The sequence below is a fragment of the Pogoniulus pusillus genome, chromosome 40 (assembly GCF_015220805.1).
Source record: "Pogoniulus pusillus isolate bPogPus1 chromosome 40, bPogPus1.pri, whole genome shotgun sequence".
Taxonomy (NCBI): Eukaryota; Metazoa; Chordata; class Aves; order Piciformes; family Lybiidae; genus Pogoniulus; species Pogoniulus pusillus.
Window position 1 is genome coordinate 3,914,933 of NC_087303.1, and position 545,386 is coordinate 4,460,318.

General features: G+C 49.4%; 7 protein-coding genes and 2 long non-coding RNA genes across 27 annotated transcripts; 3 read left to right on the forward strand and 6 right to left on the reverse strand.

The window, feature by feature from the left end:
- Positions 1–5,657: 5,657 nt before the first annotated feature.
- LOC135191643 (uncharacterized) lies at positions 5,658–47,173 on the forward strand. Of its 2 annotated transcripts, none has more exons than XR_010308859.1 (3): positions 5,658–5,715; positions 9,426–9,504; positions 47,085–47,173. It is a non-coding gene; the product is annotated as an uncharacterized LOC135191643 (long non-coding RNA). The 2 variants fall into 2 exon arrangements; XR_010308860.1 differs by lacking the exon at positions 47,085–47,173 and adding an exon at positions 37,902–38,041.
- MEOX1 (mesenchyme homeobox 1) lies at positions 10,175–14,745 on the reverse strand. Its single transcript, XM_064174127.1, has 3 exons — positions 14,086–14,745; positions 11,287–11,459; positions 10,175–10,460 (listed from the first exon to the last, which is right to left on the reverse strand). The coding sequence occupies exons 1-3, from the start codon at positions 14,537–14,539 to the stop codon at positions 10,338–10,340; spliced, it is 750 nt and encodes a 249-aa protein (XP_064030197.1). The 5' UTR covers positions 14,540–14,745; the 3' UTR covers positions 10,175–10,337.
- SOST (sclerostin) lies at positions 45,415–65,882 on the reverse strand. Of its 2 annotated transcripts, XM_064174130.1 has the most exons (3): positions 65,846–65,882; positions 51,099–51,248; positions 45,415–47,653 (listed from the first exon to the last, which is right to left on the reverse strand). In XM_064174130.1, exons 2-3 carry the CDS (start codon positions 51,238–51,240, stop codon positions 47,232–47,234), a joined length of 564 nt encoding a protein of 187 aa, XP_064030200.1. In that variant the 5' UTR covers positions 51,241–51,248; positions 65,846–65,882; the 3' UTR covers positions 45,415–47,231. The 2 variants fall into 2 exon arrangements, with proteins under 2 accessions (XP_064030200.1, XP_064030199.1); XM_064174129.1 differs by lacking the exon at positions 65,846–65,882 and having other exon boundaries at positions 51,099–51,935.
- DUSP3 (dual specificity phosphatase 3) lies at positions 56,426–65,956 on the reverse strand. The gene is made up of 3 exons (XM_064174131.1): positions 65,817–65,956; positions 60,256–60,482; positions 56,426–57,732 (listed from the first exon to the last, which is right to left on the reverse strand). The coding sequence occupies exons 1-3, from the start codon at positions 65,954–65,956 to the stop codon at positions 57,527–57,529; spliced, it is 573 nt and encodes a 190-aa protein (XP_064030201.1). The 3' UTR covers positions 56,426–57,526.
- A 20-nt stretch (positions 65,957–65,976) lies between these two features.
- On the forward strand, positions 65,977–74,736 carry LOC135191625 (ras-related protein Rab-18-B-like). Of its 2 annotated transcripts, none has more exons than XM_064174105.1 (7): positions 65,977–66,258; positions 66,332–66,387; positions 66,816–66,877; positions 69,690–69,762; positions 70,711–70,829; positions 72,235–72,301; positions 74,096–74,736. In XM_064174105.1, exons 1-7 carry the CDS (start codon positions 66,194–66,196, stop codon positions 74,269–74,271), a joined length of 618 nt encoding a protein of 205 aa, XP_064030175.1. In that variant the 5' UTR covers positions 65,977–66,193; the 3' UTR covers positions 74,272–74,736. The 2 variants fall into 2 exon arrangements, with proteins under 2 accessions (XP_064030175.1, XP_064030176.1); XM_064174106.1 differs by having other exon boundaries at positions 65,977–66,252.
- Positions 74,737–77,976: 3,240 nt separating this feature from the next.
- On the reverse strand, positions 77,977–99,705 carry MPP3 (MAGUK p55 scaffold protein 3). Of its 4 annotated transcripts, none has more exons than XM_064174099.1 (19): positions 99,687–99,705; positions 98,499–98,604; positions 96,029–96,147; positions 95,051–95,128; positions 94,033–94,113; positions 93,394–93,531; positions 92,309–92,390; positions 91,302–91,387; positions 89,182–89,256; positions 87,818–88,014; positions 87,039–87,103; positions 85,387–85,407; positions 83,900–83,941; positions 83,352–83,513; positions 82,031–82,111; positions 81,107–81,200; positions 80,315–80,423; positions 79,430–79,552; positions 77,977–78,315 (listed from the first exon to the last, which is right to left on the reverse strand). In XM_064174099.1, the coding sequence occupies exons 2-19, from the start codon at positions 98,521–98,523 to the stop codon at positions 78,133–78,135; spliced, it is 1,761 nt and encodes a 586-aa protein (XP_064030169.1). In that variant the 5' UTR covers positions 98,524–98,604; positions 99,687–99,705; the 3' UTR covers positions 77,977–78,132. The 4 variants fall into 4 exon arrangements, with proteins under 4 accessions (XP_064030169.1, XP_064030173.1, XP_064030170.1 ...); XM_064174103.1 differs by lacking the exon at positions 99,687–99,705 and adding an exon at positions 99,406–99,640 and having other exon boundaries at positions 80,342–80,423; XM_064174100.1 differs by lacking the exon at positions 99,687–99,705 and adding an exon at positions 99,406–99,639 and having other exon boundaries at positions 77,977–78,312.
- Positions 99,706–103,718: 4,013 nt separating this feature from the next.
- On the forward strand, positions 103,719–107,975 carry LOC135191634 (transmembrane ascorbate-dependent reductase CYB561). 2 transcript variants are annotated; one of them, XM_064174126.1, is made up of 8 exons: positions 103,920–104,008; positions 104,732–104,762; positions 104,868–105,021; positions 105,652–105,859; positions 106,023–106,121; positions 106,195–106,298; positions 106,393–106,550; positions 107,200–107,975. In XM_064174126.1, the coding sequence occupies exons 4-8, from the start codon at positions 105,658–105,660 to the stop codon at positions 107,396–107,398; spliced, it is 762 nt and encodes a 253-aa protein (XP_064030196.1). In that variant the 5' UTR covers positions 103,920–104,008; positions 104,732–104,762; positions 104,868–105,021; positions 105,652–105,657; the 3' UTR covers positions 107,399–107,975. The 2 variants fall into 2 exon arrangements, with proteins under 2 accessions (XP_064030195.1, XP_064030196.1); XM_064174125.1 differs by lacking the exons at positions 103,920–104,008; positions 104,732–104,762 and adding an exon at positions 103,719–103,802.
- Positions 107,976–111,994: 4,019 nt separating this feature from the next.
- TANC2 (tetratricopeptide repeat, ankyrin repeat and coiled-coil containing 2) lies at positions 111,995–439,274 on the reverse strand. 12 transcript variants are annotated; one of them, XM_064174066.1, is made up of 29 exons: positions 439,189–439,274; positions 394,318–394,380; positions 381,090–381,191; positions 322,863–322,934; positions 315,184–315,252; positions 284,703–284,813; positions 257,343–257,491; positions 248,318–248,504; positions 226,052–226,315; positions 212,757–212,882; positions 204,417–204,698; positions 201,804–201,937; positions 186,944–187,175; positions 174,285–174,451; positions 170,955–171,562; positions 152,761–152,869; positions 146,607–146,729; positions 145,591–145,827; positions 141,069–141,254; positions 140,122–140,215; positions 133,546–133,679; positions 133,007–133,130; positions 126,423–126,598; positions 124,585–124,717; positions 123,947–123,976; positions 122,957–123,048; positions 120,191–120,337; positions 118,517–118,617; positions 111,995–116,491 (listed from the first exon to the last, which is right to left on the reverse strand). In XM_064174066.1, exons 3-29 carry the CDS (start codon positions 381,154–381,156, stop codon positions 114,517–114,519), a joined length of 6,129 nt encoding a protein of 2,042 aa, XP_064030136.1. In that variant the 5' UTR covers positions 381,157–381,191; positions 394,318–394,380; positions 439,189–439,274; the 3' UTR covers positions 111,995–114,516. The 12 variants fall into 12 exon arrangements, with proteins under 12 accessions (XP_064030136.1, XP_064030133.1, XP_064030131.1 ...); XM_064174063.1 differs by having other exon boundaries at positions 111,995–116,488; positions 315,073–315,252; XM_064174061.1 differs by having other exon boundaries at positions 315,073–315,252.
- Positions 439,275–502,343: 63,069 nt separating this feature from the next.
- On the reverse strand, positions 502,344–525,888 carry LOC135191644 (uncharacterized). Its single transcript, XR_010308861.1, has 2 exons — positions 525,755–525,888; positions 502,344–503,041 (listed from the first exon to the last, which is right to left on the reverse strand). It is a non-coding gene; the product is annotated as an uncharacterized LOC135191644 (long non-coding RNA).
- Positions 525,889–545,386: the final 19,498 nt, after the last annotated feature.

Genomic DNA, 545,386 nt, shown 5'->3' on the forward strand with positions numbered 1-545,386 from the left:
CTCTTTCATTCCCATCCACTGCATAAAAATGAAGAGCTGCAGCAGCCTTCATCGCCCCAGCCAGCACCAACACATCTCAGTCAGCCAACACAGCAGCTGAGACTCAAAGCTGTCGTGGTTCTCTTCTAACTTGTGGCATCTGTGTTGATCTGAAGAGTGAAGTTAAAGTATGCCTTAGGTCTGCAAAACAAAACTGTCCTTGCCTCAGTGTGTCAGAGACCTCCATGGAAAGGGGCACTCACTGCTTTGTACTTAGAGCCAGAAATGAAGTCACACAACCCCCTGGGCAAGGGACTGTGCCCTTGCTCCTCTGACATAAATCAGACAGAAGCAGGGTGCAGCTGATCCACATTCTGTAGGATAAGAAACGCTTCCTATCTTGGGTGCTACACAGGGTATTTCAGTCAAGACACTGCTTGCTCTGTTGGGAGAGGCAGGAGGAGTTGTTTGAACGATTGCTTAATCCTGTTTTGCGTTCCCTTTATCACCTGTAGCTCATCTTTCCCTCCTCTCAGTGAAGGAACTTTGTGCTCTTTTAGTGAAGGTATTTCAACAAATTCTATGCATAGCAGAACCTCCTGAGCAAAGACAACCCCCTGTGGCTCGTCCCGTTTACTCCAGCAAAGAATGAAGCCATTAATGAGGCCAGAACATATCTTTTCTCCCCAGGATCCACAAGAGAGACACAGCTGAATAAATACCCCATGTTATTGCAGTCTGCTTGGTCGAGAGTTAATCTGCAAGTAGCAAAGAGCACTGCCAAATGTACCTGTTGCCACATTGCATCCACTCATAATCCTGCAGATGAGAGTGAGTCAGAAAGATTTATAAGGATGAAGTTATGCTCCTAGCTTCCCTGTGCTGGAACTGGAGCCCTCTAGGCTTCCACTGAAGGCTGGGGATAACCAGGCTCCAGTTCTTATGCTCTCTCAGCATGTGCTTTCAGATGAAGTAGCTGAGATACAGCATAGATGGCTCACTGCAGGCTAGTGTTCAAATTGTTGGCCAGCTCTGACCTTCTACTTCCTTTTGCACCCCTCTGTAGTGATAATTCATTTTCCTAAGAAGCTTTATATGTTTGGGGCTCATATCTCTAAAGAATAGTATGCAAAGACTCCCTTAGGGCACAGGAAGGTGAAGGGCTAAGGCACTCTTCACTTAGCCAGCAGGTGAAGGTATGTGTAGAATCATAGAATCAGCCACTTTGGAAGAGACCTCCAAGATCATTCAGTCCAACCTAGCATCCAGCCCTGTCCAATCAACCAGACCATGGCACTAAGTGCCTCAGCCAGGCTTGGCTTGAACACCTCCAGGGTTAGAGACTCCACCACCTCCCTGGGCAGCCCATTCCAATGCCAATCACTCTCTCTGGTGAGAACTTCCTCCTAACATCCAGCCTAGACCTCTCCTGGCATAACTTGAGACAGTGTCCCCTTGTTCTGTTGCTGGTTGCCTGGGAGAGCAGACCAACTCCACCAGGCTATAACCTCCTTGCAGGGAGTTGTAGACAGCAATGAAGTGAGCAAGATTTGGTTCAGTAATGAACACAAGATCCTAGGACAACTCTTGTAAAAACCAGCCCTGGGCTTGCAATGATGCTACTTTTTCCCCCCTACTCTCTCGGTTCCTTTGCCTATTTTGGCAGACATTACCACTTTTATTTATGTAGCAGACACAAAGAAGCAAAGATAACAGTACAAGACCCACAGTATGCCATCAGATTCCTGATGACTGGAAGGTGTGTGAGTGTTGGAAGCAGCATGAAAATGTTCTCTGGGATTTTGAGTCTTAGTCCTCTTGCTCTCTACAGGTTGTTTCATGTAAAAGCCAACAAAAAAACCCCAAAAACGGAGAGTAATTCTTCCATACTCCTATTCTAAAGCCCACCAAGAAAACAAAGATGTTGATTTAAGATACATAGCAAACAGCATAGGGGAACCTGCTGAAGGCTCCTGCTGTGTGGGGTCATGGGTTGCACTGCACAGCTCACTGACTTGGAATCAAGCTCAAGGTTCTCGAGTGGTGAGAAAGCATTTGATGCTGTTTCAGTGAGCCTGACTTGCTAACACGAGCTGGCTGAGTGAACACAGAGACATTCAAACTAGGACAAATCCCACCTTCCTCTGATTTTTTTTTTCCCTGTCAGATTCCAGACAGATGAAATTTTCTTGGCATAGAACCTTTCCTGGCAATCTCTCCTCTGATAAATCAGGGCTTGGAGGTTAACAGTGTGGGAAGAGAAGATGCCTGACTTTGTAGATAAAATATGGCCTCATCTGCCCATGACTCTCCCTTTCCCTGCAGGTTTTCCATGTACTATTCCCAATTTTCTGGAAAATCACCATTTGAATCTGACTCTAACTGCTGCTGAGCCCAGTTGGTACTGTTGTTTGTATGATAGCGTCAGGAGGACATTCCTCAGACCATAAATCATCTCAACCTGACCCCAATTATCTACAGACCCTGGATTTAATTTCTCTCAATTCTTACCAGCCATAACAAATTAGGTCATTCTGTGGCAGTAAGACACTGGAGCAGACACTACTGGGAAAGTCTCAGGGGGCTCTGAGATCCATTTATGCTGCAGAAAGAGTGGAGGAGATGGAATGGGTGATACCTTCTTTGTGTTTTCTGATAGGAGCCATGGGATAATTGGCTGCACAGGTAAAGGATTCTCATAGTGATACAGCAAGCCCAGGGATCTTTAACCTTCATTTTGGTCACATAGCAAATGAGGAAATCTCTGACACCTGTGGCTACCTACCTTACATAACGTTACTGGGGTGATGAAATGCTTGACATGAGCCTGCAGTGTGAGTGCATCCCGGACAGCAACCCTGTGCTGGGCTGCAACAAGAGCAGTGTGGCCAGCAGGGCAAGGGAGGGGATTCTGCCCCTTGGCTCTGCTCTCCTCAGACCCCACCTGGAGTACTGTGTGCAGTTCTGGAGCCCCCAGCACAAGAAGGACATGGACTCTAATGACAATCTTGTTCCATTCTGCTGTCACTACAGCAGCCTCTTGTTAGTGGTGTTCAGGCTATGGAGGTTTGAGCCTATGCAGCTGATGAATATGTAGGCAAAGACATCTGCTTCTGGAGCATAGGTGATGCCCCCAACACAAGAAGGACATGGAACTGTTGGAGCCACTCCAGAGGAGGGTCATGAAGATGCCCAGAGGGCTGCAGCAGCTCTGCTATGAGGACAGGCTACAAGAGTTGTGGCTCTGCAGCCTGGAGAAGAGAAGACTTCCAAGAGACCTTATAGTGGCCTTCCAGTATCTGAATGGGGCTTACAGGAAGGCTGGGGAGGGACTATTGACAAGGTCTTGTAATGACAGGACAAAGGACAGACAGGGAGTAGCAGTAGAAAACTTTGGTCCTCTATGAAACTCCCTCCTTCCTGCCAAAATTATGGCAGTGTGGCATTGTGTGTGAGGAGGGTGAGGGGGAAACCAAAAAGCCATAGGGCTTTGCAGACACCTGCAGAGTACTGCAGTACAAACTGCCCCATCATAATTCGCATATGTGGCCTGAACAGCACCAGCCTGGTGCTGAGGTTGCTTTGCAGCCATACCAGGCAAGTTCCAGCCAGCCAGAAGCCCTTCTGCTCTAATTACTGGAAGAAAATGGTTTTCCTGCCTTATTTGTCTAGAAATGCTGCATGGATCCATTATTCAAAGTCCAGTCAGTGACACAGACATATAATATTTCGTGAAGGGGCTGTACACATTCCTCAAGGGAGGGGAATTATCCAAAATATAAGATAGTGGTTGATGAAACTTAATAGGAGCACTGCTAGAGGCAGGGGAAAAGAAGTGGGGTAATGGAAAGATTGTGTGTCTGCTCTGTGAGCTGCCATGATCTGCTGTGTGTGCTTGTCTCAGTGCATAGGAAATCTCACTGCAGGTGGGATTCATGAGCTTTGCTCGTGTGGAATGACCGAGCCAAAATCTCTGGCTGTGAGGTGTTGTCCTAAAAGGGCTCTCCTGTTTTCCAGGCAGTGTGAATGGAAGGCTTTGGTTCACCAGCCACACCATGCCACTCTAGTCCAGGCAACCAGCAACAGAACAAGGGGACACAGTCTCAAGCTGTGCCAGGGGAGGTCTAGGCTGGATCTTAGGTGGAAGTTGTTGGCAGAGAGAGTGATTGGCATTGGAATGGGCTGCCCAGGGAGGTGGTGGAGTTGCTGTCCCTGGAGGTGTTGAAGCCAAGCCTGGCTGGGGCACTTAGTGCCATGGTCTGGTTGATTGGCCAGGGCTGGGTGCTAGGTTGGACTGGATGAGCTTGGAGGCGTCTTCCAACCTGGTTGATTCTATGATTCTCTGAGTCTATAGGAGGTCAGTGCAGGGACCTTAAGGATCCATTCTCCCATGACAAAGTGGGAGGCTGGAGGAGAGACCTTCACCCCCCCATGCCACCTGTGTGCTCTGAGTGCAACTGCCTTTCCTGCAGCACCCTGAGTGCCAGCTGGGACGTGTGCCAAGCAGGGAGCAGCAGGACTTCTCCGTGCCCCTAGATCTGTCTCACCTGTGAATGGGAAGAAATGAGTAACTTCCCAGTGTCTGGAATGTGAGACTGCAGAAGTGTGGAAGCATAGGAGTTCAGGGCTAGGAGAGGAAGTCTGCTCGTGTGACAATCAGGAGATAAAGCTGATCAAGTGGAGCTTTGGCCACCTCCCAGGTGCACAGCTCTTGTGTCTTTTTGCAAAGGCAGGGGGGCTGTGTGTGAGCTCAGCAGCCTGCACAATACCCTGAGTGAGAGCTTTACATGGCCCCACAGTGTCTCAGACGTATCCAAACTCTTAAGCTGCCCTAGACCAGTGTAGGCTGCACCCTGCAAGGTGCCAGCTCCAGAGACCTCTCTAAAGCAGGAGGGCTGTGCTAGTTTGAGCCTAGCTGGGATATTTTAGTGAGAAGAATTAGATGCTAGGCTGTGAAAAGGAAACAGTGGTGATGGCTACTGCACTCATAGGCTTGCTGAGACGGATAAGAACAAGAACATAAACATAGATAAGGCAGCTGTTGTTTGCTCTCTGTCTTTGGGGCTGCACTTCTCTCTAACCTAACCTGCCATCCGTGTGACTAATCCATCTGCTTCCTAGCCCCCCCAGCCGACCCTCCAAACTCACCTTTGAATGTAAGGCAAAGTCTGGGGTAAGGTAGAGGGATGGGAGGAAGGTGGAGGGGTGGTTGGGAGCCCCTCCTGGGGGCTTTCTAGGAGGGGCTGTTGTGTTTCTGCATTGCTTTTTAACTTGTACCTTTCTGTATCCACCCTAAGCTGTGCTAAGCTGAAATGTAAAGCTCTCAGTCAATCTCCAGAGCAGCTGAGCCTGGTCTGGGTGATTTTCACAGGTGGGGGGGGCAGGGAACACCCAAACCATCACAAGGGCTTTCAGCAGTTTGCATTCACACCACTTTTTATTTACTTTCTTGGGTTTTTTTTTTCCCTTTCTTTCTTCCCCCTGCAGAAAATGCTGAGATTTTCAGCCTGATGTATTTTCAGCTGAGCACTTCTCCAGCTTCCAGGGACGTGTTTCTCTGCCATCTGGTGTGCATTAACCTTTGTCCCCCTTAACAAAACAGGCTTTTTTTTTAGCCATGTGATCAGGTGTGAGTAGTGAAAAGGGGAAGACGGCAGCTAAGGGGTTTGCTACGCTACACTGACAGAGCCTTTTGTTTCTGCAGCACAGCAGCATCTCAGCAGAGATTAATGCTTGGTAGGTGTCCCTCCTCTAAGCCCAGGAAGATAGGGTCATGCTTGGCTTTAGGAGGTGGAAAAGGATAGCTTCTAACTCGGAAAGAAGCTGGAGGGTTGTTTCTCTAACTGGTGAGAAGGAAACGCTGGCCAGGATTGTTGTGAGGCAATGCTCTTCCATGCCATGGCTGGACACATGCATGTCTGTCCTTGCAGCAGCTCGTTTGGGGTAATAGAATGGGTTATAGCCAAGCACAGCAGCACTTTGGCATGTATTTTAAGTCCAGCTTGGGTCTCCAGGTCTGGGGTGCAGGGGAGATGGTGGAGTTGCCATCCAGGGAGGTGTTGAAGCAAAGCCTGGATGAGACAGTTAGTGCCATGGTCTGGTTGAGTGGACAGGGCTGGGTGCTAGGTTGGGCTGGATGATCTTGGAGCTCTCTTCCAGCCTGGTTGATTCTATGACTTAATTGATAATAGTAATGGTCTGGTAAGATAAACATGCAGAGGAAAGGTACCAGAGTGTAGTTCCACTCTGAGGAATGACTTTTCCTGGCTCTTTCTGTGCATTCTTCATTGTCCTTGTGTTTCTAAGGAAATGATCTTTCCTTCTGAATCAGGCACGTAAGCTTGCCTCAGGTGTTCAAAGACAATCTTTATTGTTCAGCTCTAAAAAAAACCACTTTAAGGGGTAACAGATAAGGTCAGCATGAAAACCTTTGCAGGGGATTGTAACTTAATAGTGTCACAGTTCCCCGATTCAACTTTATTGGCAGATAACTCTTATCATAGAATCGTGGAATGGTTTAGGTTGGAAGTGACCTCAAGGATCATCCAGTTCCAACCCCCTGCCATAGGCAGGGACACCTCCCACTAGGACAGGTTGCTCAAGGCCTCATCCAACCTGGCCTTGAACACCTCCAGGGAGGGAGCAGCCACAACCTCCCTGGGAAACCTGTGCCAGTGTCTCACCCTCACTATAAAGAAACCTTTCCTAACATCTAGTTTGAATCTCCCCTCTGCCAGTTTAAAGCCATTGCCCCTTGTCCTGTCATTACAAGACCTTGTCAATAGTCACTCCCCAGACTTCCTGTAGTTCCCCTTCAGATGCTGGAAGGCCACTATAAGGTCTCCTGGAAGCCTTCTCTTCTCCAGGCTGCAGAGCCCCAACTCTTGTAGCCTGTCCTCACAGCAGAGCTGCTGCAGCCCTCTGAGCATCTTTGTGGCCTCCCCTGTGACTCTTGTTACTAATGTCACATCTATTTTATTAACGTTAGTGATTATTGCTGAATGTCACTGAAGCACTGGGTGCTGCATGACATAGTCTGTGTGAGACAACTCTGATACCTCTGAAAGCATTTTGACCAAATTACCCAAGTAAAGAATTGAAAAATAAGCAAGAGGCTTGAAATCAGTAGCTTTTATGTTTTGGTGTGTCTCTGGGAAGCTCCTGTATTCATTCAGGTATTCAAATCTACAGCCACATAGCTCCTGAGTAGGTATCACCCAAGGATAGCTACCCTGAGTAGGTATTGTCCAACAATAGCTACCCTGAGTAGGTATTACCCAAGGAGAGCTACCCTGAGTAGGTATCACCCAACAATAGCTATCCTAAGTAGGTATTGTCCAACAATAGCTATCCTGAGTAGGTATCACCCAACAACAGCTATCATGAGTAGGTATCACCCAATGACACCTACCCTGAGTAGGTATCACCCAATAATAGCTACCCTGAGTAGGTATCACCCAATAATAGCTACCCTGAGTAGGTATCACCCAATAATAGCTACCCTGAGTAGGTTTCATCCAACAATAGCTAGAGACCTGCTCCTTGTACCACCAACAAAACCAGCAAGCTTGGAGTGCTTCCCTGCAGTGTTAGCAGGGTATGTAGCTAAATACCATGGGTGCATTTGTTTGTGCTGCAGCTGTGCTTTCCCCCCCCCCCCCCCCCCCCACTTTATTGTCTCAAGGTACAAAAATCAATCCACAGCAAACGAGGGCCTCTGCTATGCTGACATCTGGCTAGGTAGATGAAATGTCCATTAAGTCTCTCAGTCTAAAGAAAGTGTTTTTCTTCCTGTATTTAAAGAGGTAGCACAGACACAAAGGGCTGCAGCCCATAGTTTTGTGTTTACACAGATCTCCCCATTCCCTGTGGGCCATTTGCACTGGCCTTGTGTGGGCAGGAATTCTTGCTGCTCTGCCTGGATGTGATGCCCTGTGGAAGACCTGCCAGCTCTTTCCTGTGTTAATGTGGTGATTGTGTGCTCAGATTATTCATTGGGAATCAGGCATGGAAAGCATTGCCAAACATCTTCAGGTAGTTCACTTCCCTTCTGTGAGAAGAATAAAGTCTGATGTGTATAACTGGAGGTCAGAGATTTTGCTCCCAGACAACAGACTTTGCCTGAAAGATTCTTGGCACCAGAAGTTCAGGGGTCAAATGCTTTGATGTCAGAAGTGAAATGCTCGTTCACAAAACATTAAAGTCTTAAAATAAGCAGATGGTTTCATACAGAAACTGGTCCCTCAGGTGACTTTACCTTGTTTCTCCAAAGGCCAGAGCAAGAAGAGTTCAGGAGCTGTAGTTAGGGGTACAATCTGAGATCCCATTGACTAGCCTGTAGGTGAATGAGGATGCAGGATGCTACTGCTGACAAGTTCCTTGCAAGGGAAGAATAATTATCCTCCTTTCTAGGTGAGAAACTCCTTTTGGTTTATGTTGGTAGCCAATAGCCCAAAACTTTCCCTTACAAAATCAGCTTGCAGGCTTTGTAAGCACCATGGGGAGGAGGCAGTGAGGTGATGTGCAGAGTGCAATTGGCTTACGAGTTTACAGGGAAATGAGCCACAAAGAACTTCTGCCCCATGGTGATTTGCTTCCTGAAGATGAGGGTAGGATGTCTGAGTTAGCACCAGAGCTCTGTGCAAACCCAGCATTCCTCAGTCTTTGCCAAGAGCTAATCTAGGCAGTTTAGTCAGAAGCTTAATCAGAAGGGTTGAAGCAGAGACATAGATGTTTTCTGCTCTTAAAGTGTGGCTTCTGCTCACCTGTGCACAGGCAACTGTTTTGTCATCTAGTCTTATGTAACCTGAAGAGTGATGTTATTAACCTGGTGTGCTAATATCAGGTTTGTAACCCAAATAATACTGCTCTGTCATAGCACAGCTCATCTTTTTGCTGCTGGAAAAACTGGCATCTGGCTGGAACTTCACACCTGTGAGACTGATCTCCCACCAAAATGTACCATTCACACACAAATGTTCTAGGAGGAAGCTGATCTGAAGAGGTAGCTGTAGATCTAGCTCAGAGAGAAACAAAGGACATAGAATCATAGAATGGTTTAGGTTGGAAGGGACCTCAAGGGTCATCCAGTTCCAGCCCCCTGCCATAGGCAGGGACTACAACAGGTTGCTCAAGGCCTCATCCAACCTGGTCTTGAACACCTCCAGGGAGGTTGTGGAGCACAGAATCACAAAATGTGATCTTTGATCACACTGGGTGATTCTGTGCTCCACAACCTCCCTGGGCAACCTGTGCCAGTGTCTCACCACCCTCACTGTAAAGAACCCTCTCCTAACAGCCAGTTTGTATCTCCTCTCCTCCAGTTTATACAGGCATTTGTCTAATAATTGAAGTGATTATTTATTAAATATTAACTTGCATTCATTGCAGAATTAGTTGAAGCTTATGGTGACAAAGTGCACTTTCTTCCCCCCCCCCCCCCCCAGAGAGATGAGTGGAAACCCTCTGCAAACTGCTGCCACAACAAGGTACCTGCCAACGTGAAAGCCTTCTCCTCTGAAACTGGTAAGCAGAATGCTGTGTATGTAGTTTCACAGAGCTACAGATTGCATTGAGTTGGAAAAGGACTCTCAGAGGTCGTCTTGTGCAACTCCCCTGCACTCATCAGGGACAACTCCAACTAGATCAGGCTGCCCAGGGACACATTGAGTCTGATCTTGAACATCTCCAGGGATGGGGCCTCAACCACATCTCTGGGCAGCCTCTCCCAGTGCCTCACCACTCTCACTGTAAAGAACTTCCTCCTGGTGTCCAACCTCAATCTACCCTGCCCCAATTTTGAACCACTGCCTCTCATCCTATTGCTACAAGCCTACTTTTGGTCTTAGGCATTTATGTTGTAATCTTACTGCCTAGCCATGCAGGTGTTCAACTCCTGTTTCAGGAAAGACAAATGACTATCAAAAGCTTTGCTACTCTTTAAGTAAGGCACAAGGAATATGTGCCTGGTCGAGTGCTTATGCAGGATGAACATGTGTGACCAGGAAAAGGCTGGATAAGAAGACAGCTTCATTATCACTCCCTGACTGACAATCTGTATCTTCTGAATGTTTGAGAGCCTAGAGAACATTGCTCCTGTTTTGTGTTAGCTTTTATTTGGAAGACACATTTGTGGTAGCAAGAGAATTCCACAGAGTTAAATTAATTCAGACAAAAATCAAAGTTATGCCCTGCTGTGCTCTTTAATTGCCTCTGTAATCTAAAGCATCATACATCTTTTCAAGAGTCAGGACTGTGGGTTTCACAAGCTGGATCTAGGTGTAGTTGACCTGGAGCAGTGTTGCATCCATCGTCTAATCGATTCCTTTCTTCATCCTTGTCTCCCATTGCTGCAAGGACTAGTCGGAGCTGGGGGAGGCAGCAGAGTCCACATCTTCTGTGTCGTGGTCGTGTGGGGATACTGATTGTCCGCCTTTAACACGTTTCCACTTCATCCTTCTGTTTTGAAACCATACTTTGACCTGGGTGGTAAAAAGGAAATAGTTACTGCCTCCACCTGAGCTGCACATCTATAGATATATATGTGTGGGGGTGTGTATTAACAGAGAGATCTTAGGGGGAGTTCTGGAAGAAAAGGTGAAAGGAACCTCAGAAGTTTAAGCAATCCACCCCTCCAACAAAGGCAGGAACAACTCATTCCAAACTGTTCCAGGCTGACATTTCTCTGAGTCCTGCAAAAGTAGTTCAAGTCCTTTGCTTATGGTCTGTCTCTATGTCAACTAAGCATGCCAAGTCCATGGGCACAGGGCCCCTGATGTCTTTTACCACCTTACCCATCCAACCTAATGCTACAGGAATTGTAATTTGCTTCACTTAATTTAACAATTCCTCTATTGTCCACTAAACTTGGATGAGGAAACCCTGGCAGATCACAGTGAGAGAACAACAATATCTCTCTTTGCAGAACTCTGCATTTGTGTCTTCCCTCATCACTTCAAAATGCTACCTGACCCAGGAAGAAAGCATGCATGAAGCATGTGTAATTCTAACAACTGCCTAGTAACTGCAGTCTAAGATGATATCCATGGACCATCTGTTAACCTTGACATATCAGTGTGTACAGTCAGTGATGGTAACCAAGAGCTCAGTAGATATCAGTGCTTCCCAAACATAATCCCATTTATTAGCTGCTTACAGCAGTTTGTAACAAGTGTGTTTTAAATGAGAGTGGAGGCTTTGCATTGGCCTCTGCCCTTGCAAAAATACTCTCCTTGAGCATCATATTTAGGATTTAGCTTTAGGGAGAAGTTGTGGAGGGAAAAGAAGAAGCAGGGATTCAGGAAGTACTTGTCTCTCAGTGAGATCCAGGTTCACAGCTATCTCGTATCTCCTGAGCCTTGTCAGGTAGTTATGATGGGCAAATTCAGCTTCCAGCTCCCGTAGCTGCTCCTTGGTGAACGCTGTCCTTTCCTTCCGTGATTTGCTGCTTGGTTCTGCTTTGCTGCTTGAGTTGTGGCTTTCTAAGAGGCAAGAAACATGCTGTGTCATTTGCAGTCACATCAACCCGTGGGGACTTGTGTGTTGCAGAGGTCTGATGTAAAGGTGCTCAGGGGAAATGTGAAGAAGTTTTGTGTTATGCCTCCTCACGGTCAGCAGGACTTATTCTAGGGGGAGTGGAGCAAAGCTGGAGGTGGGGAGAGTCAGACTGGACGTGAGGAGGGGGAGAGTCAGACTGGACGTGAGGAGGGAGCTCTTCAGCATGAGAGTGGTGAGAGCCTGGAATGGGCTGTCTAGAGAGGTGGTTGAGGCCAGGCTGGATGAGGCTGTGGGCAGCCTGATCTAGGGTAGAGTGTCCCTGCCCATGGCAAAGGGGTTGGAGCTGGATGATCCTCGTGGCCCCTTCCAGCCCTGAGTGATTCTATGATTCTATCAGTGCTGTCAGCCTGGGGTACCAAGGAGCCAAATGTGGGACAGCTCAGCGTCAGGAAGAGGAGTGTGTTGTCAAAACTGCCTTAGTACAGGTCTAGGTCTGCAAGGTCAGAAAAAGCACCTGTGGGAAGGAAGCTCCTGTTCCTTGCTACTATTGCATTGACTTAGTTTCCTTCCCTGCATCTTTAATTCCATTCCTTGTGTGTGTCTTATCACCGAGCCCTGATCACCCGTTCGACAGGCAGCAAAGTTTATGCTTTGTGTATCACAGAGTCACAGAACCTTGAAGGTTGGAAGGGACCTCCAGAGATCGAGTCCAACCCTCCTGCCAAAGCAGGATCACCTAGGGCATGTGACGTGGATGTGATGTGTAATGTGCTGTGAGCTCATAGTGACAGGCTCTGTGCAGGGTATAAGGTAAAGTGGCTGAGTAAGCACCCTGAGCTGCATATGGCCTGGAATTGCTGGAGTGTGTGTGTGGGAACATGGTGAAACAAGCAGCAGCAGAGAACCAGAGTACTTTGAACTGACACAGTACTCCAGACTTCAGGCTTCTTGTAATCCTTGCTAACTGAAAAGCAGAAGGAGATCTGGTACCTGTGTGCATGATTGTAGCATCCTGCTCACTGCGCTGCTATTTGTGTGCTTGGCTGCAGCATGGTCACGAGCCATAAAGCAAAGCCAAATTTCAAGCCATAGCCAAAGAGATGCTGCAACACTTATGCTAAAATGCAAACACCTTTTTTGTCCTTTCCCCTTTCCTCCTGTGGTTTTAAAGTTGATGCCTGTGAGCAATCTCCAATCATTGCAAGGAAAACTGCACTTGTTTCAGTGAGCAAAGCCCCAACTGCCAATCTCTTAGGGAGTCAGTTGGGCAATTTCTTTGTCCCCATTTCCCTTCTTGCTCTTGTGGCTGGCTAAGTTCCCTGAACTGAAGGTGCTGGTAGCTGGATTTGGTTTTTTTTTTAATGTTGAAGATTAATTAACTTTAGTGTGCAGTCTGCAACGAGATTCCAGCTGCCCTGGTGCAGTATTTCTGCACAGACATTGTATACAGAGTGGTAGCAATGGGCATGGCACACAACATCATCTCCTTGGCTGTCAAAATAATGAAGTCAGATGTGACTGTAGTCTTTGTGACTGACCTGATCTTAACTTTGCCCACCAGAAACAGTGAAAGCAAACACAGCTCCTGTTAGTGATAATGTCAGCAGGGACCAGCCTGCCACATGCTGCAATTGGACTGCTCTCTGGTTCAAGGAAATTAGTCTTGTTTCCACCAACATTGCTCTTGCTACTTATACTTCCAAAATCCCCAAACAAAGCTGGGGAAGGTATGACAACAGTTCCAGAAGTTTCTCCCTATGCTTTTGCTCATAGTGGTGCAACCCCCATTTAATATTTAGTGAGACCAAACAGAATTTCACAGCTATCACAGTATCATCAGGGTTGGAAGGGACCTCACAGATCATCAAGTCCAACCCTTTAGCACAGAGCTCAAGGCCAGACCATGGCACCAAGTGCCACGTCCAGTCCTGCCTTGAACAGCTCCAGGGACGGCGACTCCACCACCTCCCCGGGCAGCCCATTCCAGTGTCCAATGACTCTCTCAGGGAAGAACTTTCTCTTCACCTCCAGCCTAAATCTCCCCTGGTGCAGCCTGAGGCTGTGTCCTCTCATTCTGGTGCTGGCCACCTGAGAGAAGAGAGCAACCTCCCCCTGGCCACAACCTCCCCTCAGGTAGTTGTAGACAGCATTTATATCTAAAGGGAGACTTTGCATCATGTACTTGTCATAAACTGAGAAGTTAAAATCCCAGGATAACATTTCCAACCAGCTCAGGCAGCTCAAGAGGATGGAAATTTGCTTTCTGACCCCCATTCTCTTAGAACTGGACAAAAGGCAGGTGTGCAAATACATAACTCAACAGTCTAGGACTTTAAGCTCAGTGCATGCATGCCATGTGATTCCTGTCTAGTTACAGCAAATGTGCCTTGTGCTGCTGAGAAAAATGCCTGGTTCAGTAAATAAGATCTGTGGGAGTGAAGTACCAACACCAGAGGTCATCAAAGAATCATCTGTTTAGTTCCACTGCTGTGTAAAGAACTACAAAACGTTTTCCCTCATCAGCTTTATTCCTTAATTCCTAATCTCAATTCCAAGTGCTCCCCTTCTATAGCCTGTCCTGTGCCACAACCCTGAGTTCATGTCACCTACCTGAGTTCTCCTTTTTCCTTTTGGATGGCTTTTTCTCGCTCTCATTTGTAGTATTTACTGGCTCCTCATCATCTTCATTTGTATCTGCTGCTGCCCTGACTAGGCTTAGGCTGCTGCCTTCTGACTCCCCAGAATCCAAGGCCAGTCCTGGATTTAGTTGTCTTCTGGCCTCAGTTGCCAGCAAATGCCAGTCAGAGTGCTGGGCAGAGGACTGCTGCTGCTCCACAAACGCCTGCTCCTCAGGAGGGAAGCTGCGGCGAGTCGGCACCAGGCAGGAGGCTGAAAAATCGGAGTAAGCAGAGAAATCTGGTTTTTGGTGGAAGGAGAAGGGTGATGGTGTGCAGTGGCTCAGCCCTGCAGCCGTGGTGACATCCCCGTGAGTGCTGCGCAGACACCCCCAGAGCAGGGCAGGAGGCTGTGGGCTCTGCATACAGCTGCTGCTGGTAGGATCCATTTGCTTCCAGTCCTGTCCACACTCCGGTATTTGGGACTGGTAATAGCTCAGGCTTCGAATCAGAAGAGGAGCAGAGGGGATATCTTCCAAACTTGACAGAAGAGATGTTCTCCCTAGACAGCTTGTTTGTGGCTTTTAAGCTGCTGCAGGTTTGTTACTTTGGGAGCTCTCCTGAACATCTTCATGATCTCAACTGGCAAACGAGAAGCAGATGGATGCAGTGACTGCCCCCGAGCTGCTTCCTAGGGCCTGGGGCTTGCTTCCTTGTGGAGTGCTGGCTATGAGGGAAACACTTTTTAAACACCGTGCTGGAGAGAGAGTGACAACTTTGTGAAGTGAAATGTGAGAGAGGGGAGGGAGAGGTTAACATACATACCCTCAGTCCCTCCAACCAAAGCAAAGCAGGCAACTATTAATCATCTGAAACCTTATATGCACATCTAATGGGATTTGCAGATGGAGCCTTTTAAAGAAACAATGGCTGTGTTTCTCTGTAAAGGGAAGGAGCAGCACACAGAAAAGGCTTTAATGCTTCCATGTAACACTGTGAAGGGTTTTTTTTACTGCACTATGAACAACATTCCTCGTGTTGGGTTCAGAAAAATCCCCAGCACTAAATTCAACAGATGCCAAATTTGAAGAGCTGAAGTGGGAAAAGAGGAGGTCTCCCCAGATTCTATGCAACCTAAGGCCCAAGCAGAGGTTTTAACTGAAGCTGGCTGGAGTATGCCTGCAAAATGAGGAGTGTGTTTGCCTTGCCAGCTGTGCAACAGGGATTTGCTGAGAGCCTGGAATGGAGTTTGCTGCCAGTGGCAAGTTACTCTTTGTGTATTCTGCTTTCCAGGGAATGCTCTGTATGACATCCCTTCCTGCAAAGAAGTCTCCTGCTTTTGTGCCAATGTTTTTCATCTTTAGTTGAAAGTGTTACAGCTTTTCCTAGCAGAAAGCAGACACAGACCCTGGAGCAACTGCAGTTGCAAGGACATTAACAGGGAATCTGTTCTCAATCCCTTTTTCATTGAAGTCTGGCAGCTGGGAATGCCCAAAGCTCACTTTTCATAGAATCATAGAATCAACCAGGTTGGAAGAGACCTCCAAGATCATCCAGTCCAACCTAGCACCCAGCCCTGTCCAATCAACCAGACCATGGCACTAAGTGCCTCATCCAGGCTTTTCTTGAAGACCCCCAGGGACGGTGCCTCCACCACCTCCCTGGGCAGCCCATTCCAATGCCAATCACTCTCTCTGTGAAGAACTTCTTCCTAACATCCAGCCTATACCTACCCTGGCACAACTTGAGACTGTGTCCCCATGTTCTATTGCTGGTTGCCTGGGAGAAGAGGCCACCCCCCACCTGGCTACAATGCCCTTTCAGGTAGTTGTAGACAGTAATAAGATCACCTCTGAGCCTCCTCTTCTCTAGGCTAAACACCCCCAGCTCCCTCAACCTCTCCTCATAGGATTTGTGCTCCAGGATTACTGCAAGTTCTCTTGTTCCTAACAACAATTTGTGTTCACATGTTCCATAGCTCCATAATCTGCTTACAACCATTTCCAGCACTTAATTCCCCAGGTCTTGCTATCTGTTGTGTGCACAACAACAACCATTTGTGCTGAGCTTTGTGTTCTCTCGCAGAGATTTATGAGGTGGACAAGGAGCCTTCATTTTTCACAGAGGTTTAAGTGATACTTTTATTTGGCTTCTGTATAATTCAGAATTGTCACTATGTGGTGGTTCTTAGAGCTTAGCCTTTTCCAGGAAATCAAGTGGGTTTAGTACAGATCTTTCTGAACAAGAACATAATATTCTGGTTTATCATGTGAATCCTGACTTCTTGGAAAACACCAAATGCCTGGTACCTAATTCATGCTCTAGGAAGAACTCTCCCCAGTATTTATATCTGCTGCTGTGTTGTGTTAGAGAATAAACAGGAACATCATTTCTTACTCACTTGCAAGAGGAGAGCTCCTGGAGTGCTCTTTTTCTCAAATTCCAGGCCATGATAAATTTGTGGACCCTGCAAATGTCCCAGGCCCTGCTAGAATCTGAGTCCAGAGTGTTTTGTCAGTGCAAAGTGTGGAACTGAGCTGCTCTGTGTGTAACACACACATTTCAGTCACACAGGTTACTAAGGGTGTGTGTGGATCCAAGCCTACATCTGTTGTTTTTCAGTCCTGCTTTCAGACTATAATGAATTTGTGAACCCTGCAAATGTCCCAGGCACTGCTAGAATCTGAGTCTGAGTCCAGAGTGTTTTGCCAATGCAAAGTGTGGAACTGAGCTGCTCTGTGTGTGCTGCCCCATGCATAATACACACATCAGTCACACAGGTTACTAAGGGGGTGTGTGGATTCAAGCCTATATCTGTTGTTTCTCAGTCCTGCTTTCAGGCTCTAATGAATTTGTGAACCCTGCAAATGTCCCAGAATGTAAGTCAGAGTCCAGAGTGTTTTGCCAATGCAAAATGTGGAACTGAGCTGCTCTGTGTGTAACACACACTTACTTCAGTCACACAGGTTACTAAGGGTGTGTGTGGGCTCAAGCCTATATCTGTTATTTTCAGTCCTGCTTTCAGGCTCTAATGAATTTGTGAACCCTGCAAATGTCCCAGGCACTGCTAGAATCTGAGTCCAGAGTGTTTTGCCAATGCAAAGTGTGGAACTGAGCAGCTCCGTGTGTAACACACACTTACATCAGGCACACAGGTTACCAAGGGTGTGTGTGGGTCCAAGCCTACATCTGTTGTTGTTCAGTCCTGCTTTCAGTCTGCAAAACGATCTAGCTATTTCTGCAGGCACTTATGTCCTTGCACATATAAGTGGGGGGCAGGATGGAAGAGAGGATTGTCCATTAGTCCCATGTTCACTTCAGCCAGGAGCTGCTTCAGACTCTCGTTCCTGAATGCCAATGAGGTCTGAGCAGAGATCTGTCTGCAGGGCATGACTCAGTCCCTGCACGTTACTTTGCATTCGGAATGAAACTCTTTGGACCCTGCTTTCCCAGAAGAGCTCTTGCTGTTGTCATTCCTCTAGCTTCAGCTGTGGGAAAAGGAGCTGGCCTGCTCTCCCCAAATGTGAGAACACTCAGGTCCTGCGTTGCTCCAGCACCCTCTACAGCTGGTGCTGTCACTCAGCTGCTCAGCAGGAGCTGTTTGGCCTCTACATCTTCTTGACACTTCAGTCCTGGAAGAAGAAAGAACAACAATCCTCCTCTCTTGGCAATTCCCATTTGTTGGTTGAGGCAGCCACCTTTAACCTTTATAAAGTCAACATCTCTTAGTCACTTCTTCTGTTGAGTGGAAAAAAACCCAGCATGGATGGAAGCAGTTTTTGTAATGAATGCTCCCATCGTGACCTGGAGGCTGCAGAGTGGGGGACTCTGTCAGGTCAGTCTGTGACACCCCCAGGAAAGCATTTCTCAGCCATCTCAGGGACTGAGAAGCCTCTGAGCTCTGGCTCACCATGAGACCTTACACAGTAATTTGCAGACCTTGGTGACACGAAAGGACAGAAGCTGCATCCTGTCTTCACTTCCCCAACCCCAGGCTCAGCAAAGAACAGCCTGAACCACCTCACACCACTTTTGATTCTCCCTGGTACTTCTCTTGCACCAAGGTAAAAAGACAATGTCCCAGCTCTCCTCACTGATGTAGTCACTGCCTCATCCAACTGTTGGAGTAGATGAGAAAGCTGATGGTCAAAAAAGTGAAGTCTGCAGATGCTGTAGAAGCAACTGGCAACATTATTTGGGCTCTGGGGAAAGAACCTCTGGCAGAGAGACATGGACAATATCTTGTGCCTACAGAAAACTGACATGAAACTCTCAGAAAAAGTGGTAATGCTGTCCTTGAAAGGGGGAAGTGAGTGAATTCCAGAGTGGGTAGCTGAGCACATACTTTTCTTGTACCTTGGATCTGTTCCTGTCCAGTTGGGGTTTTCTCATGCAATCTGTGTGATGGTTTGGGTGTTACCCACACCCCCCACTTTGTAAAATCACTCAGACTAGACTTAGCAGCTCTGGAAATTGAATGAAGCTTTATAGTTGCAGCTTAGCACAGTATACAAGCAGATAGCTAGAATCTATGCAGCTATAGACAGAAATATACCAGATAAAAGGTAATACAGAAACACAACAGCCCTCCCAGAAGCCCCAGGAGGGGCTCCCAACCACCCTACCACCTTCCTCCCACTCCTCTACCTTACCCTAGATCTTGCCTTATCACAGTATCACACACAGTATCATCAAGGTTGGAAGAGACCTCATAGATCATCAAGTCCAACCCTTTACCACAGAGCTCAAGTTATGTTTAAGGTAGTTTTGAAGATCATCCAGGGGGGTTAGGAAGCAGATGGATTAGTCACACAGATGGCAGGTTAGGTTAGAGAGAGAAGTTCAGCCCAAAGGCCAGACAGTGACTGTGCTATCTATGTTTATTCTTGTTCTCATCCATCTCAGCAAGCCTATGAGTGCAGCAGACATCACCATTGTTTCCTTTTCACAGCCTGTGATCTAGTTCTCCTCACTAAAATATCCCAGCTAGGCTCAAACTAGCACAGTCTGTTTAAAATAAAGGGAGGTTTGGTTTCTATTATTGAGAAACTAATATGAATGAAAGTATGTTAAGTCTGGAGACTTAACAATGTTGAGACTCTCAAGAGCCTAATTGAGACTTAACAAGGGGCAAATTGTGTGCCACTGTTTCAGCAGCTGTGTGCTAAGCTGTGCTAAAGGAGCAAAGATCTCTGCCTGCAGTCCAGGCATCAGCTTCTGTGTTTGTTGCTTGTCTCTTGTCTGTCTTTCTTTTTTTTTCCCTGGCTTTGAGGCCCAGTGCCATGTAAAGATGAGGAATATGCCTCCCCTGCATGGTCATAAAAGCAAGCAGCATCTCAGCTACAGCATTAATCCTTGAGACAGGAAAGACCATTTGCCAATTCCTTTGGCAAATCATCCTTTTTAACGTAGTAACTTCTGCCTTTACATTGTGTGTGATGCTGTGGCTGTTGCATGAAGAGCTGACTGCACTGAAGGAGGTGCAAGGCACCAGAGACACTGTTAAATCAAGGATGTTTCTTAAGGACCAGTTAAAGAGTTTGACAGGCAAATGTTTTGAAAAGTACTGAATTAGCTCAGCTTTTGGCAGATTGCAAAACTCATCTGTGTGATGGTTTGGCAGTTACCTGCCCTTCCACACTGCTGACATCACCCAGACTAGACTCAGCTGGCTGGAGGTTAAGGGATGAAGCTTTATATTCACAGCTTAGCACAATGTACAAGCAGATAGTCACAATCTATACAGCTAGAGACAGAAATATACAAGTTAAAAAGGTAGTACAGAAACACAACTCCCCTCCCAGAAATCAGAGCCCCCAGGAGGAGGTCCCAACCACCCTTCCACCTTCTTTCCACCCCTCTACCTTACTCCAGGCTATACCTTACATGCAAGGTGAGTTTGGAGGATCAGCGTGATGGTGTGGGTGTTACCTGTCCCCCACACTTAAGAAGATCACCCAGACTAGGCTCAGCAGCTGGAAAGTAAAGAATGAAGCTTTATATTCACAGCTTAGCACAGTGTACAAGCAGATAGTCACAATCTATACAGCTAGATACAGAAATACACAAGTTAAAAGCAATACAGAAACACAACTCCCCTCCCAGAAACCAGAGTCCCCAGGAGGGGCTCCCAACCACCCTTCCACCTTCTTCCCACCCCTCTACCTTACCCCAGACTTTCCCTTATGTTCAAGGTGAGTTTGGAGGATTGGCCAGAGGGTTAGGAAGCAGAAGGATTAGTTAGGCAGCAAGTGTGAGAGAGAAGTGCATGCAGCCCAGAGCTCATAGAATCAAACAGGTTGGAAGAGACCTCCAAGCTCAGCCAGCCCAACCTAGCACCCAGCCCTGGCCTATCAACCAGACCATGGCACTAAGTGCCCCAGCCAGGCTTCCTTTGAGCACCTTCAGAAACGGTGACTCCACCACCCCCCTGGGCAGCCCATTCCAATGCCAATCACTCTCTCTCTGAAGAACTTGCTCCTAACATCCAGCCTAGACCTGCCCTGGCACAACTTGAGGCTGTGTCCTCTTGTTCTGTTGCTGGTTGTCTGGCAGAAGAGCCCAACCCCACCTGGCTACAGCCTCCCTTCAGGCAGTTGTAGACAGCAATGAGACCTGCCCTGAGCCTCCTCTTCTGCAGGCTGCACAGCCCCAGCTCCCTCACTTCATCATGTGTATTGAAACTGAAGCCTCTGATGGATGCAGATTCTGCCTGCTTTTGAGCACAGAGGTTGTGCTGCCCTTGCTCTTGGTGGGTTTTTAGGTAGCCAAAGCCTTGAGCCATACATTCTTTATTCTGTTAGCTGATAACCTGTCCTCCAGGATGTTAATTCCAAATGAGTGATTTCTAAAGCAAATTCAGAAGTTGTTTCCCAAAGGCTGCTTTTCATACTTTTAGAGTATCAGGGAGAAAATTAGGAGATGCTATGGGACCATTCTATGGACCTACATGGGAAAAGTATGTTTAGAAAGAGAGTAGGACTGACAGAAGTATTTGTTTGGGTAGTTGTTTTGATAGTTTGAGTTGTCGAGATGGTTTCCATGAGGATTTGCAAGGCACCATCTCATCAACGTAGAGTGGAAACAAAATGCAATGATTCTCCATACACCAGTGTAGTCTGAAGCCTTCCACAGTCACTGCTCAGTGGCTAATCAGGAGTATCTAAACCCATGGCTTTTTGTTAGGCCTTTTGTTTCTGTAGAAATAATGTGGTCCATGAGTTGGCACTCAGGACTTGTATTGTCTTCAGTAAGTTTGCAGATGACACCAAGCTAGGAGCAGGTCTGCATCTGTTGGAGGGTAGGAGAGTTCTGCAGAGGGACCTTGACAGGCTGGATGGGTGGGCAGAGGCCAAGGGGATGAGTTGAACAAGGATAAGTGCAGGGTTCTACACTTTGGACACAACAACCCCAAGCAGCACTACAGACTGGGGACAGAGTGGCTGAGAGCAGCCAGGCAGAGAGGGACCCGAGAGTACTCGTAGATAGTGGCTGAACATGAGGCAGCAGAGTGCCCAGGTGGGCAAGAGAGCCAATGGCATCCTGGCCTGGCTCAGGAGCAGTGTAGCCAGCAGGACAAAGGAGGTTCTTCTTCCTCTGTGCTCAACACTGCTCAGGCCACTCCTTGAGTGCTGTGTCCAGTTCTGGGCTCCTCGATTCAAAAGAGATGTTGAGGTGCTGGAACATGTCCAGAAAAGGGCAAGGAAGCTGCTGAGGGTCCTGGAGCACAGCCCTGGTGAAAGAGCAGGTCAGGATTTTCCTAGCGGTAGTTCCATCTCCTACCACGAGGTGGAGACATCTGCCCGCAGCTCTCGGCCGCTTCTTGGGTCTTAACTCTCCCGTTGAAGCTAAGGTTTAAATGAAGCACTTCCCTCTTCCTCCTCGCCGTTGGGATTACATAACGCATGCAGCTATTTTATCTACAAACTCTATTATTATTATTGTTATGTTTTACATTCTGGAAAACAAAACAAAACAAAACAAAGACAAAAAACAAACAAACAAACAAAAACCAACAAAAACCAACCAACCAAAAAAAGCTGCTGAAGGTGTCCAGAGAAGGGCAGCAAGGCTGGGGAGGGGTCTGGAGCAGAGCCCTGCCAGGAGAGGCTGAGGGAGCTGAGGGTGTGCAGCCTGCAGCAGAGGAGGCTCAGGGCAGAGCTCATTGCTGTCTGCAGCTGCCTGCAGGGAAGCTGCAGCCAGGTGAGGTTGGTTTCTTCTCCCAGGCAAGCAGCAACAGAAGAAGGGGACACAGCTTCAAGCTGTGCCAGGGCAGGTTGAGGCTGGATGTTAGGAGGAAGTTGTTGGCAGAGAGAGTGATTGGCATTGGAATGGGCTGCCCAGGGAGGTGGTGGAGTCACCATTCCTGGAGGTGTTGAAGCCAAGCCTGGCTGGGGCACTTAGTGCCATGGTCTGGTTGATAGGCCAGGGCTGGGTGCTAGGTTGGACTGGCTGAGCTTGGAGGTCTCTTCCAACCTGTTTGATTCTCTGATTCTATGAGTTGTAGCAGCTGTCCACCACTGCTGGGTGGATGTGACCATTTTCTTGTCATTTTGCAATGTTCATCCTGCAGAGAGGCTGGTAAGATTTGGCTGCATAGCCTCCAAGCTGCACTTGAGAACCCAAGAGCATGTTTTCAAGCTGAGCAGCAAGTAAAATTGTAACTCCTTTCCATCTAGCAAGTTCACACGTAAGATTATGAGGTCGTTAAAAAAATCCCAGTGGGACCAATTCATTTAGGGAAGATCAATGCCACAGTGTTCAGTTAGCAAAAGCAAACAAGCTCAGGTGCCTGACACTACAGGTAATGGCAAATCACTGCTTTAGACAGGGTGGTAGTTCTGGACTACTCAAGAGAGAAACCTGGAGACTTGTTTTTTCCAGCAGTGAAACAAGGGCAAGCCCAGGAGCTGGTGCACTTTCAGGCTCCTTGAGTTGTGTGTCAGCACTGGGTCCAGGGATAAGATTCTCCACAGCTTTGCTGAATTTGTGCCCCCTTCTTCCCAGCTGCAACCTTTGCTTCATGTATCCTCCTTTGGGTTTGTTTTATGTTTACAACTTAGCCTCTCCAGTGCCTTTCAGCAGATTCTAAGTGTGTTTGCCAGACTGTTGTCTGGGAGTAAGGGAAGGAGCTTTTATTGTTGCTTGTCATGGGACTGTTGCTGTTGTGGGATCTATGCATCTGAGGGACAAAAGCTTTTGCTAGAAGGTGACTGTGACAATCACTCCTGTGGTTTATTGCTTGAAGACAGTGAGGCACCATTTGGTTCCTGCTGTGAGTCAGACAGGGTTTAAAGAGGGGGAAAATTGATTTTCACTTTTTCTCCTCTTGCTCTTTTCGGTTCTATGTATGGGAGATAAAAAGAGTTTCTGGTGGGTGTCTTGTTTTTAAAGTGTCAAGCAAGTGGCTCCCCCCAAAACATACACATTTGAAGGTCAGGGGAACTGAAATGACATTTGTTAACACCTGCACTGACATGCAGAACCTGACGTGCCAAAGAAGAGGAGCTGCATGGGATAATGATGCTACAGTTTGGGTTAGAACAGAGGATCTGTGTTACACCAGAGTAAGGCCAAAAGGCAATTGCAAAAGACAGTCCAGAACAAGGAATGGCCAAAGAACAGAGTGGTGCAGTCAGCAGCAGCAGCAGGTGCTAAGGAAGGCTGTAAGCAGAAGGCTGTCATGTCATTTCTGGAAGGGTAGGGACTGGACCTTTGTGCAGCCTTTCCCATTAGTTGCAGCAATCTGCACCCAGATTTGGTTTTGAGGAAACCATTATCCTTTCCAGCTTGGGTTGCTTGGTTTGGTTGGTTTTACTTGTGGAAAATTCACATGCAAAGTTCCCACTGTCTTGACTCCTTCTGCAGTCCCCTCCACAGGACTGTAGCTTGGTAGCAGGGATTCCCAGCTGGCACACTCCCTCCTAATAGCCAAGGCAGTTTGCTGGAGTGGCCTCTGTGGTTGCCATGACAGTGACTAGCAGGATCATAACACAAAGGTGAGGAGCCTGTGATTTGAAGGAGGCCTCATGTAGAGTTTGATTGATAGAAAAAGTGATTTTTAGCTTGGTAAGAAAGAGTGTGAGCAGCAACTCCACTTGCCCCTCACTGAGTTCCCAAGGCCCTAAGCCCTCTTGCAAATCAGGAGGTATTTGCCTAGAAGCTATGAGAAAAGAAGCTTATCAACCCCCCCCAATAAATACTTCAGTTTCTCTCTGAAGAATTGCAAATTGCAAAAGAAGAGCTAAAAATGGGGCAAAGAGGAGCAGTTGATCCACCCACCCCAAAATGTACATTATACTGTGACTGCTGCTGGCAGGGTTACACATTCTGATGTTTGCTTTCTCCTCTGTCTGCTGTGTGCTTGGATAAGCTCAGCAGTCTGAGAGCTCTCTTACTTTTGTAAAGAGCAGCATGCTACTCCAGCAAAGATTTCAGTCTACACAAAGGACAAGCTTTTTGGACAGGATTTGACAAGGTTATTTGCCAAGGGGTAATGAGTTTAAACTGGCAGAGGGGAGATCCAAACTAGATCTTAGGAAAGGTTTCCTTATAATGAAGGTGGTGAGACACTGGCACAGGTTGTCCAGGGAGGTTGGGGATGCTCTCTCCCTGGAGGTGTTTGATGAGGCCTTGAGCAACCTGTTCTAGTGGGAGGTGTCCTCGCCTATGATGGGGGTTTGGAACTGGATGATCCTTGAGGTCCCTTCCAATCTAAACCATTCTATGATTTATTTGCCTGTTGGCCAGTCTTGCAGTCTCTGTGCCTCATTAAGAAGAGCTACAAGTCTCCAGGTTGCCACAAAGTGCTGTTTGTTCCAATTTCCATTGTTCTAATTTCAATGGTTCTAATTTCTGGGCTCCTCAATTCAAGAGAGATGTTGAGATACTGGAACATGTCCAGAGAAGGGCAACGAAGCTGGAGAGGGGCCTGGAGAACAGCTCTGTGAGGAGAGGCTGAGGGAGCTGGGGGTGTGCAGCCTGCAGCAGAGGAGGCTCAGGGCAGAGCTCATTGCTGTCTACAACTACCTGAAAGGAGGCTGTAGCCAGGTGGGGTTGGGCTCTTCTCCCAGGCACCCAGCAACAGAACAAGGGGATACAGTCTCAAGTTGTGCTGGGGGAGGTCTAGGCTGGGTGTTAGGAGGAAGTTGTTGGCAGAGAGAGTGATTGGCATTGGAATGGGCTGCCCAGGGAGGTGGTGGAGTTGCCGTAGCTGAAGGTGTTTAAGCCAAGCCTGGCTGGGGCACTTAGTGCCATGGTCTGGTTGACTGGATAGGGTTTGGTGATGGTTTGGACTGGCTGAGCTTGGAGGTCTCTTCCAACCTGGTTGATTCTATGATTCCATGATTGCACAGTTTCTTCTTGATCATTTGCTTTGTAGGGGACTCATAAGATATAAAACTACCTCTACTGTACTTGCTGCCATTACCAAACCTGTTCCCCATGGGAGTCCCTAGGCTGCAAGAGTATGGTGAGTCTTACCAGAGATGACAACTCTGCCACTGGTTTTCAATGGCTGTAGCAGTCCAGTTCTCAAATCAGCTGAGCAGCTGCTTCAGTCACTGTGCTGGTTTGAGGCTAACTGGAATAGTTTAATGAGAAAAATTAGATGATAGGCTGTGAAAAGAAAACATTGGTGATGTCTACTTCACTCAGAGGCTTGCTGAGATGTGTAAAAACAAGAACACAAACATAGATAAGACAGAGTGTGTGTGTCTCTGTTGGAGTCTGTGTTCCTCCTTGGACTGCTTCTGTGTAACTAATCCTTCTGCTCCTAACTCCCCTTGCTGATCCTCCAAACTCATCTTGTGTGTAAGGCATACTCTGGGATAAGGTAGAGGGGTGGGAAGAAGGTGGAAGGGTGGTTGGGAGCCCCTCCTGGGGACTCTGGTTTCTGGGAGGGGAGTTGTGTTTCTGTATTGCTTTTAACTGGTGTATTTCTGCATAGAGCTGATTGGTACCCACCTGAACATGAGCCAGCAGTGTGCCCAGGTGGCCAAGAGAGCCAGTGGCATCCTGGCCTGCATCAGGAATGGTGTGGCCAGCAGGAGCAGGGAGGTCATTCTGCCCCTGTACTCTGCACTGCTTAGACCACACCTTGAGTACTGTGTTCAGTTCTGGGCCCCCCAGTTTAGGAGGGACATTGAGATGCTTGAGTGTGTCCAGAGAAGGGCAACGAGGCTGGGGAGAGGCCTTGAGCACAGCCCTACGAGGAGAGGCTGAAGGAGCTGGGATTGGTTAGCCTGGAGAAGAGGAGGCTCAGGGCAGACCTCATTGCTGTCTACAACTACCTGAGGGGAGGCTGTGGCCAGGAGGAGGTTGCTCTCTTCTCTCAGGTGGCCAGCACCAGAACAAGAGGACACAGCCTCAGGCTATGCCAGGGGAGATTTAGGCTGGAGGTGAGGAGAAAGTTCTTCCCTGAGAGAGTCATTGGGCACTGGAATGGGCTGCCCGGGGAGGTGGTGGAGTCGCCATCCCTGGAGCTGTTCAAGGCAGGACTGGACGTGGCACTTGGTGCCATGGTCTGGCCTTGAGCTCTGTGCTAAAGGGTTGGACTTGATGAGCTGTGAGGTCTCTTCCAACCCTGATGATACTGTGATACTGTGATATTGAGACTATCTGCTTGTACATTGTGCTAAGCTGTGAATATAAAGCTTCATTCCTTAGCCTCCAGCCAGCTGAGTCAAGTCTGGGTGATTTCATCAGAGAGGGGGAGCAGGGAACTCCCAAACCATCACAAGCAAGAAGTCAGAATGTTTTGATAGGTCTAACAGAATATTCCCATTACCAACCTGTGGAGTTCCTAGAGAGAAAAAGGAAGGGGAAATGTCAGCAGAAATACTTTCATCATCTTGCTAGTGTTGTTTCAGGCCTGCAAGATTATCTCAGGTATTTAGGTCAGTAAACTGTGGGAAAGAAAGTTGGAAAATATGCTTGTGTTGTGCCTGTGTTAAATGTTGGCTGTACAGCTGCAGTTAGCTTGGCAGTGTATCACAATGATGATTCTTCTTTTCACTTGGTGTCAGTCACAGTTTCTAGCCATGAATTACCCAAATAGAATCAGAATCAGTCAAGGTTGTAAGGGACCACAAGGATCATGTAGTTCCAACTCCCCTGCCATGGCCAGGGATACTCTACCCTAGAGCAGGTTGGTCAGAGCCTGATCCAGCCTGGCCTTAAACACCTCCAGCCATGGGGCCTCAACCCCCTCCCTGGGCAACCCATTCCAGCCTCTCACCACTCTCCTGCTCAACAACTTCCTCCTCACCTCTAGCCTCACTCTCCCCACCTCCAGCTTTGCTCCATTTCCCCCAGTCTTGGCATGCCCTGAGAGCCTCAGAAGTCCCTCCCCAGCTTTTTTTGTAGCCCCCTTCAGATCCTGGCAGGCCACAAGAAGGTCCCCTGGGAGCCTCCTCCACTCCAGCCTGCACAGCCCCAACTCTTTCTCATAGGGAAGGTGCTCCAGCTCTCTGAGCATCCTTGTGGCCTGAATTTTTAACCTGGGAAGGAATCATAGAATCAAACAGGTTGGAAGAGAGCTCCAAGCTCATCCAGCCCAACCTAGCACCCAGCCCTACCCAATCAACCAGACCATGGCACTAAGTGCCCCAGCCAGGCTTGGCTTCAACACCTCCAGCCATGGTGACTCCACCACCTCCCTGGGCAGCCCATTCCAATGCCAATCACTCTCTCTGCCAACAACTTCCTCCTAACACCCAGCCTGGACCTCCCCCAGCACAACTTGAGACTGGTTTCACTAGAAAAGGTGAAGCACAGGGGCCTGAAAGTCAAAGATATTATTTCTGTGTGGTGACTGAGTTACCACAATGCTGTAGACAGTTCATTTTGAACCAAATTTTCTATGCCCCTATAGCTGGGAGCAGATCTTCAGAAGAGCACAACCCTCAACATAGGTTGCTCTATCAAGTCCTCTATTTTGCCAGGGTTCTATGTCACTAGAAGCTAATAGCAGTAGAAAACTTGTAGGACTTATGGACTTCTGTTCAGTTTTATTCTGCTCTTCCAGCCTAATGGACATAGGAAATGGCCAAAATTAAACTCAAATTGACATTAAATTCATACTTTAAATTGGTTCCCATTTGAAAATACCTTAAGCTAGATCCAATTAGCAATTACCACTTAGTTATTGTGAACAAGTAGAATTCTAATTAGGCTGATTTGAGCCTCAGCTACCCCCTCAGACTGGCTTGGCAATTAAGGTGCTACTTGTACTAGTAATTATGGTTTACCATGAAATTACTCTCCCTTCTCTCCTCTCCCCCCCCCTGAAAACCATTGAATTATCCATGAGTGGAATTATATTTATCACAGGACTCTCTGCAGTAGAGACTTTGCAAACAAGTACAAACAATTAGAAACCCACTCAGAATGCTGTGGCAGCACAGTAATTAGGGTTTGAAGACACAAGTTTTTGCTGAAGACAAGTCTCCTGGGCTGTCTTGCAAGAGGAGCTGCAAGTGCCTCCAGCAGCATCCTGTCCCTGACTCTCATGGTGCCCTTGCAGGTGCAGCAGAAGGAAGGATGCAGAGGATAGTCTGTTCTCTCCCTGTGATCCTACAGTAACCAGTCAGCCAGGCCATGCCATTAAGTGCCCCAGCCAGTCTTTTCTTGAACACCTTCAGGGACAGCAACTCCACCACCTCCCTGGGCAGCCCATTCCAATGCCAATCACTCTCTCTGCCAACAACTTCCCCCTAACATCCAGCCTAGACCTCCCCCAGCACAACTTGAGACTGTGTCCCCTTGTTCTGTTGCTGGTTGCCTGGGAGAAGAGACCAACCCCACCTGGCTACAGCCTCCCTGCAGGTAGTTGTAGACAGCAATGAGGTCTGGCCTGAGCCTCCTCTTCTGCAGGCTGCACACCCCCAGCTCCCTCAGCCTCTCCTCACAGGGCTGTGCTCCAGGCCCCTCCCCAGCCTTGCTGCCCTTCTCTGGACACCTTCCAGCACCTCAACATCTCTCTGCAATGGAGCAGCCCAGAACTGGACACAGCACTCCACGTGTGGCCTGAGCAGTGCTGAGCACAGGGGCAGAAGGACCTCCCTTGTCCTGCTGCCCACACTGCTCCTGAGCCAGGCAAAATGAACCCCAGAAAGGTGGAAGCCAGGGAAATAACTGCCTGCCTTTCTTATATCTGCAAGAGACTGACTTTGTGTCAGGGCAAAAAGGGAGAGAGTTGTAAAGACTTTGTTTTTTCTGCTGGCAGAGCATTGATAGAACAGCAAAGTTTGCTGGCATACTCTGGAAGAAGAAATGTGCTGCTGTAAAATGGAAGTTGGAGATGTTCTGTGTCAGTTCATGTGTTTTCTTTTCCCCTTTCTTTGGTAACATACCATCTTCTGCATTCCAATCTTCAGCCTAAGGCAACTCTTGTCTTTTTTTTTTTCTTTCACTTAGACATGATTTTGATCTTGCAAGGTCTTGATAATACAGTGAGGAATGCAATTAAAGGCTGGGCTGCAGGATCGATTGACTTCTGAACGACTGCAAATAATTAAATCACAATTTTAATTAAGGCTGCTTGGCATTATAAGGACAAAGAGAAGCAACAAATTGGCTTGGGCCAGTTTACAGAGTGTGTAATTCACAACAGGTTCACAGCAGCAAACTGTCAGCACAATAATTTGTCTCCCTGCCTGTAAAACCGTGGCGAGCAGTAGCAATCTAGGATGCAGACAGCACAGAATAGAACATTTGGATCATAGCAATTCAAACTACCTGTTTTAAGTTAGACAGCTGAAAAAAATAGACTCCAGCCCACACATTGTGGCCTGGCACAGAGTAGCATCCAAAGATGAATGCAGCTGATGAGATTAATTTGTTGGGCCCTTACTTATCACCTACAGACTGAGGCTTCCTATATTATGAGATCATTTCCTGATGCATGCACAACATGCTATTTCAGCTTGGCTCCAGCTAAACAGGGCAATTTGCTGTGGCCAGAAGGGGCCAGAATTATCACCAGATTGCATTATTAAAATGGTCTCACACTTAGTTCAGCCATTTGACTCCTGTGTAGTAGGTCTTCTAAGGATGGCATGTGAAAAGTCTTTCTTTCTGGCCAGGCTCATGCCTGTCACTTTTTTTCCCCCTCCTCTTTGACATTTTAAGGATGGGAAATTCAAAAGCTCAGGTGCAGAATTTTCTTGTTTGGACTTATCTGTGTGCTGGAGTCTGTTTGAGCTTCTTCTCTTCACAAAGTCTTAGTGTAATCTATAGTCTGGCTGCAAGGAAAAGGTGTCCAATGCTGCATGAACTGTTCTGCATGGGGAGTGTTCCCCAGGTGAAGGCAGTACAAGGAGCAGAGCTAAGACACTCAATGTGGCCAGGCTGGCATACACCACAATATCCTTAACTACTTTTCTGAGCAAAGTGGACCTTTGGGCAGGGTTGTGCCAGTGGCTTTAACAAGTACTTCAGTGAGTAGCAGTTTAATATGATTCTTTTAAGGGTAGCCAGCATTCTCCACTTGGAAAGAACATTCTGGTAGTCCTTGCAGGAATCCAGCACATCCTACTGATCTTCAGTAGCCAGAGTCAGTCAGACATACCTGCAAAACCTGCTCCATCATTTGGCTCCAGCAGGCACAGGAAGCTCTGGCTGCATCTACTAATTAGAAGGAAAATGTCTCACAATTAAGTTTGTTGTAAACAGAGTTCAGTTTATTGGTTTTTAACTTAAAGGATAGGATCTGTGGGGCTCCTGACTCCAGCTGCTGGCATACTGTGCCCATGAAGATAGAGCAGCACCTCTAATGAACAGCTTATTGACCAGAAGTGGATTGTGTTTGGCAGTGTCACTCACAACACAACACTATCTATGCCCTCCTTCTCTTTTCAGTCAAAATTCATCTTGCCTGTAAAATACTACCAGGAATCAAAGCATTTTCAGAGAGAAGGTTTTTCTGCATGAGTGTTAGAATCATAGAATCAAGCAGGTTGGAAGAGACCTCCAAGCTCAGCCAGTCCAACCTAGCACCCAGCCCTGGCCTATCAACCAGACCATGGCACTAAGTGCCCCAGCCAGGCTTTTCTTGAACACCTCCAGGGATGGTGACTCCACCACCTCCCTGGGCAGCCCATTCCAATGCCAATCACTCTCTCTTCCTATCATCCAGCCTAGACCTGCCCTGGCACAACTTGAGGCTGTGTCCCCTTGTTCTGTTGCTGGTTGCCTGGCAGAAGAGGCCAACCCCCACCTGGCTACAGCCTCCCTCCAGGCAGTTGTAGACAGCAATGAGGATCAAGATTGTGTCTAGTGTCCAGAGCAGTTCTGAGTACTCTTAAGGCACATTTAGAATGGTAATCAGATTTCAAAGAAGGATGAGCAATTTGGGTGTATTGAACCCCTTAGTATTTAGCTATGTGATATGAAAATAAGACATTGCACTAGTGGTGGTTGAAGTTCATGGAATATCTTGCATTACAGGATCACAGATCACAGGATGTTAGGGGTTGGAAGGGACCCAAGGAGATCATTGAGTCCAACCTCCCTGCCCGAGCAGGACAATGCTATCTAACACAGGTCACAGAGGAACACATCCAGACAGGATAATGACATCTGTATTGATGCCATTATCTGCCTGCAGCACATCCCCAGTATTTCTAGGACCCCTCTCTAGGCATGTCTTTGCTCTTGAAACGTTGTTCTTGGATATACATTTCAAACCCAGTAGTCAATGGCTCCTTGTGAACCCAGTAACTCAACTCTCTGCAGCCCTACAAACGGAGGCTGATTACCCACCAGGCTCACATGTGCCTGTGTTTTTGGTTTGCATTGTTATACACATAGCTGCCCAGCCCTGAGAGCAAGATGAAATGCAAGGCTTTGAAGTGCAGGAAGGACAGCAGGAGTGACTGACAGCAGCAAACCTGCGAGACCGCTTGAGACGGCTTTAATTTATTTGCAGAGCATGCATATGGAAGGGTCCTCACCTCCTGGTTTGGTAATGATAAATGACAAGATGTCAACAGTTATTAATTAAACTGCCTGCCCTAGCAATGTACAGGATGATAAGGCCTAAGAAATGTGCAGCATTCCTTCCACCCCATCATGAGAATGGGGCCCCTCCACTGTTCTCTGGCACCGCAGAGGTTACCCGAAAGCATCAGTGTTCCAGGGCAAGCTGGCTACCTAGTAACAGCCTGAACACAGGGCCCTAAAAATTGAAATCCTCTCACATGTGATGTGCAGTAATTAAACTCCAGCATTCCTTCTGCAGGAAATGTTTCTCCTGTGTTGTTCCCACAGATTGTGCTACAACAACAATTTTAGCCCCGTGAGCTATTAACCAATCCTAAAGGGATTTTCTCAGCCTGCTTTCACTCAAGGATCAAAGGCAAAAATGTTGTGTTTCTTTTCTTGCCAGGTATTGTAATTTAGAGTACAAAACACCAAGTGTACACAGGACTTAAGGCAAGTCAGTCAAAGAGAAGGGACTTGGGGTAGGGGAGTAACTCAGAACCCATTTCAGCTTTTCTCCTTTGACCTGCCAGTATTCCAGCTGCCTCAGATTTTCACTTGCCCTGCAACTGCAATGCATTTCATTCTATTCTGCTTTCCTGTCACATTGATATCCTTTATGTATGTGCTACTTGGAGCTCATCATGCCTAGCTATTGCTTAATTGCTCAGAATTTAAGATATGCCAAATTTCTCACCAGATTACTTGCCTGGTGAAGCCTTGGGTTTAATTTTAGATTGCCTTTTGACTTTGATGTTGTGTAAGAATAGCCTGCTGAGCTGACTCAGCTGCCTGATACAAATGGTGATGAGTTTTGTCTGTATTTTCTGCATAGAAAGAGTGAGTAGAATCATAGAATCAGCCAGGTTGGAAGAGACCTCCAAGCTCAGCCAGTCCAACCTAGCACCCAGCCCTAGCCAATCATCCAGACCATGGCACTAAGTGCCTCATCCAGTCTTCTCTTGAACACCTCCAGGGACAGTGACTCCACCATTTCCCTGGGCAGCCCATTCCAATACTGAGAGTTAGCTCTCAGTGTTGCAAATAACAGTTATTAATCATTATTAGTTAGAATGGACTAGGGAAGCCTCTCCAAGAGTTATGTTTCAGTGGCCTTAAACACTGTACTAAGAATGCTTAAACACTGACAAAGAACTGAAGTCCTCTTAACTTAACACTGGTGTTAACATACAAGGTAAAGGAAGCTCTCTGAATTAGCCAGTACTGTTAGAGGTCCTGCAGGTCTGAGCTTTGCAGGTTTGTTCCATGTCCAGCCATCACACAAGCAAGCTGTCTGCTCCTTACACAGCCACAGTATTGCACAACTGCTGATTGGGAAGGATTGTTTGAAATCATCTGGTCCAAACACCTGGCTCCAGCAGGGTTAGCTAGAGAAGGCTGCCCAGGGCTCTGTCCACTCAGGTGTTGAGTACTTCTATGGATGGAGGTTCTACAACCTCTCTAGGTGGTTTCTTTCAGTGTTTGACCATCCTCACTGTATTCATAGAATCAGTCAAGGTTGGAAGGGACCACAAGGAGCAGCCAGTTCCAACCCCTCTGCCGTGGGCAGGGACACCCTACCCTAGAGCAAGCTGCCCACAGCCTCAGCCAGCCTGGCCTTAAACACCTCCAGCCATGGGGCGCAACCCCCTCCCTGGGCAACCCATTCCAGCCTCTCACCACTCTCCTGCTCAACAACTTCCTCCTCACCTCCAGCCTCACTCTCCCCACCTCCAGCTTTGCTCCATTCCCTCCCAGTCCTGGCACTCCCTGATAGTCTAAACAGTCCCTCTCCAGCTTTTTTATAGCCCCTTTCAGGTCCTGGAAGGCCACAAGAAGGCTCCCACCTGAGAGCCTCCTCTGCTCCAGCCTGCACAGCCCCAACTCTTTCAGTCTGTGCTCACAGCAGAGCTGCTGCAGCCCTCTCAGCATCCTCCTGGCCCTGCTCTGGACACACTCCAGCATCTCCACATCCCTCTTGTAACAGGGGCTCCAGAGCTGGATGCAGTATTGCTACTGTGGACTCAAAATGCAGGACAATAAAAGTTTATCATTATTCTCTCCTTGTAATCAGCAGCCAGTTGAAGAGTGAATTATTTCAGTTGCACAGTGATAAGACTTAGACATAGAACCAACATCCATGCTGACTAGAGACACACTTTTGGTCCCTGCCCAGCACAGTGAAGAGGCTTGTGGCATCTGCCTATAAAATTGTCTTTATACTCAACCAGTACACAAAACCAGACTGAAAAGTTTGGCTTTTGATTCTGCAAGCACCACTAGTGCTGCATGAACTACTCCTATGAAGGGTAGATACCTCTCCAGGAGCACAGCATGCAGGCCTACAGCTGTCTAACAAGCAGCTTTAAGGTCACAAGTAGTAATCTGTGCACCCTGTGAGCTGCACAGAAGCCCATTCTATACTCTGGGAATAGCAGAGGGTGAGTGGAAAGCGCTCTGAGAATACAAAAAGAAGATCTTTTTAAGATCATTGATTGAAAAATGTGATTCTTGGCTGTGATTCTGACATGAGGGGGGTGACAGTGTAAGCTAGCATGGAGAAGCTTAGACATAACTGTAATAGGAATCTTGTATACCTATACCTGCCATTGCCCCAGAGACCCCCCTCCCCCCCCCCCCCATTAACCTCCTATAGTCACTTAGGTGGTTTTTGCATGAATGCTCTTAGGCTCCTGTCCTTTGCACTGCTCGTGAGCCTTCTGTTTGCCTCCTACATAGCAGAGCATTCTATGTAAGGAGAGGCTGAGGGAGCTGGGGGTGTGCAGCCTGCAGCAGAGGAGGCTCAGGGCAGATCTCATTGCTGTCTGCAGCTACCTGCAGGGAGGCTGTAGCCAGGTGGGGTTGGCCTCTTCTTCCAGGCACCCAGCAACAGAAAAAGGGGACACAGCCTCAAGTTGTGCCAGGGCAGGTCTAGGCTGGCTGTTAGGAGGAAGTTCCTGGCAGAGAGAGTGATTGGCATTGGAATGGGCTGCCCAGGGAGGTGGTGGAGTTGCTGTCCCTGGAAATGTTGAAGCCCAGCCTGGCTGGGGCACTTAGTGCCATGGTCTGGTTGATTGGCCAGGGCTGGGTGCTAGGTTGGACTGGGTGAGCTTGGAGCTCTCTTCCAACCTGCTTCATTCTGTGATTCTATGATATATGTCAAGAATTTAATTTCACTGTTTGCAGAGAAATACAATTCAAAACCATGGGTTATGATCTCTGTGTGTAACATGTCCTTCAAAATGATAGTGCTGTATTCCAGTAACTAGAGGGTGACTGCTACTGACCAGTGCAGAATTACATACTTGAGAGCTGTGCAGTTTAACAGTAAATGGGATTGTGAACTGAGCTCATTGCTCATAAGTAAACTGTTCAGACTGTGCTGTAAATCAGTTACATACACTTTTGATGGCAGCTTTGGGGTTTCAAAGGTTGGTCTCTTCTCCCAGACAACCAGCAATAGAACAAGGGGACACAGTCTCAAGTTGTGCCAGGGGAAGTATAGGCTGGATGTTAGCAGGAAGTTGTTGGCAGGGAGAGTGATTGGCATTGGAATGGGCTGCCCAGGGAGGTGGTGGAGTCACCATCCCTGGAGGTGTTCAAGCAAAGCCTGGCTGAGGCACTTAGTGCCATGGTCTGGTTGACTGGATAGGGCTGGGCGCTAGGTTGGACTGGCTGAGCTTGGAGGTCTCTTCCAATCTGCTTGATTCTATGATTCAAGAATGCCAAAATAATGAAAAACCAACTAACATCCTTAAATTCCAGACAAGTAACATTTCCAACTAGAAGAAAGGGACATGTTTGAGCAGACAGTGCTTCTATCCTGAAATGATACCAATTTCCCCTGGGAGGATCTCCAAGCTGCTCATTCTTGTCTATAACCAAACTACACTGCCTTGAACACTTGCATTTATTAACACTTTTCACTCCACAAAGTACCTTTGCTCTGTGCAATCCTATTGCAAGGGCAACTCCAAGGAATAATCCTTATGAGTGATTGTTAGCTCTAGGCTAAAAAGAGGATCCCTCACACCTCAAATTATTCAGAGACCCATGAAGTGATGACCAGGCTGAAATGTGATTTGCATTTTCTCAACCCAATGGAACTCTGTGCAATTGTCTCTCCTCTCTGTCCCCCAAGTAATGATTTCCTGATAGTGCTACTTTTGTTTCTAGACATGAGGAAATTAATCACAGAATCACACAATTGCCAGGCTGGAGAAAGACTTAAGATCATTGAGTCCAGCCATGACCCATCATAGAAGCAAGCAGGTTGGAAGGGATCTCCAAGCTCATCCAGTCCGACCTAGCACCCATCCCTGGCCAATCAACCAGACCATGGCACTAAGTGCCCCAGCCAGGCTTGTCTTCAACACCTCCAGGGATGGTGACTCCACCACCTCCCTGGGCAGCCCATTCCAATGCCAATCACTCTCTCTGCCAGGAACTTCCTCCTAACATCCAGCCTAGACCTGCCCTGGCACAACTTGAGACTGTGTCCCCTTGTTCTGTTGCTGGCTGCCTGGCAGCAGAGCCCAACCCCACCTGGCTACAGCCTCCCTGCAGGTAGTTGTAGACAGCAATGAGCTCTGCCCTGAGCCTCCTCTGCTGCAGGCTGCACACCCCCAGCTCCCTCAGCCTCTGCATGTTCTATTACACAGCTGCACAGGTCAGCCTGTTCCTGAGCCCAGTGACCCTTTTGGTGAAGAAATTTCCCCTAATATCCAATCTAAACCTTCCTTGGCATAACTTGAGGCCATTTCCTCTCATCCTGTCACTTGTTACCTGTGGAATGAGTGAAAGCTTTCTGCTTCTTAGCACCACTCTTAATCTGAAGAACAATTTTGGAAGAAAATGATCACTTTTTCTCGTGCTAATTGGACTAGAAGAAAATAAGGCCCTGCAAATAGCAAAACCCTCCAAATGGGAGAGTAATTACCTTAAATTAAGCCTTATTTCTGGTCATAAAAAAAAAAACCCAACCCAACAGACAACAACCACCACCCAATTCTAAAAGCATGTTGTGCAGACTGGAAGCATTAGAGTTAAATACTCTCCATATTATAGTGAAAGGGAAGGAAATAGGCAGGAGGAAGGAAGGAAGAAGAGATTAGAGAATCTGGCAGATGTAAATAGCCTCAGAGGAGCCACTATGTCCCAAAGCCTCTCCTAAGGGAAGTTTTTACACCAAAGAATCTGGTAGCTTGAATGAAGAATGACATAACTTATTTATCTAGCCAGAACTGAGCTGTTTGCTTAAGACATTGAAATAACCTCATGCCACAAGCATTAAATTGTTGGTGAAGTGATAAAGATGTCTGTTTAATTTAGGGGCTTGACAACCACGGGATAAATACACTTTTGTTTCTTGGGTTGGGAGTATATTTAAATTGCCTGGAAAGCTGTGAACAAGAAAGCTTGAGGCTGAATGTAGGAGTCTTTAGTAGGAGGATGTGTGACTTTGGACTTGTAACTCAGAGTCAGAGCTGCTGCCCTTTGAGATGAAGATGTTGGTGTGAGCACCAAGCACAGACCACACAGAATCATAGAAACAGTCAGAGTTGGAAGAGACCACAAGGATCAGCCAGTTCCAACCCCTCTGCCATGGGCACCCACACCCTACCCTAGAGCAGGCTGCCCACAGCCTCAGCCAGCCTGGCCTCAAACACCTCCAGCCATGGGGCCTCAGCCACCTCCCTGGGCAACCCATTCCAGCCTCTCACCACTCTCCTGCTCAACAACTTCCTCCCCACCTCCAGCTTTGCTCCACTCCCCCCAGTCTTATCACTCCCTGACAGCCTAAAAAGTCCCTCCCCTGATTTTTTGTAGGCTCCTTCAGATACACCTTGGATGCTGTGCAAATTCCTAAGAAAGGGACAATTTCAATCTGAAGTACTGTGCTGAAGTACCAATGCAGCCCCACTAATATCCACTGGAATCTGAGTAGCCTATGTACAGCACAAGAGAGATTCACATCACACACACTAATATCTGCTGGAATCTGAGTAGCCTATGTACAGCACAAGAGTGATTCACATCACACTTACTAATATCTGCTGGAATCTGAGTAGCCTATGCACAGCACAAGAGTGATTCACATCACACACACTAATATCCACTGGAATCTCAGTAGCCTATGCACAGCACAAGAGTGATTCACATCACACACACTAATATCCACTGGAATCTGAGTAGCCTATGCACAGCACAAGAGTGATTCACATCACACACACTAATATCCACTGGAATCTGAGTAGCCTATGTACAGCACAAGAGTGATTCACATCACACACACTAATATCTGCTGGAATCTCAGTAGCCTATGGACAGCACAAGAGTGATTCACATCACACACACTAATATCTGCTGGAATCTGAGTAGCCTATGTACAGCACAAGAGTGATTCACATCACACACACTAATATCTGCTGGAATCTGAGTAGCCTATGTACAGCACAAGAGTGATTCACATCACACACACTAATATCTGCTGGAATCTCAGTAGCCTATGTACAGCACAAGAGTGATTCACATCACACACTAATATCTGCTGGAATCTGAGTAGCCTATGTACAGCACAAGAGTGATTCACATCACACACACTAATATCTGCTGGAATCTGAGTAGCCTATGTACAGCACAAGAGTGATTCCCATCACACACACTAATATCCACTGGAATCTGAGTATCTTATGTACAGCACAAGAGTGATTCACATCACACACACTAATATCTGCTGGAATCTGAGTAGCCTATGGACAGCACAAGAGTGATTCACATCACACACTAATATCCACTGGAATCTGAGTAGCCTATGTGCAGCACAAGAGTGATTCACATCACACACTAATATCCACTGGAATCTGAGTAGCCTATGTACAGCACAAGAGTGATTCACATCACACACACTAATATCTGCTGGAATCTCAGTAGCCTATGTACAGCACAAGAGTGATTCACATCACACACACTAATATCTGCTGGAATCTCAGTAGCCTATGTACAGCACAAGTGTGATTCACATCACACACACTAATATCTGCTGGAATCTGAGTAGCCTATGTACAGCACAAGAGAGATTCACATCACACACACTAATATCTGCTGGAATCTGAGTAGCCTATGTACAGCACAAGAGTGATTCACATCACACACACTAATATCTGCTGGAATCTCAGTAGCCTATGTGCAGCACAAGAGTGATTCACATCACACACACTAATATCTGCTGGAATCTGAGTAGCCTATGTACAGCACAAGAGAGATTCACATCACACACACTAATATCTGCTGGAATCTGAGTAGCCTATGTACAGCACAAGAGTGATTCACATCACACACACTAATATCTGCTGGAATCTGAGTAGCCTATGTGCAGCACAAGAGAGATTCACATCACACTCACTAATATCTGCTGGAATCTCAGTAGCCTATGTACAGCACAAGAGTGATTCACATCACACACACACTGACCTGCCTGGGATGGCTGCAATGGATTTTCAAGGCATCAACATGAACTACTCAGCCCTTACTAGCTCCAGAGAGAAGCAGGGCTGGGACAGGCAGCTTAGATACTAAAGTGTGCAAAATTAGTCCAGCCTGTGTGGTGTGGTTGATACTCTAGAGGGAAGGGATGCTAACCAGAGTGGCCTCGACAGGCCAGAGAGGCAAGGCCAAGTGCAAGGTCTTGCACCTGAGTTGAAGCAATTCCAGACACATGTTTAGGCTAGGCAATGACTGGATTGCAAGCAGCCCTGCAGAGAAGGACTTGAGGGTATTAGTGGACAACAAGAATGGAGTGTGTCCTGGCAATGTGCACTTGCACTCCAGAGAGCCAACCACATTCTGGGCTGCACTTAAAGACATATGGGCAGCAGGTTGGAACAGGGACTTCTCCTCCTCTACTCTGCTCTTGTGAGACCCTCACCTGCAGTACTAAGTTCAGCTCTGAGGATCCCTGTGTAAGAAACACACAGACCTACTTGAAAGGGTCTAGAGGAGGGACCCAAAGATGGTCAGAGGGCTGGAACAGCTCTGATATGAGGACAGGCTGAGACCTGGGGTTGTGTAGCATAGAGAAGAGAAGGCTGTGGGAAGACCTTGCAGTTGCTTGGCAGTACTTAAAGGGGTCCTAGAGAAAAGATGGGGAGGCTTTCTGAGGGACTGCAGTGATAGGATGAAGGCTAATGGTTTTAAAGCTCATTCTTAGCTCTTTTCATCTTTAGTGCAAATAAATAAATAGTGCAGTACTTCTACTAAACTCAAACATACACTAAACATGGGCCTGTGGACTGTATGACCTGAATAACCAGCTGCAAACATAAGGATACCACTTTGCAATGTTACTAGGACAGTTTGGGAATGTTTGAATTCAGCTTCCACACAGGAGAGAAACTGTGGTGCTGTCCTAGGAAATGTTGAGCCTAGGAAATGTTAAAGACCTGAGAATCTTCACTCACTATCAATTTATCCCTTTTGTGCCATGTCCCACGTGTGCTCCTCCCTCTGATGAGCTTTTCTGTATCAACATCTTCTCTGTGACTCCTTGCTTCCAGCCTTGGCTGACCCAATCTACAGCTGATCCTATTCAGAGGGGAGCTGAGAACTTCCAAGTCGTTCTAATGCCAAAGAGAGCAGCACTTAATTCAATGAAGTCACATTTGAATGTAAAACTGCAGTTTAAAGAGCTGACTTTTAAGTGCACAGCAAACACTTGTGTAACTCTGCAGGCAGGTTCTTCTGTGAGTTAAAAAAAGGACATCTACTTTACCCACAGCCATTCCTGTTCTCTTTTCTGCAGCCATAAGAATCTAGAATTCTAATCCCAGAGAGAGTGGTTTGCCATTGGAATTCTTACTCCTGGCTGGTAGGTGTGGGATAGCCACAAGCTGTAGTTGTATCTCTGTCTCTGGAGACACTCAAGACCCACCTGGATGCATTCCTGTGTGATCTGGTGTAGTTGATGCTGCTCTGGTAGGGGGGGTTGAACTGTGTGATCTTTTGAGGTCCCTTCCAGCCTCTAACCTTCTGTCATTCTGTGATTTCTATGCACAATCAGTCAAACTGTGCCAGAAGATGTTCAGATTGGACAGTAGATGATTGATTTGCCATTGGAATGGGCTGCCCAGGGAGGTGATGGAATTGTTGTCCCTGAAGGTGTTCAAGAAAAGCCTGGATGAGGCACTTAGTGCCATGGTCTGGTTGATTGGCTAGGGCTGGGGGATAGCTTGGACTGGATGAGCTTGGAGGTCTCTTCCAACCTGCTTCATTCTATGATTCTATAAACCATTCTATGATTAGGAAAAAGCTTCTTCACCAAAAGGGTCATCAGCCACTGGAAAAGGCTGAGCAGAGAAGTGATGGAGTCACCACCCCTGGAGGTATTTAAAAGACATTTGGATGAGGAGCTTAGGGGCATGCACTAAGAGCTGTGTACAGAAAGCTGTCAGGTAATGGTTGGACTTGATGATCTTAGAGTCTTTTCCAACCAGGCAATTCTGTGAATGGGCTGCCCAGGGAGGTGGTGGAGTTGCCATCCCTGGAGGTGTTGAAGCCAAGCCTGGATGGGGTACTTAGTGCCATGGTCTGGTTGACTGGACTGGGCTGGGTGCTAGGTTGGACTGGCTGAGCTTGGAGCTCTCTTCCAACCTGGTTGATTCTATGATTCTATGATTCTATACTCTCCCATGGGGGAGAGTTTCAGCTTGTTCAAATTTCAGGTTGCAGCTGCACAATATATTCAATCCAAACTCAAGCTACATATAAACATGTCCTATGTTAATTTAGAACCTTTGAGCCTGTTTACTATAGAAAAGTTGCTCTCTGTGCCCATATACTGTACTAATTTGAGTGAAAAGAGCTAATTATAAGTTGATGTCATATGGCTAAAAAAAAAGACATGTTTATGCCTTCTGTATTTCACAATGCTGATTTTCCCAACCACATTTGCAGAACACAGGCAGGAAAAGTGTTTTTTGGGCCTCACTGGATAAAGTGAAGTTCTTTATAACATAAAAAAGTTGAACCTCATGCAAAATCTTTGGGGCCTGGTGGATAGCAGCAGAGTGTTTGTGCTGCCTGTGAGTGGATCTTTCCCTGAAGGAGAGCAGAACTGTGTTTTCACCAGAAATAAAGCAGGAACATTGACTATTTATAGTAGGGCATGAAGAGAATGCAGTCTGGTTTGTCATCTACACAAGCTGGAGATAAAAATAAGGGGCAAATCAATGTTCAAAGCTGATTTGGGGAAATCATGAATCCTGTATGAACAAAAAACCAAACAACAACAAGATTTGGGCTTTTTTTTTCTGTGGATTGTCCATTATGAGAGTTGCTGAGCTGCTGGCAGGCAGCAGTCTGCAGCCAAGTGAAGGTAAATTTAGTTCAGTAGCACCTAAATTACATACCATTATGGTATTTTATTGCAAAAATTACAGTGAAGAAACTCACTCTTGCCTGAAAAGTTTATAGTCCTGAAGAAAAGCTTTTAAATGTGCCTGCAAAAGCATTTGCAGAGCAGGTCTCTGCCCATTACAAAGGACCCCTGGAGTATTTCTTGCTCTCAAAAAGCCCATCCCATGTATGTATAGAGTTGTATATGCCAATTTCCCCTGTGAGGATCTCCAAGCTGCTCATTCTTGTCTATAACCAAACTACACTGCCTTGAACACTTGCAATTATTAACACTTTTCACTCCACAGTTACATACACTTTTGATGGCAGCTTTGGGGTTTCAAAGGTTGGTCTCTTCTCCCAGACAACCAGCAATAGAACAAGGGGACACAGTCTCAAGTTGTGCCAGGGGAAGTCTAGGCTGGATGTTAGCAGGAAGTTGTTGGCAGAGAGAGTGATTGGCATTGGAATGGGCTGCCCAGGGAGGTGGTGGAGGCACCGTCCCTGGAGGTGTTCAAGCAAAGACTGGCTGAGGCACTCAGTGCCATGGTCTGGTTGACTGGATAGGGCTGGGTGCTAGGTTGGACTGGATGATCTTGGAGGTCTCTTCCAATCTGCTTGATTCTATGATTCAAGAATGCCAAAATAATGAAAAACCAACTAACATCCTTAAATTCCAGACAAGTAACATTTCCAACTAGAAGAAAGGGACATGTTTGAGCAGACAGTGCTTCTATCCTGAAATGATACCAATTTCCCCTGGGAGGATCTCCAAGCTGCTCATTCTTGTCTATAACCAAACTACACTGCCTTGAACACTTGCATTTATTAACACTTTTCACTCCACAAAGTACCTTTGCTCTGTGCAATCCTATTGCAAGGGCAACTCCAAGGAATAATCCTTATGAGTGATTGTTAGCTCTAGGCTAAAAAGAGGATCCCTCACACCTCAAATTATTCAGAGACCCATGAAGTGATGACCAGGCTGAAATGTGATTTGCATTTTCTCAACCCAATGGAACTCTGTGCAATTGTCTCTCCTCTCTGTCCCCTAAGTAATGATTTCCTGATAGTGCTACTTTTGTTTCTAGACATGAGGAAATTAATCACAGAATCACACAATTGCCAGGCTGGAGAAAGACTTAAGATCATTGAGTCCAACCATGACCCATCATAGAAGCAAGCAGGTTGGAAGGGATCTCCAAGCTCATCCAGTCCAACCTAGCACCCATCCCTGGCCAATCAACCAGACCATGGCACTAAGTGCCTCATCCAGGCTTGTCTTGAACACCTCAGTCTTTTTTTGAGCACCACCATATCTTGTGCTCAGTTACATTTCACTGATGAAAGGACCATCTATAATAGATGAGTGATTTGAGACTGAGAGAGTGATTGGCATTGCAATGAGCTGCCCAGGGATGTGGTGGAGTCACCATCCCTGGAAGTGTTCAAAAAAAGCCTGGATGGGGCACTTAGTGCCATGATCTGGTTGGTTGGACAGGGCTGGGTGCTAGGTTGGACTGGATGAGCTTGGAGCTCTCTTCCAACCTGGTTGATTCTATGATTTTATGATTCCTTCCCAGGTTAAAAGTTTAGCCTTTTATTATTTGGTTAATTGATGGCTAGAAACTATGACTGACACCAAGTAAAAAGAGGAACCATCATTGGGATACACTGCCAAGCTAACTGCAGCTGTACAGCCAACATTTAACACAGCATAGTTTGGTTTTCCAGCTGTTTGCAGAGCAATATTATTTCCTGCTCCTTTCCTGATAACATGAATTGGAAAAGAGGTGCTTGGAGGGGACTGCTTTTGGGGTAAGCTTACAGAAACCCAAACGTATCTGCAGACTGTGGTAAGAACCCAGTGTGAAGAAAGTGTAAAGAGAATGGGTGTTGAGAGGAAACAGAGCAGTGTAAGCTCCTCAGGGCTCCCTGTACTCTTGTGAGAGCTTTTAGAACATGTGAAGAAAGAATAACTACATTGTAAGGTAGGAAAGTGCAAGATTCTGAATGGCAGCAGGAAACTTCTGCACTTCTGGAAGGAGAGAACTGTGTGGGAGGACTGGGTTTGGCTGTTGGGTGTTTCTTGTTTGTTGGTTTGGGTTTGTTTGGAAGGGGACATACTTAAGGTGAAACATTTGGGAGGCAGGTATTGCTGCTTCACAAGAACCTCCCTTGTCCTGCTGCCCACACTGCTCCTGAGCCAGGCCAGGATGCCATTGGCTCTGCTGCCCATCTGGGCACACTGCTGGCTCATCTTCAGCTCCTCTCTCCCAGCACCCCCAGCTTCCTCTCTGCCTGGCTGCTCTCAGCCACTCTGTCCCCAGCCTGTAGGTCTGCTTGGGGTTGTTGTGGCCAAATTGTAGAACCCTGCACTTGGTCTTGTTAAATCTCATCCCATTGGCTTCTGCCCACCCATCCAGCCTGGCAAGGTCCCTCTGCTGGGTTCTCTTACTCTTCAACAGATCCACACCTGCTCCTAACTTGGTGTCATCTGCAAACTGACTGATGCAGGACTCAATCCCCTGGTCCAGATGACCAATAAAGTTATTGAACAGGACTGTTCCCAGCACTGGTGATTGGGAACTAGTGCCAGCTGCCAACTGGATGTGGCACCATTCACCACCACTCTCTGGGCCTGGCCCCTCCAGCCAGTTCTTGACCCCATATCAGAGTGAACCTGTCCAAGCCACAAGCTGCCAGCATCAAAATAGTTCCGAGCTCTACTTCTTCCCAGGAAGAATTTTTCCATGAGAAAAGTCACTCATTGGAGCAAGAAGTTAAAGGAGTTTCTTTAGATATGTGTGGGGTTACTGATCAGGAATTAAGGGCTCTGACACTACCACAGAAAAGGGAGTCAAGATCCTGCCTGGTGGGAAATTCACTGCCCTTGCAGCAAGTCAGCTTTGTAGTAGAGCTGAAAATCAAAGAGTCTTCCTCTCATTGATCATTGCTTCTACTTTATTCACAATACATTTCCAAATGAAACTTCCAGACCAATATTTTTAAGCAGTATTTTACTTCCCATTCTCTATATGGAAAAAAAAAAATTATAAAAGATGGCATAAATAATTTCAGAGAAAATAAATAAATAGATGATTTGCTCTCAGAGACAAAACCTTTCCTTCAGGGTCTGGTCCCACATATAACAACTGCAAAATCTATCAACAATGCACATCTCCAGAGTTTCTATCATTTCTGCACAAACCAGGAAATAAGAAGGTTAAGGAACTGTTTTCATTCCAAACTGTGTTCATCTGCTACAAGGCTTAACACTTCTACAGGACACCTACAGCAGGTGGTGACTTGCTTGCTAATAATACTCCTTAATGTTAATACACAAACATTAGTCTGAAGGTTGAGAAGCTGAGTAAAGGAAATTGGTTGTCCAACTAATTACTTACCAAAGGTGTAGATACCAAAGACTTTGCTAGAGGAATGAATGACTTTAAAATTAGCTGAGGCTCACTGTTAATGCAGAGCCAGCACTTTGCTCCCCCAGAGCTTGGCTTGCACAGTCTTCAGTGCTGTGAAGTGTGTGGCCAGATAATCCAAACTCTACAGAACAGAAAACATCTAAACTGATACTACAGTCAATTATGCTGTAGAAGATAAAGAATAATCAGTATCTTTTATGTTAAATGTACATAGGTTGGACTGGATGATCTTGGAGGTCTCTTCCAACCTGGCTGATTCTATGATTCTACAGGACAAACATCAGTGAGGTGATCTGGTTTGAAAGGAGCATCCATGCCATAAATCTCCTCCACTTAGTAGAATGGAAGTGTTCCTAAAGCAAACCATTCTCCTTAAAACACATTTACACCCAGAGCTTGGCTTGTACAGTCTCTAGTGCTGTGAAGTGTGTGGCCAGATAATCCAAACTCTACAGATAGAAAACATCTAAACTGATGCTACAGTCAATTATGTTGTAGAAGATAAAGAGTAATCACTACCTTTTATGTTAAATGGACAGGACAAACATCAGTGAGGTGATCTGGTTTGAGAGGAGCATCCATGCCATAAATCTCCTCCACTTAATGGAACAGAAGTGTTCCTAAAGCAAACCCTTAAAACAAATATGGGTTTAGGAGGGAAAATCTCAGTGTCCAATCTGATGAGCTTACAGTCCTTCAATTGAAGGTCTGAAACAGATTTGTCACACTTGTTTTGAGAGCACAGTTGGCACGTTTTGATTCTTACATTTTAGAGGAAACAACTGGGGTGTGAGGACATCTGACAGGAGGTTAAGTTCCCAACAGTTTGGCCACCGTGGCTGAAATCCCTGCTCTCACTGCTTTCCTACAGCTCCTTCAGAGAGCAGTGACTCTCCTGGCGCTTCCCTCGCCACACACTTGGCATGCATCGTGGCACTTGTAAAAGTGGGAAAGGGATCTCAGCTTTCTTTTCAACTAGAGTGAGTAGAGTGACTTCTAGCAAAGTGTGACCGTCACCACAACAGCTTTGCCTTCCTCTGCCCTCCTAATTGTACAAGCCACACCATCTCAAGTGAGTCTCCAAGTGCTGCCTCTCCTCTCACACCGAATTTAGGTGTTGCTACCTCCACCTTAGTTTATCTCGTTCTCTTATCAGACCATAACTGCTATAATCTGACAGATTTTTGACTACGTGAGCCTTTGACCCAGGTTGGCAGAAGGAATTGGAACCTGCTGCAGTCAGAACATGGTGCCCTGGCCCCTCGGTGCCGTTTGATGTTTCCTACAAGAGCCAGAGCTGCTGGGCTGTACCGCTCGGAGCTGCCTTCTAATAGGAGTTTTCTAGCTCATGCTGGTTGGATTTGCTGCCTCTGGCTCTGGAGAGACGGGGCTTCTTGTTCTTCTGAGGCCTCAGACCTTCCTTCCCGAAGTCCTTCAGCTCAGACTGGTTGTGGTAGCGAGTGTAGCGCTTGCACTTGCAGGACGTGACCGCTCGGAATTTGTGAGTCCGAGTCTCCTCCTCGGGACAGCTCATCTGGATGCGCTGCGTGCGAGTGTGAGCAGGGATGCAGCGAAAATCCAGGGCGTTCTGGCGCCACCACTTCCCTCTTCCAATCGAGTTGGGAAGGAGGTGTGAGGGGACACACTGACCAGAGCAGACCAGTTCCTTGACGGGCTTGATGCTGCGGCAAGCCCCTTCTGTGATGTAGCGAGTGGTTCGCATCTCTCTGCAGCTGAAGTCAGAAGCATCTGCAAACAACAAACAGGTTGATTACTGAACGTTTTCTGCCCCATCCTTCCAAAAGCAGGGTTTGGTTTGGTTTTGTAGCTGATATCTAACCCTGAGCTAGATAGAAACTGGACGTCTTGAACGGCAGCTTGTGGGAAGAGCATCTCCAAAGGCTCATTTCTGCAGCAGCTGAATTGGGCTGCTGTAGTTATGAGCTCCTTAAATGCCAATGTAGAAACTGGTGAATAAAATCCTTCCCTTGCCACTAGGTAAATACCAGGTAAGGGTTTTTGCAGGCAGGCAGGAGGGCTTCTGAAGTGTAGCCCCAGAAGCAGCTGTTACTTCAGGAGAGATTTTGACAGGATTCTCCTGGCTTCCTTTACTCACAGGCAAACATTTCCTCCTATTACTCTACTTTATCCTCAGTGACTTCAGAGGCTGACTGCAGATTTAAACTCGTTTGCAACAAAGCAGTTGTTCCTGGAGTGATTTTTAAACTCCAGATTTAAATTCTTTGGCAACAAAGAAGTTGTTCCTGAAGTGATTTTTAAACTCCAGAATTCAATTCTTTGGCAACAAAGAAGTTGTTCCTGAAGTGATTTTTAAACTCCAGAATTCAATTCTTTGGCAACAAAGAAGTTGCTCCTAAAGTGATTTTAAACTCCAGAATTAAATCATTTTGTAACAAAGGTGTTCCTAAAGTGATTTTTTACTCCAGATTTAAATGATTCTGCAACAAAGAAGGTGTTCCTGAAGTGATTTTTTAACTAGCACAGTCAGCAGGTAACAGCAGTGCAAAGGAACTCCCACTCTTCAGGCACTAGGTTTTCCAAACTTACTGCTCTCTGTGGTACTCCCTCATGTCCCACATAAATGGCTTCAGACAGCTAGAGGCAGCTTCTGGCTGCTTTACAGTTTTGATAGGTGGTTTGTTTTGTTTTTTTCTCCCCTGAATGGATAGCTATAGGCAGAAGAAACATTAGGAAACAAAAGATTTGTTAGCACTAAGGATTGCAAAGAAAAAAACTTTGCAACTGCTGGACCACATTTTTTCTGAAAGCATCTCTTTTGCCCAGCCTTGTGCTTGGCTAATTGGCTCATCTGGAAGCCAAAGAGTTTGATTTTTGAAGGTGTTTATCATAAAGGACTTAATTTTGACATAGATGTTCTTCTCTTAGTCTAAAGGATCACTTTAAGCTGGTGTGGAAAGCCTGAAAGGTCAGCTTACACACAGGAGGCTGTGTCTTTAGGCCCATTTTCCTTGCTGTACACAAGGTGGTTTCCTCCTTACTACATGAAAAGAGAGCTCTGACTCTGGGCATTAGTGATTCAACAATGTTGGGACACACATTGTATGGATTTGTTTCTTTCCTGTGAAGTGCAGAACTGTGATTTTTGGTAAATGTAAACCTGAGCACTAAAGTACAGCTTGCAAGATTTCATTAAAAACAAACAAACAAGCTTTAAGGACTGCATTGATGAAATGAAATGATCCCTGTCATAATGCCATGTCTACAGTGCTGACAACTGAACTTCATGTGTGGCCAGCAGGTCGAGGGAGGTGGTTCTCCCTCTCTACTCCACTCTGCTGAGCCCCCACCTGGAGTACTGCATCCAGTTCTGGAGCCCCTATTACAAGAGGGATGTGGAGATGCTGGAGAGTGTCCAGAGCAGGGCCAGGAGGATGCTCAGAGGCTGCAGCAGCTCTGCTGTGAGGACAGACTGAAAGAGTTGGGGCTGTGCAGGCTGGAGCAGAGGAGGCTCTCAGGTGGGAGCCTTCTTGTGGCCTTCCAGGATCTGAAGGGGGCTACCAAAAAGCTGGGGAGGGACTTTTTAGACTATCAGGGAGTGGCAGGAGTGGGGGGGATGGAGCAAAGCTGGAGGTGGGGAGAGTGAGGCTGGAGGTGAGGAGGAAGTTGTTGAGCAGGAGAGTGGTGAGAGGCTGGCAGGGGTTGCCCAGGGAGGTGGTTGAGGCCCCATGGCTGGAGGTGTTTGAGGCCAGGCTGGCTGAGGCTGTGGGCAGCCTGCTCTAGGGTAGGGTGTAGGTGCCCATGGCTTGGAAGTTGGAACTGGCTGATCCTTGTGGTCCCTTCCAGCCCTGACTGATTCTAAGATTCTATGTGCACTTAGCCTGATCTTCCCTGAGGTCTCTAAGCATTTATGAAAATGATGTCTGTTTCTGTGAAAAAGAATGCTCTGGATCAGGTGTAGAGCAGACAGGAGACACAACTACACAGCCACTGCCTCAGCTTTGCAGGTTTCTTTTCTGCACATGTGTGTCCTGTCCTGTCCTGTATGTAGGTAGGTTTCACAGACTGCAAAATTAGTCATGTCTGGTGCAGTGTCATCTGTCCTGGAATGAACTTTGGAGGTTCATTTTGATTCCTTGTGTTAAACATGTTAAAACATTGCATACCTTGAGTAACTGCCCAGTTCCTCTTCACTCTTTCTTTCTTAGGTAACTATTCTATCCACTTCTAAACATATGCATGCACCAGTGGGACTTATGCCCTCAGTTGATATCAGAGCAGTTAAGAGGCTAAAGAAAATGAAGTGTTCAGATATAACAACAAAACCAACTTGCCTTGACCTCGTGGTTGGTGAAGCTGCCTGTGAGAAGTGGAACACTTCCCTTTTTAGCAATTTAAGACCCTTACAAAGTTGTACTCTCAAAACCTTCACATTTTCTTCTGTTAGAATACTGTTAATGCTATGGTTTAAAACAACTTAACTGATAGCTGCAGCAGAAAAAAACACAATTCCCTTGCAGTTGCTACCAGAAAAAAAAGAAGGCTAGCTCAGATTTACAGCACACAGTGGAAACTGATTATAACATTCCACACCTCTGCAAAAAGAAAATCTCTTCCAATTCATCTGGACATGTATTTCCCTTGGGAGTGCTGTGCATTACAGCTCCTCTGGCTGCTGGAATCTGGCTGAAAAGCTGTTTGTTGGCAAAGGGCAGTGAGCAGCACATCTTTATCACCTAGCTGGATGCAGCCTCCAGGTGTTATTGTTGCAGAGGGACTCTTTCTAAATATTAAGCATTTATATTATTAGCTCCACTGTCAAGCCAGTGACTCATGCTAACATCAAGGAGAGAAAGATGCTAACATCAAGGAGAGAAAGATGACTTGTGATACTTCTGCACAGTGCTTGCAAGACAGAGAAATTAAAGTCACACCTTCTACAGCTTGTGTCAGCAGAGAGCAGCTGCACAGAGCAGGATGCATATTGTAAGACTTATTCAATAGATAGACCACGTTTTTCATCACTACACTCTGGTATATCCCTTCTCACATTTACATTGATACTTCTTCAACAGTAGATGTAAATCCTTATCTCTTACAGCACTAAGACCACAGCTGAAAGTTTTAACAAGCAAAGACACATCACATGCATTTTATTTTCCAATGAACTGCCTGCTAGGGTCCAAGAGAGCAATAATTATGCTGGTTTTCTTACCGTTAGGGTCTGGAGCTTGTTGGATGTGTCTTCCTCCATGCTTTGCCTGGTTCATTGTGTTGTTGCTGAAAGTCTGCTCCATTGGTGGTTCTGTATTTTCAGTGATCTCAGGAATGATTTCTGTAGCATCGTTTTTAAACATCTGCCACCCTTCCACAGATTGAAATGCAATTTGTATTAAGACACAGACAGAGCACACAGCCCAAGAGATCTGCATGGTGGCAGCTCACACAGATTAGCTTTTCAGCACCCTGACAGTCTCAGATCCCAGGCAAAGGCACATTATTCCCCTTTTTAAAATCCTTTTTAGAACTAAGCTAGCCAATGGCTACACAAAGTGGGAAGGGCCAAAGAACAACTCATTCATCTCAGCTTTTGTCAGAGTGAAATATAATGGATGTGTGGGGGTGGGTTGGTGAGGATATTCTACAACTTCTGACTAAAAACTTCTCAGATGTGCTTCAATTTTCTGCCTGGCAACCATGGTGATTGACAAGGCTAGGATGAATTACAACCTGACAAGTCTTCCTGCTTCTCCCTCTATGTTTGAATCTTTCCTTATTGTCTTTTTCAGAGGTTCCTCAGACTTTTTGTTTTTATGGTTGTTCTTTTTTTTTTTCAGTGCCTGCAGCCAAATGATTGGGAGGGGGAAGTGGGGGGGGGGAAGAAGGAGTGGTAGCTTTTATTTTTACCTTTACAAAACGAGGAGCTCTACATTTTGTTTCACAGATGTACTTGAAGAAAGAGTTTCTTTTCAAAATGAGCAGCTGCCTTGCTTCAGTTTCACTCACACATGTGCTATAGGGATGTTGTACAGCAAAGAAATGAGAATTGATGACCTTATGTCTAGGGCATCTCTGCCCAAAAATGTATTCATGTGTCATGTTTTAGAAAGCTCATCTATGATAATCTTCTCCCTTGTAGAAGTGATAGTGGTGGCAGCTGCACCATTTCTTCGTCTGAAGACCAAGCTATTTCAAGCTATTTGCAGATGATGTCAGGTTAAATATGTTAACTGGAAAGCATGCCAGCTTTTAGTCAGGTTAGGTATTACACTGAGGTCATCACTGCTATTGAAAGCAAAATTCACTTAGAGCAACAGAGGGACACTCATGTGTGTAACTGCATTTGTTGTACCCATCCTCATGAATTCAGAAGAGACTGAATTGATTCATTGCCTTACTTTCCTTGGTGCTGTAAGACTCATTGCCTAAGGCTTGCATTCCATTCTGACAGCTCCCCTGACCTGGCACAGAAACCAAAATGTGCCTGGTGCTCACTATGCAACTGTCTCTGCCCACATCTGGGCTCAGAGTGCTCTGTTGGGTATCCAGACCCTAAGACACATGAGTGCAGTTCAAGCTTAGCTGTGGATGGCAACTCCTCCTTTACATGCTGCCCAGGAATGCAGTTTCTGACACGTTCAAGAAGAACTTGCTTGCTTCTCAAACACTTCTTTTGCTAAGATGCTGCTAAGCCACCCATGTCCAAGCAACTTCTATCTGCCTCCTAATAACTTTGCTGATTCACATGCTACCTTGAGAATGCTATGATGTGATCTCCAAGCAGCCAAGACTGGAGGGAAACTTAGTAGTCTACCACCAGAGAACAGCAAATGCTCTGATAAAAATCTAGTGGCTGTCATTTTCAGTGGTAAGAATACCTTAGATTCACACAATAGCATTGTTGAGCGGTGGAAGGATGAGAGCACAGTGAAGAATAAGCCTACAGCTCCATCTGGTGAGTCAGCTGGCCTGGAACCCTGGCATGCTGGAATTCGATTTAAGGAAAACCCTCAACAATTGATTCACAGGATTTGTTTGCAGAACAGTCAAAATGAACAGGACACTAACTCTCACAGACACATCCTTACTGCTGCCTTCGGTTTTGGGCTCCCCAGTTGAAGAGGGACAGGGATCTGCTGGAGAGGGTGCAGCGGAGAGCTGTGAGGATGATTAGGGGACTGGAGGGCATGACTTATGGGGAGAGGCTGAGGGACCTGGGGCTGCTTAGTCTGGACAAGAGAAGACTGAGAGGGGATTTAATCAATGCTCATCAGTATCTGAGAGCTGGGGGTCAGGAGGGGGGGGACAGGCTCTGCTCACTGCTCCCTGGGATAGGACAAGAAGCAATGGATGGAAGCTGCAGCACAGGAGGTCCCAGCTCAACACAAGGGGCAACTTCTTTACTGTAAGGCTCACAGAGCACTGGCACAGGCTGCCCAGTGAGGTTGTGGAGTCTCCTTCTCTGGACCCTTTCAAGGCCTGGATCTGTTCCTCTGTGATCTATGCTAGATTGTGTGGTCCTGCTCTGGCAAAGGGGTTGGACTCAATGATCTCCTCAAGTCCCTTCCAACCCCTAACATCCTGTGACCCTTACAAGATACCCTCAGACCTCTTCAGTTTTGCTTACTGGCAAACCTCAGAAACTAATTTTAGCAGAAACCTCTGTGCTGTACTAAGTGAAAGCCCACTAGCTAGTCCCTCTGTGCTGCAAACAGCACATGAACAGAGCTAATTTTAAAGAAGGAATAAAGAATCCTGCTTTTCATTCTAACACCAGCAATTTCATTAGTGCTGCCAGACAGAAGATGGTTTGATGAAAAGAGGATGCTCAGAGAGCTGCAGCAGCTCTGCTGTGAGGGCAGGCTGAAGGTGTTTGGGCTGTTCAGTCTGGAGAAGAGGAGGCTCCCAGGTGACCTTCTTGTGGCCTTCTAGGATCTGAAGGGGGCTACAAAAAAGCTGGAGAGGGACTTTTTAGGCTATCAGGGAGTGCCAGGACTGGGCGGAATGGAGCAAAGCTGGAGGTGGGGAGAGTGAGGCTGGAGGTGAGGAGGAAGTTGTTCAGCGTATGAGTGGTGAGAGGCAGGAATTGGTTGCCCAGGGAGGGGGTTGAGGCCCCATGGCTGGAGGTGTTTAAGGCCAGGCTGGATAAGGCTGTGGACAGCTTGATCTAGGGTAGGGTGTGGGTGCCCATGGCTTGGGGGTTGGAGCTGGCTGATCCTTGTGGTCCTTTCCAACCCTGACTTATTCTATGATTATGATAACATGTAAATGATGAAACCAAACATTGTGATGTGCTCAGCAGATGGAAGCTGTATTTGAGACAAGATTTTCAACTCAGAGCATGTAGTGTTCTTACACACTGTGCTTTTCAGCCTCAAAGCCCTTTATGAGGGCAAATCCCTTCTCACATCAGAGCTAAGCCAGGCATACTCACACAGAAGAAAAACATGTCCAGCACTAACAGAGGCTCAACATCCAAAAATGGAATTCAGATAAAACACAACTGTGGCTCTTAGCCCTGTATTTGGATGTTCTCAGTTCTAACTTTGAAACAACTTCACAGAATGTTCACTTTTCAGCAGTAACATCCTGCAGCCTTCTTTCTCAGAGGACTCGTGGGTCAGAGGAGCATGCTAGATGTGATGCTTGTCAACCTTGCAGTTTCAGCTGCAGCACCACAGGATGAAAAGCACTCAGAAAATGTTATTTTCACTTTGAAACAGTTTTCAGTTATAGATGTCTCTATTTATGCAATGGCTGAGATTTAGTTCAGTGTGAGTAGGTGAATTTAGTTTTACAGGTACATTTTATCCAGCTGGACTTTGATCCTTGCTATAAAATGCTAACAGCTTCTAGCCTCCAGTTTTCTTTCCCCCCTTTTCAACTTCACTCTCAAGCTGCTGCTCCTTCTTTCATTGTACAGGATTTGGCATGGTAGATTTCCTTGTTCTGTTTTACTGATATCCCATCCCTTCTCCAGACTGCTACCTGCACAGAAACTACTCCATCACTATTCATGACAAACATTACAGTGAAATCCCAATCACATTATTTTAGACATTGTGAAGATTTCTGGGCTCCCCAGCTCAAGAAGGACAGGGAGCTGCTTGAGAGAGTCCAGCACAGTGCCACAAAAATCATTAAGGAAGCTGAACATCTTCCTTCTGAGGAGAGCCTAAGGGAGCTGGGGCTTTTTAGCTTGGAGAGGAGGAGACTAAGGGGTGACCTGATTAATGTTTATAAATATGTAAGGGTGAGTGCCAGGAGGCTGGAGCCAGGCTCTGCTCACTGATGCCCAGTGACAGGAAAAGGTGCAATGGGTGGAAGCTGAGGCATAGGAGGTTCCATGTGAACCTGAGGAAGATTTTTTTTCCCCTGTGAGAGTGACAGAACACTGGAACAGGCTGCCCAGGAAGGTTGTGGAGTCTCCCTCTCTGGAGACATTCAAGAACCATCTGGATGTATTCCTATGTGATCTGCTCAAGGGGATCCTGCTCTGGCAGCAGGGCTGGACCAGATGATCATTTGAGGTCCCTCTCAGCCCCTGACATTCTATGACTCTATGAGGTTTCAACTTCAGAAATGTAGTGCTGCTATTTGCAACAAAGAATGGTTTTAAAAAATCCCTTCTCCACTTGGCATGCTTGTAAGGAACACCTCACAGCAAAGGACAAGTATGCAGGAAGCACAGACCAAAAAGTATTCCTCCCAATACTTTCTCAATTTTGTATTACTTAAAAACCAAAGCTCTCATTCCTGTCAAGTCTTTCCTTCTACAAAGAAAAAAAGACATTTAAAAGGATGCAGCATATAATTAATAATGAGAAACAAAGCAGTTCTTCTTGGTCAAATAGGCAGAGGAATTTGCAACGTTACTGTACTTAAACAGCAAGGGAAGCCTAAAAGATGAAGGATAAGATCCAGTATTGGAGCTGTGCTCTCACATTCTAACTATTTTTATCCTGCTCTAGAAGTAGAGCTAAAAATGGTTTCCACACTGAGTCATCTATCAGTAACTTGTAACAGGATATACCATCTGGATGAGGCACTCAGTGCCATGGTCTAGTTGACTGGATAGGGCTGGGTGCTAGGTTGGACTGGATGAGCTTGGAGGTCTCTTCCAACCTGGCTGATTCTACGATTCTATGATCCAATACCCAAAGGAAATAACTGAAAACATAGCAACATTATAGATGGTCCTTGCATCAGTGAAATGTTACTGGGCACAAGACATGGTGGTGTTCAAATGAAGACTGAGGTGTTCAAAAGAAGACTGGAAGAAGCACTTAGTGCCACAGTGTAGTTGATTGGACAGGGCTGGTTGATATTCCTCTTCTTATTTATTCCTACTATTACAAAGTATGTGATGAATCAGTTTTGTTACACTGAGATGAACAGGCCTGAGTACCAGTGAAGCTACCATTAGAAGTAAGCAGTGTCCCAGGAGTTAAAAGGCTGTCCTGAATGCAGGAACAAATTCCTGTACATCTCCATTTGTTACTATTTCTGGATACTGACAAATGCAAAACCATCACTACAAGGTAAACAGACTCAATTTTAATAAGCCATTCTGGATTTAATCTTAACAACTGCTAGCCCTCATTTGCAATGACTCATTTAATCTGTGTGTCAAGCAGAAACAATACATTATTTAATAGAAATGTTTCCTGCTCTGTGTGGTATGTAACAATGTTCATTTCTCTTTAATGATACCATGCAAGCAATCTGCAAACTGCATTGTAAGCACACCTGTGCTGCCCTTCTGAAGTAATCTGTATGTGCTCATTCCATTCTCTTCACAAACAGTGCTAGTAAGGAAGGGAGAGACACTGCAACTCAAAACAAGCCCCAGAAGTCATCATATTCTGGTACTTATGACTTTATCACACATCCATTCCAAGCACTCCTAAAATCAGACATTATTTCTTACTTGATACTATTTTTTAACCTCAGTATTTGCTCCTGACATTTTTTTCAGGTATGACTTCAAAACAAAGGTGAAAGAGCATTTAATGTCAGGGTATTTCATGGCAATTACAACAGCAAGAGGTACAAATATTCTTGGCAATACTGTGCATCAAGACTGGGATCTGAATGGCTTAGCAACCACAGTGCATTGCAGAAATCCACACTAAACACAACACTGCAGTGTTACATGTGAGTGCATCTGAGCATTTGTGTTTATGATTCTCTGTTCCTTGAAGCTCAAACACTCAGAGTTTAGGCACCTGTGTGCATGAAAAGGAAGCTGTAGAAAATACTTCAATTAAGAGTGATGCAATGTGATGTGTTGGGGGGGTGTCTCAGAAAACGATGTTCTGACAGCATACAAGATAAGGCTTAAATGAATCACACTCGTGCCAACATAAACCACATACGCTCTGGCGTCTGCAGAGGGCTCTGAAGACAGCTGTTATCCCTGGAGTTAGCCCCACTAAAAACACCTCTTTATTGTAGCAGCTCTGAATAGTAACAATTTGATGCCAAAGACAGATACAGAACTTGAAGAAGATACTTTCACTAGACAAAAGAAGGAATTCTGTCTCTCTTACATGATGTGATTTAGCTTGGCTGGAGTTTGGGAATCTAAACCTCCTAAGATGTCCTCTGACGGTGTGAGCAATGTGACAGTGGTGCTCTGTTCTAAGGCTTCAGTTTGCCCTCCTTCACTAACTGCTCATTGAGCTGGCAAAGCTGCCTGAGAAAGCCATCGTTGGGGCCTATCTCTCGCTTCTGCCGGACAGCGCACAGTGCAGACCTGACATCCATCTTCTGGCGAAGCATGAGGTAGGCAATGACCAGGGTAGGAGAACGGCTGTAGCCCTCACGGCAGTGCACAAACACTTGTCCTGCAGGGAAGACAGGGCAGAGTTTGAGTTACACTGAGCCTGTGGTTGAAAAGCAGCACCTAACAGCTGGGATATGAAGCGAGCTTCTGACTGCTACAGAAGACATGTAGGACTTAAGGGAAAGCTGCTGCCACTCTGTGAGTAGCTACATAGTTTATCACCAAGGGCAATGCAGAAGGAAAAAGGTTGTATAGCAAAAATTCAGACTAAACCAGGTTTGCTGCTATATTACAAAGACTCTGTGTCTATTTGTTACACATCTCCAGTCTTGCTGGTTTAGAGTAAGCCTTACCCCTAAAGACAACCAGTGGCAAAGAGCACAGATAAGTGATGCAAAGTTTAAAATGCACTGAAGACAGAAATACACTGGAGGTCACACACTGCAGCTCTTCAAAGATATCCAGTCTGCACTGCTGCCATTCCCTATGCTACTTCCCTCTGCTTCCAGCTAACTGATCAGGGAATTCATTCTACACTCTTGCTGGGTTGTACTGCGTTTGTGTGGCAAAGTTTGGCAGTGGGCTATAGCAATGGCTTGTGTGAGGAGATGCCAGAAGCTTCCCTCGTGTCTGTTATTAGCAGTGTCAGATAGCTGTATGATGGAGCTGCCACTGGCTGCAGCTGAACCCAACAGCAGCAGTGGTAGCCTCTATGCTAATGTAAGAATGGGATAAAAAAACCTGCTGCAAAACAGCATCTGGGAGAGAGGATGAGAGTATGTGAGCAAAACAACTCTGCAGACACCAAAGAAGGTGCTCCAGGTGTTGGAGCAGAGATTCCCTGGCTGCCTGTGATGAAGACTGTGGTAAGGCAGGCTGTCCCCCTACAGCCACTGGAGGTTAATGGTAGAGCAGATATCCATATGCAGCCTGTGGAGGACCCCACACTGGAGCAAGTGGTGTGCCTGAAGAAGGCTGTTACACTGTGGGAAGCCCATGATGGAGCAGGTTCCTTGGAAGGACCTGTGGAACTACAAAGAGGAGCCCATGCTGGAGCAGGTTTGCTAGCAGGGGTTGTGACCTCGTGGGGGACTCATGCTGGAGCAATCTGTTCTTGAAGGACTACATCCCATGAAAATGTCCCACACTAGAGCAGTTCATAAAGAACTGCTGGGAAAACACCCAGGCTGGAGAAGTTTATGGAGGAGTATCTCCTGCAGGTGGAACAGGGGAAAAGAGCGAGGAGGAAGGAGTATTAAAGACAACATGTGATCAGCTGACTGCAATCTCCATTCCCTTTCCCCTTGTGCTGCTCAGGGGGAGGAAGCAGAGCAAATCAAAAGTGAAGCTGAACCTGGGAGGAAGGGAGAGGTGGGCAGAAGGTGTTTTTAGGCTTGGATTTATTTCTCATCATCCTGCTCTGATTTGATTGGTCATACATTAATTTCCCCAAGTCGAGTCTCTTTTGCCTACAACAAAGAGTAGGGTTATTGGTTGGACTTAGTGATACTGAGGGTCTTTTCCAACCTGAGTGTGTATGTGATTCTGTGATAATTGGTGAGTGATCTTACCTTTATCTTGACCCATGAGCTTTTTATTGTTTTTTTTTTCCCTATGTCCACCTGATAGAGCAGTTTGGTGGGCACCTAGCAAGCAGTCAAGGTTAACCCACCCCATGGGTAAATCCTGTAGATAAATAGCCAACAGTAAAGAAGGCTACTGCTCCCTGTCAGAAATCTAACTCAACTTTATTGCTTCTCAGTTGCTTCCTCTTTGACCTGCTTTACCAGACACAAAAACTTTTCTCTTCCCAAATGCAGTGGCAGCCTCAGGTTGCTTTCCAGAGTAAATTCTTTTTCTAAGGCAAGAGAGCAGATGAACTACACACACACATTTTCATCATGGTCACAACTTGCTTTCAGCCATAGCAACAGAAAGCCTCTAACCACGTTTGCTTTCAGCTGCAGAGGTTACTCAGTTCAAGGCAAGGTTCATAGAGACCTAAACCAATTAGTTTTCAACACTTGTGAGCTTGTAGCCACAAATTAGCAGTATTTAGAGAGTCTTGATCATATATATGGAAGATAAGTGACTTCCACTCTGCAAATGATCAGAGGCAAAAGTGTTTCTAGACTTCATGAAAAGCAGTCTTAAGGGTTGCCTTCCAGACCTTTGACATACCAGCCCTGCCTTCCAGAACTTCCTGCAACTACAGCACTAAAATGGCATTGAAGGAAAATATTGCTGCATGCCTCTTCACTGTCCTTACTCCATACTTCAGTGTCAAGCAGAATGAGCAAATTTCCATAGCAAGTTAATTTTAAAACTGGCTCCAAAATCATCTGGCTCCAATTTGTTTACCACAGCAAGAAAACAGTGGCAGGCACGGGAGAAAAGTGCTAAGGCTGAAAGAATCAGGAAACAGAATCGCTACTGTGAATTGAGACTGACTCTGCAGCTGTTTAGGGACAGCCATGGCACAGCTGGCACTGTTACACTCTTCTTTCCTACTGCAAACAAATTGCTAAGAAACATATGCAGCACACAGGAAAATATGCTAGAAGGACATTTCAGTTTGCCTTACCATCCTTCTGGGAAAGAGCTTTCTCAATAAAATCAGCTGCCTCCTCAAAGTAGCGACTGAGGTTAAATTCTGGTGTATCGTTAGCTTTAATGCCATGGTATCTGATGCCTGTGCCTTCGTAGAACTCTGCATTAGTGTTCACATGCATGAATGACTTCCCCTCTGCTGCATTCAGAACATGGGTTATCCCCAGATGCTGCAGCCTCATAATGTTCTTGGCTATGAACCTGCATGGTAAAAAGAGTCAAGAAAACAATTAGAACTCGATGAATCATCTAGGTATTTATGGTGTCCACAGAAAGCACTGTTAACCAAACCCTTTGATTTTTCTAGCAATAGATGCTAATATACTTTACCCAGAAGTGAATAAAGTATAGAGCAAAGATTCACAGAAATATTTAGAGCCATGGCCACTATGCAGACATGAGAGCATGCTACTGTCTTGGCTGACAACCGAACCCAGCACACGCGAAACTTCATCTGCTAGACTCTGCTATGGCATAAAATGGTGACTCTTTCTGAATATAAAATACTGGAGATAACAAAAAGCCCAGGACAGTCACTCTAAGATTAAGTCTCATCTACCTAAGACAACTTAAAACTCAGTAACAAAAAGCCTCTACCTCAGCCACCAGTGTTGCAGGGCTAGGTAAGCAGCATTCGCTACTCGAGCAGATGGTCCAGAGAAACAGGCAATTCAGGGGGCAGTTTCAACCACTGTGAGACAGCAATGGCTCACTCTCATGCCACAGGAAGATGAGAAGTAACTGTGAGTAAATGTTCCTGCATCTTCAAAGGCCTGATCTAAAAACTCCTGTCTAGGTGTTATCTTTGAAGTCATAGAAAGGTCTGGCAAGGCTATCCAAAGCTCAGCAACACAGTGCCGTAATTCAATCTTGCTTACTTTAATTCCATCACAAGAATTAAAATGTTTAGTGTCTTAGCTGAAATCAGTATCCAAATGGAAAAGAACCCAGAGGAGTGGTGTTTGAGATGCTTAAGAAAGCATCCAGTACTGTTAGGTCAGCTCAATCCTTTCCAACTCAGTTCTACCAAACAACTGTAGCTCACAATTTTCCTATCATTCAAGGCTTTCTGAACATCTAGAGCACTCCTTTTCTCCCAATGACTATTCACCCCATAAACTGTAGTGAAAGCTGATGAATCCTTATGAAGCTTCTACATTTTCTGGTGTCTGTGCCAAGTAACTATGTCAATGAGCCAAATATTTGTAAAGACTTCATTACCCAAACAAATGTTGACAGATTTTCCATCTGGCAGGACATCATCTGTGCCAGGGGACAAGTAGCAGTGCCTGGGGGATTCTGCTTGCAACACAGAAGTAAATCCTACAGTGCAAGGCCAAAACAAAAAAATGTCAATTCAGCTCTGAGTTCCTGTGCTTTGTGGGGTGAGGATATGGTTTAAGTAATAGTATATCAATAAGTGTGCATCTGATAGTGGTCAGGGTCAACAGCAACTTTTGTTCTGGAATTGTGGTTGAATCTGACAACACAGACTGTCTCCCTTGGAGGCAAACTCATTCCCAGTGCAAGTTCTGTGCAGATTTTATAGATGCTTTTCTTACCTGGCTAGAGGTGAAAAATAGAGTATTTGCATACCATTTTTTTCTCCCTTCACAAACAGCCCTTGGATGTCTCCCATCCATAAGGTTTCATTCCAGCTGCACCATGTTTAGATGAGAATGCTAGCTCCTGCTCCACTTCCTTCCTAGACCTCCCTGCAGCCCACTGCAAAGCGCTTCACAACTTTGTGCAACTGAGTTTTGAAGTGAGAGCCAGTCAGATGTACTGCACCAAGACAGCTTCAAATATGAGCTGTATTCCAAGATGTCTATAGATGCTAGAACAAGACAGGCTGGTGAATTGCAAATAAAGGTCCCAGGCAAAGCTTTGGCTTATTTCCTGCATACAGTAGTAAAAGCTTTACCGAGACCTTGCATACTCTTAGACCCACTTATGCACAAAGCCTGTGCAGCTGAGTGCAACAGAGGTTCACTTACAGTTTGCAGGAGAAAAAGTTAAGTCTGGAAAACTTATCTCTCTTCAGCCTTATCTTTACCCAAAGGAAGTACAGGAGAGGGACATGCAGCTGGAAATGGCATGAGATGAGATCTGCACAATTTCAAATTCACAGAATCATCGAATGCACTGGTTTGGAAGAGACCTCTGGAGTTCATCCAGTCCAACCCCCCCTGTAGTAAGCAGGGACATCCCAACTAGGTCATGTTGCTCAGAACCCCATCAAGCCTGACTGTGAATGTCTTTAGGGATGGGGCCTCCATCACCACCCTGGGCAGCACATTCCAGTGTTTCAACACCCTCATAGTAAAGAATTTCGTTCGAAGGTGCACTCTAGATCTACACTGCTCAGTTCACAGGTTCACAGGATGTTAGGGGTTGGAAGGCACCCAAGGAGATCACTAAGTTCAAGCCCCCTGCCAGAGCAGGACCACACAATCTAGCACAGATCATAGAGGAATGCATCCAGACAGGCCTCAAAAGTCTCCAGGGAAGGAGACTCCACAACCTCTCCGGTGAGCCTGTTCCAGTGCTCTGGGACTCTTGTAGTAAAGAAGTTCCTCCTTGTATTGAGCTGGAACCTCCTGTGCTGCAACTTACACCCATTGCTGCTTATCCTATCCCAGGGAGCAGTGAGCAGAGCCTGCCCCTCTCCTCCTGACCCCCAGCCCTCAGGTGTTTATAAACATTTATTAAATCCCCTCTCAGTCTTCTCTTCTCCAGACTAGAAATTGCCCCTTGCCCTAGTGTTACATGCCCTTGTAAATATTCCCTACTCAGCTTTTTGTAGCCCTCCTTCAAGGTACTGGAAGGCTAAGGTCATCCCAGAGCCTTCTCTTCTTCAGGCTGAACACCCCCAGTTTGCTCAGCCTTTCTTCACATGAGAGGTGCTCTTGCCCACTGATCATCTTTGTGGCTCTGCTATGGACCCTGTTCAGCAGATCCATGTCCTCCAGAGCTAGACACAGTATTCCAGGTGGGATTTCACCAGAGCAGAGCAGAGTGGGAGAATCATTCTTTCAGAATGGTAACTAACATAGCAAATGCTACTTAGAATGCAGTACACCAGAACCCCACTTGATTAAAAAAAATCCACTTAGGAATTAGTATTATTTCCAGTTTGAGAATATCAAAGTTCCCTGACTGAAGCTTAATGGACATTCATCCCTTCAGCTACACCTCAGCATTATCTTAACTCTCTGTGTGTGCTTCAAAGGTATTACTGCCTATTAAGTCTTCCTAAAATAAGTTTCCTGTTCCCACTCTGAGCTTTTTCAGCACACAAAAAAAATCTTTCTTACCTCTAGCTGGCCTTCACAAATTTTCAGTAACCTCTTAAAAAGCACTGGCAGTAGAACTGCATTTTGTCTGTTAGTCCAGCTAAAATAAACCGTTCTTACAGTACAAACTGTACTGGTGCTTCAGGTATTTCCAGTTGTCAATTATCATAGAATCATAGAATCAACCAGGTTGGAAGAGACCTCCAAGCTCATCCAGTCCAACCTAGCACCCAGCCCTGTCCAGTCAACCAGACCATGGCACTAAGTGCCTCATCCAGTCTTTTCTTGAACACCTCCAGGGACAGCGACTCCACCACCTCCCTGGGCAGCCCATTCCAATGCTAATCACTCTCTGGCAAGAGTTTCTTCCTAACATCCAGCCTGAACCTGCCCTGGCACGACTTCAGGCTGTGTCCCCTTGTTCTGTTGCTGGGTGCCTGGCAGAAGAGACCAACCCCACCTGGCTATAACCTCCTTTCAGATAGTTGTAGACAGCAATGAGCTCTGCCCTGAGCCTCCTCTTCTCCAGGCTAAACAACCTCATGTACATACATGATTATGTATTATCATGTAAAAGGCACTTCTCAGGGCTAAAGCTTTCCTCTAGACAGATATTTACCATCTTGTAATTCTCACTGTTCCTAGAAACTCTGTTCCTAGACAAGCCTGCATGTGAAGTCCATATTGTATAATTAAAGTCAATTACTGAACAATTTAAACTGTTCTGTACTACTTATCTTCACATAACTATTGACATCACTTTGCAGCCTATCATTCAATTTCTTCCAGGTCAGATTGGCCACTGAGATAATTTCAGTCTTATCTCTAGATATGCATGCCCTGCATCACCTGGCAGTGACATACATAACTTGGCTTGGCTTAGAATCATAGAGTGGTTTAGGTTGGAAAGGACCTCAAAGAATATCCAGTTCCAACCCCCCTGCCATAGGCAGGGACACCTCCCACTAGAACAGGTTGATCAAGGCCTCATCCAACCTGGCCTTGAACACCTCCAGGGAAGGAGCATCCACAGCCTCCCTGGGCAACCTGTGCCAGTGTCTCACCACCCTCACTGTAAAGAACTTCCTCCTAACATCTAGTTTAAATCTCCCCTCTGCCAGTTTAAACCCATTAACCCCTGTCCTGCCATTACAAGACCTTGTCCATAGTCCCTCCCCAGCCTTCCTGTAGGCTCCATTCAGATACTGGAAGGTCAATGAAAACCTGTGGGTTTGACTTCTATTGCTTTAGGATTTGCAAGCTTTAGCACCTGTACGTATCATAAAGTCCCAAATTTCACAGATAAGGGCACAAAGAGGGATCAAAAAGGAGAAAAGAATCAGCAGGGTATGGCAGGACAGGAATGGTTAATGTAAATCCTAATTCTGGTGCAAATAAATGTCATGCAAAAGAGAAAGTTGTATTGGTGAACCCTGAACTCTTCTCCCCATTTAAGGGCTTTCATCACAGCCATATGCATATCGTTCTGCCTCCCAGCATGTGTAAGTACTTAAGATGGATAATTAGGGTGAGGTCTTTTAGTGCATACAGTGCAAAAATACTCCTTTGAGCAGTCACAGGCAGGGAGGTGACTTGGTCAAAGCCTTGCTAGCCTTGGGTCATTCTGCACTTGGCTAAACCAAGAGCTAGTACCTGTATGGCTACTTTGTCACATCCCAGCTCATTCCGCTCATCTGGCACGGAGCTATTACAGCACTGCTGCCACCAGGCTCCGGCAGATGATACAGCACATACACCTCACGGCATCTTGTCTGTCCTGCGGGGATCAGGGCAGCTTGCCAGCAAGACGTACCAGGAGCAAGGAACCGAGAGCAGACGGGTTTCATTCGTAAGCAACTTGGTTAGTTTTAACCTTGTCTCTATTTTGTTTATCCACCAGATACCGAACGTTTCAGAGGTAATCTGAGCTGCGCCTCGCCACCGGCCGTGCCAGGCACCGGCAGGGGCAGCTGCCTGCTCGCCAGGCCCTGCCGCCTGACAGCTCAGCCCAGGCTGCGCTCCGCAGCGCCTCCCGGGGCCCGCTCGGATCCAGCCCCAGTTCCTTCCGGCTCCAACTCCCGTCCGGGGGCGCTGCCCAGCGAACGTGCACCGCCCCACAGTCCCGCACGGCCTACCCGAGCCGCTGGGGCAAGCGCCCGCGGGAGCTGCGGCCAGAGGCTGCCGAGCGCCACCCCTCCTCCCCCGCGGCCGCGCCGCGGCCCCGCTCCGGCGCACTCACGCGTTCCCCACGTGGATGCGCGGCACCACCTCGTTGCTGTGCGCGCTCGGCAGGCTGTAGCAGCCGCTCCCGTTAGCCAGGAGGTCGTTCAGCTCCTCCACCGAGATCTGGTACTCGGACATGGCCGGACTGTCGCCCATCCCTGCTGGCCAGCCAGGAGCCCCTTGGCACAGCAGCAGCTCGGGCCCGCTCCCGCCCCGCCCCGCCTGGCACCGGCCGCCGCCTGCTGGGCGGAGCGGCGTCAGCTGGTCCTGGCGGCGGCAGCCGGCGGCGTTGGGGTGGCCGTGACGCGGGGAGCTTGCGGTTATTTTGGCTTGCTCCGGTCCGGCTGCCTCCGCCGCGCTCCGCGGCCGCGGGCGGCTCCTGCCGCGCCGGGGATGGACGCAGCAAGCCTCACCCTGAAGCTGCTCTTAGTCGGGGACAGCGCCGTGGGGAAGTCCAGGTGCGGGATGCGCGGACGGGGCGGGCCGGGGACTCTCGACACTCACCTCAGGTCTCGGTTTCTTTCCCCGCAGCCTCCTGCTGAGGTTCACTGACGGTGCGTTTGAGCCGTGCCTGAAACCCAGCATCGGTGAGCCCGCAGTCAGCCCGGGGGACGTCTTCGGTTGTTTTTGTGTGGGTCCCGTGGGCGAGAGGCAGCGGCGGGGAGCGGGACCGGGCGGTCCCATGGGCGAGAGGCAGCGGCGGGGAGCGGGATCGTGCGGTCCCATGGGCGAGAGGCAGCGGCGGGGAGCGGGACCGGGCGGTCCCACGGGCGAGAGGCAGCGGCGGGGAGCGGGACCGGGCGGTCCCATGGGCGAGAGGCAGCGGCCGGGAGCGGGACCGGGCGGTCCCATGGGCGAGAGGCAGCGGCGGGGAGCGGGACCGGGCGGTCCCACGGGCGAGAGGCAGCGGCGGGGAGCGGGACCGGGCGGTCGCCTGGCGGGAGAGGGCCGGCTGCAAGGGTGAGCGTTCGCTAGTTCCTTCTGACAAGCCTTCCCTTTTTATCTTACGTCTTAGGTGTTGACTTCAAAGTGAAGAAGATGGTGGTGGACGGGCATGCAGTGCAGCTTGCAATATGGGTAGGTTTGGTTTCGGACAGCCAGGGGTAGCTTTGCTCTCGACGGATGCGAAGCCTTACAGCACAGGCAGGCGTTTCATTGCTGTGTGACCCAAAAGCAGTCCCAGCACAGCACTGCAGCAGAGTGAAGTTCCGTGGGTGGGAGTTGCAGGGTTTCTTTCAGGGGCTACGCAGTGATAGTTTGTGTAGAATCATAGAATCAACCAGGTTGGAAGAGACCTCCAAGCTCATCCAGCCCAACCTATCCCCCAGCCCTATCCAGTCAACCAGACCATGGCACTAAGTGCCTCATCCAGACTTTTCTTGAACACCTCCAGGGATGGTGACTCCACCACCTCCCTGGGCAGCCCATTCCAATGCCAATCACTCTCTCTGCCAACAACTTCCTGCTAACACCCAGCCTAGACTTTCCTTGGCACAACTTGAGACTGTGTCCCTTTGTTCTGTTGCTGGTTGCCTGGGAGAAGAGGCCACCCCCCACCTGGCTACAATGTCCCTTCAGGTAGTTGTAGACAGCAATGAGGTCCCCCCTGAGCCTCTTCTTCTCTAGGCTAAACACCCCCAGCTCCCTCAGCCTCTCCTCATAGGGTTTGTGTTCCAGGCCCCTCACCAGCTTTGTTGCCCTTCTCTGGACACCTTCCAGCACCTCAACATCTCTCTTGAATTGAGGGGCCCAGAACTGGCCCCACCAAGGTGTGGCCTGACCAGTGCTGAGCACAGGGGAAGAATAACCTCCCTTGTCCTACTGGCCACACTGCTCCTGATGCAGGCCAGGATGCCAGTGGCTCTCTTGGCCACCTGGGCAAGCATAGCATACCAAAAGCAATCCATGTGCTTTATTCTGGCTAAAATCACAGAGGAAGTAAAACCCAACAAACCAACAGCAAAGTAAACCAACCAACCAAAAAACAAAACCAAAAAACCAAACCTCTAAACTTGATCCAGAACTATTTTAAAGTTGCTTTAGATCTACCAGGAGACTTGAGCATTTGTCCTGGGCTTCCTGAGGTTGTATTTCCACTGGGAAATCACATTGGGACTGTTGGATCAGGATTATTTACAACAATAAATCACCACATTTATTATTATAGAGTGAAAGAGCTCAAGAAGGCAGAGAAGGTAGGTTCAGGCTGGATGTGAGGTTGAAGTTCTTCACTGTGAGAGTGGTGAGAGCCTGGAATGAGTTGCCCAGGGAGGTGGTTGAGGCACTGTCCCTGGAGATGTTTAAGGCCAGGTTGGATGGGGCTCTGGCCAGCCTGATCTAGAGTAGGGTGTCCCTGGCCATGGCAGGGGGGGTGGAACTGGCTGCTCCTTGTGGTCCCTTCCAACCCTGCCTGATTCTGTGATCCTTCATATGTAATCACAGGTATTTGAGTTAGAATGTGCCATTGCTGTTGAAGTGCTTGGCACTATTGGAAGGAGAGCACAAATGTACCTTGAATCAGTATTAACAAAAGTAATACAAATGCCCAAACTTGAATTGTTTTCTTGGTTTCATTAACACTTTGTGTACAGAATGTAGGACAAGAGGCAACAGCCACCACTGCTCCAGCCAGTGAGGAATAATATGTGGTGGCTCTATCATGGGCAGAAGCTTTGCTCAACGTAACCAAGATCTGTTTGTGCTAATAATTGCATGGGGTGTGTCTCCTTGCTGTGAAGTGAAAAGCAAGGCCAGAACTTGCACAAGTTGCATAGCTGGAAAAGGCACATTGGCAGCACTCCATAAAATGCCATGAGGAGAAACTGCTGAGTATGATGGAAGAAACAATGCAATTCTATGATGTTAAATACAAACTTTATTGCCTGTCCAGTGCATCAAGGTCAAAACAGAGGCCTCTGCTATAGTGTCAATGTGTGCATAGATGCCTTGGGGTACAATTGCCTCAGTGATGATGACCTGAAATAAGGAAATGGTGTCCATTTTAGTTTCTTTTAACAAGGAAGAAATAAACTACAGTGTAGCTCTTACTCTCTTTGCTGTAGCCTGTACATAAGTTTGTATTTTGGTAAATGTATTTGTGCAATTCTTTTGCTTCCTTAGTATTTATTCTGAAGGGTTTTGGATTTCATGTTGCTTCTTGAAAATGTGTGGTGTACTGCTGAAGTTTTAACTTTCTAATCTGCTTGGAGTCTTAGCAAACTTGAAGTAGTTCTTTGTGACTGGATTCTCCTTTCATGCGGTGGAGGAGCAAATGAAAATGTTTGAAACCACTATGGCTCCTTTCCTGCAGAGTTGTCTCTCTGGAAAACCAGTTCTTCCCTCCCTCAGCTCTGCTAACTATTCACTGATTAAGTCTAGCCAGTTGCATTGCAGCCTTTTATGTGTTTCTCTTGAGTCTAGTTGGCTTTCTTGTAGTCTCACTTATGTCTGTGCTTATCAGTTTAACTTTAATCAAGTCTTCTCCATGCTTTTCTACCTCTCCTTACCTGTCTGTTGTTACTGCTGCTAATATTTTCTGCCTGCTTCTCTCATTCTGTTGCTGGTTTTACATATCCCTGCAGGTCCTGTGGAGTTTGGGATACATTTTTTGTTCTAAGTATATTTGATTTTGTGTTTGTGGTTTGCTTTTGTGGTGCTTTGTGGTTTTGTTTGCCTCTCCTTACCTATCTGTTGTTACTGCTGCTGATATTTTCTGCCTGCTTCTCTCATTCTGTTGCTGGGTTTACATATCCCTGCTGGTCCTGTGGAGTTTAGGATACCTTTTTTTGTTCTGAGTATATTTGATTTTGTGTTTGTGGTTTGCATTTGTGGTGCTTTGTGGTTTTGTTTTGTTGGTTTTGGTTTTGTTTGTTTGTTTTCTCCCCTGTAGGACACAGCTGGCCAGGAGCGCTTTAGAACACTGACTCCCAGTTATTACCGAGGAGCACAGGGAGTTGTTTTAGGTAGGAGGTATACAGTAGAAAAATAAGATGACAAAAGAAGTGTGGTTTTCATGACTCCTGAATGCACATGTCCTTCCAAAAGGAGGTTGTCTGAGAGAATTAGAGGAACAAGTATAGTTTTTACACCACTACTCATCCTTGGCTCAAAGGCTGAGTGGCCAAAACCACTGGCAGGAAATAATGCTTCTTTCAAGTGCTTTAAATGAGAAGTCCAAGCTGTTGAGTGGCTGAATTGTCAGCTTTGTAGTTATTTATTTGGTGAGTTTCTGGTAATGAGGCAGATTAGGTTTTGTGTTTGGTGGTGGTTTTGGTTTTGGTTGGTTTTTAATCTTTATTTCCCTTGGAACTATTGATATAAACTATGAGACATGAAGCTTGTGTCACAGGTAGCTTCTCCACTTGCTGTGTGACAATAGCCATTAGAAGAAGTGAGGATTCTTAGTCTTGAGGTTTGTGAAGGCTGAACACCTTTTTGTGCAGAATGCTCTTTCTATGGTGCAACTTTTTTTAACCTTAGTGACTAAGTGGCTGCAGTTACAGAGTTACCAGTCACCAAAAGTCACTTTTTACTCGGAACAGATGTGTTCAGCAGCAGTGGCTGTGTCTAGTTACACATTGAGGTGACAAAATACTGTGAACTATTCTTTGTGGTCCAGTTCAGAACTAATAACAGGTCTGATTTTTCTCTCTCAGATCTATTGCAGAGATGCTCATGATTTGTTATCCTTGATGACTCTAAATGAGCACAGCCAGTGTGTTGCAGCTCTGGGAAGAGGATGTGTTTGATGCATCTTCCTGAAATTCCCTAATACTGCATTTTTGTTTTGGGGGGTGGTGGGGTGTGGGATGTGTTGTGTGTGTCAGCTAGTGGGGACAAAGTTCTGCCATCATGAAGTAAACGTTGCTCAAGGCTCTACAGCTGTTAAGCACCTTTTCCTCTGTTACCAGTGTATGATGTTACAAGAAAAGACACTTTCACAGGACTAGAGAGCTGGCTGAACGAGCTGGAAATGTATACCACCAAAGGCAACACTGTGAAGATGTTAGTTGGCAATAAAACTGATAAGGTCAGTTTAAAAAATGCATTCTCTCGCACTCTTTGACAGAGAAGTTCCAACATGTTTGATTCCATTCTCTAGTCGTGCTGGGGGAGGTCTAGGCTGGATGTTAGGAGGAAATTCTTGCCAGAGAGAGTGATTGGCATTGGAATGGGCTGCCCAGGGAGGTGGTGGAGTTGCTGTCCCTGGAGGTGTTCAAGCAAAGCCTGGATGAGGCACTTAGTGCCATGGTCTGGTTGATTGGCTAGGGCTGGGTGTTAGGTTGGATTGGCTGAGCTTGGAGGTCTCTTCCAACCTGGCTGATTCTATGACTCTATTCTAAGTTGGTCATGATAGAGTATAAACGTGAGGTTAAGTGCTGAAACTAACAGAGCTGTTGTGTGGGGAGGCATTATGCTCTGTAACTGAGCACTCTAGGCTGGGCAGACACCACTATGTCATTTTAGAAACAGATATTGCTAAAGATGTTGATGGGATTTTTTCTGGAGAGATGCAACTGAAGAGAGATTCTCTTAAGAGAGTGTGAGGTTCTGCCTGAAAACTGCTGTATGCCACTGAAGTTCAGTGCAGTGCAACAGCACAGCTTTCTTTTTGGCCAGACTCTGGCCAGTCTGTGCTAGATGCATTCATTGATGTCTGTTTCTGGGATGTTTTGAGATATCTTAGATGCATGTGGCAGAGTGAGATGTTTCACTCTTGCTCTACTAGAAGAAGTCTGCCGTGTGACTATCCTGAACTAGGTTAGGGTCTCTTCTGCCCCTTTCCAGCTCCCTAGATTTTCAGATCCTTCAATATGACTTTTCAGCTATTTGACTAGTGAAACTGCCTTTCTGGCATATAGCTTGGGCCTAGTTGATTCAGAAGATAGCAACATGTTCATTTCCTACTCATTTGATGTTCATAGAATCAGTCAGGGTTGGAAGAGACCACAAGGATCAGCCAGTTCCAACCCCTCTGCCATGGGCAGGGACACCCTACCCTAGATTGGGTTGGCCAGAGCCTCATCCAGCCTGGCCTTAAACACCTCCAGGCATGGGGCCTCAACCACCTCCCTGAGCAACCCATTCCAGGCTCTCACCACTCTCATGGTGAAGAACTTCCTCCTCACACTCAGTCTGAACCTCCCCACCTCCACCTTTGCTCCATTCCCCCTAGTCCTGTCACTCCCTCATATCCTACAAAGTCCCTCCCCAGCTTTTTTGTAGGCCCCCTTCAGATGTTGCTGCTGTTCAATTTGACTCCCTAACAACCTGCCTAGCAGTAAGCTGTCTGTGGAGCTGGACAATCCAGTTGATGATGACTACATAGTTTTGTAGACTTACAGCAAAATGTCACTTCTGCAGCAGTGCTTTTCCAGGGACTTGCTTAAAGTGGCAGTTGTCACTTCAGTCATGTTCTTCATTCATCTTTGCAGCCTGATCGTGAGGTAGAGAGAAGAGAAGGACTCCAGTTTGCTAGGAAGCATTCACTGCTTTTCATAGGTATGTAACCCTTGTGCCCAAAGCTCCTACAGCCCTGTGTCACCTCCTTAGTATCAGCTTCTTTTGCTGCTTTAGTTCATCAGCATGGATGTAGGTTTGACTTTGTTTTTCAGAGCTGCTCTGCACTGGCTGTGATTGGAGGTTCCTGTCTCTGAAATGCAGCAGTTTGTATAATGTGTAGCCATGGATATTGGATCCTTTTGACACTAGAAGGATATTCAGAGCCTCTAAGACTGAAATTTTAATCCTGACTGATGTCAGCAAAGATCTTGGGGAATCTTTTTTTATTTCATACAATCAGTCAGGGTTGGAAGGGAGCACAAGGATCAGCCAGTTCCAACCCCCCTGCCATGAGCAGACACACCCTGCCCTAGAGCAGGCTGTCCACAGCCTCATCCAGCCTGGCCTTAAACATCTTCAGGGCTGGGGCCTCAACTGCCTCTCTGGGCAACCCATTCCAGGCTCGCACCACTCTCATGGGGAACAACTTCCTCCTCACCTCCAGCCTGAACTTACCATCTCCCATTCCCAAGTTTCTGTTGCAGTGTGCTGGTTTGAGCCTAGCTGGGATATTTTGGCAAGAGGAATTAGATGCTAGGCTGTGAAAAGGAAACAGTGGTGATGTCTACTGCCCTCACAGGTTTGCTGAGATGTGTAAGAACAAGAACACAAACATAGATAAGGCAGTTTGCTTTCTGGCTTTGGGCTCCTCTCTCTAACCTGCCATCTGTGTTACTAATCCATCTACTTCCTAACCCCTCTGGCCGATCCTCCAAACTCACTTTGAACACAAGGCAAAGTCTGGGATAAAGTAGAGGGATGGGAAGAAGGTGGAAGGGTGGTTGAGAGCCCCTCCTGGGCACTCTGGTTTCTGGGAGAGGCTGTTGTGTTTCTGTATTACTTTTTAACTTGTATATTTCTGTATATATTACAAATAATCTGCTTGTGTATCGTGCTAAGCTGTAATTCTAAAGCTTCATTCAATTTCCAGCTCTGCTGAGTCTAGTCTGGGTGATTTTAAGTGTGGGGGGTGGGTAACACCCAAACCATCTCATGTAGCCACATAAAAGGCTGCATGAGCAGAATCAACCAAGAGCAGAATCTGAAGACATAAAGGTGGTGCACATAGAATCAGAATCAACCAGGTTGGAAGAGACCTCCAAGATCATCCAGTCCAAACTAGCACCCAGCCCTGTCCAGTCAACCAGACCATGGCACTAAGTGCCCCATCCAGTCTTTTCTTGAACACCTCCAGGGACAGTGCCTCCACCACCTCCCTGGACAGCCCATTCCAATGGCAAATCACTCTCTCTGGGAAGGACTTCCTCCTAACATCCAACCCACCCAGATGGTGTGGGCTTTTTGGTCTCTTTGATTTATTTTTTTTAATAGAAAGTGCCTTTGAAGTGGAGCTCCTTGAGAAGGTTTTTAGAAGGAACCAGAAGAAATACACAGTGAAAAACATTCCCTCTGCATTCTGTGCTCCCCAGCATGGTTATTATTTACTGTTGCAACCTGGGAACAATTTCTGTTTCTTATGGAGAGAAGGGGGAGTTGTGGAAATTATTTCAGGTGGAAAAATTAGATGTTTCAGGTTGGGATGGATTTCTGGTTATCATAATTAACTGAAGTATGCCTTTAAGGGGGAATGGAGAGGAGGTTAATCCATTAAGACTAAAGAAAAGTATCTCCTCTCTGGTCCCTAGAGAGTGTGTTACAAATTAGAATATTCTCTGCAAACAAGGTAAAATTTTCCCCTTCCCACTCCTCTTCTCTTTCTTCTCCCTCCACCAGAGACCAGTGCCAAGGCACAGGATGGAGTGCAGCAAGCTTTTGAGGAGCTAGTGCTGAAGATCCTGCAGACACCAGGTGTTTGGGAGAAGAGTGCAGCGAAGCGAGGGGTCCAACTAAAGGAGTCTTCAGCGCAGCAGGGTGAAAGCTCATGTGTGCCATTCTGTCCACTTTCTTAATCCTAGAGGTGGCTGTTCTGAATGAACTTCTACAAGAGAGTGGGTTTGCAAGGAGCCAGTGTGTGCCTTGGGGGGGTGTTAGTGTTGCTTGCCCTTACTTAATCACAGCAGCTAATCTGTTGCTACTTTCTTTCCTTCTACATCTTGAGCAAAGAGGTCACTTTACCTATGTGGTAGTGCCTGTTGTGAATGCTGTGAAAGAATAATGGTGGTAGGCAAAAGTTTGACTTAAGTCTGACTTAAGGTGGTTCTTTTTTAAGGGAAAGTATATGGCTGTGAGGTCTGATAAAGGTACAGCCCTTAACGTGCTGTTGTGGCAATGCTGACCAAAGCCAACGTTTGATTACAGTATTCACTGCAAGGTTGTGGAAGGCACTTGTGTGAGCATGAATTTATGTGACTTGGGCATTTCCAACTCTCTATGTACATGTGCCTTACAAATACATCATTTTATTAGCCACAAAATGTGTTCATTTCTGTTCATAGCTCAGAGGCAAGCAGAACAGGATCACAGAATTAACCAGGTTGGAAGACGCCTCCAAGGTCATCCAGGCCAACCCATCACTCAGCCCTATCCAGTCATGTAGACCATGGCACTAAGTGCCTCATCCAGGCTTTTCTTGAACACCTCCAGGGATGGTGACTCCACCACCTCCCTGGGCAGCCCATTCCAATGCCAATCACTCTCTCTGCCAACAACTTCCTCCTAACATCCAGCCTAGACTTCCCCTGGCACAACTTGAGACTGTGTCCCCTTGTTCTGTTGCTGGTTGCCTGGCAGAAGAGACCAACCCCACCTGGCTACAACCTCCCTTGAGGTAGTTGTAGACAGCAATGAGCTCTGCCCTGAGCCTCCTCTTCTCCAGGCTAAACAACCCCAGCTCCCTCAGCCTCTCCTCATAGGATTTGTGTTCCAGGCCTTTCAGCAGCAAAAATAATTAGAAACCAAGGTATGTCTGAAGATGCCTGTGGAGTGAAAGCCTACTTAAGAGCTAGAAGAGACTGGTTGGCAAGAATGCACATTGAATTTTCTTTTTTAGTAACTTTTATTTTAACTTAATAAGCTGTTGGGATGTTTTCCAACTTATAACTGTTTATAGTGAATTAGAAAAATGGGGAAAAAAAAGGAACTATTAGGAAATGATGAAAGGGAGTATGTGTAGCATTTTCTAGAACAAAATGAAGTTAGAAGTCTGGACTCTGAAGGGTTACCTGTGTGGTCTTAATGCCAGTGGTTGCTTTGCTGAAGTGGCATTTTTGTTGCTACTCTATTCTGATGTTCTCACTAAATATTGCCAATTTAGTATGAAGAAAATTCAAGACTTAATCTTTCTGTTGTCTAAGCAGAAATACTCATTTCAGTTAGGGCACAACAGTAAACCTTAAATGCTCTGTTTCTTAGTAAGATTACCAGGAGCAGCAGCTTGCTTTTACGTTACAGAAGTGGAACTTGATTTCAGGACCAGTTTCTAACAACTTTTCACTGCAAGCTTTGCAAACCATTGAATCCTGGGCAGGTTTTTCTTCTCTCTTTTCACCTTGCCAAGTTAGGAATTTGAGATGCTCACAGGCTTTACTGTTTGTAATTGTAGCCTTTTTTGCCTTCTGAGGCATGGCTTCTGGTGGATTTTTCCTTAATTAGCAGTAACAGCTGAAAAGGGAAAGCATCTTTGTAACTGTCCCCCATATTTCTCCTGCTCCTCTTTAGGTTCTCAACACCATCTGAAAGGGCCAAACAAGGTAGTATTTTAGCACATGCATAATCCATGGATGCCTGCTTGTAAAAGGCAGCAAGCAATGGGCATTGTTTTGAGTTTTACATACTTTTCATCCCGTTCTAGACAAACTAAGATATTTATTACAACAAAACAAACCCTACCCTTTGTTTAGCAAAAGGCAACACTGGCTGATCATGAAAGTATTAGATGTTTGGAATGTATAAGTACTAGCAAGCTAACCTGGAGAAGGTGGATGCAGGTGACTGTCCTACACAACAGTTTGGGCTTGAGCTAATACAGACTCAGTGACACTGTTTATAAGAAAGATGCTTTTAATGTGCAATATTGTTACTTTTGCTAAATCCATTGCAAAAGGAGTAGCATCCTACTGCTAACACCATTAAGGTGCAAGGAAGAACACTGCTGTACCAAAAGGTCTTGTTAACAGGCAGAGTACATAGGAAAGAGTTTATCTCAGCAGGCAGTGGCAAACAAGCTGCTGTAAGCTGACATGCACATGTACAGTACTCAAATAGGTATAAAGCATAGGCACTTCCAGAATCATCTCTGCATTTTCACATTGCCACCCTGTGTGTTCAACTCCTGAAACACATACAAAGTGTTCTGAAAGTTGAGATTTCTTCAACACAATGTGGCCAGTCAGATACTCTGGAAACCTTTCCCTGATTTGAAAAGGGAGTCATAGCTTCATATCATCCTGCCAGCATCTGTAGTGCAGCTGCTTGGTACTTCAGCCTCCTTTCAGCAGGAGGACTGATTTTCATGCAGACTAAGACAGTGTCTCCTGCTCACAGGTTCACATTTGTCCTGTGTCAGGAAGAAGAGATTGGGAAAGTGAGGACAAGCTATGGATGAGGGTTGTGGGGTCTCCTATGGAGACTTTCAAGGCTTATCTGGATGTGTTAGTGTTGTCCTGCTCTGGCAGGGGGATTGGACTCGCTCTCCTTGGGGCCCTTCCAACCCCTAATATGCTGTGATCCTGTGCAAGACACTTTGGAGGCATTGGGAAATGTGGAGATGGACCTAACTGTATCTTTTGGCCACTAAGAGTCCTACTGCTTACACTGGCCTAGTTATAGGGCCTAATTGTAAAGGATTTGCAACTAAAGATCCTGAGTGAAGGGATCTGTTCTGCTGGCCTGACAGCCAGCTGAGCTTTGGAGGAACTGACAGTGTAAACACTTGTCCAAGGTCATCCCTCCCACCTAGCTGCAGCACCCTGGTTTCTAGAAAGTACCTTGTTTGGTTGCCCCAACTCTAGCCACAAGATTTGTGGTGAAAGGATGAAAATCCCAGCTGGTTAGTGCTTGAGCACTACTTTAAACACCTTGGAAGTGTGGAAGGATGAAAATCCCAGCTGGTTAGTGCTCAAGCACTACTTTAAACACCTTGGAAATGTGGAAGGATGAAAATCCCATCTGGTTAGTGCTCGAGCACTGCTTAAACACCTTGGAAGTGTGGAAGGATGAAAATCCCAGCTGGTTAGTGCTCAAGCACTGCTTAAACACCTTGGAAGTGTGGAAGGATGAAAATCCCAGCTGGTTAGTGCTCGAGCACTGCTTAAACACCTTGGAAGTGTGGAAGGATGAAAATCCCAGCTGGTTAGTGCTCAAGCACTACTTTAAACACCTTGGAAGTGTGGAAGGATGAAAATCCCATCTGGTTAGTGCTCGAGCACTGCTTAAACACCTTGGAAGTGTGGAAGGATGAAAATCCCAGCTGGTTAGTGCTTGAGCACTACTTAAACACCTTGGAAGTGTGGAAGGATGAAAATCCCAGCTGGTTAGTGCTTGAGCACTGCTTTAAACACCTTGGAAGTGTGGGCCCTCTGTGACACCACTGTACAAAATGCACTATTTAGAGTCTAAAAGTTACTCCAATTTTTTACTGATGGGTTTAGGCTGAGTGTTCACTTTTAAATGACAGCTGCTTATTTAAGAGTTTGATTCAGGAAGGTAAGATCAGCTTTTGACTTTGTTTTTCTCATACAGTCTTTATTACCTTCTAGATAGATTCACTTCCAAATTGCTTGTCTGACAGTTTTCTCTTTTCATATCTATATATATATATATATTTACAAGATATTTTTATACAGTTTTTCCCCTTAAACAGATAATAACAACTATGACCTAACCCAGTTGACTGGCACCCAAAATGCATCCTTGTTTAGTTTCTCTAACACAGTTTTCAGCTGATTGCATGCACTCTGAAGATCTTCTTTGACCAGTACAGTGTCAATTAAATGACCATACTGCTCTTCAATGAAAGCTGCTGAATTAATAATTTCCTGCTGTTCTTCATCCTGCTGAGCAAGGCAAGAAGAGGGCATGAAAATTTACAGCACTTATTTTTAAGTAGCTAGCACTTCAGTGTATTAGCACAGTAAGTAATTACTTGGAAAGGAGATTAAACAAGAGCTGATCCCATTAGGAGAAGGTAAGAGATTGTAACAGAGGGTGCTGTGCTACTGCTGGAATTTGGTAGGCTACTTCAAAACTTCAGGATAGGCAAGGGGAAAAGGAGGAGCTTACAAGAGGGATGTAAGATGGTGAGGCTGTATGCTGCCTAAGCTAACACCTGGAAATCACTCAAAACTTGAAAATGAATGCTGGAACTACTGTCCTTGAGATCAAGTTTGAAGGGCTTGCATGAAAACTTAACCAAATGAAGGAAGCTCTGTTAGGAGTTTCAGTTCAGGTTAATGACATGCTGCACTCTTGGTATTGCTCTTCACATTCACACAGTGGCAATTTGCAGCTGGTCTAGGTTTGGTCCTTATAAGACATCCACATGCTGCCTTTTTGTGTGCCTGAGTGGGTGTTACTCTGGAAGTACTGGGATTAGGTGGCCAAACAATGGCCTTACCCTTTGATGGGGCTGCTCAACAGGAATGTAAAATAGTAGAAGTTTATCTGAGCTCAGAGGCAGCTTCCTCTGCTGCAGCAGAGAATCATAGAATCAGTCAGGGCTGGAAGGGACCACAAGGATCAGCCAGTTCCAACCCCCCTGCCATGGGCAGGGACACCCTACCCTAGATCAGGCTGCCCACAGCCCCATCCAGCCTGGCCTTAAACACCTCCAGGGATGTGGCCTCAACCACCTCCCTGGCCATCCATTCCAGCCTCTCACCACTCTCACGCTGAAGAACTTCCTCCTCATGTCCAGCCTCAACCTACACATCTGCAGCTTTGCTCTAGGTGGACAGGCACTTTGCTTCATATTAGACAGTCATATTTTAAGAGTCAGAAAATCTTAATCTGAAGTTCCAGCTAAAGTTCCTTTTGCTATATGTGCACAGGACCCACTTAGTGCTCCACTCTGACCCTTGCTAATATGGAAGAGGAGCAATTCCATATTGCAGCAATGCTACCCAAATACTTCCCTCATATCTAAAAAGACACAAAAGTTAGAATACTTACAAGGGGAGCTGAGATTTCTTCTGACATGGGAGATTTTAAGACATGTTTTTTCTTTTCTGGAATGAGAGGCTTCACAAATATAACATAAGGCTTAAACTCAGGAGTCCTCAGCTGCTTTACTGCCTGTGAACAGATTATTTATGGTTTGGCTTTTTTTTTTCCCCTCCTGTCTTTTTTTCTTCCCCCTCCCTTCCCCAGTTATACATCAATGATCTGCTCAAGCTGAGTTCAACATTTTCACTAGGATACTCTCTGGTGTAAAGTCCTGTGTACTACACATCTGACCACATGAGCTTTTTGCTTTCAGAGGAAAGGTCCTTGTCAGTATCCTGCCTATCCTACAAGAAAGGGTACAGGTGAGCTTCTGGCAATGTAGTCTGACTGCACACCTGTGTATTGCAATACCAGGTACAAAACCATGGCAGAAGACACTGAGAAAAACATGAAAGCCACAGAATTGACAGGCAAGTTACAGTTTGCTTCACTCAAGTGGCCAAACACTGGAAATCTTAAACCTGGAATTCATTTAGTATGGAGGCTTTTCCTAGGCCAGTTATGAGATATGAATAAAAAAGGTAAACTCACAGCAGGGAGAGATTAAGAGCAGATACACTGGTATGGGTTCCAGTACTTCCTTTTGCTTCAGAAGCAAGAGGAAGGACCAAGAATGAAACCCCTCATCTGTGCTCTAGGAGCTCTGCTGTACAGCACTGCTGTACCCTATTCCACTTGGCTAGCAATAGGCCACCTGTTAGAAACACAGCTTCTGAGAGCATCATTGGTCTTTTCCAGGCAAGTGACCACCAATGGTGACCAACATCAGCTCCTTAGGCTGGCAGTCCAGTAAAAAAACATTTGCTTTCTTTAAAAGCTGCAGAAACTTACTTCAGGTACCACATCCACCAAACAAACCTTCTTTTTGGCCATCACGGAGCGGATTGCCTCGAGACTTGTACCGTAGAGATTTTCTTTGTATTCTCCATGTTCCACAAACCTAAAAAAGTCAATATAGTTTTAAGCACCATCCAGAAAGAACATTTAACCTAAAACTCTTCCTGAAATCACAGCAGTCAAATGGAGGCAGGGAGGGAAGAGGGTGGAAAATCAGAGGACTTTTTTTTCCTGCTTATTCTTTTTCCTCTTGGTTATTTAGTAGCAATGCCACTGACAAAGAGAGGAAGAGGTTGCATTAATTCAGCTGGCTGATGGTCAAGCCTAGCACAAGCCATAGGATGTTTTACTGTGAGAATAAAGTTGGCCAGGAAATTGGTGCAAATTCTTCTATCTTCTGGGAGACTAGCCAGAAAGGAAAAAAAAGAATCTATGCTTTCATGACACACACTCAAAGTCCTTCATATCCACTGATCCAGTCTCCAACAGCCTAAAAGGTGGACTTAGGAATAAAACTTGCACCTTATACTAAATGATTAAGTAGGCTCAGCTAATTATCTCTTACTTTCACTAGATTAAATTCTGACTAAACATAACTGCTAAATTTTAACTCAGTTCTATATTGGGTCTAAATTGCTTGTCACTAAATGTGAGTTAATGCTAACAGCCCAGGCTAAATGAAGAGCTTTTTACTTGCAAAGTCAGACCCTCCTGATTTTAGTATTCAAAGGACATAAAACTTAACTAGGAGTATTCCTGAAATACAGCATTTTACAATGAACTCACTTGTTCTGCTGCACATCTGTCTCAAATGATTGCTTGGAGACAAAGTTGTATTCTACTCCCTCTTTCTCATGACTTTTCTTTGACCTGGTTGTATCTAGGAGAAAAATGCAGAAGTGCCAAGTTATGTAGTGATCTCTTCCACTATGGAGGGCAAATACAGTAGATTAATATCAAATACTTCTGAGATAACAGTAGTCAAATTTCCATTCATCACAGAGCACTGGAACAGGCTCCCCAGAGAGGTTGTGGAGTCTCCTTTCCTGGAGACTTTCAAGGCCTGTCTGAATGGGTTCCTCTGTGATCTGTGCTAGATTGCGTGGTCCTGCTCTGGCAGGAGCTTGAACTCAATGGTCTGGGTGACCCTGGTGGTCATTTCCAACAGTGATTAGATGTTGTGCTGAGGGATTTGGTTTAGTCAAGGACAGTGTGAAACTAATGATTGGACTCAAGGAGGTTGAAGGTCTTTTCCAATCTAAGAAACTCTGTGACTCTGTGACCAACTTGGGTCCCTTCCAACCCAGGGCAGCTGGCAGTACAGTCCTGGCATGGAATAGAATCATAGAACAGTTCAGCTTGGAAGGGACCTCAAAGCTCATCCAGTTCCAATCTCCTGCCATAGGCAGGGACACCTCCCACTAGAATAGGTTGCTCAAGGCCTCATCTAATCTGGCCTTAAACACGTCCAAAGAGGGAGCAGCCACAACCTCTCTGGGCAACCTCTGCCAGCGTCTCACCATCCTCACTGCAGAGGACCCTTTCCTAACATCTAGTTTGAATCTCCCCTCTGCCAGTTTAAACCATTACCCCTTATCCTGTCATTACAAGACCTTGTCAATAGTCCCTCCCCAGCCTGCCTGCAGGCCCCCTTCAGACACTGCAAGGTCACTATTTTGCAGCATGCAGAAATCAGTAAGTATTACTCACGTGGAACTGCAACACCATACTCCTGTGGGTTCTCTGACACAACTTTCTGCTTGAGCTCACTTAATTTGGCCCCCAGACAACCTGATAGAGAAATCTGTCAGTCAGTTTTAGTTTTTTGGAATGAAATACTGCACTGAGAATAAACAGCATCACTTTCATGCAAACAATATGACACAGAAGTGTGCTTAAAGAGACTTGCATATGAGAGGGAACAGGCTCCCCAGAGAGATTGTGGAGTCTCCTTCTCTGGAGACTTTCAAGGCCTGTCTGTCATCTATGCTAGGTCCTGCTCTGGCAGGGGTGGGGTTGGATTTGATGATCTCCTTGGGTCCCTTCCAACACCTAACATGCTGTGAAGAAACCTTGTAACCTGCCATGTGTTTGAAGAAGGTCATCAGGGAGCAAAGCCTGTATCCCTGAACAGCTTGCCTAACATCTGCCTGGCACTAAGTTGGAAAATCTGTGATTTTAGCAGGTAGTTATATGAGCTGCCCTTGAGACATGCTGGGAAACTGCCTCAACACAAACCTGCTAAGCACAGAAGAGTTCAAAATGCATGCAAAATGTTGTTAGATGTTTCTAGCATCTACCTTTTCATCAGTTACTCTGACAGCATAACCATGCATGTGTTTGAGTGAGAACCAACAGGAAACCAATCAGAGCACTAACAAGACTCCTAACTGCTGCTGGTTAGGATTTGGTAAGATGGTTGGTTTCATTAGTTGTTGATGTCATGTAAGTTGGTTGGTTTCATTAGTTGTTGATGTCATGTAAGTTGGTTGGTTTCATTAGTTGTTGATGTCATGTAAGTTGGTTGGTTTCATTAGTTGTTAATGTCATGTAAGTTGGTTGGTTTCATTAGTTGTTGATGTCATGTAAGTTGGTTGGTTTCATTAGTTGTTGATGTCATTTAATCCCTCTCTCTCTTATCTTAAGATAATAAAGGCACCAGAACCAGAGAAAAACTCCAAATGCAACACCTAAACCTCCCAGAGGGCAGGTGATCATAGGATGGTTTAGGTTGGAAGAGACCCCAAGGATCATCCAGTTCCAACCCCCTGCCACAGGCAGGGACACCTCCCACTGGAACAGGTCGCTCAAGGTCTCATCCAACCTGACCTTGAACACCTCCAGCGAGGGAGCATCCACAACCTCCCTGGGCAACCTGTGCCAGTGTCTCACCACCCTCACTGTGAAGAACTCTTTCCTAACATCAAACTCTGCCAGATTAAACCCATTAGCCCTTTTACTGTCATGACAAGACAAGGGAAAAGTCATGTGATAGAGATGTGAAAAACAGTGAACCAATTGCACAGCTTACCAATGAGAACCACCAGCCTCTGCTGTTCACCAGGCTGATGCTGGTATTTTGTGACTTCTTCATATGTTAGGAACTCTGCTGCATCTGCCTGCTCTGCTTGCTTCCCTTCACTCAGACTGTTCTTCTCCTTACGACTCAGTCTGAAGCTCCTGCGTAAGCCAGCTGCAGACGAAACCAAAAGATGCAAAACTCTCTCCACTGGGCTAACTTTTCAAGCTTGCTCAGTTATACATTGCTGTGGTTTTGGATAGGATTTGCACATCATTAGTTCTTTTGATAGTCAAATCAGTGCATCTCAGATAGAACACCAGGCACCCAATCTACAATAAACCCCCTCCCTGTCACCTTGAGTGGCCAAGTGGTGGCTATGCCAAAGTCCAATTATGTCTCAGCACAGAGATAATCAATGCAAAATTAATGTAAAGAAGCTAGGGTGTTTTTTTAACTGAAAGAGCTTTTTTTAGTGTGTGATGTTTGGGGTTTGCTTTCTCCACCCATCCCCACCCCAGCAGGTATTAGGGAGTGAGAATGAGACTTTTGTTTCTCACCTATGTACTGTCCGTTGAAGTATCCTTCACAGTCACAGTCTTCTGTAAATTAGAAACAGAGGTTGGGGGTGGGGGGAGGAAGGTGGGGCAGGGAGGAAGGGTACAAGGGAAAGGACAGGGAGAGGAGAGGAAGGAGATGTCTTAAACTCTGGCTCACCAGTGGGGAAAGAGGAAGTTTTGCATCCTGTGTTATGTGCACAAACATTAATAACATCATACAAATGATTTGCCTCGCTGCTAGTTTTTTTAATGACCTCCTGAGTGGGTAAGATTGTGTAAGAATATTGCCTCTTCTGACATCTCAATACCATTTGGTCTTGAAAGAAGGGAATCAGAGATGGCTGAAGTATGATTTCTAAGTACTTTCATTTTGGCTAACCTATTGCTTACTAATCCTTGATCAGAAAAGTAAGGATCTGCTGCTTTTGTTGCCTGCATGTCTAGAAAATAATGCACAAATCTCTGTTTAAAAAAACAAAGGAACCTACCTCCTCAAGCTGCATTGTTAAAATTTAAGCACCTGAGCCATGGCCTGCAATAACCAAAGAACTCTACTCATTTTAAGTAGTAAGTGGATGCCTCTGGGACAAGCCTAACCCTAGACAAAAATATATCACAGTATCATCAGTATCATCAGGGTTGGAAGAGACCTCACAGATCATCAAGTCCAACCCTTTAAGCACTGCAGCTTAAAGCTTTTAAGGAAATGTAGCAATGCAGGGAAAGAGCTTTGTTTAATGGATGAATGGAGGTAATCAAACCATGTTAATGTGTGCTCATAAAACATTCTGCCTGTGTTAAGAGGAGACACTGGCAGCAATATACACCTAAGCAATACACACCTACCTAAGCAATACACACCTATAGCTAAGGTCAGAGCTGTTTTCTGTGGCTGAAGGTAGGCTTTAGTTTCACACTTGCACTTGGATAGGGCATACCAGTCCCAGTCAGCTCATTATAGAGTAGGATTAGTACTTTCACTGAAGTTAATGGAACATTGGTACTTGGAATATTATTCCCAAGAAGCATGTCTAATGTGAAAAAGAAATATGTATACAGCAGGCAGAAATGAGCAGAAAATACATATCTGGAGAAGCTGGTGGAGCAGTCACAGAAACTGCAGGAGCTCACCAGAGTTGTGCATAATGAAAGTAAGACATAAAGCAGTCCAAAGAAGAGTGAAGAGAAATAAACTGGGATTGATACAGGTGCTCTAAAATGTTAAACCCCCCCCAAACCAAAAGATAATCAGGTGCACAGACTGCATTTAACTTGCAGCCCTTTCAATGTATAGAACATCAGAAGCCAACCTCTTCAACCCGGAGTAAATCTGCAATTCTTTACCTCTGTCATCAATCCAAATCAGATTCAATTACATCAGGAAGGAACTGCTCTAGGAACAAGCTACATCTACCATTCCCTTTGCTTGTGGAGTTAGCAATTGTTTGTTTATATTCAGGCAGAAAATTCAGGAGGAGAGTACCTACCTTTGTCAGAAGACTGATCATCTGTAGTTAGCATGAAAGACAGAGTTGGTGTGATATTAAAAGACTGGCAAATGATACAGTACAATTAGAGGGAATGGAAAGAAAGTTTCTTCTGGGCTGATTTGCTTAACAGACTTTTCTGTCTTACTATATATAGGGAAAGAGAGAGAGAGTAATGTACCCTTATCAACTGTGTGAGCACTTTGTTGCTAAAATTCAGTGTTCTGACTACTTATCAGCTTAATGTGGAAAAAATTTGTTCACATTAGCAATGTTATTTCTACACTTTGGCCACAACGACCCCAAGCAGTGCTACAGCCTGGGGACAGAGTGGCTGAGAGCAGCCAGGGAGAAAGGGACCTGGGGATGCTGGTAGATAGGAGCTGAACATGAGCCAGCAGGACAAGGGAGGTTCTTGTGCCCCTGTGCTCAGCACTGCTCAGGCCACAGCTTGAGTGCTGTATCCAGTTCTGGGCTCCTCGATTCAAGAGAGATGTTGAGGTGCTGGAAGGTGTCCAGAGAAGGGCAGCAAGGCTGGGGAGGGGCCTGGAGCACAGCCCTGTGAGGAGAGGCTGAGTAGCAACTTCATCCTAAGTAGCAGTCTGTGTGTGAACAACTCACTGACAGAGGCTTCAGAATCATAACCAACAATCACTTTAAAGCCTACTCAAACCCAGCTCTGTCTTGTAACACTAAACACAGAGGGTGTTGCCAGCTCCAGTAATTTTCACCCCTCCTACAGCTGCAGTTTAGTTTCATATGAGCACAGTCATTTCATGTGCTCTTGTAAGAATTTCAAGTGGTCACTGGGCTACTTTTGCAGCTTTCAAGTTTCAAATTGTAGGAAAAGAAACAAACCCAAAGCAAAACACTAACCAGTGTGTAAGGCCTCATGTTCTGCTGAAGAGTGTGGGGACAAGATCTGGGATGGGCTAAGTAGTTCTAAGTATAATGCAGAAGGATTTTCTCTGAGTCTAAATTACAGGCTCAGAGCATTTAACTTGTGGGACAGTGTGTCTAGAAAGTGAGGATGAAGAGTTCAGTTCTTATCATACTCTAGGCTCCAGCATTGAAAGAATATGTGAGAAGTCATCTAATCCATGCCTAGGCACCATCATCTCCACCTCTATCTATGAGCATGATGTTACACCACTCCTAAGGTTCTGTGATCATCTCCACTGCTGTGTTGTGCCCCTCTCCACTACCATTCCTCAGTCTGAAGTTACTCAATCTTTGCTTTTAAGAAATATGGTCTAGATCTCCTTGTCATTCTCATTGCTTTCCTCTGAACTGTATTCTGCTGGTCCATGTTTTTCTCTAAGTGTAGTGCCCACTGCTGGGCAGAGCATCCTCTTCACAGATGGTCTTTATAAGGGGCATGCACCTCATGGTGTCCCTGCCTATGCCTGGGGGGGGTTGGAACTAGATGATCTCTGAGGTCCCTTCCAACCTATCCATTCTGTGCAAGTAAGGAGAGGCATCACTTGGTGAAACTCAAACCCAAATCCATCCATGCAGCTTGAATCCATGCAAATCAAACTGACCAATCACACAAAGCATATTCAAAGACATTACTGAAATAACAGAAGGACACTGAGAGGGTGGCATCAACTAAGACATCACACTAAGACTGAGGAGCAGAGCAGACTTACACAGTGGCTTCCTCGCAGTGCTGGGATGCTGCAGAGTGCCCATTGTCCTTCTGTAAGTCAATCGTCTAAGGAGAAAAGAATTAGCTTTTAGCTACCTAAACTCTGAACTTTAAAGAATTTACAACATGGAAGAGCACTGAAAACAATGCAGAGCTGCTTTCTCTTACACCACAAATCTCTCTTGTCCAGCATTTTCCTGGGGGGAAAAAAAGTAGCATGAAAAACAGTGTGAGACAGTGCACAAATGTACTAAAAGCTCTCACAAGAGCACAGGGAGCCCTGAGGCACTTACACTGCTCTATTTCCTCTCAACACCCATTCTCTTTACACTTCCTTCACACTGGGTTCTTACCACAGGTTAGAAGTGGATTAGAGGGGCAGTCTGCAGATACGTTTGGGTTTCTGTAAGCTTACCCCTAAAGCAGTCCCCTCCAAGCACCTCTTTTCCAATTCATGTTATCAGGAAAGGAACAGGAAATAATATTGCTCTGCAAACAGCTGGAAAACCAAACTATGCTGTGTTAAATGTTGGCTGTACAGCTGCAGTTAGCTTGGCAGTGTATCCCCATGATGGTTCCTCTTTTTACTTGGTGTCAGTCATAGTTTCTAGCCATCAATTACCCAAATAATAAAAGACTAAACTTTTAACCTGGGAAGGAATCATAGAATCAACCAGGTTGGAAGAGACCTCCAAGCTCATCCAGTCCAACCTAGCACCCAGCCCTATCCATTCAACTGGACTGGAAAACCCCTCAAATCTGTAACCTCCATTGACAAACCTTTCTTGGAACTGTTTGGAGGGGATCAGGCCTGCTCGGAGGTTGGTATCTCCAACTCGCTTTGCTTGCCACCAGGTGGGATCATCTTGGCTCACAACTTCTAGGACATGTCGTCTCTTAAATGGCAGCCCAGCCTCCTGGCAAGGGATGGCTCTGTCTTCTTTGGGGTTATAGCAGAAAAGCGCCCTCATGAACACCTTCAAGGAGAGTAACACATCCTTTCTTCACCCATTTGGACTTCCAGACTATCCCTACCAGTCTTCTGCCCAGCACTTACACTGCTACCAACATACACTCTTCATCCCTCCCTTTATGGCACTCAAAACTACTGAAACCTAGCAAGATGCATCCATACTTTGACAGAAACATGCACTTAAGCAGAAACATAACTCTCAAGCATGTCCTCAGCCATTGTGGACCATAGGGCTCCAGGATCCAAGCATCCATACTTTGACAGAAACATGCACATAAGCAGAAACATAAATTAACTCCCAAGCATGTCCTCAGCCATTGTGGACCATGGGGCTTCAGGATCCAAGCATCCATACTTTGACAGAAACATGCACTTAAGCAGAAACATAACTCTCAAGCATGTCCTCAGTCATTGTGTTTTGACATTGTGGACCATGGGGCTGCAAGACCCAAGTGCCAAGAAACACACATCACTGTCTATGTCAGTTCAAAATGCAACAAAGGAAAAAGGAGAAAACAATAAAAGGACTTCTGGTAAAGTGGCTTGATTACAAAGATTGTCCTCAAATGTTCCTTTAATGTATCAAAATGTACTATTTGGGTTTGGATTTGTATCTTGCCACTGTTTTAACACATCACAGTAGAACTACTTTTCAAAGTGATTTATGCTGCTTCGAGGCAAAATTCAGCAGCTGACAGCAGAAAAGCAGAAAGAGATTGACAGAGGAATCCTGGAAGGAACCAGCTGAACAGATGGCCACTGCTGATCAAGGAGGGCAAAGGAAGGACTCAGAGAAGGATGTTGGTATTTGCAGTGGGCTAATGGGGATCAATGAGGAATGCATCTGTTTTCACATAGGTCTGCTCAGCTATAAGGGAGACACAGCAGCTGTCCAGTGAGATGACAATAGCAGGAACATTGATTTTAGTTGTGTGAACAGAAAGAAGGGGCTAGGTTTCAGAAATGCTATTAAAGAACATGTGCCAGGATGATGGAGAAGTCATCTAAGACATTCCACTGAACAAGAGAGCACTGAACAAGAAACCACTCTACTGCTCACTTGAATGAGTCTGACACTCCTTACTGAACAGCAGGGATTGAGCATGGGCAGATATGCCAGAATCATGTAAATAGCAAGAGGTGTGCTTCAGTACTTCAGTGAGGTGCATACCTTGCTGTCTTTTAGATGACCTTCTTCTTTGATAGCTGGAATTATTTTCAATGTTATGGATCCCTGAGACTGAGCCTGAGAAAGAGAAATACTTTTTACTTTGAGAGCAGGACAAAGATACAATGCAGATTATCCAAGTACCAGATTAGGAGCTACTGTCTATTTCTTCTTCTCAAAACACACTGAGAGAATCCACTCTTTAACTTCCTTGCAGAGACAATCCTGCTGCTCTGTGAATCATCCATAACATTGTCCTCCCCATGGAAACATCCACAGTAACTACCTGACTGAGGAGAGGCTGAGGGAGCTGGGCTTGTGCAGCCTGGAGAAGAGGAGGCTCAGTGCACAGCTCATTGCTGTCGACAACTACCTGAAGGGAAGCTGTAGGAGGCTGTATCCAGTTGGGGATTGGGCTCTTCTGCCAGGCAACCACAAACAGAACAAGGGGACACAGTCTCAAATTGTGCCAGGGGAAGTCTAGGCTGGATGTTAGGAGGAAGTTGTTGGCAGAGAGAGTGATTGGCATTGGAGTGGGCTGCCCAGGGAGGTGGTGGAGTCACCATCCCTGGAGGTGTTCAATAAAAGCCTGGATGAGGCATTGAGTGCCATGGTCTAGTTGACTGGCTAGGGCTGGGTGCTAGGTTGGACTGGATGATCTTGGAGCTCTCTTCCAACCTGGTTGGTTCTATGATTCTATGACTAGAACCTGCATTAAAATTCCTTCATTTGCTTTTAGCAGCTGCAGTAATTTCTGAATTACAGTTTCAGAGGGCACTGACCATTTCTGTGGCTTTCAGTACACCACACTTGCAGACCAAGCATTTTAAAGTGCTCCTTGGGAAAAGATTGCTGCATTTTCCCACCTGGTGGCTAATTGGCTAGGGTGAAATGTAAACACCTACAAAGTAAACATCTACTTCATTCTAAAAATCTTTCCTGGTAAACTTCAATTGTAGGAAATTCAAAAGCACTTCGAGGTGCTATGGTAATCTGGAATTAGGATATCTGCTACATTTTAGATGCTTTACTTTGCATTAGATGATCCATGTCATAGTAGCCTTAGAATTCCATAAATTACTGCATCCAGTTCTGGAGCCCCTATTATAAGAGGGATGTGGAGATGCTGGAGAGTGTCCAGAGAAGGGTCAGGAGGATGCTCAGAGGGCTGCAGCAGCTCTGCTGTGAGCACAGACTGAAAGAGTTGGGGCTGTTCAGTCTGGAGAAGAGGAGGCTCCCAGGTGACCTTCTTGTGGCCTTCCAGGATCTGAAGGGGGCTACAAAAAAGCTGGGGAGGGACTTTTGAGGCTGTCAGGGAGTGCCAGGACTGGGGGGAATGGAGCAAAGCTGGAGGTGGAGAGAGTCAGCCTGGATGTGAGGAGGAAGTTGTTGAGCAGGAGCGTGGTGAGTGCCTGGGATGGGTTGCCCAGGGAGGTGGTTGAGGCCTCATCTCTGGAGGTGTTTAAGGGCAGGCTGGCTGAGGCTGTGGCCAGCCTGATCTAGGGTAGGGTGATCCTACCCATGGCAGAGGGGCTGGAACTAGATGATCCTTGTGGTGCTTTCCAACCCTGACTGATTCTGTGACTGTGAGAATCATAGTATCAACCAGGTTGAAAGAGACCTCCAAGATCACCCAGTCCCACCTATCACCCAGCACTATCCAATCAACTAGACCACAGAATCAACCAGGTTGGAAGAGACCTCCAGTGTCCTAGAGAAGCCTGCACTGCTGCACCAGTTGGAAGTAAGCATTTGCAGCTCTTGCTCAGAAAAACAAACTGAAAAGGAAATTCTTACATTGCAGGCATTTACAGTGGGACAGATGAAGAGCAGCCCAGGGTCCCCACAAATAAAACTACACAGTACTTAAAAAGCTCTTAAGAGAGCAACATCTAACTTCCTATTTGTTATCTCCCCTGGTACCACTTCAATTCCCAGACGTTTCTGAAGTCAACAGCAGACGACTGATCCACGGGGAGAAGAAAAGCTCTCAATGTAAAGACAAGCAGGGCAGACATCTTTTAGCTCTAGCTGTACTGTAAGATCATGGTTACATTTCATCATCTGTTGTAATTACTGCATCACCCAACAGAAATGATCTTGAAAAGAGAATGAATGCAGACCAAAATCTGACTTATCTCTTCCGGTCGCTTGTGAAGCACAGCAATGCCATTGACTTCTCTTAGTTCATCTCCAACATGGACAAGACCTGGAAAGATGATAAGTTAGCCATTTAAAACAAGTCTACAACTGGAAAGCATCACTCCTCTGATGTCTGCTCTAAGTCACTAGCATGTACCTTTTTCCTCCTCCTCCCTTAGCTTAATGGACTTCCTGCTAGAGTCCAATGCCTTTTCCTGCCCTTTTTCCACATGGAATTTTTGTGTGTGTGTGCAGCAGAGTTTTGCAAGAGACCATTTTGGAGATAAAGAGCATGTGGCAAGATGCTCTGGAAAAATCAAAAGCATACATATAGAATGGTTTAGGTTGGAAGGGACCTCAAAGATCATCCAGTTCCAACCCCCTGCCATAGGCAGGGACACCTCCTGCTAGAACAGGTTGCTCAAGGCCTCATCCAGCCTGGCCTTGAGCATCCACAGCCTCCCTGGGCAACCTGTGCCAGTGTCTCCCCACCCTCACTGCAAAGAACCCTTTCCTAACACCTAGTTTGAACCTCCCCTCTGCCAGTTTAAACCCATTGCCCCTTATCCTGTCATTACAAGACCTCATCAATAGTCCCTGCCCAGCCTTCCTGTAGCCCCCTTCAGATACAAGAAGGCCACTATGAGGTCTCTTAGAAGCCTTCTCTTCTCCAGGCTGCAGAGCCCCAACTCTTGTATTCTGTCCTCACAGCAGAGCTGCTGCAGCCCTCTGAGCATCTTCGTGGCCTCCTCTGGACTGGCTCTAACAGTTCCATGTCCTTCTTATGTTGGGGGGCTCCAGAACTGCACACAGTACTCCAGGTGGGGTCTGCCACATTAAACACGGTGTCAAAAGGGCTGTTTTTTTGATGAACAGCCACCAGATTTAGTTGCAAATGACTACTCCAGGTGTGTGCACAGAGCCTGTTGTGCTTGCAGAGTTTTGCAAAGTTTACAAATGCAATTTAAAACCCTGCTCAGAAATTTACCGCTGCGATCAGCTGCACCACCTCTCATGATCCTTGCTACAATCACAGCCCCTGTGTGTTCATCTCTTCTGATGGTAGCTCCCTGAAACAAAACAAATCAAAAACCATAGCCACTAACCACACACACTGCACACATTTCCCCCTCCCCAAGAAGTGACCAGAAGAGACCTGGCGAGAAGGCAGCGAGTTGTGCGCTAACGTGCACGGTGGAACGTGGCTTTGAAAGTGAAACCATCTGTTCTACAAACTTTTGCCTTCCTCCTGGACAATTTTCACCCTTACCCAACTTCTCCCCATTCTCATGGCACGTGTCTGTGGAAGATGCACACACCTTCCCTTCTGCCAGCTCTGCCCAGTGCTTCCACTGCCTGCATGACTGTGGAGATCAGCAATCGCTCAGGTGTGCAAACCAGAACGGCTTACAAGATACCTTCTCTGTATGCTGGATCTGTATACCACATAGCTAGCACTCTAGCAGAATCACACTGTGCTAGGGGTTGGAAGGGACCTCTGGAGATTGAGTCCAACCCTCCCATAAAACAAGCATGAAAAGGGAAGTAATTATGATGTTGTTTTTCTTCTCCTATGTCTGCTGGCAATATGAAGATTTAACCAGGAGCTAGGTCACTGCTCTCTTCTACTGCCTGCTGTCCAACACAAAAAAAGCACTTCACCAGATTTCTTCCCCAGCACAGCTGTTTTGCTTAGGAACTCTACCTCCAATCAAATAAAATTAGTACCTTGTCAATATGTTCACCTACAGCTACCACACATCCTCTAACCAACTCTCACCTTCCTGCTAGTGAAGGTATTAATCCACTTAATGTTAGCTGCAATACAAAAAGCCTTTATCTGTGCAATGAGCATCAATGATCACATTCCCCATGCTAACTGGCCCTGGAAACCTGTGTCTCATGCAACATTGTAAAGGTTTATTTAGCAAAGGTCTCCTTTTATGGGATTTTACTAGCTTCAGAAGACTCCTAATTGTTTTCAGACTATTTGATGACATTCATGTAGCTCCTCCATACTCACAGTGACCTTTCTGTACTACAGCTTCAAAGCAAGGGATGGCTCATACGTACCAGAGGTTCTTTATTTTTCACTAGTCGAACAATTTTCACTGATTCCTCATCAAAATCATCATCAAAGTTATCAGGTAGAGGTGGAAGGGCTGGGTCAAAGTTCTTCTGTGCTACAGTGTCATGTACTACAAGCATTGCCTGCACAAAGGAAGTAAAAAACAGTAATGCATCACTGCAATATTACAGTTTCCAGTTCTGATGTTTCCAGAACCACAGCAAACAAACCTCTCCCTTCCCACCCTCACCATAAACTCCCCAAAAGGGAGTTAGCAATTACCTTACTTATCATGTAACTATATACTGGTCTATGCTGATATGCAAAGTAAATGCAGGCAATACAAAGCTCAACTCGAACTTAAGAGATGGAGGAGGACTATGAAAAGCAAAAAGTTCAGGGGTTATATCCTTTTCTGCTCCCTCAGACAACATTAACAAGGGAAGACAACTTGGTGTATTATGCATGAAAGGTCTCTACTGTCTTCTCAGTCCCTTCTATATCCTAAAGCCTGTGCAGGAACATCACAGCTCATAGGAGGTTTTTCCTTCTTCTTAGGGATTCTGATGTAACTTTCCCCTTATGAGACACTCTGTTGGAATTTTGCAAAGGAATTTCTTTAAGGTCTCTGTTGTAGTTTTTACCCTGAGATGTGGTGTTGACAACAGCTGAAGCAGCTCTTTTTCTTCATTATTCACTGGTGCAGTCTGCAGCTCTTCTATTACCTTTAAAATACAAATTAGCATCCTCAAAATATATGATTTTGATTGGTGAATCATAGAATCAAGCAGGTTGGAAGAGACCTCCAAGCTCATCCAGCCCAACCTAGCACCCAGCCCTGGCCAATCAACCAGACCATGGCACTAAGTGCCTCATCCAGGCTTTGCTTGAACACCTTCAGGGATGGTGCCTCCACCACCTCCCTGGGCAGCCCATTCCAATGCCAATCACTCTCTCTGCCAACAACTTCTCCCTACCCTGGCACAACTTGAGGCTGTGTCCACTTGTTCTGTCCCTGGGTGCCTGGCAGAAGAGCCCAACCCCACCTGGCTACAGCCTCCCTGCAGGTAGTTGTAGACAGCAATGAGCTGTGCCCTGAGCCTCCTCTTCTGCAGGCTGCACACCCCCAGCTCCCTCAGCCTCTCCTCATAGGGTTTGTGTTCCTGGCTTCTCACCAGCTTCGTTGCCCTTCTCTGGACACATTCCAGTATCTCAACAACTCTCTTGAATTGAGGAGCCCAGAACTGGTGGACTCCTTTTACTTCCAAGTGAGTGTTTGTGGTAAGTGTTTGCTAACTTCTGTCATCCTTCAAGGTAGTGTGCACAGACCAAACCCAATCCCAATCAATAGCACACAAGCCCTGGAAGAAAGAAAAGCTTACTCATATATTTAAATTTCCAGAGGGTAGTGGAGGAAGACATCATCAGGAATCAGGACCCTAGCCTCTAAGTGTATATTTTAAGAGTGATTGCAGCAATAGAATTCCAGAAACAAGGCATTTTGAAACTCTCATTTCCTTTATCAATCCTGAGTGAAACTAGCCAAGAGATTGCAATGACAGCTGGGGAAGACAAGAACACATACAGCACAACTGCACAGTTTGGATTTGGTAGACAAGCAGACTTCAGTTGGAAAATAAGGAGACAAGGATTTTAACTCACATCTTCAACCAATCCTGTTGCACTGTGTAGAACAGGAGTTGGACTCTGCCTTTCGTAATGGTGCAGCTTTTCATGGATCTGTAAAAAATGATTCAGGTATATTAGAATCAGGCAGGGTTGGAAAGGACCACAAGGACCATCTAGTTCCAACCCCCCTGCCATGGGCAGGGACACCCTACCCTAGATCAGGCTGCCCACAGCCTCCTCCAGCCTGGCCTTAAACACCTCCAGAGATGAGGCCTCAACCACCTCCCTGGGCAACCCCTTCCAGCCTCTCACCACTCTCCTGCTCAACAACTTCCTCCTCACATCCAGCCTCACTCTCCCCACCTCCAGCTTTGCTCCATTCCCCCCAAGTCCTGGCACTCCCTGACAGCCTCAAAAGTCCCTCCCCAGCTTTTTTGTAGCCCACTTCAGATCCTGGAAGGCCACAAGAAGGTCACCTGGGAGCCTCCTCTGTCCAGCCTGCACAGCCCCAACTCTTTCAGCCTGCCCTCACAGCAGAGCTGCTCCAGCTCTCTGATCACCCCTGTGACCCTTCTCTGGGCACGCTCCAGCACATCCACATCCTTCACAAATACACTCACCTTAGAATGTTTCTGAGACCAGTGTCAGAATAACAGCCTGTCTTGAAGTTATTTTTATGCTGTTTAGGAGTCTTCTTTTTGCTCACAGCCACAAAGACTGTTAAGACTTCAGCAGCATAAGGGAAAAAAATGAAGGCATTTCACACTGCCTTGTAGTTCTGGGGCATTTTATCTGCATTTTGGCAGCCAAGGCAAAAATGTTTTCCCTGGACACAGTATGTTAATTTTTAATGAGAGTCTTTAATGCTTTTGTTTGAATAAATAGATGCTTTGGTCAGTACATCATTTACAAAAGAAAAGAAATAGCTTTAACCAAATAAATAGCTGATAAATCACAGAAACTGAGTGAGTAACCTGCAAGGAAAATAAATGTTCAGAAATGAACTTTTACCTTCATCAGGTAGTTGAGACTTTTCTCACTGAAGACATCTCTAAGGAATCCCATTTCCTCTTTGTGATTCGAATCAGGTCTTAGCTGGGATGTCAAAAGGGCCAAAGTTTCATGCAATCCTAAATCCAAGTCAGGACAAAAGCTTTGTAGGTAGCATGTCTCACAGGACCTTCTACTACATACTTCTCATCAACTCTGTTTATTTGGGTACCATCCTGCTGCTCACTAAGTTGGAAGACATCTGTGCTTATCTTCCCACCTGCTGATTCCACTCTTCCACATGCTAAGGCAAAAAACTACCAAAGCAATATGTTATTTGATGCCATTACTTTCAAAGTTTTCCCTTTCATGCTAATTACCTGTTGCTTCAAGAACAGCTAGCCATCATTCTAACAGAGTAATCAGTGTCACAGCAGACTGGAAAAATGACTTGAGCACTTCTTTTGTTGCACAGCTACCAGCTCTACTTCCCCAGCAACTTTGCTCACAAGTGCTCTCCTGCCCTTGCCTCTTCTAAGGCACCTGTTACAAGTCAGGTTTGAGCAGAGAAGGAAAGGACTGGTGTAGATTTCCACTTCAGTGAAAGCAAAGCTCATTTTCTAAAGGTGCTTAAATCACCAATACACCAATTTTACAACATAGGGAGCCAGCTACACGTTATGGTTTTTCTGATGGACCATGACTAGGAAAGCAAATCCCAAACCAATAATAATTGGAAAAAAAACCCAACACATCACAAAACCTCAGCAAAAACCAAACAAAAAATGGGGAGGGTGGCAAAAATCTGCTCTTTTGACTAGTATCTCCATGAACTTCAATGCATATTTGGATCCCAGAGACTCAAACTCACTTTGGCTTTAAAGCTCAGCATCCTTGGTGTATACAGCTTCACCATGGGTAGCATACTGGAGAAGCTGACAAGCAAGCTTTCAATAGAGTGACTGCTTTGTAGGTCAAACAGAAGAATATCAACGTTTTCCCAGTGGTAAGCTTTGCAAAGTGGCACAGGAAGCAGCAGAGATATTAGGGCTGATCTCTAACAAGCACTCCGAGATGCCAGTGTTACACCGAGAGGTGCAGATTTGCCCACAGAAGCCTCTCTACCAGCATATACTCAGGAGCTCCAGGATTTGTATGAAGCTAGCTGTTAGCTGACTAACTTTATGAATTCTCACCTTTTGTACTCCCAGAATCACAGAACTTTAGAGGTTGGAAGGGACCTCATCAAGTCCAACCTCCCTGCCAAGGCAGGATCACCCAGGGTATCATAGAATCACAGAATCAGTCAGGTTGGAAGAGACCTCCAAGATCATCCAGGCCAACCTATCCCCCAGCCCTATCCAGTCAACCAGACCATGGCACTAAGTGCCTCAGCCAGTCTCTTCTTGAACACCTCCAGGGAAGGTGACTCCACCACCTCCCTGGGCAGCCCATTCCAATGCTAATCACTCTCTCTGCCAACAACTTCCTCCTAACATCCAGCCTAGACCTCCCCTGGCACAACCTGAGACTGTGTCCCCTTGTTCTGTTGCTGGCTGTCTGGGAGAAAAGACCAACCCCCACCTAGCTACAGCCTCCCTTCAGGTAGTTGTAGACAGCAATGAGGTCCCCCCTGAGCCTCCTCTTTGCCAGCTAAACAACCCCAGCTCCCTCAGCCTCTCCTCATAGGGTTTGTGTTCCAGGTAGCTTGCACAGGAATGCATCCAAGCAGGTTTTGAAAGTCTCCAGAGAAGGAGACTCCACAGCCTCTGGGCAGCCTGTCCCAGTGCTGTCACACTCACTGTAGAGAAGTTTCTCTTCACATTGAGGTGAAACTTTCTATGTTCCACTTTGTAGCCATTGCTCCTTGTCTCACTGCTGACACTCCACTGCCTTCTTACTCCTTTAGGTAATAGTTAGAAAAAAATCTGGAACATGTCCAGAGAAGGGCAACAAAGCTGTTGAGGGGCCTGGAGCACAAATCCTATGAGGAGAGGTTGAGGGAGCTGGGGTTGTTTAGCCTGGAGAAGAGGAGGCTCAGAGGTGATCTTATTACTGTCTACAACTACCTGAAGGGGCATTGTAGCCAGGTAGGGGGTGGCCTCTTCTCCCAGGCAACCAGCAATAGAACAAGGGGACACAGTCTCAAGTTGTGCCAGGGTAGGTATAGGCTGGATATTAGGAAGAAGTTCTTCACAGAGAGAGTGATTGGCATTGGAATGGGCTGCCCAGGGAGGTGGTGGAGGCACCGTCCCTGGGGGTGTTCAAGAAAAGCCTGGATGAGGCACTTACTGCCATGGTCTGGTTGATTGGACAGGGCTGGGTGCTAGGTTGGACTGGATGATCTTGGAGGTCTCTTCAAACCTGGTTGATTCTATGATAATTACCTTAATTCCCCTCTCTTTAACTTTAGCTTGAATGCATTCCCTGTGTGAAACATGAACACTCAGATTTCAGCCCCTGCTCTGCAGAAAGCATGCAGATTAGTTACCGGAGTCCTCTGAAAGCACTGGCATGGCTCTGTCCTTAATCTCACAGACCAACGTTCAACTTAACACGACTGCTCCCTCCTTCTGGACTGTGATCCAGAGGCAGTCCTGAAAGAAACAAAGACAACACCTAAGCTCAAGCATGCAAGCGAGATGGCAAGCATGTAAAGACAGTAAATTCATAGCACATCTTTCCCTCAACTGTTCAGTTTAACCCCAAACAGTGGAATTTATGCGAGTTGCTACATGAAAAATACTGTATTATGTAATAACCTTATGGAGACCGGGATAAAGCTGCTGCTGAAGAGGTGATGCCCTGTTCTGCTCTCAAGACATGCAGGCCTTTAAAACCTGCCTAAAAGCAGCAACACCGCATGCACAGAAAGCATCGAGAAGATGCTTCTGCCCAGAAGAACACCACAAAGGAATTCACACCTTGCTTTTGGGTACGAAACCTCTTCAGACCTTACTAAAGCAGTATTTTGCTAGGTCCTACACCTCCTTCAGCAGCAGAAAAAGCCAACGCGCTTATGGACGAAGGAGGCACGGGTAACACTGCACATCGGCACCGCGGGGACAGCTTCTCCGGCCGAGCTACCACAGCCGGCGGCGGAACTCCACGGCTCCGCGCCCCGGGCTCAGGGGGAGGGGTGGAACCTGGCCACAACCCATGGCCGGGTTATGCCCCAGGCCGACGGCTGCGAGACCTCTTCCCCAGCCCCAGGCCGGACCCTGTGAGCGCCTCTGAGGCCCAGTACCTGTCCCCCGGAGGACTGCGCGGGGCTTTCGCTGGGCACGGCTCCGAGCCCTCGGCCAGAGCGCCCGCCTGGCATAGCCCACCGGCCCCACCAAGGCCCGCGCCTCGAAGGGCGCATCAGAACCTGGCCACACCCGGCCCCGCCCGGCTACCTAAAATGGCGTTGCCGTGGCCGCCTCTGCACGTATCCTGCCGGTATCCTGAAGGTATCTGCAGCGATTCCGCCGCCGGGCGACCGATATCCGCAGATACGGGCCCAAGCTCGGGCCTGTGCGGTGCTGAGCGGCTGCACAGAGAAGCTGCAGAACAGCTCCCCAGCGCTCACGTCGCTGTAGCCCGCAGCGCTCATGCGTCCTTGAGAGCCGTTTACGCACCACCGCCCTCCCTCCACCCCCTAATCTGCCTAAGACTGCGCGGGCGACCAAGTCCGTACCGGGACCGACAGCACCCCGCAAGCTTGTCGGGCACCCCGCCCCTAATCCTAGACCCGCTCCGTAACCACAGCCCTGCCCCTAAGCCCGCTCCCGGACCGGGGCATGCCGGGGATCCAGCAGATGCCGGCCTTGGGCGCATGCGGATGGATCCGCGCGTTGCTATGGCAGCGGAGCCGCGCGTTGCTATGGATGCGGCGCATGCGGCTCTGGGTACTCGGCGCATACCCTCTAGCGCCGGCTGCTCACTGCTGCCGCCGTGTGGCTATGCGCAGGGACTGCTCCCCGGCAGGTGCCGGTAAGGGCGGCGAGCGCAAGGCACTGCCGCCAGCTCCTCTTCTGCATCTCTATTACTTATAAAGACTTCTAGAATATAAAGACAAATTCTAAGTAGAGCCACGTAGCGTTTTGAAATATAAACTGTGTATGTATAAAGAAAGAAGAGTGCATTCTTCTTTGTGTGTGTGTTTCAAATTCAAACGGAAACAATTCTGAGCGGAGCAAAGATGAACCTTACCAGTCCTCCTAGTTATCCCCGTGTCATCCCGGTCCCTCCCAGTAACCTCAGATTCCTTTCCTAGTGCTCCAAATGCCCTCCCAGTTCTCCCACTAACCCCCCAAATCTCCTTACCAGTGCTCCCAGTGTGGCCACAGTGACCTCCCCGTTCCTCTCAGTATCCCAAATTCTCTTCCCGGTGCTACCAGTAATACCAAGGTAACTATTGGGTAGGATTAACCTTTGTCTCTCTTTTCTTGCAGCACCTCAAGAAGGACTTGTACTGGCACAGGGTCAGAAAGCTGAATCCATCCAGTGGTTTAGCTTATCAGAGCAACAGACACGAGAGATTCCTGACTGCCAGTGATAAGTGCATTGATTGCAAGGCGATCTCAGGGTAATGAACAGCAGGGAACATCCCATACAATTGGAGGTGCAGACCTGTGCAGCAGCTGTCCTACAGAAGAGCAAAAACAGCAAAAGCTCAGCCGTGTGCTGGAGGTGCAAATCTTACCAGAGTGTCCCTGGCTTGGGCGGAGAAAAAGGAGCACAGCCTGTCAGCCGTCCCTGTCTGTCTTTCCTTCCATGATGCCACATGGTGGGGGGATGGGAGAGGGAGGAGGATGATGATGCAGAAGAGGAACAGGTGGGCAGCCTCCCAAAAAGGATGCTCACAGCCCTGAATTTTTTAAATGCCTGAAACTTCTTGGAGGGGATTAAAAAACATTAAAACCTGTGTTAGTGCGGGAAAAAGCTCACATTTTTATCTAGCTATTGAAGAATGGTATTAATTCATGTGTTAAAACGATGACATCCCCTCGACCCCCCTGTATCTCCTCTATTATATATAAACCTCTCAAGAATATATAAAAAAATCCTGACTAGACCCACATGATGCTTTGAAATGAGACTCTAAATCGTGTACATATGAACTAAAACCAGTGAATTTCCCCTGTGTGTGCGGTGTTCTTTTTCCAGAGCCAAGCCAGGCAATGGGGCCAATACCCCCTCAGTTCTCAGTGCTGCCACCCTGCGTTTCATTGCCGGCGCTGCAGCGCTCTAGTGATGTGTGCTGCCCAATCACTGCTCAGTGCTGCCACCCTGCGTTTCATTGCAGGCGCTGCAGTGCTCTAGTGATGTGTGCTGCCCACTCACTGCTCAGTGCTGCCACCGTGTGTTTAATTCCCGGCACTGCAGTTCAGCAGCGTGTGACGCCTCGCAGCTGCTCAGTGCTGCCGCCTTGTGTTTAATTGTCAACAGTGCAGTGTGGCAGCGGCGTGTGCCGCCCGCTAAGCCCTCGGTGCTGCTGCCTCGTCTCTAAATGCCCTGACTGCATGAAAATCTTCCCCGGGGAGGGTTGACGATGTGGCGGTGTGTGTGGGATTAAAAATTATTGGAACATTTAAGTATCGTGAGGAGTTAAATACACAGACATCTCTCATTTTTGTACAGACACTAATTCACAGTTAGAAATGGATTTAAAAGCTCCTATATTATAAATATCTACTGTACTATTAAAAGGGCCTTAAAAGATCAAACCCTGAGCTGTTACATGGCCAGCACATGCGCTATGGAGCTGCGTGGTCTTCGTGAATTGGAACATGAGCAATGGGCCTCGTTGCTGTGGGACTGGAGAGGCACATTGTATGGCATCAGTGCATGTGTCATAGAGTGCCAATATGCCCCCAGCATTCTCCCAGTCCTTCCCAGTAACTTTGAAATTTCTCCCCAGTGTTCCCAGTAACACCCAATGCCCCTCCCCCAGTCACTCCCAGTGCTCTCAGTAAGACACAAGTCACCATTGCAGTGCTCCCAGAGCTCACCATGCCCTTCAGTCCCCTCATGACCCTTGGAGAAGGACTGTCTGACAGGCAGTCTCATGGCATCCAGTGCAGGACTATTTCCTCAGCACAAGGGGAACTTTGTACAGCTTGACAAGCTTTAAAGTAGTCCATATGACTGAACACAGCAAACCCACTTTAATTCCAAATGTGTGATAGCTGTGCCAAGCTGTGGGAAAGACTATTGAAAGGTCTAAGTGAAAATGATGTCTCCAAGATTGGTTTATTAATTGTCTGCATTAGACACTGGAATGAAGTGTAAAATTCTCTTCCAGTGACTGAAGATGCTCTTGCACTGTACTGCACAGCAGCTGCTTTCCTGAGCTACAAGGACATGCTCCATTGACACTCTCAATTCAGCCCTTTAATTTACTGAACTAGGAGGGGTTTAGAAAGCTAATCCAAAGTGAGGTGAGAAGTCACAACCTTCTGGATGAAAACCAGGCCTATAAGCACAGAAAGGCAGAATCTGGGGGGGGGGGGAGGTGGGGAAAAGCTACCTCTAGAGATGGCATTAAATTGGGAAGAAGATGCCAACAGGCACAGTAATTGCTGGAAGCCTTGAATACCCTCATGGAGGAGGTATCTACAACCACTTTGGATGACCTGTTCCAGAGTCTCACCAGCCTCATACAGATTTTCTTCAAACCTACTCTCCCTCAGCTTCCAACCATTCCCCTTTGGCCTATTGCTAGACACTGTTATGAAAGTCTCTCTCCAGCCTTCCTTCAGGTATTGGAATGCAGCTCTAAGGTCCTCCCAGAGTCTTCTCTTCTCCAGGCTGGACAACCCAGCTCCCAGAGTCTAGTCAGGAGGAATTAGTGAAGAGAGGTCAGATTTTAATCCCCCCCTGCCCCGAGTCTTCAGGCCATGCATTTCCACACAGAGTAGTGCCAAGTGGCAGTGTAGTCTGACTTACAAAAGCTAAAGTCATGTCTCTATTAAATTGAAGCAGAGGGTCAAAGTTAGCAAGGACAGGGCAGATCTGGGCTAGGCTCTGTGCAGCTGGGAGACACTCAAGCCTGCAGGACCAGCCACACAAGTACTCAGCATTTCCAAGGGGAAACAGGTGCAGAAATTCCTCCCTTACAGATGGGAAATGTGCTGAGAGCTGTGCCAGGGGAGGCTTAGGTTGGAGATGCTGCAAGAGTGGCGAGGGGTTGGGACAGGCTGTCCAGGGAGGTGGTGGAGTCACCATGCCTGGAGGTGTTCAAGAAGCTGTGTGAGTTCAGTGGTCATGGGAGTTGGAGTGCAGGATGCGGCAGGTGGTGCTGGAGGGCTCCCGGGAGGTTGAGGAGGGGAGACCCTGGGGACACATCACCCTGCAAGTGACAGAGCCACTGAGCCCCCTACCTGGGACAGGACCCAACCCCAGCCAGGCTTTGGGGTTCCTGCCTGGTTTGGAGCTGGGGTCTCACACGGTGTGGGGGCTCAGATAGGTGTGGACAGGGTCTGGCACAGTTCGCGGGGCGAGGCGGGGGGCACTGTGACACAAGCTGCCAGTGACTCGCCCCCTCAGGGTCTGTCCCCATCATATACAGACCCCTCCCTTCACCGGCCTCACCCCCCGAATTTTCTAGCTCCCCTCCCCTGCCTGCAATGCCCCCCTCCTTCTGCAGCCATGCTGAGGGGCGCACCCCCCCCCCCCCCCCCCCCCCCGCTTTGCCATCGCTCCGTTGCCTTGCCAACGCAGAGTCCCTGTCCCTGCTCAGACACTGTCACCGCTGGGCCCGGCACTGGCAGCACCGTCTGGCACCGGCAGCACCGTCTGGCACCCGCAGGTAGGGTGGGCGGGCAGCGGGGGCGGGGGGGAGGAGAGCGTCTACCTTCAAATCCCCCCCACATCACTCAGCCTGCCTCCCACCCCCCCCCACCCCCCACCCCCGCTCTTAGGTGGAGTGAGCTCCTCCCCTGCATGATCCTACAGCCCCCATCCAGAGCACAGAACCCTCCCAGGAGCCGGAGGCGGAAACGAGAGGCTGCCTGGGTACCCTCCCTGGCTACAAGGGGAGGGTTTGACGTGAAGAAGCTCCCTCCAAAAGAGGAGAGCCCTGACTTTGCCGTGGAATGGGGGACTGGGGCTGTTTAAGGGTGCAGAGGGTCAGAGGTGGGGTTGGGAGGGTGCTGAGTGAGGCAGACCCCCACCACAGGTTGGCTTTGTAAAGGTGCCTGTCCCCCTCCAGCTCTCCTGGTCATTGCCGGTGGCTGGGAGTGGTGGATGGCACAGGTCCGGGGATAATGGAATAGTTCAGGGGCTAAAGGGATAGATTTGGGGCTAAAGAGATAGTTTTGGGTCCAATAGGCAAATCACAGAGCCCAAAAGTTGCCCCCTTATGTCCCACTGCCAGTTCTCATGGCCCGGGGAGTCATTCCTTGTCCCCCAGCATGGTTGGAGACCAGTTTGGTCTCCCTGTGCCAGGGGCACCAGGTGTTTGCATTTGCTGGGAGGATGTGCAGGGCAGGATGGGTCCACCGAGACACCCACTGGCAATGCCCACCTGCAGCCGGCAGCCCCATTGGAGGGGAGAGGGTCTGGGGGAGGCTGTTGGGTTGCAAGAAGGTAGTGGTGCCTCTTGCTGCTCCCCCCTCTCCCTGTCCTGGTCCCCATGTCCATCCCACAGAGCATCCCATGGCCCCGGGCTCTGAGAGCAGTCAGCCTTTGTGGTACAACCTAATGGGATAAACCAATTCCCTTAACTCATTTATCCAGCTGATCCAATAAAGGTGGCTGGGGAGAAAGTGTGTGCGTGGTCTTAATGCATCCCCCCCCTCCCAGTCCAAACGCCCCCAAGCCCTGGCAGCACCGTGGGTCGGTCTGCTGCAGCTGGCTAGCTGCTCCTCCTCAGAGGCAGTCACAGTCGGGCCAGGACAGAGGTGGGACGTTGGCCCCTGGGACTGGCACTCGGCACTGGCTGACTGGGAAGCAGGAGGGGGCCGTGCTGGTGGAGGCAGCTCTGATCCCTGGGGCATAACCCAGCACGAAGCACGACGTGGGTGCAGGTGGGTCCTGGGAACCATGGCACAGCCCCTGAGTGTGGCTGCGGTGGGACTGGGTACCACAGCGTGCCCATGTCCCTCCCCAGCATGGGGGTTCGCTCGGCCCCGTGTCCCCGCGGGCTGCGGCTTTTGTCATGGAGGAGGGTCCTGAACAGCCTCGCCCGTCCCTGCATGGGCTGAACTGGGGAGGGGGTGAGGGTGAGACATGGGATGGGGGTGGAGTGGGAGAGATGAGGAGATGAGGATGGAAGAGCAACGGTCTGGAAGCGTAGGGACGGAGAGATGAAGATGGGGGGCATGAGGATGGAGGGATGGCGTGGTTGAAGGGGCTGGGGCAGAAGGCATGGGGCAGGAACAGAGAAGTGGAGGCAGAAGGGCTGGGGCAGGAGGCAGGAGCAGCAGCGCAGGGGCAGGGGCGCAGGGCTGGGTGTGCCGCCGTGGCCGGGAGTCACCTCCGGTGTGGGTGACGCACCAGGAAGCGTCCGGCTCTGCCCGGCTCTGCGGCAGGTGAGGGCGGAGCGGCAGTGCCGGATGCTGCCCGCAGCAGGACCCTGCCCCGGGGCCGGCTGACCAGGAGCCGCTGCCCCGCGGGGCCGCCGGTGGTTTCGCCGCCCCTCCTCTCTGTCCCCGCAGGCCGGCATGGACGAGGCTCCGACGCCCGCCAGCCCCGCGGGGCTCTCGGCGTACGTGGCCGTGTCCCAGCTGCTGGGCCTGACGCTGCTGGTCACCACGGGCGCCTGGCTGGGTCGCTATCGGGGTGGTGTGGCCTGGCACAGCCCTCTGCAGTTCAACGTCCACCCCCTCTGCATGGTCCTGGGCATGGTGTTCCTCCAAGGTGACGGTGAGCAGGGCTGCAGCCTGGCAGGGAGCAAAAAGGGGACAAAGTGATGACAAATGAGACTCGGAAGATGCTCCCTACCCACGCATGCAGCACTCCTGGGAGATGTGGGGTGCCGGGGAGGTTGGGGATGCCCACGGATGCTCATCTGCCTTCTCTCTGCCAGCTCTCCTGGTCTACCGGGTGTTCAGGCACGAAGCCAAGCGCTCCACCAAGGCTCTCCACGCGCTGCTCCATGGCCTGGCGCTGGTCATCGCCCTTGTTGGTGAGCACCAGGGCTGGGCTGGGCGGATGGGGCTGGGGCCACAGCCCTGGCGGTAATGGGCTCCTCTCCACAGGCATCGTCGCTGTCTTTGAGTCACACCGTGCCAAGGGCATCCCTGACATGTACAGCCTGCATAGCTGGTGTGGGATGGCCACCTTCGTGCTCTACCTCCTGCAGGTGAGGATTAGGGAGCCTCTGGGACCCCCCCCCGGAGGGAGGGGAGACCCTGCAGCACCCCATAACATTCCCATACCCTGTAACATCCCCACAGTGGCTCCTGGGCTGCGGTTTCTTTCTCTTCCCTGGTGCCTCCTTCTCGCTGCGCAGCCAGTACAAGCCCCATCACATCTTCTTTGGGATCTCCCTCTTCATCCTCTCCATCGTTGCCTGCCTCTTGGGCATCACCGAGATGCTCCTCTTCAAAATCAGGTGGGTCGACTGAGCAGTAGCCTCCTCAAGCCCCCTGAGCCCCATCAAAGGGCCAGCCCCTGAGTCTGGCCCCTGCTCAAGCTATGGCTCTGTGGCTGTTAAACCTCCCCCTGAGGCTTTAGTTCTGCTGCTGCTGCTGCTGAGTCACTTGCCAGATGAGATTTAGCAGGGGTTCAGTCCTGTGACTGGGAATGGGGATAAAGCATCCACCACCCCCTCTCTGCAGCCAGGTGTTTGCAGAAGCCCCCTCCTGGAGGGGCTCTGAGACCTCTGCCCTCACAGCTGGCAGTGGAGCCAGCTGTACACTGAGCCCCCCCCAACCTCTGTGGCATAGCACTGTGGGTACATGGCCAGGAGTCAGTCACACAAGGAGCCACCTCCCTATGCCTGGGGAGCTGCTGAGCTGCCTACGACTATGCTATAGGACTGTGCCCCTCTGCTGTCATCAACAAGGACTGTGCCCCTCTGCTGGCACAGTGTCCCTCCACAAAGCGAGCAGCATGCAAGAAGTCTCTTCTTGCTCTGATTTTGGGGAAAAAGGCCTCTCCCAGGCTGTCTGTGCAGAGAATGAGGATGAGGAGGGGTCTAACCCAGGATAGGTACAGGCCACCTGCACCCTGAGACTTAAGCATTCTCCTCTGTCTGCCAGTGACTCCTACAGCCACTTTGTACCTGAGGGCATCCTGGCCAACACCCTGGGGGTGCTGCTGGTGGCCTTTGGGCTGCTGGTGGGCTACGTGTTGACACGAGATGACTGGAAGCGCCCGCCCCTGGCTGAAGAGCTGGCCCTCTCCATGGATTTCAAGACCCTGACAGAGGGTGAGAGTCCTGGTGATGGCAGCCAGTGACATCTCCAGCTCCCTAGCGTGGGCTCCTCGTGGTGTCCATGGGATGTCCCTGTGTGCCCTGTCCCCAGTGCCTTGGGGCTCTGTCCAGCTCAGGGTGACAAGGACAGCTGGAGAAGGAAGCATTTGGTGTACTGCTGCCCATTGAGTCCAAAGTTGCTTGGCCTTAATCTTCCTCAGCTGTGCCCTGTGCAACCCCTGGTGCCCCCCCAAAGCCTGTCTCCAGCCCTACGGGGACAGCAGTTCTGCAGGAAGTGGCAGGGGCTGACAGCAGTGCTGGGATGTGAAGGATGGGGGTCCCCAGGCTCTGCCCTGCTCTGAGTACTGGGAGCCCAAAGCCTGTTTGCAGAGCTGATGGCAGAGGGGAGATTTTGCCTTCACTGAGGTTCCCACTTGCTGGCAGCTCACCACCCTCTAGCGTGGCCACACATGGCATCTGCTCCCCAAAATGGGCTCCCTTGGGGGCTCCCCAGTGTCTGCAAGTTCAGTATCTTCGTATCTGAAGCCTTTTCCCCTCTCACATGATGTGTTTGTTGTCTGCTCAGTGGATGCTCCCAACCTAATAAATGTTTGCAGCTGACCCTGTCCTCCTCCCGTCACTGTTCTCCTCTCATCATTTTGGGGTACCCCTGAACTCCAACATGCTGTGAGAAGCTAGGAAAGGAGCTGCCAAGGGACTGTGGAGGGCGAGGAGGGTAGCTGGGGTGGGATTCTCCTTTCTGGGGCCTGTGCCAAGCACCCACTAGTGCAGAGTTCAGCAGTGACTTCTTATCTGTCCCCATCCCCACACAGGGACAGTCAGACCCTTGCACTACCCTGATGTCCCCAGGTAACAATCATAGAATGGTAAGGATTGGAGGGGACCTCTAGAAATCATCGAGTCCAACCCCCCTGCTACAGCAGGGCACTCACCACAGCCTGCCCAGGATCACAATGTCCAAGTGGGTTTGGAATCTCTCCAGAGAAGGAGTCTTCAGAACCTCTCTGGGCAGCCTGCTCCAGGGCTCCAGCACTCTCCCAGAAAAGAAGCTTCCCCTCATGCTCAGGGGGCACCTTCTGGATTCCAGTTTGTGAAGTTTCTCCTGAAGTTCAGGTGAAACCTGTGTTCAAGTTGTGCTCACTGCCCCTCGTCCTACCACTGCCCCCCACTGCAAAGCCTCTTGCCCCGCAGCCTTTGGATGTTGACGAGCATTGAACAAACCCCTCTCAGGCTGCCCTTCTCCAGGCTCAACAGCCACGAGGCTCTCAGGCTGAGTCACTTCCAGGTGGAGCAGCCAGAGCAGGCTCCTTCCCTCCTCGCAGCAGGGGAAAAAGAGGAGGCCAGGCCAGGCGCCGCTTCCAAGTGTTAACCATTTATAAATAAGTACATTTGTTCATACATACAGTTCTCATTGTACAGATTACAACCTGTATACATCGGGGCGAGGGCTGGGGTGGGTGGGGGGGGGGGGGGGGGAGGGAGATGCATTCTTTTGAACTTTTCACATCTATCTCACAGCTCACATGTACAGACAAGAAAACTCTGCTCAAGCAAATACAGCAAAGGAAAAAAATATGTTTTCTTCTTTCCTTATAGAGGGGAGGCGAAGGCCTCCGCTGTCGGCAGGGGCTGCTCTTCCCACTGCACAATATCACGACTGTGTGGTGTTCCATATATCAGTAGAGAGAACAGAACATGCACTGAGTAATATACTGTACAGGGAGAAAGTCCTTTACATCAGAGTTATAGAAAAGCTAAAGGAAAAGTGTTCTTAAAGTATCTTCCCAGCGAGTGTCTCGGAGGATGGCAGCCAGGGGAACTGTACAAAGCACAGAGTGGGCCTTACTTTTTGTTAGGTGTTTTGTACCAAACTCAGATCCTCTCGGATGTGAAGACAGAAGGGAGACAGAAGGCTGAATGCAACACTATGGGCAAGAAAAGGCTGGACAGGGATGATGCCAGCGGCACTGGCAGAGTCCGCACCAGTCTCTCGGGTATCGGTGGGAGCGACAAAAGGGACTTTACAGAGCACACAGTGCTGCTCTCGCTGTCTGGCTCAGCAGCGCCCAGCGAGGCAGATCCACGGTCAGGTCACCCAACCCCCCCAAGCACGAAGCTTTCCCCCACCCACCCAGCATACCCCAACCCACCGGAGGAGACAACCCACAGCCCCCCACCATCCCTGGACAGCATCACCCAGCAGGGACAAAAGAAGTCTTTTGAAAGGCAAAGCAGCCCCCTCTGTTTTCACAACGATCGGATGTGATCTGGGCAGACGGGAGCCGGCTGCTGACTCCCCAGCACTGTGGCGGCTAGAAAATGAGCAGGAGGAAGGATAAGGTGGGATGGGGTTGGTGTCCGTTGGCCTTCCCGGTGACGGCGGCGCCGGCTGTGGTTTCTCTGGGGTAGGTCTGTAACAGGTGTGGCGAGATCCAGCTGCATACAGTCAGGAGTTGGACACGAACGCATCTTGCTAAAGAATTGAGCCCTTAGTGGTTTTGTATTAGAAAAAAGAGTTTGATTGACTGAAAATCCAGCAATTATTCACAGAAATCTGACCAAAAGAAAAGAAAAAAAGCAACCAACCCCAAACCACCCAAAACCCCAAACCCAGGCAGGTTAACTTCCAACCATTGTGCTTTGTGTCCAACATGTGCCCCGCCGGACTTCGCATGGGGCAGCCAGCATGGGGTGAAGGCATCTATCCGCAGAGGTCCCAGCGGGTACAACAGCTCTTCCCCTAAGCCCTTGGTGACACACCTTGGTGACACACCTTGGTGACAATCCTGGTAGAAGAGTTATCTCGAATTCCCAAGGCTAAAGCAAAGTACAACCACCAAAGAGCTCGGGACAGCTCACCACAGACCCCACTCTGCAAGGAAGGTGAAGGACGAGCAGGCACGCCGGCTTGCTTTTCTCTTAGGTAAGGCAGAGCTGGCACTTGGGTTTCAGCCTGACTTCTTCTGGGTAACCCTGAATACACAGCAACCTTCGGCCGAGGGGCAGGAATGGCTCCAAAGTTAGTAGCCACCCTGGCTCCAGACCTCATCCAAGCCTGGCTGAGGTGTCTGTCACATGCACACACCGAGGGTGGCCCTAGCCAAGCGGTTTTCTTTACAGCCAGGGTCAAGGGAATAAAAAACAAAACACAGAAGTTTCAGTGCTGGGACAGACCCACCTGCAGGCACCAGTGGACAGACAGACAGACAGACGCACGGCTTGCTTTGTTGGGAACTGGGCACCCTGTACCCTCCCAAGCAGTGGTGCAGAGAAGGTGGCTCAGGTTGTGCAGTGCTTTTGCCTTTGGAGATGGATCCCAAGGGATCTACCTCTGTAAACCTCTCCCTTTTCCAAGCACTTCAGATGCCCACTAATGACTATCTTCAAAGCCCTCCAAGACCTTTCTCAGCCTGGCTGGTGGGGACCCCTGCAGAAACCCCTACAATGCAGGTGTCCCCTCCCCTGGGACCAGAGCATCCTCCCAGCCTGGGAGGCAAAGCAAGAGCTGGTGAATCCTCATCGAGGGACATGGCAGACACCCACTTCTGAAGCTGGGAGAGAAGATTTCAGTGCTGTGGCATCACACTCAGCTCTCCGAGTGGCTCTGGGCAGAGGATGGGAGACACTTTGTGTGAAGAAGGTCAGCTAAATACAGGGGTGGACTTCAGCACCACCTACCCAACACACCCCAAGAACCAAACCTGGAGGTTTCCACATCAAGAACCTGGTTGACTCAGTGCACCCAAGAACTCTGCCTGCTTGCACAGCAGGGGCTCGCCACGGCGCCGCTGCAGCCGGGGAGGGGCTGGGGGCACTGGATGGCCACCAGCAAAGAGCAATTCAATGCACAGCACGGACGGAGGAGACAGCACCATGTCTGAAGCTGTGTGTGCTCCACTGACACCTAAGATGCCAGTGGAGGGACATAGGTGAGGTCTGAGCCTCACACTCCACCCAGCCACCTGCACAGCAGTGCTTCACCACAGGACCACACACAACAGCACAGCACAACCTTGGCTCTTTGTCCAAGCCAGATCCAAACCATGACTTTGAGGACATGGGGACTGCCTGAAGAAGGGCTCTGCCAAGCAGAGGGTGTGCTCCTCACCCACTTAAGGGAGGGGGGGCACAGCAGCCAGCCTGCCTCGGCTGTGCCTACAAGAATTGCTGGGGAAGTGCTTTAAAACCACTGCAAAGAATTTTGTCCTTAAAAATTACTCAATCTGTTGATGCTTATATACAAGAGTCAGTTCTTGTGCTATCAATGTTGTGATTCAGTGTTTCTTTCCTTTTTTTTTCCCCTTCCTTCCCCCCCACACCTTTTTTTTTCTTGAAAAATAACACTAAGAGACCAGAGCTGGTTTGCTATTTGCTAATGAAGACACTACTTAATGCTTAAATGTCCAGTACTTCTCATAGTAACAAACTCCAACAGTAAAGTGCACCCCATTTAGAGAGAGAACGGATGGAAACCCCTTAGTGCAAGAACGCAGCACAGTGGTAGAGTGAGAAACACCTGCACGTGGCAGCAGTCAACCCTCCCTTCAGCTTGGTGCTTGTGCTCCTAAGTGTGGCCTGCTTTCCTTTTCCCCTTAAAAACACCTTAATAAACCCCAAAGTTCTACACAAAGTGCTGTGAGGGGACTGGAAGGACAGTCCTGGGCGCACAAGGCAGTGAGCAGTGAAAGCAAAGCAGGGGCAGCTCTGGCATTGCTGCTCTTGGACTGTTCTGTTTGCATCTTGGTGCAGAGAACCAGCTCACGGCCAAAGCGTGCCTCGCTCAGTGTGTGACATGGATGGGAGTGGATTGGGTCACTTTTTCCTTTCAAAGAAGCAACTGAAAGTGGGGAGCCACTTGATCAGAAAGCTGGAGCAAAGCTGCTGGTGCTTCTCCAGACCTACACAGCTCCTAGCTACAGGTGCAGTGCATGGGGAAGAAGAAATTGGTTGCTCCTTCCTGTTGGAGATGAAATTGGTCACTCCTTCCACAGCAGTGCATGCTGTTTGAATAAAAAGAGAGGAAGAAAAGCCTCATCACACTCTGCAAGGAAAGAAGCACAGTTCAGAGCTCTGTGCTGGCAGCTGCTCACCCTACCAAGGGGTCTCCCAGTCCCCTCACTGCACTGAGCCCTGTCACAAAGCACTGTCAGCACTGGGCTGCACCCCGAGAAAGGAAACACCAACCTCAACCTAAACACTGCCCCGGAGAAAGACCAAACGGTGCCAAAGAGCACAAAATTCTCCAAACTCCACAGAGAAAACACCTGAATGCTCTCAATGTGTCTATGAGACACAAGCCTCCACCATCCCAAGGTGTGCACATCCCACTTTGCTCTGAGCAAGTTAGGCAACGAAACAGCAACAAAGATGTGCAGGACCACACAGAGAGAAAGGAAAGAAAACCCCCACTGAAGCCAGGGTTTGATGAAGAGTATGGGACCAAGTCCTCAGCTGGTGTAAATGGATGGAGCTGCACTGGTGTCACACTGGGGATATGTTTGCTGACACCAGTGGAGGTTGGACCCCACGATTTGGTTCAAGAAGTCTTGCAATCAGTTGGCATAGCCCTTGGGGATCACCAGAAGGTATCAGTCCTCCTGCTCGGCACTGCCATCGCTCCCCAGGGCTAATATGAGTGAGGTTTGGCATGGGCAACAGGCACTATTTTGCTTTAGAACAAGCTACAGGGTTATCCCTCTTCCACCCCCAACCCATCCCACCCTGCTCCCTCAGCAACTGAAAAGGCGAACAAGAAACCCACCAGGAATAAATGAGGCTGTAAAGAATGTCCTGGAGCAACCCCCCCCCCAAAAAAAAAACGCAGAGAAAAGTGAAAAATGATTGCAAATGCTACTAAGAGGATGCTGGAAGCATCCCCTGCTCTTCATGCCATGTCCTGATGGGACTGCATTTGATGGATAGAAGAAAGCGCAGGAAAAACCAACCCAGCCCAATCCATGTCCTGCAAGAGACGGTGGAAACGAAACAGAGACGTCAACTACAGCTCCTCAAGAAGGAAAAGAGGGTCTCCACCATCCAAAAGTATGAACTCAGCAACTGCCTCCCAAGATTTTGGGAAGGGATCCTTAAGGAGCACAGCCCCGGGTAGGAGCGAGCTGCAGGGCTGGCTTTGCTGAAGGACCTCTCCTGCCTCAGGACCCACCACACCACGCTCTGCACCCTCACCATAGAACCACCTGAAAACAAGGAGCCCAAATTTTCCTCCTTGAATACCATCTGCTAAGCCAGACTTTGCTTTTCCTTGCAGAGAAACCCCCCAACCAAATGAAACCCCCCAACATTAAACCAAGGTGGTGTAATGTGTGAGGTGCAGCTGGCTGCTAATGGCATGAAGATGTTTTGTGATCCCAGGCCATTCCCAAGAGGTTCCTGGCCAGTTCCTTTGGCTGACTAAAAACACTTATAAAGAGCCAACCTCAACCTCTCAATGCTCATTAAATGCCTCAGTGTCAGGGCACCAAGCAGGTATCTTGGAAAGCAGCAAAGCCTGGTGTGATGCCCACCCCTCCCAGCCAGATTAAACTGTGCCAGACCGGCTGAAGCGGGGTGGTTGTGTGCATAGCTACTGAGTATTAAAACACATCCTGCCCTCACTTGCTCTTCGAGGGACAAAGAGCTAAAGGACCCAGTTGGCATGGGGACCTGGGAAAGGCTCCTGTGATGATCCCTGCTCTACTTCCACTCCCATCAGAACTGAGTAAAAGCTCACGGAGGCAAAAGAAACCCTGTTAAATCCAACATGATCTCTGGAGGTCCCTTCCAACCTCTAATGATTGTCTCTTGGAAAGGAGCTGGTTACCTCCCGCTGCCTAGGGGCTATTTCTGGGCCACCCCACCCCACTAAGATATCCTGCTGGGAACTTGGCTGGAACTGGGCAAACGCTACTGGGCTTGGCTTGACGTTGGCTTCATGGTCAGCTAGGGAACGAAAGGGCTGGAGCACGTGCATGGCTGTCTGACCACCACACAAAGTACCAGAGCAACTTGGTCATGTAGCTACCAAGGAGAAATCAAAATAATAATAATAATAATAATAATTAATAATAATAATAATATGCATGGAAATCAAGCTTGGAAGTGTGTGCTGAAAACATGAGGGTCTTACTCCAACAAGCGTCTTTTACACATTAGACTCCACAAATGGTCTCTTTGGTTTGATTGGGGATGTCTGCCCTTGCCTGGAGTCCCTGGAGAGCTGCCTGTACAGGTTGTCCTGGTAGGCCTGCGCCACGGGCAGCGTCCTTGCCACCTTGACGTCGGGGTACGAGGAGGCTTGGGTGACTCTCTCCAGGAGGTCTCCTCGGGACCCATTGGCCAGCATCCCATGGGGGCTGTAATAGTCTTCCTCTAGCAAATGGCCATTCTGTGCATTGTTGGTTTTGTTATAAAAGGCAATGTTGCTGATTGAAGAAGGAGGACTAAATGACTCCGGCTGGGGGAGGTTGCCAGGAGACGTCGGACTGATGACAGTGTCCACTGATGACACAGCCCAGGTCCGGTTCTGCTGATGCAGGTGGGGGTACTGCTGAGTCCGAGCGGTTTTGTCGATGATGCCCATGAAGGGGGTGGTGCGGGAGCGGGCAGGCTCGCTGGGGTAACCCCCCTGCGTGGGAGACACCGGAGAAAGCTCATCGCACGACCTGTCGTAGGCTGGCTTGAGTGGGATCTCCATCTGCTGAATCGAGGCAGAGGGGCGGAAGTTGGGAGTCAGGTTGGAGGTGGAGGAGATGCTATTGCTGGAAGGAGAGAAGCGGAGGCCAACGCTCTGAGAGTGGAGCAGAGGCCTGGGAGTGGGCGGGTGAGGTTTGATTTCGCTGGGGTTAACGCTGATGGGCCTTCGGATGAGATGGGACACGTCTGGAGAGCCCAGCTGGTTGGCGGGGAGGGCAGAGCGCTCCAAGTCGAGCTTCGAGTGACACACTGGGTAGTAGGAAGCGGACTGGCTGCGCCCGATCTGAGGCGTCTGGCTGTACCTCATCCCTCCCCGGTACGCCGAGGACGGCCTCTGCGGAAGGTCTTCTTTGGCCAGCCCTCCGTGCTGACAGATGGCTCCGGCGCTGAGGCTTGCCTGCACGTGCTGCACTGGTCTGCTGTCCCCAACGATGCCTCCGATGGAGCCCTGGTACACCAACCTGCTCTGGCTAACCCCCATCTCCCCTGACGCCGACTGGTACTTGCTGGCCATCGAGTGGGCAACCTGGCTGTAAGCACCGGTTGGGATTACAGTACTCGAATGGACGGCTGAGCTGGGCTGGTTGCTCCTCACGATCTGTGCCTTGGCTGGCTGCAGCCTCAGGCCCTGCTGCGGCACGGCCACAGGCAGCTGGGGCATCTGGAAGGACCTCTGTGTCATCTTGGATAAGGGAGACTTTGGCCTACCAGGGAGCTGGCTGACTCCGCTGGGCTCCTGCTGGTACCGAACCGGGGAGCCGGACTGTGACCTGTAAACGCTCATGCTCTCTGCTGGGGGACTGGCACGGTACTGAGGCCCTCTGCGAAGAGGAGAAGGTGGTGGGCTCTGATATTCCTTCCCTTGGCTTCCAACAGGAGGTGGGCTGAAGCGGTAAGAGGAGCCCTGGTGAGCAGGGGACGTGTGTGGAGGACTGGGTCTATAATGTGAGTTTTGGTGCGTTGGAGACAGAGCAGGAGATGTGGACTGGTACCCCTGCCTGGTTGGTGAACCCACGGAGCTATTGGACCTGAAATCAAAGACCTGATGAGAGCCAAGAGGCGAGCCAGAAATATAGGCTGAGTCTCTGTGAGCTGGGGATGGGGGTGGGCTCTGGATGATGGGCAGCCCTTGGTTTGGCCTGGACTCTGTCTGCAAGCCAATGGAAACATTCTCTACATCCTGCTCAAGGTATTCCTCCTCAAAGATATCTTGTACAGAATACAGCTCTTCGTGCTGGGCCTCAGGTTCAGGCTCCGCTGGCAGCGGTGGTGGCTGCTGCTGCTGCTGCTGCTGCTGTTGCTGCTGCTGCTGTACCTGCCTGCACTCCTCTTCCACCCGCATCAGCAGCCGCTGGATCTCACGGTTGTTGGGACACAGCTTGATGGCCTCGTTCAGGTCCTCCAAGGCTGCTGAAAACTGCCTGCTTGACAAAGGGACAGAAATGAGAACTGAAATTACTCCAGATTTGAATGGAGCTGTGCTTGGAGGCTCCTAGGGGGGTTAAGTGGCTTCTCTGTGTTTCTGAGGGACACGCCTGCAATTGCTACCACTGTGATGCTGAGATGCTGCCACTCACTGTGTCTCTCAAACTCTACCTTATGTCCTTCTCTCACATGTATTTTACCCAAGCTGAAGGAAAACCATCACCAGCTATGCTAGGGAAGTGGGGAACAGAGTCCTGAGCAGCAAAGTGGCCTGTCCTCTGCAGTGTGTGCTACAGTGAGGTCCTTGCTCCTCATCACTCCATCACAAGCTTTGCCCCAGCGTTAGCCAAGGGGAACCCACAGCATCACTTGCCAAGAGCCAAGCTCACCACTGCTGGGCACAAGAGCAGCTTTGACTAAGCTGCAACCACTGGCGCCAGTGCAAACTGAACCTCTGCCTGATGCCAAGACCACCCAGAATCAGGGCTGGCCCCAGAGCTCAGGGGTTCCCCGGGGTCAGCACTAGAGGCAAGGCTTGGCTCTGCAGCTGTGCAATGGCTTTGGCTATGTTCTTCAGAGTGAAAGAATGAAGGAAGGTCAAAGAGCCCACCAGCCCCCCCAGGGAAGCCCCTGTAAGGGAAAGGCCAGTCTGTGTGGAGGGAAAGGGAGGTGGGGGTTTGGGGAAGAGGGTTGTCATTTACAGGGACACTGTTTGCTTCTGAGCAAAATCATCTGCTTGAGCATCTCATCTGAGGGCATGATCACAGGAGAATTCCCCAGCACCTCCCAATACCAGCCTAAGCTTTTGCACAAGCCACTGAGGAGCAGGTGGAGGAGGAAAAGCCTCCTGTTCCCTGGTCTGTGCTGCTAGGCATGAACTGGGAAAGAGAGAAGAAAAGTGAAAGTGGTCAAAAGTGGTCCAAAAGCAGAAAGCTGGAGAGATCTGGGGAGAAAAGGACACTTGTGTGTGTGTGTGGAGACTGAGATCATCTGCAAAGCAACTCAGTGCTCCTCCCTTACAAGTGTTTTGCAAACAATGGAAAGGAAAACCATTAGAGGGAAGGCATGAGGGCAGTGTGGCTCAGCAAGGACTTCCCTGCAGAACACAAGGTCACAGCTCTGCCTCCCACGTCCAAACACAGCATCAGCTAGGCCAGGAGCCCAGCTCCACACGAGGCCTCCACCACAGAAGGTCAAATGGTGGTGGTGTCTGCTGAGCTGCAATGTTTGCACAGGTGGTCTCAGCATACCTCCAGCTATTGCTGATTCTCTGAGTGGCCAGGAGGGGGTTTGGCTGCTGTTTAAAACCGAGATGTTTGCAATTACTGTGCTCAGCCCTGCAGCACAGGACTCCAACACAAGCCCCCCTGCTCACTCAGGAGTGGCATCAATTGCTCCTGAAGCCAATCCAATCTCACATCTTTTAGCCTTCAGAGAGGTTAACAAGGGAACCCTCTGGGCTCCATCTGGGATGCAGTGGGATCCCAGTGCTGCAGCTCTCTAGGAGCTGGTTGCAGTGCTCTGAGCACAAGCTGTAGCTGAAAGCTCACCACCAGCATGGCCACTGCACAGCTCATCATCAGCTTCTGCCTTTTGCAGACAGTGCTGCAGGACAGATTGATTCATAGATCTGAAGGCCAGAAGAGACCATCAGGAGGAAGGAGTCTGCCTTCCTGCGTAACACAGGCCACAGGGCTTCCATGAATCATATTTTGCTTTGAGCCTAAGCTGTGGTTGAACTCAGGCATGTATTTAAAACACATCCTCCACCTTGGAGTTAAGGTTTGCAGTGCAGTGAGATGAGCTAAGATGAACCCCTCAGAACGTTTGCACCTTCAGCTGTCTCCAGAAGTTACCAAAGGAGAGAGGGTGTTTGGAGTCTGAGGTCTCATCAGTCAATGCTCCTTTGCCATCGCTTCCCATGGAGGCAGTGGGAGAGTTTGGCAGGGTAGATGCCTGTGCTGGTGTGGCCACCAGGCTCGCAGAGATCAGCCCCTTGCACTGTTGTCTCTCTCCCTCCTCACCTGCTGCTGCGCTTGGCCCTTGCTCTTGCATAGTAAGCTTCGTAAGACTTCGGTTTCAGCTCCAGAGCTTTAGTGGCAAACTCCTCTGCCATTCCGAAGTCCTGTCATGACAAGGGGGTGCAGATAAGAAACTGAGCAGGCACAGAAACAAGAACAAGCACAGCTTTGGGAGCAAATCAGCTGCATATGGACTTTGCTTTTGCTGTTCGCATGTCCCGTGGAACGGCTGAGGGTACCAGAATGTTTCACAGGGAGTCAACACCACTGAGAGCCAGAGAGCTCCAACGGCACATCCAAAGACTCAGAGCCCTCTCAAAGCTGTCAGCACCCTCAGATGCCAGCAGGCCACCGGCTCTGCTCTCACTGATTGTGCCCCTGACAAGCGCTTGCAGTCCCTCTCCAGCCACCTCCAGTCCCGAGGAAGCTTCTGCTCCCACAGAGGCTGGAATGTGATCTCCCAAAGGGTTTTTCCATATCAAAAAACACAGGAAACCTTTCCCAGGCCCCCTGCTTCCCACTGGGAACACACGGACAGACCGCAAAGGGGCTGAACAAAACAGCTCATGGAGGACTGAGACATCTCAGTGGCAAAGGTCTCCTACCAGTGCCACCCATTCCACCGACTCTTGCCAGTCCCCTACACCTCACCTGGGAGTCCAGTTTGGGAGTGGGGAGGGAAAAGGGGACAGCAGAAGACAGTCTGCTATGGGTGCTTTTGAGTGGCAATGCTGTGGTTCAAACCTTTAACAGACCATCAGCTGTGCTTCCAACCTTCACCAGACTATGAGCTATGGTTCAAACCTTCACCAGACCATCACCTGTGGTTCAAACCTTCACCAGAACATCACCTGTGGTTCCAACCTTCACCAGACTATGAGCTATGGTTCCAACCTCCACCAGACCATCAGCTGTGGTTCAAACCTTCAACAGACTATCAGTTGTGGTTCCAACCTTCACCAGACCATCAGCTTTGGTTCTGACCTTCACCAGATCATCAACTTTGCTTCAAACCTTTGCTAGAGTATCAGCTACGGTTCAAACCTTCATCAGACTATCACCCATGGTTCAAACCCTCTGTCTGTCCTTCTTTGCTTGGTCCCAACTATTTCACACACCACTAAGCTCAGCTGAAGTCACAGAGGTGGATGTCTCTGCCTACGGTGCAAGGGCACAGTGGCACCTGTTTGCTGGAAGACCAGACCCACTGCAGGAGCTGCTGTTGCTGGATAGGAGTGACAATGATCCAGCAGCTCTGGAAGGAGAGGGAGTATGTGGGGGTGTTCCTGGATGAGTCAGTGCCCCAGGGAAGTGCTAGCCCCCTAAGTGAACGCTCCTTCCTTTAGAATTCATCAGTACTCCCAGGAGCACATCTCCTGGCTCCTCCCTCCCCACTGCCCTAGAAACGTGGAGCCTGCCTCCAGCCTCACCTCCCATCCTCATCCAAAGGCAGCCATAAAAAATGCAGGAAGCTATAAACATAGCAATGAATTTTTAATCACCAGAAATGCACATTAACTGATGACTCCTTCTGCATTATGGGATGGCAGTGCTCTGTGAAGGACAACCAGGGGAGATCTCAGGGGTCGGGGCAAGGGCAGGGGACAGAGGTGCCTGTGTGCACAGGCTGAAAGTGGTGGCTTGTGCTTGAGGCCAGGAAGAGTGGGGGAGACTCACGTTCATTTTCCTTCGACACCGGGAGAGGTTGAGGAGCAGAGACACCTTCAGCTCACGGAAGGTCTTCAGGTCTTCTCCAAACCCTTCCCTAGGGAACTTCTTCAGAGCGTACTGGTAGCGCTGGGCAGCCTCCTTCACTTTACCTTTCTAATAGAAGCAGAACAGGTCAGAACACAGCCTTGGGGTGGGTTTGCTTCAGCACAGAGAACTCACTCGCCAGCTCCCTGAGTGGTTTAGGTGGTTAAGGCAACATGACTGCACTGTTTGGCTCTTTCTAGAAAGGAAAGCCAAGGGACCACCTGGTCTGGGAATGCAGGGGCCTGGTGTGAGTTGGATTAGAACCACAGAATTATTTTAGTGGGAGGAGACCTCCAAGATCATTGAGTCCAACCTTCAACCTAACACCACCATGGCCATTGAGCCATGCCCCCAAGTGCCACGGCCACGTGTTTCTTGAACATCTTCAGGGACAATGACTCCACCATGTCCCTGGGCAGCCTGTTCTGAAGCCTGGGGTCATAGAATCCTAGAACAGTTAGGTTGGAAGGGACCTCAGAGATCATCTACTCCAACCTCCATGCCATGTGCAGGGATGTCTTTCAACTAGACTTGGTTGCTCATGGCCTCATCCTTACACCACAGATTTGGACTGTACTGTGTAGTTATTCAGGGGATATAGCACAGCAATTGGACAGGGATACCTCATCCAGCCTGGCCTTGAACACCCCCAGGAAGGAGGCATCCACAACATTCCTGGGCAGCCTATTGCAGAGTCTCATCACCCTTGTACTGAACAACTTCTTTCTAAGCTCCAGCCTAACCCTGCCCTCCTCAGCTTCAAACCATTCCCCCTTATTCTGTCTCTAGACAACCTCATGAAAAGTCCCTCCGCAGCCTCCCCACAGGATCCCTTCAGGTCAATACCTGAAGGGCAGCTCTAAGGTCCCCCCCCAGCAGGAGGATCTCTTCTCTAGGCTGATTCCAATCCACACAGAATTGTCCCACCACAGCAGGAAACACACCAGAGATTGTGTGATGTTAACCTGACACAATTCCCTCTGGATTCTGGATGGATGGTCTGAGCTGGGTGATCAGTAACCCACATCTGCAGGACACCCAAAGCTGAGGAAGCATCAGAGAGGGTAAAGAACATGAAGTGTGGGACTTTGGATGGAGTTCCTGGGGCTTGGAGAAGCCTTTGCAATAGCAAACCTCAGTGTTCTGGTACTGATGTGTCTCTGACGTTGGACAAATGGGTTGAGATTTGGCTCCCTGGGCTTTAGGTGTCTCGAAATTAGTGTCTCCATCTAAACCTGTCAGCTAGGCTCCTTTTATAGCTATTGGGACACCACAGTCACCTTCAAAGGGTGACTCATCCTTGTTATTTTGGGCACCTCATTTCACGATGGGATGATCTGCACCCTGGAGGGGAGCAGCCATGGTACCCAGGGTGAAAGAAAGAGGGCAGGGTGGGATCTAGGACACATGGAATTTCTGATGACCCAGACATAAATTTTGCAGCTACCAATAGCAGAGCTTTAAAACCTGTTAGGCTCAGGTTTCTCAGCTGTATCTCTGGCAGATAACTCCCCTTACAATGCCAGCTTTGCATATTTGCTGCTTCACCCTTAGAGCCTCACAGTGAATCATTGTTGTACTTGCACATTTTGTGTGTGTGTGAGTGCAGACCTCCAGGTTTTAAAGAGTGGCTTAAAATAAACACAGAGCATCCAAAAGACTCTCTGACGGTAATGGGGGAATGTCTCCCATGGGCTAAAGGACATGACAAAGCCATCTGTGCCCTGACAATCTGTTTGCACTGCAAAAAGTTTCTTCCAGGAGTCTTTCTGGGATTTATTATCTCCTTGCCTTGCTCCACAGCGGTCTCAGCCTGCTAGGTAATGACAACCTTGCCAGATCTGATGCAATGACATCAATGCTCCAAGTCTCTGTAAAACACTTGGGTTCTGGTGTTTTCCAAGAGGAAATGAAGTGCTGGCTCAAACCCAGACTGCACAGAGCCTTGGCTTTGCTTCAGCTTCGTTACAGATTTGGGCAATCAATCCTCCAACCCTAGCCCCACTAACCAAAACCAGTTTCAGGCACAAGGGGCACCCTGAGCAGTAGCTTTGGCTTGCCATGGGTTAAGGGACAGTAGGACAAGGGAGGTTATTCTTCCCTTATACTCAAGGCCACACCTTGAGTCCTGTGTCCAGTTCTGGGCTCCTCAATTCAAGAGAGATGCTGAGGTGCTGGAAGGTGTTGAGAGAAGGGCAGCAAGGCTGGGGAGGGGCCTGGAGCACAGCCCTGTGAGGAGAGGCTGAGGGAGCTGGGGGGGTGCAGCCTGCAGAAGACGAGGCTCAGGGCTGACCTCATTGCTGTCTACAACTACCTGAAGAGAGGCTGTAGCCAGGTGGGGTTGGTCTCTTCTGCCTGGCAACCAGCAACAGAACGAGGGGACACAGTCCCAAGTTGTGCCAGGGCAGGTCTAGGCTGGAAGTTGTTGCCAGAGAGAGTGGAATGGGCTGCCCAGGGAATTGGTGGAGTTGCTGTCCCTGGAGGTGTTCAAGCCAAGCCTGGATGGGGTACTTAGTGCCATGGTCTGGTTGACTGGCTAGGGCTGGGTGCTAGGTTGGCCTGGCTGAGCTTGGAGGTCTCTTCCAATCTGGTTCATTCTATGATTCTATTCTAAGGCAGCAGCACTGCTCGGTCAAAAGCTCAGAGTTCTGCTGCAAGCTCCAACTGTTATAAGCTCACTCTTCTCACCTTATAAAACATGTCTCCCTCCTCCATCAGCTTGCTCAACAGGATGATCATGATGTCTGGTTTGGAGGTTGCCATCGCCCATGTTGCTGGACCTGTAGTGTACAGGATGCATGATGGGTAAAAAACTCATACAATGCAAAGGTGGTAGGAAGCTGGGTGGAAAAAATATCCTGGGGTGGGAATTTCTGCTGGAGAGAACAACTTGGCGTGGTCAGAGGGCAGTGTGCTCCGAATGATTGAGCTGACAGTTAAATTAACATCATCCCCATCGCAATGGCTTTCCTTTGCAGTCATTAAGGCTAATCCTAGCCCCCAGCACTGGGATGGGCTGGGAGCTGCCGGGAGCCTTTTCCACAAGAGGGCAGTGTCGGTTGTGGAACCAAGCCCGGGTGGGGGAACCCAAAGGGACTCAGAAGGAGAAATCAGAGTGGTTACATAAACGCTTTTCTGAACGAAAGTGTCTGGGAAAGCTGCAGCTGGGCTGTCGGTAGGCATTTGGCACTTCAGTGGATTGCGATTTCCAGCTTCACAAGATGTGAAACGCCAGAGTAGAAAAACCCACGAGGGTGGGAAGTATGACAAAGGGAAGGGCAGTGCCTGAGTGCCGCCGGGGTGAAGCCATCCCTGGGGCTAGGGACACACCGGCTCTGCCCCACGCAGAGCCAGCTGTGAGCTCAAGGACTGAGTCCGGGAGGGAAGAGGTGGCCAAATATCTGGGGACGATTCATTAGTGCGGGTGAAGAATAAGTCAACGATAGTCTATGAGTAGATTCAGTAGGTTTTGGGGGGAAGGAGGTTAGTTTTTGAGTTCAAGTTATTCTCTGCAACAGTCATTAGGAAAAAAAAAAAGTAATAAAGTATTTATCTGAAGGTGAGGTAAATTAAAAAGATTAGAGGTGTGGGGGACGCATGCAGGCTAAATCAAACAGGAGAAAGCAAGGCTGACAAAGCTATCAGATCGAAGCTGATGCTGACAGCAATGAGATATACCTCGTGGGCGACTCGGTAACGTCTGACAACCTTCAAAGAAAGGAGAAAACAAAAAGTTGTAGGAGAGAAGGGGGGGGGGAGGGGAAAGAAAAGAATGGATGAAGGTGTGGAGAAAAAAAAAAAATCAAACCAACAAACAAACAAAGAAAGGAAAAAAAAAAAAAGGCAGCTGTGAGAGGCAGGCAGCAGAGAAGCCAATGCACCAGCAACATCCCCTTGCACAGGATAAAGGTAACGTGAGCGGCTGTGCGGCGCGGTGCGGGGAACGCTAACGGCTGGAAGCGTACACAGAGCAAGTGGAGGCAGCAGCTCACAGCAATGCATGGACATTGTACTTCTGTCGACTCAGGACTAGTAAAGATAGAAAAAGCATTACCAGAGGAAAGACCTTGCCAAAGGAACAGTGGTTTATTGATTAACTTGGCTAAGTAAGACGATAGTTAGCAAGAAAGATAAAGGAACTCTCTCTAAGTCTCCCCCTGTTCAGCGGGCAGGGCTCCACGGCTGCTCGCAGTGAGGCAGCAGCCTGGGCTGTGGCTGCCTCTGGGTCACGCTTGGGGTTCTTAGGGAGCCAGCCCCCAGTGCTGTGAGTCCTGCCTGGGCACACGGCCGGTGGTGCATTGTCCCCTTGTCCCTACCTATCTTGGCTCCTTTCTTCAGCAGCGTGACGACGACCGAGGTGTTGCGGCAGCCGACTGCCCTGTCCAGGGGCCGCATCCCGCTGTAGTCAACGTGCTCGATCATGGCCCCGTGGTCCACCAGAAACTGGACCTGCAATGAGAAGTCCAATGGTCAGAGCAGCTCCTGAGTGAGACCTTTGTGTGCTGCCACGGACGTGCATCCAGCAAAATCACACAGCCCTGTCATGGCTGGGGGCTGGAAAGGACCTCTGGAGGTCATCTAGTTCAATTTCCCTGCTAAATCAGAGTCACCCTCTGCAGGCTGCCCACAATGTTCAGGCAGGTTTGAAGCTCTCCAGAGGAGACTCCACAACCTCTCTGAGCAGCCTGCTCCAGAGTTCCACAACCCTCAGAACAAAGAAGTCTTTCCTCATGTTCAGCTGTAACTCCCTCTGCTCCTAAGCCTGCTCTGCCACACTGCTTGTGCCAAGCCCTACAAGGCCTGAGGGTCCACCAGTCTCTTATGTTGTCCTTTGTGGAAGTGCCTGAACATATGGAGGGCCAGGACCACAACAGTGATACAAAGGCTGGAACCCCTCTGCTGTGAGGTCTGGCTAAGAGAGCTGGGGTTCAGCCTAGAAAAGGAGGCTCCAGGGAGTGCTTCTGGTAGCCTTTCAATGGTTGAAATGTCCAAGAAGAAAGTTTGGGATAGACTTTTGAACAAGGCCTGTTGTGACAGGACAAGAGATGATGGTTGGTAACTGAAAGAAGGGGATTCAGACTGGGGAGATGGAAGAAATTGTTAGCACTGAGGGTGGTGAGACCCTGGCCCAGGTTGCCCAAAGAGGTGGTAGATGCCCATCCCTGGAACCATTCCATGTTGGCTTGCTTGGCTCTGAGCAATCTGCTCTAGTTGGGGCTGTCCCTGATGACTGCATGGTGTTGGACTGGATGAGCTTTGCATGTCCCTTCCCCTTCAAACCACCTGAGACTCTATGACTCGGGATGAGATTGAACAAGGCCAAGTGCACTTTGGCCACAACAACCCCAAGTAGCACTACAGGCTGGGGACAGAGTGGCTGGAAAGCAGCCAGGAGGAAAGGGACCTGGGGGTACTGATAGATAGTAGCTGAAGATGAGCCAGCAATGTGCCCAGGTGGCCAAGAGAGCCAATGGCATCCTGGCCTGCATCAGGAACAGTGTGGCCAGTAGGACAAGGGAGTTCTTCTTCCCCTGTGCTCAGCACTGGTCAGGCCACACCTTGAGTCCTGTGTCCAGTTCTGGGCTCCTCAATTCAAGAGAGATGTTGAGGTGCTGGAAGGTGTCCAGAGAAGAGCAGCAAAGCTGGTGAGGGGCCTGGAACACAAACTCTGTGAGGAGAGGCTGAGGGAGCTGGGGGTGTTTAGCCTGGAGAAGAGGAGGCTCAGGGGGGACCTCATTGCTGTCTAAAACTACCTGAAGGGACATTGTAGCCAGGTGGGGTTGGCCTCTTCTCCCAGGCAAACAGCAATAGAACAAGGGGACACAGTCTCAAGCTGTGCTGGGGGAAGTCTAGGCTGGATGTTAGGAGGAAGTTGTTGGCAGAGAGAGTGATTGGCACTGGAATGGGCTGCCCAGGGAGGTGGTGGAGGCACCGTCCCTGGAGGTGTTGAAGAAAAGCCTGGATGAGGCACTTAGTGCCATGGTCTGGTTGACTGGCTAGGGCTGGGTGCTAGGTTGGACTGGATGAGCTTGGAGGTCTCTTCCAACCTGGTTGATGCTATGATTCTATGACTCTCTATGCTCATTGCTACCTCAGACCAAAGTGGACCAGCTGAAGGTTTGCCACCCAGTGGCCCTTCCCTCCAGCCACTCACCACCTCCGCGTCGCCGTAGAAGGCAGCCAGGTCCAGCGGCGTGCGCCCGTTCTTGTCGGCGTGGTCGGTGGCAGCTCCGTTCTCCACCAGGGAACGCACCACAGGGAGATGTCCCTTCAGGCAGGCCCAGCTGAGGGCTGTCAAGCCCTCCTTGTCCATCAGAGCGATGGAGGCACCTGGAAGAACAAGCACCAGTTAAGCACGTCAGAGCTCCCCGTGGCTGAGCGCTACGGCACGACTCGGTGGCGACAGCTCATTTCCAGAGCTGCCTGCAGGATTATTCATGGCTTTATTAACATTTCTCCCACCCTCCATGGCAACTTGGAGCACACTGATGGCAACTGTGGCAAAGGGAGTTTCTTCACACCAAGCTGCAAACTTTCTCGCACCTAGCTCTGGAGGCTTTTCTGGCAAACACCATCTGAGCAGCAGGGTGGATTTGACGTCTCTCATCTGAGACATCAATCTTCCCTTTTAGCTGGTGTTTTACAGTCGAGCCCCAGTCCAGTGTGAGGCAGAGATGAAGACCATTCTGCTGTTTCAGCAGGTCATGGCATAGCAAGGGGAGCTAAGTCAGTTCAGCTCAGCTCTTCTACCAAAGCACACAGTTCACCCTCTTCACTCCCCTCCCTCTTCCCCAAATCCACACCACTTCCAGCAGTATTTCTCCCTGAACTTTACCCAAGATAAATACGATGCTGTGGGATAAACTATTGCCAGCAGCAAGCCAAGGAGAGAGGGACTTGACATTTTCTTGGCTGAAGAAGCTCTGCTGCCATACCAACGGGTCAGTGCTGCTTCCTATGGCATATGGAGAGGCATCTGAGTCCTGAGCAGCAGCACTAAGTGAACACTCCTCTTCATGGCATGGAGACAACTCCTGTTGCCATGGCACAGGCAGGGCTCCAGCTCTTGAGCATTCAGAATAGATCTGGAGCAGCTCTGCTCCTCCGAGGAATTGTGGCTACCTGCGAGGTGCTCCTGCCAGCAGGCTGGGAGGAATTGCTGCTGCAGTGCTTTTCTCCTGGAGGGAAACTCTAAAGTGCCCAGTGTGGTGTCTCCTTTGGTTCCAGAAAGCTCAGTGTGTGTGTGGGGATTATTGTGACTCTCCTGAAGCTTCCCATTCATCCCAGCTGGCAGATCCTCCAGTTAGCACATATTGCCCAGGTAACAGCAAACTGAGAGGGCTTCCAGCTCACACAACTTCGTGTCTGTGGAGCACAGCACATGAGCATTTGTTTGGGATGGTCAGGAACTTCTGCTGGAGCTTCCAGCACAGCATCCTGCTTGCTTCCAACTGCAGCATCAAGTGCCAGTGAGGGAGGCGGCAGACAACATCTGGGGCAACCTGGTGAGCCAAGGAGGGACACTGGCTGCAAGGCAGCTCCAATGCACAAGCTGAGGGATGACAACATGAACTGCCAACATCTTGACAACCTTCTCTCACAGTGTCCCACTGCACCCAGGAACCCCTCTGAAACTCTGTGAAAGCCCTCCAGATGTCCCACAGCTGCCCCAAGGCCAGCAAAGCAGGACAGAGCCTCAGTTCATTCCTTCTTGTTTGTACCAGCTGCTTTCTTGCAATCAAACCATTGAAGTGTTCTCTTGGGTTTTTCCCTCTGACTCTTCTGGAGCAGGTGAGAAAGCTCCTGCAATAAAAAGGAAGGCTGGAGAGCAACATCATGACTCAATCTTCCTGCTCTTTTCCCAGTCCAGTGGAGGAAGAGGCAGACCATAGCACAGGGTGATGGGCACAGAGCTCAGGGTATCGCTGCAGCACTGGAAGCTGGAGGTCCCAGTGAGTCGTGCTGCTGCAGAAATGCCCAAACACTGCTCCAGGGCAGGCTGGGCACAAGTGCTGAGCTCCTGACGCAGCTGTGGCTTCCAGCAGAACTTCTACTTGACTCTGAAGGCATCTCTGGCTCCTTCGGGGATCTCTGACCTACTTAGCATTAAGGCAGGCAGAAGTGGAACAAGCTGACGGTTTCGAGGGCAAGTGGCTTAAGGTGACCTCATGGGATCAATCCCTGCTGCAGGGGGAAAGATTTTGCCTGGGTAAACCCAGCTTGCTTCTGAGAAGGGCTGGGCTGCTCTTCCCTAAAAACACTCACTGGCTAATGCTAGAGTTTATGATTTAATACCACAGAATTGTCTGGATTGGAAAAGACCTAAGATCACTGAGTCCAACCATCAACCCAACACTGACAAGTGCTTGACTAAGCCATATCCCTCAGCACTATGACTCCTCAATACCTCCCGGGTCAGGGACTCCACCACTGCCCTGGCCAGCCTGAGCCAGGGCTTGACAACACTTTCAGTACAGAAATTCTTGCTGATGTCCAGCCTAAACCTCTCCTGGTGCAGCCTGAGGCCATTTCCTCTTGTCCTATCACTTGTTCTTTGGTTGAACAGACCCAACCCCCTGCCCTACAACCTCCTTTCCTTGCTATCCTGCAGGCACAAAACTATGAGCTAGAGAAAAAATAAAATGCAAACAGGAACAATTGGCCCTTGGAGCATCAAAAAGCAGCAGGGAGTGGCCAGGATGGTTGGATCCTTCCTGCACAGAGGATGTAGCCAAAGCCACAGTGCCCAGGCAGGGTTATCTCTGCAGAGACACTGCGTGTCAGACACCAAGGAGCAGCACCCACATGTACCACACAGCCCCAGGCAGCAAAATCTGAGGGAGCTGAGGCTGTTTAGAATGAAGAAAAGGAGGCTGAGGGGAGACCTTCTTGCCCTCTACAACTCCCTGAAGGAAGGCTGCCATGGGGTGGGGGTTGGGCTCCCAAGTACCTGGTGACAGAACCAGAGGAAACAGCCTCAAGCTGCACCGGGGCTGACCAGCAGGGAAAACTTTCTCATGGAAACTTTGTCAAGCCCTGGCACAGGCTGCCCAGGGAGGTGGTGACTCCATCCCTGGAGGTGTTTAAAAGCCTTGCAGATGTGGTGCTTGGGTACATGGCTTAGTGATGGACTTTAGCAGAGTTGGGTTATTGGTTGGAGATCTCAGCAAGAGCCTTTTCCAGCCTAAATGATTCCATGGTTCTATGAACACCAAGGGATTGATTTTAGCAGGAAAACCAGAGGCAGGCTCAAGCTGTCTCCAGACACAATGAGCACCAGGGATTCCATTGTTTGGTGTAAATAAAGCTGGCTTTAGCAGAGCTGCTACCAGGGACGCTTCATTCACACACTCATTACTCCTGGGTGTAAAGCAAGAGCAGCAGGTACCTCTAAGAATCTGGATTTCAAATTGATTGATGACTGCAGCTCTGTTAATAAAAAGTGTTTACAAACGCTGGCTGTGTTAATCAACTAGAGCCAAATGAGATTTGCTTTGCAACACACTAATTAATGCTTATGGCTTATGATTCACACACACTTTGATTTTAATGAAACACTGAACAGGATTGTCAAAGCCATTTTAATTAACACACACACCACACATCACTGTACTCTGGCCTAGGCTCCAGCTAACTTTCCAGGACCACGTGTTACAGCGTGTTTAAGTGGAGTTTAGGAGGCTGTTGAAAAGAATGGACCTTTTAAAGTGGAAAATATTTGACTTCTTGGGCTCTTGGTATCCAAAGAGCCAGGAAAACTTTCCTGGGGATCCCATAACCAAGATCAGGCTCGCTGGAATTTTCATCTGTGCGAGTTTGAGGTTAGCTGAAAGATATTCTAGCGAAAGAAATTAGATTACAGGCTGTGAAAAGGAAACAGGAGTGATGCATACTGCACTCAGAGGCTTGCTGAGATGCATAAAAGCAAGAACACAAAAGACAGGTAACAGAGTTGCAGTGGCTCTCTGCTGCAGCTGGTGCCTGGGCTGCTTTCTGTGTACCTAATCCTTCTGCTTCCTAACCCCCCTGGCTGATCCTCCAAACTCACCTTGCACCTAAGGCAAAGTCTGGGATAAGGTAGAGTGAAAAGAAGGTGTTTGGGAGCCCCTGCTGGGGACTCTGGTTTCTGGGAGGGGAGTTGTGTGTCTGTATTACTTTAACTTTGCATGTTTTTGTATAGAGCTGCAAATATTGTAACTATCTGCTTGGATATTGTGCTAAGCTGTGAACACAAAGCTTCATTCCTTAGCTTCCAGCTGGCTGAGTCTAGTCTGGGTGACTTCATAAGAGTAGTGGGGCAGGCAACTCCCAAACCATCACATCTTCCTTTTACCAGTCTCAAGCAACTTGCACAGTTCTCAGGTCTGGTAATAATAATAATGAAACTAATAACAACAACATCATCATCAACAACATCACACACTTGAAGCCTTTTACACAGAGTTGGTCGAGTGCAAAAGGGGCCAAATGTCAAACATGGAGAGTGGGAATTTGATTTTCTTTTCAAAACAGAGTTATCAGGAAATAATGAATGGAATGAATTTAATTGAATGGATTCATACAAAACTCATGCCTCAAAATGATCTTTGTCCCATCCCTCTGCAAGTTAAAGTAGTGACAGAAAGGTCTAACCTGTGGCTCAGGACAGACAAAGTTGTTCCTGCAAGCCTGGCAATATGACAGTGCAAAAATGTTCTTACAACCACTGGATAAAATATTCCAGTGTCTTACATTTTGGTTTAAAGGATCTGACACAGTCACTTATGATAGGAAGCAAATAAATATCCCTTCCCCAAAAGGGATCTTATCTGAAATAAGCATCTCAACAGCACAAGACTTAAAGGTTATTTCTAGCCCCCCAAAAAGAATAAAGAAGGAAAAAGGAAAAGGAAAGTGAACCAACTAAAGCAAGCACTGGCTGTTTGCCAGGGAAAAACATTAAGTCTCTAAGGAACTAGAGAAAGGAGGACTGATGGTACTCACATGGACTGCAAGTGAGGCTCTGAGTCACCTCCAACACGTTTGGCAGCAATGAGTAAAACTGAACCATGCCCCTGCTGGCTGAGTAACTCCTCGTGGAGGGGAATTATTAGACACTGGAAGCACTGAGCAAAGGGAATCTGTGAGTGCAGAGCTGAGGAGTGGGCTGTCTCCAAAATAATTCCTGTTGATTTGCAAAAAAGCCACCAAATCTGCTGGTGTTGGTGTCAAAGAGGTGGGTGACAACAACAGCACCAGCAATAGAAGGGTTAAAACATAGCCCAGGCTCTGGTGGCAGAATCACCACGGTTGGAGAAGATCTCTAAGATTCATAGGTTCATAGAACTGGTTGAGTTGGAAGGGACCTTAAAGATCATCCAGTTCCAATCCCCCTGCCATGGCCAAAGACAGCTCTCACTAGCCCAGGTTGCTCAAGGACTCATCCAACTTTGGCCTTGAACATCTCCAGGAGGAAAGGTATCCACAGCCTCCCTGGCCAACCTCTGCCAGTGTCTCCCCACCCTCACTGTAAAGAACTTCTTCCTAATCTCCAGTCGAAGTCTCCCCTCCTTAAGCCTCAATCCATTGCCTCTCATCCTTGCCCAGGGAGGTTGTGGCTGCTCCCTCCCTGGGATGCTCAAGGCCAGGTTGGATGAGGCCTTGAGCAACCTGTTCTAGTGGGAGGTGTCCCTGCCTATAGCAGGGGGTTGGAACTGGATGATCCTTGAGGTCTCTTCCAACCTAAACCATTCTATGATTCTATGGCTGCAAGCCCTTGTAAAAAGTCCCTTCCTGGCTTTCTTGTAAGCCCCTACAATCAAGAACATCAAGACCAAGCATTATCTAACTCTACCAGGGTCACTGCTACACCATATCCTTGAGCACCATATCTAGATAACTTCTAAATACATCCAGGCCCTGCAGTTGAGCCCTGCCTGTTTGTTCCACGGTGGTGCTGCTGGTTCAGTCACATCACCTGTTGATGTTCTTGTCTCTAAGCATGGTCAAACCCAATGCCCAAAGCACCTGTGACAGGTTATTTTCTAACTCATGTGCATGGTTTGAGGCTGTGAGCATCACAGAATTGATCAGTTTGGAAAAGTGAGCATCACAGAATTGATCAGTTTGGAAAAGACCTTCAAGATCATCTAGGCCAACCTGTCACCCACCACCACCTAATCAACTAAACCACAGCACCAAGTGCCACATTCAGTCTCCTTTTAAACACCTCCAGGGACAGTGACTCCACCACCTCCCTGGGCAGCCCATTCCAATTCCAATCTCTCTTTCTGTGAAGAACTTCTTCCTAACATCCAGCCTAAACCTGCCCTGGTACAGCTTGAGGCTGTGTCCCCTCATTCAGTCACTGGCTGCCTGGGAGAAGAGACCAACCCCACTTGGCTACGACCTCCCTTAAGGTAGTTGTAGAGAGCAATAAGGTTCCCCCTGAGCTTCCTCTTCTCCAGACTAAACAACCCCAGCTCCTGCAGGTGCTTCTTGTAAAGCTGTGCTCCAAGCCCCTCACCAGCTTTGGTGCCCTTCTCTGGACACAGACAACAAAATGGACAGCCAAGATTAAGGCTGTGACTCTCACAGCCTTGTTCTCCAATAAGCTGGGTGAGGAGAACCTCTCTCACCATCTGAGCCAGCGGTGGGATTGCAATCCCCACCCTGCCACTACGAACAGTTGTGCAGGAGATACTGCAGTGGGACTCGCTGTGGCTGGTGTCCAGCACACTCCCAAGCAGGTGCTCTAACCTTGTGCAAGCAGAAACTCCACCGTGCCCAGGTGTCCTTCAGATGCAGCCATCATCAGCGGCGTCCGCCCCTGCTTGTCTGCCATGTTCACATCAGCGCCGTGCGTGAGTAAGAGGTCTACGATCTGCAACACACCAGAGCACAGGCTGCAGGGACAGGCACCAGCTGGGGCCACACGTGGCAGGCAGAGACCCAGCTGGCCAGAAGCCAGAGTCGAGGACGAGCAGAGCAGCCCCCGTGTCTTGAAACCTCACCTCCCCGAGGCATGGATGCCCTCTGGGATTGCTGCATGCAAGAAGCAACGAAGGACAGCAAAAGTGACCCTTTGGGTCAGGAAGGTGGCAGCTGCTTCCCTTTGCTCTCATGCACAGGCAGGAGCCAGCCCCAGCTCAGGGTCTCTGAAGCACAGATATCACTTCTCACCCCTGCAGTGCCCCAGAGGAGTGAGGCTTGTCCTCTCTGCTCGCATGGCAGCAGGACGGAGGGGATGGCCTGCCCTTACCTTCCCGGGCACGGCGCTGCACAGGGCACCCACTCACCTGCCAGTGGCCCTGCCGGACGGCGCTGAAGAGCGGAACGACCCCGCGGCGGTTGGGCTGCGCCACCGCAGCGCCCTGCTCCAGCAGCAGCCTGCAGACCTCCAGCTTCCCACGCCCGGCTGCCGCTGTCAGAGCTGCAGGGGAGAGAAGAGCAGTGAAGGGAAGAGGCCGCTCGCTCCATGGGGCTTTTTCCTACCCCAAAGTAGGGCTCCCTGATGGATACCAAAGCAGAGGTGCCTGAAATGCCAAAGGTGTCTCGTGGCAGGTAAAAATGAACACAGGACACAGGTTGGCTCCCAGAATCACAGCAACAGCCAGGCAGGCAAAGCCCCTCGGGAGCACCAAGTCCAACCTAGAACCCTGCTCTACAAGATTCACCTTAAACCATAGCCCTAAGCACCACATCCAAACCACCCTCAAACACATCCAGGGTGAGTGACTCCACCACCCCCCTGGGCAGCTCATTCCAGTCCCTGACCACTCTTTCCATGAAAAACTTCCCTAATGTCCAATCCAAACCTCCCCAGCCTCAGTGTGAGGCCATTCCCCCTTGTTCTGTCTCCAACTACCTGAGAGAAGAGCCCAGCAGCAGCCTCTCCACAACATCCCTTCAGGAGGCTGCAGATCAGCACAGTTCTAACTCTTCCTTCAGCAGTTTACTCCAAACTTGCATGGCCACATCTCAGTGTCACAGAAAGAGGCTGATTGGGTCAATCAGCCTTGATTGTTTTCTGCAGGTGGCAGTGGAGCCAGGTAAGAACTGCAATAAGCAGAACACCACCTGCAGGAAGGTGTGACCGAGGCTCAAGGTGTTGCTGTGAACAAACACTGAACCTTGTCACATGAAGCCTTCTACCCATATGCTCCTGCACCTTGCCCTACTGCAAAAGCCACAGGCAGCAGGGCTGAGGGTGTCCTAGCAGGGACACAATATCCAGAGGAAGCAGAGGCTTTGGGGTAGATGCTATCTTGATAAGACCTCTTGCAGCCTGGCCTGGACCACGACTACCAGAGAACAAGTGAGAGGGCAGGCTGGAGGCACTGCCAGATCAATGCTGGCCACTAGATGTCAATGAGATCTGTGGCTCTCCTCTGAACCAGCAGAGAGTGGTGCAATTCAGGTGAGGGACTTCAATTTTTAATGCCTCACTTTAAGCTGCAGATCTTGGAAACCAGAGAAAGCATCAGAAAGCAGGAATGGTCTGAGCATGTACCCCACTTCTCCAGGAAAAAGGCTGATTCCAGGCTTTGCTTCTAGCCAGGACTGATCCTGCCAGTGAAGACCTTTGTGCAGACCCTGTGTTCTCTCTCCTCAGCAGCAGCACAGATGCTGACAGCATTACAGGTGGGTAGAAGCACTGCTTGACAGCTCTCTGCCTGGTACAGTGTGCTCTATTGACTCAGAAAGCATGGCTGGGTTAGACAAGACACTTGGCACTCTGAAAATAGTCCTGAGTGCAAGACCTGCCTTTGACTTGTCTTTGCTATTCACAGCATCACAGGATGCTAGGGGTTGGAAGAGACCCAAAGAGATCATTGAGTCCAAACCCCCTGCCAGAGCAGGACCATTCAATTGAGCTCAGGGCACAGAGGAACACATCCAGACAAGCCTTGAAAGGCTCCACAGAAGGAGACTCCACAACCTCTCTGGGCAGCCTGTTCCAGCACTCTGGGACCCTTGCAGTCAAGAAGTTGCCCCTTGTGCTGAGCTGGAACCTCCTGTGCTGCAGCTTCCATCCACTGCTGCTTGTCCTATCTCAGGCAGCGGTGTGCAGAGCCTGTCCCCCCCCCGACCCCTAGCCCTCAAACATTGATAAACATTGATCCAATCCCCTCTCAGCCTTCTCTTCTCCAGACTAAGCAGCCCCAGGTCCCTCAGCCTCTCCTCATCAGGCAATTTAGACTTTTCAGTCCCTCCCTCCTCTCTTAACTTTCTGTGCACTTCAGCACAGCTCCTCCAGCTCCACGCTCTGCTACTTCTGGTGGGAGGCTGGAGCAGAAGGTGGGAGTCTATTTCTAACTGACGTACCTTGGTTCTTTTCCCCTTTGAAGTACAGCTCTGTGGGATGGCTGATTACGAGGTGTTGATGGCTTTCCAACTGCAACACTGCTAATGGGGGTGGGGGGATTTAATTAATGGGGCTCTGCTGCTCCACATTCAGGTTGAGTTTTCTTCTCTTGGGGTTGTGAGACACCAAGAGTTAAAAAGACCCCCCCCCTAAAAAAAAAAATCATCCTCTTGCTGCCACAAGCAGAACATGCTGCAGAAATCTATAATCAGCTCCATGTGGGTTTGAAACGTAAGGCACAAATATAGAAGGAGGACTGTGTGTAATGTGCACAGCAGAGGGGTTGGAATGCAGGGCTTGGGGGTTCTATTTCTAAACCTGCCCCCACTTGACAGGTTGCAGGTTAATTTGAGGTATTTCCACGTCAGAGGGACTTGAGTTTGCCACAATGAAAGTACTGTAAAGCACCCAGGGGTTTGGTGTTCCACCACGGAATGTTCTCTGCAGAAGGCATCACTGAAACAAGATGATTTGATCCATGGCTGTACCCTGCTCCACTCTACCTGAACTGATGGTGTCTTTTTGCTGCTCTGTTCCTCAGGGTCAAAGCAGCTGGCATGGCTGCGGAGCTCCAACCTGTCCTTTGCAGCTCAAGAGAAGCTCAAAAGCTTCTGTGCTGCTGAGCAGTCAGACCTTGCTGCTTCAGGAAGGTTCCACACTGATGACCTGGATTTGCTGCCTGCTGCTGAGGGAAGCATATCCAAGCTCATCTTGTGTAACACACAGACAGACATTTAGCCCCAGAGCTGCAGAAACCCTCCAAGAGGTGAAAGGAGCTCAGTCTTAGCAGACCAACTCGCTAAGGCACACTCAGACTTCAACAGTGCCTGTGCTTGGAGCAGAAGGTTGGACTGGCTAAGCCCTCTGGCCCCACAGCTGTGCTGAGCTGGACAGTGTGCTGCTGCTCTGGGCCCCAGTCCTCTGGCTCCAGCCCTCTAACCAAAGTGGCTGCTGACAGCCCCAGGCTCCAGCTCCACTGCTGGTACCTCAAGCCCAGAGCACTACCCTGGGGCTGGTGTCCACTTGCCCGAGCCCAAAAGCTCAATTACACCACGCCAGGAAAATTCTAGAAGGATTTGCTTATTTAAGCAATTATCCCTCCTGGGGTGGACTGAACCCATTTCTGACGTCACCAAAGCGCCTCACAGCAGCTGCTGGTCCCCAAAAACCCCACAGTGCAAGGTAAGGCTGTGCCTGCCTGCTGAAAGGAGACTGGAGAAGCCAAGGAAAGGTGATGAGAGGAAATGGGAGAAGTGGAAAAGGTTTTGTTTGAAGTTTTGCTGCCTGCCAGAGAGCTCCTGTGGTCCAGCACGAACAAGGTGAGATCACCAAGCCCAGCCAAGGATCCTGGGATGGAAAATAGGAAGGTTCATTTTGTAGCTTTTCCATGAAGCCCTAGTGCCAGGAGGACAACTCAGCACGCAACAGCAAAGCCTTGGCACCAGCTCTGTACAGAAGTTGCTGGGTTTCTCAAAACAGGGCTCAAAACTAAAGCAGAGACAAGTTTCAGATGTGGCCCTGCACTTCCTCTACCACCAGACCAGCCACAGCCTCCAGCACCAGGGATCTGCAACAGCACATTCTGCTGCTGCCTCTGTGCTGTGTGGCTGTTTGCTTAGAGAAAAAGCTCCACAACTTTATCTAGAGAAGAAACCATCAAATTGCTCCTTTGTGGCACGTGGATCCATTTCACAGCCTGGCAGCAAGACAGCCCCAGTCTGATGGAGTCATTCTTTGCACCTCCAACTCTGATGGAGTTATTACAAGTGACTCAGATACTTCTTTTTCTGTGTTGGGTTTTTGGTATTAGTTTTGTCCCAGAGGGAAATATTCCATCTGGAGCTGGCTCGAGTGTGCTGTCAGCAGTTCCTATACTTATGATGTCACTTGGCATGGCCACTTGGATGTTATCAGGTTGATATCACCAAGCCAGGCAGTCAGCTCTGCTCTGCTGAAGATCAGAGACACAGCAGCAAGTGTCAGAAAAGCAGAGCAGACATGATGCAGGCTTTCAGAGCAGTTGTTACTTTCAGGTGGGAACCAGCACTGCTCTTCAAATGTATCTAAACTCATCATTTAATGTGGGGGAAATCATAATCAAACAACCTGAAAGGGAGTCTTGGGATCCATGTAAACTTGTCCTGCTGGTGACAGGACCTGAGACTGCTGAATGTGGAGGCTTTTGCTCCTTTTCCCACCTTACCTGCCACTAGTTTTAGTGGGATACAGGAGTTCTGCTTTGAGATGGGCTCCTCAATTTGTGCGTGAGTTGTGAATCACAAATCCACATTCCCAACTGTCCCAGCTGCTCAGAAACCCCTCTGAGGCAGAGGACACCCCAGACATCTGAGTCTAGCCTTTGGTACTGCTGGGGGCAAAGGTATGGGAAAGGGAAAAGAGAGATGGAAAGGGTTCTGCTGAAGAGTCCTTGAGGCAACAGGCAGGCTGGGAATGGCAAAGCTACTCAGGACACAGGGAAGGAGGAAAGAGAAGAGCTGGACTGTGTCAGGGAGGAGCAGAGCATGGCTAAGTGGGGCAGTGTGAACTGTGAAGGCAGCCCCAGGAAGGGGCAGCTTAGATGCCAGCTCAGCAAACACCTGTGGGCTTTGTTGGATTCATCCAGAGAAGCCAAGACTGTCTTAATTCAGGGTTCTGAGAGCATCTGATGCTGCCTATGAGGTTACACTGAGAGGAGACATCTTAGTGGGTTTTGATGCAACTCTGGATCACATCCTGTTGAGAAAGTAGCCCTCAGGACCCAGAAAGCAGAGAACAAACACTTTGGAGGAGCTGGTTCAGGTCAGCCTGTGAACTGTGGGCTCACCAGTGGCCAAGCCACTGTCATTTCATGTAGCTAATTCCACATCAATTAATTGTCTCTCTGATCACACCCTAGGGACACTTTTAAAGCACTACTTTGTGCCTTTATTTCCACTACTAAGGCACAAAGTCACAGAACGTTAGAGGTTGGGAGGGACCTCGAGGGATCACTGAGTCCAACCTCCCTGCCAGAGCAGGATCACCTAGAGCAGGTCACAGAGGAATGCATCCAGTCGTTGCCATTCAGTACTGTTCCTGTGGGTGCAGGAGCTGACTCTTTCCCTGATGCCTCCTGAGTGCCCCAGAGCAGCCCAACCACCCAGCAGGCTCCTACTGACACATCTCATCCTTCCAGCTTTGTCCTTCAAAGCTCAGGGGCAATACTTTCTGATAGACTTCACTCATTACAAAGCTCTAATAAAGCTTAATTTCCAAAGGTAGAGCAGACAAACCAGCTCAAAATACATCCCAGCTTTTTCCTGCCCTCCTTTCAAACCAAACCTGACCTGACCAAAGCCCAAGCCACATGCCAGCCACTTTTTGTACCCTTGGCTGGTGTCACTTTTAAGCAGAACTGACAGAATCAAACTCAGTGCTCCCTTACCCAGACAGGAACATTACCTTGGTGTATTAAGTTGACAGGAACATTAGCAGTGATGCAGGCAGATTAGTGAGCTGAGTACAAAAGACAGCAGATGATATTTATCACATTGTTGGAGTGAAAAGCCAACAACTCCAGGTTTGAGGAGCTCAAGAAATGGAGCTGGCTGAGTGTTCCAAGGCTCTGGGGTGGGCAGGGGGCTTTTGTTCTGGGAGCAGCTAGGACATCAGGGCTCTGGCATGACAGCCATCAATACAACACAGCACTGCACCAAAGGACATCTGATTCATTAGCAGGTGCTAAATAATGGCAAGTGTTCAGAAAACAACTGAAGTCATCAGAGTCACAGGACTGGCAGGGTTGGAAGTGACCTCAAGGATCATAGAATGGTAGAATGGTTTAGGTTGGAAGGGACCTCAGAGCTCATCCACTTCCAAAACCCTGCCAAATGCAGGGACACCTCCCACTAGAACAGGTTGATCAGGGCCTCGACCAATCTGGCCTTGAACACCTACAGGGAGGAAGCATCCACAACCTTCCTGGGCAACCTGTGCCAGTGTCTCACCACCCTCACGGTGAAGAACTTCTTCCTAACATCTAATCTAAATCTTCCCTCCTCTAGTTTGGATTCTTTCCCCCCAGTCCTTCCACTACCTGACACCCTAAAATGTCCCTCACCAGCTTTCTTCAGATATTGGAAGGAAAGGGGAGAGAGAGCCAAGGAGCTGCTTTGGATAAGTATCTTCAACCTCAAGAGAGAAAGAGCAGCAGTTTGTCTGGATCTCACTTAACAGGAGATGGTTCAGAGAAGTCAGTGGCCTGGCTGTGTCTGGCTGTCAGAGATGCAGCATCCCTGCATGCTCCTGAAAAGTGCCAGGAGCTGCAGAAGCTCAGGATTTTCAACCTCAAAACTTCTGTTTGACTTGAGCTGAGTGCCAGCCCCACCCTGGCACCTGTACCTGCGACGAGATCAGAGGAACTGATCCCCCCCTTCATCCAAACAGCATCAGGGCTCAGGGATGCTCCAGGTGACCGTGAGCCCCTAAACACAAACACAGACACGCAGGCAGCAGCTCCAGCAATCACCTGTCTCTCCCCACAGGCTGTCAAAGCTGTTGATTTGTGCTCTCTCCACCTCTTCTTCATCTTTTTCTGGAAGATCAAGCAGGTAGGAGACGATCTGAAACAAGATGACAAGTCAGCTCACGAACCTGCCTGCCTCCTGCAGAGCCTGCTGGCACCTGAGCACCAGCTGCTCCCAGCACACAGAGCAGGGGGAACAGTCTCTGCCTGGCACCCTGAGCTCAAGTAAATATTCCTCTAGAGATCCATCACTGAACCTGCTGCCCTGCACAAGCAAAATCAACCCCCAGTGTCTTGCTGTGACCAGGCAGGATGAGCCTCTGGAGTGCCACTTCCCTCTAACTGTGTCTGCCCTGCTGCAGTGGCTCTGAGTGTGCAGTGGGTGTGCTCTCTTCTGCTGTGACCAGTGTGTGTCCACCTGCACTGACTCACATAGTGGGGTGCAACGAAGAACTTCCTCACAGGCTCACAGGATGTCAGGGGTTGGAATGGACCCAAAGAGATCATTGAGCCAAACCCCCCTGCCAGAGCAGGACCACACAATCTAGCTCAGAGCACACAGGGACACATCCAGACAGGCCTTGAAAGGCTCCAGAGAAGGAGACTCCACAACCTTTCTGGGCAGCCTGTGCCAGTGCTCTGGGACCCTTACAGCAGAGAAGTTCTTCATGTTGAGGTAGAACTTCCTGTGCTGTAGTTTACATCCATTGCCCCTTGTCCTGTCACAACTGAGAAGAGTTTGTCCCCTCCTTCCTGACCCCCAGCCCTCAGATATTTATAAACATTGATTAGATCCCCTCTAAGTCTTCTCCTCACCAGGCCAAAAAGATCCTGTCTAACCCTGCTCTCCCCCAGCTCCAAACCATTCCCCCCTGTCCTACTTCCCTCATGAAACAGCCAACCCTCGTCTGCCCAGCCCGCAGAGGCCGTGGGGTGCTGGCAGGTCTCACCTCGGTGTAGCCCATGCTGGCAGCAGCTATCAGAGCTTGCTGGATGGCATGGCTCTTCTTGAACACGCCCTGCTGCTGCCCAGCCATGGTCCAGTCACACTGGATCAAGAACTTCACCACCTCCAGGTGGCCTCTGAGGGCAGCGTGGACCAGGGCACACTGCCCGTTTTTGTCCAAGTGATCCACCTGGAAGAGATGGGAAAATGCAATCAGCCAAACCCTGGCCAGGATCTCTTCTTTCCTTCAGCTTCCAGCTCTGCTTTCAAACTAATGCCACGTGGGCAACACAGGCTTTGCCTGGTGAACTCCCTTCCATGACCTGAAAACAACCACTCCTGCAGCAGCTCTGCCTTCAGGCTCGGGCATCCTCCCAGCCGCAAGTGTTTGCTTTGGGTCACCTACCCCTGGGTTTAGCTTCAGCCAGACTCAAAGGCTGGAAAAGTGTTTTCCTCTAAGTGTTCTGAAGTCCAACAAAGGTCTTCTCAGGCTGACTGAAATCACAGAACCACAGGGACCTTTCAAGGCCATCTAGTCCAACCCCCTGCAGTCAGCAGGGACATCTGCAACTAGAGCAGGCTGCTCAGAGCCCCAACCAACCTGACCTGGAATGGAGCTAAACTGGGCCAGGGTCTCAGCACTCTCAGTGTCAAACATTTCTTCTCTCCAGTCTGAATCTCCCTTTTAGAGCTGGCAGCCTTCTAAGGCAACACAGAGGTGGTGAGTGGCTGGAGGGAAGGGCCACTGGGTGGCAAACCTTCAAGTGCTGCACTACGGCTTGAGGTAGCAATAAGCACAGTTGTGGAGTCATAGATGGTTGGAGTAGGGAGGGACCTTTAAAAGCCATCTAGTGCAAACCCCTGCAGTCAGCAGGGACATCTCCAACCAGAGCAGGTTGCTCAGAGCCCCAAACAACCTGACCTGGAATGGTTTCAGGGATGGGCATCTACCACCTCCTTGGGCAACCTGGGCCAGGGTCTCGCCGCCCTCAGTGCTAACAATTTCTTCTATCTCCACAGTCTGAATCTCCCTCTTTCAGTTTCTAACCATGACCTCTTGTCCTGTCACAACAGGCCCTGCTCAAAAGTCTGTCCCCAGGTTTCTTCTTGGCCCCTTTAAGCACTGAAAGGCCATCAAAAGGTCTCTATGGAGCCTTCTCTTCTCCAGGCTAAACAAGCCCAACTCTCTCAGCCTGGCCTCAGAGCAGAGGGCTTCCAGCCTCTCACCATTGCTGTGGCCTCCTCTGGACTCACTCCAACAGGTCCATGTCCCTCTTGTGCTGATACAGTGGTATCACCTCCTTTATCCACAGCCAGAAGAGGAACACCAACTTGTTTCCAAGATCTCACTTCTTTTGAGAGACACAGAAGCTCCTCAGCCTGCAGCCAAAGGAGCCTGACAGCAGGAGCCCAGCGCAGGCAGAAGTCAGCAGGGACTTGGCAGCCCTGTGGGAGCTGATGTGGTTGGCTTTGGAGGCCAGGGCATGGCTTCACTTGATGCCTCAACACAGCAGCTGAGATTTCCAGGGCCTATCCCAACAGCAGTGGCTTGGAGAAAGCAGGGCAGGGGGCTGAGCTGTCCCCCTGCTCATTCACCTCTCCTCTCCCTTCTCATGTGGTAAGCACGGGGTTAGAGCCATTGGACTGATACTCTGTTAACTCTGGTTCTGGAATACACAGGAGGAAGATTCCTCCCATTGTATCACATTAATATTAGGAATATTCTATTGTCTCCCAACTTCTGCAGCAGTCAGTGCTGCAGCTCCCTGTGCCACCTCAAACACCTCAGCCTCCACACTACACCAGGCTGGTCTTGGGGTGTCTCCTCACTGCAGCCACAGGGGTACTGAAGGAAAGCTCTGAGTGGTAGGACTCTCACATTACACTCTGTAGCCCAAATATTCCTTCTCTTGGAGAGGGAATGGTTTTTCTTCCCAGCAAATGTCAGGGTTCCACCCAACTCTCTCAAAATATCCCAACAGAAGCAGATTTGCCTCTTTTTTTTTTTCTCATGTTGTCCTCATGTTGTCCCAGACAACAAAGCAAGACCTGAAAGGGTCTCTCAGCCATCCCAGCTTCCATCCCAAAGCTACCCAAAGCCACAGTTTGCTTTCTGAACTGAAGCTAAACATACAGAGAAACCACAAATTGTTTCCAGGAGGCTCCACTTCAAAAAGCAGCAGAACTTTCTTCTTCAACAAAGTATTTCAACTCCAGCCCTTGTGCACAATTAGAACCCCAAGCTCAGCAAAGGGGACTTTGCTAGGACAGCTCTGACAGGAGATTGGAGAAATGTGTCTCAAGGAGATAGTTAAAGAATGCTCCATGCTGCAAACACAGTGCTGCCAGCTTAACCCCCCCAGGGCCAAGGACTGCTCCACAGCAAGCTTCAGCAGGCCACCAGTCCAGTGCAAGTACAGGACCACAGGATGCTAGGGGTTGGAAAGGACCCAAAGAGGTCATCAAGTCCAACCCCCCTGCCAGAGCAGGACCACACAATCTAGCTCAGAGCACACAGGAATACATCCAGACAGGCCTGGAAAGGCTCCAGAGGAGGAGACTCCACAGCCTCTCTGAGGAGCCTGTTCCAGTGCTCTGGGACCCTTCCAGTTAAGAAGTTGCCCCTTGTGTTGAGCTTGGACCTCCTGTGCTGCAGTTTCCATCCATTGCTGCTTGTCCTATCCCAGGGAGCAGTGAGCAGAGCCTGTCCCCCCCTCCTGACCCCCAGCCCTCAGATGTTTATAATCATTTATCAAATCCCCTCTCAGTCTTCTCTTCTCCAGACTAAGCAGCCCCAGGTCCCTCAGCCTCTCCTCATCAGGCAGTGCTGCAGTCCCCTCATCATCCTCATAGCCCTCCTCTGGACTCTCTGGAGCACATCCCTGTCCCTCTTAAACTGGAGAGCCCAAAACTGAACGCAGTACTCAAGATGAGGTCTCACCAGGGCAGAGTAGAGGGGCAGGAGAACCTCCCTCGATTAGGCAGTTCCAATCCATGGCAAGTTCCTACCCTGGGCCTGAATTCATAGAACCACAGAATGTTTAGAGATGGAAGGAACCTTTAAAGCTATCAGTCACCCTACACTCAGCAGGGACTCCTGCAACTAGAGCATGTTGCTCAGAGCTCAGTCCAACCTCAACTGGAATGGATCCAGGGATGGGCATCTCCCCCTTCTCTGGGCAACCTGGGCCAATGTCTCACCACCTTCAGTGTCAAACATTTCTCTCTTCTCTCCACTCTCAGTCTCCCTCTTTCTGTTTCAAGCCATCAGCCCTTGTCTTGTCACAACAGACTCTCTCAAAACTCTGTGCTCAGCTTTCTGAGCAGCTCCTTTAAGCACTGAAAGGCCACCAGAAGGTCTCTCTGGAGCCTTCTCTTCTCCAGGCTGACCAAGCCCAGCCTGGCCTCACAGCAGAGGGCTCCAGCCTAGAATTCTGCAGTGGTAATTCTAGAATCCCAGGATGCTAATCACAGACTCTCAGAGTTCTTCTTTGGTGTTTTGCTTACTTTGGTGCCAATGGAAGATTTTCAAAGCCACCACATTTCAGCAGAAAGTCCAACCCTGCACAGCAGCATCCTGAATTCACAGAATGGTTTGAGTTGGAAGGGACACTACAGATCCTCTAGTTCCAACCCACCTGCCAGGGACAGGGACACCCCTCAGATAGACCTTGCTCAAGGCTTCATCCAGTCTGGTCTTAAACACTTTCAGGGATGAGGCATCCACAGTTTCTCTGAGTAACCCATCCCAGTGTCTTACCACTCTCATAGCAAAGAACTTCTTCCTAATGTCCAACCTAAATCTCCTCTGCTCTAGTTTATGCCACTGCTGGAGGATGTTCTTCAGTCAGCCACAGCCTGCAGCCTGTGCCTGAAGCACAGAATCACAGCATGTCAGGGGCTGGAAGGGACCTGGAAAGCTCATCCAGTCCAACGCCCCTGCCACAGTAGGATCACCTCAACCAGATCACACACAGGGACACATCCAGGCAGGTTATAAATATCTCTAGAGAGGGAGACTCCACAACCCTCCTGGGCAGCCTGTGCCAGGATTCTGTCACCCTCACAGGGTAAAAATTCCTTCTCATGTTTACATGAAACTTCCTGCCTCAGCTTCCACCACTGCCCCATGTCCTGTCACTGGCATCCCCCAGCAGAGCCAGCTCCAGCCTCCTGGCACTCACCTTTATAAACATTGATAAGGTCACCTCTCAGACTTCTCTTCTTCCAGCTAAAGAGCCCCAGCTCCCTCAGGCTCTCCTCGTAAGAGACATGTTCCATTCCCTTCACCATCCTCCTGGCTCTGTGCTGGACTCTCTCCAGCAGTTCTATGTCCCTCTTGAACTGGGGGGCCCAGAACTGGACACAGTACTCCAGATGTGGTCTCACCAGGGCAGAGCAGAGGGGCAGGGGAACCTCTCTTGACCTACTAACCACAGCCCTTCTAATCCACCCCAGAAGTGCCTCAGCCCTGCTGGCCACAAGACAGCTGGAACAGCTTCAGTCAGCTCTCAGAGGAGCCTTACCTTGGCCCGTTTCTTGCAGAGCAGCACCACGATGCTCAGGAATCCAGCAGCAGCTGCATAGCCCAGGGGGGTGAGGCCACTCTCTGAAGCAGCATCCACGTTGGCTCCGAACTCCAGCAGCAGAGCTACCATCTCCGTGTAGCCCAGGTGGGACTGGACGCACAGGACCGGAGCATTGTTCAGCACCTCCGTCCGGTAGTTCACGTTGGCGCCGCCTAGGATCAGCAGCCGACTGACCTGCGGGGGCACAGGCAGCTCAGCCTGGCTCAGCCCTCTGCAGCCACAGCACTGCCGAGGCTGGGAGGCAACTCTGAGATCACCAAGTCCCAGCTGCTCACCCAGAGCTCACAACCTCGCCGCTGCTGCTAAGCCACTGCCACTAAACCACAGCCCTCAGCACCACATCCATGAGTCTTCCACATCCCTCCAGGGATGGGGACTCCACCACCTCCACCACTGCCTGTTGCTCTTGCCCCAGCTTGAGATCACAGATGTTAGGGGTTGGAAGGGACCCAAAGAGATCATCGAGTCAAACCCCCACTGCCAGAGCAGGACCATACAGTCTAGCTCAGGGCACACAGGAACTCATCCAGACAGACTTGAAAGGCTCCAGAGAAGGAGACTCCATAACCTCTCTGGGCAGCCTGTGCCAGGGCTCTGGGACCCTTCCAGTCAAGAAGTTGCCCCTTGTGTTGAGCTGGAACCTCCTGTGCTGCAGCTTCCATCCATTGCTGCTTGTCCTATCCCAGGGAGCAGTGAGCAGAGCCTGTCCTCCTCTTCTGAGCCCCAGCCCTCAGATATTGATAAACATTGATTCAGTCCCTTCTCAGTCTTCTCTTCTCCTAACTAAAAAGCTAACAAAAAGATCAACACCCAGCAAGCTGCTCAGCACCACCTGGCCAGGACCACTACCATAGGCAGGCAGCTACAGGGAACAATCTATGTGCTGTGCATTGGTTGGGAGCTTCTCATGCAAGCCCTGAACCTCCCCAGCCCTCCTCCACCTTCTCCAGTACCTTTATGTTTGGAGTGTAGAGGTTTCTCAGTGATGCCAAAGCCATTGAAAGGCCTTCGGTGCTGTAGGAGATCCAAAGCCCTTGCAGGATGGAGGAAGAGACTCCAACTTTTTTACTCAGCCCCTAAAAAAAAGAAAAGAAGACTCAGATCCAAGCTCACCAATGTGCTCAGTTACACTGGGCAGATCCTCCTGTGTCTTTGGACTTCAGAGAGTTGCAAGCTGCACTCAGTGTAACACAACAGTGGGCCAGGTCCAGCCTTTGCAGGGAATAAGCTTATAAGGAGCAACTTGGAAAGGTTCTGTGGCCACCTCCAAGGTCTAGGAAAGGCAGATCAGACTGTGAGCCACCTGAAGCCTTTCAGCAGCCTCAGAAGATGCCATGCCAAGGAGCACAGAGTGCTGCTTCTGCAGCTTTTCAGTGAAGTGCACATTCCTCTGGCAGAACTGAGCCCCAGCAGTTCCTCGTTACTCACACAGCTGAACTAGAGGACAATGTCTGCTCACAAAACAACTTGAGGAAGCCTCAAACACAGCCTAGAGCAGCATTCCTCCACCTCATTCCAGACTGTCTCCACTCTTCTCACTGCTGTCTGTGATCAGGCTGCATGCAGCATCACAGAATTCCAGCATCTCAGCATGGTGGGGGTTAGAAGGGACCTCTGGAGGTCACCCAGTCCAGCTGCCCTGCTAGAGCAGGGGTACCCACAGCAGGTTGCACAGGATGGTGTCCAGATGGGTTTTGAATGATTCTAGGGAAGGAGACTCCACAACCTCTCTGGGCAACCTGTTCTGGTGCTCCACCAGCCTCAGTGTAAGGAAGTTCCTCCTCCTATTCAGATGGAACCTCCTGGGTTCCAGTTTGTGCCCACTGCTCTTTGTCCTTTTGTTAAGCATCACTGGAAAGAGTCTGGCCTCATCCTCAGATCCCTTCTCAGACTGCCCTTCTCCAGGCTCAACAGCCCCAGGGCTCTCAGCCTGTCCTCCTCACAGAGCTGCTCTGGGCCCCTCAGCATCTCTGCAGCCTCCACTGGACTCTCTCCAGTAGTTCCCTGCATCTCTTGAACTGTGGAGCCAAGAACTAGACCCAGTGCTCCAGATTTGGCCTCCTTAGAGCAGAGTAGATGGAAAAAGCAATCTTCCTTGACCTGCTGGTCACACTCTTCTGAATGCATCCCAGAATAGTGATAACCTTGGCCATGAGGGCACATTGCTGGCTCATGGTGAGCCTTTTGTTCATTAGCACTCTGAGGTACTCTGCAGAGCTGCTTTCCAGCAGGTCAAGCCCCAGCCTGTCCTGGTTCAGGTTGCTATCCCTCCTCAGGTGCAGGACCCTACACTTGCCCTTGTTGAACTCCATGATGCTTCCCTCTGGCCAACTCTCCTCCTGCCCAGGTCTCACTGAATGGCAGCACAGCCTGAGGGGGTGTCAGCCACCCCTCCTGCTTTGGAAATTTGCTGAGGGTGCATTTTCTCCCTTCATCACTGACAGAAGATGCTGAACAAGACTGGAGCCAGTCCTGAGCCCTGGCGAACACCACGAGCTACAGGACTCTCTGTTGCTAATCAAACCCCTCTGAGCTCTCTTTCCAGCAGCACTAACTGGCAGAACAGACTCTTAACCAAGGTGCCCTGCTCCTACTGAAGGAGCAATAATTGCTCTAAGAGATGAGAGCAAAGTGCTGGATCAAAGAGCAGAGCAACAGGCTTGCAGCTCCGGCACCGAGCTGGGCTGCTTGCTGTGCTCGCTTGGGTGAGGTGGGTACGTCCCACATGTTGCTGTTCTGCCGTGGATGTGCCATCAAAGCCTGCAGTTTCCATGGCAACCCTACACCATCCTTCACTCTGTTTGGATAGCAAACCCTGGTTCCTACTTCCCCGCACACAGTGTGGTCCCTTCTATCTGTGCGATGCAGCAGGATCCTGCTGCAGCTTGAAAGGCTTTTGTGTGATGGATTAACATGGATGGCATAGGGCAGGGGGGGTGAAAACCAGCAGCAAAAGGTGGGATTTGTTTTCCCCCGAAGGAAGATGAGCAGGAATCATCATCTGAGCCTGTTGCAGGACTCAGCTGCAGACCTCTAATACTGATGTGTGAAACAGATTCTGAAGCATCTCCACAGCCATCAACAGATTTGTCACTTGAAATGGTTTTACCATAAAAAGAAGCAACAGATTAGACAAGCTCTTATAAATAACAACTCCACGAGCTTGTTTCCTTCAAAGGGAGAGAAAGAGAGAGAGAAAAAATATCTGCTTGTGTTAAGAGGCAGAAAAAGAGCTTGGGAAATTCAGCCCCCATTAAACGCTGCCTTTGGAATGACACAAACCAGGACGCTGCAGTCCCAGATTAGATTTCAGTCAACTCAGTGCAGTGTAATTGGGCAAATGGAAAACAATTTCATAATAAACTGTTAAAATAATTTAAAAATAGTTATAATAGGCTCAAAGGCATAAGTGGAGCTGCTTGAGTCACCATCAGGAGCAAGGGAAAGAGTGTCTGCTTTCAGAATAGCCATCTGAAGAGAATCACATGTGCTATAAAGACCTTGACTGCTGTATTAGAGACACAGAGATCAGGCCAAGGCATAGAAGATGACATTTATCCCTTCAAGAATAAACACACCCAACACCATCAGCATTCAGCTGCAGAGACAAAACTGCACCAGTCCTCACTGTACAGATCTCATTGAATCACACAGGTTGGGAAACACCTCCGAGATCATCGAGTCCAACAGCACCATGGCCACTAAGCCATGTCCCTAAGTGCCATGGTCATGTCCAGGGATGGTGACTCCACCAACTCCCTGAGCAGCCTGTTCCAGTGGCTGGCCACTCTTGCAGGAAAGAAAATGTTCCTAATATCCAACCTAGACATTCCCTGATGCAATTTGAGGCCATTTCTCTCCTCCTATAACTTGATACTTGGGAGAAAAGAGTGATCTCACCTCACTTCAACCTCCTCTCAGGGAGATGGAGAGAGCAATGAGGTCTCCCCTCAGCCTCCTCTTCTCCAGACTAAACAACCTCAGCAGCTCCTCACAAACCTGTTCTCCCACTTCTGGAGACTCCTTTCTGGATTGTTGACATTTCAGGTAACTACCTGAGGATGAAATGAGACTTCTCTTCGGTTGACTTGAAAGAGAGATGTCAGCCTGAAGTTTGGGTCTTCCTGCACCATTACTGCACTTTTCCCTTCTTGCCCTTTTATTCCATGCCAGGCCTTCCAAGCTGGGTTTCCATATGCTCCCATTAGGATAACTGCTTTAAGAGACTACAACATTTGTACTTCCACCCCCCAAAACCAAACAACAAACCAAAACTGCCTGAGGATGGTTTTGCTTAAAAGAGAAACCTGGCAGGTCTCAGTCATGCATGAAGAGGGGATTGTGAAAGAGCCTTACCACTGACTGGGGTGTCAGACCATCACCTTGTGTGTCTCTGCATCACTGAGACTTTCCACTTGGATTTCCCCAGTGCCATGGAATCACAGGATGACAGAACTGTATTGCTTGGAAGAGACCTGATAGGTCATTGAATGCAGTTGTTAACCCAGCACTGCCAGGGCACTGCTGAGCCATGCCGCTTGGCACCTCACCTGTACCCTTTGAGGGATGTGGACTCCACCACCTCCCTGGGCAGCCTGTTCCAATGCTTGACCACTCCTGCATCCTAATCTCCAACCTAAGCCTCCCCTGGTGCAACATCATGAGGCAGAGCAACCTGACACCTCAAACCAAAACACCAGCAGTGGTTTCTTCTTCGCTGGGGCCATCTGACACAGGACCAAGGCATGGCCTGACCATGCACATTGCCATGTGTGAGTGCTTACCAAGCCAAACAACAGCCCCAAACAGTGTTTGGAGGAGGCACTGAGCTGGAACATTGCAGACTCTGTTTAAGATCTCGAGCACTCTTTAAAGAAAACATTTCCAGGAGCCCACAGACTCCTTATCCTGTGGTCCTGACTGGATTTGCTTCTAAGCAAATATTTGTTTCTCCATCCAAGTTTCTCAGTCTGTCTGATCTTCTGTTGGAGCCATTGCCAGTATGGAATGGGGTCTCTGCCAAGTGGGGAGCATGTCAGGTCACCCATGCAGGCTGTTTTCCCTCACGTTAGCATGTCAGAGCAGCAGCTTTCTGCAGGCACAAAGAGCCCAGTTCTGAAGGGCTTTATGGAGGTCTGGTGCCATTGTAGTGCCACTTCACCTACCCAAGGAAGCCAGGAAAGGATTAGAACAGGGTTAAAGCTGTTTGCCCAGTACTGAGAGTTGGGTGTAGAGACAAGCCTTGGTTAGGGCAGAAAAGTTGTTTGTCCTTCCCCAGTCCTTGTCAGCACCTTGTGTGAAGTAACAGTGGGACACCCACTACAACTCTCTGAAAGCAGGCTGGAGAGAGGTGGGGTTGGGTCTCTTCTCCCCATGAATGAGTGACAGGATAAGAGGAAATGACCTCAAGTTGCACCAGAGGAGGTTTAGGTGGGAGAATAGGAATAATTTCTTTGCTGCAAGAGTGGTCAGGCACTAGGACAGGCTGCCCAGGGAGGTGGTGGAGTCACCAGCCCTGGAGATGTTCAAGAAATGTGAGGCTGTGGCACTTGGGAACATGGTTTAATGGCCAGGGTGAGGTTGGGTTGATAGTTGGACTTAATGGTCTTAAAGGTCTTCTCCAACAGAACCAATTCTATGATTCTAAGTCCTCATTAAACACTTATTTAAAACAACAACAACAAAAACCAACCAAAAACCCCAACCCATTGAAGGAAAAGCCAATGACTCAACTTGACAGCACTTCTAACCCAGCTCAACCAAACCTCTACAGCACTTCTAAACCACATCCCCTTAGCCTTGCCACCAGACACACTGCTCTCACTGCAGAGTTGCAAACCCAAGCAGCTCTTGAGGGGTCCAGACTAGAAGGCTGTGTTGCCATTTCCCATCTGCTAATTGGTGTTTTCTACTGCTGTAAACATTGCTCATTTACACCTGGACTGCACTGGCAACTTGTGCACCCCAGGAAAACTGCCATTTGTTTTGAGTCTGAAACTTTGGTGTTTGCTTCCACCATGGAAGTGTGAAATGAAGATCATTTGGATCCAGACTGAGATGTAAAATGCAGCTGAGCTGCAAATTGCAGTGAACTCACTGCTGGATGTGGCATTTACACACTGCTTGGGTGAAGTGCAGCTCCAGGTTTCTTCCCTGGATGAGGCACTTGGTGCCATGGTCTAGTTGGCTGGATAGGGCTGGGTGCTAGGTTGGACTGAATGATCTTGGAGGTCTCTTCCAACCTGGTTGATTCTATGATTCCCTCTGGCTCCAGCCACTGGCTGCCCAAAGGGAGACTTCACTACTCCACTTGACGGGGAACTGGGCACAGGAACTCGATGGGAACTGGGCACAGGAACTTAATAGAGAAATCCAACAGGATTCTATGACTCTATGACTGACACAAGGCACAGGCTGTTTGCTCCAGAAACACAGGAGTGCTGAAGTCTATAAAGTCCTATCCAGAGCAGACAGAGGTACAGCCTCATCTTCACCACTGCAAAGCACAGATCCTGATAGCTTTACGAAGTTCTGCATTGCCTGCAACCTTACAAATCCACCCTCTCATTTCCAGCTCCTGGTCCACAGCCCACCAGGCACAGGGATGACACTTATGGGCCATGCTGATGCTCACATCAAAGCTTGCCCTTCACTTACCCAACTCTCAAATGTCTGTGTGAGGACATCACCAGATTTTATCAACCATCACATTCTCCATTTACAATCATCTAAATTTTGGGTTGGATTCCTCCAAACCATCCCTTTTAAAAGATCTTTGTGTGTGTATGTGTCTAGATGGTGTTGCAGGAACTCATCTTACCTGGGGAAGAAACCTCAGGGTAGAAGAGTAATTTTAGGTAAGGAGACTATCTGCTGAACATACTCTGAAGGATGTTTTCACTTCAAGGATTTCTTATATACCAGAGCCAATTTTCTAAGGCTTCACTTTCCCCCCTGGCCCCCCCTAAAGCTCACTTTCAGCAGCCCGAAGCGATCACACTTCTTATAGCAGCCCTAAAACAAGAGGAGACTGAACACTGCCAGCGCTGGCAGATCACACACAGCAGGGATGAGACTGGCATCAGTCTCGGCTTCAATTTCTGTTACCTTAAAGATATGTGCTTTGAGGATGTGATGTCCCAGCTCAATGGTTTGCTGTCGATTAAGTTTTCCTTCTTGACGGGAAAACCAGAAGGCAAGCAGTGTGTGGCCACTCCTAAAAGCAGAGGAAAAGAGTGTGTTAGGATTTGCTTGTGTCAGCAACCAAACCATTTGTGCTCCTGCTAAGCCTTCAGCCTCATTCCCCCCTCATCTGAGGGAACAGAGCTGGAGCAATTCTCACTTGTAAACCACCAACTTAGCGGTTCCTTTGTTATTTGGTGACCACTGGGAGCTCGAATCTCCCTCAAACACTGGAGGGCAGACAGCAACAATAAAGCAATGTATTGATGAGATGTAAATATGGACACACCAGAGGTCATGAAAGCTGAAGTGGCACTTTTGAAGAGGAGAACTGCACTTTGAAAGGATGCCAGCAACCCTGAAGCCATCAGAAATGAGATACTTGTAATGGTCACACTTTAACCCCCTCACGCCTTAAATGACAACCACGTTCTGCACCCTGGGACATGTCCTGCTGAGTGAGGCAACTCTGCTTCCATGTGCAGCTCCTTCTGAACACTCTCCAGCTGGTCCAGAAAGAAAGATCATAGAATCATAGAACTCTCTCCGTTGGAAAAGACCTTAAGATCCTCCAGTCCAGCGGTTCCCTAACTCTGCCAAGGCTGATGCTAAACCACAGCCCTCAGCACCACATCTCTGCATCTCTAAAACACCTCCATGGATGGGGGTTCAAACACCTCCCTGCAGAGCCTGCTGCAGTCTTTGAGAACACTTCCAGTGAAGAAGTTTCTTCTAATGCCCAACCTAAACCTGCCCTGGTGCAACTTGAAGCCAACCTCATGAGATTAAACAAGATCAAGTGCAAGGTCCTGCAGCTGGGTCGAGGCAATGCCAAGCACAAATCCAGGCTGGGCAGTGAGTGGCTGGAGACCTGGGGGTGCTGGTGGAGGAGAAGCTCAACAGGAGCCAGCAGTGTGCACCTGCAGCCCAGAAAGCCAAGCAGAGCCTGGACTGCAGCAGGAGAAGTGTGGCCAGCAGGGCCAGGGAGGTGATTCTCCCTCTCTATTCCCTCTGGTGAGACCCCACCTGAAGTCCTGCATCCAGCTCTGGAGCCCCTATTACAAGAAGGATGTGGAGAGTGTCCAGAGCAGGGCCAGGAGGATGCTCAGAGGCTGCAGCAGCTCTGCTGTGAGGACAAACTGAAAGAGTTGGGGCTGTGCAGGCTGGAGCAGAGGAGGCTCCCAGGTGACCTTCTGGTGGCCTTCCAAGATCTGAAGTGGGCTCTAAAAAAGCTGGGGAGGGACTTTTGAGGCTGTGAGGGAGCGGCAGGAGTGGGGGGGATGGAGCAAAGCTGGAGGTGGGGAGGAAGCTGTTGAGCAGGAGAGTGGTGAGAGGCTGGCAGAGGTTGCCCAGGGAGGGGGTTGAGGCCCCATCCCTTGAGGTGTTTAAGGCCAGGCTGGCTGAGGCTGTGGGCAGCCTGCTCTAGAGTAGGGTGTGGGTGCCCATGGCAGAGGGGCTGGAGCTGGATGATCCTTGTGGTCCCTTCCAACCCTGCCTGATTCTATCTCCTCTTGTCCTAGATGCTTCTAGGGCTGACCTACCAGGTTAACAACCAAAGCAAATTAAGTGAGCTACACACAGAGCCCTGTTTAAGGCAAGATGCAAGAAGAGACAACAACTTGCATTGCTAAGGGTGATTTTTACCAACATCCTTAAACATACAAACTTCCAGCCTCTGACACCAGCAGTTCACCATGGCTGAGTCTTGTCAAAGATGCAAGAAGCTGATTCTCCACACACACAAACACAAGTGGTGCAAACCCATGAAGCATGACAGACCATTCCTGCATGGGATCAGCAAACCCCTGCCCCTGTGGGCATGCATGGATGCAATGCTAAGAGAGGCAACAAGAAGGGGAGGAGGCCAAGAAGGCTCCAGCCTTGGACCTCAGTGGGGACTTGGAGTTTCTTGGCTTTGGCAACCAAGTTCTGTTTTCTTTAAGCTCCTAGGAACTCTCAAGGGAGTCCTTTTTAACTGACTTTATTTCTACACAATCACAGAACCCTTTTGGTGGGAAGAGACCTTTAAGAGCATCAAGTCTAAGCACTGGTCCAGCACTGTCAAGGCACCACTAAACCATGTTCCTTAGCACCACATCTACATGGCTCCAGGGATGGGGACTCCATTACTGCCCTGGGCAGACTTGACAAACCTTTTGGAGAAGAAACTGTTCCTCACATCCAGCCTAAACCTCCCTGGTGCAACTTGAGCCTCTCCTCTTGTCCCATCCTGTGTTCCTTGCCAGAGGAGACTGACCTCCATCCATCTCCAGCCTCCTTTCAGGGAGTTGCAGAAAGCCAGAAGGTCTCCCCACAGCTTCCTTTTCTCCAGACTAAAGAACCACAGTTCCCTCAGCTGCTCCTCACAAGACCTGTGCTTTAGACCCTTCACCAGCTTCATTGCTCATCTCTGGGTCTGCTCCAGCCCCTCAGTGTCCTTCTTGCAGTAAGAGACCCAAATCCAAACCCAGTATTTGAGGGTTGCCAAATACAGGAGGACAATCCCTTCCCCTTTGATTTCACTGCACAGAAGCAAGCACACTGCTTCCAGCCAAAGGACACAGAACACAAATCAACTGTGGCTTTAAAAGGGCTTTTGAGGACAGGGAACATTCTAAGCCCACTGCTGTTTGGTAGAGCAGAAAAGGGCTTTGAGTGGCCAGGCAGCAAGAGAAGGTGACAAAGACAGGAGCCTCACAGCAGTGAGCATTTACAGCCCTCCTCTGCCCGGGGAGATTGCTCAGCCCTTCTCAGAATAAACTCAGGAGAGAAGTGAAAGGCTCTCAGTGTCACAGCCAGGTGTTTGGGAAGGTCTCCCCCAGGGCCTGCCAATGATCCTCCTTTGGAGCAACAACACAAAGGTTCATCTGAGCAAAGCCTGGTGACACTCTGCCAGACCTCGTGGCACTGGTGGGATTGGAGACTGCCTGCTGGAGGAGCAGGGGGGAAACAAAAGCCTCTTCCTTACCAGCCTCAGGTCACAGAGTCATTTAGGTTGGAAAAGACCTCTTAGATCAAGTCCAACACCACTATGGCCACTAAACTATGTCCTGAAGTGCCTGATCCTCTGGTTTTTTGAATCCCTCCAGGGATGGTGACTCCACCACCTCTCTGGGCAGCCTGTTCCAGTGCCTGACCACTCCTGCAGGAAAGAAATGTTTTTTTTTCACATGGAACCTAAACCTTCCCTGGCACAACTTGAGGCCATTTCCCATAGAGTCATAAGGCTGGAAAAGACATTTAAGATCACCAAGCCCAGCTGTCAGCCCAATAGCAGCATGCCTGCTAAACCATGGCTCTGGAGACACTGAAGAGCAGCAGCTCCCATTCACACATAGTAAAATCAACTCTTCCACTGCTGACTCCTCCTGCTGTGCCTCTCCCCAAGCTGCAGTGAAAGTTGTAGCCAAGCAATAAACTGTTCTCTGAAATGTTTGTACTGACTGGGGGTGCCCTCCACCCTTTGGGTGACTGCAGCTGAAGAAGAAACTCTCTCCCTTGGCATGCTCTGCCTGCCACACTCCTCTCTCCACACCCTGGCCTGGCACACGGCAAGGTGCCTGTGTCAGGATCCCGTAGCTCTGTGCTCCTCAACACTGGAGGAGGAGAAGCTCCTGCAGATGGTGACTCTGCCCATCAACACATAGCTTGGATATCTCATCTGAGTGCCTAAAATTAGGCAGGATGCCCTGTGCAGAGGGCAGTGCCACCCATTCCCAGGCATCTGTGCTGTGAGAATTCTCCATATAGCAGCAACAGAAGGGACAGAGCACAAAAAGCTTGGGAAACAGAAGGTCCTGGAAGTGGTTGTAGCACCTTAAGTTATCTACAGCTTGTTGTCTTGCCTTCCTTTTGGTCTTCCCCTCTTTGTTCTCCATTTTTGGAGTGGGAGAAGAGTACTGAGTCACATCCCTTTACAGGAGACAGACAAATCTTACTTGTTGCTTACACTGCTGACTCCCCCAGGAATGGCCATGGGAAGGAGAAACAGATCAGAAGGAACCAAGTGATTATGAAGCACACCTTGAGTGTCACACTGGACACAGCTCAGGTGATGAGGTTTGGGCAGCAGAAAGAACCTCAGATCACTCTGACACACTCAGCACATCCCAAGAGCTCAACAGACTCCCAATGCTCAGGGGCTGGGGAAGGGTCAATGCATTTACCCCCACTGTAAGGTTGGTGGTGCAGGTTCATCCTGAGCCTCCACCTCACTTTCCTTCTGGGGACAGCCACCAGGATGCTGATATGAATCACAGCTTTCTGCTCCAGATCCAGGAGAGGCTGCACAAAGGGACCCCACAGCCACCCCCTGGCTTCTCTATTTCACATCACAGAATGGGAACTAATCCCAGTTGTTTGCATGGGGGTGGAAAACTCTTTTGAGAGCCTTTGGGAAGGCTTGGAATGGAGCTGTAACTAATCCATAACATGAACTGAAGATCCAGAAACTTCTGCTGTGCCTTGCCTCAAGAGGGGAAGTGTAGCTCCTGACTGCCACACCAGCCTAGGTGCCACACTTGGCTCCCAGAGGGCTTTCTCAACCCTGGCTGGAGAGGAGTTTACCTGCACTGCTTCCTTGCATGGCTTTGGCTGTCATCAATGAGACATGCTCAGGGTGGGCAGGGAACTGCTTGGGAGGGTACAGCAAAGGGCTGTGATGATGGTGAGGGGACTGGAAGATCTCTCTCCTAAGAACAGCTGAGGGATTTGGGGCTTTTAGCCTATAGAGAAGAGTGAGGAAAGATCTTCTCAATGCTTATAAATACTTCCAGGGTTGGTATCAGGAGGATGGGACCAGACCTTTCCCAGTGGTGCCCAGGGAGAGCACCAGAGGTGATGGGCACACACTTGAACACAGTAAGTTCCACCTAAACATGAGCAGGAACTTCTTTGCATAGAGGCTGGTGGAGCACTGGCACAGCTGCCCAGAGAGGTGGTGGAGCCTCCTCCTCTAGAGTCACTCTTGAACCTACCTGGACAGCACAGAATCATAGAACAGTTTGGGTTGGAAGGGACTTCAAAGTTCAGCCAGTTCCAACCCCCTGCCACAGGCAGGGACACCTCCCACTAGAACAGGTCACTCAAGGCCTCATCCAACCTGGCCTTGAACACCTCCAAGGAGGGAGCAGCCACAACCTCCCTGGGCAACCTGTGCCAGTGTCTCACCACCCTCACTGCAAAGAGCCCTTTCCTGACATCCAGTTTCAATCTCTCCTCTGCCACTTTAAACCCATTCCTCCTGGTCCTGTCATTACAAGATCTTGTCAGTAGTCCCTCCCCAGCCCTCCTGGAGCCCCCTTCAGATCCTGCAAGGCCACTCCAAGCTCTCCTGGAAGCCTTCTCCTCTCCAGGCTGCTGAGCCCCAACTCTCTCAGCCTGTCCTCATAGCAGAGCTGCTGCAGTCCTCTGAGCATCTTGGTGGCCTCCTCTGCACTGGCTCCAACACTTCCATGTCCTGCTTGTGCTGGGGGCTACAGACCTGCACAGAGGAGTCCAGGTGGGGTCTGAGGAGAGCAGAGCCAAGGGGCAGAATCCCTTCCCTTGCCCTGTGCCCACACTGCTCTTGCTGCAGCCCAGCACAGGGTTGTGTCTGGGCTGCACTCACACTGCAGGCTCATGTTGAGCTTTTCATCACCCCAGGCTCCCAGGTCCTTTTCCTCTCAGCCATTCACCACCCAGCCAGGAGTTGTGCTTGGGATTGCACCAACCCAGGTGCAGGACCTTACACTTGGCCTTGTTGGATTTCATCCATGCTGTGCAAGCTGCTCTGGGTGACCCTGCTGTGGCAGGGGGTTGGCCTGGATTATCTCCAGACATCACTTCCAAGCCCTGTGACTCCATGACCCCCTTGAGAATATCCATGAGCAACACATTACCTCTGTGACACTTCCCAGCCCTTGGCTTTGGGCTTGTTGATAAATCCTTGCAGTCCCTGCTTCTGTCACTGCTAATTTCATGCTAACCCAGCAGCCTCCCTTGGCTCTTCTGCCCTTTTTCTTTTCTCCTGGTACATTTTTTTCCCAATGCAGCAGAGGATGGCAGTAATGATTTTTACATCAAGGAGCTCAGTGAAATGATTTGCTTTGAGTTTCACCACTGCAGAGTTTATCATCAGAGATTTTTCTATTTTTAATGTTAAGATTTCTTCTCTGGGAAAAATTAATAGCAGGGCTCAGGTCTGGCTGCCTGTGGCTGCTCTGTGCTTGCTGCTGCCCAGGTCAGCTCCTCATGGGCCAGGGACTGCCTGCAAGCATGTGCATGGGCATGGGTAAAGACAGAGAAGGCAAGAGTGTGGCCAGCAGATCAAGAGTGGTTCTCCTCTCCCTCTACTCTGCCCTAGAAAGGACATCTGCTGTACTGGGTCCAGTGCTGCAGAGACAGGGAACTACTGAAGAGAGCTCAGCAGAGGCTACAAAGATGTTGAAGGGTCTGGAGCAGCTCTGTGAGGAGGAAAGAGGCTGCTGAGCATGGAGAAGAGCAGCCCCAGAGAGCATCTTCTCAATGATCATCAATAGCTAAAGGGTGAGGGGGCAAGAGAATGGGAGCAGACTCTTTTCAGTGGTGTCCAGTCACAGGACAAGGAGGCACAAGAGGCACAAGCTGGAGCCCAGGAGGTTCCATGAGAACACAAGAAAAGAATTCTTTAGTGTGAGGCTGCTGGAGCAGGCTGCCCAGAGAGGTTGTGGAGCCTCCTTCTCTGGAGAGATTCCAAGGCCAACTGGACACTGTGATCCTGGGCAACTTGCTGGGGGATGCCCCTGCTTTAGCAGCGAGGGTGAACTGGATGATCCCCAGACAGCCCTTCCAGTCCCTGCCCTTCTGTGTGACAAGTCTTCATCCTTTTAAGCCCCAGCAGGCAAAGTGAAAGAGACTGAAAAAGCTGCCAGCTGACTCCAGAGCCAGGACCCTGCACTACTGCAGTAAAAGACAGGCAAAATCAGTGAGAATCAGTCCCATTTACTTTCTGAACCTACTGAGGCTCAAACTCCCTGATTTACACCCACAGCTCCCTTCTTCCAGCTAATCCCATGAAACCATTCCAAAATCCAGAGATCTGACACTGTGCCCAGTGGCTCTGGTCTTCCAAGAGCTGTGTGTTCATGTTTTATTCAGCTCTGCAGAGTGTGATTTCATAACTCCTCTCTGCTCTGCCAGAGCCTGGAGCCTCCTTTGCTTCCAGCAGGACGTCTGTCCAGCCTGAAGAGGGGTCGAGCTCAGCTCAGCCAGCTCCTCTTGGAGGATCACTTAATCACCCAAATGGATTTATTGATTTTTGTAACATGCTTCCCCCCCTCTGATGTCCTAATTGCAAATTAAACTTGGAAGGAATTGACATTAGACAGGAAAACTCAAACAAAACAGGGAAGCCTCCTAAGCAGGCAATACTCCTTCATTCAGAGCTAAAAACTGGTTTAATTTTCTGAGCTAACTGAGAAAGCCAAGTTCAAAGCCAAGAAGAAGTCTTTCCATCCCTTGGGTCAGGTCTCCTTGCAGCCAGACAAGCTATGGAGTAGCTGATCAAACCCAATCTCCCCACTAGAAGTAACTGAGGACACTACAGTGATGTGCTAGCACCTCCAGCTGCTTCAGCAAGCTGCAGGCACACCTCCTGAGGAGAAGGACAAGAGACCTCTGCCAGCCTGGGTCCTGCTTGCTTTCTCCATCCAAAAGCTGCCTTCTTTGCACTGCACCACTCATGCCACAACCACAACTGCTCACTGCACAGAGGAGCATCCACTGGCCTCAGCTGCAAAAGAGAACCAGAAAGCTCCAAACCCCTCTGATGTGGTACTGGCAGCACCCAGAGCCTTCTCCTTCAGGGGGAAGGTTTGGTCAAGTGACTCTCAGAGATCTAGCAGCAATGACCTCACTGTCACTGCAAGGACCTGCAGTGATGAGGGGCAGTGATTTTAAATTAGAGAAGAGCAAAATTAGAAGGGATGGATTATAAGAGCTGTGGTTAGCAGGTTGAGAGAGGTTCTCCTGCCCCCTTTACTCTGCCCTGGTGAGGTCACACCTGGAGTACTGTGTTCAGTTCTGCCCTCCCAGTTCAAGAGGGACATAGAACTGCTGGAGAGAGTCCAGCACAGAGCCACAGAGATGCTGAAGGGAATGGAACAGCTCTGTTATGAGGAGAGCCTGAGGGAGCTGGGGCTGGGAGGTGGAGAGGAGATTGAGAGGTGACCTCAGCAATGGTTATAAAGATGTGCAGGTGAGTGGCAGGAGCTGGAGCCAGGCTCTGCTGGGGGATGCCAGTGCCAGCACAAGGGGCAGTGGTGGAAGCTGAGGCAGAGGAAGTTTCATTTAAACATGAGGAGGAATTTTTTCCCTGTGAGGGTGCCAGAGCCTGGCACAGGCTGCCCAGGGGGGCTGTGGAGTCTCCCTCTCTGGAGATATTCAAAACCTGCCTGGATGTGTTCCTGTGTGATCTGTCCCAGGTGATCCTGCTCTGGCAGGGGGTTTGGACTGGCTGAGCTTTGGAGGTCCCTTCCAGCCCCTGACACTCTGTGACTCTGTGATAAGAGCAGAATTAGGTTGGATGCTAGGAGGAAGATCTTTACCATGAGGGTAGTGGAAAACTGGAATAGGTTGCCCAAGGAGGCAGTTGAGCCTCTCTCCTTGGAGATAGTCAAGGTCAAGCTTGGAGATATTCGAGGTCAAGCTTGACAAGGCTCTGGGCAGCTTGATCTAGTGGAGGCTGTCCCTGCTCACTGCAGTTTGGACTGGGTGACTTTTGGAGGTCCCTTCCACCCCAAACCATTCTATGATTCTGTGACTCTATGATACAGCTCACCTGAAACTGATTCCATGCTGTGGTCTCAGTCTCACCTTTATTTCTTAAGCACTAAAAGTTCCACAGCTGCTAACCATCTTTTCTCAAGGATGGGGCACAGATGCCTCAGGTTATGTCACAACCTGGGTACCATGGAGCAAAAGCTGGTCTGCTGTATCTGGGATATCTGCATCCACACTGGGAGCTGATCCCAGAGAACCTCCACACTACACAAACAGCAGCAGCTGCGTGCTGGGAACTGCCAAGAGAAGCAGCAGAGAGGAAAAGCAGACACCTCTGAGGGCACCATTCAGATTTAAGGTAGCAAAAAAGATACTTAACAATGACTTAAAAATACTGAAGAAAAATGGCAGGATGAAGGAGAGGGGAACAAAATCCATTTCCCAATGCTCACAAGCTCTGACTTAATGGGATATGAAAAAAACAACCCAACAGATCCAGGGAACAGAGATGCAATTCCCTTGTTTCTGCTCAGTCCATAAGGCTTTTCAGAAGATCTGCTGGTTGCCAGCTGGTTGCCAGCAGATTATGTTATCTTCAATAAAAAGATGTCCAAGAGCAGTGTGAGAAGACTGCTGGCATATTTAATAGATCTGGTGGATGGGTAACATGAATAACAAAGGCTAAAGTAAGGTCATTTCTTCAGTGCAAGAGTGAACAGGCACTGGAACAGGCTGCCCAGGGTGGTGCTGGAGTCACCAGCCCTGGAGGTGCTCACAGAACCTGTAGATGTGGTGCTGAGGGGCATGGTGGTGTTGGGTTGATGGTTGGACTCAATGACCTTAGAGGCCTTTTCCCTCTGAAATGATTCTGTGATTCAATCTTTCCCTAAGATTTTCACTGTCTACACAGGAGCACCTCCCCGGCAGTGACAGGCTGAAGGAGTTGGAGCTGTTCAGCTTGGAGAAGACTCCAGGGAGACCTTAGAGCAGCCTTCCAGTACCTGAAGGAGGCTACAAGACAGCCAGAAGGGACTTTTTACAAGGGCTTGCAGTGATTGGGCAAGAGGCAATGGATTGAAACTGGCAGAGAGGAGATTTAGACTGGAAATCAGGAAGAAACTCTTTCCATTCAGGGTGGGGAGACACTGGAACAGGTTGCTCAGGGAGGCTGTGGATGCCCCTTGCCTGGAGATGTCCAAGACCAGACTGGATGAGGCCTTGAGCAGCCTGGGCTGGCAGGAGGTGTCCCTGCCCATGGCAAGGGGGTTGGAACTGGATGATCTTTGTGGTCCCTTCCAACCCAATCCATCCCACTCTATGCATCTCAGAAGGCCAATGGTGATACAGCTCCTGTTCTGATTCCACCTCACATAATCTAGAACGTTCAGTAAAAGGAGGAATGTGATTTGGAAGTGCTTTGCTGCCTCTTTCTCCAGCAGTAAAAGCCAAGGTGAGAAGCAAGATGGAACAAAGTCAGAGCCACTCTCTCCTGAGCTGCTGAAAGATGGCTCTGCTCCACAAACAGGTCTTCAGACTTGAGGAATGAAGTAACAAGAAGAAATTCAGCAGCATTTCTTTCTTCAGCCACCACTGATGGTGCCTCTGATGAATTTCACTTCTCTCTCCTCAGTGGCTCAGTGCCACAGAATGGATTATTCCATGAATATCTTTTTCCATTTAGAGGTGAAAATGGGACAGGCTGCACGAGTTTACAGTCCAGAAGAAGAAAAGATTTTATGAGGACAGCAACTCAAGGCACTAAATATATTCAGAACCCCTTCTGCATCTGACCACTTAAGCTGCATGCCTAATGAGCCAGCTGAAACAGGCTGCTCCTCTGATGTCCTTTCTGGTGATAGTGATCACAGCTGTTCTTCATCTCATCCTTCATGATTTATCATCTGTCTCCCATTTCTCCTCTTCCAACTGAGGCTGCAGCTGCAGTCCAAATTTCAGAGGAAAAACCTGCAGCTAAGTCACTTCACTGCTTCCCTAGACACAGACCCAGCACGTAAAGGGCTTCCAGCTTCCTCCTCTGTGTGCAGCCTGCCCTGACCCTCACATTAACACAACTCCTGGCTTCTGATGCTCAGAGAAGTCCCTCCTTGCACCAAGGGCTTCACACACTTAATTTAGCTCTGCATCAGATGGGAGTCAACATCTAGAGATGCTGGCAGCGTGGATACTTGGGTAAAATAAGCTGCCTCCATTTCTTCTGCTGAGCTGCTGCCCATCCCTTTCACTTCTCAAAATGAACTTGGTTGCAAGTCATGGAATCAGAGGAGTTTATTCTGGAAGTCATATGGGAAGAGGTATTCTCAGAGTCAGCACTCCAGCAGGTCTCTGCTGCTTGGTGAACAGACTGTGTTTGCTCCTCCACTTAACTGGAGGACATGATGATGGATTCATCTTGGTGACTCAGAAATATGGCACTCACTGCAGGCTGCTTGAGGAGTGAGAAGAGCAGGAAGCATTGTGCTGTCCTTCTGATGCATTGGTTAGAAATGAAACCCTGCCCTAGAGCAGGGGTAAGCCACTGCTGATACCATGCTCCAGACTCCTGCCAACACTGGAGCCTTAGAAACGATCACAGAATCACTGTGGTTGAAAGAGACCTTTAAGATCATCGAGTCCAAGCCTTAACCCAGCACTGCCAGGGCACCACAAAACCATGTCTCTCAGCACCACATCCACAGGGCTTTGAAACACCTCCAGGCACAGGGACTGTGGGAAGAGTCTCCCCTTGCAGCCTCCCCAGAGAAGAAGGGAAGAGCACAGCACCTGCAGCCTGCTGTACTGAAGACAGCTCTGCTGGAAACCATGGCAACTCCCCGTGCTGGAGCATCACCGCTGCACGCTGAGCAATGCAGCCTGCCCCAGAGTCACAGAGTCCTCTGGCTAGGAGGCACCTTTCAGCTCCTTGAGCCCAGCACTGCCAGGTCACCACTTAGCCTGTCCCTCAGAACATCTACACGTTCTCTGAACACCTCCAGGGTTGAAGACTCCACCACCTCCCCAGGCAGCCTGCCCCAAAACCTGACCACTCCTACAGTAAAGAATTTACCTAACCCTCTCCTGGCACAACTTGAGGCTGTTTCCTCTTGTCCTATCACTTGTTTCTTAGGACAAAAGACTGACCCCTACCTCACTCCAACCAACTTCCAGGCAGTTGCAGAGAGCAAGAAAATATCCTTTGAAGATCCTTTTCCCCAGGCTAAACATCCCCACTTCCCTCAGCTGCTTCTCATGAGACTTGTGCCTTAGACCCTTCACCAGCTACATTGTCTTGCTCTGGACGTGCTCCAGCACCTCAATGTCCTTGTAGTGAAGGGTCCTTACTTGGGATTTCAGGGAGAGGTTTGTTTTGTGGATGTAGAAGAGGAAGGAAGAGGAAATGCCCTTGACCTCAGTGATGGAGCCTCCAGTGCCTCTCCTTGATTATTTTTTTGTGTGATTTAGACTGGATCTTAGGAAGAAGTTCTTCAGAATGAGAGTGGTGAGACTCTGGAACAGGCTGCCCAGGGAGGTTGTGGATACCTCTTCCCTGGGGGTGTTCAAGGCCAGGTTGGACGAGCAACTGAGTCTAGCTGGGAGGTGCCCCTGCCCATGGCAGGGAGGTTGGAGTAGATGATAGAATAGAATAGAATCAACCAGGTTGGAAGAGATCTCCAAGATCATCCAGTCCAACCTATCCCCCAGCCCTATCCAGTCAACCAGACCATGGCACTAAGTGCCTCATGCAGTCTTTTCTGGAACACCTCCAGGGATGGTGCCTCCACCACCTCCCTGGGCAGCCCATTCCAATGCCAATCACTCTCTCTGCCAACAACTTCCTCCTAACATCCAGCCTACACTTCCCCCAGCACAACTTGAGACTGTGTTCCCTTGTTATGTTGCTGGTTGCCTGGGAGAAGAGCCCAACCCCACCTGGCTACAACCTCCCTTCAGGTAGTTGTAGACAACAATGAGGTCAGCCCTGAGCCTCCTCTTCTCCAGGCTGCACACCCCCAGCTCCCTCAGCCTCTCCTCACAGGGTTTGTGCTCCAGGCCTTTCACCAGCTTTGTCGCCCTTCTCTGGACACCTTCCATGTCTGAGGTTCCTTCCAAACAAAGCCATTCTGTGGCACTATGATTATCAGGTATCTTCTAACAGTCAGTGAGCAGGAGCTGCATGACAAGGCCTGGCATACTGAGGAGAACATCTACTGCTTCATGCAGTTATTTCTGAGCTTGGGTTTCAGAGCCATAGCAGCCCAGCAGTGCCAGGGCTGAACAAGGCACTGACACTCTGCTGTTGAGAGCTGGTTTTGAGGCAGGAGCACAGAGAGCATCTTCTCCTCCCTTAGCTTTCCTATCCAAGAGAAGAAAAGCTGTGAAGCTACCTCAGAGCCCTGGGTGCTGCTTAGGAGAACAGCCTGGACAGATGCATCTCCTCTGGTTTTCTTTGTCAATACTGGAGACACCTCCTGGTGAGCACATCTCCCTGAGCTCCCCTCATAAATCAACAGGAGAAGACTCTTCCCAGGCACTCTTCAGCTGACCTGTTTTAGCCTTTTAGCTGCTGCTGAAATGAATCATTGTTGTTTCTCCCCTCTGACTACAGAGCAAGTCTAGACAAGTAACTCAGCTGGTGATACTTACATCTGGGTAGAATCATTTCACTTTTGGGGTTTATAGCTGCCTGCAGCTCTCTGACTGCTTTTGCCAGGGCAAATCACTTGATTGCTGCCTCTCTCACAGTCCCTTCACTGGCAGCACAGGAAAACAAAACATTTAATCAGTGAAAAATAACTGTCTGGAAGCTTCTGATTAAGCCTAGGCAGAAAGCAGCCCAGCACTGGAGCAGAATTCAGGTTAAGAAACACAAGTGTGAGAAGGGATGCACAACAATGACCATGTTCTCCATGCTCCAGTCACAAAGGATTGGCTCTTTCCCTAAACTGGTTGATGCCATTTGTCACCTGAGAGGCTTGGTGGCAGGCTGGGGAGGTCGTTAGCGTGATGCAGGTTAAATGCTCTGACACACGCTGCCCCGGAGCCCAGCTGATGGCCAGGGGGCGTGCTGGGGGGATGCACCGAGGGAGAGCTGGCAGTGAGAGTCTGCCTTCTGATGCCAGCTACTCAGAATGGTGAGGGTTGAAAGGGACCTCTGCAGAGAGACACTTTCGTGCAGTGTTGCAGCACAGCAAAGGAGGACTCAGCCCAAGACAACAGCCACTGCTGTGCTACAGAGATTCAAAGGCTTATAGAGGCACAGAACTGTTTTGGCTGGAAAAGGCCTCCAGGGTCATCAAGTCCAACCACTAACCCAAGGCCACCACAACCATTAAACCATGTCCTGAAGTGTCACGGTCACATGTTTGTGGAACACCCCCAAGGATGGTGACTCCACCACCTCCCTGGGCAGCCTGTTCCAGTGCCTGACCTAAACTTCCCCTGCTCAAACTTGAGGCCATTTCTTCTCATCCTATCACCTGATACTAGGGAGAAGAGCCCAATTCCCACCTCACTCCAACCTCCTCTCGGGGAGCTGTAGAGACCAATAAGGTCTCTGCCTCTCAGCCTCCTCCTCTCCACACTAAACACTCACAGTTCCCTCAGCTGCTCCTCCCCAGCCCTTTTCTCCAGCTTTGCTGCCCTTCTCTGGAACCTCAGTGTCTGCCACCTCAATGTCTTCCTTGGAGAGAGGAGCCCAAAACTGAACCCATTACTCAAGGTGTGTCCTCCCTAGCGCTCAGCGCAGGGGGACAATCAGTCCTGCTGGCCACACTACTGCTGATCCAGGCCAGGATGCTCATTGCAAACCTGACAGAATGCTCTGCAAGACACCACCATAATGTAGTAAAGGACAAAAAAAGCAATTCTGTAGTAAGGACAAGGAACTGCATTTGGAAGGAGCAGCTCTGACTTAGCCCAATATGGTTATGCAGCACAAGCACAGTGAGCGCTCAGAGGAGGGTTCAGCACCTCAAGAGGCTAACACAAACCCCTCGAGGATGGAGATCTGCTGTTTTGTCTTCAAAGCAGAGAAAAATGTGCTAATTTCTGGACATTGTGTTCTTCCTCTCCTCTCTTTCCTGCACTTCCAAGACCGTGGAACTTGCTCCTTAATGAGACACGGAAGACTACCCCAGCTGCAGCCACGCAGACACGAGGCCCATTATCCCCATTTCCTTCCTAACATCCTCACACCTGGACACTCTGTCAGGGTAAGTCAATTAAGAGTGGCTTCACAAAACCACATTTCACTTCAAAGCTCTTCTCCTGGGGCAAAAAAATCAGCTTCAGCAAGTGGACTCTGGGCATCGAGATGGCAAGGTCAAATTAACGGCGCATCTCTGCAGCGCCGGATGATGAACTGGAGGAGTTGTCCATACAGCTGCCACGTCCCCTCAATTCCCCAGAGAGAAATCAAACTGGCTCTGAACGAACCAGGCACAGGGAAAACCTTCACAGGCTGCTGCTATGAGCTCTGTCAGTGGTGAGCTCTGCTCCTTCCAGCAGCAGTAAAATGAAAACCCATTACTTATCTTAATTGCCGCTAAGGGTTTACCACGCGCCGAGCTCCACAGCTCAATATTAGCTCTTCCCCGAGAGCTGGACAGGAGGATTTTTGAGGAGCACGAGAGCTAAATCTCAGGAGGTCCTCTCTATTAATCACTGAAATGTATCCTGTTTCATTAACTACCATCAGAGTATAATGCAATTAGTGAGCATTTTACAGCAGAGATATTTATTAGTCCTTCAGTACATATGGACCCACGCTCCAGGCGGTGCAAGCCCCTTCTGTGCACTGCAACTTCTTTTCAGCAGTGGTGAGGAGCTGGGTTGGGTCAGCTCTGCTTGGCAAGGACAGGAGCATTCCTTGTACACCTTAAATCACCATTAATGGTGTGAAATGGCACACATGGGGTGGAAAGTGAAGCCTGAAAGCCTCCTAAAGAGAACTGAGGGCAGTGTGATGTGTTAGCGATGTCTGTGAAAGGCAGCACCAAAGCCAAAGCCAAAGCCTGGGCAGAGATCTAGCACAGATTTGTGATTTGTTGAGAGGATTTGGGCTAATTTGTGCCTTTGTGCTAAAATCACAGAGCCACAGAAGAGAATCATAGAATTGTTTTGGTTGGAAAAGCTCCTTAAGATGATCCAGTCCTCTGCCAAGTCTGGTGCCAAATCATGTCCCTCAGCACCACATCTCTGTGTCTTTTCAACACCTCCAGGGATGGGGATTCAACCACCTCCCTGGGCAGGCTGTGCCAGTGTTTGAGAACCCTTTCAGCAAAGAAGTTTCTTCTAATGTCCAAACTAAAACTCCCCTGGTGCCACTTGAAGCTCTTGCTTCTCATCTTGTCACTTGCTGCCAGGGAGAAGAGACCAACTCCCACCTGGCTCCAACCTCCTGTCACATAGCTGTTGTGGCTGCACACCTGGTTTACTCTGAAACCACCCAAAATGCAGCACATTAGAGTTTCAGCCTGGATTTGACATTCTGAGAACACCACTACCCACTGCAACGAGAGCAAAGAGGACTACTTCTGGCCCCAGAGAACCAAAGCCCCCACATTACCCAGCTGTAACCACTGCCACCACACACAGCACTCAACACTCACGAGTGGTCTACCCACCATGTAACCATGGAGCACCTGAGTTTCATCTCTGTAGTAGAGAAGGGAAGTTTGCAAGCTGCTCTTGCTGTCTTTTGTCACAGCTGAGTGCTGTGTGATGCGTGGGCACTGCCCTGCATGCTGCCTGCTGGTCCTCTGCTCAGCTGGCAACAAGCTCCCTTGCCAGCCAAAACCAGTAGCACTGGGTGGAAGTGACTGGGATGGAGAAAGCTCCACAGAGGGAGACTCCACATCCTCCCTAGGCAGTCTGTCCCAGTGCTTTGGCATCCTCCATAGGAGTGGAACCTCCTATGCCTCAACTTCCACCCACTGCCCCTTGTCCTGTCACTGGGCATCACCAAGCAGAGCCTGGCTCCAGCCTCCTGGCACTCACCACTTACATATTCATAAACATTAATCAGCTTATCCTTTAGTCTCCTCCTCTCCAAGCTCCCAGCCCCAGCTCCATCAGGCTCTCCTCATAAGGAAGATGTTCAACTTCCTTAATAATTTTTGTGGTTCTGTGCTGGACTCTCTCAAGCAGCTCCCTGTCCCTCCTGAACTGGGGGGGCTCAGAACTGGACACAATACTCCAGATAAGACCTCACCAGGACAGACTAGAGGGGAAGGAGAACCTCCCTCAACCTCTCCAAGCTCTCAGCTCCAAGGGTGCAAGCATCACCAGCAGGGTGGAAAAGCACTACTCAGTGACAAGCACTTAATGACCCCGAGGAAGAGTACTAACTAACTGATGGAGATGCTATAAAGACAACCTGCAGCTGAGAGATGCTTCACAAAGGGTTTGCTCCATTGGGCTGCTGTGCAGAACCTGCTCACACAGAGATGATGCCCATGGGGAGGAGCTGTGGAGTATTTTTCTGCTGCAGCCTGTTTACCACAGAATTGGAAGTGGTAAATTACTCTGACACCACTAACAGTGAGAGCTGCTTCCACCAGCCAGGTGGATACTCGGTGCCAGCAGACGCCATCAGCAGACTGACCACTGGGGCTGGGAGATGCATGGGCACAGCCTCGGACCTCAGTCTTGCCCTGATTTTTATGATCTTAAGAACTGAGCAGGCCCAATGGGGCAAAGTCTACGAGATAAACTACCAGAATTACAGCCAAGTGTGTCTGTTTCCACTCTTGAGCAGAAACAAAGATAACATTGACAGTGATCATCGGGTTCAAGGCATATAAATCTAACCATGATTAAATTCCCTTCCCTGTGAGCTAAGCCAGGAACTCAGCTGCTATCTGGATGGAGATAATGGATGCATTTACAGCCCAAAATTACCACAGCCTGATTCTCTTCCTTATTCTGCTTTAAAAAAGACATTTAGTAGGACTACAATGAAGACAACTTCAAGAAGCCAACTGCAGGAGACCCACACCAGCCATCCTTCAGCTTATCCTCCCCTTGACACAGCTTTGGTGCCTCTGGAGAGAGGGAAGATGACTTCCTTGCTCCAGACTGCAGGCAGGAGTAGCCTGCTGAAATGAAGACACCCCTGGTGGTGCCTCTACAGGAGCTAGGCAACTTGAGGCCTTCTGAGGAACAGATCCCCTCCTTCTGATGAGAGTTATCAGGTTTGCCAGGTCAGTTGTGTGCTTATTGCTTCCCACCAACAACATAAAGATCTAAGGTGGCCACTACAGCGCAGACGGACCAAAGTCAAACCACCACATCCACGTGCAACCTTCTAACATGAAACAGTGCAGGTGAGAGCCCAGGATGAACACAGTTGCAAGCTCTGGTTTCTCAGAGTGTTTGCTTACCTAGGGTCACAGAGAAACTTGGTCTTTTCACCTTCTTCTCTCCAAATGAGCCACTCTCGGAAAGAGGGATGAACAAACATTCGCGTCATGTCTCTACGTTTGATAAGAAACATAGACAGGTTCTCCATCCTCTGCTGAAAGTCATCCCACTCCAAAGTGCCCTCAATGTTACCTGCGTTGATGGCCTGAAAAATATGCTCATCTGTTAAGGGGTGCAGAGATGCCACTGCCACGTTCAAGAGGGGCATAACCCGATCAAAGGAAGACTGCGTTGGGAATTTCATATTGCACTGCAACAGGTAAACTTCTGACAGAGACACTGGGACTACTTTGTAGCTGGAGCTTTTTAGTACCAGGTAGCCTTTCTCTATGAGATCAAAAGTGAGTTTTAGGTACAGGTAGGAGCCTTGGCTCAAGGTCTTGAGGTGAGAACTGAGTTTGCCAAAGGTAGTGTTGTCCATTTTGCCGTTAAGGGAGATGTTGTTCTGGATCTCCGAGCTGCTGTGGATCCGATGAAGGATATATGCCTGCAGGTCCTGGTCTATGGCTTCATTCTCTTCCAGTCTATCCAAAAATATTCTGTGGAAGGGCAACAGCTTAATTATTTCCTACAAAGAAAGAAAGAAAGACAAAAAAGGATACTTAGGTTGGCAGTGTTTATTATTCATTAAGTAAACGCAATTCACATTACAATAGCACCTCTGAGACTCCTTTAAGACCTCTTCAATCAGGGCAAGCACACAAGATGGCAGTTTGTGCCCTCAGGACCTCACCATCTCATCTGTAATCCAGTAGGTTGTGTGGTGAAACATGACTGAAATAAAAATGAAGGACAATGATCCTAATAGAGCATCCATGGAAAGGGCTGGAACATTCAGAGCCTTTGGTATTTCTACCCCATCCTAACCACGGATGGACAGGTCACCTTTTCTGCTGTCACATCAGAGGGAAGGGACAGCCAGATGACAAGTCTGAAGCCAGAAGAAATTCTGCTGAAGCTGAGCCTAAAGCTTAAGACCTCCCTGATGGCAATATCAGGAAGATAACAGCAAGCATCTTGCAGTGCACAGTCTGTCTGCTGTGGGACACTGTGCCCAGGGACTCTCTCATCTGCTGAACTCACTGATGATGCTTAAGCAAAATAAACCAAAGACCTGCATCAGGAATGGTGTGGTCAGCAGGAGCAGGGAGGTCATTCTGCCCCTGTACTCTGCACTGCTTAGACCACACCTTGAGTATTGTGTTCAGTTCTGGGCCCCCCAGTTTAGGAGGGACATTGAGATGCTTGAGCGTGTCCAGAGAATGGCGACAAGGCTGGAGAGAGGCCTTGAGCACAGCCCTACGAGGAGAGGCTGAGGGAGCTGGGATTGGTTAGCCTGGAGAAGAGGAGGCTCAGGGCAGACCTTATTGCTGTCTACAACTACCTGAGGGGTGGTTGTGGCCAGGAGGAGGTTGCTCTCTTCTCTCAGGTGGCCAGTGCCAGAACAAGAGGACACAGCCTTAGGCTGCGCCGGGGGAGGTTTAGACTCGAGGTGAGGAGAAAGTTCTTCCCTGAGAGAGTCATTGGACACTGGAATGGGCTGCCCGGGGAGGTGGTGGAGTCGCCGTCCCTGGGGCACTTTAAGGCAAGGTTGGACGTGGCACTTGGTGCCATGGTCTAGCCTTGAGCTCTGTGGTAAAGGGTTGGACTTGATGATCTGTGAGGTCTCTTCCAACCCTGATGATACTATGATACTATGATACTATGATACCATCAGAGGCCTTTGCAAAGGAGCTCTTGTGTCATGGGCTCTCAGATAGTGTGAGCAATGGTGCTGGACTAGGCAGATTCAGGAGATGCCATCAAATCTCCCATGAACTACAGAGGGTGAGCAGAGTGCCAAGCTAAAGCTTGCAGTGATGACCACAGGGCTGCAAAAGCCCTCATTAACTGAGGAATTCAAGTCATAAGGATGCAATTTACCTACAATTACAAAAAGATCCCTTCCAAATGATGTTTAAGCAACTCTGTTAGTGAGATTAAAAAACCCAGAAGCACTGCAGCACAAACCCACAGCCAGCCCATGCTCTTCTGGTGTCTTGAGGAGCAGCTGTTGTTAGCATCTGGCTGCCTTGATGGAGCTGGAACCAGCACTCAGCTCCCTGCCAGGAGCAGCACAGTAAATCAACTTGTGGATCTCAGTAAATACCAGCAAATCTCAGTAAAATTGCTTCATGGAGCTTGGTAAAAATGAATTCCTCAGCTCAGGGCTAAGGAAAAAGTGGCCCAGGTTGCCCAGATTGGTGACAATGCCCCATCCTTGGAACCAGTTCAGGTCAGGTTGTTTGGGGCTCTGAGCAACCTGTTCTAGTTGCAGATGTCACTGCATGCTGCAGGGGGGTTGGACTAGGAGGCCTTTAAAGGTCCCTTCCAACCCAACCAGTCTGTGATTCTGTGATTTCAGTAATGAAAAAAATGAGAAGCCAGAGCTGCAGATGTCTTTGTGTCCAGAGCCAGCTAAAGAGTGGCTCTGAGCTGGCTCCCAAACACATGTCCCATCCCTCTGATGTCTGTCTCCTCTGGGCTCCAGGCTCTGACACTGAGTGTGAATGTTCCCAACAAGTGGTGCTGCAAATCAGCCAGCTCTGCTGTGAAAGAGTTGACAGAACAGATCTGCCCTAACTGGGTCATTGTGTTTGCTTGCCAGCCTGCTCCACTCAGACATGACTTAAGCCAACAAACTAAGGTCAGCTCAGTCCTAGTGCTGAGAGAGTGAGGATGGACAGGCTAAGGACAGGCTGAAGGAATGAATCCACCCAGCTGCAAGCTTTAGAGCAACCCAAACAACATTCAGGTTGAGAGCTTCAGCACCTGCTCAAGGTGGTTGTCTCTGAGCCAAATAACGCCTTGGCCTGACACTGGCTCCTCCAGACTGAAACAATCAGATCCTCACACTCTGGGTCACATAGAAGGGGTGCAAAGACAAATTTCTTTGCCCTTCCACATGGAGGAGAGGGTGTTCTTGAGCAGCACAAGCTGACATCAGGCCTTACCCTCCTAGTATGTTTGCTGAGTGAGCAGCCTGTTGGCATGTGAGCTGTCTCTCTCACCTAAACCATTTGATGGTGGACATTGATTGACACAAATAAATGATGCTGCATGAGATCCACTCCAGGCTGCAGAGTGAGTTTGGGGATATAAATGTAAGTCCAAGTAGAAAAAAAGCCCAAAGGATATAAATGAAAGGAAATAAAGAGTTCTAAGCAAATCCAGATATCCACTAAGATCTTCTGTACCAAAGCCCAGCCTAACAGTGATACAGTTTAACACAATTCTTGGTGTCAACATACCTGTAGACTTGTCCTGACTGTCACTACCAGCTTCAGCCAGGAAGGGAACTTCCCAATCATTTTGCTCAGGAATGATACTATGGTGTCTCCATAATCTGGCTTGTGAAATTCAGCCTCATTTAAGCCATCAATTAATATAATGAAATCTTCATCAGGAATCTTCCTCTCTGAGAAAAAAAAAAAGAGGGGGAAAAAAGCATTTGTTTGAGAGGCAGGAGACAGGATTATCATGTGCTGCAAAGTCACTTCAGTGTTTTAAAGCACCACCAGCTGCTGCTGAAGAAGGAGGATGCAGCAGAGGCAGGTCTCTTATGACACAGGAATTGCACAGGGGGTAGGCTCACACACAGACACTTTCAGTTCTTGCAGGCATTTTAGTTACAGCATCACAGAATGGCCTAGGTTGGAAAGGACCTCAGAGTGTGCCCAGGTGGCTAAGAGAGCCAATGGCATCCTGGCCTGCATCAGGAACAGTGTGGCCAGTAGGACAAGGGAGGTTCTTCTGCCCCTGTACTCAGCACTGGTCAGGCCACACCTTGAGTGCTGTGTCCAGTTCTGGGCCCCTCAATTCAAGAGAGATGTTGAGGTGCTGGAAGGTGCCCAGAGAAGGGCAACAAAGCTGGTGAGGGGCCTAGAACACAAACCCTATGAGGAGAGGCTGAGCGAGCTGGGGGTGTGCAGCCTGGAGAAGAGGAGGCTCAGGGCAGAGCTCATTGCTGTCTACAACTACCTGAAAGGACATTGTAGCCAGGTGGGGGGTGGCCTCTTCTCCTAGGCAACCAGCAATAGAACAAGGGGACACAGTCTCAAGTTGTGCCGGGGTAGGTCTGGGCTGGATGTTAGGAGGAAGTTGTTGGCAGAGAGAGTGATTGGCATTGGAATGGGCTGCCCAGGGAGGTGGTGGAGGCACCGTGCCTGGAGGTCTTCAAGAAAAGCCTGGATGAGGCACTTAGTGCCATGGTCTGGTTGACTGGCTAGGGCTGGGTGCTAGGTTGGACTGGATGATCTTGGAGCTCTCTTCCAGCCTGGTTGATTCTATGATTCTATTACTTACTCCAGCCTCCCTGCCATGGACAGGGACACCTCTCAACTAGACTCAGCTGTTCCATGCCTCATCCAACCTGGCCTTGGAACACCCCCAGGGAGGAGGCATCCACGACTTCCCTGGGCAGCCTGTTCCACAGTCTTACCACTCTTGCACTGAACAACTTCTTCCTACGCTCCAGTCTAACCCTGCTCTCCCCCAGCTCCAAACCACTCTGCCTCGTCCTACTGCTGGATACCCTTAAGAAAAGCCTCTCTTCAGCCTTCCTGTAAAGGAGTTTGATCACAAGACTGCAGGCAGAGCCTCCTTTTTAAGTGAGTCAGGGGAAATACAAAAGTTCCCACAAAAAGCAAATCACAGATGTTATAAACAGGATATTTTGCTGCTGGTGAGCACAACAACCAAACTGATCCATGTTCAGTCTTGATGGGGCCCTGAGCAGCTTTTTGGAGATGTTCCTGCTGGCTGCAGGGGGATTGGACAAGATCACCTTTGAGAGTCCCTTCCAAGCTGATGTGTTCTGTGAACCTGTGATTCTCTGATGCAGACAATGAAGTCAGAGTCCCTGCGTCAGACACCAAAGCTTGAGCCCAGCTCTGTAACTAAAGATACAGATGCTTCTGGACTCAAAGGTTTCTTCCAACTTCAACAGCTGTGATTCAACTGATTCTATGATTTAAGCTCAAGTGGTGTCTTCTCAAAGGTACTCTTGCCTAATCAATTCAGAAGCAGGTGGGACACAGGACACCTGAGCCTCCAGTTGATGCCACCACCATGCCATTAGCATGTACCGCCGGCGCCGAGCTGCAGAAAGTTTGCTCTCCCTTGTGAAGCACTAGAGACAAACCCTGCTATGAGAAAGCTGAGTACTCCCAGCAGCAGGTGAGCTTTCTCTCTTTGACTTTTAATCACAGCAGCAGGTTTCCCACAACGAGCCAGCACAGGATGTTCATCAATGGCTGGAGCCACCTCAGCGGCGTTCCAGGGAGAACAGAAATGCGTAAACACCTTGCGTCGGTCCTGCCGAGCAGCGAAACCCCAGCTTGTCCTTGCCAACGTCACCAGGCTGCATTTATTTCCTAGCATACTGTTAGAATCCATATGAAAAACATCTTTTTTTTGCACTAAAATTGCCAGAGAACCTTTGTTCAGTCGACTTCTCAGTACTGTTATTGGAAAACACACTTTATGCCTCCCTGAAACCCTGGAGTGAACACAGCGCCTGGGGTTTATACCCACACCTCATGTTTCTCATAAAGCCTGAGGGAGAGAGGGGAAAGCAGGCAAGAGGGAAAGAATCAGAACTTTGTTCTGCTATCAATTATTTAGATTCCTTGAGATTAAAAACTCCATAAATTTGAGCAACACAAATCTGACTTTCTCGGCGACGTTCACCGTTAACGGCAGAGCGATGACTTTGCCCCAGCAGCATTAAAGCTTCAGCAGCACCTTGTAAAAGACCTGCTGGTGTAGTCACAGAGTTTCAAAGGTTGTATGTTTTAAACCCAACTCCCAGACACTGTTCATTTTGTTACAAAACATTTGCTGCAAATTCAACCTCTCCAATCAGCAAAGCTGAAAGAAGAGGGACCTGGCCAGGCTGGATGGGTGGGCAGAGGCCAAGGGGATGAGACTGAACAAGGCCAAGTGCAGGGTGCTACACTTTGGCCAGAACAACCCCAAGCAGCACTGCAGGCTGGGGCCAGAGTGGCTGAGAGCAGCCAGGCAGAGAGGGAGCTGGGGGTGCTGGTAGAGAGGAGCTGCAGAGAAGAGGCAGCAGTGTGCCCAGGTGGGCAGCAAAGCCAATGGCATCCTGGGCTGGCTCAGGAGCAGTGTGGGCAGCAGGACAAGGGAGGTTTTTCTGCCCCTGTGCTCAGCATTGCTCAGGCCACACCTTGAGTGCTGTGACCAGTTCTAGGCTCCTGAATTGAAGATGTTGAGGTGCTGGAAGGTGTTGAGAGAAGGGCAGCAAAGCTGGGGAGGGGCCTGGAGCACAGCCCTGTGAGGAGAGGCTGAGGGAGTAGAGAAGGCTCAGGGCAGACCTCACTGCTGTCTACAACTACCTGAAGGGAGGCTGTAGCCAGGTGGGGTTGGGCACTGCTGCCAGGCAGCCAGGGCCAGAAGAAGGGGACACAGCCTGAAGCTGTGCCAGGGCAGGTTCAGGCTGGGTGTTAGGAGAAAGTTGTTGTCAGAGAGAGTGATTGGCACTGGAATGGGCTGTCCAGGGAGGTGGTGGAGCCACTGCCCCTGGAGGTGTTGAAGCCAAGCCTGGCTGGGGCACTTAGTGCCATGGTCTGGTTGACTGGACAGGGCTGGGTGCTAGGTTGGACTGGATGAGCTTGGAGCTCTCTCTCTTCCCATTTGGTTGATTCTATGATTCTAAGGTCCCAAGCACTGGCTCCAATGGAACTGTCTTGAGTGTAGAGCCCAAAAGGGTTAGGGAAAAAAAAGGACCTCAAGCTTTCAGCTAGAATTTTTCCACCTCCCAGAATTTAGGACCAGGTGGGGGTCAACCTACTTGGCAAGGAAAACAAGCATCCTCTGAACTGAAAGGCAAGAGCTGGAACCCCTCCCAAGGAGTTACTGTAACAAGCACAAATTATTTTGCTTTAGAGCAGCGGTTCCCAAATGTGTCCTTTTGTTTGCCAGGAGTGTTGGGAGGAAGAGCAGCCATGCTCCTCCCACACTGACATTTCTCCATGCCAAGAAAACCAACTGCTGCTGAGCTGGGCTGGCTCTAGCTCTGCCTTGTGCCTGGTGGCACCATGCGTGTCGGATGCAGATGCTGCTGCTCGGAGCCTGGACACTGTGCTTTGAAGAGCTGATCTGAACAGCAGGGCTTTGGATCTGGTAGAAGCTGCATCTGCTTCATGTTGGCTCCTGTGTGGAGTCTTTTTAGCATACAAGGACAATCTTTTCAGCAGGGCTCGTGGTAGGATCACAGGATTGCAGGATGTTAGGGTTTGGAAGGGACCTCCATAGATCATTGAATCCAACTCTGCTGCCAAAGCAGGATCATGAAATATAGCTCAGGTCACACAGGAACACATCCAGACAGGTCTTGAAAGCCTCCAGAGAAGGAGACTCCACAGACTCACTGGGCAGCTTGTGTCAGTGCTCCCTGACCCTTCCAGTAAAGAAGTTCTTCCTCATGTTGAGGGTTTTAAACTGAAAGAGGGAAATTCAGACCAGATACAAATAACTTCTTTATGCTGAGGGAGGTGAGACCCTGCCCCAGGTTGCTCAGAGGGTGGGCCATGCTCCATCCCTGGAACCAGCTGAGGTCAGGTTGTCTGGGGCTCTGAGCAACCTGCTCTAGTTGCAGATGTCCCTGCAACTAGGGGGGTTGGAGTAGGTGGCCTTTAAAGGTCGCTTCCAACCCCAAACCATTCTGTGATTCTATGATGTGTGGGGAGGTACCAGAAAATCAGCTGAACTATTTCTGCAGCCATTGTTCTAGTAAACAGTGGTTTGCAGGACAAGAGAGTCCTGAGCTCCACAATGCTCTGGTAGTTTTCATGGCAACGAGCAAAGATCTTAAATTTAGCAATCCTCACAAGGACTTAGTTTTATCTAGCTGAGGGGAAAAAAGAAATGGAGACCAAAAAAAGCAATGCTGCACTAGAGAAAGCCCTGAAATCTCTGATCAGAAGCCTTGTTGCCAGTTCCCCTAGATGCTGTACCTGGCACCTACAGACTTTCATGGCATCAGCTCTTGTGGTCAAGAAGTCTACTACATCATGGCAAGGAAAGGGAAAAACTTTCACCCCCTAAAGAAATAAATCAAGGACACTGCCACAAGCAGAGCTTGCTTGTTGTCACCTTCAGAACTGTGAGGCCAGGTCTGGGATGTGAAAGCAAGGAAAGAGAAATTCAAACACAAGCTGTCGTTAGTGTTTCTTCACCCATAGCCCTGAAACACACCCCAGGAGAGAGGGATGGTGAACTTCTCACTGCCAAACAATCACAAAGGGATATTTCCAGCTTCATCAGACCTCACTTCTTCCCTGGAAAGCTTTTCAGGTGCAATGCATCTGTGGCTTTGGGAACAGGTTCCCCATGAGCCTGCAATGTGCCCTCATGGCCAAAAAGGCCAGTGGTCTCCTGAGGTGCATGAAGAAGTCTGACCAGCAGGTCAAGAGGTTCTTTTCCCACTCTGCTCTGCCCTAGGGAGATCACAACTGCAGCCCTGGGTACAGTTCTGATCAAACCAGTTCAACAGAGACAGAGAACTACTGGAGAGAGTCCAACAGAGGCTACAAAGATGCTGAGGGTCCTGGAGCATCTCTGTGAGGATAGGCTGAGAGCCCTGAGGCTGATGAGTGTGGAGAAGAGCAGTCTGAGAAAGGATCTGATCAATGCTCAGCAAGAGACAAAGGGTGTGGGGCAAAAGCATGGGGCCAGACTCTCTCCAGTGGTGCCCAGTCACAGAACAAGAGGTAACAAGCCAAAAAGTGGAACCCAGGAGGTTCCATTTGACCACGAGGAGAAACTTCTTTGGTGTGAGGGTGCTGGAGCCCTGGAGCAAACTGCCCAAATTGGTTCTACAGCCTCCTTCTCTGACAGATTCCAAACCCACCTGGACACTGTGATCCTAGACGAGTTCCTCTGGGTGACTCTGTGTGCTAGTTTGAAGCAAGCTAGAATGTTTTGGTAACAGAACTAGATAACGGGCAGTGAAATGAAAAACAATTGTGTCTACTTCTCTCACAGTTACGCTGAGAACTCTGGGAAGAAGAAAGACTTTTTCTCCATTTTGTTTCTCTCTCTTGCTTTGGCCTTAGACCTGGTCACATCTCATTAACCCTGCTCCTACTAACCTTGCTCCCTAACCTCTTGGCTGCACCTCTTTTCTTCCTGAGAACTGGGGTAAGGTTGAGAGGGCCGGGGGAGGTGTTGGGGTGGTTTGAGAGCCCCTCCTGGGGACTCAGGTTTCTGGGAGGGGAGTTGTGCTTTCATATCGTTTATCCTTTGTATATTTCTGTATATAATTGTATATAACTGTATATATTGTAAATAGCTGCTTGTAAATTCTGCTAGCTGTAAATAAATTGCTTCATCTATATTCCCAGGGTCCGTCTGAGTTAGCTGGGGCAAATTCAAAAGTGTGGGAGGGGCGGGGTAACCCCCAAACCATCACATTTTTAATTGGCTTTCCCAACGTGGGGCTAGATATTTCAGTGAGTGGTAATTAGCTCTGGGAATTAAGATGAAGCTAATCAAGCAGCTATTGTATTTGGTTGGTGCATTGCTCTGGTCTGGTTTTGTTTTCTTGGCATTTAGTTGGTTAAAAGGTCAAATTGTTGCTTATTTCATTGATCTGGCTTATAATAAGGCTAAAGCTAAGGTTTCAGATATGTTCTGGAGCTGGGGTGATTTTATTCTTGGTTATGCTGGTTTTAATATCTCTGAGAATATTACCAAGGACATTACAGGAGCTCTGGTCAATAATGTGACAATCAATGGAAATTCTGCTTTAAATATGGCTCTAATGAGAGTTATTCAGCCTAAGACAGGAATTCCAACTGTTTGCATAGGTACATGCTCGTGTAAAACTGTTTTTCTTCTCACAGTTTTTAATATTTGCCTCATGATTTTAATATTCATATTAATTTTGGCATTATTGGTGAAAAATTCAAAACCAGTTTCTGTAAGAGCTAGGAAAAATTCTGTGTCTCAGAAGCAGTCTCTTTCACAGCAAAACAAGGGAACACAGTCATCGGCTTCCCCCTTGCCAGCCTCTGCCCCTCCTTCTCCAAGTGCTGGGAACACAGCCAGTGTTCCCACCACTAACATAAACACTGATAACAAAAACAACAACAATCCACAGAGTTCGGTAGGAGCCTCAGGAGCACAGGCAGGTACCCAAAATCAGAATGTTCCTAGCAAAAATGAAAACAAGTCAGGGTTGGCAGGCATCCCAGGAGGACAGGCAAATAATACTACTAATGCTGGTAACGCTAGCCCAGTCAGTCCAAATCCTAATAACACCAGCTCAGCCAATTCGAACCCCCAGCCAGCAGACCAGAACCAAAATCCTCCTGTTAAAAGCAAGGCAGATTTGAACTCACAAGCTCCAAGTCAGACTCCTAAAGATTCAAACCCTCCAGCAGACACATCCAAGTCTGTTGCTGCTCAGGCCCTTCTGGCACCTGCTAAGGCAAAAGCTAAGACAAAGAGTGGTTCGCAGGAGGATGTAAGAGATGGAACCTCTGGTGATCAGCAGCAAGGAGAAGAGGAGGAAGAGGAGGCAGTTAGTCTGCAAGACCTTGTAGATGTGCTGAGACAACAATACTCAAGTGAGAGGAGTGCTGTGAGGTTAGCTGCCAAGAGAGAGGATGGTTCCCATGAGTTTAGGAATGCTATGAGGAAGATAGTGTTAGGCCCGGCACCACCAGAACAACAGGAGGAAGAGGAGGAAGATGACATCCAAGGCTCCAAGGATCCACTCAGAGAGGTCAGGGAAGTTAGGAAGGAATACACAAGGGAATCAGGTGAGCCAATCCTAAGCTGGCTAGTGAGATGCCGTGGCATTGGTGCTAATGCTCTGCAGGTAGGAGACAAGTCTGCCAAGCAGCTGGGACCGCTCACTAAGGAGAGTGGAGTGGACAAACACCTGGCAAGTCCTCTTGGTAGGGTTAGCTTGTGGACACGCCTTTTGTTGGCTGTGGCTATGAGATATCCTTCCCGAGATGATTTGCCATGGGCTGCCAAGAAGTGGAACACCGTTGAGCAGGGAATTAAGCTTCTGAAGGAGTTTGCTGTGAAGGAAGTGCTTTATGGAGATCATGGCACTCATGAGCCTGACGATATTCCTTTGGGAACAGGTCTCATGAAGAAGCTGATTAAGCTTGCTCCTTCATCCTATGCTAACATCTTGGCCAGCAAGTTTCTAGCAAGGAGTGATAATGGAAGATCTTTCACTGTTGGTGAATTCACTGACCAGCTCAGGCAGATAGAGGATAGCTTGTCACATTCTGGCCTAGTCTCTGCCATAAAAACTCTAGGTACAGAGATTAGAGATGGCATCAAGGAGAGCATGAAAGAACTGAAGGAGGACCTTACAACCTCAATTTCCAATCTGGTAAAGGATACCATTCCTGCATCATCTGAATGGGTGAATGTTTCTGCAGTCAGGAACAGACGCCCACCTCCTACAAGGCAATTCCAGCCTAGGAGGAGACAAATTCCACCCAGACAGCAGCAATCACGTGCGTCACTGTGGATACTTCTGCGTGACACATACGGTGAGAACATGAACAAATGGGATGGTAAACCTACTTCAGCTCTTTCAAAGAGGGTCAGGGATCTGCAGAGTGGCAGAAACAGAGGCAGCAATGCCAGGAAAGTAGCTGTCACTTCTTCAGCTCCCGAGAGCAACTGCAATTGTTCCAACAGTTGCAATTCCTCTCACAACAACACCAATCATTGTGTACACCCTACATGCCATGTTCAGCATTAGGGGTGCCCTGCCTCCAGCCAGGAGGAGGAAAGGGATAGTGGAGAGAACCGAATCTATTGGAATGTATTCATTAGGTGGCCTGGCAGTTCAAGAGTTCGGAAATACAGGGCTTTAGTTGACACAGGTGCTCAGTGTACTTTATTGCCATCAAATTGCAAAGGGACAGAGTCCATTTCTATCTTTGGAATCACTGGTGGATCTCAAGAGTTAACTAAGATACAGGCTGAGATCAGTTTAACTGGTAAAGAGTGGAAGACACATACTATTGTAACTGGTCCTGATGCGCCTTGCATTCTGGGAATTGACTTTTTGAGACAAGGTTGTTTCAAAGATCCTAAGGGTCATAAATGGGCTTTTGGTATAGCATCTGTAGAGATTGAGGATGATAAATTGACATTGTCCATTAGGCCTGAACTTTCTGATGAATCTGCAGTTGTGGGACATCATGACATAGAGGACCTGGAAGTGCCAATTGCAACTCAAACTGTTCATCATAGGCAGTACAGAACTAACCGTGACTCTTTGTTGCCCATTCATCAGCTGATTCGTCAATTGGAGAGTCAGGCTGTCATCGAGAAAGCTCATTCACCTTTCAACAGTCCCATCTGGCCTGTGCGTAAACCTACGGGCGACTGGAGACTGACAGTTGACTTTCGTGCCCTCAACGAGGTGACGCCACCCATGAGTGCAGCTGTGCCGGACATGCTGGAACTCCAGTACGAGCTGGAATCGAAGGAGGCTAAATGGTATGCAACCATAGACATTGCTAATGCTTTCTTCTCTATTCCCATAGCAAAGGAGTGCAGGCCTCAGTTTGCATTCACCTGGAGAGGAATCCAGTACCAGTTCAACCGTTTGCCTCAGGGGTGGAAACACAGCTCAACCATCTGTCACTCAGTCATCCACAATGCACTGGAGAAAGGTAAAGCTCCAGAGCACATCCAGTACATCGACGACATCATTGTGTGGGGCCAAACTGCTAAGGAAGTCTTCGAGAAAGGTAACAAAATCATTGACATTCTGTTGCAAGCAGGTTTTGCCATTAAGAGAGACAAGGTCAAAGGACCTGCCAGAGAAATTCAGTTTCTGGGAGTGCGGTGGCAGGATGGTCGCCGTTACATTCCTCAGGATGTGATCAACAAAGTCTCTACCATGGCAGTTCCCACCAGTAAGAAAGACACACTTGCTTTTCTTGGTGTGGTGGGATTTTGGAGACTACACATTCCTGGTTTCAGTCAGATTGTCAAACCTCTGCATGATGTGACTCGTAAGAGAAACAATTTTGAGTGGGGACCTGAACAACAAGCAGCCTTTGATCAGATCAAGCGAGAAGTAGTCCATGCAGTGGGCTTAGGACCTGTGAGATCTGGTCCGGACATTAAAAACATTCTGTACACAGCTGCCAGTGACAATGGTCCAACTTGGAGTCTTTGGCAGAGAGCTCCAAATGAGACACGTGGTCGTCCACTTGGTTTCTGGGGACGTTGTTACAGAGGTTCAGAGACAAATTACACTGCAACTGAGAAAGAGATTCTAGCAGCCTATGAGGGAGTGAAAGCAGCTTCTGAAGTGATTGGAACTGAGTCACAATTGCTTTTAGCTCCTAGACTGCCAGTTCTGAACTGGATGTTCAAAGGCAAAGGTTCATCACCACATCATGCCACAGATGCAACCTGGTCTAAATGGATGGCTTTGATAACCCAACGAGCACGAATGGGTAATCTTGACCGACCTGGTCTGGTGGAGGTGATCACCAACTGGCCGGAAGGCACAGACTGTTCCAAACCTCCAGAGGAGAAAATAACTCGTGCTGAGGAAGCTCCTCCCTATGGTGATCTCTCTGATCAGGAAAAGAACTATGCTTTGTTCACAGATGGTTCCTGTCGTCTTGTTGGGAACAAGCGAATATGGAAGTCAGCGGTTTGGAGTCCAACCAGGAGAGTTACCGAAATGAAAGATGGCGAAGGAGAATCCAGTCAGTTCGCTGAGGTAAAAGCTGTTCAACTTGCTCTTGATGTGGCTGAACGTGAGAATTGGCCTATCCTTTACCTCTACACCGACTCGTGGATGGTAGCCAATGCTCTATGGGGTTGGCTAAAGGACTGGAAGAAGCATGGTTGGCAGAGGAAAGGAAAGCCTATTTGGTGTGCTGATCTATGGCAGGACATTGATGCACGGCTGGAGAGAACTCCAGTGAAGGTGCGGCACGTAGATGCACACATGCCTAAGAGCAGAGCCACTGAGGAACATCAACATAACCAGAAGGCAGACCAAGCTGCTAAGATTGCTCAAGTTGATACCAACTCTGAACTTGACATTGACCTTGATTGGAAACACCGAGGTGAGTTGTTCTTAGCTCGGTGGGCCCATGACTCATCTGGACATCAAGGCAGAGATGGAACATACCGATGGGCTCGTGATAGGTCAATTGACTTGTCCATGGACGCTATCACCCAAGTCATCTATGACTGTGACATTTGTGCTGCTATTAAGCAGGCTAAGCGAATCAAGCCCTTATGGTATGGTGAGAGATGGTCAAAGTACAAGTATGGTGAAGCCTGGCAGATTGACTACATCACTTTACCTCGATCTCGTTCTGGCAAGCAGTATGTGCTGACGATGGTAGAAGCCAGCACTGGATGGTTGGAAACCTATCCAGTTCCACATGCTACTGCACGTAACACCATTGTTGGTTTGGAGAGACAGATCTTGTGGAGACATGGAACTCCAGAGAGAATTGAGTCAGACAATGGTACTCATTTCAAGAACAATCTTGTGAAAAATTGGGCCAAAGAGCATGGTATTGAATGGATCTATCACATACCCTACTATGCACCAGCTTCAGGGAAGATTGAACGCTACAACGGTTTGCTGAAAACCACCCTAAAAGCCATGGGGGGTGGAACTCTGAAAAACTGGGACAAACATTTAGCACAAGCTACTTGGTTGGTAAATAGTAGAGGTTCAGTAAACAGAGCAGGACCTGCACAATCAGATTTGGTCCAAACAGTAGACGGTGATAAAGTTCCTGTTGTACGTGAGAAGAATCTGTTAGGGAAAACTGTTTGGGTATTTTCTCCTTCGGGCGAAGGGAAACCTGTCCGAGGGGTGGTATCTGCTGAAGGTCCTGGTCATACATACTGGGTAATGCAGGAGAATGGTGAAATCCAGTGTATTCCACAGAGAAATCTAACCTTAGCTGAGAGAGTTTAAATTCAAACTGTTAGGAGTTTTCTGTTCCAGGTAACATCGGCGCCCAACACTGAGAGAATCTACGATAGAATCTACAGTACGTGAGCACGAACCCAACATCACCTGGGAGTCCCTGTTCTGAGCTTTTGAATCACCTACATCTGATTGAAGTGTGAACTGAACTTGTATATATTGTTTTAGTGTAAATATTGGTTTAGATTAGATTAGATAATTCTCAGCGATACTCTGAGCGAAGTAGACAGGGGTGGATTGTGCTAGTTTGAAGCAAGCTAGAATGTTTTGGTAACAGAACTAGATAACGGGCAGTGAAATGAAAAACAATTGTGTCTACTTCTCTCACAGTTACGCTGAGAACTCTGGGAAGAAGAAAGACTTTTTCTCCATTTTGTTTCTCTCTCTTGCTTTGGCCTTAGACCTGGTCACATCTCATTAACCCTGCTCCTACTAACCTTGCTCCCTAACCTCTTGGCTGCACCTCTTTTCTTCCTGAGAACTGGGGTAAGGTTGAGAGGGCCGGGGGAGGTGTTGGGGTGGTTTGAGAGCCCCTCCTGGGGACTCAGGTTTCTGGGAGGGGAGTTGTGCTTTCATATCGTTTATCCTTTGTATATTTCTGTATATAATTGTATATAACTGTATATATTGTAAATAGCTGCTTGTAAATTCTGCTAGCTGTAAATAAATTGCTTCATCTATATTCCCAGGGTCCGTCTGAGTTAGCTGGGGCAAATTCAAAAGTGTGGGAGGGGCGGGGTAACCCCCAAACCATCACACTCTGCTTTAGCATGGGGGCTGGGGAGGACGATCCCCAGAGGTCCCTTCCAACCCCCACCCCACTGGGGTGCTGCAAAAATCCCTGGCGCGACTAAGCAGCATCTGAAAACTAGCAATGAGAGAGGCAGGAAGGAGCTCAGGGAGCATCTAGGGAGCCTCACCCCTTACCTTTGTGCAGGTTTTCCAAGGGCTCCAGGACTCCCCTGCGGAAGGAGGCCATGGGGTCCTGCACGCAGGAGCGCAGGCTGAGCATGCTCTGCAGGTGAGGCTCCCGCAGCAGCTGCTCCCGGTAGGCGACGAACTGCGGCGAGCGGCAGAGCAGGGCGGCCACGTTGTGCACGAACTCTGGCACCAGGCAGGTGTAGGCATTGTCAGCTTGGCAGTAGTGATAGGCAACGACCTGGCAAGAGAGGAGACCAAAAAACCACATCTTCATCAGACACGAGTCGGGCAAGTTGGTGAAAGCAGCGGTTTGGGCTTGGTGAGCTTGATCTGTTCTGGCAGCAGAAGTCTTTGGGAGTGCTGAGTGTTAACTACCTGTGACAAGGATCCAGACGAATCAGTTGGTAAAAACAGGCACTGATCCTGAAAAATGACTGGACCTGCCACTCGAGGAGTAAATGAAATTAAGCTGTAGCTGCTCACAGGATGGACAGTGACAGCAAGTGACACGTCTGAAGCGCTGCGCTGAGCAGGGAGCGATAGGACTGCGCTCCCAGCTCTCTGCAAGGACTCGGTGTCAGTAATAACTTGTGAGTGCTTCCTTCAGCTGAGCTTTTTATTTGCTCTGCAGGAGCAGGCAGAGAGCACAGGCTGAGGACCTGACAGCGAGGCAGCATCTGGCAAAGATGGATTCCTGAGAAAGGCTTGGGGAATGTTGGGCTGACTCTACATTAGTCACCCACTGTGATCCCAACCTTCATTCAGAAAATCAAGCTAAATGAAAACAAAGTTAACAGCAGACATCCTCCTTCCCTTGGTCACCTGATTTTTCCCAGCTCTTCAATGCCTGCTGAAACCCACTAAATTCTGCCCACTTCTGAGAATAAGCAGAGGAGCAGTGAGATCTTCTCAGCCCAAGCTGCCAACTCCCCTGTTTGCTTTTGCGGTATCAACAAAGCCCCACAAAAGTCTCTCTCTGCTGGGAACCTTCTCAGCAGCTGCTCCAGCACCCAGCTCCTCCAGCACCCTGGCTGGCACCAGTCTGCACCTGGCATTGCCTGGCCATTTGATGAGATCCTCTGCCAGGTCAGCGAGCTCTTCTCCAGCTCCCATCCACCAGGTTGTCTTTTCAAATGGCCCTAACAGCAGCCAAAAATATCCCAGCAGGGCAGCTGGGCTCGGTTTTGTACCACACCACTGCTGCCCTGCACTGCTGTAGCACAGAACAGAAACCCTACAAAATTTAGGCACATTTCTGGATCTGGGAAGCAAAACAGAAGTGAGAACACTGCACACAGGAGGCTGCTGTGGCCTGTCTGGAGGCTCTGTGAGCTCAGATGAAATGTGGCTTGTGCCTCTTGGATGTGATTAGCCATCTTTGTTATTCTGTTCTACTGGGCAAGAGGGATGATCTGCTGCAGGCTCTGTAGAGAGACCTGGCTGGGCTGGATCAATCAGGCCAAAGTCAGTTGCTTGAGATTCAACAAGGCCAAGTGCTGTATTTTGCACCTGGGTCACAACAAGCCCATGAAAGCTCCAGGCTTGGGGTAGAGCGGCTGGAAACTGCCTGGTGGAAGAGGACTGAGGGCTCTGATCAATGATGGCTGAGCAGGAGCCAGCAGTGTGCTTGGGTGGCCATGGACAACAGCAGCCTGGCCTGGATCAGCAATGGTGTGGCCAGCAGGAGCAGGGAAGTGATTGTCCCCCTGCATTTGGCACTGGTGAGGCTGCACTTTGAATATTTGGTTCCATTTTGGGCCCTTCACTTCAGGAAGTACATTGAGGGGCTGGAGCAGGTCCATAGAAGCTGATGAAGGGTCTGAAGAACAGAGCTGGGGAGGAGCAGCTAAGGGAGCTGGGGATGTTTAGTCTGGAGAAGAAGAGGCTGAGGAGAGACCTCATTGCTCTCTACAACTCCTGGAAAGGAGGCTGCAGCAAGGTCTCTTTTTCATAGCAGCTAAGTGATAAGACAAGAAGAAATGGCCTCAAGTTGCACAAGGAGAGGTTTAGAGTGGACATTAGAAACAATTTCCTTGCTGCAAGAGTGGTCAGGGATCGGCACAGGCTGCCCAGGCAGGTGGTGGAGTCCCTCTCCCTGGAGGTGTTCAAGAAACCTGTGGATGTGGCACTTGTGGACATGGTTTAGTGGGCACGGTGGTGTTCCACTGGTGATTGGATTGGATGATCTTAGAGGTCTTTTCCAACCAAAACAATTCCCTGCTCTATTTCCACCTGCAGCCCCCAGCCTACCGCAGGCTCCAAGGCAGCAGCAGTGCCGCATGCAGCCTCTGACTCTGTCACTGCCCAGGATGGCTGCAAGTAAGGAAAACATCAGGCTGTGGGGTCCCCACACTCTGCTGCCTCAGCACTGGCTTTTAACTTTAAACAGCAATAAATGTAATTACCAAAGGGCTACGATGCAGCAGTTGCCCGGCACAGTCAAAGCCAGGTGTGACCCACAGGGCGATGACAAAGCTCCTTTGTTATTTCAAGCATCAAGCCCTAATCCCTGTGCTTAAGCTTTAATGGATACCTCCAAACTCCTAGCAGAGTCTTTCCTAGCAGCCAGTTACAATGGAATGTATTCCCTCGGAGAGCAGCACTGGGTAAGGCAGTAATAAAGGCAATGGTTTCCTTTCGACAATCCTATTTATTTAGGAATTAGAACTGGTGGATTCCACAGTGTAAAGTTCCTCAGTGCCTGACCCTTGATATCAGGTTCCTGGTAACAGAAACCACACTGCTGTAGGCAGAGCTCTCACTTCCTACACAAAAGGTGTGGGACACAGAAATAAAAAGTCTCCTCTTGACCAGAGGCCAATGAACTTTTTCCCAGGAATCTAAAAAGCCACAGCATGGAAAAGGGGATGCAGCCTGCACTCACCAAGGGGATGGGCACTGCTGGTACAAGGATCTGCAGTTACAACCCAATTAGAGTCACAGATTCATAGAATGGGTTGGGTTGGAAGGGATCACAAAGATCATCCAGTTCCTAGCCCCCTGCTATAGGCAGGGACACCTCCCACCAGCCCAGGTTGCTCAACCTGGCTTTAAACACCTCCTAACCCACCTTAAACATCCACCGTCCTTAAACACCACCTAAATCCAACCTGGCCTTAAACACCTCCAGGGAGGAGACATCCACAACTCCCCTGAGCAACCTGTTCCAGTGTCTCACCACCCTTGCTGGAAAGAATTTCTTCACCCATAGCCCTGAAACGCACCCCAGGAGAGAGGGATGGTGAACTTCTCACTGCCAAACAATCACAAAGGGATATTTCCAGCTTCACCAGACCTCACTTCTTCCCTGGAAAGCTTTTCAGGTGCAATGCATCTGTGGCTTTGGGAACAGGTTCCCCATGAGCCTGCAATGTGCCCTCATGGCCAAAAAGGCCAATGGTCTCCTGAGGTGCATGAAGAAGTCAGCATGTCAAGAGGTTCTCTTCCCACTCTGCTCTGCCCTAGGGAGACCACAGCTGCAGCCCTGGGTACAGTTCTGATCAAACCATCTCAAAGCCATTCCCTCTCATCCTGTCACTGGAAGTACTTTTAAAGCCTCTCCTCTGATCTCCTGTAGCCCCCTTCAGTTAGTGGAAGACCACAAGAAGGTCTCCCAGGCTGAACAGCCCCAACTCTCTCAAGCCTGTCACACCATAGCGACAGCTCCATCCCTCTGATCATCTCTGTGGGCTCCTCTGGACCATCCATGTACATTTCTTATCCCTGTGCTGAAGTTCCTGGTGTACTGCCTATGCCTTAAACAGGCACTAAGTGCAATGCTGAATAGGTAGGTCTGAAGCTAAACCAGGAGGCACCAAAGATTTTGGGCAGGCAACTGAAGGAAAAGCACTGCAAGGATCTCAGAAATGCAACTGCATCCAATTTTCATGTTGATGTTATTTTTACTCTCCATGACATTTTCTCTAGCTCCAAATCAAAGAGAGACTGCCAAAAGCCAGAGCTGCAATCTGAACTTGGAGCTAGGAACTAGGCTCCTTGCTTACACAACCAGAGCTGGGTGGGAAACAAATTTTACCATCTTGAGGTTGTTTAGTCTGGAGAAGAGAAGTTTGAAAGGAGACCTTCTGGCTCTCTACAACTACCTGAAAGGAGGTTGGAGTGAGGTGGGTGTTGGTCTCTTCCTAGTAACAGGTGATAGAATGAGAGGAAATGGTCTCAAGTTCTGCCAAGGGAGGTTTAGATTGTATAGAAGGAAGAATTTCTCTGCTGCAAGAGTGGTCAGAGATTGAAGCAGGCTGCCCAGGGAGGTAGTGGAGTTGGCATCCCTGGAGGTGTTCAAGAAAAGACTGGAGGAGGCTCTTAGTGCCATGGTCTGGTTGACTGGATAGGGCTGGGTGCTAGGTTGGACTGGCTGAGCTTGGAGGTCTCTTCCAACCTGGCTGATTCTATGATGGAGTCATCATCACTGGAGGTGGTCAAAAAACGTGGCCATGGCACTTGGGGACGTGGTGGTGGTACAGTGATGGTTGGGCTCTGAGCTTCTCAAAGCAAACTAATTCTAAGTTCTATAAATAACCCCAATGCAAGAGAAGTGCATCCCAGTGAAGGATGGGAAAGGTAACACCTAGATCAGGAGAAGTGTTCAGAATATTTATCTCATTGTGTAAAGGCTGAGAATCAACTGAGTGACTCCCTGGTGAGAAGCCAAGGCATGACCTTGTTTGTACCAAATACCAAATGCCAGAAGTTACACAACTGCATCATTTCTTTTCTTCCCTGACAGGAGCTTCAAAATAATTCACACTTGCATGATGCTTAGTTTATTTGCAGCTATTACTTCCTCTGCTTACATGATGTGGAGAGTCTAGCTGGCCAGGCAGCAACGAAGTACCCTTGTCATCAGCTTTTTGGTAGCCAGGTTTTTGAAGCATTAATTATATGCTGTAAGGCTTGAGAAACACCAGACACAGTGAAGGCAGAGCACTGCCTCTGCCAGGCCTTGGTCAATGTTGAGCATGACCTTGTTCTCTTCTGAAGTGGGGGTCAAGAAGCACCAAACCACTCAGTCACTCAGAAATGACACAAACCTCATCTTAACTGATAAAGCAGAATTATGAAAGACATTACTCATATTCTCTCTAGGTCTTCAGGAGTTTCTTCTTCCAACCCTTCCACTACTCTCTCTTTCCTGCCACAACCACTTCCCATTTCTCCCTCCATCCAGCCTCACATAACCATCACCTTCCTACCACCCTTTCTGCTGTCCCTCTGCTCAGGGTCACTCCTTCACTCACCCCATTTCTGCACACAGAACTCAACAACAGTGTCCCACATCCTGCCATGGGGATGCTGCACAGCTCTCCTGCAGCAATCCTCCCCACACTAAAACACTTTCCTAAATCACAGTTGTGCAAACTGTGCTCCAGACCTCTAAGTCCAAGCTGCTGAATTCACCTGGCTTGGGCTCAGCTGAACAGATAGGGAAGAACTCCATCAAATAAAGAAAGAAAAGAAAAGGTGATGTTTTCTCATCTAGGTGAGGACCTGGGAAAAGAGCTGCTGTAAGGAAAAGGAGGGCATGTGGTTGTTGTTAGAAGAAACAGCTACTCCAAAGCCAATGGAAAATGCCAGTGCAAGAGGAGGGGAAGAGCTGAGCAGGAGGGATTAGCTTAGAGAGGGCACTAAGAGTGGGGAAAATGAGGCATAAAAGAGATTGTCTATCACCTATCAAGTACAGAGGGAGAGAAGAGCCTGAACTGCAAAGAGGGGGAAAGAAAAGAGGAAGAAGGGGGAGAAAATGACATGTCAGGAGAGGCAGGAGATGACAGCAGTATGAGAAAGGACAGTGTGAACATCAAAGGAGAAAGAGGGGCTGGAGATGGCTCAAGGGAAATAAGTTATTTTTACTTAATAGGACAGGCCAATTTTAAGCAGTTCTCTGGCACTATTTGTGCAGAAGAACCTCCTCCCTTGGAGAAGCTCTTCTTTGCCATCACACCTCTGGTGTGATTTGTCTCTGTAAGGAGGCCACTCCACCAACCCCCCCAAAAGGACCAACCTCACAGACCCCTGAGTCCACACCTGCTTCCCACTTAGCCCTTCCACTGCTCTTGAAGGGCTTCCACGTTGTATTTTAACCATATTTCTGTCCTGAGTAAGGATTATCCTTTTCTGACCTTCTTATGAGCTCAGTGCAAAGCTTTCACCTGCCCAAATGCCCCTGAGCTATAAGGATGCAACCGGAACCCAGCACCGCTGTGTTGTAACCATTCAACATGACCTGGCATCTGTGGTGACCCAGTTTGTGGGGAGTGTTCATCACTTCTACATAGCTGGGTATGCCAGTGAATGCCCTCTGAAACTCATTAGTGTCACAGGGCATCAAGGCTCAGAAGCAATGGATGCCTCCACCTCCACGTAAGGTAGGAGCACTCCCTTTCTTTTCAGCTGTCTGCAGCAATGACAATGACACTTTGGCTTATGGTTTGCAGGATGAGGAGAAGAGGCTCTGAAGCCACCAGCCGTGCTCCACATCAGCTGAATGCACTAATGCAATGGACATGCAGCTCCTCCACCAGCTGTTCTGCACAGGGTACAACCCATTAGCACAGCAGAGCTGGCTTTCAAGTCCATTTGTTTAAGTGCTGCTACCACAAGCATCCACACAGCATCCAGAAACCCAAAGACTGGAGCTGTTCAATGGCTTGTTTAAAACCATGGAGTCAACCCATTAAAAACCCCCAGTGAATAAAGGACAAAACCTTCAGGGAAAATGGGAAAGGTGACCCTAACCAGAGGGGACATGGTTCAGGCTTATTCTTTTCAACTGAACTGATCTGACCTTGGGCTATGGTATCTTAGAAGAGTGCTACTGCCTCTGGCTGAAAGGCAAAGGTCACTCAGGACACTTACTTGTGGGTCAGTATTTTTCAGCAAGGGTAGGGCTGGGTGGAAAGCCTCTCATTTCACTTCACCAAGATGAAGGACCACATGTGGACAAGCAAGGCTGAGTCACCATCCCTGGAGGTACTTAAAAGACCTGCAGATGTGATGCTTTGTGACACAGTTCATGGTGGACTCAGCAGTGTTGGATTTATGGTTTGACTCAATGATCTTAAGGGTCTTTTCCAATCTAAGGGACTCTATGATTCTAAGGCCATGCTCCAGCTGAGATCACAGAATCACAGGATCATTTTGGTTGGGGAAGGTCTTTAAGATCAAGTCCAACCATTATCTAACTCTACAATGCACCAGCCCAAGCTATACATGGCCCAGCATCACTTGGAGAAGAAAGGCAGCACTGCAAGGACAGCCAGGTGGAGACCTGCTGATGTGGTCTCACCTCCCCAGGCCAGAGGAAGCTGACAAGTATCTTAATGGATCAGTGATTAAGCAGTGAAAGGGCAGAGAGGCAAGGCTGTGGAGTGCTGCTTTTTAATGGGATTTTAGGTTAAAAACCTCACTGCTCAAAGTCACAACATTTGTTCCCCAGGTTCACCTCGCAGTGGTTCCCTGAGAGCAGAGTGTGGCCACGAGCACTGACTGGCAGCAGGAGCTTTGCTGCTGCACACAGCTACGTGTGCCCTGCTGAGGTCTCACCTCCAGTGCCGAGCTCCACAGCTCAAGGAAGAGAGGGAGGGAGCCCAGCAAAGACCTAGGAAGATGCAGAGGGGCCTGGAGCATCTCTGTGAGGAGGAAAGGCTGAATGCCAGGAGGATGGGACCAGACTCTTGTCAGTGGTGTCCAGTGACAGAAGAAGGAGCAATGGGCACACACTGGAACCCAGGAGTTTCATCTAAACATAAGGAAACAATTCTCCACTCTGGGGCTGGCAGAGAACCTGAGGCAAGCTGCCCAGAGAGCTTCTGGAGCCCTCTGTCTCTGGAAGCATTCAACACCTGCCTGCAGCATTGCTGGGAGATTAACTGTGGCTGACCCTGCTTTAGGAGCTGAGTTGGGACCAGCTGATCCTCAGAGGTCCTTTCCAACCCCTACCATTCCCTGACTCTGTGATTGAGCTACACATGGCCCAGGAGAGCTCAATCCCATCCACCAGGGGGAAGGAGCCAAGTCTGCTTGGCCTCCTTGGCACCGCAGAGAGCTGGCAGCCTGCTCCCTGTCAGAGGGCAGACGTGAAGCGGCTCCAGCAATCCTGCAAGCTGAGCTCCCTCATGTGTGCATATATACTGAACCAAAAGCCTAAGCCAGCAGCCCTGCCAGGAATGCCTGTGTTTTGTTTGCAAGTGTCAAGATGGGTGTTGCTGTGTGAGGAGCTTTCTTCGTGGCTTCTCAGTTTGCCAGATCTGGCTCTTGTCCTCCTTCCCTGTAAGTCTCTCTCGACTCTGTGCCGTGGTTCAACCCCCACTGGGACAGGGGACTGAGGAAAAGCCACAGAGGAAGCTCCCCAGCAAGAACTGCTAGGAAATCCACTGCTGAGAGCTGGGGGCTCCATATCACAAGGCCACAGGATGTTAGGGGTTGGAAGGGACCTCTGGATATCATTGAGTCTAACAGAATGTGCTTCTGTCCTCCTCAACCTCCCTGGGCAACCTGTGCCAGTGTCTCACCACCCTCAACCTGTGCCAGTGTCTCACCACCCTCAACCTGTGCCAGTGTTTCACCACCCTCAACCTGTGCCAGTGTCTCACCACCCTCAACCTGTGCCAGTGTCTCACCACCCTCAACCTGTGCCAGTGTTTCACCACCCTCAACCTGTGCCAGTGTCTCACCACCCTCAACCTGTGCCAGTGTTTCACCACCCCCAACCTGTGCTAGTATCTCACCACCCTCACTGTAAAGAACTTCTCCCTGACATCCAGTTTAAATTTCCCCTCTTCCAGTTTAAATCATGGACAGCTTCAAACTTGTTCCCCAAGAACTCCACAGGTTTTGTGTTCCAGCATGGCAAGGCTGAGAGGAGCTCCTCACAGTCACCCTGTGGTTATTTCTTTCTAAAGTTCATGCTTTGCTCATCTCTGACAGCAAGAGCTAAAAGCAACCCTTTGCACCCAAGAACTTAACTGCACGAAGAAGAGGCAGCAAAGTACAGCCCTGAATAATCCAGAGGAGGAAAAGCAAATGTTCACCTTTCATTTCTGTCATCCTGAGCACACCACTTTTGAGTTTTGGGCTAAGTGACATTTTCAGAGGGAAGGGAGTGGGTGAGAGGGTTGGCTGCTTCCCACAGCATTCTGGAGCTGGCACCAATCACTACAGCAGCCTGGCCCTGCATTATTAATCTGCTTTGATAATGATTTGCACTTCTCTAGCACAAGGAGCACAGCCCAAGCTGAGAACATCCTGCTCTGCTCAGTGCAAGCAGAGGTGGAACATCTGCACAGAGATTTCTCTGGCTCCTCACAGATGTTTCATGGATCTCCTGAAAGATTCCTGATGGCTGTGGTTGCCCAACACTGTCAACACTTTCTTCCCTACTTCAATTCTGAATCTAGTCTTAATGCAACCATAAAACACCCATGTCCAAGAAATACCTTCCCAAGCAGACTAACCTACAGGTCACCCTTTCCTTCACCTCCTTGGCTTTTTTCCTTCAGCCCCTTGAACAAAACCTGTTTTAAGAAGCCCACCAGCAGAATTCCAGAGCTATCAATACAGGAATGTGCTGCTCCTCTCCCCTCACCTCCTGACCAGAGGACATTCCTCTTTTTATCCTCCTTCTTTTCTTCCTCACCTGAGACTTTGGAGAGCCTTTAGAAGGGTTTTCCTAAACTGTCTCCAAGAATTCATGTTCTTGGCTGCACCTCAAATAGTGTGTTCAGTTTTGGGCCCATCACTTCAAGAAGGAAACTGAGGTGCTGAGGCTGTCCAGAGAAGGGCAACAAAAGTTGCTACAGGGTCTGGAGAAGAAAGCTGGTGAGGAGCAGCTGACGGAACTGGGATCTGGTAGCATTTTTTAATGCTGATCTTCAAATGTGGCCTTTCAGGATCTGAAGTGGGCTACAAAAAAGCTGGGGAGGGACTTTTTAAGCTATCAGGGAGTGACAGGACTGGGGGGATGGAGAAAAGCTGGAGGTGGGGAGAGTCAGCCTGGATGTGAGAAGGAAGTTGTTGAGCAGGACAGTGGTGAGAGGCTGGAATGAGTTGCCCAGGGAGGTGGTTGAGGCCCCATGGCTGGAGGTGTTTGAGATCAGGCTGGATGAGGCTGTGGGCAGAGTGTCCCTGCCCATGGCAGAGGGGTTGGAACTGGCTGATCCCAGTGGTCCCTTCCAACCTTGATTCTGTGATTCTATGACTGTTTATTCTGGAGAAGAGGCTGAGGGCAGACCTTCTGGCTCTCTACAACTACCCAAAAAGAGGCTGGAGTGAGGTGGACATTGGTTCCTTCTCCCAAGTAACAAGCAACAGTACAGGAGGAAACAGCCTCAAGTCACACCAGGGAAGTTTCAGATTGGATGCTAGAAGAAATTTCCTCACTGTAAGAGTGGTCAAGCATTAGAACAGGCTGCCCAGGGCAGTGGAGGAGTCACCATTCCTGGAGGTGTTAAAAACCACAGGGACATGGCATCTGGGGACATAGTTTAGTGGCCACGGTGGTGCTGGGCTGATATTTGGACTGGGTGATCCCAGAGGGCTTTTCCAACTGAAATGATTCCGATTCTTGGTTGGAGAATGTGGAATCCAACACTCAGATTTGGCAGCTAAACCACTTTAACCCGTAATTGTCCCTAGTTTCTATCAAGTCACTCAGTGGATTTGCCCTGTTTAAGAGTTCAGCATCTTCAAAGCCTCTTATGAACAATAAATCCTCCTGTGTCTCAAGGGCCAGCAAGATGCTGGTGATGGAGCGCCCGAAGCAGGCAACTGCCCACAGAACAAAGGGCTCAGCACTGTTATTTTAATGGATTTTCCATTCTGTTGCCAGGTCAGTAATTCTTTTTCTCCCACTGTCACTCACAGACTTCAAACCCCAGAGCTGGGGTGGAGCAGGCAATGTTTGTTTTATCCAGGAGGACATCATACGGCTTGGTTCTTTCGAAGCAAATCAATTTAGCTGCTGCTGACAGCAAAGTGTTCATCAGCAATGATGCTGAGTTGTACTGCTCAGGAGGTTACTAAGAGTGCAGCAGGCACACCACTTCCAGCTATCAATTTGACAAACACCCTGAACCATTTGCTTTGCCTTTTATTTCCCATCCTCAGGCTTGACAATCCATCAAAGTGACTGTTTGTAGCATGCAGCACTGCAGCTCCAGAGAAGGCTCTGATGCAATAAAGCCACAATTGGTTATGACAAAGAATTATCAGCAGGAACAGAGGTTACACCCCAGAATACTCTCACTTTCAGAAGAAGTTCCCTTTGTGGTAGTAAAAGGGGGCTCAGGAGAGACCTCTCTACAACTATCTGAAAGGAGGTTGGAGCCAGGTTGGTGGTGGTCTCTTTACCCTAGTCACAAGTGACAGAATGAGAGGAAAGAGCTTCAGGTTGCCCCAGGGGAGGTTTAGGTGGGGCATCAGAAGAGACTTCTTCACTGAAAGGGTTCTCAAACACTGGAACAGGTTACCCAAGGAGGTGATTGTGAATCCCCATCCTTAGAGGTGTTGAAAAGATGTAGAGATGTGATGCTGAGGGACATGCCTTAGCATCAGCCTTGATAGAGGTAGGTACTGGTTGGACTCCATGACCTTAAAGGTCTTTTCCAACCAAAATGATTCTACGATATGAAGCTCTGGATCTGGATTTAAGGGTGGGCTTTATTTCATCACATGGCTCCATCCAGGCACACACTGCAGCAGCATGTAGAAGGCAACTGCTCCTCTGAGGTGACCAAACCCAGTCACAAAACCACAGAATCACAGATGGTTAGGGGCTGGAAGGGACTCTGAAATCTCATCCAGTCCAACTGCCCTGCCAGAGCAGGATTACCTAGCGTGGATCACACAGGAATGCATCCAGGTGGGGTTTGAATATATCTCCATTGAGTAAGACTCCACAGCCCTCCTGGGTAGCCTGTTCCAGTGTTCTGTCACCCTCAGAGTGAAAAAATTCCTCCTCCTGTTTACATGGAACTTCCTGTGCCTCAGCTTCCACCACTGCCCCTTGTCCTGTCACTCCCAGTTCAGATATAAAGGACCATTAGCCGCAGAGATCACTTTTCTCTTAGTAGGCAGGCAGAAGAGATGCTGGTCTCCAAGGATCCCAGTAAGGCTAACAGCAACACTGGGAATAGACCCAAGGTCTGCAAGTGCTGAATCAAGCCTTGCTGCTGCTCTGACTCATCCCAGGAACTGTTTGCTAAACACCACCAAGCCCTTCAGCAGCTCCGCCTGCTGTGTCAGCTGCCCGGCCAGGAGAAGCGCTTCCAAGCACTCCAAGGTCAGCTCATCAGCCTTGGCATTGATCTTTTCAGGAAGGCCCTGATGTTTGGAAGCCAGTGAGGGCTATTTCTGGCATCTGCCCACATTTATAGTGGTGGAGATTTACTGGGAGATTAACAAACGTGCTCCGAGTCTGTAACCCTGCTGCTGGCACAAGAGGCAGCGCAGCCTCCGAAGCCTTCGCTGCGCTCAGACAGCAAAACACAGGATCTGTTTCCCACAAAAAACTCTGGCTAGGGGATGAGCAGGGCTTTAAAACCTTTCTGAAAGAGACTGCAGCCAAGGGCTAACCTATTTTTACTTTATTTCTGGCTGCAAAGATTATTTCTTGTCCTTTTTTTCCAGTGATTAGAGATGGAAAAAAGCCTCAGTGCCTGACCCGTGCAGTGGATGTGAGACACTGTCTGGAAGAGCCACAGCCCTTAGCTGCTTCTGGAGGAAACCAAAGCTAAAACTAATTCCATTTCTCAGCCACAGGATCATTGAAGTGCTCAGGACAAGTTGAGATAGAGAACTCCTGTGCTGGGCACTAGTGGGGCTGCACCTCGAAAACTGGGCTCAACCTCGGGGTCCTCACTCCAAGAAGGACTTTGAGAGGCTGAAGCATGTCCAGAGAAGGGCAACAAAGCTGGGGAAGGATATGGAGAATGATCTGGTGAGGAGTGGCAGAGGAAACTGTGGGTGTTTAGTCTGGAGAAGAAGAGGCTGAGGAGGAACCTCATTACTCTCTACACCTCCCTGCAAAGAGGTTGCAGTGAGGTGGGAGTTAGTCTCTTCTTCCTAGTTTTAGGTAATAGAAGGACAAGAAACAACCTGAAACTGTGCCAGAGGAGGGTTAGGTTGGACATTAGGAACAATTTCTTTGCTGTAAGAGTGGTCAGAGGTTGGAACAGGCTGCCCAGGGAGGTGGTGGAGCCCCTGTTGCTGGAGATGTCCAAGAAACCTGTGGTCATGGCCCCTGGGGACAGGGTTTAACGGCCATAGTAGTGTGGGTTTGACAGTTGGGCTCTGATCTTGAAGGGCTTTTCCAACCAAAACAATCCTAAGATCCTAGATGAGGTATTTTAGGCAAAGGCAGCAAAGTTCATTGCCTTTTCTGTCCTTCTGCAACGCTTAGAGTTGCCAGGACGACGATGCCTAATGTGCCCTGAACAAAACCAGCCCTGGCCAGTGCATTCCCTTCAAGAACTCCACGTGGCAGAGGAGAACATCAGCCCTTAATATTGATTTACCTTCTCTGCTTTGCCACCTGGATGTGGCAGAAAGGACAGGACAGTACCTGGCAGGAAAAAAGCCAAACAGAACACATCCCAGCAGTAACTCAGACCAAAGACTCTGCCTGACATTCTCCTCTGGGAAGCAGGAGCAGGTGGCAGGAAGGCACTAAAGTGCTGACATCCTCTCAGGAGGTGTAGGAGGAGCAAGCTCCACAGGCTTCAAAGCTTCTTCCCACCACCACCAAAGCAGGGCTGAAGCTCAGGAATACAATAAAACACAAGCTGTAAATCTCACCCCCAGCAAGTGACAGTGTTACATATGCTCAGCCCTCGCCACAGAGAGCAGATTTATGTCTTATTTAAAGGGCTATGATCACTTCTGTAGACCTTGCCAAAAACCACCTCAGCACACAGAGAGCAGTGACTTAGTCCATGCCTGCACCCACCACACAACACCTGCCCTTCTCCCAGTGAAACACAGGTCAAGCACCTTTTGTTTTCACTGCTGAGGAACAACTGCAATGATTTTGGTTAACTATGTCACACCCTAACATTTTGGCATTAAGAGAAGTGTGGCCACTAGGTCAAGGGAGAGTCTCCTTCTGCCCTGCTCTGCACTGGTGAGGCCTCACCTGGAGTACTGTGGCCAGTTCTGGGCACTCCAGCTCAGGAAGGACAAAGAACTCCTGGAGAGAGTCCAGCACAGGGCCACTGAGATGACTGGAGGACTGGAACATGAGGAGAGGCTGAGAGAGCTGGGGCTGGTTAGCCTGGAGAGGAGGAGGCTGAGGGAGGAATCTTAGGAATGCTTACAAAGCTCTAAGGGGTGGGTGGCAGGAAGATGGGGCCAGACTCTTCTCAGTGGGCCCCAGTAACAGGATGAGTGGTAATAGTGGGCACAGACTTGAACACAAGAAGTTCCATCTAAACATGAGAAGGAACTGCTATACTTTGAAGGTGGCAGAGCCCTGGAGCAGACTGCCCAGAGAAGGTGGTGGAGACTTTCAAGGCCCACCTGGATGTGTTCCTGTGTGATCTGCTTTAGGCAATCCTGCTCTGGCAGGGAGGACCTAATGATCCTCCAACCCCTACTATTCTGTGACACTGACTTTTAAGGACAGAGGCTGGGAAAGAGAAACTCTCAGAGTAGGAGGGAAGTGCACTGGATGCAGTGAGAACTCCACTTCACAGCAGTAACTCCTCTAGGAGAGCAAAACCTGTTCCAGAAGTTCTGCTCTCGAAGCACACATTCCCCAGCCCACCAAGTGGCAGGAGACCTTCCAGCAGGTGCCAGTGCAATGGATGCTTTCCCAACTTCCAGAACCAAACTCCAGAGCTGACCACTTCCCTACCTGTGAAGCAAGTCTCCTCATGGCCTCCTCCTGGCGCCGGCGCATCTCGGGAGTCCCCGGGCAGCTCCCGCTGGTGATGGAGGAGTGGGCAGAAGGTGCCTGGGTTAAGGGCAGCTCTCGGTTTGCATCCACATCTGTGCCAAGGAAAGAAGTTCTGAGTTGCCATGTGACAAGCAATACTCCCCCTTACTGTCACAGAGCAGCAGTTGCTTCCCAGCAAGTCATGCACAGCACTTCAAATGCTTTCCAAGGGGGAACCAAGAAGGCTGGGGAGGGACTAGTGACAAGGGCTTGTAGTGCCAGGATGAGGAGGAATGGGTTTAAACTGGCAGAGGGGAGATCCAAACTGGATGTTAGGAAGAAGTTCTTCACAGTGAGGGTGGTGAGAGACAGGCCCCCACCCTTAAGGTATTGATCATCCAACCTGGTCCTGAACATCTCCACAACCTCCCTGGGAAACCTGTGCCAGGGTCTCACCACCCTCAACCTGTGCCAGGGTCTCACCACCCTCACAGGAAGACCACAGGAAGTTCCATCTAAACACAAGGAGGAACTTCTTTAATTTAAGGGGAATGGAGCACTGGTAGCAGCAGGCTGCCCAGAGAGATGGTGGAATCTCCACCTCTGGAGACATTCTAAACCCACCTGGATGCCATCCTGTGCAACCTGCCCTGGGTGACCCTGCTTTAGCAGGGTGAGGTTGGACTGGATGATCTCCAGAGGTCCTTTCCAACCCCCAGCATGCTGGGACTCTGTGAATGGGTTGCTGCAGCACATCCTTGAGCTCGACATGGAATCATAATGCAAACAATGACCCATTTAATGGCAAACAGCAAAGGAGGACAGCTCCTGCCTGCACAATTAAACCCTGGAAGTGTTAGCAACCAGGCACATTTTGATTCTGAGCATGCATCACCACCTTCACCTGAGACAGGAAGGAAGAGTATGAGGCTGTGTTCAGGCCACTTTACTCATGCTGGTGGCACAGGCAGGACAGCTGATTGCTGTTATTATTAAACAGAGGTTTTACAACATAACAGAGCATTTTATTTCAGCATGTGCAAAGAGAAAAAGATATCAAAAGAAACCTGTGGAACAATTCTCTTCTACAACTAGACCAGGCCTTGTGATCCCTTTAGGAAATGAAATGCAATTAGCTGATTGATCTGAAAGTTTCCACCTCAGCAGCTACTTCAGGAGTCATTCAGCTTTCAACTTCATGGCCCAACTAGAGGGAGAACTGAACAACAGCACATCAGGTGTGACCAAGGACTTTTGCACTCTGGGTATGGAAGATGCAGGGCACCTTCTCCTTTGCTGCAGTCTCTTTCATCTCCACAGCCCCTCCAAGCAGACTGGGGAGACATAGAGTTGGTGCACTGCAGAGCTGCAGTTGAAGAAACAAGCCCTGCCTTTCACTCTGCATTGTTCAGCTGCCCCTGACGAGTGACACCACTCCACATGCCAGCGCTCGGTGACATTTCAGGTATGTCATCGTGGCTGAGGGTACTGCATTCCAACAAACAGATTTAACCACAGCTTCACTGAGGTACAGTGACCTAGATCCTCAAAGATACCTTTAAGGTAGCTAACTCAGTATTTTTAGTCCTGTCTAATTCACTCAGTGAGAGCTGAATGATTTCAAAGCGCTGTCATCCCCGCCTGCAAACCTGTCAGCAGAGTGATGGGAACTGGATGGGACCACAAGAGGTGGAACAATCCTGGGTGCTGAGCCTGTGTGGGCTTGTGATCCACCCTAAGCACTGTACAGAAGGGCGTGAGTGGGAAGGGACCTCTCAAGGTCGTCCAGTCCACCCCCCTGCAGTCAGCATCTGCAGCTTTGCTCAGAGTCCCAAATGACCTGACCTGCAATGGTGCCAGAGATGAGGCATCTCCCACTTCTGTGGGCAACCTGGGTCAGGCTCTCACCATCCTTAGTGTCAAAAATGCCTTCTTTGCAGACACAAATCTACCTCTTTTAGTTTCAAATCATCACCCCTTGTCCTGTCACAGCAGATCCTACCCAAAACTCTGTCCCCAGCTTTCCAGTAAGCCCCTCTGAGCCACCAGAAGGTCTCTCTGGAGCCTTCTCTTCTCCAGGCTGAGCATGCACAGATCTCTCAGCCTGGCCTCGTAGCAGAGGGCTTCTGGCCCTTTCAACATTGCTGTGGCCTCCTCTGGCCCCACTCCAACAGGTCTGTGTCTCTCCTGTGCTGAAGAACTCCAGAGCTGACCCCAGCACTGCAGGAGGAGTCTCAGCAGAGGAGAGCAGAGAGACAGAATGCCCTCAGACAAACAAACCACCTGGGAAGCAGATTGCGCTGCTATGGATCTGTAAGCAGAGTAGCAGCAATTATATCTGGAGCACTTCCAATCAGAGCAAACCTGATGGCTTTAAGTCAGAGAAACAAAGGACAGACTATTTTGACTCTTTCACAAGTAGATGTGGAACAGGGGCAGCACAAATAGCACTGGCAGGTCCTTCCCCTGCCAGCACAGACGACGCTGATCTCTCGAGCCCGGGGAAGAAGGGGATCTTTCCAGCCAAAAGCATTACAAAAGCTGCTGGGAAAGGCTGCTGGCTTCTGAAGCTTCCCCTGCCGCTGTACTCACGTTTTGGGGAGGCATGTGGGCTGTCAGAAGCAATCTGTCTCATGCGTGTGCCGTGGCAGCTGAGTGCCACCAGGCGGGAGATGATGGCCGTCTTCCCGAAGCCGATGTTGCCGACGATCACCACGCCGCGGTTGATGCTGCTGTTGGAACTCTGCAGCTGAGCATCGATCTCGTGGAACACCCAGTCCCGGCCCACGAAGACAGACTCGGTGGTGATGCTGGGCACCTCGAAGAGCAGGGGCTTCAGAGAGATGTCAGGAGGTCGGTACGGGGCGAAGCGCACTGCAGAGGACAAGCACAGGGCAGGAGCTTCAGCGCCGATGCCGCAGCGAAGGCAGAGCGGCAGAGAAGGGCAGGGGCTGGAAGCGAGCTCTGGAGATCACCCAGGGCAGCTTCCCCTGCCAGACAGGACCACCCAGGGCAAGTCTCAAAAGTCTCCAGAGAAGGAGACTCCACAACCTGAAGGGTGGTTGTGGCCAGGAGGAGGTTGCTCTCTTCTCTCAGGTGGCCAGCACCAGAACAAGAGGACACAGCCTCAGGCTGTGCCAGGGGAGATTTAGGCTGGAGGTGAGGAGAAAGTTCTTCCCTGAGAGAGTCATTGGACACTGGAATGGGCTGCCCGGGGAGGTGGTGGAGTCGCCGTCCCTGGAGCTGTTCAAGGCAGGACTGGACGTGGCACTTGGTGCCATGGTCTGGCCTTGAGCTCTGTGCTAAAGGGTTGGACTTGAAGATCTGTGAGGTCTCTTCCAACCCTGATGATACTGTGATACTGTGAACCTCTCTGGGCAGCCTGCTCCAGGGCTTGGGCACCCTCACAGCAAGGAAGTTTCTCCCCATGCTGAGGTGGAACTTCCTGGGTTCCAAAGATGCAGTTTGGAATTGAGCACACAAAGACAGAGCCTTTAGGAGTGGTGAAATCAACCTAAGCAAAGTCATCAGTGCTTCTGAAGCACAGAACTGAGCCCAGGCTGTGGAGTCGCAGTCCCTGGAGCTGTTCAAGGCAGGACTGGACGTGGCACTTGGTGCCATGGTCTGGCCTTGAGCTCTGTGGTAAAGGGTTGGACTTGATCATCCATGAGGTCTCTTCCAACCTTGGTGATACTGTGATAAAAGCACATGTTAAACTTTCCTCCAGGGCTAGGGAGGTTCTCCTCCCCCTCTACTCTGTCCTGATGAGACCACAACTGGAATAATGTGTCCAGTTTGGGGCTCCCCAATCCAAGACAGACAAAGATCTCCTGGAGACAGTCCAATGGAAAACTATGAGGATGATGAAGGGACTTGAACATTTCTGCTATGAAGAAAGCTTCACAGCCCTGGGGCTGCTTAGTCTGGAGAAGAGAAGGCTGAGAGGGGATCTGATCAATGTCTACAAATAGCTGAGGGGTGGCTGTCAAGAGCAAGGGGCCAGGATCTTCTCAGGGGCACCCAGCAGTAGGACAAGGAATAATGGATACAAGCTGGAACCCAGGAAGTTCCACCTCAACATGAGGAGAAAGTTCTTTGGTGTGAGGGTGCTGGAGCCCTGGAGCAGGCTGCCCAGAGGTTGTGGAGTCTCCTTCCATGGAGTGACCTGCCCTGGGTGACCCTGCTTTGGCAGGGGGGTTGGACTGGATGATCTCTGGAGGTCCCTTCCAGCTCCTAACATTCTGTGACTCCATGACTTCAATCACAGTGCTTTCCTCTTTTGCTTTTTACTCATTACATCACAAAGGCACAAAGAAACCCAAACCAGCCTTGAGACTTTTTCAGGAACACTTGGAGGTGGAAGGAGAAGGTATCTGCCACTCCTTCCACTTGGCACAAGCTAAAAAAGAGTAACAACCAAGCACAGGTCTGGTATAAAGATCCACTCAGATGGTGTGTCCTGCCTGTGAGCTCTGCAACTGAGATGACACACATAAATCTAAAAAAAAAACCATGTTCAGAAGTGATGGAAGCACTTTGTGCTGGCACTGACAGTTGCTGGATCCTCCCACTTGGCCACCAAAATGGTTTCCTCATTAGAACTCTTCAGAAGGTGGCCACGAAGGCAGCAGGTGATTCCCACTCAGGGGGAGGTTAGTCACACTGCCTGCTCCAGCTGCAGACTGCACAGTCTGGGACAGAACTCCTCCCAGGCAGGACGAGGTGACATGGATGGGCTACAGCCATGGGATGTGAGTTCAGACCTAGGCCTGGCAGTACATGTGCTGGAGCTGACACTCAGCATGCACTGAAGCTGTGGAGAATGTGAGCTGGGGATCACAGGAGTTGGATTCAGTTGGTGTTGAGATCATATGGCAGGCTGCAAAGGCAGGCACCCAGATTCCTTCATAGCTCTGGCTTGCTGCAGCTCCCTGAGAGAAGGCTGGAGTCAGGAGGGGGCAGTCCCCTCTCTCAAGTAACTAGTGGTAGGTAATGAGGATGATGAAGGGATTGGAGCATCTCTCCTAGTAGGAAAGACTGAGAGACCTGGAGCTGTTTAGTCTGGAGAAGAGAAGGCTGAGAGAGGACCTTATCAGTATCTGCAATACCTGAAGGGTGGCTGGGGGGGATGGAGCCAGCCTCTTTCCAGCACCTCAACATCTTCCTTAAACTGAGGGGCCCAGAACTGGACACAGCACTCAAAGTGTGGCCTAACAGTGGTGAGCAGAGGGGCAGAAGGACTGCCCTGGTCCTGCTGGCCACACTGCTCCTGTTACAGGCCAGAATGCTGTAACAAGAAGTCCCTCTGGAAGCTACAAACCTCACTGGTGCCTGCTCATCCCCAGTGTCCCCAGACAATGGCCTCCTGAACAGTCCAGCTGCAGAACTGCTGCTCCTCTTGCCTCCCAGGCTCTTCCCTCAGCATCGCCCTGTCCCTGTGCCTTGACTCCATCACTGCACTGGGAACCTCCCCAGGGAACTGCTGAACAGAAGCCCACAGCTCAAATCACCTTGAAATCCCTCAGAGTCCTGACCAGGGAGCAGCTCCATGAGAGCAGAGCTGATAAAGGGGCTGAGATTTCAGTCTTCCATCAAAGGCAGCAAAGGCAAACAGATTGCATTTAAAAAGGTCAGGTGCTCTGAATCCCCTGACTTTGACTGATCCAGAAAGTGCTGTGCACAGGAGGCTGTGGGTTTATTCCCACTTGAAAATGAATAATGTGCTTTAAACTCCTCCTGGGGTGGAGCTGCCTTCTGAATCCCAGGAGCTCCCAAGCAGCTCCTCTGATTGCCCTGGCTGGGGTCTGTCACAGAGTGAGGGCAGCAGGATGTGACACACAGGGAGATGCTGGGGAAGCAGAATCCCTGGTGGTGGGAGGGAGGAGGCAGCAGGGCTGCTGCAGCTGCTGGAGCTGAAGCAGCCCCAGGCCTGCATGTCCCCACTGCAACTCTGAGCTGTGGCAGGACCAGCCTGGCCTCTGGGCTTCCCACCAGAGGGTGTCCCACTGCTCGAGTGCTGGCACATGGACACGGCTGAGCTGAGCAGCTGAAGTGGTCTGAGCGCTGCCCATGAAGTGTTCCAGCAGTGCACTTCAGGAGATTTTGCTCTATGCCACTGGTAACAGAGAGAGAAAATTAAATACCCTTCCCCCTAAAATGAAAAGACTCTTTTTGGATGAAGATTTGTGCTTGATAAACTGCAGGCTTCTTTGTGTCTGTGTCCAGGGGAGGTGTCCTGTGAGGGAGTGAAGATGTCACAGAATCCTGGAATGGCTCAGGCTGGAAGTGACCTCAGAGATCATCTTCTCCAACCTCCCCACAATGAGCAGGGACAACTCTCAACCAGACTTGGCTGCTCAAGGCCTCATCCAACCTGGTCTTGATCACCTCCATGGAGGAAGCAACCACAGCCTCCCTGGGCAGCCTATTCCAGAGTCTCACCACCCTCCTACTGAAGAACTTCTTCCTCAGCTCCAGTCTAACCCTGCTCTCACTCAGCTCCAAACCATTCCCTCTTGTCTCTAGACAGCCTCAGGACAAGTCCCTCTGCAGCCTTCCTCTAGGATCCCTTCAGGTGCTGGAAGGCAGCTCCAAGGTCCCCCTGGAGTCTTCTCCAGGCTGTAGACCCAAGCTGCCTCAGCCTGTCCTCATGGCAGAGGTGCTCCAGCCCTTGGATCATCTTTGTGGGCTCCTCTGGACTCTCTCCCAACAGCTTTGTGTCCTTATGATGCTCTTCCAAAAGCCAGGGTCTAACAGGTACCAAGTGTTCTCAGGAGCTCATGCAGAGACAAGACTAATTAAACACAACATCTATGGAATCCAATAAGCTCCTTCTTTACATGCTGGAGACCTGGACTCAAATCTTGGGCTTCTTTGCAGAGGCAGAGATAGCTCTGAGGTTGTGTTGTGCCTGTATCTCTGACCACACCACTCCAACCAGACAAAGGAGATCCTAAGGACTGGTGTCTGCCTGAGTGGACATCAGTATCCACCATCCTGGTGTCACCTGGCAATGGCATACCCTGTGCTAAAGGCTTAACAACCCCCTGGCACATACCCATGTCTTTACCTCTACCAAACCCTCCTGCCCCTCCAGACCTTCCAGCACCACCACTCACTGACCACAACGATGCAAATATCTTCTCCTGCCTGCCTGGAAGGACATTCCACAACTTCCATCTTTGTAATCCCAGGGCTTCTGGAGGAGAGGGCTGGTAAAAATCACCCTCAAGAAACCCCTCAATGCCACCTTGGTTTGGACATGGGCAGTGGGAGTCACAGCTGGCACAATGGTAGGGTTGGAAGGGACCTCTGGAGATCAGCCAGTCCAACCCCCTCCTGAAGCTGGGCCACTCACAGCAGGTTGCTGAGTTTGGCATCCAGGCACAGGAATATCCAGAACTTCTGCTACTATCTTAACACCAGTTGAAGTCCTCCTTTTCCTGGATTCAGTGGGTGGAGGGGGACAGAACCAGGTCTGGTAGTGCCTCAAGAGAGCTGATTAACCACACTGCAAACTACCCTGGAGCCTAAGCAATAAATTCAAAGCCCAGGCTGAAACACTGCCCTGCCAAACCCCAGCCTGGCTCTGTCTGGTGATTGAAGACTTCCACTAAATCAAACTAAAGCTGCCTGTGTTATGTGCAGCACTGAAGAATTGTCACTGGACTCAAAAGGAGCAGGAGTAAAGTCAGCAACAGGCCCATGCTGCTTCCCCACACAGGTCACCTCTGCCACCCAAGGTGAATTTGTGGCTACTTTAGTCACTGACAGACTCTGGAATGCCTGTGGATAAATCTTGTGCTTTACAGCCTCAGCTACACTGGCAGTCAGCTTCCACAGCTCATCAGTTGCTTTACATTTTGCTGTGGTTTGTTGCCATCTTTTGAGGCACAGGAAGCTCCATGTAAACATGAGGAAGGATTTTTTCCCTGTGAGGGTGAGAGAGGCCTGGCACAGGCTGCCCAGGGGGGCTGTGGAGTCTCCCTCTCTGGAGATATTCAAGGCCTGCCTGGATGCATTCCTGTGTGATCTGCTCCAGGTGATCCTGCTCTGGCAGGGGGGGTTGGACTGGATGAGCTTTGGAGGTCCCTTCCGGCCCCTGCCATTCTGTGATCTTCATAAAATCCCAGATTGGTTTGGTTTGGATTGGAAGGGACCTTTAAAGCTCATCCAGTCCAACCTCCCTGCAGTCCACAGGGACCTGTGCAGCTAGAGCAGGTTGCTCAGAGCCCCAGACAACCTGATCTGGAATGGTTCCAGGGATGAAACATCGACCACATCTCTGGACAACCTGGGCCAGAGTCTGACCAGCCTCAGAGTAAAAAGAGTCTCCCTTCTCTCCAGCCTGAATCTCCCTCTTTTAATTTAAACCTCTAAAAGGCAGTTTAAGGTAAACATGCCATTGCCACACTACTTAAGAGTGTGGTGGAGTCTGAGTCATCCTCTCCTCCTCTCCAAACCCCACCTGAACACCACAGTTCTTAGAATCACAGAATTGGTTTGGTTGGAAAAGCCTTCCAAGAACAAGTCCAACCATTAACCCAGCACTGCCAGGGCACCACTAAGCTGTGTCCCTCAGCACCACATCTACAGGGCTTTGAAACCCCTCCAGGCATAGGGATTCTATCACTGCTCTGGGCAGCCTGGGCCAGGCCTTGACAATCTGTCTAGGGAAGAAATTGTTCCTCAATTCCAACCTAAACCTCCCCTGGCACAGCCTGAGATTGTTTTCTCTTGCCCTACCTTTGCACCCTGCATCAGCACTGAGTTTGTGGGGAGAAGAAATCAGGATGGCCACAAGCAGATTGGTCTAGTACCAGGTAATTTGGCACTCATCATTTTGTACTGTGGGTTCCAGCAGCCCTGAAGGGCTTCAAATCCCCAGGGCTGGAAACAGCGAAAGCTAAACTGGTGTTCACCATCCCATCAAAAACCTGCTGCTGGTACCAAGGGGTGTCATGATCTCAAGCACTGGGATCACTCCACTGCCCTCCTGGCTAAAACCACTGACTGAAAACCAAACAAGGTGAGAAGCTCCCATCCAGTTTCTCTGCACTGGGATTCTTGAACACTGGGAATAAATCAGTGGGTTGAAACATGTTCCCCTGATACAGGGCCAGGAACTGCTGCACACAAGCAGGACATGGAACTGTTGGAGCCAGTCCAGAGGAGGCCACCAAGATGCTCAGAGGACTGCAGCAGCTCTGCTCTAAGGACAGGCTAAGAGAGTTGGGGCTTAGCAGCCTGGAGAAGAGAAGACTTCTAGGAAAGCTTGGAGTGGCCTTGCAGGATCTGAAGTGGGCTCCAGGAGGGCTGGGGAGGGACTATTGACAAGGTCTGGGAATGGCAGGACCAGGAGGAATGGGTTTAAAGTGGCAGAGGAGAGATTGAAACTGGATGTCAGGAAAGGGCTCTTTGCAGTGAGGGTGGTGAGACACTGGCACAGGTTGCCCAGGGAGGTTGTGGCTGCTCCCTCCTTGGAGGTGTTTAAGGCCAGGTTGGATGAGGCCTTGAGTGACCTGTTCTAGTGGGAGGTGTCCCTGCCTATGGCAGGGGGTTGGAACTGGCTGAGCTTTGAGGTGTCTTCCAACCTAAACCATTCTCTGATTCTCTTCTGTGACTCTATGATTTCAGCCCAATCAGAGCTAGAGACATTAAAGCTAAACTCAAGGTTAGGATTTCCAGCTGGAACAAAGCCCAGATTGTACCAGCCCAGACTGACACAACTTCACAGCAGCATCTGCAACCTGTGGTATTTTAGGGGCTGAAAAATCCCTCCTCATACATTGAAATGAAAGTATTCCCCAAGAGTGGTGGTTTGGTTCCTTTTCCTCCTCTCTAAAAGCATCCCAGCACCTCTGCTAGAGGCAGATGGAAGAGCCCCAAAATCTCAGTGCTGCGCTCATCTCATGCAGCCTTCACAAACAAGGGGGGGAAAAAACCCAACCCCAAGCAGCCAAACAACAAAAAGAACAAGAAGAAGAAGAAGAAGAAGAAAGCAAATCTGCAGTGCTACATGGGTTTGAGAAGTGTGTCTGGAAAACAACTTGATTCTGTTCCTACAATAAAGTGGGATGTTTTGGATGCAATCACTGCAAATTGCGAAGCCTTGGCAAGCTGCTGCCTCCCAGCATATGGAAATGCTGCCTGGCAAACTTTGCTTTCTCCACTTGCTGCCTCCTAATACATTTTCCTAGCTGCCTCCCCAGCCAGGATCATTTCATTGCAGACCTTGACCCAAAGTAGCACAAAACCACTTTTCTATTCCAGCTGGAGGGCTCTTGGCCTTGGTAGAAACCCCAACCTGTTGGCCATGGTGCTGGAAGAAAACACTTTCTGCTGCCTCCCTACTTGAGGATAGGATCTTAGATTAATGATTCATAGAATGGTTTGAGTTGGAAGAGACCCTGAAGATCATCCAGTTCCAACCCCACTCAGGGAAGTCTTCCACTAGATCAGGTTGCTCATCCAGCTTGGCCTTGAACTCCTCCAGGGAGGGGAGATGCACAACCTCCCTGGGCAAGCTGTGCCAGTGTCTCACCACCCTCACCGGAAAGAATTTCTTCCTAATCTCCAGTCTAAATCTGAGCTGCTCAAGCTTCAATCCCTTCCCTCTCATGCCATCAACACAAGTCCTTGTATAAAGACCCTTCTTGGCTTTCTTGTAGACCTCCTTCAGGTACTGAAAGGCTGCTCTCAGGTCTGTCTGGAGCCTTCTCTTCTGCAGGCTGGACAGCCCCAACTGTCTCAGCCTGACCCTGTAGGGGAGGTTTTCCAGCCCTTTCGTGGAGAGGCGGCACTGGATGCCTGTAAGTAACAGAGTCCTGCTCCAGCATTCCCACCTGGCTGTGAAGAAAGCAGCTGCAGGACAAGCTCCCCCCCTGCAGAGCCCTGTGGAACACGAGCCCCAGGCCCCCAGCCTGCTCCTACCTCGCAGGTCCTGCTGCGTGCGGGCGCCAGCCATGCTCTGCCGCGGCATCCGGAGCGAGGTGCGCAGGGGAGTGTGCCTCTGCTCGTCCAGGTACGCCAGATCCTCCAGGTGGGCTGAGCTGGTGGCTGCCAGGAGAAAGCAAACAACTGCATCACACCTGCCTCTCACCCTGCTGCTTGCATTCTTTGGCTTCTAAACAACACTAGGCAGAGCTGTGACTGCAATGGGACAGCGCAGCGGAGGTCAATCGAGGCTGACTTCCCCTGCCTAGGAGTAAAGAAGTGTTTGGGTAGCTTCATCTGGTGTCTGTCACTGTTTAGAACCATACAATTGTCAGGGTTGGAAGGAACCCCAAGGATCATCTAGTTCCAACCCCCCTGCCATGGGCAGGGGCACCTCACACTACATCACAACTACAGGTTGCTCAAGACCTCATCCAGCCTGGTCTTAAAGAGGCATCCACAACTTCCATGGCAACCTGTTTCAGTGTCTCATCACCCTCACGGTGGAGAACTTCTTAACATCCAATCTGAATCTGCCCATTTCTAGTGCTGTTCCATTCCCCCCAGTCCTATCACTACCTAACACTCTAAAAGGTCCCTCCCCAGCTTTCTTGTAGCCCCTTTCAAATACTGGAAGGCCACAAGAAGGTCTCCTCAGAGCCTTCTCTTCTCCAGACTGAACAACCCCAATTCTCTCAGTCTGCCTCCATAGCAGAGCAGCTCCAGCCCTCTGATCATCCTTGTGGCCTTTCTCTGGACACATTCCAACAGCTCCAGATCTTCCTTGTAACAGGGGCACCAGAACTGGATGCAGTACTCCAGGTGGGGTCTCACCAGAGTGGAGCAGAGGAAAAGAATCACCTCCCTCGACCATGCTCTGGTTAGGTCTCCTGCTGATGTTCACAAATGAAAACAGACACATGGAAAACGGAGATGTGGAGTCTCTTACAGATGATCTAAGCTGTCCCAGCCACAAAACTTCCTCAATGGTATGTGCAAAGCTTGACAGAGCCAGCTGACATTTCCTACTACACAGGAGAACAACTCAATAGTGCATTTTACACTGAACCCCAGAACCTCCTCTTCAGGTATTTCAGAGCCAGAATTAGTGGAAGGAAAATTAAGCTTTGAAGAGATCAGCAGAAAATACACCACTAAAGGAGGAAAATGTTATGGGAAGAAGAGAACTTCACTGTTCCAACATCACTTGCTCGTGGGAGAGTTTAGCTTTCTTCACCAAGCAAGATTAAATAGGAATCATTCATTGGTCTGTGCTGAAGGTGCCATCAGTACAAGAGTAATCATGGCTGGAGCAGGAACTGCACCCAGAACCTTTATCTCTCTTTGTAGCTGGCAGATGTAACACAGCAGAAGCTGTTTTTCACTCCACCCTTCCACTGAAGCACATGGATCATCCTCCCACACCTCCCAGTGACCAGACTGCTCTGCAGGCAGTTAACCAAAGAACCACTGAACTGCTGAGGTTGGAAGAGACCTTTGAGATCAAGCCCAACTGCTTGGCCAGAGCTCACAACCCCACCACTGCTGCTAAGCCACTGCCACCAAACCACATCCCTCAGCACCACATCCAGGTCTCTTTTAAATGCCTCCAGAGATGAGGACTCCATCACCTCCCTGGGCAGCCTGCTCCAGTGCCTGAGAAGCCTTTCTCCATTTGGGTTGGAAGGGATCTCTAGAGGTCATTTTGTCCAACCCCCTGCAATGAGCAGGGACATCCTCAATCACATTGGGCTGCCCAGAGCCCCATCAAGCCTCACTTTCAGTATCACTAGGGATGGAGATATTCACCCCCAAGGCAACCTGTTCCAGAGTTCCACCACACTCATGGTGAAGAACTCCATGATGTCCAATCTAAACCTCCCCTGCCCCTTGTCCTGGTGCTACATGCCCTTGGAAACAGTCCCTCCCCAGCTCTCCTGTAGCCCCTTTCAGGAGCTGGAAGGCTGCTCTAAGGTCTCCCTGGAACCTTCTCCTCTCCAGGCTGAACAGCCCCAACTGTCTCAGCCTGGTTTCACAGGAGAGGTTCTCCAGCCCTCTGAGGGGCCCTCCTCTGGACCCTCTCCAGCAGGTCCATGCCCTCGCACTGAAGACACCAGAGCTGGACACAGCACTCCAGGAGAGGTCTCAGCAGAGCAGATTAGAGTGGCAGAAGCACCTCTTGCCACACTGCTTTTGATGCAGCCCAGGCCCAGCAGCTCTGATCTTGTTCTGATAACCACTTCCAAAGCCCCCATTCACCATTTACCCAAGGCTCAGCACTGGGCTGCTCAGCATTCTGGATCTGTTACTGCCTGGTTTTTCTCCCCCTTCAGTTTTTGGTCAATTACCATAACAAGATTATTACTGCAAACTGAACTGATTCATTAAATGATTTCTTCCAAGCCTGCCTGTGAAGCTGACATTAATTCTTTGCAGAGCAGTGGGTAAATATTTTGATCCAGCTCTCTAGAGCAGCTCACAGCACTGGACTTTGAATCCCTCCTCCTTGCCACCCAGCAGAGGATGGAAGAATTCAACCAAAGTGAAAGGCAAAGCATTTCAAGCTAGGAGAAACTGCTTTTACACCCAATGCTTAATGAGCATGTGAAAAAAGAAGTCTCTACAGTGCAGCCAGGAACTAAGCAAGACTCAAGGATTGAGGAGAAGGAGCTTAAATCTGGTAGCATTTTTTAATGCTGATCTTCAGATGTGGCCTTCCAGCATCTGAAGGGAGCTACAGAAAATCTGGGGAGGGACTTTTTAGGCTGTCAGGGAGTGCCAGGAGTGGGGGGAATGGAGCAGAGCTGGAGGTGGGGAGAGTGAGGCTGGAGGTGAGGAGGAAGTTGTTGAGCAGGAGAGTGGTGAGAGGCTGGAATGGGTTGCCCAGGGAGGGGGTTGAGGCCCCATGGCTGGAGGTGTTTGAGGCCAGGCTGGCTGAGGCTGTGTGCAGCCTGATCTAGGGCAGGGTGTCCCTGGGCATGGCAGGGGGTTGGAACTGGCTGATCCCTGTGGTCCCTTCCAACCCTGATTCCATGATTAAATTGCCTGGTCTGTTGATAGGAGTTTTATGAATGAGAGAGGAACAAGAGAGAGGACAAAAGGTCCTCACAGAAGTGAGGGGAAAAGAGATAAACTCCTCAAAGTCTGTTTTTAGAAGTCCTTCATGCTCCCCTACTCTGGTGAAGTTGGTTAGATGTTCACTGTGAAGGAGATCAGAGCTGAAATGCTGCCATTGGGAAGATGTGGCTGTGGTGTGGGAGGGTTACTGCATGTGAGCACTGCAGCCAGCTCAGCAGCCCAGCCTGGCTTGCACTGTGGGGGCACAGGCTTCTGAAATGTGCCTTTGTGCACAACAACCTGCAAGTGCTGCCCACTTTAGGCAGTGTAACTGAGCCAGAGGCTCTGTAGTAGATAAGAGATGCTCCCCCCACGACCTCCTGGAGGTATCTAATTCAGGAATACAGCACACAGGCTGGCCCAGCAGCCTGGTGCTAGGTCTGGCAGGTCAGTTCTTCCCAGCCTTCTCATCATAGCATCATAGACTGGTGGAAGGGACCTCTTTAAGCTCACCTAGTGCAAGCCCCCTGCAGTTGGCAGGGACATCTGCAACTACAGCAGGTGGCTCAGTGTCTCAACCAACCTGGAATGGTGCCAGGGATTGAGCCTCATGCCACCATCCATGCCAGTATCATATGTGGAGCAGTCAGACATGTGGCTGCTGGCTCTCTCATGAAAAGAAGGGTTTTAATAGATAATCCTTGCTGGAGAAGAAAGAATCCTGTTTCACTTGAGCTGCTAAAAGCAGGCAGTCAACATTGCCCAGCACCAGCTCCTGTGTGGAAGATAGGCTGAAAATTCACACCTGAAGCAGCCCTGATTGATCCTGGGAGAGCTCAGAGAGGGAATGTCTTCTCTTCTCCAGGCTGAACAACCTCTGCTCCCTCAGCCTGTGCTCACAGCAGAGATGCTCCAGACCTTGGTGCATCTTTGTGGCCTCCTCTGGCCTCTCTCCAGCAGCATTGTGTCCTCCTGCTGGAGACACCAGGGCTGGAGGCAGGGTTGGAGGTGAGGTCTGAGCAGAGCAGAGCCAAGGGGCAGAATCCCCTCTCTTGCCTTGCTGCCCACACTCCTCTGCCTGCAGCCCAGCACACAGCTGCCTGCTGGGCTGCATGAGGGCACTGCCCAGCAACCAGCACCCCCAGGCCTCTTTCCTCAGGGCTTCTCTCAACCCACTCTGAACTTATGCCTGCAACTGGCCCAACCCAGCTGCAGGCCCTTGCACTTTGACTTGCTGAACCTCCTGCAGTTGGCACAGGTCCACTTCTCAAGCCTGTCAAGATCCTGTCAAGATCTGCATGCATTTAGTTCTGCTGTCACTGTTTTCATTAAAGCTGGGTTACTTTTCTTTCTCAACCCATCAGGCTCCCTCCCTTAATCCTTTATTTCTTCCCTTTGGGGAGCATCTGTCACTCATCTGGTAGCCAGCCCAGCCCTGACCCTCTGGCAAGGCTGAAAAGCAGCCCAGCTATGGTTTTTATTTTGCACTCTCACCAGCTCTACATTTTTCCCCCTAAGAAAGCTGCTTTTAAGGGCTTTTTATTCTTGGTATTTTTCTTCCCCCCCTCCTCCCTTTTTAAGTCCTCAAAGCCAGCTTTTAGAACAGCTTCAGATGAATGGAATCCAGGAATATTCTGCCTCTTACATAAAGGCACAGTTAGAGATAAGGAGCTGAGTGCCTCACACACATCATTCCTACCTTCTTCCCACCACCTACTTACAGGCTGCAGGATTTCCTACTTGTAAGGCAGGGTCAGGTTTTCAACCTGAAGCCAAGATTTCTGCAGCCCAAATGATGGGCAAGAGGTCACCACAGCTGTTAACACAGAGCTGGACTTTGGAGACATCCTCAGAAGGTGCTCTCTGGACCATGTCCACAGCAGCAGCTAGCAGCTACAAGGAGGGTTAGCAGTGCTGGGACTTGCATGGTTTCTGAGGACCAAGGAACCCACTTCTCCCATGGAACAAGTGATAGAACAAGAGGAAAGAGCCTCGAGTTGCACCAGGGAAAGTTTAAATTGGATATTAGGAACAAATTCTTTCCTGCAAGAGTGGTCACAGGCTCAAAGGATGTTAGAGGTTGGAAGGGCCCCAAAGAGATCACCAAGTCCAATCCCCCTGCCAGAGCAGCACCAGACAATCTAGCTCAGGTCACACAGGAACACATCCAGGCAGGCACTGAAAGTCTCCAGAGAAGGAGACTCCACAACCTCTCTGGAGAGCCTGTTCCAGTGGTCTGTGATCCTTACAGTAAAGAAGCTTTTCCCTGTGTTGAGGTGGAACTTCCTGTGCTGCAGTTTACAGCCCTTGCTCCTTGTCCTATCCCAGGGCACAACTGAGCAGCATCTGTCCCTTCCCTCCTGACCCCCAGCCTTCAGGTATTTATAGACATTGATTAGATCCCCTCTCAGTCTTCTCTTCCCCAGACCAAACAGTCCCAGGTCCCTCAGCCTCTCCTCACAGGGCTGTGCTCCAGCCCCTTCAGCATCCTCGTAGGGATTGGATCAGGCTGCCCACAGAGGTGGTGGAGTCCCCATGCCTGGAGGGATTGCAAAGCTGTGTAGATGTGGTGCTGAGGGCCATGGTGACCTGGCAGGGCAGGGTCAGTGGTTGGCCTTGATGACCTCTAAGGCCTTTCCCAACCAGAACAGCTCTGCCATTCCATGTGCAGCAGCAGTGGACTTGGTGTGCTACCAGAGGAGCACAACAGCCAGTGCCTGAGGTCTTGTTGGTCCTACAAGTGAGGAGCTAGTCCTCAGCAGCCCAAAGCCAGGCTCTCCTCCCACCTTCCTCTTCATCATCAGCTGCAACCAAAGAACCTCAGAAACAAGGAACTGGAGCCTGCCTGAGCTGCCAGATGCATTTCATGTTTGGCCATGGGTTATTTTTGCCACTGCTGGTCCAACCACCCTGTCACTTCTCAGGCTGATGGACTGAGCTTTAGCATCCTGATTTAGAACTGAGGAATAATTAAGGAGATCTAAGGCCAGAGCAACCAGAAGGATTTTTTTCCCTGACAGCATGCTTTAAAAATGCTGCAAGACCAATTTATCTTGCAAAATGTAGTATGAAACTGCTTAAAGCTTCCCCTCAATTCTGACCCTTATCCTGTGGAATAAGACCCAGTGAGAGCAGATAAAACACAAGGGAGCAAAACTGAGCTCCTCCAACATAAAATTTGCATAGGGCAGATGCAATTCTCTCAAGGAAATGGCAAACAAACAGAGGAAGGTAAATTTAGTTTCAGCGAGCTGTTTGAACAACAAACACCAATCAACCTGACTGGAAATCAGTATTTGGCAGCCTGGGGAGGGGGTGGACTTTGCAGACTGGGGGAGGTGGGGATAAGAGAGGTCTGCTCTCATCAGTCAGTGCACTCAGCCTGCCATGGCTGATGCAGGGATCAAACGGAGTCATTTTAAGGCATCCCAAATTCAGATTCCTTGCAGCTGTGGTAATAAACATGCTGCAGATTTAATGGCTCTGGTTTGGGCTGGATGTCTTATGAAGAAATGGTCAAAAGAACCCCACAGAATGGTTTGAGTTTGAAAGGACCTTAAAGATCATCCAGTTCCAAACCCTGGCTACAAGCAGGGACATCTCCCATTAGCCCACGTTGATCAAGGCTTCATCCAACCTGGCCTTGAACACCTCCAGGGAGGGGACATCCACAATCTCCCTGGGCAGCCTGTGTCAGTGTCTCACCACCATCACTGGAAAGATCTTCTCCCTAATCTCCAGTCTTAATCTCCCCTCTCTCAGCTCAAAGCCATTGTCCCTTGTTCTGCCACTTCCAGCCTTCATCAAAAGTCCCTCCCCAGCTCTCCTGCAGCTCACTTCAGGTACTGGAAGGCTGCCCTAAGGTCTCCCTGGAGCCTTCTCTTTCCCAGGCTGAACATCTTCCACTCTCCCAGCCTGTCCCCCCGTGGGGAAGCAAAGTTCAGCTCTGTGTTTCTGAAGTGCCAAGGCTTGGGGTGCTTTTCCCACAATCTCAAGGGTGGTTTTGCTATCCATAAAGCCTCCATCAATAGGAACAGAGACCTGCTTCTCTTTTTGGTGTTCTGCTTATCCTCAGAGGCAATTGTCCTTGCTGCTGAAGCCCAGCCTGAGAAATGCAGATCTTCATCAGCTAAATTGCCTAAAACCAGCTGGAATGAAGCAGCAGGATGAAGCTTTCATCCTGGAAATTGCAATGTATCCCAGCCCAGCTGAATGCAAGGGATGGTTAGCCCAGCATGGACCCTGGCCTTAGCTTTTCACAGTCTCCTAGAGCTTGAGAAGACTTCCCAGGGCTTACCAAAGATTTTGACTATTGTGCAGTTAGTAGCTTCTGACTGTAGCATATTTATGCTGCTTGATTTCTAAACACTAAGGTCAGATGGACAAATTATCTGCAAACCTTCAGCACTAACTCTTTAACCACACTGAATGTAAAAGCAAAGGGGAAGAGCAGGTTTTTGCTGGAGGTAAACTCCTGTCCTTGCTGCCTTTCAGGTCTCAGCACCTCCAGCTTTGCCACTGCAGCACAGCTGAATTCCCTTGGTGCTAAACTGCTTCTGTTAAACCTCTCTTGGAGGCTCTAAGTGGAAGTAAATTTTTGTAATGCTTCTGACCCTCGATCTGTTAGAGGGCAGGAGGGCTCTGCAGAGAGACCTGGACAGGTTGGACAGATGGGCACAGTCCAGTGCCAGCAGTTTTAACAAGGACAAGTGCCAGGGTCTGCACTTTGGCCACAACAATCCCATGCAGTGCTACAGAGAGAGTGGCTGGAGAGCAGCCAGGCAGAGAGAGAGCTGGGGGTGCTGGTTGGCAGCTGAACATGAGCCAGCAGTGTGCCCAGGTGGGCAGCAGAGCTAATGGCATCCTGGGCTGGCTCAGGAGCAGTGTGGGCAGCAGGACAAGGGAGCTTCTTCTGTCCCTCTGCTCAGCACTTGGTCAGGCCATAGCTTGAGTGCTGTGTCCAGCTCTGGGCTCCTGAATTCAAGAGAGATGTTGAGGTGCTGGAAGGTGTTGAGAGAAGGGCAGCAAGGCTGAGGAGGGGCCTGGAGCACAGCCCTGTGAGGAGAGGCTGAGGGAGCTGGGGGGGTGCAGCCTGCAGCAGAGGAGGCTCAGGGCAGAGCTCATTGCTGTCTGCAGCTGCCTGCAGGGAGGCTGTAGCCAGGTGGGGCTGGGCTCTGCTGCCAGGCAACCAGGGACAGAAGAAGGGGACACAGCCTGAAGCTGTGCCAGGGCAGGTTGAGGCTGGATGTTGTTAGGAAGTTGTTGTCAGAGAGAGTGATTGGCATTGGAACGGGCTGCCCAGGGAGGTGGTGGAGTGGCTGTGGCTGGAGGTGTTGAAGCCAAGCCTGGCTGGGGCACTTAGTGCCATGGTCTGGTTGACTGGACAGGGCTGGGTGCTAGGTTGGACTGGCTGAGCTTGGAGCTCTTTTCCAACCTGCTTCATGCTGTGATTCTGATTCTGTGACAGCTTCAGTTCCACAATGATCCTATCACCAGGGAAACAGCTGTAAAGATCAGGTTTAGTCCTGGTCGCCTTGTGCTTGACTTGTAAACTGACTCTAATTTGGTGAACTCCAGCCCTAACTACATAAACTACAAAATACTGCCAGGTTAGAACCAGCCTTGGTTACAGATAAGGAAAACCCACAGCAGCATCCCAGGGCTTTAAAGGAATACATGAAACCATTGGCATGCAGGGAGGTGACTGCATTTTCTGTTACCCCCAAGTTACAGCTCAGATCCCTTTCCCTCTTGCCCATCTGTTTAGCCAATGCTATATTATACTGCAGTAGCTTAATGTGTGTGTGTGGGGAAACCCACAAAGAGGCAAATTAAAAGTTTTCTTCATTCTAATTAAGGAAAATCTCTTCCTACCCAGTCAAGATAAGGAGTGCTGGGAGCTGCTGGTGTGGGTTTTTTTTTCCCCCCCTTTGCTGTACAAAGAAACCTTCCTTCATTTCCTCAGTCTTAGCAGCAGTGTCTCTTGCTGTGTGGCATTCAGAAAGCATAACCCAGTAATCACCAGCTCCAGCTCAAACCTCAAATCTCAAAGCTTTAAAAATAAAAACAGAAATGGAAAGGAACAAAGAAGTGGAGTCAGGGTAATAAGTGTCTGTGTTACAGTGATGATGTGGGAAAAAAATACTGCTGAGGGGGTGAGCCACTGGAACAGGCTGCCCAGAGAAGCTGTGGAGGCTTCAAGCCTGGAGGTGTTCAAAGCCAGGTTGGATGGGGCCTTGAGCAACCTGCTCTAGTAGGAGGTGTCCCTGCTCATAGCAGGGAGGGTGGAACTGGGTGTGCAAGCACAATGTGCACTTGCAGCCCAGAAGTGTCCCAGCCTGCAGCAAAAGCAGTGTGAGCAGTCGGATGAAGGAGGTGATTCTCCCTGGCTGCTGTGGCAAGACTCCCCCCTGAAGCACTGCTGCCAGTTCTGGTGCCCCCAGCACAAGAAGGACCTGGAGCTGCTGGAATGGGTCCAGAGGAGACCACAAAGACAACCAGAGAGCTGGAGAACCTCCCCTGTGGAGACAGGCTGGGAGAGTTGGGATTGTTCAGTCTGGAGAAGGTTCCAGGGAGACCCTGGAGCAGCATTCCAGCACCTGAAGGGGCTACAGGAGAGCTGGGGAGAGATTTTTCATAAAGGCTTGTAGTGTTAGGGTGAGGGAGAATGACTTTGAGCTTGAGGAGGGCAGATTTAGACTGGAGATGAGGAAGGAATTCTTTCCAGTGAGGGTGGTGAGACCCTGGCACAGATTGCCCAGGAAGACTGTGGATGCTCCCACCCTGGAGGTGTTCAAGGCCAGGTTGGATGAGACCTTGATCAACCTGGGCTAGTGGGATGTGTCCCTGCCCATGGCAGGGGGCTGGAACTGGATGAGCTTTAAGCAACCCAAACCAGTCTATGAATCTATGAATATTAAGCTCCACCACCCTACAAGAAAAATCAAGTGCAAGGAGAATGCTAACTCAGTAAGATGATCTTTTAAGATCCCCTAAGGAGATAAACCCCACTTTTTCTCTCTCAAAAGACAATAAAGAGAAAGCAGAGCCAGGCTGGGCTCCTCTCTGCATTGGTGAAGGCAGCCTGTGAATGCTGCACAAAGCCCATCTCAGGAGCTGCACTGCATTTTTAGCTTTGCAAAGGCTTGATGAAATGTGAAGGTGGAAGGGGCTCAGTGCCTGAGCTGCCCTGCTGACTTTAAAAAAGGAGGGGGGGCTGGCTCTGAAGTTGGTGGCACTAATTTAAACATTTGAAACTGGAGCAGGGGAGATCTAGGCTGGACATCAGGAGGAAGTTCTCTACAATGAGGGTAGGGAAATACTGGAGCAGACTGCCCAGGGAGGTGGTGAATATATTCAAGGTCAAACTAGATGTGGACCTGAGCAACCTGAACTAGTTGGAGATGGAGAAGATGACCTTTGGGGGTCCCTTCCAACCTGCTGCATTCTGTGGTTCTGTGATGGCAGGTTTTGGCCTTGCAGCCACAAGCAGGCAGCACGTGTTGCTGCAGCTCTGTGCTGAGTGCCCATGCTTCAGCAGCTACACAAATCTCATTTCCACATCATTTTAGGCCAGTGACCATCCAAAGTGGGATTAAAAAGCAAACCTAATCTGGTTATGCAATGCAGCCAAAGCTGCCAAGAGATGCTGTGTTAACAGACAGCATCCCAGCTCTGCATGCTGGACAGTATGGAGCAACACTCATGGCCTGGAGTCCCTGGGAGAGTCCTGCATGGACTCTCACAGAAGGGCAAAGACTCCCCTTCCCCAGGTGGCCACACTGAGACACAGGGACCACCTCAACAGAATGTCCACCCCCACAGAATGTATCCAGCAAGAAAAAAGCCAATGAGGCAGAAAAGCAAAAAGGACTCATTCCAGGCAAGCAGCTTCCCAGTAAAGCTTCCCTGCCTCTAATCCTGTTTTGTTTCTGTCCTGCTGTTACCAACTCCAGGGGGATGTTAAAAGACATCAGTAAGGTATGTCACAGGCACCTTTCAAGCAGCAGACATGAAATTAAGTGGAGCAAATATTGATGTTATGCCAAATTTAAAAGGAATTAAAAAAAGATTCAGTCAGGCAAACCCCAGATGCTGCAAAAGGCAAAGCAGAGCTTGCACAGGCAGGTGCTGAGAGGGTCACCAGGAGGGATGGGAGCCATGGCAACTTGGCTGCAGAGAAAGGATCACAGCTCTCTTAACTCCAAACTTCTCAAGATCTTCAGAGAAGATCAGACACTTGATTCTATTTGCAATGAAGCCTGGAGAAGAGGAGGCTCAGGGGGGACCTCATTGCTGTCTGCAGCTACCTGAAGGGAGGCTGTAGCCAGGTGGGGTTGGGCTCGTCTCCCAGGCAACCAGCAACAGAACAAGGGGACACAGTCTCAAGTTGTGCCAGGGGAGGTCTAAGCTGGATGTTAGGAGGAAGATGTTGGCAGAGAGAGTGATTGGCATTGGAATGGGCTGCCCAGGGAGGTGGAGTCACTGTCCCTGGAGGTGTTGCAGCCAAGCCTGGCTGGGGCACTTAGTGCCATGGTTTGGTTGATTGGATAGGGCTGGGTGCTAGGTTGGACTGGCTGAGCTTGGAGGTCTCTTCCAACCTGGTTGATTCTATTCCATTCCATTCCATTCCATTCCATTCCAGAATGGCTCAGGCTGGAAGGGACCTCAGAGTTCAGCTACTCCAACCTCCCTGCCACAGGCAGGGACACCTCTCAACTAGACTTGGTTGCTCAAGGTCTCATCCAACCTGGCCTTGAACGCCCCCAGGGAGGAGACAGCTGAAACCTCCCTGGGCAATCCACTGCAGAGTCTCACCACTCTTCCACTGATTCCTCAGCTCCAGTCTAACCCTGCTCTCCTTCAGCTTCAAACCATTCCCCCTTCCTCTGTCTCTAGACACCCTCAAGAAAATTCCCTCTGCAGCCCTCCTGTAGGATCCCTTCAGGTACTGGCAAGCAGCTCTAGGGTCCCCCTGGAGTCTTCTCCAGGCTGCACATCCTTAGCTCCCTCAGCCTGTCCTCACAGCAGAGGTGCTCCAGCCCTTGGATCATCTCTGTGGCCTCCCCTGGACTCACTCCCAACAGCTCTGTGTCCTTCTTACACTGGGGACACCAGAATAACAGGAATGGCTTTGTGTCTTGGAATTCTGTGGTACTTGAAGCCCGAGATCATTTCCATTGTAATGAGAGCAAAAAATGTTATTTTTCAAACATATTCTCCAATAATCTTACAGCTGCAAGAAAAAAATAATGGAAGGGACCACAGACTGCTGCAAACAACCATGACAGATCAGCAGCAACCACTGCTGCCCTGAGGAGCTTTCCATTTAGAAGCAATAAGTCAAAGGCAAAGACAATTTTCATCAAGGCTTAATGATGTTGACTGCAGAAAGGAGATTTCTCTTTGGATAATGAGACATGGGCAAGGCTGTGACGTGCAGGGACTGGGCTGTGACGTGCAGGGACTGGGCTGTGACGTGCAGGGACTGGGCTGTGACATGTAGGTATCTGGGCTGTGACCTGCAGGCACTGGGCTGTGACACGCAGGTACAGGCTGTGACATGCAGGTATCTGGGCTGTGACCTGCAGGTACTGGGCTGTGACATGCAGGTACTGGGCTGTGACCTGCAGGTACTGGGCTGTGACCTGCAGGTACTGGGCTGTGACATGTAGGTATCTGGGCTGTGACCTGCAGGTACTGGGCTGTGACATGCAGGTACTGGGCTGTGACCTGCAGGTACTGGGCTGTGACCTGCAGGTACTGGGCTGTGACATGTAGGTATCTGGGCTGTGACCTGCAGGTACTGGGCTGTGACATGTAGGTATCTGGGCTGTGACCTGCAGGCACTGGGCTGTGACATGTAGGTATCTGGGCTGTGACCTGCAGGTACTGGGCTGTGACATGTAGGTATCTGGGCTGTGACCTGCAGGTATCAGGGCTGTGACATGCAGGTATCAGGGCTGTGACACGCAGGTACAGGCTGTGACATGCAGGTACTGGGCTGTGACCTGCAGGCACTGGGCTGTGACGTGCAGGTATCAGGGCTGTGACCTGCAGGTACTGGGCTGTGACATGCAGGTACAGGCTGTGACATGCAGGTATCAGGGCTGTGACCTGCAGGTATCAGGGCTGTGACCTGCAGGTATCAGGGCTGTGACATGCAGGCACAGGGCTGTGACAGGCAGGGACTGTGCCTTGCTCTGTCCAAAAGGCCAAAGTGTTTTCTTTCTTACCTGCTACTGAGTTTGGCCGTGGCATAAGGTAGAGAGGAATGGACTGCACGGACTGGGACAGGACTGTCTCCAGGTTCCTCTCAGGGATCTTGTTGAGGCTGTAGGTGGAGGCTGTCATGTTCTCATCCACACGGTACAAGCAGGAGTCCATGCTGGATTTCTGGGACTGCCAAGGCTTCAGGTTTCCTCCAGACCCCAGCTCCTTGCTGCTCTCCCCTCCATACTTGGTGCGCTCCACGTTTTCTGAGTAGCTGGTCAGAGTAGCTTGGGGGAAGAGAGGAGGAACAGAATGAGTAAGGGCTGAGGAGCTGCTCGGCCACAAGGAGCTGTGCACCACTACAGCCAAAGTGTGATGCTCATCACATTGTCCACGTTCACACACATCACATCACAGGTTATGGAATGGTTTCATGATACTGTTTCTGTTTGCTACTTCACAGAATCAACCAGGCTGGAAAAGACCTCTGAGATCCTCGAGTCCAACCTGTCACCTAACCCTTCTGATTAACTACTACACCCTGGCACTAAGTGCCTCATCCAGCATCCTTTAAAACACCTCGAGGGACGGGCACTTCACCACCTCCCCAGGCAGCCCAATCTCTTCTTCTGTGAAGAGCATCCAGCCTGAAGCTGCCCTGGCACAGCTTGAGGCTGTGTCCTCTTGTTCTGGCCCTGGATGCCTGGCTGAAGAGGCCAAACCTTGCCTGGCCACAACCTCCTTTCAGGTAGTTGTAGCAAACAACGAAGTCTGCCCTGAGCCTCCTCCTCTCTCCAGGCTGCACACCCCCAGCTCCCTCAGCCACTCCTTGTAGGGCTCTTAACAGAATATTTAGGCTCCAACGCTTTGGCTCCTACTGTGAAAAGCCTTTTGCAATTACAGGCAGCTTGGTACTGGAACAGACAATTCCAGACAGAGCAGAAACTAGTAAGGAACTAAAAACCCCCAACTCTGATCAGTGCTGGTCATGTCTGCTCATTTGCATGGTGGTTACCTCCCTTCCAGGGGCTGCTTGCAGAGCTTTATAACCTTGCAGCGTCTGACAGCCAAAGCTCCCACCTGACTTGCATGAACAATGAGCTCTGGTGGATTAATTTGCCTCAGCAGCTGAACCCAACCTCTGCCTTGACTGACAGCAGGTTTTCACCAGGCTTTAGCTGTAATCTACACGTTTGCCTTTATATGATTAGGTTTTACAGCACAGGATTGTTGCTGTATTGACTTTCATCTGGGGAAGTGACAAGGCGTTACTGATTCACCCCACTGACATCTTCTCCCCCTTGCTACGTTCTCTTCTGGATGCTGATGCAGTTGTCCCCTGGCTGGAACTCCCTCAGGGCTGGTGCCTTTCCTTTCATCTTTAGTCTCCAGTGCATTCCCTCAAGGTCACAATCACACCTCTTAGTCGTTAAGGCGAGGTCCCAGTGCCCACCCCAGATGATCTGAGTGCGTCTAATTTGCCTGCTCTCTAATTTAGGGGAGGAAAGAACCCAGAAAAGACAAAAGAAAAGGAAAAAAACCCAGGAGATCTGACAAAGCAGAGCTCACTGCACTCTCTTCACCACACTCACACACATGCCCATTGTTCCCAACCCCCAAATTCAACTCGACCCTGAGGAGTCAAGCCCTGGCTTTGCCCTGTGCTTACATATCCACTGGCAAGATCATTTTCACTTAGCTATGGTAAATACCTCCCCAGTCCACTGCCCCCATTGATTTCTGTGCCATCTATGCCTGGTCACAGCTGCATGGAGCTACCACTCTGTGTCTGCAACACAAACCTCACTGGAAGGTGTCAGAAGCAGCTTTCTTGGCTTCCCAAAACCTCCTCCTGAACAAGGGTGATGCTGCCTCACTGACCATCTTCATTTCTACATTGCTAAACACACTCAACTGCCCCAAGCCTCACATGCTTTATGCCAAAGCTTTTTCTCTGCACAGGTTAAGAGCAACAGCCTAGAAAAGAGGTCCCAGTCAAAGAGCACCTAAGGGAAGATGAAATTTATCAGCAGCTATTCCCCTTGGTTTTCCAAATGCACCCAGGAGCAGAGAACTTCCTACTTTATCCAGCTGTTTCCATGTGGAGGGCAGGAACAACTCCACTGCCTAGCAGTAGGCATTAGAGGTAAATTCTCAGCAACTGCCACACAGACCTGCCAAGGGCTACAGCAGCTCTGCTGTGAGGACAGACTGAAATAGTTGGGGCTGTGCAGGCTGGAGCAGAGGAGGCTCCCAGGTGACCTTCTTGTGGCCTTCCAGGATCTGAAGGGGGCTACAAAAAAGCTGGAGAGGGACTTTTGAGGCTGTCAGGGAGTGGCAGGAATGGGGGGAATGGAGCAAAGCTGGAGGTGGGGAGAGTGAGGCTGGAGGTGAGGAGGAAGTTGTTGAGCAGGAGAGTGGTGAGAGGCTGGAATGGGTTGCCCAGGGAGGGGGTTGAGGCCCCATGGCTGGAGGTGTTTGAGGCCAGGCTGGCTGAGGCTGTGTGCAGCCTGCTCTAGGGTAGGGTGTCCCTGGGCATGGCAGGGGGGTTGGAACTGGCTGCTCCTTGTGGTCCCTTCCAACCCTGACTGCTTCTAGGATTCTATGACAATTTGCTTGCTTGTGACATCTTTTGATAGTGCAAAGCAGCACAGGAGCTGCTACGAGCTGGTGTCTGTTCGCTGGCATCTGAGCAGAGGTTTGCTGTCTGATAAACACATTCACACTCCAGCACAGCAAAACAAGACAGCAACAAGAAACAGATGTTCACCCATTTCTTCTGCTCCCTCAAGTTGTTCCATCTGAGAAATAGGTTTGAGATGGTGTGCTAGAAAACCTCCAGCTCAAAGCCTGGCTCTGCAGTGCTGGCTGTGCTACGCTGCCTATTTACAGCACAAGAAAATCCACTGAGCCATTAGAATCCATTCATTTGAAACCTCTACCTCACTATGTCTAATTAATTTTGGTAGGAACACATCAGCAGCTGAAATCAGCCACGTTCCAACATAGCAAACCGAGGGAAACCAAACGTGGCAAAAGAATTCTTCCTCCAAATGAAGCAACAACAACAACAACAACAAAAACCCTCCAAAACCATGAAACAAACAAACAAAAGAGTTAATAAATCCTGCTGGTTGCTTTCCTAATGGACAATTTGTGTTCACTTTCAACCTCATTTTCACTGGTTTAACACCAAAGCTGGTTTATGGGCAAACTCTTCATTGAATCAGGTATTTAGGATTGTTCCCTCTGGATTAATTTACCTCCTGAACAGCCCTGGATGATATAAGCAGTGCTGCAGAGCCTGGAAGGGATTGCTCTGTGGACTTCATCTCTTCCAGCAGTTATTTTAAACCAAACCAATTTGGACTTTAGTTAAAAGGCAAAAGCTTAAGGCAGGGAGGGGAACTGGCATGCAGAGTGGGTCTCTTGGGGGGGACCCTAGCTTACCTACCCATGGTACAACCCTGAGAGCTGCAGAGAAACCACAACTTCCCCATCTACACCTGAGGAAACAACATCTCGTGTCAGAGCATTCACAAGGCCTGCAGCAAGCAAGGTGGAGGCAGTGTGGCTGCTGGGGTGAAAAGATGGTGATGCAAATTGGGAGACCTGGAGAGTGTGCAAAGAGTTGGGCAGCCCTGAAGGGGTCAGGTAGGTGGAGCAGATGGTGTCATTGTAGGTCCCTTCCTACTGAAAAGCTAAACTGTTCTACTCTATTCTACTTCATTCCCTCCCCTTTCCCCTTTCCCCTTTCCCCTTTCCCCTTTCCCCTTTCCCCTTTCCCCTTTCCCCTTTCCCCTTTCCTTTCCTTTCCTTTCCTTTTCCTTCCCCCTTCTCTTTCCCATCCTATTCCACTCTCCCTGATTCTTGGGGAGGAAGAATTCAATCTCTACAACTCTCCAAAAGGAGGCTGGAGTGAGGTGGGGTTGGTCTCCTCCCAAAGAACAAGTGATAGGGCAAGAGGAAATAGCCTTAAGTTGCACCAAGGGAGGTTTAGGTTGGATATTAGGAACAACTTCCTAACTGAACCAGTGGTAAAGGCATTGGAACAGGCTGCCCAAGGAGGTGGTGGAGTCATCATCCCTGGAGGTGTTCAAGAACATGTGGGCATGGCACCTGGGGGGATGGTTTCATGGGCATGGTGGTGGTGGACTCCTCAATGACCTTTCCAATCTGAGTGATTCTGATCCCCCTTGGCTCCTGGTCGGATCAAGCCCAGCAACAGCCACGAGCAGAAGGCAATCTGCAGAACACCAAATGGATTTCTGCAGAACCACCAAATGGATTTCTGCAAGTCTGCCATAGTCACATCCTAATTTCCCTGAGCTGCAGAGGGTATTCCAGGACAGGGTCTGTGCTCCAGTGGCTGGGCTGTGTGAGGACATCTCTCCAGCACCTCCCGCGCCAGCCCTGCAGGGATTAACTCTGCTGTACAGCAACAATCCCTTTGGAGGGTGGCATAGGGAATGAAGACCTACCCTGGGGAGGAGTCCTACTCACACTCACAGCAGGCCTCCTGCTGCATCATTACTGTACCCAAACCACATTTCTATGTCAACAATATTCTGAGCCTTAACCCAGGTGCAGGGAAGCTGATAGAAACGGGCAGCAGCAGCCAGCAACGAGCAGGAGCACGCTGCTGGCCACTCCTCCATCACAAGGAGAGTTTTGTATCCAGGGAACAGGGAAGGAGAACACCAAAAAGTCAGATCATACTGAAACCTGCCTTGGCAAGGGGGCTGGACCTGCTGATCTCCAGAGGTCTCTTCCAACCCCTGCCATTCTGTGACACTGTGACTTGCAGGAGTCCTCCTGGGATGCAGATTATACTAAATTATCCCAGAAGGAATCAAGAGAGAAATCCTCCTTCCTTACTGCTTTGGTTAGACTGAACATCTAAGCCACACACCATAGACTGGCTCAGGTTGGAAGTGACCTCAGAGACCATCTGCTCCAACCTTCCCACAATGAGCAGGGACACCTCTCAACCAGACTTGGCTGCTCAAGGCCTCATCCAACCTGGCCTTCAACACTCCCAGGGAGGAGGCAGCCACAGCCTCCCAGGGCAGCCTATTCCAGAGTCTCACCACCCTCCTACCAAAGAACTTCTTCCTGACCTCCAGCCTAACCCTGCTCTGCCTCAGCTTCAAACCATTCCCTCTTGTCCTGTCTATAGACACCCTCAGGAGAAGTCCCTCTGCAGCCTTCCACTAGGATCCTTTCAGGTATTGGAAGGCAGCTCCAAGGTCCCCCTGGAGTCTTCTTCAGGCTGCAGACCCCCAGCTCCCTCAGCCTGTCCTCACAGCAGAAGCACTCCAGCCCTTGGATCATCTTTGTGGGCTCCCCTGGACTCACTCCAACAGTTCTTTATCCTTCTTACACTGGGGACACCAGAACTGGAGGCAGCACTCGAGGTGCTCATCCTCTGAGGTCTCTCTGCTCTGTCATTCACAATGCTGATTCTAATGACCTATGGATAGGAGCTCCTCTAAGAGATGGAGTGTCCCTACAGAGCCTCTAGTGCTCTAGCTGCAGAAGGTCCTGCTGGCTGTGGGGGGTTGGACTAGATGACCTTTAAAGGTCCCTTCCCACCCAAACCATCCTACAAGTCTGTGATTTTAAACCCAAGGATGTCTAATTAACCAGGAGGCCAAAAAACCAGCAAGCTCCAATTTGGGGAAAGATAACCTGATGACCTCAAATCCATCAAAGAGCAGGAATTCTTGCCTTAAGCCTTCTGCTGACAGACAGACCTTCCAGCCTCCAGCCCCCACCAGACAGTGCCCAGCACAGCAGGATACGTGATGGGACACGTTAAGCTGTGCAACGTGCTGGGATGTGAAAAGGGCTCTGCTGATGTGCCATGGGATGCAGGCAGCTCCCTGAGGCTCTTTTCACTGCTGCATCCAGCCAAAAGGAAAAAAAGAAGTCAGAACCCTGCAGTGCCTGGGCCCTGCTCCACCTCAGCTAATGGGATGCGGGCACAGAGACCATGGATGCAGCAGCTGTTGGCAGAAGAGACATCGCTGTGGAGCTCTGGAGGCACGGGGAGGATTACTGCAGGGGATGGAGTAAGGTAGGAAAGACCTCATTGTTCTCTACAACTACCTGAAAGGAGGTTGGAGCCAGGTGGGGGTTGGTCTCTTCTCCCATAGAATGAGAAGCAGGATGAGTGGAAACAGCCTCAAGTTGCCCAGGGCAGTGGTGGAGTCCTCATCTTTGGAGGGAGCTCAAAGCAGTGTAGATGTGGTGCTGAGGGTCATGGGTTAGTGGTGCCCTGGCAGTGCTGGGTTGAAAGTTGGCCTTGATGATCATCATAGAATTGTCCGGACTAGAAGAGACCTCAAGGACCATCCAGTTCAGAACCCTCTGCCATAGGCAGGGACACCTCACACTGTATCAAGTTGCTCAGAGCCACATCCAGTTCAGCCTTAAAGACCTCCAGGGAGGAGGCTTCCACCACGTCCATGAGCAACCTGTTCCAGTGTCTTACAACTCTCATGCTGAAGAACTTCTTCCTAACATCCAATCTGAATCTGCCCATTTCTAGTGTTGCTCCATCCCCCCCAGTCCTATCACTACCTGACACCCTAAAAAGTCCCTCCCCAGCTTTCTTGTAGCCCCCTTCAGATGATAAAAGGTCACCATAAGGTCTCCTCAGAGTCTTCTCTTCTCCAGACTGAACAACCCCAACTCTCTCAGTCTGTCTCCATAGCAGAGGGCTCCAGCCCTCTGATCATCCTCGTGGCCCTTCTCTGGACACATTCCAGCACCCCCAGATCTTTCCTGTACCAGGGGCTCCAAAACTGGATGCAGTACTCCAGCTGGGGTCTTACCAGAGTGGAGCAGAGGGGCAGAATCCCCTCCTTTGCCCTGCTGCCCACACTGCTCCTGCTGCAGCCCAGCATGCAGTTGGCTCTCTGGGCTGCAAGTTCACACTGCTGGCTCATGTTGAGCTTCTCATCCACCATCACCCCCAAGTCCCTCTCCTCAGGACTGCTCTCAAGCCAGTCACTGCCCAGTCTGTATCAGTGCTTGGATTTGCCCCAGCCCAGGCACAGGACCTTGATCCAAAAGATCTCTTCCAACCAAAACGATTCCATGACTCCATGATTCAAGATCTCCAAGTTTTCCTTGGCAGTGCACTTGCCTATGTCAAGCTTTCATTTTCAATCTTGGCTCCTTTCCCTGGGTGAAACATTTTGATTAGACCTTTTTTCCCCCCCCTGCAAATGCCACTGGTGCCAATGTTTTTATTTCTTTGGGTAAAACCCAGAACCCTCTCGGAGCAGCAGCTCAGGCAGGACAGCACCACTGCAGCCAGCACTACGCTTCCTGGAGATTTCCATGTACTGGTAGGTAACAAATATCATTTCTCACTTCTAATATTACTTCTCACTTAGCTGCAAGTTGCCCTGTGCCCTGAAGCAGGAGGCTTTCAACTCTCCTTGTCACAAGAGGAGCAGGCAAGAGGATTTTTTTACCATCCCCTCCAGCTCTCCTCGAGGCAAAGATCGCGCCTGGAAAACATCAACCTCTGTGTCCACCTTTTCAGCTGGAACTGCAGGAGCATGCAGGTTTCTATAGCTACCACTTTATGACGTCCAAGAGCTGTAAATTCTCTGTAAAGATTTACTAAGTCTCCAGCAGGAAGCAGGGATTTTGGTGGCTGAAAGAAAGAACTGCAGCAGGGCACCCAAATGAGGTCCTGCAAGGCTCAGGCAAGCTCTGCGAAGTCAGCCTCGTTTCCACTTGTCTCCAGAGGCATACTCAAGGGAGGTTATTCTTCCCCTGTGCTCAGCACTGGTCAGGCCACACCTTGAGTCCTGTGTCCAGTTCTGGGCCCCTCAATTCAAGAGAGATGTTGAGGTGCTGGGAAGTGTCCAGAGAAGGGCAACAAAGCTGGTGAGGGGCCTGGAAAACAAAGCCTATGAGGAGAGGCTGAAGGAGCTGGGGGTGTTTAGCCTGGAGAAGAGGAGGCTCAGGGTGACCTCATTGCTGTCTACAATTACCTGAAGGGACATTGTAGCCAGGTGGGGATTGGCCTCTTCTCCCAGGCAACCACCAGTAGAACAAGGGGACACAGTCTCAAGTAGTGCCAGGGTAGGTACAAGCTGGATGTTAGGAGGAAGTTCTTCCCAGAGAGAGTGATTGGCATTGGAATGGGCTGCCCAGGGAGGTGGTGGAGGCACTGTCCCTGGAGGTGTTCAAGAAGAGACTGGATGAGGCACTTAGTGCCATGGTCTGGTTGATTGGCCAGGGCTGGGTGCTAGGTTGGACTGGATGAGCTTGGAGCTCTCTTCCAACCTGGTTGATTCTATGATTCTCCACTGAAGCATGACTTGCCTCATTGCATTAGAGAGGTCTCAGCTAACGTCTGCCAGTTGGCAGGCAGGCAAATAAATCTTTTACCCTGGTCTGCAGGAGCTTTCATAAACTTGGCCACAGAAGGATACCCCTAAATAGAGGCAGGGCGCTGCAGAGCGCTCCGGGGAGCTCGGCTGCCACACGCAGCAATTTGGCAGGCAGAAAGCATCAGCCCAAAACCTTCCTGAGGGAAGGCAGCAGCCTTAGGCAGCCACGTGCAGCCCACAGCCCAGGAGCCCCTGGAGCACTCGGTGCTTTCAGAAGAACATTGTTCTCTGCTGGACACCACGGGCCTGGGAGTGTAAGGTTTCTCCATGCAAAGAGAGAAAAAATCGACTTTCAGTCTGCCCTGCTCGAGGCTTGAGGACAAAATCCACTCTCTGTATGCTTACAAGACTGCTCTCAAATAGAGGGCTTAATTCATCCAAGCAGTCCTGTAAAGAGACAGAGATTAAACAGGTAAACCCATTTCTGCTTCCAGCCTCGAGGTATTATAAATCACAGGCAGCACACAAAAGGTCTTGAGACATAATGAAAAATACCTTGGCAGCAGCATCCTGCTGACCCCAGGACTCCTGCTCTAAATCTGAATTCCCTGCTGCAACAGCTGTCAGGCAGGGTGAGGAATGCTGCAAACACCTGGAAGGGTTCATGCCTGTGTGTGCTACTTGGGCTAGGGATGCATGGCCTGGGTGAAAAAGCACTTGCGTGCCTGAGACACTCCCACAAGGGTCTCAGCCAGCTGCACAGTGCCCACACCCTGCAGGCTCTCTGCCTTGCCCTGCCTCACCCCAAATGCTGTCTTTCTCCCACACCTTCACATGTCAGTGCAGGGACTCACTAGACTGGCCATGAGAAGACACAGAGACATCCAACTTCATCCTGGGCTGCAGCCACTGTCTCCTGAGACCCCACCCAGATTACTGTATACAGTTCTGGAGCCCCCCAACACAAGAAGGACATGGGACTGTTGGAGCCAGGCCAGAGGAGGCCACCAAGATGCTTAGAGCGTTGCAGCAGCTCTGCTATAAGGACAGGCTGAGAGAGTTTGGGCTCTGCAGTCTAGAGAGGAGAAGGCTTTGAAGAGATCTTGGAGTGGCCTTCAAGTATCTGAAGGGGGCTACAGGAAGGCTGAGGAGGAACTACTGACAAGGTCTTGTAATGACAGGATGAGGAGAAAAGGATTTAAACTGGCAGAGAGGAGATTTAAACTGGCAGAGAGGAGATTTAAACTGGATGCTAAGAAGTTCTTTCCAGTGAGGGTGGTGAGACACAGGTACAGGTTGCACAGGGAGGCTGTGGATGTTCCCTCCCTGGAGGTGTTCGAGGCCAGGCTGGATGAGGCTGTGAGTAACCTGCTCTAGTGGGAGGTGCAGGGGCCTATGGCAGGGAGTTGGAAGTGGATGAGCTCTGAGGTCACTTCCAACCTACACCATTCTATGCTAAGCATGACCAGCAGGTCGAGGGAGGTGACTTCTCTCCATCTACTCTGTCCTCATGAGCTCCCACCTACAGTCCTGCAGCTAGCTCTGGGGCCCCCAGCTTATGAAGAATGTGGACCTGTTGGAATGAGTCCAGAGGATGCCACAGAAATGATCCAAGGGCTGGAACCTCTCTGCTGCGAGGACAAGCTGAGAGAGTTTGGGTTGTTCAGCCTGGAGAAGAGAAGGCTCCAGGGAGACCTTCTTGTGGCCTTTTGGTATTTAAAGGGGACAGACCATTTACAAAGTGCCAGGACAAGGGGAAATGGCTTTAAATCAGAAAAAGCTGGATTTAGATTAGATATTAGGAAGAAATTCTTCCCCATGAGGGTGGTGAGACACAGGAACAGGTTGCCCAGGCAGCTGTGGATCTCCCATTGCTGGAAGCAGTCAAAGCCAGGTTGGAAGGAGCCCTGAGCAACCTGCTCTAGTAGGTGTCCCTACCCATGGCAGGGGGATGGAACTAGGTGGTCTTGAAGATCCCTTCCAACCCAAACCATTCTGTGGTTTCATGATCCACAGCACCTCCCAGCACCTTCTTTATTCAGTGCCCTCACTGTATTGTCCACCTCTGACCACTAAGGACCCTTCCTTCCTTCTGTCTTATCAACATCAGTTGAAGTTTTTTCCCTTCAGCATCAGCAAGGACAAATCTTCTTCTCTTTTTTTTTTCTTTGAAGACCATTAGAGCCTTGAAAATGGTTTTTAAATGATAAGACTTAAACAAGAAAGCAGAAAGGAGGCACATGTGGGGGTGGGTGCACAAGGGGAGGGAGGGAAGTTATTTGCTGTAACTTTCTGGGCAAGGTTGGCTCATTGTGAAGCTTTTCATAACCATGAAGGTTAAAATCCTCCTGCTCTTAAAATAAAAGCTGAGAGTCCCAGCTCACCTCAAGCCACCAACAGCTAAAGCATTACAGAGAACTCACTGATCACAGTATCCAAAATAACACTGTGGGAGTCAGCAGCACTGCATTTTCCTCCAGCTCTCTTCTCCTCTGTCTCTGTAGTTTATTCTTTCTTTCAATTTTTCACTCAATATTTTTTTCCACCTCCCAGGCTGGACCATAAACTGCAGCAGATTTCACAGCTGCGGTGTAACATCTGTTCTGTGTCACCTCCTTCAGCCCTAAGCATTCTTCTTTCTCCTTGTTTTTCTCCCCAGTAACAAAGCATCACAGAACCACAGAATCACTGAGGCTGACAAGGGCCCTCTGAGATCAAGCCCAGCCTACAACCTAACACCACAACAGCATTAAGGTTGGGAAAGACCTCTTCAGATCACCCAGCCCAACCATCAAGCTAACACCACCACAGCCATTAAGCCATGGCCCCAAGTGCCATGGCCACAGGTTTCTTGAACACCTCCAGGGATAGGGACACCACCACCTCCCTTGGCAGCCTGTGCCAGTGCCTGACAACTCTTGCAACATAAGATCACAGGCTCACAGGATGTCAGGGCTTGGAAGGGACCCAAAGAGATCATCGAGTTCAACCCCCCTACTGCAGCAGGACAATGCTATCTACCACAGATCACAGAGGAACACATCCAGACAGGCCTGGAAAGGCTCCAGAGAAGGAGACCCCACAACCTCTCTGGGGAGCCTGTGCCAGAGCTCTGGGACCCTTCCAGTAGAGAAGTTCCCCCTTGTGTTGAGGCAGAACCTCTTGTGCTGCAACTTACACCCACTGCTGCTTGTCCCATCCCAGAGAGCAGTGAGCAGAGCCTGTCCCCCCCCTCCTGGCAGCCCTCAGATACTTATAAACATTGATCAAATCCCCTCTAAGTCTTCTTTTCTCCAGACTAAAAAGTCCCAGGTCTCTCAGCCTCTCCTCACCAGCCATGCCCTCCAGTCCCTAATCACCCTTGTAGCCCTCTGCTGGACCCTCTCCAGCAGATCCTTGTCCCTCTTAAGCTGGGGGGCCCAACACTGAACACAGTATTCAAGGTGAAGTCTCACCAGGGCAGAGTAGAGGGGCAGGAGAACCTCCCTTGGTCTGCTGGACACAATCTTCCTAATACAGCCCAGGATCCCATTGGCCTTCTTGGCCACCAGGGCACATTGCTGTGCCATGGGCAACTTGTTAGCCACCAGGACCCCCAGGACCCTCTCCACAGGACTGCTTTCCTGCAAAGAAATTAATCCTCATCTCCAACCTAAACCCCTCCTTGTGCAACTTGAGGCCATTTCTTCTTGTTCTATCGCTTAGCTACTATGAAGAAGAGACCAACACTCACCTTGCTCCAGCCTCCTTTCCAGGAGGTGTAGAGAGCAATGAGGTCTCTCCTCAGCCTCCTCTTCTCCAGACTAAACACCCTCAGCTGCTCCTCCCCAGCCCTGGTCTCCATACCCTTCATCAGCTTCATTGCCATTATCTGGACCTGTTGCAGTGCCTGACCACTCTTGCAGCAAGAAATCCTTCCCCATCTCATCTCCTCTCATGTCTCATCTCACACACCTGTACCTGACTCCTCATTTATCCAGTATTTAAGGGCCAGACCTTGGTGTCAAATCCACCCCCTGATGCCTCAGTGGCTTCAGTGGAGGCAGAGCAGGGCTGTTCCTTGGTGTGTCCATGGTGTCTTCCCCCTGACACCCACCATGAAGCACCTCACACATCCATTTGCTTTCTGCCTGATTTGACCTCTTAATGAAATGGAGAAGGAACTGAACCGGGATTCAGAGGTGGTGTCCTTCAGCACTTCATGTGCTTGGGATGCTGTGACCTCACCAAATTTGCTCCAGAGCTGATGAGATGCCTCATAAATAACCTCCCCTTTTCACCCCCTAAACTGCCAGCCTGTCACCTGCAATATGCAGACACATGAGGGAACAAAAGCTCATCATCCATCAACAGCAGAAGACTTTTCTTTGCCAGGGAGCTCCTCCTTTGGGGGAATGAGCCCAAATGGAAGCTGCTGAGATTTCAAACCAGGTCTGTAATTCTTAGGAATCTTATTCATTATTAACAGAGCATTTCATAATACTGATGGGAATGTCAGGATTCAACTGCTTTAGCTGTAAGATCACAAAAATATTTAACCTGAGTTAAATTTATCTTGATGTGCCTTTTGAGCTGCTCTTTGTTCCCTTCTCAAAGCAAACAAATCTGTCTTGATTTTATTGTCAGCAGCAGCTATTCTGCTTAGCATGCACTCCAGATGAATTTATTACAGGCCTATTTTTAACCCATGAAGGCATAAATCTGTAGAAAGCAACAACTTGATGAAAGCTCAGGAGTCAAGGTGGAAAGAAAAAACAAACCCAACCAACAAACCACAAAAGAAAGAGGGGGGAAAAAAACTACATTCCAAGGAGCTCCTGCAGGGGATGGAGTCCTTTACAGAATCAACCCAATCAAAATGGTTGGAAGGGACCTCTAGAGATCATCTGGTTCCACTCACCCCTAGAGAAGGTTCACCTGGAGCAGGTTGCACAGGTTGGCATCCAGGTGGGTTCTGAATGACTCCAGAGTTGGAGACTCCACCACCTCTCTGGGCAGCCTGATCCAGTGCTCCACCAACCTCCAAGTAAAGAAGTTCCTCTTCATGTTTAGATATGTTTAAGGTCCTGGGAACCACTGAAAACAGCCTGGCCTCATCCTCCTGACACCCACCCTTAAGGCATTGATCATCCAACTTGGTCCTGAACATCTCCAGGGAGGTTATGGAGCACAGAAGCACCCAATGTGATCAAAGATCACATTGGGTGCTTCTGTGCTCCATAACCTCCCTGGGAAACCTCTGCCAGGGTCTCCCCACCCTCAACCTCTGCCAGTCTCTCACCACCCTCACTGCAAAGAACTTCTTCCTGACATCCACTTTCAATCTCTCCTCTGCCACTTTAAACCCATTCCTCCTCCTCCTGCCCATTACAAGAGCAGGTTGTCCAAGTGGGTTTGGAATAACTGCAGTGATGAAGGCTCCAGCACCTCTCTGGGCAGCCTGTTCCAGTGTTCCACCACCCTCAAGGTATAAAAGTTCCTCTTCATGCTCAGATGGAACTTCCTGGGTTTGAGCTTGTGACCATTGGCACTGCTGAAATAAACAGCCTGGTCCCATCCTCCTGACACTCATCCTTATGGTATTGAGCAGCACTGAGAAGATTCCTCCTCAGTCTGCTTATTTCCAGGCTAAGATGCCCCAAGTCCCTCAGCCTTTCTCCCTAAGAGTGATGTTCCAGACCCCTACCTATCTTTGTAGCCCTTTGCTGTACCCTCTCAAGCTGTTCCCTGTGCTTCTTCAACTGGGGAGCCCAAAGGTGGACACAGCACTCAAGATGAAACCTCACCAGGGCAGCACAGAGGGAGAGTAAAACCTCCCTCAACCTGCCTACCAATTTCTTCCTGATGCATCCCAGGATAAAATTGGCCTTTTTGGCCACAGGGGCACACTGCTGGCTCATGCTCAGCCTGCTGTCCACCAGCACACTCAGGGCTTTCCCCACAGAGCTGCTTCCTAGCAGGAAGAAAAGCCTAGAGAAGAGGAGACTCAGGGGAAGAGCTTACTGCTTTCTACAGGGGGAGACATCACTGCTCTCTACAACTACCTGAAGGGAGGCTGTAGGCAGCTGAGGTTGGTCTCTTCTCCCAGGCAACCAGGGACAGAAGAAGAGGACACAGCCTCAAGCTGTGCCAGGGCAGGTTCAGGCTGAATGTTAGGAGGAAGTTGTTGGCAGAGAGAGTGATTGGCATTGGGATGGGCTGCCCAGGGAGGTGGTGGAGTGCCCATCCCTGGAGGTGTTTATAAGGAGGCTGCATGAGGCACTTAGTGCCAGGGTTTAGTTAATTAGAAGGTGTTAGGTTGGACTTGATGACCTTGAAGGTCTTTTCCAAAGAGATTAATTCTGATTCTGAAGGAATTAGTTGAAACCTTTACACTGTAACCATTAACTCCTGCCCAGGGTCACTCCTCACCTGCTCTGGCACAGAGCTATTCCTCCCCAGGTGCAGGACCCTGTGCTTGCCCTTGCTGAACTTCAGGAGATTCATCCCTGCCCAACCCTCCACCTATCCAAGCCACTCTGGGTGGTGGCACAGCCTGCTGGGCTGCCACTCCCCCCAGTTTTGTGTCATTCCCTGTCACACCCCACAAAGTCCAAGTGAAGCTGACTGCCCCACTCAGCCCATGCTGCAGGAAGGTAACACAGCTCTCTGGGTGCCCTTTCAGCTGCTCCACACCAAACCTCTCTCCCTGCTCAAGATGATGCCTCTGACACCATGCAGGGAGCACAGAGCAGGTCCTCTCTGAGCTCTGCATTACAGGAATGCTGTTTCAGACTGGAATAAATCACAGCAAGAGGCAACAGGCTAACAGCTGTGGCCCTCAGCGCCCAGGGGAGGCTGACTTGAAGCGCAGCTTGAACACCACAAGCTCTGGGGTGAGCTTTCCATAGTGGCAGAAAATGCTTTCTGCTTGATTTTGCAGCCTTGCTAAGTAAGATTGGTGGAGATTTCCTCATCCTTCGCTGCATTCAGGCTGCAAAACTTTGCTGCAGGGCCAGGAAGTGCAAAGTTCCACCCTCCCGTAGCAGCACATGAGTCTTTGCCCAGTTTTTGCTCTTCAGTAGCAGATTCTGAGCATTAACAGTTGGCTGCTCTTACACAGTGAGAGCCAAAAACTAATCCTGGAAGCTGCTCAGAGGTCAAAGTCAGGTCAGCATTTTCACCAGCCATTCTGTTTTACATGAAGAGGATTTAGTGTTTTCCAGGAGAAAGGGCTGACTTGCTCCTGTCTCTCCTCTTGGCTCACCTCCTCTCTCCTCCTTCCCCATCTCTTCCAAACACAAGCCTCTGAATTTGAAGATCTGAACCTTGTAACATCTTTTGTCACCCTTCCAACGTAAGCAGACCAAGCTGTACTGTGGAGGATGTAACATTTCTGGCTAAGTCTGTTCTAACCCAATTGAAGCATTGATTAAAGTCATCAGCAAGCATGAAATAGCCTCTGTGCTGTGCAGATCAGAGACCTGCCACACTTGGTCCCTAATCATTGAAATTATGTAAGAGGTGACATCCAAATGGACAGGAATAACTCCAAGAGGACAAGCCATCAGAGAAAACCCCCACTGCTCAAAAACTGGTCTTTACATCCAGATTAGAACACCAAAGTGCCCACTTTGTGGATAGTTATGCTCTTAATGCAGTTAACTCAGCCTAAAGAGCCACATTCTCTTCCCTTTGACAAATTAATGCTGTGTCTGGCAATACAGACATGGAAAATCAGCTTAATGTGGATAAAAGCACTTTATGGGAAGCAGAAGTCACATGGAGAGAAGCAATTATGCATAATGGTGTCAGGATCAACTTCCCACCTTGATTAACTCTTTCTGTCCTTTTAATTCTCAACCATAACTCTCAGTCACAGCTCTGCAATCTAACTCTCAAAGAGCACATTATTAACTCTCTGGGACACACATAAGAGCCTCTGAGGTTTTAAACTGTGACATTTGGTAGCAATTCACAATTACAGAATCATAGAATGGTCCAGGCTGGAAGAGACCTCCAGAGGTCATCCAGTCCAACACCCCCCTGCAGCCAGCAGGGACATCCTCAGCTAGATCAGGCTGCCCTGAGCCCTGTCCAGCCCTCAACTTGAATATCTCCAGGGATGAGGCCTCAACCACCTCCCTGGGCAACCTGTTCCAGTGTTCTACCACCCTAGATGTAGAAGTGATGCTAGATTTAGAAGTGATGCTCATCTGAACTCAAGACTAATGGGTGTCAAAGACCAGATCAAGCCCAAGCCACAGATCTTATCAGGATGAGTAAGAAACTCATTGGAGCTGCCTGTTACTCTTGGAGCTAATGGCTTAGATCTCATGCTCCCAACACAAGAAGGACATGGACCTGATGGAGTGGGTCCAATGGAGGCCACAAAGATGACCAGAGGGCTGAGCACCTCTCCTGTGAAGACAGGCTGAGAGAGCTGGGGCTGTTCAGCCTGGAGAAGGCTGCAGGAAGACTTTAGAGCAGCCTTCCAGTAACTGAAGGAAGTTTGCAGGGGAGATGGGGAGAGACTGTTCAGAAGGGCTTGGAGTGATAGGACAAGAGGCAATGGTATGAAACTAGAGCAGGGGAGATTTAGAGTGGACATTTGGAAGAAGTTCTTTGTAATGAGGGTGGTGAGAGACTGGAACAAGTTGCTGGGGAGGTGGTGGAGGCTCCATCCCTGGACACATTCAAGGTCAGGCTTGATGGGGCTCTGAGCAACCTGCTCTAGCTGCAGATGTCCCTGCTGACTGCAGCAGGGTTGGACTGGATGGCCTTTAAAGGTCCCTTCCAGCCCAGTGCATTCTATGAGTCAGTGATTTGGGAGGAGCAGGAGGGACCATGACTCAGAAAAGATAAAACACCCAGAGAAAGGTTCACTCTTTTTCTTGCAGACAGAAATGACGTCGAAACCAGAGTGGTTCTGACAAGGAAATCTCCAACAGATTTACACCTTTCAGGTCCAAGTGAAGCTGCTCAGACTGAAAGCCACATCGTTACCATCATCTGCAGAGCCCAAACACTAGCAGGGGGTAGGTAAACAAGATGATTATGTCTGAATCCAACTACTGAAGAATGCAACCAGAAGGGCAAGCTGGTCCCTGACTCTCCAGAAACAGGCAAGCTGATGTGGCCCTGCCAGGAGAGCAAAGCAGGAGGTGGCCTTTGCTTCCTAAACATGGACAATTTGGCTGCTTTGCTCTGTAGAGAAAATCATTCTAGGGAATTGCTGCCATGCAGAGAGCTCCCCTCCAAGCTGTTGCACACCCAATTCCCAGCCCACCAGGAGGGCAATGATCAACCTGCACATCCATCTCCAGCCTCCCCTTGCTCCAGCTGGCCTTGTACCTGCAGATGACAGCAGAGGTACAGAACAGCAGCCAAAAGCATCCAATTTTCTTCACTGCTGTGAAGTCTGGCTGGAGAAGGCCATTTTCCCCCCACGACTAGTTGCAGCTGTTCAGCTTCCATCAAATGCCAGAACAAGAAGGTGCTGAAAATGTTATTGTCCAAATGAAAGGAGAGGAGGAAACAAGGGGAGAAAGAGGCTCATGATTTCCTTTGAGTGCACACACCAGCAGAGGAAGGCTTTGCCTCTTGAAAGCCTTGAAAAGTGCCTCCCCTACTCCATACAAAGGTATTTGTCCATGGCTTCTCCATCTGGGATACATTAGCACAGCCCTGGGACAAGCTACCTTCTGTTACTTCCAAAGTCTGCATGGGAAAAGGAGTTCCCAGCAGAACTCTGAGGAAACTTCTTCATGAGATGCAAAAAAAGACAAATGTATTAGGCTTAAAAATGAGTTCCTGTGGTGCTGCTGTAAAGGAACACAGACTCCTAGATGCACTGGCTTGGAAAGGACCTCCAAAGGTCATCAGTTCAACCCTCCTGCAGTCAGCAGGGACATCCCCAACTAGATCAGGTTGCTCAGAGCCTCATGAAGCCTGACCTTGAAAGTATCCAGGGATGAGGCCTCTAGCACCTCCCTGGAGAACCAGTTCCAGTGTTCCACCTCTGAGCAAAACGATTCAGTGTCTTATCAGGTCAGGAACTGGGACTATGCTGATGCTTCTCTGACTCCCAGGTGTAGCTCAAAGGCCACCCAGACCTCCTCTGGCTTTTACATGGACAAGGAACTCCACATTCTGTCACCTTCAGGTTGGCACCTGTCATCCAGCCACAAGACCTGGAGGAGCCCAACCCCACAGCACACCCTGACAGACCTCAGTGGTGCCAGCAGCTGAAAAAAGCAGAGCACAGGCTTTTTGCCTGCTCTGCTGCTCCACAACAGGCTTTGTTCAAGTCTTAGACCTGATGCACAGCTCTGTCAGAGGTAAGACCCAGCTGGAACCAAGCATCCACTTTTACTCACCATGGTTTTCCAGCCCAAGCAAGGCTTCAAGAAGCTGCTGTTGGAGGGGGTGAAGCTCTGTTTGTGGGGCATGGTGAGCAGAGAAGGAAGGGTGTGAGCCACTGCAGTAGCTCTTCCCAGCACTCATTAACCTACTCGGGTTTGCAGCTCAGAACAGCTTCTCAGATCAGGCAGAAGTGCTACAAAGGTTGCTGTGGCACACAGGAGCTGAACCAAGCCTGGATTTCCTGATCAGCCAAGCAAAAGATTAATAGCTAGGGAAACTAACCTCCCTGAATGATCAACCTGCCTTTCTCCTGTCTTTCTTACCACATTAACTGTTGGCAAAGTAACAGCTGGAGAAATCACAGCATCACAGAAAGTTAGGGGTGGGAAGGGACCTCCAAAAATCAGTGAGTCCAACCCTTCTGTAAGAGCAGGGTCACCCAGGGCAGGCTGCACAGGAATGCATCCAGGTGGGGTTTGAAAGTCTCCAGAGTAGGAGACTCCACAACTTCCCTGGGCAGCCTGCTCCAGGGCTCCAGCACCCTCACCCAAAGAAGGTTCTCATGTTGAGGCGGAATCTCCTGTGCTCCAGTTTATTCCTTGTCCTTTCACTGGGCACCATCAGAAGGAGCCTGGAACCCTCATCTTGACTCCTCAGCTCTTTATAGGTATTGATCAGATGCCTTCACAGCCTTCTCTCAGCCCCAGGTCTCTCAGTCTTCCTTCATGAGAGATGTTCAAGGCCCCAGATCATCATCCTCATAGCCTCTGTCGGACTCTCTCCTGCACAGTGCTGCAGGTGTGGTCCCACCAGAGCAGAGGAGAGGAGGAGAAGAACCTCCCCAGACATGCTGGACACTTTTCTTGATAGACTCCATAAGTACTCCCCTAAAACACGTGGCAAGGACCATCCTGCCTGATGTTCTGCAGACATCATTCTCTTCCTACTGTGCTCTTAACAGCTGCTGAGCAGAAACTAATCTGTCTGTGCTGTTTTCTCAGGCCTCTTTACACTTGCAACCTACAGCTCACTGGAATGAAAATCTGCTTCAGCAGCTGCAGAAGTTCACTGTAATTGGGAGTTAATTTCAATGGGCTCCTGTCCAAGTCTGGACTTAAGAGGAGCAGTTCTGTGAGTGGCACAGAGTGACTGACAAGGTGGCAGTGACAGCCATGGGGCAAAGAGGGTAGTCAGGCTCTTACATTTATAAGCATAGAATCCAGCAGTATTTGAACTATGAACATCCAGCTTCTTGCCTCTGACATCAAAGAAGAGCAGCTAGGGACTAAATGGCACTAAGGGGAAGAAAATCCTGGGAAATTAGGTGCTTTTAAAATGACCTGAGGTGGCAGGAGGGGCTGGCAGCTCTGGATAACAGCCACTGCCTAGCACCAAGACCAACACATCCTCCTTACTGAAGGAAGAAGCTTTTGTCTCTCTGACTCAGCATCTCCCCTGTCACAAATGGGCATGGACAGCTGCTGAAGGAGAGGATGCAGGAGAACAGAGCTGTAGGATTGTCCAGTGGAGGCTACAAAGGTGCTGAGGGACTTGGAGCATCTCTGTGAGGAGGAAGGGCTGAGAGCCCTGGGGCTGCTGAGCCTGGGAAAAAGCAGCTTGAGAGGGGATCTGAACAAAGATCATCCACAGCTGAAGGATGGGGGCAAGAGGATGAGGCCAAATTCTTCTCACTGGTGCCCAGCAACAGGACAAAGGACAACAAGCACAAACTGGAATCTAGAAGGTTCCAATTGAGCATGTGGAGAAACTTCTTTGCTGTGAGGGTGTTGGAGCCCTGGAGCAGGCTGCCCAGAGAGGTTGTAGAGTCTCCTTCTCTGGAGAAGTTCTAAACCCACCTGGACATTGTGATCCTGAGCAAGCTGCTGTGGGTGACCCTGCTTTAGCAGGGGGGCTGGACTGGATGATCTCCAGGGGCTCCTTCCAACCCCCAGCATGCTGGGATTCTGGGATACATGACAGGAGAAACTTGCTAGAAAAATAAACATCCCAAAGAACCTCATCAGAAGTGACAACAATGCTCTCAGAGTCACAGAATGGAGAGGGCTGGAGGTGACCCCTGGAGAGCATCTATTCCAGCCCCCTGTCTGAGCAGGTTCACCTAGAGCAGGTTGCACAGCAAGAAGCAAAAAGGAGAAGATGGGAAGCAGGAAGAGAAGAAGGAAAACTCTTCCTCTTCTGCTGTTCAAACAGATTCCAAAACACTGCACCAATTCACTTTGCTTTCAGCCTCATCCACTCCAACTTCCACCAACCCTGCGTGGTTTCACCTGTGCCGAACAGGAGCTGGAGGGACACAACTCCCTGTGGTCACTGCAGTACTGACTCTGACCTGTTGGAAGGCAGCAAAAGGGAAAAGGACTTGGGGGGTCCTAGCTGATGGGAGATCGACCACGAGCCAGCAATGTGCTCTGGTGTACAGGAGGGCCAAAGCCATTCTGGGGTGGATTAGAAGGGCTGTGGTTAGCAGCCCTTCTACTCTGCCCTGGTGAGGCCACATCTGGAGTACTGTGTCCAGTTCTGAGCCTCCCAGTTCAAGAGGGACATAGAACTGCTGGAGAGAGCTCAGCACAGAGCCACAAAGATGATGAGGAGAGCCTGAAGGAGCTGGGGCTGGGAGCTTGGAGAAGAGGAGACTGAGAGGTGACCTCAGCAATGGTTATCAGTATGTAAAGGTGAGTGGCAGGAGCTGGAGCCAGGCTCTGCTGGGGGATGCCAGTGCCAGCACAAGGGGCAGTGGTGGAAGCTGAGGCAGAGGAATTTTCATTTAAACGTGAAGAAGATTTTTCTTTTGTCCCCCCTGTGAGGGTGGCAGAGTCCTGGCACAGGCTGCCCAGGGGGCTTGTGGAGTCTTTCTCTCAGGAGATATTCAAACCCTGCCTGGATGCCTTCCTGTGTGATCTGCTATGGCTCACAGGATGTGAGGAGTTGGAAGGGACCCAAAGAGATCATTGACTCCAACCTTCCTGGCAGAGCAGGACCATACAATCTAGCTCAGGTCACACAGGAACACATCCAGACAGGCCTTGAAAGGCTCCAGAGAAGGAGACTCCACAACCTCTCTGGGCAGCCTGTGCCAGTGCTCTGGGACCATTACAGTCACAGAATCATAGAATCAACCAGGTTGGAAGAGACCTCCAAGATCATCCAGTCCAACCTAGCACCCAGCCCTATCCAGTCAACCAGACCATGGCACCAAGTGCCTCATCCAGTCTTCTCTTGAAGACCTCCAGGGACGGTGCCTCCACCACCTCCCTGGGCAGCCCATTCCAACACCAATCACTCTCTCTGCGAAGAAGATCCTCCCTGTGCTGAGCTGGAACCTCCTGTGCTGCAGCTTCCATCCACTGCTGCCTGTGCTGCAGCTTCCATCCACTGCTGCTTGTCCTAGCCCATGGAACAAGTGAAAAGAGTGATCCTGCTCTGGCAGGGAGGCTGGGCTGGATGAGCTTTGGGGATGCCTTCCAGCCCCTGACATTCTGTGCTCCTGTAATGCCAACCCACCCCCATTAACCACCAGCCGGGGGCAGCTGCTGAGCCCGCAGGGTGGCCGCAGGGGAGGTCACTCACCGATGATGCCGCTGTCCCTGCTCTCCAGCGTGGAGGTGGGGCTGGTGACGGCGCCGTAGGTGCAGTCCTTGGTGGGCACGCTGGTGCTGACGGGCGGCAGGGTGGAGCAGGGGCTGCTGGCGGGCGGCGAGGCCGTGCTGCTGGTCAGCGTGGAGCAGGGGCTGATGCGCTGCGTCACCGCCGAGCTCTGCAAGACACCAACCGCCAAGGTGGCAGCCAGAGCGGGCACCTCCAGCACCCACCTCAGCATGGGGCAGCTCAGGCTGCACCTCCAGCACCCACCTCAGCATGGGGCAGCTCAGGCTGCACCTCCAACACCCACCTCAGCATGGGGCAGCTCAGGCTGCACCTCCAACATTGACTTCAGCATGGGGCAGCTCAGGCTGCACCTCCAACACCCAGCTCAGCATGGGGCAGCTCAGGCTGTGCCTCCAGCACCCACCTCAGCATGGGGCAGCTCAGGCTGCACCTCCAGCACCCACCTCAGCATGGGGCAGCTCAGGCTGTGCCTCCAGCACCCACCTCAGCATGGGGCAGCTCAGGCTGCACCTCCAACACCCACCTCAGCATGGGGCAGCTCAGGCTGTGCCTCCAGCACCCACCTCAGCATGGGGCAGCTCAGGCTGCACCTCCAGCACCCACCTCAGCATGGGGCAGCTCAGGCTGCACCTCCAACATTGACTTCAGCATGGGGCAGCTCAGGCTGTGCCTCCAACACCCACCTCAGCATGGGGCAGCTCAGGCTGCACCTCCAACACCCACCTCAGCATGGGGCAGCTCAGGCTGTGCCTCCAACATTGACTTCAGCATGGGGCAGCTCAGGCTGTGCCTCCAACAGTGACTTCAGCACTGGGCACTGAGGAGCTGCACCTCCAACACTGACTTCAGCACTGGGCACTGAGGAGCTGCACCTCCAACACTGACTTCAGCATTGGGCACTGAGGGGCTGCACCTCCAACATTGACTTCAGCACTGGGCACTGAGGAGCTGCACCTCCAACACTGACTTCAGCACTGGGCACTGAGGAGCTGCACCTCCAACACTGACTTCAGCACTGGGCACTGAGGGGCTGCACCTCCAACACTGACTTCAGCACTGGGCACTGAGGGGCTGCACCTCCAACACTGACTTCAGCACTGGGCACTGAGGGGCTGCAGTGTGTCCAGAGAAGGGTAATCAAGCTGGGGAAGGGTCTGAAGAACAGGGCTGAAAGCAGCAGCTGAGCGTGTTCAGCCTGGAGAAGGTTCAGGGAGACCTCATTGCTCTCTACAGCTCCCTGAAAGGAGGCTGGAGTGAGGTGGGGATTGGTGTCTTCTTCCTAGTATCAGGTGATAGATAAGGTCTGAAATGGTGCCAGGGAAGGGTTAGGTTGGAGATCAGGAAAAATTTCTTCCCTGAAAGAGTGGTCAGGGATTGGAACAGGCTGCCCAGGGAGGTGGTGGAGTCAGCATTGCCTGGAGGTGTTCCAGAAATGCATGGACACAGCCCCTGGGGCCATGGTGGTGCTAGGCTGACAGCTGGGCTTGGGCTTCCCAAGCAGAAGCATTTCTGTGATTCTCTGTCACTCAACACAGCCCAGTGCCGGGGGGCAGAAGCCTGTGCAAGGCTCCTGCTGGAGGGTTTGCTTTGGGTGGTGATGTTAAAAAAGTGCTTTCCTGTTCCAAATGAGTGTCCCCAGCGCCAGCCCACAGCTGCAGGAAGCACAGGCACTGGGCTTGTTCTCTTGCCTTAGAGATTGCAGCTTCCACATTCAACAGGAAACACAGAACTCACAAATAGAGGAGCTTTAAACTAAAGTCTGGTCCCACACTTTGGTAGGAACTTTGCTTCCTTTGCTAGAATTGATCTGAAAGTACAAGAAAAGAGGCAGAGGAGGAAAAAAGCAATACAGGGACTGAAATTCTGTGTCTTTGTCGAAGTGGAGATCTGCAGGGTGGTAAGTACACAGCCTAGGTAGGCCCAGCCAGCATCAGTGGGTGATGTTAGAGTGATCATTAAGCCTCTATCCTACCCAACTGAGGGACCACCAGGTCCCCTGGCCTTTAGATCCCCACCACCATCCACCCAGTGTGTGCCATGGGGACTCATCAGTGACAAGGGGAGGAGGATCCCTCTGCCCAGTTGGGCAAGCTTGGGGCTGCTGCCTTTGCTGGGGCTGATTATAAAGGGGAGTGGGCAGGGAGGGCAAAGTGGTCACACCTGGGGTGAGAGCAGACTCAACAGCACCCAGGTGCTCTGGGTTTGGGGGATAAAAGGGGAAGGTGCTGTGTGAGGTGGGAAAGGGCCAGGTATGGTGGAGAAGTGGTGGTGCTGAAAGCAAGGAGATAGGAGAGGAAAAGAGGAAGATGGGGGAAAAAGGAAGGAGATGAAAAGGAGGAAGGTGGGAGAGGTATGAGATGGAGAGGAAAGGAGGGATATGGACTGTAGGAAAGACAAAAGGTGACCCTGCTCTGGCAGGAGGTTGGACTGGATGAGCTTAGGTGACCCTGCTCTGGCAGGAGGTTGGACTGGATGAGCTTTCAAGGCCACTTCCAGCCCCTAACATTCTATGATGCTTAGTTTCTTACCTTTAGCAATTCTTTATGGTGAGGCTTTACTGCCCTTGTCTCGACTGTTACTGTAAAGAACTTGCTGCTGAAACTTAGCACTAACAAAATGCCACCACCTAAGCCTAAAACACAGCCAGGCTGCACTTCATGGCAGACAAAGAATCCATGGATGGATGGCAAACTCACCTGGCTCAATGGCACACTCAGGCAGGCTGAGGGAGTTGGGGCTGGTCAGCCTGCAGAAGAAAAGGCTCTGGGGAGACCTTACAGCAGCCTTCCAGTACCTGAGGGGGGCTACAGGAATGCTGGGGAGGGACTTTTAACCAGGGCTTGTAGTGATAGGATGAGGCAGGATGGATTGAAGCTGGAAGAGGGAAGATTGAGACTGGAAATGAGGAAGAAATTCTTGACAGTGAGGGTGGGGAGACATTGGCACAGGTTGCCCAGGGAGGTTGTGGATGTCCCTCTCTGGAGGTGTTGAAGGTCAGAATGGATAAGGCCTTGAGCAACCTGGGCTAGTGGGAGGTGTCCCTGCCCAAGGGGACTGAATGATCATTAAGGTCCCTTCCAACCTAAACCATTCCATGCTTTATGGCCCTCCCTTCAGCTGGCACCACCAGTGGCTGGTGAACAGCCAGAAGTGATATTCTCCTCAGTCCTCTTCTTTGTTGTGTTATCAATGCAGCTCTCCAAGAAGGAGCTGCTTGCAACTGGAAATCACCAAATGGCAGAGTGCATCACTTGGCAATGTCTGAGATGTTTCATTTCTGTATGGATGGAGAAAAATGTTCCCCTCTGCAAGTTTTAAATATACATTTCCATTGACAGAATGTTCTGTGTTGTTACTGCTGCTGTTTCATCTGCCACATTTTCACCAGGCTTTGAAAAATTAGGCTGTTCTCTCAGGCTCATTGTCCTTTGGGCTCCTCTGGTTGCCAATGCTGTCATAAAAAATACATTTCCCCCCCCCCCAGAATGTAGAAGAAGGATTTGTTCTTTAGAATCAGGCTACAACAGCTGGGGCTCTGCAGCCTGGAGAAGAAAAGGCTTCTAGGAGACCTTATAGTGGCCTTCCAGCATCTGAAGTGGGCTACAGGAAAGCTGGGGAGGGAACCAAACTGTGTGGCACAGTCAGCTTGCTAGAGGGCAGGGATCCATCTAGAAGCACCTGGACAGGCTGCAGAGCTGTGCCCAGGCCAACCTCATGACATTCAACAGGGCCAAATGTAAGGTCCTGCACTTGGCTGGGTGCAATCCTAAGCACAACTCCAGGCTGGGTGGGGAATGGCTGAGAGCAGTCCTGAGGAACAGGCCCTGGGGGTCTGGGGTGATGCAAAGCTCAACAGGAGCCTGCAGTGTGAGTGCAGCCCAGACACAACCCTGTGCTGGGCTGCAGCAAGAGCAGTGTGGGCACAGGGCAAGGGAGGGGATTCTGCCCCTTGGCTCTGCTCTCCTCAGACCCCATCTGCAGTCCTGGGGGCAGTTCTGGAGCCCCCAACATAAGAAAAGACATCAAATGTTGGAGCCAGTGCAGAGGAGGCCACCAAGGTACTGAGAGGGCTGCAGCAGCTCTGCTCTGAGCACAGGCTGAGAGAGTTGGGGCTCAGCAGCCTGGAGAAGAGAAGACTTCCAGGAGACCTTGGAATGGCCCTCCAGTGTCTGAAGGGGGCTCCAGGAAGACTGGAGATGGACTATTGACAAGGTCTTGTAATGACAGGACGAGGAGGAATGAGCTTAAAGTGGCAGAGGGGAGATTGAAACTGGATGTTAAGAAGTTATTTGTAGTGAGGGTGGTGAGACCCTGGCATAGGTTGCCCAGGGAGGTTGTGGATGCTTCCTCCCTGGAGACTGGATTGGATGAGGCCTTGAGTGACCTGTTCTAGTGGGAGGTGTCCCTGCCTGTGGCAGAGGGCTGGAGCTGGATGATCCTTGAGGTCCATTCCAATCTAAACCATTCTCTGATTCCATTCTATGATCTCTCATGAAGGAAGAGCCAGCCCACAGAGCACAGCAATCTGGGTTAGGGATTACACCCTTTGACATCTTCAGAGCAAGGCAACTGAATGAAAATGAACAGACTGGGGCAGTTTTAGTGCCTGACACCTTTCTTCCTTATCTTGCCTTCAGCTCAAGCAGCACTGAGATTGCAAATCATTATTTCCTCGCTTGAGAAGGCAAAGCATGGTCAGAATAACAAGCAGCAGCCAAGTCCCAGCTTCTGATACAAAGAAGGTTTTCTTCACCCAGTCCATGGAAATTAACACATTAAACCCAAGAAAATTGTGCTGGTTTTTAAATTCCAGTGCAAAGTCTCCATCAGATCTTAATTAATCAGTGATTAATGGAAGAATTAATCTCTGCAAATCCCATCAATGCCTTGCTGTGTGATTTTCAACACTACTCTAAGCAGGGCAGTGGAAGAAATTCAATTTGGGAAGGAGAGCTGGAGAGGTTTTCAGAGGATTTGCTGCAATTCAGAAGCAGCTTTAGCTGGGACAGGATTTGTGCTTGGCCCTGGTCTTGAGACCACCACTGACAGATGGCAAAAGTCAGAGGAAGGCCATGGAGGCTGCTGGATGGCTGAGCTTAGAATGCTCAAGATGCTTAGGAGCTTCCTACAAGAAGGACATTGAGTTGCTGGAGTGTGCCCAGAGAAGGGCAACAAAGCTGGTGAAGGGTCTGGAGAACAGGGCTGGTGAGGAGCAGCTGAGGGGACTTGGGTTGCTCAGCCTGGAGGAGGCTGAGGGGAGACCTTTTGGCTCTCTACAACTCCATGTAAGGAGGTTGTGGCCAGGTGGGTGTTGGTCTCTTCTCCCAAGGAAGAAGCAACAAGAGAAGAGGAAACAGTCCCAGGTTGGGGCAGCGAAGGTTTGGGCTGCACATTAAGGACAATTTCTGCATTGAGAGTGGCTAAACCCTGGAACAGGCTGGCCCAGGGCAGGGGTGGAAATGCTGTGTTCAAAAAACGTGTGGATGTGGTGCTTAGGGACATGGTTTGGGGGTGGACTTGGCAGTGCTGAGTTAGCAGTTGGACTTAATGATCCTGCAGGTCCTTTCCAACCTTAAGGACTTAATGAATCTATGCAGGAGAAGAGGCTGATGGGGAAGAGCTCATTCAGGCTGGAGAAGAGACAGCAGAACTGCATGTAGGGATAGCTGCAGCCCCCTGCTGTCTGGTAGGGGCTGCAGAAAACCACAGAATCAGAGTTAACCAGGTTGGAAACGACCTCTGAGATAGGAGTCCAACCTAACACCTAATCAACTAAACCACAGCACTAAATGCCTCATCCAGCCTCCTTTAAACACCTCCAGGGATGGTGACTCCACCACCTCCCTGGGCAGCACATCCCAATGCCAATCACTCTTTTTGTGAAGAACTTCTTCCTAAATCCAGCCTAAACCTGCCCTGGTGCAGTTTGAGGCTGTGTCCTCTTGTTGCCTGGGAGAAGAGACCAACCCCCACCTGGCTACAACCTCCTTTCAGGTAGCTGTAGAGAGCAATGAGGTCTCCCCTGAGCCTCCTCTTCTCCAGGCTGAGAAGACACAACCATGCTCTCCTCAGAAGAGCAGAAGGAAAGGAGCAGAAGCAGCAGTCACAGGTTACACCATGGACATGTTCTGCTCTACAGAAGGAACAATCTCTTTCCAGTTGGAGCTGTCAGGCCCTGGAACAGGCTGCCCAGAGAGGCTGCAGATCCTCCATCCGTGAAGATCTTCCAGCCTTGCCTGGACAAGCCCTGAGTGACACAGCCCAGCTTTGGAGCTGGCTCTGCTTCCAGCAGGCAGCTGGATTGAGACAGACATCCAAGGGTCATTCCCAGCCCCCAGTGTTCTGCAATTGTAGGCAAGTGCTGACAGCAGGAGACACAAAGAAAGGGAAAAACAGAGCTGGGTAATTGAGGAACCAGCCTCTCTTTATCTCCTCCAGCACATGTAGAACATCCAAAGGCCCTGTCAAACTTTGTCATGCAGAAATTAGCACACAGCCCAAGATACCAATCTATTTTAGAGGACAAAACTCTGCTGTTTCTACTTTTATTTATGTTCCAAAGCCAGCCTTGGCTTTAGAGAAAAGATGGGATTTTTTTTGTGCTCCAAAGGCCCCAACAAAAGGCAGCATTTACAGCAGAAAGCTCTGCTGGGCTTTGAAATCTTCAGTTCAAATAAGTGCCTGTTAAAAGCACCTTTGGCAGCACAGGGTATGGGCCAATGTAAAGCACATTTCAAATCCACCACAAGTTGCTTTCAAAAAATGGGAATGAAAGTGTTAAAAGCTGAATCATAGAATCAGTCAGGGTTGGAAGGGACCACAAGGAGCAGCCAGTTCCAGCCCCCCTGCCATAGGCAGGGACACCTCACACTAGATCAGGCTGCCCAGAGCCTCATCCAACCTGGCCTTAAACACCTCTAGAGATGAAGCTCCCACCACCTCCTTAGGCAACCCATTCCAGGCTCTCACCACCCTCATGGTGAAGAACTTCTTACTAACATCCAGTTTGAATTCACCCATTTCTAGTGTTGCTCTGTTCCCCCCAGTCCTATCATAGAACCAAGCAGGTTGGAAGAGAGCTCCAAGCTCAGACAGTCCAACCTAGCACCCAGCCCTATCCAATCAACCAGACCATGGCACTAAGTGCCCCAGCCAGGCTTGGATTCAACACCTCCAGCCATGGGCACTCCACCACCTCCCTGGGCAGCCCATTCCAATGCCAATCACTCTCTCTGCCAACAACTTCCTCCTAACATCCAGCCTCAACCTGCCCTGCCACAGCTTCAGGCTGTGTCCCCTTGTTCTGTTGCTGGATGCCTGGCAGCAGAGCCCAACCCCACCTGGGCACAGTCTCCCTTCAGGTAGCTGCAGACAGCAATGAGGTCCTCCCTGAGCCTCCTCTTCTCCAGGCTAAACAAGCCCAGCTCCCTCAGCCTCACTACCTAATGCTATCTATCACTACCTGACATCCTAAAAAGTCCCTCCCCAACTTTCTTGCAGCCCCCCATACTGAAAGGCCACAATAAGGTCAGCTCAAATCCTTCTCCTCTCCAAACTGAGCAGCCTCAACTCCCTCAGTCTCTCCTCATAGCAGAATGAATGTGTTACACTTCACCAAAGCACATTTCCTGGCTCTCAGGCACACCTTAGCCCACGCTGAAAGTCAAAACCCTTTGGGTTTAGTCTACAGTGCAGGACTGACAAGCCCCAGGATGCTGCTCTCCACCCTGCTCACCAAGGGCACTCCTGGCATTGTGCAAGCAGCAGTCCTGGGCTCAGCAGAACAACCTGTACCTTGAGTTTCCTTCTAAGTGGCACAGCCTGGGCCAGTTCACACGTGCCATCAGGACCATGCTGGGTACCCAGCTTGAAGGTACAGAAAACATCTCTATGGAGTCACAGAATGGTTTGGCTTGGAAGGGACCTTTAAAGCTCATCCAGTCCAATAATGCTGCAGCCAGAAGGGACATCCCTGACCAGAGCAGGTTGCTCAGAGCCCCAAACAACCTGACCTGCAATGGTTCCAATGATGAGGCATTTAACATCACCCTGGGCAACCTTAACCAAGGCCTCACCACCCTCAGTGTCAAACATTTCTCCCTTCTCTGCAGACTGAACCTCCCTCTTTCAGTGTCAAACCACCATCCCTTGTCCTGTCACAACAGACCCTGCTCAAAAGTCTGTCCCCAGCTTCCTGATCAGCTCCTTGGAGTACTGAAAGGCCACAGGAATGTATTCCTGGAACCTTCTCCAGCCTGAGAGAGTTGGGGTTGCTCAGCCACCTCCCTGGGCAGCCTGTTCCCATGCTGAGCACTCCTTCAGGAAAGAAATTCTTCCTAACAGCAAACCCAAAGCTCCCCTGGGTGCAGTCTGAGGCCACTGCCTCTCACTCTATCACCTGATACTGGAGAGACTGACCCCACCTCGCTCCAACCTCCTTTCAGGGATCTCCCCCCTTCAGCCAGCCACAGGGCATGTAACAAACTCCATCACAGCACAGACTTTGTGATTTGCCTCCTGTCTCTGGTTCCAAGCAGGAAATCACCTCAGTCAGCAAACATGAGCCAGACCTGGGACTCCTCTCTGCAGAAACCAAGCTCCGGCTGCTCACCTCCTTCCTGGAGAAACTGTGAGCCCTTATGTAACACTGCCAAAGGACTTGTGCAGTGCTGCACAGGAGATGCCATGGAAGCAGAGATTATTTTGGTCACTCTAACCTGATTAGGGGCACTGCCCACTCCCCCAGCAGTTGTCAAAAGAGACAAACAACAGAAGCTGTTTGGCAGGGGAGCAGCTGATCCCCGAAAGCCGTAGCGCTGCGCTGCAGCCGTGACTCACTGCTCAGCCAGCAGATGCAACCCTTTACCTCAGAGCCATTATTTCACCAGGATCAGACACTCAGCTGCTGTGCAGTTAGAGAGCAAGCACTGCTGCATGCGGACCACAGCCTGTGCAGTAGGAGTAGGAAGGTCTGCAGAGGTCCTACCTGGTTCTCATCCTGCACCTCCATGCTGTACTGGGGCCCTGGCTGTACCTCCGTGACTTTCTCTCCAAGGAGGAAGCCCAGGCGAGTCATGAGTGTGTTTGCTGCCTCATCTACGGATGGAGGGGGTCCCAGGTCCTGCTCAGTGTCACCTAAAGGGGAAGAAAAACAGAGTCAGTCAGGAATGGCTTCCCTTGGCTGCTGCCCTGTGCTTTTGGCAACAGGACACCGCTGGCTGTTCACGCCGCAGCCTCAGAATCTGGGTTTTCAGGTTATTCCCTCTTCAAGGCTGGTTTAATGTCACATGCTGGGCATTAGCACAGAGTTGTAGAATCACTAAGGTTGAAAAAGACTTCTAAGACCAAGCCCAGCCACCAACTTACCACCATGGCCATTAAAACATGTCACCACTGCCATGTCCACACCTGCTTTGAACCCCGCCAGGGATGGGGACTCCACCACCTCTCTGGGCAGCCTGCTCCAGTGCTCTGCCACCCTCAAAGTTGAGGTTGCTCAGTCACCTCCCTGGGCAGCCTGTTCCAATGCTGAGCACTCCTTCAGGAAAGAAATTTTTCCTAATAGCCAACCTAAACCTCCCCCTGGTGCAACCTGAGGCCCTTTCCTCTTGTCCTATTGCTTGTTCCTTGGGACAAGAGACCAACCTTTGCCCCTCTCCAACCTCCTTTCAGGGAGGTGTAGAGAGAGGAGGTCTGCCCTCAGCCTGAGCTGTCAATGCATGTTTCCTTCCAGCCTTAGCTGTCATTTCTGCTCTCATTGCTCATTCTACACTCAGCACCTCCCATAGAAGCAAATGCAACCATCTCACCCCTGTACCAGAGGCAGCAAAGCCACCAAGGATGCAGATTTCCTGTGCCACCAAGGGAGAAGGGAGAGCTTTCCTGAGCCTTCCTGAGCCTGCCTTCTCTCTCACCCAGAAACCACCTCCAAGTGGTTTCACCACCTCTGTACTCAGTGAGTACTGAGGACTTGGAGTTACACTTCCCATTTTGAAAGCACTCCATGGAGTGCAGAGCAGCCAACCTGTGTTACCAAGTGCTTAATGGCAAAGACCAGGACAGAGAACACAACTGCATGCTCCTCAGCCAGCTGCTCATGGCCACCTCAAAGCCACTGCTCTCCAGACACCGAACCTCCTTGTGCAGTCAGGACACAAAGCAAGGCCAGAAATGAGGTCAAAACCAACATTCCAGGTCTTTTTTTCCTATTACTTGTTTTTTCCTACCATCTTTAGGAGAGCAGCACAGAAGCTCCCAGGCAGCAGCACCCAGCAGGGAGAAGGCCAGATGTGGGCCTTGGCATTGCTGAATCTTTGTCTAGCAAACACTGGGGGAGGCTTTTGACTTCTGGCATCACAGAAGTTCTGAAAGTCAGGTTCTCCCCTGCTCACACCAGCAGCACTACTAAAGCCTGAAGGTCAAGTTCTTTCCACATTACACTGAAGCAATACTGTGTGCAGTGCAGTTGTAGGAGACTAATTAGGATTTGCAATTAGTCTACAGTTAATTATTCATCTGATAATGTACAGTCTGGAAGGGAGCCCATCTCCATTTCCCAGCTCCATCCTGGCTCTGTGTGTGTGGGGGGGGTGGCTCCAGCACTCAGCCTCAAGCTAAAGCAAAAAGATGTTACCTTAAATATTACTTCTTGATAACTGGAACTGAAAGCCACAAATTGCAGGGTCTGGGATATGTGCAGGACCTCAGCTGCTTCCAGAAGGTGCCATTTAATCAGAACCACAGAATCACTAAGGCTGCAAACGACCTGGAAGATCATCCAGGTCCAGCTGCAACACAGCTCCTGTGAGCACTGAACTGTATCCTGCACCACCACATCTACAGCCTCTTGAACGCCTCCAAGGGTGGGGACTCCACCACCTCCCTGGGCAGCCTGTTCCAATGCTTGAGCACTCTTGCAGCAAAGAAATTCTTCCTCATGTCCATCTTAAACCTCCCCTGGTGCAGTGTCAGGCAGAGGTTAAACTCATCCATGCTCATCTCTGTAAAGTCAGTCTCAGTAAAGCTGGTGAGGGAGGCTGAGGGAGTTGGGGCTGTTTAGCCTGGAGAAGAGAGGGCTCCAGGGAGACCTTAGAGCTGCATTTCAGTATCTGAAGGGGACCTACAGGAGAGCTGGGGAGGGACTGTTTAGAAAGGTCTGTGGTGACAGAACGAGGAGCTATGGTTTGGAACTGCAGCAGGGCAGAGTTAGGTTGGACATCAGGAGGAAGTTCTGCACAATGGAGGTGGTGAGACACTGGAACAGGCTGCCCAGGGATGTGAGACACTGGAACAGGCTGCCCAGGGATGTGCTTGAGGTCCTGACTCTGGAGACGTTCAAGACCAGACCTGATGTGGCCCTTGGGCAGCCTGCTCTAGTTGGAGGTGTCCCTGCTGCCTGCAGTGGGGTTTGGACAAAGTGACCTCTGAGGGTCCCTTTCCAACCTGATGCAATCTGTGAATACCTCCAATCTAAAACCTCTCCTGGCACAACCTAACCTCCTTCCTCTCATCCCACCCCTGGTTACCTGGGAGAAGAGACACATCCCAGAGAAGCTTAGAGGCATTTATTTGGGTGTCCCACCTGCACACCTACAAATTCAAAACCATGGAGAAGCTCACAGCCAACTGCATCCAGGTCCAGAAGCACTCTGGCAGATCTGGAGCAGTTCTTATTCCATGGTGACTTCTCAGTCAGGAAAATGGATTCTGGAGTATGCTAATAGAAGCTGTCTTTAAATTACTGAATCCCTCTTGTACTGCCTCAACACTGACGTGGGGAGGGTGGATTGAAGAGGGAGCCAAATTTAGATGGCTGGCCCAATTCTCTGAACTGCTGACCACCCACATTCAATCTGTGGGCATCCTCTGTCTCTGGGAGTCAAATCCAGAACAGACACCTTGATGTAAAGTGGAAATTAGAGGCACTTTTATTTCCAAGGTTACTTTTCTCTTCCATAAAAAACAACAAGCAGGCTTTGAGAATTTATCCCAGATATCTGCATCTAGGATATGGCTCTCTTCAGACCAGTACAAGTTTGTTACACATGCCCCATGCTGTCTTCAGAACTCAGGATCACAGAATGGTAGAGACCTCTGGAGATTATAGAATGGTTTAGGTTGGAAGGGACCTCAAAGCTCAGCCAGTTCCAATCCCCTGTCATAGGCAGGGACACCTCCCACTAGAACAGGTTGCTCAAAGACTCATCCAACCTGGTTCTCTACACCTCCAGGGAGGTTGTGAAGCACAGAAGCACCCAATGTGATCTTTGATCACATTGGGTGCTTCTGTGCTCCACAACCTCCCTGGCAAACCTGTGCCAGGCTCTCACCTCCCTCAACCTGTGCCAGGGTCTCACCACCCTCAACCTCTGCCAGTCTCTCACCACCCTCACTGCAAAGAACTACTTCCTAACATCCTGTTTCAATCTCCCCTCTGCCACTTTAAACCCATTCCTCCTCCTTCTGTCATTACAAGACCTTTTCAACCTGGAGCAGGTTGTCCAAGTTGGTTTGGAATAAGACCAGAGATAGAGGCTCCAGCACCTCTCTGGGCAGCCTGTTCCAGTGTTCCATCACCCTCAAAGTATAAAAGTTCCTCTTCATGCTCAGATGGAACTTCCTGAGTTCGAGCTTGTGACCATTGGCTCTTGTCCTGTCACTGGGCACTGCTGAAAGAAACAGCCTGGTCCCATCCTCCTGACACTCACCCTTAAGGTATTGATCAGCAATGAGAAAATCTCTCCTAAGTCTGCTCTCCTCCAGGCTAAAAAGCCCCAAGTCCCTCAGTATTTGTAAGAGAGATGTTCCAGTCCTCTTGTCACCTTCATAGTCCTTTGCTGTACCCTCTCAAGCTGTTCCCTGTCCTTCCTGACCTGGGGAGGCCAGAGTTGGACAGAGTACTGCAGATGAGGCCTCATCAGGGCAGAGCAGAGTGGAAGGAGAAATTCCTTCAACCTGTCTGCCAAACTCTTGAGGCACCTCAGGATGCCACTGGCATTTTTGGCCACAGGAGCACATTGCTGGCTTGTGTTCATTCAGGATAGGACATGAACAGAACACCCACCCGGTGACATCTGCTTTGGGTGGCCCTGCTGCAGCAGGACTGCTGGTCTAGGTGACCTCCAAAGGTCCCTTCTAACCCCTGTGACTGTGCTTCAGTGATACCAATCACACTCACCCTGTGCTGACTCCTCCTGGCAGACAGGACAAGTTGGGTCTATGTTTGCACTGCCCACCCAGGGTGGGATTCAGGGAGAGCACCCAGAGTATGCTGGGGCAGGGTGCAGGGCACCAGGCAGAGCTGTTTTCCTCCAGCTCAGCCTTAGGGACCATTCACAGCCACTGAAGTTGGAAAAGACCTCCCAGGTCATCAAATCCAACCATCAGCCCTTAAACATCTGCAAGGGGCAGAAGTCTGCCTCTCACCTGGAATATAAAGAAGCTGATGAGCTTATCCCATAAGGACAGAGTATGTAGAGAGGATAATAACTGTCTGCTCTGCTAAGAGGCCCAGTTCACCTGCTGGATGCTGCTCATGGCACAAGCTATCAAGAACCAAAGTGGCTGAGCTCTGAGAGCATCACATTTAGTGGAGGATGATCCATTATGTCATGATGAGGAGGCTTCCAGAGCCCAGATAACTCTGAACTGAAGCAAAGCACCATTGCACTGGATTATTCCCTCTTTTGGTTTTAGGTCTTAAAAAAAATATCACTGCAGTCATTTAATTGAGTGTCAGAGAAGAGCCAGAAGAGCTCCCAGGTGCCTGTGAATGGGGATTATGGGAAGAAGCTGCAACCTGCCTTTCAGGGCTGACAGGAAGACCTAATACTCATTTTCTAAGTTCAGTGAAAGGACAGAAGTGTTTTTTTCCTCCCCTGCCACGTGTGCTACCCAGTTGGTGCTGCAGCCAAGTCTGACACTCACTTCAGCACACCCAGGCCTCCCCTGCCAGTCTCACCAGGAAATTTGAGAGCACAGCTGCTAACAGAACTGGTCTGAGGTATTTTTAGGTGTTGTGACACAAGGGGTGCAACTAACTGCAGCAGCTCCAACACTCACACTCCAGACAGCCCAAAGAATCAACTCTACTACATCAACAAATAGTAGCAAACTGCCTGGCAATGCACATGCAAGCCCAAACCCCAGCAGCAGATGGATATGAGAGATCATCTCAGATCCCAAACCCCATCAGCAGATGGATCTGAGAGATCCCAATGTGGTCTGGGATCTGAAGCTGCTCCATCACAGAATCACAGAACATATCTGGGTGGAAGTGACCTCAAAGCTCATCCAGTCCAATCTTCAGCAGCTCCAACACTCACACTCCAGACAGCCTAAAGAATCAACTCTACTACATCAACAAATAGTAGCAAACTGCCTGGCAATGCACATGCAAACCCAAACCCCAGCAGCAGATGGATCTGAGAGATCTCAGCCTGGTTTGGGATCTGAAGCTGCTGCATTTGCTCCATCACAGAACATACCTGGGTGGAAAAGACCTGAAAGATCATCCAGTCCAACCTTCAGCAGCTCCCACAGGTCTGCAAGCACATTCACTAATGGGCCAGCTCATTCCAACTGCAGCATCACCTAGAAAGCTTGGAGCTGATGATCCTTGGGGTCCCTTCCAGCCTGGCACTCTGTGGTTCTGTCATACCAAAGTGAACTCTAAAGAAGAATAAGGATCTTAACTCCCAGACTCCTCACAGGTCCATGGGTACTTTAAGGTGAGTTTATGTCTGTTTTACTTCAGCAGAAGCCTAATTTTCTATCTCAATACATCAAAGAACAGGAGGGAATGAGCTTTTGGGATCTGGTGTGCTGCTGGGTTGGGCAGGCAAACCACACTGACCTACCCACCGTGTTAGCTTCCCAGTGGCCATCAGACCAAGTGCAAGCATTTTCCTGCCAGGTGACAGCTTCAGCCAGCCAGTTCAGCTGTTGATGTATTAGAATCAGAGAGCTGCTTAGGTTGGAAAAGACCTTTAAGACCCCAGAGTCCAACCATTAACCCAGCACTGCCAGGGCACCACTAAATCATAGCCCTCAGCACCACAACTACATAGGTTTGAAATCCCTCCAGGGATGAGGACTCCACCACTGCTCTGGGCAGAATGTTTCAGACTTGCCATGCCTTTTGGAGAAGAAATTGCTCCTCACATCCAACCTGAGGCTCTCCCCTGGTGCATCTTGAGGCCAGTTCCTCTTGCCCTCTTGATTGTTCCTTGGGAGAAAAGACCAGCACCCACCTCACTCCAACCTCCTTTCAAGGAGTTTTCAGGGACTTTCAGTCTTGTTTGGTTTTAAGTGCCAGGTTTTTCATGACAAGAACCATTGCAATGAAATGGTAGAGGAAGAAATATCAGCCCCACAACAGCATGGCCCAGCCCTTCTAGGACCTGCCAGCAACCTGCCTTGCACTGATGGGAAATTCACCTCACCTAGAGTCAGCTTTAGACAGAGGCAAAACTACTTCTCAAATTTCCCTGCACACACTGCTGCAAGGATCCTCACCTGAGGGTAGAGAGACACTGGCACAGGCTGCCCAGAGAAGCTGTGAATGTTCCATCCCTGGAAGTGCTGGAGGCCAAGCTGGATGGGGCTTTGAGCAACCTGATCTAGTTGAAGCTGTCCCTGCCCATGGCAGGAGCTTGGAACTAGGTGATCCTTGAGGTCCCTTCCAACACAAACCACTCTATGATTCCATGAAGCTGTCCCTGCTCACGGCAGGGGCTTGGAACTAGGTGATCCTTGAGATCCCTTCCAACACAAACCACTCTGTGATTCCATGAAGCTGTCCCTGCTCATGGCAGGGGCTTGGAACTAGGTGAGCCTTAAGGTCCCTTCCAACACAAACCACTCTGTGATTCCATGAAGCTGTCCCTGCTCATGGCAGGGGCTTGGAACTAGGTGAGCCTTAAGGTCCCTTCCAACACAAACCACTCTGTGATTCCATGAAGCTGTCCCTGCTTATGGCAGGGGCTTGGAACTAGGTGAGCCTTAAGGTCTCCTCCAACACAAACCACTCTGTGATTCCATGAAGCTGTCCCTGCTCATGGCAGGGGCTTGGAACTAGGTGAGCCTTAAGGTCCCTTCCAACACAAACCACTCTATGATTCCATGAAGCTGTCCCTGCTCATGGTAGAGGAGTGGACATCAGATGACCCTCAAAGCCTGTTCTGTGGTCCTGTGCCATGACAAATGCCTTTTCTGATTATTAGCATTACAAAGTCCTTCCAGACAATTTCCCCCCCACCCCCCCAGTTTCTCTTTTTAATTTCAAGGTGAGTGCTCCAAACCTGAAGTCAGCATCTCAGGTACTTCAGTCAGAGTCAAAACCCACAGCAGAGGCTTACTGGATGTTTCTCACTGAGTCCAAGGACTTCCATCACAGCAATAGCCACTGAGTACAAACACATTGCAGTGAATTGCTTATTTCTAACAACATAAATAACAATCCAGGAACAGCTCCAAGACAGATTAGTCTCAAAAGCTGCAGGCTGGCTGGAAGGAGAGGTAATTTGTCCAAGCAGCACAGGGATTTATTTTATTCTCTTGTAAGAAAAATGTAAGCAACCAGGCCTTAGTGCTGCAAAAAAACCACCAACCCCAGGCCCAAGACACTCAGATTCTTTTGTAGGCAGCTAGGCAAAAATTAAAGCCACCTTCTACAAAGTGAAAGGGAAAGAATAATATTCAAAAGATGACATGCAATGTGCAAGTGAATTGTAGGCAGAGTCACCAGAAAGCTTTGCTAAAGGATACTTCTTTTAATCCTTAATCTTCAGAAGAGACAAGGAACTGCAGCATTATATACATGAAAGCTCCTGCAGAGATGTGAACGAGGCTGTCCCTTCAGATTAAAACACTACACATGCTCAGGCTATCTGGAATTTTTCTCTATCCAAGCAGATGAATGCTGGAAGCAGTAAATCAGAGCCTGCAGCCCTCACCCAGTGATCCAGAAGGGCAGCAAACAGAAGCAAAGCCCAGCACGGTGAGAGCTTCCCATTGCCCAGCACAGACACAGCAAAGAAAGGGAATGCCAAAGCAGCACTTCTGTACCTGCACCCACTGCTCCCTCACAGAATAGAATCAAGCAGGTTGGAAGAGAGCTCCAAGCTCATCCAGCCCAACCTAGCACCCAGCCCTTGCCAGTCAACCAGACCATGGCACTAAGTGCCCCATCCAGTCTTTGCTTGAACACCTCCAGGGATGGTGACTCCACCACCTCCCTGGGCAGCCCATTCCAGTGCCAATCACTCTCTCTGCCAACAACTTCCTCCTAACATCCAGCCTAGACCTCCCCTGGCACAACTTGAGACAGTGTTCAGTCTTTGTGGGAGTGGAAGAGAAAACTAAATCCAAAACTCCAAGATAAATGTGGCTTAATGACTCTGAAATCAGAAGACAAAGTGAAGGAACCAAGATGTGATTCCCCACCTCAAGCCCTTGAGAAGCAGACTCTGATTGTTTGCTTCTGGATTGAATGGTACTGGAAAAGATGCCCACAGAGGATGGGATGGGCAGGGAGACAAGCAGAAGGTTAATCACATTAAGGGGCTGCAAAGCTGGGAGAGGTCACCTCACTAAAGAGAGCTGATGTGGGCAGAGGCAGGGGGTCTGCAGGACAGAAACCTCTGCTGAGGCAGGGACTGAATGGCTGGGCCAGGAGATCGATCAATCGATTGACCTGGAGGGGAATGAGGATTGATTGGCAGCTGAGCAATAAGGTCCCCAGGCTCTGGGGGTGGGTGAAGAGGACAGGATGAGGGTGAGGGACAAGGGTGGAGGGCAGAAGAAGGGGAGAAGGGTGGAGAGGAGAAGAGGGGGAGAAGGGTGCAGGGGAAAGGAGGAGAGACAAGGGTGGAGAGGAGAGGAGGAGGGACAAGGGTGGAGAGGAGAGGAGGAGGGACAAAGGTGGAGGGGAGAGGAGGAGGTACAAGGGCAGAGGGGAGAGGAGGAGGTACAAGGGCAGAGGGGAGAGGAAGAGGGACAAGGGCAGAGGGGAGAGGAGGAGGTACAAAGGTGGAGGGGAGAGGAGGAGGTACAAGGGTGGAGGGGAGAGGAGGAGGGACAAAGGTGGAGGGGAGAGGAGGAGGGACAAGAGCAGAGGGGAAAGGAGGAGGAACAAGGGCAGAGGGGAAAGGAGGAGGTACAAGGGCAGAGGGGAGAAGAGGAGGAACAAGGGCAGAGGGGAGAGGAGGAGGTACAAGGGTGGAGGGGAGAGGAGGAGGTACAAGGGTGGAGGGGAGAGGAGGAGGTACAAGGGTGGAGGGGAGAGGAGGAGGTACAAGGGTGGAGGGGAGAGGAAGATGGGAGAGGAGGAGGGAGAAGGAGAGATAGCATCTCTGTGCCACAAACCTGCTGAAGAGCTCCTCATCCTTCGGTAGCAGAAGAATAATTTTCCAGTATTAGACTTAAGTAATTAGTGCTAATAAAGAATTAAAGCCAAGGTTCAGCTATTTAGAAGCTTCAGGAAGAGTGTAGGCACCCAAGGCACACACAGACAGCTCCTCCTTCTCCCGAAGTGAGCTGGCAGAGCTGCCCCAGATCTCAGCAGCACACACCTCCACGCTCTCCAGCTACCTCCAGCAGCCTTTTCAAGTTAATGACAGTTTTATTTCAGTGAACTGCAAAAATGCAAATCAGAAGCATCCTAACCTGAGCAATTTAACAGCTTTAATCCTTTCTCCCTTCAAAAAACTCAGCCCACTTTAAGCACGTCAGAAGGCCCCTGCAATCAACCCTGGAATTCACCTGATTTAGGTCCTCCAGGAGCAATGTGATGGATCATAGAATCAACCAGGTTGGAAGAGACCTCCAAGATCATCCAGTCCAACCTAGCACCCAGCCCTATCCAGTCAACCAGACCATGGCACCAAGTGCCTCATCCAGTCTTCTCTTGAACACCTCCAGGGACCTCTCACTACCCTCATGGTGAAAAACTTCTTACTAACATCCAGTTTGAATTCACTCATTTCTAGTGTTGCTCTGTTCCCCCCAGTCCTATCATAGAATCATAGAACCAAGCAGGTTGGAAGAGAGCTCCAAGCTCAGACAGTCCAACCTAGCACCCAGCCCTGGCCAATCACCCAGATCATGGTATTACATACCCCAGCCAGGCTTGGATTCAACACCTACAGCCATGGGCACTCCACCACCTCCCTGGGCAGCCCATTCCAGTGCCAATCACTCTCTCTGCCAACAACTTCCTCCTAACATCCAGCCTAGACCTACCCTGCCACAGCTTCAGGCTGTGGCCCCTTGTTCTGTTGCTGGTTGCCTGGGAGAAGAGGCCACCCCCACCTGGCTACAATGTCCCTTCAGGTAGTTGTAGACAGCAATGAGGTCAGCCCTGAGCCTCCTCTTCTCCAGGCTAAACAACCCCAGCTCCCTCAGCCTCTCCTCATAGGGTTTGTGTTCCAGGCCAAACTGGAACATCCTGGCAGCACTCTCAGCTGCTTTACCTACCAATCCCCTTAGGACTTTGGAAGGGGTCAACTCCAACACCTCTGCTAAAGTCATATGTGGTAGGATGCAGCTGTGAAGTGCTCAGAAACGGTCACAGCATTTCCTTGAACATCAAATAAATCACTTTATAAGCACAGTTATTAGGTTTGCTCCTTTCAAGAAAGCATTCCAAATGTACAATGGTCCTGAACATCATCATTCTAAACCCACTGTTTCTGTTCCATTCCTTCGACTCCTGTAATGAAACCTGCCACATATTTCAGCTGCAATTGCTTACAAGCAAATGAAATCCCTTCCTGATTTATTCTGCAGTCCTGTGACTTGTTTGAGAGCTACCAGAGTCTAATCTTCCAGATAAATGATGTAGGGCAGTGCCCCTGGGAGATACTAACAATGAGTCTTTTACTCTGGAGAATAGTTTTGGTTTAATGGTTATACTTTTTACTTCCAAAACATCTGAAATCTATTCTAGTCAGTGGCTAACAAGAAGAACCTGGGTAACAGTTCACTTAGTGCACCCAGCACAGAATTTCCTCCCTAGGAAATTGAGTTCTCCTGAAGAAAACAGGCTTGGAAGAGGGGAGAGGGAAGAGGGGAGAGAGAAGAGGGAGAGGGGAGAGGGGAAGAGGGATAGTTCTGTGCCAGAAGTGAGCACCTGTGGAGCACCAGAAACAAATGGTACTTCTGAATCTGATCCTCAATTACATAACTGTAGTTTTATGTCACCATTTCCCTCTCTCTCCATGCCACCCCAATCTGTCCCCTTATTCTGTACATCTGCTTTCAATTATTCTGGCTCCACTGGAGCTATGTCTGGGAAGTGCCCATGCCCATTTCTGCTTAGCCTCCTCATCTCAGAATTAACCAAGAGTGTTTTTCATTGGTCTTGCTTACATCCAAAAGGGAGCTTAAAAAACCTCAGCCCTAAGGGATGAAGGCTACCCCAGACATGTTGCTTTAAATGGCTCTTGCTGCTCTACAGCATTGCAAGGAGGCCTACAAGAAAGCTGGAGAGGGACTTCCACCAGGGAAGAGTGGTGATGGAGTGAGCAGTGATGGCTTCAAACTGCAAGAGGGGAGATATTAGGAAGTTCTTCACTGTGAGGCTGGTGAGGCCCCAGCCCAGGTTGCCCAGAGAGGTGAGGGATGCCTCATCCCTAGAACCATTCCAGGTCAGGTTGTTTGGGGTTCTGAGCAACCTGCTCTAGTTGCAGATGTCCCTGCTGACTGCAGGGGGTGGGATGGATGACCTTTAAAGATCCCTTCCCACCCAAACCTGTCTGGGATTCAGCTGTTTAGTAGAAAATGGTCCCACCAACTTACATCCCACCACAGACAGGTGGCAAAGGAGAGACCTTCTCCTAATATGCTGCCACCAAAGCCCTCCAGCCAACCAAAACACCAACAGTGAACCCTGAAGGTGCTCAAACCAGTTCTGACTCAACCTGTGCCCCACAGACTGCTCCAGCTCTCCTTCTTTTGGGGGCTGTTGCTGCTCTGTCTGGAAGAAACTGCAACCACTGCCATCATTAACTGTGCTAGGTCAGTCTCTAGCAGGACTTCCACAGATGCCTCCTCCAACAGAAGGAACTCTCCTCTGCACACTGCTTCCCCATCCCATCCCATCTCACTGTCTCTGCTGCTGCTGTCCTTGAATGTTCCTTCCAGCAGACTGTTAATCAGCCACCACAATGAGCCAGAGATAGGCAGCAAAAGTCATTTCAATGCTATCAGAAAATCTAATTCAATGCATTTCATGGTTTAGATTTTAAAACTCCCTCTGCAGGCACATCTAGGGATGAATGTTCCTGGATTTCAGCTCCCATTTAAGCACCAGTGGAAAGGGAATGGGGGAAAAGAGAGGAGATTCAGTGCACTGACACATGAAAAAAACAAAAGAGCCACAATTATCATCAGTAGAGGCCTGGGCATGTGGAACAGTTCCTAAAAGCAGATTTACACTTAGATCCCTGAAAAGCTTCCTGAGCAATTTCAGATATGAAGGACACTGTGACCAGGGCAGTGAGCCCTCAGTGCTGGAAAGCAGAGATGGCTTCATCCTTTCCTCTACAGCTGTGGCATTTTCTGTCTAGAGAAAAATCATCAGCTGAGCATAAACATGGAGCAGTGCACCCAGCTCCACCACACAACCCCCTCAAACAGGGGCTGCCCAAAGCCTTGGCTCTTCAGTGGAGTTGTTGGGTGTTTGATTTTGAGCTCTTTGAACTGACCTTCTATTCCAGACAGGTTTGAGGATGGGATCTCAGGGGTCAGTGCTAGGACCAGTGCTGTTTAACATCTTTGTCAGTGATATGGACAGAGGAATCAGTGCAGCCTCAGCAAGTGTGCAGATGACACCAAGCTCCGTGGCACAGTCGACTTGATAGAGGGCAGGGATCCATCCAGAGGTGCCTGGGCAGGCTGCAGAGCTGTGCCCTGGACAACCTCATGACATTCAACAAGGCCAAATGTAAGGTCCTGCACCTGGGTGGGCACAATCCCAAGCACAACTTCAGGCTGGGAATGGCTGAGAGCAGTCCTGAGGAACAGGCCCTGGGGGTCTGAGCTGATGCAAAGCTCCATAGGAGCCTGCAGTGTGAGTGCAGCCCAGACACAACCCTGTGCTGGGCTACAGCAAGAGCAGTGTGGGCAAAGGGCAAGGGAAGGGATTCTGCCCCTTGGCTCTGCTCTCTTCAGACCCCACCTGCAGTCCTGGGTGCAGTTCTGCAGCCCTCAACACAAGCAGGACATGGAAGTGTTGGAGCCAGTGCAGAGGAGGCCACCAAGATACTGAGAGGGCTGCAGCAGCTCTGCTATGAGGACAGGATACAAGAGTTGGGGCTCAGCAGCCTGGAGAAGAGAAGGCTTCCAGGAGAGCTTGGAGTGGCCTTGCAGGATCTGAAGGGGGCTCCAGGAGGGCTGGGGAGGGACTATTGACAAGGTCTTGTAGTATCAGGAGGAGGAGGAATGGAATGGGTTTAAAGTGGCAGAAGAGAGGTTGAAACTGGATGTTAGGAGGAAGTTCCTTCCAGTGAGGGTAGTGAGACACTGGCACAGGTTGCCCAGGGAGGCTGTGGATGCTCCTTCCCTGAAGGTGTTCAAGGCCAGGCTGGATGAGGCTGTGAGCAACCTGTTCCAGTGGGAGGTGTCTCTGCCTACAGCAGGGGATTGGAATTGGCTGAGCTTTGAGGTCCCTTCCAACCGAAACCATTCTATGACTATGATCTCACACTCTGATTGATGCAGAGGTTTTTTTCTAACATGAGTCATATTAAAAATAAGAAGAAATTCTCCCTTCAAGTACAATTTGTTTGCCAAAACCTGAGCAAAACACTGGCAGGGCTTTTCTCCATTGATTTTGCTGAATGAGGCAGGTCACACAGCATCCACCCAAACTGCTCCCTTCACTTCAGCAACTGTCTCACAACACCTCTCACGTTCCCTCCTCTGACCATTTGTCACATCATAAACCTGGTACAAGTCTCTGGTACACACACAAGAGAAGCACCAAGGCTGTGGAGAGCCAGGAAGAAAGCAGAAAGCAGCAAGCAGCAGCTGCCTGATCTCTGCTGGTGTGATGGAGAACAAATAAGCTCACAATGCAAACAGAGTCCCAGAATCACACACTCTTAGGGGCTGGAAAGGACCTCAAAAAGTCATCCAGTCCTACCCCCTTGCCAGAGCAGGATCACCCAGGGCAGGGCACACAGGAATACATCCAGGTGGGTTTTGAAAGTCTCTAAAGAAGGAGACTCCACAACCTCTCTGAGCAGCCTACTCCAGGGTCCCAGCACCCTCACAGTGAAAAAGTTCTTCCTTCTGTTCCTATGGCACATCCTCTGCTGCAGCTTGCCCCCACTGCCCCTTGTGCTACCACTGGACATCACTGAGCAGAGCCTGGCTCCATCCTCCCAGCACTGCCCTGCACATCCTTCTCAGCAGCAACGAGGGCAGCCCTCAGACAGTGGCAGGACTTCCACAGAACCTTGCAAAAATCCTCTTCTGAAGCTTCTGGGATGAGTCTATCAGCAGTGGGAATTCTGCAATGTGTGAACCTCACAGAGAAGGGTCCAACCAAATCTCTTCACAGAGAGAGTGATTTCCCATTGGAATGGGCTGTCCAGGGAGGTGGTAGAGGCACCATCCCTGGAGGTCTTCAAGATGAGACTAGATGAGGCACTTGGTGCCATGGTCTGGTTGACTGGATAGGGCTGGGTGCTAGGTTGGACTGGATGATCTTGGAGGTCTCTTCCAACCTGGTTGATTCTATGATTCTGCAGGCAGGTCCCTGTGGGCAGTCAGCTCCCCTACATCCAGGCCCCAGTCAGTCCTGATTAACTAACAGCAACAAAAAATACATTGCAGGAAACCTCCAGAAATTGTTCCATCATTCTGTACAATCACCTTAGGATTTTATCTGTAAAGACCACATGGGTACAGAAGCACAGAATTATTGGGATTGGAAAAGATCATCTCTGCAACTGGGGTGGAAACACAGCACTGAAGTTACCAAAGTGAGACAGCCATGCAGGTAACCACACACATCTCCTCTTGCTGGGCAAGCAAAACACATGCCCAGAGGGGCCAGGAATACAGCAGGGAGCCCAGGAACAAAGCAGGGAGCCCAGGAACAACACCATGGTGCCCAACACGCTGCTCCAGGCAGGTTCTGCTGGCAGCCAGAGGGGACAGCAGGAGGGACCTGCTCCAGACGCCAGTATGTGTGGTGGGACAAGACTTCCGCAGAGCAATGGGGACACCAAGAAGAACCAGCAAACAAAGCAGCCAAGAGGAAGGCTGCTACAGTTCCAGACCAAACACAAAATGCTTGAGTGTGTCGAGAGAAGGGCCACGAGGCTGGAGAGAGGCCTCAAGCAGAAGCCCTATGAGGATAGGCTGAGGGAGCTGGGATTGGTTAGCCTGGAGAAGAGGAGGCTCAGGGCAGACCTTATTGCTGTCTACAACTACCTGAGGGGTGGTTGTGGCCAGGAGGAGGTTGCTCTCTTCTCTCAGGTGGCCAGCACCAGAACAAGAGGACACAGCCTCAGGCTGTGCCAGGGGAAATTTAGGCTGGAGGTGAGGAGAAAGTTCTTCACTGAGAGAGTCATTGGACACTGGAATGGGCTGCCCGGGGAGGTGGTGGAGTCGCCGTCCCTGGAGCTGTTCAAGGCAGGACTGGACGTGGCACTTGGTGCCATGGTCTGGCCTTGAGCTCTGTGCTAAAGGGTTGGACTTGATGATCTGTGAGGTCTCTTCCAACCCTGATGATACTGTGACACTGTGACACTGTGATACAAGTTTGGATCCTGCAGTAAGCTGCAGGACGATGAGGAGGACGATGAAGACACAACGGCACCGTCAGTGCCTCCCAGCAAAGCTGTGCTTGCATGCTGGCAGCTGGTCAAAATGCCCCTGTTTGGATTCCAAACAATTCTTTCTCAGGCCATTAGGAGTCAAATAATTAGTGACATAAGATGCCAAAAATGCTGCTTAACAAATTAGCCAATCTTCCCGTGGTGCAGGAGGCTCGCAGCAAATTGATCTCCTTTCTTCAGTGTCCGACCGCAGCTGCGCTGCCCACGGGACAGGACAGACAGGCTGGGGGTAGGGGGGGGACACCCACAGCAAAACAAATTACAGCAATGGGAACAACATTCCCACTGGATAAGAATAAAGAAGTTCTTGTTCTGCAGCCCTGAGGAGGGTGAGGAAGTCAAGGCAACTGGTAGGAGAGCAGGAGTAATGGTGCGGCTTTCAGAGAGCTGCATATTTCCAGCCAGGAGAAGCTCTCCATAGCACTGCTGAAGTTCAAGCACTTGCTGCACGGGGCAGAAAGAAAAGCATCCACTGGCCTCATGTACACATCAGGACATGGGAACCAGGCTGATGGGAGGATTGAGCAGTTTCCTCCTTCTGTTGTTAGGGCTGATCACAGGAACAGTGAGGCTCTGGCCTCCACACTGAGTTGAAGCAAATCAGCATCACAGAATGGGTTGGGTTGGAAGGGACCTTAAAGATCATCCAGTTCCAACTTCTCTGCCATGGGCAGGGACACCTCCCACCAGCCCAGGTTGCTCAAAGCCTCATCTAACCTGACCTTGAGCATCTCCAGGGAGGGAGCATCCACATCCCTGGATAACTTGTTCCAGTGTCTGACCACCTTCACTGTCAAGAATTTCTTCCTAATCTCCAGTCTTAATCTCCCCTCTTCCATCTTCAATCCCTTCCCCCTTGTTCTATCACTACAAACCCTTGTCAAAAGCCACAGAATCACAGAATCAAGCAGGTTGGAAAAGACCTTTGAGATCATCAATTCCAACCTATCCCCTAACACCTTCTAATTAACTAAACCCTAGCACTAAGTGCCTCGTGCAGCCTCCTTTCAAACACCTCCAGGGATGGTGACTCCACTACCTGCCCAAGCAGCCCACTCCAATGCCAATCTCTCTTTCTGTGAAGAACTTCTTCCTACTATCCAGCTTAAACCTGCCCTGGCATAGCTTGAGACTGTGTCCTCTTGTTCTGTGTCCTCTTATTGCCTGGCAGAAGACACAGACCCCACATGGCTACGGCCTCCTTTCAGGTAGTTGCAGAGAGCAGTAAGGGCTCCCCTGAACCTCCTCTTCTCCAGGCTGAACACCCCCAGCTCCCTCAACCTTTCCTCAGCTTTCTTGTAGGTCCCTTCAGGCACTGGAAAGTTTGTCAAAACACTGTAAGGAAAAACAGGAGTAGAATTCCTAATTACCTCCTCTAGATAGCAAAGCATTAGGAAATAAATGGCTGAGCTAGAAGGGAAAGGAGACATGGCACAACCATGACAGCAAACTCCAGTCACCATCATTTCCTTCCTTTTTGCCCTGCTTGGCATCCCCCAACAGGCAGAAACATAAGGCCAAGGCTAACTTCACACTTGACTCAGCTATTGAACTATGAATACTGTGTTCAGTTTTGGGCTCCCCATTTGCAGAGGGACAGGGACCTGCTGGAGAAGGTGCAGTGGAGGGCTATGAGGATGATGAGGGGACTGGAGGGCATGGCTGGTGAGGAGAGGCTGAGGGACCTGGGGCTGCTTAGTCTGGAGAAAAGAAGACTTAGAGGGGATTTGATAAATGTTGATAAGTATCTGAGGGCTGTTAGGACAGGCTCTGCTCACTGCTCCCGGGGATAGGACAAGGAGCAATGTGCATCAACTGCAGCACAAGAGATTCCAGTTCAACACAAGGGAGAACTTCTTTACTGTAAGGGTACCAAAGCACTGGAACAGGCTCCCAAGGGAGGTTGTGGAGTCTCCTACTCTGAAGACTTTCCAGGCCTGTCTGGATGTGTTCCTCTGTGATCTGTGTTAGATAGCATTGTCCTGCTCTGGATGGTTGGACTCGATGATCTCCCTGGGTCCCTTCCAAGCCTTAACATCCTGTGAGCCTGTGAACTACTGAGAGCTCAACAACTCCAGGAGCCACGATGGAAGATGAGGCTTGTGTGAAGGCATCAACAGCACCAGCAGCAGGAGCCCAGAGACAACTAGGACAGCACTGTCACCAACAGGTCAGGGTTGCCATCCCCCCCAGGGACCCTCAGACTTGCAGCCACCACCCATCACGTCCTGCTGCACAGCTAACTCAGCCTGACAGATGCTGAGTAGAAAGAGAATCACCACTAGATGAACAGAGTCAAAATGACTTCCCAAATCTCATTTGACAGGCAGTATCTTCCCCTGACTGCAAGGACTGAGGAGTCTTTTCTGCCAAGGAGAGGCCAACCTGGGGACAGTGACTTAGTCTGGGCTAGGATTGCTAATTCTAAAGCCAAGTGCAGACCACTGCTCCTGTGACTCTTGATGAAGACATTGTTCTGCTCCAGAGGCCTGAGCAAAAGCTGAGCAGCACTGCTGGGAGTTCAAAAGGCACATTTTACCAATTCTGGCAGCAATAAATTGGGATCCTGAAGCTGGAGAAATGGCTGAGGATTTCAGCAGGACGAGGGCAGTAGATGCCTTTGATGACCAAGCACAATAAATAGTCCAAAAGAAATTAAGCAGAAGACAAGCACAGAGACAAATTTGCTACCTGTTACCTACAGGGCAAAAAAACCAATCAACTCACACCCATTCCAACTATAAATGATTTCTTGGTCTGAGACAGGATGCTTTGTCCCTTTGCAAAACACATTACATTAGAGATAAATCAATGCTCTGCTGTCTGAAGCCAGAAGTGAAGCTGCTTCAGTCTGCAATTCTAGGTGAGTCATCTGTCCCTAGAAGGTCCAGTGGCTCTGGAGAAAGATATGGAGACAAGTTCCATTATTAGCCATTCCTTTGTCCCATCTCTGACAAGTAATTTGGCTTTACAGAAGGAAACATTCAGCTAACCAAGGAGATGAACGTGGAGCCACCTGTAGATAAGGTGGTAAGAAGGCATTTGAACATGCAAGGACTACAGAGACAGTGCTGGAGCTCTACACTGGGATAACAGTCCAAGACCTGCAATCATTCCACATATATCAGCTACTGAGACAGTTCCTGAGCTTACCAAATCCTCAGTTTTGATGCAGCCAAAGCACAGAACTCTACACTCAGAGGCAGCTAACTGGGGTGGACGGTCAGCACTGGAACACAAGCCTGGAGCTAAACAGTGACCTCCACCAGTAACAAAGACAAAAGCTACCCATCAGCTTCCCAGCATGGTTCCTGACTGACCTTAGAGCTCCAGAGTACCTTCAAAGACCATCCTGGTTTTGCAGTCACACTGCCCAGGTTGGGATATTTGGGAGCATCAAATGCAGCCATTCAGGCTGGCCTAGGTTTTACACATCATAAACTAGGAGAGGAAACTCCTCTGCCCAGAGTCACACACTCAACAAGAGTGAGTGCCTGATGTTGTCCATCCAACATCATCTTGCCTGATGTTGTCCATCAGCAATGAAAAGGCTAAGCACACAGTACAGGAAAAGGCTCTGATGCTCCATCCACACCAAAGAAGTCTCCTATCAAGCACATCTTGCTGCCTGTGAAAGAAAAGGAGGCTTCACACTGATCTCTGCAGGCCCAGCACCAACAGTTGCAAACTCCACAGGGCTGGTTTGGCATGGCCACATTTACTCACTGTCAAGTCAAAATGCTGTAAACATTCCACAAGGCAAATAGTTAGCCCAACAGAAGTCACAGTTTCCCACCAGGCCAACTGCAAGCACCCTCCCTTGTTTGAAGAAGCAAACCAACTCAATTAGACTTGCTGGGATCCATCAGGAGGGGCAGCCAGAGGTGCCAGGCTGCAGGGAATTCTGCTGCTAAACTGTCTGATGAGAAACATGCTGCAGGAGCTACCCAGGTTATAAGCTTTGGCAGTAGGCACAACACTTCAAACTTGGACAGTTCTTTGCTGGAGAACCAAAGGGTGAGAAGGTTACAGATGGTTCTGCAGCTGCCAGGTGCTCAAACCTCAGCAGATGTAATGATGAGGAAGGAGCACTACAGGTTATCTACCCACTGCTCTCCTGGGCTCTCCAAGGTGTGTGCCCAGGTGGCCAAGAGAGCCAATGGCATCCTGGCCTGCATCAGGAGCAGTGTGGGCAGCAGGACAAGGGAGCTTCTTCTGCCCCTGTGCTCAGCACTGCTCAGGCCACCCCTTGAGTGTTGTGTCCAGTTCTGGGCTCCTGAATTCAAGAGAGATGTTGAGGTGCTGGAAGGTGTTGAGAGAAGGGCAACAAAGCTGGTGAGAGGCTGGAACACAAACCCTATGAGGAGAGGCTGAGGGAGCTGGGGGTGTGCAGCCTGCAGAAGAGGAGGCTCAGGGCAGACTTCATTGCTGTCTACATCTACCTGAAGGGAGGCTGTAGCCAGCTGAGGTTGGGCTCTGCTGCCAGGCAACCAGCAACAGAACAAGGGGACAGAGTCTCAAGTTGTGCCAGGGAAGGTCTAGGCTGGAAGTTAGGAGGAAGTTGCTGGCAGAGAGAGTGATTGACATTGGAATGGGCTGCCCAGGGAGGTGGTGGAGTCGCCGTGCCTGAAAGTGTTGAAGCCAAGCCTGGCTGGGGCACTTAGTGCCATGGTCTGGTTGACTGGGCAGGGCTGGGCGCTAGGTTGGGCTGGATGAGCCTGGAGGTCTCTTCCAATCTGGTTGATTCTATGATTCTAAGGTGGTGCCTCCAGAAAGATTCCTACAGAGAAGAGCTCAGGGCAGCTGATGCCATCTTTGCATAAACTTGACCATAAGAAGTTTCTCCTTGCTGCAAACCCAAGCACAGCTAACAGCAAGTGCTCTACGGCTAATTCCAAACACACCTGGAGCTGTACAAACATCTTCATCAGTCCTCTCTCAGAATCAGAATCTCAGGCCAGGATGGGAATTGTTTGGGTTTGGTTTATTGGGTGGGGGGGGTGGTAAGTTTTCTGAAGAGACTGCACAGAGAGATTGTGAAGTCTCCTCTGGAGACTTTCAAGAGCCACCTGAAAGCATTCCTGTACCCCCTGATGTAGGCTCACCTGTGTTAGCAGGGGAGTTGGGCTAGGTGATGCCCAGGTCACTGCCAACCTCTACCATTCTGTGATTCGGTGACTGTATTCTGGAGCTGTTTGCACCTCTCAATAGAGCAGAAGAACTCAGCATTGTCCTCCCAAGAAAAGCCCCAGAGACATCAATTGCTTCCATAGCAACAGCCTCACCAAACTGCCAGGACTCTCCTGCAATTAGGGCTGCTCACAACCATTTCCCATTCCCTTCAGGTCAGTGGGCTTGATAATGCTGGGACAGCCACAAGACTCAACAGTGAAACCATTTGTCAGGCCGTGGTTGGTTGGATTATTCCTTTGCCTTCCTCTCAATTCATCCCTGCCCAGGATGACAGAGGTTGGACAAGGCTCCTGCTGGCTGAATTTGTTTGGGGTTTCGTGGGGTTTTTTTTGGCTCCCTGCCTGTATCTTGATCGTGGCACATCAGAGCACAAAACTGCTCCAGGCAGTCCTCCTTAAAGACACAGAATCCCAGGATGGTAGGGGTTGGAAAGGACCTCTGGAAAGTCTCTAGCCCAGCCCCACTGACAGAACAGGCTTACCCAGAGCAGGCTGCACAGGATGGTGTCCAGGTGGGTTTGGAATGACTCTAGAGATGGAGACTTCACAACCTCTCTGGGCAGCCTCTTCCACTGCTCCACCACCCTCAACACAAAGAAGCTCCTCCTCATGTTCAGATGGAACTTCCTATGTTCAGGTTTGTGCCCATCACCTGTCCTGTTAGTGGGCACCACTAGAAAAAGCCTGGTCCCACCCTCCTGACACTCACCTTTGAAGCACTGATGAGCATCACCATAGAATGTTTTGGCTGGAAGAGACCTCAAAGCTCAGCCAGTTCCAACCCCCTGCCATAGGCAGGGACACCTCCCACTAGAACAGGTCACTCAGGGCCTCATCCAACCTGGTCCTGAACACCTCCATGGAGGGAGCAGCCACAGCCTCGCTGGACAACCTGTGCCAGTGTCTCACCATCCTTCCTGAAAAGAACTTCCTCCTAACATCCAGTTTAAATCTCCCTGCTGCCAGTTTAAACCCATTACCCCTCATCCTGTCATTACAAGACCTTGTCAATAGTCCTTCCCCAGCCTGCCTGTAGCCCCCTTCGGATGCTGGAAGGTCACTGGAAGGTCTCCTTGAAGCCTTGAGATCCCCCTCAGGCTGCTCTTCTCCAGGCTAAATCACCCCAAGTCTCCCAGCCTTTCATCCTGAGATGTTCCAGTCCCCTCATCCTCTCTGTAGCCCTTTGCTGTGCTCTCTCAAGCAGTTCCCTGTCTTTCTTGACCCGGGGAGCCAGAACTGGCCCCAGTACTCTGGACAAGGTCTGAGCAGGGCAGAGCAGATGGGGAAGTCCTTCTGACACCAGAGAAATGCTCTGCTGTGTTCCAGAGAAGTGTGTGGCTTGTGTCAGGTGAAAGCCACTCATTTTACATGACAAAAGGAAAGCAGCAGCAGCAGCAAGCAGACATCAACACAAACCATTCTTTACCCAAAGGAAAGAGAACAAGGAGCCAGGAGCTGATCACCAACGAGGCTGTGACAGTAAATCACCCTCTGCTCTCCGTGGTGGTGGCACCGCTGCGGTACCTAACTCAATCAGGACTGGAAACAGATGTCTGCCAGCCTAATGTGCAGCAAGCAACCATCCCCTGACCAGACACTGAAGATTTGTGTCCCAAAAAATTTCTGAAGAGGAATTTAATCAAATTAAAAGATAATGTCATAACGCACTTAGCCTTTGAAACCTAACGGCAAGGCAATAAATCACACCAAATGCAACTGCAAACATTGATCTGAGACAAAAGGCAATGGCCTGAAAGCATCATCCATCTCAGGCTGCTTCCAGCAGCTTTCCTCAGCACTTGGAAGTCAAACCATGTTTTAACTCCCATGGGAAAAACAGGAAAAGCAGCTCAGAGCAAGATGTCCTGGTGCCACACAAGGAAGCAGCACGAAGAAGCCAGGCCACCACTCTCTGCACAAGCAGTGCCACCAGGCAGGAGGGCTGAGGTCTGGCAGATCTGGGGAGGAAATAGTACACATTCAAGTGTGGCTTACACCAAATCCTTGCAGAGAAGGTTCAGTAGTTAAACAAGGGAGGCTTGAAGGTCGCTGTGAGACCCCCACCTCCAGTGCTGCATCCAGTTGTGGTGTCTCCAGCATAAGAAGGACACAGAGCTGCTGGAGTGAGTCCAGAAGAGGCCACAATGATAATCCAAGGGCTGGAGCAGCTCTGCTGGGAGGATAGGCTGAGGGAGCTGGGGGTGTTCAGCCTGGAGAAGACTCCAGGGGAACCTTGGAGTTGCCTTCCAGTACCTGAAGGGATCCTACAGGAGGGTTGCAGAGGGACTTTTCCTGAGGGTGCCTAGAGACAGGACAAGGAGAATGGTTTGAAGCTGAGGCAGAGCAGAGTTAGACTGGATCTTAGGAAGAAGTTTTTCCGTGCAAGAGTGGTGAGACTCTGGAACAAGTTGCTCAAGGAGGCTGTGGATGCCTCCTCCCTGGAGGTGTTCAAGGCCAGGCTGGATGAGGCTCTGAGCAGCCAAGTCAAGCTGAGAGGTGTCCCTGATTCTATGAAATAGATTAAATTCATCTCACAGAATGTAATGACCTTCTTAAGCAAAGCAAAGAACATAAACCCAAAAAGCATTTTATACCAAGCCTAAAGCCTTACCATATCCTTGCTGGTAGAACTTCCTCGCCACCTCCCCTGGCCTCAAGTTGTGCCAAGGGAGGTTCAGGCTGGATATTAGGAAAAACAACTTCACAGAAAGGTTCCTCAGGCACTGGAAGAGGCTGCCCAGGGAGGTGGTGGAGTCACCATCCCTGGAGGTGTTTTAAACACACTGGGACGTGGTGCTGATGGACGTGGGTTAGTGGCAGTGGCTTGGCAGCAGCACTGCGAGCTCTGGCTGAGCGGCTGCACTTGATGACCTCAAAGGTCTCTTCCAACCCAAACAGCTCTATGGTTCTATGATTCCACATTTGCCACCTGGTTGCTATTTCTCCTTCCTCAGAGTTATGCAGTCTGGAGCACATCACCTCATACACTGATTGCCACTGCAGGATGTCAGAAGCAGCAATTCCCAACAGCAGCACGAGAGGCCAAGCGGTGGCACAGTGGTTGCTCAGGAAACCACCTCCCTGGAACGTGCTGAAATTTGCCTGAAGCCTTAAAATAAACATTTTTACATTGAGCAAAATCTCATCTCTGGGTGTCTCCAATTGAAATCACCATTTTTATATGCAGAGTAGATAATGTTCTCTCCTCGTTGCTGTTTAGTGTTTTAAACTGCCTTGAAGTGTGTAATTAATTGCATTACTTGTCAGAGATCACTTTACAAACCACTCCACCTCCACTCTATTGCTAGGCTCCAGCATATCCTCAGCCTTAATTTCTTCCCCCTTTCAACTCACATCATTGTTCCTGGAGACACTGGGGATTCAACACTGTGTGCTACCATCCTTCACAGCATGCACACGCTGTAGAATGGTTAAAATAAGGCTGGCACTGAAGAAAGCAGCTGTAAAATCTGATTACAGGCAGTGGCTGCAGGCTTTGCTGCCTGGTCCCTCTTCCTCTGTCAGGAGCTGGATGCTATGCCCAGGCTCAAAGTCATAAAATCCTAGGATTATTTTGCTTGGAAAAGACCCTCTAAGGTCACTGAGTCCAACCATCAACCCAACACCACGAAGCCATGTCCCCAACTGCCCTGTCCACACATTTCTTGAATGCCTCCAGGGATGGCCCCCACGAGTTGTTCAGATCTTTGTTCTTGCTTTACTTCTTTACACAAGAAACCTTCCTCAGCCACCTCCTCCTCATCTCCTGAGCTGCTTTAATCCAGCCTTCCAGCCCAGTAAAAGCTCCAGCCCCACTTTCACAGCAGGAACCATAACTCCAGGCAGATGAATAATCCATTTCTACAGCAGAAGATGAGTAAACATCCATGGGACGAGTGCCCAGCAGCACCTCACTGCAGCTCAAAGTGGAGGCAAGAAGGGATGAAAGAGAGGACTGTGTGCCACAAACTTCCTTCTAGGCACAGCTTCAGAAAGCCTTCCCCAGCAGATTGCTTCAATGCTTCTTCAGCTGCCCATCACTCACACTGCCAATCTAAACCTGCCTGAACTCTTTGGAAGATGCACCCTCAGGAGCTGGGCAAACTCAGGCTTCTCAGACCTTGGCCACCAAGCACACATGGACACAATGGAGAAAGCTGCTCCCCTTCACATGTTAGCAGGCTGAAGCAATATGAAAGCCAACAGCTGATGTTTCTACCTTTACTCCCAAGTCAGTGCTGCTCACCAGCATCTCTGACATCCACTCTCTTGGTCACACATTTTTTCCCCAGCATGGAGGGGATTGGAAGTGGCCTCTGGAGATCACCCAGTCCAATTTCCCTGTTAGGGCAGAGTCACCCACAGCAGCTTGCCCAGGATCACCAGATCCAGGTGAGTTTGCAATCACTCCAGTGAAGGAGACTCCACAGCCTCTCTGGGCAGCCTGCTCCAGTGCCCATCACAGGAAAGCTTTCCCTTACGTTTAAGTGAAACCTCCTGTGTTTGTAGTTCCCTTCCTTAATGATGCTGTGTGGTTAATGGCATTTCAAGGCAGGAGGAAACTCCACTTTTCATTTCAGATCAGCAAGAGGAGGAGACCAGAAAAGCCAAGAAACTCACAGATCCTATTGTCAGAGCCTGCTGCTGGGCTTGGCAGGAGCCCTGCCCTTCAAAACACCACGGCAAGGGGAGAGACACACGAGTGAGACCCACTGCTACAGAGGGGCATGTGGAATTTAGGCTTTTTCAAGCCAAACTCACAATCCCATTGTAATTCTCTGCAGATGCCATCATAATAAGTTTATAATTGATAACAATTCCAAACATGACAGTAGAAGCTATTCACTCAGAAGAAGAAAGGGCTGCTGAAGCAGAAGTTTAATTGTAATTCATGGTGACTGAAAAAGAAGGAGCACTTTGCACAGCAACCACAGCCTCCAAGGAGGCACTTCCAAGCACAAGGACTGTCTTTTTTTACCCTAAGACAATTCCCCTTTCAAACACAATGCATTAAAGAAAGCCCACATTCAAAATTTGGACAACATTCAATTAATCCCTCCCATTGTGCACATTCTCCAAGCTCCCCATCCACAGCAAGCAACAATACCCTGAATGCAGAGACTCATTCACTAACAAGACCTTTTCGACTGCAGCTACAGACTGAAGAAGATGTCACATATTGACATGTCACTTCAAAACACTCAACATCTTTTTACTCCATCCAAAGCTTGTCCTAGACATAAACTAGGGAAAACTCTTCTCTGGCAGGACTGGACTAGACGATCCCTTCCAACTCCCACTCTGCTGGGATTCATAGAATGGATTGGGTTGGAAGGGAGCTCTGTGAAGGGAAAACAGTGAGACCAAAAGAGTTGACACAGAAGATGCTGGTGAGCAGCACTAACAGGGAGTAAAGGCAGAAGTTTCAGAGGATGGGTTTCATATTTCTTCAGGTTGCTGTGAGGTTATGAAAAGCCAGGGAAGAGAACTGCAGAACTCAGTACAAAACCCCCTGGAACTCTCACTGCTGCCTTAACATGATGCTGGTCCCAGCCTCCTCCAAGAGCAGCACCTCCAACCCTCCCCAGGTTGCTACTTCCAAATTAGGAACAATCTAGGCAAGGACAGGGAGCTGGTGGCAAACTGCAGCTCTCTGAAGGTTGCCCAGCACCCACCCAGCTGCAGGAGGGCTGCCCGGGCTCAGGGATTAATGCAACTGCCTGCCCAAACCATCACACGCACACAGGGCTGAGGCAGGGAGGGACACAACCCACTTCTATTTATGTTCCAACCAGAGGCCTGAAGCAAGATGTATACTTTTAAGAGCAATTACCAGAGGAGATGTAAATTAGAAGCAATTTCTTTAAAGGGGGAAAACAAAACCCAAATCAAACAAGCAATTGCCTGGGACGCAGGTAAATGAGATCCCAGAGTTCAGCATTAGTGGCTGTAATGGTGGTTCTGGAACGTGGGGTTCATTCCAGCCCCTCTGAGGAGCAGCATTAAAATTTAAATTTACAGCAGTATGTTTATTGGATCATTTTTATCTCCTCAAGAGCAGCTCTCTGGATCTGCTAAATTATTCTGAGGGGAGAGCGGCCAAGCGCAAGCTGCGAGTACCAAACCTAAATGGGTATCAATTAGAAACTAATGCTTCTGCCAGTGCCCCAGCCAGTGCAGCCTGGCAGGGGAAAAGGTCCAATCAACCACCTAGAAAAGGAGCCCTGCTACATTTAAAACCACTTCTGGGCTGGCATTGCCTCTTCTCCCTCCTTTAAGGCAGAGCCTTTGCATGCAGCTTACCAGGGCAGTATGCATCAACGTCCAGTTTCTGTGCTGAAGAGAGTGTTGGGGAGCCAAGCTCAGACTCGGGGATTCGAGGGCTCTCAACAAACTTTGCTTTCCTCAAAGGGGCTAAGGAGAAGGAGGGGGAGAGAGAAAGAGAGGTCATGAGTAAGGGAAATAGCAAGCAACAGATGGAAGCACTTAACGAAACGACACTGTCAGACTCAGATCAGGTTACCCCTTCCTTCTTTTTTTTTCTCTTTGCCAGGAAAAAAAAATTATCTACATTCTTTACAAAGGAGATGGCTCTGGTTAAAGCTTTCAGACTGCACAGCCTTAAAGTGTGCAAATACTGAGGCACATTCTTGATGCTCTTCAAGGCTTCCTTTTTGCCCTGCTTTATTAAATGTATGTATATTTTTATAGGAAACAAATGGGCCTGGTTAGAGCAACTGTTAGAGGAGCTGAGATCACAGAGAGGTACACAGAGCCCACAGACCAGGCTTTAAGATGTTCAGCTATAAATATCTCAAACGAGGACACAAATGCTGCTTGCAGTAATTGTTTCCTCTGAACACCCAATTTCGATTTCCAAACTGAGTGTCTGAGCAAACAGATCTGGCGTCGGACACAAAAGAGCAGAGCAAAGCCTTTGCTGGCCAAAACAAAACACCAGCACTCCCCTTTCATCCTTGCAAACCCCAGCAAAGAGTCAAGAGCCTTAAGTAAAGGAGAGGGAAAAGGTGAAACTGTAACAGAGCAGCACTGACCAGTCAGGATTAAAAAAATAAGGTGGGAAAAAAAAAGGGGATTTTTCTGTGGGTTTGAACAGGCTGAATCCTAAAAGGCAAAAGAAATCCTGCTCAACATTTGTTTGCAATAACATCATTGCTACAACACATTGATGTTCATCAGGTTTTAAACAGATATTCCTGCCAGAGCAAGGAAGCAGAGCCTGGTGCAGCAGTTAGCAGCAGAGGTTATTGTATTACATTTCAAAGTTAAACTCAGATGCCCATTAAAGTGCAAGGCTAATCTGAGAAGCCAGTGCAGAGTTGGGACGGTTGGGTCAGCGAGCTCCATGCCTCTCTGACTCCCAGCATAATGGCCTCTACTTACATCATTTGTATTTATAGTTCTCTGTCCTGCAAATTAAATTGGAGATCTGGAGCTAAAGATGGGCACACACACACACACACAGAGCTTGGTCTCATGCATCTCCTGCAATAAAAGCTCAGCCGGTCAAGGGGTGACCTGGGAGGCAGCAAGAAATTAGTGGCTTTTAAGGAGCCTGCAGGCAGCCAAAGTGGTGGCCAGCAGCTGGCAAAGGCTTCCCAAGTCTGAGAAGGAGGAGGAGGAAGAGGAAGCAGAAAGACTAATTCCAACAGGGCTGATACAGAAACGATCGACGTGGGCAGGGAAAAACGTAGATAAGGGTTAGGGAATGCCTCTGCAACAGGAAACCCTTGGGAGGCACAGCACAGGCAAGGAGCCGGACCCTGTCCCTCTGTCTTGGTGCCAAACGCCCTCCTGACTCCCCTGATCCATCCCAGGAGGCTTGATCTGAGGAGGAATAAAAAGGTAGCAGGCTAGCACAAGCAAACCCTGGCTGAATGTTCGATGTGTTCCCAGCACGTTCCCCTCCGGAGCCCACGGGGCCAGCGTAACCTGAGCCATGCCTGGCAAGAGGAATGCGAGATAAGGGCAGCCCAAAGCCCCCTTCTCCCCCCGGCACATGAAGCTGCTGGACACGCAGCCTGGCTCAGACACACAACCTGACGCTAACTCCTGCAAGCCAGGAGCCAACTGCACAGCAAACTCCCCCCCCAAAAAATTCCTCCCCCCCACCCTATCAGCTCGCAAATTGGCCAACAGCAGTGAAAAAATTATTCACAGTAATGATCTTGTGCCAGACACTGAGGTAATGAAAAGACATAAATATTGAGGAGATTATTACCATGGCATGGAAATTGTTTAGAGCAATAATTCTGCACGGGGCCAATCTGCTCAATTCAACTGTCACTGAGGTTTTAACACATCTGTGCCTTTCAGATGCCTCCTCCCAGCCCCAGTAACAGTCATTGTGATCACAGTGATCAGAAATAGCTCACCTGTTCCTTCCTCATCCTCTCTGACTAACACCAGAACCATCAGGCACCCGACCTAACACTTGGCAGGGCTCATTTTGCTCTGAAACACAAACCCATGGTTTTCATAGCTGAGGAGATGTTAATGAGTGCAATGGGATTGCCACCAGAAGGTACTGCTGGAGTGACTAAGCCAAAGAGAAGGCATTTGAAGACCAAAGAAAGGGCTGATGGTACCAGCTATGCCACTTTCTGTGGCATCAGAAGGTGCCAAACCTGCATGTCTGTATGGCTCAGTCCCTAACAGTCAGCTTGCATCATCCCAACACCTGAAGGGAACCCACAGGAAGGTTGGAGAAGGACTTTCCATAAGGGTTTCTTGAGACAGGACAGGGGGCAATGGTTTGAAGCTGAGGGAGAGAAGGGTTAGAAGTTCTTCAGTTTGAGGGTGGTGAGACTCTGGAACAGGCTACCCAGGGAGGTTGTGGATGTCTCCTCCTTGAGGGTGCTCAAGGCCAGGTTGGATTAAGTCTTGAGCAGCTCAATCTACTTAAGAAGTGTCCCTGCCTATGGTGGGTAGGTTGGAGTAGATGATCTCTGAGGGCCCTTCCAACAGAAGCCATTCTATGACTCTGTGTCAGTGGTCTCCATCTCAGAGGGGGTCTTATTTCTCCATCTCTTCTGGCTCTTCTTTACCCCTCAACTGTGGGGCTGCTCCCATTGCCCAGTTCATTCCTGCCTTCTGCAAACAACTGACCCATGACAGCAGAAGTGACTCCCTTGTCAATTCACCAACTTGCTCCATCAGCTCTTCTTACAGAGTTGATTTAGACTGAACATTAAACATTCCTTTGCTGCAAGAGTGGTTAGGATTGGCACAGGCTGCCCAGGGAAGTGGTGGAGTCACCATCCCTGGAGGTGTTCAAGAAATGTGGTGGCCATGGCAGCTGGGGACATGGTTGAATGGCCATGGTTGTGCTGGGTTGATGGTTGGACTGGGTGATCTCAGAGGCCTTTTGCAAGCAGAACAATTCTGTAACTCTATGACTCTTTTACTGGCAATGAAGAGCTTCCTATCAACACCATGGTGAACCCTGGCTGCACTGCAGGCCCAGCCCCATGTGTCAGCTCTCAGTGTTTATGTTTCTGTTCCCTAAAAAGCATGATTTAGGTCTTCAGAAGTACACTGCCACCAGACAAGATCTGCTATGTCAACATGACTTCAAGACAAGAGTTTACTTTGAAAGGCTTGAGTCAATATAATCTCCTCAGTCTAAGTGAAAGCCACAGAGCAGAAGTTCCTTTTCTTTTCAGATCTCCCCAGCCTGGAACAGACACAACCTCCTCCTCCTCCCTCCTCCATAACCTGATTACATGAAAGGAGGATTTGCACCTAAAGACTTCAGTGCTCCTGATGCCTGGCCCAGAGAAGATTATCCTGACAGTTTCCTATTGGGGCATTATGGTTTCTACTGGGAACAAAACCCAACCAATCAAACAAACAAATGGGAACATCATAAATGCAGCAATTTGGTTTGCTGGTTTGTAGCCCAACCTTGCAAGGATAGCCTTAATCTTTCTGTAGCCCCCCCTCTCAGTTCAAGAAGGACCTCAGGGAGTCCAGCACAGAGCCACAAAGATGCTGAAGGCAGTGGAACATCTCCCTGTGAGGAAGGGCTGAGGGAGCTGGGGTTTGGAGCAGAGTAGCCTTAGGGGTGACCTCATTCATGTTTATGAAGATGTGCAGGGCAGTGTGGGGAGGACAGAGCCAGGCTCTGCTCAGGGATGTCCAATGACAGGACAGAGGGCACAGAGAAGGTGCCAAAGGCACAGGAGAAACTTTCACTGGGAGGGTGACAGAGCCCTAGAGCAGAAAGGTTGTGGAGTCTCCCTCTCTGGAGACATTCAAAACCCACCTGGATGCATTCCTGTGTGACCTGCTCTAGGTGATCCTGTTCTGGCAGGGGTGTTGGACTGGATGATCTCTCAAGGTCCTTTCCAACCCCTAAGGTTGTGTGATTCTGTGACCAAAGTGACTTTCCAGGCACGACAGTTTGGCAGGGTCCCGAACATCCTCCCACCAGCACAGGTGAATCTCATGATCAAAGTCATGGGGTGAGCATTTGGCACCAACGATCAAAACTACCACAAGCATGAAAAACTCATTTGAAGTGTTTTATAGCTGTCCTGGGCTGTGAGGGATCTGTTTCTTTAAGATTTTCTGTCCCTAATAGGCCTGCTTTAGGCATTAAACAGCATCAGAACAGCCCTTCCTGTTACACAACTGCAATGTTCTGAGCAGAGAAGAGGATTTCTTCCCAAAATACTAGGGGAAAAAAAAAAAGAAAGAGTATTTGCAAGAAGCACTTTAAAACCAGAAGGAATTCAGTGAAGGTGGCAGCAGTTGGTCACACTGTCCTTCCAGAACTCAGCAGTGCCCAGTACAGGGGACACAATCACTGCCCTGGCCTCTATCAGCTGTGGCCAGCAGGACCAGGGCAGTGATTGTGTCCCCTTGTATTGGGTACTGATGAGGCCATACCTTGAATAGAGGTTTCAGTTCTGGGCCACTCACTGCACGAAGGACATTAAGGAGCTGGAGTGGGTTGAGAGAAGGGCAACAAAGTTGGTGAAGGATCTGCAGAACAGGGCTGGGAAGGAGCAGCTGAGAGAACTGGGGTTGTTTAGTCTGCAGAAGAGGAGGCTGAAGGAGACTTCATTGCTCTCTACAGCTCCTGAAAGGAGTATCAGGTGATGGGAGGAGAGGAAATGGCCACAAGCTGCACCAAGCAGGCTTAGGTTAAAGATTAGAGACAATTTCTTTGCTGCAAGGGTGTCCAGGCACTGGAACAGGCTGCCCAGGGAGGTGGCAGTGTCACCACCCTCGGAGGTGAAGCCATGGCACTTGAGAGCATGGCTTAGTGGCTCTGTTGGTCTTAAGCCGATGGTTGGACTCAATGACCTTAGAGGCCTTGTCCAACTAAAATGATTCTGTGACTCTAATTCAGAAAAACTGATCACAGGTAGCCTAGAGTGACAACCCTGGCCCCTTGCCTGGTGACTGCTGTTAGCCCAGGAGATGATGGCAGTGGCCTGCCCTGGATGGAGTCCTGCTCCCAAACACAAGGCAAACACAGCGCTGGCAGCCCATGAGGTCTGACCTGCTGCTTCCAGTGCACAGCTACAGAAGTGATTTAAAACAAACATTGCACATTTTGGGGCTAGATCCTGCAGTTTTCAGCAAGATTAATCCCCATCAGGATGCAAGCCAGCAGAGCAAATCTGAAAATCCTTCCTTCAGTCCAAACTAAATTCTCCTCTGACTTTGACAGCAACTTCTCCTGCGCAAGGGAAGCGATGCTAATTCCAGGGCTGGAATTAACCACCTAATGCATAACAATTACCAGGGCAGGCATTCAGCAACTGTAATGAAATGGCTCATTTATGGCACCTCCTGCAGCAGGTGGTCTGCCTGCCAGTGGGGACGAAGATATCAATGCTCTCTTCCTTAGTTTTCATGCTAATTTTGCTCAATATCCTCATGGACACCATAAGTACTCTGCTGTGAAGTCTGCAAGCACACAAGGAATAGAAACCAGGTTTGAAAATGCATATAAAGTATTTAGATTGAAGAGCACAGGTTTGAGAGAACCTGCCCTCCTGAAAAGGAAGCATTCCATTATCTGGGATTCAGGCTTGTCTGTTGACTATTAACCCACAGGCAGCTCCAAAGCTACACGATGGAAGCTACAGGCAACCAAATCCAAAGTCCTGCTGAGCCCCAATGTTTCTTCACCAGCAAAGGTGAGAGATGCTCCTTTCCTTTCCTCTGATGACAGAGGAGAAATAACCTTCTCTGCTAACACCACAGCCAGGGCTGTCTACAGCTACCTGAAAGGACCTTGTGGAGAGGCTGCTGCTGGTCTCTTCGCACAGCTAAATAGCGACAGAAGAAGAGGGAATGACCTCAAGCTGCAACTGGGTAGGTTTAGACCTACCCAGGTCTAAAGAAACATTTGTTCCCAGCAAGAGAGGTCAAGCATTGGAATGAGCTGCCCAGGGAGGTGGTGGAGTCACCAACCCTGGATGTGGTTAAGTCGTTTGGATGTGGTGCTTGAAGGATATGATTTAAGGGTGAACGTTGTAGAGTAGGGCTGGACTTGATGATCCTGGGAATCTTTTCCAACCTGGATGTTTCTGTGATTCAGTGAATTCAAAAGCATACCTAAGCAAACCTGTGCTTGGAATAGATTGCAGAGGACAGCAATAAAGCCCTGTTTAACCCTAGGGAAAATCCTGGTTTAGAAGCTGTGGTGTCAGGCAGTCTGCAGAGTGGCTTTTGAAGAGCCTCCTTAAAAAGAGAGGTTCTGAGTACTCAGCAAGCAGGTCTGCCTGAGAACAGAGCCCAGCCCAGAGCATTCCTCCCATCTGATGTCCACACTGATGTTCTCTCCTGGAACAAGTGGAACAGGAGAGCTGTGTGACTCCTACAACAGGAAAACCACTTCAGCTACAGGAGCTGCTGATGGTTTATCACTAGAACAGGCTGTGCAGGGAGGTGGTTGAGTCACCACCCCTGGAGGTGTTTAAAGGCTGTTTAGATGTGGTGGCTGAGGACATGGTTTGATGGTGAGATTTGCAGAGCAGGGTTAATGGCTGAACTTGACGATCCCAAGGGTCTTTTCCCAACCTAAATGATTGTGTGATCTGCAAGGAGCACTGGGATCAGTCCTGAGGCTGGTTGTGATCAACATCAACCATCTCATCTTCCAGCAACATAAACCCAGGATGTGTTGATTCTGTTATCTCCACTGGCACCGTGCTGCAGTTCAGCCTGTTCAGCTTCCTCATTCCAGTGCACTTTCTGCATTACCATTTCATTGTCTCATCATTTATAGATGAGTTTAATTGGGAAAAAAAGGTTTTCTTTAGATGAAAAGGCATTGATGAAAGGAAATTATCACGGATTAGCCAAAGGCTTCAGCTACTCAATTCAGTTTCAGCTCCAAAAGGAATGTTAGATGTTATTAACATCTAATGACCTGATTGAACAAAGAATTCTTTTCAGGCAGTAACTTCAGCAGCTCTGAACTCATTCCATGCTTTGAATGCAACATACAAACCCCTATACCTTTGTGTGCCTGAGTACACCCAGAGAGATACCCAAGAAACCAGTTTATGGACAAGGAAGATGCTGGAGAAATCATGGAATGACAGGGGTTGGAAGTGACCTCTGGAGATCACTGACTTCAAAGCCCTCTGCCAGAGCAGGATCACCTGGAGTGGGTTACCCAGAATGGTGTCCAGGTGGGTTTGGAGTGACTCTGGAGATGGAGATTGCACCAGCTCTCAGGGCAGCCTGTTTCAGTGCTGTACCACCACCCTCAAAGTAAAGAAGTTCCTCCTCATGTTTAGCTGAAGCTTCCTATGTTCAAGTTTCTGCCTGTTGCCCCTTGTCCTGTCCCTGGGCACCACTGAAAAAAAGCCTGGCCCCAGACTCCTGCCACCCACCCTTTAAGTATTTAAAAGCACTGAGAAGATTCCTCCCCCCTCTAGTCTTCTCCAGGCTAACAAGCTCCAAGTTACACAATCACAGAAACACTCAGGTTGGAAAAGCCCCTCAGGATCACCAAGTCCAACCAGTAACCCTACTCTATAAGGTTCACAGAACCAGTCAGGGTTAGAAGGGACCAGAAGGATCAGCCAGTTCCAACCCCTGTGCCAGGGGCAGGGACACCTCACATTAGATCAGGCTGTCCAGAGCCACATCCTGCCTGGCCTTAAACACCTCCAGGGGTGAGGCTTCCACCAACTCCCTGGACAACTCATTCCAGGGTCTCACCACTCTAGTGCTGAAGAACTTCTTCCTAACATCCAGTCTGAATGTCCCCATTTCTGGCTTTGTCCCACCCCCCTCAGCCCTATTGCTACCTGATATCCTGAAAAGTCCCTCCCCAGCTTTCTTGTAGGCCTCCTTAAGTTCACCCTAAACCACATCCCCAAGCACCACATCCAAACAACCCTCAAACACCTCCAGGGCTGGTGACTCAACCACCTCCCTGGGCAGCATATTCCACCCCCTGAAAGGGCTCTCAGCCTTTCTTCCCAAGACAGACATCGCAGTTCCCTCATCATCTTTGTAGCCCTCTGTGGTACCCTCTCAAGAAGTTCCCCAAGGTACAGAAGCCTTTACAAAACCCTGCCCAAACTGTGCTGTGCTGGGAAGAGCCAAAGCAGTGGTTTGAGAGCAAAGCTCAGCAGAGTTGTGTTTCAGGAGAGGAGCTGGGGGTGCTTCAGGCAGCCTCCGCTCCCACCTCTCGCTCCTGGCCACGGCTGCCGTGCCAAGGGCTGATTCACGTGCTGGAGGCTGCCCAATGGCTACGTAATGCTGCAGAGAGTGGATGCTATTGAAAGTCTCCCTCAGACTCAAATGTTTTAAGTGCTGCAGTGCTATTGATCCATGAAGCTCCTGGAACAAGTAACTGTCAGATTGAACACAGTTGGACCTCACCCAAACCACCAGGGACGGAGCCTTTCAGTGCTGCCTCTGCTCCCAGATGACTCTCCTGTGTTTTGCTGATGTAAGAGCCACAAAGAGAACATCACAGAGCCCAGGATGATTTTTGGCTGGGGCACTAACACACCAGCAATGTGTAATTAGGAGGTTTAGGTGTAAAGCTTAAAAAGTACCAATTAATAGCAACCATTCCAAGTCCAGTTGAGAGGCATCCCTGGCCATGACACAGAGCAGATGATCTCTAAGGTCTCTTCCAACCTGAGCCTTTCTATGATTCTAAGATTTCTAAATTTCTCATTTCTAAGAATCACAGGACTGTTTCAAGCAGTGAAGTGAGAGGTTAAAATCCTCCTCTAGCTATCAGCATTATCTCACAGAAATCATTGTGTAACAGCTCTTTTTTCCCCCTCTCTTCCTTAGATGATCAGCATTATTCCACAGGAATCATTGTGTAACAGCTTTCCCCCCCCCCCCCCTTCTTTAGATAATCAGCATTATTCCACACAAATCATTGTGTAACAGCTTCCCAACCCCTTCTGTTATTTGAGAGCATAAAAGCTTTTCTATTTGCTTTTAAAGCCTCTCTCCTCTCATCGCCTGCTTATCTCAGCATCGTGGGGAGGGCAGAGCGCAGCAGTGAGTGAGAACAATGTCTTGTCTGGAAACATCAAGCCTGGTTCCAAAGCTTTCAGAAAAAAAAATGTGTTTGGTTTCAGAGATAAGGTCATGAAACAAGAAAATTGAAGGAAATGAAGGTGGAAAGAGGAACAGAGCAAATAAAGCAGGAAGAGAGTCCAGCGAGCTGGGAATGGAAGAGCAGTAATGGGAAAGGAGAGTTAAAAGAAGCAACCATAACCAAGTGTCTTAGTGTAAAAGTTCTTCTTTAAACTCTAAGAAGATTGTAAACCACAAAGTCTCTGCCTCTAACTACTGGAACTATTCTGGTTTGGGTTTTATTTGGTAAGAATGAGGAACAACCTTCTGCAGCTGAGTGGATTCTGGTGCACACAGCCTAAGAGGGATGAGCAGCTGCTGCAGAGGGTCCAGAGGAGGTACACAGAAGTGATCAGGAGGCTGGAGAGCCTCACCTATGAGCACAAGCCCCAAGAGCTGGAGCTGCTCAGCCTGGAGAAGAAAAGGCTTGAAGGAGCCCTTAGAGCAGCTTTCCAGTACCTGAAGCTGGGGATGGACTTTTGACAAGGGCCTGGAGTGACAGGACAAAGAGCAATGGCTTTAAACTAGATCAGGGGGGACTCAGATTGGACATTAGAAAGAAACTCTTGACAGTGAGGGTGGTGAGACACTGGCACAGGTTGCCCAGGGAGGTTGTGAAGCACAGAAGCACCCAATGTGATCAAAGATCACATTGGGTGCTTCTGTGCTCCACAAGCTCCCTGGGGGTGTTCAAGGCCATGCTGGATGAGGCCTTGAGCAGCTTGGGCTAATGAGAGGTTGATTGGATAGGGCTGGGTGCTAGGTTGGACTGGCTGAGCTTGGAGGTGTCTTCCAACCTGGCTGATTCCATGATTCTGAGCGAGGTGTTCAGTACTGGCTGGCACAGTGATGTCTACAATCAGTTTGTGCATTCACAAAGACAGTAGGCTTGCTTCAAACACAAACCTGCCTGGTGCCTGCACTTCCAGCAAGAACTTGAGCTCAATATCCACTTTGCATAGTCCTGTGCAACTTCTTTCTTGTCATTCAGAGCAAACTGGAACAGTGATTTGTTATCAAACTTCGCCCTGCTGGAGCCAGCAGACTGCAAAGCAGCCCTCTGCCAGGTCAGCCCCAATGATTTACTTTTAGCTTAGACCAGTCAGAGCATCCCAGTGTGAATCTGTTGAGCAGCTGTTGCCTGGAATACTCTGGCAAGCCTCTAGGAAGAAAGTTGCTCCTATTAATGATGCCAGAAGGGGGGGGGGAAGTCTTCTCTCTTCCCTCGATAAGTTTATTTCCAATGTGGGCTGCCAAAAGTCTTCATCCCCGTAGGGGAGGCAGCTTTGAGAAGCAGCAAGTTATTTAATTAACATATAGACATGGCAGGAGGAGGAGATGGCACTTTCATCTTCCCAAACTTGTCGAATTGCTTTTGACTCCTTGGAGCTGTGTCACAGCAGTAGACTTCTCTGTGTCACTCCCCATCTAAAATTCTTTTCAGCATCTTCTAAAGTCTTTTAAAATTGCCTCTTTTAGTAGCAAGTCCTCATGTGTGAGTCAAGGTGGAAACTTGTGTAAGAGGAGGAGGATGAAAGGAGAGAAAGGAAGTCAGCATCTTTTGCTGCAGCTTCCTAAGTCATCTTGTTACCAAAATAAGCAATTCACCCACTGACTTTTGTCACAGATTTTGGATGCAGTCAGTTGGCCCTTTCAAGTCTCAGAGCTGGGATACACTAAGGAAACTCAGAGTGAAAAGGAGCTGGGGCTACAGCATGAAATCGCGGCAGCTCCATCGTAAGCCTACTTAAGGTCTGCTCAAATACCCAAAGACTCTTCCCAAATGGCAGAAATGGGATGGAACAGAGCTGGAGGGGAAAGGACTCCTCAGCCCCTCACATCCCTTCTCCCAGCAGTTTTATTTCATTAGATGTTAAATTTAAAGCAGATGAGAGGAGACTGCAATGAAACACGAGTGCTGAATCCATTACTCCCAGTCAATCTCTCACTAACCTGGAGCTCTTCTTTCAGCAGCTCAGTGACTCATACTGCACTAAAAAGGAGAACAACTGTCCAAAAAGGGCCTGGATGGACTATGGAGACAGACTGAGAGAGGTGGGCTGTTCAGTCTGGAGAAGAGAAAGCTCCAAGGAGACCTTATTGTGGTCTTCCAGTATCTGAAGGGGGCTACAAGAAAGCTGAGGAGGGACTTTTCAGGATGTTAGGTAGTGATAGGAGTGGGGGCAATGGAGCAAAACTAGATGTGGGTAGATTCAGATTGGATGTTAGGAAGTTCTTTACCATGAGAGTGGTGAGACAGAATCACAGGGTCACAGAATTTCTTAGACTGGAAAAGACCTTCAAGCTCCTCAAGTCCAATCATTAGTTTCACACTGACAGTTCCTCGACTAAACACAACATCTGCTCACTGTGAATTGCTGTGGTTGGAAAGGACCACCAGGATCATCCAGTTCAACCTTCAGCCCAGCATCCTTCACCACTAGACCTTAGCCTCAAGCACCACATCCACTCTTCTTTTAAACATCTCCTTTTAAACCCCAGAACAGGGGTGGAAGCCTCATCCCTGGAGGTGTTGAAAGCCAGGCTGGATGTGGCTCTGAGCAACCTGATGTAGTGTGAGGTGTCCCTGCCCAAGGCAGGGGGCTGGAGCTGGATGATCTTTGAAGTCCCTCCCAGCCCTGACAATTCTATCATTCCATAAAGCACATTTATTCTAAAGAGAGCAGTAAAGAGCTTGGTCACTTCCATCGAACCAGAGGTAGCCTCATTAATTCACTGCTTAGAAAGAAACTGTTTCACTACTTTCTAAATAAAGCCTGACTCAGCAAAACTCAATGCTCTGATTCCAAGTTCAAATTTCAGGAGAAAAAAAAACAACCCAGAAATTCATGCAAGAAGCAGACACATTTTCCTCCTTTCTGTATGAAGCTGACTGTAAGGCAAATCTGGGGCCAAAAATGCCTGCTTGCTGCGCGGTCCCAACACTGCTGCCTGAGGGAGCTCCTCTGAATTACAGCATCACAGTATCACAGCATCACAGTATCAACAAGGCTGGAAGAGACCTCACAGATCATCAGGTCCAACCCTTTACCACAGAGCTCAAGGCCAGACCATGGCACCAAGTGCCACGTCCAGTCCTGCCTTGAACAGCTCCAGGGACGGCGACTCCACCACCTCCCCGGGCAGCCCATTCCAGTGTCCAATGACTCTCTCAGGGAAGAACTTTCTCCTCACCTCCAGCCTAAATTTCCCCTGGTGTAGCTTGAGGCTGTGTCCTCTTGTTCTGGTGCTGGCCACCTGAGAGAAGAGAGCAACCTCCTCCTGGCCACAACCTCCCCTCAGGTAGTTGCAGACAGCAATAAGGTCTGCCCTGAGCCTCCTCTTCTCCAGGCTAACCAATCCCAGCTCCCTCAGCCTCTCCTCGTAGGGCCTGTGTACAGGCTCATACAATCCTCACATGTTAGGGGTCAGGAGGGACCTCCAGAGCTCATCACCAACCCCCATGCCAGAGCAGAATCACCTATGAACGGTCACACAGGAATGCATCCAAGCTGGCTTGGAATCTCTCCAGAGGAGCAGACTTCACAACCTCTCAGGGCAGTCTGCTCCAGGGCTTTGTCACTGTCACAGTCAAAGCCTCTCCTTATGTTCCCGTGGTACCTCCTCTGCTCCAGCTTGCAGCCACTGCCCCTTGTCCTGTCATTGGACACCCCTGAGCCTGGCTGCATCCTCCCGGCGCTGCCCTGCGCATCTTTACCAACAGGAATGAGGGCAGCCCGCAGGCTCCTCTGCTCCAAGCCCCAGCTCCCTCAGCCTGGCCTCACAGGGACATGTTCCACTCAGTGATCTTAAAGCTCTCTTCCAACCAAACCAATCCTGTGATTCTGTCACTCCACCACTCACTGTCACCAGCCACTTTCTAAGACTCTGAGCATCCACATCACACCACAGCCTCCTGCAAATCCACTGGTCTGAAGAACCACTTCCCAGTTCTGCACTGCTGAGCTCCCATCTGAAAACTCAGGCAAACTGTTCCTCCATTTGGGTTCTGCTCCACACAGGCAATGATCCTTCCCAAGTCATCCTGCCAGACTGGTAGAGCCTAACAGCACCAGGCATGATCCATATGAGCTTGTTCCTAATAGATTCTGGTGATCCAGGGGAGCACCAACTCTGCCCTTCAGACCACTTCCTACTAAACACAGAATCCTAGAATGGCTCAGGTTGGAAGGGACCTCAGAGATCATCTACTTCAACCCCTCCACCATGGACAGGGACACCTCAATTAGGCCTCATTGCTCAAGGCCTCACCCAACCTGGCCTTCAACACCCCCAGGGAGGAGGCAACCACAGCCTCCCTGGGCAGCCTGTTCCAGAGTCTCACCACCCTCCTACTGAAGAACTTCTTCCTAAGATCCAGTCCAAATTAACTCCACACAGACACCAGGCCAACAGGTCTGCAGGCTCCCAGGGCTCACTCAGAACCTTTTTCAGGGCCTGGTTTGCTCATCACCACTTTTCAGTTGCCTGGTGTGAAGGGAGCTGTAAACGAGAGCTTACCCAGCAGCAGTGTCTGTGCACAGCTCCTGCTCTCACGGCCATCGCTGCTGCCTGAATCACAGCACTGGTTTGGCTGGGAAAGACTCCAAACTCCAACCAAACACCACCAAGGCCACTAAATCATCTCCCAGAGAGCATGTCCACATGTTCCTTCAATTTTTCAGGGATGGTGACACCACCAATCTGGCCTTGAACAGCTCCAGGGAGAGGGCATCCACAACCTCCCTGGGCAACCTGTTCCAGTGCCTCACCACACTCACTGAAAAGAATTTCTCCCTGATCTCCATTCTAAATCTCCCCTCCCCAAGCTTCAGACCATTGCCCCTTCTCCTATCACTACAGGCCCTCGTAAAAAGCCTCCCTTAGCTCTCCTGTAGCCCCCTCCAGGTACTGGAAGGCTGCTCCAAAGTCTCCCTGGAGCCTTCTTCAGGCTGAGCAGTCTCAACTCTCCCAGCCTGTCCCCACAGGGGAGGTGTTCCAACACAGACAAAAACTTTTCTGTGTTACATTTCTGGAGGGAAAAAACCCACAGGAACCCTGCAGAAGAATAAAAGAGGCAGCAGCAGAAGAATGTAGAAGAGCAACAGCCCCCATCTTTCACCTCTGCATGAACTAAGGTGGTACCCCACCGCATCCTGCTGGAAACAAAGGTACATCAACAAGTCTTTGTTTTCTCAAGAGGTGCAGTTTGAAAACACTGGGAGAGAACAATGTTGGGTTTAAATCAACATCTGCCAATCCAGGCGGGCTGAAGCTGACCAATACACTTCCTCTCCTTCGGTTTTATAGCCTCTGACATCGTAAAGCCAAGGGCAGTCCAGCTTCAGAACGTGACCTGAAGTGCAATTGCAACTGCATGGTTATCAGGTAATGAGCCATTTACAGTGCAAAACCACTTCTTGCTGAAAGCAAGCTCCAGCCCAGCGCTCTAAGCACTGTTCTGATGCAGAGATGAAAGCAGAAACTTGACCTTGTGTGTATAAACACATGCACTGTGCAAGGCTTAGAGGGTGGCTGCAGAGCAGGGCTGGCTTCTTGGCAACCAGAAGGAACACTTGAGCACAGCAAGGCAGGTGTACAGCCACGAATGTCTTCTGGCCAGACATAAACTCCCAACCAATACAGTCCAAGATGAAGCACAGCCAATCTGTTCTGGAGCAGTGATTCCTTTGCTGGGAGGCAATGTGGATTGTTCCCCCTCATCCCCTCACACAAACTGCTCTCGGGCAGCAAGGATCTGTCTGCTTCCCAGAGCAGCAACAGGACAGGACCCACATCTCTCCTTTCCCTTGTGCAAAGCACAAGAACCCAGAACAGCTTTTAGAAATGCTCTGCTGTTTCAGGAAATGTGCCTTGCCCTGTGCCAGGCATCCTGTCTATGGGACCAGGCTGACCTGGTAGCATGCTTCCAAGATGATCCACGAGCTGAACACCTCTGCTGTGAGCACAGGCTGAGGGAGCTGGGGGTGTTCAGCCTGGAGAAGAGAAGGCTCCAGAGGGACCTTAGAGCTGCCTGTCGGTGCCTGAGTGGATCCTACAGGAAGGCTGCAGAGGGACTTTCCATCAGGCTGTCTAGAGATAGGACAAGGGGGAATGTTTTGAAGCTGAGGAAGAGCAGGGTTAGACTGGAGCTGAGGAAGAAGTTCTTCAATGCAAGGGTGGTGAGACTCTGGAACAGGTTGCCCAAGGAGATTGTGGATGCCTCCTCCTTGGTGGTGTTCAGAGCCACTCAAAGATGAGTCTTTGAGCAGCCAAGTCTAGTCAAGGTGTCCCTGCCCATGATGGGGAGTTTGGAGTAGATGATCTCTGAGGTCCCTTCCAACCTGAGCCATTCCCTTCAGAAAATGTGCCTTGCTCACTGCCAGGCCCCTCTTGCCTATGTACCCAGACTGGCTTGGGAACACAATTCCAAAAGCATCTTTTCTAGCTCAGGGGTTGGAGGAAGAGGACAAAGGGATTGTAGTTGTGCATTTAGAACATCCTGAAGAAAACCACTACCAAGACCTGAAGAAGTCTGGGTGGGGCACAAGGCTCGATGCAACCTGCAGTTGCTGTTAGACACAGAACAACTTCAACAAGCCAACAGAGACCCTTTCAAAATCCCCCGAGGAATCAGATGCTTACACTGCCACCTTCAGCCCAGCTGCCTCCCAGAGCTAACCAGGAGACTCAGCACCTGCACCAGAGAGTCCCCAGTGAAGAGGCACTTGGGCAGCCAGCACAAGCCCCAGCCAGGTTCAGATCATGAAAGCCATGGACCAGACCTGTGGGTCCTGTGAGATCACAGAATGGTAGGGACCAGACTGGAAGGGACCTCGAGCTGAGTCCAACCCCAACTGCTGATGCAGGTTGTCCTGGATCAGGTTGCCCAGGACCATCATGTTGTGCTAGTTTGAGCCTAGCTAGAATGTTTAGGTGAGAAGGATTAGATCACAGGCTGTGAAAGAGAAACAAGGGTGATGTCTGCTTCACTCATAGGCTTGCTGAGATGTGTAAGAACAAGAATCCAGACACAGATAAGGCACTTCTGCTTGGGAGCTCTGGGCTGCATTTCTCTCTCTAGCCTCTCTGCTGTCTCTCTGACTAATCCACTTTGCTTCCTAAGCCCCTGGCCAAACCTTCACTCTTCCTTGGGACTGGGGGAAGGTTGAGAGGAGTGGGAGAAGGTGGAAGGGCAGTTGGGAGCCCCTCCTGGGGACTCAGGTTTCTGGGAGGGCTGCTGTGCTTCTGTATTACCTTTTACCTTGTCTATTTCTGTCTAGAACTGTATATGCTGTAAATCTCTGCTTGTGTATTGAGCTAAGCTGTAAATAGAAGCTTCATTCAGCTTTCCAGAGCCAGCTGAGTCCAGCCTGGGTGATTTCCAAAGTAGGGGGGGTGGGGAACACCCAAACCATCACACATGTCTAGGAGGGTTTCAAAAGTCTCCAGAGAAGGAGACTCCACAATTTCTCTGGGCAGGCTGCTCCAGAGCTCTGTCACCCTCACAGCAAAGAAAGTTCTCCTTAAGTTCACATGAAGCCTCCTGGATTGTAGTTCACACCTCTGGCCCTTCATCCTGTCACTGGGCACCACTTAAAAGAGCCCAGCTCTACCCTCACAACCTCCACCCTTTAGCTCCTGCTGCACACTGAGAAAATCCTAGCTCAGGCTGCTCTTCTCCAGCTAAACAGCCTCAGGCCTCACAAGAGAGATGCTCCAAGGCCCTCAGCATCCTCATGGACCTCCACTGCACTCCAGCAGTCCCTTGCAGCTCTTGAACTAAGTGGCCAAGAACCGGACATTCACTGGAGTGATCTCCAGTGAGATGTGTGACACTTAGCCACTACATGGCCCATGCCAGGACCCTGAATATCTGCTTTAATAAACACAAAGGTACTGAACCAAATAAATACTGCAAATGAGGTTGATCTTTGGGGTTTCTTCTTTGGTTGAAGTACCATTTCTGACCAGTATGGGCTCGTTTGATTTAGCTGAGGGATGTTTCTTCTTTGCTGAGAGAAATCAAATGCACATCTCCACGTGCAGCACAGAAAGCTCAGGCCCAACAGCTGCAGTTCAGTGAAAGCTTTAGGGTACCTCAGGGGTTATTGTTTCAGAAGCTGATGAATGGTTAAAAAAAGCTGATGCTGGAATAAGAAATTAGCTCGTTCAGAAATATATATGCACAATATGTACTTGGAAACAAACCAGGAATCCTATTTTGGGAGCAAACAGTATGTTATTTCTTAATGAAGTGCAGGGGAGAGGGATGGATTGTACCACTGAGTGTTTTGAGGTGCAGGAACCACCACTGGTGAAGCTTTCTGGCAAGAGAAGGCATGAAGGTATACAGGAACCCAGCCTGAACCCTGGGCTAAAGGCACCTTTGATCCAACTCCAAATCATCTGTCTGTGGTTACATCAATAAGATATCCAGGAATGGAATTACACAACACCAACTCAAGGGAAATCATCACAGAGCAAGGGAAGAGACAGCAAGTGCCAAAACAATGGTCCAGAGCCAACAATCCATTTCTACAGCTTCACCCTCTACAGCCTCCAAAGAGGTTGGAGCCAGGTGGGGTTTGGTCTCTGCTCACATGCAACAAGGACAAGAAGAAATGGCCTTAAGTTGTGCCCAGGGAGGTGCAGGGTGGATAGTAGGAAAAAGTCCTCACAGAAAGGGTTCTCAGGCACTGCAACAGGCTGCCCAGGGAGGTGGTGGAGTCCCCAGCCCTGGAGAGATCTAAAAGACAACCTGGATGTGGTACTGAGGGATGTGGGTTAGTGGCAGTGGTTTAGCAGCAGCAGAGGGATTGTGAGCTCTGGCTGAGTGGTTGGACTTGATCTCAAAGGTCTCTTCCAACCTCAACAGTTCTCTGGTTCAATTCTCAGCTTTGTGTCTATTTTGGGCACTGACCAGGGATCTGTGATGAAAATCCAGCCTGCAGCTCTGCAGTATGTGACCCCACCACGATGCTGTACAGGTGCTGCACTTCATGAGTGGCATCACTGCAAACTTAGTGATAACACTGAGTCTTGGTGAGCCTGACCAAAGCTAGGAGCTCACAGCTACAGATCACAGCAGAGATGAACTTGTGCAGAAGTAGAGGCCAGCCTTCAGAGGAGAGTCCCCCAGCTCAATAACCCAGGCTGATCGTGCAGGACACGGGAAGAAGAGTTTCCAACCCAGGTTGTCTCCCTGTTCTAGAAGCAGCAAAGGATCAGAACTGGCAGGCCACTTGGAGGTGAGAAAACAAGCAGAGCCCAGCTGGAGCTGAGGCTCACTCCAGAAGAGTGAACCCTGTGGAAGCTCTCTGCTTGCAAGCAGCAGCACGGTGAAGTGCCCAGGGCATCTTCGAGGGCATGCTCTAGGAAGCAGGAGGAGGGAAGCTGTGGCAAAGGGAAGGGCGATGGCCTGATTTAACTCCACAGGAGGCTTCCTACACCACCTTCTCTTGCTACAGAAACCTCTTAGCTGTGTCTAAAAATTCAAATTCTCACACACCAGAAGTGTAACCGTGGCAGATGCTCCATTTTGTGCAGCACCAGTGTGAAATAAGGACAGGCTTCCAGCTCCGTGCTTCTGAGCAGCCATGGAAGTTCAGAGCTCTTTTGTTTGCCTTTCTGATGTTATCTGCACTAAACAAACATTTGGGCTTCTCCTTTTGTTTAAGCACCTACACAAATACCTGAAGTGAAAAGCTTATTCTCACCTTTCCCCAGCCCTGTTGCTGCGGTGACAATGTTTACCCCCTCCTCTGCATGTCTGAGCAGCTCCACAGCTCCATGCACAACAAAATCCCGGGGAAGAGCAAATTCTAAAGGTTCTGCAGGCCTGGCAGGCAATCTCCCACACAAACGGTGAGGGGAAAGCATGTGGGATTCTCTGCATCTCTTACAATCCCTCTTCTGTCAATGTGGAGGGGAGCTGTGTGTCAAAACAAGACAGAATTGGGTTTGTTGGGTAAGCAGCATTCAGGAAAATCCATGCTGGAATCGGTGAGTGACTTTCAAAAGCCACCAAGTATGACAGGCTGCTTCCCTCCTCACCTCCCTCTCTCCAGGTAAAAATAAATACACTGAAATTACAGCCAAACTATCCTGAAATGAATGCAGAAACGCCACAAGTTCAACAGCTGAACAAAAGAGAAGCCTTCAGCACAGGACCTGGTTTCATTCAGCACACGCAGAATTCATCTGTATAGATTGCAGGGAGAGTTTGAGAGCTTCCAAAAACTTCCAAGTGGGAAATTCCCCCATTTCACAGAAAGTTATGTTTGATTAATAAAGGCAAATGTACTTTGAGCAAGAGAAATGTCCATTTGTGGGTACCCCAGAGACACAGCCACCCACCTGTTTTATTTCTGCAAGCCCACTTGGGCTGCCATTTAAGCTCCCAAAGCAGACCACAAGTCCAAAAATAATGGGTGAAGCATCCCAAAAATCAGTAAGAATGGACAAAACATGGGAAAAAGGGAAAAGAAATTCAGCAGGTATCTTTACAAACCAAAGGGGATCCTCTCTCCCCAGCAGCTTTCACATCAGGGTTTGCCACACTGAAGTGCCAGGCAGGACTGAAAACGCCAAGTGCCAAACGATGCTTGGGTGAGTGGTTTAGGTCCTGTTGTGACAGGACCAGCTCTCAGTTCTGACAAAACAGGAGTTTTCTGCTTGTTAAACCTCTGGAGAGCCACAGATTGGAATGCATCAGGGAGAAGTAAATGGAAAATTAATTATGGTGTCCCCCCTGCAAAATACACTGCGCATCTCGGAGCCCCTGGCCCCAAATCTCACAGCACCTCACAGCTAACTCGGTCCTTGTCATCGCTGCAGAGCTCAGAAACCCGAGAGTGGGCCTCAGCTCCAGCCTCCACTCCTACATCACACCCAGGAATTTCAGCTCCATGTCACGCTGACAGTGTGACAGCTAAAGAAAGCACTAAAATGCAATGCAAGCACACCGCGGGCAGGGCGAGACAAAAATACCCCAGAGGATGAAAGCCTGCCCTGACACCAGCGATCCTAAGCACAACCCCCCTCAAAAACCAGATACAACCCAAGCAGCAGGCACTTGGATTGCTTTTCCTCACCCGTACCTGGAAAAGGACTGGTTGTTTATTTGCATTTCTTCCGGCAGCACTGAACCCAAAAGCTCAATTCAAACCCTGACTCCCTTAGTGAGAAGCAAACATCTTCCCTAGAGCACACACAGGGGGTTTATAACCCGCTCAGATCTCACTTCTGGTCCTTTTCCCATACAGAAGGCAAATCCCTCAAGCCTTTTGTTCTAAAGATCTCCAGACACCCCCTCCCAACCCCAAACGACCCAACATCTCCAAGCATTTTTCAGCTGGCTCCTTGGCAGCTCCCTGTGGCAAGGCTGACAAGTGGCATTGCTCGCTCTGCATTTGGGGTGTGAGACTCTGTCCCCCCCTAGCAAGTGGGACTCAGGTTACGTAAAAGTGTTCCACCACCAACTACAAGCAAAACAAGGCAGGCAGCACAGCCCTTAACCCACACTGAACCCCTTCTAATAATGGCTCCCTTGGAAACCAGGAGCATCAGAATCTCCTGCTCCTCCAGGATTTCCTGTGGAGTTTGAGGAACATTTAAGGCAATTCCCACCCAAGTCCACGCAAACCAAACCGTGGGAATACTCACGAGGCTCCGCGTCCTCTCCCCATCACCTGAGAGCCAGCGAGCCCGCAGCAGGAGCTGACTGAGCCTGCTAATTCATGGGGACTGAATGCCTTCAGAGCAGCACTCCAGTGAGGACCCTCCTCTGGTCCACCCCTCGCTCCATACTGCTGCTCCCAACGTCAGGATGATGTTACAGGTGACACCTCCCGCTGCTGATGTCAAGCTCCGCTCCCAAACGCACAACCACCATCTCCCCGCGGTGCCTCTGCCCCTAACGAGCATCACTCCTGCATCTTCTCCATCCCCAGCGAGCAGCCTGGGAGGTGCTTTCAGAACAGCTCCCAGACACTGAGCTTTCTCTCTTCCTGGAGTCTGTCGGCACGAAAGAGCCTTCCCTTCCGGCACGCTGCAGCAAATGTAGACTCTATGCCTCCCCTGGGGGGAAAAGGAAGGATCTGAACAGTTCCTCTCTATGGCGCAGCTCGAGTTGCTCTTCTGTTAGAGGAAGGACAGGGAGGGAATGGCGCAGAGCACGGCAGGGAAGGAGTCACTGATGCTCTCCTCAGCGTTTGGGAGTAAGCCGAAGGGTTAGCAATGCAGCCCAGGACCAGAGCTGATGAATGGTGCAGTGCTGCTGTTGTCATGGCAACCGTGAGGAGAAAAAAAAAGGCAGTGCCATATAAGGAGTTGTGACATGGATTCTGGGAACAATTTATACTAAAAGCCTGTGAGCCCTCGGATGTTTTAAAGCTGCAGCATCCCCTCCTCGGCTGGGTATGGGGTTCATTGTTACCAGTCAGGCTGTCGGCACGAACCGGCACAGGCACATCGATGCAGGACGTGGCTGCACTGGGAGCACTGTACCGAACACCAGGCAGCCACCTGCTTTGGGACTGCTGTCAAACAAACATTATCAGTGCTTTCCAGTTCAGTGGCAGGATGCTAACAGCGTCCCAAACCGGCACCTGTGAAAAGCCAGGGTGCCGGTGAGCCTCAGGGATGCCACGCAGCAGCTCAGTGCAGGTGAGCAGCTCTGGCTTTGCGAGAGGAAGCCTGAGATGAACCAAACTGCAGCACCATCAGGTGGCTGACTGCCTAAGCGACACTGCCACCGAGCAGGGATCCGGCCACTCCTCCCACACGCAGCAAAAGCAGCCCCAAATTCACCTGCAAACCAGTCCCTGCTCTGCAAGAAAGGCTTGGCAGTGCCCCTGGAGCACCTCCAGGCAGAGCACAGCAGGGAAAGGCTGCCACGGCTTGCTACAAACAGCCACGCTTCTGCTCCACAGAACGACACAAGTGCTTTGCTTGGAGAGACCTTAAAGATCATCAAGTCCAACCTTCACCATGGCCACTAAACCATGGCCCCACGTTCCCTGAACACCCCAGGGACGGTGACTCCATCACCTCCCTGGGCAGCCCGTTCCAATCCCTCACTGCTCTTGCAACAAAGACATTTTCCTGGCACAATTTCAGGCCTTTTCCTCTCCTTCTATCACCTGAGAGAGGGGACAAGAGACCTACCCCCACCTCACTCCAACCTCCTTTTAGGGAGTTGCAGAAAGCAATGGAGGTCTCCCTCAGCCTCCTTTCCTCCAGACTAAACCTTCATCTCCTTCAGCTGCTCCTCCCCAGCCCTGTTCTCCAGACCCTTCACCAGCTTTGTTGCCCTCCTCTGGGCCACACTCCAGCCCCTCGATATCTTTCCTGCCCATGCTGTAGGAGAGGAGAACCCCCAGATGATTTCACACAACCACCAGCAGCAGCTTTCCATCCTGAGCGTTCAGACAACCCAGCAAGACCAGAACCGCGGCTCCTGCCCCAGAGCTGACTGCACAGCGCTGCAGTTCGGAGTCTCTGCTCACCACCCAAATCCAAGCTCTCAGAAATCCTCTCCCTTGATTGTTTCAGCTAAACAAAGAGTTGCCAGCTCCTCCCCAGCACTCGCCCCCCCCCCCCCCCGCCCAAGGCAGCTGCCCCCTCACCTCTCACTTCACACCCAGCTGAGTCAGTGCAGCAGTTTGGAGACTGCACAGTCCCGGGGGGCTGAGATTATTAATTTGGGTTTGTCACCATTAAACAAGAAACAATTAAAGCTTACAGGCAGAGGGATCTCAGCTTGTTTAGTCCCACAATGGCAATTAGCATCAAGAATATTTCACCATTCACTGAAGATACAGACAAGGAAGAATTCAGAGTCCTTATGGCAGCTCCCAAGGGATGTAAAGGAAGATGTAGAGGGATGAGTGAGGACAAGACCCCAGCACTACAAACCATAGAATGGTTTGGGTTGGAAGGCATCTCCAAAGCCCAGCTCATCCAACCCCCCTGCACTCAGCAGGGGCATCTTCAGCTAGATCAGGTTGCCCACAGTCTTGCTGAGCCTCACCTTGAGCACATCCAGGGATGGGTCTCAACTGCCTCCCAGGGCAACCTGTTCCAGTATTCCACTTGCCCTCAGGGTAAAGAACTTGTTCCTAAATGGATCACTGAACAGGCTGCCCAGAGAGGCTGTGGTCTGCTTCTCCTGAGACTTTCAGGACCTGTCTGGATGTGTCCCTGTGCAACCTGCACTAGATTATATGGCCCTGCTCTGGCAGGGGGCTTGGACTCGATCTCCAGAGGTTCCTTCCAACCTCTAACATCTCTGATCCTGTGAAATGTATGATGGTGACACAAGAGATATTGCCCAGTTGGATCTGGGAAGTGTTGAGAATCACAGTGCTGGGTCCTCACCGGTGTCACAGGGAAGAGCTCAGCTTTGCTCTCAACATTTCTGAAGGATCTAGTGAGCTCTGCATGTTTTCCATAGGAAACTGCAAGCTCACAATGGCCTACTTGTGCCTAGGAAGTTTATTCTTATGGAAAAATCCTACATTCCCAAAGAGAAGAGGAGGGATGTTCTCAAAGAAGGTGATTTGCAGTGAAACTGATTCCTCATGTGCGCATCTTCAAAGATGCTGAAGGATCCAATCCACACTGGACACAGGAGGATACAGAAGGGTGGTGGAACACTGCAACGGGTTGCCTAGAGAGGCAGTTGAGTTACTCAAGGTGAGGCTCAACAAGGCTCTGAGCAGCCTGATCTAGTGGAGGATGCCCTTGCTGACTGCAGGGGCGTTGGACTGGATGACCTTTGGAGGTCCCTTCCAACCCAAACCATTCTATGATTCACTGGCTACAGGAATGAGACCTTTGAGAATCTGGTACTAATGACTTAGGTCACTTAGAGAAAGCCATGATTTATTTCCAACATTTCTTACTAATATTCCCCCCTCCTCCTCCCTCTGTGCACAGCCACCCACACACACATGCTCCTTCTAAAAGAATCCTAAAGCTTGCAAGCTGTCAGTCAACAGGAACACAAAAAAATCAGAAGTGGCCAAGTAGAGTGATGAATAAAATTATCCCTGTGCAGGTCATAAAAATAAACCAAGTGAAATGATCCCATGCATTTACAGCATGGAAATGAAAAACCTTTCCTGGGGAGGGGGTCAGTGCAGCACTGGGCTTTGTGCACAGACACAGAGACACACAGAGTGGTAGGGGTTGGAAGGGACTTCCAGAGATCATCCAGTCCAACTCGCTGCCAGAGCAGGCTCACCCAGAGCAGGCCACCCAGGAATGCATCTGGGTGGGTCTTGAAAGTCTCTGGAGAAGGAGACTCCACAACCTCTATGGGCAGCCTGCTCAAGGGCTCTGTCACCCTCAACCTCTATGGGCAGCCTGCTCCAGGGCTCTGTCACCCTCAACCTCTATGGGCAGCCTGCTCCAGGGCTCTGTCACCCTCACAGCAAAGAAGTTTCTCCTCATGTTGAGCTGAAACCTCAAGTCTGCATCCATTGCTTCTGGGCTTACTGCTGCTGACCACCAAAAAGAGCTTGGTCCCAGCCGTTTGATGCCCACCCCTCACATATTGGTAGATGTTGATCAGATCCCCTCTCGGGCTTCTCTACTCCAGACTCAACAGCCCCAGGGCTCTCAGTCTCTCTCCATAGGGTAGATGCTCAAGTCCCCCCAGTTATCCTCATGGCTCTCTGTTGGACTCTCTCCAGCAGGTCCCTGTCTCTCTTGAACTGGGGAGCCCAAAACTGGACACAATACTCCAGGTGTGGTTTCACTAGGGCAGAGTAGAGGGGGAGAAGAACCTCCCTAGGCCTGCTGGAGACATTTTTCTTGATGCAATATCTGATCTTTTAACTCAAAACCACACTGAGTTACTATTTTTGGCATGGCTTCAGGAAAGCACTTAGACAGATCCATCTCTGGAAGCACCTCCCTGGAAGGGTCCCTGGACAAAGGTGCCCAACACAGCAGCGTCCTCACTGCAGCTATGGCTGTGAGGCACCAATGGGACAACATCTGATGTAGAGGGGAATATTTACCCCACTGCACTTAAAAGCAGTTGCTGTCTTTGTGAAAGAACTTCTAAGTGCTAATTTTAGTCCAGAGAGAAATCCAAATAGGGTCTTCTACACACTTAGCCTGGGCTAGGAGGGCTGAGGGTTTGCTTCTCTTCTCTTCTTTTCTTTTCAGCAGCTCTTTTTCACATGACACTTGCTGATAAAGCCACTGCTGTCATTACAGATAAATAAATACACAGCCTAAACTGAGGCTGAGCAGGAGGATGTAAAATATGTTCTTAGCCACTGCTAAACAAAAGGTGATGGAGGCAGGAGAGGAGAGCTGATTGCTTATGCCCACTATTACTTCATCCTTCAGAGCCACAATGACCTTAGTTTTTCTTAATCACCAGACTATTCAGCAGAGTGAAAATTGCAGCCACACTGAATATTTATCAACCTTTGCATTCAGCCAAGTCTCCACACAGAGGGGGAAAAAAAAACCCAGATAGCAACATGTGAGCCAGTGGCCTCAGCTCCTCTGGGAAGAGGAAACTCAAGGCACTGTGCAATGGGTTCCTGGGGACTTGCACCAAAAGTGCCCATTTGAGCTTTTCTCTGCAGGAAAAGCAGAACTGTTTCCAAAGCAGGCAAGCTGAGAACTTGGAAAGGTTCTTTTGTGAATTAATAGATAGGGAGGGATGGAGAGGGAGGGACAGGGAGGGATGGAGAGGGGGGGACATGGGGAGAGATGGAGGGGAGGGAAACAGGGAGGGATGGCGGGGAAGAAACAGGGAGGGATGGAGGGGGGGGGAAACAGGGAGGGATGGAGGGGGGGGGGAAACAGGGAGGGATGGAGGGGGGGAAACAGGGAGGGATGGAGGGGGGGAAACAGGGAGGGATGGAGGGGGGGGGGAAACAGGGAGGGATGGAGGGGGGGGAAACAGGGAGGGATGGAGGGGGGGGGAAACAGGGAGGGATGGAGGGGGGGGGAAACAGGGAGGGATGGAGGGGGGGGGAAGCAAGGAGGGATGGAGGTGGGGGAAGCAAGGAGGGATGGAGAGGGGGGAAGCAGGGAGGGATGGAGGTGGGGGAAGCAGGGAGGGATGGAGGTGGGGGAAGCAGGGAGGGATGGAGAGGGGGGAAGCAGGGAGGGATGGAGGGGGGGAAGCAAGGAGGGATGCAGGGGGAGGAACAGGGAAGGACGGAAAAGGGTTCACAGTTCATACTGGGCAAAGTTTCTCTATACCTTAGAGGTTTCTCTCCCTTTTTTGAAGGCTACATTAACCCCCAAATAAATATGACACTTCCTGATGCCCACAAAAAGGAGCCACCTCAGTAGCTGCTTTCCATTCCCTGCCAGAGCTGACAAATCTTCTCTCCTAGACTGAACATGTGGATGCAGCATGACCCAAGCTGCTTTAGCCCCTTGAACAGGAGTAAATAATCTTGTGAAGAGCTCCAAAAACCTTTTGCATTTAAATTTTCACCTCTGAGGAATCTCCTGAAACCATCAATCTGGGAGTTGGCACAGCCAGGTGTTGTTGTGAATGGGCTTAGGAATGAAATCTTTGCTAAACCAAGAAATACAGACATACACATACAGAAATACCCACACACATGAGACAACAAAGTGGTTTCTGTAACAAATGGCACCATGGGGCAAGAATGGAAGCCTCCCACCCTGCAGATATGGAAATCCTGCCCTGAATGGGTTAGTCACACACACAAATGTATGTAAGGAGCAAGCAGCATGAAAAAGCCCTCACAATTGGATAATTTCTCCACAATTTTCTATGCTCTGAAGGTCGCTTTGAAAAAATCCATGTGGCAACTGTCAGACAGACAAAAGCCTCTCTTTGTACTACTCTGGTTTCCCAGAATTGCCCTCATCCCTCTTCCAAAAGGAATCACTGCTGTTATTGTGCAGGATAACAACTGGACAGCAGCCTGAGACAAAGCAGCAGAGGAAACCATCACAGCCAGCGAGGTTTGGTGAAAGGTCTCCAGGCTCTTGCTGTCACAGTGCTGCCTGCTTGTTGTGATCTGAAAGCTCCCAGGGGCAGATGAAGGCTTCTGAACCCTTATCAATTCTGCCAGACTTTGAGTAGGTTATGATGGCACTTAAAGGCTTCTGTAGAGTCTGAGAGGGGTATTGGGTGAAACACATCAGAAACAGCAGAGGGCTATGAATGTCCTTGAATCATGGAATGGCTCAGGTTGGAAGGGATCTCAAGGAGCATCTACTCCAACCTCCCCACAAGGAGCAGGGACACCTCTTGAATAGACTCAGCTGCTCAAGGTTTCATCCAACCTGGCCTTGAACACCTTTAGGGAGGGGTCATCCACAACCTCCCTGGGCAGCCTGTTCCAGAGTCTCATCACCCTCCTACTGAAGAACTGCTTCCTAAGCTCCAGTCTAACCCTGCTGTCCCTCAGCTTCAAACTATTCCCCCTTGGCCTGTCTCTAGACACCCTCAGGAAAAGTCCCTCTGCAGCCTTCCTGCAGGATCCCTCCAGATACTGGAAGACAGCTCTAAGGACCTGGACTGCCCCCTCAGAGTCATCTCTTCTCCAGGCTGAACACCCCCAACTCCCTCAGCCTATCCTCACAGCAGAGGTGCTCCAGCCCTTGAGTCATCTTTGTGGCTCTCCCCTTACAGAAGATGCTGTTTTGCCAACTTTTCATCTTGCTTTTGTGTACCAACCACTAGCAGCACTTTGTTGATGTCCTCCTGTTTGACACACCTCTTGCTCAGGTCTAGATTTCACCACATACAGTTCCCAGACCAGACTGACACAGGAGGATGGATGCATTTTCACCAGTGTGGCTCTACAAACCACCTCACTGGTGTTTGAGCTACCCAAACCCCTGCAGTTTCTGTAAATCCTTATTTCTTCCTGTCAGATCCTACACAAGCTTTCAGAGTCTGGAGCAAAATGGAGTCTGATCTGCTTGCACCTGGAAAAAAGGCAATTATGAATACATGGAGCTTAATCTGCCAGGATGAATTGTTGTGATTTTGAGAGGTGGGAGGAGGTTAATGTCTGCTGACAAGCCAGAAGTGCAGCAGATCTGCACCAAGGCAGCTTGCTGAGCAGGCTGGAAACTGTCAGAATTGGAGCTCCAGCAGTCTAAGGAAGAATTGCTCTTTCCATAGGGTGCAGCTTAAATCCTCTGCCAGTGTTCCAGAGAAGAGTAATGAACTGTTCAAGTAGATACATGAATATAACATTACTCAGAGCTACAACAGGAGAGCAAATAAACTAAAAGGATTACAGTCAAAAGAATGGGACAGGAGGGTAACCAACAAGGTAAAAGCCTAAACTCTTTGTAAACCTGAAAGCTTTTCATCCCTCCCTAACTGAAAAGAGGTCTGTGGAACTGGCTCTGCTAAGGACACCACACAAAACAAAGGGGAAAACCCCTTCAAGGAACTCAGAATCTGAAGGGGAAAGGAAAATGGATAGAGGTGAGGAACATGGGAGAAAACTGCTGAGGAAGAGCAGGCACAACCAGCTGTGCAGCACACACCAAAAGAAAGAAGCACCAACACGATGCAAGGAGAAGAAAGAGCTTTGATTTCTTTCTGTCATTTTTCACTACCTATGTTTTTCATGGCAGGGAAGCTGTGGATTTCATCTCTGCCCATTTACTAGGGGGTAGGACAGGATTAACCCCCCCCAAACAAAGCCAAGCGACCACAGAACATTCCCAACACGTGCAGTGAGCAGTGCATTGGTAGGGCGGAGAGGAACGAAGAACAATGAGGGTTTAAAGATCCTGGGCTGAGATGGATTGTGCTTAGAAACTACTTTTGTTATCCACTGCAGAGCTTCAGGATTCCAGAAGCCAAAATTTCACTTTTACAAACCTGCTGCAGCTACTCTGCTGAAGTACAAAGCCAAGATCTTGACTGTTCTGCAGCAGAGGAGGAAACTCCAATGGACAAAAGAGAAAGGAGCTGTGAACACTGAGCTGAGCAGCCCTGCCTCAGGACCACAAATGAAGGACACTCTTACAAAGGAAAGTGTTTCAAAACCCCACCAATCACCCCAGTGCCACATCATCAGCTCAGCTGCAGAGCTGGCCTCTGAACCATGCTGCTGTTTCACTGTCACCAGAAAGCTGCTTTAAGCCTTCACACTTTAAGGCAGAACTTTAGTCAGGCTTTAGAAGCTGAGTGCTGGGAAGCTCAGGTGGCAGACACCTGATGAAGACACCAAAACTTTTCTTTTAAACTATTTCCATCTCCTTCTGCCTGCTCCTCCTGCACCTCTTGAGCTCCCCTGGCACTTAGCAGACTCTTACCATCACGAGACCCTGCAAAGTGTCTCTGTGACGATCCAGCAATTCCTTCTGCTGCCCTTTTGGGTTTCTCTTTGCACCAGAGGGCAGGGAAAACAAAAGGCACAGGTCTACCAGAGCTCCCTTTTATCAGCAGAGAGCAGGCTACACTGGTTCAGGTTACATTGGGTAAAGCATGGGTTTGACTCTTTCAGCTGTTTCTGGGATGGCAGACTTTAGGCAAGAAGCTTTCCCAGACTGTTACCAGCACAAACACTACGTCAGGCTCGGAAATGAACACCAGGCTCCACGTGCTTTTGGAAACCCAACCTCTTCACAACCTCGAGGTGTTCACACCACAATCCCAGCAGATCAGATAAACAAAACACTTTGAAAAGATGCAGGAACTATGAAAAAAGAAATCACTTCATTGTCTAAGGTTAGCATTTGCCTGAGGTATTCCCTCAGCATTCAAAACCGCAGCATCGAGTCCCTCCCAACGACTGCAACGCTTCCACTGTGCATCAAGCACAAGACAAAGTGGAGCTGAAAGACACTCTGCTAGAAACCTCTCAGGAAACCAGAGAACACTGCTGAAACAGAGAGATCCTTTTCAGAGCAGAAAGATGTCTCTGCCAGCAGGAAATCCAATCTGTCCCCGGTTTTGCCTGGAGTAGCTGCTACAACACACAGAAGCCTGCGACACAGAAGCTCATTCAAAGCGTTTTCTTACAGACTTTTTTTGCACCCAAGGACCTTAAAAGTGCCACTGAACTTGATGTAAAGTCCTTACCAGTTAACTTCTTCACAGGTTGGAGCCGAACACTGATAGACTGATGTGTGAGTAAGGGGGAGGATGGAAGGGAGCGGGACATGCCCTCCATAATCCGAATGTGCTGCATACCTTCGGTCATGGGGAGCGGCGGGATGGCGTAGTCTGGCTCAAAAGCACAGTCGTTCTCTGTGGAGGTGCCTGGGGGGAGCAGAAGACAAAAAACAACTGGTGAGGACACAAGGGAGCCTCCTGCTGTCATCAGGCCTAGACACAGGACCTCACTGCACCTCAGGCACTGACTGCTGCCTGCTCATCTTCTTGCAAGCGTCTGTGAGCCACCATAGAATCAACCACGTTGGAAGAGACCTCCAAGCTCAGCCAGTCCAACCTAGCACCCAGCCCTATCCAGCCAACCAGACCATGGCACTAAGTGCCTCATCCAGGCTTTTCTTGAAGACCCCCAGGGACGGTGCCTCCACCACCTCCCTGAGCAGCCCATTCCAATGCCAATCACTCTCTCTGTGAAGAACTTCCTCCTGGGCTGCGTCAGCAGAAGTGTGGCCAGCAGGGTGTGAGAGGGGACTGTCCCCTTCTGCAGGGCTCTTGTGAGACCACACCTGGAGTGCTGCATCTGGTTCTGGAGCCTCTGTTTTAAGAAGGATATGGACACGCTGGAATGCATCTGGAGAAGGGGCACGAGGATGATCAGAGGGCTGGAGCTGCTCTGCTGTGAGGACAGGCTGAGAGACCTGGGGTTGTTCTGTTTGGAGAAGAGCAGGCTCCAAGGAGACCTTACTGTGGCCTTCCAATATCTGAAGGGGGCTACAAGAAAGCTGGGGAGGGACGTTTTAGGCTGTCAGGTAGTGACAGGACTGGGGGGAATAGATCCAAGCTAGGGGAGGGGAGATTCAGACTGGATGTTAGGAAGAAGTTCTTCACCACGAGGGTGGTGAGACACTGGAATGGGTTGCCCAGGAAGGTGGTGGAAGGCTCATCTCTGGAGGTTCTTAAGGTCAGCTTGGATGTGGCTCTGGGCAACCTGATCTAGTGTGAGGTGTCCCTGCCCATGGCAGGGGGGGGTTGGTGACAGTAGGTCCCTTCCAACCCTGACAAGTCACTGAGGCTTCCTTTGGAGGCACTGTGTTTCTGGAAGAGCATCCAGCACAGCTCTGCAGGTTATCAAGAGTGTCACCAGGAAGATTTTGATTTGGCTTTTGGAGTGCTAGAGTCACCAGTTGTAAATCTAACTCAAAGCAATCATCCTTTTGCTGAGAAGCTTTTTGTGCTTTTAGGTTGTGTATTTCTATAGGAACTTTCAGCTGAATTAAATTTCAGTGTGAGGAGCTTTAGTGTAAAAAAAAACCCAACCAAATAAACCCCAATACCAAAGTACAAAAAGAAGCATCCAAGAGCAGCCATCACCTCCAGCTCTCCCCTAACCCAGAGACACACAAAGCCTGCATTGAGGCTGCATCCCAGCAGAGCCACATGGAAGACATCAAATAACATGACAAGCAGTGGAGACAGAACAATAAAGGCACACACTGCTAATTGCTGCAGTAAATATCAAGGACAGAAGGTTAGGGGCTAGAAGGGACCTCGAAAGGTCATCCAGTCCAACCCCCCTGCCAGAACAGGATCACCTATGCCAGATCACACAGGAACACATCCAGCTGGGTCTTGAGTATCTCTAGAGAGGGAGACCCCACAGCTCCCCTGGGCAGCCTGTTCCAAATGAGAGGCAGGGGCTCCAGATCAGTGTGAGCTGGGAGCCATAAGGTCCCCCCACTTAGCCACAGAATATGGAAACCTGTGGCAAAGAAGACTTGGTTCTCCATCTATAGTCAGTAAGACTAACAACTTAACACAGACAACCCCTCCCTGGAGGTGTTCAAGGCCAGCTTGGATGAGGCCTTGAGCCACCTGCTCTAGTGGGAGGTGTCCCTGCCTATGGTGTGGGGTTGGAACTGGATGACCTCTGAGGTCCCTTCCAACCTAAACCATTCTATGACCCTCTGACCATGAGAGCTGCCCCATCCTCAGTCAAGTTGTTTGGGACTCTGAACAACCTGCTCTAGTTGCAATGTCCCTGCTGACTGCAGTGGGGTTGGACTGGATGCCCTTGAGAGGTCCCTTTCAACCTGTTCTGTGATTCTATGAAAAGCAGCTTTAAACTGCTCAGATGAATATTTCATTACAGGTGACAGAGGGAAACTAGAGAGACAGATTTTAGCCTTTAGTGCCTACTGATGGTTTTCTTCCACGAAGGTTTTCCTCCGTTGATCACCCCTGGCCAGCTGTGTGCTTCTCGAGGACTTGCATGACTATACTTAAAAGAGAAACTATAACTCCTGGACAGGAGGGTGGTGGACAGGCAAAAGTGGAGAGGAAACAAAAGGCTAAATGCCTCCCAGAGGTGGAACTCCAGAGGAGATGATGGACAAACTGCAATCCAGAAAGCTAAATGGAAACAACCCAATACATAACTTACCATCGGAGGAAAAACTCTGGCTGAAGCAAGTGTCCAAAACGTTGGACAAGCTCCTGAAGTGCACTAAGAGGCAGAGGCAGTTGTGGCTAAAATCCAGCCACTGCTGATGCCAAATCCTGGGAACCTCTCTCAGCATTTTGCTTATCATTTCCTACACCCAAGCAAAACAAAACACTCGCACACCTCCCACATGAGTCCCGACACTTCAAAACAGGACTTCTCCTCTCGTGCTCACTGAAGACTTGTCACATTCACCATAGTTTACTGCACATAGAGACAAAGTTGAACCCTTACAGGGGTGGTTTTCCCTAACTTCTGCATGCTTGAGTAAGTCTGTGACAGTTTGATATGTTTTATTCATCAGAGACTGTCATTACTGCCACAAACAGACAGGCAGGGATGCTTTTCTCTTCACTGCATGCTGCTTTAATTAGGTGTGCCTACAACTGCTCTAAGAGAGCACAGCCCTTGAAGGGGCAACAGATCATTCAGAGTCTTTTTTATTATCATTACAAGATGCAGTTGCCTACAACAGCAAACTTTCAATGTTTATCTATGTCTATCTAGCCATCTATATACATGGAGAGAGAGAGAGATTGGTCATGCCTTTAATACAAATATAGCCAAATGTTCAGCTCTGGGGCCCCAACACAAGAGAGACCTGGATCTGCTGGGACAGGGCCAAAGGAAGGCCACAAAGCTGAGCAGAGGGCTGGAGAACCTTTCCTGTGAAATCCAGGCTGAAAAGATTGGGGCTGTTCAGCCTGCAGAAGAGAAGGCTCCAGGGAGACCTCAGAGTTGCATTTCAGTATCTGATGGGAACCCACAGGGAGGCTGGGGAAAGGATGTTCAGAAGGGCCTGTGGGGAGAGGATGAGGAGCAATGGTTTGAAACTGGAGTAGGGGAGATTTAGGTTGGACATCAGGAGGAAGCTCTGCACAATGAGGGTTGTGAGACACTGGAACAGGCTGCCCAAGGATGTAGCTGAGGCATTCAAGATCAGACTTCATGTGCCCCTGAGCAGCCTGCTCTAGTTGGAGGTGTCCCTGCTGACTGCAGTGGGGCTTGGACAAGGTGACCTCTGAGGGTCCTTTCCAACCCAATGCAGTCTGTGGCTCCCTGACTCTGTTTCAGTTACTTGTGTGGATATGTATCTGTATAAAACCACAATCACTGCCTCACTGCCTTATCCCCTGCTCCCTGCAGTTACTCCATGAGCAGAGCCTCAGCTTTGGTCCTCAAGATGAGACTGTTCAAGTGAAGCTGCTGTGTGCCACTGTGATCACCATTCCATCAGCACAACCTCATATCAGGTGTGTGCTGATAGCCACCTCCAAAGCACCTCATCAGTGCTCCTCAGTCACACACACCAGCAGTACTTTGTGTGCTTTCAACCCACAAGAGAAATGTCTGCACCCAAGCAAGGTGTCCAGAAGTCCTTCTAGAAAGCAAGGAGTCTGGGCCAAGGTTCATCTAATGCCATGTCTTAGGGCTGTGCTTCAGGAAGAGCAGAGTCCCAGCCTAGACGCTCCCCTGACTCATCTATGGCCTCTCCATGGGCTACAAAGGGAGTTGATGGCAACAGTCAGCTCTGCTGCAGCCACCCATATGGAGCCAGCTGAGCACCAACCCTCTGAGGTGCTCACAAACATCTGAGCTACACACAACAAAGACAACTTCAGAGGTGAAGACATTTCTAATGTCTCCTTCCATCAGACACCAGGCAGCACATGAGGCAGACAGGACAGGAGGCACGCTGGAGAGCCAGGCAGGTGCCCTCAAGAGCTAGCCCAAGTCTTCACATACACACCCCCCACACAAAGTGCTGCTGCTCAAGAGAGCTTGGAAGCTCCTGTGTGATGGCCTAGCTTCTCTGGTTTTCCTGCTACTCATCCAAAAGATGCAGTGTCACTCCCAGTGCAGTTGGGCATCACTTTTCCAGGAGGGCATCATTTGAGAGCAGGCTGCTAAACCAGTAAAAAACAAAAATGACTTCTTCCACTTGGCAGTTGCAATTATTGGCTCCATATATAGCTTGCTTGACATTAGCTGATGGAGGACCTCGTTTGTTCCAGGGTTCATGTGAGCTGAACACCTCTGCTGACTCTGCAAGCCTATTGATAATCACCTGTGAGTGCCAGGACAGGCACAGCAGCAGCAGCGCCAACTGGCAGCACTGGCACTGACAGCAACAAGCTCTGGTGGCTTCTCAGAATGCAGCTGGCCTCAGACAAGAGGGAAAAAAAAAAGGACTTGTCATCATTGAATTTTATTCCTAAAAGCCAAGTTCAGCTTCTCCCTGGCTAGATTTTGGGGGTTGAGGGAACTGTAAGCATGCTCTGTAGCTGAAGGTCTGGAAAAGAGCCAAAAGCTTGAGTGGGTTTCAGTGGTGATTGTGGTGTAAGCTCCCAGTATCTTTGGCCAATCTTTACCTAAACCCACAGGCAGCTGGGGGCAATATCTTAGCCAGAAACAGAAGCAGTGATATCTTCACAGTGCTTTCAGTATTTCCCCTTTTACAGTTCCAGTGCTTCAACACAAACTCACAAGTCTCCACCATGTACTATTTTCATTCTCACAGATGTCAAAGTTCCTCTCTCATCCTTGACAGAACAAAACACAAAACACATCAACAAGGTGACTTCCATTTGTTTCAGTCAGGAAGACTATTTGGTTTTATCAAACCCTCAAGATAGGGACCACTCACAGCTGAACCAGAGCTCTGACAGTTTGCCTATGAAATGAATTTAAAGAAGATGCTATAGAATCATGGAATTGTTTCAGTTGGAAGAGACCTCTAAGATCAAGTCCAACATCCAACCTAAGACCAGCACAGCCACTAAACCATGTCCCCAGGTACCATGTCCACAGGTCCACCTCCCTGGGCAGCCTGTTCCAGTGCTGGAAGTCTGTGTTGCTTTGAGCAAAAGACAGAGAGCTGTCTTGAAGAGAAGCAGGTGCAAGCAGCAGCATGTGCTGGGCTTCTGCTCCCCTTCCTTGCCCCTTAGTAAGCTTTATAAAAAGGTATCTCTTGGAAAAAAACAAGAGTAGAGTGAAGTCTGGAGGAGAGGAGACTGAGGGGAGACCTCATTGCTCTTTACAGCCACCTGAGAGCAGGCTGAAGTGAGCTGGAGGTTGGTTTCTTCTCCCTAGTATCAGGTGATAGGACAAGAGGAAATGGTTTCATGTCCATGCATCTCCTGAACATCTCCAGGGACAGTGACTCCTCCACCACCTCCCTGGGCAGGCTGTTCCAAAGCACACTGCAAAGTGCACATTTGAACTAACAAACTTTATCCTCAAGTTTTCCAAGGTACTAAAGCTGTAATTCTTGAGCATCACAACATGGGAGTTGAAGCACAAGCAAGACAATTGCCTCATTTCAATTATCTGCTTTAGCTGAGCAGATAAAACCCTTAACCCATCACGATAGCAAATGTGTTAACACTGAGCAGAGAGCAGCTGATGGACACAGGACAAAGCGAGAGATAATAGTCTGATAGGCAATGAGACTTCTTCTCCCACCCTGCAGGGAGTTTGCAGTCACATCCACTGATCCACATGAAAATATTTAGCACTGAAGTTTGTTTTTCCAAGAAATTGGAAGTATTTTTCAACCTGTTTCTCTCTCGTGCTGGAACTTCTTGCTGGCTACTGCAGTTCCTAGAGTCAGACTCACTGAGGCAAACAGACAGAGGCTGGTCAGCCTTTGGCAAGTATTTGCCCCATGTTCTCTGCCCCAGACTGGTGTTTTTTTTCCCCCCACAGCAGCCAGGGTGCTGAACAAACAGACTGCAACACAACCTGAGAGAGCAGTGTGTCTGAAACGAGTGCACAGAAACCCAGCAGGCAACTCCCATCGGCAGCTGCATCCGAGCTGCTGTATCTCCTAACAACAAAGCAACGGACAAACCCCAGACAAATGGAAGGACATCAGAGGGATAACGGCAGAGAGGGCAGGCAAGGCTCAGCCTCCAGGAGCAACACAACAACAGCAGCTTTATCTGAGCTAAGAGTGCCTGGAAAAGAGCAACCATTCATTCCATACTCTCAAAGCACAGAAACGCTGCTTGAGTGCAAGCCACCACGGGCTACGTGCAGTTAAACCTTCCTTACTTCCTTCCTAACCTGATCTTAACTCTCCCATTCTCAAAGAAGAAGACTTAAAATAATACATTTTAAATTTGTAATTAAAAGATCCAGTGCTGGCAGAGCACTTTCAGCTGTTGGCTATTCACAGAGCTTTCAAGGGTTCATTTAACTCTAACAGAGCTTCACTTAACTCTACATTCCGATCCCCCTAATTCTGATCTTGGGCTTCAATCACTTGCTGTAATTTTGCCTGGGCAACGCTGGAGTATTGCCAAAGGAGAACAATGCCCTGCAGAAAACGTCTCCATAATAAGCCATTAGGACACCATGACAACAACAGACTTGAACCTAAATGAAAGGAAAATTATTGCTGCAATCCCAGAGAGAAAATGCATCAATGCATGTAGCACCTACTAGAGGCACACTTCCATACACTGCTTCTCAGGCTCAGGAGCTGTGTGAAAATATCAGATTTTCACAAGCCTCACAAATGAGTAAATGCTTAAAACCTGAAGTAATCTACTTCAAAGGCCATGTAAGGCAGCACAGATCTAAGAGCTGCTGCTGTCAGTGACAGAAATCCCCGTTACAAGGCTCTAGTGGTGGTTTTAACTCCCAAGCCTATTGTGAACGATGGAAACTGAACAAAAGAGTTTGTAGAATCATTACTTAAATAATATAACCCCTGGTTTTACTACTCTCTTCCTAGGACCTTTTGGCCTGTTGCTGTAGGATGAAGCAAAACAAAGCAGAGGAGGTGACTCTGTGCAGCCCCAGGCAGGATCGCAGAGGGCTCCTCTTCATCACATCACAAGCTGGGTGGGGGGAAGGAGAATCCAGTTACTGAGAACCTGTCAGCTTCTCCTCTTGACAGTCAGGGGGGAAGGCCAGTGGTCACTCACTGGCCCACTGACTTGTGCTGGTATGTGCTGAAGGCTTCTACCACCATCAGCTCAACCAAGCGCCCTCTGTGAAGCTCTGTCCCTCCATCTGCAGAATGGACTCCACCGGCACAGCTGGGCTGTGCCATCAACTGAGCTCAGCTCCTTCCAACTACACGAAGCCAACCTGGTTTGTGACTGCCACTGAATTTAAAGCTATGTGGATAGCAACGATGGTTACAAAGCTCAGGGAGGTTGCAGAGTCTTACAGAAAGAACAAAACTCATCAAGAAGAGGTGAACACGAGAAAGGAGGCCCCAAGGCAGAACAACACTGAGGTTTACCTTGCCCAGATCGGCTCTGACGGGAGTCTACACTTGCCTGTCTTCGGTCTGGTGGCTCCTCGTTCCCTCCATCTGCATGAGAACCAAAACAGCAGAAGTAGAACATCATAGTGGACAGGTCAGGCAGATGCAACTTTTCCTTGAGTCCCATCACCTATCTCATGGGAAGAGCGGAACAGAAGGTCCCTCTTGTTGACAGCAACTGGGGCAAGCTGCTGACTGACTCCTTTGCTGTGCTTTCCAGTCTCTCCCCAGCTCACTGCAAAGGAAATCTTTGAGGTCCTCAGGACATTTGGAGGGTTTTAATTTCTCCTACTGACCCCCACAGGTATTTGATTGAAACAGCAGCCAAACTTTGCATCTTCACTTAAGCTCCTTCACTTGGGAACGTTACATCAAAACACAAAAGACATTAAGCAACTGAAGGAGATGAAGAAAAAAAATAAATGTAAACCAAAATTCTTTGGAATTGGTTCCTTGTCAGCTAAAAAGTGGGAAGAACAAACCCACTCTCACTGCAGCCTCCTGGAACTGTTTGGGAAAGCAGCTAGAATGAACAAAAGCCAAACCCATCTGGCTGGCTGCAGAGCGGGACACCGTGTACGATATCAGGCAATTAATTACATGTTGGTCTTCATTGATTGACTGACCAGATTAGAAACAATAGATAGGGACATCGATAGAGAGGCTTGAGCACACAGGGCTGACACCAGCTGGAAGCAGAAAGATGTCCAGCTCTGCAGGTTGAGGAGAAGCAAAGCCAGGCACTGAAAATCATAGACCCGCAGAGTGCTAGAATGGCTCAGGTTGGAAGCGACCTCAGAGATCATCTACTCCAACCTCCCCACCTTGAGCAGGGACATCTCTCAGCTAGATTTGGCTGCTCGAGGCCTCACCCAAGCTGGCCACAAAACAGGCAGGTTTGGGCCTCTGGGAAGCCAGCTTCCCCCCACTGAAGTGAAGGAGGAGTTTTCTGAGCGGTGCATTTACGAAGTACAACATTTGGGTTGTAAAGAGAGACCACAGCAACTGCTGGAACACTTCATGGCTAAGCAGGAATTCACCTATTTACAACCACTTGGAAGGACAGGATCCTCCCTGTACCCTCACTTGGATGTACCCAAACCAGTACTATGCTTTGACATGAGTGTTGTCCACGGGAGCAGAGCTCACAGAATCAGAGAATCAACCAGGTTGAAAGAGACCTCCAAGCTCATCCAGTCCAACCTAGCATCCAGTCCTATCCAATCAACTAGACCATGGCACTAAGTGCCTCATGGTCCTGCTCCCTAACGCTCTCCAGCACTCAACAGTGAGTGACAGCTCAGTGCCAAAGCCATCATGTTTAAGAGCAGGAACTGCTGCACAGGGGTCAGGCTGGGAAAGATTGCTTGGGTAATTTGCAAGTCACAGAATATATTCAAGGGGGAGAGAAATATCAGAGGAAATCAACTTCCTGAATCCATGTAGGAGGGTGGAAAGGAAGAAAGAAAGAAAGAAAGAAAGGTGATGACTCAGCAGATGTGATGCCTGTAATTGCTTCTGCACTTGGTGCAGCCAGAGCAAGGCTGTAGCTGGGGTGAACACAGCACAATCTGTGGGTGTTCTCCAAACCAGCCAGTGGCTTTCAAGGAGTATTTCGGGACAAGCAGAGCTGGCTGAAGCTGTCCTCACAAGCCCGCAGCACCGCACGTGTGTGCCCTGAACGTGCCCAGCACAGGCCAGAGGTTCACTGGAGAACATCAGGCATCCTGCCAGCCTACAGGCTGCTTTGGAAGCCCTTTACTCCCTACCCTTCAGAACACTGACCCTTCCCAGCTGCCATGTCTTATGTAGTCCAAGCCTGGTCTAGTGGGAGATGTCCCTGCCCATAGTGGGGAGGCTGGAACAAGATGGTCTTTAAGGTCCACTCTGACCCAAGCAGTTCTATGGTTCTACGTAGGCACAGAAAACAGAGAGCATCCCAGAGGCTGATCCAGGCAGGATGCTCCAGGCAGAGCAGGCAACCCCTCCCTTGCAGGCAGGAATTTGGAACTGATGGATACTGGCAATAACAGGTAAAGCAGTCTGAACAAATTGATGCCAGGCAGCAGAGAAGATCGGTCCCCACAGAACTTCAGATGGCTGCTGAAGGGGCAGTGGAGTGCAGGGAAGGAGGAAGCAGCCTGCACTTAGGAGTGGGACAAATGAACTGTTTAATTTTTTTCCCCCCTTTGCTACAAAACATTTTGAGCAGACTCCAATCCCTGCAGTGCAGGAGCAGTGCTATTAGGGAACAACAGCGTACAGTGCTGAAGAGTTACCTTGAGACAGATGCCAAAGAGGGGGCAAATTGCTCTTGCTAAGGGGAAAACTCTCATGGTTTTGAACATGCTTGAGGTTACAGCCTTAGAATCATAGAACTGTCTGTGTTGGAAAAGACTTCTAAGACCATCAAATCCAACCATCCACCCAAACCCACCATGGCCACTAAGCCTTATCTCCAAGTGCCACATCTACACATTTCCCGAACACCTCCAAGGACAGGGACTCCACCACCTCTCTGGGCAGCCTGTTCAAATCCCTGACCACTCCTGCAGCAAAGAAACGTCCCCTGGCACAAGTTCAGGCCATTTCCTCTCATTCTGTTACCTGATACTAGGCAGTGTTCACTCCTCTGTGTCTATCAGGACTCTGCTGCTCCATCAGTCCTGCCAGTTATTTTATTTATGCTGCATTTTAGGGTTCATAGAACGGTTTAGATTGGAAGGGACCTGAAAGATCCATCCAGTTGTCACAGGCACCTTCCACCAGACCAGGTTGCTCAAGGTCCCATCCAACCTAGCCTTGAACACCTCCATGAACACAGCCACAACCTCCCTGGGCAACCTGTTCCAGTGTCTCTCCACCCTCTCTGCAGAGACTTTCTTTCTAATATTCAGTCTAAATCATATTTGCTTGGGCAACACCTATCACTTACAGGCATGACCTACTATTTGGACAGTAGTTTGGGGACAGTATCACCCAAGGAAATGCAATCAGTGGCCATAACGATTGTCAGCATGGTGAAACACCACAGTTATTGACAAAGCCTCAGATGCAACAGCTAAAAGAGGTCACCAAAAGTAAATGGGTTGTGAAATCATTGCTAGAAACCAGAGATATCTGTGTTAATTTAAAACAAAGATCAGAACACACTGAGGTGCACCTGGTTAAAGGAGCTTCTAGAGAAGCTGCCACAAGAAACAGCAACCAGTTCTGGTGAATGCCACAAAGGAAGTGAATGACAGCAAAATATTGGCTCAGTAATCCACACTTTGTGGCATCTATCAGTGAGAGGCAGGAAAAGTTCTGTGGTTTCTTATTTTTACAGAGCTCTGTGTTAAGAAAGTCCACTAAGGTTTACGTGACTTGAACGTCAGGAAGATGCTGTCGCATCAGCATCCAACATGCCTCCAGCTGGGATGTCAGACACACTGGGGTCAGGAATCCAAGGAGGGCTGGCTGAGTGCTTGGTTATGTGACAAGCACAGAGCAAGCAGTAACAGCTATTTATTCTTTCTCTCGGTTACAAAGAGATTAAGTAATCTCAACGATCATGTTTAGTAACAGCTTCAGACAAGCAGTCTCTCCTGCTATAAATGGATCTGACAAATGCCTGCATCCCATTCTCCCTCGCCTGCTTGTCTGCCCCCTCCCCCTTCTACCCTTTAAAGCCAGTGGCACTACACATCCCCTCCGACACTCACAACAACTGCGTTCTTCCAACTGACCACTCCCAACGGGAAAAAGAGACCCTCCCCTGGGGTTTCAGCTAAATGAACGCACTGCACAAAGCACTGCAATGCAATCAGTACGACTGCACGCAGGAGCCAGATGCATCTGCAAGAGCAGGTCTGATGTCAGCAAACCCCACGCAGCACCTTGAGCATCCCCTCCCTGCCTGCCTGCTCGCAGCTCAGGCGAAGACAACCAAGTCTGAGCTGAAATCCAAGCGCCAGCAGCCCAATATCCCTTCCCCTGCTCAAATGGAACCCAAGCCGGGCCCGAACACCTCCCCAGCTCTTTTATCTGACAAAGCAGTTTCGCAGGCAGGCAAAGGGAAGGGTGGGTCAGGCAGCTTCACGCATGCTGGGAAATGTGCTGCAAGAACCGACTGCATTAGACGTGCCGCGGCTCCCACAGCCCCTAACACAGCCCACTCCGCTCCACCAGCCTGCAGATCAATACCGCAAAGCAGCCAGCCCGGCACAACTCCATCCGCAAAGCGCAGGAGACTCACACAAAGCCAAGTCCAGCAGTCGGGAGCTGCTCCCAGCCCAGCCCCGTGCTCGGCACAGCGTCCGCCGATGTGGCTCCCAACTGCCGATGTGGCTCCCAACCGCCGTCGTGCTCCCAGAACGCAGACACGGGCACAAAAAATCATCAGGCAATCCCAAAAGTGCTGCGGGGGTGCGAGCAGCAGCTCAGGGGGTGCGGCGACAGCAGCCCCGGCGCTCCCCAGGACCTCACAGCATCGCGGCAGGGTCCCGCCGCCGGAGCCCGCAGCGGCTCAGCCCAGCGCAGGAGAGGGAACTGCACATCTCCCTCCCAGCAATCCCGATGGATTCCAGCCAGGAGAAGGAATGACAAGTGCCAAAACGCACCCGCCTGCTGCTCTCCCAGGAGGATCCGTGCCTGGAAAGAGGCAGGACGGACCCAAACCCCAGCCAGAGGGGGCTGAGCCTGCTGCTGTGAAGAGTTCTTCTAAGCAACAATTCTCAATTCTCCCTCTTTGGGGTTGGTTAGGTTGGTTTGGGGGTTGGTTTTTGTTTGGTTAGTGGGGTTTCTGTTGTTGTTGGGGCTTATTTCGTGTGGGTTTGGGGGGGGTTTGATTGTTTCTTTTTGTTGTTTCTGTGGTTTTATTTGGGGGGGGGACACAGGGCAGGGAGTGCCTCCTGCTTCAGAGAAGAAACACAAACATTGCTACTGGGCACAAATTGATATTCTTGTAAAAATTAGCATCATGCTAAAAGGATGCTAAGAACTGCATCCATTTAATAGCAGAATAAAGCATCTACATCCAAACGAGTCCCTGGTGGCAGTGCTGGGGGTGGGAGAGTGGAAAGTGGAAGATTTTTACTGATGGAATTTTAGGGCAGACCTTAAGTTATTAATTATTGGCTCCTCAAATGAGCTCCAACCATTTCCCAACATGTTTGGACTTGATCTTAAAGGTCTTTTTTCAACCTTTATGATTCTGTGTTGAATCCTTTCTGAACAACTCTGATAATTCACAAAAATCCCAACAAGAGGCACACGAAATGTGCTGCTTCCATGGGGAATTGTTTCCCTGCACTTCAAGAGGATGTTATTTACACTCATTCTAATTCCTAGACCTTTACACCCACCAGATAAAGAGATTTTTCAGTCAGTGGCCAAGAGGCCCACACCAACAGTGAGGCTTTTTCAGAGCTAACCTCAGCAATGCAATTTCTAAATGTCAAAAAGGAACAAGTCCACCTCCATTACATCTCTGCTCTGATACCAAACCAAAAACCAACGACAAAAGACACCCAACAAAACCAAGAAAAGCTTCTCAGCTGTGCACAGTCTGCAAAGCAAAGCAACAGGAGATGGAAGTCACAGAAATGCTGTCAGCAGTAGAATATTGCATTTGGTCATGGGCCAAGCAAAGATCTCCTACCTTTTGTGCAAGCAGAAAATGGCAACGCCAGGCTGTGAGTGGAAAGGCTTTAAAGTGGAGAACTAAAAGATACTTGGTATGGATAAGGCAGTTAGAATAGAACCATAGAATCAATCAGGGTTGGAAGGGACCAGAAGGATCACCCAGTTCCAACCTTCCTGCCATGGGTAGGGACACCCTACCATAGAGCAGCCTGACCACAGCCTCAGCCAGCCTGGCCTCAAACACCTCCAGCCCTGGGGCCTCAACCACCTCCCTGGGCAACCCATTCCAGCCTCTCACCACTCTCATGCTCAACAACTTCCTTCTGAGGGCCAGTCCCAATCTCCCCACCTCCAGCTTTGCTCCATTCCCCCTAGTCCTGGCACTCCCTGATATCCTGGAAAGTTAAATGCAGTCCCATGGACACAGGAGCAGTAAGTCAATCGGGAGGCTGCACTGCCACAAGGCATCAGAGTCACGGAATGGTATGGGTTAGAGAGAGCTCTAGAGATCATCCAGGTCAACCCTTCTGCCAAAGCAGGATCACCCAGGGCAGGCCACACAGAAACACATCCAGATGGCTATTCCAAGTCTCCAGTGAAGACTCCACAACCTCTCTGGGCAGCCTGCTCCAGGGCTTCAGCACCCTGACCATGATAAAGTTTCTCCTCATGTTGAGGTGGAACCTCCTGTGTTGCAGCCTGTACCTGTTGTTCCCAGTCCTCTAAGATCATCAAGTCCAACTGTCAATCCAAAACCACCATGGCCACTCTCCCACGCCCCCAGGTGCCACATCCACAGGTTATTTGAACCCCCCCAGGCACTGTGACTCCACCACTTCCCCAGGCAGTCTGTTCACCGCCTGACCAGCGCCGCTAATTGCAGCTGACTCTGCGGTTTGACAATAACCTTGAATTATCATAAAAGGTTCTACATTCTGAACAAATTATTTCTGGAGTCATGGCTGGAACAGGGCAGGATGGAGAAGCAGAAGCCCAGTTTTATCAGCAGGTTGTTAATCCCCCTGAAGAGCAGCACACAGCACACGTGCTGCCTTGGTTTTGCCATTAGAGCTTCTGAAATGACATTATGGATTTCAGCCATAACCATTGGAACGTGTGTGCACCTTACACACTGTGCACTTGAAAGTGGCATTAATGAGCACATTAGCTAAATTTATAAACAAAGGCCAGCTACTCTCACTACCTGTACTGGATCTGAGCTCATTAAGGGATGGTTCAAGAGGAGAAAGCAATCTGTAGGGATAACATCATCCCATAATGCGTCCAGCCGGCTGTGAGAAAGGGCAGGAGCAAGCATATGGGACTCTGAAGACCTAAGGTGAGCACAGAATCACCCAGAAGTCAACCTGCCCTCCTCAGTTCATTGGTGCAAAGGGATCTGGCCAAGCTGGATCAATGGGCTGAGGTCAGCTGCATGAGATTTAACAAGGCCAAGTGCTGGGTCCTGCACTCGTGTCACAACAAGCCCATGAACGTGCCAGGATGGGGCAGAGTGGCTGCAAAGCTGCCCAGCAAAAAAAGGTCTTGAGAATGCTGGTTGAGAGCAGCTGAACATGGGCAAGCAGAGTGCCCAGGTGGCCAAGGTCACCAACATCCTGGCCTGGATCAGCAATGGTGTGACCAGCAGGACCAGGGCACACCTCAAATACTGGGTTCAGCTTTGGGCCACTCACTCCAAGAAGGACATTGAGGTGCTGGAGCAGGTCCAGAGAGGGGCAACGAAGCTGGCGAAGAGTCTGGAGAAAAGAGCTGGTGAGGAGCAGCTGAGGGAGCTGGGGATGTTTAGTCTGGAGACAAGAAGGCCGAAGGGAGATCTCATTGCTCTCTACAGCTACTTGAAAGGAGGCTGAAGCCAGCTGGGGGTTGGCCTCTTCTCCCTAGTATCAAGTGCTAGAATGAGAGGAAATGACCTCAGGTTGCACCAGGGGAGGTTTAGGTTGGACTCGAGGAAAATTTTCTTTGCTGCAAGAGTGGTCAGGGATAGGAACAGGCTGCCCAGGGAGTGGAGTCTCCATGCCTGGAGGTGTTCAAGAAACCTCTGGCCATAGCACCTGGGGACATGGTTTAGTGCTCATGGTGCTGTTGGGTTGATAGTTGGACTCAAATCTCAGAGGTCTTTTCTAACCAAAGAAATTCTACAATTCTATGACCTCAAGACTGGCTGCTCCAAACTGCACATTGGCAGCTTCTGCATACTGAAGATTACTTCTTTTTATCCTCACTTTTAAAAGTCTGAACCATCTGTGATCCTTTAGACAGAGTAAACATTCACCATTACTCTAAATGTCTCTGATGTAGACATCTCTGAGTGGATCAAATATACACTGCAGTTCTTCTCCTGAACCACCACAGAACCGCAGAAGGGTTCAGGTTGGAAGGGACCTCAGAGATCATCAACTCCAACTCCCCCACCAGGGGCAGGGACACCTCTCAAATAGACTCAACTGCTCAAGGCCTCATCCAACCTGGCTTTGAACACCCCTATGGAGGGGTCATCGACAGCCTCCCTGGTTGTGTCATCCATAACCTCCCTGGGCAACCTATTCCAGACTCTAACCACCCTCAGATTGAAGAACTTCTTCCTCAGCTTCAGTCCAACCCCACTCTCCCTCAGCTTCAAATCTCATTTCTCCTTGTCCTGTCTCTAGACCCCCTCAGGAAGTCCTTCTACAGCCTTCCTGTAGGATCCCTTCAGGTGCTGGAAGGCAGCTCTAAGCTCCCCCTGGAGCCTTCTTTAGTCCAGGCTGCACACCCCCAGCTCCCTCAGCCTGTCCTCACAGCTCCTTCATTTAAAAAGGGGACAAAGGGAAAATGACAGGGCACAAACTCCCTAGCAAATCAGATCAGTGATGCTAGTTTTTGAAAGAAGTGGACTTGCTCAGGCTCCTTCAGTTCCATTTGCTGTCAGGGAGCTTTGGGTTACCTCACATCAGCACTCCTCAGCATCCAGCCACCAAAAGTTCATGATTTTCTCCAGCTTTTCTCTTCAGATTCGCAGTGTTTGTCAGTAAAACTGCTCTGATGAACAAGTCTTTCACTGCAGCTCTGAGCAGGGCTAGCAGCAGCCTCGCTTGTTCCCTGTTTTCATCACTTAAATAAATGTAAAGCTGGGCCTTTTGGAGAACTCCATAAAAGTTAATGGGGCAGTGTAGGATCTAATCAGCTGAGCGTAATGTTTACTGTCACTGAATCAGAAAGGTACCAATTTGCAGCAATCTTCGTGCACCAACCTATAATTATTTTTCTGAAATGCTGCTTCCAGCTCCTGTGGGGGCAATAGAGACTCACCCAGGACGAGCAGACAAAAGAAGGCACCGCTACAACTTCCAGAGAGCAGGGGAAGAAGCAGCGCTCGCCGCTTCAGAAGCCATTGTGAGGAAACACAAACACGGATACAGGAGATGGAATTTTATCCACCCACTTCATCAAAAGCTGAGGAGTCAGAAAGGCCTTCTAGAATCACAGAGGCAGAGAATTGTTCTTGGAAGAGACCTCCAAGATCAGTGAGTCCAATCATTGACCCAGCGCCACCGCAGCCACTAAACCATGGCCCCAAGTGCCATGGCCACACATTTCAGAGAGCTTCTTAGATTGGAAAAGACCAGGGGGAGGTTGCTCTCTTCCCTCAGGTGGCCAGCGCCAGGACGAGAGGATACAGCCTCAAGCTACACCAGGGGAGATTTAGGCTGGAGGTGAGGAGAAAGTTCTTCCCTGAGAGAGTCATTGGACACTGGAATGGGCTGCCCGGGGAGGTGGTGGAGTCGCCGTCCCTGGAGCTGTTCAAGGCAGGACTGGACGTGGCACTTGGTGCCATGGTCTGGCCTTGAGCTCTGTGCTAAAGGGTTGGACTTGATGATCTGTGAGGTCTCTTCCAATCCTAATAATACTGTGATACTGTGAGTCCAAGCATCAGTCTCACACTGACAAGTCCTTGACTAAACCAAATCCCTCAGCACAGCATCTAACCACTATGAATTGTTATGGTTGGAGAGGACCACCAGGATCATTCAGTCCAACCTTCAGCCCAGCATCCTTCATCACCAGACCGCAGCCTCAAGTGCCACTTCCACTCTTCTTTTAAACACCTCCAGGGATGGGGACTCCACCACCTCCCTGGGCAGCCTGTTCCAGTGCCTGACCACTCCTGCAGGAAAGAAACTGTTCCTAATCTCCAACCTAAACCTCCCCTGGAGCCATCTCCTCTCATCCCATCACTAGGGAGAAATGCAAGCACCATCGACTCAAGGCAGGGAGCAGCTTTGAGTTGGATGCAATATTGATTTGATGACAGAAAACATCAGAAGCTCTGAGCAAATACTACAAAGAGTATTTTGATACTTTTCATGGTTGGAACTCAGTGATCTTAGAAGTCTCTTCCAACTTTAATGATGATTCTGTTCTATGATTCCAGAGTTGTTTTGGACAAAAACTGTCCTTGCAGAGGAGGGGTAGGCAGCACAGCCAATGTGAGGTTCACCCAGAGACACAGAGAATCACACAATCAGTCAGGGTTGGAAAGGACCACAAGGATCAGTCAGTTCCAAGCCCTCTACCATAGGCAGGGACACCCTACCCTAGAGCAGGCTGCCCACAGCCTCAGCCAGCCTGGCCTGAAACACCTCCAGCCATGGGGGCTCAACCCCCTCCCTGGGCAACCCCTGACAGCCTCTCACCACTCTCCTGCTCAACAACTTCCTCCTCACCTCCAGCCTCACTCTCCCCACCTCCACCTTTGCTCCATTCCCCCCAGTCCTGGCACTCCCTCACAGCCTCAAAAGTCCCTCCCCAGCTTTTTTGGAGCCCCCTTCAGATCCTGGAAGGCCACAAGAAGGTCACCTGGGAGCCTCCTCTGCTCCAGCCTGCACAGCCCCAACTCTTTCAGGCTGTGCTCACAGCAGAGCTGCTGCAGCCTCTGAGCATCCTCCTGGTCTTGCTCTGGACACACTCCAGCATCTCCACATCCCTCTTGTCCCAGGGGCTCCAGAGCTGGATGCAGGACTCCAGGCGGGGTCTCAGCAGAGTAGAGCAGAGGGGGAGAATCACCTCCCTGGCCCTGCTGGCCACACTGCTCCTGCTGCAGCCCAGGCTCTGCTTGGCTTTCTGGGCTGCAAGTGCACACTGCTGACTCCTGTTGAGCTTCTCGTCTTCCAGCAGCACCCCCAAGTGCCTCTCCCCAGGTCTGCTCTCCAGCCTGGATTTGTGCTTGGCATTGCCTCGACCCAGCTGCAGGGCCTTGCATTTGGTCTTGTTGAACCTCCTAAGCTTGGCTTCTGCCCACCTCTGCAGCCTCTCCAGGTCCCTCTGGATGGATCCCTTGGTGTGGTCAGCAGTCTTGCTGAGGCTGCACTCAGTGCCACTGTCTGTCACCCACAAAGATGCTGACCAAGACTGGTCCCAGGACTGATCCCTGAAGGACTCCACTCGGACATGGACTCACAGAATGAGTTCTGAACCATTACACTTTCCAGACTGAACCCAGGCAATACCTAAACGTTTAACCAGGGGCAAAGAGATGTAGGAAAACATAAAAACAGGCAAAATACCTCACAAAAGGTAGTTCAGAGAACAGCTCTGCAGACAGCACAGTTGAGTTTTTAGACCTCTTGTGTCGTGGTTTGGATTTGCACCCCAACAAACTGGAACATTCACCCCCAGAGTAAATTTACCATGTCTCAGAATTTGGAAAGTTAAATGAAATGAACATTTACAGAAGTGGTCTAAATTTAAAAGCATAACAAAGTAATAAACATATACAAGGCAAGTTTACATACATTTAGAGTTCAGTAACAACACCATAGCTCCTTGCATGGTATTTCAACTCTCCCCCACCCTGGATACGAAGAGGCCAGTCCAGAGGGTTTACTCTCTCTACCTCCTGCCCCTGTACCTTTCACCAGGCAAACCAAGGAGCAAACAAGGTCACAGAGAGCCAAAGCAGCAAGCAAGTAGCAGCAGAGAGAGAGAAAGAGCAAGCAGCACAGCAAAGCAGAAGGTATTCAGCAGACCAATGGCATTAGATAAACATCTCTTCTTATTCTTCTATGCCCAGCCCTAATTTGTTTATTCTTTAGGCTTGAATTCTCTGAAAAAAACTTCTTTTTATTTCCAGTGAAGGCACTGGGCTGAGGCACTGGCTCTGAACTGCAGCACCATGCTCTGGTGGCAAACCCTTTGTTCTGAGTGAGAGCTTTTGGTGTCTGCTGGGGGAGCGCAGGGACACTGGCGAGGAGGGAAGGGGACAGGAGAGGAGGAGGCTGAGCCATGAGTGACTCTCCAGTTCCCTCCTTGTCATCACTGACTCAACAAGCTCTCACTGCCCATCTGGAAATCATAAAAGACTTGTAGGCTCCAACAAGCCTGTCTGGGGCCTGTAGCAACCACAAGCATTTTCAGCTTCAAATAAAAAGCATGGCAGATATACTAATTATTCCAACTGACTGAGTATGTTAAAATGTAATTAACTAAAACCAATTAACACCAGAGACAAACATATGCTGCTCCCAAGAGCTACAACAAGAGTTAGCTATTTTGTAGGGCAGCTTTTTGCCTTTGTGTTTGTGCCTGGTCCTCTAATTAGAAGTTCAAAAGGCATTTTTAGAACAGCTTTAGTGGTCATCTGCCCTAAAATTAGTTGAGAAATTGGTGCAAGTGATTGAAGCTCAAAATAGGTTGGTCTGTGACAGGCAGTCTGCTGCTAGCACTCAGCAAGCTCTGAATGATGGCAAGAAGAAAATGGCAAAAGGGAACTGTAGGGATTTGAAGTCCTGGAGCACAAGAAAAAGGCTCTGAAATCTCCCAGGGCCATCACTAACATGTTGGAAATTTGGCTCTGGCTGAACCCATGGGAATCCAAATCTCATCCAAAGCCTTCCCCTGGGAATTAGCCAGAGCCCAGTGCCCAAGCCAGAACAGGTGATGCTCCCCACATGCCAGTGCTTCACATCACTGGGGCCAGCCACCAGCAACCATGGGCGCAGCCACGGAACACTCACGCGGCAAGGCAAGGCTGCTGCTGCTGCCTCCAAGGTGCTCTGCTCAGCTGCTGCCTCAGCTCCCTGGGAAAGCACAAGCACAGCCCACCCAAATCCTGAGCAAAACCAGAGCACAGAATCCCAGGCTGGCTTGGGTGGGAAGGGACCTTTCAAGGTCATCTAGTCCAACCCCCTGCAGTCAGCAGGGACATCTGCAACTGGAGCAGGTTGCTCAAAGCCCCAACCAACCTGAGCTGGAATGGTTCCAGGGATGGGGCATCTCCCACCTCTCTGGGCAACATGGGCTGGGGGCCTCACCATCCTCAGGGCAAAACATTTCCATCTCTCCAGCTTGAATCTTCCTCATTTAGTTTCAAACCACCCCCCCTTGCCCTGCTGACATTTCACATACTTACAAAGGCTCAACTCAACCTTGTGTTTAAAACTCCAAACCTTCCCCTAACATTAGCACACCCTATTAGAGTCAGAGCTGCTCTGACCCTTGTGTCCATCTTACACCTTTCTTTAAGTGTCAGCCACCAAAGCGTTGCTCTTGCAGACCAGCAGGAGGAGGCACCGAAGAGCTCTTCCCTGCTCACAGAGTCAATCAGCAGCAATCAGTGGTGCTGCTCAGGCTGCCAGTCCCTGCCTTCACCTGCAGCCTCCAAGGCTTTGCCTACCCAGATGTACCTAATGCAATTACCTTGGGCAAACCCCATTGATTCAGCCTGTGACTTACTGCAGGAAATGGCTTTTTGGCAGAGCAAACAGCAGAGTTGCATTAGGATTTGTCACAATTAGCCTGCAGTTTCTTCCAGCTTTAATCACCATGGTACTCTTCACTACTGAGCACCCTTGGCCAGGCTGCAACGAAAATGGTCACCACTGTCCAAACAGTGATGTGGGGCTTTAGTGCTGAGGTCATCTAACTGCTGCCTGGGTCTGCATGGGCAGATGAATTAAAGTAAGGTAACTAAGGGGGAACAAAAGGGAAAAGGATACTAAAAGTGCTGTCTGAAAGCCTTGTGCTGCTCAGCATTGCACTGTTTGCTCATACATGCAGTCACAGAGTGTTAGGGGTTGATTTCCATCTGGAAATCATCCAGTCCAATTTCCCTGCCAGAGCAGGCCACAAAGGAACACATCCAGGTGGGTTTTGAAAGTCTCCATAGAAGAAGACTCCACAACCTCTCTCTGGGCAGCCTGCTCCAGGGATCCAGCACCCTCACAGTAAAGAAGTTGCTCTTCACGTTGAGATGGAACCTTTTGTGTTCCAGCTTGCACTCACTATTCCTTGTCCTGGGCATGAGGTGTCACCAGGCACCACTACAATGAGCCTGGCACCTTCATCCTGACACCCACTCCTGTTTTTAGTGGTCCCCTCTCAGCCTTCTCTTCTCCAGACTGAACAGCCCCAGGGCTCTCAACCTCTCTTCACAGCAGAATGTTCCAGTCTTTCACCATCATCCTCACAGCTCTCTGTTGGGCTCTCCAGTACATCTTTATGGTTCTTGAACTGGGGAGTCCAAATCTGGACACAGTATTGCAGGTGTGGTCTCACCAGAGTAGAGGGGGAGGAGAACCTCTCTAGACCTGTAGCACTTGGTGCCATGGTCTAGCCTTGAGCTCTGTGGTAAAGGGTTGGACTTGATGACCTATGAGGTCTGTTCCAACCTTGGTGATACTGTGACACGCTTCTAATGCTCCCCAGGATATCATTGGCCCTCCTGGTTACAAGGGCACCTTGCTGGCCCATGGAGAACTTGCTGTCCACCAGGACTCCAGATACAAGACTCACTTGCTGCCATCATCTCTTGCTGCATTCTGCACTCTCATTCCACCTCCCCTACCCACATTCCAGCTTTCTAGCAGAGATATTTCCACCAAAAGCAACCCAAATCCTTCTTCCAGTCTGCTGCATGATAGAATCCCAAGAACTACATTTCAGAAGTAATGTTTAAACACTAAAATAGGAAGAATGCAACCCAAATCCTAAGGGAGGCACAATGCCACCCAAACATTGAAGGAGGAACAATGCACCCCCCAACAGTAAGGCAGGCACAACACACCCCAAACATCCTGAGGAATCATCTTTCTTTATGGCTCCCGTGGATCTGCACTGCAACAGGAAACACTTCACAGACATTTGCAGTCTCCATTCATGGCCTTTGATCACAAATATCACTCAGACTCCTACTTAAGGCAATTACACCATGAAATACAAAAAGAGGTTAACAGTTGGGGTTGGAAGAATGAGTAATTATTTCCACAAATGATTCTGCAGCTATTACTCAAGCAGCAGCAGTAGTAATAAACACACACACAAATAAACACAAGAGAGAGAGGGCTTTGAAGGAATGAAGCAGGCAAGAAATTCTGCCTGCAAGCTAAAATGCAAAAGGCAAAGCAAAACACAATAGGTTGAGTTGCTCTGCACCAGCACCAGCTTCCCTGGCCATGGAACTGCTCCCAGATATTCCCACCCTGCCTTCAGATGGCATCTCCCAGCGCCGCGCAGCGATCCCTGCACCGCTCCCACAGGCTCCTCTCGAGCACTGCACAAGGCTGAAATTTGGTCAGAAACGACACAAAAAGGGCTAGAAAAAGGAAATGGAGGAAGAATAAAGTATTTGCCCATCGGCTCTGCTTGTCCAGGCAGGAGCCTGGCCATGCCAAGGGGTGGCATGGCAGTGACACTGCAGCAGCAGCCTGAGCGAGCTGCTGCCGAGCCGTACGCAGTGTCAGCAACTGCTTTGCAGAGCCCAGACATAAATCTCTCTAATTAACACAATTACAGAAGCTCTTTATAGCAATTTTTCTTTGATTTATCAAGCAGGAGGCACAATCAATCCAGTCCCAGCACATCACACATGATGGCTTCCAAACATTTCTTGCCAATTAGGAAGATGCTGTGGATTACTCACATCCTAGAAGGTAAGAACACGTTCCTCTCTCCTCCATCACTCTTAAAGGAGCATGAAATATTCACAGACAAGGGCAAAAAGCTGCTAGAGTGAAAGAAAACTATTTTAGAAGCAAAGAACTTCTGTCACATCGATATTGCAGCCAATTCTGCTACCTAAGCTATCCATCTGGAAGTGGCTTACCAAGGGAGAGAGCCGCTCCTTGAAGAAATGCAAGTCATAGAGCAGAGATCAATCACCAGCCTGGCACCTAATGCAAACACAGCTTTGCCCTGGTGCTATCTCTGTGCACAGCAGCAAAGAAATCCCTTCTCAGTTAGAGAGAAGACAGAAATTCTCTCTGTAAAGATTCTTACACAGCCTGAAAAGCTATCAGAAACTATTCAGAAGTTATTTAGGTGGTTAACAACCAACAGCCTCAATGCAAAGTGCTTTAAAACTACTGAAAGCAAACCACTTTGCCTTATGGCAAGAGCTGCCTTTTTTGGGGGGGGGAGCTGTGGGTGTGGGGTGTGTGTGTAATAAAAAATCATGCAAACTTTGGTTGGAACACTCTGATGCTTTTGTTTTCACATGTTCTGCCTGCCTGTCTCTTACCACCACGGAAGCAAGCATCTGATGGCAGCAGATGGCACAAAATCCAAACCCAGAGCCCGTGTCAGAGGTGAGCAGAAACCTCACAATGTCAGGAAACTTTGCAAGGAGAAGACAGGAGAAGAGAAGAGAAGGAAAACACATGGCTGGGGTGTCACTCCAGCAGGGAGCTGAGGGGGAATCATCACAGAATCACAGAAGCATTCCGGTTGGAAAAGCCCCTCAGGATCACCGAGCCCAACTCGTGTCCCTACTCTGCAAGGGTCACCCCAAACCACCATCCCCAAGCACCACATCCAAGTGACTTCTAACCACATCCAGGGTTGGGCACTCAGCCACCTCCCTGGGCAGCTCATTCCAATGCCTGACTACTCTAGCTGGGAAAAAAAGTTTTCCTTATGTCCTGCCTAAGCTTATCCAGTCACACCCTAAGGCCATTCCCTCTTGTTCTGTCACGACTTACCTCTCCACAAGGTTCTCCCAGGCAGCTGCAGACAGCCATGAGCTCTGCCCTCAGCCTCATCAACTAAGCTCCTCGAGTTCTGCCCTCAGCCTCATCAACAAAACTCCTCTGCAGAAAGCTTAGGAGGAAAATGTTCTGCAGCAGAATGTGTGGAACATGGAAGGGAAACCACCCAATATATAAACCACTGCCTGATCTTCACTTGAGAATCCACTTTTAGGTGGGACAAGCCCAGAACCATCAGCCATGGTTGAGGGGAGTTCACTGCATTAAGGGACTGGAGCATCTCTGTGAGGAGCAAAGGCTCAGTCTTGAAGTTGGTGAGCCTGGGGAAGAGAGGCTCCAGAGGGGATCTGATCAATGCCCAGCAGGAGCTAAAGGGTGGGGGGGCAAAAGGATGAGGCCAGACTCTGCTCAGTGGTGCCCAGCAAGGGGTAAAGAGGCAATGGGCACAAATTGGAATCCAGGAGGTTCCATCTGGGCATAAGAAAAATTCTTTCCTTTGTAGGTGCTGGAGCCTTGGAGCAGGCTGCCCAGAGAGGCTGTGGAGTTTCTTTCCCTGGAGAGATTGCAAACCCAAGTTCACACTGTGTCCTGGGCAGATTGCTCTGGGTACCCCTGCTTTAGCAGAGGGTTTGGACTGGATGATTTGCAGAGGTCCCACTCCACCATGCTGGGATTTGCTTCTTTTCCATACAAATACCCCTGCCCTCTCTGAAGACAAGCAGCAACACCACTCCCATAACCTGTCACAGCCCTAGATACAGAAAGCTCTGGAGAACAGCAGCTCCTTTCTGCAGAGGAGACTGGCAGAGCTGCTGGAGTCTTTCAGGTGCAGTTCTGACCTACCACCCAAGGCCTGAACATCCAAGCAACTGCTGGGTCCTCTGAGACTCATTCAACAGCATTTCAGCACCACACAGAGTTTCCCCCTCAGGTCTCAATCCTGATCCCACTGTTGCTTTCACACAGCTAAGTTAGTCAGCTGGGACCTCACATTTCTATTAACAGCAGCTCACCAGGACCTAGAGATGTCCCCTGGATGTCTCTGTGGCTGCTGCAGACTCTCCTCCTGCTCCTTCACAGCCAGGTTCATGGTTACAGGCAGGACTTGGCAAGGGGAGTGGTGTTAATCCCAGGATTTCAGCTGGGAGAACTAAGTAATTTCCATTTTCTCCTCCAGGTAATTTCCATACATTTACACACACAGATGGACTTGGAGGCAAACCCTGGCAGGCTGCAAGCAGAGCACCGAGGACCCTGCACAACCCCAGCCACGGAACCAGACGCAGCCTGGGCACAGCATGAAGTGAAGCCACAAAACCAACTTTAAAACAGTTGAGCCTGGCCAAGGAAACACTTTCAAGGCTAAAACTGTGATCACATCTTTCATTTCAGTGAAAACCAACTGGACTGGGGTCCCCCAGCAGCCCCCTCTCACCCTGCTGTGCTGCACATGGACTATTTAACCTCATCTTAATTTCTGGCTCACTTTTTATTCCTCTTCCCCCTAGCCAGCTTTTCCTTCAGCTGGGTTAAAGGTTGTCATCTTTCACCAGCATCATTTTGTTGATAACCCTTTGAAGATATGCCACTCATGGTAGGTCCAACCAACCTTGCCAGCACCACTCCATTTGCAGCTGTGAAATTAGGCAGTGCTCAGCTGGCAAATTTCCTGACACAACCCAAATCAATAGTTTAGGGATTAAAGTAAATCAACCCCCCCAGGCAGAGCTGTATTACACTTGTGTGCTTACTTCTACTGTTAAACCTCCCTCTGACCAGGCTCAGCAGTGACTCTGTGGTCAGTTCATCTCCTTTGCCATCACTACTAAATTAACTGTTGCTTCCCCCATGCTACACACCCCCCCACACCTACATGAGGTGTAAATGAGCTGCTAAAACAAATTCCTTTTGCTTATACTCATCTCTGTTTTGCTTAGCACTTCGAGAGAGGGATTCTGCCCTTTGGCTCTGCTCTGGTGAGACCCCACCTTGAATACTGCATCCAGCTCTGCTGCCCCCAGCATAAGCAGGACACAGAGCTGCTGGAGTGAGTCCAGGAGGCCACAAAGATGACCCAAGGGGCAGAGCAGCTCTGCTTTGAGGACAGGCTGAGGGAGTAAGGGGGTGTGCAGCATGGAGAAGACTCCACGGGGACCTTAGAGCTGCCTTGAGTACCTGAAGGGATCCTCAAGGAAGGCTGCAGATGGACTTTTCCTGAGGGTGTCTAGAGACAGGACAAGGGGGAATGGTTTGAAGCTGAGGAAGAGGAAGGTTAGACTGGAGCTGAGGAAGAAGTTCTTCAGTACAAGGGTGGGGAGACTCTGGAACAGGTTGCCCAAGGAGGTTATGGATGTCTCCCCCCTGGTGGTGTTCAAGACCAGGCTGGATGAGGCCTTGAGCAGCTGAGTCTAGCTAGGTGTCCCTGCCCATGGTGGGGAGGTTGAAGAAGATGATCTCTGAGGTCCCTTCCAACCTGAGCCATTCTAGGATCCTATGAATTAAAACTGAGAGTGCTGAGCATTTCATTTATGAGGGCAAGTTTTGCACAGCATCACGTTATGTAAAACAATGACACACTAAAAGTCACAGCCAGAGACAAGGCTTTGGAGAAACTGGTGAAAGGTGTCTCTGCCCATGTCAGGGGGTTGAAAATGGATGACCTTCAAGATCCCTTCCAACCCAAACCATTCTGCAAATCTGTGAATCTATAACAGAAAGAAAGAAGGGAAAGAAGGGAAAGAAGGGAAAGAAGGGAAAGAAGGGAAAGAAGGGAAAGAAGGGAAAGAAGGGAAAGAAGGGAAAGAAGGGAAAGAAGGGAAAGAAGGGAAAGAAGGGAAAGAAGGGAAAGAAGGGAAAGAAGGGAAAGAAGGGAAAGAAGGGAAAGAAGGGAAAGAAGGGAAAGAAGGGAAAGAAGGGAAAGAAGGGAAAGAAGGGAAAGAAGGGAAAGAAGGGAAAGAAGGGAAAGAAGGGAAAGAAGGGAAAGAAGGGAAAGAAGGGAAAGAAGGGAAAGAAGGGAAAGAAGGGAAAGAAGGGAAAGAAGGGAAAGAAGGGAAAGAAGGGAAAGAAGGGAAAGAAGGGAAAGAAGGGAAAGAAGGGAAAGAAGGGAAAGAAGGGAAAGAAGGGAAAGAAGGGAAAGAAGGGAAAGAAGGGAAAGAAGGGAAAGAAGGGAAAGAAGGGAAAGAAGGGAAAGAAGGGAAAGAAGGGAAAGAAGGGAAAGAAGGGAAAGAAGGGAAAGAAGGGAAAGAAGGGAAAGAAGGGAAAGAAGGGAAAGAAGGGAAAGAAGGGAAAGAAGGGAAAGAAGGGAAAGAAGGGAAAGAAGGGAAAGAAGGGAAAGAAGGGAAAGAAGGGAAAGAAGGGAAAGAAGGGAAAGAAGGGAAAGAAGGGAAAGAAGGGAAAGAAGGGAAAGAAGGGAAAGAAGGGAAAGAAGGGAAAGAAGGGAAAGAAGGGAAAGAAGGGAAAGAAGGGAAAGAAGGGAAAGAAGGGAAAGAAGGGAAAGAAGGGAAAGAAGGGAAAGAAGGGAAAGAAGGGAAAGAAGGGAAAGAAGGGAAAGAAGGGAAAGAAGGGAAAGAAGGGAAAGAAGGGAAAGAAGGGAAAGAAGGGAAAGAAGGGAAAGAAGGGAAAGAAGGGAAAGAAGGGAAAGAAGGGAAAGAAGGGAAAGAAGGGAAAGAAGGGAAAGAAGGGAAAGAAGGGAAAGAAGGGAAAGAAGGGAAAGAAGGGAAAGAAGGGAAAGAAGGGAAAGAAGGGAAAGAAGGGAAAGAAGGGAAAGAAGGGAAAGAAGGGAAAGAAGGGAAAGAAGGGAAAGAAGGGAAAGAAGGGAAAGAAGGGAAAGAAGGGAAAGAAGGGAAAGAAGGGAAAGAAGGGAAAGAAGGGAAAGAAGGGAAAGAAGGGAAAGAAGGGGACCCAAAACAACAGGGAAGGCTGTAGCACAGGGAAGGCTCCACGACAGGGAAGAGTGCACCACAGGGAAGAGTGCACCACAGGGAAGGCAAAAAAATCAACAAACATAAAGCAAAACCACAAAATCAAACAAAAAAAACCCAACAAACCCCCCAAACAAAACCAACTCAAAGCCCAAGCCCCAACTGTCCCAAATGACTTCTCCTGCTCCAAACAAGGCTGCACACACAGTGCAGTGCCGAAGGCAGGAGCAGGGTACCAGCCTCTCCCTGGGCTCTGGGCATTATCACCCATTAGCATTGAGAGCTGTGAGCCAGTGCTGTAAGGTCAGGAGAAGGAAATGTAAATGCTTCAAGCCAGGCTGATGTACATTTAAGCTGAGCTTAGCCATAAAGATGAAATGAGATTTGATACAGCAGCAATAAACTCAAAAGGTTTCCAGCAAAGCTCGGGCAGGAATCGGAGGAGGGAAGCTTAAGCTGAATACATAATGACCACATCATCTGTCAGAGGGCTTTGGCTTTATGGGCAGGTACAGAGTCATTTGATTATTTAATTCTTTGCAGGCTTTCACAGATGCAGCTTCTTTAAAAGCATGAAGACAGAGTAACTCCAGTGCTCTGCTGGCTGCAGTAGAAACATTAGGAAGCACTGTGCATTCTTTTCCCAGCTCTGTGGAGGGCTGCAGAGTTAATGTAAACTATCATAGGATCTGTGATTCTGTTTGCTTTTCAGAGACCATTCCCAAACCTCTCAGAAACAAAGGGCAAAGCACTGCTTCAGCAAGAAGCCAGCCCATGGAAGGACCACACCAAGACCAGGGCAGACATTTGCCTCACAGGCAGCTGAGGAGCTATTTTAACCTCTGCATACAGAGATGCTGCTGGGTTGCTGCTGGAGAATTGCTTCTCTCTTAAAACACAGCCACAGAACCAGAGAAAGTCTTAGGCTGGAAGGGACCTCAGAGATCATCTGCATGGGCAGGGACTTCTCTCAACTAGACTCAGCTGCTCAAGGCCTCATCCAACCTGAACACCCCCAGGGAGGGGTCATCCACAGTCTCCCTGGGCAACCTCTTTCAGAGTCTCACCACCCTTGTACTGAAGAACTTTTTCCTAAGCTCCAGTCTAACCCTGCTCTGCCTCAGCTTCAAACCATTGCCCTTGTCCTGTCTCTAGGCACCCTCAGGAAAAGTCCCTCTGCAGCCTTCCTTGAGAATCCCTTCAGGTGCTGGGAGGCAGCCCTAAGGTCCCCCCAGAATCTTACCTTCTCCAGTCTGAACACCCCCAGCTCCCTCAGCCTATCCTCATAGCAGAAGTGCTCCAGCCCTTGGACTATCTCTGGTCTCACTCCAAAAGCTCTGTCCTTATGCTGAGGACAGCAGAACTGGATGCAGTAGTTGAGGTGGGGTCTCACCAGAGCAGAGCAAAGGGCAGAATCCCCTCTCTTGAGATGAATGCTACAAGCCAGGAAGGCTCATTAGATGTCCCAGCCTGATGACCTGCCACCTAGAAGCCAGATATTTTCATTCATTTCTGTTTGGCTGAAGCTCTCTACTCCTCTGCTCCCAAATGTCACTTCCACCCACTCAGCATTCACTGACAGTGTTGCTGCACTGTGCCTTTCTCCATCATTTCCAGTCCTCCTTCAGTTTGTGCTACATACTGCAGTTATATCACACACACAGTCACAGAATGGATGGGACCCCTTGGGATCACCCAGTCCAACCCCCCTGCCAAGGCAGGTTCACCTTGAGAAGGTCACACAGGAACAGATCCAGGTGGGTTTTGAATGTCTCCAGAGATGGAGATACTGAAAATCTCTCCCTGTGCTATGCAAGTGCCCTTATGGCACCCAGGCTTTCATCAGCATACTGTACAGCACAGTCAAGTCAGCTCCCTCCTCTCTGCTAATCTTCACACCTCAAACCCCTCATCTTCCAGGGTGTGACATTTCATTCCCTTCACCCAGCAAGTCCAGCCCACTGCAGCTTTCTGCTTTCTCCCCAGTCCTGCAGCCCCTGTTTTGCAATGCAGACCTCAGCACTGACTGCAGCGCAGCAGGCTGACCTCACCCAGGTCCTGCCTCCAACCCACCTCCTCTCATCCCACTGAGGCCTCCCTCACACACACAGCTCCTGTGCTTCAGCAGCCCTTTCTGTCACAGCAGCAAGCTGCCAGCCTGACCTTTTGGCCACTGCTGTTGTCCAAGGCATTATTTTCTCATTTCAAGTCCATGCACACCTGCTTGTGGATACAATCTCAGCTCTGAGTAGCTTCTGTTCAGTAGCTCACTGACAGGGTGAGCAAAACGTTTGCATCCCTCAGTGCCTTGCACTGGGAATCTTTCAGAACCATGAGCTTCATCCAATACACACAGCCCCAGCAAAAACATGCCATGGGATCAGAGAATCAAGTTCTTGCCAGAGAGAGAGAGATTGGCATTGGAATGGGCTGCCCAGGGAGGTGGTGGAGTCCCCATCCCTGGAGGCATTCAAGAAAAGACTGTCTGGGACACTTAGTGCCATGGTCTGGCTGACAGGACAGGGCTGGGTGCTAGGTTGGACTGGATGAGCTTGGAGGTCTCTTCCAACCTGTTTGATTCTGTGATTCCTTCCCAGCCAGCTCATGGTGTTGCTGAAGTTAGGTAGCACTGCACAATCAAAACTGAAATAGTTCACAGTATCAAGCACTGTGAACTGTGGCTTCTTTAAAGACAAACTCCCCCACTTTGTGTCCTTTGTGGACATCAGTGGTAAAGAGCTGGGCAGAGTCTCAAGCACATAATATAGCCCCAAATAATGATACAGTTGCAGTTCTCAACAGGAAAACTCCAATCCTTTTAATAGAGCTAAACTGCTTATCCAGGAAACAGAGCTCATAATCCAACTGCACCACTGCTGATACAGCCCCACCACCTGCCTGGGAGCAGCACTCAGTTCTGGAGAGATAAAACCTCCCACACTCCATCCCTACATCGACATTTATGGACAAAGCAGCAGCCCTGGGTTGCCAGGCAAGTTGAGCATTTGCATAACAGCCATGACCTCACCCACACCACACACCTACCTGCCTCCTCTCCAGCACTGCTCGCTGGGCACAGCCCTGGCACAGGCAGCATCATTAAAGCCAACTACCCACTCTTAAAGCCAGCTAGGAACAATGAACCAAAGTGATCTTGGCAGTCTTGTGAAACATCAGTCCATGGGTTAAGGTCCTGTCAGCACACAAGGTTCCAGGCTTAAGGCAGGGGACTCAAAGACCACCTCTAACAGCTCTGCAGCATCACGCTGGGTACAGGTGTGGTGCTCAGGTCACTGCTTCTCTTCCAAAGCACTCCTGGAGACTACAGCCTGGGTCTGCAAACACTCACAGAGGTGCAGAAGTCTGTTCCTGCAGAGGACTTTGCTAGACTCCACAGAATATAAATCCTGCCATAAACATAAATACAGCAGATAAACCAGCCTGAGGAATCCCAAACAGACCACTGAAGATCACCCAGTCCAACTCCCCTGCCAGAGGAGGATCACCCAGGGTAGATCACCTAGGAACATGTCTAGGAAGATTCTGAACACCTTCAGGGATAGAGACCATACAACCTCTCTGGGCAGCCTGCTCCAGGCTTCCAGCACTCCCAAAGAGAAGAATCTATCCTTAGCCTTATGTAGAACCTCCTGGTTTCTTGTTCGTGCCCACAGCCCCTAAGACTCCAGCAATGTCTGCCCCACACAACTGATTCACAAGCCTGAGTGGCCTGTGAAATGGAAATTGCACCAGCCAGGTAAAAGCACACTTCAAAATATCTTTCTTTCATCATCCAAGGACAAAGGAATTTCTTTGCTGAGGGTTAAGAAGACCCATCTGACTCCTAAATTCCATGCACAGCATTCTAGTCCATGCTCAGCTCCCTAGGAGGTCGGAGGGGAGGAACAACACTCATTAGTGCACATTCAGGTTCAGTGTGAACTGCTCTTACACAAACCCAGCATCATCCTTCTACCTAAACTCTTCTTGCACTTGCTCAGTCACACAGCAGCTGGAGCAATTAATGAAAATTAAGTCCTTCCAATAGCTGCAGCTTGCATTTAGGTTAGCCAGAACACTCAAATATGTTACACAACCAAACTCAATCCTTTCTCCCTAATTGACATCAAGCATTACCAGGCCAGTAATTATATTTATTCATCTCCATTAAAGGACAGAGGGAAACTGACTGCCTGCATAACTCAACTCTACAGATTCCTTATGACTCCTGGTAGCAGAAGAACAAATCAATCCCTGAATCCTTTTCTAGAGCTCCGTTTCAGCCTTGAACCAGTCAAACAAAACCCCACTCAGAGGAAAGAAGAGGTTTTATTTGAACAAGTCTCCATTTACTCTCTGAGTCACAGCAGGGAGAATTTAGAAATTCATGTTGTTGTGGTTGTTGTTGTTTTCTTTAAACCTAAAAGTTTTTTATTTGTCTATTAAGTGAAGTACTTTGGGACTGAGTGTTCTCACCCTCAGAAACAGAGGCTCACAACGCAACCTACGCTGGAAGCTGGCGCTCGGCGAGTCCAATCCCTCCCACTCAAAGCAACATCAATTTAGATCAGGTCACTCAGGGTTTTCCTCTTCATAATTTTGATCCTTCTGTAACATGTTTATGAGAAGCTGCAGAGAGGCAGCAGAGTTACCTGCATGACTCACCTTTTCCTTTCTGTCCAAAGCTGAAAGGGAAGCTTCAAACTCTGTCTGAAGCTGCAACAAAATGAACTTAAAAGGCACTAAAGCAGAGAGAGCCACGGAGTTCCTCAGGGACCTGCTGTTCCCCCTTATCTTTCTATGGATCAAGTCAACAAGAAACAGGTACCAAAGGTAAATCCAGCCAGCAGAAAGAAACAAAAAGGCTTTTCCACAAACACATCAAAGCAAGAGCGAGGAAAAAAACCCTCTGCGATGTGTCCGAGTTACCAAGTGAATTAGCCCCAGGCAAGTGAGCTGCATTCCACCAGGAAAGGAGTCATCTATATTCCAGGAAAACTTCTTCTTTGGAAGGAAATGTTCCAGTTCCCACAATGTAACCACGTGTGACCAGTACTGACTAAGAGCAGGGAGACAGGCGAGGGTGCTCCAGTGTACGTGGAGCTCACACCAGTGGCCAGCCCCAAGCTGAGAGGCTGCTAAGCCATCTTTCAGCCTGCCCATGAGGATAAGCTGGGTGGCAGCCCCACTCCAACACAAGCTACACCTGTACAAAAAGGCAGAAGCAGTTTGGCTTCAAGAGCATTTGAAAGCTTAAGGTACATTTTGATTGAGTGTAGAAAAGATTTCTCCCAACTTTAAAGGGGCAATCAGCAGAGAACCATCTTTAAACTGGCTTCTTGACATACAGAGTACTCTGAGAGCACCATAGAATCAACCAGGTTGGAAGAGACCTCCAAGATCATCCAGTCCAACCTATCCTCCAGCCCTAGCCAGTCAACCAGACCATGGCACCAAATGCCTCATCCAGTCTTTTCTTGAACACCTCCAGGGATGGTGCCTCCACCACCTCCCTGAGCAGCACATTCCAATGCCAATCACTCTCTCCAGTCCAACCTAGCACCCAGCAACAAAATGTGGGGACACAGCCTCAAGTTGTGCCAGGGGAGGTATAGGCTGGATTTTAGGAGGAAGTTGTTGGCAGAGAGAGTGATTGGCATTGGAATGGGCTGCCCAGGGAGGTGGTGGAGTTGCCACCCCTGGAAGTGTTCAGAAAAAGCCTGGCTGGGGCACTTAGTGCCAAGGTGTGGTTGGTTGGGCAGGGCTGGGTGCTAGGTTGGACTGGATGAGCTTGGAGCTCTCTCCCAACCTGCTTGATTCTCTGATTCTATTCTATAAGAAAGCCTGGTGCTGGCAGGCAGATAAAATATGGAGAATTTCTACTGAGTTCCTTCAGTTTTCTGGGTTTCTTTTTGGTCATTATCAACTCATCCCATTTTTGTTTGGGTTGTTCCTTTGCAAAATAAACTGCTCTTCTGCCTGCATCTCCTCACATCACTTCTGGAGGAAGCACTGCTGCTCCAAACCAGTGCTTCATATTCTGCTCCATCTGCAGATGCTGTCCCAGCTGGATTGCTGTTCCACACACCCACCTAATGAACGAGCTGTAAATGTTTCTAATCACCTCTTCCCTCCCCTCTTCTTCTAATATTAAAAATAAAGGCTCACTCATGGACCTTCTGCCCAAGTGGGAACCTGTGAGTAAGATTATGAGTCCTCAGGGATGCCAGAAAAGCCATTCCTTGGGCCTCTGTTAGTTTTCACTGCTCAGCCAACAAAATCAACCCTTCAGCAACAGACAGGAATAGGTCAAACCTTGCACCAGCAGCACCCAACACAGGAAAGCTGCAGTGGTGAAGGTTTTGCTGGGTGTTAGTTCCTGGCAGGCAGTGTGCAAACCCAGGCTGAGCCCCTTCTTGCCCTCCACAACAGTCCTCCAGATCACCACATGGTCTGTCTAGCCTGAGGAAGGAAAAGAGAGATGGATTGTTCAGAGTCATAGAATGGGTTGGAAGCAACCTTGAAGGTCATCTAGTTGCAACACCTCTGCCACAAGCAGGGGCAGCCCCTACTAGAACAGGTTGCTCATCCAACCTGGCCTTAAACAGCTCCAAGCAGGGGGCATCCACAAGCTCCCTGGGCAACCTGTTCCACCATTCTCCCTGTAAAGAATTGCCATTGCCTAAGATCTGAGCATCTCCTCACAAAGTCAGCTAGGCCAAGGAAAGGCTAAAGTCAGAAATGAGCTGTGGAAGGTCTGCTCCAGGGCTGAAGCACATTTGGTACCCTGCAGCAACAAGGCCAATGGGTGTGTTTCACAGAGGACCCCACAGCTTGGTTTCAGTGGGAGCTGGGATGTGATGATGAGAGCAGAATTGGGCTGTTTGCCCAGTTTGGAAGAATCCTCACTTGCCTGGCTGAGCTTTGGATGTGGATCCAAGTTCCACAACAGCATCACCTCTGCTCCCTTGGCTTTAAAGCCTGTTTTATTTCCATGGTGCTCTGTTGGCACATTCAAAACCAAACTTCATCAGGTCCTGAGCAACCTCATCTAGTTGGAGGTGTCCTGGCTGACTGCAGGGGGTTGGACAAGATGACCTTTGAGGGTCCCTTCCAACCCAATGCATCCTTTGGTTCTGTGGACTTCTGGAGAAGGTTTCCCTAGGGAGCTTCAGTTGGATTTCCTTGATGGCACTTCCACAGCCTCTGCCCATGTTTCTTCACACCACATCTCAAGGCTGTTTGATCTCCTGCTGAGTTGGCTGGCAGAGTGCCAAGGTTTACATGCCAAACCACTCCTAATCCCAGCTGATCCTCATTATAATCCTCCCCTAGCTACTGGGCAAATGAAGTTTTATTTTTATCAAAACATTCCCACCTCCCAGCCCAGCATTGTCTAGCAGCCATCCCCAAGCAATGGGGCACAGGCCAAAGAAGCTCTTCTACAAGACTCATCTCAACTGCTCAGGAAGAAGCTTCCAGTTTAATGAACACCTCCTTTGATGCCATTTACAGCAGCTCCTCAGAGAAACACCAAAATGAAGAACATGTCCATAACAAATCCAGCTCAGCCCTGGCCTGCAGCACAGCAGCGTGGGCGACCTGTCCCTTCCTGCAGAGGAGCTGGAGCATGTGGTGAAGATACCTCCATATCACCAATGGTCAGGGCTCCAAGGGCACCACCAGGGCATGCAGAAAGTTTTGCAAAGAGGAAGATTAGCCAAGGTCACTGACTGAACATCAGGAGGAAATAAGCAGCTAAAGGTTAAATCCATAAGTTGCACACCTCAGAAATGTTAAAGCCTTGCCCCTGCCGCCCGTGTGCTGCTCGCTGACATTTCCCTGGGTTACAGCCACATTAGCTACAGTTTTGCTCATTACAATCACAGAATGGTCTGGGGACCATTTGGAAGGGACCTCCAAAGGTCTAACTCCCTCTGCTGTCAGCAGGGGCATCCTCAACTAGATCGGGTTGCCCAGAGCCCTGTCGAGCCTCACCTTGAATATCTCCAGAGATATCACTGCAGAGATCAACTCCACATCTTGTCAGCTTAACATCAAAAACAACAGAGGCTGAGTCCAGAGAGCTACTGAAGAAGCTCCAGGTCAGATGTCTGAACTTGGGGTTCTTGTGAAGGCTTTTCTGCTATGAAGGTCTTTGCACTTCTAAGGAAGCCAACCCAGAGATTTCCTCTCTCTCAAGTAAACCATTAAGGCGATCAGGGGGCTGGGAGCACCTCTTCTACAAAAGACAGGATGAGTTTGGGCTGTTCAGCCTGGAGAAGAGAAGGCTCTAGGGACACTTTAGAGCTGCATTTCAATATCTGAAGGGGACCTATAGGAGGACTGAGGAGGGACTGCTCAGAAGGGCCTGTGGTGACAGGACGAGGAGCAATGGTTTAGACTGGACATGAGGAGGAAGTTCTGCACAGTGAGAGTGGTGAAACACTGGAGGAGGCTGCCCAGGGATGTGTTGAGACCCCATCCCTGGCAACATTCAAGATCAGACTTGACATGTCCCTGGACATCTTGATCTAGCTGAAGGTGTCCCTGCTGACTGCAGAAGGGTTGGACAGGATGACCTATGAGGGTCCCTTCCAGCTCAATGTAATCTATGAATGTGAAGAGCTGAAAACAGCAATTCCTGAACTGAAACTATTCCACATTGTTCTGAAAGAATCTTTAATAGAATCAACCAGGTTGGAAAAGATCTCCAAGCTCATCCAGTCCAACCTATCATCCAGCCCTATCCAATCACCTAGACCAAGGCAGTATCTGAATACTTCTAACATCTTTACTGGGCTATCTCCAGCAACTATTTGCCAATGAAAAATGGTGGCTTTAGCCTCACAGTGGCACCACCATAACATAGCTGTTCAGTTTCTTGCCTTCTGTCCTACTAAATGAGCACTTCCCAGAGAAAATAATCCTAGAGAATGGCTTTTATTACTAGACCTTAAAACCTGTTTTAACACATTAGCTATTTACCTAGCAATACACTAACATACACATTGACTGTGGGTTTAATAAGCATCAACACCCTTCTGGGCAGCCTGGCTGTTGAAGTTTTTCACTCTGTGTTAAAAGGCTCTCACAAATCTCTGCTTTCATTTCACTACCTACAATTAAAAGAAATACTGACCATCCCCACTGCACCAGCTGAAAGCAGCAAAGCACCTCCTCAGAGTGACAGCAAAAGCATAATCCCTCTTCTGACCAATAGAACAAGGAGACACAGTCTCAAGTTGTGCCAGGGGAAGTATAGGCTGGATGTTAGGAGGAAGTTGTTGGCAGAGAGAGTGATTGGCATTGGAATGGGCTGCCCAGGGAGGTGGTGGAGGCACCGTGCCTGGAGGTGTTCAGGAAAAGCCTGGATGAGGCACTTAGTGCCATGGTCTGGTTGACTGGATAGGGCTGGGGGATAGGTTAGACTGGATGAGCTTGGAGGTTCCTTCCAAGCTGGTTGATTCTATGATTCTATGACAGTCTGGATAGAAATATTTCATGGTAAGCAACTGGAATTGTACCTAAATATCCTCCTGGGGAGACCTCACCTGCAGCACTGCATCCAGTTCTGGTAACAACAGCAGAAGGACATGGAACTGCTGGAGAGGGTCCAGAGGAGGCCGTGAAGATGATCAGAGGGCTGGACAAGCTCCCCTGTGGGTACAAGCTGAGAGATTTAGGGCTGTTCAGCCTGGAGAAGAGAAGGCTCCAAGGATACCTTAGAGTAGCCTTCCAGTACCTGAAGTGGGCTACAGGACAGCCGGGGAGGGACTTCTGATAAGGGCTGGGAGTGCCAGGATGAGGGATGATGGCTGTGAGCTGGAAGAGGGGAGGGCAAGAGTGGAGATGAGGAAGAAATTCTTTCTAGTGAGAGTGGCAAGACACTGGCACAGGTTGCCCAGGGAAGCTGTGGATGCTCCCTCCCTGGAGCTGCTCAAGGCCAGGTTGGATGGGGCCTTGAACAACCTGTCCCAGTGGGCTGGTGACCCAGCTCTGAGCCTCAGTCAGCAGAGTTTAAGAAGACAACAAACATTCCATAATAGCAGAGCTGCAAACACATCTAGGAGCTATTTCTGAACAGACAAACTTTGATTTTTCAGAAGTAACTGCAAATTTGTTTGCAAATTCACTTAAATTAAGTCTGCTTCTCTTTCTTCCACCCCAGTAACAGCTGCCCAACAACCAGTTGAAATCATTGTATTTTGCTTAATTCCTATTCAATGGAAATAAGTTAATTGCAGCCAGCTCTTCATCTGCAATTTTGCAGCACTAATACACACCAGCCATGTTGTTTGCAGCATGTAACACCAAGAAACAGCTGTCTCCAGCCTACTTCTCCATCAGCAGAGCAGAGAACTCCCCAGAATCAGCTGAGAAGCAGAAAGTGGCAGCAGTGACTGATTTTTATCACTCCAAATCCACTTGCACGGAGCAGACCCTTACCTGATGCTCCTGATTCACTGCTGCTGGCTTTGAGTCAGCAAGATGATTTCTCCTTCCTCATTAAATCACCATCACCAAGGTACCAATGCTGTTTTCACACTTCCTGAGTAGTTAAGTATTGAAGAGGGCTGAAATGCTGTGATTTCCAACAGCACAGAGCAGCTGCACTGTACAGCTCAGATCTTTTCTGTTTGCAATTAAAGGCAAGAGGGCACTCATTTGATGGAGTCATTACAGCTGTATTTTGCTGGACCATCTAACCATGAACAATAAACCAGGGAGAGGCTAACAGACACTTTTCTCCCCTTTTCAAGGATGTCCACGACAGGGAGCAGACAGAACAATTCATCACCTGGCTTGGCTGCAGCATCCTGCTGTCCAAAGGCCAATTACCAAATATTTTGGTAGGAAGTGTCCCTGAAGCCCAAAATGCCAAATTTCTACAGTCAAATTAAAATACATTTGAGAAAAAGTGGTGAAAATTGTTTCTGTCTTTGCTGCAAGGCAGCACTTGGATTTGATCATCTCAAAGGTCTCTTCCAGCCTCAACAGTTCTATGGTTCCATGCTTACAAAAGCCCATGGAGCTGTGGTGCTTTGGACTTAGAGTAATTCTGACCTTCCTTTTTTGTTTCCTCTGGAAGATATCAAGCCAGAGGAATCAAGTCAGATAGCACCCTGGTGCTGCAGAGCAAGCCAGGGGGGTGCAGCTGGGTTACTCTGGGGCAGAATGAAACCTGATTCAGTTTAGGCATCAGTAACACTGATGGGTACCTTCAGCATCCCCCACCTTTTATTTAGCACTGGAATCATGGAACTGTTTTGGTTAGAAAAGCCCTCTAAGATCATTGACTACAACCATCAACCCAACCCCACCATGGCCACTAAACCATGTCCCCAAGTGCCATGTCCAGAGGTTTCTTGAATCCCTCCAGGCATGGGGACTCCACCACCTCCCTGGGCAGCCTGTTCCAATCCCTGACCACTCCTGCAGCAAAGAACTTTTTCCTAACTCCAACCCAACCCTACCCTGGGACAAGTTCAGGACATCTCCATTCATTCTATCATCTAATCCTAGGGAGAAGCCTGAAGAGACCTTCTCTCAGAGAAGGAACTGGGAGCTGTAACAGCCTGAAGGAGATGTCTAACAGAAGCTGTTACTAATACTAAGCTTCATTTTAGCTCTTAAATAAACAAAAGTAGGCAACTCACAGCCTTGCTGCCACCATTCCCCACTCAGAGAGAGCACAGATCAACTCATTAGCCCTGTACTTCTAATAGAGAGCATTCACCTTCTGCTCCAGCTGCAAATCCCACTTATGTAACAACCACAAAATGGCTAAAAATAAGGGAAAGTCAATTCCTACCCAATGTAGAATATACCTTCAGAGGTGCTCTTGCTGCTAATGTAAACTATATTTAGCTCTTCTGGATTTGCTGCATCATTCTGATTCTAAGCCAGTTACCAGAAAGGGGCATTTGAAAAAAATATGATGATTTAGGCTCAGAGAGGAAGCAAGGATGCCAAGGATGTCTTCTTACCCAGAATATTGAACTGAACCCAGAAATATGCTCTGCAGAGCATTACTGAATCCAAACAGGAGGCTTTCTTCCTTGAACTGTACTTTACACTGCAACTCTGTTCCCCACCCCTTATTTACTGCACAAAAAAGGAACCAGAGAACAAAACTGAATTAAGAGATTATTATACTCCAGTAATGGAAGTAAAAAATGTTGTGAGACATAATCACTTGAATTTGTAAATGTATGAAACAAAGAAATTCCTTAGAGTGAGGGTGGTGAGACACTACTGGAACAGGTTACCCAGGGAGGTTGCGGATATATTAGGCCAGGTTGGATGAGGCCTTTAGCAGCTTGGGCTAGGGGAAGGTGTCCCTTGCCCATGGCAGGAAGGTTGGAACTAAATAATTTTCAAGGCCACTTCCAACCCAATCCATTCTATGAATCTATGAACACTGAAACTGTCTGGCCAAGCACATGCCAGACTTAAAAAGTCAACATTTTCATCCCCCAAACCCTTCCACTTGAGTTCATGAAGACACTCAAACATGACAGTACCCCCTTAGCCCTCCTTCCCTTCCCTTCCCTCTCCATAGTTTAACAGCCTACATGGAAGAGCACTAAAGCATCACACAGACCTTTCTCCCCATGCTCTGGTGTGGAGCTCCTACCTCTCCACACATTTGAAGATGATAAAACATCTTACCAGGGACCTAGGGAGTTTACAAACCAAACCCAGCGACTTCCCTTCCCAAATGACAGTGCACCACAGGCTGAAGCATCACTACAGGCTGAAGCAACAGCTCCGTGGATCTGGACTGCACCAGTGGCACATTCCAGCTTGGGAAGGAAATCCCAGTTGCATTAGAGAATTCAACCCCATCTCTGCATCTCCTCAGCTCAGTGCCTGCTCAGGACCAAATCCCAGCATTACATTAGCCCAAGCACCCTCCTTGAGATCTCTTTCTCCATCAAGTCAAGAGCTCCTTCACTAGTCATGATGTGAAGTGAGAACAGATCTACTCAGGCTGTAGGACACAATTCTACTTTTATTAGTTGCTAATGAACTTCATAGTAGCATTATTACCACTGCCAATAACCTAACTAACACACAGTGTAACAGATGCACAAAAGCACAGCACAATGTAAAAGGTCAACTTTGTCTAAGCCTTCACTTCTCTGTCCATGGAATCCTCCTCCCCATCCCTCCTCCCCTCCCTCAGTGTGCAGTGACTTTATTTGGCTTGAAGAAGCCAGTAATAATTTAAAGCCTCGTTAGTCACAATGCAAACTGGGCACTGAGCTGAGCTTATCAATAAAATATCAACTGCTTATTCTCATTGCTTTCCCTGGCTCACTTGAGACTCCCATCTTAATGCTCTATGGCACACAAAAACAAACTAAGGAACAAAAAAGGTGGGGAGGAGGAGGAGGAAGCAAGGAGGAGGAAGCAAGGAGGAGGAAGCAAGGAGGAGGAAGCAAGGAGGAGGAAGCAAGGAGGAGGAAGCAAGGAGGAGGAAGCAAGGAGGAGGAAGCAAGGAGGAGGAGACATGCAGAGTATGATTCACCTAAGGGGCTACTCAACAGCCATAACTAAGCACTGTAAGGATAACTCTTTTCTGCACACAAATCGGCATTCCCACAAGACATTCTGCAGACAAACACAAGGGGCAGGCACATTTCCCTCTCCTTTTAAACTCAGACAACCACCAGGCTGCTTTGAAAGGATTGAAACATCTGCTCTAATACCTCCCACTGCATCCCGAAGCAAACAAGGACACAAAAGATCCCTTAAACACCACAAACCTCTTCAGCCTCCCTCAGCGATGCAAACCCACCTGTGAATGATGCTGAAGGTTACTCCTTCCTCGGCTCAAAACCCTCTCACCTTTCTTCCAGGCAGCAGAGCAGATGTCAGTGCCAGGCTCCGGCAGCAGCAGCAGCACAGGCAGGCTCTGATCCCTCCACAGCAGCTCCAGGCTCTGCTCTCTCCACAAGAGGAGGGAGCTGCCCGCCCAGGCTGCGTGTGCCACCTTCCTATCCCTGCATCCCGAGCAACTTCCCATTCCTTAGTACCAGAGAAAAGGACTTTTTCCTCCTTCTCTTTTTAATTTTTCCTTCAAACCAAAGCCAGGAAGCCACAAATTCATCTCAGGCAGGTAATTATGTTTTACTTTCTATGCTCTGTTGCTTTAGCCACCAAGTTACTTCCAATGCTAGCTGTAATTTTTCCTGGTTTATATTGGAAAAGGGCTGCAGCAAACTCCCTCGATGTGCAAACCTAAGTAAAACTTTCATCATGCAGCACATTTGGTATTTTCCCTTTGTTGGACTGCCTGTGGAGAGAGCCATCTGGTTGGGGGTAAAACCATCACTGTTTGCAATATGGAAACATTCTAATTAATGAAGTAAAAATAGCAATTTGGCTTAAGAAGCTTTGGTAATTCATAAACATGCTTAAGTCTGTCCATTTATCATAGCAGTAGCTCTCCCTTCAAGGAAGGTCACTGGAGCAGGGGATGAATTATGGCTCCTTGGTTTGGTTTTTGAGGGAGTTGCAGCAGGGATCCAGCAAAGCATCACCCAGCAAGTGGCTGCCCTGCTAAGATGCCTCAGCACCTCTCAGAACGTTGCCTTTTTAGTTCCACTTTTCTCCTGCTGCAATTCGGAGGCAGCACAGAATGAACACTTGCTGAAACTGTGTATGACAGCAGAGAATCACAGGATGGTAGGGCACCTCTAGAGATCCAGTCCAATGGCCCTGGCAAAGCAGCATCACCCCCAGCAGCTTACCCAGGACCACACTGTCCAGGTGGGGTCCCTGACAAAGCAGGATCACCCCCAGCAGCTTGCCCAGGACCACACTGTTCAGGTGGGGTCCCTGACAAAGCAGCATCACCCCCAGCAGCTTACCCAGGACCACACTGTCCAGGTGGGGTCCCTGACAAAGCAGGATCACCCCCAGCAGCTTACCCAGGACCACACTGTCCAGGTGGGGTCCCTGGCAAAGCAGGATCACCCCCAGCAGCTTACCCAGGACCACACTGTCCAGGTGGGGTCCCTGGCAAAGCAGGATCACCCCCAGCAGCTTACCCAGGACCACACTGTCCAGGTGGGGTCCCTGACAAAGCAGGATCACCCCCAGCAGCTTGCCCAGGACCACACTGTCCAGGTGGGGTCCCTGACAAAGCAGGATCACCCCCAGCAGCTTGCCCAGGACCACAATGTTCAGGTGGGTTTGGAAGCTCTCCAGAAGGATACTCTTCCACAACCCCTTTGAGCAGCCTACTCCAGGGCTCCTCAGTGCCCTCAAAGTTAAGTTTTTCCTCATGTTGAGATGGAACTTCCTGGGTTCCAGTCTGTGTCCACTGCCCCTCATTCACTGGGCACCAGTGAAAAGAGACTGGCACCACCCTCCTGATGCCCACCAGGTGCTTGTAAACATTGATCAGGTCCCCTCTCAGCTTTCTCTTCTCCAGACTAAGCAGCCCCAGGGCTCTCAGCCTTTCCTCATCACACAGATGTTCTGGTCCCTTCTTCATCCTTGTAGCCTCTGCTGGATCTCCTAAAGTAGTAGAACTGGGGAGCCCAGAAGTGGGCCCAGTACTCCAGATGAGGCCTCACGAGGGCAGAGCAGAGGGGCAGGAGAACCTTTCTTGACCTGCTGGCCACATTCTTTTTAATTCACATGCACTTGCTAAACATAGCCCAGACTGTAAAGGTCCATTGGCTGCTTGTTAGAGATGCCACATTAAGTACCCATATTGCTCATGTTTATGAACAAGCACAAAACCCCCTCCAGCCCACAGGGCCAGGGGCCACAGTGCTGCTCAGAGCACTGCAGGAGTAAAGAACTCTTTTCCTGTGTGAGTATGTTTGTGTTTATTTTTATTACTGCAGTGCTTGGAAGCTTGAATGGAAATTAGGGTCCTACTGTGCTGGCAGCTTGTACAAAAACACAGGCAGAGCAAACTCTTCTCATCATACAGTTATTAGCTTAAGCCCTACTCCTACCAGATCCCACTGCCCATATATTTCAGACAGGAGGACAAGTGGAGGTGTTCTCCTGGTGTGTGCAGCTACACAGCCTTCCTGGGAAGCCATAAACCAACAACTGGGTTGGTCTGGGGCAGAATGAATCCTGATTAAGTTTAGGCAGCAGTGACACTGATGTGCACCTTCAACATCTCTGAACATAAAATTGTCCCTGTTGCCAAAGACCTCTTAAGATCATTGAGTCCAACCCTCAACCCAACATCACCCTGGCCACTAAACCATGTCCCCAAGTGCCCCACTCTGTGGGGATGTCCCTGCTTACTGCAGGAGTGCTGGACTAGGTGACCTTTAAAGGTGCCTCCCAAGCCAATGAACCCCATGGTGCTATGATCTTCAAGGTCCCTTCCAACCCAAACCACTCCAGGATTCTGACTGGTCTGCTCAGACCTCTCCTCTCCCATCTCTCAAGTCCTCATCCAGCAGAAGATCTTTCTTTTGCAAAGCTCTGCTGTCCTGTAACTCTGCATTCATTACAGACATATAGTTTCAGGCTGAAAGAAAGCCTCAGAAGGCACTGAAGAGAATGAAACACAAAGCACAAAGTTATCCTGACCCTTCCCAGACTAAACAGAGCCCTGTTCCCTTTTGTTCAGTGTGATAACCAGTGCTAAGGGAAGAGCTAGTGGAGGGCAGACACCACTCCAGCACCAAGCCATCATAAACCTGTGGCAGAGATGGGTGTCAACCCTCCTATTGATTGTGATTACCTCCATTTAAAACAGATTGTACCCAGCTCTTGCCCTGATGCCCAGCAAAACAATTCAGTTCTGATCAGCACTCAATTTGCTTGATCTAATCTGGGGGTTAATCACTCTGCTGCCCCACAGCACTTCTCAGCTGTGGCTCAAAATTACCAATGCTATCAACAAGTTTCTCTGCCTCTGAGGTTTACAACTGCCTCAAGTCCAGAAACACAACACTGGAAACTTCTGAGCAGGCTTCTCTAGATAGAAAAATATTTTACACTACTTATCAGTGGCTAATCCTATGTATCTTTTTATTATCCATGCTTCTCCTTCTTATAGCTCACTGTAAACACAAAGGTGACAACAGAGCATTCATAACAGCATCAGGACTCCTCTGCAGCCTTTTCACCCCCATGGATCCAGCTCAATGCACTTTTTAAAGACCCTTTAACCCCTCCTACCACCTGCCTGACAGCCATGGGTCACTATGGATCACTGCTCTGAGTGCCAGGTTGGAAGGGAGCCTCAAGGATCACCTGCCCAGGTCATAGCACAGCTGCAATGAGCTGGCCCAGCACCCTGCCAAGCTGAGCTTTAGAACTGTCCAGTGTAGGGGATTCCACCACTTCCCTTGGGAGATGATTCCAAGTGTCTGACTGTGCTCATGGGGAAATATTTTCTTCTGGAGTCCAATGGGAATCTCCCCAGCAGTAACTTGTTGCCATCACCCCTTGTCTTTTCCATGGGATTCTTCCTGAGAAGGGAGCCTAAAACCTCCTGGTAGCCACTCTTGATGTACTGCTCCAAGGTAGTAAGGTCTCCCCTGTGTCTTCTCTTCTCAAGGCTGAACAAAGCCAGCTCTCAGCCTTTCCTCACATGGCAGGGCTTCCATACCTAGGAGAAGACTTGGGCAATTCTTAGTGACCAACTCAGCAAACTCAGTGGCACTGTCACCACAGGGGTGTGTAACCCCACACCTATCACTCAAGCACACACATCCAGCTCAGAACAACAGGTTTAGACTGGATTGTAGGAAGAAGTTGTTCAGTACAAAGGTGGTGAAACTCTGCAACAGGTTGCCCAGAGAGGTAGTGGATGCCTCCTCCTTGGAGGTGTCCAAGGCCAGGCTGAATGAGGCCTTGAGCAATCAATCTGGTTGAGAGTTGTCCCTGCCCATGGCGAGGAGGTTGCAGCAGATGACCTCTGAGGTCCCTTCCAACCTGAGCCATTCTGTGATTTCAGATACATTTTTTACACTACTGCCCAAGCAAAGCCAAGTGCCACAGCACAAAGCACTCAGTGAGCAGAAAACCACTTCCAGCCTGACAAACTGCTCATGTGATGAGCACTGACACCACAAACAGAACACAGGAGGAGCACGAATGGCTGACATCATGAGTGATTACTGACTCCTAACACTGCAAAATGCACTGGAAGTGTAAAATCACTTTTAAGTTCAAGCCAGAGCACTGATCATTCATTAACATCGATTGGAGAACTCTGCTGTGTTACTTTAAGCATCTTTGTGAAGTTCAATACTCTACAAAGAAGAAACTCACACTACTCAGGTCATGAGAAAAGAAGACTGCAAGGTAAACTGTAACTTTTAAGTCAGGAATGAACTGGTTGCTTGATAATTATGATTTGGTTTTGTTCACACCTAATGAGAAACTCATCTGCACATCAAGGGAAGAAGGAGGTAATGGAGTTCCAGAGTCAGCTGCAAGCTTACATCAAGTTACAAAACCAGGTTTCTTTGGGTACTTCCAGCTCAGCAATGTAGAACATTCTCCTGTTAAAGACACTCAACTCTAGGATTCAGCCAGCAGACTTCAAAAGACACTCCCCCAGCTTACCTGCAAAGGTAAGGGAAGCAGAACAGCAGCACAAAGGAACTGAATGCTCATCAAACCCACAGACAGGCGCTAAGGACACCTCTGCCAGCACCAAGGGAAGCTTATCCCTGCTCCCTGAGAGGGGCTTTGGCAATGAAGGAAGTAAAAAGGCAGGAGCTCAGTCACAATGTTCCTTTCTGGCTGTGCTGGCCAGCACTAATGGCCCTGCCAGGCTCTCACAGGTCAGCACTGCCTTATCCCCAGCACATGGCCACGGCAGCACTGCCAGACAGGCACCTTGCAGATAGCCAAGGCGAATCCACTTGGCTCCTCTGTCCTTGGCCTCTCCCCTCCCAAGCCCTCTTCCTTTCACAGGAGATGAATGGGGCTCCCTGGCCCGGAGCTGCTCCCTTATTCAGCCTCTCTGCTGGAGAAGCTGGAGGCAGGCCAGTTGCCTGGATTTCTTTCATGCACAGTGTCCTAAAGAGACACGTTTGGGAGAAGGACCCTGTGATAAATCATTACAGCTGCCAAGCAGAGTTACAAAGTACAAACAGACTTGGTCTTGACAAGAAAGGAAAAACCCAAACTAGACAACAACCTCTTGGGCATTATGCTGCCTTGGAACCTGCATGCAGAACACTGACAAAACAGCCAAGAAATGGCCATGGAATGAGCACAGAATCAGGATGCTAGGGGCTGGATAAGACCTCTGCAAATCATCCAGTTCAACCCCACTGCCACAGCAGGCTCACCCAGGGCAGGCCATGCAGGAATGCACCCAGGTGGGTTTTGAAAGTCTCCAGAGAAGGACACTCCACAACCTCTCTGGGCAGCCTGCTCCAGGCCTCACAACAAAGAAATTTCTCCTCATGTTGAGGTGGAACCTCCTGGGTTCCAGCTTGTGCCTGTTGTTCCTTGTCCTGTTACTGGGCATCACCACAAAAAGCCTGGCACCTTCATCCTGACCTCTACCCCTCAGCTATTTATACACATTGAGCAGATCCCCTCTCAGCCTTCTCTTCTCCAGACTAAACAGCCCCAGGGCTCTCAGCCTTTATTCATAGCAGAGATGTTCCAGTCCCTTCACCATCCTCGTAGCCCTCTGTTAAACTCCCTCCAGCAGATCTGTGTTTCTCTTGAACTGGGGAGCCCAGATCTTGACACAGAATTCCAGGGGTGGAATATACTGCCATTGGAATGGGCTGCCCAGGGAGGTGGTGGAGGCACTGTCCCTGGAGGTGTTCAAGAACAGACTGGATGAGGCACTTAGTGCCATGGTCTGGTTGACTGGCTAGGGCTGGGTGCTAGGTTGGACTGGATGAGCTTGGAGCTCTCTTCCAACCTGGTTGATTCTATGATTGCAATATGAAGCCATCAAATGTGCATTGATCAGAAATACTCTTGTCCTGAACTGAAAAGGAATCAGGCAGAAGACCAGAAAGGACACAAGGCAATGGTCTCAGCTGCACCAGGGGAAACTTACATTGGATATAAGGAAGAATTTCTTTGCTGCAGGAGTGATCAGGCATTGGAAGAGGCTGCCCAGGGAGGTGATGGAGTCACCATCCCTGGAAGTGTTCAAGAAGCCTGCGGCCATAGCACTTGTGGACACAGCACAGAGGTTTGGAGGTGATGGGTAGAAAGCTGGATTTGGTCTTAGAGGTCTTCTCCAGCCTTTATGATTCTATGATCTCAAACTAATCTAAGGCAGATTCGAAACGCAGGTAATGGCACAACAGCACTTTGAGAAGCACCTGAGAAGCCTCCACACTTCTCCTCATTCTAGACTGAAGAATTTGCCAAAAGTAAAGCTAGAAATACTTTTAAGCAGCCCACTCTCAAAGGATTTTTTAATCCCAGTTACAAACCAGAGCCATTTCTTTAGTAACCTAGAAGTTACTCTTCCCGTTCAAGCTTGTCACACTGTGCCTGGAACAGCTACCTCTGTTTTGGTGAAGTGTGGAATAACAGAAATGATGGAATGGTATAAAATACAGCATCAAAAAAGCCCAAAGGGAGAACACAATCCACAGCTGTAACACCAGAAGTGCTACCATGGGCAGTGTGGGAAATACTTGAGAGGCAAGCAGGAAGAAAATGAGGAGCAGTGCCCTGAATTAATCAGCACACGAAGACAAGGTCTGCTTCACTGCCATTCTGTCCCTAGGAGGCAGCCTCTGTTTGGTGTCATTGTTGTCTCACTGTGCCCTGTCGAGGTGCTTTCAGGTATGGCTCCTGCAGTGACCCTGTCTCAGCCTCCCCACAGGCAGGAACCAGCAGCACACAGCTCCCTCCTGAGCTGCTCCACAAACCAAACAAAGCCATTTTATTTTCACGACTTCACAGCTATTTGCCAGTGCTGATCCTCTCTGGAGCGTGTCAAGACAAGAGGTGAACTTTGCTGGTTGGACAAAGCCCAACAGGCAGAGACAAACTGCTCCAGTTAACAGCAAGGACCTGTCTCAGACAGCAGCAGTGGGCAGAAAGTTCTTGCTCTGCTTAATTGCCACTAAAGAGAAGGCAAAGAAGGGTTGGATATGCTTATAAATGGTCAGGGGGCTTTTATCCTGCAAGGCAGCTTTCAGGGCACCATTCCCCACCTAAGGATCGTTTAGCAGCCAATGGGAGACATACAGACAGTACCAAAAGGCAGCTGGGATGCTCAGACACCTAGAATTCAAATGATGCTTTTCAAACTTTGATCTCCTGAAGCCTCTCTACGTGTCAGGGTTTTGTAACACAGCACTGCTGTAAATTTCCAGAGCAGCTTCCTTCACCTCCCAGACTAATTAAAAATAGAGATGCCTTTTGGAACTGGATTTTCTAAGCACCAACAAGCACAGAAAACAAAAAGCAGACAACCACCACGAAGGCTCCCATAGCTTTTGAATCACAAAATGTTAGGGGTTGGAAGGGACCTCAGGAGGTCATCCAATCCAACCCCCCTGCCAAAGCAGGATGACCCAGGGCAGGCCACACAGAAACACATCCAGGTGGGTTTTGAAAGTCTCCAGAGAAAGAGACTCCACAACCTCTCTGTGAAGCCTGCTCCAGGGCTCCAGCACCCTCAAAGTGAAGTTTCTCCTCATGCTGAGGTGGAACCTCCTGGGTTCCAGCTTGTACCCACTGTTCCTCGTCCTATCACTGGGGTTTTCTGTAGCTTTTGGGTTTTTTTGGGGGGGAGTGTGGGATGGTTTCTACACTGATGATGTCCTCAAAAAGAAAACCATGATATAAAAAGGAAAAATTAATCCTTCCACATCAGAAAGATCATGCAGCAAAAAGTTCCACAATCCCCTCAAATAGGTCATTTAAAAATGGAAGCTCCAGCAAAGATTATCCATGAGCTATCTAAAAATACAGCTGGTACTAAAAAAAAAGTCCTCATGCCAATACTGGGAGAGTAGAAGTTTCTGTGCATGAAACAGAAACAGGTCTGAAGAGGAGAAACTTCTGAAGAGACAACAGCTTAAAAATCAACCCTCTAATAAAGCAAAGCTCATTTTCCCATTCAAATATTAGGCAGTGCTAGAGACTATTCCTTAAGGAAAAACAAACCAGACAAAAGGCAGAGCAAGTGCCCAGTAAAGGGAATGCAGGACAGACTTGGACTCAGCCACACCAAGCACAGGTACTTCCTGCATCAAAGAGCTGTTGATAGGAATGAAGTCCAACACATCCTGACAAATCCACCACTTTGCATACATAGTGCTGAACTGGCAGCTGCAAAAGCCACATGAAAAAAAGCCACCCTCAGAAAGCCATAGAAAAGACCCTGGAGGCTGAGAAGAAGATTCAGAGATTGGGATGGGTTGGAAGGGACCTCAAAGCTCATCCAGTTCCAACTCCCCTGCCATAGGCAGGGACACTTCCCACTAGACCAGGTTGCTCAAGGCTCTATTCAACCTGCCCTTGAACACCTCCCTGGGCAACCTGTTCCAGTGTCTCACCACCCTCAATAGAAGGGATTTCTTCCTTATCTCCCCTCTCCCAGCTCAAAGCCTTTGCCCCTCATCCTGTCACTCCCAGCCCTTATCAGAAGTCCCTTCCCATCTCTCCTGTAGCCCTTTCTAGTCCTGGAAGACTGCTCTAAGATCTTCCTGAAACCTTCTCTTCTGCAGATTGAACAGCCCCAACTCTCTCAGCCTGTCCCCATAAGGGAGGCTCTGATCGCCTGGGACAGAGGAGAAGGGAGCAGCTTTTAACCTCTGCTGAATTGTGTTGGATGGTATTTATGCACAGCAACATATCAGGAGATTTTATATAATCTGGGCAATATTTAGGGCCAAAAACTCTCAGAAATAAACCCATGAATCATACCTGGGTAGAACTCTAGGAAGGAGGGAGATGGTTTGAACATCTGTCAATGTAATAAACAAATGCAAGAATTTGCATCAACACTTCCCATGGACAAGTCACACTGAATGTAAATAATACTTATCTTTAGGGACTGAGGAAACACAAGAAGTGCTATGGAAAAATCCCACACCTTTGGTGGAAAGTTAAGTAAGGCATGCTTGGACTGATGAGGATGAGCAATGCTGAAGCAAGGGTGGTGACAGTGGACCTGGTTAACAGACATGTCAGGCCAGAGGGTTCGGCTCGCTGGCGACGGCGCTGCAGACAAACCAGCCTCTGCAAAACACACCCAGCACAGACCAGAAGAACAGGCAAAGCTTGCCCTCCAGTCATGCTCCAAGGAGCTAAGGGACAGCAGGGATCTAGCACACAGAGAAGCAGCAGTGGCTCAGTCATCTCCATAACAGCCCATCCTGAAGAAACACAGGTCATGCACTGGCCCGGCCCTGGGTGCACAGCACCTACCTGCTGCAGCATCCAGCAACAAGACCTGTGTGCTGGGTGGACCCTGGCTGGAGGCCAAAGCTGCTCTGTCACTGCCTTCCTCAGCTAGACAGAGGAGAGAAACTAGAACAGGCTGTGGGTCAAGACAAGGCCAGGGAGAAATTGCCCAGCAATTAGCATCACAGACAAACCAGACTCGACTTGGGAAAGTCAGCTTAATTAATTAGCAATCAGATCAGAGTGAGGCAATGAGAAAGTGTTTGAGATCTACAAAATGTTTTGCACGTGGAGCACAGACTCATCATGCAGCCTCTAACCATGGTTCCTCAGACTCCTTCAGACCCAGGGCCTTCCTCACCATCACCTGCTCCAACTCCTAGCACCACAGCAGCTCCTCAAGGTCAGCAGTTCAGATCCTGTCAAGCTAGAACCACCTTGGGACACAACTTCAGCTTATCTTAGCAGCAAAGAGCACATTCATCTCCCCGCTCAAAGCTGTCTCTGTCATATAGAGATATTCAAATGCTTCTTTCAGAGCAATAACTACAACTTCTCCTGGCTGTCATCAGACCTCATCCATCTTATTCTATATTCTGTGCTGCCACCTTCATAACTGGATAGTTGGAAAATCAAACATACTGAAAATGAAATTTAATAAAGTAACAACCTAATAACACCTTCTGCCATCCACTTACAGTCTCATCTTGACTTTTATCACCACATTCAGAAGCTTAAAACACAAAATTGAAATGATGAGACGAGAGGTTTCGTTTGCACTCTGGTGTTTTACAACAGAACAGGGATTTCAGGCTCCCTCTGTCCCACACAGCAGTTCATATTTCTTCCTTCCACAGCATTTTACACTATTCAAAGAATACCCAGAGGAATCTTCTCTCCCTCTCCCCAAACAAACAGCAAAAAGATTGACTTCTGCATGGTGGCACCTGTGCCACATGCTCTGCCACTCGAAGTTTGTGCTTTGCATTCTTAGTCACATCTTGCTAACAGATTTTGTCTCTTGTGGTCTCACTGAACCTACCCCTACAAGTTAATCAGAGGCAAGTCACTCAGGTACAAGCTTTTCACAAACCTCTTGATAATGCAGACTCCAACCAAAAGCCAAATTGAATCCTGAAAGTGGTGAAAAGCCACCTTGAAAGAGCATTTTCTCAACAGCTGAATTCATTTCTAAGAGGTGAAGTCAACTCACCTGCCCCCGAGTCCCAGGCTCCTGCTGCAGCCTTGCACACCTGCAGGCTGCACAGGGACATCTGCCCACTCCATCATCCGTGGCATTTATTGCTTGGAAAAATCATCCTGAAACTGTGCCAAGCCAAGCAGTGTGAAAATTCATTAGCTGTAATTAGTAAAGGAATTTACCTATGGCTTCCTATGACTGACAGCAATCCGTGTGAAAGCCTTGCAGGCAGAATTTGGCTGTGAACTTTAACACTCAAGAAAGGAAAAAGTTACAAAGCCTGATATTTAGCTTGAACTTCTCTCCATTTCCATGGAGTGCCTCAGGTTGGAAGGGACCTCAGAGATCATCGACTCCAATGTCCCCACCAGGGGCAGGGACATCTCTTGACTAGACTCAGCTGCTCAAGGCCTCATCCAACCTGGCTTTGAACACTCCCAGGGAAGAGGCATCCATAAGCTCCCTGGACAGCCTATTCCAGACTCTAACCACTCTTGTACTGATGAACTTCTTCCTAAGAAGATCCAGTCTAACCCTGCTCTCTCTCAGCTTCAAACTGTTCTCCCTTGTCCTGTCTCTAGACAGCCTCAGGAAAAGTCCCTCTGCAGCCTTCCTGTAGGATTCCTTTGGCTACTGGAAGGCAGCCTTAAGGTCCCCCTGGAGCCTTCTCCAGGCTGAACACTCCCAGCTCCCTCAGCCTGTCCTCATAGCAGAGGTGCTCCAGACCTTGGATCACCTTTGTGGCCTCTTGTGATGTGTCCTTCCTGTGATGGGGACACCAGAGCTGGACACAGCACAAAGGCTGAGATTCAGCTTAAACTGCTCCTCACTTTCAGTACTTGCCTGCACCTGTTTTCCTTTGACACATCTGTATAGACTGCTCCATAAGCCTGAGCGAGAGAGCTCCTCCTGCGAGCGGCAAGAGAAGGCAAGGGGCAGCGACACGGGAGCATGGTGTAGAGACACGGGAGAGTGGGGAAGTGACACGGGAGAGTGGGGAAGTGACACGGGAGAGTGGGGAAGGGACACGGGAACGTGGGGAAGGGACACGGGAACGTGGGGAAGGGACACGGGAGAGCGGGGAAGGGACACGGGAGAGCGGGGAAGGGACACGGGAGAGCGGGGAAGAGACACAAAAGTGTGGGGAAGCGACACGGCAGCGTGGGGAAGGGACACAAAAGTGTGGGGAAGCGACACGGCAGCGTGGGGAAGGGACACGGCAGCGTGGGGAAGGGACACGGCAGCGTGGGGAAGGGACACAAAAGTGTGGGGAAGCGACACGGCAGCGTGGGGAAGCGACACGGCAGCGTGGGGAAGCGACACGGCAGCGTGGGGAAGCGACACGGGAGAGCGGGGAAGCGACACGGGAGAGCGGAGAAGGGACACGGGAGAGCGGAGAAGGGACACGGGAGAGCGGAGAAGGGACACGGGAGAGCGGAGAAGGGACACGGGAGAGCGGAGAAGGGACACGGCAGCGTGGGGAGGGGACACGGCAGCGTGGACCTTCATCGGCTTCGCCTCTCGGCCCAGCTCCGGAGCATCAATGTGCAGAACACTTCATCGCCCTCTAGCGGCTGAGCGCCAGTAAGGCAGCGGGAGGAGGCCGCGGGAGCCTGTGCCGGAGCACAGCTCGCTCCCAGGACGGCTTGGGTCGGAAGGGGCCTCAAAGCTCAGCCAGTTCCGATGCCCTGCCATGGGCAGAGCCACTCCCCACTAGCCCAGGCTGCTCCAGGCCTCACCCAGCCTGGCCTTGAGCACCTCCAGGGAGGGGGTATCTATGAGCTCCCAGGACGACCTGCTGCAGTGTCTCACCACCCTCACTAGAAAGAATTCCTTCCTCATATCCAGCCTCAGTCTCCCCTCTTCCCGCTCAGAGCCATTGTCCCTCGTTCTGCCACTCCAAGCCCTTGCCAAAAGTCCCTCCCCAGCTCTGCTGTACCCCCTCCAGGCGCTGGCAGGCTGCTCCAAGCTCTCCCTGCAGCCTTCTCTTCTCCAGGCTGAGCAGCCCCAGCTCCCCCAGCCTGACCCCAAGGGGAGGCTCTACAGCCCTCTGCAAGTTGGCTTTATCTCTCTTCCTCATGCTGTGGCATTTGCTTCTGCTGCCTTTGCCTTCAATGGAGCTGCAGCTGAAGACATTTCCTTATAGATTTTTCCTTCTTTTCCTTTTTTTTCTCCTCTTTACTGAAGGTATTTTACAAAGAGAACTGCACAACTGTGCACCCTCGCTGCTCTAATCCCTGTTGACCGCCTGCTGAACGCTGCTTAAGGAGCACAACTGGCTTTTTACTCTACTGATAACTGCTAATAAACCATTAAAGAGCTTTTGAACAGCCTCCTCACACACAAAAAAAATATCAGTGTAGATAGTCTAATATGAAGGCAGTAATAAGCTGTTATGAATTGGAGCTCCCCACTCATTCTCCAGATGCTTTCCACCAGAGCTTGCTTTTGGCATCTCCATATCTTCACAGGAGAATGTGGGAAGCTGGAAGCTACAATGCCAAGAAGCAGGAGGAAGTCCCTGGGCACTGGGAAAAGGAACTGGTCCACCCTTCTGAGGGCAGTGGGGGTGTCTGGGGAAATACAGGCTTCACAGGCTCAGCCTAGGTGTGGGGAAAATGATGAGGGCTTCCTTGCCTGAAGTACTGGAGGCTCAGGGAGACCTTATTGCTGCCTACAACTACCTGAAGGGAGGTTGTAGGCAGCTAGGGTTGGACTCTTCTCCCAGGCAATGAGTGGCAGAACAAGGGGACACAGTCTCAAGCTGTGCCAGGGCAGGTTTATGCTGGATGTTCAGAAGATTGGCATTGAAATGGGCTGCCTGAGGAGGGGGAGTCACCATCCCTGGAGGCTGGATGCCAGCTGTTTAGTTGATTAGATGGTGCTGGGTGACAGGTTGAACTTGATGATCTCAAAGCTCTTTTCCAACACGATCAGTTCTGTGACTCTGCGAATCTTAAAGCCATCTCCAGGCAGGAAAGACAAGAAGGTCGTTGGGGAAAGCTGATACAGAAACACTTCTGAAGTTACAAACTGTGTGTGAGCAGCCTGGTGGCCTTCAGTGGTGAAGAGACTGGCTCTGCAGATGGGCCATAAGCAACAGGGTCTAGAGGAAGGTGTCCCTGCCCATGACAGGGGAGGGTGAAATAGATGATCTTTAAGGTCCCTTCCAACTCAAACCATTCTATGAATCATGCTTCCCTCTTGTCTTCCAAGCTGCCTTCTCCAGTAAGAAACAGGAGCAGTCCCAAACATCCATCCCAGCCCTTCCATTCTCATCTTGCTCATTCCCTATGTGAAAACAAAGCTTTAGAGAAGACCATGGAATTCCATGAGCTCTGGTCAGACACTGCCAAGTATTCCACATAATTCACAAAGGCCAACACCACTGTTGCTGGAGCTCCTGGCAGCTCAGCCCAGAGCAAGCAGAGTGAAGGCTTCCAGCTGAGTTTGGAGCGAGAAAAGGTGGTTGGTGCTGTGGTGTCAGCGGAGCCAGTCAGGGCCTAAGGGCTGAGCTTGGAGGGTGCAATGGCACAACCTGCAAACATGAACCTGACCCCTGCAACTGCACAAATCCATCCCAGTGTTTGCAGGATGAGTGCCCACATAAAGCACCTGTTTAAAACAGCCTTTTGCTCTTCCCTAGACAAAACTTTCTGGAGGTTAAGGAGCCGAGAACAACACAGGAGGACAGCAGAAGGGGAGACTGCTGCTGTAATGGCAGGAGGACAAATCAGCCCCTGCTACTAGAAGGGACTTGGGTGAATTAATCTCAGCAATCAGATTTGTAGAAGCTCTAATGAAGGGAAAGGTTTGAGAAGGATTAAAGCTGATATAAAAGAACTTGAGAATAGGCTCACTGACCTAGAGATAAATCTTGGCTGAAAAGCAGCGAGCAGGAGTATGTCTGCAAAACAAAACGTGGCTGACTGAGGAAAAAGGAGCATTGGTAGATGCACTGATAAGAGAGATGAAAAAAAGAGAAAAACAGCAAGAGGAAAAGAAGTTGCACCCAGCAGCTGTGCAGGACTGTCCATACTCAGGGAATGGATTGTTTCTTTTTCAGAGAGGTCTCTCTTTTTTAGAGAGAATCTTCCTCAGTGCCAGTCTAACCCTGCTCTCCCTCAGCTTCAAACCGTTCCCCCTTGTCCTGTCTCTACACACCCTCATGAAAAGCCTCTCTCCAGCCTTCCCACAGGATCCCTTCAGCTGCCAGAAGGCAGTAAGGAGAACTACCAGATCAGCAGTATTCACGATGGTTTATCTCAAAAAAAAAAGCATAAGAATCTGAACCTTCACAGAGTCCACAACTAAGGCAGTAAAACACAGTGGTGGCTGAAATGCTGAGAAAAATGGAGGAGAGGCTTGGAAATAGGAGCAGAGAAGGAAGGAGTTTTACAAATGCACCACAACAAGGGAAGTTAGAAAGGGAGGGTCATATGCATATGCAAATCATTCAAGAGCCATAAAACTGTTTTGGTTGGAAAAGACCTCTAAGCTCATCAGGTCCAATCATGGCCAGAGAGAATCACTGGATGTCAGAGAGCAGCATGAAATGACAATCAAGGAACACTGAGCTAGGACCTACAAATCCCTTGCTAGAAAAAGATCGATCGTTAGGGCTGTGTTTGAGAAAAAACAAACAAAAACCCCACAGAAATAATAAAACAATGAGCTCAAGAGGGTGGGAGAAGCCACAAGGAAGAGACAGGAACAAAACCCACTGAGCAGTGCTTCAGGTGACAACATGCCCTTCAGGGCTTTGAGAGCACCAGAGGTGGGGTGAGAATATTCACTGCTTGCTACTCACAACAGGATGGAGACAGCTTTAGCCACCACACTTGTTGTTACAGCTGGGGATGCTCAGGTTTGTGACAATACTGCCAAAGTTTAGGCTGACAGGGCTGGATTATCACCCCACTCCCCTCATCCACTCACCCACAGAGTCATTAAACACCACAGGTTGATAAGCTCCAGCAGAAGGGTTGAGTCAGTTAATAACAAGACTCTAAGCACAGTGCAGGACTAAGCAGGCCTGGCAATAACAACTAGTGCTGAGCTATCCAGCAGGTTGGGTTAACATCTGTCACTATCAAAATGGCAGGAGGGGGTCAGAAGTAAAGAAGTACACAGGAGGATAATTTGGACATTAGCTGCTAAGCTTCACAGAATCCTAGAATGCCAGGTTGGAAGGGAGCCCCAGGGATCATCTGCCCCAACATTTCTAGGTCATAGCACCCTGTCAAGCTGAGCCTTAGAACTGACCCATCTAGGGAAATCCACTGCTTCCCTTGGGAGATGATTCCAGTGTCTGACTGTTCTCAGGGGAGACACCTTCAGTGTGATCTGCTCTAGGGGATCCTGCTCTGGCAGGGGGGCTGGACCAGATGACCTTTCGAGGTCCCTTCCAGCCCCTGACATTCTATGATTCCATGATTCCATACAGGGACTCTACCCAGCAGTAACTTGGGGGAATGTGGAGGAATGGTTTGAAGCTGAGAGAGCAGGCTTAGGAAGAAGTTCTTCAGTGAAAGAGCAGTGAGATTCTGGAACAGATTGCCCAGGGAGGCTGTGGATGCCTCCTCCCTGGCACTGTTTAAGGCTGGATGAGGCCCTGAGCAACTATGTCTAGTTGAGAGGCATCCATGCTCATAGCATGGATTGGAGAAGATGATCTCTAAGGTCCCTTCCAACTTGAGCCATTGCAGGATTCTATGACTACAAAGTGGCAGGTCCCAAAAGGCCCCATATGTACACTGGCAGCTGGAAGCAGGAACAACAGGTTTCAAAAACTCTACACCAAGAATACTCTGCATGCCAGGCAGGCTCCTAGCTGGGCAGCTGGAGATAAAACTTGTGTGTATTATCAGCTAAGAACAAGTAGGATACAACTCCTAACTAACTCAGAAGAAAACAGCAGACCCTTGGGGCCAGTTTATAAAGGATTACATGCCTCAGATAAATTTAACATGGAAAAAGAGACAGGAGTACTCCAAGAATCTATCTCAGCCTCTGCCAGAAATAGAAGGGGCAAATTCCTGGACTTACACCTCACAAAGTGAAGAGAAATATAAACCCACATAAAAGGCAGATGCATGTTACAAGGTTCTAAAGGGAATTTGAAGTCTTACAGGAGGATTAATTTGATGCACTAATGTAAGAAGGAGATGGTCCATCTGCGTGTAAAAGAAACAAGGATGAGCAGGAATGGATTGAAACTTGAGGAGGGAAGATTGAGACTGGGTATTAGGAAGAAATTCTTTACAGTGAGGGCAGGGAGACACTGAAGCAGGTTTGCCCAGGGAGGCTGTGGATGCCCCCTCCCTGGAGGTGTTCAAGGCCAGGCTGGATGAGGCCTTGAGCAACCTGGACTAATGGGAGGTGTCCCTGCCCATGGCAGGGGGTTGGAACTGGATGAGCTTTGAGGTCTCTTCCAACCCAAACCATTCTGTGATTCTATGGAAGGATAGTTATAAGAGGTGGATGCATCACAGGGGCTTGTTTTACTAACACAATACTGGGATGAAGGTGTTAGTGGCTTGATCTGATGCTAACCAATGAAACACTCACCCAGACCCATGGAAGTTCAGCATAAGACAGATAAGCCTAGATCAGTATGAGGCAGGTCTTTCACTGATTCATAGAATGGTTTGGCTTGGAAGGGACCATGAAGACCATCTAGATCCAACCCCTCTGCCATGGGCAGAGACACCTGCCTCTAGATCAGGTAAAACTGATAAACAGACAAAACAGCTAAAACCAATAGAGGATCTTACAGTCCCTAGATCCAGAGAACAGAATCACTCTAGAAGGGCTGAATCTGGGGGAAAGCAGCCTCCAAAGCATTTGTGACATCAGCAGCAGGCTGGAGTGCATGTCTGCAGGCTTGAAGACAACTGCCTGCCCCCAGCCATAGGGCTGCTGGCCACAATAATCAGGCTGAACCTTCACCCAGAAGGAATGAAAACATAGAATCATAGAATCAACCAGGTTGGAAGAAACCTCCAACATCATCCAGTCCAATCTAGCACCCAGCCCTATCCAAACAACTAGATCATGGCACATGGAACAAAGCACAGTCCTTTGATGCTTTAAATCCAACACTTCCTAAGTAAATTTAGCCCTGGATAGAAACTCATGGCAGGAACTGTAGAGATGTGTGTATCTCTCCAAATTCATTTAGAACAGAAAACAACAGTAGTAGTTAACTCCCATTCAGATCAGATCTCAGCCTTGCAGACACTGTTGGCTGGCAGCTTTGCAGAATAGCCATTTATGACAGAAGTAAACCCAGTCTAATCAAAATCCTCTGGCAGCCATAATGTGTCCTCAAGGCATTGCAGTAAAAGATCTTGAGTGCCCCTGAGTCACAAGAGAACTTTTGTTAAGGCAAGAAGATGAAATATGTGCAGAGATACCCAAGCAGAGAGCTGTGCTGCATACAGCACCAACCCCTAGCAGCTACTCACAGAAAATGAACCACAGGAGATTGCTCAATCTGATGGTGCAGGAGAAATTCATTGACTTTAATTGCCATTACTGTAGGTTCACACGGATGTAATTAGTGTTCTTCTCTCATAAATATTTTGGGTGCTCCTGAACCACAACACCAGCAAAAGCACCAAAGGAGGGGAAAAAAAAAAACCCAACCCAAAACAAAACAGCACCAACCCACCCCAGCTGAGGCACAATAAATTCTAACCACAGTTCTTCAGAGAAGTGGCTCAGCAGTTTCTGAGGGAGGAATAACAAAAGGCATTTTCCTGCTACCACTGCCAGTGTTTTTTTAATCACAAAGAATTATCCAAACCACATCATCCTGCTAGCCTGACTGCCCTGACTCTGTTTGCTGTGCTCCTGCAGAGAAGAGGCATTCCAGGGGCCAGGGTGCTGCTCACCTGCCCTCCCCAAGGACAGCAAAACCACAATGCCCTTCACCCCGCTGCAGAGCTTTAGTGCCACACTGGAATGCAAAGGGACTGGAGCGCAGGAAATGAAGACACAGACACTGCAATTTCACCCCAGCCCACACGCTCCAGAGACACCCGAGTGGGCTGGCACCTCCCCACCTCAGCTCAAATCATTAGATGGAAGGTGAATCACAGCAGAGCTGAAACCTCAAGCAGATCACTCTCGCAGCACAGAACACCTCACTGTGGGTTTGTTCCCAGTTCCCAGAGGTGGGTGCAGTTCAGTGCTGGAGTCTCCCCCTGCCTCTACTCACCCAGATAACACTGCCCTGGGACCAACCAGCTTCTGAGGCCACGAGGCAAAACACAGCCCCAAAACCATCAGGGAAGTTTTTGGAGAGAGCCCAATGGATGCGGCAAGGATGATGAAGGGACTGGAACATCTCTGCTGTGAAGAAAGGCTAAGAGCCCTGGAGCTGGTTTAGTCTGGAGAAGAGAAGGCTGAGGGGGGATCTGATCAATGTCCATAAATAGCAGAGGGGTGGGGAGCAGGATGAAGGTGCCAGGCTCTTTGTGGTGATGCCCAGTAACAGGACAAGGAACAACAGGCACAAGCTGGAACCCAGGAGGTTTCTGGGATCCTCAGGAAGAACCTGGAATCTCAGTATGAAGAGAAAGTTCTTTACAGTGAGGGTGTTGGAGACCTGAAGGTTGTGCAGTCTCCTTCTCTGGAGACTTTCAAAACCCACCTGGATGTGTTCCTGTGTGGCCTGCCTTGGGTCACCCTGCTGTGGCAGTGGGGCTGGACTGGATGACCTCTGGAGGTCCCTTCCAACCCCCAACATCCTGTGATTCTCATTAGCCACCTAAACCACATTAATGATGAAAGCAGATTAAAACCATGAAAACATTCAGCTGGAAAAAAATCCAGCACCCCACATGCCCCCCTGGCAGCCCCCCCAGATCCTAACTGTGAGCTGCAGGTAACCTGAAGGTATGCACTGACCCTGTGAAAACCTCCTTGAGGATGAACTCCCCTGAAGAAGGCCAAGCAGAATTTCTCAACAAAGCAACTGATTTCCAAGACAGAAGGGCAGGGGGTTGCAACTGGATGATATTTAAGGTCTGTCACAGAATGGTTTGGATTGGAAGGGACCCTGAAGATCATCCAGTTCCAGCTCCCTGCCATGGGCAGGGACACCTCCTGCTGCAGCAGCTTGCTCGAGGCCTCATCCAGCCTGGCTCTGAGGTCAGCAGTTGGATGCAGTGCCAGGCAGTTTTCATGCTGCTCTGTATCACAGAAGGGCTTGGTGAGGTTCTCAGGGCTTCTTGTTAGTTTGTGCTGCTCCTGACATAAATGACCTGATTCTGCTGACAAAAAGCCTTCCTTAGGAGTACTGCTGGGTCATGTGTTAGATCAGCAAACCTGGATGGCAGCTGGAAGTCACCAGCTGGCTTTTGGGGGCAGAAATCCCCAGTGACAGTAATTGGCTTCTTCACTGATGGCCCAGGGCAGGGTGACTCTGAAGAGTGAGCTCTGTGGTTGGTGGGACAGTGTGAGACACTGTGCTGTGGCTGTCTGATTCTGGCACTCTGTGAACGAGAGAGATTCAGCCTGGGTAGAGGGAAGAAACTTTTTAGGGTGAGGGTGGTGAGACCCTGGCCCAGGCTGCCCAGAGAGATGGGAGATGCCCATCCCTGGAACCACTGCAGGTGAGGCTGTCTGGGGCTCTGAGCAACATGCTCTAGTTGCAGATGTCCCTGCTGGCTGCATGGGGGGTTGTCCTAGATGAGATTTCAGGGTCCCTTCCAACCTAAAGCATTCCTTGATTCTGTGATTTGTGTGTCCCCTCTAACCAAAAGCCTTCTGTGGTTCCATGACAGTGCAGCCATCAGACATTAGAGAACTCCTCATCTACTAAAGACTGTCCCACTGGTTTTCAGTGAGACTCATCTCCCTGCCCTGCTTAGACAGACCTGCAGCCTCGTCTCAGTTTCACATCTGTAGAGCTCTACATACCACAGAATCAGAGAACGTTAGGGGTTGGAAGGGGCCTCCAGAGATCATCCAGTCCAACTCCTCTGCCAGAGCAGGCTCACCCAGGAATGTATCCAGGTGGGTCTTGAAAGCTTCCAGAGAAGGAGACTCCACAACATCTCTGGGCAGCCTGCTCCAGGGCTCTGTCACCCTCACAGCAAAGAAGTTTCTTCTCATGTTGAGGTGAAACCTTCTGTGTTCCAAATTGTAGCCACTGCTCCTTGGCTTATTGCTGCTGACCAGCACAAAGAGCTTGGCCCCAACCACTTGACCCTCACCTCTCAGACATCTGTACACATGGATCAGGTCTCCTCTCACCCTTCTCTTCTCCAGACTAAACAGCTCCAGGGCTCTCAGTCTCTCTCCACAGGGAATATGCTCAAGTCCCTCAGCCACCTTCACAGCTCTCTGCCAGGCTCTCCAGCAGGTCCCTGTCTCTTGAACTGGGAAGCCCAAAACTGGACACAGTATTGCAGGTGTGGTGTCACCAGGGCAGAGGGGGACAAAAACCTCTCTAGCCCTGCTGGCCACACTTTTCCTGATGCACCCCAGGATGCCATTGGCTCTCTTGGCCACCAGGGCCCATTGCTGCCCTTGCAGAACTTGCTGCCAACCAACACTCCAAGGTCTTTCTCCACAGAGCTGCTTTCCAGCAGGGCAGCTCCCAACCTGTACTGGTTTTATATACACACACAAAGATACACACAGCCCCACACCTGATCCTAGCTACATTTCAGTATCTGCAAGGAACCTACAGGAACAAGGGGGAGAGACTCTTTAGAAGGGCCTGTGGTGACTGGGACAAAAGGCAGTGGTTTGAAATTGGAGCAGGGCAGATTTAGGTTAGACACCAGGAGGAAGTGCTGCACGGTAAGAGTGGTGAAACACTGGAACAGGTTGCTCAGAGATGTGGTTGAGGCCCCATCCCTGGAGACACTGAAGATCAGACACTGGAGGTATTCCTGCTCACAGCACAGGAGTTGGACAAGATGACCTTTGAGGGCCTCTTTCAACACAGTGCAAGCTGTGAATCCATGTGAACCCTCCTATCATTTTGGGAGACAAGTCAGAAGGAATGAATACTGATAATGGCAGATCTGACCAAGCAATGCCTTTGCACAGCAATCACACTTCAAGGCCATATGAGGTCTTCCAAAGGTTGTCAGCATCATCAGAGGACCTGCACCTTCCTGGGCCTAAAGCTGTAAATGTGATACTTCAGGGATCTAAAACCACAAGAGGACAGAACCAGCTGCTTGTGTATCTTCCCTAACCTGCCTATTTATGCAGGTACCTCTCAGATTAGCCACCCTGCTACAAAAAACAAACTGAAGAGTTGATAGGGAAAGGAAATCATCTTCAGAAAAGGAAATCTCCTTCAGAAGAGCAGAGAATAACAGCCACGACCTGAGGCTGGAATCAGTAAGGGTGTCTTTGTGAGAGCAGACTCTCCTTTTACCCACTAATGCCAGGCACAGTGACTAACACAAAGAAGGCAGCACCATGCTGCACTCACACTATCACACTATCACCAAGGTTAGAAGAGACCTCATAGATCATTGAGTCCAGCCCTTTACCACAGAGCTCAAGGCCAGACCATGGCACCAAGTGCCACGTCCAGTCCTGCCTTGAACAACTCCAGGGACGGCGACTCCACCACCTCCCCGGGCAGCCCATTCCAGTGTCCAATGACTCTCTCAGGGAAGAACTTTCTCCTCACCTCCAGCCTAAATTTCCCCTGGCACAGCCTGAGGCTGTGTCCTCTCCTTCTGGTGCTGGCCACCTGAGAGAAGAGAGCAACCTCCCCCGGCCACAACCTCCCCTCAGGTAGTTGCAGACAGCAATAAGGTCTGCCCTGAGCCTCCTCTTCTCCAGGCTAACCAATCCCAGCTCCCTCAGCCTCTCCTCGTAGGGCTGTGCTCAAGGCCTCTCCCCAGCCTCGTTGCCCTTCTCTGGACATGCTCAAGCATCTCAATGTCCCTCCTAAACTGGGGGGCCCAGAACTGAACACAGCACTCAAGGTGTGGTCTAACCAGTGCAGAGTACAGGTCTAACCAGTGCAGAGTTCACTCCTTGAACTCCTCATGACAAATACCTTCAGGATCAACCAGCACAAACTGTGGCTCTCATCAGGAGCCAGACCCTAACAGATTACTGCTAAGGAGAAAAACCAAGTCAGTGCTGCTTGCAGGCAGCTCGAGGACTGAGGGAAGCCACACTGCTGCAAAAGACAAATCCCTGCCCCAAGGAAAATTTCACCTAGTCAGATATCAAAGGTGGGGAGGGAAAGTTCTGGCAGGATGAGAAATACAGCTTGATTTGTTTCAACCAAGGGAAAACAGCCTGAATTTTGTCACCATTCTATCTAGCTGCATCTTCCCTGGTGGTTTCCCATGGAATATACACATGCACTATTTACACACAAGCACAAATAAACACTGGATCCCAAAATATTCCAAATGTGCTGCCAGATGGCTTTAAGAAGGAAAATAAAAGATCTAATTAAAATCTCTTATGCTGCCAGCACTCCATTTTTGGGAATAAATAGAAAAGTTAACTGAAAACATTTTCAAAGCATATCAATATTGGTGGAATGTTTTGCTTCACAATTAACAATCTCTCCCAACCTCCTTCCTGGATCACACAGGCCAAGCCATGGCAGCCAGCACTAACTGGTTCAAACTGTAAACTCCTTTCCTAGCATGGTGGAAAAAAGAGACTAAATTTGGGCAATTTCTCCTTAAATTCATCCCTCCCCATTCCTCTCTCTCTCTCCCCCTCCTGCTTAAGAAGCGAAGCAATTGCTGCTGCTAGCACAAGTGGTGTCTGTACTGAAGATGATTTCATTGCCACAAGTTGCAACAGCCACTTGCAAAGGAAGAAAGCCTTCCTTTTCCCAACTTCCCTACTGAAAACATGAACCTTGCTGCTGGTTTACTACAGGATTATGTAGAACTCTGTTTTTTCTCCCTACATCTTATCTCCCCATTAAAACCAGGTTGTGGTTTCCATACGTACATATAGTTTTTTTAATATGAAGTATTAAAATGCTCTCTGATGATGTTTTGGGTCAGTTGCACACATCATGAAAGAAGAAAAGAGACCCTGTGAGACCAAAACCTGCTCCAAGGAAGGAGTATTTCCAACAAAGCCCAGGCAGGAGGAGCTGACATTTACTTACCACTGGACCTGTTTTTGCGGTTCGACTTCCCTCCCGTCAGGAGCATCTTGAGACTGTTTCGAAACATGGTGATCCTGTTGCACTTGGGGTAACCCAGAACCTCTGCAAAGGCAAAGAACAACAGATGTTAGCTGGTGGGCTCAGCTGTTAACAGGTGGGCCCAAGCCAACCTCCTCAAGTTCAACAAGGCCAAGTGCAAGGTCCTGCACCTGGGTCGAGGCAATCCCAAGCACCAGTATAGGCTGGGCTGTGCCTGGCTTGAGAGCAGCCCTGAGGAAATGGACTTGAGGCTACTGGTGGATGAGAAGCTCAACATGAGCCAGCAGTGTGCACCTGCAGTCCAGAGAGCCAACCACATCCTGGGCTGCATCAAGAGAAGTGTGGGCAGCAGGGCAAAGGAGGGGATTTTGCCCCTCTGCTCCACTCTGGTGAGATCCCACCTGGAGTACTGCATCCAGTTCTGGAGCCCCTGGGATAAGAAAGATCTGGAGGGGCTGGAACATGTCCAGAGCAGGGCCACGAGGATGATCAGAGGGCTGGAGCTGCTCTGCTACAGAGACAGACAGAGAGTTGGGATTGTTCAGTCTGGAGAAGAGAAGGCTCTGAGGAGACCTTATTGTGACCTTACAGTATCTGAAGGGGGCCTACAAGAAAGCTGGGGAGAGACTTTTTTAGGATGTCAGGCAGTGATAGGACTGGGGGGAATGGAGTAACATTAGAAGTGGGGAGATTCAGGTTGGATGTTAGGAAGAAGTTCTTTACCAAGAGGGTGGTGAGACCCCAGCACAGGTTGCCCAGGCAGGTGGTGGAAGCCTCATCCCTGGAGGTGTTTAAGGCCAGACTGGATTTGGCTCTGAGTAACCTTATGTAGTGTGAGGTGTCTGAATGATCCTTGGGGTCCCCTCCAGCCCTGACAATTCTATGTGGAAAATTAAGGCTTCCATTTGCTCTGAAGGAAGTGTCCCAGGGATAAAGAAGTGCTGAACACAAGGTAACAACTCAGAAGACTAAAACCTGCTTTGCCAATCCATTTCCTGACAAGAGAAATCAACATCCACACAAAGCCAACCATTCTGGCTGCCTTCATTCACCCTGGCTAACTCCAAGACAGCACAATTCCAGCACTGCTCCTTCACTCCCTGGCTTTGTCAAATGCTTTGCCCACAGGACCCCACTCAAGTGTGAAATGCAGCATTTAGCAACCTCTGTCTCCCCTCCCAGTGCTATAAAAGCCAAACCCATCAGGAGGAGTTGCTCCCCTTCTGTTGCTCAGACAAAGTCAACAGTGCTGACAACAACCCACAGACTACAAAAGCTGTTGTCTTTCCCTCCTGGGTTAGTTGACTGTCAAATTCTTCTATGAGTTGAATAAATTGTCAGGGAAGCCACTCAAACCCAGAGCAGAGTGATGCAAAGCAATCAAACCAGAATCATTATCCATATGCTTCCCTTGCTCTATGTGGCTGGCAAAAAGAAAAAGTAGTTGTCTCTGTGCTGTTAAAGATAAGAGAATGAGCTGCTGGGTTCACCAGACACTGACAGCTTGCTCTGGTGGAACATCCTCCTATTAAAGGTGGTAAATCATCAAAACAGCAACAACAAAAGCAGCTCCTAACTAGACCAAAAGAATAAGGAGGAGTCTTTGATCAGGACATACAATAAAGCACAACCTTCCTTCCATTGTACCCCTAACACCCCACAGCCACAAGGTAACAACAGAATCACCTTACAGAGAGATGATGAATATTTCTCCTCCAACAATACCTGGTTCTCCTTGGAGGATGCCCAATGAAAGCCACCTCGAGTTTCTTCACATTTACCTAAGGTTTTTGAGTATGCTAACAGAATAATGCCCAGTTCAAAGAGCTTTATCTATGCTTAAAGGCATTAGAAATCCTTTTGATGTAACTCACTCACTGAGAGATACTGGCATGGCAAGGCACTCAAACTCTGAGCACACAGCTAACCAACAGCACTAAGTGTGCACAGAGGACTTCACTTCTGCACTTCTTGGCACTGGTGTGCCCACACCTCCACTACTGGGTTCAGTTTTGGACCCTTCATTCCAAGGACACTGAGGTGCTGGAGCAGATCCAAAGAAGGGCAACAAAGCCGCTGAAGGATCTGGAGAAGAGGGCTGGGGAGAAGCAGCTGATGGAGAAGCTATGGAGAGACCTCATTGCTGCCTACAACTCCTTGGGGCAGGAGGCTGCAGGGAGGTGGGGTTGGTTTCTTCTCCCTAGGATCAAGTGATAGAACAAGATGAACCAAGCTGAAGTTGTGGCAGGGGTGCTTTAGGTTAGAGATTATGGGAAAATTCTTTGCTGCAAGAGCAGTCAGAAATCAGAACAGGCTGCACAGGGAGGTGGAGTCCCCATCCCTGGAGAGGTTCAAGAAACCTCTGGACATGGAAACCACTTGGGGACATAGTTCAGGGGCCATAGTGGGGTTTGGGTTGCTGTTTGGACTTGATCTTGCAGGCCCAGAACAGCTCTCCAGTTCTGGGACTGTCAGGAGATTCCATTCACTTCCTAGATTCCACAGGCAGACTCAGGGGTGTGTTTGCCTGCCTGTATGGCTGCATGCACACAGGAATACTAAACAGGGAACACAGCACTGGCATTTCCTTTGCATCTATGAACTGCTGGAGTATCATCTGCTGTCTGTCTGAGGCCCTGCATGAAGACATCAAAGCCCAAGGAGTTGGTATTTCAGCTTATTCCCTGGGCCCCAGAACAAAGCTCAGGCTCCTCTTCCAAGCATTCCACTGCCACAGAACAGAAAGATCTCCATCTGGGCACAAACACAACTGTTTGCTTAGGTTCTTTAGATGGCTGTTATCCTCCAGCTTGCACCAGAGAAAGACAACTTCTGGGTTTGCCTTTCCCTCCTACAGTCTTTTATCCTTCCTCTCCTACAGTCTGACATTAATGAACTCCTTCATCTACAACACTGGAAGGGGAAATTTGAAGTAGATAATAAATAGAAAGAAGAGGCAACCAAACCCCAAGTGTTATGGATGCTGGAACATGATTGAGGATCTGAAGCATGTCCAGAGCAGAGTAAGAAGACTGATGAGGGGTTTGGAGGGCATCATGCAAGGAGAGGCTGAGGGAACTGGGGTTATTTAGCCTGGAGAAGTGAAGGCTGAGGGGAGACCTCACTGCCATCTACACCTACCTTAAAGGAGGCTGGATTGAGGTGGGCATTCTCCCACTAGCAATAGGGTGAGAAGAAATGGGCTTATGTCACGCTAGGGAACGTTCAGGTTAGAGATTAGGAACAATTTCTTTCCTCCAAGAGTGGTCAGGCATTGGAACAGGCTGCTCAGGGAGGTAGTGGAATCACTGTCCCTGGAGGTGTTCAAGAAGCTGTAGATGTGGCACTTGAGGATATAGTTTTGTGGCCATGGCAGTAGAGTTTTGGTCCTGAAGGTCCTTCCCAACCTTAACAACTCTATGATTCCATGTCCCTCCAACATCCCACTAATCCAAATGTATTTATCGTGGCTTTGAGCAGGACAAGGCTGTAAACACCTCCTGCTACTATGTGGAGACCATTTGGAGTCTGAATGTGACTCACTTCTTCCTTCTCTACAACACTGAGCACACTGATAACAAAGCCTGCATTTGATAGACTGATTAATTTTATTCTTGGTTATTTGGGGTCTCCAGAAAAAGCAGGCTCAAGTGCTTCTTGCACTAAGCCAAGAGCCACAGTCATGAGGAAGTTCATTTTCTCCTGAAACTTCATGAGCAGAAAGATGAAGCAATCACCTAGCAACGCTTTGCCAAGACAGGCAAAACAAAGGAGAGGTCCTTCCTTTGTGCTTTGGAATGGCAGTGTGTAAAAGCAAGGAGAAAAGGTTCCAGCACCCATCAAGGTTAATGAATCATTCACAGCAACGTGTGGTGTTTGCAAGAACAGACAACTGGGTTTCACCTCAGGAGGGCTGGAGAGGAACTTTTCATAAGGGCCTCTAGAGACAGGACAAGGGAGAATGGTTTGAAGCTGAGGGAGAACAGAGTTAGACTGGAGCTGAGGAAGAAGTTCTACAGTGCAAGGGTGGTGAGACCCTAGACCAGGTTGCCCTGGGGCTGGGGTTGTTTAGCCTGGAGAAGAGGAGGCTCAGGGGTGACCTCATTGCTGTCTACAAATACCTGAAGGGAGGTTGCAGGCAGGTGGGGTTGGTCTCTTCTCCCAGGCAACCAGCAACAGAACAAGGGGACACAGTCTCAAGTTGTGCTGGGGGAAGTCTAGGCTGGATGTTAGGAGGAAGTTGTTGGCAGAGAGAGTGATTGGCATTGGAATGGGCTGCCCAGGGAGGTGGTGGAGGCACCATGCCTGGAGGTGTTCAAGAGAAGACTGGATGAGGCACTTAGTGGCATGGTCTGGTTGCCTGGATAGGGCTGGGTGCTAGTTTGGACTGGCTGAGCTTGGAGGTCTCTTCCAACCTGGTTGATTCTATGAGTGGCCCAAGGAGGTTGTGGAAGTGTTCAAGCCCAGGCTGGATGAGTTTTTGAGCAACCAAATCTAGTTGAGAGGTGTCCCTGCCCATGGCATGGAGGCTGGAGATGATCTCTCAGGTCCCTTTCAACCTGAGCCATTCTATGATCTGAAGCACTTCTGGAAATGCTTGGACATGGAACTGTTGGAGTGGGTACAAAGGACATGGCAAACAGGATCAGAGGGCTGGAGAATCTCCCCTGTGGGGACAGGCTGAGAGAGTTTGCCTTGTCCAGCCTGGAGAAAAGGAGGCTCTGAGGAAACCTTAGAGCAGCCCTGAAGTACCCGGAGGGGGATACAGCAGAGTTGGGGACTTTTAACAAGGGCCTGGAGTGACAGGAGGAGAGGGAATGGATTGAAGCTTTAGGAGGGGCGATTTAGAGCAGAGATTAGGAAGGGATTCTTGACAGTGAGGGTGGTGAGACCCTGGAATACGTTGCCCAGGGAGGCTGTGGATGTCTCCTCCCTGGAGGTGTTGAAGGCCAGAATGGATGAGGCTTTGAGGAACCTGGGCTAGTGGGAGCTATCCCCACTCACGGTGGGGGGTTGGAACTGGATGATCTTTAAGGTCCCTTCCAACCCAAACCATCCTACAATTAGGTGAGCTAAACTGCATCCAAACAGAATCAGCAGGTAAGAAGTAAGTTGCTGTGTCTATGATCTCTGTTGCAGGCTCAATGGCACCTCACGGAAGTAGTCTTTCATCCAAAAGCAGCTCCAAACCCTCTGGTGCACATACAGACATGGTTCTGCCACATGTTTTCACTTCTAACAAAGCCAGATTTCAATGGAATAAACAAAACCAGTTCCTGGAGCAGGAGAAATCAGCAGCACAAACAGAAAGAGAAATGAAAACAAAGACATGGGAGTCGAAACGGACTGAATGCTGCAAGCTGCAACTTTACACCAGGCACTAAGCTGAAACAAGGCTGCAATATCTCATTAAATCCTCCTGGATGGCTAAGGCCTGTTGCTTTGTTTTCTTAACTTTAAAAGAGAGTTTGTAGACAGGCTCCAAAAACCACTGCACATTATGGGTGGCTACACAGCCTCACAGATGCTACTTATGCTTCTTTATGGAGATCTCCTAGGGGTGGGTCACAGAATCATAGAATCAACCAGGTTGGAAGAGACCTCCAAGATCATCCAGTCCAACCTAGCACCCAGCTCTGTCCAGTCAACCAGACCATGGCACTAAGTGCCTCATCCAGGCTTTGCTTCAACACCTCCAGGGACGGTGCCTCCACCACCTCTCTGGGCAGCCCATTCCAATGCCAATCACTCTCTCTGCCAACAACTTCCTCCTAACATCCAGCCTAGACCTCCCCTGGCACAACTTGAGACTGTGTCCCCTTGTTCTATTGCTGCTTGCCTGGGAGAAGAGGCCACCCCTCACATGGCCACAATGTCCCTTCAGGAAGTTGTAGACAGCAATGAGGTCACCCCTGAGCCTCCTCTTCTCCAGGCTAAACACCCCCAGCTCCCTCAGCCTCTCCTCACAGGGTTTGTGCTCCAGGCCTTTCACCAGCTTTGTCACCCTTCTCTGGACACCTTCCAGCACCTCAACATCTCTCTTGAATTGAGGGGCCCAGAACTGGACACAGCACTCAAGGTGTGGCCTGAGCAGTGCTGAGTACAGGGAAAGAAGAATCTCCCTTGTCCTACTGGCCACACTGCTCCTGATGCAGGCCAGGATGCCATTGGCTCTCTTGGCCACCTGGGCACACTGCTGCCTCATCTTCAGCTACTATCCACCAGTACCCCCAGCTCCCTTTCCTCCTGGCTGCTTTCCAGCCACTCAGTCCCCAGCCTGTACTGCTGCCTGGGGTTGTTGTGGCCAAAATGCAGAACCCTGCACTTGGCCTTGTTCAGTCTCATCCCATTGGCCTCTGCCCACCCATCCAGCCTGGCCAGGTCCCTCTGCAGGGCTCTCCTACCTTCCAATCTGTCAGAGAGGGAATTTCAAAATCCAAGCCATACCTCACCACTCCACCAGCCAGAGCTCAGCATTTCCCCCTCTCTGTGACCACCTCACTCAGAATTATGTTTTACACAAAGCTGATTAGCAAAGCTAAGCTCTTTCTCCAGAGCGTTTGATGTCCAGCGAGATGCACAAACGCTGCTGGGCCACTGCTGCCAAGCCTGGTGCAAGTTGGCATGAGAAGGCATTAAATGCATAACCCTTGGAGAAGAACTCTAATCTATGAGGCTTTTCCAAGAAGGATGAGGGTTTAACTACAAAAGCATTAAGGGAATGCAACCCAAGTCATATGTGCAAGGCACATTGCTTAAGGGTTTTATCTGCCCCTGAAGCTTCCAGCTCCCTCCTTGCCTCCACAGTGAAAATCCCTTTGTAAAAGGTCAGCATTTCCAAAGCTGCTTCTAGAAAGCAAAACGACTGCAAGCATCTGGGGCACAGAATCATAGAAGGGTAGGGGTTGGAAGGGACCTCCAGAGATTGAGTCCACAACCCCTGCCCAAGTAGGATCACTCAGGGAAGGTCACATAGGAATGGGAACCTAAAGAGGGCTATGAGAAGGATGGAGAGAGACTGTTTACAATGGCCTGTGGAGATAGGACAAGGAGCAACAGCTTCAAACTAGAGGAGATTTAGATCGGATATTAGGAACAAGTTCTGCACCACGAGGGTGCTGGAACACTGAAACAGGTTGCCCAGGGAGGTGGTTAAGGCCCCATCCCTAAAGATATTCAAGTTGAGGCTCGATAGGGCTCTGGGCAACCTGATCTAGTTAAGGATGTCCCTGCTGACTGAGGGGGAGGTTGGACTGAATGACCTCTGGAGGTACCTTCCAACCCAGACCAATCTTTGATTCTATGAATGCATCCAAGGGGGTTTTGAATGTCTTCAGTGAAAGATTCCACAACCTCTCTGGGCCTTCCCAAGCACCTCAGAGAAACAGATTTCTTTATACATGTTCACAGTTTTCCTCCTTGAAATCTCAGCTAGCAGCAAGCCCACGTAGGCAGCCTGTGCCTAACAAGGACGTGCACAGATCTGCACAGTTCAAAGTGGCAGACTGGTGAGCACAGTCAGAGCATCCTCACTTCCCACCTTGAACCCAGGGGCTAAAAAGGACAGCTTAAAAAAAGGGGAGAGGGAACACAAAACAAATGAGAGCCCATCCTTCCAAACTGGAGGTGAATCATAGAATCAGCCAGGTTGGAAGAGACCTCCAAGCTCAGCCAGTCCAACCTAGCACCCAGCCCTAGCCAGTCAACCAGACCATGGCACTAAGTGCCTCCTCCCAGGCAACCAGCAATAGAACAAGGGGACACAGTCTCAAGTTGTGCCAGGGGAGGTCTAGGCTGGATGTTAGGAGGAAGTTGTTGGCAGAGAGAGTGATTGCCATTGGAATGGGCTGCCCAGGGAGGTGGTGGAGTCACCATCCCTGGAGGTGTTCAAGGCAAGCCTGGCTGAGGCACTTAGTGCCATGGTCTGGTTGACTGGCTAGGGCTGGGTGCTAGGTTGGACTGGTTGAGCTTGGAGCTCTCTTCCAGCCTGGTTGATTCTATGACTCTGTTCTATTCTCTCCAGCTGGACAGCCCCAACCTTTTCAGCCTGGCTTCACAGGAGGTGCTCCAGCCCTCTGATGGACACACTTGACAAAAAAGCTCACAGCAAAGCTTGTTTCTCCCTTGTCTGTTTCAAAAGCTCCTGGCAGCAGCAGATTACCCCTTGGAGGAGGGAAGCTGAACTCACTACCTTAGAAATGAAGGGATGTGCACAGCAATTACAACACTGGTGAGTAAGACACTAAGGAGGTACCTCTCTGAATGTTAGTCTTCAGAATTTACTAACAGGTGAAGGCTCAATTAGCATTTTGGAAACAAAAAACCACCTAACCTTTCCCAAATGAGTGAACTGCTATCAAAGAGCATTCAAACCTCAGACAGAACTAGGTAACAAGGGCTTGTTTAAAACAACTGACAGCTTCCCAAAGCTAATTACCAGGAGATGAAAGAAACTGGAAACTGAAAAGACACAGCACAACCTGAGTGAGGCTCCAAGCATTCACTCCAGGTAGAACACACTGCACACACAAATCTGTTCATAGAGTCATAAAATGCTTTGGGTTGGAAGGGACTTAAGGGTCATTTAATTCCAAGCCCTCTGTCATGGGCAGGGACACCTCCCACTAGCCCAGGTTGCTCAAGACCTCATCCAGCTTGGCCTTGGAACACCTTCAGGGAAGGGGCAGCCACAGTCTCCCTGGGCAGCATATTCCAGCATCTCAGCACCCTCACTGGAAAGAATTCCCTCCTTATTTCCAGCCTAAATCTCCCCTCCTCAAGCTTCAATCCATTGCCTCTCATCCTGTCACTACAGTCCCTCATAAGCAGTCCCTCTGCAGCCCTCCTGTAGTCCCCTTCAGGTACTGGAAGGCTGCTCTAAGGTCTCCCCAGAGTCTTCTCCCAGCCTCTCCTCTTCAGGGAGGTTCTCCCACCTCCTAATCACCTTTATGGCCTCTGGACTTGCTCCAACAACTCCACGTCCTCCTTATACGGGGGGCAGCAGAACTGGAGACAGTGCTGCAGGTAGGTTCACAGCAGAGGGGCACAATCTCCTCCCTGTGCTGCTGCTGTCCCTGCTTTGGATGCAGCCAGCACACAGCTGGCTCTGGGCTGCCAGCAACCAATGCTGGCTCATGGTGAGTTTGGCACCAACTGACACCCCCAAGTCCTTCACCCCAAGGCTGCTCTGTAGGTATTCACTCTGAGCAGCTGCAAGACCGAAGAAGACTGAGGAGGCTCAGGGGTGACCTCACTGCTGTCTACAACTACCTGAAGGGAGGTTGTAGCCAGGTGGGGGTTGGTCTCTTCTGCCAGGCAAGCAGCAACAGAACAGGGGGACACAGTCTCAAGTTGTGCCAGGGCAGGTTGAGGCTGGATGTTAGGAGGAAGTTGTTGGCAGAGAGAGTGATTGGCATTGGAATGGGCTGCCCAGGGAGGTGGTGGAGTTGCTGTGCCTGGAGGTGTTCAAGCAAAGCCTGGATGAAGCACTTAGTGCCATGGTCTGGTTGACTGGACAGAGCTGGGTGCTAGGTTGGACTGGCTGAGCTTGGAGGTCTCTTCCAACCTGCTTGATTCTATGATTCCCATGCTCCTCAAATAAATTATTCATCGAGTTTAGCCTACAGCCTTATTTAAATTGCCCTGAAATTCAAGAGGATGCTTTGAGACAACCTGGTGATGAGGCCCAGCAGTCCAGAAGCATCCAGTCCAGCAGAGCACCAGCGCACACAGGGAGGCTGCCCTGTCACATGTCACAACTGGTAACTGTCAGGACATGTCAGAAACTGCACAGACTTCATGGCAATCAAATGCATTCAGCTCTTTGCCTCACCTAACAACTCTGACTCACAACAGGAGTGTGAATAACCAATTACCACAACTCTGAAGTCAAAGGAAATGGAGATTTTACAGGCTTGGTCCAGGCACAAAAGGAGCAGAATTTAGAGATGAAATATTTCCAGGAGCTCAGGACTGAAAAGCAGCACTGCTGTAACCTAGCACAAATGCTAAGGACTGCTACAGTGTTTTGGAAAAATGCAAACAACCCCAAAAAACAGGAATTACAGGGACTAAACCCTACTAACTGCAGGGTCTTCAGCACTTAAGAGTGTATCCAAGTTCTCCAAACTAATAAGCTTTAAAGCAACTGAACAGCAAAAAGAAACAAAAATCATCTTCTGGGCCCTCACAAAAGCCTGAGCAGTAATGGTCAGGATGGGGAGGCTTGATGTGAAGGGTCACCTGCCCATGCCCTCTAAGCTCTCCTCATCCAAATATCTGGGAGACTCTTAAGGGTCACAGAACAATTCAGGTTGGAAAGGACCTTAAAGATGGGCCAGATCCAACACCTCTGCCACAGACAGGCAGGGACACCTCCCTCTCCAGACCAGGCTGCTCAAGGCCTCATCCAACCTGGCCTCAAACACCTCCACAACCTCCCTGAGTGACCTGTTTCTGTGTCTCCCCACCCTCACTGGAAAGAATTTTCTCCTTATTTCCAGCCTAAATCTCCCCTCCTCAAGCTTCAATTCATTGTCTCTCATCCTGTCACTACAGTCCCTCATAAGCAGTCCCTTTGCAGCCCTCCTGTAGTCCCTTTCAGGTACTGGAAGGCTGCTCTAAGGTCTCCCCAGAGCCTTCTCCCAGCCTCTCCTCTTCAGGGAGGTTCTCCCACCTCCTAATCACCTTTGTGGCCTCTGGACTGGCTCCAACAGCTCCACATCTTCCTTATACTGGGGGCAGCAGAACTGGAGACAGTGCTGCAGGTAGGGCCTCAGCAGAGGGGCAAAATCCTCTCCCTGGGCTCCTCAGCCTGTCCTCACAGCAGAGGTGCTGCAGCCCTGGCATCATCCTTGTGGCCCTCCTCTTATTATGGGAAACCACAAAACTTACTCTGAGGAACAGCTCATTCTGGTACTGTGCTTGGAAAAGAGCACTGCCAGGGGGCTGATCAGCCTGGCAACAGTGCCAGGCTGGAGCAGCTATTTGCTTCTGGAGCTGTGAGGCAGCAGATGGACCCCACCAGAAAGGTGCAGTTCTCCACCATTCAGCACACTGTGTAGGTTTGAGTTCCCTCTCCTCCACTAACAGGAGACATTTGGTAGAACATTCTGGCTGGAACAGTCATACTTCTGGTAAGAAGGATGAAGAATAAAATCACAACTGCTAAGAGAGAGACACCACTGACAGCCAGCTCATGATTCACTCTGAAGCCAGCTGACCTTCCCATTCTCAATCAGCAGCCATTCAGCCAGGATAAGCCTGCTCATCACACACTACTAACTCACTGCTTTGCAACCTTGGTGGTCAAGGTTTGAATTCATTACTCTGGGGAGAACAAAATCCCTCCAACAACACTTTGAATGCTGCTATGTAACACCAGAAAAATCGAAATAGCTGCTTCAAGACCTTCTTGTGGCCTTCCAGTATCTGAAGGAGGCCTACAAGAAAGCTGGGGAGGGACTTCTGAGGATGTCAGGGGGCGACAGGACTGGGGGGAATGGAGCAAAGCTGGAAATGGGGAGATTCAGATTGGCTGCTAGGAAGAAGTTCTTCAGCATGAGGGTGGTGAGACACTGGCACAGGTTGCCCAAAGAGGTGGTAGAAACCTCATTCCTGGATGTTTTTAAGGCCAGGCTGGATGTGGCTCTGAGCAACCTGATCCAATGTGAGGTGCCCTGGCTCATGGCAAGGGGATTAGAGCTGAATGATCCCTGAGGTCCCTTCCAGCCCTGACAATTCAGTGATTCTGTAAAATGAGACCAGAAATACCACTGGCAGAATGCAATCACTCACTAGAAGAAAGCCAAAAGTCAGAACCAGTTCTCTCTTTAACATGGAGATGTGGTGACACTGAAATGAAGACTGAATTTTGAACAGAGCCTCATTGTTTTGCATAACCTGGTTTCTAATTCTAGATTAGTGATACAGACCCAATTTAGGAGGGACACATGGTCCCCATACACCATGTCAACTGTGCTGCCTCAGAGAAATGCTAAGGAGAAGGCAGGAATTGCCATCACCTCACCTTCAGAAATTCAGCTTCAGTGGCTTTACTGTCTTCTCTGTTGCCCAAAACAGCTAAAATTACTGCTTTGACTTAAAATTTTATTAGCAGCTGAGTGGGTCCAGAAGAGGTCACAAAGATGATCAAAGGGCTGGAGCTCCTCTCCTCCTCTTCTCAGAAGAGAAGGCTCTGGGGAGACCTTAAAGCAGCCTTCTAGTACCTGAAGGGGGCTACAGCAGAGCTAGGGAGGGACCTTTGACAAGGGATTGTAGCGATAGAGCAAGAGGGAATGGATTGAAGCTTGAGTAGGGCAAATTTAGACTGGAGATAAGGAAGAAATTCTTAACAGTGAGGGTGGTGAGACACTGGAACAGGCTGCCCAGGGAGGCTTTGGCTGCCCCCTGCCTGGAGGTGTTATAAGGCCAGGTTGGACGAGGCCTTGAGCAACCTGGTCTAAAGTGGGAGGTGTCCCTGACCATAGCAGGGGGACTGGAACTGAATGATCTTGTAGAAAGTCCCTCTCCAGCTCTCCTGCTACCAGAAGGCTGCTCTAAGGTCTCCCTGGAGTCTTCTCCTCTCCAGGCTGAACAGCCCCAGCTCTCCCAGCCTGCCCCCACAGGAGAGGCTCTCCAGCCCTCTGACCATCTTCATGGCCTCCTCTAGACCCTCCCCATCCTTCTTCTGCCTGGGGGACAATCCTCTCCCTGTGCAGCTGCTCTCCCTGCTCTGGATGCAGCCAGCACACAGCTGCCTGCTGGGCTGCCATCAACCACTGCCAGCTCATGGTGAGTTTGTCACCAACTGACACCACCAAGTCCTTCTCCTCAAGGCTGCTCTCGAGCCACTCCTCTCCCAGCCTGTATCTGACCCAGGTGTTGGATCTTGCATTGGCCACCTGTTTCCCTGTGGATCACCTCCAACAGGAAAAGACAGAGCATGATCAAGCTGGTCAAAGAGGTGAAAGCTGCTACACCTTCTTCTCTAGGTACAGCAACCAGGAGGTGAAAAATTGATACAGGAATTGATGCAGCCCATGCTCCATGTTCTAATTCTGGGTGATCAAAGATTAACAAAGAAACAACATAGGACAAGTTCCATTCTATTTAAACAAGTAAATAACTGCTACAGACAAAATGTGGAATTGGGACAGAGGGAAAAAAATAAAATCAGAACTTCTCCTACCTTGGTAACTTTAGACAAGTCAAAGCTCTAGTAAAAAGTGTCTTCCTCCATTCACTGCAAGTTCTGAAAGACACAAAAACACAACAGAATTCAGTTGGATCTTCTCAGTACACTGCTGTGTCCTGTGCTGTCCAGCTGCATGCCCAGAACTGTAATCATCTCACCTCAGGAACAGACTCAGGATGTTCTGCACAGCTATCAGACAGCCCCCAGTCTCCAGCAGCACAAAGAAGTTCATGTTCATAGAATCACAGAATCAAGCAGGTTGGAAGAGAGCTCCAAGCTCAGCCAGCCCAACCTAGCACTCAGCCCTGCCCAACCAATCAGACCATGGCACTAAGTGCCCCAGCCAGGCTTGGCTGCAACACCTCCAGGCACAGAGACTCCACCACCTCCACCAACCCCACCTGGCTACAGCCTCCCTGCAGGCAGCTGCAGGCAGCAATGAGCTCTGCCCTGAGCCTCCCCTTCTGCAGTCTGCACCCCCCCAGCTCCCTCAGCCTCTCCTCACAGGGCTGTGCTCCAGGCCCCTCCCCAGCCTTGCTGCCCTTCTCTCAACACCTTCCAGCACCTCAGCATCTCTCCTGAATTAAGGAGCCCAGAACTGGACACAGTACTCAAGGCATGGCCTGAGCAGTGCTGAGCACAAGGGAAGAATAATCTCCCTTCTCATGATTCTAAATCACAGACTCACAGAATATGAAGGGTTGGAAGGGAGCTGGAGAGATGCAGTCCAACCCCCCCTGCCAAAGCAGGATTGTTTGAACAGTGTTGAGGAGGAAGAGGCAGATGGGAGAAGAAGAAAAGCAGCTAACACTTTCCCCTGACACATACAGGACATGATTTAAAAGGTAATATGTCACTCCCAAATATTTGCCTTCAACCTGGCAAGCTCTCCTGCTAAAACCCTGCAACCTCTCCTCAGTGTTTCTTTAAACCCCAATCCTTGCATAAACTCAACCCCCATGAAGGGATTCCACACTAAATCAAGAGCTCAGTTCTCAGCCCTTTTGCTCTGTCATCACATACTCCTAAACAAGCTCATCAAGCAAGAGCCAGGAGAAAGCTCTCTTGCCACTTACTGAAAGAGACCAGAGCACCTATTTTAGAACCAAGCATGTTGTGTGTGTGCTGATCACACTGTGCCAAGGCTTTACCAATCCATTTGTCCAGAAATCTCACTTGAGAACTTGCAAGTGGAAGGAAATGCAGACACATCCCAGTCGTCAGCAAACACAACAGAAAACAAAGCAAAGCTGTGATCACCTCAAATTGAGGACTTCCAAGCCAAGCAGAACAACATTCCACCAGTTCAGGAGGGTTTTTCCCTCTGCTGCAAGAGGACAGTGAAAAGTAATGGATAGCTTAACTCCTAATTCACACTGCTCTCCAGAACCTGAAGAGAAACTGCTTGGATAGCCTTGGATGAATAATTTTGTACATAAAACTGTAAGACATTCCATAAATTCATGAAGCAATCCTGTCTTGTTTCTCAGGGTTGCCAATTACCTCCCTGCTTGCCATTTTTCACTCCTGTGGCAAAAAAAAACATAACTGAAAAGCTGGTAAGCAGCAGCCAGCACTCACCAGGGCCAGCCAAGCATGGACAGCATGCAAATGCAGCTCTCAACCCTCCACACTACAAGTGATGCTTGTTCTAGCATGCAGGCAGGAGCTGCTGAGCTGATGTCTCCCTGACCTTCTGCTCAGGCACAGCTGAAACCTTGACTCTGCACCACAGGCTGCCGTACATCACTCTGCAAGATGACATCCCTTCTTCCAGCCCTCTTGCTGGGCTCTGCAAGCTTCTGCTTGCACACTGAATTATGCAACTGCCCAAGCATTTCCAGGCTGCAGCAACTACACTGTTATAAAGACCCTGCTCAAAACCTCTCAAGGAGTGTCCAAGCACACATGGCAAAAAGGCCACCCTCGTGGAACTTCTCTTAGCTGAGCCCAGATGGAAACCAAACCCAAACATGTTCAGGTCAACAGAGATTTTTGTGAGGCATTACTTCACCAAGAATAAATTACTTAGGTTCCAAAGGAACAGAAGAAAGGATCTTAAAACCTTTCCTTGGCATTCCCCACAGTTCTTCTAACTGGTGGAACAGAAGGTACTTGCAAACGCCTCCAGCACCTGATTGAGGACAGAGAAATCATGTCCTGCCAAAACATCAGTGTTACATGCTCTGGAGCTCTGGAAACACATAGGAAGTTTTGGAATAGACTGGCAGTGGTTGGAAGGGACCTCTGGAGATCACCTAGTTCAATCTCTTTGTCAAAGCAGGGTCACCTAGGGCAGGTCACTGCATTCAGGTGGGTTCTGAATGACTCCAGAGGAAAGGACTCCATTGCCTCTCTGGGCAGCCTGCTCCAGGGCTCAGGCACCCTCACAGCAAAAAAGTTTCTCCTCGTGTTTAAGTGACACCTCCTGTGCTCCAGCTTGCACCCACAGCCCCTAGTCCTGCCACAGTGACAACAGCCTGGCCCTTCTTGCCCTTGCCCTTTACCTCTTGCTGAGCACTGAGAAGATTCCCTCTCAGGCTGCTCTTCCCTAGGCTAAACAGCCCCAGGGCTCTCAGCCCACATGTTCCAGTCCCTTTATCATCCTTGCAGCCTCTGTTGGACAGTCTCCAGCAGATCTCTGTCTCTCTTGAACTGAGAAGCCCAGCACTGGGCACAATACTCCTGATGTGGTCTCACCAGGGCAGAGCAGAAGGGCAGGAAAACCTCCCTGGACCTGCAGAATAACCAAAGATGTCTCCTTTTGAAAGTTTCCATTTGCTGCCATCTATCCTCTTAACCCATCTCTCTTAACACAGCCTGGAAAGCAAGGAGTGGAACATGGCTTGTGCAGAGCGAGCTGGGGGTGAGTGCTGAGGGCTTTGCATCTGCATTCAGAGAGCACATCTGATGAATCCACCCTGCACCAAGCTTCTCAACAGCAGAGCTTTCATTTGCTGGTGTTATTGCATTAGAAATCTTCCTGTGAATGCAGCAGATATTAGTGGGCTGTCAATAAAAATTGAATGTCATTAAAGTGCTTTTATTCCTTAAATGCCTTTAACCCCCTAATTATATTTGCAAATCCCACTCTTTAACTGCAGCAAAGTTAGACATCCTGACATGCTGTATCACAACAAAGAGATTTCAAGACTGAAACACAAACAGTTGAGGGGCAGGGGGTGGGGAGCTGGAAATCAATTCTAGAGTTATTCCATCTTAATTAAACACGTAAATCACAACTATGGAGTGTTCCAATAAGAAGCAAGACACAGTTGGGATTCCTCCACTCATTCAAAGAGTTTCTTGGTGTCAAACCTGCACTGTGATATAGCAGCAAGCAATCATTTTTCATTCTCACTCCATTTGTATCAGGATGTTTTTTCCAAGCCAGTTCTCCTCCGTTAGGCAGAGAGAAGGCAAAACTCCTACTTCTTAACTCTTCCTCATCTTCACAACCAATACAAGTAACTGTTGTTTGCTCTCTCTGCTCCCCACAAGCAACACAGAATCAAGCAGGTTGGAAGAGAGCTCCAAGCTCAGCCAGCCCAACCTAGCATCCAGCCCTGCCCAACCAACCAGACCATGGCACTAAGTGCCCCAGCCAGGCTTGGCTTCAACACCTCCAGCCACAGAGATTCCACCACCTCCCTGGGCAGCCCATTCCAATGCCAATCACTCTCTCTGACAACAACTTCCTAACAACATCCAGCCTCAACCTGCCCTGCCACAGTTTGAGGCTGTGTCCTCTTTTTCTGCCACTGGTTGCCTGGCAGAAGAGATCAACCCCAGCTGGCTACAGCCTCCCTGCAGGCAGCTGCAGGCAGCAATGAGCTCTGCCCTGAGCCTCCCCTTCTGCAGGCTGCACCCCCCCAGCTCCCTCAGCCTCTCCTCCCATCAGGAGCCACTCCCTTCATACAGCTTTTGAGAGTTCTCTGCATTTCACAGAATGGCTTAGCTTGGAAGGGACCTTAAACATCATCTACTCCAACCTCCCTGCCAGGGTCATGGGCATCTCTTACCTAGACTTGGATTTGGGACCTTTAGACTGATCCAGACAATTTCTGAATGAACACCCCACGGCCAAAGCTGCTCACACTGCAGTGAACTGAAGGCCATTACATAACTTCCACAATCACAAAACAAAGAAATGCTGTTAAAAAGTCAAAGTTCATAATAATGCCACAAAGCCAAGCAAGCAACGAGCGGAGGAAGACTAGAATTAAGGTCTGGTATGCTCAGTACATGAGGCAGTGAAGGAACTCAGGCACAAAGCTGTCAGTCTGCAGCCTTGCAGCCCTGAATAACTACCTGTGGAGGTAGTGACTGTGTTCTTTTCAAAGAATTCATACAGTGGTTTGGTTGGAAAGGACCTTGAAGATCATCCAGTTCCAACCTCCTCTGCCACAGGCAGGCAGGGACACCTCCCACCAAAGCCTCATCCAACTTGGCCTTGAACATCTCCCTGGGCAATCTGATCCAGGGTCTCACCACTCTCACTGTCACGAATCTCTTCCTAGTCTGCAGTTTAAATCTGCCCTTCTCGAGCTTAAATCCATTCCCTCTTGTCCTATCACTACCAAAAAACCTCATTTTATTAATAGTACTGCAGAAGAACTTTTACAAACCAACCGAAGTAAACCAGCGAGAGGCAGCACACTCCACACCTCCAACACCCTTCACACTCAGCTTCAAATGGCTGCTCAAAGAGCTTTTCTCACCTCTTGTTGGAGACAGAAGAATGGTCAGAAGGCAAATTCAGCTTCTGAATATGCACACCCTGGTGCTTAAGTGCACCAAAAGGATGAAAGGCAGCTCAAGAAGGACTTCTGATTACCCTAAGAACTACTGAAACAGGTCAGAAGAACAGTTTATGACCAACCTCGAGTACTAGCAATGCTTTTAGCTGATGGAGCTGATCACCCTCCTGCTGTTCTAACCCAGCAGACAAATACCTACAGAAGGAACAAATCCTCCAAGGTAGAGCAACACAAGTTCCAGCTGCAGTGTTTTCCTGTCAAGCCAAAATCCATGCCAGAAAAAGGGCTTAAAGCTTTAAGCAGCAAAGCAGAAACCCTGCCCTCCATAGCCACTTGAGCGCAGCTGGAAAGAGGTGTGGGCATGAAGCGATAGCAGCAGGTCTGCTTTCACAGCAACAACTTTGCTAAGGCTGGTGAGGCATCTTGAGATGCAAAACCACCATCCTGTATCTGAAAACATTTACCATCAGTGCAGAGCACAGTCCCAGGCAGAGGGATGGAACAGAGTGAGTTTTGATTCATCCTAGAGCGAACAAAGCCAGCTTTTGTTCCTCCTCATCTAAGCAAGCAGACGCCGCATCTGAGCAAGTCAAAACTGACAGCACTTTGGTGAAGTGAATTGAATCTGAAGCCTCTAAACCAAACCCAGTCTGGGTCACATGGACCCTGATGCCAACAGCTGAATTCTATTTTCCCAGGGAAATTAACAACTTGCTCCTACTTTTATCAACAGAAGATTAATACACAGACATGAAACACAATGCCCATCTGTCTCTGAAAACCATGCACTACACCAGTGAGCAGAACATGCTGCTCAACCAGTCCTGCTGGAAAGAAAAACTCCCTGCCATGGTCTCATGAATAAGGATTTCCATCTTTACAGGAGCTTATTTCTCTAGTTTTGGCTGTCAGTTGCACCAGCTGGTATTCATCTGATAAATGGAGGGAGCTTGGATGGGATTCTAAAATCAGCTCAAGTCACAGTTTCAGTTCTTTACGCAGACATATATGTTGGAGACTAAATGCATAGCACCAAAAGGAGTCTGGGTTCCCATTCTAGCTCAGTCTCTTTCTAAGCAAAGTTTGGGGTTTCATGAGAAGTTCTCCAAGGAACAGTCATAGAAACATAGAATCAACCAGGTTGGAAGAGACCTCCAAGCTCATCCAGTCCAACCTAGCACCCAGCCCTAGCCAATCAACCAGACCATGGCACTAAGTGCCTCAGCCAGGCTTTGCTTCAACACCTCCAGGGACGGTGCCTCCACCACCTCCCTGGGCAGCCCATTCCAATGCCAATCACTCTCTGTGCCAACAACTTCCTCCTAACATCCAGCCTATACTTCCCCTGGCACAACTTGAGACTGTGTCCCCTTGTTCTATTGCTGGTTGCCTGGCAGAAGAGGCCACCCCCCACCTGGCTACAATGTCCCTTCAGGTAGTTGTAGACAGCAATGAGCTCTGCCCTGAGCCTCCTCTTCTCCAGGCTAAACACCCCCAGCTCCCTCAGCCTCTCCTCATAGGGTTTGTGCTCCAGGCCCCTCACCAGCTTTGTCACCCTTCTCTGGACACCTTCCAGCACCTCAACATCTCTCTTGAATTGAGGAGCCCAGAACTGGACACAGCACTCAAGGTGTGGCCTGACCAGTGCTGAGCACAGGGGAAGAAGAACCTCCCTTGTCCTACTGGCCACACTGTTCCTGATGCAGGCCAGGATGCCATTGGCTCTCTTGGCCACCTGGGCACTGCTGCCTCATCTTCAGCTTACTATCTATCAGTACCCCCAGGTCCCTTTCCTTCTGGCTGCTTTCCAGCCACTCTGTCCCCAGCCTGTAGAGCTGCTTGGGGTTGTTGTCATGTGCCCTTCTAGCCAAGAAGACCAATGATATCCTAGGGTGCATCAACAAACATGTGTCCAGCAGGTCTAGGGAGGCTCTCCCCTCCCTCTCCTCTGCCCTGCTGAGGCCACATCTGCAATACTGTGTCCAGCTGGGGATGCCCAGTTCAAAAGAAACACAGATCTGCTGGAGAGGGTCTGACAGTGAGCTACGAGGATGCTGAAGGGACTGGAACATTTCTGCTGTGAATCAAGGCTGAGAGCCCTGGGGCTGTTTAGTCTGGAGAAGAGAAGGCTGAGAGGGGATCTGATCAGTGTCTATAAATAGCTGAGGGGTGGGGGTCAGGGTGAAGGTGCCAGGCTCGTTTTGGTAGTGCCCAGTGACAAGACAAGGAACAAGGGGTACAAGCAGGAACACAGGAGGTTCCACCTCAACACAAGAACAAACTTCTTTGGTATGAGTGTGCTGGAGGCCTAGAGCAGGCTGCCCAGAGAGGCTGTGGAGTCTCCTTCTCTGGAGACTTTCAAAACCCACCTGGATGCATTCCTGTGTGGCCTGCCCTGGGTGAGGGGCAGAGGGGTTGGACCACCTCTGGAGGTCCCTTCCAACCTCTAATGTTCTGTGATTGTAGGTTGGGTGTGTTCTGCCAAACCAAAGATCAGGAAAGTGCCAGTATTCAGTATTCTTTCTCATGTAACTTACATGGCTGACCTAACTTTATTAGGGACTCATCTGGAAAACAAGTCCCAGGCTTCCATCTTGATAGACTTCGTCTGCTCAACCCCTTAACCTTCAATTAAAAGCAAGATTTGAATCATATGAATCACCATAGAATGGCTCAGGTTGGAAGGGACCTCTTGGAGATCATCTACTCTGATCTCCCTGCCACCACCAGGGACACCTCTTAACTAGACTTATCTGCTTAAGGCTTCATCCAGCCTGGCCATGAACACCTGCAGGGAGGAGACAACCACAGCCTCTCTGAGCAACCTGTTGTTGAGTCTCACCACCACTTCTTCCTAAGATCCAGTCTAAACCTACTCTGCCTCAGCTTCAAACCATTCCCCCTTGTCCTGTTGCTGGACACCTTCATCAAAAGTCCCTCTGCAGCATTCCTGTAGCTCCCTTCAGGTATTGGAAGGTCCTGCCAAAGTCTTCTCTTCTCCAGGCTGAACAGCCCCAGCTCCTTCAGCCTGCATGCTACCATCCATCCTTACTACAGTTAGGAGTCATTCCACAGGAACTTGCACCATTGAGAAACCAGGAGTGCCACAAATAAACCCATGCAACATAACACTTCACTCCATAATTAGCTCCAGCTTGGCTGATTTTCAGCACTATTAAGCAAACATCCATTCCACCATATTCTAAGCTGGCAACAGTTTCTTCACAGTCCAAGTAACTATGGGAAAGCATCCAGACATCAAGGGAATTATTGGGGGGGGGGGGGAAAGGCAGCTAGAAAACTGTCCATGCTTTAAATTAAGATTTTTCTGCTCACTCCATGTGCCTAAAAGAACCCCCAAACAACAACAACAAAACAATCACACACAACATGCACCCTGTGTGCTAAATATGGATCACAGAATGGTTGGAAGGGCCTCCAAAGGTCATCCAGTCCAACTCTCCTGCAGTCTGCAGGGACATTCTCCACTAGAACAGGTTGCCCAGAGCCTTCTCAAGCCTGACCTTGACTACATGCAGGGATGGGGCCTCAACCACCTCCCTGGGCAACCTGTTGCAATGTTCCACCACCCTCATGGGATATTCTCAACATCCAATCTAAATCTGCTCTTCTCTCAATTCAAACCATTGCCCCTTGTCCTATCACTGCAGGCCTCTGGAAACAGTCCCTCTGCAGCCTTCTTGTAGACTCTCTCAGGTACTGGAAGGCAGCTCTAAGGTCCCTCCAGAGCCATCTCTTCTCCAGGCTTAACAACCCCAGCTCCCTCAGCCTGTCCTCCTAGGAGAGGTAGTTCCAGCCCCCTGAGCGATCTTAACAACTCAGACTTCTGATTTTATATGAAATTCATAATGAGCTTCCATTTGCTCTCCTTCTTAACACACAAATAGTTCCAAAGCTGTTAATGAAGTATCCCATTTTTTTTTCCAGCATCTTAATCATGTTTATCAACATTCACAAACTGATCTCCCAGCACAGCGATTTGGGGGGCAGGAGCTGTCATTGTTTGGCTGTTACAATGAGCAGTGCTACAAAGCCCTCACCTTTCTAATGCCTTCAGACACTAATTACCAGGAGCTATTTAATGACATTAACTACAACCTGTTTGTTCACCCTCTCTGCTCTATCTACTGGCTGTCATTATTTATTAACCAGCTGGTTGGAGTATTGCACTCGCAATCCACATGCCAACGTGACCATAAAGTGATTGGCTCTGTTTAGTATGCACCAAGCAATTATTCTCCTTCCAGAGGAGCTCAAGGTTAGGAGATTTGCTGGAATTCTCTGACATTTCAGGAGATTCATAGAAGCATAAAATGGATTGGGTTGGAACTTAAAGATCCAAACCCCCTGCCGTGGGCAGGGACACCTCTCACTAGCCCAGGTTGCTCAAGGTCCCAGCCTTGAACACCTGCAGGGGAAGGGCATCCATAAGCCCTCCCAGGGCAATCTGTGCCAGGGTCTCACCACTCTCAATGGAAAGAATTTCTTCCTAATCTCCAGTCTAAATCTGCCCTCCTCAAGATTTAATCCATTCCCCCTTGTCCTGTCCCTACAAGTCCTTGTAAAAAGCCCCTCCCCAGCTCTCCTATAGCCCCTTCAGGTACTGGGAGGCTGCTCTAAGGTCACCCTAGTACCTTCTTCTCTCCTGACTGAACAACTTCAACTCTATCAACCTGTTCTCAAAGATCATTCTCCATCACACCAGCAGATGTGGCTGATAAGGGTCTGCCTGACCCACCTGGAGCTACAATTCAGCAGAGAAGGGACACGAGGGAGCTGTCACCATAATGCACAGACCCAGCTGCAAGCCCCTGCGCTATGAGCAAGTGCCACGGAACACCCGAGTCAGGAAACAGATAACTGCAGGAAATCACAGCAATAAAGCCTGGAGGAGGCATCTGGGGGCTTGGGTTTTTTAAGTAGAAGTATTACACGCAAGCAGCTTGAATATTGTATTTGAATTCATTCGGGCTTATATTGCCAGAGGATAGAATTCTCTGCAGTTGAATGAAGCCAAAGCAATGTCCTAGTGACAGTGCTCTTAGCGAGAGGAACGTGTGCCTGTACAACACAGTCTCAAGTTGTGCCAGGGTAGGTATAGGCTGGATATTAGGAAGAAGTTCTTCACAGAGAGAGTGATTTCCCATTGGAATGGGCTGCCCAGGGAGGTGGTGGAGGCACCGTCCCTGGGGGTCTTCAGGAAGGGACTGGATGGGGCACTTAGTGCCATGGTCTGGTTGACTGGCTAGGGCTGGGTGCTAGGTTGGACTGGATGATCTTGGAGGTCTCTTCCAACCTGCTTGATTCTATGATTCTATGACTCTAATACAACCAACTACTCACACAGCTGGGAGAGTCACAGCTCTGACCCAAACACCACTTCTCATCAAAACTACTCAGCTTCCATGCACAAAAACGACCTGGGCTTTGGCTTAAAACAACAAAGATGGAAGGCAAAGGCAAACATACCTTGGAAATTACAAAGGATTTGTCATAGAATCAATTGGAAAAGATCTCCAAGATCAGCAGGTCCAACCACTGATGTAACACTGCCATGGCCACTAAGACACATCCCAAAGTGCTATGTCCACACATTTCCTGAACATCTCTGGGGATGGGGACTCCACCATCTCCTTGGGCAGCTTGTTCCAATCCCTGACCATTCTTTCAGCAAAGAAGTTTTTCCTCATCTCCAACCTAAACCTCCCCTGGCACAATTTCAGGCCATTTCCTCCCCTTCCATCACCTGATTCTAGGGAGAAGAGACCAATCCCACCTCATGGCAACCTCCTCTCAGGGAGCTGCATAGAGCAATGAGGTCTCCACTCAGCCTCCTTCTCTCCACACTAAATGCCCTCAGTTCCCCCAGCTGCTCCTCCCCAGCCCTGTTCCCCAGACCCTTCACCAGATTCACTGTCCTTTTCTGGACACAATTCAGCACCTCAATGTCCTTCCTGCAGTCAGAGGTCCAAGCCTGAACCCACTATTTGAGGCAAAGCCAAACTTAACCAGCAACAGAACAAGGGGACATGGTCTCAAGTTGTGCCAGGGAAGGGTCAGGCTGGATGTTAGGAGGAAGTTGTTGTCAGGGAGAGTGATTGGCATTGGAATGGGCTGCCCAGGGAGGTGGTGGAGTCACCATCCCTGGAAGTGTTCAAGCCAAGCCTGGCTGGGGCACTTAGTGCCATGGTCTGGTTGATTGGCCAGGGCTGGGTGCTAGGTTGGGCTGGATGAGCTTGGAGCTCTCTTCCAACCTGGCTGATTCTATGCTTAACAGCATTTTTTTCTGTCTCAAGCTTCATCTAGAAGCTCTACAGAGTGCATGCTAGCCTGCCAGTGAAATACAGCACAGCAAAGGGGATCTCAGTGTTGTTCCACTTCACTTTCTTCCTTTTCTTTCCCCATAGCTGGCATCTCTTTTTTCTTTTGTTAACTATATTCCATGCAGGAAAACTGTGACTTAGCAGAAGTGGATATTCCACTTAAAGACACTTCTTCAGACCTTCCAACAGGAGAACACACACATGAGTAAGGACCTGAAGGAAAGGGCATGTTTATATTTCTTTTATCTTTTATGAAGTATAAAAGTGCTATAGGCCTGACTACTTCAGACAATGTGTTTAAACTACAGGCAGTTATAAATGAAGCCATTGTGTGAGCACACTTGCAATTACAGCATCTAGCTGACTTCAAAAGAATCCAGTGTTGTACAAACCAGCTCTGCTTCATCCTGTTCTTGTTAGCTAACAACTTGGAGGTTTCCGATTTCATCCTGCAATGGGCAGCAAAAAGGTTGATAGAGAGACTTAAAGTTGTGGTAGGAAGAGAACTGCAGTGCCTCAGCTTCCTGCAAAGAAGAACAGCTGAAACCCCTCAGTGAGGGAGAGATGAGTTTTTCTTCTACCTGGAGATATCAGCTAAACTAAAGCAAACTGTTACAGGCCCAAGGAGAACTAAAGCCATGAGAAATGCTTTGAGGATAGGCTGAGGAAACTGGGGGTGTTCAGCCTAGAGCAGACTCCTGGGGTACCTTACAGTTGCCTTCCAATACCTGAAGAGATCTTACAGGAAGGCTGCAGAGAGCCTTCTCATAAGAGTGGTGCACAATAGGACAAGGGGAATGACTTGAAGAGCAGGGCTAGAATGGATCTTAGGAAGAAGTTCTTCAGTACGAAGGTGGTCAGACTCTGGAACAGGTTGCCCAGGAATGCTGTGTTTGCCTCCTTCCTGGAGCTGTTCATGGCCAGGCTGGAGGAGGCCTGGAGCAAACTGGTCTAGTGGAAGATGTCCCTGCCCATGGCAGGGTCCCTTCCAACCCAAACCATTCTATGATTTGAAATATTCCTTCTATCTCTTCTGCTTGGTCCATCCGTTCTGTTACAGAGTGCCAAGTTAAAGACAGTGGCAGAGATGCTGAGCTTCAAGCACTCTTCTGAGTCTCTGCAGCACTGCACTGCTTGGGGACACTTTGACAAAGGAAATGCTCCATCTATGCCTCATGGATACAGCCAAGAGAACACAAGAAGTGGGTATCAAAGCCCAAAGATAACACAACAGAGTTGAACACAGCAGTATTGGCTTGGTTATATTTTTAGAGAAGGTGTTCACTCCCTCCTCCATTTAGCTTTACTAAAACTTCAGCACTATAGGGTGAGATTTCCTCACAAAGTTGCACAACTATAAAAAGAATTTGCTTTTTTAAACTCCTATTTATAGTCTGTCATATGGAGGAAATCTAAATGCCTTCTGGAGACAGAATGTATGTTCTCCCCTACATTTGGAACGTGAACGATTACAGCTGCCATGTATGTTTGCAGAGCAATTGCTGTCAGCATTCATTGATGCAAAGCCCAAATCCTGCCCATTTCTAAATCAAACCCCTTGTCAGGAAAGAGAAGAGTGTAAACAAAAAAAAACAAAAAAAAAAAAAAAAAAAAAAAAAAAAAAAAAAAAACCAAAAACCCAGGAAGAAACAGCAAATCACAGAATGTGACTGGGGGATTGAACCTGATGATCTCCTTGGGTCCCTTCCAACCCCAAATATCCTGTGATCCTGGAATGTCAGGGGCTGGAAGGGTCATAGTCATAGAATCAACCAGGTTGGAAGAGACCTCCAAGATCATCCAGTCCAACCTATCACCCAGCCCTAAGCAATCAACTAGACCATGGCACCAAGTGCCCCATCCAGTCCCTTCCTGAAGACCCCCAGGGACGGTGCCTCCACCACCTCCCTGGGCAGCCCATTCCAATGGGAAATCACTCCCTCTGTGAAGAACTTCCTCCTAATATCCAGCCCACACCTACCCCTCAGAAGTTCATCTGGTTCAACCCCCATGCCAGAGCTGGCAGAAGAGGTTTGCTTTCCTTCTGAAGCCTGCAGCATCCAAACACTTCTTGAATCATAGAATCAACCAGGTTGGAAGAGACCTCCAAGATCATCCAGTCCAACCTAGCACCCAGCCCTAACCAATCAACTAGACCATGGCACTAAGTGCCTCATCCAGTCTTTTCTTGAAGACCCCCAGGGACGGTGCCTCCACCATCTCCCTGGGCAAAGAAGAACTGAAAAGATCATTTGCTAAATAATAAACACCCACCCAGAATTGTTTCATCTCTCACAGACGTGAGGCAGAATCGCTGCTGAAAGCAGGCAGATCTAAGTCCTGCCCTCACATTCTCTGCTGCAGCACCAGCACTGCTCACAATGCAGCCCTGGCAGCAAGGACTTGGAAAAAGGAACAGAAGTGTTACCAAGGGTCTCATGCAATGGTTTAGGTTGGGAAGGACCTTGAGGGTCATTCAGTTTCAACTCCTCTGCATGGGCAATGACACCTCCCACCAATTCAAGTTGGTTGCTTCAACCTGGCCTTTAACATCTCCAGTAAGGGGGCATCCAGAGCCTCTCTGGGCATCCTGCTCCAGTGTCTCACCCCTCACTGAAAAGTTCTCCCTCATCTCTAGTCTACTCACTTCCAGCTCAAAACCACTGCCACTTGTCCTGTCACTCCAAGCCCTTGTCAAATGTCCCTCCCCAGCTCTGCTGTAGCTGCTTCCCATACTGGAAGGCTGCGCTAAGTTCGCCCTGGAGCCTTCTCTTCTCCAGGCTGAACAGCCCCAACTCCCTCAGCCAGTCCCCATAAGGAAGGTTCTCCAGTCCCCTGATCATCTTCATGGCCTCTGAACACACTCCAACAGTTCCATGTCCTCCTTATGCTGGGGCACCAGAACTGGGCACAGTGTTCCAGGTGCGGTCTCAGCAGAGCAGAGCAGAGGGGCAGAATCTCCTCCCTGTCCTGCTGCTCTCCCTGCTTTGGATGCAGCCAGCACACAGCTGCCTGCTGGGCTCCCAACACCCACTGCAGGCTCCTAACCTGACACTCCAAAGCCCCTCTCCTCCAGACTGATGGTTACAGACACCTCATACACACACACACACCACTTTCACTCAAACTCTTTATTGCAGAGCTGGGAGAATTTAGGGCTTGAGGAATCCTCTCCCCCCTTGGTGTGCATTTCCACTTCTTTTGTTTTAGGATTAAAAAGCAACATATTCTCCTCCTGGCTGCAGCCAGCAAAGCCCCAGTCTCTGATTCACCTTTATTACACTCTGGAACAATGTCTATTAAGGAACAATGGTCTGAAATTTCCCCAGGCAAGTTCTGCAGGAAAAACATTTCTGCCATCAAGATGTGGCACAGAAAATACACTAATCTCTACTCTTGCATTACTGTCCCTACCAGGAAGCCTTTTTTTCTTTCAGAAGAATGAGTCTGAAAAGCAAAGAAAGAGTTTAACATTCACAGTGCTGTAGCTAGATTGGATTATCTTCCATCTAAACTGGGTATGGATATCACATTTTCCAAAGTTTACTGCCTTTAAAGCACAATAATGCAAACAATACAGCAGGAACCACTTCAGAACAGCCTTACCCCGAGCCCAAAGAAAGACAAATTTCCTCAGCTACCACAGAAAGCTCTCTTATGTTGTATAAACACAGGCAAGGCAAGCAAAGGAGGAAGAACTCTGCTGCTGGCTTTTGGAACTTGCTATTAAAGCAATATTCATAATCCCAACTGCCCAGTTCTGGGATAGCTTCATTCAGCATTGTAAAGATCACAAGACCCATGGGCAAATGCCTCATTAACCCATGAGTGAAGCAACTCCCTGGCTCAGGGAAGCCTCCCAGGAATGTAGGCAAGTCAAGGAGATCTACCAAACAGGGCCAGGACACTGGCAGGACCCTACTGTCAGGGGTGATTTAAAGGGTGTGTTGCAAATGAGGACTCAAAGGTGGCTGCAGAAGTGTGATGAGAGACAGGAACATGAGGGTCGTCCACACTGCACTTGGAAACTGTGTCTAAGACACTGAGGTGCTGGAACAGGTCCAGAGAAAGGCAACTAAGGTGGCAAAGGATCTAGAGAACAGGTCTTGTGAGGAGCAGCTGAGGGGACTGGGGTTGTTCAGCCTGGGAAGAAGGCTGAGAGCAGACCTCATTGCTCTCTACAAGTCCCCAAAAGGAGGCTGGAGCCAGGTGGGGGTTGGTCTCTTCTCCCAAGTAACAAGTGACAGGACAAGAGGAAGTGGCCTCAAGCTGCACCAGAGGATGTTTAGTTTGGACATGAGGAAAAATTTCCTCTCCAGAAGGGTTTTCAAGTCCTGCCACAGGCTTCCCAGACCAGTGGTGGAGTCACCATCCCTGAAGGGGTCTAAAAGACCCAGAGATATGGAAGCCATGGCTGTGCACCACACCAGGCAGTGCTAGGCAATGGTTCAAAGTCTTTTCCAATCAAAGTGATTCTATGATTCATTTACTCTTTTCCAAATACTGGATTTCAAAACACATCTTTCCTCTGCTAGACAGCTCCTGTCTACTCAAGCACTCTACAGATACCATTCACCATCTCTTGTCATCCTTGTTGCCCTCTGTCTTCTCCAGCTCTAAAGCCTCTTTCAGAAAGTTATCAGACCAAGCTTTGCAGTCTTCATGATGTGGCCATTCCTCAGATCTCCAAGGAGGCTCTAAGATGCTTTGCTTTAGTCCCTCTTTCTTCCCTTTTAATCTCTAACATTTCACATGGAGCTTGTTCTGATTTTAAAGCTGCCAAGCACCAAGCAGAGGTTTTCAGAGCTCTGTTAATCACAATGCCAAGATTCTCTAAGGGCTGCTAAGTCAGTTTAGAACCAGAATTTCCTCTAACTTGGCTTTGATGTTCTTGCACGTGCACCACTCAGGTTTGTCTGCACAGCATTTCATTTGCTGCTAGTAAGCAGTAATTAAAGCCTTAAGATCCTTCTGCAACCCTTCAGTCATCCTTTGCTGTGTCAGTGGTGAGGCCAATTACCTCCAGCCTACTTTGTGTCCAAGTCCACGAACTGAGGTGATGCTCAGCACAGAGCCTGGTGCCCAATTCTACAGGTGCCATCCCTCTGCCCTGACAGCTGATTGTTTATTCCCATCCTCATTTCCATCTTGGCCTACTCCTCTCCATGGCAGGACATCTCGTGCTGTGCCTGCTCTGCTTTTGAAAATGTCTTTGGTGAAGAGCTGTGGATGGAGGTTATTCTGCCCCTGTACTTGGCACTGCTCAGGTAACACCTTGAGTACTGTGTCCAGTTCTGGGCTCCTCAATTCAAGAGAGATGTTGAGGTGCTGGAAGGTGCCCAGAGAAGGGCAACAAAACTGGTGAAAGGTCTGGAACACAAACCCTATGAGGAGAGGCTGAGGGAGCTGGGGGTGTTTAGCCTAGAGAAGAGGAGGCTCAGGGGTGACCTCATTGCTGTCTACAACTACCTGGAGGCTGTAGCCAGGTGGGGGGTGGCCTCTTCTCCCAGGCAACCAGCAATAGAACAAGGGGACACAGTCTCAAGTTGTGCCGAGGAAAGTCTAGGCTGGATGTTAGGAGGAAGTTGTTGGCAGAGATCCCATTGGCCCCCTTGGCCACAAGGGCACATTGCTGTCCCATGGACAACTTCCTATCCACCAGGATTCCCAGATTCCTCTCCATGGGAGAGGTCACTCCCAGCCCAAACCATTTGATGATTCTATGACACCACACTGCTCTTAGCACTGCCAGTGCTACATGGAAATAAGGCTCCCAAGTGCCACAGGTGGCTGCACCAGAGACTTTCATTCAGTGGCAACCTCACCAAAACACAGCTCCTGCATGCCAAGCTTCACCTGAAAAACAGATCTGTGTTTGTGTTTTCTCTGCAGTCAATCACATCACTGAGAGTTCTTCAGCTAACTGAAAAGGTATCAAAGTCACTGAGGAGAAGGTCTGGCTCTAGCTGGGTTCTAGACCAAGTCACTGCAATGAAGCAAAGCCCTGAGGCACCGCAGCACCTCCAGAACAAGCGACAGGCAGCTCGGAAACTCCTTTAGAGCTGAAACCACCACAACAAACAGGCAAAGTGCAGGAAAGCTGCCAACTACGAACTCATTTCTCTCCTCTATGAAGTCCAAGAGTTATGATTACAATAAATAAAGCCTGCAGAAAGCAAACTCTTCCTCCTCCCAGGCAGTGTGCTCTGCAGAGCTGGCATGACCTCCTTTGCCGTTCTTTTTGCGGCTACAGTCAGTCCATTTCCCCAGCTGCTCTCCCAGCCCCTCGCAGCAGATACCCACACAGCAACAAAGCACCAGGGGAAAAAAAACCCAAAACAAAACCTCAACCGAGCCAACACTGAACCTAAAATTATTCTTTCAGTTTCAAGCTGAGATGCCTCCTGTTAAAAGGTTACTCTGCTCACAAGCGACTATTTGTATACTAATGGCTTGTAATACACCAACAGGCAGAGGCACAAACAGGCAGGTCTCATTGTAGCCCCTGTGGCTCAGCTTTCAAGACAGACATGGATCATTTCACTTGCTTCAGAACAAAGAGGCTTCCTGACACAGTTGATATTCAAAAGGTGAAAGATGGAACGGCTGAACCCTCCGTGTTTGCACAGGCTGAAGTGTTGTCAAGGCACAGCTGAATGCCAGTTGGTGACAGTCACCCCTGACACGAGTACCCAGGCCCCCTGGCAGTTCAGAGGGATTCCAGTTGATTCAGAGATGCTAGAATGGTTCAGGTTGGAGTGGACCTCGAAGATTACCTAGTCCCAACTTCCCTGCCATGAGTAGAGACACCTCCCACCAGACCAGGCTGTTCAAGAGCCTTGTCCAATGCGGCTCTGAACACCTCCAGGGAGGAGACATCCACAAGCTCCCTGGGCAACCCGTTCCAGAGTCTCACCACCTTCATACTGAAGAACTTCTTCCTCAGCTCCAGTCTGACCATACTCTCCCTCAGTTTCAAACCATCCCCCCTCATCCTCTCACTTGAAACCCTTACAAAAAGCCCCTCTGCAGCTTTCCTGCCTGCTTAGATGACCTTCCCTCCAAAAGCATCCCTGCAGACATTATCTGTGTAATAAAAGCAACATTTCAAACGGCTTCAAACAGACTTTCTCAATGCAGAGTCAGGAATGTCTTCTCTTCAGCCTCCCTGAACGTTTCAGAAGTGTTACTGCCAGAGAATCTAACAAATTCTTCCCACTCTCTGTTTCTAAAGGTGCAGTTAAATGTTGCTACTTTCTCTTTAATGTGATCTGTTATCTGGCATAACTATCTGCATGAAACCCTTTCCATCCATCTGCAGCTGAAGTTTGTCATCATACATCAGTAGAGGAATCCTCCCCAAATCCTAGCACACACATTTTTCATGTTGAATATCATCTTGAAAAGAGTAACACAAGATGCTTGATGTTTCAGACGTGCAGAAGACAAGCTTGGAAACAGCCCAGCTTTGTGCACACCGAGATGGAAAAGCTTCATTAGCAGCACAGCACAGTAGGGGAGGTTACTTGGAACAGCACAGGGATGGAGACAGCACAACCTTTATACAAGAGCTGTGACTTATCTCTCTGGCTGGAGACAAAGAAGTTCTTCTTTCATACAACAGCTCTGACCACACCACCAAACCCACTAGGAAACACAACCTCTGAATTATTTGTTGCTTGTGGCAGAATGGGTGCAGATGCTACCACCACAAACTACACCTGGAGGTTTGCTTTATAAAGTCATAGAATGGTTTGGATTGGAAGGGACCTGAAAGCTCATCCAGTTCCAACTCCCTGCCATGGGCAGGGACATCTTCCACCAGCCCAGGTCGCTCAAGGCCTCATCCCACCTGGCCTTGAACAGCTCCAGGGAGGAGGCAGCCACAACCCCTCTGGGCAGCCTGTGCCAGTGTCTCACCACCCTCACTGTGCAGAATTTCTTCCTCACCTCCAGCCTGATTTTCTCTACACAGCTGGAAATAATTTGTCAATATGCAAAGTAGTCATAGATTTGGTGCTGGGTTTGGATTGTGACAGTAAAGAATCAGAACTGTAGTTTGAAATCCTTCTAGAAAGTGATCACTATTACCCAATCACTACTTTAGGACTCTCCCACATCAATTAATAGCAAAAATGCTACTAATTTGGCATACTCTAAGCACTCATAGAATGGTTTGGGTTGGAAGGGACCTCTAAAGGTCATCCAGTCCAAACCCCTTGCAGTGAGCAAAGACATCCTCCACTAGAACAGGTTGCTCAGAGCCTGGCTGAGCCTCACCCTGAATATCTGCAGGGATGGGGTCTCAACCAGCTCCCTGGGCAATCTCTTCCACTGTTCCACCACCCTCATGGTAAAGAGTTTCCTCCTACCATTAAATCTCCATCTCCTCTTCTCTAATTTCATACCATTGCTCCTTGCCCCATCACTGCAGGCCTTTGGAAACAATCCCTCTCACCCCTGCAGTCCTTTACAGCATCCTTGACAGTGCAGTTGAACACTTCACTCATGTAGGCCAAATTAAAATAACTACACCAGTAAAATAACTTCATCAAGGGAAGGCAAGGAATGCATTTCAATGCTGCTGGAATCCTCCTTCCTTCAAATCCTTAACTTGTAATTGCACAGAAATATTTGTGTCTGGGCGTATTGTATTAGCTTGCATGGCTGCCTTCTGCAGACAACTCCTGCAGCAATCAGAGAGATTGATGGTTAACACTGAAGAGCAATTTACTACATTCCACACTGCCATCTGAGAAGGGCTTTTAGTCCTCCCTAAAAGTGCCCTTGCAACATTTCTCCAGGTCTAGAGTGAAATATAACTCATGGCTGTAATTACAGGAACATGTATACGGATACACAGCTTTAGACAAAGCAAGTGGGAGAAAGGAAATCATCTCCAAGCCTATGTTAAAGACTGGAGTCAGCTGAGTCATCAACTCTCCATCCTTACACAGGAATCACAGAATTGTCAGGGTTGGAAAGGACCACAAGGATCATCCAGTTCCACCCCCCGTGCCACGGGCAGGGACACCTCACACTGGATCAGGCTGCTTAGAGCCACATCCAGTCTGGCCTTAAAGACCTACAGGAATGAGGCTTCCCTGGGCAACCTGTTCCAGGGTCTCACCACTGTCATGCTGAAGAACTTCCTAACATCCAACCTGAGTTTATCCACTTCTAGTGTTGCTCCATTGCCCCCAGTCCTATCACTACCTGACATCCCAAAAAGGCCTTCCCCAGCTTTCCTGTAGCCCCCTTCAGACACTGGAAGGCCACAATACGGTCTCCTCAGAGCCGTATTCTCTCCAGCCCCAACTCTCTCAGTCTGTCTCCATAGCAGAGCACCTCCAGCCCTCTGATCATCCTCATGGCCCTACTCTTGACACATTCCAGCACCCCCTGATCTTTCCTGTACCAGGTGCTCCAGAACCTGCCTGGGGAGGTGGTGGAGTCGCCGTCCCTGGGGCTGTTCAAGGCAAGATTGGACATGGCACTTGGTGCCATGGTCTAGCCTTGAGCTCTGTGGTAAAGGGTTGGACTTGATGATCTGTGAGGTCTCTTCCAATCCTAATAATACTGTGAGACTGTGATACTACAGGTGAGGTCTCACCAGAGTAGAGCAGAGGGGCAGAATCCTCTCCCTCACCCTGCTGCTCACACTTGTCCTGATGCAGCCCAGGATGCAGTTGGCTCTCTGGGCTGCAAGTGCACACTGCTGGCTCACACTGAGCTTCTTATCCACCAGCAACCCAAGTCCCTCTCTCCTCAGGGCTGCTCTCAAGCCAGAATATACAAATAACATGGTAAATTCAGAACAGCTTGAAAAAACATATACAGTCATGAAGCTTCTAAATATTGAGCTCATTGTTACATATGTGAAAATGCACTAAACATGCAGCAGGACTGCAGGAAAGAGGCACCAAAGGTGCCCTAAAAATGCACATGTCCTGTGGAAACTTTGCTACCAGGCTGCCTATTGAAATAGCACCACACTGCACTTCAATCTTCAGCTTGTCTGCCTTGCAGATCAAAGAACTGCACCTGTACACTATCAGCTGATACTCAGCTGGAACAAATACACACACACAACCCTTACAGCTCTTTGAAGTGCTCAACCCTAGCAGAATGCTAACAAGCTACTCCCCTTACCCCCTGCCCCATGTACATAGTGCTGACAGAAATGCTCATTGCAAGAAGATTAAAATAACAGTGGCAATGTTTTCCCCCACATTTGATATCCAAACGATTGGCCTGAACATTCTGAATTCCCCTTTACTCTGCTCTCCTGAGGACTCTGTACAGTCCTGAAGACCCCAGCATAAGGAGGACATGGAACTGTTGGAGCGAGGCCAGAGGAGGCCACCAAGATGCTGAGAGGGCTGCAGCAGCTCTGCTATGAGGACAGGATACAAAAGTTGGGGCTCTGCAGCCTGCAGAGGAGAAGGCTTCCAGGAGACCTTGAAGCAGCCTTCCAGGATCTGAAAGGGGCTACAGGAGGGCTGGAGAGGGAATGTTGACAAGGTCTTGTAATGGCAAGAGGAGTAGGAATGGGTTTAAAGTGGCAGAGGGGAGATTGAAACGATGTTAGGAAGAAGCTGTTTGCAGTGAGGGTGGTGAGACACTGGCACAGGTTGCCCAGGGAGGTTGTGGCTGCTCCCTCCCTAGAGGTGTTCAAGGTCAGGCTGGATGAGGCCTTGAGCAACCTGTTTAGTGGGAGGTGTCCATGCCCATGGCAGGGGCTCGAAACTAGATGAGCTTTGAGGTTCTTTTCACCCTAAACCATTCTGTGATTCCATGAATCCCAGCTGCCCTAAAAAAGGAATCAATATGCACTCAAGCACAGAAAAGCACCTTCACATTCACCCATGGTCAACCAGTGACCATCACTGCCCTTCCCTCTTCTCTTCCAAAGGATGTCTACTGCCACTGGGAGTAGCACAGACATAAATGTGTCAAAATCCTGTTTGACTTTTAAGCCACTCAACCAACACTGTCTTAATCCTCTGATAAGCTTTCGTTATCTCTAACCTCTTCATCAGCACTCTGGTAGCCCTTTTCACACAAGCTTCTCAAAGACATTACTGAATCATTAAAATCACTGAATCGACCAGGTTGGAAGAGACCTCCAAGCTCATCCAGTCCAACCTAGCACCCAGCTCTGTCCAGTCAACCAGACCATGGCACTAAGTGCCTCATCCAGTCTGTTCTTGAACACCTCCAGGGACAGTGCCTCCACCACCTCCCTGGGCAGCCCATTCCAATGCCAATCACTCTCTCTGCCAACCATTTCCTCCTAACATCCAGTCTGACCCTGCCCTGGCACAGCTTGAGACTGTGTCCCCTTGTTCTGTTGCTGGTTGCCTGGGAGAAGAGGCCACCCCCCACCTGGCTACAAGGTCCCTTCAGGTAGTTGTAGACAGCAATGAGGTCACCCTGAGCCTCCTCTTCTCCAGGCTAAACAACCCCCAGCTCCCTCAGCCTCTCCTCATAGGGTTTGTGTTCCAGGCCTTTCATCAGCTTTGTTGCCCTTCTCTGGGCACCTTCCAGCACCTCAACATCTCTCTTGAATTGAGGAGCCCAGAACTGGACACAGCACTCAAGGTGTGGTCTGAGCAGTGCTGAGTACAGGGGAAGAAGAACCTCCCTTGTCCTGCTGCCCACACTGTTCCTGATGCAGGCCAGGATGCCATTGGCTCTGCTGCCCACCTGGGCACACTGCTGCCTCATCTTCAGCCTACTGTCTATCAGTACCCCCAGGTCCACCACTTTGCAGTTACTCCTCCCACCAGCCTACCTGCAGAGTTATGTGCAATCATCTACTCAGGAAGCACATTCACAAACATCTCCTTCCTCTCATGTCCCTCAATTTCATCCCCACTGACTGAGTTCTTTTCCAATCAGTACTTTCTCTGCACACCCTCAGAATTCACAGGACAGATCTGAGAACCATAAATGTTGTTATTTCCAGATCTGCACCTCGCAGCGAGGGAAAGGAACCACAGAACGGTTTGGGTTGGGAGGGACCTCCAAAGATCAGGGAGCTGGGATGTCCTCCACTAGATCCAGGTTGCTCAGAGCCCTGTTGAGCCTCACCTTACATTTCAACAGGTCCAGGGCCTCAACCACCTCCCTGGGCAAAACTGCATTGCTCTTCTCCACTGGCCACACAGAGAGACCCTGGCCCACGGCGCCCCGCAGACCCAGACCCAGAGCACCCTGCAGACCCAGGTTCATCACGATGTGCCCTGCATCTCATGAGGCCAGGTGGCCAGGGCACATGGGAGAAGACAGACATGGCCACCCAAGGAAGAGATGTCCTTCTGGCCTCCTGAAAGCCACAGCACAGAAGTCAGCACTCTCACCTCTCTGCAATGGGGACGCCAAGCAGATGTCTTCTGGCTCTGTTGGAGCTAGGAGTGGAAAGGGCAACCAGCACGGACTGCTGAGGGCAACTCTGCTCCGCATTGCAGCACCACAAACAGCAAAGCCACCTCTCACCTTACACACCCCCTAAGCCTGGTGTCTCTCTGAAGAGCCCCTCGATGTGCCCCTGGGCAGCCTGATCCAGTTGGAGGTGTCCCTGCTGACCGCAGGGGGGTTGGACAAGATGACCTTTGAGGGTCCCTTCCAACCCAGGGCTATCCATGAAGGAACAACTTCCCATACAGTCACTGTTGTCTCAAGCCCATGGCTGCTTTTGCCTGGGGTGTTTCTGACGATTCAAAAGCTCAGAGCAAGCCTTTCAGAGGGACAGAACAGAGAAGTGGGGAGGCATGTTTGTGGGTGTGACCAGTTAGCTAAATCCTGCCCAGTACTAAGGAGATGGATCACAAAGACCACCTGAGCAGGGGGAGGTGAGGGGACTGAGCTGCACAGGAAAGGGTTCACACGTGAACAGAGAGGAGATCGATGGTGTTCGCCAAGCAGATCCTGCCCGAGCCTCTGCTGGAAACCAGCACGCAGCTCATGCTGCACTCCAGGGATGAGAGATCAATTTCTGGCCCTGCTACTCGAATTCAACAATGCTGCAAAGATAAAACAAGAGCAGGATGAGAAGGGGGAGGGAGGAGGAAGAGGAAGAGCACAAATAAAGGACGGAAAACCAACCTGATGTTCCTCTAATGAGTAATACGCAGAAGCTCGCCATCTGATAGCTGTACCAGAGGTAAACACAAGCCCAGCAGAAAAACAAACAAAACACATTTGGTTCCTCTCCAGCCTCCTTAGACCATTTCCAGAGGACTTCACATTCGTGCCCATAGTATTCTTAAACATAATCAGCAAACCCCTGCGAGTGAGCTGCGAATAGCAACAAGATAAAAGCCACTTCCTAAAGGGAAACACCAAATCCACAGAGGTACACAAATAACACAGCACCAGACCTGCACACTTCTCTCTTTTTAGCTAAAAAGTAACATGCTGTGAATATTGAACCTCTAAATCAAACCAGGCCCATCAAACATGGAAACGAAGTGATTAATAGCTGAAGTGGGTTCTTGTTTGGAAGAAGCTCATGAAATGAAATGCTGCAAGTATCTGCCGGTTCAATAAGCACTGCTGATCTGTTTGAGTCCAAGAAATAAATCAGATCAAGTCCCATTAGCACAAGCAGCTGACATGCAACAAGTCTGACATCAGGAATCAAGGCAAAAGAATGTCAGAGACTGGGAATGGTTTGGGTTGGAAGGGACTTGATAGCTCACCGAGTTCCAACTCCCAAGCCATGGGCAGGGACACCTCCCATTATCACAGGTTGCTTAAGGCCTTGTCCAACCTGGCTTTGAACACCTCCAGGGAGGGGATATCCACAACCTCCCTGGGCAACCTGTGCCAGTGTCTCACCACCCTCATTCTAAAGAATTTCTTCCTCATCTCCAGTCTCAGTCTCCTCTCTTCCAGCTCAAAGCCATTGCCTCTCACCCTATCACTACAAGCCCTCATGAAAAGTCCTTCCCCAGCTCTCCTGCAGTCCCCTCAGGTGCTGGAATGTTGCTCTGAGGTCTCCCTGAAGCCTTTTCCATGCTGAACAGCCCCAACTCTCTAAGCCTGTCCCTACAGCAGAGGTTCTCCAGCCCTCTGAGCATCTTGGTGGCCTCCTCTGGACCTGCTCCAGCAGTTTGCTATCCCTCTTGTGTCAACTCTGCCTTACACAAGAGAGCACTGGCACATCGAATCAGAGCTGTTTAGGCTGTGGGCTCTTGTTAGTTTTAATGATGTGTTACAGAGCATCTTAAAAATACCCCCAAAAAAGATCCTCCTCCATGACAACCACGTAGTTCCTTTGACTGATCTGAAATAATGCCAGGCTGAGGCTGAACTTTCCTTCCCACACAAACAGTCCAGAAAACTGGAAAGTGATGTTACTTGCTTTAATGTATACAAGCACATAATACATCAGGCAGAAAGTTAGCTCTCTCCAAACACACAGGATGTCTCCAAGATCACTTCACATAGAACATTATGGATGTTACTGGGGGCTTAGTGTTTAAACTCTTCTCAGCTTTGTTTAACCACATCACAGAATCAACAAAACACTGAACTGCAGGGGTTGGAAGGGACCTCTGTGGATCCAGGTCCAACTGTCCTGCCAAGCCACGTTCACCATGGTCACACAAAAACACTTTCAGGCAGGTTTGGAATGTCTCTGGAGATGGAGACTCCACTGTTGCTCTAGGCAGGCTGTTCCAGGGCTCCAGAACCATTAAATCAAAAGCTCCTCCTCATATTTGCATGGAACTTCTCATGGTCTAAGTCTTTGTCTTGCCACTGAGCACCAGAGAAAAGCAGCCTGGTTCCAACCTCTTGACACCCACCTTTGAAGCATTGATCAGCACTGATCAGATCCTCCCTCAGGCTGCTCCTCTCCAGATTAAAAAGCGCCAATTCTCTCAGTCTTCCCTCATAAGTGAGATGTTCCACTGCTCTCATCACCTTTGGAGCCCTTTGCTGCACCCTCCCAAGCACATCCCTGTCCTTCCTGAACTGGGTAGCCCAGAACTGGACACCGTATTCCAGATGTGACCTCACCTGGACAGAGCAGAGAGGGAGTAACACATCCTGCTCTGCAGGGGACCTGGACTGGATGATCTCATCCATGATCTGGAGTCCTGTTCTGGAGCCCCTAACACAAGCAGGACATGGAAGTGTTGGAGCGAGGCCAGAGGAGGCCACCAAGATGCTCAGAGGGCTGCAGCAGCTCTGCTATGAGAACAGGATACAAGAGTTGGGGCTCTGCAGCCTGGAGAGGAGACTTCCAGGAGACCTTGGAGCGGTGTTCTAGGATCCAAAGAGGGCTCCAGGAGGGCTGGGGAGGGACATTTGACAAGGTCTTGTAATGATGGGACAAGGAGGAATGGGTTGAAAGTGGCAGAGGGGAGATTGAAACTGGATGTTAGGAAGAAGCTGTTTGCAGTGAGGGTGGTGAGACACTGGCACAGGTTGCCCAGGGAGGTTGTGGCTGCTCCCTCCCTGGAGCTGTTCAAGGCCAGGCTGGATGAGGCCTTGAGCGACCTGTTCTAGTGGGAGGTGTCCCTGCCTATGGCAGGGCTTGGAACTGACTTTGAGGTTCTTTCCAACCCAAACCATTCTACGACTCTAAGACCTTTTGAGGTCCTCTCCAGCTCCTGCCATTCTGTGATTCTGTGATCCATACACCAAAGTATCACTGCCAGACTCTGTGCTCTTGCATGGAGTTAGGAAAGCTTCCAGAGTTTGTTCCTCCTGTTGCTCATGAAATATCCTTTTGGATTAATCAATGTTTAAATTGGTACCTGCCAGCTTTAGCATTTAGAACCATTTTTATGTGGCCAAATAAACTGTTGCAAACCAGATCCAACTGGAAGAAGAAAACAAACACCAATGAACAAATTCCAGCTTGGTTTCCATTTCATGCTGGTGTCACACAAGCTTTCAGGAAACTGAAACCATTTGCAAGTTTAGCCCAGGTTTGGGAAATCCCTCAGACAAATCCAGCCTTGAGAGTCAGGAAACAAGTACTTTGTTGCAGCCCTGGCTTTATCAGCCACAGTTTCAAGGAGATTTGGGGTTTCTACAAGCCAAAATGATTGTTTCCTCTGAAAGAGCTGCCTGGGAGAGAAAAGCAAGTGGGAAACTTTATGAAAAGCTCCTTTAGACAGAGCTCTGTAAAGTTGTAGAAAGGGATCACATATGAAAATATTAGTCCAAAGTAGCTGTAAAAATCAGATGTGCTTTGCAACAGCAATGAATGAGACATGGCAAAGCACATCATAGAATGGTTGGTGTTGGAAGGGACCTCTAAAGGTCCTCTAGTCCAATCACTCAGCAGGGACATCCTCCACCACAGCAGGTTGCTTAGAGCCTTGTCAAGCCTCACCTTGAATATCTCCAGCAATGGAGTCTCAACTACCTCCCTAGACAATCTGCTCCAGTGTTCCACCACCCTCATGGTGCAGAACTTGTTCCTACCACCCAATCTAAATCTGCTCCTCTCTAATTTCAAACCATTGCCCTCGTCCTATCACTGCAGGCCTTTGCAACCAGTCCTTCTGCAGCCTTCCTGTAGCCCTCTTTAGGTACTGGAAGGCTGATGTTAGGTCTCCTAGGAGCCTTCTCCAGACTGAACAACCCCAGCTTCCTCAGTTTGTGCCCTTACCAGAGGTGCTCCAGCCCCACAATTATTTTTGTGGCCCTCCTCTGGACCTGCTCCATCAGACCCATGTCTACTGTCAGAAGGAGATAAACATGTACACATATACACAGCTTTTGGGGCATCCTGAGCCACTGCTTCTGCTCCCGAGCTGCAGCTCACAGAGGCTCAACAGAGCCTCTTCTCCACCAGCTGACCCCCATGCACTACTCCATCTTGCTTTTATCACATCCTGCAGTTCACACCAGACCCAGCCACATGCCATCACTTCTTCCCCATAACATTAATATTTATTCCAGTTTTCTTGCAGAACTTATCTAGCAATCAGCCAGCTGACAACTTGTCACGCTTTATGCTTGCCTTTTTTTCCCCCCCTCTTCCCCCAGATGATCCACAAAGAGCCTGAAATCAGAATATGGAATAGCAGGACAGCTGCCAGCAGACTTCCTGCACTCCCAGCCTGCAGCATATGGATAAACTCTTAATACAATGCAGACACACAACTTCTTGAATGCAAGGAGGGAGGACCAGCTCCATGCAGAAGTCCAGCACGAGCGTCTAGACTATGAGCAAACTGCCACCAGATGTAAATCAGGATTTACAGCACTGACACTTGACAAGCACAGATCTACACTGCCTGAATTCCCAACTTGCAGGTTTCAGGGAGCATCACTCACATTGATGCATCAGCTGCAAGAACACAGGTGGTAGGATATGAATCAGAGAAGGATGAATCCCTCATGTGGCAGTCAGCTCTAGTACATCCCCCAGCTAAATGGGTACAACAAGATGCACTCTGCATAACCACAGAACCATAGAATCAGACAGGTTGGAAGAGACCTCCAAGCTCATCCAGCCCAACCTAGCACTCAGTCCTATCCAGCCAACCAGACCATGGCACTAAGTGCCTCATGCAGGCTTTTCTTCAACACCTCCAGGGACGGCGATTCCAGCATCCATTCTCGTGTCAAACAGTAGAGACAGATCCATCACTGGGAAGAGCACAGAATGGTAGGGGTTGGAAAGGACCTCTGGAGATTATGGCAGGGGGGTTGGACTCAATAATCTCTGAAGGTCTCTTCCAACCTCTGGCATCCTGTGATTCTGTGAATTCAAGTGCCCTGCCAGAGCAGGATCACCCAGGGCAGGTCACAGAGGAACACATTCAGGTGGGTTTCAAAAGCCTCCAAAGAAGGAGACTCCACAACCTTTCTGGGCAGCCTGCTCCAGGGCTTCAGCACCCTCACACCAAAGAGGTTTCTTTCTCCTCATATTGAGGAAGAAGTTCCTGTGTTCCCATTTGTACCCCTTGTGGTATTCCTGGACATCACTGAACAGAGCCTGGCCCCTTTTTCCTGACACCCACTCTTCAGATACTTATAAACCTTGATAAGATCCCTTCTCTGCCTTCTGTTCTCCAGACTACAGATTTTCAGTGGCTCAGTTTCCTGCTAACAATCCATAGCTAATTAATCTCAGGTCATGTGAGCTAATCTTTCTTTAAAGATGGTTTTACCCAAACCTGGGGAGATTCTTTCCTGTGCCTCCATTTATGAAGAACATTCATTTGCATCTGTGATTTTCAGTGGTAATGCCTGAGTGGAAAACCTGAAGTGCACAAAGAAGTGCAGCACATGCAAAGCTGCAAACATGACCCACAGCTGTGCCTCTTCTGCTCTCCTGACTGCAAAGCTTTTTGTCTACCAGGATAAGTGCAAGAGTTTGAAGTTAATGCTAACAGCTTGCTTTCATGTAGTATTTTAACTGTAACAAAGACACAGAGGAGAATACACAGTGTACAGTTACAGCAGGCAGATGAAAATCATACAGTGGGTTTGCTTTACAGGACCACTGAGATTTCTCTCCCCCAAAAAATAAATCTAAGTGAAGCAACTATTTCAAAGACACTGTCTTTGCATCTGACTTAAACATAAGAAGTTGCAGCATGAGGACATAAAACTGCTGGCACAGGTCCAGAGGAGGCCAGGAAGATGATCGGAGGGATGGAGCACCTCAGGCTGCAAGAGTTGGGGCTGCTCAGCCCAGAGAAGAGAAGGCACCAGGGAGACCTTAAAGCAGCCTTCCAGCACCTAATGGGGGGTACAGGACTTCTGACAAGGGGCAATGGCTCTGAGCTGGAAGAGGGGACATTGAGGCTGTAGATTAGGGAGAAATTCTTTCCAGTGAGGGTGCTGAGACACTGGAACAGGTTGCCCAGGGAGGCTGTGGATGTCTTCTCCCTAGAAGCACTCAAGGGCAGGCTGGATGGGGCCTTAGGAAGCCTGAGTGTCTGCTGGAAGGTGTCCCTGCCCACCATGGCACAGGTGTTGAAACTGGATGATCTTTAAGGGCCCTTGCAACCCATTCTGTGCATCTATAAATCTGTACCTCTAGCTAGGTGAGCAGATGGAACAGCCATATTCAGGTGCCTGCTGAACAACAGTCATTAGCTCATTTAAAACCTGCCCCCTTCTTTGCTGCTCTTCACTGCAAAACCACAGCAACACCAGATGAAAAACTAACTCAGTGCAAGGACTATGAGCACATTCAGCAGGCTCAACGTTTTTATTGACTACATTTGTTAGGTAAGTCTTAGAGATATTTACAACAGGCAGAAGCAGTAAAAAAAACCAAACCCACAAAGAATTAAAGAGTTTAATGCAGAGCTTATCTGCTTTATGAGGATTCCTGCAGTTACAGCTATGCCAGGAGGAGAAAGAACAGATACTGGCAAAGTCTCCCTCTCAGAGAGACAAAGTATGCTGATAGAGGAGCTGCTCCATCATCTCCCCAAACAACGGAGCAACAAAAGCGCCTTTGAAAGCTATCTGTGCCTGTGCAGGAGTTGTGCCCATGCTGATACAAAGTACTTCCAGGGCCTGAGCAAGTCTGCAGCAGCAACACAGATGTGAACAAGGTCACAATCTACAAACCCCTCTCAATTTCCCCTGCCCTGTGTGCACACAGATGCCACTGAGGGAGCTTACCTTCCATGTGGACATTGCACAGAGCTTTGCCCTGTTCCTGTTTTCCTGCACCTATTCTATTGACCACTCTTTTTATTCTGAATACTCTGAAATCCATTTCTTCACAGGTTAAGTCTCCAGTTTTTGAGATCCTTTCCCATCTAATCCTTCCTTCCCATGGCTGCAACCTCCTGGAAAGCTGATGTCATCTGCAGGTTTTGCTGGTGCACTCTCAGTTCTGTCATCCAGGTTACCAAGCAACCTGCTAACCAGCTCCACATCCACTTTGCAGCAGTTCTGATTATGCCATGGCCAACTTTTCAGACAAAGCCATCACAGGCCATGCTGAAAGTGCTGCTAAAAGCAAGGTGGGAAATTTTTCACCTAGTGACAACATTTTTCCTCATCGTCCTTCAGGAGCCAACAGTGATTCATGCCAGACCAGTCAGTGGGGCTGCAGGATGAAGAACTGAGATCTTCCAGTTCCCATTCAGCAAAGTCAAAACTCAATCCTTGGACCAGTCCATTATTCCCTCTTTCAAACCTACCCCTCAGTTCCAAGCTTGCCTGCACTACCCAAGCTGAGGCTTACATAACACCAAAAGCAGCCACCTCTTTTTTAGTGCCTAGGAGATGGTCTAGCAGGCATCACAGCCCATCTTCCCCCTGACTTACTCCCCTCACACTTGCTCTCAAATGCCAGCAACCAAAACCTCAGCACAGACCCCCCAGGACTGAAAATACCTCTCAAGGCTGCAAAAATAAACCCTTGCATCTCCTTCCCTCTGGAAACGTACGCTGGTTTAGAGCCGCACCATTTGGCTTGTGATCACAACTTGTAACTGGCAAGAACTCCCACTGTTATTACTTTTTGGGATAACTGCTACCCACATAGTGCCAGATGGTATATTCCACCTCTGCTGAGGAGGTGGAGGAGCACTGCCTGCTGTCAGCATTGCATTTTCTGTATCTTAAATCAAGACAGAGATGATATTACCAGTCTGAAGCGAAAGCAGGTGGGCATATGCAGCTCCATTACAGCTTGAGCCTTCAAAGAGCAATATTCCTTTCTTTAATGGTGCCTGCTCCACTAAATCCTCAAGACAAAAATAAAACCCCCAAGAGGTGCCTTGACATGCAGCCAAGTGGTAACCAAAGGTTGGTGCTCATGAAGATTTCAAGCAAACACTAATGCTCTTAACTCTGGAGCTGAGAATCTCACACTAATAACTGCATGAAACAGCAGAAAATGGAGTTGGGGTCCTCTAATCAAAACCTGCATTGAAAATTAAATAGGAAGTGATCATTTGAGAGGAAAAATTCCCCATGGAATTAGCAAATGGGAGACTTCTCCCTCCATAATTAAAATCAGCTGTTAAACCTAAGATTATTTAGACCTGCAAAAGCTGCTGGGAAAGATAATAAGCATCAGAGCCCAACGTAAGCAACTATAGAGAGTAACAGATGAAGCAGCAAAGAGCTAGATGCAGAGTAACTGCTGAACCAACAGCACTCTGCAACCACCCTTAAAAACAAAGTCACATGAAGAGCACTGTGGCCTGCAAGCCTGGGGCTAGCCAGCAAAATCCACAAGCACAAACACTTGATTTGGATCCTTTAGATTGCTGCATCCACTTACAGCTGCACCCCTCCACAGGCTCTGATTTGCAGCCCTCAGAGTAAAGTCCAAGCCACATTTCCTTATGGCTCTCTTCTCCAAGCAGCACTTACTTCTAAAATCCATCCTTGCAGTGCTTCATTTTGGTTTTCCCTCTCTCAGAACCCTTCCATAGTCTACTCCATAAAATCTCTGAAGGCCAGAAAGTTGTTTATCTGTTTAGCAACTTAATCTCCCCTTGGCTGAAGACTTTCTTCTGCAGCCCTTACAAGCAACACAGCCTACCTAAGCCCATCCCAATTATCTACTCAGGGACTGACCCTTATGCTCACAGACATGCACTACCCACTGAGAAGACAGACAAGACATGTAGCTCGAGATCTTCAGGCTATTAAGGGAGCCTAGAAAAGAGACATGGGCACAGGGACTTCAGACCTGAAAAGAGATCACTATGAGGGAGCTGGGGGTGAAGAAGAGGAGGCTCAAGGCAGACCTCATTGCTGTCTACAACTACCTGAAGAGAGGTTGTAGCCAGGTAGGGTTGGTCTCTTCCCCCAGGCAACCAGCAATGGAACAAGGGGGGACAGTCTCAAGTTGTGCCAGGGGAGGTCTAGGCTGGATGTTAGGAGGAAGTTGTCAGAGAGAGTGATTGGCATTGGAATGGGCTGCCCAGGGAGGTGGTGGAGTCCCCATCCCTGGAGGCATTCAAGAAAAGACTGGCTGGGACACTTAGTGCCATGGTCTAGTTGATTGGCTAGGGCTGGGTGCCAGGTTGGACTGGATGAGCATGGAAGTCTCTTCCAACCTGGTTGATTTTATTTTGACCAAATCAAGCTGCAATCACCAGCCCCTGACCCACAGAACGTGGAGGCTTTAACAGTGCCACCTGTCAGCATTAAAAACATGCACCTCATTTCCACAGAAGCTCTGGGTATCTTTATCTTCTACTTATTAGGCCTCTTCAAATTGTTATCTGGAACATTAAGAGCTCCCTAACATCAAAAAAAACCCAAAACAACAGTTTCTGGACACAGGATGATGCCACAGGACAGAATGGGAGATAAGGCAAAAGGGAAAATTATCTGTTATTGAAGAGGGAAATAAAAGGCAGGCAATGCCCACAGCCCACTGCTGGCTGCATGCTGTTCCTTGCCTTTCTAATAATATTTTTTCATTAAAAACACTAACTTTATGAGATAACCCAAGGAGAGAAGGTGGCAAAAGCTCTTTTTTTTTATTGATGGGAAAAAAAAGGCACCAACAGAACCTGCTGTGCCACACTGGTGGGACAGAACTGAACTGTTAACTCCACCAAGCTCAGCATCACCTGCAGTAAACAATTCCAGGAGGAAGGCAGTAAAATGGGGGTGACTCTTTTTACTTTACACAAGACAGCTGGTTCAGCACAGCTGAGAGACCAGCAGCCTTCACTATGGTGATGGAGAGAGAAGGATCTGCAGCTGGGTGACATACAGGCAGGTACAATGTCTTCAAAGAGTAATCAAAGCCAAGCTTGTGTGTGTTTGCTTCCCCAGAACAATAAAACCAATAAACTCCCATTAAGCAACTGCAGAGAGAGTCTAAAGCCTCTAACATTTATACCTCTAGACACACAACAAAGAAGCTACTCAGCTCATTTCATTCTTCCTACAATCTTCTCCCTGTTCTCCTTGCATTTTTAACCTCAATTTCATTAGAAATAATAGAGTCCTAGAATGGGTTGGAAGGGACTTCTAAAGGTGCAATCCAACTGACATCCTCCACTACAACAGGTTGCTCAGAGCCTTGTCAAGCCTCACCTTTCACATCTCCAGAGATGAAGCCTCAAATAACTCCCTGGGCAACCTGTTCCAGTTTTCCACCACCCTCATGGTGCAGAACTTGTTTCTGACATCCAATCTATATCTCTTCTTCTCTAACCTCAAACCATTGCCCCTCATCCTATCACTGCAGGCTTTTGGAAACAGTCCCTCTGCAGTCTTCTTGTAGCCCCCTTCAGGTACTGAAAGGCCTCTAAGGTCTTCTCAAAGTCTTGTCCTGGCTGAACACCCCCAGCTCCCTCAGCCTGTCCACCCAGGTGCTCTCTGACCATTTTAGTGGCCCTCCCCTGGATCTACTCCATCAGATCCATGTCCTTCCTAAGCTGATGGCCACTGTGGAACTGAATAATCACAAGATTTCAGTCCACTGAAAATGCAGAGCATGAGAGGAGAGCCTATAAACACAGCTGACCAATAAGTAAGCCAACCATTAAAACACTGGCCACAGGATCTAGATCCATCAGCTTAACATCCTGCACTCAAGGATGGAAAATGCACCTGGCAAGGAACTTGAGCTTAGCATCAAGGTGACTGGCAGTGAACAGAAGAGACCAGAACTGTTTCCAAGTGAAGGATATAAAGACACTTCCAAGAGCATCAGTCAGTGCTTTGCAGCAACTGGAATTGATGCACAACTGCCTTCTGGAACCACAATCACTGTAAATGTTCACCCTCCCACTGTATTTAACTTTGATACTTTTCAGGTGCACTGAATGGGTTCTCTTTTTCAAATGCATTCAGCATATTTCTCATCCAGACTAAGAAAGGAGCCCAAAGTTTTACAACAGGCAGCTTAAAAAAAGCCAAAGTATGACAAAAAGGGGGGGAACCATTTTACAAACAAGCCTCAGTCATTAGGCCAAACTTATAAGACCAAGTGCAAGGTCCTGCAGCTGGGTGAAGGCAATGCTAAGCACAAATCCAGGCTGGGCAGTGCCAGGCTGGAGAGCAGCCTTGAAGAGAGGCACTTGGGGGTGCTGCTGGAGGAAAAGCTCAACAGGAGCCAGCAGTGTGCACTTGCAGCCCAGAAAGCCAAGCAGAGCCTGGACTGCAGCAGCAGAAGTGTGGCCAGCAGGGCCAGGGAGGGGATTCTGCCTCTCTACTCTGCTCTGCTGAGACTCCACCTAGAGCACTGCATCCAGTTCTGGAGCCCCTGGGACAAGAGGGCTGTGGAGATGCTGGAGAGTGTCCAGAGCAGGGCCAGGAGGATGCTGAGAGGCTGCAGCAGCTCTGCTGTGAGCACAGCCTGAAAGAGTTGGGGCTGTGCAGGCTGGAGCAGAGGAGGCTCCCAGGGGACCTTCTTGTGGCCTGCCAGGATCTGAAGGGGGCTCCAAAAAAGCTGGGGAGGGACTTTTGAGGCTGTCAGGGAGTGCCAGGAGTAGGGGGAATGGAGCAAAGCTGGAGGTGGGGAGAGTGAGGCTGGAGGTGAGGAGGAAGTTGTTGAGCAGGAGAGTGGTGAGAGGCTGGAATGGGCTGCCCAGGGAGGGGGTTGAGGCCCCATGGCTGGAGGTGTTTGAGGCCAGGCTGGCTGAGGCTGTGTGCAGCCTGCTCTAGGGTAGGGTGTCCCTGGGCATGGCAGGGGGGTTGGAACTGGCTGCTCCTTGTGGTCCCTTCCAACCCTGCCTGATTCTATGATGAATTGCAGCACTGATGTTTCCTACTGATTGCTTTTAAAAGAGCATTTTACTTTAAGAACATGAGCACAGAAAAAGTAGCAGCAATCTGCCAAAATATTACCCTACCTGTTCTGGAAATCACACAGACATGAAGAGAAACATGAAATAAACACCCAAAATGTAAGTAGGGAAGTAAACAGGAAGACCTCCTATTGTAAAATCCACATTAACCATCTCTTTTCTCAGCCTAATTAATAACAAATTCCCAGTGTGGCTTGTACAGCAAACAAGAATCCACCTGCCCAAAATACTTCACTAATGAGATCATTATGAATCTCAAATTTAAGATCACAATTCAAGCATAATTAGCAATTAAAGGTGCTGTAAGTAAAAATCAGACAACAGAACAGTCACCATTCCAGTGAAGGACTCTAAGGAAAACCACACATTTCCCCTAGCCACTGTGACTTGGGAATTTCAGCTCAAATGCTGGCAAGCAAATCCCATATTTTAATCCTAACAATATCCCCTACAGATCAAGGTGAAAGATGCTGCTCAGCTTTTTAGCTGCATTTCTCCAGTGTCTTTACACAAGTTCCAGCTTTTAAGCATGACACAACAGAGCTCTGCAGTGTCACTGATGTCTGAAAACTAACTCATCTATTTCAGTGGCCAAAAAAAAACCCAAGTCAGAAGCCAGGGGAAACAGGATGTGAAGACAAATAACTCATCATGACAACCAAATCAAAGCAGAGTGGCCAGCAGGGCAAGGGAGGGGACCCTCCCCTTTTACTCTGCTCTCCTCAGACCCCACCTGGACTACTGTGTGCAGTTCTGGAGCCCCCAACACAAGGACATGGAAGTGTTGGAGCCACTGCAGAGGAGGCCACAAAATGATCAGAGCTGGAGTACTTCTGCTGTGAGGACAGGCTACAAGAGTTGGCGCTCTGCAGCCTGGAGAAGAGAAGGCTTCCAGGAGACCTTGGAGTGGCCTTTCAGGATCTGAAGGGAACCTACAGGAAGGCTGTGGAGGGACTATTGACAAGGGCTTGAAATGACAGGATGAGGGGTTTACAGTGGCAAGGGGAGATTCAAACTAGACATTAGGAAAGGGTTCTTTGCAGTGAGGGTGGTGAGACACTGGCACAGGTTATGGCTGCTCCCTTCCTGGAGGTGTTCAAGGCCAGGCTGGATGAGGCTTTGAGTGACCTGTTCTAGTGGGAGGTGTCCATGCCTATGGCAGGGGGCTGGAACTGATGATCCTTGAGGTCGCTTCCAACCTAAACCATTCTATGATTCTATGAATCTCTGCTGTCTTACATGCAACCTGCCCTAAACTGAATGATCACCAACTTGCAGATTAAAGTGCTTGAGGGAAGAGAAGCAAGAATGCTCATCTGAATCCTTGCCAGCTTGGATCCTGGAAGATGTACATTTGTGATTTGCATACACTCAGCACAGGAACAAACACAGCTTTGAGCTTTCAGCAGCACAGTCAAGGTCAGAAATCCTCATCAGATGACTCGTCAGTAACTTATGTGAAATAGGGCAAGAGGAATGGAGCTGACTCTGGTGCAGAAAGAACCAAGTGTTACACAGCCAAAGTGGAGATTCTCTGTGTGTGAATTGTCCTTTCTCATTGAGTAGAAGCAAATCAGTCACAAACAACAAATTGCTTCAATCCAAGTATGAACTGTGTTCAGCTTTGGCCCACTCACTCCAAGAAGGGCATTGAGGGGGTGAAGCAGGTCCAGAGAAGGACAACTAAGCTGGGGAAGGGTCTGGAGAACAGGGATGGGGAGGAGCAGCTGAGGGAATCGGAGGTGTTTAGTCTGGAGAAAAGGAGGCTGAAGGGAGACCTCACTGCTCTCTACAACTGCCTGAAAGGAGGTTGAAGTGAGGTGGGGGTAGGGGTCTTCTCCCTAGTGTCAGGTGACAAAACAAGAACAAATGGCCTGAAATTGTGCCAGACAAGGTTTAAGGTTGGAGATCAGGAAGAATTTCTTTGCTGCAAGAGTGGTCAGGGATTGGGACAGGGAGGTGATAGAATCATCATCCCTGGAGGTGTTTAAGAAACGTGTGGCCATGGCACTTGGGGTTTAGTGGCCATGGTGGTGTTGGGTCAACGGCTGGGCTCAATGATCTTAAAGGTCCTTTCCAACTGCAACAACTTTATGATTCTCTAAAACCAGTCCCCAGCCAAGCAGAGCAATTAACAGCACCTCCAACTTTCACACCAGAGAGCTGTCAGCCCGCTTGGGAAGGTACTCCTTCAGTCACCAATATGTTCCTTCTCCTGAAGGACAGCTAAATAACAGACACTGTTACCAGCTGAAATGTCACCAGGCCTGATTCATCACCCTCCTCATTAGCTATGCCAGTTCAAAAGAGAACACCACTCCAACAGATCACTTCCCTAGCCATGAGCTCACACAACATCACTGCTCCTGAGCGAGGGCCCCAGCTGAGGGAGGCAGCGGCGTGCAGAGACTTGCCTGCATAGGAATAGTAACATGAACTCAGCAGCAGCCTTCGTGTTCCTCAAGTGTCTACCTGTGCCTTTGCCAAATTGGCTCTTAAGGATTGCTACCTAAGGTGACTTCTTCAGCAAAGCTAAAGACTTCCCACCTTCACAAAGCAACAAGGTTGGTGGGAGGGAGGTGGGAGAAAAGTCATTCTGAAATTCTGAATTCCAAAGACCAACATTTTTAGCAACTGAAGCCTCCACTGAGAGCAAGGAAAAGCTTTACCCAGAAACAAAATAAATTCTAACAATGGCTGAGGAAGCAAAGCTTAAGCCAAGGTTTGCTTTATGCAGAATACAAACAGACCCAAGTCTAACATCTATTTTATAAACACCATGAGTAAGTAATGATTCCTTTGCAAAGAAACAATCATGAAACGGGGCAGGGACCCAAAGCCAAGTAAGCATGCTGGATGCTGTCTGAGATCACTAACACAAGATGTTCTCTGCCAGAGTGCTCTTTTAAGGTGGAGGTTCTCACATCACTCTATAAATTCACTTCTTGGCCACGTTTTGGTGAGAGTTACTAAGTGCTGCCCAGGAGGAAACTCAGACTGTTCAGGGAACTCTGTGGATTAGTCTAAGATTCATCCTCCTGAAGACCTTTAACTCCACAGTTCCATCGCTACAGCTCCCCAAACACTCAACGTTTCTATTCAAAATCCAACCAAGCAACTTCTGCTCTCCCATCAGGAGATGGAGAAGAGGAGGCTCAGGGGAGACCTTATTGCTGTCTACAACTACCTGAAGGGTGGTTGTGGCCAGGAGGTTGCTCTCTTCTCTCAGGTGGCCAGCACCAGAACAAGAGGACACAGCCTCAGGCTGTGCCAGGGGAGATTTAGGCTGGAGGTGAGGAGAAAGTTCTTCCCTGAGAGAGTCATTGGACACTGGAATGGGCTACCCGGGGAGGTGGTGGAGTCACCGTCCCTGGAGCTGTTCAAGGCAGGACTGGACGTGGCACTTGGTGCCACGGTCTGGCCTTGAGCTCTGTGGTAAAGGGTTGGACCTGATGATCTGTGAGATCTCTTCCAACCCTGATAATACTGTGATAGGATTCCAAAGCCAATTCCAGACTAGGACAACAAGCTAAATTCATAGCCTCACCAGAGAGTTTGGGCTTGGAAATCACCCTGAAAGGAAATCATCCAGTTCCAACCCCCTGGCATGGGCATGGACACCTCCTACTAGAGCAGGTTGCTCAAGCCTCCATCAAACCTGCCTTTGAATGCTTCCAAGCTTGGAACCTCAATAACCTATTTGGGAAACCTGTTCCAGTGCCTTGCCACTCTCATGGGGAAGGATTTTGTCCTAATGTCTGATCTCAATCAAGGTTCTTCAGTTTGAAGCTATCACCCCTTGTCTTGTCACTATGGCAGGACTTGTCCTGTCAAGCTCTCCTCTATTGGAGCTTTTAAGCAGAGGAAGGCTGCTCCAAGGTCTCCCCAAAGCCTTCTCTTCTCCAACAATTCCAAAACCCCACAAATTTCTCCACCACCCTCATCATAAAACTAAACCTTTTCATCACACCAATGAACTCTATCAGATGCAGCAGCTTCACAAGGGACAATGTCATGACAGGGCCCTAGAATCCCAGTTTCTGCCTTTTCAATCTAAGCACACCAAAGGAATGTTAATTCCTGGGGGGGGTTGTCTTTGAAGTAATTACTTTTTATGTGAATGTAAACCAAACAACTACATTTTAGCCCCCATAAAATGGTGGGAGTAGAATAATCCTAAGTAACAGAACTAGAATTTGGTTTTTAAAGCTCCTAAAACCCAACTGGCAAATAAAACAGAGATGAATGATCTGGGCCACTCCATCACTGCAAGTGCCTGCAGCTGCAGCGTGCTACAAACATGACTTTCACTCCAGTGAATGCAACAGGCACACTCTGTAACCTGAAGTCAAAATGAACTTGGTGCTCCAAGGTGAAGGCTTCCAATTATCCAAGTCATAAACAAGCAGCAGGCTCAGTTCTGCCCTCACTATGGTAACCTCCCAAAGTGCTCCCTGGCAGTGTCACTCGATCCTGCGTGGCCACACAGCTTTTGCACGTCCTGCAGATGCTGAGAAATGTTCCTAGAGCTTGGCAGCTTCTTTGTTCTATTGGAAGCAAAGTGCAAGACAGCCTGGAAATACTGACCACAAGGATTGTAATCAGTGATGGAATTAAGGTTGTAAGACTATGACTACCCCTTGTGTAAGTGCTAAGCATAAACACAACATACCCTCACTGTACATCAGCTGGGGCTGTTTAGTTTAAGAGGAGACTGAGGGGAGACCTCATTGCTGCCTACAGCTACCTGAAAGGGCCTTGTGGAGAGGTTGGTGCTGGTCTCTTCTCACAGATGAATGGTGACAGAACATGAGGGAATGGCCTCAAGATGCCACCAGGTAGGTTTAGACTGGGTATTAGGAAAAATGTTTTCCCAGGAAGAGTGGTCAGACACAGGAATGTGCTGCCCAGGGAGGTGTTGGAGTCAGCACCCCTGGATGTGCATAAAAGTCGTTTCGATGTGGTGCTTGGGGCTGTGGTTTAAGGTGAACCTTGTAGACTAGGGCTCTAGGTTGGACTTGGTGTTCCTGAGGGGCTTTGCCAACCTGCATGTTTCTGCGATCCTGTGATCAAAAGGTCTATTGTAAGCCCTTGTTCAAGTACTCCAGCCCTGAATTCACAACTGGCATCAGCCATTCAACGAGCTCACAGCTGCCATTAAGGACAGATCCAGCCGCTGTGTCTTACACTCCTGCAACCTCCTCCTGTCACACTCATGTTCAGCAGGTCAGATTCAGTTTATTGATCCAGCCAGAAATTAACTCTGCAAAAACAAATAGTTTTCATTCACCCAGCAGCTGCTGAAGCAGTAAGCTTGCTACAAGACAGCTACGATGCCACTGCAGCAGGGAGAACAGGGACAGGAGGGCTCTCATTTTGCACCAGTTCTTAAAAAATCAGCTTCATCTCACCAAGAAACAACCTTCAGAGCCCTTTATTTGTCCAGATACCAAAGCAGACCATCCCACCACATCATTCTGCTCTGAAGAAAATTCCTTTGCAAAACCCCAAGGAATCAATGTCTATGCTCACAGCTTTGTAAGCCAAAAGGACACCAAATCAGTTTGAAAGCAAAAAAAAATAATTAAAGCAAAAGGTGGGTTTTTTTTTCATATCATGGAACTCCAGGTGTAAGCAGCCTCTCAGTTGATCACAGGATGTTAGGGGTTGGAAGGGACCCAAGTTGATCATGAAGTCCAACCCCCTTGCCAGACAATACTAACACAGGTCGCAGAGGAACACAACCAGACAGGCCTTGAAAGTCTCCAGAGAAGGAGACTCCACAATCAGTTCAACCTCCTCTAGAAAAGGTAAACTTAGATAAAAGATAAGGAAGAAAATCTTCTTCTTCCTTTTCTTTAAAGAGTTGAGAGAGCTGCAGGATATTTTTTATTTGGTTCATGTACCAAGAAGTTGTTTGAGGGATTTCTGGCTGCCTTCTTACTACACAGAATTGGTAATAGGACATCTTACTTTCAACAAGCACCCCAAAAGTCAAGAAAATGTAAGATTCTACACAAATGAAACTTAAATGTGTCAGAGCAAACCAAAAGTGGTCTTGTAGATAAAGTGTGCTGGAAATGTGTAAACCAAAACCTGCAGAACTCAGCGTAGAGAGATCATAACATTGTGAATGATGCCCACCTGGGCCTTATAATTTGCATTTATGGGCACTAATATTACCAAATGGGAATTTACAGCAGAAGGGGAGGCATGTTTGTCTGTAATGCACTAAAAACATCAGCTTTCAAAATTCCCTGCACATAATGGGCATGCTCAGGGGGTTCTCAACATTACAGAGTTGTGGGGGTTGGAAGGAACCTCTAGATACTGAGTTCAAGGCAGGTCCACCTTAAAGTCACACAAGACTCCAGGAGGGTTTTGAATGTCTTCAGAGATGGACATTTCACCACCTCACTGGGCAGCCTGCTCCAGGGCTCTGCTACCCTTAAAGAAGTTTCTCCTCCTGTTTAGATATAACTACTTACGTTTGAGTTTGTGCCTCTTACCCCTTTACCTGTCACTGAAAAAAGCCTGGTCCCATTCTCCTGACACCCACACTTACATATTGATCAGCATTGATGAGTTTCCCTCCTTGGTCTTCTCTTTTCCAGACTAAAAAGCTCCAATTATCTCAGTCTTTCCTCCTAAGTGAGATGTTCCAGTCCTCAAATCATCGTTGTAGCCCTTTTCTGTACCCTTCTCCAGTGTTGCTCTTGAACCAGAGAGCACAGAACTGGACAGAGCATTCCAGATGTGGCTTCACCAGGTTAGATAAATATATATATGTATGTAATGTAAACACCTATGTATGTAACTTGTATCCTAAAAATGCATTAAAAGTCAATCTAGATTTGCAACCTAAAGTGTGAAAAGGTAATTGTTATGGAGCACAGAAGATGAATTTTTGTGTAAAATATCCATTTAAATTAAAACCAAACCACAAGCTCCCACAGGATCATGGGAAAACTAATGGCAAAGAAAGAGGAGATGATGATGGGAATTGCTGCCCCACCATCAATATTGATAAGGAGGTTATTTCAGAGAACTCTATTAGTCATCCAGTTAGAATGGATGTGTAACCAGCAGTGCACACCGTAATCACCAGTCTGAATCTACATGCCAGCCTGCTCCAACCTTCTGTGACCACAATCTAGATCCAGACAGGAGACAGCCCCACCACTCCTCTCCATCAGATGGAATCTGTGCTAAGTTTGGAGTACACACAGTCTTGGGCATTTATGATGCACTTAAGACAAGAAAGAAGCACAACTCTTTATGCAGCTTATTTTTGAGAAACCCCAGAGTCACAACGGCCACAGAGCTCAGCCAGCCTTGGCTTGTGCACTACTGCTTCCCCTCCCCACACCCCTTTCAACAGTTTGTTCAGAGCCAACAAAAAGGGATTTTGATCATGACAAGTTGCAGGGTATTGTGTTGTCACAATTCAGCTGCGTGTCCATCACACATTTCCTAGATAAACACACCACGACACAAAGTATTCATGATCTAAGGTATCTCTCACCACTCCAGCAAGAAAGCCTCATGTAACTGTAGCTAACAAATTCTCTTCAACACCTCCTCGCCAAAAGGCACTTCTTTCACTGCCTTCTTTTCTTTTTAACTCGCACATCAGGAAGGGATGCTTTCAGGTTCGGTCTTTATTGAGACTAGGAGAAGAAACAGACAACACCCAACCTTTAGCATTTGCAAGCATTCCCAGCTCCAGCCTCAGAAATGCTGCAAGCAGGTTTCATGGCCATGTTGTTGTTGTTGTTCTCTACAGCACGCTCGCTGCATTGCTTGCTCCTCTCCCAGTTCAGCATCAGTTGGCCTTCATTCAGTACACTGTAGCTACACTGCACTCCCCAGCAGTGCTAATTAGCCTTCATAATTTATTTCATTTCTCCAGACACTTCATTCTCCTCGCGCTATTTTCACCTGCATAAAAGCCTAAAATCCACACCAATGCATCACTCTCTGACCCAGCTTACTGCCTGCCCTATGCTCCTCAACTACCCTTCGCAAACAGGGATGAGAATCTCTTTTCCTTGCAAAACATCCGAGAGAAGCCGTCTGCCTCATCATCTCTCATTGCTTTTCCACATTTTAGCCCCCAACAAGCAGCCCACGCCTGTAACAGAAAGACACTCTGTGTCATTAGACTCCACGCTCCTTACTCACCCTACGGGAGGAAGAGGAGGGAGGCTGTTTAAGCCTATTTTTCTCCAGCACTGGAGCAGCAGCAAGCAGCAGGCGGGGAGCGGAGGGCGGTGTGTGTTTGTCTCACGTGTAGCTACCTGCAGCACAGCCCTAGAGAGCCGGGGCCATGCTGCAAGAGAAGCCCCTCGCAGGCTGCCCCGGCGTGCGAAGGGCTGCAGCACTGATGGGCACCCGAAATGCCGATTGATGCCTTACCTCTGCAGCCCGCTCGCCTCGCACCGCCCGGGTCCTCCGCGGGGAAACGGCCGCGATCCTCCCAACTCGACCTGCGCGCTGCTGGCCCCGACCCCACCTCTGCACCCGCTGCTGCTCCCACTTCTACCAACGAGGAAACAGACCCCGGGGAACGGCTCAGCTCGCACCGGACCGGCCCGGCCCGCCGGGGGGATGCGCGGTGCAGGCTCAATAGGCACCCGCCGGGGCGCTGCGGACTGAGCGGGGCCTCACCGGTGGGCTGCGGGGCGCTGGCTCAAGGGGAACCCGTCGGCAGGGTGCGGGGAGCCCTGCCAGACAGAGTGGCACCCTCCGCGCTCCTGCTCGGCTGTAGCCCCCGGCCCAGCTGTCGCCCCCCTCCCCGCCGCGGCGCAGGGCTCGCCCGGTCCCCGCCCGTGTGCGGCACCGCGCGGGAGGGAAGCAGGGCGGGAGGGGCGTGGCGGCGGCGGTGGCGGGGGGGGTCTCGCCGCGATTTCCACCGAGACACCGCGACCCGCAGCCCCACGTCGGCAACATGTCGTGGGGCGTCGCCCCCCCTCCCAGACCTGTCGCGGCAGGACACACGCACCCCCCCCACACACGCGCGGTCCTTACCTGTCGCGACGGCGTGGCGGGGGTCGGCGGCGGCCCGCGCCCCCCTCCCAGACGTACCGCCCGCGGCCGCGGCTGACGAGCGCGGGGCGCCTCCCTCTCACCACATCGCCGGGAGCCGCCGGGAGCGCGCACTCAAAGGGGAGGGAACGGGAAAGGACTGGGGTAAGGGGGGGGGGGGGGGGGGGGGCGGCCGGTTTCGCCCCTCCTCGGCGGCGCGGGCTCCGCCGCTCCCTCGCCGCTCAACTGCCGGCAGCGACCCCCTCTTTCCCTCCCTTCCTTCTCTCCTTCCTTCCCCGGCCGCGGCCTCCCCCAGGGAGCGGCGGCCCCCACGCCTCTGCCCCCCGCTCAGCTCGGCTCGGGGCGCGCCGCCGCCGCCTCACGGGGGCGCGCAGAGGGGGGGAGGGGAGCGGGCGGGGCGGGAGGGGGAAGGGAAGCGGCGGGCGGGAGCGCGCGCCCCCGGGCTCCCTCCTTCCCGGCCTCCCTCCGCGCTCTAGAGGTGAGCGGCCCGGCAGGGGCGGGGCTGCTGCTTATTATTCATGAAGGGCGTGGTTATGCAAATCGCCGATCCCGCTCCGCCCGAGCGTAACCTGCGCCCCGGGAGGTCTCCTCAGGGCGGGGAGGGCCTTGTCGGGCCGCTGTACCTGTGCGCGGCCGCTGCGGAAGGCGGGGAGCGGCGGGATGCGCCTTAATCACATCCGCGATCGCCGCCAGCGATAAGCGCAGGCTCCGGCGTAGCCACAGCAGCGCCCGCGCCCGGCGAGCGGGAGAAACTTTAGCGCGGGGGGAAGGCAGCGCTGTGGCGGCGGCGCCGGGCCCCTGGTTGGGGCGGGAGCGCTGCGGCGGGGCCAGCGCCTCTTGTAAGGGGGGGCGGTGGTGGGCGCGGAGCTGCCCTCGGAGGGAGAGGCGATGTGGCGGCGAGCCCCCGCCTGAGGGGAGGCGGTAACGACGGGCACGGAGCCGCTCTCGGAGGAGAAGGCGGTGCGAGGCTGCCCGATGAAGGCGGGCGGTGGGTGCGGACCCGCTCTCAGGGGGAGGCGGTGGGCGCAGGTCTGCTGTCTTGAGGGGAAGGCGGTGGCAGTGGGCGCAGACCTGATCTCCGAGCGGGGAGGCGGTGGGTGCGGGTCCCGTCTAAAGGGAGGCGGTGGGCGAGCCGTCGCCGCTCGGCAGGCACTGCGGAGCGGCCGCCGCCGCGAACAGGCAGTGCCGTAAAGGAGCGAGCAGTCCCCGGGCGGCTCCCCGGGCCGCGCTGCAGGGAGCTGGGCTGCAGCGGCGACGGCATCTGTCAGCGCCTCCAGCAGGGTCGAGGCGTTAACACTGCGCTCCGAGGCTGAACCTGTTCCTGCAGGTACCGCTGGGAAGGGAGCGGGGCTGAGCGAAGGGATTTTTGGCCGATGACGGGGCCATGAGGCGATGGGAACCGCAGCCGGCCCCGGTGCCCGAGTGCCGCTCGTGTAGGCGGAGCTGCTCCGAGTACCTCCCGTACGTGTAGGCTCTTCTCTCCCTGTCACAACACTCCCACCGCTTTCTCCTGGGGGGGCTTAACAGAAGAATCCTGGGAATAATACCTGAGAACCGAGACGTTTCGCTCATCCTCCCCTACAGGAGATCAGACAGTTGCAAACCAAGTGCCAGAGAACGCTCACTCTGAGCTGTGTTACCTGTTGAGCTGATACAAACATCCCAGCTAGCTTTACGATGCACATTGCAACCAGCACTCCCCTCGGCATTGCTTCCCTGTGCATGGGATTAAATAAGTGACAGCAATTTGATTTTCTCCTTGAAATCAGCATTATTTCTGCACAAACAAGTACGTAGCAAACACCCATGTGGGGTTTCATCCGATTGTTTCCCTTTAAGGAAAGTAATATTTCTTTCTCAGTCAATAAAATACTGTTTTTTTTTCCAATCCTGTACAAAATGTTCCTTTTAATTAGCTTAATTTAAAGTGTCCACACTCCCCTGGGGTGGATGCCTTGTTAAAACCTTCTGGGTGCAGGTTGCTTGCCTCCATCTAACCCCAGAATGGTTTCAAGCTTTATGTCACAGCTGCCCACGGTGCCAAGTGGATGACCAAATAAATGAAGCAAGAGGTTAATCTGCAGTTGTGAGTCAAGAACATTACTTGTGAAAGAAAAACAAACTGCAGCAGAAAGAACCCTACCTAGGAAGTGTTAATAAAACTGGGAGGTAGCTCTGGGCTGGGCTTTGTGTGTGTAAACAAGATGCCAAGTTTCTGGAATTAAGCTGGATTTGGGTGAGTGGATATGTGTCTCTACAGCATCCTGCCCTTCAGTGCTGGGCCTCTGCTGGGAAGGAGTAATAAACTGCACCAGGCTGGGAGGTGATCTGCTGGAGAGCAGCCCTGTGGAGAGGGACCTGGGAGTGCTGGTGGAGAACATCCATGGCACAGCAATGTGCCCTGGGAGCCAGGAAGGCCAATGGGATCTTGAGATGTATTAAGAGTGTGTCCAGCAGATCGAGGGAGATTCTCCTCCCCCTCTACTCTGCCCTGCTGAGACCTCATCTTGAGTATTGCCTTCAGTTCTGGGCTCTCCAGTTGAAGAGAGACAGGGATCTGCTGGAGAGAGTCCAGCAGAGAGCTATGAGGATGATGAGGGGACTGCAGCACTGCCTGATGAGGAGAGGCTGAGGGACCTGGGGCTGCTTAGTCTGCAGAAGACTGAGAGGGGATTTGATCAATGTTTATCAATATCTGAGGGCTGGGGGTCAGGAGGAGGGGGACAGGCTCTGCTCACTTGATCCCTGAGATAGGACAAGCAGCAATGGATGGAAGCTGCAGCACAGGAGGTTGCAGCTCAACACAAGGGGCAACTTCTTGACTGGAAGGGTCCCAGAGCACTGGCACAGGCTGCCCAGAGAGGCTCCCAGGTGGAGCCTCCTTCTGTGGAGCCTTTCAAGGCCTGTCTGGATCTGTTCCTCTGTGATCTGTACTAGATTGTGTGGTCCTGCTCTGGCAGGGGGTTTGGACTCAATGATCTCCTTGGGTCCCTTCCAATTCCTAATATCCTGTGAGGCATCACATGAAACACTGCAACAAGCACTTACAAAGCCCACTGAGTAGAAAAACCTTCCAAAATTTTTTTCATCTCAGCCTGTGGCCTCCCAACTCCTTCCTTACCTCCAGCAGCAGGGCTTGCTCTTGACAATTGCATATGTCCTGCTGCCCTTCAGGCTTTTTAAACCACATAGAGCAGAGGGGAACATGCAGCCAGAATCATTCCCGTTTTGCCTTCAGCAGCTCATTAGCATAGCAGATCAGTGACTCTGCACAGTTACAGCACCAAGGAGGAATAATAGTTCCACCTACAAGAAAATATTCTCAGAACTGATGTCAACTGCTTTATGTACTTACCCCTGTCATGCCTGAGAAAACAGATTTCAAGACATAGGTCTGTGACAGAAGGAGGATCTGATGCTTCTAAAGACAGAGTTGAGAAGTCAAAGAGAATGAAATCATGGTGAAAAAAACAGCTCCCAGGTGGGCAAAGAGGATCCAGTAGCTAAATGCTTAATTGTGTCCAGTCCAGACCTCATGTTGGTCATGCACCAGGGCAATGGCACAGGCTCATTCCCCACCCTGCCCTCTCTGGCCATGGCCAGAAGTAGGTGCTTCAGTGTGGGTGAGCTGAAGGTTTCCCCAAGTCCAGCTGCAGCTGACAATGCTCGTGGCTGTGGGACCCCCTGAGGCATGTGTGACACCTAAGCTGTACACACAGGCTCTGTGCACAGTGTGGTGCCTTCTGAGAGAGGTCCGAGCAGGGCAAGGACTTTGTGGGTGGTGAGACACTGGCACAGGTTGCCCAGGGAGGCTGCAGACACTCTTTCCTTGAGGGTATTCAGGGCTAGGTTGGACAGGGCCTCTAGCAACTTGCTCTAGTGGAAGATGTCCCTGCCCATGGTGAGGGATTGGAATTAGATGATCTTCAAGGTCCCTTCCAAACCAAACCATTCTATGATTCTTCAAGTCAAGGAACTTCTTCAGTCAAAACTTGAGTCTGAAGTCCCTGAGGCAGAGGAGATGACCGAGAAGGAGCATCCTTGTTCTCCACCAATGACAGCCTGCTCTGCATTCTGCAAGAAGCCAGACCCTGTTGGAACATGGGGAAATCTTTCTGGCAACACCTTCTGGGACACACAGACTTGCTTCATTCCTGGGTTCTGGCTTTTGTGGCTGCAGTGTAAATAAAGCACCAGACCACTGGGCTGCTCTGTGCCTGTACAGAAGCACAGCCCTTAGTGTTTCAGCAATGCCAACATAAATCACTTGCAGCATTTAAAGCCCAGCTCAGGGCTTTTCAGCACCACCATTCCTGCCTTTCGTCCAGGAATCCAATCCCAGCTCCATTTCTGTCACATCTACAGATTACTACATAGAATTATAGAGTGCTTGAGGTTGGAAGGGACTTCTAAAGGTCATCCAGTCCAACCCCTCCCTGCAGTCAGCAGGGACATCCACCACTAGATCAGGCTGCCCAGAGCTCTGTTGAGCCTCACCTTGAATATCTCTGAGGATGGGGCCTCAGCTACCTCCTTAGGCAACCTGTTCCAGTGTTCCACTACTCTCCTAGTAAATAACTTCTTCCTAACATGCTATCTCCCTCTCCTTTAATTCCAAACCATTGTCCCTTATCCTATCACTACAGGCCTTTGGAAACAATCCCTTTCCTGGGACTAGTCAGGCATCTTTTTGGTGAACCTGAATGGTGGCTGGGGTTGTTTAGCCTGCAGAAGAGGAGGCTCAGGGGTGACCCCATTGCTGTCTACAACTACCTGAAGGGAGGCTGTAGCCAGGTGGGGTTGGGCTCTTCTGCCAGGCAACCAGCAATAGAACAAGGGGACACAGTCTCAAGCTGTGCCAGGACAGGTCTAGGCTGGATGTTAGGAGAAAGTTGTTGTCAGAGAGAGTGATTGGCATTGGAATGGGCTGCCCAGGGAGGTGCTGGAGTCACCATGCCTGGAGGTGTTGAATCCAAGCCTGGCTGGGGCACTTAGTGCCATGGTCTGGTTGATTGGCTAGGGCTGAGTGCTAGGTTGGACTGGGGGTCTCTTTTGACCTGCTTGATTCTGTGATTCTATGAATCAGGGAGCCAAAAAAAAAAAATCCCCAAACCCCTCAATCAACTCTTTGTGTTTGTGCTGCAAGCTGACACCAAATTTCCACAACAGGAAGGAAAAGAAGTTGGCTGTAATAAACAAGATGTCTCTGAAATAGGCAGAATGCCTCCAGGAAGATGTAAAAACACTTGGTCTTTTCAATCATACCCCATCAGGTCATCTCCTGGATGGATTCTATTAAGTACAACCATATGAAAAAAAAAAATATTGCTTACAATGTTTGTTATCTAAGAAACACACTCCTGAGGAGAACAAGAGCCCTGCAAATGTGAGAGGTTCCTTTTCCTCGCACCGCAGCAGCCTGAAGGGACACAGTGTCTGCCTCCCTTCAGCAGCTAATGAAGGGCACAGCTCTTGGTGTTGCCTGGGGAGTTTTCAAAGCAATCTGGGGCAGGGTTTGGGTTTTTTTTGCAGAAGGAAAGGTTGATTTCTGATTTGCCAGCTGCTTGGTTTTAATTTTTGGCAAGGGCAAGGTGAGCTGTGGGTAGCTGACTCTAGTTTGTCTATGGCTCAATAAATGTGTGCTTTATGAGCTACCTTCTTGCGTTTTCATTGCCCTTCATCTGAGCTGAAGTTGGGGCTTGCTAATAGAGTTTTGGAGAAGAAACAATTAACAGCATGAGTAAAAATAGCTTGGTTTTCCTGCATGCACCTGGTTTGGAGCGAGAAGACCAAGGCAGCAAAAGCAGCTGCACTTTAGGACTCTCAGAACTCATATCTAGGTTCTAGTTCTTCCAATAATAGAAGCCAGCAGAGACAAAACTTCTCCAGCTTGCAGAGCTCTGTCTCCTCAGGAGCATCTCTCACCAAACCTCCAAACTCCCTTCCACGCTGAGAAAAAGAGTGTTAAAGGCTATGTGGAAACAAAGAGCTGGTGACATATGCTACAAACCATCAAACGGCCCTGCCTGTAACAGGAAGCAGCTCACAGCCATTCCCAGTTCCCTCCTGCAGCAGATGGAAGCACAGGGGAGAGAAAAAGAGAGAGAGAGAAAAAGAGAAGCTGCAGTCTTAGATGGAGTTAAAAGGTGTTTGGCCAAGAGATGATGAGCTTGTGCTGTGTGCCCAAGGTCTGCTGGAACAGGAGATTACTGACCTGCAGAAGGATTGGATTCTGTTGATCAGAGACCCTTTGCAGAAGGTCTTGTCCACTGTCCTCAGGAAGTCGGCGGCGACAACAGCAGCGCAGCAAATGAGAGCGTGAAAGGAGGGTGTTAGACGAGCCGTTAGAGCCTTGTTTGTGCAGCAGCAAGCGGAGTGCTTTTCAGCACGGTGATCGTGTCCCCTGTCTAGCCAGCCTCTCCTCCTGCCCAAAGGCTTTTCAGATGCTGCCTGAGGCTTTCTCAGGTCTGCTGTTGGAAAACAGGTAGCTGAGAAGCCTTAATCCACCACCCAGATGCACGCAGCTCTGCCCAGAATCCTGTCTGTGAACAGAAAACAGCCATCATCAGGAGGAGAACATTGCCTGTCAAACTAGTTGCAGTGCTGAAAGAGGAGAGGCCATGCTTCTGCAGCTCATGATTTGGCAACAATGCCAATCTCACCATTTTATCCTCTTGAGAGGCACTATAGGAGCTTACATGATTGCATGTGGTCAAGAGAGCATCTTGACCGAAATAAGGCACCAAGCAGTGCTGCAGGCTGGGGACAGAGTGGCTGCAGAGCAGCCAGGCAGAGAGGGAGCTGGGGGTGCTGGTGGATAGTAGCTGAACATGAGCCAGCAGTGTGCCCAGGTGGCCAAGAGAGCCAATGGCATCCTGAGCTGGCTCAGGAGCAGTGTGGCCAGCAGGACAAGGGAGGTTCTTCTGCCTGTGTGCTCATCACTGCTCAGGCCACACCTTGAGTGCTGTGTCCAGTTGTGGGCTCTTCAATTCAAGAGAGATGTTGAGGTGTTGGAAGGTGTTGAGAGAAGGGCAACAAAGCTGGTGAGGGGCCTGGAACACAAACCCTACGGGGAGAGGCTGAGGGAGCTGGGGGTGTGCAGCCTGCAGCAGAGGAGGCTCAGGGCAGAGCTCATTGCTGCCTGCAACTACCTGAAGGGAGGCTGTAGCCAGGTGGGGTTGGGCTCTTCTGCCAGGCAACCAGCAACAGAACAAGGGGACACAGTCTCAAGCTGTGCCAGGGTAGGTTGAGGCTGGATGTTAGGAGGAAGTTGTTGTCAGAGAGAGTGATTGGCATTGGAATGGGCTGCCCAGGGAGGTGGTGGAGTGGCTGTGGCTGGAGGTGTTGAAGCCAAGCCTGGCTGGGGCACTTAGTGCCATGGTCTGGTTGGTTGGGCAGGGCTGGGTGCTAGGTTGGGCTGGGTGAGCCTGGGGGTCTCTTCCAACCTGCTTGATTGCATTCTATGATTCTCTGGCACGTGAGGATAAAGTCATCAGAGAGTGAACAGCACTCTGGGCTGTGAACAGAGGAAAACCTTAATCATTGTTCCTTCTGTGCTGTCAGTGCTACACAATCAATGTGCTCTTAGGGGACAGAAGCTGCCAGGGTTTGTATAAGCACCAGCCCAAGCTAGAAGACCAGCTTTAGATATTTCCCCATTACAGCAGGGCCAACTTAATTCAGTTTCAAGAGTTAATGACTGCAAATGGCAATCAGCTGTGATGGTTTGAGCATTACCCACCCCACACACACTTAAGAAAATCACCCAGACTAGACTCAGTGATCTGGAAACTAAAGAATGAAGCTTCATATTTACATCTTAGCACAATATACAAGCAGGTACTGACAACATAGACAGAAATACACACGGTAAAAGTAGTACAGAAACACAACTCCCATCCCGGAAACCAGAGGCCCCAGGAGGGGCTCCCAACCACCCTTCCACCTCCTTTCCACCCCTCTACCTTACCCCAGACTTTGCCTTACATCCAAGGTGCATTTGGAGAATCAGGCAGGGGGGTTAGGAAGCAGAAGGATTAGACAGCAGGTTAGGGAGAGAAGCGAGGCAGCCAGAAGCCAGAGAGCAACTCTGTTATCTATGTTTGTGTTCTTGTTCTTATCCGTCTCAGCAAGCCTAGGAGTGCAGTAGCCAACACCATTGTTTCCTTTTCACAGCCTAGCATCTAATTCCTCTCACTACTTCAAACTAACACATCAGGCAAATGCTCATCTGGGGTAGGCAAACCTTTGCACCATTTCCTACAGCTTTGTCACAGCTCTTTACAGGCTGTGTTCAGTGGCTACTGTAACATGGGTTTGGACTACATGTGAGGTTTATCTCCTGAACAGAGACACACTGAGAGCAGCTCAAACTGCATTTCCAGGTTGCCTGTGTCCATTAGCTAACGCTCCAGCACGTTTGTCACTCATCTTCCAGCCTTCTGGAAGCATACTGTGTATGGGCTGGGACTTTGCTGTGGTGGTCTCAAGCCACAGGCAGGATGAGACTTGCTGACAGACCAACTAGTCGAGCTGGAGACATTAGAGAAGCTTTCCTGGGTTTTGTTGTTGCTGTTTTGTTCTTTGCTTTGTTTTATTTTGTTTTTAACTTTTGTCTCTTCTGCAAAGTCCAAAGTTTGCTGTTCAAGGAGTTGTGCACCCCCAAAAACTCACCTCACAGTTTTAATTCCTTCAACTAGAAGACATTATTGTTACTCATAAATCTTATCCAGAGTGCCAGAATAAAGATGATCGATTCCTGTGTGATTGTCTGCCTGTCCCACCTATCACTGCTTCATAGAATGGTTTGGGTTGGAAGGGACCTTCGAGATCATAGAATCAGCCAGGTTGGAAGAGACCTCCAAGCTCATCCAGCCCAACCTAGCACCCAGCCCTGTCCAATCAACCAGACCATGGCACTAAGTGCCTCATCCAGGCTTGGCTTGAACACCTCCAGGGACGGTGCCTCCACCACCTCCCTGGGCAGCCCATTCAGTTCCATCTGAAACAAGCCCCTGTGATGCATCCACCTCTTATAACTATCCTTTCATGGAATCACAGAATGGTTTGGGTTGGAAGAGACCTCAAAGCTCATCCAGTTCCAACCCCCTGCCATGGGCAGGGACACTTCTCACTAGCCCCAGGTTGCTCAAGGCCTCATCCAACCTAGCCTTGAACACCTCCAGGGAGAGAACATCCACAGCCTCCCTGAGGAACCTGTGCCAGTGTCTCTCCACCCTCAGTGGAAAGAATTTCTTCCTAATCTCCAATCTAAATCTGCCCCCTTCCAGCTCAAAGCCATTGCCCCTCGTCCTAGCATTACAAGCCCTTGTAAAAGTCCCTCTCCAGCTTTTTTGCAAGCCTTCTTCAGGCACTGCGAGGAACACTCCTTATTCCCCTGAGAGAATGAGCAAAGCAGCAGGTTTAGCCTAAGGAAAAGACAAAGACAACCTTGATGTGCAGGTAAGGGCAATGGAGGTGTGAGGAACTGCTTGTTCTCCGTGGCTGTGCTGAGCAGAACAAGGGCTCAAAACACAGCCAGGAGAACTCTGACTGGAAATTAGAACTCATTTTCTAATTGCAAGGATCGTTAAGCATGGAAATAGACTGCTTGTAAAGTCTGTGCTGCCACCATGCATGGAGGCTTTTACAGAGAGTAAGCATTTGTCATCAATAAAATAGAATCATAGAATCATAGAATCAACCAGGTTGGAAGAGACCTCCAAGCTCATCCAGTGCAACCTAGCACCCAGCCCTATCCAGTCAACCAGACCATGGCACTAAGTGCCTCATCCAGGCTTTTCTTGAAGGCCCCCAGGGACGGTGCCTCCACCACCTCCCTGGGCAGCCCATTCCAATGGGAAATCACTCTCTCTGTGAAGAACTTCTTCCTAATATCCAGCCTATACCTACCCTGGCACAACTTGAGCTCCAGTTGGGACTGATTCTGGGCTCTGGGGTAAAGGAGATCCCTTCTGAAATTCATGGCAGGCAGCTTAGGAAGCAGAGCAGCAGCCTTGCACACAGGATGAACCACAGAACGGTCTGGGTTGGAAGGGACCTTCAAGATCATCCACTTCCGAGCCCCCTGCCATGTCCAGGGACACCTTCCACTAGCACAGATTGCTCAAGGCCTTCTCCAAACACTTTGAACTCCTCCAGGGAGGAAGCATCCACAGCCTCCCTGGGCAACCTGTTCCACTGTCTCACCATCCCTCACTGGAAAGAGTTTCTTCCCAAAGCATCAAGACACAAGGCCTGCTCAGATGGCTGCTACCCTCAGGGCTGCTCTCAGCCATTCCCCACCCTGCCTGGAGTTGTGCTTGGGGTTGTGCTGATCCAGGTTCAGGACCTTACACTTGGCCTTGTTGAATGTCATGAGGTTGGCCTGGGCACACCTCTCCAGCCTGTCCAGGTGCCTCTGGATGGCATCCCTGCCCTCTAGCAAGTATGGATGTTGCACTGCTTGGCTGCACCAACCCCCAAAGTGCTGCATAAGCAGATTTCTTTAACTGAACAGCAACACTGGTGGAGAGGGAGGAGCACAGTAACTTCCTCTGGGCATCTCAGCAGTGAAATGCCTCCTGCCCTGTAGCTGGAGTGTGGTTTGTGATAGTGAACACACTGAAGGCAGTCAGGGTTCTCCCACCAGGGGAAGATCAGACCTTTAGCAGTTGGATTAGGTGGAGCTCATGATCTGAAGTAAGATCTAGCAAGCATCCATGTCCACAAAGCTTAGAGGTTCCTCATCTCCCACTAAAACACTTCACAGGGACAGAAACTGCCACATCTCACAGAAGTGAATCTTGCAGCAGGAAATGTGGAAGTGCCTCCCAGCTGAAACCTGCCTCAAGTCAAACCAGCAGGAGGAGTGTCCAGGCTGTCTCTGCTCAGAGTTTAGACCCACAGCTGCTGGTTTTTGTGTGAGAGCATTTTGAGATCCTATCTCTAGCAGGACCTCCCAGCTCTGATGCTCTATCCTGAGAGGACATCATTATCACAACCCACAGCAAAGCTCCAGATCCCTTTTTTCCTGACGTTCCTAAGCTGTTTGCTCCACCCTCATTCATTTTAGGAAACTGATAAGACAGCTGTGAAAATACACCCTGCAAAGCACTCCCATACTGCAAACCACCTGGCAGGATCTGTACTTTTTGTCCTCCCAGGAGAGCCAGGATTGCTGTTCAGTCCACTTTCCAAAAGGCACATGAAGCAGAATGTAACCTTCCCTTAATTAACCCAACTGGTCTCCTGCAGTAGCTGTGTACTGATACAACGTTCTGGCTGGCAACCATCAGCAAAGCAGCTGCCCCCAAACCGTGTGTGGGCTATGGCCAGGAGGTTTTCCTGTTATGAAAAGGGGTGTGGGTCTTTCCTCTCGTGATAACACTTCTCACTGCACTGTTCCCCTTCAGTGTTTACTGTCACCCTTCCTGCATCTCTCATTTGCAGCTCCCCTGTCACCAGGGGCTGGCCATGAAGATCTGCAGAGCTCTGTGCCCACCCCACTGCAGCACTGTGGCCATTTTTTGCTCAGAATGGATGTCAGGAAGCCAAATAGGGATGGAGCAGCATCTAGAGAGGATGGATATTGATGACCTTGGGAGCTGGACTCGATGATCTCCTTGGGTCCCTTCCAACCCCTGACATCCTGTGATACAGTGACACAGAGATCACAGATCCTGTGTCACAGACACAAATCCTGCAACAAGCAGAGAGCAAAGCTGGAGGTGGGGAGCTTCAGACTGGACATGAGAAGGAAGTTCTTCAGCATGAGAGTGGTGAGAGGCTGGAATGGATTGCCCAGGGAGGTGGCTGAGGCCCCATCCCTGGAGGTGTTTAAGGCCAGGCTGGCTGAGGCTGTGTGCAGCCTGCTCTAGGGTAGGGTGTCCCTGCCCATGGCAGGGGGGTTGGAACTAGATGATCCTTATGGTCCCTTCCAACCCTGACTGATTCTAACTACCTAAAAGGAGGTTGCAGTGAGGTGGGGATTGTTCTCTTTTCCATGGTATCAGCTGATAAGCCAAGAGGAAATGGCCTGAAATGGTGCCAGGGGAGGGCTAGGTTGGTTCCTGCAATAGTGGTCAGCATTGGCACAGGCTGCCTAGGGAGATGGTGGAGTCCCCATGCCTGGAGGTGTTGAAGAAACCTGTGGGCATGGCACTTGGGGACAGGATTTAATGGCCATGGTGGTGTTGGGTTGATGGTTGGACTGGATGATCTTAGAGGTCTTTTCCAACCAAAACAATTCTATCATTCTACAGTTCTGTAAAATGAGTGCCCAGCCAACCAGAGCAGTTATCAGCACCTCCAACTTTCCCACCACAGAGCTGTCAGCCTGCTCTGGCTTTTCCAGTTGAAACCATTCATTCATTCTATGACAGGGAAAGAACCCAATGAGGATGCAGCTTACTTGGCCTGTTAAGCTGTGCTCTGTCTGTGCACCCTCCCTGCAGTCCTTCCCCACAGCTCTGTTCTCTTACTGAAACTTCTCCCTGCCACCTCCCTGAGCTGCTGCTTTGTGCCACCAAGCTGCTGTTGTTCCACACTCCGAAGCTGCCTGCAGCTCGGCAGCAGATTGCTCTGCTCCAGCCGGCGCAGGGATCCAAGTCTGCAGGACAAGTGGCAGGGCAGACAGGCTGCAGCTGAATTCACACGGTGAAAAAACATGCTTTGATGCTGCAGCTCCCTTCCAACACTTTCCTTACTTGGGCTGATCCCAGCTGCCTGCTAGCAGTTAGCATCCCAAGCCTTGCCTCCCTCCTCTCTCTGTTCGTGCGCTGATACTTAACCAGCAGCCCACACAGGAGAGAGCAATTCCTTCCCCTCGGTCCAGATGTGCTGCCTGCAGCCTAGACCCAAGTTCGCTAATGGACTTACAACTTCACCAGGCAACCCTGGAGAGCTACAGATTGCTTCTGTTGTGTGCATGCTCCTGGGGAAGGATCCCGGGAATATCTCCAAATGATCTGCATTAGAATGCACCCTGGGCTGGGCTGGCTGGGAAGGGCACTGTGCCACGGCTTTCGCTCCTGTTCGCCGCTGGTTTAGCCAGAAGCAGAGCCAGTGAAGCATCCACCTCAAGTAAATGTATCCCTTAGGATGCAAAAAAGTATGGAATGCAGTTTCTAAATCACTGTGCTGTCTTGCAGGGGTCCTGGGAAAAGAACATTTGTGGGGGTGGGCGCTGAAGTGGAGGAGAGGCACTAGAGGTACTCTGCTGCTTTGTCCCTAGGAAGGTTTTCCATCCCTCTGGGAGTATTCCTGCTTTCCTCAGCATCCCACCCCAGCTGGATTTGAAAGGCAGAGAGGACTGCAAGTGAACAGAACCAATGACAGCAGAGCTGTGTGGCTCATGCCTCACCAAACCCTTTCTGTTGGTTTGGTTTTTTTTTCCTCTGAAAGAGGAGGATTTGCTAGAAAAACCACTCAGTGTGCAGCCAATTATTGCCTGAGTGCTCCAGACCGAGTTGAAGCCCAGATAATTCAGGCCACCACTCGGGCCCTACAGTTTTGCCATGCCATTTTCCCCCCATTAGGAGTATTTGTTGTGTAACAGGAGGCACTTTGCAGTTATTGCTTTTTCTTTTCTTTGTTTTTTTTTTGGTTTTTTTTTTTTTTAAGGTAAGTCATATTTAAACAGCATCAAAAATAAGCAAGAGCTAAAATATCTGCAGTGCTGGGGCTGTGCCAAACACCCACAGATTCTGTACCCTCTGCTGAAGTCTTGTCAAGCAGCTCAGCACATCTTCGTTCTAATCATTTGCTTTTGTTCTGTGTCTAACAGAGAACTGTTCTGATTACTCAAGCAAAGCACAGCAAGGAAAGCACAGCAAACATGTGGTCAGCTTTGGGCACTTGGTGCTGCTGTCAGTGCTGTAACCCACAGCATGCTTGCACTGAAATATTTAGGCATGTGAGCAGTGATACAGATAGCTCCTGACTTCTTCCACCCAGTCTTTTAAATAAGTAATTGGATAACTTTGAGCAGAAAAGCAGCAGGGACTGCTGGAGGTCACAGCAGGACTGGTGCAGCTGAGGAAGGCCAGCAGTCACTAACTCCTCCTGGCACTGCAGCTCAGTACAGGGTTTTCAGCCTACCTCCACTTACTGTCCTTCCCCTGGCCATGGATGTCTGGGGGCTGCAGCAGGTAACTAAGCAAGGGCTTTTCTTCTGCACAGCTAAGCTCTGCGTGTCTGCACAGGGACTGACAGGTTATGTGATGCACTCCCAGCATCTCAGCATGGTAGTGGGTTGGAAGGGACCTCTGGAGATCATCCAGTCCAAAGCCCCTGCTAAAGCAAGGTCACCCAGGGCAGCTTGCCCAGGATCACACAGAAAGGTTCAGGTTGAAAAAGCCCCCCAGGATCCCCAAGTCCAACCTACAATCCTACTCTGCAAGATTCACCTTAAACCATATCCCTAAGCACCACATCCAACCCTTAAACACATCCAGGGTGGGTCACTCAGCCACCTCCCCGGCCAGCACACTCCAATGCCTGACCACTCTCTTTCAAGCTAACCATCCCCAACTCCTTCAGTTGCTTCTCACAAGATTTATTCTCCAGGCCCTTCACCAGCTTCATTGTCCTCCTCGGCACTCACTCCAGCATCTCAACGTCTCTCTTGTATTGAGGTGCCCAAAACTGAACACAATACCCAAGGTGTGGCCTCACCAGAGCTGAGTACAAGGAGACAATCTCCTCCCTGCTCCTGTTGGCCACAGCGTTTCTTACACAAGCCAGGATCACAATGGTTACAGAATCACAGAATCAACCAGGTTGGAAAAGACCTCTAAGATCATTGAGCCAAACCTATCACCTAACACCTTCTAATTAACTGAACCCTGGCACTAAGTGCCTCATGCAGCCTCCTCTTAAACACCTCCAGATCCACCACCTCCCTGGGCAGCCCATTCCAATGCCAGTCACTCTCTCTGCCAACAACTTCCTCCTAACATCCAGCCTAGACCTGCTCTGGCACAGCTTGAGGCTGTGTCCTCTTTTTCTGCCACTGGTTGCCTGGGAGAAGAGATGAACCCTACCTGGCTACAGCCTCCCTTCAGGTAGTTATAGACAGCAATGAGTTCTGCCCTGAGCCTCCTCTGCTGCAGGCTGCACCCCCCCAGCTCCCTCAGCCTCTCCTCACAGGGCTGTGCTCCAGGCCCCTCCCCAGCCTTGCTGCCCTTCTCTGGACACCTTCCAGCACCTCAACAGCTCTCTTGAACTGTGTAGCCCAGAACTGGACACAGCACTCAAGGGGTGTCCTGAGCAGTGCTGAGCACACAGGCAGAAGGACTTCCCTTGTCCTGCTGCCCACACTGCTCCTGATACAGGCCAGGATGCCATTGGCCTTCTTGGCTACCTGGGCACACTGCTGGCTCCTGTTCAGCTGCTGTCAACTAGTCCCCCCAGCTCCCTCTCAGCCAGGCTGCTCTCCAGCCACTCTGCCCCCAGTCTGTAGCGCTGCATGGTTCAGGTGTGGCTGGAATCTCTCCAGAGAGGGAGACTCCTCAACCTCCACAGCGTCTCTGGGCAGCCTGCTTCAGTGTTCTCTGGGCAGCCTGCTGCAGTGTTTTGTCACTCTAGCAGTAAAAGAGTTTTTCCTTATGAAGCTACAACCACCAAAGCCACCCAGAGCTCCCAGGGCTGCTTGCCTGCGCTTTGCCCCCAAGAGATAATTTTAGCAGCACTCCCTTTTGTTGTTGCCTCTGTTTAGAAAACAAATGCCAGACCTTCTGGGGACTAGTCAGGGGATCACTTGCCATTCCCAGGAGCCATACCTAATCCTCATCAGCAACAGCAGCACTGAAAAGCATGGGTTCTGGAGCAGAGCTGAGCCTTGCTGAGCTGTTTGGGACCGTTGTGGAGGGCAGGAGCTGTCAATCGAAAGAGGGTTTTGCCTTTCAGCTAACCAGTTCATACACATGCAGTAAAGCCCCCCCCTTGTTTCCTTGCTTCCAACTGGCCTCCCAGATGCTATTTCTGCTAAGTCTTTGTGATAAATCTACCCAGCACTGTATAAAAGCCAAAGGTTCTTTACGCCATCAATTCAGCCGCAGCTGCTGCAGCTCTGCTGAAGCTATCACAGCTCCACTGCTGGGGCTTTTGACAGCAGAGGGTAAACACACAACTGCAGGCAAACGAGGGGAAAGGGTAATGAAAAGATGAACAGCTGGAAGACACAAGTCCAGGGAAGTGTTCCCTCTGCCTTCTGCAGTTGCTTATTCTGCTGCAGTCAACTCAGAGCATCTCTACAGGAGCAGTGTTTATGCAAGCTCTGCCTCGGTGTGAACAACAACCCAACAGGTGGAGCAAAAGAAAATGAGGCCCATGGCAAAGATAGCTTGGGCAGAAGTGATGAATTGAGTCAAAGGGCAGCCTCGACTCCCTCATCTTCTGTCACTTAAATCCTTGCCTTTGCAATTCTAACACCATCTGCACTGCTTTGATGCCATTTCCCCCACTCTTCTGGTCTGTTGTTTGGAGGGCATTAGGACAAGCAGATTCTTTTCCTCTCCTCCAAGCTGATCAGTAGAGGCCAACAAACATTGACAGAAATAGTTTCATGGGGAAAACAAGACCTGATTCCATTTCAGCTTGGGAAAAGATTGCTTCTGAAAACGTTGGGATTTTAGTGGAGAGAGCTTTTCCTCCTGCCATACACACTCACACTTGACTGCTGCTTCCCAAATTCTTCCACTTGGAAGACAGTACAAATATGTGGGAAATGCTGTCAAGCTTTGGAACACTTTCCAAATGAAAAGAACTTTCCTTTTTGAAAGCTACACTCTCAGTACTTGCCAGGTGTTAAATGTCTGATGTGCTCAGTGTGACCCCAAAACTGTTCTTAGGCTATTTTGGTACAAAATGACAGGTTCCTGCTCTGAGGATGACTCCAGAGATCTTCGAGACCAACAGCCATGCTTCTGGAATGGAAAAAAGAAGACTGCTTCTATGAGGGGACAGCAACACCTTCCAGTCTTGCTGTGCAGGAGAGCTGAGGAGCACCACCAGCCTGACCAACAGAGAGCTGCAGGTTGTGCCACTGCATTAACTTAAAGAGCTATAGAATCACACAGGCTGGAAAAGACCTTTAAGGTCATTGAGTCCAAACAACAACTCAACACTGCCACAGCTGCTGCTAGACCATGTCCCTCAGCACCACATCTGCAGAGAGACAGAAACATCCCAGTTGGAAAAGCCCCTCAGGAGCACCAAGTCCAACCCTCATCCCTACTCTGCAAGGTGCACCCTAAACCATATCACCAAGCACCACATCCAATGACTTCTAAGCACATGCAGGGTTGGTGACTCCACCACCTCCCTGGGCAGCTCATTCCAGTGCCTGACCAAACTTGCTGAGAGCTTGTTTATCCTAATATTCAGTCTAAACCTCCTAATGTCCAGGCTAAACCTCCCCAGTGGCAGCTTGAAGCCATTCCCTCCTGTTCTACCACTAATTACCTGTGAGAAGAGACCAGCACCAACCTCTCCACAAGGTCCTTTCAGGTAGCTGTAGGCAGCAATGAGGTCCCCTCTCAGCCTCCTCTTTTTCCCACTAACCATCCCCAGCTCCTTCAGTTGCTCTTCCTTACTCTTATTCTCCAGGTCCTGCCCCAGCTTCCTTGCCCTCCTCTGCACCCACTCCAGCACCTCCACATCCCTCTTGTATTGAGGTGCCCAAAACTGACCACAATGCTCGAGGTGTGGCCTCACCAGAGCCAAGGCCAAGGGCACAATCACCTCCCTGCTCCTGCTGGACACAGCATTTCTAACACAAGCCAGGATGCCTTTGGCTTTCTTTGCCACCTGGGCACACTGCTGGCTCATATTGGGTTGCTACATATCTACATAGCTTTTAAATGCCTCCATGGACAGTGACTCCAACACCTCCATGTGCAGCCTGTTCCTGGGCTGGATAGGGCTTCAAGGAAGAAATCTTTCTAGTTGTAGTGTCTGAACTAAACCTCCCCTCGAGGCCATTTCCTCTTATTCTGTTATTTGTTGACAGGGAGAAGAGACCAATCCCTACCTGACTCCAACCTCCTTTCAGAGAGTTGTAGAGAGCAATGAGGTCTCTCCTCAGCCTCTTCTTCTCCAGACTAAACACCCCCAGCTCCCTCAGCTGCTCCTCCCCAGCCCTTTTCTCCAGACCTTCCACCAGCTTCGCTGTCCTTCTCTGGACCTGCTCCAGCACCTCAATGCCCTTCTTGGAGTGAGGAGCCCAAAACTGAACCCAGGGTTCAAGCTGGGGCCTCACCAAGCAGAGAAGCAGAACTCCTGTGCTGGTCCTGCTGGCCACACTTTTGCTGACCCAGGCCAGGATGTCTGTCTATGACAGAAGCCATAACAACCTAAGAGTAGCTAATGCATTTTCTTCCTTAATCAAGCATTAAATGCAGAGCCTCCGTGGCTAGGTGATGAATTATGCAGTAGCACCCTGACCCTGCAATAAAAATGGGACTTCAGTGGGCAGTCTGTAAGCTTTCCTAAAAAACAACCTGTAAATATCTGCAGAGGAAGCTGCATCCCTGGAAAACAGTGACTCATAAATCATTCTCTTTGTCTTTCCTTGTGGCTTTTTTTTTTCCCCTTTCCTTGACAGAGTGAGCACCAAAAGGAGCTAACATGGATAGTAGCTGCTAGCATGTTTGTCTTACACCAATTTCATGTCTGAGAAGAAAAGGAATCCTTTCACAAAACAGTAGATAAATATTTGTCCTGCTTCTCTCTCTTTTTTCCCCCCTTTTCTTCCCTGAAATGAAGTGTTCTCCTTTCCAGTCTCTTTATTCCCTCTGTGTCCTGGCTTTTGAAGCTGTGTTTCTCTAGCTCAGAGTTCATTAAATCAACATTTTGCCATGAAGGGAGTCTCACATAACCTGGAGTACATTCAGGTGACAGAGAGGGGATTGACCACCACATAAAGAGGGCAGAGAAGGTGAACTGATGTAGTTAGGTCTGTGTCTCAGGAACCAGGATGGATTCTACCAGCTCAAAACACACAGGCTGAGTGAGGAGTGGCTCTCCAAGCTCCAATCCATTGCCCCTTGTCCTTTCATTACAAGGCCTTTTCAAAAGTCCCTCCTCAGCTCTCCTGGAGCCCACTTCAGGTACTGGGAGGCTGCCCTAAGGTCTCCCCAGAACCTTCTCTTCTCCAAGCTGAACAGCCCCAACTTTCCCAGCCTGTCCCCATAGGGGAGGTTCTCCAGCCCTCTGATCACCTTTGTGGCCTCCTCTGGACCCTCTCCAACATTTCCATGTCCTTCTTACACTGGACACAGACCAGCAGGTAGGGTTTCACCAGAGCAGAGCAGGGAGGCAGAATCATCTCCCTTGTCCTGCTGGTCACACTTCTTGTGATGCAGCCCAGGACACCATTTGGCTTCTGGGCTGCAAGGGCATATTTTCTGCCCACCTGTGGTGGATGTTGAGCAAGGAGATAATCTCAGTCTTTTCTACCTGGAGGTTTATATTCCCTTCCTAGCTGGTGAGCTCTTTGAGGCTGGCAGTGCAGTGTATTTGTAGCTGTCATTTTCTCACAAATGTAAGGATTTTTGGTTCTTTCCCACCTGTGGAAAACTGCATTTGTGATGCATATTCACACCTTGTCACCTTGCTGCTGAACCCTGAGCCTCACTGTGATCAAATATTTAATACACAACTAATAAACTGGATGCAGCCTTTATCACAACTGCCATGCTGTGCTTTAGAATCCACAGATAAATTACACTGACAGAATCCCTCCACAAGTATAGAAGAGAAGAGATTTTAAACTGGATTGACAAGTGAGGGCCATTGGCAGGCAGGAAGAAGCAATCCACTGCTCTGCTACACTGACTGTGGATGAAAGGGGAAATCGTTGCCTTCAGAGCTGCCAGTTCCTCACCTGACATTGACTACCAAAGACTGAAAGAAGAGGTTACAGCTGACACCAGGCTGCACTGAAACTGCACAGAGCCTGAAGATCTGGAGTTTGGTCTGCTCCAGTGAAAGCTGGGCACGAGCAAGTGGTGCAAACCTAAGCCAAATCCTGAGACAACATCTTGGGGCACAGGGTGGGAGGGGGGAACTGTTGAGAGATCAGGAGCAGGGGAGCTGAACTAAAGAGCAGCAGGTTGTAAACTGAGCTCTAAATCTTTGTGTCTAATCTGTATCTTTGGGAAAAAATAGTAGTGTGTTGCTGTGTGTGGTTGGTATCTGGTACCTGCTGCACCTGCATGGAGTGCTGGATAAACACTGCCAGCAGTTCTGGCCTCCCCGGTGGAAGAGGGACAGGGATCTGCTGGAGAGAGGCCAAGGGAGTGCTATGAGGATGATGAGGGGGCTGCAGCACTGCCTGGAGAGGCTGAGGGACCTGAGGTTGTTTAGTCTGGAGAAGAGAAGACTGAGAAGGGATTTAATGAATGTTTACCAATATCTGAGGGCTGGGGGTCAGGAAGGGGGGACAGGCTCTGCTCACTGCTCCCTGGGACAGGACAAGCAGCAGTGGATGGAAGCTGCAGCACAGGAGGTTCCAGCTCAGCACAAGGGGCAACTTCTTGACTGGAAGGGTCCCAGAGCCCTGGCACAGGCTGCCCAGAGAGGCTGTGGAGTCTCTTTCTCTGGAGCCTTTCCAGGCCTGTCTGGTTGTGTTCCTGTGTGCCCTGAGCTGGACTATATGGTCCTGCTCTGGCAGGGGGGTTGGGCTGGATGATCTCTTTGGGTCCCTTCCAGCCCCTGACATCCTGTGAGCACCACACCAATGTATTTTCATTGCTGTGTTTAAGTCAAGCCTCTCATGAACAGCATCTCCTCTCCTCCTCTTCCTTATTCCAGGTCTCAGATTATTATGCAACAAAGGATAGGCTGAGGACTTCAGCATCATGAGAGTGGTGGAACACTGGAGCAGCTTGCTCAGAGAGGTAGTTGAGGCCCCATCCCTGGAGATATTCAACATTAGGCTTGATAAGGCTCTGGGCAGCCTTATCCAGTGGAGGATGTCCCTGCTGACTGCAGGGGGGTTGGACTGCATGAACATTGGAGGTCCCTTCCAACCCAAACCATTCTATGATTCTATAAAGTAGCTTTTTGGAGGCTCCAAACCTGGAAGTGTTGCAAACAAGGCTGGATGAAGCCTTGAGCAACCTGTTCTAGTGGAAGGCATCTGCCCATGGCAGGGGTGTTGAAAGGAGCTCACACAGAGTCAAACAGAAACATTCAGCTTGGAATAGCCTCTCAGGATCACCAAGTCCAACCTATATCCCTGCTCTGCAAGGTGCACCTAAACCATATCCCCAAGCACCACATCCAAACCACTTCTAAACACATCCAGGGTTGGTGACTCACCCACCTCCCTGGCAGCACATTCCAGTGCCTGACCACTCTTGCTGGGAAAACATTTTTCCTAATATCCAGTCTAAACCTACCCAGGGGCAGCTTGAAATGATCCTGAAGGCCCTTCCCAAGCCAAACCATCCTGGGATTCTCTCAAAACAAGAAAAGCCAACTTTCACAAGCTACTCACTAAACAGGTGGGATGTGAGATGACTTCCCCTGACAATGAGCATTCCTGGGGGAGCAGCAAATGCACAGCACACCAGAAGAGAAGATGAGAAACAAAAGCACAGGCAGGGCATGCTTTAAAGTGTCACCATCCGTTAGCGCTGACATCTGTGACTAATCAGAGTCAATTTGGTGGTGCTAAGTTTGTCATTTGTAGAAGGCTTGAGGGATGGTAAATATCACCGTGGGCAGGTGGGGTTGTCATTTAGCAGACAATTGACACAAGGCACAAAGGGCCACATCTACAGTCGGTGTGGCAAGGCAGGACCCGTTTCAGGACAGGCAGATTAAATCATCCAGGGTCCTGCCTTGCAGCAGCCAAAACAATTCTTACATGCTATGAAAAGAATAAGGAACCACCCAACCCAATAAAAACTGTGCAGCCAATCTCAGTGTTCATGTCTGCTCCAAGAAGTATGTGCAGAAATGAATGTCAGGCTTTGGGGATACAGAAATCCTACAGCCAAGGTTAGGGTTGGCTCTTGGAAAACTGAACAGGTGCTCCAGGTTTGGTTTGCTTTTGCTTGTTGGGGTTTTACTTCTTGGCTTCAGCTAAAAGAACTGATCAATGCCCCAGGCAGCAAACCAGAAAAGATGGACACAACATCAGACTGGTGCTTCACAGGCTGCCCTTGACCTCTCTGACAAAGAGCTCCTGGCAATCCAAATCACAGCACATCCTGTGTATGCTTGTCCATGCTGTCTTCTGAAGCAGACCTCCGGAAGGTCACTAGAGGTGCAAGGTCCTGAATCTGGGTCGAGGCAATGCCAAGCACAAATCCAGGCTGGGCAGTGAGTGGCTGGAGAGCAGCCCTGAGGAGAGGGACTTGGGAGTGCTGCTGGAGGAGAAGCTCCACAGGAGCCAGCAGTGTGCACTTGCAGCCCAGAAAGCCAAGCAGAGCCTGGGCTGCAGCAGCAGAAGTGTGGCCAGCAGGGCCAGGGAGGTGATTCTCCCCTTCTATTCCCCCTGGTGAGACCCCACCTGAAGTACTGCATCCAGTTCTGGAGCCCCTGGGACAAGAAGGATGTGGAGATGCTGGAGTGTGTCCAGAGCAGGGCCAGGAGGATGCTCAGAGGCTGCAGCAGCTCTGCTGTGAGCACAGACTGAAAGAGCTGGGGCTGTGCAGGCTGGAGCAGAGGAGGCTCCCAGGGGACCTTCTTGTGGCCTTCCAGTGTGTGAAGGGGGCTACAAAAAAGCTGGGGAGGGACTTCTGAGGCTGTCAGGGAGTGCCAGGACTGGGGGGAATGGAGCAAAGCTGGAGGTGGGGAGAGTGAGGCTGGAGGTGAGGAGGAAGTTGTTGAGCAGGAGAGTGGTGAGAGGCTGGAATGGGTTGCCCAGGGAGGGGGTTGAGGCCCCATGGCTGGAGGTGTTTGAGGCCAGGCTGGCTGAGGCTGTGTGCAGCCTGCTCTTGGGTAGGGTGTCCCTGGGCATGGCAGGGGGGTTGGAACTGGCTGCTCCTTGTGGTCCCTTCCATCCCTGCCTGATTCAATGATTCTAGAGACACAGCTCCTCTGTGACAGCAAACACCTCCAGATCAGTCTTCTCTGCTTGTTTTCCTTGGCAGGGGCCAGAAACCATGGCCACTTCAATTCCTTCTTGTGCTTAATAACCAAGCTGAGGGGCTGCCACCTAGGTCTCTGTGGCTTTTGAGATCCCAGGCACTGGTAGGCTGCAGGTGAAATGAGGAGGAATGAATTACTTCACCTGAAGGGGCAGCATGAGAACCACGCAAGCAGCTTGCGTGTGGATGTTCAGGAGCTGGCTCCAAACAAGATGCTGGCAGGTTGCAACCACTGGGGATAGCACACCATGCTCTTCCCTCCTCTCCAGCTGACAGCATGAGGAAGATCCATAAAACCATGGAAATCCACCACAGAGCTTGAAGGCAGCAAATCAGTGCCTTTCCCTGCCATGACTTCATCTCAGCTCCTTTCTGCTGCTTCCAACACGGGCGCTGTGTTGCTGCCTCTGCCCGTGGGTGTGCAGCTCCACACCTCCCCAGCTCCCACCTCTGCAGCACACATTCAGCAGTCTCCTAAGAGACATCTCCTTTGCCACCCCCGTTTACAGCCTCCTGTCCCTACTCTGGGCAGGTCCACAAAGCCTCTGAAGTGAACTGCATCCACATGCAGAGTTCTGTTAGCTTAAGCAGGAGGGGTTGTGTGCTTGAAGTTAATCCTTGCATAAACTATTTCCTCTTCTTCCAGTGGAGGTGACTGTTCTGGCAAGGTGCTGCTCTCTCTCTGTGTCTATCAGGGGGGACCTGACAGGCAACCTCGGGTAGGATATGCCTACAGTATAAATATTTAACACCACTTTTACATTTTAATTTCATCATCTGTCTCCAGAATGATTTCCAAGGCTTTACAAATTCACATCCTCCTCCACAGGGCAGGCTACTATCAAAGGCCCTCTGAAGTAGAAGGAAGACAAAAAAATAAAACCACAAAAGGAATCTCTATCAGAGCAGGAACTAGAAGGAACTTTCAAAAGAGTATTCCAACACCTGCCTGGCAGGAGGCTTGTCCTGCAGCATAACATCTGATCAGCTGCAGACCTGGGAAGCTGAGGCTGCCTCTCTTTTCACACGGTGCAGATGGCATCACTTTAATTACTCTCCAGCATCACGTCTTGCCTAGAACATTGCTTATTTCTTTCTTCTGTAAATAAGTGGACTGTTGTCTTTGCCCCCCTATGAATGTTCCCACACTGAACATTCAGCTAGGGGAAGGCAGAAAGGGAGGGGAGGGGGGGGAAGAGAAAAATCCCTAATGAAAGAAGGATCTTTCTGTAGTACTCTGCTGTAATTCTCTCACCCCAAAAAGACTAAAGCTGACAGAACCAACATATGATCAGAATCATGGGCAGTATAAAAAGCTGCCTTTCCTAGTTACAGCAGCATAGGATTGGGTTGCTTGGTAACAGCCTTGCCAGCTCCAGCCATGCTGCACTCGGAAACCAGCCATAAAAGGAACTCCCATGCCACTGCAGCGTTGCTACGGCAACCCCCACGAGTGATGGATCCCAAGTTAGAGACACACCTTAAGCAGCGAGGCTTTGCCCCTCTCCTGTTCCACACTTTCCAACCCATAAATCCATGGAGCCTGCAGTTCTAAACAGCTTCCAGCAAGGCTAACTTAGGGGGATTGCTGTTAGCACTCACATTGCCTCACGTGTGTGGCAGAGGAAAAGCCCACCCAAGCCATAACGTCTGCAGCAGTGGATTGCAAGCAGCTCATCAAACTGCTTCATCATCCAGTGCCTACCAGAGAGCTGGGAAGGGACTTTTCACAAGGGATGGTTGTGATAGGATGAGAGGGAATGGATCTAAGCTTGAAGAGGGGACATTTAGGCTGGACATGAGGAAGAAATTCTTCACAGTGAGAGTGGGGAGACACTGGAACAGGTTGCTCAGGGAGGTTCTGCTTGCCCCCTCCTTGGAGGTGGCCAAGGCCAGGCTAGATGAGGCCTTGAGCAACAGCCTGGGCTAGTGGGAGGTGTCCCTGCCAATGGCAGGGGTTTGGAACTGGATGATCCTTAAAGTCCCTTTCAACCCAAACAATTCTGTGGTTACTGAAGACAAACAACAAGAGACAGGACAGCAGAGCAGATGGGAGCTGCACTAAAGCACAGGGCGAGGAGAGTGCTGTGCCTGGTAGATGTGAGGGACATGGAACTCTCAGAGGTGGTGGGTGGCAGTAGGACTGGGTGTTCAGAAGCTCCAGGTTTGGGCAGCGATGCTGTAGGCTCTCCCATGCCAGGTAGAGGGTGGGATCTGTCCTGGCTTCTGGTGGCTGCCCTGCCAGGCACCTGCTGCCATTTCAGCCCACAGCAGGACTGCCCACATAGTCCAAGTCTAAAGCAGGAGTTAGCTGACCAAGCAGGGACAACCTGCAGTCAGATGTGGCAAATGACACCTCTGGATGACTGACCATGAATTTGCTCTCCAGGACCCCTGAGTGAGCCAGCAGAAGCTGCTCAGGTGGAGACACCTGTGTTCTAGGCACTCACTCTTAATCTCAGGGATCCTACCCTCATACCATCTCACTGCCCCACCACAGACAGCTGTAACACACCTCTGTCAGACTGAAAACCTGCCATGTCCTACAACTCAGCCTGCTGGGGGAGGCATTTACCACAGCCACAGGAAAGACTAAGTTCAGTGACTCTTAGAAGTAAGTTTTCTCCCGGAACCAAGGAGTGATGTGGCTTTGCAGGATGTCAGCTGTGATCCAGTGTGTGACTCCTTCACTTCTAGCAGCTGCTGCCCACCAGCTTGTCTCTGTGCAGTGAGCACACAGCTAAGCCAGACACACACCTTGCCAGAACCTCACTGCTCAAAGCCACAGAATCACAGGATGCCAGGTGGGAAGAGACCTCAAAGATCAAAGGCTCACAGGATGTCAGGGGTTGGAAGGGACCCAAAGAGATCATCAAGTCCAATCCCCCTGCCAGAGCAGGACCATACAGTCCAGCTCAGGGCACACAGGAACACATCCAGACAGGCCTGGAAAGGCTCCACGGAAGGAGACTCCACAGCCTCTCTGGGCAGCCTGTGCCAGGCTCTGGGACCCTTCCAGTCAAGAAGTTCCCCCTTGTGTTGGGCTGGAACCTCCTGGTTGCAGCTTCCATCCATTGCTGCTTGTCCTATCCCAGGGAGCAGTGAGCAGAGCCTGTCCACCTCCTCCTGACCCCCAGCCCTCAGATATTGATAAACATTGATTCAATCCCCTCTCAGTCTTCTCTTCTCCAGACTAAGCAGCCCCAGGTCCTTCAGCCTCTCCTCACAGGATCATCTGGTCCAGCCTTCAGAGGTTACAGAATAGCCAAAATGAGCTGGCCCAGCACCCTGCCAAGACTGACCAGTTCAGGGCAATCCACTGCTTGCCCTGGGAGATGATTGCAGTCAGTCAGTGGCAGCTTATAACAACATTAAGTCCACATTCATCTCACCCTTGCGCTGCTCAGATCCTCAGACAAACACCCAGTGCAAACAACGAGGACAGACAGAGCTCCTCTGACTGCTGCTGTGACACAGCAGTGAGTGGCAGCTGGGTGGGAGTGGGGTTAACATTGCCCTGAAAATGTCTCAAATGGCCTCGTGAACCAAAATGATAAAATAATTATACTCTGCCTTGAGCTGAGCACAAAAAGGTTATTCACTGCAGAGCCCTAGCAACCATCTTACCCTTAAAGACAGAGCAAGCAGCCTGCCAAAGCAGTAATGAAATGACACACAACTGTTAATTTCGTGTCTGTTTTTCAGAGGGCTGCAATAATAACCACTAATTCCTTACAAAGCAGCCATTCTCCTGCCCTAATTCCCACCTAGGGATAATAAAAGACTTAACCATTCCCAAGCTGTATCTTTTCACAGAAACACAGAATCAGGCAGGGTTGGAAGGGACCACAAGGAGCAGCCAGTTCCAACCCCCCTGCCATGCCCAGGGACACCCTACCCTAGAGCAGGCTGCACACAGCCTCAGCCAACTTGGCCTGAAACACCTCCAGGGATGGAGCCTCAACCACCTCCCTGGGCAACCCATTCCAGGCTCTCACCACTCTTGTGCTGAACAACTTCCTCCTCACCTCCAGTCTGACTCTCCCCACCTCCAGCTTTGCTCCAGCTTTGGTCCTTTGGGAAGATGCAGTCCACCTTGTTCCTCATGCACATGGGCACAAACGTTTTTTTCAAGGGAAATAACCATTTCTATCAATGCCCTGTGGAAGTGAGTCCAAAGGGCTTAGCAGGACCAGTAATGACATCCAAACACACAGGTTCACTACTTCTGTCACCTAACGTGAGGTGAGTTTGGTGGCCTTGCACAATGCTTCATATCAGAAGGTGACTCTTACATAGTCCTAGCAGCTGTGAGCAGAATCACAGAAACATTCAGGTTGGATAAGCCCCTCAGGGTCACCAAGTCCAACCCCCATCCCCAAGCGTCACATCCAAATGACTTCTAATTGCATCCAGGGTTGGTGACTCTACCACCTCACTGGACAGCTCATTCCAGTGCCTGACCAATCTTGCTGGGAAATATCCTAATATCCAGTCTAACCCTATCCAGTGGCAGCTTGAGTCCATTCCTTCTTGTTCTATCACTATTTACCTTTGAGAAGAGACCAGCACCAACCTCTCCACAAGGTCCTTTCAGGTAGCTGTAGACAGCAATGAGATCTCACCTCAGCCTCCTATTTTCCCCACTAACCATCTCCAGCTCAGTTGCTCCTCATCAGATTTATTCTCTAGGCCCTTCCCCAGCTTCCTTGCCCTGACTGCAAGAGAGGCAGCAATCAAAAGGATGAGAGCTGCACTCCAGCAGGCAAAGCTGCACAGATTTATGCTGCATTAAGCTGAAAAGAAACAATTTCAGTGTCACCACTTGCCTGTCTTTCAAGAGGACACATCTTTATCACCAAGCAGATAGAGATCTGGGAATAACAGCAAAGGCAGGCAGGATTAGGAACAGTTCCTCTGCAATTGTGCTGCAGCACAGCATCACCACATCATGAAACAGAATCCAGTTCCAGGAGCAGAAATGTCTGCGCAGCTCCTGGGATCAGCCACTGGGGAGGAAGATCTGCCTCCGAACACTGATCCTGCAGACTGACTCAGGATTGCCATTAACAGGTTTGCCAGTCTCCTCCAGCTGCCAGCTGCTCTTAGGGATGTAGGAATAAACTGGGCTACAGAGATACTTGTGGTGTGGAGAGACAAAAAAGCCCAACAGCACATTCCCATATGGCATCTCCTCGACAGAGGCAGATGTGGGGACATAAACGTGACGCAGTTTAAGCAGGGGACTCTCGGGTGAGCAGCCACCAACGTCTGGCACTGCTCCACCACAGCTCCTGCAGCAATGAACCCTTCTCCCCTGCATGCAGGGCACAGCCTGCTGCTGCTCTCTGGGACAAATGCTGCTTCCTTAGCGTGAGTCAGTTGTAGCTCCAGTAGTGAGGAGCAGCTGAGGGAAGTGGGGTTGTTAGTCTGGACAGGAGGAGGCTGAGGGAAGCCCTCATTGCTAAAATGAGGTTGGAGCCAGGTGGAGGTTGGTCTCTTCTCCCTAGGATCAGGGGTTGCAATGAGAGGAAATGGCCTCAAATTGTGCCAGGGGAGGGTTAGGTTGGAGATTAAGAAGAATTTCTTTGCTGCAAGAGTGTCAGGGATTGGAACAGACTGCCCAGGGAGGTGGTGCAGTCCCCAGCCCTGCAGGTGTTCAGGAGTCATAGAATAGAATAATAGAATGGTTTGGGTTGGAAGGGACTCACAGCTCATCCAGTTCCAATCCCCTGTCATAGGCAGGGACACCTCCCACTAGCCTCAGGTTGCTCAAGGCCTCATCCAATCTGGCCTTGGACACCTCCAGGGAGATTGTGGAGCACAGAAGCACTGAACATGCTTCTGTACTGCACAACCTCCCTGGGCAACCTGTGCCAATGTCTCACCACCCTCACTGCAAAGAACTTCTTCCTAACATCCAGATTCAGTCTCCCCTCTGCTACTTTAAACCCATTGCTCCTCCTCCTGCCATTACAAGACCTTGTTGATAGTCCCTCCCCAGCCTTCCTGGAGCCCACTTCAGATCCTGCAAGGCCACTCCAAGCTCTCCTCCAAGCCTTCTCTTCTCCAGGCTGCACAGCCCCAACTCTCTCAGCCTGTGCTCAGAGCAGAGCTGCTGCAGCCCTCTCAGCATCTTGGTGGCCTCCTCTGCACTGGCTCCAACACTTCCATGTCCTGCTTGTGTTGGGGGCTCCAGACCTGCACACAGGACTCCAGGTGGTGTCTGAGGAGAGCAGAGCCAAGGGGCAGAATGCCCTGCCTTGCCCTGCTGGCAACATTTCTCTTGAAACCTGTGGCCATGGCCCTTGGGGACATGGTTCAATGGGCACGGTGGTGCCGGGTTGATAGTTGGACTCAATAATCTTAGAAGGGTTTTCCAATCAAAACCATTCCATGATTTTATGTCCTCTCAGGATTTGGTCAGGATGGTTGCTGCAAAGGCTCAGCCCCTGGTTGTATTCCTGGGGCTTCTAGAAGTGAGCTCCAGCTGCTGCTTTGCAGAGAGTAGGTGTGAGCCCTTTGTTAGCACACTCAGAGCTCAGATCCAGGGTGCAACGATGCAGCCTTTTTGTTCTGCACTTATTTTGGTCAGCCCATGCCAACAGGCCAACATCTCAGCCTTCCATCATGGTTCTGCTTCTTAGTGCCAGTTTCAGCCTGATGTTCCCTAGAATTTCTAAATGCAGCCTACAGCACAACCCCAGAGCCACAGAATCACTAAATCCTAGAATGGTTTGTGCTGAAAGGGAGCCTAAAGTTCATCTAGTTCCACCCCTCCTGCCATGAGCAGGGACACATCTCCTACTAGATCAGGATGCTCAAGGCCCCATCCAGCATGGCCTTGAACACTTCCAGGCTTGGAGTCCCCACAGCATCCCTGGGCAACCTGTTCCAGTGCTTCACCACCCTCATGGGGAAGAATTTCTCCCTAATGTCTAATCCAAATCCATCTTCTTGCAGTTTGAAGCCCTCACCCCTTATCCTATCCCTACACTGCCTTTGTACAGCACATTACACCAGAAACCCTTTCCTGGATGCTGTCTAATAAGCAATTCAAGCAGCTTTATATTTGTATTTACATCTGAAAGAGCTGCAGGGAAGAAAAAAAAGACAACTCTGGGCAGGCTGTGCATAAATACATGAAATTGCTCCTGCTCCACTAATGAACTATTGTGTGTAATGAAATTAATCTCATTCCACCCATGATAGAGCTGGTTTAATTTTTGAAGCAGGGAAATTTAGACACATGTAATTTGTGGAAGGGGGAGCCAAAAATTCAAGAGATTCACTTCCAATCAATCAGGCAGTTGTCTTATTTATGTAGCACCCTTCGGGGGGGGAAAAAAAGGGAATTAAAATTATCTGAAAGCACTTTAGAATGCAAAAATAACTCCACTTGGCCACCTTCCAGCAGGGCTGCTGCTGACCATGCCTTAAGACACTCTTTGTGTGGCAAATGAGTTCTTTCAGCAGAGCTTGCTGGGGTTTTTTTTTCCCCTTTTTTTGACCCAAATTTGCTTTCTATCCTAAAGTACCAGCTACAGTCAGCCTAAGCAGATCCTTCCTGAGAGCTCATTCCCACAGCCTGCCTGTTGGCCAAAGCCAGCTGCTCCAGAGGCTGCTGCCACACCTTCCTCACGCAGCTCTGCAGGCTCTCAGGACAGTGATGTCCATTCCCTTGCTCTGGGCAAGGCTCTCGCTTATTGTCTTCCTGCACTTGAGGAAGAAATGGGAGTGGAAAGGAAACTGCCTGAGCCTTTGAAGCTGGTGAGGGCCTGGAGCACAGCCCTGTGAGAAAAGTCTGAGGGAGCTGGGGGTGTGCAGCCTGCAGCAGAGGAGGCTCAGGGCAGAGCTCATTGCTGCCTGCAGCTGCCTGCAGGGAGGCTGTAGCCAGGCGGGGTTGGGCTCTGCTGCCAGGCACCCAGCAACAGAACAAGGGGACACAGTCTCAAGCCATGCTAAGGGAGATCTAGGCTGGATGTTAAGAGGAAGTTGTTGCCAGAGAGAGTGATTGGCACTGGAATGGGCTGCCCAGGGAGGTGGTGGAGTGGCTGTCCCTGGAGGTGTTGAAGCCAAGGCTGGCTGGGGCACTTAGTGCCATGGTCTGGTTGCTTGGCCAGGGCTGGGTGCTAGGTTGGACTGGCTGAGCTTGGAGCTCTCTTCCAACCTGGTTGATTCTATGATTCTCTGGTGTGACACAGGTCCTGGTGTGCTTTATGTAACATGCAAGCCAGATGAGGCTTGGAACAGAGGCTTGCATGGAGCTCAATATAAAATACTTGCACAGCAGCCTGAAACCCAAAGCGGAGCTGCCGGAAACAGAGCAGAGCTCTGGAGAGAGCCTCAGGGAACGCAGCTCTGCACCGACTTGTGCCAGCAAGCCCTGTACACTTCCATTATTTATACAGAGCTCAGATGAGCAGAGCAACGTGCTCTAGGTAAAACCTGCTGTACAAATAAGAGCCAGCCCCAACCGGGCAGCCTAACGGCACCGAAGGAGCACAGGCATCCGTGCAAACCACCCACAGGGTGATGGGTGGCACCTGGGGCTGGACAGGGGCTAGAGACAGGCTCAGCCTTAAGAAGCATTTGAAGGGAAAATGGGACTTCGTGAATTCTGCTGGGCCAGCTCATTAGGGCTTGGAACAAAGGGAGAAGCACAAGGCCAGCAGCAGTGAGGAGCGAAGGAGAGAGAAAGAAGGACCATGAACTGTACAGACCTCAGAGGACTTCAGCAGCTAAAGGAGCTGCGGAGATACACGGTGGAGGGAGCTCAGCAGCACCTCAACAAAGCTGGAATGGGTGAACAATCTGAACCTGAGCAACAAAGCAACAGGAGATCTTTGAAGCAAAGGACGTGCCCTGATGAACTGGGCCTTGGCACTGAGGGTAGATGGTTTGCTTTTAATTTTGAATTAGAGTGAACCTGGAGTTTAAAGCTGTGCTATAAAACAGCATTTCAGACTCAAACCAGCAGCACAGAGGCTTTAATTTATGCATCTAGTCAGACAAGATTCCTTTCAAACTTTTCTATTTGCCATGTGGGTTTGTCTCCTCTCTGTGCAGCTTTCAGAAGGAACTGTTCAAGCTAAAATTTAGCTTCAGATGTCATATTCTTTACTACTTAAGAACCATCTCCCAGGCATTAAAGCCAGATGGAGAGGAAAGTCCTCAACAGGTACAATGTACCAAGCAGATTTATTGTGGAAACTGAACACTGAGGTTGTTTGTTGCTTTGGGTTTTTTCAAGCATTTCTTTATCCAGGGGTTTTGTATGTTAAGATTGTTTCCCATCACATTCTAGACAAAACCTTTGTGTGCTCCACAGGCAGTCTTGGCTAACAGAAGCCTCCTCTGCAAAAGCAGCGTTAATTTGGTGCCTTCACTAACCTGGTGCTGCCCTTCCCCAGGAGTGTGTGGATGCACAATTGATGACTGTACCTAAAAAACCTCTTCGGGGGAAGCAATATCCCTGCAACAATTAAGACCTTGACTACAGCATCACTTTCACTGCCTGAAGATGTTAACCTTCTCTCAGCTCCACCCTGCAGAAAGCTCTTTGTTAAACTGTGATCTTCCCAGAGCCAGCTTCTGTGCTAAGCCTGCAGAGCTCCTGGCATTAAGGAAAATATAATCAAGCACCAACTGTGTCTATGAAAGGACAGAGCCAGTGCAGAGCTAAGGCTGCAGTGCACCCTCTGCAGTGCACCCTCTGTGGGCAGTACTCACAGCTATGCAGCACAGTCTGCATCTAAAGGTGAAAAGCAGGATCACTGAAGTGGTTTAGCTCTCCACTTTCGTAGATTCATAGAATGGTTTTGGTTGGAAGGGTCCTTGAAGATCACAGAACTACAGAACTAACCAGGGTGGAAAAGACCTCTAGGATCATCAAGTCCAACCTATCACCTAACCCTCCTAATTAACTAAACCGTGGCACTAAGTGCCTCATCCAGCCTCCTTTAACCCCCTGCCATGGACAGGGACACCTCTCACCAGCCCAGGTTGCCCAAGACCCCATCTAACCTGTCCTTGTACACCTCCAGAGAGGGAGCATCCACAGCCTCCATGGGCAAACTGTGCCAGTGTCGCACTACCCTCACTGCAAAGAATTTCTTCCTAATCCCCAGTCTCAATCTCCCCTCTTCCATCTTCGGTCCAGTGCTCCTCATCCTGTCACAACCAACCCTTACATGATGTCCCTCCCCAACTCTCTTGTAGTGCCTTTCAGGTACTGGAAGGCTGCTTTAAGGTCTCTCTGGAGCTTTCTCTTCTCCAAGCTGAACAGTCCCAGCTCTCTCAGCCTGTCCTCATAGTAGAAGTGCTCCAGCTCCAGTTTCTTGCTACTATCACTTTGTGTTAAGTACTGACACAAAAGGCATCCCAAGGTGGATCTGAATGGCAATCAGTAAAGCCAGAACCTGAGACCTGCAGCTTCCCAAGGGAAGTCTCCATGAGAGGCAGATCTGGCTCCTGGCTGCCATCAACTTCTAACAACAACAGGACAGGCTGCTGAGCAAGGCACCACCACTAAAGTCACTGGTACCATCTTCCTTCTCTAAAAGATCCTGTTGAGTTTCTCACAACACATTTAAAATCTCATTAGGGGCAGAAAATAAAGACAGCCTGGAGCCTCTCACCCAGGAAGGTCTGCCAAGTCCCTGTGTTACAAAACATGTCCCATAGAGTTACCATTACTGCATCTACTTCTTGGGAAGAGAAGTAATGAGGTGCAAAGCTAGAAGAGGTGAGGAAAATGAAGAACCAGTTCCTCCTGGCATTTGTGTGGGAATGATGCTCAGCAAGCTGGAATGGAACGTGCCAGGTCAGAGGAAGGAAGAACTTGCTCCATGCTCTCACCTTGGAGCTCAGAGTGCCAAAACACACACCAGTTTGCCAGGCAGAATTTAAAGCTCACTCAAGCAATGCAGAATTCTTCCTCCTCTCAAGTCAAGTGGCCAGAACACAAGAGGAGATGACACAGCAAAGAACAGTTGGGTACAGAAAGGCTTTTCTGTGCTGAGGACTCTGAAGCAACAAGGCTGTGCTCAGTGTAAGCTGAAGGCTTTTCCTGCACCTTTCAGTTTCCCCACACCCCCTTTGGGTGGTTTAAGGCATGTTGTGAAGCAAAGCTATACTTCCCTTTTTCCTGGGGAAAAAACACTCTCTTTGGGGGAAACACCAACCAAGAGGAAGAAGGAGAAGCAGAGGAATCAAACCCAAGTGGCCCAATCACCTCAGCAGCACTGGGTTTTCCTGAGTGCAGGATAAATAGCCTGGGCTTTTCCCCAAAGAAAAGGACACTTTGAGCATATTTACTTATGTGCATGAGTGTACCTGGAAGACTCAAGCTTGTAACAGCCTCTCTGGTTATAAAAACACTGCATACAGAATGTGCTGTGAGCCTGGAAACATTTTGGGAATCACTTTCAGAAGCCTGTAAGCAAGACACAGAAAAAGAACTCCTAATGATAGGATCGGAGGGAACAGCCTTAAGTTGTGCCAGGAGAGGTTTAGGATGGATATTGGGGAAAATTTCTTTGCTGCAAAAGTGTTCAGGGACTGGAATAGGCTGCTCAGGGAGGTGGTGGAGTTGCCATCTCTGGAAATGTTCAAGAAAAGACTGGATGAGTCATTTAGTGTCATGATCTAGTTGGTTGGACAGGCCTGGGTGCTAGGTTGGACTGGATAAGCTTGGAGGTCTCTTCCAACCTGACTGATTCTATGAATCTGTAGGTAACCCAACTCTCTGCTCTTGAGGAAGGTAATGCAGAGCAACCATGTCTGGGCTGCAGCAAGAGAAGTGTGGCCAGCAGGGCAAGGGAGGAGATTCTGCCCCTTGGCTCTGCTCTCCTCAGACACCACCTGGAGTCCTGTGTGCAGGTCTGGAGCCCCAAACACAAGCAGGACAGGAAGCTCTCCAGGCTGCAGAGCCACTGCAGAGGAGGCCACCAAGATGCTGAGAGGGCTGCAGCAGCTCTGCTCTGAGCACAGGCTGAGAGAGTTGGGGCTGTGCAGCCTGGAGAAGAGAAGGCTTGGAGGAGAGCTTGGAGTGGCCTTGCAGGATCTGAAGTGGGCTCCAGGAAGGCTGGGGAGGGACTATCAACAAGGTCTTGTAATGACAAGATGAGGAGGAATGGGTTTAAAGTGGCAGAGGGAGATTGAATCTGTTTGTTAAGAAGAAGTTCTTTACAGTGAGGGTGGTTAGACCCTGGCACAGGTTGAGTGTGGTGAGACACTGGCACACGTTGCCCAGGGAGGTTGTGGAGCACAGAAGCACCCAATGTGATCTTTGATCACATTGGGTGCTTCTGTGCTCCACAACCTCCCTGGTGCTGTTCAAGACCAGCTTGGATGAGGCCTTGAGCAACCTGAGGCCAGTGGGAGGTGTCCCTGCCTATGGCAGGGGGATTGGAACTGGCTGAGCTTTGAGGTCCCTTCCAACCTAAACCGTTCTATGATTCATTCTACAGAAAGGACCAATACTGGACCAAGACTACACCAGTGTCACAAACTGACTCAGCCACTTGGTATCCTTTTGTTGTTTTTAAAGTATATTTTCTCCACTCCCTGCCTGATGCTCCATTAAAATTCTTGAGGCCATACCAAAAAGAGATTCTGCCAAAAGCTGCCCATTAACAAGCAATTAATATACAAGCTTTAAAGTACAAGGTTGCTCATGCCATCCCACAGAAAATATTCTTTGCCTGTGATTTCTCACTGGAGACATTTGCTGACAGAACATTCCATCTCTGCCAGGGATTTCAGAAAGTAGACTGGAATTTGCAGGAAGAATAAAGTCTATGCTTGCTCCCTCTCCAAATACTTGGCTTGATTAAACTTTAATCTTAAAGGCTGTTTTCTGGCCCACTTAACAACTGATGTAGTAACAGAAATGACACCATTAGCTGTACAGCATCTGCCAGCAATCAGAACAGGGTAACAAGGCCATTCCCATACACATTGTGAATATGCAGTTTCTAACATGAGGACTTGAGGTGGAGGAGGAAAAAAAACAGTTCCTTTTGGCTTGCACCACCACCATTTATATAACTGTGGGCTTCCCATACCCACCAGGCAATGAAGTCCTGACCTCACAGAGTGGTTTAGGTTGGAAGGGACCTCAAAGCTTACAACCCCCTGCCATAGGCAGGGACACCTCCCACTACAACAGGACACTCAAGATCTGATCCAACCTGGCCTTGAACACCTCCAGGGAGGTTGTGGAGCACAGAATGTGATCTTTGATCACATTCTGTGCTTCTGTGCTCTACAACCTCCCTGGGCTACCTGTGCCAGTGTCTCACTTCCCTCAACCTGTGCCAGTGTCTCACCTCCCTCAGCCTGTGCCAGCGTCTCACCTCCCTCAGCCTGTGCCAGTGTCTCATCACCCTCACTGCAAAGAATGTCTTCCTAACATCCAGTTTCAATCTGCCCTCTGCCACTTTAAACCATTCCTCCTCCTCCTGCCATTACCAAACCTTGTCTATAGTCTCTCCCCAGCCTCCCTGCACACACCCTTCAGATACTGGAAGACCACTCCAAGACTTACACAGCAACGTTTCTCATTTCTTTGCATTGATGATTCTCATCACAGGGAATGGTACAGAGATGAAAACAGCCTTTGAAGAAGTTCTGCTTTGCCTGTGACTCCTGCGAGAGGCGTAAGGAGTAGACATGGTTCTGCATTTCAGTTTCCACTCATAATAGCTACTTACAGAGGGCTGACCATGGCTATTTTTTCTTTCACCAGAGAACAGACTGAAGGTCTGAACTGGATTCCCCATCTGCTGCAGGGCTTACACAAACACAGGCTGTCTGGAGCTTGAGGCCAACCCACGCCGCGCCCATCCTCACAAAGTAGACATTAACCTGCACAGCACACCCAAGAACAAAGGCTAAAGCAGAAAACCCCATCAAAAGGGTACAAATGCAACTCCACATTCCTCAGAGGACAAAGGATTGTTGTGGTTTTCCAAAGTAAAATATAGCTTATAAGAAAATATCTTCAAATTATGTGTTTTGCCTGGTAAAAAGTAGTTGCAGACCAGAGGCAATCTCCAGCCCTTATCTAGGAGCCCAACAGGGATGGATGTCCTCCAGCTGCAGAGTTCAGACCCATCAAGCACCACTCGTTGAAATGGAAGCATGTAAGTTTATTGCCTTTAATTAGCAAAACCCCAAAGCCTTCATTGCTTTGGTTCTGAGCACTGCAGTTACTATCAGAGCTGGGCAAATAACCTTTAGCACATTAAGGGACATAAAACTGATAATATTAAGGCTCTTCATGATGACTCCAAGTGGGCTTCTGCATATACACCAAGCCCGCTGTGCTGTTGGCAAGCAATGGAGCTACTGATAGTGACAGAGAGCAGACTCTGAGCTGGTGAGGCTGCATCTGGAGAACTGTGTTCGGTTCTGGGCCCCAAAGTTCAAGAAGGACATAGAACTGCTGGAGAGAGTCCAGTACAGAGCCACAAAGACGGTGAAGGGAATGGAACATCTCTGTTAGGAGAGCCTTAGGGAGCTGGGGCTGGGAGCTTGGAGAGGAGGAGACTGAGAGGTGACCTCAGCAGTGTTGATAAAGATGTGCAGTTGAGTGGCAGGAGCTGGAGCCAGGCTCTGCTGGGGGATGCCAGTGCCAGCACAAGGGGCAGTGGTGGAAGATGAGGCAGAAGAAGTTTCATTTAAACACGAAGAAGATTTTTTTTCCCCTGTGAGGGTGTCAGAGCCCTGGCACAGGCTGCCCAGAGGGGTTGTGGAGTCTCCTTCACCGGAGATATTCAAGATCTGTCTGGACGTGTTCCTGTGTGATCTGCTCCAAGTGATCCTGCTGTGGCAAGGGGGTTGGACTGGCTGAGCTTTGGAGCTCCCTTCCAGCCCCTGACATTCTGTGATCCCACAGCACATCAAAGGATTCTCTCATTCTTTTACCATTCCTGCTCCTGGCCACAAGAAGTAACAGGTTTCTGAGCTGCACTTTGCATTAAGACCATTGTGTTATTAAGCAGTGAGCCATGGACCTATCCTCTATTCACACATAGAATCCCTTCCCCAACCTATTTATACTTCTGTCCTCCCTGGAACCTCTCCCCTGCTTTAATTACATGGTGTTTCATTAGTTCATTCATCAAAAAGAAACCTCCTGGGATAAAATTCAGTGAATTGAACATTGATTCATTCCAATTACCTTGAGATACCCATTAAATACATTTATTTCTTCTAATTCTAAACACTCTGCCTTCTATCATAATTAATTACAGCTTAAAAGCAGCTTAGCCCTGCTCCTTCTTTACTTCCTTCTTTTCTGAACGTTAAGTGTAGCATGATTAAGGCACCAAGCTGTAGTTTTGTTTTTAGCCAGCAGGGTTTTAAACTGTCCTATGATGAAGTGCTGCTGCTCCATTCTGCATTCATCTCCAGTGCCTCTGAACTCCATCTACTCTCATTTAGATCTGCACTTCAGCTTTCATGCAAGAGAATCCAGCTTTAGCACACGATAAACAAGTTGTGATCCCCTAAGAATACATCAGCTGCCAGATGGTAGGGGAAAAAAAAACCAACACACAACCCTGAAATCAGATCTACACATGAGGATCCAGCTCTTAAAAGATTGCCCCTTGGGCAGTGTGGAGGCCTGCAAAAAACATGAATGTAAATATTCTTGTTTCCCCAAATCCCACTTTTCTTGGTTTCTTTCAAGTGCCTTGCCATGGCCACGCTGTGACTGAACCACATAACAGCTTATCCAACCTGCCAACTAACCTGAATTCCAACAGGACTCTTTGGTGAGTCAGGTGAGGCTTGCTGCAGCTATGGAAGAGTTGACACCGCTTTGATACCGCTTTGCAACCCAAATTTGCCACTGGGTGTGAGGCTCTGCTGCCTGTTAGTTCAGCAGGCTGCTGTTAACAGGGTGAGGAACCTCATCACCATGAGCCTGGTGTGACATTTGAAATACATGCCGTTCCAAAGGGACTCATAAGGCTAAGACCTTCCCATTTCCGTAGCCCTGAGCTGGGTTTTGCAGTCTTTATTCCAGCACAAAGAAGAGACCCCAGCTCTGCAAATCACTTGGTACTGTTTGCTCAGGGGCATGCTGCAGATATTTTGCCACACAAGAGTTCTAAAAGCATCTTAGGAAGGCAAAGCTTCCTCTCAGGGCACGTTCCTGATTACAGGCACTGCAGGGCAGCACTTTTACAATGCTATCTCTGGCTCGTATGTGCTGCACACCAGAGATTCTCATTAGGATGCGATGCCACTACGTTAGGGTGCTAAGCTGCAGCGTCAGGGCGCTACGACGCAACATCAGGGTGCTACAGCGCAACGCCAGAATGCTAAGCTGCAACTTAGGGTGCTAAGCCGCAACGCCGGGGCGCTACGCCGCAACGTCGGGGCGCTACGGCGCAACGCCGGGGCGCTACGCCGCAACGCCGGGGCGCTACGGCGCAAATTCGGGGTGCTACTCCGCAAGGTTAGTACGCTATGCCACAACATTAGTACGCTATGCTGCAATGTTGGGACACTATATTGCGACGCCGCGATGTTAGGGTGCTATGCCGCCACATTAGGCTGCTACACCACCATGTTAGGCCGCTACGCCACAAGGTTAGGCTGCTACACCGCAACGTTAGGGCATTATGACACAGTGTTAGGATGCTACATCATAATGTTAGGATGCTATGCCACAACATTAGGCCACTATACTGCAATGTCAGGACGCTATGCCGCAAGGTTAGGCTGCTATGCCCAACGTTAGTACGCTACGCTGCAACGTTAGAGTGTTACACTGCAACGTTAGAGTGTTACACTGCAACGTTAGGGTGCTACACTGCAACGTTAGGGTGCTACACTGCAACGTTAGGGTGCTACACTGCAACGTTAGGGTGCTACACCGCAATGTTAGGGCGCTACACTGCAACATTAGGACGTTATGCCGCAACTTTAGGGTGCTACGCTGTAATGTTAGGCTGCTGTGCTGCAACATTAGGGCGCTACACCACAACATTAGGATGCTATGCCGCAACATTAGGGCGCTACACTGCAACATTAGGATGCTACACTGCAACATTAGGGCGCTACACCACAACATTAGGATGCTATGCCGCAACATTAGGGCGCTACACCACAACATTAGGATGCTACACTGCAACATTAGGGCGCTATGCCGCAACGTTAGGATGCTATGCCGCAACTTTAGGACGCTACGCCGCAACTTTAGGCTGCTATGCCGCAACTTTAGGCTGCTATGCCACAACATTAGGATGCTGCACCACAATGTTAGGATGCTATGCTGCAACAAGTCACACACAAAAAAAACAGGCAGGGACGGGAGGAGGGAGGGAGAAAGATACAGGGCAGGTCACAGGCTGACATGTAAATCCAGAGATTCATGGGTAGGATAAAGCAAGCTGAGGCAGCAGCCTCTGTCATCTTCCTTATATCAAGAAAAAGCAACTTCAAATCATATGCATAATATCAGCTGGCTTTCACCTGTTCCTGCTTTGACTTGTCCTTTGCTCAGCACAACTGCTATGTTAGCAAGACAGCCAGCAAGAACAACCACTCCTGAAGAGATCCAGGCAGAAAGGGGAAGGTAAGGGCAAGAAAGAAAAGGGAGAAAGCACCTAAAGGTTCGATTTAGAATCATAGAATGGGCTGGGCTGGAAGGAATCTGCAAAGGTCATTCAGTCCAACCCTCCCTGCTGTCAGCAGAGGTATCCTCAACTAGATCAGGTTGCTCAAAGCCCTGTTCAGCCTCACTTTCTGTATCTCTAGGGATGGGGCCACAAGCACCTCCCTGGGCAACCTGTTCCAGTGTTCCACCACCCTCATAGTAAAGAGTCTGTTCCTGAAATTAAAACAACAACAAACCAACAGCTAAATGGACAATTCTACATCCATGATGGAACTGAGCCTGTGATCACCTAAATTGTTATTGCCAATCCCAGCTTTGATTTCAGTGGAAGAAGAGCCGAGCCCTGGTTCAACACCATCAGCTGGCAGGAGGTGTGCACGCCCTGAGCAGATGCTGCTCCCAGCTCCCTGCTGCTTTTGCACTGCAGATTATGGGCCAGATTTACAGTGTTTGGGGACTTAAGCATATTAGTGGTGTCACATGGGACTGACAGGAGTGCCAAATGAGGCTACACCTCTTTTTTAGATAATATTATCACAGCAGTTGGAATCTCTTTAACCTCTCCGGGGCAATGAGTACTTTACTTTCCTGTACTTGATGAATCTGCACACAGCACTGGCACCAAAGCCAGAAGGAAACAGCAATGGCTCTGCTGACACAGATTCACAGGTGGCATTGGGGTGGAAGGGACCCTCAAAGGTCATCTTGCCCAAACACCTTGCAGTCAGCAAGGAGACCTCCAACTAGAGCAAGCTGCCCAGAGCCACATCAAATTTGACCTTGACTGTCTCCAGAGATGAGGCCTTAACCACATCTCTGGGTAATCTGTGCCAGTGTATTACCACTTTTATTGTGAAAACTTCCTCCTAAGGTCCAACCTAACTCTGCCCTGCTCCAGTTTCAAACCACTGTTCCTCATCCTATTTCCACAGGACCTTTTAAGCAGTCCTTCCCCAGGCTGCCTGTAGGTCCCCTTTGGATACTGAATTGCAGCTCTAAAGTGCCCCCAAACCTTTCCCTTCTCTAGGCTGAACAACCCCAGCTTCTCTCAGCCTGCCGTGGAAGGAGAGGTGTCCCAGCCCTCTGAGCATCCTTGACACAAGGAAGATGTTTCTGTCACTCCAAACCTGGCTCTGCTGGACAATATTTTTCTCTCTCTACCTAATTAATGGCTTTCAACATTTTAAAATAGTTTCCTGTTAGCAATAAGAGATTTCATGGACAGCTGAAAAAGAAATAAAGAACCCAGAGAAGCCTTATGGGCTGACCCCAACAAACAAGGAAATTCCAAGTCAAGGAGACACCACTGAGCTCTGGACACCTGGCTGCATTTAGAGCAGTGGAAGTGAACTAAGGGCAAAGTAAAAGCTTTAAACAGATACTTTGGTAGTAGCTACTTCACCCTTTTGTTCTTTTTTCCCTGTTAGTAGGTGCCAGACGTTAGTAGGTGCCAGATGGAGTCACAGAACAATGTCTGTGTCTCTGTGACATGTGGTGAAACACTGGAGAGCTGCTGCTGTATCACTGGGATTGGGATAGATCAACATAGCCACAAAACTCCTTTCTATGGAGCAAGTAATAAGATGCATCTGACTTGAGCAGCATGCTGCCTTGAGCGTGTTTTCCTCTGAGAGATGAGCAAAACAGACTGAAAACAAGCAAAAGGTATGTCTGGATCACACTTTGGTTTAGAACCAACCCCCCCCCTGCAGGTCTTCTGTGGTTAGTCCTCTGGAAACATTCTTCAGAAACAAAACCATCTCAACTTTGTGGACTCTGAAGAGAGAACAGAAACCTCTCTGTAGCCCTTCCTACATAAAGGCACCTGGCATCATGGGGACATTTCTCACAGCAGCAACACGAGGTGCAGCCAAGGTCTTGTACCAAACCAGCACCACAGCAGCTCCCACACCATTGCTGCCTTTCTCCTCTTCCTATGGAACAGACACTGCTGGGCTGCAGCAAGCTCAAACCCCTCACAGAGGGCTGGTGGAACGTTAGGTCCTGCTTATCTTCAGCTTCCCATCCCTGACGCTGACTGAGGATAGGTGGAAGGGCTGGAAACACCTAAATCCCTAAATCCAGATCCAGTTGCCCTTTGTGCAGCTGGGGAAGAGTCTGGAGAACAGGTCCTGTGAAGAGCAGCTGAGGGAACTGGAGTTGTTCAGCCTGGAGAAGAGGAGGCTGAGAGGAGACCTTCCTGTTCTCTGCAACTCCCTGAAAGGATGTTGGATCCAGGTGGGAGTTGGATTCTTCTTCCAGGGAACCAGCAGTAGGGCTATAGAAAGTAGTTTTGAGTTGCACCAGGGGAGGTTTAAGTTGGACATTAGGAAAAATTTCTTTCCTGAAAGAGTGCTCAGGCACTGGAACAGGCTGCCCAGCTGGTGGAGTTACCATCCCTGGAGGTGCTCAAAAAATGTGCAGACCTGGGGACATGGTTTAGTGGCCAAGATGGTACTGGGTTAACAGTTGGACTTGATGATCTTAGAGATCTTTTCCAACTGGAACCATTCTATCATTTTATGATTTGCATGAGCCCAAGATCAGCCTCAGGACCTGGTGATGCTGAGGGCACTGGCAGGCCCAGAGAAGCCTTCCCTTAGAGCCTGATTGGAGAGGCAGGCCACAGCCCCCTGCTGCTGTAAAAGTGGGTGAGGGGACACTGAGGACAACCCCACCTGGTTCTGAGTCACCACCACTTTGGATTGGAAGGAACCTTAAAGATCATCTAGTTGCAGCCCCCTGCCCTGGGCAGTGACACCTTCATCTAGACCAGGCTGCTCCAAGCCCTGCCACAGGCAGAAAACCAGCAGAGCCAGCAATGCAAGCAGCCCCCAGCAGAGAGAATTCCCTGATGTTCCCAGCTTGCAAGCTGTGCCCCTGCTCCTGAGGAGGAGCAAAGCTTCCCCACAGTAATCTGCCTGAAGAAAAATAATCAGGTAATCATTTTGACCTTAATCACACGAAATGGGAAGATTAGGCAGGCTTCCAGAAAGATGAGCTGGGCTGGCACCTCTGCCACTGCACCAGCCCACTCTGGGCTGCCCATTGCCTCCTATTCATTCAGTCTGACAGCTACAAGGAAGGGAAATGGTCCCAGGAAAGAGTTTAGCTGATGATGTACTGGTCCAGGGTGCCTCTTGCTGGTTTCCATGGCTGAACAGAGGACATCCTGAAACGTGAGAGCTGAGTTGTGCTGAGAGAAAGCTGCAAGTCACAAGGCTGTTAACTGCAGCTTTCTAGAACATCCTCTTGGATGAAAGGGATGAACAGGAACCACTGAATTAACCAGGTTGGAAAAGACCTCTAGGATCATTGAGTCCAACCTATCACCTAACCCTTCTAATTAACTAAACTCTGGCACTAAGTGCCTCCTGCAGCCTCCTCTTAAACAACTTCAGGGTGCCCTGAGCCTTCTCTTCTGCAGGCTGCACACCCCCAACTCCCTCAGCCTCTCCTCACAGGGCTGTGCTCCAGGTGCCACCCCAGCCTTGTTGCCCTTCTCTGGACACCCTCAAGCACCTCAACATCTTTCTTACATTGATGGCCCAGAATTGGAGACTGGACTCAAGATGTGGCCGGACCAGTGCTGAGTGCAGGGGCAGAAGGACTGCCCTGATCCTGCTGGCCACACTGTTCCTGACCCAGGCCAGGATGCCATTGGCCTTCCTGGGCACACTGCTGCCTCATGTTCACCTGCTGTCAACCAGTCCACCCCAGTCCCTCTCTGCCTGGCTGTTCTCCAGCCGCTCTGTCCCCTCATGGAAAACTCCTGGATTCACCTGATCCACAATCCTAAAAGACTATGAAAACCACTTATATATCCATATAGCATTTACACTCAATCCAAACCCTTACATTCACAGACCATTTGTACCAGAAGCTGGGTGAGGTAGCATCTTTTAAGTATACAACTAGGAGTGAGTATCCTGGGTGATGGTGAGTTCAGCCCTTGCTAAGCTGTTCCACTGCTCCATGACCCTCATCATTAGGCCATTGTGTGGCTGTGGTTGGTTTAGAGCTTGCCTGCCAACTCCTCCTGCTTTTGTTGCTGTTGTAGCCAAGCCATTCGCTGCCAGCTGCTCGTTAAAGGTGTGTGTGGATACACACAGTGATCAAGGCACCTCTTAACCTTCTTTTCAATTAAGCTAAATAAGTTGAGCTCCATAAACCTTACCTCAGTAATGCCTATTTCCCAGACCTCGGCCAGTTTTTGTGCCCTTTGTTTTAGCTCTGTTTAGCATTCCCATACTCTTCCTGAAGAAAGGTAGCTGTAGAGAGCAGTGAGGTCTCCTCTCAGCTTTCTCCCCACCCCCAGGCTAAGCAATCCCAGCTCCCTCAGCCTCTCCTCACCACACCTGCTCTCCAAACCCCTCTCCAGCTTCCTCGCCCTTCTCTGTACCTGCTCCAGCACTTCAATGTCTTACTTGCACTGCACTGCCCCAAACTGGACACAGCACTTGAGGTGTGGTCTCACCAGTGCCAAACCATGATAAGCATCCACAAAGCTGCCAAACTCTCTCTGTGTTGTTCAAACAACCAGAGGGAAAATGGCAGCAGGTGCCCCAATGTCCTCTTCCACATCCTTCCCTGTTGGCAGGAACAAGGTTTTGTTCTGCATGAGTCATTGTGCTTACCTTGGAACATCATCCTCAGACATGTTAGAACAAGGTTTAGCCTTCAGTAACAGTTGGCACAGAACATATATTCCTTGTATGATCAGAATTAAACCAAGCCACAGAAGTCTTTGTGTTGGGTTAAAACTGCACTTTGTTAAAACAGTCTCTGGATCCATTCTAAGGAGAAATAGAGTGGAAAGTGAGTGAAAATGAAAGAGAGAAGAACCTCTGCCATGAAGAAAGGCTGAAAGAGTTGGGACTGCTCAGCCTGGAGAAGAGAAGGCTCCAGAGAGACCTCAGAGCTGTAATTCAGTATCTGAAGGTGATCTACAGGAAGGCTGGGGAGGGGTTGTTCAGAAGGGCCTGTGGGGATAGGACAAGGGACAATGGTTTGGAACTGGAGCAGGGGAGATTTAGGCTGGACATCAGAAGGAGCTCTGCACAGTGAGAGTGGTGAAATACTGGAACAGGTTACCCAGGGATGTGTTTGAGGCCCCATCCCTAGTGAGATTCAAGGTCAAACTTGATGAGAGCCTGAGCAACTTGATCTAGTTGGAGGTGTCCCTGCTGAGAGCAGTGGGTCTGAACAAGATGACCTTTGAGGGTCCCTTCCACCCCAATGCCATCTGTGAACTACCCCATAAAGCTGTGATGCTGTAGTCTAAGTAAGCTTACCAAAAGGCAGCTCAGTCCATCCTCAAGTGGTCTTTATGGCTCTGATCTCCTACCTTGCTCCCTACCTGCCCGTGGTGAGGCTGAAGACACCTGCCAGCATGCTAATCCTAGAGCAGCTTCCTTCCTTGTTTCACTAAGGACTCAGTGAATCGTCAGGGCCTAGAGACTGCTCAGAAACGAGCACAGATTCTGCCCATGGTGCATTCTGCATTCTGCCAGCATCTTACACTGCTGAAGATTGCTGTGATCAGGCTCCTGCCCATGAAGCTAATTCTCCATCAGATCTCGACGCTGCTAATTTCCTGCTAATGAGCAGCCTGAGCTTATTTAAGCAGCGAGCAATTTTGCAACGACAAGGTTTAGAATTAGGAAGACAAAGCTTTAATTTGCCACCCCCAGCACAGCACAGGCAGCCTTCCCTTTGCATAGGATCAATTCTAGGAACACAAATGTCCTCACTCAGTGCACAGGCTTTCATCTGCTGGGAGATGAGGCACAGGCAAGGCAGAAAGTCCACAGCAATGCTCAGTGTGTGAGGGAGCTGCCAGATGAAGTTGGTTCAGCACCTCAAGTAGAATCATAGAATCAACCAGGTTGGAAGAGACCTCCAAGATCACCCAGTCCAACCTAGCACTCAGTGCTATCCAGTCAACCAGACAATGTCACTAAGTGCCCCAGCCAGGCTTGGCTTCAACACCTCCAGGGATGGTGACTCCACCACCTCCCTGGGCAGCCCATTCCAATGCCAATCACTCTCTCTGCCAACAACTTCCTCCTAACATCCAGTCTAGACCTACCCTGGCACAGCTTGAGTCTGTGTCCCCTTGTGATGGGATGTCTGGGAGAAGAGTCCAACCCCACCTGGCTACAACCTCCCTTCAGGGAGCTGTAGACAGCAATGAGCTCTGCCCTGAGCCTCCTCTTCTGCAGGCTGCACACCCCCAGCCTCTCTTCACAGGGCTATGCTCCAGGCCCCTCATCAGCTTCATTGCCTTTCTCTGGACACTGCAGTGTGTGGTAGGTTGAGAAATTACCCCCCAGAACAAATGGAAATCTCCAGAGTAGCTCAGAAGGTTTGGAAGTGAGATAAAGCTGTGCTTTGGTTCTACATTGTCAGCAGTTTCTCACTCCTTGTTCCCTTTGCCTTCTACCTTCCACCTCCTCTACTGCTCCTCTGTGTACAGTACAACTTGTTCTAAGTCTGAGAGCAGTTCCTTCAAGATGGCTATTTCTGAATTATGCCACTTTTGGTTTGCTATCTAAAGCCTCTTCCAACCAAAACAATGCATCCAGTTTGGGGCTTCTCATTTCAAGAGAGTCAGGGATCTACTAGAGAGAGTCCATTGGAGAGCTACAGAAGGATGAAACATCTCTGCTGTGAAGAAAAGCTGAGAGCCATGAGGCTACTTAGGCTGGAGAAGGGAAGGCTGAGAGGGGACCTGATCAACATCTATAAATAGCTGAGGGGTAGGGGTCAAGGTGAAGGTGCCAGGCTCTTTGTGGTGGTGCCCAGAGACAGGACAAGGAACAATGGGTATAAACTGGAACCCAGAAGGTGCCACCTAAACGTGAAGAGAAAATTCTTTGGTGTGAGGGGGCAGGAGGCTTGGAGCAGGCTGCCCAGAGAGGTTGTGGAGTCTCCTTCTCTAGAGACTTTCAAAACCCATCTGGATGCCTTTCTGTGTGACCTGCTCTGGGTGATCCTGCTTTGGCAGGGGAGTTGGACTGAATGATCTCTGGAGGTCCCTTCCAACCCCTAACAGTCTGATTCTGTATTGCAGCACATGTAACAGGCAAGAGGAAACCACACAGCCACCCTTCCATCAGCATCTTGGCATTTGTAACCTGTGAGGGTGACAGAGCACTGGAACAGGCTGCCTAGGGGGTTGTGCAGTCTCCCTCCCTGGAGATATTCCTGCCTGCATGTGTTCCTGTGTGATCTGCTCCAGGTGATCCTGTTTTGGCAGGGGAGTTGGACTGGATGAGCTTTGGAGGCCCTTTCCAGCCCCTGACACTCTGTGAGCCTGTTCAGAGCTGCCTTTCTTTTATCCAGGGCTTAATCAAATTTCAGTGCTTCTCACAGGTATTCCAATCAGCACCATCACAACCAGAACTCCTGCTCCTGGCCTCAAAATGTTATTTACATTGCAGCAGCACTTACAAACCTTCCTAAGGATGAGGCCCCAGTAGCCCACTTGCTGTTTAAATACAGTAAAAGGCTATGACTACTCCTAATTGCTTACTAAGCAGTGATAGCTATTCAAGAGAGCATCTGGAGCCTCTTCTGCTTCATGCATCATCAGAATGATTCTCAGCTAAATTCTGAATGCTGGTCTTTATTTCTGGTGATTATGTAAGAGGCAGAGGGATCACATTAGGATTTTGAGAGCCAAGATGAAGTAAAGATGGCAGTTAAATCATCTGTTGACTTGCAGAGCTCTTTGCAGAGTCCATCTATTGGACTTGTTACATCTTAATAAAGGACTTTAAACCAACTACACCCAGGCAAGCTAAAGGAGTAAAAGAAACACCCAGAGAGAATGCTAGAAGGTGATATTGCTCTGCTGAAATATGTGGATCTGTTTGCAGCTGCTCTCTTGCTGTCAATAATTTAAAAGCCTAAGGAGGAGGAGGAGGGAAAGCTGAGCAGTGCAGGGGCTCTTGATAGGGACAGCACAGTGCAGAGTCTGTCTGCAGCATGTCACTGAGGAGAGCTCCTGTGGCAGGCAAGTCTGCTCCCTCAGGCAGGTGCACACTGCAATATTTATGGCCAAGTCTCTGAATCTGTTGCTTATGTTTTGGAGAAGGTACAGAAAAAGGCTGTGAGGATGAGGAGGGGACTGGAGCCTCTCTCATGTGAAGAAAGACTGAGAGAATTTGGGCTTTTTAGTCTGGAAAAGAGCAGCCTGAGAGGGATCTCATCAATGCTGATCAATACTTCAAGGTTGGGTGATAGGAAAATGGGGCCAGGCTTTTTTTCAGTGGGTTGAGCAGGAGGACAAGGAGGCAACAGGCAAAACTTGAGCATGAGTAGCTCCACCTGAACATGAGGGGGAACTTCTTTAATAGAAGGGTGACAGAGGCCTGGAATGGGCTGCCCAGAGAGCTGGTGGAGTCTCCATCTCTGGAGACATTCAACCCCCAACTGGACATGCTTCTGTGTGATATTCTCTAGGAGAACCTGTCTTGACAGGAGGGTTGGGGTTGATGCCATGTCCAGAGGTCCCTTCCAACCCCTACCAACCATTCTGTGATTCTGTAACAGAACTGTTACCACTGACTTCATCGTGGTTATTCACTCTGCAAACAAGTGCAGATCTGTAAAGGACTTGCAGCCTAGCTCTGAGAACACAGTCCCTGACAGAGTAAATAAGGGCTGCAGGAATTAGCATTTGTTTGAAGGCTTTCAGGAGACTTCAGTGTTTCCATTAACATCAGAAAAAGCTTGGTTCTGACCAAGCCAGCTTACTAACTAAACCTGCAAGGGCAAACTTTGTAGCACGCATTCAAATAAAGACCCAGCGAGAAAAATGTGGAGTTTCTTTGATTCACTTCTTTTGGGAGCAGTACTACAAGCCCCAGCCAAGATCCAGAGGCCAGACAAACTATACATCACAGCACCACAGAATTAGCCAGGGTGGAAAAGACCTTTGAGATCATCGAGTTCAACCTAGCACCTAACACTTTCTATTTAACTGAACCCTGGCACTAAGTGCCTCCTCTTAAACACTTCCAGGGATTGGGACTCCACCATCTCCCCAGGCAGCCTGTCCCAGTGCCAGTCTCTCTTACTGTGGAGAACTTCTTTCTAACATCCATCCTGAAACTGCCCTGGTACAGTTTGAGGCTGTGTCCTCTTGTCCTGTCCCTGGGTGCCTGGCAGAAGAGATCAACCCTGCCTGGCACATCACAGGATATGTGAGTATATATAGACATCATCTGTCTATATCTTATGACCCAAAACTGTGAGAATTTGTCCACTTCATGAGTTGAGCAATAGTTTAGCTTCCTGATCCTTAGTGGAAGAAGTTTTTCACTTCTAATAACTTCATCTGAAGCTTAATTCTGGTTCCAGAGCCACACAAATGCAGGCAGACTGTGCCCTGCAATTGCTCAGTGCACTCTGTGTCAAACAGAGGTTTTGCCTGGCACTGAATATCCAGCCCTGTGTTATCTGGGCTGGTCAAGTAGCTCCTGGGGAAGGTTTAACAAGTCAGAAGCAGAAGGTGTCTTTATACCTATTACAACTGGTAGGATGCTGCTTCAGATCCTGGCAAAGAACAGTTCAGCTTCAGAGGCCATGCTGACAGCAAGCGCTGTGCCTGGCTGGTACACACTGTGCCACTGCTCCCTTTCCCCTTCTTATCCCACTATGCCAAGTATCAGTGGAGGACACAGACTGCTCTGTCACTTCATTTTTGTGCTGTTGAGAATTTTTTTTTCCCCCCACACTGAGCTGGGAGATGCCTGGAACCATTCCAGATCAGGTTGTTTGGGGCTGTGAGCAACCTGCTCTAGTTGCAGATGTCCCTGCTGATTGCTGGAGGGTTGGGCTGGATGACCTCAGAAGGTCCCTTCCAACCCAAAGCATTCTGTGATTCATTCTGTATTAGCCAGATACTCCTTTGTTTTTCCTTTTCCTTGAGAGAATGTTGAAGCAGATGAATCTATCAGTCCTGGTCCTTCCTCTGATCAAACTAATGATGACAGCATTAAACCACTAGTGGTGTCCCTCAAGGATCAGTGCTGGGCCCCATCCTCTTTAACATCTTCATAGATGATCTGGATGAGGGCACCGAGTCAGTCATCAGCAAGTCTGCAGATGACACTAACCTGGGGGCAGATGTGGCTGGGTTGGAGGGCAGAAGGGCTCTGCAGCAGGACCTTGACTGCCTGGACAGGTGGGCAGAGTCCAAGGGGATGGCTTCAATAGTTCCAAGTGCAGGGTGCTGCACTTTGGCCATAGCAACCCCATGCAGAGATACAGGCTGGGGTCAGAGTGGCTGAGAGCAGCCAGACAGAAAGGGATCTGGGGGTGCTGATTGGTACCCACCTGAACATGAGCCAGCAGTGTGCCCAGGTGGCCAAGAGAGCCAGTGGCATCCTGGCCTGCATCAGGAATGGTGTGGCCAGCAGGAGCAGGGAGGTCATTCTGCCCCTGTACTCTGCACTGCTTAGACCACACCTTGAGTACTGTGTTCAGTTCTGGGCTCCCCAGTTTAGGAGGGACATTGAGATGCTTGAGTGTGTCCAGAGAAGGGCAACGAGGCTGGGGAGAGGCCTTGAGCACAGCCCTACGAGGAGAGGCTGAGGGAGCTGGGATTGGTTAGCCTGGAGAAGAGGAGGCTCAGGGCAGACCTTATTGCTGTCTGCAACTACCTGAGGGGAGGTTGTGGCCAGGAGGAGGTTGCTCTCTTCTCTCAGGTGGCCAGCTCCAGAACAAGAGGACACAGCCTCAAGCTACACCAGGGGAAATTTAGGCTGGAGGTGAGGAGAAAGTTCTTCCCTGAGAGAGTCATTGGACACTGGAATGGGCTGCCCGGGGAGGTGGTGGAGTCGCCGTCCCTGGAGCTGTTCAAGGCAGGACTGGACGTGGCACTTGGTGCCATGGTCTGGCCTTGAGCTCTGTGCTAAAGGGTTGGACTTGATGATCTGTGAGGTCTCTTCCAACCTTGGTGATACTGTGAAACCAGGAAAACCAAACCAAACCCCAGAGAGCTGTGCAGTCAGACTGCTCACCGGGAGCACTCAGCAGCTGCAGAGCAAGACCTTTGCATGGATGGCAGCATTTCTGCAGTGCTTTGGCACAAGAATAACTGGAAAACAAATCACAGCAGTTTTCATTTTCAGGGTGAGTTTTCCCTCCCAAGTAAGGGAAGGAGAAGAGAAAAGGCCACCAAAAGCATTAGCCTCCCCCTGTTATGGATTTTTAACAGTGGGCATCCTTAAGTAGGAAACTCAGCAGCAATAAATCACTGCAGTGATTTGTTATTTATATGTACAGGGATTATTGCATTACCAGACCAGATAATTGCCCTCATCAGTGGGCAGCTTACTTCAATGGGCTGATTCTCTTACCACATGGTTCACCCCAAGGAAAAGAAGGATTATGAACATTCAGACATGAGGCTGTATGGCCCAGGTGCACAACATAGAAAAGCCTCTCTTGCTGCAGCCAGATAGCATGGTTTGCTCCTGGAGCATGTCTGAGATGAGAGAAGCAGAACAGAGAGCAGGCTGAACAGAAACAAACTCACAAACATAAAGTGAGGAAGACCAAAGCTCTGGTTTTGCCACAGGCACTTATCACAGAATCACAGAAACGTTCTGGTTGGAAAAGCCCCTCAGGAGCACCAAGCCCAACCCTCATCCCTACTCTGAAAGGTGCACCCTAAACCATATCCCCAAGGACCACATCCAAAGGACTTTTAAGCACATCCTGAGGTAGTGACTTCACCACCTCCCTGGACAGCACATTCCAGTACCTGACCACTCTTGCTGCAAAATATCCTAATGTCCAGGCTAAACCTACCCAGTGGCAGCTTGAGGCCATTCCCTCTCGTTCTATCACTGTTCACCTGTGAGAAGAGACCAGCACCAACCTCTCCACAAGGTCCTTTCAGGTAGCTGTAGACATCAATGAGGTCTCCCCCCAGCCTCCTCTTTTCCCACTAACCATCCCCAGCTCCTTCAGTTACTCTTCATAAGATTTATTCTGCAGGCCCTTCACAGCTTCCTTGCCCTCCTCTGCACTCACTCCAGCACCTCCACATTCCTCTTGTATTGAGGTAGCCAAAACTGAACACAATGCTTGAGTCATAAGCCTCACCAGAGCTGAGTACATGGGCACGTCGTGGCCAAAGGTGGCAGTCATCACACAGCTACCTGAGCTGGGCTCATATGGAGCTGGCAGTGCCAGAGGTTGCATTTTAGAGCCCCTACCTTAGAAATCCAAAAGAAGAACAAGCAAAAAGCCTGGATAACTAATGTGAGGATAACAACTTGGGTAACAAAAGCATCTTCAGCTGTGACTGCATTCACTGCCTCTTTCCCTGCAGCTCCAGCATGGGTCAGGATTGTGCTCCTGACAAAGCTGTACTGAGCAGAATGAGGACAATGTAAAAGCTCCCCCAAACCCCTTATGGCTAAGGCAAGAAGCCATCACAGGTGACAGGTTAGAGAAGCACTCATGGCATGGCTGGATTAACATCAGGAAGGCTGAGGGATCATCACAATGCAAGGGTGATGCAGAGCTGCCTTTGTTACCCTTCTCTTACACACTCTTCATTGGCTCACCACCCTGTGGACCAAAACTGCAGCCACTAATAACTGCTTTATGGAATGAGGCCTCACTGATCATCAAAGGAAGCCTGATTATCACAAAATATCTTTGTCAGGAAAAGCCCATCCAGATCACTAAGACAAGCACCTCTCCTATGGGGACAGACTGAAAGAGTTGGGGCTGTTCAGCCTGGAGAAGAGGAGGCTCCCAGGTGACCTTCTTGTGGCCTTCCAGGATCTGAAGGGGGCTGCAAAAATGCTGGGGAGGGACTTTTCAGGATATCAGGACGTGCCAGGACTGGGGGGAATGGAGCAAAGCTGGAGGTGGGGAGAGTCAGACTGGATGCAAGGAGAAAGTTCTTTGACATAGGAGTGGTGAGAGGCTGGAATGGGTTGCTCAGGGAGGTGGTTGAGGCCAGGCTGGCTAAGGCTGTGTGCAGCCTGGTCTAGGGTAGGGTGTCCCTGGGCATGGCAGGGGGGTTGGCACTGGCTGATCCTTGTGGTCCCTTCCAACCCTGACTGATTCTATGATCATCAAGTCCAACTATTGTCTCAACTCTACCAAGTCTAGTGCTAAACCATGTCCCTCAGCACCACATTTATCATTCAACCAACATCCTGCAGACCCTCTGCCAGAGTTTGAGAACCTTTACAGAGAAGTTTCTTGTCCTCCCCAGATGCAACCTGAGGCCATTTCCTCTTGTCCTCTTGCTAATTACATGGGAGAAGAGGCCAGTCCTTGCCTGGCTCCAGCCTTCTTGCAAGGAGCTGTAAAGAGCAATGAAGTTTCCTCTTAGCCTGGGGAAGAGGAGGCTGAACACCTCCAGCTCCCTCAGCTGCTTCTTACCATTCCTGTTCTCCAGACTCTTCACCTGCTTGAGTGACCTTCTCTGGACACACTCCAGCCCCTCATTGTCCTTCTTGGAGTGAGGAGCCCAAAACAGAAGCCAGGATTCTTGGTTTGCCTTGAACTTATTTTCAGTGTTAAGACATTGACAACTTAAGTATTCTACCATTTGTGAGGTATGAATGAAGTTTCACTTATCCATAGCCAGCAGCTGCCACAGCATGAGCAGAACCTCTGTGATTTTGGGTGTTCTACCCTATGCAATTGTTCATCCACAATGCACAAGCTGGGGCAAGGATGAATTTCCACAGGACAGTGCTCCCCTCATCTCTTGAGGTTTATGGTGGCAAAACCAAGTGGTTGCAGCACGTTGAGGCTTTCTTTTAAGGGAAAATGAGGGTTTCCTTTGGTTTTGAGTTCCACTGAACACAAGTCAGGGTGGAGGGGACTACCAGAACTCAAAAGCTTCTTCCTCATACAGGTTTTGTGCAAGCTTTCCCAGCCACCACTTCATTGTGTTTCACAGGGTTGGAATTACAGAGAAAACAGAGTTCTTAGAGATGCAAAACAACTCAGGGGAATTCCCTGAGCCTCTCCTCTAGAAAAAGCCAGAGACACCTCCTATCAGTGCTAGAAACTACACCTATGAGTCCAAAGAGTAGAGACTCAAACAGCACTGCAAAGTGCATTGCTTGCATTTCAGTCAGAGCTTACTCATCCACCTGTAGGATCAGAAGATGTCAAGGGTTGGAAGGGACCCAAAGAGATCATCAAGTCCAACCCCCCTGCCAGAGCAGGACCATACAGTCCAGCTCAGGGCACACAGGAACACATCCAGACAGGCCTGGAAAGGATCCAGGGAAGGAGACTCCACAGTCTCTCTGGGCAGCCTGTGCCAGGGCTTTGGGCCCTTACAGTCAAGAAGTTCCCCCTTGAGTTGAGCTGCAACTTCCTGTGCTGCAGCTTCCATCCATTGCTGCTTGTCCTATCCCAGAGAGCAGTGAGCAGAGCCTGTCCCACTCCTCCTGACTCCCAGCCCTCAGATAGTTAGAAACATTGACTAGATCCCCTCTCAGTCTTCTCTTCTCCAGACCAAACAGCCCCAGGTCCCTCAGCCTCTCCTCTTCAGGCAGTGTTCCATTCCCCTCATCACCCTCATAGCTTTCTCTTGGACTCTCTTCAGTAGATCCTTGTCCCTCAAACTGAGGAGCCCAAAACTGAATGCAGTACAGCTACAGGACCCCAGGTCTAACCACCATTTCCCACCAGATAGCTACCACTTCCCTAAGAGCACTGCAAGAACACAGAGGCTGCTGCTGCAACCATCAGACTATTTCCCAAGCAGCTTTTAATCTGCTGAGATCAGGATGTCTCTGCCTCTTGCTGTTCGTAGTCTGTTTTCCATTTGCTGTCATCACCATAAGGAGAATCTCAGAGTTAAAATGCATTAAACATGAAGAGTTAGTGCTGCATCTCTCATCAGAGTATGATATTTCTCAAACCAGACATGGCTCATAGCAAAGGTTAATCTCTTTTCCAAAACATTATTTGGGAGCTGCATTGAACTCATCTTAATCCCAAGTAGCCTCGGAAGTTGTGTGCTAGACTTCAGACACAAGGAAAATGGTCAGAGAGTGTTAGCACCAGGGGTGCTTTGGGAAATCACCTTTTAGTTTGCTTATTTACCAGCTAACAGCTCAGGGAATGAAAGTCAAGGTCTCTCTCCAGTGAAGTTCCCATGAGCTGAAACAGTACTGACCATGCCCAGCTGCATCTGAGTGCTCAGCGCTGGCAGATCTCTCACTTGTACCTGAACTCTCTGCAGAGCTACAAACATTCCATCTTCCCCTTGCCTATGTGCCTGGGGAATGGAGTTTCAGAGAGGAAATTTTACTGAGGCAGAAAAAGGGACAGGAAAGCTCAGTTCCACTTTGCTGAGAGGTAGATTGCTGCAGGGCTTTTCCAGTCCCCAGCAGCTGGATTTACACAGAGTGCTCTGGGTGGGAAGGAACCCCCAAAGGTCATCCAGTCCCACCCCTCCTGCAGTAAACAGGAGCATCCTCAACTAGATCAGGCTGCCCAGAGCCCTGTCTTGCTGCAGGACTTTTCCAGTCCCCAGCAGCTTGATTTACACAGAATGCTCTGGGTGGGAAAGAACCTCCAAAGGTCATCCTGTCCAACCCCTCCTGATCCTCAGCTAGATCAGGCTGCCCAGAGCCCTGTTGAGCCTTGTTTTCACTCCATGCAAAGTCAATACCACAAGCAGGAAAATTTGAGAGCCTCTCCTCTAAAGACAGCAGCTGAGTGGCTAAGAGCATTCACCTGAGGTAGACACAAACCCACTTCTCCATCCTCAGAACTCAGTCTGCATACCAAACTGGCAAAGAAGATGGAGTTGGGGTGTTGATTCCCTCTTTCATGAGGAAGAACACATATCATAGAACAGTCTTGGCTGGAAAAGCCCCCTAAGGTCATTAAGTCCAACTCTCAACCCACCACCATGGCCATTTAACCACATCCCCAAGTGCCACGTCCAGATGTTTCTTGACCACCTCCAGGGTTAGTGACTCCACCACCTCTCTGGGTAGCCTGTTCCAATCCCTGATCAGTCTTGCAGCAAAGAAATTTTTCCTCATCTCCAACCTAAACCTCCCCTGGCACAATTTCAGGCCATTTTTTCTTGTCCTATCACCTGACACTAGGGAGAAGAGACCAACCCCACCTCACTCAAACCTCCTTTCAAGGAGTTGTAGAGAGCTGTGAGGTCTCCCCTCAGCCTTCTCTTCTCCAGGCTAAACAACCCCATCCAAGAAGCATAGATATAGCTCCCAGAGAGGGCTAAGAGGTCTGAGTCACCACGTTTCAGATGTGGAGAAACTGTGTCTTCCACAGTGTGAAATTAAGTCCAGAGAGAGAATGCTGCCCTGTGTGGCTGAGCCTGCTCTCAAATCAGGTCACTACATTTAGGTCAGAGTCATTCCCTAATGTGCAGACGATTGGCAAATGCAGCTGATACTCCTTTGACTTGGCTGGATTCAGCCTTTCCCATTCTCCCAAGCAAAGCATTCTTCCTTGAACTTGGCAAAGACTAAAACATGCAATGAGGGAATGTTTTGGCTGGCTGTGTCTGCCTCTCCCATGCACTTTCTCTTTTAAGTGACATTGCTTTTGCAATCCTCTCCCTCTGGTTTCGACGCCTTTCGCCGATAGCAGTTTGAACAGGCTGCTCACTTACCAACCTCACGTCTGGTTTGGTTCTTACACTGCCATCAGCAGTGCAGAAGGTGAACAAAATAATGCACAGTCAGCATTTCTTACTCATGGGAGTTTTTCCTTCATACTACAGAGGTTTTTTTTGCCCCCTCCCTCCTTTTTGTTTTTGGCTGGGTTTTTTTTTTGCCCCTGCCCAAGTTCTGCTGTGATAGAGACTGATCAAGTCAAAGAAGGAGCATCCAAGTGATGGTAAGGGAGTGAGGAAAAGGGTTTGTGAGTGGCCCTGCTCTCTTGGAAGTTCACTGTAGCCTCTCAGCCTGGTCTCTGTGTAACTCTGGGCTACACCTCCACCATAGCAGCCTGACAGAAGCAGAGCTAGAGAGCAAGAGCTGGAGTCAAGGACAGGACATCCACATGCTATGCATTTGAAGAGGTTTTATTTCTGCCTGTGGCCCAGCTGAGCAAGTGCTAATGGCCAGCTGGAGCCTGTCTTCAGTTAAATTCCATCTGAAAGGAGCACCAGTATGTCTTGTGCCAGACTGCTGCACAGTAAGTGGAGACTGATGCTGCTTCAGAAAACACAAAGCCCAAATCTGAGCACAGTCCTGCTGCAGATGCACTTTCTGTCCTCTGAATGACTCCTGCAAGCTGCACTTCCTTCAGCAATACTTCTTAGGGTGGGTTTGGGCATTGTTTTTCTCTTTGAGTGGCAATCAATGACAAAAGTGATCCTGGCACAACTATTTCCCCAGAAGGTTTTTCTTGCTACTAGTTGGTTGTGTTTAAATTCACCCTGGGGGGGTTCCTAGGTGAAAGTGCTGGCACTGGTGCTTATTTAGGTGCAGGACAGACTAAGGCCACCTGTCTAGCACAGAAGGGGTTGTGGAGGAAAACTTCATCACCAATGCAAACTCTTTGCTAAACATCAACCCTCTATGCAAATGGCTTGACTGGAAATATTTGTTCAGCCCTGTGCACATTGCAGACAAGGAAGGGACACAGCAGTTTTGCTCTGAGTGTGTCTATGCTGCAGATCAATAGGTTCTGGATATTTAATGCAGGAATATTCAATGATTATAACTCTATAGTTTTTAATAAAGCAAAGTCTGTGAAGTAGAAGGCTCCAGAGAGACCTTATTGAAGCCTTTAGTATCTGAAGAGGGCTACAGGGGAGTTGGGCAGGGGCTTGTTAAAAAGGCATGACAAGACAGGACAAGGGGTCACAGGATGTCAGGGGTTGGAAGGGACCCAAAGAGATCATCCAGTCCAATCCCCCTGCCAGAGCAGCACCACACATTCTAGTTCAGGGCACACAGGAACACTTCCTGACAGGCCTGGAAAGGCTCCAGAGAAAGAGACTCCACAACCTCTCTGGGCAGCCTGTGCCAGGGCTCTGGGACCCTTCCAGGCAAGAAGTTGCCACTTGTGTTGAGCTGCAACCTCCTGTGCTGCAGCTTCCATCCATTGCTGCTTGTCCTATCCCAGGGAGCAGTGAGCAGAGCCTGTCCCCCCCTCCTGACCCTCAGCCCTCAGATAGTTAGAAACATTGATTAGATCCCCTCTCAGTCTTCTCCTCTCCAGACTAAACAGCCCCAGGGCCTTCAGCCTCTCCTCCTCAGGCAGTGTTCCTGTCCCCTCATCATCTTCATAGCCCTCTGCTGGACTCTCTCCCTGTCCCTCTTCAACTGAAGAGCCCAAAATTGAAGGCAATACTCAAGATGAGTTCTCACCAGGGCAGAGTAGAGGCAGAGGAGAACCTCCCTTGATCTGCTGGACACATTCTTCTTAATGCACCCCAGGATCCCCTTGACCTTCTTGGCCCCAAGGGCACATTGCTGTGCCATGGATGCTATGCACCAGCACTCCCAGATCCCTCTCCACAGGGCTGCTCTCCAGCATATCACCTCCCAGCCTGTACAGATGGCTTCAGACTGGAAGAAGCTGGATTTACATTAGACATCAGGAAGGAATTTTTCCCTGGGAAGGTGGTGAAGCACTGGAACAGGTTGCCCAGCAAAACTCCAACCCTGGAGATGTTTAAGACCAGATTGGATGAGGCCTTGAGCAACCTGGGCTAGTGAGCAGTGTCCCTGGCCTTGGCAGGGTAGTTGGAACTGGATGATCTTTAAGGTCCCAGCCATTCTATGATAATGAGGCCACAAACCTCTCTAACCTCTCCCTGGTTTGTGTTTGAGAGGATGGATGCTCAAGGGAAATGCAAAGGACTTTGCATGTGCTGCTTTCGGTGAGGCTACGAGGAGTGAGACTCTGAGGAAGCTTCTGCTGTAGCTGCACTTGGTGCAGAGAAATGAGCAAGGGAACTGCCCCTGGTTGAGATGCTGCTAGTTCAAACCTCTTTTTTCTTTCCCCCTGCAAGATTACATCAACACAGCCCATTCTGTTTGCTCAGTGCCCCGCAGGAAGGGGTGGTGAACTGAGCACATTCACAGTTGGGTTATGATTAGAGCAGAATGAAAGGCAGTGGTCCTGAGGGACCTGGCCACTGGTGAGTTTCACAAGAGCCTTCCCAGTTAACCCCAGAAATCTGTGGCTATTTTCCTTCAATCTGCCAGAGAAGTCCTGTGCCAACAAACATATTTGGCCTGCACATATTTCATGTCTCATACTGCATGATAATTCTTCTACCTCATGCAGCTTCTCATGAAACAAACCTCACCCTCCAGATAGCTCTGTTTAGCTGGACTTGGAAACTGCTTGGTGAGGATTCAGGTTGTTTGCATTGTTTAATCCTTATTTCCAGGAGAAACATTTCTCTTTGTTCAGTAAGCTTGCTCCTAGTTATCCCCTAGGGGATCCTGCCTTGGCAGGGAGCTGGGACTCAATCATCTCTGGAGATCCTGTCCAACCTGTGCTAGTTTGAAGCTAGCTGGGATATTCTGTTGAGAAGAATTAGATGCTAGGCTGTGAAAAGGAAACAATGGTGATGGCTACTGCACTCATAGGCTTGCTGAGATGTTTAAACCCAAGAACATAAATATAGATAACACAGCTGCTCTCTGGCTGCCTGCACTTTTCTCTCTAACCTGCTGTCTGTGTACCTAATCTCTCTGCTTCCTAACACCCCTGGCCGATCCTCCAAACTCACCTTGAACCTAAGGCAAAGTCTGGGATGAGGTAGAGGAGTGGAAGGGAGGTGGAAGGGTGGTTGGGAGCCCCTCGTGGGGACTCTGGTTTCTGGAAGGGGAGTTGTGTTTCTCATTGCCTTTTTAACTTGTATGTTTCTGTCTCTAGCTGTATAGATTGTCAATACCTGCTTGTATCTTGCGCTAAGCTGTGAACACAAAGCTTCATTCCTTAATTTCCAGCTTGGCTGAGTCTAGTCTGGGTGATTTCATAAGAGTGAGGGGGAGCAGGTAACACCCAAACCATCACACAACCCCTAAAGTTCTGTGATTCATTTAGTAGCCTCCCAATTAATGGAGCTATCTACTGCTTTATCATGCCTCAATCAAACACAGCTTCAGGAGTTTTAATCACCAATATATTGTATTTGTCCTGCTGTTTCCAGAGGGAAAGGAGAATGCTTCATGCATTGCCAGTTAGAATGAGTCCACTTACACCTTTAAACCACAGCACAGGTTCATAGAATCAATCAAGTTGGAAGAGATCTCCAAGCTCATCCAGTCCAACCTAGTGCCATGGTCTAGTCGATTGGACAGGGCTGGGTGCTCAGTGCCTCTTCCAGCCTTGTCTTGAACACCTCCAGGTTAATTCAGTCTTGCTCTTCTTCTCCTGTTTGCTTCCCTTCCTCTATGACATGGGGAATCTTTGTGCTTCCAGGAGACCAGGTACTCCATATTTCTGCCTTGACTATCTACCTTCCCTCCTCATGCTACTGTAACATATTTTGCTCAGCACTTTTTTGGCTTATTGCAATGTATTTTGCACAGTGGATTTCCCCTCCCCCCCCCCCCTAGTGAAAAGAGTAATTTGCTTCAGAATAAATTATAAGTGAGATTATTTGTGGTTTATTTGTGACCAACAGCTCCCTCTAGTTTTTGTCCTGCTCTTTCTGTTGCCAGCAGGGAACTGGAACTAAAATAAGTCTCCCCCTAACACAAAGATTGATCTTGGTGTCTGACTTCTGTGTTTATCATTTTTTTGTCCCAAACTGAAAGCCAAATGGAACTAAAAGAGTGGAACTAAGTATATTAAAATGGACTGTGAGATTAGAAGATTGTGCTCACTTTATGGCCCCAGCACAAACACTGACAAGCATCTGGGTTAAAAAGAAAGGAAATTACAATGCCCCTGATAAAAGGATCTAAATCATTTTAAAGCTGAATAATGTGCTACTCATTTTTCTAATCTGAGGCTACAGAACACAATTATTTATCTTTCTTAGCTAAAGCTTAAAGCCCAATCTAGCAGCTGAGCACTTGTAGCCTTCCAGAAGGTTTCATCCCTCCAGTAAATCACACAGTTCTAGAGACTGGAAGGCACCTCCAGAGATCACTGAGTCCAATCCCCCTGCCCAAAGCAGGATCACCTAGGACAGGCCTCACAGGAATGAATCCAGGTGGGTTTTGGATGTCTCCACAACCTCCCTGGGCAGCCTGCTCCAGGGCTCTGTCACTCTCACTGTAAAGAAGTTTCTCCTCATGTTGAGGTGAAGCCTTCTATGCCCAAGTTTGCATCCACTGCTCCTTGTCTTATTGCTGCTGACCAGCAAAAAGAGCTTGGCCCCAGCCACTTGACCCCCACCCCTCAGACATGGATCAGATCTCCTCAGCCTTCTCCCCTCCAGACTGAGCAGCCCCAGGGCTCTCAGTCAATAAGTGACCTTGTGCTTCACAGACAGCTGACAGATAGAGCTACGTTGGCCAGAGCTCTGAAACAGCACCAAACCCTTTGAAGGAGACCTCTGGCCCCACAGAAGCAAGCAGCAGACAACATCCAGACTTTCTGAGATGTTCAAATCAAAGAGTGAAGCTATGGTTTGGGTTACTATGGGATGGATTGCCTTGTCCATAGATTTATAGAACGGTTTGAGTTGGAAGGGACCTTCCTCAAAGATCATCCAGTTCCAACTCCCCTGCCATGGGCAGGGACATCTCCCACCAGCCCAGGTTGCTCAAGACCTCATCTAACCTGTCCTCAAACACCTCTAAGGAAGGAGCATCAACATCCTCCCTGGGCAGCCTCTTGCAGTGTCTCATCACTTTCACTGGCAAGAATTTCTTCCTCATCTTCAGTCTTTATCTCCTCTCCTCAACTTTCAACTCATTCCATCTTGTCCTGTTACAAGGAACCCTTGTAAAAAATCCCTTGTTGGCCACTTCATGACCTCCTGTCATGTCTGCTTCTTCCACAGGTGCAGCCTTTTACTCTGCAAGCCAACAAGACTTAGCAGTGACCTTGGCCTGCAACCAGCCCTTGGTACTAACTAGGAACACCAAAGTGTTCCTACTATTAAAGCAGCCACTGTGGGCAAACAGGCCCTGAGCTGCAGGAAGTGCAGCTACTGAGCAGGAGCAGAGCTGAGCAGTCAAACCACTGAGCAGAATTAGTCCTGTTCTAGCTCCAACCAGGACCCTCAGGTTCTAATTTCACAGCAATAAGGGTGTGCTGACCCTTTCCACCACAGTATTTTTCCCTTCAGACTCCTAACTTGAGCTTTTTAAGGCATACCAGGAGCAGTTCACTAATCTGGATGAGAAAATATTTTCTACTTCTGAGTGAAATGTTGCTACACCACTACAAAAAGAAGAAAACAAACCCCAGACTGTTGAATGCACAGTTGTGATACAGCTTAATGAAATCATTTTCATCAAAACATGCAAGTTCCTACAGAAAATAATCAGAGTCAGGAAAATACTTGGCAGAATCAGATCAGAGAGATCTTAGGAGACAGCACTTCAGGAGATTAGCAATAACAGTGATAAGCACTCCAAGATGATTCCATATTTATCACCATTGTGACAGCAGCCTGACAGAAGCTCAGCATGGTGGGGCTTGGAGAGGACCTCTGGAGATCATCTAGTTCAACTCCCCTGCTAAAGCAGGGGCACCCAGACCAGGCTGCTCAGGATCACAGTGTCCAGGTGGGTTTGGAATCTCTCCAGAGAAGGAGACTCCAGAACATCTCTGGATAGCCTGCTTCAGGGCTCCAGCACCTTCACACAACAGAAATCTTTCCTCATGGTAAAAAATGAAGATGATTCTCTCCAGTTATGGATCCCAGTGAACACACCAGCCTTGGAGCTGAATCTACCACAGCAGCTTTCCTTCTTCCTTTCTGAAGAAGGTCCAACAATCCTTTCTTTATCCCATGTAAAAGGCCAATCACATCTGCAGGGAAGCTGCCAGGCTGTGAGCAATGGACATGTTGGTACCTGCTGCAGCTCTTTGGCTTCATCTTTCTACATACCCATCAACGAACCCCAGACCCTCCTCTTGCACATCCCACTCCAGCACACTGTGCTCAAGAGCTCTGAAAGAAGATGGAGAAGGAACCCTTCAGAGCCAATAAAATTAGGAATCACAGAATAGTTTTGGTTGGAAAAGACATCCAAGAGCCACAAGTCCAACCATCAGCCCAACACCACCATGGCCACTAAGTCATGTCCCCAGATGCCATGGCCACATATTTCTTCAACACCTCCAGGCATGGGGACTCCACCACCTCCCTGGGCAGCCTGTCCAGGTGCCTCTGGATGGATCCCTGCCCTCTAGATTAACATGCTTGAGCTGGAGAGCTTCTGAGAAATAAAAGTAAAGGTTTTCCTTCCACTTACTGCCTTTTGACAACAACCCCAATAGGTGCTGTGCTCATCAAGCAGGTTAATGTGATCAGACATAGTCTGGTGAGCATTTACACAACTCCACCACCAAGCCTTTGTCTCAATGTATGGTATTACCATAGAATCAGACAGGGTTGGAAGGGACCACAAGGATCAGCCAGTTCCAATCCCCCTGCCATGGGTATGGACATTTTACACTAGATCAGGCTGCACAGAGCCTCATTCAGTCTGGCCTTAAACACCTCCAGGGATGAGGCTTCCACTACCTCCCTGGACAACCCATTCCAGGCTCTCACCACCCTCACACTGAAGAACTTCTTCCTAACATCCAGTCTGAATCTTCCCATTTCCAGCTTTGTTCCATTCCCCCCAGTCCTATCATTACCTCATCTTTCAGCTTTCCCTGTGTATCCAAGGATGTTAAGACAAGTTATGTAAAACCATCTGCCTATGACCAGTACAAAAGGCTGGATGGGCATGGAAGTTTGTTGCACTATTTTCATTTCTCCACCCCCACTCCCCTGCTTTGGACTGACACAGCTTTTTAAGTACAAAAGCTGAAAGGCTGGGACATGAGCTGTTCCTTTGTCCTCTGCACATCAGTCCAGACTTAATGCTTCAAGCACAACTGCCCCAAGAGTGAAGTTGCATCATCTCCAGGAGCTTGTTGCATCCCTACCCTCAACTGGGATGTGTTAATTTGAAAATCATTTGCAGTCTTCAGCAGTCAGTATTTGGGAGTGCAACACAATTCTCTCCATCCAGTGACAGCAGAAGTCACTGTGGTTTATCTCTGCCCAAGGAATTTGTCACAGACCAGAACTAGAATCACAGAATTGTCAAGGCTGGAAGGGACCTCAAGGATCATCCAGTTCCAACTCCCTGCATGGGCAGGGACACCTCACACTGGATCAGGTTGCTCAGAGCCACATCCAGTCTGGCCTTAAAGACCTCCAGGGGTGAGGCTTCTACCACCTCCTTGGGCAATCTGTTCCAGGGTCTCACCACTCTCATGCTGAAGAACTTCTCCCTAACATCCAATCTGAACCTACCCACTTCTAGAGTTGCTCCATTACCCCTGTCCCATCTGACTACCTGACATCCTAAAAAGTCCTTCCACAGCTTTCTTGTAGCCCACTTCAGATACTGGAAGGCCACAATAAGGTCTCCTCAGAGCTGCCTTCTCTTCTCCAGACTGCACAGTTCCATCTCTCTGTCTGTTCCCATAGTAGAACACTCCAACCCTCAGATCATCCTGGTGGCCCTTCTCTGGACACATTCCAGCACTCCAAGATCTTTCCTGTACCAGGGGCTCCAGAACTGGATTCAGTACTCCAGGTGAGGTCTCACCAGAGTGGAGCAGAGGGGTAGAATCCCCTCCCTCTCCCTGCTGCCCACACTGCTCCTGCAGCAGCCCAAGGCTCTGGTTGGCTTGCTGAGTTGCAAGTGCTCGCTGATGGCTCATATTGAGCTTCTCATCCACCAGCACCCCCAAGTCCTTTTCTTCAGGGCTGAGCATTATTGCCAAATGGGAACAGCTAAATGAAAAATTGCTGCCACCAGAATGACAGAGGTCAGGCCTCTGCTCTGGAACATAGAAGGCAGAATTGTTTTGTGGAGCAGGAACACATGAAGTGCTTCATCATTGAAGCACTCTGGCTTGGGTTGAATGGCTCACATTGTAGCTCCCCTAATGATATTAACATGCAAAAGGTCACAAGTCCAAATTAGACTTGCAAGTTAGCAGATGAAACAAACCTATCTGGAAACGTTCCCTTGTGTATGTGTTTGTGTCATGCTGCTGCTTCCTTACATTACAGAATCACAGCCTCCAGTTTTACTCTTGTAATGATGATATCACTCTGGTAAGTCAGCTGCAAAATAAAGCTTCTTAACAGAAGGCTTTGATTTGTGTAGTGAAGGGGTCCCAAGCTCAAAAAAAAAAGGCCCTGAATATGATGCAAACCAAAAAAAGATGTTGAAGAACACAGTGTGGCACGTGGGGAAATCTGAATTCAGTTGATGTCAAACTACCTGGGGGAAAGATCAGAGAAGAGCAGGAGAAAGGTTTCTATTTCTAGATTCATGGAATGGGTTTGGTCAGGAGGGACCTTAAAGATCATCCAGTTCAAACCTGCCCTGAGGTGCATGAAGAAAAGTGTGGCCAGCAGGGATAGGGAGGTCCTTCTCCCACTCTTCTCTGCCCTGGTGACACCACACCTGCAATACTGTGTCCAGTTTTGGGCTGCCCAGTTCAAGAGAGACAGGGACCTGCTGGAGAGAGTCCAGCAGAGAGCCATGAGGATGAATGGAGGACCTGAACATCTGCCCTATGGAGAGAGACTGAGAGCCCTGGGACTGTTCAGTCTGGAGAAGGGAAGGCTGAGAGGAGATCTGATCAATGTCTATCAATGTCTGAGGGGTGGGGGTCAAGTGGCTGGGGCCAAGCTCTTTTTGCTGGTCAGCAGCAATAAGACAAGGAGCAGTGGATGCAAACTTGGGCATAGAAGGCTTCACCTCAGCATGAGGAGAAACTTCTTTACAGTGAGGGTGACAGAGTCTTGGAGCAGGCTGCCCAGAGAGGTTGTGGAGTCTCCTTCTCTGGAGACTTTCAAGAGCCATCTGGATGCATTCCTGGGTGGCCTATCCTGGGTGACCCTGCTCTGGCAAGGGAGTTGGACTGGATGATCTCTGGAGGTGTCTTCCAACCTCTATTGTTCAATGATTCTATGATTCCCTCCATGGGATTCCTTCACACCTCACACCAGGCCAGGTTTCTCAAGGCTTCATCCATCCTGGCCTTCAACACCTCCAGGGAGGAGGCATTCACAGCTTTCCTGGATAACCTATTCCAGAATCTGCCCACTCTCATATTGTAGAGCTTCTTCCTAAGCTCCAATCTAACCCTGCTCTCTCTGTTCCTGCAGGGTGCAGGCAAAGGTTTGCAGTCACATTCACAACAACTTGAATGAGCACAGGATCAAGTCCATATTTGTGCACCTTTAAAGTTAGCTGAGATTAAAAAGGGGAATTCACAACGAAATATTTGTGCCTAAACAATCAAAAAATGCAGTTACTTCTCCTAGTCCATTTTATCTTAAGGACAAATCAAGCCTCCAGAATTTACACAGCAGCCATTAAGCAAGTTCCAACCCAAGAATGTGCATGAGCAAATTCTCAGGAAACAGTATGAGATTTGCCAGGCTCAGCTAATCAGTTCATTGTTTTGGTGAAGTCAGGCAGCATCTGTGCCAGCAAGTTGCTTTTTTTACACTGCTATTCCATTCCTAAGCACAAAGGCTTCCAATCTTATTCACTAAGCATCCTAGCAGATGGATGGTTCAGCTCTTCTGGAGCAAGGACAAAGAGTGATGGATGTAAGCTAGAACCCAGGAGGGTTCCACCTCCACACAAGGGGAAATTTTGTCACTGTGAGAGTGCTGGAGGCCTGGAGCAGACTGCACAGAGAGGTTGTGGAGCCTCCTTCTCTGCAGGCTTTCAAAGCAACCTGGATGTGCTCCTGTGCAGCCTGCCCTAGGTGATCCTGCTTTGGCAGGGAGGCTGGACTCAATCTCTGGAAGTCCCTTCCAACCTCTAACATTCTGTGAGGGAAGACTGAGAGAACAGGGCTACATCACCAGAGACAAAATCCAAGCCCCTCAGACAAAGAATTTCACAGGACAGACCATCTCTGCAGGGTCACAACACTCTAGAAATACCCTACATGAACAGAAAACTATTTAGATGCTGGTTTTGACATGTAAGGCTCTGGGCAACCTGATCTACTTGAGGATGCTCCTGTTGGCTGCAAAGGAGGTTGCAATGCATGATCTTGAGACGCCTCTTCCAACCTAGACTATTCTATGATCCTGTGAATTACTCTGGGGCTCCCCACACAGCCACTGAATATTCAAGACTCAAGTGCTGGGGTTTTTTAGTTCTAGAGAGGAAATGAAATGAGTCCTTCCCCACTTCTGATTTATATAACCATAGAATTGACTTGTTTGGAAGACATCTTTAAGATCATCAAGTCCATTTACTTCATATCTATGCTTCTCTAACTCAAACCCAGCACTGTGCAGCAGAAAACAAGGTTAAATTAAGGTTAAAGCCCTTCAGTGTGCATTCATGTAGGTCTGAGGTAATCTCACTTCCATCAGCATTATTTCATGTCTTTGGCTTAATTTAGAACAGAAAATAGGCCTCAGGTATTTGGAGGGGGAAAAAAAGCATAGTCAAGATTAACCAATGCCCTGATCTTGCAACCACATAAGGAAAAGATCTGATTCCCATTCACAGCTTCACTTGCATCGACACAGACTCCAGAGCAAAGGGCTGCCTTTGCTTGGTCAGGCTTCCTCTGCAGAGCAGCACCAAGCATCTCTCTTCCAGCCAGGGGAAAGAAAACAAATCCAGCACACAGAGAGCATCACAGCTCAGCAAAACTCAGTAGTTGAGTTAGAAGTACTCAAGGTGTGTACTCAGCTCCTCTGAGCAGTGTGTACTCTGCTGTGTTTGGGTTTGGGCACTGCACAAAAATCACTGAGGTGATGGAGAGGGTACAGAGGAGGAGAAGGAAGCTGGCAAGGGGCTCAGAGAGCAGGGAGCAGGCTCAGAGAGGCTGAGGGAGCTGGAGTTGCTTAGCCTGGGGAAGAGGAAGCTGAGAGGATACATCACTGCTCTCTACAGCTGCCTGCAAGGAGGCTGGAGTGAGGGTGGTGTTGGCATCCTCTCCTAAGTAACTAATGACAGGACAAGAGGATATAGCCTCGAGCTGCACCAGGGGAAGTTTTGGTTGGCTTTTGGGAAGAATACAGTAGAACAGGCTGCCCAGGGGTGTAGCAGAGTCACCACCCTTAGAGGTGTTCAACAAACAAGTAGATGTGGAACTTCAGGACAGAGCTGAGTGGTCATGGAGGTGCTAGGTAGAAGGTTGGACTTGAGGACCTTAGAGGTCTTTTCCAAGCTTAATGATTCTATGTGACTGTGGAGTCACATCCCTATGCATGCAGCCTTCTATTTGTCTGGAGGGAAAAAAACCTCAGACTTTCTTCTACTCAGCAACAAGTTCCTCAAAGGAAAGCTCATCCTAAAGGTCTGTCCCTGTGGCTTTCCTGTTTGTTCTCTTCATGCTGCACTAGACTGTTTATTCTGCTGCTTGCTGATCATATACCTAATGCATTTTATCTCCATCTTCTGTTTCTCTGTGACGTCCTTAACACAGAGTCTTGCCTGGTTATTTCATATTTATCAGCCCCTCACAATGTATCCCTGACTATCCTCCACCATTCCAATGGCTTTATCTTCACAGCTCCCTGGGGTTTGTTTCTTTACATTCCAGTGACAAGCTAAGGCACAGTAAGTACTGTCCTGGTGGGCATCAAGTTCTGCAAGGGTTGGACTTGATGATCTGTGAGGTCTCTTCCAACCCTGATGATACTGTGATGGCCCAGCAAAGTGGCCTTGTGGCCAAGAGAGACAGTGGCATCCTGGGGTGCATCAAGAAAAGTGTGGCCAGCAGGGATAGGGAGGTTCTTCTCCCCCTCTTCTCTGCCCTGGTGACACCACACCTGCAATACTGTGTCCAGTTTTGGGCTGCCCAGTTCAAGAGAGACAGGGACCTGCTGGAGAGAGTCCAGCAGAGAGCCATGAGGATGACTAGAGGACCTGAACATCTGCCCTATGGAGAGAGACTGAGAGCCCTGGGACTATTCAGTCTGGAGAAGGGAAGGCTGAGAGGAGATCTGATCAATGTGTACAAATATCTGAGGGGTGGGTGTCAAGTGGAGGGGGCCAAACTCTTTCTGGTAGTGTGCAGCAGTTAGACAAGGAGCAACAGATGGAAACTCGAACATAGAAGGTTTCACCTCAACATCAGGAGAAACTTCTTCACAGCGAGAGTGACAAAGCACTGGAGCAAGCTGCCCAGAGAGGTTGTGGAGTCTTCTTCTCTAGAGACTTTCCAAACCTGCCTAGATGCATTCCTGTGTGGACTGCCCTGGGTGATCCTGCTTTTGGCAGGGGGGATGGACTGGATGATCTCTGGAAGTCACTTCCAACCTCTGTGATTCATACAGGAGAGAGAATAAAATTGAGTCCAGCCATTTCATCTTCCATGTGGGGATCCTGACCGTGGGTTAAATTAATCCATCTCAAACTTGTTTGAGGCTGGAAGAGGTCTGTTTGTGCTGGGGCCATGGGCACTGAGGCCACTGTGAGAAGTAACACAGCTATTTGTCTTTCTTTGATGTCACCACCTTAGCAGCACCACTTTCATCAACTTCAGGACCTCTCAAATTGCTCTGTAAAGAGTAAACCTCTTGTTCTGAAGAAAAGAAAGGAAAACTTCTCAAGAGCAATGAGATTGCTATAGCCCCACCTTACTCTAATCCTTTTTTAATGATGCCTTTGAGTTAGAGGTGAAATATTTATCACCTAGCCCATATTTTAGTGCATGATGGATGAAAAGCAGCACATGAAAACCTAACTCTAACAAGAAAGGTTTCCTTATTCACTGCATCTCAGCGACTCCTTACATTGCTCCTGCATTTCTGTGTGGCTCCATCAAGTAAAAGCAGTTTGCTTGACACAGCTGAGAGAAGGACACAGCCACAGTAAAATATGGGACAGCAATTGTGGATGGAGCAGGTATGAGTTTAAAACTGCATTACAGCTGGAGATTGGAAATAAATACATTCAAGTGCACCCATGTAGCAAGAAGAACCAGGATAAAGCAGCCCCAAGCAATTTAGAGATGTGCTGTGTGAAGCAGCTGGCAGCTCAAGCAGAACAGGAGTCCAAATATCTCCTCAGGATAAAAGGCAGACACACACTTAACAGGGCTGGCAGAAACCCCCAGGCTCCAGCTGCACACCAACATCTCCAGCAGTGCCACCTACCAGGGCAGTGCTCTGGGTCTGATCCCAGAGATCTAACCCACAAATAAATCAGATTTTAACAGATTCAGAGAATTTGAGTTGGAAGGGACCTTAAAGGTCATCCAGTTCCAGTCCCCCTGCCATGCACAGGGACACCTCCTACTGGTCCATGTTGCTCAAGGTCACATCCAACATGGCCTTGAACACCCTCAGGGAGGGGACATTCATGACCTCCCTGGGCAACTTGTCCCAGTGTCTCACCACTCTCACTTAACATTTCTTCCTAGTCTCCAATCTCAGTCTCCCCTCTTCCATCTCAAAGCCATCACCCTTGTTCTATAACCACAAACCCTTGTCAATAGTCCCTGCTCAGCTCTCCTGTAGCCCACTTCAGGTACTGGAAGGCTGCTCTTAAGGTCTCCCTGGAGCCTTCTTTCCTCCAGGCTGAGCAGCCCCAGCTCCCATAACCTGTCCACTGTTTTCATAGACTCTCAGAATGGTTTAGGTTGGAAGGCACCTCAAAGGTCATCTGCCCATACATTATATTCTTCCTATAAGTTATGTTCTACCTATAGGTTATAAATTGTATTCTATAATCTACATTAGACATCACTGCTGTCTACTGCCTGAAGGGAGGTTGTAGCCAGCTGTCTCTTCTGCCAGGCAACCAGCAACAGCACAAGGGGACACAGCCTCAAGTTGTGCCAGGGTGGATGTTAGGAGGAAGTTCTTGACAGAGAATGATTGGCATTGGAATGGGCTGCCCAGGGAGGTGGTGGAGTCACCATCCCTGGAGGTGTTCAAGAAAAGCCTGGATAAGGCACTTGGTACCATGGCCTAGTTGATTGGCTAGGACTGGGTGCTAGGTTGGACTGGATGATCTTGGAGGTCTCTTCCAACCTGGTTGATTCTATGATTCTAGTTATACCCCTAGATTATAAACTATACTCTACCTCTAGATTATATTCTTTCCACAGTTTAAAGCTTGTGGAATTGTCCCATGCAGGAGAAGAAGACCCAAGAAGATGAAGCTGCCTCTCACCAGCGAGGAGTCAGCCATGCACCACGAAGCATGTGGTTTTAACCCAGCCAGCTTACATTTCTGCACTGAAGATGACAGGGCTTGCAGTCATCTCCTGAGGTTTATCACATTTCCCAATGTTTTGTGTGACATTTAGTGTAAGATAATAATTAGAAGCTCTGAAACTTTTTTCTTACCCTAGCATATGGGTTTGTGTATAAATGTTAACAGGCAGCAGGCTGTGTCGCAAGGTCCCCTGGAGGGTTAGAGCAAGCTGCAGACCTCCCCCAGAGTACACAGTGCAAAAAAAAACCCAACCCAGCTCAGCTGCACATCCAAACTGGGGCAGATCAAAGTGCTCACTGAAAGTTCACATTGCTGTGCAATAAGCAAGTGAGAGAAAGTTCTTAAAACTGAAAGTCCCATCCCTTGCATCTGAAACCCCCTCAGAGCAGCTGGCAACACAGTTCCCTTTCACAGATCCATACAGTTCATAGAATGGTTTGGGTTGGAAGGGACCTTGAGATCATCCAGTTTCAACCCCCCTGCTCCCACCATGGGCAGGGACACCTTCCTCTAGCCCAGGTTACTCAAAGCCTCATCCAACCTGGCCTTGAACACCTCCAGGGAGAGGGCATCCCATCCACAACCTGTTCCAGTGTCTCCTCACTCTCACTAAAGAACTTCTTGCCAATCTCCAGTCTAAATCTGCCCTCCTCAAGCTTCAATCCATTCCCTCTCATTCTTATCACAACCAGCCCTTGTAGGGCCCTTTAAGCTTCCCCACACTGAGGTGATGTCTTCTGAAACTACACATTCAGCAAGGCAAGGACCAGCTGGGTCAGAAGGCATTCTAGGAAGGAGACAAACATTAATTTGCTTTCTAGGTGCCACTGCATCATTTAGTAGCACCTATTAGTGTTCTTCACATGTCCCTACACATGTCCTACCAGACGAGAGGCATCGATTTTCTGTCTGCCTTGTACAGAAGCTCATGAATAAATTCATATTGTTAACAAGAAAGGTACTAGAATTAGAATTACCAATAACTGACTGTGCTGCAACATCAATACCAGGACAAGACCCTTAAACTGCTCCAAACACATGCAAAGCACTCAATCCAAAGGCAAAAATGTGCTTTGGCACTTTGAGTTTTTGTGGGTTTGAATCCAGCTCTTGGAGTTCAACAAAACTGGAAATCTCATGAGGATCAATAAAGCAAAGTGCAAAGTCCTGCTTTTGGGTCAGTGAAGTCCCCAGTATCAATCCAGGCTGGGGGCTGATGAGGTTGAGAGCAGTCCTGCAGAAAAGGGCTGGTGGGGGAGAAGCTGGGCAGGAGTCAGCAGTGGGCACTGGCAGCCCAGGACAATGGCAGTCTTGGCTGCACCCAAAGCAGTGTGGTCAGAGATGGAGAGAGAAGATCCTGCCCCTCTGCTCTGCTGAGACCTCACCTGCTGTGCTGTGTCCAGCACTGGAGCCCCTAGCACAGGAAGGACATGGACCTGATGGAGAGGATCCAGAGGAGGCCATGAAGATAACCAGAGAGACTGGAGAACCTCCCCTAGAAAGACAGGTTGTGAGACTTGAGACTGTTGAGACTGGAGAATAGAAGGCTCCAGGGAGATCTTAGAGCAGCATTTCAGCATCTGAAGGGGACCTATGGGAAGGCTGGGAGGGATTGTTTAGAAGGGCTTGATGTGGTAGGACAAGGGGCAGTGGTTTGAAATTGTGGGGCATTAGGAGGGAGTTTTCACAATGATAGTGGTAAAATGCTGGGACATGTTGTCCAGAGATGTGCTTGAGTCCCTTTCTCTGGAGACATTCAAGGTCAAATTTGGTGTGGTCCTGGGCAGCTTGCTCTAGTTGGAGGTGTCTCTACTGACTGCAAAGGGTTGGGCAAGAAGAGCTTTGAGAGTCCCTTCCAGCCCTGTGTGATTCTGTAAAGAAAACCAAGTGAAGCTGCATTTCAGAACAGAAAGCAATCACTAAGCACTGTAAGACAGTCCTGGAAACTCCAGTCCATATCACAGAGGCCTTGAGATGGAAAACAACCCAGAAACTATTCCAGCTCAAACACCAGCTCAGTCATCCCTAACTGATCTCTCAGGGAACTGTTGGCTCCTCTGTAGCAGACAAATTGAGTGGCTCATCCTTTCTGCACCACAGATGATCCCCTTTTAGGGCCAGAGGGAAAAGCTTTGGTTCTATTCAGTATTTAACTGACAAAGTGAAGCCTACACAGTTTGCAAGTTCTATTTTTAACATAGGGTGGTTTGATCTTTGACTTGCTTTGTAAGGAGAGGGCTACACTTTTCCTCTTTCACTCTCTATACAGCTGGAAATAAGCAAAAGTAACTTCTTAGTTCTTCCATCTCTGTCTCCATCCTTACCCTTCACATGTGACTTCCAGCTGGTTCTGCTAGGACTAGAAAACCACTTCAAAAGGAGATGGTGTTTGCACCATGATGCTTCTACAAGTCACACACTCAATTGCTCTATTGCTGAACACCAATAAACACCTCCAACAGCTTTCAGCTGAGCTTTCTTGGGCACAGATGTGAGGGAGATATGTGGGGTTTCTTGTTAGAGTTGTGGGCAAAGCCTACATTCCTTAGTGTGACTGAGTCCACCACAACCCACAAGTGCACTCGTGGGGCACTGGCATGCAGGGCTAATGACACAGTCATAGAACTTGCCCTTTCATTCCTTCCTTCATAAGGCTTCCTTTTGGGATAGATCCCTTTTGATCAAGTCCCTTTAGCTCAGCTTCATTGTGTATTCCAGCCATGGCCAGAAGTCCAAGTTCAGAGACAGAGTTTTGTTTGTCCAAGTTATTTTTAATTGTTTGCTTGTCCTCTTTGCTGTCTGTGGTCTACAGAGAGTAATGCCTCTGACTGCAGAGGCTCTCAAACAGGGACAGAACCAAGGAGCAATAGATTTTCCTGCTGCTCACTGCAATCAACAAGCTGCTTGCTCTGTCTCGAGAAACTGCTTAAGCAATTAGGTTCAGAGATGCTACCAGGAAAAACAATTCTGTTCCCAGCTTCCCTGCAAATAAACCAACTGTCTGTGTTTCTAGGCTTTGTCAGCTGTCCCAGGGGATGCAGCAGGCAGAGAGACAGAAGCTTGAAAATCAAACTTTTCCCGTCAGAAGTTCAGGAAATTCTGTGCCACGCTGTGTGGAGAGAAGGACATAGATGGGAGGAACCACTCTCCATCATCTTGGCCAAGTGGTGGCAGACAGGAGAGGTGCCCTAGGACTGGAGGAGAGCCAGTGTCAGCCCAGTCTTCAAAAAGGGCAAGAAAGTGGTTCCAGGAAACTGTAGACCAGTCAGCCTCACCTCCATGCCTGGAAAAATGATGGAGTGGCTCCTGCTGGAGGGCATCTCAAGGCACTTGGAAGAGAAGAAGGTTATCAGTAGTCAGCATGGATTTACCAAGGGGCAGTCAGGCTTGACTAACCTGATAGCATTCTATGATGCCATAACTGAATGGGTAGATTCAGGGAGAGCAGTGGATGTAGTCTACCTCCACCTTAGCAAGACCTTTGGCACTATCTCCCATGACATTCTAGTGAGCAAGCTGAGGAAGTGTGGGATGGAAGAGCAGGCAGCAAGGTGCATTAGGAACTGGTTACAAGACAGAGTTCAGAAGGTGGTGATCAATTGGTGCCAGGTCCAACTGGACAGCTGTGACCAGTGGTGTCCCCCAGGGATCAGTGCTGGGGCCAGTCCTGTTCAGCATCTTCATCAATGCCATTGATGAGGCCACAGACAGAGAGAGTCTGCTCAGCAAGTCTGCTGACGACACCAAGCTGGGAGGCTTGGCTGAGACAGCTGCAGGCCACCCAGAGAGACCTGGGCAGGCTGAGAGCTGGGCACAGAGGAACCAGATGAAGTTCAACAAAGACAAGTGCAGAGTCCTGCATATGGGGAGGAATAGCAAACTGCACCAGTACAGGCTGGGAAGTGATCTGCAGGAAAGCAGTCCTGTGGAGAGGGGCGTGGGGGTGCTGGTGGCTAACAAGTTGCCCATGGCACAGCAATGTGCCCTGGTGGCCAAGAAGGCCAATGGGATCCTGGGCTGTATTAGGAAGATTGTGTCCAGCAGATCAAGGGAGGTTCTCCTCCTCCTCTACTCTGCTCTGCTGAGACCTCATCTTGAATACTGTGTTCAGTTTTGGGCTCCCCAGTTGAAGTGGGACAGGGACTTGCTGGAGAAGTTCCAGCAGAGGGCTCTGAGGATGATTAGGGGACAGAAGGGCATGGCTGATGAGGAGAGGCTGAGGCCCTGGGGCTGTTAGTCTGGAGAAAAGAAGACTTAGAGGGGATTTGATAAATGTTTATAAGTATCTGATGGCTGCCAGGAGTTGGGGACAGGCTCTGCTCACTGCTCCCTGGGATAGGACAAAGAGCAATGGGTGTAAGTTGCAGTTAAGAAGGTCTGCCTCAACACAAGGGGAAACTTCTTTACTGTAAGGGTCACAGAGCACTGGAACAGGCTGCCCGGAGAGGTTGTGGAGTCTCCTTCTCTGGAGCCTTTCCAGACCTGTCTGGATGTGTTCCTCTGTGATCTATGTAACATAGGATTGTCCTGCTTTGGCAGGAGGCTTGGACTCGATAATCTCCTTGGGTCCCTTCCAACCCCTGTGATCCTTTGACCATCTAGAGGCTTTCCCTGTCTTGAGCTGAAAAGTTGCAGATATTCCTGGACTCAATTCATTTGAAAAGCCCTCTGAGGTTGTGGAGTCCAGCTGCCAACCCAGCAGCACTGTGGTCATTAAGCCATGTCCTGAAGTGCTATGTCCATACATCGTTTTATCCTCTCCAGGGATGGGGACTTCACCACCTCCCTGGGCACCTTCCCTAACACTGCACATTTAGGATTCAGCTGGGCTATCTTGTCTAAGCTGTGCCTCTGCCCAGAAAGATTTGACCAGATGATCCTTGAGGCCCCTTCCAACCTGGGATTCTATGATCTTTCCTACCATGCCAACAGGAAGACTTCCTCCTCTTGAGTTTCCTCAGTCTGATGACATCAGATGGAGCTAATGGCTCTGCCAAGAAATATAGGGGGAGATGTGCCAGCAAATGGGATAAAAGAAAACCAAAGAGCAGACTAGAGAGAAACTGAAAGCTCTACAGGTAAACAGGTATCACAGTATCAGTATCACAGTATCACCAAGGTTGGAAGAGACCTCACAGCTCATCAAGTCCAACCCTTTACCACAGAGCTCAAGGCCAGACCATGACACCAAGTGCCACATCCAATCCTGCCTTGAACAGCCCCAGGGATGGTGACTCCACCACCTCCCTGGTCTCCTGTTATTTCAGCTGTCAGACAAAAGCCTTCTCGAAGGACCACAGAGTTAACCAGGTTAGAAATACCTTTGAGATCAAGTCCAATCTATCACTTAGCACATTCTAATCAGCTAAATCCTGGCACTAAATGCCTCATTGAGTCTCCTTTTAAACACCTCCAGGGCTGATGACTCCATCACCTCCCTGGGCAGCCCATTCCAATGCCAATCTCAGCCTTCTCAGCACAAAACCAAACCATGGCTAGAAAAGGATGGGAAAAGGGAGAAAAAAAAACCCCAATGAACCAATAATCAGCCAACATTCTGCTGGTGCAGAGTCTGGTTTTCTGAGGTGTTTTATACACAGCTAGAGGAGTATTAGCAGGCAGAGTGAAGGCCAGTGATTCAATCCCTAATTTCAATGTGTGAGGTGCTGAAGTCACAAACTGCTTTTGCATTTTCTTGTTTTCACTTTCCCAGTGTGAGCTACCTGAGTCCAATTCAAGGCTCAACATTTGTGTTGTTTAGTGTCCTTATTTGTTAAACAGGAACCCAAACTGCTGGTCAGATTTCATGCAAAAAGGCACTAGATCCCAGCCAGTGAATGCTTCACATGGTTGCATCCATCAGACAGGGGCTGTTAAAAATGTTTTGCAAGATGTGATTAATTTCCCTCCCCCAGCCCTGTTTGGTTAAAATATCACTCACCAAGAAATGAACTTCCCCTGCATCACCACAAATGTAGAAAGGTTTCTAGAAAGAAAGCCACTCAGGATGAATATTAAAGCCCTAGGCAGTGCCAACACAGCTGAGTTGTGATTATTGATAGGGACCTCTCTGCAGCTACCTGAAAGGAGGTTGGAGTGAGGTGGGAGTTGGTCTCTTCGCCCTAGGGTCAGGTGATAGGAGGGGAAATGGCCTGAAATTGTGCCTGGGGAGGTTTAGGTCAGAGGTTAAGAAAACATTTAGTCCTGCACAAGTGGTCAGGGGTTGGCACAGGCTGCCCAGGGAGGTGGTGGAGTCCCCATCCCTGGAGGTGTTCAAAAAACCTGTGGCCATGGCACTTGGGGACATGGTTTAGTGGCTATGGTGATATTAGGTTCATGGTGGGACTCAGTGATCCAACATGACCTTATTGTGACTTTTCAGTATCTTAAGGGGACCTACAAGAAAGCTGGGGAGGGACTTTTTAGGATGTCAGGTCATGACAGGACTGGGGGGAATGGAACAAAACTGGAAATGGGGAGATTCAGACTGGATGTTAGGAAGAAGTTCTTCAGTATGAGAGTGGTGAGAGCCTGGAACAGCTTGCCCAGGGAGGTTTTGGAAGCCTCATCCCTGAAGGTATTTAAGGCCAGGCTGGATGAAGCTCTGGACAGCCTGATCTAGTGTGATGTGTCTCTGGGCATGGCAGGGGGATTGGAACTGGGTGATCTTTGTGGTTCCTTCCAACCCTGATTCTATGATTCTGTGACTGAGCAGATACCTCCTCTGGTGTTTGACTGGCAGCACTCAGCCACACTCATCTTTCTCAAAGAGCAGAGCCTGTCTGATTCTCAGCAGCACATCATCAGAGCTGAATAACACAAAAGCATAAAGGGGATTTGGAGCCTGTAAGGGTTTTCCTTTGAACCTTTCACAGCTTTAAGTTATACATTAACCCTAAGCTGTTGGATGTTCAACTTTCAGGTCACCAGCATGTGATAAAGGTAAAAGCTCTGCAAATCCTAGAACATTAGTGTGAAGATCATTGTTCAGCTGCAGACTTTGCCAAGAGCAGTGTTTGATTTCTTCTGTCTAAAGAGTCTCCTGGCAGAAGACTCACAAGAGGAAAGGGACCCATAAGGTGTCCATCAGGCTGCTGGAGGTTCCACAAGTCCACTGCTGGATCCCTGTGGCTGTGTGGGAAGGCTGCAGTTTGTTCTTCAGGAATGTAACAGAAATGGCAAGAAAGCTAAACTGAAGCCAGGTGAGACAGAGAGCCACAAGATAGAAAACCTGCTGGTGAAACGCTGCTGCCAGATTTACCTCTCAACTAATTATTCTGTATTAATGGAGTTGAACAAGATTAAGCCTTCAGATTTACTCCCAGGTCACATTTAACTCCTGGCTGGATCACTAGGGTAGTATTTTTCTGTAGCACAAGCATTCTCTGGGAACTAAGTGTAGATATTAATGCCTTGGATGAAGCTGCTGCTATGTGTAGCGAGCAGATCACCAAGACCATCATTTTCTAGTGCTTGCTTTAGATTACACCAAGGTCTTTGCTATGAAGTGCTGAGGGATTTAATGAGCCAATCTACAGCAATTAGTGGTACCAGGCATCACGTTTTGCAAGGACCATAAACTGCACGTGGAAGACTAATAGGTGAGAGCAATGTTTGAATGACAGGGGGGGAAAAAGCATAAAATGAAGTGAAATGTGTGAAGTGCTGGAAAAATGCAGATGAGGAGGGGGAGAAGGAATATGAGCAGGATGGATTTTAGTGGTCAGAAAGGTGACTCTGAGCTAGACAAGAGTCCTGCTGACTATTCATTGATTTCACTCTCACATACACCATCATATTTTTATTCCTCCTTTTGTTTTTTAACCCTAAGCACTCTTCTTGCTGTGCCTTTTCTTAGACCCTGTCAGAATGAAGACCAATCACTCTAAGTTTAGAAGTGGATTTTCACAATGTGGCCTCTCTCTTTATCAGAAAATTGAAGGTAATCACCACACAAGTTGGTTTAGGTGGGGCTTATCTCTTTAAAGCTGCATTCTACACTGTTTGTCAGGCTTCTGAAGTTCCTGAGGTCTGTGACAGCTTCTGAAGTTCTTAAGTGGGCTGTGTAATTTCCAACTTATTCCTTGTAAATAAGCACTGGAAGTAGCAGCAACCAACCCCCCTACTCCCCACCATCAGATCATAACCAGAGAATTAACCTCCCCAAAGGGTACAAGTAGGTCTGTGATGTACACGCACCCCCTAACCTAGTGTAGATTGTGTGAAATGCCAGTCCTCTCCGTGGGCAGAGGATGGCCTGTGCCAGCTTTGTTTCTTCAGTCTTAAAAGGCAGATGATGTATCAGTGAAATCCTGTGTACTTGGTTCCCTGCCAGGCCTTGTTCATTTAAATTCCTGGCTTGCCCCCAGCCTAGGGAAGTGAGTCACATTGCCCAAACCTTCCCCAGATCCTGTCCTCATAAAGTAATTTCAGTTTCCCCCCAGTGCTAGCTGACAGCATATGGAGAGGTGATCCTGTTTGGAGAGAGATCCTTAGGTAGTTTGGGATCCAGAAGAAGAAGAGTGGTGGTGGTCTGCTAAGCAACAAAAGAACTAAGTGGGAGCTTAACCCAAGAGGCATGTTTGAGGAGACAGCAGTGCTAGCAAGCAGAACTTTTGCTTCTGCTTAGTGAAGTGTGTGGGGAGGCTTTCTTTGGGTTTAGCTTTGTTTGTGGGTTTGGTTTTAGGGTTTGTTTTTTTCAAATGAACAAACCATCTGTGCACATGGAAAGCAGAGCTTGTGCCTCTGCAGAAGGTTTTGTTCCCTGTCCTCTTCTAGAGGAAAAGGGGAAAGGAGGAGCAGCTTATAAGGTGGGGGGGAAAGGGGGAAAAGGAGGAGCAGCTCATAAGGTGGTGGGGGAAAGGGGGAAAAGGAGGAGCAGCTCATAAGGTGGTGGGGGAAAGGGGGGAAAAGGAGAAGCAGCTTATAGGGTGGGAGTAAAGCCATTTATTTCATGGCACTCAAATGAAATTCATTGTTGTCTTAAAAATAATGAGGGGAAGATGCAAGGAAACAATTCCAGGCAATTTCTTGGTCCTGATGAGGAGTCAGACACAGGTTTATGTATGGAGCCCATTACTGCATTTTATCTCAGTGTGCCTCACAATGCCTGCAGTTTACTCCATTAAAAAGCTACAGCTTTTTGTCACTGAAAAGCAAACAGCAACAAAAATCCAGCCACAGTCATATACCAAGCAGAATTTAACTGAGGACTGTTCCAATTATCCCCCACTATTATATGTGCCGAGTGTAAGAACTGCCACAGCTTCAGATAATTCCAATAAAAGGATAAGAATCTGCTGTAAAATAAAAGATTTCCTCATTCCAATTTTCTAACAGGCATGATGCAGTTTAAGGGCAACGATTTCACTGCTTGCCTTATTGCAGGGGCTGATCTGGAAGGCTGTGAAGCTCCTGCGAGCAGAACCTGATAATCGATGCGGACAATTTCAACCTGAGCGCAGAAATCACCACCAGGCACGGGTAAGAAACTGCCTCTCTTCAGATAAGAGCCCATAATCCCATTTTGATATTGCTGCCTTGCAATAGTCCAGTGTGTTAGTGAAATGCCAACATCCACTGGAAACCTGCTAAACTGTGAGCAGGAGATAGGCTTACTTATGCAGATTGCAAGAACTGCAAAGAGACTCGATTCAGTTGTAGGCTTGGGCTGAGTAATCCCAGAGTGTTCCACAGCACTGCCCAATGTCTGGAGGCTTTGCATAGAGAAAAGCTGAAATCAAGCACGGCAGTGGCAAAAACTCCTGTTTGTGGTGGAGATAGAACGTTGCAGGAGAGAAGCAGATTAAGGGAGCGTAGCCAAGGATTTAATTGTTTGTCCTTTGCAATGTTATGTAAGAGGCAGAATTCAGCAAGCTAAGCAAGGGAAGAATTGAACATCTTCCTGGTAGGCTTTTTGATTGGGTCTGGGTTTTTTTTTCCCCCTCTTTGAGGAAAAAGAAAACCAACATAACAATCACCATGAGAGTGATGAGACTGTGCAATGGGTTGCCCAGGAAGGTGGGTGGGGGCTACAGGAAAGCTGGGGAGGGACTTTTTAGGGTGTTGAGTAGTGATAGGACTGGAGGGAATGGAACAAAGCTGGAAATGGGGAGATTCAGACTGGATGTTAGAAAGTTCTTCAGCATGAGGGTGGTGAGAGCCTGGAATGGGTTGTCCAGGGAGGTTGTGGAAGCCTCATCCTTGGAGGTGTTTAAGGCCAGGCTGGGTGAGGCTCTGGACAGCCTGATCTAGTGTGAAGTGTCCCTGGGCATGGCAGGGAGGTTGGAACTGGCTGATCCTTGTGGTCCCTTCCAACCCTGACTGATTCTATGATTCTAATTTTAAAGAAAGAGACATAGGAATGAGGGACTACACCACTGAAACTAGGAGTCTCCATCTTTAAGGCTAGCCAAGAGCACTCTGTTGCCTGAGGATCTAATCTTCCCCCAAGAACACTCTGTTGCCTGAGGATTTAATCTTCCCAAGGCCAGATGCATTGGTTTCATCATAAGGTGATGCTAGCACCGAGGAAAGAGCTCAACACACTCAGCAACCAAAAGAAACCTTCTTGAAGAGCTTTCAAAACACTACTCTTGGATTTCACCAGGCAGATCCTATCACTTCACTGTTACTGTCAAGTTTCCACAGCCCTGGGGAGTTCAAGTCATGGCCAGGACCCCACTATGCAAGCTGTAAATGAGCTCTTACAACAAAGGCTGTTAGCACATTACAACAGAAGTTGCCTTCTCCAGAAGTCTTGCAAATCAGAGAATTGCTTTGGTTTGAAGAGACCTCTGGTCCTTGAGTCCAGCTATTCTCTAACTCTAATCGAGGCTGGTGCAAAACCATGCCCCTAGCACCACATCTCTGCCTCTTTGAAACACCTCCCAGGATAAGGACTCAGCCACACCTCTGGGCAGTCAGTCCCAGTGTTTGAGAAGTATTTTGGCTTTCCTTAGAGTGCCTGGTAGGAGTTTCAGCCCCAGGCAGTAGTATTGCAAGACCTGCATGTGAGCCACAGTCACACAGCTCAGTTTTGAAGCTTTTAGGGCACTTCACTGAATTTGAACTGGGTTAAAGTCTCCTTTGATGATCTAGAAAGCTGAGCTTACCCACTCCACACAAGGAGGAGCTGCAGGGCTCATTTCCCCCACCCTAGGCCTTTTTGAAATGGGATAAATGGCAAGGGTGAATAAGTGCTGAGAGTATTTAGAGTAATTAAGATTATAGGCTGTGTTTCTTTCTCAAGGTGCTTATATATCATATTATACTGCTGTAGTTTGAGGGTATGACTTGTGATGGGTTCCTAGTGATGCCTGAAGCTTCTACAACATATGGTTAGGTGCCTTTTTCAGTGTTTCTACTCATCTAAATAAATAATTCAGTGTGCCAGAGTCTTTCCTATCAACCAGGAGGAGATGCACAATCTGGTAGAAGTGTCTCTCAAATTATTTGCAGTAAACAGTGCACATTTCCCCATCTGCATACCTTCAGGCCTTCCTTGCCCATAAAAGAAAGGAAATTATTTCCCAGGATACTTTGACAGAAGTGTTCACCAGCAAACTGTTTCCTAGATGATTGATTTGCCACTGTGCTGTAAAGCAGAGCAAGCCTTCAGTTGAGATTGACAGCCAGTCATGGAAAGCCTAAAGGAGAAGAGCATCTCATGGCTCGAGATGTCTGAAAGGAACACAGAAATGTAGAGGAAAAGGGTGGAGAAAGATCCAACAGTTAAAAGAATCACAGAATGGTTTAGGTTGGAAGGGATCTCAAAGCTCATTCAGTCCCAACCCCCTGCCATAGGCAGGGACATCTCCCACTAGAAGAGGTTGCTCAAGGCCTCATCCTTAGAAACAACATAGAGTAACTTGAGGACAATTTATATATAGGCCAGAACATAAAATACTATACAGGTTGTCCAGGGATGTGGCTGAAGCCCCATCCCTGGAACCATTCAAGGTCAGATGTAGAAGCATAGAATGGTTTAGGTTTGGAAGGAACCTCAAAGATCATCCAATTCCAACCCCCTGCCATAGGCAGGAACACTTTTGATATGACACTGGGCAGCCAGATCTAGCTGGATATGTCCCTGCTGACTGCAGGGTGGGGTTGGACAAGATGAGCTTTGAGGCTCCCTTCCCTCCCTTTGCAATCTGTGGATCTACAGGAACACTTAACTTACTCAGATTTTCCTTTTAACCAAATCCAAGCAACTGTTGGAACCTATCAGTTCAGAACCAGGCTGAAAGGCAGACCTAATCCACTGCAAACTGGTCAGAAAAGTAGATCCTTCAAGCAGTTAGGTGATGAGATATTCATTCAGTTTTCATCCATTAATTGGTGCCATGAAGTCTTCCCCTCAAAATAAAGGTCCACAAAAGGAGTTCTTTCAGCCTGGCTGTTTCTCCTTTTCAAGTTCATAGTTTTCTGGCTAGCTTAAATTAAGCAGCTGTGTCTGTAGTAGGAACTAAACTGACACTTCATAGCACCTTCAGCAGCAGCTGAAAAGTTCGTGGAGTCAGGTTTGGGGAAAGAAGAGGCTTTGAGCAACCTACTCTAGAGGAAGGTGTCCCTGACCATGGCAGAGGGAGTTGGAACTAGATCTTGAGGGTCCCTTCCAACCCAAGCCATTCTATGAATCTATAGGACAAAGAATAGACTGGAGCTGGGATGGTGTTTCTCAGGAGTAGCACAGTAAGAGGGACACACCATCCCCCCAGACCACCTCCACTGAGAAAAGAAAAGTTGCAGTGGAGCAGGATGAATTCAAGGTTAAGGGTGATGCTGCTTCCATTTTGGTCAAGTATTGGAATAGGTTGCCCAGGGAGGTGGTAGAGAAACTTGTGGACATGGGGATGTGGTTTGATGGCCATGGTGGTGTTGGGTGGAGGATTGGACTCTATCTTAGAGGTATTCTCCAACTGATAACAATTCTATGATTCACAGGCTGGCTGCTCCTACCTCTCCCTCCTTTTAAGGGAGGATATTAACTTCTCAAGACCACCTGTAGCAGCCTTAAGGTAGCTTCTGCCAAGCTTGAACTTACACTCAGCATCTAGCACATGCATGCCTTAAGTGTCCACATACAAAAATCTCTCCCCTCCTCTCTGCCATTCTCCCTCTCCCCCTCCCCAAATGCACTCCTGTATACCCATCATGGTTGTTTTTTTGTCTGTAATCAATGCAACAGCCAGCTCTGGCTTGGAATGAGGGCAGCTCTTGCACGCCAGCAATATTGTACAGTGTACTTACAGGGGAAATAATTATTAACTTCTAGAGTTCATTTCACTATTGGCAGCTGGCACTTTAATTAGGGAGGCAAAATGCAAACAAAACACTTGTTTGTGGAGAGCAAGGCAAAATAAGTGTTTTGTCCTGAGGGTTGATTAAATTCACTGCTTTAAACAACGTGTTCAAGCAGAGCCAGAGAGGGGAAATCTGGAGGGGGGGGGGGGGGGGGGGGGGGGAGAGAAAAGAACTCCATTACCCCCAGTGGAACCCAGCCAGGATGCTGCATTTTATTTCATGACAGTGGCAAGTGCCATGAAATCTTCAGTACCTACAGGTGGCCAAGGTCTCTTGCCTGTATTTCACTGAGAGCTGACATTTCCAGAGGCAAATCCATCCCCACTTCACACTTTGTTTAGGGAAAGCTTAGCACCATCTCCAGGTCTGCACCTGGCTCTTCAGTACCAGTTTTTTTTCCTCAGAGACCTTCCATCTAGGAAGGCAGAAAATTCCCTCCTTGCTTTTCATGTTAGTGATTATTATCTGCATTGTAGCTGATCTAAATTAAAAAAGAAAGCAGCCACCTCCTCCCAAAGCCACAGCACACAACCACCACCACCCCCCACACCCCTCAATTCTGGGTAGCACATCTGTAGTTTGAATTGCACCATCCTCTATCCTTTCTAATTGCTGCTTGGCATTTGCCATTGCTCACTTCAAATCAATACTGCATATTTGCTTTCCTCCTGGTGAGCCATACCAGTCCTTAGTAATATTCCCTGGAACACTCATTTCTCTGCTGGTGCTTGCCCAGTTCCATTCTGGCCAGCTATTGTAGTCATACAGTGTTACATCCCTTGCTACAGGTTGTACCTGAGGCCAGGCTAAATGTTAATCTTTCAATTACCTGGGTTCAAACCCTTCATTCTTTCCCTTTTTTTGACAGCACATCATCTCAGTAAAACTGGCACCCTTATGTTTCTGCAGGACAGGACTCAATGCCTAAGAGAACTCAGCATCCTCCTACCTTCTGAGTACACTGAATCCTCACAACAGGCCACCAGCTCCAAGCATTGCTAGCAAGAAACATGATTATCAGGAACACCATGAAACATGAAAAGCATCCAGAGTTAATATGTGAATGGCATTCAGCAACCCAGACACTCACAGCCCCTGTGGCTGAATACAGCTCACATGCACCTACTCACTGCTTTCTGAAGGCCTCTTGGACATGGACAGGAACAGCCACAGGTTCTGTAGTGCATTCTGCTCACTCCCTCCAGCCCAGGCTCTTTCTTGAGGCTGCAATCCCAGCACAGTGGATGTTAGAAGAGACCTCTGGAGATCACTGAGTCCAACTCCCCTGCCAAGGCAGGTTCACCTAATATGGTGCAGCTTCCTTACAGGTGTAGGCTGTAATCACACCAGGCCCTCATCTGCTCCTTCTCCACATCCTAACTCAGGGTACTTAATTTCCTTGTTGTCTTCCAATTATTTAAATGACCTTCACATGGGGGTTGGCAGCTTACCACAAGTCACCTGTGCTCACCCTGCTCACCAAGCAGAAGCTTTTAGAAGAGGTCCCAAATTGTTCAGGGGATTGCATAGGATTACATGGCTGGAAAACACACCTGAAGTGGGAGCTACAAGGACAACAGTGCTTATTTAAATGATGTACAGTCATAGCCCTACCAGCTTCCCTGGGTGCTGTTAGCTGGTCACCATCTCCTTCCAAAAGGTTTGGCAGTGATGCACAAGGGAATTTTAATTACACTAAGGGTGGAAATGAGAGGTTGGATGAGGTCTCTTTATCATAGGATCATAGAATTGTTTTGGTAGGAAAAGCTCTTTAAGATCCTTCAGTCCAACCATTCTCTACTTCTGCCAAGGCTGGTGCTAAACCATGGCCCTCAGCACCACACCTCTGCCTCTATGAAATACCTCCAGGGATGGAGATTCAACCACCTCCTTGGGCAGCCTGGTCCAGTGACTGAGACTCTTCTCAGGGAAGAGGTTCCTGCTAATGCCCAATCTAAACCTCCCACGGTGCAACTTTAGGTGCTTAATGCCCCCTGTGTTGCTTGCTAAGACTGTGCTGGGTACTGTCCATCACTGGAAACCTCAGCTGCAGTTGTGGCTGTGCTCACTGGGCACCAAGCTTGGTCCTTACAAGCTATGGGTTGGATGGTAACTACTAAACATAGTCCTGTTACCAGCTGTAGCCTGATAACCATCCCCAGGGAAGAGTACCTGGCATAGTGTGCCCAGGTGGCCAAGAGAGCCAGTGGCATCCTGGCCTGCATCAGCAATGGTGTGGCCAGCGGGAGCAGGGAGGTCATTCTGCCCCTGTACTCTGCACTGCTTAGACCACACCTTGAGTGCTGTGTTCAGTTCTGGGCCCCCCAGTTTAGGAGGGACATTGAGATGCTTGAGCGTGTCCAGAGAAGGGCGACGAGGCTGGGGAGAGGCCTTGAGCACAGCCCTACGAGGAGAGGCTGAGGGAGCTGGGATTGGTTAGCCTGGAGAAGAGGAGGCTCAGGGCAGACCTTATTGCTGTCTGCAACTACCTGAGGGGAGGTTGTGGCCAGGAGGAGGTTGCTCTCTTCTCTCAGGTGGCCAGCACCAGAACAAGAGGACACAGCCTCAGGCTGTGCCAGGGCAGATTTAGGCTGGAGGTGAGGAGAAAGTTCTTCCCTGAGAGAGTCATTGGACACTGGAATGGGCTGCCCGGGGAGGTGGTGGAGTCGCCGTCCCTGGAGCTGTTCAAGGCAGGACTGGACGTGGCACTTGGTGCCATGGTCTGGCCTTGAGCTCTGTGGTAAAGGGTTGGACTTGATGATCTGTGAGGTCCCTTCCAACCTTGGTGATACTGCGATCTTCATTATTCTTCTCAAGTCAGGCCGTTCTAACTCAGTTAGAACATATCTGTGGTGCTGTCAGTTGTGACCAAATCAGTGGGTCAGCACTATGGACATGTCAAAACCTATTTTCCTTTTCTCAGCTTGTGATGCACTGCAAAGCTGCAGATGAAACTTCCCAGCTAATTGTCAGGCAAACTTGACATGAAGCTGGGACTGTGCTGTGCACCTTGCAGAGCCCTCTGGGATGACATTTCTGATGGGTTTCAATTCACAGAACATCTTTTCTCTGCAGCTTTGACTGGAGCTGAGCTGATCTAAAAAAAGGTCACATCAACTGATGCAATGGCTGCTTGTGGTTTGTCTGAAGCCTCTCATCAGTCATCTTGAAACTGGAGGAATAGTGATTTGCAGTCCTGACTGTCTGCAGTTTGGGAGGGACTTTAATTAGAACCTAGGCTGTGAGATGCTGGATTCTTGTGAGTCCTTTCTAGTCTTGCCATTTGAAATGGTCAGTCTAAAATAATACTGTCAGAGTAGCAAGGACAGTCCTGTTTCTTTTGTTGCCAGTGTTATACTACATTTCCCCATACAATTAGTGGGTATTTCTGGCTCAGTTGTGGCTGAACATCATTAAAAACAAGACAAAATGACTCAAAAGTCTCCAAAGGACCAAGCAACCCCACGGTTTGCTCCTGACAAACCAACAGCCCAGACGAGAGAAGAAAAAGTGCTAAAGGATCCTTTCAGATGCAGGACAGAAACCATCAGTGGGGCACCACGAGCAGCATTCCCACACAAACTGCTTCTCATTTTGGCTATTACAATGAACAATCACAAACCTTTTCCATTTGCTGTGCAGAGAGCTGAGTGCAGCCACGGTGCCAGCTGGAGACAGTGAAAAACTGAACACCTCCAAAAGTCAGGCAGAAGGATGGGGGTTAGAGCTGCCTCCTGGGAGGGGAACCTGCAGGAAGGCTGCAGAGGGACTCTTCATAACAGTGTCTAGAGAGAGGACAAGTGTGTCTATGCTGCAGATCAATAGGTTCTGGATATTTAATGCAGGAATATTCAATGATTATAACTCTATAGTTTTTAATAAAGCAAAGTCTGTGAAGTAGAAGGCTCCAGAGAGACCTTATTGAAGCCTTTAGTATCTGAAGAGGGCTACAGGGGAGTTGGGCAGGGGCTTGTTAAAAAGGCATGACAAGACAGGACAAGGGGTCACAGGATGTCAGGGGTTGGAAGTCCCCCATTTGGACTTGATGATCTGTGAGGTCTTTTCCAACCCTGATGATACTGTGACCCAAAGAGATCATTGAGTCCAACCTTCCTGGCAGAGCAGCACCAGCCAATCTAGCTCAGGTCACACAGGAACACATCCAGACAGGCCTGGAAAGGCTCCAGAGACAGAGACTCCACAATCTCTCTGGGCAGCCTGTGCCAGGGCTCTGGGACCCTTCCAACCACGAAGTTTCCCCTTGTGTTGAGGTGAAACCTCCTGTGGACTGGTTTGAAGCTGAAGGATAGCAGGGTTAGACTGGAGCTGAGGAAGAAGCTCTTCAGTATGAGGGTGGTGGGACTCTGGAATAGGTTGGTGGGACTCTGGAATAGGTTGTCCAGAGAGCTTGTGGATGCCTCCTCCCTCGGGGTGTTCAAGGCCAGGTTGGATGGGGCCAGCCATGGACAACCAAGTCTAGTTGAGAGGCATCCCTGCCCGTGGTGGGGAGGTTGGAGTAGATGATCTCTGAGGTGCCTTCCAACATAAACCCTCCTGTGATTTAATGATTCATCTCTGCTCATTTTAGACATCTCCAGTGTGAAGCCAACACCACTTGGCCCCAATTTTGTTATGGTTTGTGTAGAAGAAAAGCCAAGCTTGAGGTACACAAATATTCTGTTCTGTTCTAGCTAAGGCTCATCCTCCCTTAGGAACAATCATGGAATCACAGACTGGGTGGGCTGGAAGGGACCTCTAAAGTCATCCAATCCAACCCTCCTGCAGTCAGCAGGGACATCCCCACAGACCAGGCCACCAGGGCCCCATCAAGCCTCACCTTGAACATCTCCAGGGCAGGGGCCTCAACCACCTCCCTGGGCAACCTCTTCCAGTGCTCCACCACCCTCACAGTAAAGAACTTGTTCCTAACGTCCAGCTTCCCCCCACGTCCCCTCGCACAGGGCTGCTCTGCAGCACCTCACCCCTCAGCCTGTACACCCCCAGCACCCCCACGTCCCCTCGCACAGGGCTGCTCTGCAGCACCTCACCCCTCAGCCTGTACACCCCCAGCACCCCCAGCTTCTCCCCCCCCAGCACCCCCACGTCCCCTCGCACAGGGCTGCTCTCCAGCACCTCACCCCTCAGCCTGTACCCCCCCCAGCTCCCTCAGCTTGTCCCCACAGGGCCCTCAGCAGCCTTTCTCCCTTCCCTTCTTTGCCCTGGGAGCAGTGTTCCTCCCCTCCTGGCCTGTGGGGGAGATGGCTCCTGGCTGGCAGGGGACTGAGCCTTGTGCTAGGCCAGAGCTGGGGAGGGCAGCTTCAGCTCCCCCTCAGGCCCACCAAGGGTGGAAGGGATGGAGGGTTCCAGAAGGACAGGCTGGGCCCAGTGGCTTTTCACAGTATCATCAGGGTTGGAAGAGACCTCACAGAGCTCAAGGCCAGACCATGGCACCAAGTGCCACGTCCAGTCCTGCCTTGAACAGCTCCAGGGACGGCGACTCCACCACCTCCCCGGGCAGCCCATTCCAGTGGCCAATGACTCTCTCAGGGAAGAACTTTCTCCTCACCTAGACTTCTCTACCTGGTTGTTCCTGTGTGGTGCCCTTTTGAAGCACACAGACAGTGTGCAGTGTCCTCACTCTCACCCTGGGGAAGGGCCAAGAGTCCTTTCTGCCCTCCAGCCCCGGGCAGCTCATGGCCTCACACCGGCACACCTGTGACAGGCCAAGTGGCCCCAGACACACACCAGAGCCCAGGAACCTCCACCTCAGCATGAGCGAAGTCTTTGCTGTGGAGGTGCTGGAGCCCTGCAGCAGGCTGCCCAGAGAGGCTGTGCAGTCTCCTGCTCTGGGGGGATTCCAAACCTACCTGGATGTGTTCCTGCCTGACCTGCCCTGGGTGATGCTGCTCCGGCAGGGGAGTTGGACTTGTTGAGGAGAGGCTGAGGGAGCTGGGGGGGTGCAGCCTGCAGCAGAGGAGGCTCAGGGCAGAGCTCATTGCTGCCTGCAGCTGCCTGCAGGGAGGCTGTAGCCAGGTGGGGTTGGGCTCTGCTGCCAGGCAGCCAGGGACAGGACAAGAGGACACAGCCTGAAGCTGTGGCAGGGCAGGGTCAGGTTGAATGTTCAGAAGAAGTTCTCCCCAGCAAGAGAGATTGGCATTGGAATGGGCTGCCTAGGGAGGTGGTGGAGTCCCCATCCCTGGAGGTGTTTAAGAGAAGGCTGCATGAGGCACTTAGTGCCAGGGGTTCATAGAATCATAGAATCAACCAGGTTGGAAGAGACCTCTAAGATCATCCAGTCCAACCCCAGCCCTATCCAGTCAACCAGACCATGGCACCAAGTGCCTCATCCAGTCTCTTCTTGAACACCTCCAGGGACGGTGCCTCCACCACCTCCCTGGGCAGCCCATTCCAATGCCAATCACTCTCTCTGCCAACAACTTCCTCCTAACATCCAGCCTAGACCTACCCTGGGTCAGTTCATTAGAAAGGATAGGTGATAAGTTGGATCCTAGAGGTCCTTTCCAACCTGGTTAATTCTGTGATTTGATGATCTCCAGAGGTCCTTTCCAATGCCCAACCACTCTCTGATTTTTCAGTAGTCCAGCAGTGCACAGTCAAACATGATCTAAATCAGCTCAGCTCCCTCTCCTGCCACATAAGCCACGTTCATCTGGTGTGGGACATTGACTGCATGCAGGATAAATAGTACAAAACCTTCAACACTTTTACTTTGCCAGCATTTCCCTCAAACTTCCAGGCACTGAGCTGCCAGCTTTAGTGTCAGATGAGCTGATGCTGCAGCAGACAGAGGCTGCAGATGGCCCTGTTAAATAACCCTGCTGAAGAAGTCCATCAGCAACAGGCAAACATGAAAGAGGAATCACTTTCAAACAAACACTTCAGAGAGCAGGCTGAAATTAAACCACAGACCCACGGGGTTAGTTCAGGGCAGCTTTTCACAATCAGCCATGACTTAGTCACTCCAATATTTTGATACAGAATCATCAATGTTCCTTTTTGAAGCTTTTGAGGCAGCCTGATTGATGTAAACATAGATCAGAGCAGGGAAAAAAAAAGCAAAGCAATCCAGATGAGCAGCCCCCAAAGGTGGCAGAGAGGCAGGAGGTGCTGCAGCAGTGATGGACAATGAATGAGTGTTTGATCCTGCTGTTCAAATGTTTGCCACCAGTGCTGCTGGGCTGCTGGCGCTGTTTAGCCTTCTCTCCCTCGCAGGGCTGTGTTTGAGTGGAGAGCAGCAAGGAGCAAGAGCCTCTGGCTACATTCAGGCCTTTGGGTTTGGGAAAGGATCCTGTCCACCCCCTCCAGTGTCACTCGAAGTTCAAAGGGATGACAGAAGCTTTCTCAGGAGCTATCTTGTGGTGAAGAAGCAAAAGACCTTTAGCTGAAATGACCACACAGGTTGCATCAGCAAGATGCCACCTTTGTGCAGCTCTCCTCTTTTAAAGCCTCAATTCAAAGTGGAGAGAGAAATGAACAATACCATGTCTGGATGCCAAGCTGTCTCCCACAGAGGAAAACATTACTGCTAGGTCTGAGTTCAACCATCCTTCTGAAAATGTGAGTGTTACAAGCACACAATCATCATTAAATCCATATCAACCTCTGAGAGTCTGGAAGTTTCCATCCAAGTATGCATTTTCTTTGAGAAGTCAACAGCTTGGGGAAAGAAAAAGATGAGAACTGGTAAAAGGTAAGATGAGGATGCTCAGAGAGCTGGAGCACCTCTGCTATGGAGACAGACTGAGAGAGTTGAGGTTGTTCAGTCTGGAGTAGAGAAGGCTTCAGGGAGACCTTATTGTGGCCTTCCAATAGCTGAAGGGGGCTACAAGAAAGCTGGGGAGGGAGTTTTTAGGATGTCAGGTAGCGATAGGACTGGGGGGAATGGATGCAAGCTGGAGGAGAGGAGATTTAGGTTAGACATTAAGAAGAAGTTCCTCACCATGAGAGTGGTGAGACACTGGCACAGGCTGCCCAGGGAGGTGGTGGAAGCCTCATCCCTGGAAGTTTTTAAGGCCAGGCTGGATGTGGCTCTGGGCAACCTGTGAGGTGTCCTTGCCCATGTCAGGGAGGGGTTGGAGCTGGATGATCCTTGAGGTTTCTTCCAGCCCTGACAATTCTGTGATTCTATGAAGACACAGCCTTAGATTTTCTTGGCTGGAGATCAGCTGCTCGAACAAAACAGGTCTGTTACAAAAAAAAAAGAGAAAAGAGGGAGCTTTAGGCTGGACTTGAGGAACAATTTCTTCCCCAGAAGGGCTGTCAAGGTCTGGAATAGGCTGCCCAGGTTGCTGATTGACTCCTCATCCCTGGAGGCATTTAAAAGCAGTGTAGCTGTGATGCTGAGGGACATAGGTTGGACTAGATGATCTCCAGAGGTCCCTTCCAACCTTTTCCATTCTCTGATTCTGTGGTTTAGTAGCAAGGCTTGGTAGTGTTTGGTTAATGGTTGGACTCTATTACCTTAAAGATCTTTTCCAGCCTAAACAATTCTGTGGTTCTAAAATAGAGATGAGTAAAATTTAATGCCAGAGAGTCCTGTCTGGTAGAAGTCATTTTGAGAGTAACCTGAAGCTCTATTGTCTCTTCAGTACTGACTTGCTCACTTCTCCTGGGTTTAAGCATTCCCATATTTTCTTATTTTATTAAATAAGCATTTTTTTTGCTTTTCAGTTCTATTGAATCAAGTGTCTAATCAATGTCAAAATGGGAAAGCTTTATTAACCTTGCTTGCCTAGCTCCTAGAGCTCAAGAGAGCCTAAAGCAGAGGGAAAAACGGAAGGAAGCTTTGGAGCCTAAACCTCACTTCAGCAAAATTCCTCTTTAATTGTTCTCATTAAATATGCAAGCTCTCCAGATCTGGTGAGAGGGAGTCAGATAGAAAAGAGAACACAATAAGCATCAAAAAGGGGGAAAGAAAGAAAGGAAGAAGGGGGAAAGGAAGGAAGAAGGGGGAAGGAAGGAGAAAGGGGAACGGAAAGGGGGAAAGAAAGGGGGAAAGAAAGGGGGGAAAAAGGGGGGAAAAGGGGAAAAAAGGGGGAAAAAAGGGGGGGAAAAGGGGGAAAGAAAGGGGGAAAGAAAGGGGGAAAGAAAGGGGGAAAGAAAGGGGGAAAGAAAGGGGGAAAGAAAGGGGGAAAGAAAGGGGGAAAGAAAGGGGGAAAGAAAGGGGGAAAGAAAGGGGGAAAGAAAGGGGGAAAAGAAGGGGGGAAATGAAGGAAAAAAGGGGGAAATGGGGGAAAAAGGGGGAAAATAAAGGAGAAAATGGGGAAGAAAGGGGGGAAAGGGGGAAAGTGGGAGAAAAGAGGGTGAAGAGGGAGAAAGGGGGAGGAAAGGGGAGGGAAGAGGAGGGGAAAGGGTGGGAAAGGGGGGAAGAAGTGGGGAAGAAAGGAGGAAGAAAGGGAGGGTAAAGGGGGGGTAAAGGGGGGGAAGGACGGGAAAAGGGAGGGAAAGAGAGGGAAAAGGAGGGGAAGAGGAAAAGAGGGGAAGAGGGAAAAAAAAAAAGAGGAAAAGGAAAATAAGAGGAAAAGGATTCAGGGTTTCAGAAATCAGGAAAATGAACCTGATCTATCAAGTGTACAGCAATGAGATTTAATTGAAGTTCCCCACCCAAACAAAACAGCAACAACAAAAACCCAATGAGCAATAAAAAGAAGACAAATAACAACCCCCAGTGTACAAGTTCAGGCTGTTGGGCTTTAGCCTCTTGGTTCTTGCAAAGCCTGTAGCAGTAGAACTCAGTTCCATTCGGTGTGCTAGCACTGCCCTGGCTTTTTGATTCAATCAGTTGTGGAGTTGCCCTGACCAGCATTTATTAGCCATCCCCCCCCCCCTTTTTTTTTTCTCCTGGAGCATCTAAACCCAAGGCTGGCATCTTGTTAAAGACTTTATTCATTTAATAAAGCTTTTGTTTTCATCTGATTTTCTTTTAACAAAGTCCCTCTGTTTTCTCTCCTCTGAGCTGATGAGGAAATTCTACATACCCATCCCAGCTTTAAAAGAGAACTGCTAGCAGCAAGCCATGGACCTATGCAAATCAGGGCAAGGAACTGGCTTATATTTGAAGATATAATCACAAGGTCTAAGGAGATGCTTTGCTTTTACTTGCAAAATAACCCTGGATCCTGTGGGTTAGAAAATTGAGCCCTTACTTATGCAGCTGGTTCCTGTGATGCCAAGGAGCAGAGCAGGTCTGCCCAAGCATTGAGGAGCAGCCCCAAGCTGTTTCCACACTAGGCTCAGTGTCGGAGCAGACAGCAAGGGAAGCCTCATCCTCTCACATCCTGCACTTGTTTGTGCTGTTTCAGTGTTCAAGAGCTACTGGAGTCTCCTTCTCTGAAGACTTTCAAGGCCTGTCTGGATGCATTCCTCTGTGACCTGAGCTAGACTGTATGGTCCTGCTCTGGCAGGGGGGGTTGGACTCAATGATCTCTTTGGGTTCCTTCCAACCTCTAACGTCCTATGATACTCTGACCCATTAGATTTTAGGTGGCTGCCCCTCCTGAGCTCAGAAGGGCTCTGGGACTCCTACTAACTAACCCTACTAACTCATACTAACTCCCACTAACCTTCTGGGGAAAAAAGAAAGTCCTAGAGTAACAGAATGCTTTGGGCTGAAAGAGACCTTAAAAATCACCTAGCTTCAACCTCTTGCCATGGGCAGGGACACCTTCCCCTAGAGCAGGTAAGAGTAGAATCATGGAATAGAATAGAATCGGTCAGGGTTGGAAGGGACCATAAGGATCAGCCAGTTCCAATCCCCCTGCCATGGGCAAGGACACCTCACACTAGATCAGGCTGCCCAGAGCCTCACCCAGCCTGGCCTTAAACACCTCCAGGGATGAGGCTTCCACCACCTCCCTGGGCAGCCCCTTCCAGGCTCTCACCACCCTCATGCTGAAGAACTTCTTTCTAACATCCAGCCTGAATCTCCCTGTTTTCAGCTTTGTTCCATTTCCCCCAGTGCTATCCCTACCTGACAGCCTGAAAACTCCCTCCCCAGCTTTCCTGTAGCCCCATTCAGATACTGAAAGGCCACAATAAGGTCACCTCAGAGCCTTCTTCTCTCCAGGCTGAACAGCCCCAACTCCCCCAGGTTGCTCAAGGCCCCATTTAACATGACTTTGGACACTTCCAGCCTTGGAGCTTCCACAACATCTCTGGACAACCTGTTCCAGTGCCTCACCACCCTCAAAGGGAAGAATTTCTTCCTAATGTCTAAACTAATTTCAGCTTCTTCCACTTTGAAGCCCTCTCCCCTCATCCTGTCATTCCATGCTTCTGTAACAAGTCTCACTCCAAATCCTCAATTTTAGTTTTCCTTACCTTAGTGAAACATTCCAGACATGAATTATAAGGAGGTGCTGGTACTCCTGATTAAAAAACTACATCTTCATCAGTCTGAAACAGCCTTTGTTCTGCAGCAAGAACTTCCAGTCTCTGTCCCTTCTGGGGGGAGTTATTCTGCCCCTGTGCTCAGCACTGCTCAGGCCACACCTTGAGTGCTGTGTCCAGTTCTGGGCTCCTCAATTCAAGAGAGATGTTGAGGTGCTGGAAGGTGCCCAGAGAAGGGTGACAAAGGTGGTGAAAGGCCTGGAACACAAACCCTATGAGGAGAGGCTGAGGGAGCTGGGGGGGTGCAGCCTGCAGAAGAGGAAGCTCAGGGCAGAGCTCATTGCTGTCTACAACTACCTGAAGAGAGGTTGTAGCCAGGTGGGGTTGGTCTCTTCTACCAGGCAACCAGCAACAGAACAAGGGGACACAGTCTCAAGTTGTGCCAGGGCAGGTTCAGGCTGGATGTTAGGAGGAAGTTGTTGGCAGAGAGAGTGATTGGCATTGGAATGGGCTGCCCAGGGAGGTGGTGGAGTTACCATCTCTGGAGGTGTTCAAGAAGAGACTGGCTGGGGCACTTAGTGTCATGGTCTGGTTGACTGGATAGGGCTGGGTGCTAGGTTGGACTAGATGGGCTTGGAGGTCTCTTCTGACCTGGTTGATTCTATGATCACCTTGCAGCTCCCTCCTGAACATGCCCATTAACTATGATCAATAAAGGCTCCGTCAGTGCTTGGAAGTTCATAGCCATCTCTACCCTGGAGTATCTTCCATGAACCATGGGGGCAGTTTAAAATGAATTAATGAGAAGAAAAGGACACATCTAAAAGGCAGTTAAGATACTTCTTTGAACTGATTTATACTCATTTCCTATCACCTGGTTCGTTTGGGATCATTCTGGTCCCCTGTCTGGGAGCAACTCATTCGTTCCACAATTAACTCATCTTTGTTCTTTGCCTTGTAACTGCAAAATTACTGCTATGAAGTTCCTAACCACAACCTTGACTTTGACCTCGAAGTTAAACTCTCCATTCCAGAGCTGTTTTATCCATTTTCCATTACAAAGATTATTTTTTTTCCTTCCCTTTTGTCTCCACTCTGATTCTGTAATGGGCATTTAAACAAGAGTAAACTTCACATGTAGATAAGTTGTGCAGACAATGATTATTGGCTAAGAAGAGATTAGCTCCCTGTGTCTGATGTAAATGCTTGCTGAATTACACTGCAAAGCAGAGATTTGTCCCTGGGCCAGTAGCAAGGGCTCAGGTTTCTCTCAAAGGTAGACATAAAATGGAAATAAAAGGGAAAGGAAACTTTCTCTGGTAAATAATTTTTTAACCTTAGCAGGTTAATACTCTCCAGAGATGTGGATTTTACCTTCTTCAGCCAAGTCAGCCACTCCTCCTTCACCTCCTAGGTCCCATTTACCATTCACTCATCAAGGTTAGTGAAGAGAAAACAGCAGAATGCATCTTTTGAATAGATGCTTCATCAGTGACTAACAGGTATTTGTTGGCTCGCAGATCCCTTCAGCCAGGAGCTGCTGCTGAGGTATGAAATCGTGGTGCTGCTGCTAGAGAAAGGTTTCTCTGGAATCCAGCACCCCAGTTACAGGGAAAAGAACCAAATCCAGGCAGGTTTTTAACCAACTTGCAATGCCTGGGACCAGTGCTAAATGCCAACCGAATTACTGCATCCTAGACCATCACAGAATGGTCTGGGTTAGAAGGGGCCTCCAAAGATCATCTGGTCCAACCCCCTCTGCAGCAAGCAGGGACATCCTCCACTAGAGGAAGGCTTCATGTGTGTTGTTTATAAGTCAGCCAACATCCCCACAGCAAACCTCTTTCAGCTGTGTTGGGTTTGGCCAGAGGAGGCTTCTCTCGGCGCTGTCAGCTGGGGCTGCAGTGACACCTAGTAACTGCCTGCCTAACTACAGCCGAGGCTTCTCCAGCCTCCCAAACTCATCCTCAGCAGGATTTTACCTTTTGCACCTCCAGCACATCACCATCGACTGCCAGTGCAGCAAGCTGCTGCTCACGGCTCTGAGCGCTGCCCAGCGCTGGGAAGCAGCAATTTACCTGCTTGTGCTTTCCAGGGCACACAGCAAGGTGAGGCTACACCTCAGGTACTGGGCTCAGTTTTGGGGGCCTCACTACAAGGAGGACACTGAGGGGCTGGAGCAAGCCCAGAGAAAGGCAATGAAGCTGGTGAAGGGTCTGGAGAACAGGGCTGGTGAAACGCAGATGAGGAACTGGGAATGTTTGGTCTGGAGAAGAGGAGGCTGAGGGGAGACCTTATTACTCTCTACAGCTCCCTGAAAGGAGGCTGCAGTGAGGTGGGGGGGTAGGTCCCTTTTCCCTAGGATCAGGTATGAGAGGGAATGGCCTGAAATTGTACCAGGGGAGGTTTAGGTTGGAGATCAGGAAAAAAAAATCCTTCATTGCAAGAGTGGTCAGGGATTGGCACAGGTTGCCAGGGGAGGTGATGGAGTCCACATCCCTGAAGGTGTTCAAGAAACCTGTGGCCATGGCACTTGGGGACATGGTTTGATGGCTATGGTGGTCTTTAGGTTGACAGCTGGACTCAATGGTCTCAGAGGGCTTTTCCAACCAAAACAACTCTATGAGTTTAATTAATTAGTGACAGTGTCACTTCTAAAAAGCCCTTCCTGCATGCTCTCTACATTTAACATCATCCTCCATAAGGCCACTATGCCAGCAGGTCATTCCCCGGGAGAAATACCTCTGCAAGTTACCTTACTGAACAGACTACATTCATTTCTTATGTTATTTAATCTTATGTGCTTCTTAGAATATTTAAGAGTGAAATAACAACTGCACCACAACAGGTTTGACCCAATCCATCAGACATCAAACTGCTTTTTCAGCTGTACTCTAAATAATAACCAAGGTAAGCTAAGAAAGTAGGGCCTGGCAGTTCTGGCATGATTTACCACCAGTCACTAGCAAAGGTTTTCTACAAGCTGATGAAAAACTCCCCATGGTTGTAATGGGTGTTGGCAGCCCAGCAGGCAGCTGTGTGCTGGCTGCATCCAAAGCAGGGAAAGCAGCAGCACAGGGAGGGGTTTCTGCCGCTCTGCTCTGCTGAGACCTCACCTGCAGCACTGCCTATGGTTCTGGGGCTCCCCGACACAAGAAGGACATGAGCCTGCTGGGGTGGGTCTAGAGAAGGCCATGAAGATGATGTTGCAGAGCCTCCTCTATGGGGACAGGCTGCAAGAGTTGGGGCTGTTCAGTCTGGAGAGAAGGTTCCAGGGAGACCTTAGAGCAGCTTTCCGGCACCTGAAAGGGCTACAGGAGAGCGGAGGAGGGACTTCTGACAAGGGTTTGTGGTTAGAGGATAAGGGGTGATAGCTTTGAGCTGGAAGGAGAAGACTGAGACTGGAGATGAGGAAGAAATTCTTGACAGTGAGAGTGGTGAGACACTAGCACAGGATGCCCAGGGAGGTTGTGGCTGCCCCCTCCCTGGAGCTGTTCAAGACCAGGTTAGATGAGACCTTGAGCAACCTGAGCTGGTGGGAGGTGTCCCTGCCCACGGCAGGGGGGTTGGAACTGGATGATCTTTAAGGTCCTTTCCAACTCCACCAATTCTCTGACTTTATGTTATTAAAACTTGCAAACAGAGCTGTAAGAATGACAGAATTCCCATTTCAGGAAAAGAAATGCTGAGGCACTGGATACTCCAGAAATTCCAGGGTGTGCAGCGAGGTGACCACACTGCCCCTCTAACCCTTCTTTCCCAGAGTGTCTAAACCTGAAGGCTACATCACCAACTACCTTTTGGATGCTGGAGAAGCTGAAGTACCCTGTTGGGAAGAGATTGCACAGGTGCCTCAGAGCAGAGCAGCAGGCTGGCAGTGCAGGTAGTTGGCCATCAAATTAATTATCCAGTGATTGTTCTCTTCTTCCAAGCTAAAGAGAAAACAGTGACAGCTCATCTTGTTCAGTCAGTGTTTCTCTTGTTGGTGAACCAAGGTATTCTAAACTCCCTTTCTCTCTTCATTTACAGATTCTGCCTGGGAAAAAAACAGACAAGACCCTGAGGACGCTGGAATGCCACTGAAATCCTTTGTATCCAGGACCCTTTCCATTGTTTTTTATACCCCTACTGTTATCCCACTTTAATTAAAGCCAAAACAAGAGTGTTTGTGTCACACAGGCCTTTGTGCAGTCCTACTGATGCCTTTAAAAGTCCAGAGACTGCCTGCTAATTACTTTAAGAGCCCATAGGTCAAGGTAAGCAGAGGTGAAGCCAAGGTGGCATTTCTATTGATTATGCCCTAAAACTGCCTCACCTAATTGGAAACAGTTGGCTACCAAGTTGGGGGTTTCAGTGACCTTCCTTAACCTTTAAAATCACAAGCTCTGGAGATGCCTGTGGTTCCTCTGCCGTGTTTTGAGTCACACACAATGCTGACATTCTTTGCTTCTGAGGTTTCTTCTTGATTAGAGCCTGAGCTTATGAAGTGCTGTGATCCCGGACACAGCTTACAGCCAAAAGGTCCAGAGCACACTTTTGTAGCTGCTGATTGAATGCACATGACAACAAAGCATGGAGTGCTCTGCATTCAGCTTGAGATGGACCAACTTGTGGCAAAGTTCTGGCACTTAATGGTCTCCTCTCTTTCCTGGACGACTAACAAAGGTCTTCCCTTTGTTTTGGAGAAGACAATGAAGGCAGAAGAAAACCAGCTGCTCAGATCCTGGTTTGAGACAAAGCTGAGCTGAACCCATGCAAACAAAGCTAGAAAATGCTGCTGCTGCTTGGAAGCAACGACAGGAAGGAGCCTGAAGGCCAGCAAGAAGCCTGCAGTATTTGTGTCAGCTAAAAAAAAACATTGGACTAAGGGCTACAAGTCTGCTGTGCAAATTCTTTCAAGCTGTGCTCAGATTTGTACATGAACTCTCTGAATTCTTGTCTGATAAACGCATTTCCACATCAAGCTGAAATGTATTACTTGATAAATCAGCATTCTTTTCACTGGCTGTGATGAGAGGGTACAGTGTGGGGAGTTTAAGGTGCTTAATGCCCCCTGTGTTGCTTGCTAAGACTGTGCTGGGTACTGTCCATCACTGGAAACCTCAGCTGCAGTTGTGGCTGTGCTCACTGGGCACCAAGCTTGGTCCTTACAAGCTATGGGTTGGAAGGTAACTACTAAACATAGTCCTGTTACCAGCTGTAGCCTGATAACCATCCCCAGGGAAGAGTACCTGGCATAGTGTGCCCAGGTGGCCAAGAGAGCCAGTGGCATCCTGGCCTGCATCAGCAATGGTGTGGTCAGCAGGAGCAGGGAGGTCATTCTGCCCCTGTACTCTGCACTGGTTAGACCACACCTTGAGTGCTGTGTTCAGTTCTGGGCCCCCCAGTTTAGGACATTGAGATGCTTGAGATTGTCCAGAGAAGGGCGACGAGGCTGGGGAGAGGCCTTGAGCACAGCCCTACGAGGAGAGGCTGAGGGAGCTGGGATTGGTTAGCCTGGAGAAGAGGAGGCTCAGGGGAGACCTTATTGATGTCTGCAACTACCTGAGGGGAGGTTGTGGCCAGGAGGAGGTTGCTCTCTTCTCTCAGGTGGCCAGCACCAGAACGAGAGGACACAGCCTCAGGCTGTGCCAGGGGAGATTTAGGCTGGAGGTGAGGAGAAAGTTCTTCCCTGAGAGAGTCATTGGACACTGGAATGGGCTGCCCAGGGAGGTGGTGGAGTCGCCGTCCCTGGAGCTGTTCAAGGCAGGACTGGACGTGGCACTTGGTGCCATGGTCTGGCCTTGAGCTCTGTGCTAAAGGGTTGGACTTGATGATCTGTGAGGTCTCTTCCAACCTTGGTGATACTGTGATAGCTGTGAGCACCCCTGCACAAAGCCCCTGTCTAAGCAGACTGTTCACAGAGCAGTGCATTCCTCCCTCAGCCAGCAAAGATTAATAACTTCTGAGTCAGACTTCTGCCTGCATTCTGGGAATGAGGAAACACAGAGCCTGTGGTTACTCCTTTTGCACAAACTGGTGCTTTTCAGAGCAGCAGCTTGCAGCATGAGGGGAATGAGAAGAGCTGCCAGCTGCAATTTGCTCCAAAAAGGCAGTGCCCAGTGGTCACAGCCCACTCAGGAGCCCTGATCTTCAACACATCACAGCCACTGGCAGTTTGCTTTGTTCTGAGTATCCAACACTGAATTCTCACCTTCACAAGCACTGCTGGGCTGGATCTGAGGGGGAGAGAGCAGGCTGAACCCAGTGGACTCCTCAGCCTTTCTGTAGCTCATAGACCAAACAGTTGGGGGGCCTTTAGCAGAGCCAATCACAGCTCAAGAGCCTGAGCACTTCCCACACACTCTGGCTGCTGGAACCATCTCAGTGCAAGGCTAAAAGCATTCAGTGCAGGTGATGAGCAAGTCCTAAGCAGCTTACGTCTGCTTTTACTTACCACTGCAGCCCAAACCAAGAGAATGAGCCTCTTAGGGCAGGATTCTACTCACTTAACATCAGGTGTGATGCAGACACAGCAGCTCAGCTTGTGCCCCAGCCTTCTTTTTTTTGTTCAAGAGAACAGGGCACTCTAGGTCACCATTCACCTGACCCAGTTTAGACCTACTAACACCCAGTGAGTGCATCAGAGATGACCAGGAGGAGCCTGAGGCTATGCCAGCAGCCCAGATTTGACTTGGATTTATCAGACAAAGCCCAACCTTGGAGTGCAGGTGTGGTGTCTGCTGCACTTAGACACACTACAAACTCATCCTGAAAATAAACCCCATGCTCCTCCTCAAAGCCCTTCCACAGCCCAGGGGCTGGCAAGAAGCACACCTACCTGCCAGTGGCTAATTTTAGAGTGTCCTAGTTGCCAGCCTTGGAGGTGCTGCCTTTTCTCTGCCTGATACCCAAGTAGTCAGCAGGGAAATTAAAGGGGATTAAAATAACAAGGCCACTTCGTACCCTTCTCCTGATGAGCCCAGCCTGAACAAGACCTTATGGAATTTTCTAATGACTCCCTTCAAATGGGTGTGCTCAATTCAAGTTTAGAAGAGCAGATAAAAGGTGGAAGCTCTTCATCTCCACGAGAAGGGGCCTCTGGTTCCTCCAAAGCAATGTTTTCTCCAAAGGCTGCATTTGCTTTCCATTCAAAAACCAGAACGAAGTGCATGCCGCACTCCACTGCTCCAAATCAGCAGGGCAAGTTTTACTGGGCTTCCTTGGAAGAGAAAATGCATCCCAGAATTCAGGTCATGTCACCCTGAAAGCATTTAAGCTCCAGAAGGAGGACGACTCGAGTGTCCTTCCCCCGCTGCAGTGCGGTGTTGCTCAGCATTATTTCCACTGCTGCTTGCAATGAAGTAGAGCAGCCCTGGCTGCAGCCCTGGCTGCACTCCCTGCGAGCTCCTCTCACCTCTGGGGTGAAAAGCAAGAGGGAAAATAAAATCATTTGCTCCTCCAAAGGCATCCTTGGAGCTCCTGCTTCAAGTGCCTGCTCTGTGCTCTTCACCAGAGGAAAGATCAGATCTGTGAGCGACCTCTCCTAGTGGGAGGTGTCCCTGCCTATGGTGGGGGGGCTGGAACTAGATGATTTTTGAGGTTCCTTCCAACCTCACCCACTCTGTGATTCTATAAAGGCAAAGCTGAGTGGCCTTGTGGTAAAACCAAGATCTCCTCTCTCCCAACTACACTGGGGGAGCAGGAAAGGGTGCTAGGTCTGGCCCGCAGGGAAGGGAGCAGTGGGAGTGGAGGAGAATCAGGCTCCAAAAAGGGATGGAGAAGCCTCACAGCAGAGGGAGGTGAGAAAAGCAGCACCCGGAGCAAACACGGTGCCAGCAGGGGAAGCCTCCTGTCTGTGGAGCTGTCCCAGATGCTTGGTGCCAGCTGGACACTGCCATCCTTGCCGCTTCAGATGTGCTCTTGCGAAGGGCCTCAGTCCTGCAGCCTTCTTCCAGCAGCAGCACCCAGGAATGCTGCAGCTGTGCTGGTCTTGTCCAACTGTCCACTGCTCTGAGCTACGGGATGCAGCAGCTTCAGCTGGGTTACAGCCCCATCTCCAGCCCTCGGTGAGAAACAGACAGCAGTGCTTTTCCAAAGACCCTGCTCAGTCTGACATCCTCCTGGCCCTGGGGCTGTTAAGCCTGGAGAAGAGCAGCTTGAGAGAGGATCTTCTCCACGCTCAGCAAGAGCCAAAGGGTGGAAGTCAGGAGGATGGGGCTGAGCTCTCCTTAGTGGTGCCCACCAACAGGACAAGGGCCAAAAGGTACAAACTCGAACACAGGTTTCACTGGAACTTAAGGAGAAACTTCTTTGTTGTGAGGGTGCTGGAGCCCTGGAGCAGGCTGCCAGTGAAGGTGTGGAGTTCCCTTCCTAGGAGAGATTCCAAACCCACCTGGACATGGTGATCCTGGGCAAGCTGCTGTGAGTGCCCCTGTTTTAGCAGGCGAGTTGGACTGGATGATCCCCAGAGGTCCCCTCCAACCCTCACCATCCTGCAACACAAATAAAACAAGCACTGCCCATCCTCCTCCTTCTCCACTCCAGCCAACACTGCCAACCACCACCCAGCACAGCAGATACCACCATCCCCACGGTGGACATGCACCCAAAACATGCCAGGAATTAACACAGCTTCCTTTACCTGGGCAGCCTTTGAACCTCCTCTGCTACAGACAGGAAGGTGGCAGACAACCCATCCCTGGAAAAATTCCAGGTCAGATTGTCTGGGGCTCTGAGCACCCTGCTCCCATTGCAGGTGTCCCTGCTGATTGCAGGGAGCTCAGAGAAGTCGACCTGTAAAGGTCCCTTCCAACCCAAACTGGTCTATGACTCTATGATTCCAGCTTTACATTTCACTACTTCTTTGGGACACAAAGAAAGATGAGGTTTGGTTTCCCCCCAAAACAGAAGGAGGGGAGGAAACAAAAAAACAAAAGCAAGAAAATAAGTGGGGAAGGAAATTTTATTTCCAAGCTTCTAAAAGGATCTTACAAACCACAGAGAGTAAAAAAAAAATGCAAAACTATATATATATATTTATATATATATATATATATATAATTGACAGGGTCCTTTTAAGCAACTCTTCACATTATTCTAATGGTGATAGGAGATATCACTTAACCATATATGTGTCTTTCCCACAATCCTGATCACTGCTGACAGCTGAGAAAATTCTTCTCACACAAAATTTCCCCTAGGCTGTACAGATTTCTTTTCTTGAAAGCAAAGGAGAAGAAGAAAGAGAACAAATTAATCGAGGAGGAAAAAAAAAACAAAACCAAAACCACCAAACAAAAACCAAACCAAACAACCCTCTTAACCAAGCTGTTCCCAGGCAGGGCTGTGTGCAAGCCAGGCCTGATGCCTCCTGCACGTCTCTGGAACCTCCTCTCTTCCCAGCTCCCAGCACTCCATGTTCTCCACAGCGT

Coding starts and splice junctions, on each gene's coding strand:
- LOC135191625 (XM_064174105.1), top strand. CDS start 66,194: ATGGACGCAGCAAGCCTCACCCTGAAGCTGCTCTTAGTCGGGGACAGC. Junction 66,878..69,689: donor CAGTGCAGCTTGCAATATGG/GTAGGTTTGGTT, acceptor TCTCCCCTGTAG/GACACAGCTGGCCAGGAGCG. Junction 70,830..72,234: donor TTGGCAATAAAACTGATAAG/GTCAGTTTAAAA, acceptor TCATCTTTGCAG/CCTGATCGTGAGGTAGAGAG.
- MEOX1 (XM_064174127.1), bottom strand. CDS start 14,539: ATGGATCCTACCAGCAGCAGCTGTATGCAGAGCCCACAGCCTCCTGCC. Junction 11,460..14,085: donor AAGGAAAAAGGAGAACTCAG/GTAGGTGACATG, acceptor CTTGCCTCTTAG/AAAGCCACAACTCAAGCAGC. Junction 10,461..11,286: donor TGGATCTCACTGAGAGACAA/GTACTTCCTGAA, acceptor TTTACCACCCAG/GTCAAAGTATGGTTTCAAAA.
- LOC135191634 (XM_064174125.1), top strand. CDS start 105,658: ATGGACGAGGCTCCGACGCCCGCCAGCCCCGCGGGGCTCTCGGCGTAC. Junction 105,860..106,022: donor GGTGTTCCTCCAAGGTGACG/GTGAGCAGGGCT, acceptor TCTCTCTGCCAG/CTCTCCTGGTCTACCGGGTG. Junction 106,122..106,194: donor GCTGGTCATCGCCCTTGTTG/GTGAGCACCAGG, acceptor TCCTCTCCACAG/GCATCGTCGCTGTCTTTGAG.
- TANC2 (XM_064174061.1), bottom strand. CDS start 381,156: ATGTTTCGAAACAGTCTCAAGATGCTCCTGACGGGAGGGAAGTCGAAC. Junction 141,255..145,590: donor TCTGCAAGAAACGGGCCAAG/GTAAGGCTCCTC, acceptor CATCTCTTCCAG/GTGGATCACTTGGACAAAAA. Junction 123,977..124,584: donor GAAGAAAGGAGCCAAGATAG/GTAGGGACAAGG, acceptor CTTTCTTTGAAG/GTTGTCAGACGTTACCGAGT.
- MPP3 (XM_064174099.1), bottom strand. CDS start 98,523: ATGCCAGTGCTTTCAGAGGACTCCG. Junction 92,391..93,393: donor TGAAAAATAAAGAACCTCTG/GTACGTATGAGC, acceptor GTTTTGTTTCAG/GGAGCTACCATCAGAAGAGA. Junction 78,316..79,429: donor AAGAAATCTCAGCTCCCCTT/GTAAGTATTCTA, acceptor TGCCTTGCTCAG/CAGGATGAAGAACAGCAGGA.
- DUSP3 (XM_064174131.1), bottom strand. CDS start 65,956: ATGGGCGACAGTCCGGCCATGTCCGAGTACCAGATCTCGGTGGAGGAG. Junction 60,483..65,816: donor CGCATCCACGTGGGGAACGC/GTGAGTGCGCCG, acceptor TTTACCATGCAG/GTTCATAGCCAAGAACATTA. Junction 57,733..60,255: donor AGCTCTTTCCCAGAAGGATG/GTAAGGCAAACT, acceptor TCTTCCCTGCAG/GACAAGTGTTTGTGCACTGC.
- SOST (XM_064174129.1), bottom strand. CDS start 51,315: ATGCAGATCTCTTGGGCTGTGTGCTCTGTCTGTGTCTTAATACAAATT. Junction 47,654..51,098: donor ACAAGCTCCAGACCCTAACG/GTAAGAAAACCA, acceptor TGTTGTTTGCAG/ATGCTTCTGACTTCAGCTGC.